Source organism: Monodelphis domestica, chromosome 2, assembly GCF_027887165.1.
Source record: "Monodelphis domestica isolate mMonDom1 chromosome 2, mMonDom1.pri, whole genome shotgun sequence".
Lineage (NCBI taxonomy): Eukaryota > Metazoa > Chordata > Mammalia > Didelphimorphia > Didelphidae > Monodelphis > Monodelphis domestica.
The window spans coordinates 525,955,655-526,387,668 of NC_077228.1; the positions used below are offsets into that span (position 1 = coordinate 525,955,655).

Genomic DNA, 432,014 nt, shown 5'->3' on the forward strand with positions numbered 1-432,014 from the left:
AAAGCAAGTAGAACCAAGAAACAATGTATGTAATGACTATGATTGCCTGAAGAAGAGGATAAAATGTATCTTCTCAAAGGTGGGGAAATGATGAATGTGGAATATTATAAATGTTGTCAGGCTCAGTGATGTGTTAGTTTTACTGAACTGCTTTTCCTCTCTCTTTTTTTAATACTCCATTATAAAAGATGGCTCTGGGTAGGGGGAACAGTAAGGAAGAAATCAATAAGAAGGTTCAACGGCTGAGAGGGGCGACGCAGCAAAGCACTGTGGAGTGCTCAGGGCATGTTGGAGCACAAAGGACAACACGGCCATCCAATGCAGCTGAGGAAGTCTCCAGGTGTAACAATTTTTCGTGCCACTGGACCCAGGCTTCCAACGCCGAGAGAGTGGGACTGTACAGCTCTGTGCATCGACTTTTCCACTTAAATCTCCTTCACGCACAAGTGTCTTTGTGCACACTCATCTATACACCATAGATGAAAACGCACAAAGACAATTGTCATCCTTGGTTACCGAGAGACTACTACTACTACTATATTTGGGACTGAATGTGATATAAAAAAAAAAAGCAAAGCTGAATAATTTTTAAAATTCTACCTAATATCCAAAAGGAGAGAATAATCGCAAACTTGCTAATCATTCTGATTATATACTTGTTACCTGAAAGCCAGTCATCTATTTGTTTAAAATAAAGCATCACAGTAACCTAATGCCCTGGTGTGGAAAATGCACTAAATTCCTGTAAAAAATATTGTGAAATAAAGTTGAGGGTTCAAATTTGGGCTGAGATTTGGATTAAGCTTGAGATTTGGGGTTGAGAACGAGTTTTCACATTGGAGTTAAGTTTACTTTAGGGTTACAGTTTACTTTAGGGTGTTTTCAGAGTTCAGGTTAAGGTTTAAATGAAGTTAGGATTAAAGGAGTCCAAGTAAGAGTTTGGCTTTGATTTGCTTTGGGGAAAGAAGTTCGTTTTTCTGGGTCTCTCCTGTCCAACCAGCCAGCAAACGAGTCTGAGGACCATGATTTCTTCCACTGATGTGACAACAGCCCTCCAGGCATTACCCTCATTTGATTTTTTAATGAATATTTGTTGAGTCCCTGCTGAGTAAGTACAGTGCCTCATGATAAGCCAAATTAATCTCTTTGATATGAAACTGAGAGACGGGCAGGATTAATTCTCAGTCAGGGATGCCGAGGTGTTAAGCAGAATCAGAAGACTCCACCGTTAGCTGTTTTGGAACCAAGGAAGCCCTTTGTGGGTTAGCGGATGATTGCCAGTTCATAACTCCAGCCCCAATTAGATTCACAACAATTGGATTCAAGGACCTCTAAGGTTGATTGGAGATTGCATTCATATGGAAGGGTCACAGATTACTGACCTAGGACCTAGATCTCAATTTCACTGGCCAGGGAAAGTGGGGAAACTACTCTCCCTAACATTTCCCCCCCAAACCTGCCAGGATGCTAGAAATTCCACCATGAAACTGTCTTACTGCCAACAATCATGGGGATAGGCAAACTCAGCTGTGGCTGTACTTAGTACAAGTACTCCACGTCCACCCAAATAGGGCAGGAACAGGTATTAATGGCAGGTGTTCATTGCCTCATGGGCTGCCATCTTTTTTTTTAAACCCTTACCTTCCGTCTTGGAGTCAATACTGTGTATTGACTCCGAGGCAGAAAAGTGATCAGGGCTAGGCAGTGCGGGTTAAGTGACTTGCCCAGGGTCACACAGCTGGGAGGTATCTGAGGCCAGATTTGCAACCCCAGGACCTCACATCTCTAGGCCTGGATCTCAATCCACTGAGTTACCCAGCTGCCCCCTGCCATAGATCATTTTAACCATTAGAGGGAATCAAAACCAAATATGTGAAAAAATGGGAGTAGTAAATGGCAGGTAAAACTCATCTTCCTGAGTTCAAATCAGCCCTCAAAACTTACCAGCTGTGTGACCCTGGGCAAGTCACTTGACACAGCTACTTACAGTAGCTCCTGTTTTTCTCTCATATTGTAGACAATCCTGATGGCTCTTCCTCTGGGGAGAAATGTCAGTCTGGAATCTAAAAACTAAAATAACCTATATTTGCCCTGTGAGGTAGCTGCTACAGTGATTTTTAATTTTATTAAACCACATTTTATAGATGAGAAATTTGGCACACGGATATCAAGGGACTTGCTCTTGACCATTCAAATGAATAAGTGCGAGGGGTGAGATTTGAATCTGGGCCTTCCTAAGAACAACTATAACATTCTATAACATACTCAAGGAGCCTATGTTTCCCTACAACCAATCATTATCACCCTAATGCAAATTAATTCACCAGATTCTATCCAACTGAGGAAAACAGATACTATAAAGAGGAGGAGAGACATTTTGGATTTGAAGCTGAAGAAAATGGATTTGAATTTGGGCTCTTCCACTGATGAGCTATATGACCCTGAGCAAATCACTGCAATTCCTTGGGTTTGTCCTTATGTGGAAAATGAGGGAGTCAGACAAAATGACCTCCATGATCCCTTTTGCCTCTGCAGCTGTGATCCTAAGATCCTCCCAGAATTCTGGCCCCCTGACCTTAGAGAGCATCTCTAATCCAACACCCTCCTCATTCTACACATGAAGAAATGTGGTCCTGATGAATCCATACTGACTTGTAGATGGGAATACTGGTAAATGATTAACAACTGGCGCACATAAAAATAAAACCCATTTTCATCTGCATTATTAACATTTACTCCATCACTCCTAGAAGTCTATCCTAGCAATAAACCAATAAATCTAGCTACTGGTTTGTGGCATTTCTGATTTCTGGGGTACAAATGCTCATCCTGAGATTTTAACAATCAGACTGAGCACCAGTGGGGCTGGCTTCCACTTACCCCCTGCTTGGAGGGATTACCTCTTCCCTCCAAAGAAGGAATAAACCATTCTTTTCATGATTCCTCCTAAAATGTGGCTAAAATTTGAGGTCAAACTCACTAGCCAATAAAAAGGTCTTCATCTTTGGGGAATTTAGTACATCATTTTGCAGACTTCAGTCTGACAGCATCTCCTCCATTCTCCACAATTTTTCAAAGATCAGTGGCAGTGTATCATCACACTAGGCTGTTGTTATTCAGTCATGTCCAAATCTTTGTGATCCTATTTGGGATTTCTTGGCAAAGACACTAGAGCAATTTTCCATTTCTGCTCCAGCTCATTTTATAGATGAGGAAACAGACAAATGGAGTGAAGTGACTTACCCAGTGTTTAAGGTCAGATTTGAACTCAGGGCTTCCAACCCAGTCCATGTATATTCCATCACACAAGGTAGGTAGTCTTCTAATCTGTGAAGATTGGATTTAGCTATCTCCTGATTGTAACAATGAAAATACTTAGCTCTTTCTTTACTGTGAAGATAAAATTGTAATCTCCTGATTGTAACAACGAAGGTACTTAGCTCTTCCTTTATAGTGAAGCTAGAATTGTAAGCTACAATCTATTTTTAGATTTTAACTACAAAAGGTGTTAAGTAACTACAAAAGGTGAATTAATCACAAAAAGGTGTTAAGTAACTACAAAAGGTGAACTTAACAAAAGAGGATTTAAGTAACCCAAAAAGATAAAATCTAACCAAAGAAGGTGAGAACTAAAGAATGGGCAGTCCTGGAGAAAAAGCATCTGCTGTGATTGGTAGACATGAATATTTAGAGGAGGTGACACAAGAGAAAAAGGTCTTTAAATAGAGGGAAAAAAGACTGAACACAGTCAGTCACCCCAGGCTTGGAGTGAAGGATCAGTCACTCAGAGCTGAAGGGAAGATGGACTTTCAGACAGTCAGTCACCAGGCTTGGAGTAAAGGACGGAGGAGTGACTGGAGGACAACACCCTGACTTCTTTTAGACTATTACCATTGGTGAGTGAAAAGCTGACTTAGTGACCCCACCTTTCTGGAGGCGTGAAGCCTTCAGGTAAGGCCCATCTTCTTGAGATTTCTCTTCTCCTGGCTGGGGCTTAGAGATTCTAATTGGTATCAGAAGAAGCCGGAGTTCTCTCTTGTTCTCTCCTCTCTCTCTCTCTCTCTCTCTCTCTCTCTCTCTCTCTCTCTCTCTCTCTCTCTCTCTCTCTCTCTCTCTCTCTCTCTCTCTCCCTCTCTCTCCCTCCCTCCCTCTCTCTCTCTCTCTCTCTCTCTCTCTCTCTCTCTCTCTCTCTCTCTCTCTCTCTCTCTCTCTCTCTCTCTCTCTCTCCCTCCCTCCCTCCCTCTCTCTCTCTCTCTCTCTCTCTCTCTCTCTCCTCTCTCTCTCTCCTCTCTCTCTCTCTCTCTCTCTCTCTCTCTCATTCCTTAATATCTTCCTTCTATTATAAACTACCAAAAATTCCATTTACTTTAGTAATTCATTTTGGGATTTAGAATTAAATCCCTGGTGACCATCTAATTAATAATATATTCAAAGTCCAACCACAATTTAAATTCTAACAAGTCTAATATACCTAGACACAGCTCAAGAGGCACCTTAGTATAGTAGATAGAGCAATAGGTCTAGAGTCAAGAAGATCTTAGTTCAAATATCAACAAGCACACTTTGAAATGTAAGATTTAAATTAATGTTCAATAACTCCAAGTATTCTGTTTTATAAGATTTATTAATAATCACTTGAAATAGAGGAAATAGAAAGACAAGAGTAAAGCCTGAGTAAAGGCAGTTTTCCCAGCCATGCTCATGGGAAAAGAGAGCAGCCAAGAGGGGCAGACTTACAGGATGTAACGTAGGATTCTAGGAAATGGAATCCTGGGGTACAAAATTCTAATTACACAATTACAATCTGACTATGAACAAATTGCTTGACCTTTTTGAGTTTCAATTTCCTCATATAAGAAGTGGAAATAATAATCTCACCCACCTCAAAGGGTTATTTATATGGATCAACCAAGACAGTCCTTGGGAGGTACCCAATTAACCTCAAAGCACCATGTAAACGTTGGCTGTTATTATAGGGTGACTCTACTCATCTCTTCTTGGGGTTTGGGAGCAGAGAGATGAAAAGGGAGTTATAGGATTATTCTGTGTCAAAGGAGAAACAGAGGCCCAAAAAATTCCAATGACCTACCCAAGTTTCTAGGTAGCTGCATGACCTTCCCCAAGAGGTTTTCCTCTCAAAATCCTACCCATTCTTCATGACCAATCACAAATGCTTCCTTCTTCCCTCCCCCACCAGAAGTGAACCCACAAATCACTTTGCTGGTCCTTTGCAGGTCCTTGGCAATTTTCACATTCTGTCTTATAGTAAGAGGCATTTAGGTGGCATAGTGGCTAGAAGGCTAGACTGAGAGTCAGGGAATGTCAAGATCAAATACTGCTTCAGATACTTCCTAGCTACGTCACCCTGAGAAAGTAATTTCACTTCTCCCAATCATCTGTAAAATGGGGACAATAATAGCAACCACTCTGCAGGGTTGTTATAAAGATCAAATTGAATAATACATGCAAAGCACATTACAAATCTTAAAGCTAATAATAATGAGCGTTATTAGGCTTGAGCTAATAGTAATTAATATTATATTATCGTTAAAGCAAACATAATAAATATGAATCATCATCATCATTGTATTTACAATCACTTGTATATTGCCATATATTTTCTATCTGAATGTAAACTCCTAGAGGAAAAAGATTGTCTTCATTTTTGCTTTCTCTGTAGTGTAGGTGCATAAGAGGTACTTACAAACCGTTTGCTAATAAATGAATGAGATGGAAGTGGCTGTAAGTTATAGGTGCTACAGCCACAGGAGGAGACACCAATAGTGTAGATATTGGTGTGACTTTTCCCCCTTTGATTCCAAAATCTAGGGTCATTTTGACCTGGCCAGCTCATGTCCCAGGGAATGGAAGAGCCACCCTGAATGAGGGGTTATATGAAACTTTAGAAAAAATACACAGAGGTCAAAAGAAAATTGGAAGAACAAAATAGCTTGGCAGATGTTTGGCTGGAATTAATTAGTTTGTCGAACTTCCAAGGGACAAAGGTGTTGGAAGACTTTAAATTTTAATATTTTATTCCCCAGGAATGGCAGTTGGAAGATAAATCCCTTACCCGTAACTATCCCAACCCCCTTTCAGTTTGGTAAATTCCCACGTTCACAAAAATTCATTTTTTCCCTTGATTTAAGTACAATTAAAATAGGCAAAGTTCTGGGGTGTTTGTGGTGACTCCATCTGTCTTAGCCAACACTATCTTGGGCTAAAGCATATTTGATCAGACATTTATAATAGCATCGTGCTTAGCCTTACTGTAGAAGGTGGCAGTGGCCTGATTCTTCTTCCTCGGCTACCCTAACTGAGCAGATCTTCTGACCCTTCTAGTCAATCACTTACCAAGTTGGGCTAATTTTAACTCCAGGACATCCTCTTTTCTCCACTTGCCCAGTCAACCCCTAGTTCAGGAGCTCATCATCTCTTGCCTGAACTCCTTCAAATCAGTGTCCTTGTTTACAGTCTCTTCTCTCTCCAATCCATCTACCTCATGGCCACTAAAACAATCTTCCCAAAGTACAAGTATGGCTGAATCATTGCCTTGTCTAAGAATCTTCAGCTGATCTCTAGACAAAGTCTTCAGAGACTTGTCATTTAAAAGCCCTTCCCTACATGACTCTGGCCTACCTTTGCACACTTCACTTCAATCAAACTGGCCTTGTTGCATTCCCTGATTTTGACATTCAAACTCTCATGCCAAAAAAACAAAAAAAAAAAAACAGTATTCTTAACACTTAGCACAATTCCTGGCACATAGTAGGTATTTAATAAATATATTTTAACTGACTGACTATTCTATGATTGGAATTTAGAATCCTTAGCATCTTTCAAGATGTTTCTCATTCTCACCTTCTATGAAACCTTCCTGTCTATAACCCCTCTGTGACTGCCAGTTGCTAGTTCTCTCTCCTTCTTCATATTAACATTGATTTCCTTATTTTTAAAAAGTTGTTTGCATGGTATACATTACTCCTATAAAATATAATCTTCTTGACGGTGAGGACTTCTTAATTTTTGTCTTTGTATAAGCACAGTGTTTTGCCAATCAATTAATTATTAATATGATACATCATTTTTATTTGATATTTATTAATAGTATCATTAATAATTGTTTATTTGTGCTGTTTATTATTTCATTCTTTATAATTTATTGTTATACTCACAAAAATACAATTAATAAATTATTTATTATTAATATTTATAAATAAACATAATTGTGTTATTAATATTCTTAAATTAAGATGTATTGGATAGACTTATATTTAAAAGCAGTATCTTGATATCAGCATAACATATAAAACAGTATGCTCAGACTGGCTCATAAGAGATCATCAGATAGCCTAAGGCCCTCATTTTATACATAAAGAAATGAAGGACCAGAAATGTTAAATTATTTTAGCAACTTAGTATTTAGCAGAGTGTCTGGCACATAGATACTCAACAGATATTTTTTGATTGATTCATTTGCCTGCCTTGGGGTCATACTATGCATCAGAAGTAAAAATAAGGCCAGAATTTAGCTATCTTGCCTTCCAGTCCAATGAGCTTCAATGCAACCAACATTAATTAATCAATAAGCATTTACAATATGCCAAGAACTCTTCTAGGGACTGGAACCACAAAGACAAAAAAATGAAGAGTTCCTTGCCCACAAAGAGCTTACATGATGATGATATACAAGAACATAGTAAAGATGGTTCTAAAAATCTTGCCTACTAGAGAGGAATTTATTATTTCATAATAACTGCTCAGAAAACTGGAAAACAATTCTGGCAGAAATTAGGGATAGACCAACATCTCACACAACATACCAAGATAAGCTTCAAATGGCTACATCATTTAAACATAAATGGTGATCTCATAGATAAATTTGAGAAGTGAAGAAAAAAATATATGGAAAGGGGAAGAGGTCATGACCAAACCAAGGTTAAACAGGACGTTAAAATAAAATGGATAGTTTTAATATATAAAATTTCAGAGTTTTTGCTCAAACAAAACTCAATGCAGTTGAAATTAGAATGGAATCAGGTAAATGGTATAGATATTGGAGGTATATTTCTCTGAGAAAAGTCCTCTTTCCAGGATGTGTAGAGAATTGATTCAAATTTATAAGCATAAGAGCCATTACCCAAATGGTAAACAATTAAAAGATGGGAACGGAAAGTTTTTGGAGGAAGAAATCCAAGCTATCAATAGCCATATTGGGGGAGAGGAGGGGAGAGATGCTCCAAATACCTGGTTATAAAGAGATTTGCAGATTAGAGGAACTCTGTGGTTCCACCTTAGCAAAATTAACAAGAAAGGAAAGTGACGAGTACCAGAGGGCCTGGGAGAAATCAGGCACATTAATGCATTGTTGATGACGCTATAAATTGATTTAGCCATTCTGAAAAGCAATTCAAAACTACATTCCAAAAGTTATTAAAAAGTGTGTGCACTTTGATCCAGCAATGCCACTAATAGGTTTATAATCCAAAAAAGATCAAAGAAAGAACAAAAAGACCCCATATAGAAAATGTTTATAGCAGTTCTTTTTGTGGTGACAAGAAACAATCATCAGGAAATTTGGGGTCATTGACAAAATTATTGGATGTGGATGTAATGGAATAATATTATACAATAAGAAATGATAAAGGGAACAATTGTAGGGAATCTTGCGAATCTTTGTGTGCAGAGTAATGTGAGCAGAATCAGGAAACAATTTATACAATAATAGTAATAGTAAACATAAACAATTTGGAAAGATTTTAGAACTCTGATCAATGCAATGACCAACTATAATTGCATTGTGGAGCTTGCTACCTGCCTCCTGCCAGGGAGATAACATACTCAGGGCACAGACTTAAACCTGAGCTTTTTGGAGATGATCAGTTTGTCTTGCTTGGTAAGTATATTTGCTACAAAGATTTTCTTTTTCTTTTTCAATGGTGGGAGTAGGAAAGGAGAAAAAATGGATTTGGGCTGATTAAAAAAAAAATTAAGAACAACTATAGCATTGAGGACCCAAAAGATAAGGCTTCGTCTTTTCCTTTTCGGTATGGAAAAGTACAGAGTTCCTTCTTTCGAGATATGCACAGTTTGGATGCTGCTTAGATGTATAGAAGAACATTATGGGAGATTTTCAGAAGGAAGGGATGATACTAGAGCTTATAGATTTAATTAAATTCGTCGTTCCTTCTGCTTTTCAAAGATTTGGATTGTCCCCAGTGTGAAAGCAAATTCCAGGTGAGCTTCTAGGATATGAGAAGGTGCCAAGGTGCTGTTGTCTGATATTCCGAAAGAGGAATTTCCCTATATGGAAATGTTTTTCCATCTCTTCTCTGGTACATTAGCCAGAGGAAAGGAGGAGGATAAGAGCAGGGACAGCATTTATTTTTCCATTCTCTGGGGCCTGGTATTTTGCAGCAATGTTTGGTACCAGTCCCATGGGAAGAAGAGTAATTGTTCCCATAAAGGCTGAGTTCATGATGAGAAGGCTTTTCAGAGGGCTCTTTGAATGCATTTTGGGTACTGCTAGTTCTGGGATTCCACTCTCTAATCCTCAAGACATATTGTGAGAGCCAAGAACATCACAGGTCATAGAGCTGGAAGGGCCTTCAGAGGCCAACTAGTCTAACCACCTTTTTTTATAGATGGGTAAACTGAGGCCCAGGAAAGTTAAATGACTTATCCAAAATCACACAATTATAACAATAAAAAAGATGATATTATAGCTTGAAAGGGCAACAGGGTCAAATAAAGATTTGGATTTCCTTTGGTTTGAGTAGAGGAAGACTGAGTCTCTTTGTAGGCTGAGAAGGAGAGATTGAAGGAGCATGAGGGAGAATACCTAATGAAGCATGGGTACAGACAAGAAAACAGGCATTAATTTTGAGGACAGATAGAGAGTGATTAACCCTGGCAAATATGAGAGCCACCTTCTCCTCCAAGGCTATAGGAAAGTAGGGGAGAGGACAATGAGAGGCAGAGGAGAAATGAGGTAATTTAGTTCAGATACTCTCTATCTTCAGGAAAGGAGGAGACAATCTATTAAGAGTTGGGTGATTCTTGTAACCAAGGAATAATGTTCCAAACTGACTTAAAAAAAATAAAATAAAATAAATAAAAAGGAGTTGGGACGGCAGTTAATTGAGGTAGGGAGGAACAAAGATAAATATTGGCATGGGATGGGAATGGGGATCTTCATGAAACTATTCATGTTATATTACACTGCCTTCTACAGGGGAAGTGATCAATTCAGTCAACCATCCAAATGTTTTGTGCGTGTGACATCTGGATGTCTGGAAACATCTGGAGTAGTTCATTTTTCACTTCTTACAAGATGTCTTGAGCTATGTCTGTCTACAGAAACTGCACTCAAAGATGTCATCTCTGTACTGTAATTCATCTTGTCATCAACCTAAAATGTTCATGTATACAGTTATTGTCATATGAATCATTTTTAAAGCCAAACAGAGGCCAAATAATTGGCTATTATGTGTGTGAACATATATATATATGTAAAGGAAGTTGAAGTCTAGTGTTCTTTTGTTGGGTGTGGCCTTGCATTCCACTCATGTATTCCTTCTACTTGGTCTGAGAGACAGGAGAAGACAGTGTCCCTGTCCTTGAGGAGCCTGGTGACAGAGATAAGACTGCTGCCTGTATTTGCATTTTAACAGGGATCAAAGCCCTAAGCAAAAATAATGATGCTTTTAGAGTGAATTTCAAGCAACATTGAAAAGTGTTTGGAAGATGCATTGGACCTTCTCACCACCCTTAAAAGACCATTATCTGTGGCTCATAAAGGACTCATCTCACATGCTTATAACACTCCAATCGATATGGCCTGGATTATTTGTCAATACCTGACGTTCACTTGCAGAGACATTAATGAACAGGTTTATAATGGATGGTGGGGAGTTTTAATTGTTGAATCTATTTGGGAATTCATTTGTAGCATACCAAGAAGAATACTACCAAAATGCAAAGAAAACCATCCAAAGGACAATCTCCTGCCCCCCTCCAAATATCCTACTTAAACTTCCCCATTATTGTAAAGAGCCACAACCCCGGTGCACTCTGGTTTGCAACTGCAGTGTCATCCTCAGCTCCTTACTCTTATTCACACCCTCCCCATTTCCAGGAAGTTGCCAAATTTTGGCATTTCTGTTTCCACAACACTTCTCCCAAACATTTTCTCCTGTCCACTCACATAGTCCCTAATCACTTGTTGCCTAGACAATTGTAACTGCTTCTTATATTGGTTCCCTGCCTCAAGTCCACCCTCTTCAAAAAACATCCTCCACACAGACCAAAATGGTTTATTTTCCTACAATGCAGATCTAATCATGTCTCTCTCATGTTCAGCCAACATTCAATGGCTCCCTCTTACCTCAAGGATAAAACATAGCCTCCCCTAGTTGATATTCAACGTCTCTTCCCCATCTAGACCTTTCCAGCCTTTGCAGTCATTTTACACTCTACTCTTCTGGCCTCCATGATCTAGTTGTATGGACCTACTCAATGTTTCTCACACACTGTTTCTCCATCTCTGTGCTCTGTCTCATACCAGAAATGCTTTCCTTCCTTCCTTCTAACCATTGGAACTCTATGGTTTCCTTCCAAACTTAGTTCAAATAACATCTTCTCTATGATGGCTTTCCTGGTTCCCACTCACCTTAAAGAAGATTAATCTAAAATAATTACACATTACTGTCTTTACCGTAAGGGAGAGGAATCTAATTTAGACCCAAAAAATACCCAATATTAGAGATAAATTGGAGAAAATATAAACCAATGGAAAATGAAGGAACTGAAATCCAGGGATGCTTAAGTGACTCACTTACATATACAAAGGGGAAAAGTCTTTACTTGAAGAGCTTGCAACATGCACACATGTAAGTAAACGCCTTTATAGGGTGATAAAGTGGCTAGAGTGCTGGACTTGGAGTTGGGAAGAGAAATGGTTTCAAATCCTGCTTCAGGAGTTTACTAGCTGACCACTCGGCTAACCATTTAGCCTCTTTGTGACTCTTCCCCTCCCATCTTTAAAATGAAAGAGTTGGAGTCAACGGTTTCTACAATCCCTTCTAGCTCAAAATCTATGCTCCTGGGATACAAAATTCATTTCAAAAGGGAAAGCATGCTGAAAACTGAAGAGATGAGGAAGGACCTGATTTAGGAGAAGACATCTGAGCTATGAAGGTCAAAATTTTACATTAGACAACATAAATTTATAGTGACCCCATTCATGGTTTATCTAGTGGATTGTCCTACTTCTAAAAACATTGAGCAGTACATGAGTAGGAACAAAGAGGACAAGTGGTAGGGACCACTTATGGTTGGGGTTTGGCAAGTTGTAACTTGTTATCTAGAACAGTGGCTTACACACAGCAGGTGCTTAATAAATGCTTCTCAAATTAAATTAACCTGAAAATAAGAAAAGACAAGAGTAGCTGGTGATTGGGACTTGAACCAGTCGATAATCAAGTCAAGACAAGGGAGAGAGAGGGACCTGAGGCCAGAGAAAGTGGAGAGAAGGGCTGGAGGTCTTGGAGAGCACAAATACTTGGTGGTGGAGGATTGAAGGAGAGGCAGCTGGGGTCAAAGAAAGGAATTTTAATCATGATGTTGAAACAGTTACTAAAGGATGGTGGTCAGTTCAATAATATGGCCATCTCCAGTTGTGGTAGAGGTGAACAGAAATTATAGGGTCATGGAAATTTAGGAGACAAATGTAGTAGAAAGCTGGGGTGTTTGATGTATGTGGAAGTCACCACATAGATGAGCTGCCTTGGAAACTGGAAATAGATTGGTGCCATCCATGGCTAAAGGTAGGGACCAGTTGTGAGAGACTCTGCATAGTCAGAATTGACAGGACTTGGAAACTGATCAAATGTGGATCGTGAAAGAGAGGAAAGAATTAGAGGATGCTGGGACCTCGAACCTGTATCACTTGGACGACTGATAGGAACAAAACCCAGGCTTGGGGAATTGATGTGTAACCTCTGTGGGTGAATTTCCTCAGCGGTAAAATGAATAGGTTATACTAGATGGCCTCTGACATCCCTGCTAGTTCTAGATCTGTGGCCCTATTATGCTTCCATTTTATTTTCCACCACATAGGATGATGCTTAAAGTTCAGTTCAACAAATATTTAGCACCCATACCATGCTGGAAGACTGCTGAGTATACAAAGACAAAAATAAAACAGACCCTGTTCTCAAGGAGAACTTTCTATGTGATGAATAAAACTGGTTAACAGGGAACTGAGGGGCAGTTAGGTGGCACAGTGAATAGAGCACTCAGCAGACTCAGTAGGATGTGGGATGCCAAGGTGTTTGGTCTATTCATGCATACCTTAGAAGCAAGTCAATAAATAGGCTAATTCTCCTCAGACTCAGCTACCACAGAACCATTCTCTCACTCCAGAACCTACAAAGGCTCCTTATTGCCTGCTATATCAAAGTCCAAAGACCAGAGACCTGGTTTTCAAGGTTTAGTCTGATCAGACCTTTGTGACTTGTATCAACATGCAACCCCTAACTTGTCCAAAACTGGACTTCTTGTCTTTACTGGACAAACCAGCTCCTTCCTGCCTTCCCCACATTTTTCCACACACATACACACACACCCAAAGTATCATCATGCTGTCACCCAGACTTAAAGTTCCTTCAAATGAGTCAATCAATCAATCAATAAACACTTATTAAGCACCCACTGTGTGCCAGGCACTGTTCATTAGCCCTGGGGATACAGAGATCAGATTCTCCAGGACTGTGAGGAAGCAGAAGTTTGCCTTGGGGGGTAGGGGAGACAATCCAAATAGAATAAATAGCGAGGATTTGTGGTTCTGAATTAATGATGGAGGGAAAGTTTCTTCCTTCGTACCAATGAAATCGCAGGTAACATTGCCTCTCCTATATACTCAGTTATTTGAGGTTCTTCTTCTTCCCTGAGGGGAAGAGGGGACGCAGAGGACGTCGTCGAGAGCCTACCCCCTTTACCTTTTCAGGATGAAAGACTCGAAGAAGAACCAGAGGGCCAGGAAGAGTCAGTCACAGCTGGATTCTGGTGGGAGAGGGGCAACAGAATGAAGAGAGGGAGGAACTCCGGAGTGAGGATACGAGTGTTCGAACTGCGGAAAGAAGAGGGTGTTGATGGCAGAGAAACGAGGTTTGAAGGGAATATTGGAGGCAGGAATGAGGAGCAAAGGGGGGAGGGTGGACCAAGAAGTGGAAAGGGTACAGAACTGTAGGCTAGAGAGGGCAGGAGGAAGGGAGGTGTGTGGCCAGGGAAAGCATGGAGGATGTTGATGGAGACTGGGGTCAGGACTGTGTGTAGAGCAGAAGGTGGGGGTGGAGAGACCGGGACTGCTGAGCAGAGAGAATCGGCTACGCGTGGACACAGAGAGATGCAAAGACCTAGGTGAGAAGGCGCAGGACGTAAACCGAGGCAGAGGGGAGAGCGTGCTAGGTAGAGGGTGCTGTGGCTGGGCAGGAAGAAGTGGGCATAGGTGCGCAGACTGAACTGTGACTAGAGGACCAAGGGAGAGGGATGGAGCCAGAGGAAAGGACCCAGGGCGTAAGAAAAGATCAGTGCCAGCTCTGAGCTGGAGAATCTACCTAGGAGGGAAGGGGATGTGGGGGCGCCGAGTGGTGAGGCTGCTGATTTGGGCTGGGGGGGCGGGGGAAGCCTCTGATTGGTAGCCTGGGTGGTATGACGCCACGTCCGGCGGGGGAAGCCCTGCCTTAGCTTGGGGGAGGAAAAAAAGTCTCCCTTCCCTCAGTCCCCCCCACAGCCCCCTCTCCTCCCAGCACCCTTGTTGCAGGTGGTGCCGCCGCCCCAAGCCCAGAAGCAGCGCGCCAGACTCTGGACAAGAGGCAGCGGGCACTTGTCCCCAGGGTTTCTGCACTGCCCCCTCCTCTGGCAAGACCCACGAGGCTCCGTGGACCCCCCGCCCCAGCCCTACTAAGTGTGCAGTGCCGGGCTTCCCCTGGGAGCCTGAGACCCGCCCCGCAACCAGTCAGTCCCACGCCGCCGGAGGCCACTCTCCACTCTACAGCCCTTTCTCCGGTTCTCTCCAACCCTCGGGCGCGTGTGCGCCCGGCTGGCCAACCGGCCGCCCGCCTTCCCTAAGCCCCCCGAGATCCCGCCCTCATCCCTAGTCCCGGCCCGGCTGCAGCCTCGCGAGCCCAGTGCGGAAAGGCTCGCCTCTCAGGGCGGGAGGGAAAGAGCACGACGAGCGGACTGACAGAGGCGGACACACAGAAACTGGCCGGAGGGAGCGCGCGGGCTCAGCGCATCCCCGGCCCGGCCCATTCAGGCCCCTCCCGGGCAGTCCCGCCCTTCCCTGCCCCGCCCCGCCCCGCCTCGCCCCCGCGCGCCCGCCTCGCCCGCCCCCCTCCTCCCCCCGCCACCAAGGGGGCTGGGCCGGGGGTGGGGCCGAAGGTGGGACGGAGCGCTAGCGCTTCGCGGCTGCCGCTGCTGAAGCTGCTCCCGCTGCCGCCGCTGCCGCCGCCGCCGCCGCGGACTGTGCCTGGCCGAATCTGCGCCGGCCAACTCGCCCCGGGCTTTTGTTGTCATCCTCCTCCTCCATCTCCTTCGCCTCCTGCCCCGCTGCCTCTGCTACTGCTGCTGCCGCCGCGTCCTCCACCGCCACCTCCTCCAGGCAGCTAGCCCGGCGCGCCGGGACCTTGGCTCTGCCCTTCGCCCGCCGGACGGCGGCAGGGCGCAGCGGGGGACAGGCGGCCCGGCGGACAGACGGGAGGGCGGCGGCCGGCCAGCCGGCCATGGATCTCCTCGTGCGGGGCTGCTGGCTCCTCTGGGTGGCCGCCGCCGCCTCGGCCCGCGGGGAGCCGGGGGGCAGCAAGAGCAGAAGCTGCGCTGAGGTCCGCCAGGTCTACGGGGCCAAGGGCTTCAGTCTGAGCGGCGTGCCCCAAGCGGAGATCTCCGGTGAGTGGGGCCATTCATTGCGGACAGCCGCCAAGCTGAGGAGGGCGGCGGGGCTCCAGCTGCACGCCCCCCCCCCACCCGGGGCCGAGCCGGACCAGGGGGGCACTGGAGGGGGGTGGGCACAAGGAAGAACGGTACCAAGTTCCTGGGGGCAGCTCCAGCCCGGGCTGCCCGCTGCAGCTCCGGGAGAACCCCGGGGCATGCCTGAGATCGGAGCCTCGGGGCAGGTGGGCAGGGGACCGGCCGGCTTTCCCAACATCCCCCCCCCCCACCCCCCCTGCGGCCGCTTTGGAAAGTTCTCCGGGCTCGTCTTAGCTCCCAGTCCTGCGGGCTTAGGGTTAAAGGGGGGGCCAAGAAAAGTGTGTGGGAGCGGCGGAAAGGCCATTTGAGATGGAGACCGAAGCCAAGCTAGCGAGTGGTCGGTCACGGGGGAGCGTGATCCCTGGGCCTCCCCCACCCCTCAGCTCTGGGCGCCCAGGAACTGGCCTTTCCCGGGCTTCTGCCTTCGGGCAGACAGGGCGAGATCCCCTTGGGCCAGCACCCGCAGCAACAGTCGCAGCCACCCCGGACCCGGGCCAATTTCTGGGCAAGCCGGCTCCCTGGCCACCCAGGGGTTGGGGCTCTGGAGGCGGGCAGCAGCCTCGTGGAGAAAGGGGATCCCGGAGAAGGGAGTGGGGGGGGGGGGGGGCGGGAGGCAAGGTTGCCGCTAGAAGGGCTTTCGCCTGCTTTGGATTTGGGATAGAAACAGCGTTTTGGTGATGGAGACCAAGTGAGGAAGGGGACCCCCTATTGGAAGAGGTGTCTGGCTTCTGTCCCGAGAGAGCAGAGATGGGGGCGGGGGGGGGGGGCGTCGTTGGGGGAGGGGAAAGGGTGTAGGTTTGTTTGGTTTGGTTTTCCCTTTTCACAAAGCTAGAGGTTTGAAACGGCAAAGAGAGACTTGGTGAAATTCGGGGCTGTGCTCGCGGATGAGTTTTTCTTGTGATCAAGGAGCCCCAGAAAAGTGGCCCAGCCCGTTCTGTGTGCGGCCAGGGGGTGGTTGATTGGCCCAGGGAAGTCTTCCTCCCAACCTCATGGCTCACAGCTGAGAGCCATCTGCCCAGTCCCCCCTCCGGGAGAGAGCTGAAGGCCACTGAAGAAGGTGAGAGCAGAGCCACCCCCAGGGACCAGCCCTGGCTAACTGCAGCCCTCCCGAGAAGCTCTTTGGATTTCTCTCAGCAACTGTCACTTCTTTATAAGGAGCCAGCTTCAGTCATCCACAGGCATCTGGCAGCCCGCCCCTGCCCTCTCCTGATCATGCAGAGGTGAATCTCCAACCTGGGCACTAGAGAGGGAGGAGGTGCCCCCGCCCAGGGGCCAGACCTCTTTGGGGTCCAGGGGGCACCCATACCTGTTGGAGCCAAGATTTTACATACATACAGTATGTATGTATACATGTATGTATGTATGTATGTATGTATGTATGTATGTATGTATTTGTGTATATTCCAGTTGTTTGCGAAGGATTTGCTAAAACCAGGCTTTCTCTCAGGGTGCCGGTACAGGTGTCTCTCCTCAGTGGGGGGAGGCGGGTAGACTATTACAGAATTGCTACCTGTGGTAGTAACAGTCTAAAGAAGACTTAGCTTCCCTGGGCCTCCGTTTCTTCCTCTGTAAAATGAACTGAATGGCCTTTAAAGTCTGAGCTCTGCCCTGTTTTGAGTCTATAAAAATAACCGTTAGAGGAGGGCAGTGAGTTGGCTCATTAGATTGAGAAACTGGCCCAAAGCCAGGAGGTTCTGGGTTCGATTCTGGCCTCAGACACTTCTTGGCTGTGTGGCCCTGGGCAAGTCACTTAACCCCCACTGCCTAGCTTTTACCACTCTACCATTTTGGTACCAATACCTATTATTGGTTCTAAGATGGAAGGTAGAGGTTTTTAAAAAATAATAATAACATTTAGAGCAACAATCATAGAAATTCAGAGTTAGGAAGAATCTTGAGCCTGTTTGGCCCAATCCTATCTCAAGCCTCCTCTTCCTTCTCTACATGATGAAAGAATGACCCAATGGATGGCCTTTGAGGTCCCTTCCAGCTTTTAGAGGGAGAGGCTACAGCAGCACCCCCCATTCAAGCTTTCTCTTCCCAGGAAACTCTCTTCCTTTCTCCCTGGGATACTGACAGTAGGGTGGACTTGTGTGAAACTATTGACCTCCAGGACTGAGGGCTCCTACTTGCACTCCTAAGAGGGGCAAGGAAAGACCTGAGGGAACTGGATTCCCATGGAAGCTACTGTACACCTCGAAAGGTCAGAATGAAGCTGAAAACCCTTTTTAAGCAATCATGTCCATTGGGCCATCAGCAAGTCTTTATAAAGCACCTACTGGGTGCCAAAGTGCTAAGCAGCTAAAGACAAAAATGCAACCATCTCTGGCCTTAAAGAGATGCAGTCTCTGGGGTCTTGGACTTTTATGGGTCTTTCTGCTTTATTTGCTGTTTTCTCTTTTTCTGACTGAATTTTTCTGGGGGTCCACTTTAAGCGGGTTATTAGCCTTTGAACTCCTCCCCTCATTGGGCCTGGAGAGCTCCCGCCCAATGCTTCCTTCTGCCAGGAGCAGCCAGGGTTATGGGAGAGGAGCTTAAAAAGAAATGGAAAGCTTCTGGCCAGCGAGGACTCAGTTTCACTGTGGGGCTTTATTGTCTGAGACCTTTTAATGATAGGTTCCAAGCTGGAATATCCGGGCTTTTCTTTGGCTCTGTCTATTCTGCTCGAGACACCAAGGGGTGGGGAATCACTTAAGGAGATCTCAGCGGAGACATGTGGATGTGATTTCACATTCTAAACCCGGTAAGCCCTATAATAAATAGGACTCCATCGACATCAGATTTTGAGCATGGACAGGCTCTGTCTTCTTTGTGGCAAACGTCTGCCCATCAGGCATTTCTGCTTAATAAGGAAAGCTGATTGGAATAGCTCAGGGATGAGCTGTCTGTCCTCTCCTTGGCTCTGGAATCTGTAGGAGGAATTTCAGACCTGGTCTATTTAAAAGCAGAAGTAAATGGGATGGAGGTAATATCAGGTGGCAGACGGTGAGACCCGCCTCCAGTGTGAGGCAGCCCCAGACCACTCCCACTCAGTCATCTTCGCCTTTATGAAGCTCACGACACCAAATGTTTATCTGTCCCTTGGCACAGAAGCATGAACTATCTTGTGGCATTTTTATATGGTTACTTTACTGTACATTTTTATATACGGCTATTTATACGCATATAGAGATATGCATTTTTCACATGTTTCTTGTCTCCCCGTCTAAATTAAATCCCCCTTCTGAAGAGGAGGTTCATAAAAGCAAAGATTTAGAGCTGAAAGGGAACTTAGAGGCCATCAATGAGAGCCCCTCTTGTTTTAAATGAGGAAACCCCATCAGAAAGAGAGCCAGTGACCAGTGCCTAGAGTCACACAGCTAGTAATGATCTGGGGTAGAATTTGAACCCAGGTCCTCCTAACTTCAAGACCCTATCCACTACGATGCCAAAACTAGTTTCTTTTTTTTTTTTCCCTTAGTCTTGAGTATCTTACAAAGAGTTGGCACCAGTGGAAAGAGCCCTGGTTCTGGAGCCAGAGTTAGGGTTCGAATCCCACTTCTGATGGTTACTACCTTTGTAACTTTACTCATGTGGACTTTAGTTTCCTCCTGGACATAATGAGGAGATCTGATTATAAAGAATCTCTGATGTCCCTTCCCCTCAGTCAAAAACCTCAAGACAATCTGGGACAAATATGTGGCATTGCTTTAAAAAAAAACAACAAACAAAACAAAACAAACAAAACCCCTGTACCTTCTGTCTAAGTATAAACTCTAAGACAGAAGAGTGGCAAAGGCTAAGCAATTAGGATCAAGTGACTTGCCCAGCGTCACACAGATAGGAAGTAACTGAGGTCAGATTGGAACTGGCTTTCCATCCAGTGTGCTACCTAACTGCCCCAGCACTGCCTTTGATTATACACCAGAGGGGCAGGTTAGAAGTGATGGAAAGGGAGGGCGCCTGCCTCAAGAATGGGGCATCTTTGGTGGTTGTCTGTTCATTTGGTGGGGAGGATTTGTACTTGGAGTCAGAGGAAAGACACAAGAGAAGCTTGTGATCTGTGTTGAGTCAGCTGAGCAAAGCTTATGGTGGATTGGGAGTCCTGGGCTCTTGAAGCAGCTTTTTATCTCCAATTATGCCTGCTTGGAATAGGGATCCCCCTAGCTGTTAACAGTTATTCCTTTCGTAGGCAAGTCATCCAAAGCAAGATTATGGAGTTGTGCCTAGAAGGTGGGATTTGAAGTCAGAAATCAATTGGCCAATCATCAAACACTTATTAAGCACCTACTGTGTGCTAGGAATTATGTTAGGTACTGAAAATATAGAGACAAAAATGAAAGCTCCTTCCTTCTAGGAGCTTACATTCTGTTGATTTGTGTATATATGATATGAAATAGAGTCCTGGACTTGGAGCCAAGAAGACCTGAGTTCAAATCTGCCTTCAGATACTTAAAAGTGTTTGATCTTGGCTAAGTGTTTTAACTTCTTTCTGCCTTGGTTTCCTCATATGCAAAAATGGGAATAATAGTAGCACCTACCTCTCAAGGATCCAGTGAAATAATATCTGTAAAGCACTTCGCACAGCGCCTGGTACATAGTGGGTGCTTACCAAATTCTTGTTAAGAATAGATACATATCTACAAAGTGAATACAAAATATGAGTTACTTTTTGGAGGCAAAGAAAGGCATGGGAAGAGCTGGGTTGAAACCTCTCGGTAACGCGCTTCCTGTGTGGCCAGAGGGAGATACCTTGACCTGACCAAGCCTCCGTTTTCTCTTCTCTAAGAGGGGGATCTCTCATAGTATTTACATCAGAGGGTCATCACGATACTCCAAGGAGATGGACAGTCACTGGACTTTTAAGCTTTAAAGCATTATCTAAATGTTTCTGATTATTTCCTACTTTCAGAGCAAAGACTCGTTTTGGTAGGAGAAATCATGCGACTGTCCCGCAGAGTGCAACTTCATACAATAACGAGACTGATTGACTAAATGAATGTATGAGCGCTTTGTCCCCCTCAAAGCCCACCGCAGCTCCCAGAGAAGAGCCTTCTCTATGGTCTGAGGAATGGCAGCTTCATTGATCATTGGAATCGATGGGTGACCTGCCTAGGGAGGACTTTGGTGAAGGGCACCAGTCATTTGAGTATACAGAGTGGGAGGTGATGATCTAGTCATTCATTTAATTTATTATCACTCTGCTGGGGATACAAAGGCAAAAAAAAAGAGTCGGTCCCACCCACCTGTCTCCCTCCTTCCCAAGACGATTCATATACTTGACTCTCATTTGGTATGGGAGAAAGAAAACAGGTTTGGAAGCCAAAAGGCTTTGTTTGAATTCCTAGCTGTGACACTAGTAGCTGTATGACCCTAGACAAGTCACCTAACCCCCTTTCTTCTCTGCCTATAAAATGTGGGGAATACCATTTGGACTACTGCGTGGATGGAACTTTAGAATCCTTAAGGCAGGACAGAGCTGTGAGCTGCTGTTAAGAATTCTGCCTTGTTTTATTAATATCTGGATGGATCATAGTTGGCCAGTGGACTCATTTGTAGATGACTCAATATGAAGGTGTGGGAAAAGGCTTCAAGCCCACAGGGGATTTGAGGGGCAGGACTCATCCTGGTCCTCTTGAAGAGCCAGGAATCATCAGGAAATATGCCCTTCTGGATCACTCCGAATCTCTGCAATCCTGTCTCCCCTTCACATGCCTCCATAAAGGGCCTGGATTCTTGAGGACTCTAACACCCATTTGTCTAATAGGACAGCTGAGCCCGTGACTCTATGGAGAGATTAGGGAGACTGTGTCATTAAAGCCACACTAGGGGCTTTACTGGAGATCAGAGCCTGAAGGATGAAGGCACGTTCTGGGCATGGAACAAGGGTGCATTTTTCATGGGGAGATGCTTATTGGGGAGGCTTTCAGGGGAACTTTTTTCCCCTGGGGTACAAAGTATCCCTCACCTTATTTCCAAGAAAAGGCAAGTCACTGCCTAAGACTTCAGTGATTGTTATCACTTCTTCCTTATCCCAAAAGGATTCTTCCAGTTGTGCGGGGCAATGACCCCTGTCCAAAGAGGACCCACTTAACACCGTCCAGCACTTAGTATAGAGCAAGGTTTTGAGCTCACCTGGTCTTAGCTTCTATTTTCTGGAACATTATTGCCTGCAGCACCTCAGTTTATCCATTGGTTCTTCTTAGATTTATTTTTTTTCATGGGATCATGTAACTAGAGCTTGCAGAGGTCTCAAAGGCCATCTAATCCAGTCCCCTAATTTGTAAAAAATAAATTTGTCTTGTTGTATTTGGTTTTTACACCACCTACATTTCCCAATGTAACAGTTCCTCTCTAAGAGGGAGTGGGGACCAATCCCTTCATTTTACTGATACAGAAACTGAGGCCAAGGAGGGTTTTTTCCCTTTGTTTTAAAATTCTTCTTATTTTGACATCCCACTCATTTACAAATATATTACTCTGCTCTTTCCTTCCCAGAGAATTTTCCCTTGTAAAAGGACACAAAAGAAAGAGGGGAAGCAATTCACTAAAACTAACCATCGTATCAACCAGGTCTAACAGAAGATGTCATGTTTAACACTCATAGCATCCCAGTTCTGCAAAGAAAGGAAGGAAGGAGGTGTAATTTCTCCTCTTTGGGGGGGGGGGGAAGTGGGGGAGAAGGCAAGGTTGATCTCTCTAATGCCACAGTGGTCAGTTTCATGGGTTATATTGTGGTTCAGTTCATCCATTCCTGTTGTCCTAATACAGGCTTTCCAGCCCTGCTAGCTTCACTGTGCATCAGTTCACATAAGTCATTAGGCTTATTTTAAAGTGATCCCAGAATCCCTAGAGGAGCCAATCACTGCCAGAGAGCCTCCATAGAGTAAATGAAGTAGAACACTGAGCATTATTTTCACCGTGTCATCCATACATTTCATAGCATTTAATTCAGGTCTCAAAACCTCCATCTTCTCTAGGATTATTGTTTTAAGAATCCTTCTACTGAATTATCTGAAAAAGAGACAGACAGCCTAGTAAAAAGCATTGAGCTTGCAGTTGTGGGACTATTTGGAGCCTTGTTAACCTTAGTAATCTTGGGCAAATCATTTTATTTCTTGGGGCCTCAGTTTCCCTGTCTGTCAAACTAGAGTTGGACTAGATGACCTGGGAGGTCCCATCCAACTCTAGATCTCTGATTCCATGATTCTAGAAGATTATTTTTCAACCTTTTTTAATTACAAGATTATTATTACCTTCCCCTGGTAACAAAAGAAGAATGATTTCTCCCTCTTCACTCCTTCCCTGCGGTGCCTTTATTCCATCTATTAAACAGGAGATCATCTGATTTTTAGAGCAGAAGGGTACTTTAGAGATCATGGAATCTAATCCTCTCAAATTACAGGTGAAGAAATTAAAGACCAGAGGCAAGGAGGATACTAGTCCAAGGTCTTATAGTTGCTCAGTGGCACGATTAGAATCCAGCTCTCAACTGGCTGGTCCTAGAAATAGCCCTTATTAATATCATTTTTTAAAAACCCCTTTTTCCTACATGATGGTACCTTAAAGCATCCTAATTCAAGTGGAGAAGATGGAATAATTGAATCTCTCTTCCTGAGATCCCTCTACCATGCATCTCCCTCCAAAATTTCTTCGGCACCTTCCATAACTCCCTCCTGTGGTACCTGCGCTAATCACCCTGGCTGGGTGGGAAGGAATGCAAGAAGCATCCCCATGATCTCTCCCAGGATGCAAGACTGAACTTGACCGGGATTCCAGGATGTTGCTGCTACAAAAGAGACCCTGACCAAGCATTTTCTGGCTGACTGTGTAGGAAGTTTGCCTAGACTGAGTGGTTCGGTTGGCTGGTCTGTGTGGGGAGACAGCAAGTGAGTGAAAGATCAAGAGAAATTCCCCCTTAGGCCCAGGAGATATTCAAAACAGTCAAAATAGGACTTTTATTTTGGTTTATTCTTAGACATTTTTGATCTCGCTTGTTTTTAGATTGTGTCTCCCTCCCCCCCCCCTTCCCATTAACTGTCTTTTACAACAAAAAGTTGTGTTTGGGGTTTTCTAAGGGGGAGGAGGGAGAACAAATCAATTCAACAGAAAGCCAACACATCAACCAAATACAAAAAGAACGAAGCATCCCATACCCATAGTCCGTCACTACTGCAAAGAAGGGAAGGAGGTTCATTCTCCTATCTCTGGAGAGAGCCTGAATCTCAACTATTAGAAACTGACTTTTGAGCCAGAAGATGTGAGTTCAAATCCTGCATCCTATGTTTACTCCCTGTGTGACTTTGGGCAAGTCGATTCATCTCTTTGTTCCTCAGTTTCCTCAGCTGTAAAATAAGGAAGTTGGCTTTGATGACCTCCAAGATCTTTGGTGTCTGAGCTCTTCTTCAGGGGCCAAACCTGATCCTTAGAATTCTAGCAGTTCATTTTTTAATTTTTTTCTCTTTTGTTCTTTCTATTTGCATCGTTGTGGCTATCCTGTATATCGTTTTCCCAGTTCTGTTCCAAAATGGACATTTAGATCTCTAATCAGCATCCACCCCATTTCCCTGGTCTGCCTGCATTGGAGACTTGGGAGCAAGATTGTCTGGGAGGGGAGGTTAGGATGGAAGTTGGGTCCCTGGTGGCTACCCTGAGCTCCCCTCTCTGATGCCTGTGTATTCCTTGTCCTCCTGCCTGGACTCTCCAATACTAGTGGCTCCCTCTAGCGGTCGCCATTATTCCTGGATGTGGAAATTACTCCACTTATTCCCTCCTGCTGCCCCCACACATACACTCTCCTCCTACCATCATAGCCGCCATCATCATTATTATAGCCAACCGTAGTAGAGTGCTAGAAGGCTTTACTTGGCCTGCGTTATCTCATTGAGTCTCAAAACGGTCCTGGGATGGAGATGCTCTTGTTGTCCCCATTTTTCAAAGGAGAAAGCTGAGTCCTAGAGAGGTTCTTTGGGCCAGCCATCAAGGAAGTTCTGAGAAGGGATTCGAACCCAGTTCTTCCCTGACTCTACCTCAGCCTCGCTGCTCTGTCCAAATCTGCTCTTAAACCTAGACTCGCAGAGCCTTAGAGCTGGCAGTGACCTCCCGAGGCCAGAAAGTTCCATCTCCCACTCCAGAGCTATCCCAGACAGGTGGTTATTTGGCAGCTTCCTGGGGGGGGGGGGGATTTTAAGGCCTTGCTGCCACCCCCTTTCTGGGACTAGTTGGCTTTTCCAAGCCTCCTACAAGCCCTGGGAAAAGTATCTGATTAAAGGAAGTTTGACGGGAGAGTTTTCCTGCTTGTTTATTATTTTTTTTTTTTTAGTGCTCTGTCAGATGGATAGCTAGGGAGGAGTTTCTTCCCTTCTCCAAGCCCTCCCCCAGAGGAGCCTGGCCTGGGTTGACCCTTCCTGCCATCTCTTGGACTGTCATGCAAGCCACAGCTGCTATGGCGTCAGGGAAGCCTCCCTATCCAGTGGCTGAGCAGTGGCTAGGGGAGAGTTGGCACTGCCAGACTTCACTTTGGGCCAGTTGTCCCAAGAGAACCTTTTCCAGGGGCCAGGGTCTGCTTCTTCATCATAGCCTCATCTAGGCTGGGCTCATCTCCTTGGCTCCTCCTTACATGTCCCTTTCCTGAGCTGTATTGGGCTATGGTACAGTGACAGGAGTCTAGCTGCATTTTTTTTCTGTTTCCCACCTCCATACCTTTGCATTGGCCATGCCCCATGCCTGTAATCCTCATCTCTGTCTCTTGGAATCCTTAGTTTCCTTCAAGATTGACCTCAGGTATATGTAATTGGAAATCTGTTACTCATTGTAAAAATTAAAATTAATTTACAAGCATTTAAGTTTTTACAGGTACCACTTATTACATGATTCCCCTCATCTGCCAGAATCAATGCTTTTGTTATGGGTACCTAATTGCTGTCGGGTGGATGCTCCCAGTGCTGATAGAATCTGGCCAGGGTTCTTATATTAGGCTGATTTTGAGTTAAAATGAAGGTATGGGGAGCATCTAGGAAGTTTAGTGCAGATTGAGGGAGGTCCTGGGTTCGAATTTGGCCTCAGGTACTTCCTAGCTAGGTGACCCTGGGCAAGTCACTTAACTCCCACTGCCTAGTCCTTACTACTCTTCTGCCTTGGAAAGGATTCACAGTATTGCGTCTAAGACAGAAGATAAGGATTTCTTTGTTTTTTTAAAGAATGAAGGTCTGGGCCTGCCAGGGAACCTGTAGAAGCTGAACTCAGGCTTGCTAGTTGCTTCTATGTGGGTTTCTGGAGAGGGTATTTATTAGTCTACTTCTTCTTGCCCTGGGATGCAGGTGACCTCAACATGAAGGCAGCTTAAAAGAACACCGAGGTGATCTGGCTACAGCGGTTCATTTTGTGGGCTGCCTGGAGCCGTCCCAGATCCTCGTGGTTGGTTTGGATGATGACCAGGTGTCAAATCTCCCCCACTCCTCACTCCCCAGGTGATGCTGCCAGGCCTCAAACACTGCCTTCCGAGCCAGGAGCTGTTTCACTGACTACATAGTGATGCTCTGCAAGTGTTAAAACCCAGGAGTAATGAGCACGTGGGAGGGGTGGTTCCAAGAAGCTGGTGCCTATCCCGAAGATGCGAGCATCTGCTTCTAGGAAAAATGGCTAGTTGAGGCTCGAGTATTCTGGAAAGGAGGAGAGACACAAATCAAATTTTCAACTGTTAGGAAAAAATGGTGGTGGCAGACTTTGGGGGGGGGAAGGCTTGATTGTGTTTCTAAGTCAGTGAGGGATGTCAGGAAGGAAGAGAACCTGAGCCAGATGCAACAATAATAACTAATGAACCCCCAAACCATTGTACAAGTTCTTTGACTTCTTAGGAAAAGGGTCTCCCCTCTCTGGTCCAGACTGTACCTGATGCAGTTCCACATGCTATGCCCAAGATACTACACCAAGTTCTAGGGATACCAAAATAACCCAACCATCCCTGCCCTCAGCAAGCTCGAGGTCTACTTAGAAGACAACAGTGTGCCTCACAGCTAAATAAATGGATTAGATGAAATGCTGTGGAACAACAGTAACAATGAGCACAGTGAAGGCAGAACTACTCAACTCTTATTTTGCTTTCTCTGCCAAGGAGAATACATTTTTCATATGTAAAGGCAAAAACAGATGTGGCTCATTTGGAATTGATACTCAATATCAATAAGGAGGATGAAGTCTCCTAGATGCCTTGGATAAATTCAAGAAACTTAACTCTGACTCCCTATAAAGATTCAGATTCTGTCTCTTACAAGAGGTTTTTTCTGATTTCCCCCAGTTGTTAATCCTCATCCTCCTCTCTTGCCTGATCATAAATTATATTGATTAGAGAGTATGTATTTATCTGTAAACTTGATGTATCTCCTTATCTGCATGCAAACTTTTTGAGGATGGGCACTAACTCACTTTTATATCTATGTCTTCAGTGTCTGGCACATAGTTTGTATCTATGTCCTGTATAATTGGAAAATCTTGAATCCCAGGACTACATTCCCCAGAATTCCTTTTGTATTTCCCAGCATCCTTTTCCCTTTGTTTATGTGTATCTTTACATGATTGTTTATAACTTTCTGTGGCTCCTCCCTTTTGCTCTTCTTTATGGAGACCATGGCTTGAGTTAGTTAGCTCCCTTTTAACTCTAGTTTGGTTTTTTTTTACTAAATCTTATAAATATAATACTTGAATTATTGTACATTAATTTTAATTCTCACAGTCCTCAGTGCCTGGCACATATTTTAAAAATACATGTTGGGGAAACTAGGTGGTTCAGTGGATAGAGAGCCAAGCCAAGAGACAGGAGGTCTTGAGTTCAAATCTGACCTTAGTCATTTCCTAGCTGTGTGATCCTGGGCAAATCATTTAATCCCAGTTACCTAGCCTTATTGCTCTCCTGTCTTGGAACCAATACTTGGTATCAATACAAAAATGGAAAGAAAGGGTTTTTTAAAAAAAAAGAAAAATGCATATGTATTGTTAATGGCTTGGTTAAGATGAGTTGACTAACTTGACTAAGAGCTGTCCAAAAGATGGACTTTGTCATTTTCTCTAGTCCCCTCTCTCCCCTGGACACTTAGGAACATTCAGTAAATTTTTGTTGGAGTAAAAAAACAAATAAAACAGTAAAAATATTTGTGGGAGGAAGTTGGACATTAACTGTCCTATCTTTACCGCATAGATTTGGGTTTCTTTCTAGAGTTCCCTGGCAGGATTCCTACATATTGGGGTGGGGGGATGTACCTGAAATGCTCTATTGTTTAGCTTCAGATACAGAACCAAACATCAGTGTGATATTGCTTTCCCTGAACTTTATTCAACTTGCAAGCTGCTCAAAGCCACAGACCATTTTTGCACAAACTATGATCTAGTTATGCCAATCCCATCTTGTATTTGTGACATTGATTTTTTGAATTTCAGTGTAAGACTTTACATTTATCCCTATTAAGGAGCATTATCAGATCTGGCCCAATCATCTATAAGGATGTTTTTTAATTCAATCTCTATAATCAATTTGGTACAGGCTGAATCAAACCAAGTCAGGGATACTAGAATGTGTGTCCTCATATCTTAAAGGGAATCATTTTTCTGGTGACATTAACAATCCCAAATACTTGGGATTTTCTCACCCAAAGCGAGACAGAGAGAACAGACACTTGGAGAATGCTTGATTTGGAGTCAGAAGACCAGGTACAAATAATAGTTCCTGCACTTACTACTTAGGAGACCTTGGTTAATCATTTTACATCTCTGGGCCTCAGTTTCCTCATCTATAAAATGACAGGGTCAGACGAGTTTGTCCCTAAGAACCCTTCCAACTCAAGATCAATGATCCCAAGACTGTCGTTGCCCAGCGCCCTCACCCCTGGTTTCTGGAATGAATTACTTAAGAGCAGGAAGTTCTGTTCTTGTAAGACCTGCCCCCATTCAAACTATTACAATTATTTTCCGTATTTGGTGGGAAGAAACCAAAAGTATGGGTAGTTATTAAGTGAGGTTTTTTTTTTCTCAACAGCTTAGCGCTTGTCCAGAAACATGAAATGTTTTTGTTTGTTTAAAAGGAAAAAAAGGGCAGGGGGGAAGAAACAAAGAAAACCGAAACCACCATGGACCACATTTGAAAGTTTGTCCCAGGTTCCCTGGAGGATCCAATGTCCTAGAAGCCAGATGGTCTCTTGTTTCCAGGGGTGCTTTGGGGAGTGGTGAAACACCATCCGGGGAAGGGAAAGGGGTTGCATCATTGCCTGGGCTGTGTTAGTGGACCGTGGGTTGTTTGATGACGAAGGTCCCTGGTGGGTCCTGGGTACCCATTAGCCAGTGACCCAAGGGGAGGGCCTGGTCCTCTAGGGCCATCTTTCAGTCTCTCCCCTGCTTGGTTTAACTTTCCAAACAGTCAACTTACTGGCCTAGGGCTGAAGAATTAGGGTAGACAAAATCTTCATCCCTACAATACTGGAACCAACACTGTCTCCTTTGAGATCAGAAGGACTTGACCTTAGCCTGGGCTTGGGAAGACTGAGCCACATCATAGCTCCTAGAACGAGCTGGAAGGGACCTGAAAGATCTTCCAATTTACCTCCTCATTTTACAAATAGAGAGACTCTGGCTCAGAGATTAAGTGGCTTATGATTGAAGATCTAGAACTCGACAAGACCTTTAAATTCATCTACTCTAACTTTCATTATACAGATGGGGAAACTGAGGTCAAAAGAGGTTAAGGGATACAGATCAAGGTTTTGGACCTAGAAGAAACCTTAAAGGCTGTCTACTCTGATGATGAGAAATCACTATAATCCAGCGTCCACAGGATCACACAGCTAAATATTTTCTGAGGCAGAATTTGAATCCAGATCCCCCTGATTCCAAGCCCAACATTCTCTTCACTATGCCCCCACCATTTCGCGAGGTCCCCAAATAGTCTAACTACCAGCTTTCTTGTGTAACCATTTTCAAGTGGATGAGAACTAGCCAAGTTTTAGCAGCAGGTTAGATCACCGTCTTCTGTGTTCACCTTTCTTACTTGAGGACTACAATTTCAGGCATAAAAAGCCTTTTCTTTGCTGAGATCTGCTGATTCCATGCTTTCCCCTCTTCACCTCTGTCTAGCTCAGTCCTACCCATCCTTCATCTTTTCCCATCCTTACCCTGCTGCCCACTTACTAGCCAACGGTGGTTTCTTCTTTGAAGCAATACCTGGCACATAGTAGGCACTTGATAAATGTTTGTTGATATCTTCTGAAGCCCCATGTGTAGCCTATTGTTCTCACCCTTGGGTTTTGGGGGGTTGCTTTTTGGGGGGAGGAAAAGAGGGGTGAGGAAGGGCGGCGTGACACTTAACACATAATAGAATCAGATCGAAATCGGGAACAAGCAACGAAGCAGGATCACTGCCCAGCATCATCAGTACAAATCGGGGGAGACAGGCTCAATTTGTCTGAAATGGATTCAGAGGTTTGAGTGGACCACAAGCCCAGTATGAGTCATTAGTGTGATCTGGAAGCCCAGATGGTTAATGGGACTTTGAGCTGCACTAAGAGAAGCGGCGCTTCCAGAAATAGAAAGGTGGTTGTCGCTCTGATGCCGGGAGCTCTCTGTCTAGTAAGGGAGGATCTACTGCCTTCACCTATTTGTTTCTGATGGACCAAACGATGGTCCAAGCTGTAAAAGGATAGCAGTCACTGTGGGCTGATGTGGGCAGGGGCCAGCTTCATGAAGAAGGAGGCACTCGCACCCGGATCTCAAGACTGGGTTTGATTTGGTTCGGAGGCTAGGCAAGGCAGAGCTCTCCTGGGGAGGAGGATTCAAGGAGTTTCAAGGGATGAATGAGAAACTACAAGATACCAGAGACTCACAGAAACGTAGGCTTGGGAGCCATCCACTCGGGTCCTTCCCATTGCAAAATCCTGCCTGTGGTGTTCTTGAGAGGGACCAAACCTGTGATTGCATTGATATAGAAAAAACACACGAGGAAACTCTTCCACCAGGATAGGTTTCTATACCATCGCAACTTCTTACATCTTCTTAGCTGCCTAGAACACCCAGAAGTTAGGTGACTCGCCTAGGGTCATACAACCAGTATGTGTCTGTCAGAGGCAGGACCTGAACTCAAATCTCCCTGCTCTGAAACCAGCTCTCTATCCACTGTGCCATTCAGTCTCTCTCGGTTTCTGAATACTTTGGCAAAGTTCTAACTTTAAAAAATTCAATAGAATTTGGCCCCATCATTGTCCAGAAAGGGGAAAAGATACAAGGACCCCAGAAGGGTTCAGGCACCCAGTTGCCATTTGCCAGGATTAGCCCCCAAACCATCTCTGACTGACCCTGCCTCACAGACACAGTGGTGGCCCTCAACATTGATCCCTCACCTGGACAGCCCTCCCCAAGACATGCAGGCTCCTTCATGGTCTTTGTTGATGGATATGAACCCTGAGAAGATTTTTTATTTATTATGCTTTACGGAGGGAGGGAGCCAGCAATTAGGATGAATGTCGTGGAGTGTACGGTCACACCTGGTTTCCTCCCTGGAGGATGAACGCACGTTAATTTAAAAGAGCACAACTCCAAAGACCATCTTAATAAATCCTTCTGCTGGTGAGCTGTCTTATTCCTCTGGGCCACAGGAAACATGATGTGATGTGATGGAAACATCACCCAACTGGGCCCCAAAAGTCCTAGTCAGTGGTGGCGAACCTTTTAGAGACCAAGTACCCAAACTGCAACCCTCACACCAAATAGGAGCCAATCCCTCCATTCCCCCCACCCACCCAACTCCCCTTACCCCAGACAGGGGAGGAAGGAAGTGCTCCCATTGGGCTGTTGGCCAGAGGGGTGGGTGATGTGAGAAATGTCCTCAGGTGTGTGGAGAGGGAGAAGGGAACAGCCCCCTCTGGCATGCATGCCATAGTTTCACCAACATGGCCCTAGGTTCTTGGACTGATTTGGCTACTGAGTAGCAGACATTGGTCTGTGATTTCCTAGGCCACCAGATCCTGGATCTAGAGCTGAAAGGGATCTTGGAGCCATCTAGGCTAAACTGCTTATTTTTGTTTATGTTTTCAAAAGAAGACCCTGATATCTAGTGTGGACAAGTGTCACAAAGCAAGGAATCTTGAGCATGTTTCTCCCCTTTAAAAAAAAAAAAACCCTTATCTTCTATCTTAGAATCAATACTGTATATTGGTTCCAAGGCAGTAGAGCAGTAAAGGCTAGGCAATGGGAGAGTAAGTGACTTCCCAGGGTCACACAGGAAGTGTCTGAAGACAAATCTGAACCCAGGACCTCCTATCCCCAGGCCTTGCTCTAGCTGTCCCCTCTTTTTCTCTCTCTCTTTTTTAATCTTCTCTGCCTCTAGGGATCCTAGGTTTGAAGTCTGAATGGACCTCAGAGGCCATCTCATCATGCCCTCTCATTTGCCCTGGTGCCCCTAGAGATTAAGAAATTTGCCCAGGGTCAGGTGACACACATCATAAGGATCCTAGAGGAGATTTGACCTCAGGACTTCCTGATTCCAAGTCTAGTGCCCTTAGTCTCTATCTGAGGTTGCCTCTTGGCTTTGCCAACCCAGTTGTTGACTTTCCTATCTTAGGTGATGGTTTCCAAGAGCTTCTCTGGCTGAAAAAGTCAACCAATTGTAACTGCTAAGCTTCTCTGGACCCTCCATTACCAGGCAGACCCAGGCGGGAGTCATTCCGGCTTGGTGTGGCTCACAGTTAGTCTTTGGGTCCTCACAATCACCTCAACACCATAAGGAGGCACGGAGGAGGACTGGCTGCATGACTGTGGAGCATCGATGGTCCTACCAAAGGTTCTCGTCTCCCTTTTACCTCGTGAGCTGGGAAAGAATGGAGAGAGCTGCTTGTCTCTTCTCCAGAACCCCTCTCAGTGAGCGTTCTGGAAGGGAAATGGCTCTGCCCTGCTCTCCCCAACCCCCACCGAGTCTGCCAGAGACCTGGGTCCCCAGAGCGCTCCTCGAGAACAGTGTTGCCCTTCCCCCAGCCCTGCGCCAGTCTTGACTGGCAACATAGCAATCAAGTGAGTCTGAGCCCCGAACGAGCAAGTTCTGTAGCTATTGTCTCTGGCAAAGTGATGGAGAGAAGACAGATTGATCTGTTTATAAATCTCCTGCTCCATGCTGGCATTAATTAGGGACACAAAGATTCCATGGTTGGTGCCGTTAACAAAATTAATTTGTTTAGTCATGGGCTTACGGTGATGAGTTATTCTAGAGAGCCAAGGAGCCAGTAGCCTGTGATAGTGGGTGCAGGCTTCCAGAATTTTACAGGCGAGATGAGCGCTCCAGTCTCCCGGCACCGACAATCCATCATTCTGTCTGCAAAGGTCTCTTCTGCAACAAAATGAACCACAACCAGGTGGCTCATTAGCTCCTCTGTAACTACATGAGTCTGGTCCAGTGGAAAGAGTTTGGGATGGTGGTCCAAGAACCCTGCTTCCGCTGCTTGTTAGCTGTGTGACCTTGGGCAAGTCCCTTCACATTTCTGGGTCTCCCTTTCCTCATCTGTATAAAGGGGAGGTTGTGCTAAATGAGCTCTGAACACCTTATCTTAAAATTCAGTTCATCCTCTGCTTTTTTCTTTGTGTTTATTCAGCCCCTTCCGTCCCTTCCCCACGCCACCGAAGGCATCATCCAGCAGAACACCCAGATTATGTCTTTTCATTCTCTGGAGGTGAACATTCACAAGTTATCCATCCTTCCAATATTAAATCTGTAGCTGTATATAATGTTCTCTTGGTTCTACACGTTTCACTCTTCATTATCTCCTGTAGTTCTTTCCAAGTTTTGTTTTTTTAATTAAGCTGCTCATCATTTCTTCCAGCGCGGTAGTATTCCATCACAATCATATACCACAGTTTGTTTAGCCACTCATTCCCCAATGGATGGGCTTCTCCTCAGCTCCCAGTTCTCTGCATGACGGAGAGAGCTGCTCAGAATCTTTTGGAACATCTTTTCCTTTTTCCCTGATCTCCTTGGGAAATAGACCCAGCAGTAGTATTGCTGCTTCTAAAGATATAATCCGTTTCATAGCTCTCCAAAATGGCGGGATCAGGTCATAGTTCCACCAACAGTGTAATAGTGCCCCCACTTTCCCAAAGTTCATCCTATTTTTAAAAATTAAATTTTGGGAGGGGAGTTGGGTGGCTCAGTGGATTGAGAGTCAGACCCAGAGATGGGAGGTCCTGGGCTCAAATCTGACCTCAGATACTTCCCAGCTGTGTGACCCTGGGCAAGTCACTTGACCCCTATTGCCTAGCCCTTACCACTCTTTTGCCTTAGAACCAATATACAGTATTGAATCTAAGACAGAAGGTCAGGGTTTTTTTTTTTAATTAAAATTTCTTTTGCATTGTGATCTCAACCATCAACAAACAAAAATAGTCCATTGTTCCAAGAAATACTGAGGAGAGGATTTTTGTGTCTCCTGACTCAGAGTAGTTCTCAAAACTAGAGTTGGATTGCAGCAAAGGGCATCAGAGGCCATCTAGTCTGACCCCCTCATTTTGCAGTTGAGGAAACTGAGGCTCTGAGATGTCAGGAATGTAATAAGAGGCAGGCAGGATTTAAAAGAGCACCTCTAACACCAGAGATTTCAACAGACTAGAAAAGGAGGCTGAATTTAATAAGTTGAAATGAGAGACTTACAGTTGGATTCACAAGCAATGGAGGCGGAGAAAGAGATCACTGTATGGCGTGTTGGGGTTTTATTGAAGTGTAAGCTTAGTATCAACCAATGATGTAACATGAAAGTCAAAAAAAGCTAATGTGGACTTGGGCTGTAATAGTACCCAGGACTAGGGAAACGATTGGCCCACTGTACTCCGAATTGACAGGGCCCCAGCTGGAATGTTCCTTTTTTAATATTTATTTTAAAAGTAGGTTTTATTGATATCTTTTGTTTCTGCGATCACCTAGATGTCCCCCCCATATGCCTTCTCTTCATATCCCAGAGAGCCATCCTTCAAACAAAGAATCAAAATATTCTTCTTAAAATAGTTTTTATTGCTATCTTTTGCTTCATTTCCCAATATACCAATGAACTCAAAGATCTTATATTGTATTGTAATATGTTCTACATCATACTCATCCTTATTTCTTTCAGCAGTGAAGGTTGAACCCAATAGGGTTTTCCCATTTAAACATATTTTAAATGCCGCCCTCAATATTTCTGGTGGAGTTTTGGTATGAGTTGGATTTTGGGGGGATCTTGGAAACCCAGGATTACTGTGCCAAAGATTATGCTTTGCTGATTCTGACATAAGTTTTTAGTAGCCAGGTAACGAGTGTGAATCGTACAAAGTGCTTCTGGACACAGGATTTTGGCGAGCTTTTAGTATCTAACTTGAGAAAATCTGGACAAAGATGGAGGTGGTTGAAGAAAGGGAGCCTGACACCCACTACAGTAGGATAATGCCCAAGAGAAGAATTCAAACTTCTAACCTAGCAGCTTTCCTTCTGTCTTAGAATCCATACTGAGTATTGGTTCCAAAGCAGAAGAGTGGGGTTAGGCAGTTGAGGTTAAGTGACTTGCTCAGGAAGTATCTGGGGCCAAATTTGAACCCAGGACCTCCAGTTTCTGAGCATGGAGTCACCTACCTAGCCTAGCAGTTTTCTGAAGGCATCCAGCCTGGCTGAGACTCAGTCAAAAACTGGGTTTCCAGGTAAAATCCAATTAGATTCAAGAATTTGTTTAAGACCATCGTCAGAGCCAGAAACCAGATGAGTCTTTAAGCCCCTGAATTCCTGGTTGTGGGTGAGATGTGATGAGCTGAAGTTTTCCACTCCTTCAGGTGTCGCCTTTCCAGGCTCTGAGTTTGGAGGGAGCTTGTTTGAGTTGGACCTCTGCCTGCAGCCTGTTGCGTGGGGCGCCACATTTAGCATTCTGAAGCCTCAGGTGGCTCTGGGCTCATCTATTTTAAACCTGGCAGTAAAGGGGAGCTCATCAAAGCTACATGTAACCGAGCCTCAAACTGCTGGATGAATTCATTGGAATTGCTGTCAAGGGCAGCGCTAAATAGGACTTTTACTGCTGGCTACTGGGGTCGGGCCTCCCTGAAGACGTCAGCCAGCTAATCAGCCTGTCCTCCGCACACTGCTAGGCACTGGGAATCTGGACACAAAGAAGTGAAATGAGCTAGGAGAGCTGGGAAAGACTTCACACTGAGTGGAGTCTGGGTAAGAGAGAAGGAAGGAAGAGAGGGAGGGAGGGAGGAATGAACAAACAAAGGGAGAGAGGAAGAGAAAGAGGGAAAGAAGGGAGGAAAGGAGGAATGAATGAATGGAGGAAGAGAAAGAGGGAAGGAAGGGAAGGAGGAAGAGACGGAAGGAAGGAAGAGACGGAAGGAAGGAAGGAAGGAAGGAAGGAAGGAAGGAAGGAAGGAAGGAAGGAAGGAAGGAAGGAAGGAAGGAAGGAAGGGAGGGAGGGAGGGAGAGAGGGAAGGAGGGAGGGAGGGAGGAAGGAAGGAAAAAGAGAAGGAAGAGACGGAGAAAAGAAGGAATTAAGGGAGAAAGGAAGGAAAAGAGGGAAGGGAGGGAGAAAGGAAAGAACGAAGGGAGGGAGGAAGGGAAAGAAGGAATGAAGGAACAAAGGAACTGATGGAGGGAAAGAGGAGAGGGAGGAAGGAAGGAACAAACAAAGGGAAGGAGGAAGGGAAAGAGGGGAGGGAGGGAGGAAGGGAGGAAGGAAGGAAGAGAGGAAGGGGAAAGGAAGGAAGGGAAGGAGGGAGGAAGGGAAAGAAGAAATGAAGGAACAGAGGAACAAAGGGAGGAAGGAAGGGAAAGAAGGGAGGGAGGAAGGAATGGAAAGAAGGAATGAAGGAACAAAGAAACAAAGGGAGGGAAGAAGGGAAAGAGGGAAGAAAAGAAGGGAGGAAAGAACAAAGGAAGGAATGGAGGTAGGGAAGAATTTAAAAAGGGAGGAGGGAAAGAAGGAAGAGGGAGGGATGGTTGGACAGAGGGAGGGAGGGAGAAAGAGGGAGGTCAGGCCTGTAGCACTAAGGTGACTTGATCCTTGGAAGTTCCTAACATAGGCCTGAAGCTCTGCAACCAAACAACTTGTTCGAGGCTAGTCCACCAGGACAGTGAGTGGTCAGTGAGCCATGCCACATGAGGAAGCATTGAAGAACTGGTGGCAGTCTTTGAATGAAGGCAGAAAAGATGATGGGGACGGGTGGGGGAAAGGGTTCCTAGATGACATTACCACTGTTTTCTGAGATGCAACTTGAAAGAATGATCGCAGCATCATTCCTTCAGAGCTGGATGAGACCCCAGCAGCCATCGAGTCCACCCCTCTCATTTTGCAAAGGAAGAAACTGAGGAATGCAGGGACTTGCCCAAGGTGTCTCACAGGCAGGATGGGTTAGAGACAGGATTGAACCCAGGTTCCCCACCTTCAGAGTCAGCATTCTTTCCAGTAGACCCAGCTGGCTCCCAGCCTTCCTTCTGCAGCTGGCTTTTCAATGTGCTCTTCCAACGGGCTGGTGATGGCCAGCCTCCCACGGCCCCTTTTGGTGGCCCAGCTGCTCAGGGGATGTTGGCATCTGGATGGAGGAGGGATGGCTGGCCAGCCGATGAGTGTGATATATCACCACCTCCCCACTCCCATCGAGCCAAGGGGCCCTTCAGATTACCAGGCTCCACTGGGGGCTCTCCTTTCAGTCCAAAACCACTTACTCAGCCCGGCCCCATTTTTAGCTGCGCTCATGGGGAGATAGAAGAAGGAAGAAGAGCCAGCCTTCGCTCTGGAAGAGCTCAGTCTAATTGAGAAGACAGGGCTCACCAAAATGAAATCAAGACCTGTTCTTGTGGAGAGCATTGGAGAACTGAGTTCAGATTCCACCTCTGACGCTTAATAGCTTGTGGCTTCATCCCTCAGACCTCAGTTTCCTCAACTGTAAAGTGAAAATAACGATCCTATAATACCTACCTTGCCAGGTAAGTGAGCAGCTCAAATAAGGTCCCAAAAAGACATTATCTGGCTTGGAAGAAAGAGGGAGACTGTGGAGAGAATATGAGGGAGGAGGACTTTGAAAGAAGAAGATTTCAGCAGGTGATGGAGGGGGTAACAGTAACTAAAGATGGGCTGGCATCCTGGAGCATTTCCCAACTGAGTTTGGATTCTTTGGGCCTGGCTGGAGAAGTCAGGAGGAGGAGGAGACTAGGTAGAACCCACCTGTCATGGGAGGACCTCCTTTAGGTGGAAAGTGTCCAGGATGCTCAATGACTGAACAGCAACTTTCTGCCTCAGTTTCCTTCTCTGTAAAAATGAAGGGGCTGGACCAGATGGCCTCAAAGAGCCCTACTGACTTTGGATCTAATATTTTACATCAGTTCCCCTTTCCCTTCCAACTCCAGATCTTGGATCATAGATCCTAGAACTGAACTAGAACTTCTAGCTCTTCTGTTCTCAGCCTTTCCAGGCGAGGCACAAGTCAGCATCCCATCACACAGATCAGGGAAATGAATGTCGCTTTATGAATGAGTCCATTCACAGGCTGCAGGGCAGCTAACAGCCAGGGGCCAGGCTTTTGATGGGGGACATAGCCCTCGCTTGGTGTGGGCCAGCTCTAGTGAGGCCAGTCAGTGAGAAACATTAATTAAGCACCTACTGTATGCCAGACACTATGCTACATGCTAAGCCAAGAAGAGGAGAAAGGGAGAAGTATAAGGCATGGAGCAGCTAGCTATCCCAATGGTTAGAGCACCAGGGCTGGAGGCAAGACAATTTAATTAAAATCTGGCCTCAGTCATTTCCTAGCTGTGTGACCCTGAGCAAGTCACATAACCCCAATTGCCCAGCCCTTGCTGCACTTCTGTCTTAAAAATCATACCAAGGAGGCAGCTAGGTGGCTCAGTGGATATTCAGGCTTAGAGACAGGAGGTCCTAAGTTCAAATTTGACCTCAGATACTTCCTTGCTTTGTGACCCTAGGCAAGTCATTTAACCCTCATTGCCTAGCCTTTACTACTCTTCTGCCCTAGAACCAACACATAGTATTAATTCAAAGATGGAAAGTAATGGGTTGTTTGGTTTTTTTTTAGAAAAAAGAATTGATACTAAGGGTTCCAAAAAAACAAGAAGTAGAAGGCACTAAGATGTATCCCATCAGTTGTACCCAAAGAGGAGAAAGGCTTAAGACCCCTGAGGGAACTCCTTTCTTCCAGACCTTACCACCAGCTTGGGGTCTTGACATGGGGTTTAGGGCACACCAACTTTAGAGGCTGAGACGGAGGCAGTATGTTACAATAGAAGGAGGTCCTGGGTTCTAATCCTACCCCCTGACAATTGCTACCTGCCTGACTTTGGCCAAGTTACTTCACCTACATGGACCTCAGTTTCCTGCTCTGTAAAATAAAGGAATTGGAAGATCTTTTAAGATCATCTAGGACTAAAATCCTATGTTGTCGAGTCATTTTTAGTTGCTTCTGACTCGTGACCCCATTTGAGGTTTTCTTGGCGAAGATACTGGGGTGGTTTGTCATTTCCTTCTCCAGCTCACTTTGCAAATGAGGAAACTGAGGCAAACAGAGTTAAGTGACTTGCCCAGGGTGACACAGCTAGTACATGTCTGAAACCAGGTTTGAACGGAGGAAGAGGAGTCTTCTTGATTCCACACAACCTAGCTGGCTAAGGCATGAAGAGAGAAATGGTTTCTAGGTTTCTACAGAAAGAGCTGGGACCAGAATTCTAGCCTTCCTGTCTCCCAGGTTACTGCTATTATCCACCACACCAAACTGCCTTCTTGGTTTGGGGCTCTCTGGTTTGGGGGCCCCAGTTCCCTCCATCCATCTCTGAGCTGCCTTTTATCTCAGAAGGACTTGGGTGAGGGAAGCTAGATCATGTCGGACCCAGCACATCCAAGCTCTGAGGTTACCTAGAGGGACTCCTGCACAGGGTGTGAGTTCCCGGATTCCCCTTCCCATTCGCATAGCTTTGGAAGCTACAGGAGGGATGTGAAGCATTTGAAAAAAGAAGATGAAAGTGGTAAACTGAGGGCAAAGAGATTGGAGGAGGAGGAGGAGGAGGAGGAGGAGGAAGAGGAGAAAGAAGAAGAGGAGGAGGAGGAGGAGGAGGAGGAAGAGGAAGAGGAAGAGGAAGAGGAAGAGGAAGAGGAAGAGGAAGAGGAAGAGGAAGAGGAAGAGGAAGAGGAAGAGGAAGAGGAAGAGGAAGAGGAAGAAGAAGAAGAAGAAGAAGAAGAAGAAGAAGAAGAAGAAGAAGAAGAAGAAGAAGAAGAAGAAGAAGAAGAAGAAGAAGAAGAAGAAGAAGAAGAAGAAGAAGAAGAAGAAGAAGAAGAAGAAGAATTAGTGTAGCACAGTCTGTCTTTTACTTAAATATAAAATTCTGAAGCCGGGATGACAGAAATTGAATCCATCCTGTTTGTTCTGAAGGGCAAGACTACTCCCAGGCACATGGCTACATTGGCATTTGAGGCCTGATCTGACTGTTCTTCTGAAACTATGCCCGAGGCATGCCCGGTACAGTGGCTTCCAATCAGTGCAGATGGGTACTCTATGTGAAGATCATAGATTTTGACCTGCTAGGGACAGTAGAAGCCACCTGGTCAACCTCTTGCTTTTGCACATGAGGAAACTGAGGCCCAGTTTTAAGTGACTTGTCCAAGGTCATGCAGCTAGTAAATCCTCGAACAGACATTTTAACCCAGCTTAATAGATCCTAGCTGTAGGACTGGAAGAGACCATCTCATCCAAATTCATTCATTTTTCAGAAGGGGAAACTGAGACCTGTGGAAGTGAAGTAATTTGCTTAAAGTTGCACAGGCAGTAAGTGAGGACAGAATGGATGTGGATCAGCCCTGATTCTGGCAGGATCAGGACCCTAAATGGTACTTTTGGACAACCTTTCTGTCTAAGGATTATATAGCCTGGGGCCCACCGAGGGCAAACTTGAGTTGAGTATCAAACACAGAGATTTCATCTTAGTGTGTGCCTAGCCCCCAACTCCTGCTCTAGAGTGGAAATGTTTTGGCAGTAAAGGTTATTTCATTTTTTGTTTGCACTTTATCACCAGCCCTGAGCTCAGTGCCTGGCACATAGTAGGTCCTTAATAAATACTGTGGATTAGTTGATTTTTCTTTAAGCTTGTTAGGTATGGGAGGACACCCGTATGGCCTGCCACAGAATTCAGATCCAGCCTTGGGCAAAGCATTCAACCCGACAAGGGCTGTTTCCCTTCAAAGGCCTGGCCTGGTTCCCTGAATGGTCAGATCCAGAAACATCCTTGGTCCAGCATTCAATTCAGGGTGATCTCAAAGCCTTCTAAGGGAGGAGCCTGGGCCAAGTGAACCCTCGGTGTCAGGGTCCCACGGGGGGCCTCCTGTGGCCTGTTTTGTGTTTGCTTCTACAAGGGTCCCAGGACACAGCCAGCAGCTGAGGCTAGCTAAGTGTTTCTAGTGTTCAGTGCCTGTCGTCAGCCTTATGAGGAGAACCAGATGGAGGGCATAAATTTCTAGATGTTTTAAAATCATTAAATCTTTTCTGAATAGCCTTGAAGACCAACCTAGTGTTCTGAGACACGTCCCACAGGAGAAGCCCAATTCTGGAGTCAGAGGGCCTGAATTGTATTCTCAGCTCTGAGGTTTCCTGCCTCTTTGATCACCACCTTGGATCTCATTTTCCTAATCTGTAAAATAAAGGGGTTGGAGAAGAGGGCCTCTGCCGTCCCTTCCAGCTGTGTATCTGTGACCCTGAGACATTTCATCTCCCCGGGCTTCATTGTCCTTACCAAAGAATGAGGCCAATGGACAGGTGAAACTTTGAGGATCCTCCACTTCTAGAGCTAAGGTTCTAGGTTCAGGCTATCCATAGGCTGCTAGTACCTTCTTTCCCTTCAAAAACCCTTAGGTTAGATGAGTGGATGGAAAGGGGAAGAGAGGAGAGGAGAGGAAAAAAGAGAGGGGGAAGGGAGGAAGGCAGGAAGGAAAGAAGGAGAGAGAGAAAGAGAGGGGAAAGAGAAAGAAAGAAAGGGAGAGGAAAGAAAGGAAGGAAGGAAGGAAGGAAGGAAGGAAGGAAGGAAGGAAGGAAGGAAGGAAGGAAGGAAGGAAGGAAGGAAGGAAGGAAGGAAGGAAGGAAGGAAGGAGAGAAAAAGGAAGGAAGAAAGGAAGAAAGGAGAGAAAAAAGGAAGGAAAGAGAAAAAGAAAGAAAGAGGAAGGAAGGAAGGAAGGAAGGAAGGAAGGAAGGAAGGAAGGAAGGAAGGAAGGAAGGAAGGAAGGAAGGAAGGAAGGAAGGAAGGAAGGAAGGAAGGAGAGAAGGAGATACTTGACTACATAGGATAGATGGATAGACAGACAAACAGGTAGGTCAATATATAGATGGATGGACGGACATTCTCAGGTAGAATGTAGTCTTCTTGTTCACTTTTGTCTTTGTATTCCCAATGTCTGTAACACAGTAGGTGCTTAATAAATGTTTCTTGATTTATACAAATGGACCTAAAAAGCCCATATAATCCAATCCTCTCATTTCACAGATGGGAATACTCACCCTCAGAAAGACTGAGTGATGTGCAGATTCACACAGCTCCTGATTTCATTTTACCCATTTACATAGAAAAAGATGAGCTTTAAATCTGCCTGAATCATCCTGACCTATACATGTCAGATGGCTATAAGCCAGGGTTTCCCAACTATTACGTGCCCAGCACCTCCTTAGTCGCATCAACAGTGGGGGCATGCAGAGTCCTTCTCCCCCAGCCCCTTCTGTCAGATTCTGTCAAGCAGAAGCCAAGCCAAGCCTTGCAAGGCCTAAAGCCTTGCAAAAAGAAACCAGTGTTCCCTGAGAACGTGGAGGCCTGGAGTGCTCTTCCCTATGCCTGTAACTTCCCCTTCCCCAGGGGAATAGTTTACACACCTGTTGAGACCTGTCTCAAAGTCAGAGTCGCTTCCTGAGCCTGGGTAGCTTCATAGAGAAACAGCTTTTTGGGCTTAGCAGCTTCAGTCTAGGGAGGTCTCTGTAAATCATCTGTATTTCACAGCCAGACAAAGACACGTCTGTTGTCTGGGGGAAAAGGGTGTTTATATACTTAGCAAACTCATGTTCAACTTTGCAGCAAAATCAGCTGCGAATGCCATGAGAATAAAGGTGCTCTGATAAATATAGTCTCGGGGTGGCTGCTGGGAGAGTAAGGCTCTTCTGATTTGAATTTTAACTGTAAGGCAGAAATTATGAATAATGAATGGTTCAAAGGATATAATCCCACCACCACTAGCAAGAAATTTCTCCTCTTTGGCCCTGACATTCCTCATCTATAAAATGGGAAGAATAATACGTGCCCTGGTCCTTTTCTGCCTTACCGACCTCACTGGCTATTGATAATGATGGTCAAGAAGGCAGAATCTGAGCTTCAAAGGATAGGCAGAAAGCTGGGGTCTTAGAAAGAACATTGGATGTAGGAACCAAAAGACTTGAGTTCAATTCTGCCTGAGCCTTGTTGTATGCTTCAGTAATACAATTCAGCCCCATTCCCAAAGGTATTTTGTATTGATTTGGAATTGACTTTTCTGTGTAAACATTATATTCATCCCTCTCCCTCTCAGTCTCTCTCTCTGTCTCTCTGTCTCTGTCTCTGTCTCTCTGTCTCTCTCTCTCTCATTCTCTCTCCTCTCCCTCTCCCTTCCTCTCTCTCTCTCATTCTCTCTCTCTCTCTCATTCTCTCTCCTCTCCCTCTCCCTTCCTCTCTCTCTCTCATTCTCTCTCTCTCTCTCATTCTCTCTCCTCTCCCTCTCCCTTCCTCTCTCTCTCTCATTCTCTCTCTGTCTCTGTTTCTCTCTCCTTCTCTCTCTCTGTCTCTCTCTGTCTGACTCTCTGTCTCTTCTCTTCTCTCTCTCTGTCTCTGTCTCTCTGTCTCTCTGTCTCTGTCTCTCTGTCTCTGTCTCTCTCTCTGTCTCTCTGTCTCTCTCTCCCTCCCCCCCCACCATTGGCCAGTCTTCCATATTAGTAATAAAACAATCTTTATGTGCAGAATGATGATTTCTCTCTAGCCCCCAAATTTGTTTCTATCTCTATTTGAATCAAGTTATCTGGGTAAATGTTGACTCTCCAGCCTAGTGCCCAGCACCACTCCTGAATGTATAAGGTCAAAGGCAAAGAGGCCTCAGAATATCCCATTCCAGTTTTGAGTGCTTCACTTGACATCCCAGGCCTTCAGTCTTCTCATCTGATAAATGGGTTGGGAGGTGATTTATGGTAAATAGCCACCTGCCTTATTGCCTTCCAGGTTCGTTTTGATAATGAGATGAGATCATAGAGATAAAAGTACTTTGTAAACTGGAAATTTCAGTTTTCTGGCTCTGACATCCCCCGTTGCTCCTCCATCCTAGCAGTCACTGACAGGGTTATCAGCAGCACTAAAAGCAGACTCAGTTTATACAGAGGATCATAGATTTGGAGGTGAAAAGAATCCCAGAAGACATCTGGGCCAAGGCTCTCCTCCTGCCAAGGAGGAAACTGAACTGTAGAGAAGTCAGTGATTTATTTGGCCATGATTAGTAAGCATCGCCATCAGGATTTGAATTCAGGTCCTCTTCACTGTAAATCAAGCCCATTTTCCCCACTGATATTTCTCAGCCTGACTTCTGAGCTCTGCCACCCATGGGAACTGTTCTTGCTGGTGCTCTCCTTTTGCTTGCTGGAACATGCCAAGAGGAATGGACATTTTCTCAGTTTTTTGTTTGTTTGTTTGTTTTTTGTTTTTGTTTTTTTACTGAATTGTGACTATGTCTAAAAACATCTTACTGGGGCCAGCTGGGTGGCTCAGTGGATTGAGAGTCAGGCCTAGAGACAGGAGGTGCTGGGTTCAAATTTGGCCTCAGATACTTCCTAGCTGTGTGACCCTGGGCAAGTCACTCACCCCCATTGCCTAGCCCTTACTGCCCTTCTGCTTTAGAACCAAAACATGATATTGATGCCAACGACACCTCCAGAGGTTACAAGTCCAGGGAAGGGATTCTTCTCCAGGCAAAGGTCTGGGAGCCCAGATGGGGAGGAAAATGACATATTTATGTGACATATGACATACTTCATTTTATGACATATTCACCTCTCCTGCAAGCAGCATTTCCTTCCATTAGGAAGGAAAATAGGACTCTGACAAGGGGCCCCCAGGCTTCCCCAGCTTGTTCCAGGTCTCCAGGATACAAAAGGACAGTAAAAAAAAAGCCCTGCTTGGGCAAAAACAACTCATACGTGTCCTGGAGGTACAAAATGTCCAGGGCAGCCAGATGGCACAGCGAACCGAGTGCTGGGCCAAGAGTCAGGAAGAGTCATCTTGAATTCAGATCTGGCCTCTGGCTCTAGCTGGGTGACCCTGGGCAAGTCACTCCACCCTGTTTTGCCTCAGTTTCCTCATTTGTCAAATGAGCCAAAGAAGGAAATGACAAGCCTCGCCAGTATCTTTACCAAGAAAACCTCAAACAGGGTCACAAAGAGAGGCACATGATGAAAAACGTCACAACTCAACAACAAAATGTATAGAAAACAAATGTAAAGTCATTTGAGAGTAGGAGATACAACCAGGGAGGAAGGAGCAGAGGGGACGATCAGGAAAGCATCAAGTCAAAGGTGGGGTCTGACCTGAACAGTGAAGGGAATCAGAGAGATTCCAAATAACCAAGGGGAGGACAGAAGGCCTTCCAGATACTCGACATTTCATAAAACTGTAGGATCTCAGATCTAGAACTGGAAGGGACCTTAAACACCATCAAGTCCAACCTTCCCATTTTCCAAATGAGGAAACTGAGGCATACAGAGTTCAAGTGGCTTTCCCTGCATGACATAGCTCAGAATTTTCTGGGGTAGAATTTGAACCCAGATCTTATCAAATCTAAGTATAACACTATCCAATATTCTCTGATTCCTCCTGTTCATTCCCCCCATCCTACTCCCCAGCACACAAGCCAATCCCGTCCTCCCTCCAGACTTCTCTCTTTATTGAACCAACCTCTTCCCTGCTGCTCAGTTTCACACCCTAAAATCGTCCTTAACTCTTCTCTCACCCATCTCCCATCAATGGCCAGAACTGAACCATGTTCTCTCTCTCCCATTCCCTTCTCTCCACTCTCCCCAACTCAGCATTCCATCTCTTTTCTGGATCCATCCATCCCCTGGTTACTCTCCGCTACCTAGAAGGCGCACCTGAGTCATCTCCTCCTCTAAGAACCCTTTGAGTAGGTCAGGGGCTGCCTGGCACCATGTCTGCTTCCTTGGGGGCACTGGATAGCAGATAGAGAACTGGTTTGGGAGCCCAGAAGATGCCAGTCTTCTGGCTCCCTCTGACACATCTAGCTGTGTGACCCTGGGCAAGTCATCTCAAGCCCCACTGCCCGAGGCAGCATTCTTTAAATTTCAGAGAAAGAGCTGACCTGTATCAGTAGAGGGAAGTGTCCTCCCCTGCCTGGGAGTTTCTTACATCAGTGAAACATCCGGTCCAATTCCAGTCCTTGAAATCACTCGTGTCTCTTTTCGAAAGAGATAGTGTGACAAAGTGCTTAGAATGGCCTTGGAATCAGGAGATCTAGGTTCAGATCCTTCCTCAGACACATACAGGCTGTGTGACCCTGGACAAGTCACTTAAGCTTTATAGTCCCCAAAGTAACATTTTTTTAGCTAGACACAATGCTATGTATTGGTTCCAAGGCAGTAGAGTGGTAAGGACTATACAATGTGGGGGTTAAGTGACTTATCTAGGGTCATACAGCTAGGAAGCATCTAAAGCCACATTTGAACCCAGACCTCCTATCTCTACGCCCAACTCTCAATCCACTGAACCACCTGGCTCCCCCAACCAAAGTGATTCTTTTAAGCTACATTTTTAGCAGAGAGAGTTTTTGCAGTGCAGCTTAAAGATATAGCAGGCACAAATTGTATAGTTGGACTTTCTTGAACCCTAAAAACCACATTACCCAAAATTCCTTTCTGTATTACCCTGAATCCTCACATTTCCATGATTGTATTTAAGTAGACTGTGACTCCTCCCTCACTCTCTTCTCTCATAAGCGGTTGGGTTGTTTAAGTAGCTTTTACTCTAGTTGTAAATAATAAATTAATATTTATTTATAATAATAAATAGTAAAATTTTAAAATATAATTCTTAGTTATTGAATATTAATTTTAAAACCCACAGACCAAGAACAATAACAAAAACTCTAACAGATATCCCTGTAGTTTCCTTTTAAAAAATGACATTCTTTTTCCTTTTGAAATGAATAATCATCAACAAACACCAATGAACCGTCCCTTCTTTCTGCCACCCAAAGAAAAAGGAATAGGAGCTCCTGGGAATTTGCCTCTACCCTAAATCTCTTCCATGAATGGAGTTTGAATTGAAATGAGCTGATATTGTGTGAAAGAAATGCCAAATGCCAACAAATCTGGCCAAGATGGTGGATCAAGGGGCTCCACCTATTCCAGTCTTCATTTTAGTTTGATTCCTCACTGGGAGAAAATTATGTTGGTCCTCAAGTTCTTTCTAGGGACCCACAAGAGCCCTTTGACTTCAGCTTAACTTGTCAACTAGGGAAGACTGAGGATGATTATATGGAGGTGGTTGACCATCTCCTTCCCCATCCCTCAGGCTCTCTCTTACTTCCTCCCATCTTTTCCCTTGTTGATAGGTTGCAATTACCTAGAGAGAGGGGCTACTTTCAGGGTCCTTGGGGTAATCCTTGCAAATAGCTATTCCTACAAAACATTATCATTCTTGAGCCCCCACTAGTGAGTGTCCCATGAATAAATCAGGCCATTGATTTGTTGTTGTTCATTCTTTGGTTTCAAAGAGGATTAATGACATCATGGAAGTGATGTCTTGGCTTGTGTGGGCGTTGGATTTAAGTGAGAAAAAGTTGTGCAAAGTTCTCAACCTCACTCTCATCTGGAGTCATCACAGTCAGCTGATTTAATTAACTCTTAAAAGCACTTACTCAAAAGGCAAGGCAAAAACAATAATTATATCACATTCCACCCATAAACCCAGGCTATACTCTCCCACCAATGAAATTAGAAACATCTAAGGATGTTTTCAATGCAGCTTGGTCCCAGGCTTATGAAAAAGCCTCTTTCTCTAGCACCCAATTCATGGTGGAGACTCTTGGGTCACTGTTCCAATGCCCATCAGATGGCCAGACTTACCTTATTTTTTTAAACCCTTACCTTCTGTCTTAGAATCAATACTAAGGTGGGGCATCTGGGTTGCTCAATGTATAGAGAGCCAAGCCAACCGATAGGAGGTCCCTGGGTTCAAATCTGACCTCAGACAGTTCCTAGCTGTGTGACCCTGGGCAAGTCACTTAACCCCCATTGCCTAGCCCTTACCACTCTTCTGCCTTAGAACATATTGATTCTAAGATGGAAGGTAAGGGCTTTAAAAAAATGTTTTTAAAGAATGAATACTAAGTATTGGTTGTAAGGCAGATGAATGGTAAGAGCTGGGCATTGGGGATTAAATGACTTGCCTAAGGTCACACACTAGAAAGTATCTGAGGCCAAATTTGAACCCAGGGACCTCCTGTCTGTTGGCTTGACTCTCTATACATTGAGCCACCTAACTACCCCTCCCCAACTCATCATAATTTTTAAAAAAGAAATATTTTATTTTATATTCAGCTGGGCCAAAGTCTGCTCGCTTGATGCTTAACTTTGGTTTGGTGCTTTTCCCTTACTTCTTGGAATAAGCACCAACACCCAACATGTAAGTTCTATGAAGATTCTGAGTTAATTCCACCCAAAACTCTCTCTTCCTGAGCCATGATTCACTGTGGCAATGCAATAGGCAAAGGAAGACATGAGAAGAGAATGATAAAATAATGATAATAATTCCTTAGGTTTATAGTCTTCAGAGTACTTTTGGGTCTAGCAATCTTGCTCTGTCCTCATGGCAACCCTAGGAGATGGGTAAGGTAGATGTTGTTATCATTACTTTTATTGTGGTTGCTGCTCAGTCCTTCCAGTCCTGCCTCACTCTATGATCCCATTTTCTTGGAATTTCCTTGGGGTTTTCTTGGCAGAGATACTAGAGTGATTTGCCATTTCCTTCTCTGACTCATTTTACAAATGAAGAAACAAGACAAACAGGTGAAATGACTTGCCCAGGATCACACAGTTAGTGTGGTCTGAGATTATATTGAACTCATTTTTTTGTGCCTTATTCTTTTTGGCCACTTACCTTCCCCTATCATCAGTTTACTCATGAGGAAACTGACACCCAATGAAGTGACTTCCTTGAGGTCACACAACTGGCAAATGGAGGAGTTGGGGAATTTCTTCTAAGTCATGACTCTTGTATCAGGTTTTTATTACCTGTGTAACCTTGGACAAATCACTTAACTAAATACACACAGTCTAGGGCCTTAATTTTGGCATCTATAAAAGAGAGGGTTGATGTCCCTTCTAATTCTAAAAATCTATGATTCTATAGTTTTATCTGTTCACTTAATGTGTCTGGGTTTCAGTTCTCTCATCCATAAAATGAGGACAACTAGATAGCCTCTGAGGTCCCTTCCTTCTCTAGGATCTTTGAAACTGCTCTAGTTTGACCTTCTACATCATTTTTTTCTGTTTTCCCTCAACTACTAGGATTTTCCTCACCAAAAGTTTACCTTGCATTTATTCTGTGTGTGTATGTATATGTGGGTACATTTTTTGTATATCCTTATTTCTGGGTACATTGTCTTACTTAATAGAATTTAAGCTCTTTGAGGGTACAGGACTGATACATAATACTAGGAAATATACAAAAGTAAAATATCAAGTAATATACAATAGTATAATATCAGATAATAAACAATAGTATAGTATCAGGTAATATACAATAGGATAGTATCAGGTAATATACAATAGAATAATATCAGGTAATATACAATAGTATAGTATCAAGTAATATACAATAGTATAGTATCAGGTAATATACAACAGAATAATATCAGGTAATATACAATAGAATAATATCAGGTAATATACAATAGGATAGTATTAGGTAATCAACAATAAACAGTAGCAACTGACTGATTGCTACGTTCCTCTACTAAATATCTATGGAGAGCACAGAACTGTCTCTGACAATGTTTTAATACCTTAGGGGACCAGGTCCTAAATCACATTGCTTTTGGGGTGCAAATGATGCAGGGAGGAAGGTAGCAAGCAGAAAGGAGCATTCATGATACACATTCCTAATGTGATTTAAAGTCAATTTATAGTGAGCATTATTCTACAAGGGAACTGCTAAAGATTAGAATCCATTTTCAGTCATAAATTTTGCAGGAGCTAACAGAGACATTCATAGAGATTTAAATTTAAGGGGGGGGCATCCCTTCACATTGTTTTTTGCTTGGCAACTAATGGGAAGACAGGAATAAACAAAGCATTAACCATGAAGCCTGGAAGGCCTGTGAGAATTTGTGTAGCTTTCTTTCCCAAAACAACACTGAGTTTCCCTTTCTACCCCTCCCACCCCAACTCTGATCCACAAGCCAGACAAGAGGGCCCAGCTTTGCATAATTTCATAATTCATTTTGTCAGCCCATCTCCGAAAGCAACATGAGTAGGAATATTAACTATATCACACACATGCTTAGACCTATTGAGCATTTATTTTCATTAATGACAGCTCTAAATCATGTTTCTCCAGTGGGTTCAGGTTCACAAAGGGCTTTCCTTGCAACCATGAAGTAAGTAAGGAAAGTAGTAATAATCCCATTTCATGGATAAAGAAAATAATCTTCAGAGAAGACTTGCCCAAATCCACAGAGCCAATAAATGTTGGAGACAGTTTCATATGGTTTTCTGATCCTTGTGTTCACTACCATTATAAGGTCATGGAATCACAGATAGAGCTGGGGCCTTAAAGTCCATTTATTCCAATCCTCCTCATTTGACAGATGAGGAGTGAAGTGCCCAATATCCCATAGTTGGTATTTTCATTTTTAAAAATAGAGAGGGATTGAGACTAGACCTATAATTTGATTGATATAAGGAATTCCCAGATAAGGAAAATCTCTTTAACAATGTAAGTCAGTTTATGGTCATAAAGCAGAGATTCTTAACCAGGATCTATAGACTTGTTTCTTACCTCTTGGGCCTCGGCGGCTTCATCTATAAGACGAGGGAGTTAAAGTGTATGGCCTCTGAGGTCCCTTCCTGTTCTGGAACTAGGATACTGTGACCTTAGAGCAAAGGTTCCAAAGCAGAGGTCTGCATTATCAGACAGACAGACAGACAGACAGACAGATAGGTGAAGACAGATGAAGATGATACAGAAATGAAGATAGATGGATGGATATATAGATAGATGGATGAAGATAACATATAGATGGATTAATGGATAGGTAGATTAATGGATGGATGGATAGATGGATGGATAGATAGAGATAGATGGATGGGTGGATAGATAGACAGATGAAGATGATACATAGATGAAGATGGGTTAATTGAGAGAGAGGGAGAGGGAGAGAGAGAGAGAGAGAGAGAGAGAGAGAGAGAGAGAGAGAGAGAGAGATGGATGGATGATGGAGAGAGAAAGAGATAGATGAAGAGTTATATGCAAAGATAGATGGATGAATGGATGGTTGGATGGATAGATGGATAGAGAGAGAGAGGGGGGGGAGGAGCGATGGATGGATGGATGTTAATTGATGGAGAGAGAGAGAGAGATGGATGGATGGATGGATGGAGGATGGAGAGAGAAAGAGATAGATGAAGAGTTATATACAAAGATAGATGGATGGATGGATGGTTGGATGGATAGATGGATAGATAGACAGACAGACAGATAGATAGATAGATAGAGAGGTGGAGAGATGGATGGATGGATGGATGTAGGATGGAGAGAGAAATGGATAGATGAAGAGTTATATACAAAGATAGATGGATGATTAGATGGACGGATGGATAGATAGATAGATAGATAGATAGATAATTAGGGGCAGCTGGGTGACTCAGTGGATAGTCAGGCCTTGGATATAGGAGATCTTGGATTCAAATATGGCCTCAGGCACTTCCTTGCTATGTGACTCTGGGCAAGTTACTTATTTCCAATCTCTTGGTCCTTACCATTCTTCTGCCTTGGAATTGATACTTAGAATTGATCCTAAGGAAAAGGTTTTATGATAGATATTTCAATTTAGTTGGTTTCCTGGATAATCCTAAGTATTTTATTTTAAAAGCATGATTCTAAGAAGAAATCTATTGGTTTCACCAGACTGCCAAAAGGATCCATGTCACAAAAATGGTTAAGAACCCTTGGACAATTGCCTAGAGGATAGAGAAGTTAGGTGACTTATCTAGGGTCACACAGCCAATATGAGTCGAAGGCAGGACTGGTTTCATAGCAAGTTCTCTATCCACTATGCACTGTTAAATGTTAAATAAGAAGAGCTCTGTGTTTTTGTTTTTGTTTCTACAAGCATTTCTCTTTTTTTCCTACTGCCTCCCGGTTAAACAGAAAGAAAATGAAGTGGGGGGGGGGGGGAGATCATCACAAAGAATTATGGTCCATCAAAGCCAACTCTTCCATTGGTCATGTCCAAAATTGGTGGCTCGTTCTACATCTTGAGGCCATCCCCTTTCTTGCAGGTGAATGACATGGTTCGTCTTTAGGCCTCTGGACTTGGGCTTCTCCTTGCATCGATCAGAATTCTAATTTTTTTTGGTGTTGGAGCCGGGACGTTAAGCCAGGTTTCCCGACCCGGTGGCCAGGGCCCTTTCCCATCTGACCTGTGGCCTCATTTAAAGCCCTCACAAAAATCCCTCCTCAGGAACAGACGCCCCCTTCCCTTCTCCATCCCTTGAGGGTTTCCGGGTTTTAGGGAGGGATGCCCAGCTCTACAGAACGTGAGCCTGCTAAAAAGATGGCCTCGGTCTTGCAGGTCTGAGCAAAGCTGCGACAGGGACGTCTGCAATTGTGGTCTGCTGCGGGGTTAATCAGCCCTGGCTTTTCCTGTTATTAGCTTCTGGCCGGCTCAGCTCTGTCTCTCTGCTGTGCTGCCTAATGGATTAGGGGAGAAATCAGTGTTTGCTCCCTAATCCTGGATGTTTATAAATTGGTATTAATTACTGTGCAGAGCAGCCCATGGCTGGGTGGCCACAAAGGGTCCTCATCGCGTTCCTTAATTTGCCCATCCAGATGGCAAACAATATATCTCAATTGGTAAAACGAGGTCCTGGTTCTGGGCAGGGCCCATATGTAGTTCCTGATCCTTAATGGGGACTAATTAGAGTCTTTATGCCTGTTATAAATCAAAGTGAGGAGCCCACTCTGTGCTGGGACAAGCCATGCTGGGCCATAATGAAGAGATCCTGAGCGGGCCTCAGGACGCCAGGCCCAGTGCCGGAGATTGGGGGAGAGATAAAGGGACTGAGAAAAACGAGGGTTTCTTTTTTGAAGGAGAGACCCAAGTGTGTTTGTAGATGGCAGGCACGGAGCCAAGAGATGGAAGGGAAAGCAGGAGATACACGTCATTGCTTTTCAGATGGCCAATCTGTCAGCCAGAGTTGGTAAGGGGACAGCTGAGTGGCTCAGTGGAGAGAGCACCAGGCCTGAAGTTGGGAGGTCCTGGGTTCAAATTTGGACTCAGACACTTCCTAGCTGTGTGACCCTGGGCAAGTCACTTAACCCCCATTGCCTAACCCTTACCATTCTGAGAGAGAGAGAGAGAAGGGGGGGGGGGGGAGAACCTAGACACAAGTGGCATCCCAGGGCAGAGCATCTCTTGTCTGTCACTGGTCCTCACCTCCTGATTCATGTTCCTGACAAGTCTTACCAGGAAATAGTCCGTCTCACTCATTAACTGAGCCCCCAAATGAATTGTGTCCTGAAATTCCATTGCTGCCATGATTGTTCCTTTCTTTAGGCCACAGCTGGTCCTGGGTTTGGGGGAGCAGGGAGACCACAACATGAGATATTCCAATCTACAGGCATACACTGAAGGAAGTCAGTGTTAGAGGGTCAATGAGCATCGCGTTTTGCCATAGAGGATTGGTTGGTCTCCCCCAATAGACTATAAGCTTGGTGATTGATTGATAGTTACCTACTTCCCCTTGTTGTTTTAAACATCAAAGGAGATAATGTATGCAGAGCAGTTTGCCAGCCTTAAGGACCTGAAAGAATGTCTTCATCATCAGGTCCTCAGGGCATCACAAAACCGTGTGAGCAGACTTCATCTCATGAAGGAGGTAAGCAGGAAGGAAGAGAAAAAGCATTTAATAAACACCCACTGTGTGCTTAAGTACCATGCTAGGTGCTTTACAAATATTTTCTCAACAACCTGTGAGGTACTATTCCCATCTTACAGTTGACGAAATTGAGGCAGACAGGCTAAGTGACTTGTCTAGGGTGATATAGTTCATATCAGAGGTCACATTTGAACTCAGATCTTCCTAACCTAGGCCAAGACAATTTACACAGAGAGAGTAAACAGTCCCTTTCTCTCTCTCTCTCTGTCTCTCTCTCTGTCTCTCTCTCTGTCTCTCTCTCTCCCTCTCCCTCTCCCTCTCCTTCTCCCCTTCCTTTCCTCCCTCCCTCTCCTTATCTCTCTCTGTCTGCCTATCTCTCTCTCTCTCTCTCTCTCTCTCTCTCTCTCTCCCTCTCTCTCTGTCTCTCTCTCTCCCCATCTCTCTTTCTCCTTCTCTCTCCCTCTCTCTCTCTCCCTCCTTGCCCCCCTCTCCCTTTCTCCCTCTCTCTTCTCTCTCTCCCTCCCTCCTCTCTCTCTCTCCCTCTCTCTCTCCCTTTCCCTCCCCCTCTCCCAAAATATCACCGGGTCTCCAGTTGCCTTCTGTACATGGGAGAAGTGATTTCTTCTCACCTTCTTTCTCTATATGACCTGAACTGAGCTTACTATTCCCTGACTTCCCACAGTCCTATTTCTCCACCCATTCACACACACACACACACACACACACACACACACACACACACACACACACACAGTGTCTCTCCGCCTGGATTCTGGACTCCATCAGGGCCCAGATTATGCCTCCTGTGGCCTCAGTTGCCCAGAATAGGATCTTAATGAGTATCTGTTGGTTTGATTCCTAGCAGAGAAGAGATGCTCTCAGAGCTGAGTGTTGTTTTTGTGGCATCCCAGCTGAGGCCATCACACTTGACCCGAGCAGCCCAGTACAAGCGATGGCAGGGCTCTTCTCCAGCACTAGTGGGGGAAGTACAGGGCACCCACCTAAGGGATGGTGCAAGTCTGAAGGTCTGAGCCTTATTCTCTCTGCGAAATACTGACTGTGTCTTTGCCCAGAGTCCAGCCCACCTCCCGATGCTGTGACTGAGGTCTGGGAAGGCGCCACCGAGTTCAGATCTCTCGTTTTACAAATGAAGAAACTGAGAGGGACTGGTCCAGGGTCACCGAGCTAGTGGTCCTCTGAGAAAGGATTCGAGCCTGGGTCTTCCTCCCTTCCTACCTGTCTGTTTAAATTTCAGTTTCTGTCCCTGGTTTCTCCTCCTCCACATCCCCGCATAGGAGAGCCCCCAAAGGCTCCATCCTGTCTTCCACCTTCTCTTTTTTGTACACTCTAGAATCATTGAATCAGGGGCTGATACACGGATAGCTGAAAGGGACCTGGAGGTCCTCATCCAGCTCCTGCATTTTACAGAGGAGGAAACCGAGCCTGACCGGAGGAAGCGCTAGAGCTTGCCTAAGGTTAGCCGAGGAAGGTCATGTTGGAGGAGGGCATTAGGATGGGCAGAGAGGCAGCCACTGGGCATGTGCTTAGTCGGCAAGAGGAGAGGATGTCTGAGGCTGGGCGTTCAGCAGAGTCGGGTCCAGCTGTCTTGGATGCTGATGGCGCATCCCGCTGAGCCTCTCCAGCACTTCACCTGTGTTCGCTGCTGTTGATGCCGTGGGCTGCCGTGTTGACTCGGTTGCTAATGTCAATGTTTGCTCTTGCCCTTCTCTTCCAGCTTTTCTCCTCTCCTTAGACCCAAGCTGAATTCATAATTACCTTTGACTTTGGAAAGAGCTGGTGGAAGGAGGTTGAGGGGACGGATCAGCCACCCATCTCTGGGCGTATTTGTTCCAAACAACGTCTGTCCATCCATCACTGTTATCATTTTCCATTTAGTCGTGCACTGCTCATTCCATCTGGCCGGGGGGAGGCTGGTGATGAGGGGAACATAGTGGAGGATCCCTCACCGTCCTCTGCCAACTCTCACCAGCCTGGATAGACTGAAAATCCGGCCAGATCAGAAGCAGCATTGGAAGGGGCTGCGGCTCTCTCGCTTTTTCTTTCACCCTTATCTTTTGTCCCGGAATCTATACTGAGTATCCCTTTCAAGGCAGATCCATTAGGGTTAGGCAGTTAGGATTAAGTGACTCACCCAGGGTCACCCAGCTAGGAAGTGTCTGAGGCAGATTTGTATCTAGAACCTCCTCTCTCCAGACCTGGCTCTCCATCTCCTGAGCCGCCCAGCTGCCCCCTTTGAACTTGTCTTTTTTCAAGAAATATAGAACTGCTTCTGTATAATTCATTCCCATTGTAATCCTTTGGATTTTATTTTATGTCTTCTTGACCTGGATTCCGAGAAGCGACCCCTAAGCTTCACCAGGCTGCCAGAGATGTCCATGACTCACCCAGAAGGTTAAGGACCCCTACTCTAGAGCCTCAGGCTCTAGATCCCAAAGGGGCTTCAGAGGCCACCTAAGCTCACCCTCTTATTTTACAGATGACGACACTGAGGCCAAGTGAGAGGAAGTGTCTTCCCCAGGTCACAGGAGAAATCAAGAGCAGACTCGAGGTTCCAGCTCAGGTCCTGTGACTCTAAGCACCATTCTGTCCCTGCTCTGGAAAAGTAAACAGGGGAAAGAGCTGCTCAGCATGGACAGCTTCCTCTCCTATTTAGAAATCATTCAGGGGAGCATCTATGGATAAACAAAAGAGAAGACAATATGGCAGAATTGGGCAGCCAAGAGATGCAATAGACAGAGTGCTGGACTTGCCGAATTCAAATCTGGCCACTCCAGTCCTCATCCTTAAGATGAGCCAGAAGATTCAGACGCTCACTGTGTGACCCTGAACAAGTCACTTAATGCTGCTTGCCTCAGTTTCCTCATCTGTAAAATAAACTGGAGAAAGAAATGGCCACCTTCTCTGGTATATTCGCCAAGAAAACCCCAAATAGGGTCATGAAAAGTTGGACATGAATGAACAACAACTTTGCTAGTGGCAGAGCCCAGGCATGCAGGGAGTATGGAGGAGGCAGAGGTCCTTTTTGCCTGGGGAATCATGGAGGAATCCATGGAAGTGGCAATGGTTCCAGCGAGCCTAAAAGGCTGGGGAGTATTGTACTGGGTAGAGATTGAGTGGAGGGTGTCGAGGATGGGACTCAAAGGCCAGGGATGGGAAAGGAGGGCATGGAGCATGGCAGGTGGCTTCGGGATTTGTATGGGAGAAAAGGATGGAGGGGAGGCTGGAGCCACATCACGGAGAGACTCAAGTGCCAGGCTAAGAATCTTGAGCTCAGTCTGTCGGCAGTCGGGAGCCGCGCTCTCGAGGGGAAATAAATACCCTTGTATTGTGTTATTAAAAACAACATCTCTCTTGTTTGAGCCCGTCTCCTGATTGACAGGCCTGTAGTTCAGCAGTGTTGTCAGCGTAGACTGCCAGGGTATTGTCAGTGTGTTCTGTTTCTGCCTGCCTAGAGTTGACGAGGCAGCTTTGTGGTGAGGGTGCTTGCCTTGTTAGGGTGCCTGAGAATGCTCTCCTTCTGGAGACACCGTAATCCAGAGCATTAGTGCCATTAAATCGTTCACATCACCCCAACCAGCTTTTTGTAAAATAGGAATCCTGAACAACGGACTGTGTTTTATTTTGGTCCAACTCTGACTTTTATTAGCACGGGGAACTCCCGATAAAGAAGATCCCTTCGCCAATGCAGGTTGGTACCTTCTTTCCCCTTAGAGTCCTAGAGCACTGCCTGCAGCCCCCATTGTTTAAATGACTTACCCAGGGTCACCCAGCCAGTGTAAATCAAAGGCAGGACTTGAACCCAGGTTTTCTGACTCCTAGGATGACTATCCAATATCCTGCCAGGCTTTAACGAATATAAACCCAACAATTTACATTTTCCTGTTTACAATGGAATGATCACTGGTTCTGCAGTTGGCTGACCTGAGATCAAAACCTGCCTCTGATATTTATGCCCTCATGTGACCACAGACAAAAACCCATAAATAAGGAGGTTCAACAACATGCCCCTTCCAGCTGTAGAGCTAGGATTTTTTTCTCAAAACTCCCAAATGGAGCTCCTTCCTGCTGGCTCTCCTTTTGTCGTTCCATTGGCATGTGTTGCTATAAATTCCAAGGAGGTGGGCTGGTAGTCATCCACCCTAGAGTCTGAAGCACTCACTGCTTCCTGCTGCAGTTTAAAATAAAATCATAGTTCAGGCTAAAAAGGCCAGCTTTTGCATTTTCCAAGGTAAGATTAGTGTAGACAAATGGTCTACCATCATTATCACCTTCCTTCTTCAGCCCCATCCTCATTCCCTCCTTTCTTTATGACTCTGGAATTGGAGGGGGGGGGATGGATGCAGTTAATGCGCTGCAGTCCAGTACAGGAGAACCCCAGGATGAATCAGCAAGGTATAGTGTGTGGCGGGGAGGTGCTACTGGATATGGATCCAGGAGACCTAAGTTCAAATCCAGATTTACCATTTAATCATTACCCATGTCACCTAAGCAAGGCACATCCAGCTAAACTGAGGGAAATGAGGGCATTGGGTTAGGTGTTGCCTAAGACCCCTTTACTGCTAATCCTATGATCCCACCTTCCAGGACATCATACTTCAGAAAATCAAAGCGAGACACAAAGAGAGAAGATGTCTTGCCCAGGACCACATAGGCAATAAGTGTCTGAGGCAAGACTTGAACTCAAGTCTCCATGACTCCAAATCCAGCCCTCTTTCTACTGTGCCACCTAGCTGCCTTCAAGAGAAATCCATGATTGCATAGCATGATGAATCAGCAATCCATTGCTTTAACCACTTGGCAACCTCACCCTCAGATGCCAGTGGAAAATGGTTTCTCTCTAGCCATTTGCTTTGATCACTCAGAAAAAAAAAATCCAATTAGAGGAAGTCTGGAGGATGGAAATTTAATTCTTGAATCTTAGCTTTTTTTAAGGACCAATCTTTAGAGTAGCAAACAGACCAGGATGGTGAGTGGTCTAGACCATGTTGGCAAACCCACAGAACATGTGTCTCCGTGTCCCAGAGGGGGCTGCCCAATTCCCCCTCTCCACAGTGCCTGAGGACATTTTTTCACATGCCCCACTCCACTGCCTGGCATCACAATTCAAGCACTTCCTCCCTTCCCTGTCTGGGGCAATGCAGTGTGTATGGGGGAAGGCACACAGGCAGCTTGATGGTGTACTTTGGGCATGCCATCTCTAAAAGGGCTGCCATCACTGGCTCTAGGAGAATATCATATCTTGATCAATGACACATGTAAAACCCAGTAGAATTGCTCATTGGCTACAGGAAGGGGGCAGGAGGCGAGGGAAAAAACATGAATCATGTAACCATGAGAAATTTTTCTAAATTAATTAAAACTTTGCAAATCACAAAAAAAAGAATACCATAGCATAATTCAGTTAGAAGGGATGGAGATGTTTAACCCTTAGAGGAAAAGTCTTTGGGAGCAAGAGGAGCCTGATCCATGGAGACATGCTCTATTCCACCCCAAAAGGAAGATCTACAGGGTTTTTTGCTTTCATTTTACCTCCATAGTTAACCTAACACATAGTAAGTGCTTGTTCAATTGATACTGACTAATTGATCTTTTTTGTTTGTACTTATATATGGCTACTAAAGCTTAAAACTGCACTGACTCTTTGGGAACGATCTGTGTGTTTGGGTCGCCCACTTCAGGGAGATTGTGAGCTCCTTAAGGGAAAGGAACAGCTCACGTTGAGTTTTATATCCTTGGTTCACTGTACATTACCTGGCATGTAATAAGAACTTAATAAAATGATCATTGATTGAAGGAATAACCTAGGCTATTAGAGGAGACAGTGCGTGTGTTACTTACGTTAACTGTAATACAAGGTGGAATGTGGAAAATGCTAAAAAGAGGACTCTAGGGGCTCAGAGGAGGGAAAGCTAGCATCTGGTTGGGAAAATGAAGGTTTCATGGAAAAGAAGGCATTTGAGTCAAGATTTGAAGAATGGATATGATTTGGACAGGAAGAGACCTATGAAGTGGAGAGTTACTGGAGTGAGAGAAGTAGAAAGACACAGGGAACAGCATGAGCAGAACTGTGGAGGTGGGGAATTAATATCACATCTGGCAAAGGTTAAACCAGGCAGCTGTTTGGCAGTCGATGGAGTTGTGTTCCTGCAGTCAGGAAGACCTGAGTTCAAATCCAGTCTCAGATTCTTATTAGCTGAGTGACCTTGGGCACGTTCTTTTAACCTCTGTGTGCCTCCTTTCCTCCTCTGTAAAATGGGAATTAGACTGGTATCTACCTCCCATGATTATTATAAGGATTAAATGAGATAACATTTATTTTGGCTTGGTTTGGCTATTTTTTAACCCTGATCTTCTGTCTTAGAATCAATACTTAGTATCCATTCTAAGGCAGAAAAGTGGTAAGGGCTAGGCAACGGGGGTGGTGGTGGTGGTAAATGATTTGTCCAGGATCACATAACTAGGAAGTGTCTGAGGTCACATTTGAACCCAGGACCTCCTGTCTCTTGGCCTGGCTCTCCATCCACTGAGCCACCCAGCTGCCCCCTCATCCATGACCTTATTAAGGATAAGTAGTAAGAACTATTATTGGGTTTGCCACTTAAGACAAAGCTTAGAGTGGGGACTGGCACAGCTGCCTTTGCAGACAAATCAGCCCGAATGCCACCTGAGCTGGTGGTGAGAGTAGGACAAAGGGAGTGTTGATCCTGGTTGGGTGAATGGAGAGTCCCTGGAGTCATGTAGGAAAACGCCTAAAGAGGGGGGAGGGCAACTTCTCTCTCCCCACACAGGATCATGGCAGCTGCTTGCTGGTCCTCCCCAGCTCTCAGGCACCAGCTGATGGTATCTCCTAGGAGAGAGGTGTGTTTGTGGCTGCCTTCCCTGGAGGGACTCAGCCCGCTGTGAAAGGAGAAAGTTCTGAGCCCAGACACAGGACAGAATGAAAGAACTTATGAAAGCGCCTACTATGTGCCAGGCACAGGACTGGATTCTGGAGACACAAAGACAATTTTTTTAAAAACCTGACCCTGCCTTGACGGGGCTTACATTTTAATAGAAGAAATAATATATATATGCATATATATGTATAAGAATAAACTTTTAAAAATCAGGTATTTTTTTGGAGGGAAGACTCAAACTGCCAGGGGTGAGGGAGCAGGTGATGGCAGGAACAGTCTCTGATCGAGGGAAGAATTTGAACTGAGTTTTACAGGAAGTAAAGGAGTTATATGACAAGTAGGGCAAACACTTGGAGATGAGAAATGGTATGTCTTGTGTGAAGAACAGTAAGTAAGAAGACCATTTCAGCTGAAATGTAGAAAATAGGAAAGGGAGGCAAGAAAGTACATTGGGATCAGTTTATGAAGAGTTTTAAATGTCAGTTTCTATTTGATCCCAGAGGCAATAGGGAGCCACAGGAGTTAGTTGAGTAAGAGTCAGATGTGTGCTTAAAAAAAAAAAACCTATGAAAATGGTTTTACTTTTATGAGTTAATGCAGGTCTTCATTTCCTGCTTGTTGATCATTGGATGGTGGTGGTTGTTTGGCTGAATCAGGGGAGAGTTGGGGGTAGAGGGAAGGAAGGATGTCCAAGTCTGATTTCTTTGATGGAAGGGTCTGATGATTAGAAAAGTCCCTCTGCTGATACTTATTGGTATCTTCTCTGCAACTTATCATCTTAAATAGTTGCCTAGGATATATAGAGTTTAAATGACTTACCTAAGATCAGTCAATCAATATATGTCAAGATCTGAACTCAAATCTTCTTGATTCCAAGACTAGCTTTCTATCCAAGAGACTATGCTGGCTTTTGCTCTAAATACTACTAATATTTAATCACAGGATTGGATTTTAACTCTCCAAACATGTCAATTCATGTCAACGAGTCTTTAGTGAACTTTCAGCGGGTCTGGCCTAGATTCTATGCTGTGTTTCACTGATTGGAAAAGGGGAACAGGAAGAGTCTTAGTCTCTGTCCTGAAGGAGTTCATAGCCTGACCAAGCAAATAAACTAAATCATTCCACTGAGTCATATAAATTGGGCTAGGTTATCAATGGGTTCTCTTTAGTCTCCAAATCTGTCATTCTTTGATTCTCTGTTTTAGGGGATTGGGCTTATTCTATCTGATTATTAATTAACTAGATTTTAGATCAATTTGATAGATAAATCCATAAATGAGAAATTATTTATTCATGTTCCAAGTAATTGCCAGGAGAATCGTTGATCAGCCTGGATTTTCTCCGACCAGCCAAGGGAGCTGAAATTGATGTTTTAGAAAGAGGACGTTTGTTTCTTTTCCAGGTGGAAACCGCCCAAATGTTGGATTGCTAATAAATGAAATCATGAACTAAGAACATCAAATTCTTTTTCCTGTTCAGGGTCAGTAGTCAGCCTCCCTAAAGGGTAATTTCTTGTAGCTTATTATTACTCATCTCCATTTCTCCTCTGGGTGATAGAACTTGTAGGGTAGGATAACTGAAAAAACACTAGACTTGAAGGTAGGAGGTCCAGGCATGAATGAATCCTGGTTTTGCCACAAACTTGCTTTGTGACCTTGTGCACGTTACTTTCTTTCTGCCTCAGTTTCCTCATTTGAAAAAATGAGAGAGTTTGTTGGATTTTGTGATGTCACTTCTCTGACCTTCAGCCTCCTCTCTATGAAATAGTAGGGTTGGACTAGCTGTCCTCCAGAGGGCCCTTCCAGCTCAAAATCTAGGATGATCCATCATTTAGCTTCTCTCTGACTTAGTTTCCCTCTCTGTAAGAAGGGAAAGATTGGGCTAGGTGGCTTCTAAGGTCCCTTCCATTTCTCCTATGATTTTAAATCTATTAGCTACTCTGTGCCTCAGTTTCTTTCTCTGAAAATGAGGGGGTTGCATCCTTTCCTTTCCATATATTAATAGGAAATCTATGATCCTACAATAATAAATAATTTCATCTCCCTGGGTCTGTTCCTCGTCTGTAAAATGAGACCATTGGACTGGTTGGCCCCCAAAATCCCATCTTTTCTAGACCTACTGTGTTCTCTACACTTCAGTTTCCTCCTATGTAAAATGAGGGGGTTGGATTCGATAACCCTGGAGGTCTCTCCGTCTCTGAATCTCTGAATCTCTGGTCCTGTGAGCTGAGAATCACAGAGAATGGAAGCTAACTGCAGATGCAGACAGCGGCTAAGTGAACTTGTTTGTCCTGCTTGTCTGAACACTGGAATCATTCCGAGCAGGTGGATCAACACCTCCGTCTCCTGCGGGGGACAGAGCGGCATTTGTGCCCTTCAAAGCTCACGGCTACAAGCTGTTGACCATGAAAGGGGAAATCAGCTGAGTATTGAAGGCTGACAGAGAGCCCCGAGTGGAGAGGGGAGATAGAAGGCTTAGCTTGCTCCAGGGATGTTCCTTTGCATTTAGACCCGTGATGGGGCACCTTAGCGATGACATGGCCTTTCATCCCCTCATCACCAATGGGCGAATTACCGCCATGTTGCCTCCCTACATTTCTGTGTTCCCAATGGTACCAGACCCAGTCTCTGAGAATCCAGTCCTTGGAGAGTTGTTGTTGACCACCTGCTCTTTGCTAGGTATTGAGTCTGCAAAGACAAAACAAGAATGAAGCAGTACTTGCCTTCATGGAGTTTACAGTTTAATGAAAGAACAGCTGCCAGGTGATAGAGAGGAAAGGACGGGAGAGGTCAGTCCCTATTTATGAAGCACCTACTATGTGCCAGGCACTGGGCTAAAGACTGGAGGTACTAATAAAGCCAAAAGACAGACCTTCCCCTCCAGGAGCTTCCAATCTAATAAGGGAGACAGCATGCAAACACACTAGAGAAAGAATAAATAAGGAAGGCATTGGAGTTAAGAGCAAGATTCTCTGGGGATCTCCAAGACTCTAAGCTGAGATGACAGTATTGAAGCTAAGAGGAAAAATAGGCCCAGATCGATGGCTTTGGGAGTCTTCTCTGTAGACTTGCTCATTAAGATTACTAAGAGGAAATGAGTGTAAATCGTGCTTCTATCACTCCCTTCCTGGTGGGACTTCTCTGGGCTTCATCAAATAATGGCAAAGCACTTGGCGCAGTGCCTGGCACATAGGAAGCACTATATGCATGTTAGCTAGTATTATTGTCATTGTTATAAAACGAGGAGGTTAAATTCCTTGGTGTTAATGGTTCCATCCAGCTCTAGTCCTTTATTCTCTTGCCTGTGTGAGCTCTCTCATTGGGAAATCTCATAATCCTTTAAGAGGGAATCTGCCCAGTGCTCACACCTCTGATTGGACCCTCGGACAGGAGGCTGGAGCCTCGAGAGCCTTTATTTAAGAAAGGGAATCAGCCCAGTTTTTCTTCCCATATCCTACCAGCTACACTGCTCGGGGGCTCCCTCGAAACCCTCCAACATGTTCTAGTTCTGCCCTGGATACCCTGTACATGTGCTAGAAAATTAATATTCAATAACTAAGTACTCTATTTTATAAAGTTTATTAATAATGACTAGAGTAAAAGCAACTAAACCGCCCAACCCGCTTGAGACAGAAGACAGCGAGAGGGAGGAGCTACAGAACTTATAAACAATTACATGAAGACCCAAAGGTATGCAAAGGGAAAAGCATTCTGGGTAATGTAGTTTTAGGAATGCAAGATTTTCTAACTATACAGTAGCTATAAGTGAAAGGTACAGAAATAGATATAGGCTTCATGTAAGGGAAAATCATATTAATCGAGGCCACTGGGGCAGCAAGGTGACTCAATGGATAGAAAGCCAGGCTTGGTCCTGTGTTCAAATCTGGCCTCAGACACTTCCCAGCTGTGTGACCCTGGGCAAGTCACTTGACCCCCATCGCCTAGCCCTTACTGCTCTTCTGCCTTGGAGCCAATACACAGTATTGATTCTGAGATGGAAGGTGAAGGTTTAGATGATGATGATGATGGTGGTGGTGGTGGTGGTGGTGGTGGTGGTGGTGGTGGTGGTGGTGGTGATGGTGGTGGTGGTAATAATTGAGGCCATCCCCAAATGAATGGACCATTTTGAGAGGTAGTGAGCTCCCCTTGCCCAAAGTTCTACCAGAAAAAGACTATTTTCCAGCTTGTTGTTGAGAGGACACTCAATCAAGTATGAACTGGGCAGGAGTCCTCTCAGGGCTCCAAAAGTCTCTGCTCTGCTCTGCTTCAGCCTCTGCTGTGGCTTCTCCTCCAGGAGAAATCGCTATTCCAAGCGGTGGGAACATTCATCACCACCACCAAAGAGTTCTGCCCATCCAGCTCTCCCAGCATTTCCTATTTCTGCTCTTCTCATAAACTTGGGGGGGACCCCATTAAGTCTCACCCCTTTTTGCTTTGTATACATCTCATGGAAAATAATCTGAAAATAGTCTTTTGCTTCCTAAATCCCATCAGATCGTAGGAGGCCAGAATTTGACTTTTCTTTCAGAGATTTTTAAGAGAAAAAGTGACAGGAATGGCACACGTATAACCCAGCGGAATGGCTTGTCAGCTCCGGGATGGGGGAGGAAAGAGGGGAGGAAGACAACATGAATCATGGAACCATGGAAAAAATCTAAAAAAAATTAAATGATGTGGGGGAAAAGTGACCAGACCCAGCGTAGTCCAAGGATCCCAAACCTGGGATCTGCGAATGTGGCTTTAAAAACTCTTCGATAATTGCGATTCAGTATAATATAATTAATGTAATCGGCTTCCTTTGTAATCTGACACATTTTATTTTATTCATTTAAAACTATGATTCTGAGAAGGGGGAGGAGAGGAAAGAGCTTTTATATAGAGCCTGCTATGTGCTAAGCACTGTGCTAAGATCTTTTCCCAAATATTATCAAATCAAAAATATAATAATAGCAATGATAGCTAGGATTTATATAGCACTATAATGTTTGCAAAAATAGTTTTCCATATGTTAACTCATTTGATCCTCACTGCAATCCTTTGAGATAGGTGCTATTATTTATCCCCATTTTACAGTCAAGAAAACTGAGGCAGACAGAGGTTAAGTGACTTGCCTAGGATCACCCAGCTATTAAGTGTCTGAGGCAGGATTTGAAATCAGGTTTGGCACTTGACTCTATCCATTGCCCCAACTCATTGCCCCAGCTAAGGGTCCATGGGCCCCACAATAAGAAATAAGATAAAATCCCATGCTCTTGCCCAATCTCTTCATTTTGCATGTGAAGAAGTCAGAGACCAGACAGGGCAAGTGATTTATCTAAAGTCACACAGCTAGTTGGAGGGAAGGTTTCAGTTAGAACCTGTATCCATCCACAGAAGCATGGTACAACAGAAAGGACACCAGCTTGAAAGTCCAAAGACCTGGATTCAAATCCTGCCTCTGGCACTACCTGTGTCTCCTTAGCAAATCACTTCACAGCCTCCTCTGTAAAACAGGGGAGTTGGCCTCTGTGGCCCCTTCCAGCTTTACTTTATAATCCTCTGAGTCACAGGCTGGGCCTCTTTCTCCTGCATCTCTAGGAGTATTGCCTGCATCCAGGCCCTAACTAGTTATAAAAGGTTCATACTAAAATTAGGCCATGAGGTTTTAAATGTTATAAATGCAAGTGCCTGGAAGAGCTCTCCAGAAGGGTGCTTGGTGCTCTCCTAACCCAGCCGAGCTCCCTTTGTCACTGGGGAGAAACATTTGGGGAGACACCACTCTTCCTCTGCAGCCCCACTCCATTGACGTGGTCAATGACAGTGGGATGAGATTTCATCACGTATCGATTGTTTTCACTGAAGTTTTTTCTCTTCTTTTTCTTTTGTTTAAAAAAAAATTACTTGTTTATAAGAGAGAGAGAGACGGCTCCCTGGGAGGCATTGGGGGAAATGTAGGTGATATAAACAGAGAAGATAACATTTTAAAAAATAATTTAGGCGATGCCAAGGAGTCAGACATAATATGTGAGTATCTGTAAAATTGGGGAAAGGGGAGAAAATTGGGGATTTTAAAAACAAATTTTTTAAAAAGTAAAACAAATAAATAGTTTATTATTATTCATAGTATTATATTAAGTAAATATAAAGTAAAATTAAATTGTAAATTAAATTTTTAAAAATTAAAAGTTAAATTTAAATTAAATTTTAAAAAATTAAAAGTTAAATTTAAATTAAATTTTAAAAAATTAATTTAAATTTAATTTAATTTTAAAATAATCTTAAAAATTAAAAAAATTAAAATTGAATTCATCTTTCAAAATGGAGGGAATAAGTGGAGAGGACAGTGTCGTGAGAGAATCTGGGGTTCCAGTCCCAAACCTAGCACTTCTTTTTAGCTGACAGGCAGTGGAATGCAGCCTGCGGCCATGGCAAGATTTCTGCTCCTGGAGAGTCCAAGGCCCCAGACTAGGGAAAGAGCCAGGATAAAGGTCTCTCTTTGGTATTTAAAGCTCATCCCCAACTCTTTCTGGCAGGTTCTGATTCTTTCCTCTCACCCAGTCATCCAACCATCCTGCCTTAATAACTGTTTTCCATCTCTCATCAGCTCACCTTTGCCTTAGCAGTGTCTCACGCCTGGAACCCCTTGGCTGCTAGAACACCTCCTTCGGAACCGGCGTTGCATTCATTTTTTATTTCTTGAACCTTCGGTGTACACAGAAGCTTCTTGAGGGCAGGGGCTACATCACTGTTGCCTTTCTGTCTCCCAACACCTAGAACAATGCCTGTCATGCTGCAGATGTTTCTTGGAAATTTGCTTCTTGGATAAGTGTTTGAGTTTTGCTTCTTGGATAAGTGACATTGAAAGGAAACCTTTCCTTAATCTGGATTCTGATCCCAGCTAATGGGAAAAGGTAGCTTTGATGTCCTAGGGAAAACAAAGAAAGTTCCTAACAATTAGAACTTTCCCAGAATGAAACAAGCTGCTGCCTTGTCAGGGAGTGAGCTCCGCATTCCTAGAGGTCTTCAATCAAAGGCTAGATGATCACTTGGCACGTATGTCGTAGCGTAGGGATAGGACTAGAAGGCTACTGGGACCCCATCTCTTTGTCAGATTTTGTGACTCTCCTGCTAGTCCTGCTTATTTGTTTTGTGACCTTGGACAAGTAATTTCTAAGCCTCAATTTCCCCAGAAACCAAGGAAAACATTTAAATATTAAAAGCCTCTGAGATGTGGGGAAGGACTGGATCTGGGAATTCATTTTTATAGGGAATTCTTCTACAGATCATTTCATAACTAATAATCAAGGAGATAAGAATTCTTTTCTGACCACCCCTAGTATATGGGGCAATAGAGGAAATTTCCTCAATAGCTGAAGGGAATAGCTAGGGTAGACTCAAACAGGATCCCAATTCCAGGAGGTATATAGGCAGCTAGGCGGCACATTGACTAAAGCTCCAGGCCTGAAATCAAGAAGACCTGAGTTCAAATTTGGCCTCAGACATTTACCAGTCATGTGATCCTGGGCAATTTATTTAATCCTGTCTGCCTCAGTTTCCTCATCTGTCAAATGAGCCAGAGAAGGAAATGGCAAACTACTCCAGTATCTTTGCCAAGAAAACCTCAAATAGGGCCACAAAGAGTTAGACACAACTGAAACAATTGAACGACAATAAGAACAAGAGGATGTAGGGATCATTCGATATAAATATGTGGATATCAATAAATAGATATCAATTCTTTTGTCTTTTATACAAAACAATCAAGATGAATGTTATTAAATTACAAAGAGCAACCTTATCCCCAAAAAAGAGATATAAGAAGACATCTCCCTCCCGTTCCCTCTGTAGGTTTTGCTGGGATTTTTTCTCTTCCTCATTCTCTTTCTTTAAAAAACCAATTTTTTGTTTAAAAAGATGACTATCTAGGAGGAGATGTGAGGTGTAAAATAAGGTGATATAAAAACAAGAGACACTAATATCTATTTTTAAGGGAGGGATCTCTTGCACTTGCACTGGTGTGGTCATAGACATCACTTGCTCAGTTCTGTTCATTTCACTTTGCATCAATTCTTCTAAGTCTTTGCATGCTTTTCTGTGTTCATCATTTCGTACACAGCAATAATATAGCATTTGTTTGGGGCCAATCCCTAATTAATGGACATCTTCTGTACTCAAATGGGGTCACAAAGAGTCAGGCATGCCTGAATGCCAACAACTTTGTTATCTGTTGTTTTTTTATCATAAAGAAGTGCTGCTGCGACAATGTGGGTGTGTATGGGGTGTTTCTTTTTATCTTTGTCCTTTATTGAGAAATATGTCTAGCAGTGGGTCAGAGGGTACAGACAGTCACTTTGGTAGCAGAATTCCAAATTGCTCTCCAGAATGGCTCACGTAGACCTGTTGGTTGCTTCCATTCATTTCAACAAATTGGTCATCCTGTTAGAGGGAGAGGTTAAAGGTCTGGAGGAATGCCTTTCTGTTTTCCTCTTGGGTCTTATCTTCATTCTCACTGGGGGCCACTTTATCTTCCCTGATGAGCTGGTGAACGAGAGAGAAAAAGACACAGGGCAATCACATGAGTCGAGAGGTTGTAAGGTGGAAGAATGGAACACAAAGGAAGAAGGAGTGCAGGAGCACTGAGAAATTGGATCTGTAATTGGTGCCAGCTTCTTCCCACAGAGGATGTGTTTGGTCTTCTGGGGAGAGGGAGAAACACAGAAAGAGTGTGCAAAGGAATTAATGAATGAATAGGAAAAGTACAGAATGAATAAACAAAGGAATTAATGAATGAATAAATAAATGAGTGAACAAATGATTGAATGAAGAAGTATTTATCATGTGCCTACTTTGGGCCACGCTGGTCTATGAAGTGGCAGTAATACATAAAAGAGAAAGACAGTGCCTAACCTCAAAGATTTTACGTCCAAATGGGGAGCAGAACACATAGAGTCAAGTAGTAGCCTGGGAAGGAAGTTTTTGTTTTGGGAAGTCACAAGGACTCTCTTATTCCACTTACAAAGACAGTAAGTAAAATAATAGATTTGTCCACTGACACAGGGCAGCTTAGTAATTAGCTGTGGATTGAGTCCTGGGTCTGGAAAGATCTGAGTTCAAATCTGGTTTCAGACAATTTACTTGTGAGCCTGACTGAGTCACTGAACCCTGTTTGCCTCAGTCTCTTCATCCATTAAATGAGCTAGAGAAGGAAACAGCAAACCATTCCAGTATCTTTGCCAAGAAAACCCCAAATGAGGTCACAAAGAGTCAAACCCAATTGAAATAACTGAACAATAACAATAGCATCAACCACTGAATTGCCTTTTTCAGTGATTTGATCCTGCTCAGAGTTAGATATAGAAGAATAAGCAGTTGAGGTGTCTCTGATTGACCCCAGGAAGACATATTATAGTGGCAGGATTGCAGGCAGAGGTGTTTTTTCAGGATCTGCCTAAGAGTATCTATGGTGGAATATACAGGTGGCTGGATTCAGAATCAGGAAGTCGTGAGTTTGAACCTTTCCTCAACCCCTTACTAAATGTCTAATCCCGAGCAGTAATTCACTTCACATTTCTCAGCCTCAGTTTTCTTACCTGTAAAATGAGATAGTTGGACTGTATGATCTCTACAGTTCCTTCCAGCTTTAAATCTATGATCCTATAAATTGTTAGCTACAAGCACTGCTACCCGATCCTCTTGGAATTCTCTTGGAAATTTAGGATGACCAGAAAGAGCTGAGAAAGTCTCAAGGGATTGTGTAGACCTGGTTAGGAGGCTATTCAACTATAGAGGAAACAGGTGGTGATGGGGTTTTTGTTTTGTTTTAATCACCAGGGTTGATTGAAGGTAAGGCCTTTGGAAGAGAAGGGCCATATGGGAAGTGAACAGCTGGGTAAGAAGATGGTATTAGAGAATGAGATTTGGCTTTCTATACCCATAGCTTAAACTACAGAAATGATGGCCTCTTGCCTAGGGGCAAGGTATAGCTAATACTACTCCACTTCAAAATGTATTTGGTTGGAGATTGATGAATGAATGAATACAAAAGCATTTAAATCCTTACTATGTGCCAAACACTGTGCTAAAGTCTGTGGCTTGTAATATTTATTGGGAAAGGAAACAGGATTGGGAAAAATGGGATAAATGGGGAATAATGGGAGGTTTGTATAGGGGTAAGGAGGAGTTAAAGGGAGAGAGGGAATATTGCTTGGTGAGGCAAGGGAGGGAGATGCCCCCTGCTGAGAGGAAACAGCAGGGGTCCGATAAGGTCTGTTTTGCCTTGATGACTGAACTGAAGTTCAGTTCCCTCTATGACCAGAAAAGATAGTCCACTTATCTGACTGCAAATTCAATAACATAAAGTTTAATAACTAGTTGGGATTGGAGTTTTTCTCAGCTCCAGACCTGAGGCCAGGCCCCAGAGGCTGGTGGAGAGTTTGTCCCACTCCCGTCTACTCTGGTTGTTCTAATTCAGAATCTTAGCAGTACACAGAAAGCAAACAAGAACAATTCTAATCTTCAGAAGCCTGTGTCTTTGGGCTGAACCAAGAAGAGTATGCCACTCCAGACTGGGCTGAACAAGCTCCTCTCTCCTCCCACACCGGGAAGCAAGTCCCCCCCCCCCCAGGAAGGAAGTACTAGTCACAAGACCCAACTGCCACTCCCAGTTGGCCCTTCCCCCACAAACTGTTAGTCTAGTCTCCTTTCCACAATTGTCCCCTTTTTTTTGTTGTGACCTTCCCAAGGTCACATATTTATATTATAGTTACCAATTTACTAAATCTACTCTAAGGAATTCTTAGCAGGAAAGTTTGGGCAAGGGTAGTTTTGGGTTTTTACAATAAATTCAGTACAAAAATGTTGAACAAAACTATTACAAGAAATTTGAATCTTAGTGCTAATACTACTTATTCTAAGTTAACTAAAACTAATAACTTATTTGCAGAAATTATTTACATATAGTAGAACAATACACATTGTTCCACATCATGATGTCAGTCAAATAGAAATATCTACTGATCTATTTGCCTAAGACCCAATGGAACTAACTATATACATATTTACATTTTGCATAAATACAATTTCAGATCCTTATTTATATAAACAAGGTCTCTCAATGTCAGTTTGTGATTTTGTGTTTTGTGTCTAATACTGTTGTGTTGAATTAATACTTATCAAGTTTCTTCAGATTTCTACTTCTCATGTTGACTGATGGATCTCTTCTTTCTTCCATGTTATGTAGTGATGCATGCTATTTCCCTAATATGCGAAATTACTTTTGTTTCATTATTTCAACACACTCAGTCTTACATATAAATCTCATTTTTGATCTGTCCTCTTCTTATATAAACACATTTACAAAGTTCAAAGTCTTAGCTGTCCATTTCAGCTTTTTTTTCATTTCTTGTCTCTAGCATCTTTTCTTGATGCTTTTCCTCTGGGCTGGTTTAAAATCTTTTCCTCTGGGTTGCTTTTCCTCTGGGTTGCTTTTCCTCTGGGCCGGAAAGTTGTCTCAAACATTATGTGTCACTATTATTTCTTTATGATGTGCTTTTATGTTAATCAGTTTTTGTTTTCATTTCTCAGCACTATCTGTTCTCTAATTATCTTTGATGTCTGTTACAGTGGTGTTGAACTTTTTCTGGTTTCACGTGGGAAGAGTGAAACCATGAGTCTTTCCCTGCAACTTTTATAGCTGTTGGGGTAGTAAGCAATACTTAATGTGATCCAGTCCATTTTATGTCTGTGGCCAATTTTCTATTGAAATTTTTTCAGTATACTATGTCTCCTGGTTTGATGTTGTGCAAATTGTAATCCAGGGGTATTGTTTGTTGTATCAAGCCCATTTCATGCAATTCTGCTATTCTTGTCTGTAAAGCTTATATATATTTTGTCAATTGACAATCTAGTTTGTGAGAAGTTATACGTCAGAGAAAGGAAGATGTGATAGGAGCATTACATTGTTTTCTTCTTCTTCCTTTTGTTTTGGATCAGGTATATGATTTTCTTGTACTGCAAATTTAGTGTCTCTATCCACTTTATCCACTTCCACATACTTTTCACAAAGTTCTTCGTAATTCTTGACTCCCAGTGCTGCCAGCATTTCCTCTAATGTGATTGTATAATTTATTTTCTTAACTACCTCTTCTGACTGGATCATTTGTTCTTGATTTGAGTTGTTAATGAAATCATCTGTTTCCCCCTTTTGTAAAGCTTTGTGATCTTGATTGTAAGGTTTGATATATTCATAAGGTTCTTGGTCTTCTTCATTTTCTGAATAAAACATTATTGAATATAGTGATGCTGTGTGATTTGTGTCTTGCATTGACTCTTGCTTAGTGATCTCTATATTCCCCAAGTCTTTTGCAAGCTCTTTAACTTGGACGTAACTTGTGATTTGGCTGTCTTCGGGAGATGTTTTTAAAACAGATTTTGTTGCTCCTGTATCAATAAGAGCTGGGTAGATCTCATTACCCACTTTTATCATAACCCTTGGTTCTGTGTTCTCATTTTGTTGGCACACTTGGACCATAGGTGCCTCTATTTCTATTTTGTTCAAATCCCAGTTTTGTTCTTCATCTACAAACTTTTCTTGTTGCTCTGAACATTCATTTTGCAATTCATTATCAGTTTGCAATGGAATTGCATCATCATGGAGACTTAAGGATGGCATAACAATGTTTGTGTTTGCTTTTTCTCGTGCACTTACTATTGGTTGGAATTCTTCTGCATAAGGATTTAAGGTTGACTTTTCTATTATGTCAATGGTATTTTCTTTTGTAATATCTTCCCTGCTTTCAGAGTCATTGTCTCCAGGAGGTCTGATAATTTGAACGTTCTCTGTTATTGCATTTTCCTCCCCATTGGACCCTTCTATTGTTAGCTCATATGCTTCACTTAATTCATTTACAGTTTGTGTATTACAGACTGTTGCCAGTTCTGTTTCTTCCTCTTTCTTTGTAGCTTGTTCCACTGTTCCAAAAATTTTTCTCTTTAATCTCTGTTACATTATCTAATTGGATTTCTTCTTTTATCTCTTCTTTAGTTTTATTTTGTGCTTTTGGAACACCAAGTTCTATTTGCATGCAGTCTCCTTCCTTTTCATTTTTCCCTTTTCCTTTTCCATTTTTCCCTTTTGATGTTACCCCATGCACCTGGCTTCATAACTGACTTTGTTTGGCAGCACCTGAGACTACTTGCGAATAACGTGGCTTCGCTCCTTGTTGGATGTACCTCTATGTGGTTTCTAAATTTGGTGCTTGCAATGAATTCTTGCAATTACAATCACAACATTTTGCAGTTGTGTATTATTGCTGCTATACTTTACATTGCTTTTCCAAGACCTCGGTTTGTTATTAGCTTGAAATAATTGTGCCTTTAAATAACAGTCTCGAACCATGTGACCTATTTTTCCACAGAGGAAACATCTGGGTAAATTTCTCCTTTGATTACTTTGTGTGTAATTTCTTGTGGGTTTGTACGATTGCAGAGTGGCTAGATTTTTTATTTCTTCAATTTCTTTACATTTACTTGTGCTATTTGCCTCCTTGAGCTTGGCTTTAAGCTCTTTTATTATTTCATCCTTTTCCTTTAGCATTTCTTTATGACCTGAAAATATGTAAGTTGCAGTTTTTCTTAAATCTTCCAGACTTAGTGTTTCCCAATCTGGGCATTGAAGTTTAAAATATGACCTAATAGGTGTGTTACTGCCTTTCACAAATTGTCTCCTTATGTGTTAGAGATTTTGTTCAGTTAAATTTTCAAATCCAAGCACATCCTCTGCTACTTCAATAACTCTATCAAGGAACTTTGATGGATGTTCCCCACTTTCCTGTCTCAATTTCTCAAATTTTCCCCAAGTATCTGGTCTTTTTGAAAAACTTTTCATTGCCTCTAATAAGTCTTCTCTGGCCTTTCTTAGGTAACATAGATTTTCATTATTAGATAACTCTAAGTCTGTTCCTTTCTCTGGCCATGATGTTAAATTTGGATTTTTTCTAGTTTCATCAATGAATTGTTGTTTTTCCCTTTTTGAAAATAATTCTGAGAGAAGAATTTCAGTGTCCTGGAAATCTGGATCATAAAGCCTAATTGCTCCTTTAAATTCTTTTAAACATCTCATTGGTTCTGAAAGCCAGGAAGGCATCCATCTTTTCAGACTTTCAAGGTCAGCCGTTGTAAATGGTTTATGTGTTTTAATATGAATTATGCCACTATCTGGTTGTAGGCTTGTTTGATCTCTTAGTGGCAATATTGGTATTCCACCTTCAGCCCCATCTGTATTTTCTTGCTGAACTACATTGTTATTTTTAGGTAGGTCTTGTTGTGTGTTAATACCTTTGCCACATTGTTTCTCTTCAGTCAATTGCTTCATCATTTCCTTTATTTGCATTATCTCCTCCTTCATGGCTAAAATAGTCACAGCCATTTCATTATCTTTTGCTTTTTTCCCAAAAATTAGATGCACACCTATTTTTAGGGCATAGTATAATTTGGTTAAGAAGAATAATGCTCCGGCATATGTGGGAATGAATGAAATCAAGCGATACATACTTATATTCAGCCATTGCAAAGTTTCATAGATGCTAAGCAGAAAATAAATATAATCCGGAATCATGACAAACAATAAGTCAAAAAACATATAAAAGAAATATGCAATCCAGGCTAGAGTACCCATGGCAAGTAATAGTTTCTTTGCTGTCTTGTATCTTAAAAAGCTTTTTGCAACAGAAAAAAAATTTTAAGTCTGGCCCTTTAAGAGTCGCCTCCTCCCTTCAGGAGGAGTGGTTTCTTTTGGGTGTGCTATCACTAGGCAGATTAGTTGCACTCAGCACTGCTCTCAAAATGGTTACTTTTCACAGTCACACAGGCTTTTGAAATGTATGCAGGCCCAACTTCTCTGAAATCTCCAGTTGCTTCCTTTTCTCAAATTCTTAACAAAAATAGGTTGGAAAACCTAGCTGGCTCTACCAAAAACTGTAATATTTATTGGGAAAGGAAATAGGATTGGGAAAAATGGGAAAAATGGGAAATAATGGGAGGTTTGTATAGAGGTAAGGAGGAGTTAAAGGGAGAGAGGGAATATTGCTTGGTGAGGCAAGGGAGGGAGATGCCCCCTGCTGAGAGGAAACAGCAGGGGTCCAAAGAGGTCTGTTTGTCTTTGAATGACTGAAACTGAAGTTCAGCTCCCTCTATGACCAGAAAAGATAGTCCACTTATCTGACTGCGAATTCAATAACATAAAGTTTAATAACTAGTTGGGATTGGAGTTTTTCTCAGCTTCAGACCTGAGGCCAGGCCCCAGAGGCTGGTGGAGAGTTTGTCCCACTCCCATCTACTCTCATTGTTCTAATTCAGAATCTTAGGAGTACACAGAAAGCAAACAAGAACAATCCTAATCTTCAGAAGCCTGTGTCTTCGGGCTGAACCAAGAAGAGCATGCCACTCCAGACTGGGCTGAACAAGCTCCTCTCTCCTCCCACACCCGGAAGCAAATCCCCCCCTCCCCCACAGGAAGGAAGTTCTAGTCACAAGACCCAACTGCCACTCCCAGTTGGCCCTTCCCCCACAAACTGTTAGTCTAGTTTCCTTTCCACAGGCTATAAGTACAAAAGCAAAGACAGCATCTGCCTTCAAAACTTTTTCATTGTAACAAAGGAAGCAACATGCAAAAGAGACAGGGGCCAGGAGGGATTCTGGTCTGGAAAGCTACCATGATGGTAAATGGGGATATATAGGAATAGAGTGTTGTTGTTCCTGGATAGGACAGGCCATATTGGGTTTGATCATAATTCATGATTCCAAATTTGGAGGAGGGAGTGGGAGGATAAGGAAAGGGTATACTAAGAGTGGTAGAAATGTATTAGGGAAGCAGACATGTCCAAAAAGTAAGGAAGGACGTAAAGCTGGTGTTTTTCTGAAGTTGTGACCTAGGAGAGGCAGTCACCAATGGAGTATAGTTGGTTGGTTGAGGAGAGAAGTTTCTCCAGGCTAGAAGACGGAGATCAAGGAGGAGATGGGAGAATAGGGAGGAAGTCAAATCAGGTATATTAGGTCTTTTCTATTTTTCCATATTCAATATCTGAACTATCATGAGATGGTTTTCATTTTTTAGAAATGTTTTTATATATTTCTTTGCTTTAGTGATACAATCCAGCCCCATCTTGGTCTGTGATGCCACCATCATCACAGTTTCCACCTGGATGTCTATCTTATCTCCCTATCAAAGCAAAAGGACAAAGTATATATATATATATATATATATATATATATATATATATATATATACACATACATATATTAGAACAGAACAGTATGAAATGAGGGAAAGCTTTGATTCAGAAGACTTTAAAATAAAACAAGATTGGAAGGTTAAAAGTGTTCAGCAACTGATAGGATAAAGGTCTCATACAATATTATTCATGAGCCTAATTGTCTATGATTTGAGTGAAGGTCGGAGTTGAGTCTATATGGATAATAAGGTAAACTATGTATGACTAATAAGGTGAACTAAACACTCTCGCTATTTTCCTAGAGAAGAGGTAAATATGATGTCACAAATGTCATTGAGACCTAGTAGGACAGAATTCATGAGTGGAGTGTGACAGTGGAATCATTAAGGGGAATGAATTAGAGAGAGAGGGTATCATTTTCTTTCTTAAAAGATATTTTTATTAATTTACTCATTTATTCTTTATTAAGAGAATTTATTTACAAGTATCTCAGCTTCACCTTCCCCATCCCACATCATAGAAGGAGGTGTCATTTTCTATCAAGTTGTTTATCTATGTGGAAATGTGTTAATTTGGTAGGAGGGGTATAGTGGAAACCATCTAAGCAAGGTTCAAAGCAGACAGAAACAAAGGGAGTTGTGTATTAGAAACCAACTGGCCAGAAGGAGGAAATGAATAATGAGTTCCTAATGTAGCTTGAAAAACCTGATAGGAGCCAGATGGAATTTAATAGGGGGCTTAAATTATCCAGGCCTTTGCTGGAAGGTTTTCATTGCCATAAGCTGATTGACTGATCAATTCTTGACTTAGCTTGTTAATAATGCCATCTTTCAAAAAGTGGAGTAACTCATGAGTCACGTGCAGAGGAAAACTCATTTCTCATCAATGGGGGAAGAAACTAGATGGCAAAGTGAAAATGACGAGAATCACGGAAGATACTGTACCATCTTGGAATGAAATGGTAAATGAGAAAGGGTGTCTGACCTGTACCCTGGATTTTCAGGGAGCAGATTTTAAAGAGTTCTGTGAAAGAACATAGTTTATGTATATCTTTTTGTCAAATGATGCCTTCCGTAGTAAAGGGAAGGAAGGAGGAAGGAAGATAGCTAGGAATTTTAATGAGGAAGGAAGAGAAGGAGGGGAAAATCCTATGTCCTTGTGGGCAAGATGTGGACTGGATGGGTTACATTTGAGTGGGCCCAGAACCAATTGATTGACTGGACACAAAGAACAGTGATTAATGGATTAGTGTCAACTTGGAGGGCTATCTCAAATAGAGTATTCCCTCTGTCTTTGGCTCTATTCTATTCAGCCATTTGTATTCATATCATGATGAAGTAAGTAATGGCTTGCTTATCAAATCTGCAGGTGTATAGGATCAGGAGTCAAATGTTCTTGAATAGAGAAGATGGTTAAACTGGAGCTAACAGGAAAAAAGTTCATAGGAACCAATGTAAAGTCTCATCATTGGGTTTCAAAAAAATAAAATATAGAAGTCACATTGGCAAAATACCACTGTGTGTGGTGGAAACGGATATATGGATTTTGATAAAATTTAGACAGAACAGGAATCACTAGTGTGATGGGGCAACCAGTCAACAAACATTTATCAAATACCTACTATATACAAGGCAATCTGCTAAGAGCTAACCAAAATAGCTAATGCCATCTCAGACTACATTAATAGATATTATAGTGTCCAGAGCAAGGGTGGTAGTAATGCAGGGAGTTCTGTTGTAGGTCTGGTCACATCCCATCTGCCATTTTGAGCCTGGCTTGAGATCCTGCTCTAGGAAAAGGACATTGACAGCAGGGCAGAATGAGGAGCCTAGGACAAGATTTTCAACTTAATATGCAGTTAGAAAAGCTTCCTGACAATGGAGAGAGGAATGAATGAGCTGCCCAGGTAGATAATGAGCAAACGCACGGCTCCAGCCCTCATCACTCACTATATGGCTTCATGCAGGGTCTGGATCACCACTAGTTAGTGATACTGCAGATGGGATGAACTATTTGAATAGAACTGAATTGAATTTTGATGCTCCTTTGGACCCTGCTGACTCTACCATTCTCTGATGAGATTAGGAGATTGGAAAGTGAAGAGGAAGATCACCTGAAGCAGTTAGAGATGTTTAGTCTGGGAAAGAGAAGGTTTAGGGAGTAGTAGGGGTAGTTATCTTCGGCTCTATGGTGAGCTCATATGGGGGAGAGGGATTAGGCTTGCTTTGCTTATCTCTCACTGGGAAGAGAGATGGATTAGGACTGAGACTGGCTGTTAGGGGGAAGCAGATGTCATATTCCTATTAAAAAGGGGGGTTTCTAGTTATTGTAAATGCTTCTTTTTCCTCCATTTCTTTCTTAAAAAAACATTTGCCTTCTATTTTAATATCACTTCTAAGACAGAAAAACAGCAAGAGCTAGGAAATTGGGGTTAAGTGATTTTCCCCAAGGTTACAATGCTAAGAAGTCTGAGGTCAGATTTGAATTCATGTCCTCCCAACTCCAGGCCTGGCTCTCTATCCACTGAGCCACCTAGCTGCTCCTTGCCTCTATTTCTGAATGAATGGTAGGTTTATGGTACCATAGATCTGTTGCTGGAGGAAATCTCAGAGGTCCCCCAATCCAGCCTTTTCATTTTACACATGAGGAAACTGAGGCCCAAATAGATTGAGTGACCTAGAACCATAGATATAGATTTTAAAATAACCTTAAAGGACATCTGGTCCAACCCAAACTAATTGCTCAAAGTCACACTGAGAATAATCATGATGGGTAGAATTTGAACCCAGATCCTCTTAATCTAGAGCCATGGCTCTTTCCTCTGTGCCACATGGCTTTGATGGTGAGCAGCCAAAAAGCAGATGACCAAAACTTAAACTCAGACATCCAAAAAACTGAGACTCAATAGTGGGCCCCAAAAGTCTTTAGTGAGTTTCAAAAGCTGCACTAAGACTTTGGGGATACCCTGTAGAAGCTTTGTAAAGGTAAGATCTTCCTTCTTCTCTCACCTGGGCATTTGTACCCTTATGGGCAAGAAGGAGCTGCCTCCACCCACATCTGTGTGGGCCCCTGGGAAATTCCCTCTTGCCAGCCTTTGTGACATCACCAAATGAGGGGGAGAGGGAAGGGCTGGGAAATCTGTAAATTAAGAAGCTGGAAACGGGACTTGGACACCTGAACAGGAATTCTTTGTGATTAGTATCACCAAAGCCTGCCCAGCAACCATTGCCTGATTGGTCCAAGTCTTCTGGGATTGAGCTACCTTGAATTCTTTACCAATAAGGCAGCAAATGAGTTTGGCATCATTATTGAAGCTGAGGTTCCCAGATAGCCATAACAAAACAACACTGGCCAGGAGGGCTTCATGTGGGAGAGACCCGCTTCCATCCATACCTTGTCAAGCTGACATTACTGTTATTGACTTTGTTATTATTGTTAAGGATTATTAATGATAGTGATAATTATTAACCAGCAAAAAAGCATTTAGGATTATTATGATGATTTATTTGGAAATTATTTATAAAATATTTATATTATTATTTATGATGTCAGGCCAATTCTAAGACAGCCACTCTAGTGATGCTAAGGTAAAAATGAAACAACCCCTGCCCTCAGTGTGCAGCTAACATGGGGTTCAACAGCTCTTTGGTCCAGGACTGCGATACAAAGGAGTACACTTCCAGGCTGGGACGTGATGTTTCTTCCCCATAGCTTCACGATTGTCTCATGATCTGTGACTCATGGTAGAGCTCTCCACCTTCCACAAGGTCAACAAGTCAAGTCAACTAGCCTTTATTAAGTAACTACTCTATGCCAACCACTGACTAAGCATGGGAGACACAGAGGAAGGGGGAGAAAACACTCTCAAAGAAATCCATCTATTATGGTGCCTTCTCAGACCACCTCTCCTCCCAACTCCTTGAGGGTGAGAGCAAGCCACCCCAGCCCCCTTCACACCACTCGGTCTAAGTCACCACTTCCCTCCATTCTTCTGCTTGAGCCCTTGATGGGATCTGCCTGTTCACACTATACAAGTAGACCCTTGAATATTGTATCTTCCCCTTCCTCTGTCATGGGCACTTTTACTAAGATTCCTTTTCCTATTCCCCATCCAGCTAGCTACTTCTCTCCCCAAAGTAAGGCTGATGGGGATGTAGGAGTTCAGGGAAGGGACCCCGAGGCTACATATTTGGGAGACCTGTGTTCTACTTACATTGTCAGTTCATGGATGCTTATCAGCAAGTCAGCCCTGCGTGGGCAGGACAAACCTGAATAAACAGATGGCTTCCAGCAGGTCTTAAGCAAACAACTCATTTTCCTCTGCTGCTCAAACATGTCTCAGGATCCATCCCAGCTCCACTCAATTCTAGTGTTTTCCAGACCCTCACTACAGGCATATCACTCATCATCTCTTGAGTCTCAGTGTTCTCAGCAGTGATGTGGGGATGCCGCCATGTTGGACCCAGCAGAAGCTGCCCTTTCCCTTCCGCCCCTCCCAGATAGGACTTGTATACAGCCTGTCTGTGCTGTATAATTGTGTTTTTAGGGCCACAGGCACAGCCCAAGTCCTGCTGGTCTCTCCAGTAGCAGCAGAAAGAGGAGGGAGAGGGAGTTTTCCCACAAGCCCACACACGCTGCTGAAAGAGGTTATGAAGTAGGGGAAAGAAGGCAGCAGAGTACCCTTCCTGGCACCCTCTGAGTAACTGTCTGTATCCATGCCCAGATTCAGCTCCACTCAAATTGGGTGGTTTGACAATATTTCTTTCAATATAAGTCACTGAGATCAGAATATAGAGGCAATAAAACTTGAAGAGGCTGGAGAGAGGGAGTAAAACCATTCCAGGCAAAGGCAATTTGGTACAGGGGAAAGAGATGGAAAATATGGGTTCAAATTCCACCTTAGCCTCTTTCCAGCTGTGTCACTATAAATTGGAGCGGCTCTGCTCCCTCTCCTGCATCCCTGTGCCTGGAGAAGACCACTAGGGTTTGGGAGATAGAAAAGGATCTTTGGCAATCTCCTTCCCAATCCATAATTCAAGCTCGTTTCTTACATTTAGAATAGAACCTATGTGGGGAGGAAATTATGCATGGCTCCTTCTGACAGTGGGTGAAGCCTTTGGAACCTTTCTCAAAATCCTGTCTCTAAATCCATAAAATAAAGCATATTAGATTATAAAGGAAATAAATTATCTATTTTTAAAATAAGCTCATAGCCCCCACGTTATGAGCCTCAGTCATAAATAGATGACACTGGGGCTACCGTTTGCCAAAGTGGCTTATTCAAACACGAGAGAAAAACAGTGAGTGGACAGTGCTAAAAGTAGAATATCCCACACATTATTAGGATTCCTGCACTTTGGGATTTAATAAGGATCTGCCCTCGGAATGGTGTGAAGATAGGTCCACTGAGCAAGAAAGGGACAAATTAATTAACATGAGCTATGTTGTATGATATTTTTACTGTTAAACATTTTTTCAACTACATTTTGGTCCATTTCTGGCTGCATGGGAGGGCCATGAATGTGATATCTCTGCTCTAGGCAACTTGCTAGGGCCATAGGTTAGAGAAAAGGTGCTCCTCTACCACTGGTAGGCCAAGGGAGTTCCTTGTTCCCCTGAAATCCCAGGTCCAATCCAATCCCTCTCTGTGATTGCTTACCTTTCCACACGGCAAAAACATCTGTTTATGTTTAAGCAGAAAAAAGGAACAAAATATTTGGCTTTCTTCCAAATAGGTCAGTATTTTTAAGGTAGTAATTATGTATAATTGTTTCTCAGTGGATGGATGGATGGATAGATTAACTTTTTTTTTCCTTTCAAAGACATCTCAGCTTAGGGTGTGGCCAGAAGTCAGGATCATTTTCTTTAAACTAAATGACAATACCTGCCCTGCTTACCTCATGGGGTTTTTATCAGGATCAATGTGGTAATGGCAGTGGGGGTGGGGGGGAGTGTAAAGCTTGAAGCATGAGATAAACCTGGGACATTATTATTTCCTATCAAATTTGAAGTGGGTTTCAGACACAGTAGACCTACAACAGCTCTTTGTTGAATTGCATTGTGATGAGTGAAGAAAGATGGCACACTGAGTGGCCCTCTTTTTCTCCTATAGGTGGGCCAGAAGCTGTCGTGTTAACTTTTAACTGTCACCCAGGCTATAAATCTTAGAAATCCAAATGTTCCAAATAGGGATTTAACTTAAATGTTTTGCTGATGGTCTAGACTTAAGAAAGTGATGGAGTAAATGTTAATAACGCAAATTAAACTTAAAAATGTATCCTGAATACTTTTTTTATTTTGGAGAGCAGGTTGTAACATTTACCGCTTATGCCCCTGCATGTGGGGGCCCTTTCACCTCCCCTGGTACAGTTTCTCCAAATGTATAATGAGATAATGGGATCAAACTAGATGTCTTCTGAGATCCATTAGTGTTTTTGATCTATGAGACCCTCAATGAATGGCTTCCTTTTTGTTACAGTCTTTTTGTCCTCAGTGCCCAACTCAGATTCTGGCTCATTAGCAACACTTAAATAAATGCTTCTTAATTGACTGAATGGTTGACTCTAGGACTGCTAAGAATTAAACCTTTAAGAGTTAAGTTTTAAATAGCAAAATGCCTCCTCTCATTCTTACACTCTCTGATGATTTCAGAAGCAGGGGTTCTCAAACTTTTTTGTACCTGGCCAACTTTGCCAGTGACTGGTAAAAACTATAGACCCCTTCTGAGGATCAAGTTATTAATTCATATAATAAATCTATAGAATTACAAAAGAAACCAATTTTATTGAAATGTCAAAAAAATGTCAAGTTCACATTCACTAGGATAAGAATCTCAGTGCTAGGTACTTCAGGCCCTAGAATATAAGGAAAGTACCTAGAACTGGACAAGATTACCTTCTCTTTTGATCTGTAACCTCCGATTTGCATTTTATTATTTGGCTTTTAATGTGAACCTTCAGGTTTTATTCAGACAATAAAACCTTACAGGACTTTAGGCGGGGGCTTTGAGCAGTATCGTGAACTCTTTGGGAAAAAAAAAATATGTTTGGAGGCTGCTGGGCTGAACTTGGGATCAAACAGACCTATAAAAGAAGGTCTTTGGCTCAGGTTTCACCATGTTGGCCTGGGGGAGGACAGAAAAGGAGGAAGGCTCCTTCTTTCAAGTCAAGTTTATACTGATGGGAGGGGAAATTCCTCTTCCCATATATATATATATATATATATATATATATATATATATATATATATATATATGGGAAGAGGAATTTATATTAGGGGGGAGCCTCAGGGTGCCCCAACTGCTCTGAAGGAGCTATTGATGCTGGACAGATGATGTCTCCTCCCCTTTTCTTCCACTCTGCCATCTGGGGAAATAGTTATCCATTGTCTTTGTGGGAATCAGTTTTAATTCTTTGTCCCCAGCAGAAATCTGTTGCAAATAACTGTAGAGTGGAGAGTTCTGGAGTCAGAGGTTTTTTGTTGTTTAGTCATTTTGAGCCATGTCTGACTCTTTGTGACCCCATTTTTGGGTTTTCTTGGCAGAGATACTGGACTGGCTTGCCATTTCCTTTTTCATTTTACAAATGAGGGAACTGAGGGAAACAAGGTGAAGTGACCTGCACAGGGTCACACAGTTGGGAAGTGTCAGAGGTCAGATTTTGAACTCAGGTCTTCCTGATTCCAAGCCTAGATACACTGTGCCACCTAGCTGGTCAGAGGATCTGAATTAAAATCTTGCCTCTGACACTTGCTGCCTATGTGATCTTGCTTCTTCATCTGTAAAATGAGGGGATTGAAGTGGATGGCCTCTGAAGCCCCTTCTAGTTCTTGGTCCCTGAGCCTGTGATTCCAAGTAATTTACTTTCTGTAAGCCCCAGTTTCTTCATTTGTCCAATGAAGGGATTGGGCTACTCTCTACTATTTGTCCAACTCCAAATTTATAAGCTTATATTAATGCCGATGTGACTTTGACCAAGTCTCTTAATCTTATGGGTCTGTTTCCTACTCTGTAAAATGAAGAAGTTGAACAAGATGGTCTCCTAGATTTCTTCTAGGTCTAAGATCCTGTGATCAGTCTGGGAGGGCATCTGCAGAGGCTGGGAAGAGGCAAGGAGACAGGTCCAGAATTAGATGAGAGACAGGCAAAGAGCTGTAAACCAACAATAAGGATCTGAGACAGAGCTTGGATCAGGAGCCTGGGGGGGAGCCTACAGAATGGAAGGCTAGGCAGGCACACCAAATTGGAGTCTGGGGGAATTAGAGTTTAGTCTGGAGGAACTGGAGAACCAGACCAGTAACCTGGCAAGCTCAGGATCAAGAGCCTCGGGATGTAAGCACTGCATTATTTGGGGCCACTGATTTCAACACAGCCAGAAAGGGCTATTGAGAGTCAGCCAGAAAAACATGAGCAGCATTTGTATGAGGACTCCCAGCTTCATGTGAGCCAACAGGTGAGGACTGGCAGGTGTGTGCTGCCAGCCAACCAGAGAGAGACTATGATGCAGAAGATGATTGGGCATTCCCATGCTTGGTCTTTCATCTGCACTTGGTAGGATTCTGGTGGATAGAGAAGAATAAGGAAGGGAAGGATTCCAAATAAGGGAGATAGAGTTTTTGTGGCGGGCTTGGAGTCAGGAAGACCTAGGTTCAAATCTTCCCTTATACATATATTAGCAGCATGGCCTTGGAGAAATTTCTTCTCTCTCTGTGCCTTAGTTTCTACAATTAGCATGTTGCCCAGAGGTCCCTTCCAGCCCTGAATCTCTGATCTTCCTGAAAGCAGATGGGTTCCTAGATCAGAGATTGTATGCAAGGGAATTAGGAGAGAAGGTAAGGCAGGAGTCTGGGGGAGCAGATGTCCATGAAAACAAATCCCAGTGCCCCAGGGGAGAACAACTGAAGCCATTGGCCCCAAAAGGGGGGATCAGCTGGAGAAGCATTTGCTTGAAACCCTCCCTGGTGGCACGAATAACCAACCCAGGTCTCTCTTCTAAAATCATGTCTCAAGATAGGAGCAAGATAGCATTGTGAGGCTTGTTGGAGCACTTAGTAAAATGGACTTAATCTACTCTGGAGGATTCGCCATCCATGGGCTTGGGGAATTGGTTAGAGGAGTAGTTAAGCCATTGATCACTTAGATTTCTTGTCGTTTCCATGATTACCATGCCTCCTGGGCCACCAAGGACCAGACCCCGAGGGTGCCCACTTCCTAATCCGATCAGGGAGTTGGTGTTGGCATGGTTTCTTGGCAAACTGGTGGCTAGGGCCTTGGAAGCCTCCTTGCGATGCTCTGCCTCTGCCTCTTCTCCTCCCCAAGCATAGGGGAGAGGACTCCAGGGAAAGTGCTCTGGAAAGGGTTACCTTTGGATGGAGTGGCAGAGCCAAAAAGACAGATTAACCAGCTCAGTGTGATGCAAATCCCTTTCTCCTTTTCAAGATGGAGCTTGTTAGCTTTTGGTCAGTTTCACAATTGGTTCCCAGAAAGAGAACCTCAGGGTTCTGAGTCCGCCAGAGGACCCAAAGGAGGCCATCGAGGTTTCGGGTTCATTTTTGTCTTCTGCCTAGATGTTTAACACCAGAATTAGCCAACTGGTAACCAGCTGTGGGATTCCCCTCCTGATGTTTGTCGTTCCAGAAGCCCTCCACAGTCATGTTTTCTGGCTGTTGGCCTTCCCATGTGAGTCTTGCTATTAATTTGGAGGCAGAAGAGAGGACACAATGGGCTCATAAAATCAGAAAACCTCTGATGTGTACTCCCTACATAACTTTAGACAAGTCACCTAACCACTCTGAGCCTCAGTGTCCTCATCTGTGCAAAGAAGGAACGTAGGATCAGAGATATGAAGATGGATGGGACCTCAGGGTCTTATCTAGTCTAGCACTCTCAATTGACAGATGAGGAGACTGAGGCCCAAGGTGGTTGGGCCATAGACTAATAGACTTAAGAGCTGGAAGGGACCTCAGAGGCCACCCTAGTTCAGCCCCTTCAGTAAGGTAACTGAAGCCCAGAAGATCATATAGATATTAATAAGAACCAGAATCTGAACTCAGAGCTTGCTGATCCAGTTACTTCTCCGCTGTCCCATGGGTGTAAATTAAAAAGACATAAACTTAAGAGAAGATGAATTGTAGGGTTCAGATTGGTATTTTGCATCTATCTAAGAGATGATACCACGCATCTCCCTCACAAAGTGGAGGCATTTTTTTAAAGAAGATTTTTTTAACCCTTTTTTAGTTTTTTGGTTTGGAGTATCTTGAATTCTTAGAGCAGCAGACAGATTCACATTCAAAATATGGCTAAAGCATGCAGATTGTGGGGTAATGACCACAGTTAACTAGCCAAATGGATTAGAAAAAAACTAAATTAGAGACTGTTTTCACTTTTATTACATTTAGCTTATGATAGAATAGAAAAAAAGTAATAGATCTGAATACAAAGGACCTGGATTCAAATCCTAGCTCTGATTAAGTGTCATTTGCCGCTTCAGGGGGCCTTGGCTTCTTCAATTATAAAACAGAGATTGGACTAGATGACCTCCAAAATTCTTTCCATTTCTAGATCAGTGAACCTATGATCATAAATTGCTTCACCTTCCTTGGCCTCAGTTTCCTCATCTGTAAAATGTGGAGGCTGAACTCAGTCATCTCTTTGGTCCCTTCCAGTTCTCCAGCTATGCTGTCATTATTTGAGCTGTGCTCTAAACTTAAATTATTCTCTGGACCTGAGTTTTCCATCAAGAGTTAATGACTCAGCTCTCATCACTAAGGTCTGGGGGTTCCCATTTATCTTGTCAGTTCAGCCCTCGGATAGGGACCATGGTGTTCCCAGTGCAGTGAGCTTTCAACCCTACTCCAAGTCCTTAACCCAGAGACTCTGGAAGAGAGAGAATCAAAGGCCAAGTGGATTGTAACCCATGTGGCTTTGATTCTCCAATCCCTGCTATTTATTGGATTTAGGAACCTGAGAGAATTTCCTATTTCAGGGGGCCAATATCCATGCTTGCCATTCAGGGATTATTTTGAGCTCTGTTGGTACTGCAAGGCCCTGGGATAAACGGAGATTAGTGCTCATTTCTTCAGGGCATCCCATTTAATAATAATAATCCCACTTCAGACTGCTCTCCCAAACCCCAGTTAATGCCTCCCTCAGCCCCAGGGGCAAAGGGGTGAGCAAAGCTGCTGGAGAAGAATGAAGGGAATTTAGAAAACTCCTAAATCAAGGAGAGTTGTAGCCTTCAGCCATTTTTCAGGCTGAAGGAAGTGGGGGAAGACTATGGTTTCTGGTTTTTTTTTTTTCCTTTTTTAAGTTTTCTTTTTTACTTCAAAGTTAAACATCAGCAAATACGAAAGCTCTTTCCTATACAAATAAAGAGAGGACAATAATATAGGGAACCATGGACTTTGATGCTAAACAATTTATTTTTTAATTTTGTTTTTGTTTACTTTAATTTTTAATTTAAACTTTTAATTTTAATGATATTATTTAATTTTATTTTAAAAGTGATTGTTATTCAGTCAGGTGTTTTGTTGCCCCATTTGGAGTTTTCTTGGCAAAGATACTAGAGGTATTTGCCTTTTCCTTCTCCAGATGATTTCACATATGAGGAAACTTGAGGCAAACAGGGTTCAATGACTTGGCCAGGGTCATACAGCTACTAAGTGTCTGGGGTCAAATTTGAACTCTGGTCTTCCTGACTCCAGACCCAGTGCTCTATCTACTGCACCATCTAGCTGCTGGTAGATAATAATTTCTGGTTTTCCAAGTCAAGATGCCAGCCACAGCTTTCTTGCTATTTGTGTTGGACAAAAACCAGTGAACTAATTATTTGGTTTAGATCTTTGAAAGCATGAAATACTCCTCTTTTGTTACTGCCTCTTCTGCACAGTAGCAGGTATCCAGACCTTGACTTAGAGACCCCTTCAACCCATTGGGGTATGTTATTTGCTCTCAGAGTGAGAAAGAAGCCAGATCTCTGCCTTTCCCTTGGATGGGTTGCAATATAGGGTCCAACACACTTTCTCCAAGTGCCAACTTGGAGTGCCCTGCAATTTTTCTACCTACTTTACATCACCTTTTACCACCGCCCAGCCCCTCCAGGGGCAATGCCAGAACGAGCTGGACAAATGGGGGGGGGGGGGGTGTTCAGAATCCTAATTTCCCTTGGAGAAAGGAAAAGTAGGGAAGTGTTGAGATGTGTAACGACTGCTATTCTGATGTCAGGTCATCAGTGAAAGATCATTTAATAAACACCTGCTGTGTGGCTCTGGGGAAACTAAACCAAATGGGAAACAGTCCTTGCCCTCAAGGAGCTTATGGGAAAGACAGCATTATTGTACATATGTAAGCATATTTAGAATAAATATAGACTGGAGTATCCCAGATTTAAGCCAGAGCAGTTATGCATTCAATTTCACAAATGAAGAAGCTGAAGCTGAGAGAAGTTTAATTAAGTGCCTAGAATAAGTACAAAATGGTTAGATGCAAAGTGGTTAAAGAGGGAAGGCTCTAACCTTTCAGATGTTCACTCAGACAGGTATCCAAGATGTTATCTTGGAACTATCCAGGGAGGGGCTTGTATTTCTGCTATTCATTCCTTCTCTCTGTTAAGGGAGAAGACTATGGGAGGCTTAGAAAGTTTGGTTTCTACTCATGGGAGGTGAAACCCCCTAGAGGACATTTGATGGTTTGCTTTGGAGAGGAGGGGGGTCTCTAGGCAGGATCTGTGGGATGGAGGATTGGCTTGCCTGGGGGTTTCTCTATTGGGGTAGGGTGGGGCTGAGGAGAACTGTAAGGAGAGAGTTAGTAACCGCTCTCTAGAAAAGGGAACTTCCCAGGGTTATTTGAAGTACAGATGAAAAGGTAAACTAGAATTAAACTTGAAACCCTGAGGGTATCTTCGATCTCTCCTGCTTTCCCTATAACCTTTGAAACCTGAGACAAAGAAGAGCTTTACCTCTGAGGGTTGAGTACCAGTTGGTTGGTTTTTGTGCACTAGAGATGTGGCCTCAGGGGAAAGAGAGAGAGAAGGGGAGTGAGAGAAACAGAGAAAGGGAGGGAAATAAGGAAATGAGGTAGGGTGAGAGAGAGAGAGAGAGAGAGAGAGAGAGAGAGAGAGAGAAAGAGAGAGAGAGAGAGAGAGAGAGAGAGAGAGAGAGAGAGAAAGAGAGAGAGAGAGAGAGAGGAGAGAGAGAAAATCTTCCTGCCCTCAAGGAACTTGCATTCTAATGAGGGAGATAAAGGATAAAGTGAACCTCCCACTCAATCGATAAATATTTACGAAGTATATACTATGTAGCAGACACTGTGATAAGTACTGGAGATACAAAAAAGAAAGTGAAAAAATATTTGCTCTCAAAGGGCTTTCCAATGGGGAGACAAGAGGCATGTATATGAATGTATCCAGAATAACCAGAAGCAAATAATTACCCAAGGACATTAAATGCATCTACAGATAGGAAAAATGACTGCTGTAATTTCCTAGATACAGAGCAAAGCTGTCAAATATGCAGCCAGTGGGTAGAGTATAGCCCAAACCAGATTAATATGTATTTCCTGGCTGATTTTAATGTGTTGGTAAAACATTTTATACATACACACACTCACGTGTATGGTTTTCTAAAGTCAGAATGCAGGCTGCAGGAATCCTTATGGATGCTTTAAGAGCCCCGATTTCTATCTGAGTTTGACACCACTGGTATAGAGAACCCCCAGATGGATCTTCCTCTACTAATAAAACAAGTCTGCACTTTCTCTTGGAGATTTGCCTCGGGGGAACTGAGAGGTTTACAAAACTTGCCCAGGATCACACAGCCAAGGTCCAAGGGGGCTCTGAAGGCTTTCCCTTTTGTGCTGTATGCAGAATTCCCACAAAATGAATTCCAAGCTCCCAAGGGTCATGTGAGGAAGGGTATGTTTGTTCTTGGAGCAGCCTGTGCCCAAGGTCCAGTACCAAATGTTCTTCTTAGACTCTATCTACCCTTTCTCTGCTAATAACTCCCAAGTTGTAGACCAGCTTTCAGCTTGAGCTTCAGGCATTCCAAGAGAGCCAGGATGGAGGAATAGAAAGAAGGAGGGTCTTTGAGTCAAGGGAAAGCTGGTCTACCTCTGACCTTGGGCAAATCTTTATTGATCCTGAGATTCCCAATAACTCTGCCTCCCTGAGCTCTAAAGACACTGCAATCAATAAACAAACATTTAAGCACCTACTGTGTGCTTATTGTGGTGCTCAATACTAGAGATTCAGAGACAAAAATTTAAAGTTCCTGCCTTCAAGCAGCTTCCTTCAGAAGAGCTGGCATGTATACATACACATCTTACATATATGTATACAAACATGTACACATATGCATGAGTGTGGTGTACAAAAAAGTATAAATGTGCTTGTGTGTACACCCATATAAATGTGTTATACATCTATAAAAAGAGGCACACACATGCATGGGATGTGAAACATGTATACGTGTACACATAAATTTGTACAAAGATTGTGTGGACATATACATGTATGTAAATATATGTGTATGTACATACACTGTATGTATTAAACATATGTATATGTAAGCACTAAATATACATGTATATATGCATAGTGTACAAATATATGTATTACACTTATACAGTGTATAACTATACCTGTGTATACACATATACACTGTAGAAATACACATGCATGTATAGTTATACTCTACTGAATATATGTATACACATGTGCATGCACATAAATACATAGGTATACAGTGCAAACTATACATTGTGCACATATACAACTGCATGTATATGTATGTTGTGCATAACATATATATGCTTGTACACATGTGCATAAATATACATGGTGGGCACACATGTATGTGTGGTATATATGTGTATGTGTGTGTTTAAAATATAGTATGTGCAGTATGCCTTGTATACATATACTTACATGTATAAATATGTGAGTATAAATACATGGGTATGCATGCAAATGCAATCATGCAAAATACATGTTTACAGTCACAAAAATACTATTCTGTGCACATGTGCTTGTATATAAACTACATATATGTACACACACATCCAAAACCATTGGGGAAGGCATTAACCCCTGAAGAAACCAGAGAAGGCTTCCTGTAGTAGGTTCCGACTGATCTGAGTTTGAACATATTCCAAGCGGTGCAGGTGAGGAAGGAATACTTTCCAGACATAAGGGAGAGACAGTGCAAGAGCCCAGAGGCAGGAGATGAATTTCATTCACTAACAAAGAGAGAGAGAAGGCCAATTTAGCTGAAAGGGTTAGGGGTTGGAGCCGAGTTGTGAAGAGTCCCATGTCCAAGCCATGGGATTTGTATTGGACCTTCGTGGTCATGGGGAGCCATTAGTGTTTACTGAGCAGGGAATGGGAGAATCAGACTCACTTTAGGAAAATTACTTTGACAGCCATGTGGGAGATGGGTTTGGAGGGGAGAGGCCACCAGAGGCTGGGGACCAATGAAAAGGCTCTTTCAGGTAGTGTGTGTAAAAAGGGCCTTGAAAACCATTGATGCTACTTAAAAACTAGAAAAAGAAGCCATGCTTTCCATGGGAGGACCCTTCAGCTACTCAGAAAGACCCTTAATTGATCTTTGTCCTCCTTCCCACCGGTAGCTTTTAGGTGTTGTGATTTTAGGCTAAGAATCCAGAGAGAATTCCTCACTCCACAGCAAACTCAGCTGACCTCTTCTTGCGGGTTCAAGAAAGTCCTTGTTTTCCTCACTCCCCCAACTCACTGGGGAATGGGGAGGAGAGAAGAGACCTGGTAATTCCCACAGGTCCCACTTTAGTACTACACATTCCACTAAATCATATTTAAATGGCACCCTGAGGATGGCATGCCATGGGGGACCAGCTGTGTGGGAGTTCTATAACAAGCCAACATAGACATAGCTCCACCCAACAACAGGGGGCACCAATGGGGAGCGAGTGGTCAAACCAGTTTTAGTGAGAGTCTTTTGATAGAGACCCCTCCCTACTCTTCACTCAGCCAGCCCATGACCAGAGTGACTTTGACAAGTGGCCTTGGGGCTTCCAGTCTCTGTGAAAGTAGGACATCATTTGCCTCAGGGGCACCTGTCTAGATTAAAAGCCAGCCAGCTTCCATCCTGGACTGTGAGAGCTACTGGAAATGTTTCACCAAAGACCTTTTGTACATTCCTTTTCCCTTTGCTCGATGCTAACGATTAGGGGGTTCTCTTGGACATCAAGCAGACCATCAATCACCCACACCTTAATTTTTTTTTTATCTTCTCCCCAGCACATGTTGTAAAATTAAAGAAAGTGCCATTGTGTTTTCCTGAAGGCCGTGTTTGTTTTCAAAGCTGGATCATCATATAACCTCCCTAAGGGTTTTCTCTGAGTCCAGGTGATGTTGAATGGTTGGCCATTCTGTGATGGACCAGCAGGCCGACAGGAAGATGGCACATGAATCCGAGAATGGTCTTCACGCAGGAGCCAACTAAGTTTGGGCCAGTTTCACAGTTTATTTCCCAATAACAAAGTAGAAATTCTGGGATCCAAAGAAAGAGTATTCTTCCTCCTTCTCTTTGTTGATGAACATAGATGTTTCTATTGACGCTTTCAAGGAGACAGCAAGACAGCAAAACACCTCCACACTTTCTCTTAAATTGTTTTCTGCAAACTCTAGCTCTAATGTACCATACAATATTGACTTGGTTGAGATCCATCAATCAACAAACACCATGGGGCATTGGAAGGAATTTTAGTTTGGGAGCTAAAGGACCTGAGAGCCGATCTTGGTCCTGTGACCTTGGGCAAGTCACTTTGTGCTACCAAGTCTTAGTTTTCCCATCAGTAAAATGGACTTTGTTAGTACTCAAGAACCTTTGGAAGTACTAGGCTAGGAGATTGATGAAAGGGTTATTTTTAGAAGTTTAGCCTAAGAATGGTTGTTCTACTTAAATCCTTCATCACCTTTGTGCACATGGGTGTGTTGAGAGTATGGAGATTAGGAAAGGAAAAAGGTAAAAAAAAAAATTGGGATTAGGTTAAATGGTCTCAAAGATACCTTCTAGTTCTCAATCTATTTAGTCACATTTAAGGGTGAGAAGCTTGGTTCAGAGGAGAAAGATCATTGGCTCTGGAGTCAAAAGACTTGAGTTCAAATCCCAGCTACCTGTTAGCAAGTTGTTTAACCTTCTAGAGGGAACCTCTGATCATCTGGTCCAACCCCCACTAAATAGGCTCAAGGTTAGGTGACTCGCCCAGGGTCACCCAGAAAATAAGCATCAGAGCAAGAATTTCAATCTACATCATGCATTCAGGAGCCTATAATGGTTCTCAAGTAACTACGATACCAAGACCAAACTTTTCACTTTGGCATTCAAAACCTTTTATTTCAATTACTAGTCTTCTATTTCCCAGTGCTCTTCCCTCTCCTCACTATGATTTGACCTGTGCTGTAGATAAGTGAGTTTCTCTCATCCCATGAGCATCCTGCAGGACCTTTCTTGTCCCTGTCCAATTAACATTAGCTTCTGTCCCTGACTCTCTTCTGTTCTCTATTTTCCCCTCTCTGTTGACAGCCTCATCTACTATCATGGAACCATAGAGAAAGGAGAGATGAAGGGAGGGAGAGAAAGAAGAAGCTCGTACTCTCACAAAGGACACCCAACTCTCTCTCTCTCTCTCTCTCTCTCTCTCTCTCTCTCTCTCTCTCTCTCTCTCTCTCTCTCTCTCTCTCTCTCTCTCTCTCTCTCTCTCTCTCCCTCTCCTTCTCCCTCTCCCTCTCCCTCCATCCCTCCCTCCCTCCCCCCACCCCCGCATATTCATTGCAGAGAATGTTTTGGGAGGCCCAGCTCCTCTCCATCATACCTCCTAGTACAGGGCTAGGGAGCAATCAGTCACCTAGTTATGGTGTCCTATATCTGAACCCAGATGACTCTCCATGATCAGAACTTGAGCCTCTCTATTTACAACAGAGAAATTTTGGTCTATTCAGCTTCACTTGTATGCAAGAAAACCTTTGGATGAGGACCAGACATTAAGAGATTCTTTGGACTTGAAGATGAGACCAATGCCACGGCTGGTTTAATGCACTCAACCCAATCAGAATAAAAGTGACAGGTCCAATTTTTAAAAATTGTTATGAGCCGTTTTTGGTTTGCTTTAATGGGTGGTAGTATCTAATCTATGTTTTTCTATGTGTGTGTAATCTCTGATGGACTGACTATGTATTCACTTCCTGCCTCTTTTCTTTGGAGACTTGACTGAAAGCCAAAGACTCTCCCAACAGTTTTGTTTGTTTTTTACTTTTATGCTACATTCCTTTTTCTTTAAAATTCCCATTGTCAGCCTTTGGCTCTCCTCAGATTGTTAGGAGATTGGGGGCAGTTCCCTCCCCTGCCAGTGAGTCAGCCCATGTGGGTGATGGATCTCACTAGTTACCTTGTAATTTGCCCATTCTCTGGAAAACTGGGGCCTTCTCTTTCTCCCCCATCTGTTTCCTTACCCCCTCTCTCCCCTCTCCCCCAATTTCCACTTGACTTCCATGCTAGTCTATGAAGGTCATGTCCCAGAGTGAACAGGTAGCCTTCCCTTAAAATAGAGCCCATTCCTCCTCATCCAACACCTTCTCCCCACTCCCCACCCCCATTCCACCCCATCATCCTGATTTCCATTGCCCTTCATCGCTTCCATAAGCCTATACAGAATTCAAGTTGTTTGATCTTTCATGGCTGACCGAGACTGAATGTCATGGAGCCATTTTAGCCAGAGGAATTCTCTATAGCATAAATGTGGCTCCAGACATAATGGCTGTGATTTCTTCCCAAATTAAGTGCTTATCAAAAGATATGATGTATGGAAAATATTATGCGTGCTAGTAGAATAAGAGCTCCTTGAGAGCAGAGACTGATGCATCTTTGGTTTTGTGTCCCCAGTGCCTGGCGTCTAGTAGGTAGATGAATGTAGAATTGATGTGATATATAAATTTTCACCATTATTATCATTATCTTCTCACTTTGTCTGATGAAGTTTAGATAGAGCTCATCCTGGAACAAGCCCCTATGATGCTATTATTCTTTTCTATTGAATATTCTATGAACTACCGAAGGGCTGGATAAAATAACTTGATTTTATAGTTGGCTGAGTCCATCAATCAAGGTGTATAGAAAGCAAAGGTGACAGACACAGTGCTAGGTGCTTAGGGTCCAGATACAAAGCCCAAGATGTTCTCTCTTCTCAGGGACCAATAGGCTCATCCAAAGTATCCTCAGTATAGCTCCAGGGGCAGGCAGAAAAATAAAGAAGAGGTGATCCTCATCCTGTTTCCCATATGATTTGGATCTCATCTGGCCTTCTGTAGTTTTTTAACCCTTATCTTCTGCCTTAGAATCAATACTGTGCATTGGGTCCAAGACAGAAGAGCAGTAAGGGCTAAAAAATGGGGGTTAAGTGACTTGCCCAGGGTCATATAGCTAAGAAGTGTCTGAGGCTACATTTGAACCTAGGATCTCCCATCACTAGACCTGGCTTTCAATCTACTGAGCCACCCAGCTGCCCCCTAGCCTTCTGTATTGTTTGATGTGCCTTGGAGATGATGAGTCATTGGGATGGTGACATCTACTGAAAAATCATTCTTAGAGAACAATGTCACATCCAGATGGTTGGGGGTTGCACTTCAGTCTCTGACACAGTCTAGGGTCAAGATATTTATTGGTTGAATTCTTGAGGTAACATTGAGTTTTGTGTTTGTAGTATGTGTATTTGTCATTGTTTATGAATGACAGGCCTCTGATGTTATATCTTGCTAAATATTCAGTAGGTGCTAAATTTTCAGAGTGTGTAGTATTGTGTATCAAATGTCTGGGGCCCTTAGGTGGCTCATTGAATAGAGTGCCTGGCCTGGAGTCAGAAAGACTCATCTTCATGAGTTCAAATCTGACCTTAGATTCTTACTAGCTATGTGACCCTGGGAAAGTCACTTAACTCTGTTTGCCTTAGTTTCCTCATCTGTCAAATGAACTGGAGACATAAATGGCAAACCACTCCGGTGTCTTTGCCAAGAAAACCCCACATGGGGTCACAAAGAGTCAGACATGACTGAAATGACTACACAACAACAGAGAGCAATGTAGTCTAACCTCATTGATGGTAAAAGGGGCAGAGGTATGATTTGAACCCTTGTCCTCTGACCTCAGAAGGAGCTTCTTCCAATGTACTACAATATAGAGCTGAGGAATGGGCTACCTCAGGGGGAGCAGATTTTCCCTTTGTGGGGATCTTCACTGGAAGGTCTAAATGATCACTAGTTGGAGATGTTAAAGAGCAGATTTTTGGTCTATTTTAAATCTGATTATATGGTTACTATGGAAATATGGAAAGGATTTGAACCCAGATCTTCTGACTCCAAATTGAGTGTTCTCTTTACTAATCCCAGGAGTGATAGAGAAGGCTCAAAGAGTAAAATCAACTCATTAGTGAGTGGTGAAGTCCATGGGTCCTAGAGAAAGGTACTACCTTGCCCAAAGTCATCTAGTAATTTAGTGACAAAGGTACCACTAATAGAAGCACCATAGTACAGTAGAAGTAACATTGGTTTGGGAATCACAGGACTAGGTTCAAATCCTGACTCAGATAATAATGCTATGACCTTGGGCAAGTCAAGTAACTCAAGCCTCGGTTTCTTTCTCCATAAAATGGGGGTTGGGAGTAGACTCAGTAACCTCTTGAGTCACTTCCAGCTCTAGATACAGCATCCTGTAAACTTACTACCTATGTGACCTTAGGTAAGTCACTAGTCTTCTCTGCATCTCAGTTTCTTCTTCAAGACAATGGCAGTGCTGGATGAGATGGCCACTGAGGTCCCTTTCCAATTTATATCTATGATCCTATGATCATAGGCAACTCAGGAAGCTACCAAGGGTAGTCCCAAGGTGGGAGGGATGAGGTCAGCAGCACATGAGACCCTCGAGTGGGTGACACTTTCAAGGAAAGGTGCCCATGAGTCACCATCATGACGAAATGAAGCATGGCAGGTGTTGCAGAAAACCTGCTTAGGTTTATAATTAATGCAGGTGCTCCTTGGGGAGATGATATTTTTATTCTAGTTGCTAAAAAGGTTCTCTGCACTCCTGGGCTCTTGAGTGAAGCAGACGCATCATTATCACCCTGAGCTCACTGTTAATTTTTGCTACACAGACTGTATTTGCTGATAAGGGCCTCTGGAAGGCGAACAGTCTATTTGCTATGAAAAAAAGGAACCCCTTGTTCCCATCAGGGCTCAGTTCAAATGGTACTTCCTTTAAGAAGCCAAGCCTTTCCTAATCCCCCATTTCTGAGTGCGGGGTCTACATGCTTTGTGATCATTGATCAGTCATTCCAGTCCTGTCTGACTCTTCATGCTCCCATTTGGGCTTGTCTTGGCAAGGATACTATACTGGAGTGATTTGCCCTTTCCTTCTTCAGTTCATTTTACACATGGGGAAATTGAGGCAAAGGAGTAAAGTGATTTGGCCAGGGTCACACAGTTAACACGTGTCCAGATTTGAACTTAAGAAGATGAGTCTTCTTGATGGCAGCCTCAGCATCCTACCTACTGTGCATACATACACACTCACACACACCCCACCACCACAGATTTATTTTCCATTTAGCCTATATCTTAATATATCTCTGATCCTGTTATATCTCCCACCCAGAACATCCGCTCTCTGAAGGAGACACTGTCTCACTTTTGGATTTATACTTTCACTGCCTATTGTAGTCCCTGGCACATAGTGGGCAACTTAGTAAAGGCATATTAATTGATTGACATGAATGGATGGATGGATGGATGGATGAATGTATGGATGGATGGATGGATGGATGGATGGATGGATGGATGGATGGATGGATGGATGGATGAATGAATGAAGTCACCTACTAGACCCTTAATAAATGTTGTTGCTTATTCCCCATGAAAGGATTAATTCCTCCATCATTCACATAGTAGGCAGCCTAGTGATTGCTATAAACAAGAGAAATCCTTTCATTTTCCCATCCTGTCTCCTTCCCCCTGACCACCACCTCCACCAAACACACATGCATATTTGTGACGAGGACACTGGCCTTTTCTGCAGTCATATCTTTGGACCTAAACACCTGCCTTGAAACCTAGGATTCCTCTCCCTGGGAGAAAGAAGACTTTAAAAAGATCCCTTGGCAATATTTGTGGCCTCGTGCCACAAATGTGTCATTACTTCTTTCCTCCTCAGAGACCTGATACAGTTGGGAAAGGTCACCCTGATGTGACATTGCTGGAATCCTAGTACCAGAAAAACACAGTGATCTGAGAGTCCTATGGAACCTGAAGACATCCCAGTTATACTTAGAGATAATTACATACAGAAGTTCATCCAGCTAGGGACCTCAAAGGCCATATAACCCAACCTGCTTTTTTTTTATAGATGAGGAAACTGAGCCTCAGAGAGGTCATGGGATCTTCGAACTGGAAGAGATCTTTAAGGAGGCCACATCCCTTATTTTACAGCCAAGGAAACTGAGGTCCAGGGAAATTAAGCCATTTGTCCTAGGTCACACAGAGAGTAAGCTGCTGAGGTGGAAAATTAAGTCTGGTCCTCTGCAAGCTCAATATTCTTTCTACTGAGCAAACCTGCCCCTCATTTTTCCCACTCAAAGGATTATCAACTCCTTAAATGCTCAAAGGCCACTAACCTATTTCTGGGGCAAGGCTTGGGGTCCTGATAGAAACATCTGGGCGGGAAGCCTCTTCACCAAGACTTAGAGTAAGGAGTCAGGCAGGAAGGCTTATTTGAATGAAGAGGAGAGCAGAGGGAGACCTCAGAGGATGCTCACTCCAGGCTTAATCCCTAGTCAACAAACATTTTGATTGACTAGTTCAGTCAACATTTATTGAATGACTGCCAAATATAAAAGATTGGATGGCAGGACAAGGACAAAAATTACCTATAATTATAGAGCCAGCGCTAAGAAATTTTCCCAGAGTTCTCTATACCTATGAAATCACTGCTTGGGCAAAAATAGATAGAAGCAAACATATTATATATATATATATATATTTATATATATATATATAAATATATATATATATATAATATACACACATAAGAGAAAAACAATATAGCCTAGTGGTAGATGGCCCCTGTCTCTGACACTATTTCCCTTGAGATTCATGACCTTTTTTTTCCTCCAGGGAAATTTCATTGTTGTTTTTTTCTAATTCTATAAAGTAATCTTTTGGTGGTTTGGTTTGGTCCTGAATAAGTCAATGAATTTAGGTAGTATTGTTGTTTTTATTATATTGGCTCAGCCTCCCCAGTCTCTCTTTGACACATACTAGCTACGTGAGCATAAGCTAATTGTTTAATCTCTTGCTGCACCAAGTAACTTTCTAAGACTATAAGTTGCAGGCCAGTTACATGTCTGCATCTCTGGAGGTATTGTCCATATTGAAAGTTCCCTATCCTATTGAAAATATAATTTTAGACCAAAAAATATGTGTGTGTACAAGTCTAAGCTTTCTCTCTCCCGTGCATATGTTGGATTCATTGGGATTCAAACTCAAGATAGGCAGATGTGAAGGAATCCCTTGAGTAAAAACAATACATTTAACACACTAGTGTGGCTCCCTAGTCAAGTCATGGGTTCAAATCCTACTTCTGATGATTCCCACCTGTGGGGGATAAATTATTTAATCTCCCTTTTCTCATCATGAAATGATGACATTGGGATCATATCCAAAATGTTTCATAACATATAATGGGTGTTGAATGAATCTTTACTGAATCTGATTGCATCTGAGGGCACAGGGGGAGGGGGTTCAGTTGATCAATAAACATTTGTTAAGCTCCTACTATGTACCCACACTATGTTAAGGCATTCTTAGAAAGGGAGGGAACCCAAACCAAAAAGCATTTGCTTGTGTATCCAACTTAAAAGAACTGGGAGATGTCTGAGCAGAGAATGTCTGATTCTTTCAAGCCATCTCTAGTTGGGGTCAGGGATGGGTGCAGTGGGTGGTCTCTGTCATGTAGAGAAGGAGGCAGAATCCATATGGAAAATAATTATCAGTCTATTCCTTAATGCTCAGAAACCCCACCAGTCAGGAGCAGAATTAGCCTGTTATTAGGGACCAAAATAGTGTTGTTCTTCTGTGGAACACGCCCACACATCCCAGCTTTGCTCTGAAATCAGAAACAACACTCATTAATCCTCAAGGCAGGCCCACTTCTGGGCATCAGACAGGCTCATCTCTAGGCTGATCATAGTACTCTGGATTGGGGGGAAGGGATTTGCTTTCTTCCCAGTCTGTGAGATTTATGGAGGGCATAGAGTCACAGCCTAGTGATGTGGATGGCCCAAAACCACAGCATCAGAGTTGGAACCAGAGAGACCTGGGTTCAAACCCCACCTCTGATGCTAGCTGTGTAGCCTTGGGTAAGTCACTCACTTTACTCATCTTGCAGAGGAGGAGTTTGGACTGACTCCAAGGTCCCTTCTATCCCTAAAACCTTGATTCTAGGATCCTATAAATCTCTTCTTTACAAAAGTGTTGGCCTCACTCAGAGTCTATCCAAGAACATCAGGACTGGAAGGAGCCTGTGAGACTCTCTAGTTTACCTCCTTTTATTTTGCTTTGCATGTCATGTATTAAGTTGCCACTTCACTGATTCCTTCTGTGTTTTTACATCACAGTCATTTTGAGATGTTCCACTACCCAGACTGCTCCCTCATGATCCTTCCCTTATAATAGAGAAAAAATAAATAAAACCATCAGACATAGTGATAAGATCTGAAAATATAGGCACAATATAAGTAAATTCTGTACCTGTCATCTCCCACCTCCCTTGGAAAGGTGGGACGGCCCCCTCACTATAGAAAAGAGGCAACCAAGTAGCAGCTAGGTAGCACAAAGGAGATGGAGCTGGGAAGATCTGGGTTCAAATCTAGATTCAGACACTTCCTAGTTGTGTGACCTTTGGGCATGTCACTTGATCCCAATTGCCTAGCCTTTACAGCTCTCCTGTCTTAGAATCAATGCGAAAGACAGAAGATAAAGAGAAAAGAGAGGGGATGGGGAAGGAAGGAAGGAAGGAAGGAAGGAAGGAAGGAAGGAAGGAAGGAAGGAAGGAAGGAAGGAAGGAAGGAAGGAAGGAAGGAAGGAAGGAAGGAAGGGAGGAAGGAAGGGAGGAAGGGAGGAAGGGTGGGAGGAAGGAAGGACAGAAGGCCTGAAGGAAGGAAGGAAGGAAGGAAGGAAGGAAGGAAGGAAGGAAGGAAGGAAGGAAGGAAGGAAGGGTGGGAGGAAGGAAGGGAGGGAGGGAGAGAGGGAGGGAGAGAAGAGAAGAGAAAGGGCAGGAGGGAGGGCAGGCAAGAGAAATGCCAGGGCAAGGTCACACAGCAGGTTAACGGGCACTTAATAGATGTGTGTAGATTGATTGAGTTTTCTGCCCCTCTTCCTCTTCTCAGCACTCTTGGACTCCCTCCTACTTTGTTCTATAAAAATTTGCCTCCAAATCCTCCATCAATCTGTTTGGCCAGTGGCAGTGTCGGTGGCTGGCGCAGCTTAGAATGAGCTTACTCTGGGGATGTAGTAGTCCGTTTGGGATTTGAGGAAGAGAACACAGCTCACTCTCTCAGGAAACTTGCCCAGTTATAATTTATTGATACCCAAATAAAGGATTCAGTAAGGATGGATGCCAGCCTGTGACGCAGCTGCCCTGCATTCCTTTTGTCCTGGCTTTGGGGGATGACTGTGCATGCGGTATCTAATCAGGACCTGGACAGCTCTACTCTGACTAACCTGAATAGCTACAATAAATACATGGCAGCTCAACTGCCTTTATAGTCAGGAGAAAACCTTAGGAGCTGGGGCAGCCTCAGGTAAGAAAATCCCTCAGGAAACCCAGGAATACACTGATCTGATCCTGAATGAGTCAGATCAGGAGACCCACTCCAGCTGGAACAGGGCTCTTGCTCCTATATTTTATATACCCATCGGTCACCTTGGCTGTTTCTGGTTCTATATCAAGAATAACATTAATAACTACAACAGGGTCAGCTGAGTGAATTGGTGAATAGAGAGACAAGAGGTCCTGAATTCAAATTTGACTTCAGACAATTCCTAGTTGTATGACCCTGGGCTAGTCACTTAACTCTGATTGCCTAGTCTTTGCCACCATTTTGTCATAGAATTGATGCTAAAAGGTAAGGGTTTAAAGAAACAGTAACAAACATTACAATAATAAGAGCTAGCATCTGCATAGTGCTTTAAAGTTTGAATAGCACTTTACAAATATTATCACATTTGGTCATCACAACAACCTTGGGAAGTAGGTGCTATTATTTTTTTTTTAAACCCTTACCTTCCATCTTGGAGTCAATGCTGTGTATTAGCTCCAAGGCAGAAGAGTGGTAAGGGCTAGGCAATGGGAGTCAAGTGACTTGCCCAGGGTCACACAGCTGGGAAGTATCTGAGGTCAGATTTGAACCTAGGACCTCCCGTCTCTAGGCCTGACTCTCAATCCACTGTGCCACTCAGCTTCCCCCAGTAGGTGCTATTATTATACCCATTTTATACATGAGCAAACTAAGGCAGATAGATGACTTTCTTGGGGTCACAAAGCTACTAAGTGTCTGAGGTTGAATTTGACCTCAGGTCTTCCTGAGCCTATCTACTTTACCACCTAGATTCCTCGCCATCTGAAAGAAGGCACCAAGGTCAGGTAACCTGCCTTAAGGAATTGGTATTCTAAAAGGGATCAAAATCTGTAGCTTAAGATCTAAACCTTAAAATTTCCAACATCAGTAGGGCCACCCCAGGACCCCTAAAGTCCTGCCATGCAGCCCTGTTCTGCCTGCAGGAAATGCCCACATTCAACATGTACTTTCTCCATGCCAGGCTTTTATAAGTACTTATCTTATTCAATCCTTGCAACAACCCCAGGAGTGAGTGCTAGTATTATCCCCATTTTTACAGAGTAAGAAACAAAAGTAAACAGAGTGACTTATCCTGTGTCACAGAGCTAGGAAGTATCTGCAGCCAGATTTGAACTCAGGTCTGCCTGTCTCTAGGCTCAGTACTCTGTCTATTGTGCCACCAGCTGCCTCTGGAGAAATCTCTTCGAGACTAGAACCAGCAGAGCAGGTGCCCATCTGCACTAGTAGAGGGCATTTCCTGCATGAGAATTCCCTGTACTAATTAAACCAAAGTCCAGTCCAAGAAGCACAGAAATCTAAAAGGGGAATGTGTTAAAATGGTGCAGGCTCACACTGTGCACATTTCGCTCATTAGCCCACGGGGATGTTTGCTTTGATTTTATAGACCATCTGTTTGGGGGGATATTTTCCTGCTTTAGGATTGGAATCCCAGTGAGCTGGAAAGGAAGAAGGGAGTTCAGTCTCTCCCCCCAAAGCAAAGGAGCAGCCAGCTCCAGCTCTGTGGTCACAGGCTAAGCAAGGGCAAGGCATCAAGAGTCTGAATTCTCCTAGGTTGTTGAGAAACCGCCACACAAGCCAGGCTGCCCCTGATCTTCCTGCCTTGGCGAGTTGTCTACCATGAAATTCCAAATGTAGAGCTAGAAGGGACCTCAGAGGCCGTCTAGCCAGTGCCTCATTTATAAATGGGGAAACTGAGGCACAGAGGGGTCAAATGGCTCTAGGTCTAATCCTGTAAACCAATCAAAGACCCTTTCCTGCCTATAAGACCTTGGGACTGTCTCTTCATATATTGAAGCTCAAACTCATTTATTTTTTTAATGAAGGGATTGAGTTAGGGGATAACTAGTCTCGGTGACTGGAGGTCCTGGGTTCAATTCTGGCCTCAGACACTTCCTAGCTGGGTGACCCTGGACAATTCACTTACCTAGCCCTTATTGCTCTTCTGCCTTGGAACCACTACAAAGTTCTTTTTCTAAGACAGAAGGTAAAGGTTTTAAAAATAAAAATAAATAAATGAAGGGGTTGAAACAAATAAATAAAATAAAATGGAGGGCTTGGACTCAAAGCCTTTAGGATCATTTCCAGCTCAATGAACTGTCATTTTACAGATGAAGAAACTGAGGTTCAGGGTAAATGCTTTGCCCAGACTTCCACAGGAAGTTATACTCTCGTTCAGTAATGATTCTCAAAACATGTCATGTAGAACTGAACCAGGGGCAGCGAGGTGGCACAGTGGATAGAACACCAGCGCAGGAGTTGGGAATCTTCCCAAGTTCAAATCCGACCTCAGACACTGACTAACTGTCTGACCCTGAACAAGTCACTTCACCCTGTTGGCCTCTGTTTCTTCATCTGTCAAATGAGCTTGAGAAGGAAATGGTCAACCACTCCAATATCTCTGCCAAGAAAACTCCAGATGAAGTCACAAAGAGTTGGGCATAACTGAAGCTATTGAAGAACAAAGAACAGGGCAAACTGTACTAGATGGGGTCTGGCCAGGGCAGAGGATAATGGAACTATCCTGTTCTGTGGTCTGGACTCTTAGACTTGGTGACCCCCAAATCACACTGTCAGTACTTCAATCTTGTGGTCCACTAGAAACCCCAGGACTTTTTCACAGAGACTACTGTTAAACTAGGAGCACCCTGATCCTTCCATCCTATGCTTGGGGGAATGATTTTCTTAATCTAAGTACCTTAAGTAAGTACTTTAAGTAATCTTAACTTTTGTGGGTCAATGTCATGACCGAGGACCAGTGCTTTCTGTGATTAGGTTCTAATTCTAAGATAGATTTATTGTTGTATTCTCAGGGATCATTTGGAGTTTGTTATACAGGGATTTGCCATCTATTGGCTTATAAAGAATGGTATTGCCAATTTTGTGTATAGGGAGAATTTATCCCTTGGTTCTTTTCCTTTGGAAGCTATTTGTTTCTTGTCTAATTAGGCAGAGGTAGGTAGCCTCCCTCCTCTCCCAGGTCCCCAAGTTCTGTTATTTGCTTACATGAATATTGATTAATTTGCAAATTGTCCTTTGTTTATGCAAATAGTGGATTTCCCAGTGTGTCCCTTCAGGTCCTATTGTTAGTTTTGACTTTTGTGACTTGACTGTTTTTCATCTCTAAAGAAGGACCCACGGTGTTCCCTCCAGCAGCCCTTCACCCTCCTACCAATCTGGCTCTGCTCCTCTGGTCTCTGATGCCCAGAATCTGTTTGCCCCTGTGATGTGATAGGAGAAGGAGGGCATCAAGGAGACCCCAGGCCTACTGGAATAACTCCATCAACCTGCTTCTATAGTAAATTGGACAAATGGGGTATCATGGATATCCCCTGTGGCTGGTTTTCACCCAAACTTGAGTTCTGGCACCTCTGATTCCTATCTGTGAGATCTTAGACTAGCCACACAGCTAGATTCTGTAAAATGGGTACAATCCTATTTGCCCTTTCAATCTGACAGAGATTGTGGGGAAAGTACTTTATAAAACATAAGGTGCTATAACAGGTATGGTATGGCTCAGGCCCACACATCTGTGAGAGGCACTGTGCTACTTCCCCAGGAGTTCATCATTGTTTTCCCCAACATAGTCATTTGACCTCAGTTTACCCATATGTAACATGAGGGCAATGGACTAGATGTTCTCTGAGGTCCCTTCTAGCTCTAGATCTGAGAACCTGGGAAGGATTTCCACTCACCCCCTGTGCATGTTGTACTTGGGCTTGGGAGGGCATCTAGTTCAGGTACAGGTTGGACCAATGGACCTTTGAGTTCCTGTCCAAGCCTGAGAAGCCTGGATACTGAGCTGTGTAACCATAGACAAGACACTGAACTTTTCCCATGACTTGGTTTCCTCACATGCAAAATGGGAAGGGGTGGGGAGAGGCCACAACGTTTGTGTTATTGTAAAGGACACATTTTTCCAAAACTTGGCCATACATGAGCATCCATTATGCCTGGTCCATGAGCCCACCGACAGATGTGTATTAAGCCTGATATAGATGGCAACGTCCTAATTCCTTTACTCCTGCCCCATCCCCTGATGCCTAGCCAGTAGTGGTCTGGCCTCCTCTTGGCTCTCCCAACCTTTGGTTTGGTCCATTGCTGCCTCCTTCTTTTGGGTATCATGGTTGGATGTATCCATGTCTTATTCCCCCAATGCCCCTCCTCAATGGCAAGTTATGCCAAAACAAGGGACATGTCCCATTTATTCTTCTCTCTATCTCCAGGATTGTTTCAGAGAATTTCAAAGCAGGCCAGTACCTCCTTGGGTCTTCACAACAGACCCTAAAAGGTAGCCAGTGCATGGCTTACTGAACCCATTTCACAGGAGATGGGATTTCAGAGAAATGAAAGCTGTGATTACCCAAAGTTTTGGTTTCTCCATTCTACCACAAGCCCAGGAGGGAAGAGATTTCTTTGGCCTTGCTACCTTTTTGCTACCTTATTCATGTAAGCAAATAGCAGAGCTATTTGGGATCAATTCCCAGGTCCTGGTCATTGTTGATCATGGCCAAGACCCTATCTGTGATCACTTCAATCCCAAGGCCCTGCTGTTAAGTTGTTAACTCCTAGTCCGGGCAGCCAGCACCATTGGGAACCATATTGCTTCTAGCCTGTAACACAATGTTTTATCACCTACCAAAGCTCTGTCACAGGGCCTCAGTTTACTCATCTGTAAAATGAGGCAGTTGGACTCGGTTGTCCCTTAAGTCCCTTCAGCTCTGCATCTCTGACTCGATGATCCTTGCTACAGGTCGAATCACATTTCATAGGATTATAGATTTTGAATCTGGTCTATGTGAGCAATAAAGGATAATATAGGGTCCAGGCAACATAGAAGAGCATCATGGTCTTAGCACTAGAAGGGACATGATAAGCCAACTTTCTCCTCTTCTAGATGAGGAATCTTAGACCCAGGAATTTCCCTCCCCTCCTCTACTACCCTCCATGGCTGTGGTCTTGGGGTGGTCACCATGGATGTGCCTTTGGGGGGCTTTCCTTCCATCAGGGCAGCACGGTGGGGCCAAGTGGAATGACCAGGATCCGAACAACCTCCACAGCTGCCAGTCTTCTGTCCTGCTTTACATTTTCATGTTTTTGCTATTAAAATAACTACCAAAGGGAGGGAAAGAACATGAATCATGTAACTATGAAAAAATTTTCTTAATTAACCAATAAAATAAAATTAATATTTAAAAAATAAATTAACTACCACTAAGAGCTGATCATGCCAAATGGCAGCCTGAAATGCTTCTTTAAGGCTCAGCTTAAAGGGCCTCCCCCAGCTCTGTGTTCCCTTCAATGAGAGTTAATGATGGAAAGACTGACTAAGCCTCCACACCGGCCCACTTATTACATGTTCCCTGGCTCTTGATCCTTCTTGACAACCAGGGGCCCCTGGAGACGGGGGAAGTGAATCTCAGATGTGGTTTGGATCTTGGGGTCTGGGTGCCGGTGGCCCGTGGGATGTTGTGCCAGTGGCCAACACAGGGACCTCTGTAATTAGCCAACCGACCAGTTAGGTGGTTCCATTGCCCGGGGTAAAAAGAGAATGCACATGGCAGGTCGTTCATCATGGTTCTCTGATGAACAGCTGCTACCCAGAAGCCTGTGTGGGTGGGGTCCAGCCTGGGAGGAGGAGGGGAAAGAGCCAAAGATGGCAAATGGGGTCTAGGCTGACTTGATGCTCAGACCCCCCCCCCAACACAGTTATCTTGGCACGAGAATAATGCTTAGTACTTTCTCATTTTTCCTTTAAAAAATTGTTTTGTAAATGGTGAGTTTAATTTAGCTTTATTTTATCTTTATTATTTTTATATATTTATTATATAATAATTTATTATTTTCATTTTATTTAAATGGTGAATTCAAATTAATATCGTATATCAGCACTATTTGTGTGCAACTAAGACATCTAAAGAGACAGCATGATATAGTGCAAAGAGAATTAGGATCAATTGTTTCTTGTTGTTGTTGAGTTGTTTCAGTTGGGTCTAGCTCCTGGCGACTCCATCTGGAGTTTTCTTGGCAAAGATATTGGGATGGTTTGCTCTTTCCTTCTTCGGCTTATTTTAACTGATGAGGAAACTGAGGCAAACTGGGTCACACAGCTCATAGGTGTTTGGCTGGATTCAAGCTCATGAAGATGAGTCTTCCTTATTCCAAGCCTGGTACTCTATGTACTATGCCACTAGCTGCCCCATAACATTTTACATATATATAGAATATACATTATATATATTTATTATATTATTATATAATATATATATTTGGTCAGTCATATCCAACTCTTTGTGACCCCATTTGGCATGTTCTTGGCAAAGTGGTTTTGTGATTTCTTTCTCCAGCTCATTTTGCAGATGAAGAAACTGAGTCAAACAGAGTAAAGTGACTTGTCCAGGGTTGCACAGCTAGCAAGTATCTGAGGCCAAGTTTGAACTTGAGAATATAAGTCTTCTTGACTCCAAGTTTAGCACTTTATCCACTGGACCACCTACATACCCATTAAATTGTCTCCAAGATACCTTCTGTTACTATCTATATGCCATTGGACAAGATGAATTTAAGTCAGAGGTCTGGAGTTCAAATCCCCACTCAACCACTTACTCTCCCTCGACCGTGGACAATTGACTTTGCTCCACAGGCCTCAGTTTCTTCAACTGTAAAATGAAGGAGTTAGACCAGATCCTCTCTGAAGCCCCTTCTAGCTCTTAATCCATGATCAGTTCTGAAGGGCGTCCTTGGGGTCTGTTTGTCTTCTCTAAAAACGAAAAGGGTGAACTACATGCCCTTCTAGCTCTTTAGTCCATCAGTCCAATTAAACTTGTTTAGCAACTATTTACCATTTAATGAACACATTTCAACCCATGATCTGTAGCTTTCCCATCTCTTCCTCCAAGGAGCTATAGACATTCTCCAGTTGTCCATTCCTCTTATGTAAACAAAGTTGTTGGGTTGGGTTGGGTTGGGTTGGGTTCTTCTGTTTCCTCATCAGCCATCCCATGAAGCTCTTTGCATATTGCTTTGGCTTCCTCATACTTGTCAGTCTTGATGGCATTATAGTTGGACTCACAAACTCACTTTAATCCAACAAACGCTTACTTATTACTGTGCTTTGTCTATATTGGTTTGTATGTCGGTTCTCACTGTTGGATTATAAACTCCTTGAAGGCAGGGACTGCCTTTTGCCTTTGTATCTCCAGTGCTTAATGCAGGTGGTTAATAAATATTTGTTTATTCAGACTGGAAAGTATCCTGAAAGGCAGAGCTGAGGAATGTTTGGGTTCACTTTGCAAGGACAGCCTTCAGGAGTGCCCAGAGACAAGAGTCAACATGTTGAATTCAGAGAACTGCCAGGACTCCAGTTTTTCTGGAAGGTTGTTCTTTGTTGTTTTTCAGCCACGTCCAACTCTTCATGACCCCATTTGAGGTTTCCTTGGCAGCTACTGGAGTGGTTTGCCATTTCCTTCTCTGGCTCATTTTCTAGATGAGGAAACGAAAGCAAACAGGATCACCGAGTCAATATATGTCTGGGGTCAGATCTGAACTCAGCTCTTCCTGACTCCAGGCCAAGGGCTCAATTCACTAAGAAGGTAGAGTGTGTGAATAGGGAGTAAAATAAAAAGTCTCTGAATGCCAGGTTGAGTTCAAATTCTTTCCTATAGGCAATAGAGAGCTGTGGAAAGTTTTTGAGCTGGGAAATGGTGTTACCTGTGCTCAGTCTCTCTGATCTTCAATCTGGCCTTCACTCAGTAGCCAAATAACTTCAAAAAGGAGTCTATAGGTATTCATTAAGTGCAAAACAAGTCGGATACCAATACACATTTTTAAATACATAAAATAAAATAGGTGGCGCCATGGTGCATGGAGTGCTGAACATGGAATCAGAAAGAGTTCAAAACCAGCCTCAGACATTTACTAGCTAGGAGACCCTGGGCAAGTCACTTACTCCATTTGCCTCTCATCTATAAAATGAGCTGGAGAAGGAAATGGCAAACCACTCTAATATCTTTGCTGAGAACACCCTTAAACAAAGGACACAAAAAGTCAGACCCAACCAAAATATGTGGCGATTACTGAGGAAATCAATTACTTAGAAGTATAATTATCAAAATATTTTTCAAAATAAGTTCACAGACCCCACGTTAATCATCTTGGCCTTGCAGAGGGAGAGCAGGTTTGTTGAATACAATTAAATTGGCCATATGCTTACACTATACAGTAGGAGGACAAATACAACAGCCCAAGAGCAGGGTTGATGAGGACCTGAACAAGATGGCAGCCATATGAGGGCAAGAAGGGCCAAGTATGTGAGAATTTATGCACGTAGAACCAACAGGATTGGGCCAACCTTTTGGGGGGGGGGGGAGGCAGAAAGAAGAAAGAATTTGCAGTTTCAGACTTGTTTGAATAGGAGGATGGAGGCATTATGATCAGAAAAAGAGAAATTTGAAGGAAAAGCGAGTGAGTTTAATGAGGAAGACAATGAGTTCCAATCTCACCATTTTGAGTCCTTTGTGCTTTTAGAACTTGCAGGTTAAAGCCCTACCCAGAAGTTAATTGGAGGTGGAAGACTGGCACTCAGGGAAGAGATTAGGGCTGTCAGATATGTAATATGAGGGGGTTGGAATCAGTGGCCCCTCAGATCTCTTCCAGCTCCAGTTTTTATGACCCTGTGTTCCTGGGATGTGAGAGTCATCTGCATCGAGGTGATAATTGAACCCATGGGAGACACTGAAATCATGGGAGAGGGAGTGTGAAAGAAGAAGGCCAGGATGGAGCCTTCCCTCTGCACAAGTCCCCATAGGGAGCTCATTGATTCCAAACCCTCCCTGATGATGTCATTGATCCTTGGCCTACTGGGGCTGGCAAGTTTTAGGCCAGTGGTTCATGTCACCCTGGGGGTAAGCATCAAGGATTCATTGCCGAGTAGGCTGGTCATTTCCCCAAGAGAGCTAAAGAGCTCTTGAGAACTCACATTCTTCACAGCCAGGAAGGATCAGTAGGAACAGTATGAGGAAATTTAGAATTTGGGGCTCAGAGATTGTTATTCTAGACCACATTAAAGCCTTGGGGTTCCTGTGCCTCCTACTTCCCTCTCCTTTTGGTAGTTCAAGTCTTCTTTAACCAGATGTCTTAATATCGTTCTTGTCTTATGCATTATTCTCAATTCACTCCATGGTTCAGCCATACTGACCTGTTTGTTTTTCATCCATGACCCTCCATTTCCTTCCACTGGACCTTTGCCCATATTGCCCACTATTGTATATATGGTCTCCACCAATGGAATAGAGTAGACTCTTTGAGGTCATAAACTATGTTGTCTCTGTCTCTAGTGCCTAGCACAGTGTCTGGCACATAGGAGGTACCTAATAGATGTTTGTGGATTGGTTGACTCTTCTGATGACTGTCATTTCTCAGCTACTCATATCAACCCACAGCAGCCTCTTTTCCTCCAACCCTTGCCTCTTCTCTGGGACATTAGACCCTGAGGCCAAGCCCAATTGCCCTCGGCTCCTCCTTTCTAGTGTCGGTCTTATGTTGTTATGTTTGTCACACTGGTCTTATGTCTCTCCCTGCAGTCCTGATCTTCACAGCCCCTTCTCCGGCTCACCTTTGCCATGAGGCCACCCCATCCTCAATCACTCCTGTGCCTACCCTTGTAGATGGCCATTCAGGGACCTGTCCACACACCATCTCTCCCACTGCACCCATGGGTCCTCCAGCCATTCATGCCCTGCTAACTTCTGTCTTCCCTTTTGCCAGGTGAGCACCTGAGGATCTGCCCACAGGGTTACACCTGCTGCACCAGTGAGATGGAGGAGAACTTTGCCAATCGGAGTCGCAGTGAGTTAGAGGGGGCCCTCAGGGAGACCAGCCGCTCGGTACAAGTGATGCTTAGCACTCAGCTCCGCAATTTTGATGGTAAGTGACCACAGCTACCCACCCTGCCTCCTCGCCATTGGGAAGCCCAAGCCACTGGTCTCCATCCAGCCTAGGCACCTAGCCTCAGGCTCCTTCTTGGGCTGTGCCTAGCTCCTCACAGAGCTGAGCTCATGCAGGATGTTTGAGATGGATTGGTACAAAAATGACTGGATGCTTTCCCTTTCGGAAATGCATCACCCAAACAAATGAAGATCCAGTGATGGAATCTAACCTAATAGGATCTTCCATTGAATGATGGAAGATCAAATGAGGAGATTTCAGACTCTGTAACTTGGGGCCGTACCAATATGCAAAAAGCACATGAATAAAATTTTTTGAATTATTTTGAAAAATAAAAATGGTGGGGTGAGGAGATGACAAGGGGGCACTGCCCACTCTACGCCTGGTTACAGTGGTGACAGGCCACTTGATTCTTGTGATATGTTGGACAATCATAGTGTGGAAAGAGCATTAAATCCAGATTCAGATCCCTCTTCTGCCATTTTTTACCCGTGTGACCTTGAGCAAGGGACTCAAACTCTCTTGGCCTCTGTTCTGGCCATCTATACAGTGAGGGAGTTCGACTACATGGCCTCCCAACCCCAGTCCTGTCCAGCTCTAAATCCAAGAGTCCTAAGAAGTTACCCCACTCCCAACTCCTCCTCTCCTCCCAATAGCGATTGCATGGAGATGATGGAGATGATCGTGTGGACCCATTTTCATGTCAAAACATTTCACAAATCTCAGCATGGCAATAGTGGTCGTATTGGAAAAATCAAGGGTGATACAAAGCTACTGTAAATTCAGCAAGGCTTTTAACTGAATTTATGTTTTATTAATCATAGCAGCATCTACATATGTTTGATAAATAGGAATCCAGGTATGCATGAGACATTCTTTATTCAGCCTTGGACGTTTACTTATTTATTATACTGAGTCATTTAATGAGATAGCTGGGGCTATTTGGCAGCTTTCAGAAATTAGATGTCTGGATCTTCGGCCCCCTACTAGTAGCTCATCCCTTCTTCCACCCCCTGGAGTTATCTGTAGCTCAGAGGTTGAGGACCACCATGTTAGGGCTTTCAGAGGAGTCTTGAATATATAAAGTTGGGGAGCTCACTTTAATGGAAAGAGCACAGAACTTGGAGCTTTGGGACCTGAGTTCAAATCTAAGTCACCCACCTTGTAGTTTTTTCTCTTTTATAAATGATGGGTTTGGACTAAATGGCTCCTAAAGTTCCTTCCAGCCTTAGATCAATAGTCCCTATAAACTTAACCCACCCCAGGCCTTTCTTTCCTCTGGATATTAGATATTAGACTCAGTGGTCCCTAAGATCCCTTAAAGTTCTGATACTGTGTGTGATCTAGAGCAAGTCACTATATACTTCCCAAGTCTCAGTTTCTGCATCATTAAAAGGAGGTTGAAATAGATGGTCTCTGAGTTCCCTTAAAGCTCCAGATATTTGATCCTATGAACTTAATTAAGCTCTCTGGTCCTCAGTTTCCTCCTCTGTAAAATTATTAAGTTGGCCTATAAAGTCCTTTCCATGGAAATCTCTGGTCCTGTAATACATGAATAGGTATAGATCTCTAGTCCATGAGGCTCTGAAGTGTTCCTGGGTTTGATGTCATCACACCTTGACAGCACAGTATCATCAATCAATCAATAAACACTAATTAGGCACTGACTATGAGCCAGGCACAGTTAGGCACAATAGGGCATCAGATTTGCTTGGTCTTGTGTGAAGGCAGAGAAACAGAGTAAGCTTCTCTTGGGGATGGAAGGAGAGAAGACTCAAAAGCTAACTGAAGCCTGCCCCTCCCTCCCTTCCACCTTCCCTCCGTCCCTCCCTCCCTCCTTCTCTCTCTGTCTCTCTCTGTCTCTCTCTGTCTCTCTGTCTCTCTCTCTCTCTGTCTCTCTCTGTCTCTGTCTCTGTCTCTGTCTGTCTGTCTGTCTCTCTTCTCTCTTTCTCTCCCTCCCCCTCCTTATCTCTCTCTGTCTCTGTCTCTCTCTCTCTTTCTGTCTGAGATGAATTGCCTTTCTGCAGACACACCCTGGGTGGAGCCCTTTGCACAAAGGAGGCAGCTCTGCCCAGCTGCCCACAGGGATGGAGCCTTTGATCTGTTCCCTGGAGCTCAAGGCCTGGGAGAAATGGGCCAGGGAGCTGTCAGAGCTGACTTTGGGCTCTGGGTGGAAATGAATGGTGACAGATGGGGGCCTCAGGGTGTAGAGGGCTGGTGCTCACCTGGAATTGTTCCTGTATTTAATGCATTCTTTAGCTCAGGGCCACATCTCTCCTCATGAGTTGGGAACTAGGGGTAGTGGAGAGGAGGTAGGTTGTGTTGAATTCCTTGTTGCTTTGGCAGCAGTTGGGGGAGATGAGAGTAAAGTATAGACTAAAGCATCTCATTGATTCTGGACTTTCCAATAATGATGCTCCAATAAGCAGCATCAGTACAAGGAGGCAAGATTTGAAAATGTAAGATTTGTTCCATGTATCACAAATGGAGAAATTGAGGCACAGAGTGACTCATAGACTTGTCTAGAGGTTACACAATGAACAGTGGAGATAGGACAGAACTTGTGTATTCCAGAGCAATTCTCTTCCCACCAGCACAGCTTGCTTCCTTTGGCCATAATTATTGTCAGAAAAAATTAAAGTTATTTTTCCTTGAAATATTATGAGAATGTGATGAGAAAACGGAGATAGATAGTTGGTAAATGACTTCCCCGGGGTCACATGACTAATAGGCTGGATTTGAACTGAGGTCTTCCTGACTCCAGGTCCAGTGATCTTGTTAACTTCTCTGAGTCTCAATTTCCTTACTGCTAAAATGAGAGAGTTAGAGTAGGTGATCTCTGAGGTACCTTCTATCTCAAAATCTATGGTCCCATGGCTAGATACTCTTCAAAGTGCCTTCTGATAATATGCTCTGATGGGTTTTAGAAAAAGCAGTAATGGTAGTAGGAGCCTGGATTCCACCTCCAGATTAATTATTAATTTTCCTAAAACACTGCTTTTGTGTCACTACTCTGCTGGGGGGGGGGGGGGGGGGGAAGGGGGAAGACATCAAGTGCTACCCATTACCTAGAGCCAGCATTCTTAAACTGCCTTTATCATTGTACCCCTTTGGCAGCCTATTGAAGCCTATAGATCCTTTCTCAGAGAGTTAAGTGCATAAAACAAAATATACTGGATTAATAAGAATCTTATGATATTGAAATACAGTTATCAAAATATTTTAATGAATTCATGGACATCATTTTATTAACCTCTAACCAAGGAGAAAATGTTAGACACAATAACCTGGTTTTAAAAGCCTTCCATAATTGAGCTCCAACTTTATCTCTTCAGCCTTGTCTCCCATCCTATCCTTGAATATTTTTTTTATATTTTTTGGATTTTCCACTACCTGATATGCTCACCTTTTTTTTTTGTATAATCCTATCCCTCATATTCAAGACCCATTTCAAATCCTTCCTCTTTGGGTCATGGAGTCTTCCTACCTATTCCCATAATGGCATTATCTTCTTGTGATTTCCTTTAGCCTTTTCTTTTAACAAAAATATATAGCACCTTCTAAATGGGAATGTTAAAGAGTATGCATATTTCTGAGCACCATATAGTACATTGACTAAAATTGACCATTTGCTCAAACACAAAAATCTGTGACTTAGCCATGACTGAGACTGTGATATCTTTTGTCTTAAGTAACATTTCATGTATATACTTCTTTTCTCCCCACTACACTATGAATTCCCCAGGGACCTTATCATCGCCATCTTTCTCACAATACCTAATACAAGTGTAATGCAGAAGTGAGGAGACCTGGTTGACAATGCTTTCTGCAGTCAGAATAGAAAGTTATCTATCCGCTTGGGAGCCTCTCATCACTGGGGCCCCAGTGGTACTAATTGGCCAAGCCCTTTTCAGCCCATGGCTAACTAATTAGTCAGTCTGTGTTGGTCCCTGGATAGGAGGTCAGTAATACTATCTCCATTTCTTCGATGATGAAACTTGGTTGCAAGTACTCTCTTCCCTATCATGGGAAGGTGATATGAGCCTGAGGAGGCTTGGACCCTGAGTGATGAAGGTGGTCAGAGAAAGTAGAAGAGATTCTTGTCCTAAGTCTATCACTCAGTCTCACTTCCCATACATTCCTCTCTCCCTCTGGTTCCTAGGCTTCCTCTGGTCTTTATGGGAGACATTTATGAAGACCTTCTGAGAACAGCTTTCCCAGTATCATTGCAACATCCAAATCAGCCCAGACACACACAGGACATCTTTGTATATCCTTGAACCTCAATCAAAGCTAGGACAATTTGACTTCCTCAGTTTTTTCCATGCCCGTTGTAGATTAGAAATTAGACTGTAGATTATCAAGCATTAGAGCCTTTGGCCCCAAGTCCAGTACTTAGCTTCTCAGGGACCCAGTCCTCTGGCTTCCTGTTAGATTTTACACTCAGGACCATGTGAATAATATTTATATGTTATTTATTTACATTTATATAGTGCTTTTAAGGTTTTGCAAAGCACTTTACATACATTATCTCCATCGTTAATCCTGTTGGGTAGATGCTAGCTATTGCTATTCCAGTTATATATACAGAGAAAAGTAATGATTTGCGCAGAAGCACGCAGCTAGCCAGTGCCTGAAGCAGGATTTGAACTGGAGTCTTCCTGACTACAAGTCCAGCATTCTATCTTACTGTCCCACCTTGGTGCCTCAGTTTTCACAAATGTCAGGCAAACATGCATATCAGCCTGAGAACATACATTGTCTATATAACACTCATCTCTTAGAACCTCAAATATATAGAACACATCTTGCTTTCCTTGGGTTTTAATTAAATCAATAAATGTTTATTATGTGCCAAGCACTGTGCTAAGCATGGGGGGATTTGGGTTTAATCACACTCCATATTTGCTGTGGGTAGAGGATTGGAGTTGGAGTCAGGAAGACCTAGATTCAAATCATGCCCTAACTGTTTACTGGCCTTTGATTCTGGACAAATGACAGCCTCTCAAATTCAGTTTCCTCATCTGTAAAATAAAGATAATAATAGCATCCACCTCCCAGACTTGTTGTGAGGCTCAAATGAGATAACCTATAGAAAGGGCTTTGAGCATTTTATACACATCAGTGGTTACACTATTGCTTTTATCAGATGGGGTTCTCTGCCCTCCTTAGGGACTTCGCTCCTAGCTGATGCCAAACTCCCACTTCCAATAAATCTCTGCCTTGATACGAGAAAACCAATCACTGTCTCTCTATTTCTTCTCTCTGTCTCTGTCTCTATTTCTCTGCCTTTGCCTGCTCTCCTCTAGTTCTTCCTGCCTGTTTTGCTTTTCTTCTTCTTCCTCCTTGGGTGAATCGTCCATCAAAATCTGCCTAAAAACAAGCCCAGTGTTGGCTTTTTGATGGTGCTGGGGCTGTCCAGGGTTTATTCTGCCTCTCATCCTTGCTGAAAGCACCTGGCAGGGATGGGGATGAATCATGAGTCAGATTGTGACAGCAGCTGGGGCTGGGAGAGGGCTGCTGGTCCCCACTGCCCTTGTAGAAGCTAGGGAATGATCCATGGGGGTTGGGTTTAGGCTGGGAGACTGCAGGATGATGGGAGTGACAGAGCCCCTTCAAAGGGATCATCTCAGGAGAACTCATCCTGACTCATGTCAGCCCCCCTCCTTTCCTCTGCCAATCCTGACTCCTCCAGTCTTTCAAGGCCCAGCCTAAGCCATGGCTGCCAGAGTTCCCAGTGAGCTCTCCTGGCCTTAATCACCTACAAATCCTATAGCACTGGGTAGAGGAAATGTCAAGGCAAAAACATGAATTTGCAGCATTTGATGGAGCCTCACCCCAATGGAAAACCCTGGATTTGGAGTTAGAGCACTCCACTGTTTGAATCCTGGATTAGCCATTTGGTATCTGTGTGACCTTCAGCAGATTACTTAGTCTTCTTGGGCCTCAGTTTCATCACCTGTAAAATAAGGGTGTTGGACCAGTCGCTGAGGTTCTTCCCATTCTAGGTCTTTGGTTTTCTAATCCTTAATGGCTTTTATTTATTTATTTATAGAAAACCTTTTGGTTTTCGAATCCATAAACTACTTGTCCCACCGGGTTGTTGTGGAGAAAGAATTTTGTAAGGACACACCACAGAAATCCCCAAAGACCCATATTAATCCATTAAATATCCATTAGACTCACCTTCCCTCCAGCTCTGCTCCTACCATCCATCAAGCATTTCCATAGGTTGAGGTGAGGCACTTATTAGAGGATGGAGATACAAATACCAAGATGGAGGGGCTTATATTCTAGTAGGCAACCCAGCGTATACACAGATAAGGAACCATCCACCAAGCACGTATTAACTCCCTCCTATGTGCCAGGCACTGTGCTAGACACTGGAGAGAGCCCCCAGGAAGCTTACACAAAGATCTAGGTCATGGTGCTCAATGGTAGAAATGATGGGGTCATGCCATGCAATGGAGAAAGCCCAATCTTGGGTTCCAATCCCTCCTCTGACTAGGTGAGCTACGTTGGGTAACGTGAGTCTCAGTTTCTTCCTCTGTGATGAACTTGAGAGCTTCTCCTTCTAGCCCTCCCTCCGGGACCCTGGCATTCTGCTGGGGGATGAGGGGATCCCTCTGGCAGCTCCCTGCCATGGAGCCATTGAAGAGCTTGGACCCAGTTGGGCCCCAAGCTTGTGCAGAGTCCCGCTTCCCTTAGCATAGAGAAGAAGCCTTCCTTCAGTCATCTAACCAGCAGATGGCTACTGGACTCATCTCTAATGCCCAGGGGTACTTGAGGGGGAGGAAGAAAAGGAAGGAGGTCCTTCTTCTTGACAGCTTTCCTCCTCCCCCAATGGCACAGATTTCCTCCTTCCTCTCATTCCCCCAAGGCCTCTCAGCTGGCTGGCAGCTAATCCCTGTTTTCAGTAGTTAATGGCAGATCAAAAGGCTTCCCTTCCCTGGGTTATCCTGGAGGGGGGCCTCTCCCTCTCCTAGATGGGAACCTCTTCAAGGCACAAATGGGGAGGCAGGAGGAGGTTCTAGCCTTTTGACCCTGAAGGCTCTCCAATATATAGATGGCAGTGCTTGGGCCCTGGAGGCAGCAGGGCAGGTGAGGCCAGGAAATGGGCCATAGTTGGGACTGAGAGAGAGGACAGGCTTGATAGGGTGGGTGGGGGGAGACAGATGAAGGCAGGGGCCCCGCTGTGGGTAAGAGGAGGGAGTCTGGCCAGGTGGTTAGAGCATGGCGGAATTTGGGCTACAGGTGACATGACTGACAAGCATTTAGGGACAGGAGAAAGCCATTTGGGGGGCCTGGGAGGGGGGGAAGGGGGAGGTCTCAGTAGTTTTGTATACAGAAAGACAGGGTGGCCCCAAAGGGCTAATACAACTGTACTGAGACATTGGGGATACCCTATATTTAAAAAGGGGGGTGTATGCATGTGTGTGTGTCTGCAGGTGTTGTATCTTCCTAAGGAATCTAAGCGACTGGAGGGCAAGGACTGTTTCACCCTGTCTCTGTGCCCTCGGACCCAAGCACAGGGCCTGGCACCAGAAGGACTTAATACATGTTTGTTGATTGCTTGCTTGATTCTTGATTCTTAAACAAGTGGTAAAAATTAAAGTAAGAATGATGACCATCAGGGCAGTCAGGCAATGGGCACATCTCCTCAAGAACAAGGGATTCAAGCACTAAGACTCATAGGGTTAGGGCATCGAGGTAGCTCAGTGGATTGAAAGCCAGGCCTGGAGACAGGAGGTCCTGGGTTCAAATTTGGTCTTGGATGCTTCCTAGCTGTGTGACCCTGGACAAGTCACATAACCCCATTGTCTAAGCCCTTACCGCTCTTCTGCCTTGGAACCAATATTTAATATCAGTTATTTTAAAAAAAAGGTTCATCGAGTCCTAGGTATGGAGTTGAGGGGCCTGAGAGTCCAATTCCTTCATTTTGTAGATGAGGAAACTGGAGCTGAGAGAAGTAGATGACTTGCCTGGGGCCAAACAGCTGGTACTCAGAGGTATAATAATGTCCAGCATTTAGGCAATGCTTAAAGTCTGCACCGCCAACCCAGCGGCCAACGATAGGCAGGTAAAACCAAGGGCCCAAGGAAGAGCAGCAAGCCTCCCCCTCCACTAGCACCAGACGGTGCACCCTGCCTCCAGCCTAGACCGTCACCCAAGGGAGCCATTCGGCTGCCAAAGCAGAAAGGTGAAGAGCCCTGCCCCGAGTCTAGGGTCCAAAAACCCGACAGGGGGCTGGGAGGGGGGGAGGAAGCTCAAGGCCAGGATTTGCCCTGCTTCCTCCCAGACCCCTGACTTTTCTTGGCAGCAGACAGTCCATTCTCTTTGGGTCTGGAGGCTCAAGGAGGAAGCCGGGGGCCCCCTCTGATTGCCGAGTATCTCAACAGGCCATAAATGTGTTTTATGGCCCAACAGCGGGGCAGAATACCAGGAAATGGAATCCGGTGTCTTGGGAGCGGGGGAGAGGGAGAGCCTTCCAGTGACGTAGGAAGTAGGTGTTGACCTCCCTGGCTTCCCGCCGTCCCCCCTTTCTGCCATTCTGCCCAGGGCTCTGGCTGCTCTACAGGGGCCGGGAGGGCAGGGCTGTTCCCACCGCTAAGTGTACACCCTCTGCCTTTCATCCTGAATCATTTCAGCCCCTTCCATTGGAAGCCGAGCCGTCGCAGTGGTAATTATAAAGGTATTAGGAACCTGACAATTATCTTTAATGATGTGGGGCTGTTCTGGCGATGAGCAGGGCCAGCGCGGCTGGATGGGGGGCTGGGGGGGGGGCAGAAGAGGGTTTCCCCTCCCCTCTTCTGGCCAACCAAACCCCCAGAAGCCATCGGGGGAGGGTCATCTGGCCCGAGTGCTCTCTGTTGGAAAGGGGGGCGTTTCTGAACGAAAGACCCTCCAGCCCGAATCTGGGCTTCGCCCTGATGGAAGGCAGCCACCGTTCCCTAAATAACACGAGCCTCCTTAATTCATCCGAACATCAGGCGCGGCGTTAATGTCGCTTTCAATCTCGTGAGCTTGTTAGGCTGCGGATGGCTCCAACAACCATTTAAAAACACATCTTTCAAGTTTGGGGGTGAAATACCATCGGCTGACAGCGCGGTACAGATCCTTCTGCAGTGGAGGGAATTAAATGTAATTCTCCTAAGTCTGCAAACACACCCAGAACCTTAAGGATGGATGGAGAGGATCAGCTCGCTGTCTGGCAGAGATGGGCTGGAGGGGGAGGGACAAGCCTGCCTCCCTCTCCTGGGACCCTTGTCACTGGCCAGGCAATAGAGGGGTGGGCGAAGGACGGATCACTGAATAATACACTCAAAGCCGGAGGAGACATTAGGGACCATTACCACCCATTTTACAGAGGGGGAAACTAAGGCACCGAGGGCCTCCGTGATCTGGCCAAGGCCACACAACTTGTAAATGTCAAAGGAGGGAACTTGAACTTGTGTCTTCCTGACCGTCCAGCATGTTGTCTACTGTATCGTGCAGCCTCTCAATGATTGGGGTCATAAGTCCTGAGCTTGAAGGGGCCATAGAGGTCCTCTAGTCCTTCATCTTGAGTGCAGAATTTTAATGTCCAGAGTAGGCACAATAACGTGCCCAAGACAACACTGATAGGAAGCCTCAGAGGCAGGATTTGAATCAAAGTCCTCTGACTCTAGTCAGCATGACTATTGTTCAGTTGTTTCGGTCATGTCCAACTCTCCACGACCCCTTCTGGGGTTTTCTTGGCAGAGATACTGGAGCAGTTGGCCATTTCCTTCTCCAGCTCATTTGACAGATAACGAAACTGAGGCAAGCAAGGTTTAGGGTTTTCTTGGCAGAGATACTGGAGTGGTTGTCCATTTTCTTCTCCAGCTCATTTGACAGATAATGAAACTGAGGCAAGCAGGGTTTCGAGTTTTCTTGGCAGAGATACTGGAGTGGTTGTCCATTTTCTTCTCCAGCTCATTTGACAGATAAGGAAACTGAGGCAAGCAAGGCTTAGGGTTTTCTTGGCAGAGATACTGGAGTGGTTGGCCATTTTCTTCTCCAGCTCATTTGACAGATAAGGAAACTGAGGCAAGCAAGGCTTAGGGTTTTCTTGGCAGAGATACTGGAGTGGTTGGCCATTTTCTTCTCCAGCTCATTTGACAGATAAGGAAACTGAGGCAAGCAGGGTTTAGAGTTTTCTTGGCAGAGATACTGGAGTGGTTGTCCATTTCCTTCTCCAGCTCATTTGACAGATAAGGAAACTGAGGCAAATAGGTACAGCAATTTGCCCAAGGTCACCCAGCTTATAGTAAGTGTTTGAGGCTAGATTTGAACTCAGGTCTTCCTGATTCCAGGCCTGATGCTGTATCCACTGCACCACCTAGCTGCCCCTCTGAAGTCAATCAGTCAGTCCTGTCATAGGGTATTAATAATAAGCAGACACGCCTGGACCAGTTCTCAGAATGAGTAAGTTGATGGTCAGGATACAAAATGGCACAGAAAGTCTTCTTTCACTTGTCCTATAAAATGGAGCAACCTCCCCAAAACATTATTGATACCTTTGGGGACATTAACTCGGCTTGCAGTGAGTTCCCTCCTTCCCCGTGTTCATACAAGCCATTTCTCGTGGGTACTTCTACTTGGAAAACCTCTAGTCATGCTTGGTGAGCCATGTCCAAAGTCTAGGGTAAAGTTCAGCCTGCCTCAGTTTACTGATCTGTAAAATGAAAGGGTGCTACTAGATGGCTTCTAAAGTTCCTCCCAGCTCTAAATCCAGGATCCAACCCTGACTAGAGCTTTTCCACGCCTATAAAACAGGACCTTCTACTCCCAAACATCATCTGCAGCCTCCCTTCTGGCAGGCTTCTAACGCACTTCCAGAAACAGCCCCATCCGTGTACTTGGGAAGCTGCTAAAGGCATCCACAGAAGGCACGCCCATCAGGCGGGAGCCAGATTCTAAATTAGAAACAGCCCGGGCACAGGGCCTGGCCGCTCTGGGAGCGATGGCGGCCAGGTCTGGGGAGAGGACTCGAGGGCGCCTCGAGGAGGCTGCCTCATTAAGAAAAAAGAGCAGCCTGGAGATGTGGGCTTGCTAAGGAGAGGACAGAGGGGGCAGGAGTTCAATCGGGTTGCAGGAATTTCAGATCCAGCTTTGGACTTGTCAATGGACAAGCTGTTTGATCATTCGTGGCCTCGGTTTTTCCACTGGGAAATGGGAACCTAACAATGGACATCTGAGACTGGAATGGCTGTGCATCTAGCTAGCTATGACAGGGCTACATGATCTGATCAGCAGTTATTGCTGGGTGGGGAAAGGGGAGCTTTGTTCTCTGACCTAGAAGAAAGCAATGCCAGAGCACAGAGACTCATCAATTATTGCTTTTTATTGAATTGTAAACTGGCAGAGGTCAGTCACCTTAGATAGATATCACCACTCAACCAATCAGTAAACAGGCATTTATTAGGCACCTGGGAGGTACAGGCACTCTTTGAGGTGCTCGAGACACAAAATTCAAAAATTAAGAAACAGCTCAGTGGTGTAGGGGATGGAGTCAGGATAGGTGAGTTCAAAGCCAGGCTCAGACCCTTCCTGCCTGACTTACTGGTCATTAGACCTCTGTCAACCTAAAGATGGACAGATAGATAGATGGGTGGATGGATGGATAGATAGGGATGGCTAGATAAATGTATGGAGAGGGGAAGGAGAGAGACAGAGAGAGAGAGAGACAGACAAAGACAGAGAGAGATAAGGAGAGGGAGGGAGGAAAGGAGGAGGAAAGAGAGGGGAGGGGATAGTTAGATGGATGAATAGGTAGATGGGTGGGTAGATAAATGGATGGAGAGAGTTGGTTGGGTAGATAGATGAATGGATGGATAGATGGATAGATGGATGGATAGATAGATAGATAGATAGATAGATAGATAGATAGATAGATCGATCGACAGATAGATGGAGAGAGAGAGAGAAAGAGAGGGAGGGAGGAAGAGAGAGACAGACATATAGATGGGTAGATAAATAGACAGAGAGAGAGAGAGAGAGAGAGAGAGAGAGAGAGAGAGAGAGAGAGAGAGAGAGAGAGATTCATAGATAGAGATAGACAGAAAAATAGTTCCTGCCCCTAGAGAACATACATTTTACTAAAGGGATACAAAATGTACATACATACAAAATGAATATGTAAAGGCTACAACTGAGGAAATCAAAGAAGGTCTCTTGGAAGAGGTATCATTTGAGCCAGACCTTGATCAGAGTATGTTTTGAGGAATAAAGAGTAGAATAGTGGGAGACAAGCCTAAAAAGCATTATGGTACCATAGGAAGAACTCTGGCTATGGAGTCAGAGGACCTGGGTTTGAATCCTACTGATCTGTGTCTTCCCAGGTCTCAGTTTCCTCTTTAAAATGAGAAGATTGGACCAAATGGTCTCTTGGGTCCCTTCCAGCCCTACACCTATGATCCTTTCATTGATCTATGATAGTTGGGCCTCAATTTCATCCTCTGCAAAATGAGCAGTCTGGACTCAATGTTCTTAGATGTTCCATCCAATCCTTCGAGTCTATGATCCAAATCCTCCAAATCCTAGGCTGGGGCATGTGGACAAAGCTGAGTTGAGGACCTGCCCAGGTGGGCAACATGTGTGGAACATCCAAGGCCTCCTGGCTGCATGCCCCACTCTGAGCCAGCCTGATAAAACAAATGCAGGGTGTGGTACAGATGCTGTTGGCATTCATTGATTTGAAAGCTCATCATTAATTTTTCCCAGAAGGCTCAAGGGATTCAAATTCCAGGCTTTCCTGAGATTGGTTCCTCCAGCTGGGCCATGAGTTCCCAAGGACCACTCTTTAATGTTGCCCCATTGTCTGTAGTTCAATGAGTTGAGTCATCATCTGTGGGAGGGGGGAGGTAGTCCCCAAGCCCTGGAACTTCCTTGAGCTTTAGAGTTGGAAGAGACCTTTGAGCTCATCTCATTTCATCCTTCATTTTGCAAATCAGGAAACGGAGACTCGGGTAACATAACCAGAATTTTAACCCCACTGAATTGCATATTCATTGCCCGTTCCATTACACTCCAGAAGGAATTGGAGACCTTTAACATGGAGAATGAAAGATGATCTTTGAGAGGAAGCATGAAGGAATGGATGGAGGACTGGACAAAGGGTCAAAAAGACTTGAGTTCAAATCCCACCTCAGGTTCTTCCTACATGGACTTCATCTGTAAAATGAAGGGCATGGGCTCAGCAGCCTCCAAGTTCCTTCTTCCTCTAAATCTATCATTCTTTGGAGTACAGAAAAGGTGATCACTGGGGAAAGAGATAACTCTTGTTCTGGGGTTGTTACCCCAGAGGGTTGAGTTGGTTACAAGTCTGTTGTCGTTCAGTCATTTTTCCATTGTGCCCAACTCTTTGTGACCCCTTTTAAGGTTTTCCTGGCAGAGACACTAGAGTGGTTTGTAATTTCCTTCTCTAGCTCTTTCAATAGCTGAGGAAACTGAGACAAAATGACTTGCTCAGCGTTTGAGGCCAGATCCCAGCCCAGAACTCTATCCCCTACATCACCTAGCTGCGGTTACAAGTTACAAAGAGACAAATTTAAATTTGATAAAAGGGGAAAAAAGATCCCACCCAGGAGAGCTGTCCCAAAGTGGAATCACCTGTTTCTGGAGGCAGTGCGTGGGCTCCCTCCCACTGAAGACTTTTAAGCAAAGACTGACTGGATAATAACTTGTCAGAGAGAAACTCCAAGCTTCCTCCCAACTGTGAATGTCTTGGATGCTGTGATTCTGGGGAGGATGTGAATCGTTTAAAAAAAAAAAACAGCCACTAAGACCCTGAAAGATTCTGATATTCAGAACCAGTGAGATGCTGGGCAGCAGGAATAATTAGAAAGGTTCAGAAAATCAGTGCATAAGTGTAGGAGGCCTGGCTCACTGCTCATTCATTTAATTAATAAAAATACTTGGAGGTTGAGGCAGCTAGGTTACTTAGTAGAGAACCAGGCCAACAGCTAGGAAGGCCTGGGCTTAGATCTGCCCTGAGACACTTACTTCCTCATTGTGTGACCCTGAGCAAGTCACTTCACCCCCATTGGCTCCCCTTTACCGCTTTAGAACAAATACGGTCTATTGATTCTAAGACAGAAGGTAAGGGCTTACTTTTTTTTCTTAAGACTGGGAGGCTTCTTTGAGCACAAATTCAGCCTGAGCCAGTTGTGTTATGTATGGAGTCTCAGGCTGGCTAAATAGCACCCTAGGGTCTAATTGAGAGGAGCACCTCCAGCCATAGTGGGTGCCATGTCTATTGACTTGGTACTGACTTCCAAATCGAGGCAGAAGTTTAATGACCTTGTCCAGGGTCACAGAGTTTGTCATACACTTGAGGAAACTGAGGCAGATTGAGGTTAAGTGACTTGCCCAGGGTCACCCATCTAGCTATGTGCCTGAGGCGAGATTTAGGTCATCTGTCTATATACAGCTCTTTCCTGTCCCCTCCTCCTTCTCCAAGCTCCCCTCTTTGTGGGGATACCTGTATGTGTGCCCCAAGTGCTCTAAGCTCCTGGTGTCACTGGTGTAAAGTCTCTGGCCCTTGTCTCAGCTTAAGCATGTCGGGAGAGCCCCGCGGAGGGCTCAGCTCCAGAGATCGCTTTCATAAATAGCTTTAACGTGGTGTGGAATGATCTCTGTGGGCAGACGGGACGGCACGGGGGGGGGGAGGGGGGGGTGAGGGAGGCTCCCAGGGCCATCTCCTCTGGAGGACCCAAGGGCTCTTCCGGGACCGTGAGGACAAGCAGGGACTCCTCAGTGCGGAAGACCCAGCTCAGCAGAAAATCAGCCAGGAATCCTAGACGCTCAAACTGGAGAGAGATGGGAGAATCCCCTCTTCAGCATCTCTTGACAGTTTCTCCAGTCTCCGCAAGGCACTTTGGGAAGCCGACACACCCTCCCAGCCTCGGGGGAAGGACAAAACACAAACACACTCTAAGAGCACTTACTAAGGGGTGCGAATCCATCTTGGTGGAGATGCCGCGTCTCTGAGTGGATGCAAAGGCGAGGTGGGATCAGAGCGTAACTAGGGTGGGGCGATTGGGGCTCGAGGCACCGAGATTGCGAGGGCACAAATGTTTACCACATGTGCTCCTTCAGATGTGTGCAAGCCGCCCAGTACACTAATCCCTCCTCCCACTCAACCGGATGTGTCTTAATTACTTCTTGTATTCTTTTCGCATCATGAATTAGAAATCTGAAGACATGTTTCATGCTGCTTAACCCGGCACTGATTTGTGCTGCTTGCCCCAGGGACCCTTCCTGCTGCGGTGGCGAGGTGGGGGCTCCAAGCACTAACTCGGGAATAACCAAGGAGAGCTACAATCGCTCATTGTCTCTGAGTGGGAGCAGGCTAGGGTTACGCATGGAAGACGTCCATGCAGATCATAAAATCATAGAGTAAGAGCTGTGAAGGGATTTCCACACCAAGGCCAACCCCCTCCTTTTACAGAAGAGGAAACTGAGGCACACAACGATAGAGACACCTCCTCGCCCCCAGGTTCACACAACTGTTGAGGACACAGGAGGGACCATCAATAATGAGAGCCCCCTGATAGGAGCTATCCAGCCCCAAGGGAGGTTTTTCCCTTCTTTCTCAGACTTTTCCAAGTCAGTATCCCAAACCTGGGATGGATGGGGGGGACAGGGAGCGGGGTTTGGACTACTGTTTATTCAGTAAATCATCCAACACCCATTAAGCCAAACACTGGGGATACAGAGAGAGAAACGAAGCCGTCCTTAGCCTCAGTCTCTTCCTGGCCGGCTCCAGCCATCCCCACTCGCTGTGTGCCCAAGAATGCAGGGACAACCCTAAAACCATCCAGGCCCCCCAGAGGCCACCTTTAGCTTTATTTGCTTAGTTCCATCGGGGTGTAAGCTTGCTAATAGGCAGATTAATGGCACAGTTTCCATAAACCTGAGGGGCCATGCAGCAGAATAGATGGCAGGTCAACCTTGGAATAAGGCAGCGAGGAATTCATCTTTGTGAGTTCAAATCTGGCCTCAGACACCTCCTAGCTGTGTGACCCTGGGCAAGTCACTTCTCCTTGTTTGCTTCAGTTTCCTCTCTTACACATGTGCTTGTCACTTAAGAAGGACTTACTGTGTGCCAGGCACCATGTACAGCACTGAAAATAAGTGAAACAAATAAATGGGAATAAAAAGACAAAACAGCTCCTGCTCTAAAGGAACTGACATTCTGGATGGATGGATGGATGGATGGATGGATGGATGGATGGATGGATGGATGGATGGATAAATGATAGATGATTGATAGGTAGACTGATAGTAGATAGATAATAGATTGATAGATGATTGACAGGTAAGTAGGGAGAGAGAGGGAGAGGGAGGGAGGGAAAGAATGAGAGAGGGAGAGGGAGAGAGAGAGAGAATGAGAGAGGGAGAGAGGGGGGAGGATGAGAGAGAGAGGGAGAGATAGAGGGAGGGAGAGAATGAGAGAGAGGGGGAGAGGAAGAGAGAGAAAGAGAGAGGGAGGGAGAGAAAGAGAGATGGAGAGAGAGGGAGAGAGAGGAGGAAGGGAGAAAGAGAGAGGGAAGGAGGGAGAGAGAATAAGAGGAGGAGATAGAGGGAGAAGGAGGGAGAGAATGAGAGAGGGAGAGGAAGAGAGAGAGAATGAGAGAGGGAGAGAGAGGGGGGAGGGAGAGGGAGGGGAGAGAGAGAGGGAGAGATAGAGGAAGGGAGAGAATGAGAGAGAGGGGGAGAGGAAGAGAGAGAGAGAGAGGGAGAGAATGAGAGATGGAGAGAGAGGAAGAGAGGGAGAGAGAGGAGGAAGGGAGAAAGAGGGAGGGAAGGAGGGATAGAGAATAAGAGGAGAGAGGAGATAGAGGGAGAAGGAGGGAGAGAATAAGAGAGGAAGAGGGAGAGAGAGGCGGGGGGGGGGGGAGACAGATAAGGTTGGTAGATAAGTAGATAATGGGCCAAGAGCCCTGGTGTTGGTGTCATTATTTTGCCTTTCATTTTGTACATCTGTCTGGGGCAGGAATAGCAGGCACACAGTGCACTGAGCCCAGAATTGAAAGCTGGTTGCTTTGCTTTGCATTTGGGGAATTGAGCAGTGCTTTTAATGATCTCTTCCCCACCCCCCAGCCTTTACTCCCAAACACAAATGTTCTCCTGCAGTGCTCTGTCATTCTCAATATGGGAGCACCACAGCCTGAGAAATCACAGTTGTGGGTGACTCCAATTGCAATAGAAAAACACAAGTTCGACTCTGGTGGACTGTAGCCAGAGTGCAATGGATAGGGTTGAACTTAAAGTCAGGAAGACCTGGATTCCAATCCTGCCTCAGTCATTTAATCCCTCTCAGCCTTACTTTCCTCATCTGTGAAATGGGGGTGATAATATCCCCTACCTTGGTTGTGAGGACCAAGTGAAATAGCAAATGTAAGACTGTTTGCAAATCTTAAAGCTCTCTGTATTTGCTAGTTATTATTTTAAGTATTGTGCCCTACACACAAAGAAGAGGTATACAAACCTCTAAGATGCTTCTAGAGTTCAATATGAGATCCTATGGATATCATCCAGAAAATATATGATTGAAAGAATAGAGGGTTTGGTCATGTGTAGGGCATAATACTTAAAGTAATAGTAATTAAGAATTATAAGGGCAGTTTGGTGACACAGTGCTGGGTTTGGAATCAGGATTACCCAAGTTCAAATCAGACCTCAGTCACTTCCTAGCTGTGTGACCTTGGGCAAGTAACTTAATTTTGTTAGCCTCAGTTTCCTCATATGTAAAATGAGCTGGAGAAGGAAATGACAAACCACTCTAGGATCTTTGCCAAGAAAACCCCAGAGTCGCAGTCAGACATGACTGAAAAATCATTTAACAACAAGCTGTATAGATATAACTGTATAATATTATAAATTGGGCAAATCTGAGGCTAACCAAGCATTTGCTCTGGGAGTATTGATTTATGTATCGTTTAATGAGTTGGTATAAACCTGATGGGGAGGTCTCTGGTGGAGTGCCCCAGGGTTCTGTTCATGGGTCTGTCCTTCTCAAACAGGGTGATGGCAGGTTTGAGTGGGGATGCACTGATTGGAGTGCCAGGTCACAGGAGGTCATTAAGCTAACACTGAATGGCCCCATGTTTGAGATATTATGGTACTGAACTCCTGCTCAGCAGAGGGTCAAATGAGATGGCCCTTAGGTCCCTTCCAATGCTGAAAGTCTCTTTTAGAAAACAGATGAATCAAACTTGTAGCTGACCCAGAGCTAAGAATGCCTCTTCCAGTTCATGACAGAATCATATTCAGAGTGATCCCCAAAGTCTCAAACTCAGTGCCAGACCTGAATTATAATGGTGATCAACACAAGGTCAACAAAGCTCAGATTCCCTCCTGTATAAGAGCAGGACAAGGGAAACCCAGCTTCACAAAAGCCATTCTTTTTATTTTGTTTATTTAACATTCTATTTTCTATTTCTAACATTCTTTTAAAATATTTTGCGTTCCAAATTCTCTCCATTCCTCAAAAATTTTTAAATGAATTACACATGTAAGATCATGTAAAAGAAAATTACATATTAACCACATACCAAACAGAAAGCAAGAAAAATAAAGTGAGAAAATCATACTTCAATTTGCACTCTGAAGTCATCAATTCTCTTTCTGGAAGTGTACAGTAGTTTTCATCATGAATCTTTGGGAATTCTCTTTTTTCACTATAGTGAGCTGAGTAGCTGAGTCTTTCACAGTTGATTCTAATTTTCAAGAAATAGTTTTTGTCAGTCAGCTTCTGTACCTCTTTTTCCATTTGGTCAATTCAACTTTTTAGGAACTTATTTTCTTCTATCAATTTTTGTGCCTCTTTTGCCATTTAAGCCATTCTTTTTAAAAGGTTATTGTTGACCATGTTTTCATAATGAATGAATTGATAGCCAAAATAGTCAATTCTTTAGCTGAAAAAATATGATGAATATGCCCATAACAAAGGAGATAATAGCTCTAATCTTCTCTGCACCAATCAGACCACTTCTAGGATATGGTGTTTAGTGCTGGTGCCCAGGATAAAGGATGATGCACAGATGAAACCTGTCCAAATGAAGGGGATTAGAATGGGGAGGGGTTCTGAAAACCATGGCAGTGAAGGATGACTAGTTGGAAGAAGGAGAAGATTTGGGGGAGGAAGAAGCTAGAAAAGAGAATGATAACTGGATTTACTTCACAGAATTTTAAGCAATGAGTAGAAGTTGGAGGAAGCCAGGCTTCCACCTAATGCAAGAATGAACTTCCTAACAATTGGTATGAATGAGAATCCTGCTGCAAATAGTTATCCTTCCCAGCTGTGTGTACCATCTTTACTTCTCTGATCTCATTCTTCAGTTGGAAGGTGGAGGGAATCATACTCCCTACTTCAATGGTCCTAAGAAGAAATGTGTTTTTGGAACATGTGAGCACTATAGAAATGAGTCATAAAGTTATGGAACAGTAGAAATAATATTTATAAAGCACTCACAACAGTGTTTGGCATATAGTTTGTACTTAATAAATACTTACCTCCTTCTTCATTTCCAGTGGAATAGGCTACCATGTAAGAGAGTAAGCTCTCTATCCACAGCTGGTATTTAAGCAGAGGCTAGGTGAATATCAATCAGAATTACTCTAGAGAGGGGATTCCTGCACTGAACTCCCAGATTCTGGGATCCAGAAACATTAAGGAATAAATCTAGTTTCTCTTGATTGTGAAGTTAAAGAGAGATCCCAATTTCAATCAACCCCAAAACATAAGTTATTCAGGGAAGAACACCATACTTGAAAAGAACTAGTAGGCAAACTGGAAGAAATAATGTTTAAAACCAACATCTTACACCACATACTACAGTAAGCACAGAATGGAGAGGTCACCTACATATCACAGATCCCTTAATTGGGAAAACTACTTCAAAACTTGGAAAGGACACAAACTCAGCCTAGGTTTTATTCTTTGCCTCCTTGGGTCTCTTCAATGCTGTCCATGGTAGCTTGTTATTCTTTATGACCATTTAGTACACTTTCTTGCAGGGTGTTTTTTTTTTAACATACTTATTTTTAGCAATAGAAAGCAGAACATTATTACTCTATTTAAGAGTTATATTGCTAGATCATGATATTGGAGTGTCCCACTCTACACAGTCACAATATGACAATTCAGATTTGCCAGAAAGGTAATTTGACAGAGATAGAGAAAATTATTTTCTTCATAAAGAATTTTTCTACTCTCCTAAAGCATTTCATTGTGGAATTTCTTTAATGATTATAATATCTTATATTTATATAGCACTTTAAGGTCTGCAAAGGTTTCTTAAATTGCTTTTAAAGAATATCATGTTATATTCTATCATACTTTTCACTTTGTAAAGTATCTCCCTTCCCACCTGATCTTTTTCCCTTAAGACATGTACAGACTTGATTCATACCCATTTGTCAAGAAGCATGTCTACTTAAAATAGAATGTAATAATAGCACAGCCTACTGGGGAGAGCACTGACTTTAGAGTAAATAGTCCCATGCTTCAGTCTATCTTCTGTCACTTCATACCCAGGTGACCTTGGGCAAGTCTCTTCTTTAAAATTGAAGGAGTTGAACTAGATTAGGCCTTTTAAACCCAGAGTCTGTAAGCCTTTGAAAAAAATTCTTCTCTTCTGTCTTAGAATCAATATTGTGTATTGATTCCAAAGCAGAAGAGTGGTCAGGGTTAGGCAATGGGGGTTAAATGACTTGCCCAGAGTCACCCAGCTAGGAGATATCTGGAGTCAGATTTGAGCCCAAGACCTCCCATCTCCAGGCCTGGCTCTCCATCCACTGAGTCACCCAGCTGCCCCCAAGTCTGTGAGCTTTATTTATAGATAGCTAGATAGACAGACAGATAGATAACTGTATCTTGACATAATTAGTTTCTTCTGTGAATTTTATTGTTTGCATTTAAAAACAATTCTGAGAAAGGATCCATGGGTTTCCCCAAACTATCCAAGGTATCCATGATATGCAAAAGGAGAAGGATCCCCAACATGAATGGTTGCTAAGTTCTCTTCTAGCTCTAAGTCTGTGATCCTAGAAATGGAAGCTTCTTGAGGGCAGGGACTATCTGTATTCTTAGCACAGGGCTTAGTATATAAATAGCATTTAAGTGTTTATAATTGACTTATTGTATGCTTCCATGGCACTTTATTATAGAACATCCTACAAAGGGATACCTCTTGGATGAGCTAGTAGAATGGGGCACAGGATTGGAAAGGCTGATTCCCCTGAGGCTCATCCACTTGTCTCCCAATCTCAGTCCTGCCCCTTCCCCCAAAGCAAGTGAATGAATGCGCTGAACACTTGGGTCCTCTTTGGTGCATCTTTTAATTCCTCTTCTTCGGCCAACTCTGGGCAGTTTAAGTTTAGATCCAACAGTCCTGACCTGTCCAGATGTGACCTTGAAGCTCTTCCCTAGCCCCTGGCTGGCTCTTCCCCATCCATCTCTGTGCCTTTCGGCCAGCATCAGGAGCCAAAGGGTCTCTAATTTCTTAAAGATGACTTTGAGAGCCAGGCAGAGTTCTTCCTTCCTGTCTTCTTGATGGTAGTGTTTTCCTGCTGTCTGCCTTGTTTGTGGGCGATATTTTATTTTTCTAAATTTAACAATCTGTGTTTGCATGGGCACACGTTTACTTTGCAATCTGGTAGTAAGTCTGTTGCCTCCTCCCTTCCTCCGTCCCCCCTCCCCACCATCATTTCATCTTTTTTTTTTGGCAGTAGACGAAAGGTGAAACTTCACAAGGTATATTGTGTGTGGCCTGAGATAAAAAAGAGAAAACTCTCAGCAGGATCTGGTCCATGCTTTGTGCTATTTTAGCCCATCTGGCTTCCCCCACCCTTCCTCCCCTCATGGCAAATGAAAATAATTTTGCATCGAATTTTAAAATCAATCATTTCTCTTTGGTGTATGGATGTGAGATATGGGTGAGTTCAAAGCAAAATGAATCTTCTACTATTTCCCCAAAGGCCACAGTCATTGAAAATCCAGAATGACTGCCTTCAGGGGGCTTCCCAGAACCATTCCAGAACCAGAACCACACCATACTGGTGTGATAGGTGTGTGAGAGAAGGCATCTAAACACAGGCAGATAAATAAGAGATGAAGTACCAAATGTTTAAGTCCCTTTTCTGGGGAAAGAAAAAGGAAGAGGATTTGTTCCCATGGGTGCCCCTGGTACTTCCTGGATGGTCTGACTATAAGTATACTCTGATAGTTCTTTGAAAAGATCAAATGATCGGTTCTGCTAAAGAAAATGAGAGTTTATGTCCCTCAACCCAAGAGAGCAATGTTGATGGTGGAGCAGAATATGGCTCCCGTCTGGGGAACGCTGTGTGATTAATGAACCAGAGGGCATCATCGCCTAGTCTGTGTACACAGTTAACAAATAAGGCGTTCAGTTTACCGTGATTCAGCAGCATTTATGACATTCCCCCAGTGTGCCAGGCCTTGAGGATGCAATGGCAAACGGAAGCTTACGTTCCCCCAGAGGAGAGCACAATGTGTAGACAAATAAGTCACTACAACAGTATACACAAGGTGGGAAAATACTCACATGTCAGAAGATCTTGGCCCAGTCCTCACCTTCAGCCTCATTTAACTCATCCTTATAGTAAATGGGCTGGACTAGATGGCCCCTTCCTCTCCATTTGTCCTCTGGTGGTTCACTGGATAGAGTATGGACCTAGTCAAGGAAACCTGAGTTCAAATCTGACTTCAGCACCTCTTTAGCTGTGTGACTTTGGGAAAATTCCTTAACCCTGTTGGACTCAGTTTCCACATCTTTAAAATGAGATGGAGAAGGAAATGGGAAACCACTCCAGATCTTTGCCTAGAAAACATCCAATAAGGTCATCACCAAGCATCAGCCATGAATGAAAAGCAGCTCAAGTTTCCAGGAGGAGAGTAATGATACCTGGGGGATTGTGGTCCGTATATCATAGAAGTAAGTATGAGACTTGTAGCCCACAGATCACTTATTTGAAGGTTAATCTGTGGGAGATGGGTTGGCCAAGATGGCGGCCAACAGAAAATCATAGGATCTGAGTTGCAAGTTCCCTTGGAGGCCACCCAGTCTAATGGTATCAAACTCAAATAGAAATAGTTCCCTATGACCCCATTTTGACTTAGAAAACTAAGATTTGCATTATCTATGTCTTTTTGTATTTTTATTTATTTTGTTAAACAAAACAAAATCCCCATCACAGAGTTAATAAGTGCTTACTGGTTGATTGAAAGAATGCTGAAATGGGATTCCATCTCTTCATTCCTGTCTGAGCTTTGTCTATAAAATAAAGGAGTCGGACCACTTCCTCTCCGAGCTTTGTTCGAGTTCTGAAATCCTAATTCTGGTCTTTCTCATTTTCCGGGTCACAAACAGCCCCTGGTCCTGTCTGCTATAGCGCGTTTTCTTTAACCACCAATCAGACACCAGTGGCCACGTCAGAATTGTAGACACAAACATGGACGGCCAAATCAGAGCCCATAAGTGTGCCATGAGCAGCTTTGACTGTCTGTACTGTCAGACCGGAGTATATAGGTTCCATCCTTCTCCGTTGTGAGGAGGGGACCACTGGACGAGGTTGGGATGGTCCACGGTGGACAATTTAGTGCTTACACTTAGCAGGACTTTCATCAACGACAAGGATCCACCCTTTTGTCCTCCACACACCTATCTTCCTGTTATGGCCCAGTTCCAATATCCGCATGACCCCACGTGTCTTGCCTCTGTAGGAAAGTCCTGTGGCATCAAATCAAATTATCCATGAATTACTGCTGTGGTTCCTAGGCTGTGAGCCCTCATCCACCCTGCATTCACCTGCCCCAGCCAACCTCTGACCCCCTGGATGAGCCCCTCTTCTCCCCCCTCCCCGCCATGTTGTGAAAGTGTGATCAGCAGACTTTGCTCAGGCAGCAAGTAGTTCCTCCCTTAAGATTGTAAAGCGTGTTGGATGGCTCCCATGTACGGGGCCATATACCAGCCGGCTCGTTTTTATTGTGAGCGTCTCTCTTCTTACATCTACATAAAATATATTCATGAGCGAAACAGCACAGGATGTATCTGTTTTATGGGGGTTTTCATCAAATCCTCCCCCGCCCCAAGCAAACCACTCAGCTGCCACCCGTGGCAAGCGCAGACCCATAAAGCACACCTTCTAGGGGCTGCTTAGCCCGTGGTGCTGGTAAGGAGGAAAAATCATGGCTGTAATAAGAGATCAGGAGGCTTCCACTGGGGACCCAGCAGCTCCGAAATCAGTGATGCCGCCATTAAATATCAGACCGATGGAAGACGACGACCCGTGACGGGCTCTGCACGAGGACAGGATGAGGAAACTGAGGCCCAAGCCTGGGGTCATCTGGATCCTCCGGGAGCCACCGAGTCCATTTGGGAAAAGGTTTCCCCCCAGTGGAGTGAGGGAGCCCAGGCAGACCGAGCTGGGCTGCACGACGCCGAGTGGGAGGGCTGGAACAGAAGCCCCCTGGACAGCGGGTTGTCACTGGACACTGACCCCATCTGGCCAGGGCCATTGAGGCACCTGGTGGACAAACCCTTCCGCCCGGGCGCTCTTCGCCATTTCCCTATGGGATTCCCCCAAGCGTGAGCCGGGCCATTAGACTCGGCCACAGCTCCCCCCGGGGTGCCCTGTTAGCCAGATGTACGGCCAGCGGCCCCCGCCCGGCTGACCAGGCTCCTGCTTGGTGTGAGGGCTTAGCTGCTCAGCACGACGGCTGTTCCGGGCTTCTCCCCGCCTCCCGACATTGCCGAGCATCCTCGGCCCCCGGCTCCTGCCCCCTCTGCTTTCCAGAGAGAATCTCTTAATCTTTTCGAGGCCCTGAAGATTACTTACATGTTACCGTCTAGCTTAAGACTGTCTGGAAATGGACAGAGATAAATCCAATCTGTTTCACAGTAAGCCTGGGCAGGGCGGGAAGGACAGGAGACTTGGGCCTCCCTGGACAGATGACCCCCCGTCTGGGCTAGCAGCTGCTGGCCACAAACCAGGGTCTGCGTGGTCTGGGGGTTTATGAGAAAACTAGAGGCGCTGCCCCGGGCTGTGACCAGCAGGCTAGCTCTGAGGGAATGCCCAGTTTGGGGGTTATTTTTGAACCCTCACCTTCCATCTTAGAATCAATACTGTGTCTCGGTTCCAAGGCAGAAGAGTGGAAAGGGCTAGGCAATGGGGGTCAAGTGACTCACCCAGGGTCACACAGCTAGGAAGGGTCTGAGGCCAGACTTTGGCCTCCACTCAGAGAGAGAGAACCATTGTTTCTTCCATTCCAAGAGGAACCTGAACCCAAAGGTCCTATGAGGGGCTGCCCTCATCCTTCAACAAAGCCCATTCTTGGGCCCTCAAGCCACAGGGTCCAGCTCCCACTGCAGACAGCTGAGGTTACAGATTGCTCATCTCTGGGCATCCGAGTGGAGGCCGTTGGGTCGATGGCCATCTTCAGTGGCAGAAAGGAAAGCCACCGTTTCCTGGCTGGAATGTGAGTCAAAGGACCTGAATTCAAATCCTAGTGATGCCGTGTCCTCCCTGTGTGACCAGGAGCAAATCCATTTACCACCTCCTCAGGACTCAGTTTCCTGTTCTATAAATAACCCTAAAGACTCTTCTGGCTCTGTAGCTATGATGTAAGTTCAAATACTGGCCCTACCATCAGATCAGAGTTGAACTAGATCAGAGGTATCAAGCAGACACTGGATCCCATGATGCCCATGATATTCTTGGATCAGATAAAATATAATTGGGAAATAGTTAAAAATAAAAATTTAAAAATATCATAACACACCACTAAGTGACACAATGGATAGTGCAAGCCGCAATTCAAAAAAAATTCATCTGATCCTGAGTTTAAATCTGAACTCGGCCACTTAGTATCTATGTGACCCTGAGCAAGTCATTTCACCCTATTTGCCTCAGTTTCCCCATCTGTAAAATGAGCTGAAGAAGGAAATGACCCACCACACCAGTATCTCTGCCAAGAAAACCCCACCTGGGGCCACAAATGGTCAGACTCAACTGAAAGGACTCCATGACAACAAATGTGAATATATGGTTTCCTCCATTAATGTGTAGCCCTCGAGAATCCCAGTGAATACTTGAGAGGCACACGTTCGAAATGATGGAGGGAATTAGACCCAGGAAGTGGTATGGAGGCAGAAGAAGCACGACGAGGTAACTGGTTTGATGCATGGACCCTGGTCATGAACACCGAAGCCCTCTACTATCTGGGCAGGAGCTGGAGAGAACGGGAAGACGGGGAGCCCATCGAGCTTATCCTTGAGTCCATCGATGGCCGCCATATTGTAGATGGAGGAGAAAATGTGGAGAGGAACTTCAAGGGAGAGAAGGTGGCCGGCTGAGAGTGGTAAAGAGGATCTGGAAATGACAGCTGGAAAACCAGGATTGCTCCAACTGTCCCTCTAGGACTCACGTGGCTGGGTAGCAAGGAGTAGCCCCAGAGGGGCAGCTAGAAGGAGAAGCACGGCTCGGGGAGAGCGGCTAGCTTGGGGACCAAAGCGGGGATCGACGGGAGCTGGTTGGCTGTGGCAGTGACTGCCCCGGCTCGGCATTCCTGCATGGGGTTTGCTCAGTGGTTTCCATGTCTGATTGGCAACACGGATGAGAGCAGCACACGGCGGTGGCGGCGGCGGCAGCGAAGACCCTTTTCTCTCTTCTACAAAAATAGCTTTGTTTGTCACTCAAGTCGGCTGCCTTCCCCGGCAATCTGGCTGCTGTGGCTGCTCACGAGCTGGAGATAAGGACTTGGAAAATGATTGTTTAGAGGGCGAGCATGGAAGAGGACGAGAGGAAATCTATCGCCTCACCCCGCTTCACCAGGCAATTAATTCCTGCAGACTGGCTCCCTGTGCTCAGTTTCTCTGTCCCCGAGACTTGGGTCAGAAAGGAACCTGCAAGAAAAAAAATCCTACCCAAAACTTCTTCCCAAGGGGGGCAGCCAGGTAGCTCAGTGGCCTGAGAGCCAGGCTTAGAGACAGGAGGCTCTGGGTTCAAATTTGACCTCAGATACTTCTAGCTGTGTGACCTTGGGAGGGTCACTGAACCCCCATTGCCTAGCCTTACCACTCTTGTGTCTTGGAACCAATACACAGTACTGATTCTAAGCCAGAAGGTAAAGGTAAAAATAATTTTTCCCTTCATCTGCAACTTGCCTCACTGCTTGATTCTTGCTACCGCTTTCCCCAACATTTCCCTCATCTATACAGACTTGGGGCTCCATTTGTCCCACAAAATGTTGAGGACTTCATAGGATCTTAGATCCAGAGTTGGAAGGGCCATCGCACACAACCCCCTCATTTTACAGATGAGGAAACTGAGGCCCAGGCCATCAGGATAGAGGCAGAAGGGACCTCACAAGCCATCAAGTCTACCCCCCCTTGTTTTATACAAAAGAAACCCAATATTTGGGGGGTTTACATGATTGAGGGGTCACTCAGCTACTCTGAGACAGGACCAAAGTCAGATCTTCACAATTCCAAGTCCAGAACTCTAATGTACTGTCTAACACGGATCTTTTCCAGACCTCAGTTTCCCCATCTGTAAAATGAGAGGAGTTGGATTAAAGGACTTCTGAGGCTCCTTCCAATTCAAGACAACACATATGATCTCTCTGAGCCTCCGTTTCCCCATCTGTAAAATGAGAGAGTTGGACCAGAGCCCCACTCTGAGCTCTCCTCCTGCCATCGAGCTATGATTCTATGATTTCTCCCCATTCGTTCGACACTGGAGTGACCGCTCCTCATTGGCCCCCAGACCTCTGTAGACAAGATCCTAGGATCGTCGTCAGTTTAGAGATGATGCCTCGAGGTTGCTTTGATCTGGCTCCATCCGTGCTCTCTTGGCAGGCCAGACGAAGGGCTATTCAGCAGGTGAGACGTGGTTTTCCCACCCATGCCCTGGGGAGCCTCACAGGTGTGTCTACACCTGCACAACCTGGTCAGAATGGATTATTTGTCTGCCTGACAGGCTAGCTAGGGAGCTTCACTTCCACTTCACTAAGCCTGTCAAGCCCCCTCCTTCCTCCAGCCCGGGTGACATCAGCCTCCATGTTTTTCCTCTCTCCCATAGTTCTTGCCTGTTTAAGGATTTGTGGCCAAGGTCCAGACCTTCACCAGCTGGCTCTGCTCTTTCTTTGTCCCACCCACCTCCATCCCCCCCTCCCATTCTCCTTCTCCCTATCCCTTATTCGCCGCCAGGCCCTTCTTCCAGGAGGAGACCACAGGGCCTCGTGTCCAGGATCATGGGCTATTACGTTTTCTGTTTTAAACTGGTACCATCTGTCTTAGCATCAACTCTAAGATTGAAGAAAAATGGGTAAAGTGACTTGCCCAGGGTCACACAGTCAGGAAGTCTCTGAGGCCACATTTGAACCCAACTTCACCCAGTTCTGGGCTATTACTTTTGATAGAACAAAAAGAGTGCTGGTTCTAGAGTCAAAGGACCTGGATTCAAATTCCACCTCTGACACTTGCTACCAGTGTGTCTTGGGACAAATCTGCCTTGGATGAGAGGGCAAAGACTACATTCGTAAGCCCAGCACGTGGGGCCCAGTACATGTTTCACAAATGTACCTTCATTCATCCATTTGTCTCTCCACCACTTGCCATATTGGTAGGCACTTAATAAATGTTCTCATTCTTTCAGTCATGGAACCCAGGGTTGGGTCACCCATTTAACTGGCCCATTTATGGGCTTAATGCAAAGTGATGGGTCTGTTTGACCATTCAGGAGTCCCCCAAACAAGGCATCGGGCCAGCTTTGACAAGCACAGAGTCAATATGGGATCGGCCCAACCATTGGGCAAACCGATCCGCCAGCCATTGTCCTAAAGAGCTAAATCCGCCTCTTGATTGGTCGGCCCCAAACTCAGCCTGATGTTCTGCTGAAAAGACATCCCAAAGTGACCATTTTGATTTAAAAACCCGTGTAAAAGGCAGCGTGACCCCAGGCGAAGTTACGAGCCAAGAAAGCCGACCCCTTCCGACAAGGGCTGCCTGCTTAACCAGGACCAGCCATCTTCATTTCCTTTCTCCGGAAGATTTTCCAGGCCAGAATCTGTGTGGCCTGCGGCTGGGTCCGGGTGGTCCGCCGCCGCCGCCCTCTCCAGTGCGGTGGACCTGCAGACCCGGCCTTCTTCAAAGGACAAACCTGGGCATGTGTCAGTACCTGCGGGGGCTCACACGCCATCAATGTGGAAGGACTTGGAAAGAGGCTCGAGTTGGCCTTGTTCCCAGGCAGGATATTGTACAAGCCTTTCCCCAACAGGACGGGGCCTTCCACATAAATCCAGTTACCAAGAAATTCCCAGGGACTCCGCGGGTGCCCTGCCTCCCCCGAATTCTCAGCATTCATCTCTCCGGGTGCTTAGAACATGCGGTCTGCTCTTGTTCTCCATTTCACATAGCCAATGACATCCAAGCTTCTCACCTGGATCCAGGGACTCTGTGACAGGGGCCCAACCCAGCCTTCGAGGCTCGTCCCTTTCCAGACTCCAGACTACCAGCCAGCTTGGCCTGGTGGCTGCTGGATGAACAGGGACCGTGTTTTCTCTCCTTGGCAGCACTCTAAGCTTCCTCTTCAGGCTTAGCTCAAATAGGACTTCCTATTTGAAGCCTGTGGGTAGCTAAGTATAAGCAGATAGAATACCAGGTCTGGAGTCAGGGAGGCCTCAGACACTCACTAGCTGGGTGACCTTGAGCAACTTACTGCACTCTGATTGCCTCAGTTTCCTCATCTGTCAAGGGAGCTCAAGAAGGAAATGGCAAACTGTTCCAGTGTCTTTGCCAAGAAAACCCCAATGGGGTCACAAAGAGTTGGAAAAGACTAAAAGAATTGAACAACAAATATGAAGGAAGGAAAGAAAAGAGAAGGAAGGAAGGAAGGAAGGAAGGAAGGAAGGAAGGAAGGAAGGAAGGAAGGAAGGAAGGAAGGAAGGAAGGAAGGAAGGAAGGAAGGAAGGAAGGAAGGAAGGAAGGAAGGAAGGAGAGAAGGAAGGAAGGAAGGAAGGAAGGAAGGAAGGAAGGAAGGAAGGAAGGAAGGAAGGAAGGAAGGAAGGAAGGAAGGAAGGAAGGAAGGAAGGAAGGGAGGAAGGAAGGAAGGAGGGAGGGAAAGGAGGAAGGAAGACAGGAAAGAAGACAGACAAGAAAATAAGATGGTTCTTACTCTCAAGAAGCTTACATTCTAATAGAAAAGACCAAACCTAAAAGGGGAACAGAGAAGTGGAAGTAGGGCAGCCTAGAGAATAGGTTGAGCCAGGAATAAAGTTGTGTCTCACAAATAAAACCATATAAAGAAAGTGCTTTGCAAAGTTTAAATCACTACATTATCAATTACTAGCAGCACTATTACCTTTATCTCTGCCCTGTGCAGAATGAGCTATGACTACACTGGATTCCCCTGGCCCCCCAAGTTTGTCCCTTAGGACCGACAGATATTGGTAGACTCAGAAAACTCCCAAGGGCCACTGAACAGTAGGAAAACCAAAATGTTTATTGTGGTAGGACAAGGATAGGAAGATGACATCATCATTCATTGGCCAAATGAATTCCACACCCATTTGGAAAGTGCCAAGCGGTGAGTGGACGCGGCTCCTCCATCGATGAAGTCCCTTGTTGGGCCCTGGCTCCAGAGGGAAGGGCACGGTAGTGGCAGCTGACCCATTATTGCCCAGGGATTGGAGGCATTGATGCTGGACCCTGTGGAGAAGCTATAAGGGAGGAGTCCACGGTCCTTGCAGTCAAGCTAGAGGATGGTCAGTCAAGGACAGCCAAAGGAGAGTCCAGGATGGGCTCAGTTGTGGACGTTTCCATTGGAGACACCAGAGTTATCTTGGTTGGGATGGAGAGATGGTTGGCAACCAATATAGAAGGCTTCGAGCAGTCAAGAAAACCGCAGCCAGCCTGCAGCCAGGCCTGCGGAGGCTGGAGAAGTGTTGGCAGGATGGGCCCCCATCATCTGGGTTCTCTCTTGGTAAATATTGAAGTTGTTGCTAAGACGTTTCACCCAAACTATATGATATCACCCTGTTATTTTCCTGCAGGCCATACATCATCCAGGAGAGAAACAAAAACAAGGCTGTTGGAACCTGGAATTAATTCCCTGGTGATCTCGCTATGGCGGGAAGGCCGCAGGAATCCACCCTGTAATCCGGCTCTGCTCTTAGCTGCCAGCCCTGCCCCTGAGCCTGCTGCTCGTGGAGGGAAGGGGGGGATGTCTGTGTCCCCACAGGATGTTCCACATTTCCCTGAGGGATGCTCTGGAGTGTGTCTTTGGAGGAGAACACGGCAGGCTGGAGGGAGCTAAAGCCCATCCCCAAGCCCTGCCTCCCCACAACATTTGGTCTCAGCATGTTTTGGGGGCATAATCCTAAGCCCCGGAAAACAGAGACCTTTCATTAAAGCGTCACACTAATGCATGGGATGATGATTTCCATGCCAGACTCTCTGCCCCACGTGGCTATAATTAGCCTTGCACCCCATTATCGAGGCTGTGAGGTATATTGGGTTTCAGATCAGGAGGTCTGGGTTTGAATTCCGGCTCTGCCCCTTCCTAACCTTGCAATCTTGGGGAGTCATTTCCTGGCCCGGCTTCACCCTCCATCCTGCTGCCCAAAGTCTTGGTCCTTTCCAGCCATCCTTCGGCTGAACGTTCTTGTACATGACATCACCCATGAGTAGAGTGGAAGCTTCTTGAGACTAGGGAGTGTCTCATTCTTTCTGTTTGTGCCCTAGCACTGGGCACACAGTAGGTGCTGTATATTTCTGCCTTCCCCTTCCTTTGTTCATTCATTCAGGCCCCCATGCTTTCATAAAAGGGAGATACATGACTGGTGGGAGCAGGGAAGGGCAATTATTGTTTCTTGATCAAGGCCGATGATTTCATCAGGGTTCAAAACTCTCAGGTGAGAAGAATCCTTCCACCAAAGGAGATGGGCACCTCTTCTGCAACTTACAGTCTTCAGAGAGTTGCCTGGGATGCTGGGAGGATCACAGAGACCTGACTCTACTGCTGGGAGGATCCCCAGAAGCCATCCAGTCTTCTCCTCCCCCTCATTTAATAGATAAGAAAACTGAGGCCTGAAGGGATTTAAGTGTCTTGCTTGCTGAGGGTCACCCAGCTAATAGCTGTCCAGGAAGCCTTCCTGGTTCCAATTCCCTGCCTCTGGAGGAGTTAAGCGACTGCCCAGGGCCAACTAGCCAGTCTATGTCTGAGGGAAGACTTGAACTCAGGTTCCTGACTTTGAGGTCAGCTCTCTAGCCACTAAGGCACATTTTTGTCTCAGGGAGCAGATGAGAGGACATAAACAAAGCTTCCTGTCACACTCAGCGTGCCCTTGGAGTGTGTTATTATCGTCATTATGCTATTGGTGCCCAGGCACTTGGCTGTGAATGTGGTGATCAGACAGACAAGGCCGGGTGCTGCAGAGGTCACACTTCTGCTGGCCCAGGAAGAGCCCAGAACTTCCTCCCTACCTCCCCAGCTGAGGAGTTTGCTGTTCTATAACTTGAGTCAGTCTTTGTCCTTCAGCCCAGACCTCCTAAAGCAAAACTCATAACTCACTGAGGGAATCCTCATGGATGCCACACCTGGAGAGGGTGACATGTTTGAGCTTTGGGACATGGGGGAGGAGGAGAGAAAAGGAAACCACCCATTATCGAGTAATCAAACCAAGCTCCCAACTGGGACCTATTCCTATGTTCTATAATGTATAGAAAAAAGAAAGGGGGAGAGGAGCAAGGGGGAGACAAGGGGAGGGAAGAGAAGGGAAGAGGAGAGGAGAGGAAAGGTGAGGAGAAGAGAGGAAAGGTGAGGAGAAGAGAGGAAAGGAGATGAAAGAAGAGAGGAAAGGAGAGGAGGAGAGGAAAGGAGATGAAAGAAGAGAGGAAAGGAGAGGAGGAGAGGAAAGGAAAGAAGATGAAAGGAGAAGAGAGGAAAGGAGAAGAGAGGAAAGGAAAGGAGAAGAGAAGAGAGGAAAGGAGATGAAAGAAGAGAGGAGAGGAGAGGAAAGGAAAGGAAAGAAAATGAAAGGAGAAGAAAGGAAAGGAGAAGAGAGGAAAGGAGAGGAGAGGAGAAGAAAAGAAAGGAGAGGAGAGGAAAGGGGATGAGAGGAAAAGAGAGGAGAGGAAAGGAGAATAGAGAAAAGGAGGAGAGAGGAGAGGACCACTTCACTCTCTGTCCTTAGGGTCCTTACAATCTGGTTGGAAAAAAGAGACTAACAAGCCATAAGTGATTTGGCAACAGTATAGGATAGTGAAGCTAAACTGTGTGGTCCAGATTTTCAGTGAATCTGTGAGGATATCCACTAGGAGGTTTCCTCCAAAGAAGAAGATGGCAACCTATCCATGCCTGCCCATTCTAAGCTGCCTGTGTCCTTCACCTGCCTTTAGAGGTCTGACCACCATGCTAGTGGCTTTCCTAGGGTACCAATGGAACATTCTGACTGGCCCTCTGTCATCCCTCACCCTCACCACATAAGTAGACCATCTTCCCTTGCACATTTCCTTGATGGCATCTAATATTGCTGAATTCCCTCGTTGGTTCTGCGTTGTAGCCTGCTCACATTTCCCGTGTCTCTCTCGCCCTCCATGTGAAATGTGTTTTCAGTTCTTTGGAAAGTGTTATATGATGTGTCTTGCTACCACACGTGTCTATTAAAATGTTGGGAAGAGGGAATTTATTAAGGCTTTTTATATGCTTTGGGACTTAGTAAGCACTTAGGATATAACTCGAAAAACTAAATAGTTTTAATAATAAACTTCCTGTTCTCAAGGAAGTCCCATTTCTATAGAGGAAGATAGCACCAGAGGAGGGATCAGCTACAAGTCAGTAAAGCTCAGTGGTCTTTAGGATACAGCAGCAGGGTAAATGGTAAGACTCAGTGGTCCTTAGGGTGCAGAACAGGAGAGACCAGTATGGGTTCATGATAAAAGAAAGTAGTAGGAACTTGAGCATGTCCTTTACAGGTCAGGATATGATTGAAGCTTGGGGAGCAGTAACAAATTAAGGCAAGTTCTATCCAGTGGAGTGAGTGCACTAACCTGATTAGGGAATAAAATACATGCACTTGGAGATAAAAGTAGAGAAGTAGGATGGGACCAGATCATGGTGTCCTCCTCTCTGGTGACTCTTGGACATCAGGGTGAGCCACGTAGTACTTGCCACTTCAGCCTCAGTGATGGCAACACTGTGTTGGTTCACCCCAGACCACTTCCCCAGCTAGATGTCTGGAAATTCACTTAACCTCCAGGAGCCTGTTTCCTCTCTTGTAAAATGAAGAGGTTAGGTTTGCTGTCCAACCTGTCCCCTTGTCATCCCTCATGTTAAGTGGCTTAGAACCGCAGATCTAGAGCTGGGGGATACCTGAAAGGCTATCTAGTCTCACCTTCTCATTTTAGAGATGAGGAAACCAAGGCTTAGCCAGATTAATTGGATCGCTTAAGGTAGCAAGCATTAGAAGTGGAATTTGACTGCTATTTGCCCTGTACCGTCTTCTCCCTTAGAGTATCATCTCTCTGGGACATTCATGTGCTATTCCAGCCTTCCACCTAGACTTGCTCTTGCTGCTGCACCCAGTCACCACGCCATTCCCAAGAAGAGAAAGTGAAAGGGCTAAAGATAAATGAGCTAAAGCCAGCTAAATAAATTTGAAAAGGAAGAGCATAACTCAGGCTTCTGGGTGTGAGTCATGTGGGTCCTTTTCTTTGGTGCAGATAACTATGGGGATTCTCTGAGATCTGCAAAGATAGTTGGCTTCAGCCTCCATTCCGCCTACATTTTCTTTCCTCTTGCCATGGGAAAGAGACAAAGATCGGCCACCAGTGCAGCCAGCTCACACATAGAGTACTCAGGACCCACATTGGCCGAAGCTCTGCATACACTTATTATGATTCCAGTGGCAAGTCTCTTCTCTGTTCTGAATGGTAGCCTATAGACCAGACACTTGTACTCTTCTGTAATTGGAGCAAGCGGCCTTTCGAGGTAGAATTCTTGCCAAGGTTCTCCCTATGGCCATCCTGCAGAGGTCTGGCCCATTTCTACTAAAATCACACTCTTCCCAAACTCCACTCCAGGAGGGAGTGGCTACTCCTTCTCCCCCTTCTCTACCTTCTCTTTTCCTCTTCCTTCCTTTTCTTCCCCCTTCCCTCTTCTGAGATTCTGACCTCAGCTCAGAGTAATGGATCAAGCTGCCTGGGGCAGGGGGGGAAGCATGTTGAAAAAGTCCTTGGAGGAAGTGAGATTTGGTAAGTGGATGAAATGAGAAGGAGAGTGATTTAGAGTAATCCAAACCAGCACTGGCCAGACAACACATTGAAAAGGTTCAAGTAAGAAGACTACAAGGCGTGACTTTCAGGAATAAGGTTTTGTGGGACCATGGGCCAGAAAGCTGGGGAGCAAATGCTTCCCTAGGGCTCTCCCAGAGCATCAGGAGCATCACAATTCATAGAATCCAAGATCTCAAGCTAGGAGGGTCTCTAGGGGCCTCCTAGCTCTTGGAGGATACAGAAGGGTTGCTTTTATGTTTGTCTCTAATGACAAAAGCAGTGTATGCCTGGCACACAGTCAGCACTTGGTTGATTTGGACCTCCCTGTGAGGTAGGCACTATAGGTATTCACCTCTCTGCGGAAAGGTTGTGGCTTGATGATGATTTCGCAGCTAATAAGTATCTGAGGCAGAATTTGAACCTGGATGTTCTTTTTTTTTTCTTCTTTTCCATTTGAATTAGTTTATTTAGTCAATTTAGAACATTATTCCTTGGTTACAATAATCACATTATTTCCCTCCCTCTCCTCCACCTACTCTTCCCCCAGCTGATGTGCAATTCCACTGGATTGTACTTGTGTCCTTGATCAGAACCTATTTCCATACTGTTGTTGTTTACAATATGATGTTCATTTAGAGTCTGCATCCCTAACCATATCCCCCTCGACCCATGTAATCAAGCAGTTGTTTTTCTTTGGTGTTTTTACTCCTGCAGTGTTTCCTCTGGATGTGGATAGTGGTTTTTCTCGTAGATTCCTCCAAGTTGTTCAGGATCACTGCATTGCCACTACTGGAGAAGTCCATCACATTTGATTGTACCACAGTGTATCAGTCTCTGTTTACAATGTTCTCCTGGTTCTGCTCCTTTCGCTTTGCATCACTTCCTGGAGGTTGTTCCAGTCTCCATGGAATTCCTCTACTTTATTATTCCTTTGAACACAATAGTATTCCATCACCAACAGATATCACAATTTGTTCAGCCATTCCCCAATTGATGGGCATCCCCTCATTTTCTAATTTTTTGCTACCACAAAGCAGTTATGAATATTCTTGTACAAGTCTTTTTACTTATTATCTCATTGGGGTACAAACCCAGCAGTGCTATAGCTGGATCAAAGGGCAAACAGTCTTTTAGCGCCCTTTGGGCATAGTTCCAGATTGCCCTCCAGAATGGTTGGATCAATTCACAACTCCACCAGCAATGAATTAATGTCCCTACTTTGCCACATCCCCTCCAGCATTCATTAATTTCCTTTGCTGTCATGTTAGCCAATCTGCTAGGTATGAGGTGATACCTCAGAGTTGTTTTGATTTGCATTTCTCTGATTATAAGAGATTTAGAACACTTTTTCATGTGCTTATTAATAGTTTTGATTTCTTTAACTGAAAATTGTCTATTCCTGTCCCTTGCCCATTTATCAATTGGAGAATGGCTTGATTTTTTTGTATAATTGGTTTAGCTCTATAAACTTGAGTAATTAGACCTTTGTCAGAGGTTTTTGTTATGAAGATTGTTTCCCAATTTGTTGTTTCCCTTCTAATTTTGGTTGCATTGGTTTTGTTTGTACAAAAACATTTTTATTTGATGTAATCAAAATTATTGATTTTACATTTTGTGATTTTTTTCTAGCTCTTGCTTGGTTTTAAAGTCTTTCCTTTCCCAAAGATCTGACAAGTATACTATTCTGTGTTCACCTAATTTGCTTATAGTTTCCTTCTTTATATTCAGGTCATTCACCCATTCTGAGTTTATCCTGGTGTAGGGTGTGAGATGTTGATCTAAACCTAATCTCTCCCATATTGTCTTCCAATTTTCCCAGCAGTTTTTATCAAATTTTGGTTTTGGTCCCAAAAACTGGGATCTTTGGGCTTATCATAGACTGTCTTGCTGAGGTCACTTACCCCGAGTCTATTCCACTGATCCTCCTATCTGTCTCTTAGCCAGTACCAAATTGTTTTGATGACCACTGCTTTATATTATGGTTTGAGATCTGGGACTGCAAGGCCTCCTTCCTTTGCATTTTTTTCCATGATTTCCCTGGATATCCTTGATCTTTTGTGCTTCCAAATGAACTTTGTTATGGTTTTTTTCTAATTCAAAAACTAAACTAAAAAAGTTTTTTTGGTAGTTCAATGGGTATGGCACTAAATAATTAAATTAATTTGGTCAGTATTGTCATTTTTATTATGTTAGCTCATCCTACTCATGAGCAATCAATGTTTTCCCAATAGTTTAGATCTAGTTTTAAGAACCTGGATGTTCTTGATTTCAAGTTCCACTGCTCCCTCTTGCTGGGCCAACTAGCTGCCCCAGAGGAAGGATTAGACTTGTTCCAAGTTCTTGGCCCCAAAGGACAAAAAGAGGATTGATGAATGAAGAGGTTCAGAAAGGAAGATTTAGGCTAAATGGAAGGGCAAAGTTTCTAACAATTAGGACTGTCCCAAAGTGGAACAGTTTGCCTCAAGAAGTAATGTGCGCCCCTCACTAAAGGTCTTCAGGCAGAGTCTGGTTGACTACTTGTCAGGACTGCTTTAGAGAGAATGTCTGTCAAGTTCATTCAGACTGTGGGGCCTTTGACATTCCTTCCCAAGTATGAAATTCTGTGATTCTGTCAAGCACATTTTCACAGAGAAGAAGAGACTTCTGGGAGGAGCAGCTTGATGCAGCTGCTGTTCCCCTAGCCTCCCCTGTGATCGCAGAGACCACAGGAATGGGGATGGGGAAACAGCTGCTACTATTACTACAAATCCTCAACTCAGCCTGGACATGCCCAGCAAGGGGTACCTAGGATAGGCCAATGAAGGCCCCTGAAGGATTGATTACCAGAGAAGATATTAGAATTTCTCCTCATCTTCCAAGCAATGACTTAGTGATAATTTCATCCTTCAGAAAGTCTGGGAATCAAGGGGAAATTCTGTTCTGAATAGGATCCGCACCATCAGGGTGGATTTGGTTGCTAAAATGGAAAGGATGGGGACCCTTGGGGAAAGTGACCACTCCATTCTAGACTTTGGAGAGGAGAGGAGAGGAAATCTTCACCCTAGATTTGGAAAGGGCAGATTTCAAAGAGTAGAGAGAAGGGTAGTTAGTATCCAGTGGACTAAATTGTTATAAGAGAATTTAACCTAAGAAAGAAGAGGAACTTTCTAGAATAAAAGTCTGGGGCAGGGGAAGCAAGGAAACTATTCCAATGAGGAGAAAAAGGAGAGGTTGTCTGCAGAGACCAATGGGGATACTCAAGGAACCCACCAACCAACCTAGATTTTTTTTAAGTCATGTATTAAAGATGGAAGCAAGACAAGTAACAGAGCGTGAATATAAATGACAGCGTGCTGGAAAAAATGCTCACACTCTGAATGAGCTGAAAGTGATGAGAAAACTAAGGACAGTTAGGGCACTAGCTACATTGGAGGGAAGGGGGAATCAACAAAAGGAAAAGACCACTGCTTTGGGGGGGGGCAGGACAACAGACAGAACAGGGCTACTCAATTCTTAAACTACTTGTTTTCTTTGCCGAGAATGATCTTGAACAGGGACAACAAAAGTGACTAATAAATTCCTCAATTTGGTAGGGAGATTAAGTGAGAGAGCACCTCGCTGCCATTGATGGATGCAACCCACCTGTCTCAGATGAACCACATCCTTGGATCTTGACAGAACTGGCAGCTGTGACAGCTGGCCTACTTGCCAGTGATATTGGAGAGATCATTGAAAATGGGAAAGTTGTGTCACGAGATTGAAGGAGGGCAAATGTCTTAATTTGAAAGAGGAAGAGCTCAAAGGGAGAGAGGAAGGGAAAGAAAGGAAGAAAAGAAAGAAAGAAAGAAAGAAAGAAAGAAAGAAAGAAAGAAAGAAAGAAAGAAAGAAAGAAAGAAAGAAAGAAAGAAAGAAAGAAAGAAAGAAAGAAAGAAAGAAAGAAAGAAAGAAAGAAAGAAAGAAAGAAAGAAAGAGAGAGAAAGAGAGAGAGAGGGGGGGGGAAGGAAGGAAGGAAAGATGGTAGGAAGGAAGGAAGGAAGGAAGGAAGGAAGGAAGGAAGGAAGGAAGGAAGGAAGGAAGGAAGGAAGGAAGGAAGGAAGGAAGGAAGGAAGAGAAAGAAAAAGAAAGAGAAAGAAAGAAAGAAAGAAAGAAAGAAAGAAAGAAAGAAAGAAAGAAAGAAAGAAAGAAAGAAAGAAAGAAAGAAAGAAAGAAAGAAAGAAAGAAAAGAGGGAAGGAGAGAAGGAAGGAAGGAAGGAAGGAAGGAAGGAAAAGGAGAGGAAGGAAGGAAAGAAAGAAGAAAATGGTGCTTGAATGATAGGTAGATATGTGAATTATCTCTGTAAAGGTGATTATTAAAACAAGTAAGAGACTTTTAAAGAGACTATTAAAACAAGTAAGATAGAACGCTTGACTTATAAAAGAGGTGACCCAGGACAGAAGTGGGGACATCCATAGTTAGTGAGCATGACTTGAATGAAGAGCCAGCAAGGATAAGAAGACATGATTGGACAGATAGGAGAACCCAGAGAGAAAGAGGCCACAAAAATCTCAAGAAAAGAACAAGCTTATCCATGAGAAGATGAGTGACAGTATCAAATGCGGAAGAGAGGTCAAGAAAGATGAGGGCTGAGGAAAATGCCATTAGCTCCAGCAATCGGGAGATAATTGGTCATTTTGGAGAGAGAGGTCGTAGTTGAATGATGAGTTTGGAAGCCAGACTGAAAGGGGCTCTTCGAGTAAGAGGAAAAGAAGTGTTGGGGCTTTTTTAGGGAATACTGCTGAGAAGAGGAGAAATGTTAAAATCATAAGTGAGAGAGATGGTAGAATCAAATTGGGGTTTTTTATGGAAGGGTAAGACAAGAGCGTGTTTTATGACATTTTTCAGTCCTATCCTAGATGTTCGCCTGCCATTATCAGAGAAGTAAATTTTGGACTTTAGCATAATATGGTCCCTGTATATCCATGAAAGGGACAGCTAGGTGGCACAGTGGATAAAGTGCTGGAGTCAGGAAGAAGATGAGAGTTCAAATGGGATCTCAGGCACTTACTAGCTGTGTTGATGCTGGGCAAGTCACTTACTGCTGTTCGCCTCAGTTTCCTCATCTGTAAAATGAGCTTGAAAAGGAAATGGCAGACCACTCCAGTATCTCTGCCAAGAAAACTCCAAAGAGGGTCATGAGGAGTCAGTCACAAGTGAAATAACTCAACAACAAAAATGTCGCATCCATGAATATCCTAAAAGTTTTCTCAGTCTCCCTCAACTCTGCCTCTTAAAATCTTGGTTCCTTCAAAGCTCAGTGCAGGCCCCAGTTTTTACATATAAAGTGTTTCTGGGCCCTTCTCCCAGCTGCTGCTACTTCTTCTCTCTACCTTGGATCTCCCTCATATGTATTCTCTGTGTCTACAGACAGCCATGTTGTCTCCTCTGATAGAAGAGAGGCTCCATGAGGGCAGGGGCTCTCATTGTTGTCTTCACATCCTCAGTGCCTGACACAGGCTCTTGCACAGAATGAGTCCTTAATAAGTCCTTGATGACTGATTAATTGAAAAGAGAAGGTCCCAGCCCGCAACCAGTCAGCCAAGGAGAGGAGGAGGAGGGGACGTCAATGATGTGGTCACTTCAGGAGGGAAAGAGTCAAAGTCCTGCTAATTTGAGGGTGTTCTTGGCCCAGTCTCCATTGGCATCTTCACATGCCTCCAAGGGTAGGAAAAGGTGGGGGTGGGGAGAGTTCAGTGATAAATATGATACTTGGCACGGTCCCCCAGGCTCTCGCCAGCTGCTTCCCCCCTCCCACCAGCTCAGAGTCATGTCTGAGAAATCGTGTGACTGAAACCTGACTCTGAGCCCAAAGGAACCCAGGGAGATGGATTTCATTGGCGCCAGGATCCACTGAGAGATTTGAACAGGTGTGTGGAGGGAGGCATTTCCAATCTCTCCCTCCAGCTTTTGGCTGGACCCTGGGCACTCTTTCTAAAGGGTCAGGCAACAAAAGGGGGCAGAGAGATGGTCAGATCATAGCTCTGAAGGGACCCCAGAGACCGTCTTGTCCAATGGACTCATCTTATTGATGGCATGTGAGGGCCCCTAGGGAGGAGGCATTAGAGCCCAGGCCCTCTGCTTGCAAAGCTCTTGTCTCTTTTAGAATGGTATGGCATGATGGATCCTCCCATCACTTATTAAATACCAAGATCTCGGCTTTGAGTTCTACCAGGACTGGCTGAATTTATTTGGTTCTGCAGCCATGAACAGAGCCCACAGCCCTGAAATGGGATGATCCCTAACCGTATCTGTAAACCGACTCCTAACCCTGGCAATGGCACTAATGCCAGCCACAGGCTGATCCCACCATTTCGCAGCCATGGACTGAACCCCATGACCCCACTACAAAGCAGTCCCTAAATCATGGCCCCAGACTGACCCCTAAGCCCATACATAAACTGACAACTGAGCCCAGCCAAGGACTTACCATTAACTCATACTCTGGAAGCCCCCTCAACCTGACAGATCCATATCATGCCAACTGAGCCCTAGCCTTGCTGATGGACTAACCCCCAGTTCTCGTAGCATCCTGAGCCTTAATCTTGGCCGCCATCTTGTTCTTAACCCTGGCCAGGAACTGAGACCTAATCTTGGTCATGGACCTTTGTCCTAACCCTTAGCCACACAGTATCCCTTAACTATTAGCCACAGTCCTATCCAGGACCTCACCAGCCACCTCAGAGATCCTGCCTTCTGGTCACAAGAGGGACTATACGAGAATGTGGCTGATTCATTGCAAGCCACCCCCCTGCTGGAAATGTGCTTCAGAGCACGTCTCACTGACAGGGTGGTAAGAACCTATTCTCTCTCCCTCTCCCCCTGAGAGAAGCCACCTCACAAATACATCCCTCTGATTATAAGGGGGACTGGATGAGAATGTTGATGACTCACTGCTATCCACCTCATTGCTGGAGATCTTGTTCAGATTGTGTCTCACTGACTATTAAGAGCCCATTCTGGGGCAGCTGGGTGGCCCAGCAGATTGAGGACCAGGTCTGGAGTCAAAGATCCTGAGCTCAGATCTGACCTCAGACACTTCCTAGCTGTGTGACCCTGGGCAAGTCACTTAACCCCCATTGCCTAGCCCTTACCTCTCTTCTGCCTTGGAACGAATACACAGTATTGACTCGAAGAAGGAAGGTACAATTTTTCAAAAAAAAAAAAAAGAGTACATTCTCTGTTCTTCTTCTCTGCTCTCTCACTTCCCTCTTCCTCATCTTTTTCTTTATCTCCCCCTCCACAAACACGCACACATATACAGAGAGATGCTAGATAAATTTGGTCAGTCCTGTCCAACTCTCTTTGATACCATTTGGGGGTTTTCTTTTTCAATTACATGTAGAAACAATTTTTGACAATTATTATCTGAAATTTTGGGATTCAGATTCTCTCCCTCCTCCCCCCCCCAATTTGGTAAATAGTCTAATAAAGGTTATACCATACCAGTGCTTCCCCAAGCTGTAACAGAAGACACATATCACACATACAATTTAAAAAACTCACAAAAGAAATCAAATAAAAGATGGCGGACTTTGATCTGCCATCAGATCCTAAAAGTTGCTTCTTTGGCTGTTTGAATCATGAGTCCCTTGGGGTTTTCTTAGGGCCTTCCTTGTTTTGCTGATAATAGTTTAGTCCTTCCCAATTGATCATCATACAATATTTCTGCTACTATATACAGCCTTGTCCTGGTTCTGCCTCACTTCACTTTGCATCAGTTCATAGACGTCCTTCCAGGATTTTCTGAGCTCATCCTGTTCATCATTTCTTATAGCACAATAGTATTCCATCACAATCACATATCACAACTTGTTAAGCCATTCCCCAGTGGATGGACACCTCCTTCGTTTCCAATTCTTTGCCGCTACAAAAGGAGCTGCTAAAAAATATTTTGGTACAAGCACATCTTTCTCCCTTATCTCTGATCTCTTGGGGAGACAGCCCCAGGAGTAGTATTGCTGGGTCAAAGGCTCTCCAGGATATATTTCTGTGGCTAAAGATGTATGCAAGCAACCATGTCCTGAGCCATGTCTGGCTGTCACATCTCCTTTCCCCTTCTTAGGAGATCTGTCATTCTCTCCCTCCAGAGAGGAGAGGGGAGGAGGCTAAGGACCCCAACAATATGCCTCCTCCAGAATAGGTTTCTGGCTATTAGGCTACTGCACTCAACATTGCCTGATCGCACCCAGGATGTAGAAGCCTTGGCTCTGAGGAAGGAATCCAGAAGCTGGTACTCCAGGTAGCCCAACACCCCAATTCTGGGTGATGCGCTGCTCTCCCACCCGAGGATCAAAGATGGTCCTTAAATGGGACATACTTGTTGGACGAGAGCTGGCCACTCATGGCTTGTGCCCGGGAGTGCAGTAGGTGAGCTGGGCATGAGGAATTCAGAGCTTCAGGGCTCTGGTTGGCTGAGCCAGGAGAAGGGCTTTGGAGAGCCATTCCAGGGAGCAAAGAGGGTTGCCCTTGTCTCAGAGCAGACAGGCTCCTCTAGGCAGAGGCTCAGCATTTCAGATTTCCTGCTGACAGAAGAAGAAATAATAAATCCTACTCTTGGGCAGCCTGCCACAGCAAACAGCTTCTCCTTCACAAAATAAGTGAAGCCTGTCCGCCATGGGGTCATGCGAACAAAGCAAAGGTCTCAGTCATCTGAAGGGATGGGTTATTGGGCAGATACCACCCAGCCATTTTCAGAATAACGTGTCCCTGGAACAAATGGGCTCCTCGGGGTTAGGTGTGTCCTGATTTCCAAGGAAGAGTAGTTACACCGTCAGCCCTGGACCAGGGAGGCCGTGGGCTCTAATGGAAAGAGGTCTGTGGGATCGGAGCCAATGACTCTTCCTGTTTGTTGACCACCCTCTATCTTCTCCTACTCTGAGGTTATATGAGTCTTCATAAAGAGGAACCGCCAGAGCAGCCAACCTATAGGGAGTGGTACAAGCAATGAATGGTACGGGAGGGAGAAAGTCTCCCTAGGGTGGTCATCATAGACATCAAGCAGAAGATAGAACTTGAAGCAGATCTTGAAAATGAGTAGGAATAAAACAGAGGGAAATGAGGTAGCTGGATGGCTCAGTGGATAAAGAGCCAGACCTGGAGACAGGAGGTCAAAGCTGGTTTTCTAGTTGTGTGACCCTGGGCAAGTCACTTAATTCCATTTCTTAGCCCCTACTGTCCCTCTGCCTTGGAATTAATATACAATAATGATTCTAAAATGGAAGGTAAGAGTTTAAAAATAAATAAAAAACAAAGGGAAGGAGAACCCAGGCAACGGGTACAGTAAGACCAAAGATAGAAGAGAGGGTGGGGATAGAGATAGAGACAGGGGAGAGAAAGGCAGGGTTGGGGGAGGAACAGATGAAGAGAGGGAGGGAGAGAGAGAAAGAGAGAGATAGAGAGGGGGAAGGGGAAGAGATGGGAGGGAGAGAGAGAGAGAGATGGGGGAAAGGGAGAAAGAAGAGGGGAGATGTAGAAAGAGAGAGATGGAGGGAGGAAGAGAGTTAGAAGGAAAGAGGAAAAGAAGATGGAAAAAAGAGGGGAATGGGAATGGAAAGGGAAATATGGGGAAAGAGACAAAGGGAAAGGGAGAGGGAAAGAGAAAAAAGGAAGAGAAAAAGGGAGAGGAGGGAAAGTGAGCTGAAAAAGTAGGTTAGCATTTTAGATTGGGGAAGGAGAGAGAATTTGGAAAAAAAAAACATTTTAATGAATATTTAAACTTTTTTTTACATATAATTGGGTGAAAACAAAATATTATTGAAAAGGAAAGTAGGTTAGGCCCATATTGGGAAGGCCCTTGAATGGCAGAAGTTTCCATTTTCCTGGGGAGCCACTGAATTTTTTGAGCAGAGGAGTGACCTGATCACCACTGTTCATCTGGCAGCCAGAGGCAGCTGTGTTGGAGAGGGGGAGACAGTAGCAAAGAGCCTCTTTAGGGCCCTATCCTGTAGCTTTATGGTAATCTGCAAACATGGAAGTGGTCCCAAAATGTCATCATTATTGTCATCATCATCATTATTGCTGTGGACCGAGCATCTCCACACCGAGCGTGCGCCTTTGACTAGGGCTTCCAGCTCAAAGGACCCCAGCAGCCTCACATCGGACCGCAGCCCAGAGAACTGAGGGCTGCGCCATGTCTGTTTGCCAGTGAGTCAGATTTGAGCATCTTTCCACTACATCCCCCATTCCGAGGAATGGAGGAAGATCTGGGAAGGGGAAAGAGGAAAAGGGGCCCAAAGGCCTGATTTAAAAAAAAAAACTATTAACATCTTTGGTTTTGACTTCATTTTTCCAACTCCTCTTAGTAGGAGACGTCCCTTGGTCAGCTTAGAAGAGGGGGGCTTGGAACAGTCTGAAGTTAAAAGGGGGGGCATAAAACAGCCCAACAAAAGCTATGGACACATCCGCTGGGTCGGAGCAGATGAGCCATGTGCCAGACCCCCAGCCCCCACCTCTGCTCAGAAGGGAGAGGCTCTGCCAGAGTCACCAGAGATCCTGAGGGCTGGGAGAGGAGCTGGAGGCAGGGAGGATTGATTTGTGAAAGAACGAGCAGCCACTTCCACCTGCCCTAGAACCCACTCACCCTTTTTCAGTTCTTTAAATTAATATGTCTGCTTTCTTTGGCACCGTCAGCATTTTTGAGGAAACAGGCCCTGAGGCAGGAAAGGAGGCCAACCAGACCCTAATCTCACTGGTAGGGAGCTGGTCAGCTTTCTCTGTGGCATTCATCTGAACTTCAGCCGTCACCTTTAGCTGACACCCCTCTGAAATCTTCTGACATGGCAGCCGACCCCCATCAAACCCGGCCAAGACATTCACATTCTTTCCCTCTCAGTTGCCTCTAGACTGTATTTTTTTAACCCTTACCTTCTACCTTAGAATCAATATTGTGTATTGGCTCCAAGGCAGAAGAGTGGTAAGGGCTAGGCAATGGGGGTGAAGTGACTTGCCCAGGGTCACACAGCTAGGAAGTGTCTGAAGGCCAGATTGGAACCCAGGACCTCCCATCTCTAGGCCTGGCTCTCAATCCACTGAACTACACAGCTGCCCCTTAGATTGTATTTTTAAAAAGCTTTTATTGTCACTTATGGGAAATAAAGTAAAATAAGGAACTGAATTCAAATTCTACATTTGACCCTTATTGCCTGTATAACCTTGGACTTCAGTTTCCTCCTTTATAAAATAAGAGAATTGGATTCTGTTACTTCTGAGGCCCTTTCTAACTCTAAATCTGTGATCCTCTGACCCTTGAATTATAGCCCCAGTGGCCCTGGTGATGAACCTCCCAGTTCCTGCACTTCACAAGCTCTCATAATATTTTTGATTGTAAACTCCTTGAGGGCAGGGATTGCCTTTTACCTATTTCTGTAATCCCAATGTTTAGCATAGTGTAGCACACAGTAGGTGTTTATCATTTGATGGCCATCTAACCTAGCCAATATGGCGCATCTGAGATCCTCTGCTCCACCAGCTCCTGGCTTCTCTTTCTGGGTACAGAGGGTGCTCTTTGGCTCCTCCAACCACCTTGCAAAGTCAAGACTTCTTGGGGACACGATTCTACCATATTGGGAGTCTAGACCCCAAATGGATTTCCTCATGGTGAACCTCCTTTTCAGAACCTAGAACATGGAGTTTTCTCTCTGGGCACACAGTGGTCAGTCTGTTTAAAAGAAACATCAGAGCAAACAGGGCTGGGATACATGGACAAGAGCAGCTGATACAAGGCTTCCATTTGCAAAGACTGTATTCAAGGGAGCACCAAACAGGTGGTCATTGGGACTTATGAGTGTGGTAAGGCAACATGGCGGTGATGGCTTAGGAGGCCCCAAATGGAGTTCTCTAGTGTGTGTACTCTGCTGCTCTTCCCACCTTGTGGGAATCATGGTAGGAGAGGACTTTGCTTCTTGGCCTCTATTGACTAACTGGGGAAATGGTCCAATACCCATTTCATCTTCCTTTTCAGTTCTATTCTTTCTCCCTTCCTTTCCCCCAGCCCCTGTGTTTCAGTCATGTGGAATTAGGAGAAAGTGGAGTGACTGTGCACTCAGAGGGTCAGACTCTGATCATATCTATGTATCCTTAGGCCAATTCTTTAACCCCTCCTTGGCCTTTCCCCTTCTGTAAAATGAAGGGATTGGTCTAGGTGGCCTCTGGGGTAACATCTCATCTGAGATCTGTGATCCTCATGCGCTTATTTCTGTGCCTCAGTTTTACCTGTCTAAAATGAGGGAGTTGAACCAGATGGCCTGTGAAGTCCTTTCAAACTCTCTCTCTCAAACTATGACCCATTGTCACTAAATGGCCTGGGGAAGGGGCAGGGGCAGGTCTGGATTCCAAAAACTGGAATTGGATGTCGTGGGTGGCTTCTGTAGGTCTGTTAAAGACTTGGTAGGTTGAGGCAGAGCCAGGTTTGGTCTCCTGCTCCCACGTGACCCATCTTCCATATCTCTCCCCTGAAGGTCATTTCCAGGACCTACTGAACAAGTCAGAGCGGGCTCTCCAGGATACGTTCCCAGGCACCCATGGGGACTTGTACACCCAGAACTCTCGGCTCTTCAGGGATCTGTACTCTGAACTGCGCCGCTATTATCGAGGGGCCAACATCAACCTGGAGGAGGCGCTGGCCGAGTTCTGGGCGCGCCTGCTGGAACGGCTCTTCAAGCAGCTGCACCCCCAGTATGTACTTCCCGATGAGTACCTGGACTGTATGGGCAAGCAGGCGGAAGCCTACAAGCCCTTCGGTGAGGCGCCGCGGGAGCTCAAGCTGAGGGCCACCAGGGCCTTTGTGGCCGTGCGCTCCTTCGTGCAGGGCCTTGGAGTGGCCATCGATGTGGTCAGGAAGGTGTCCCAGGTGAGTGACTCTGGGCACTGAGCCTACCTGCTCCCTGCCAACAGCCTTGTCAGACTAATTCTCACCTGGGCAAGCCAGTCAGTCAGCATTTATGAAGCACCTCCTGGGGGATGGGTCCTGCTCAGCTCTGTACAACAGCTCTGTACATAAGCAGACAAATACTCTGCAGTGGGCCTGTATAGACCCTGTGGACAGGCACAGTGGGTCACCAGAGTAGCCCTGTTTGGCGAGCCAGCATCATCTCCAAGCCCCAGGGAGGCATCTGAGGAAGACATTCATATCTAAAGTGAATCCTCTTCCTCATTGTTATCTCATAAGGGCATCCTTGTGGTGTGGAGAGAGGGGTGGACAGCTTCAGCCCTACCTCTGACCCCATCCTAGCTGGGTGATCCTGGGCAAGTCACTTAACTCCCATTGCCCAGCCCTTACCTTTCTTCTACCTTGGAACTGATACACAGTGCTGATTCTAAGACGAAAGTCCAGGGTTTGAAAAAAAGAGAGAATATTTGTGCGTATGCTCATAGATTTAGGGTGGAAAAGCACCTTAGAAATTATCAGATCAGGGGAAGTTAGGAAGCACGGTGTGTTGAACACCAGATCTGAAGACAGGAGGACCTGGCTTCAAGTTTGGCCTCAGATACTTCCTAGCTAGGTGGCCCTGGGCAAGTCACTTAACTCTGATTGCCTAGCCCTATCAGAAGGTAAATGTTTAAAAAAAGTGACTGAAATCCAATTAACTCCCACTTTTCACAGATAGAGAAGCTGAGTTACAGAGAGGGAGTATATTGTAGTGGCCTCAGAGTCAGAAATAGCCGAGTTCAGTTCCTGCCTTTGAAATATACTGGCCTTATGACCCAAACAACCCTCCAAGATGACAAGTTTCAAAAAGCAAGTCTCCTTTGGGATTGTCAGAGGGAATTTACTCTGTCAGTGTAATCACAGATAGAGGAAAAAATAATAATATAAATTTAATTCATATCATGAAAGCAAGAGAAAAAGCAGAGGAGAATTGAGCCTGTTAGAGAAGGTAAAGATCAATAAGGCATTGTTGTGTCCAACAACAGTGCTCCCAATGGGTTGTTCAAAAGATCAGACATTTGGATCTGGAAGGAACCACAGGAATCATCTCTCCCTCCCTTGACAAATGAAGAAACTGAGGGAAAGGTTGAATTAAAATCATCGGTTAAGCACTAGATGGGTTTTCAGAGGGCATCTAATCCAAACCCTCTTCTTACGAACAAAAAAGCCAATGATTGTCTTAGTATCCCCCCCCCCCAATAGAACAGAAGCTCCTTGAAGACAGGACCTGTTCCATTTGTTTGTGAATCTCCCATGTCTGAGTCAGGTCACTAGGAAATGCTTAACTGATTTTCAGTGGCTCTGGCATTAAGATTTTCTTGGAAAGACCCATCCTCTTGGGGACAGAACCAATGGATAAAATTTCACCTGGGTGCCAATGCTCTTTGTTTCTCTATAAAGAGGCTGGGGGGGGGGGGGCAGATAGAGGTGTGGCTCTTGGATCCCCATGTTCCTGGCTAGGAGATTTGAAAGATAGTATCTAGGAGGCCCACCTGGGATCCTCAGGCATCCATGGCGCCATCTTGCCCTCCTCCAGCACCTATTGTGACATTAGTCCCCAGGCTTCTCCTTTCCAAGTGTAATCACAGCTGGCATCCCAAATTGTCCTCAGGTTCCATTCCCAAAGCTGAAACAGCTGCCATCCCTGCCCAAGTCTCCATGCCCTACCCCAGGACCAGCTAGAGGCCCCTGGCCCAGCCCTGACAGGCCGATCTGGAGGTCAGCCAGAGGGAGTGGGAGAGAGAGGCAGAGACCCAGAACAAGTACTACCTCCAGCTTGTCTGGGCCTGTTAAGAGCTGGCTCCTGGGCCTTCCGCTGAAGCCTCCCCTTCACAGGCTCCTCTTATTCATGCTATTCTGTGGCTCCTGGATCCCACTCTGTTCTCCCTGTAACCTCTCTGGGCCCGGGTTCCTTATCTACAAAATGAAGGAGTTGAACTTCCTGGCCTCATGGATCCTTTCCAGATCTAGCCGGCTCAGCTTCCTCATCTGCAGAATGGGCGAGCCAGGCTCCGTGGCCTCCAAAGCCCCTGTGGCATGGACAGTCCAGGCCTCATCTCCCCCCCTCCCCCAGCATCTCACTCTGATAACACTCTCCACTTGGATTCCTGCTTGGTCCGGTCAGTGGGCGATGCTGATCCTCTGTCCCCTTCTGCTTTCAGGTTCCCCTGGGCCAGGAGTGCTCTCGGGCCATCATGAAGCTGCTCTACTGCTCCCACTGCCTGGGCGTCCAGAGCCCCCAGCCATGTTCTGGCTATTGCCGAAACGTGATGAAGGGCTGCCTGGCCAACCAGGCCGACCTGGACACTGAGTGGAGGAACCTGCTGGGTGAGATGGCTTGTTGCAGACCTAACCGTCCCCTTCTGCTCCTTCCCCTGCTCTCTCCCCACACCTCACCTATGGCCCTCCTTCCAGGCCAGCCTCCATCTTCCCCGGGCCCTGCACCTTTGGACCTCCTTCTCCAGCTCCAGCTCATCCCACCCCATTGTTCCAGGCTGCCTTTTACCCCCTGATAAGAGGTTCCCAAAACCCTCCTTTGAAAACCTTCCCCCATGGCTCGGTCCAACCAGGCTAAACTCCCACAACACCTAGTGGGGGAACCATATCGTCGACCCGACTTCACTGGGCTTTTTCCTCGGGAACAAAAGGGGGAGCTTTCTTAGAATAGAGGCCAGGAGTCCTCCCTCCCTGCTTCTTCCCCCAAGCATCATCCCTGAGGATATGGCATCGAGGGGACGTGTGCGGAGTACAGATTAAGGAGAGCAAACGATGGGGGCATCAAGGCAGACGTTAGCCAGCCCAGATCGGGTTTGGGGTTCCATTCCTCTGGGAGCTCCAGCACCCCCTTTTCTAGGGCCTCGTCCCTGTTTTGCCCTTCTCGATCCTGTTCTTTGGACTAGCTCGGAGTGCTCAGCACAGGCTGCCCCAGCCTTCACCTGGCGCAAGAAGGGAAGACAGCAGGGTGATGGCAGCATCTTAGGTAGCTCCCAGCCTCTTCTCCTGCCCTCTGGCCATCTCCTGACCCTTCTCAGAATGCTCTCTGGAGATGCTTTCAGATAGTTCAGGCGTTCACAGACCCCAGGGTGCAGCCCCTGCCCTGCATTGGCTCGTACCCTCCCGTGACCCGTGTGTCCCCCCCAGACTCCATGCTGCTTGTGGCCGACAAGTTCGATGGCCAGACGAGCGTGGAGAGCACCATCGGCACCATCCACGTTCGGATCTCGGAGGCCATCGCCGCCCTCCAGGACAACAAGGACACGCTCACGGCCAAGGTGGGGACGCCCGCTTGTGGATGGGTCAGAAGGGGAGGGAATGGGTCAGGCGGGTCCTGGTCAGGGTCCAGAGCGCCCACATGGCTGAGCCCAGAGGGCTCAAGGGACCCAGGTGGCACTGCATGGCGGGCACCCATTCAGAGCGCCACGTACCCGGACCATCAGACAAACACGGAATTTTCTTTCTCTAAAATGGGCCCACAAGGGGAAGGCGGATTATAGGACCCCTCAGTCCCCCCCATCTCTGGTGGCCCTCTGATCACTCTCCATTATCAGAAGATGCTGATTTGTACCAAGAAGAAATTCCCCAGGCACCCTAACACTGACATCACAGGCTGTTACCAGAGGAGGTGCTGATGGGCACCAGGAAAGAATGGTTCCACACGGGAAGGTCCCAGGACCCCACAAAATCCTCAGGCTGGACCTACACACATACTGATACTGGGAATTAGATTTGAAGTACAAGGCAGGATGGCTGGGGGCGGGGGAGCAGGGAAGGCAGCGGCTCTACCTCCAGGAAATCACGGCTCATGTGACCTTGGCTCCGGCCTCAGTTTCCCCATCTGTTAAATAAGGAGATGGGACTAGATGGTCTCAGAGGTCGCTTCCAGCTCCATGATCCTGTGAGCTTTATCCCTGGAAGACACTTTCAGTAGTGTCCAGACAAGAAACGGAGACCCTGGAACCAGGACGTTTCCTTGTTCTTTTGTCCAGGCCAGAATTTGTTGCACAGTTCCCACGGCATTATTAGAAGGTGGGGAGGGGGCAAATCACTTCACCCCCATTACCTATCCCTGACCACTCCTCTGCCTTGGAACCAATATACATAATTGATTCTAAGATGGAAGGTAAAGGGTTAAAAAAGAAAACCAAGGTGGAGAGCCTTCCAAGCTCTGATGGGCACTCCACACATTGGGATGAATAAGTTCAAATCTGTTAAAGTCTACAGGATCACAGCCCTAGAGCTCGAGGGGCCCTCAGAGATAATCTAGGCCAGTACTCTCATTTTACAGATGAGGAAACTGAGGCCCAGAGTTACACAAGTACTAAATGGAAAGCCATGTGATCCTAGGCAAGTCATTTAGAACAGAAGGGCAACCCAGAGGCTTTCAAGTCCAACTCTGTCATTTTACAGATAGAGAAACTGAGGCCCAGGAATAGGAAGTGATTTGGCCATGGTCACACACATCATAAAAAGCATCCAAGGCAGGATTCAAATCCAGACCCTGTGACTCCAGTACCAGAAATGGTTCCACCGTCTTCTCTTTCTAATTACAGTCAGCTATAGCACTTCCCACGTCTAGAGAGCTTCACTTCCTCCTCTCCAGCCCACCAATGCTTCAGGGCCACATCCAGATTCTGCCTCTTGCAGGCTGCCCTCCCTCACTATTCTCCCCCCAGAGAGCCTGGAAAAGGGCTGGGCTATGAAATCAAAAAGGATGGATGGATGGATGAATAGAGGGAACCAGGAACAAGATAGTGTGAGGACTTCTCCTTACTTCCTTGGTGGACTTTCTCTAGGTTTTTCAAGGCTGTGGAAATCCCAGAGTGAGTGGCAAAGGCACCGGCGGAGAGGAAAAGAGGCGGCGAGGGAAGCCTGTTGTGGAGGAGAAGCCCTCTGGGGTTGGCCTGGAGAAACTGGTAAGAAGATCCCTGAGACCGTTGACCCTTCCAAGGCCTGGGCCTGGGAAGCCCCATCAGGGACCTGATCTCGGACATGCTTGGTGCTCCTACAAGGGAAGCTGCTGAATGAGGGCCCCCCCTATGGCAGAGCTTCCAGCCATCACTCAAAGCTCACCTCTAGCCAGCAATAAGAATAGAATTATAATCAGAGCCAGCATTTACTAAGTGCTTTTGAGCTTGGCAAAGCACTTTCACACAGATTATCTCATTCCGTGTTCCCATCAACCCTGGGAAGGAAGTGCCATTATTATCCCCATTTTACAGATGAAAAAACTGAGGCTAGGAGAGGTTACAACCCATAATCAAAGGTCATAGATTTAGAAACATTCTAGAAGACTGGATCCTACAGTTGGAAGGGTCCTGAGAAGTTATTGAGTCTAAAACCACTGTTTTACAGATTGGTAAACCAAGGCCCAAAGAAGTGCATTCAAAGAAGACTTGTTCAGGTACTTAGCTAGTAAGTGTGTCTAAGGTGGGATTTGAACTCGGGTTTTCCTGACTCCAGCCCTTTATCCATTCTAGCACAGTTTTCTTCTTCACTATAGCTAAGTGAGGCAGTGGATAGAGCACTGGACTAACCCTGGTCTGCCCTCAGTTTCCTCATCTGTAAAATGAAGATAATAATCATAGCATCTACCTCCCAGGGTTGTTGTGGATCTCAAATGAGTTAATTTGAGATTTTTTTAAAGCATTTAGTATAACACATAGTAGGTGCTTAATAAATAATTGCTTCCTTCTTGTTTAGCAATCCAAGATTTACTAAGAGCCTACTATGAACTACTGTTGCTTCCCAGGTGCTCCTTGGAACAATCAGTCCCATGGCTGGGAAACTCCACCCTACTATTCAGAACTGTGCATAGATGGTCCCTTGGGCTTCATACTCTCTCCCCTGTGCCTGTCCTTAGGTCTCCGAAGCCAAAGCCCAGCTCCGAGACGCCCGAGACTTCTGGGTCAGCCTCCCTGGAGTCCTGTGCACAGAGAAGGTGGCCATGAGCTCATCCCTTGACGAACGCTGCTGGAATGGGATGACAAAAGGACGGTGAGGAGAAGACTTTCCCCTTCCCAATCTGTAGGCTCCCCTTCCCCCACCTCTCCACCAAATCCCATAGCTATCCAGGCTGCCATTTTCCACCTTTTAGACCCTGCCTTACACCCTTCTCTCCCATCACATCCTCACCTTCATCCTTCCTCCTCCTCACTCATGTCCCGTGTCTCCCACTCCAAACCACACTTAAGAATAGTCCCATGCCTTCCTTCCTTCTTCTGTTGGCATTTTTTACTCATCTGCCCCTCCGAGGAGCAAACTAAAAATAAAACTTCACTCAATACACATCAACGTAGTCCAAAGCCAAATGGATCCCCCTCTCTGCCATGACCAAACAAGTAGATCTCTTTCTGCCTGTTAAGTTTGCTCGATTCTCTCACCATCAGAGGTGAGTGGCGTGGGCCATCTTTGTTCCTTTGGACTCCTGGTTTATGACGGTGGTGATCTGAGATCCAAAGCCATTCAAAGTTGGTTTCTCTATATTTATTGTAGAAATGCTTTGCCCAGTTTTGCTTACTTTGCTGAGCATCAGTCCAAGAAGATCTTCCCAGTTTCCCATGAAGTTGTCTATTTCCTCATTTGTTAGGGCCCAATAATATTCGATTACACTCAGGTACCGTGATTTGTTTAGCCGTTCCCCAATGGGAAGACACTGCTGTAGCTTCCAACTTTTGCCTACCACAAAGAGAACTGCTATAACTAGATTTTGTAAATACCATTCCTATTTCCTCTTTCATCTCTTTGGGTAGAGGCCTAATCTGGGGCATCTTGGTAGGTGCTCTTATCATCCCCATTTTACAGATGAGGAAACTGAGGCTAAGAGGTTACATGACCTATCCAGGGTGATTCAATTAATAAATGAGTGAGGCAGGATTGGCATTCAGGGCTCCCTTCCAAATCCAGCACTTTCTCCACACAAGATAATGACTCCAGAATGGAATGAGATCATGTGTCCATCCCCTCTTGCCCACCAGATACCTCCCTGAAGTGATGGGCGATGGCCTTGCCAGTCAGATCAACAACCCTGAGGTGGAGGTGGACATCACCAAGCCGGACATGACCATCCGGCAACAGATAATGCAACTCAAGATCATGACGAACCGTCTGCGCAATGCCTACAATGGCAATGACATCGACTTTCAGGACACCAGTGAGTGGAGCATCTAGGTCTGAGGGGCTCCTTCCTCCTTCACTCGAGAGGGGAAATGTTGGGACGAGCCTGGACCTGGGCAGGGAGACATGCGGGTCCCCTTCAAAGTTACTGCCAGGGACAGTGGCAGCCCGCCTGGGTTTGCTCCAGGGGAGTCACCAAAATGGGGATGCAGGCAGATTGTAAGCCCATTGATCGAAAGCTGACAGTCCAGACAGGTGGCACAACTAGTAGTGTCTAAGATGGGTTTGGGTCAACCCTCAGTCCAGCGTAGATCTGATGTCCAAAGGGAAAAGGGCCCTCAGGACTAAGAGGTTTGGGGCAGCTAGGTGGCTCAGTGGATGGAGAGCCAGGCTTGGAGTTCTATGGTGACACCTCACTACTTTATAAAAATAGGGCAGCCAGTTGGCTCAGTGGATAGAGAGCCAGCCCTTGAGACAAAGAGATCCTGGGTTCAAATCTGTCCTCAGATACTTCCTAGTCTCCATTTCCTGGCCCTTACTGGTCTTCCACCTTGGACCCGATCCACAGAGTTGATTCTAAGATGGAAGACGAAAGGTTTCAAAAAAAAGAAGGAATAAGAGGCTTGGGGTGCCGAGGGATGCAAGCCCTGGTCCTGCCTTCCTCACCCGCTTGTCCCCTCTCCAGGTGACGACATCAGCGGCTCAGGGAGTGGTGATGGATGTTTGGATGAGGTCTGTGGGAGAAGACTGAGCAAAAGTCAAAGCACGAGGCAGCCGGAGACCCACGCCATCCCCAAGTTGTCAGAGCAAGATGGGAGTGGCGCACCCAGCTGCACCCGGCCTTCCTCCCTACTCCTCCCCCTGGCCCTTGCTGCAGCATGGTCCCTAGGGCGATAACCACCCTGCCAGCAAGTGAAGGGGACTATGGCCGAGGCCGGCCTTTGCCAAAACGGACGGACGATATTTGATTCATCTCGGCAGACGGCGAGAACGCACGCGAGCTCATGGGGAAGATCAGTGACTGCGAGTGACCGTGGCCCCGGGCCCAGGCAGGAGCCTTCCTCCGCTCTGACTCCCGGGCCCTGATGGCCATACCTGGTTGTTTGTTTGTTTTGGGGTTGTTGGTTTTTTTTGTTTTTTGGTTTGTCTGTTTTTTAATTTCATTCTTTTCCCGGGGCGTTGCACAAGGCTCTCGGTGGATGGAAGATGACGCTTCCCCCTCCAGGATCTGCAGTGAGAGACACCCAAGCAGCAGCCACGATGCTGCATTAACATGTAACACATTCGTAGCAGCAGTGTCCAGCAGCAGAGTAGAGGCCAATCTTGGGGGAAGCGGAGTCAAAGGCTGAGTGTGAAAGGTTCCTGCCCCCTCAAGAAAGACAAGCGCCTGCCCGTGCCTTTCCTTCCCTCCAGCTTCCCAGTGAGCAGCCTCTTCCCCAAGGGGAAACTCATTCACAAGCTTATCCTGAGTCCTGGCCTCAATGCAAAATCCTACCTTCAGGAGCTCAAGGAAATAAGCCTTTCTCCTTAGTAAAAAAAAAAAAATAGTTTTTCAGACGTTGTTGGCCCTCTGCCTTTGAGGTGCCCACAAGTGGGAATTCTGTATTTTGCATGAGATTCCAAAATTCACCCAAGATCTCAGCCAACACTCTAATCTGACTACACTCCCAAGGCACATGACATTGATGCTGCTGCTGAGTATTTGGAACCCCTCACTTTTTTTTAAACTGGTACCAATGCCCTTTTCTCAATGAATTTGACTGTCAAAGCCTTGTTTACAAAAAAAAATGCTTCTTTGCAATATTGATCCAATGTGTCCACTGGGGAAACCAGAGCAAAAGAATTGGAGGATGGTCTCATGACTGTATTTTGGGGTTATTCTTTTTCCATTGCCTTACCCAGAAAAGAATGGCTCCTCCACTGGTTTCCTGGGAGTGCTAGCTGTCCCAGCCCACCCACCCCACCCCCATACTCCCATTCCACAGTTGGGATCACTGAGGCACCAATATGTGCTCCCACACTGGGTCAGCTGTACTTACCCACCACCCTGAGAAGATCCTAAGACTCCAGGTCACACCAAAGCATCCTCTCCAAGTTAGCATTTTGGTTGGACTTTGACCCATTGCTTCTAAGACTCTATAACCTTTTATTTGATTGTCAGGAGGAAACAGAAAATGAAGTCCTTTTTGAATTTTTGTTTCAGTATATGTAGAACCATATCGATTTGCTGCTGGCAAAACCTTGTCCCTCAAAGGGTTCCAGGGTGATCATTTGGATCCCCAGATCAACAAGTCCTAGCCTCAAAGTGTGACCCGGATAGATCCCCCAAGACCTATCCAGAAAAATCATGACAGAATTTCATTATCTGTTGGAATGAGTGTGTGAGATTTGGGGGTTTTCCCTTTTTTGTGGGGAGTTTGAGGCAGGAATGCAGGGCCCAAAGGCTAGCGTTTCCATTTAATTATTTTTCTAGACTTGCATAAATTTTTTAATACTCCAAGTCCCCTTTCCGCCTTTAAGAACATTTTCTTGGACTCCTTTTTCAAGCAAGACATGAGAGAGGGAGAAAGAGAATCAGAAAAATGTGGATTCAAATCTGGCCTCTGATTCCTCAGCCAATCAGTCACTAAACAGGCATTTCTTACGCACCTATTCCTGGCCAGGCACTGTGCTAGGGCATTCTTCTAAGCTTTGTGGCCTTGGGCTGTAGTAACCTCTCCATGCCCTGCCCTGCAGTTCTTTGCACCCCAAAGTTGGGGATCGGAGCATTCCCTACCCTAATGAAATCCTAGGATCTACCCTGCTTGCCCACAGCCTCCCCCAAAAGAGGATGTGGTCTGCAGTCTCTCCGAATAAACACAAGCCTTACTAAGTCTGATGAGTTTAATGGAGATTCTAAGTCAGGGCCCCGTTAGACCATGCACTTTGGAGGTCACAGTGTTACCAAAAAACATTACAAGCATCCATTGCTATGAAGAAGACATGCCTCTTCCTTCATGGAGTCCTTCAAGCAGAGAGCTGCCCATTGGATCCCTGATGCTGCATTCTCATTGGTGCTATCTGTCATCCTTTGCCATTCATCAGGCTCTAGTCCCTTAAGCTATTGTGTCTTTCCATTTAGGCCCCAAAGGCAGCCATTCTTCTGATGGACAATGTTTACTACCCACCACCATCTTGGTGCAGTGTTACCCTGGCTTTTTCATTCCTTTAAAAAAGGGACCTTGCCCTGAGAGTCCTTAATGGTGAGCATCAGGACCCCGATGCCCGAGGCAGAATGGCCCCTTCCATCAACCTTAGAATATCATTTATCTTTCCCACTCCTCTGGGGAACATAAACCTGATTGGACTACTTTGGGGTCTTTAAATAGGAGCCACTGTTACTGATAAAAAGGGACATGGCTACAATAAACTGATAAAATTTGAGAAGTGGAAGGAGACTTCCAGACCATCCAGATTTTCCCTGGAGAGCCATTGGGTCAATCTGAATTTAGTGCCCATTATTTATTGGCCTGAACATACTAGCTAATGGGACGGCTAGGAGTTGGGTCCTCCTGGACACTAGCTCAATGGGTTAGAGCTGGAAGGAAGTTCATCTAGACCCATCTTCTCATTTGACAGTTGGATAAACTAAGGTCCAGGGAGGTTAGATAATTAAGACACACAGGTGGCTAAGGATTAGATTCATAGATAAAAAATTTTGCTGAAAGGCTCAGGTTGGCCATACCTAGCCTGTGGGCCATGTGTTGAATAGCTGAGACTTGATATCCCCATTCCTCAGAAGGGGAAACCAAGTCCCAGAGAGGGAAAGGGGTTTGTTCATGGTCACACCTGTCACCTCCCATAACACAGGCTGACCTGAATGGTTACAGTACTCACATACACAAAGTCAAGGCTTGTCCAATACCAACTCCTTGTCAGCAGGTTGGGGATAACCCTGAAATTATACCCCAAGTTCTCAGGCTAGGAAAATTCTTATAGCCCCAACTCCACAGGGAATAAGTCAAAATCTCCAAACAGCTGCCTATCAAGACCTTTCCCATAATTCCACTTCATATTGCTGTCTGGCTAGAAAATGCAAATGGCATCATCCCAACACCTGAGGAAGTCAGAGAGTGACAAAATTGGATGAGATCTAGAAGGTCATTCAGCCCAACCAATGCCTTCCCAGCATCCCAATCTCCTGGCCTCCATATATAGAATTTCCCTCACCTCTGGGAGATTCACTCCTCCCCCAGAGGACTCCCTTCCTTCTATTTGGAACTCATGAAACACCATGGTTCTTGCACCTGGAGAAATCTCATTACCCAACTCGTTTTGATCACACAAAAGCCAGGGCCCCATGTTTGAATGCATGGACTACCTGATTCAGGCCAATCCCTCTTTGAGCAAGAAGTCAAATGACTTCCCAGGTAAGCCAGAGCCCACACTGAAAGTTAACCACAGACTGCAACGAAGTGTGCTTCATGATTTGGACCTTTGTCAGCATTGGCTCAAGAGATAAGGAGTTTAGAGGCTGTCTATTCCAATCTCATTTTACAGAGGAGGAGACTGAGACTCAGGAAAGGATTTTCTAAGGTCACAGAGAGCAAGCATCAGAGCGAGGATCTGAACCCAGTTCTTCTGACTCCGGAGCCAGTGTCAAATCAGTAAAATCACATCTCGTGATCAGCCATTAAAATCACTCCACTAAAAAGTATTCATTAGGTACTTCTTGTGCCAGGTGACAACAAGTATTTACTGTATTCCTTCTCCTTTACCCTGCCAACAGCCCAGCCCATGATGAAGGGATGACACATCAGAAGTGGAAACACAATATCGATCCTCCAAGGGTCTGTGACATAATTTAAGATAAATACATCCAAAAAGGGCACATCCCAAAAGTCTTAGCTTAGTTTTAAACTTTAATAATAGTCTAGTTTAGTTTAAAACTGAACTAAGACTTTGGGGATAGCCTATTAATTTCCATGAGCCTTTGGGGTAGGACAATAAGCATCAAACTTTTGCCCTTATGTTACCAAGTGCTAACTATTACCACCTTGGGGAATAACAACAAAAGGAGGCCATTGGGGAGAGCGGTACATTGTAAATTAAAAATAAACCAAGAGAAATTAAATTTAAACTTCCATTCCCTAAAATGGAGAAGTCAGTCTGACGCCTGTTCAACATCCCAATTTCTGCATCTCAGGTTGGAGATGAGGGTGTGGGAGGGGTCAGAAGAGGCTTAGAGGGCACAGTTGGGTACCACTGACAAGTCACATAACAAACCTTTTGTTTTCTGGTGGACTTACTGAAAAGTAAGGACAATTCAATAAAAATGTTTTCAAAGCCTCCAAATTACTCCTTTGCTTTTAAAAAAAGGATGCACTTGTCTCTGCAAAATGAAGATTTTTTCACTCACCGGCAAGGCTGGCCAATTAGTTATCTATTTCTTTCTGTTACTGAGGTACCTGTAACTATCTTGCACTGTTTATTGGAAGGTGAACTATGTTCTTTGAATCCTTGTATAAATAAAAAAGGCTGGAGACTTAAGTGGACGTCGGTGCCTCAGACGATTACAAAGCCTCTGTTTTGTGTTTGCCCAACGGTGTGACGATGCTGAGGCAATGACCTGACTGTCCCTGGTTTTGAGTTAAAGCCCAGAAATATTGCTTGTGTTGACTTAAGTGCTCTCTCTCCATGCTCTGGAGGAATGAGTGAATGAATCCCTACTGTCTAGGAGCTCACATTCTAATTGGGGGAGACAGCACTCCTAGGAGATGGATGGAAGGGCCCGATAGTCCTAAGGCTAAGACTAAAGTCTGTTGTAATAAAGAGAATGAGAGATAGAGCATATTTGGCCTCTAAGTATCTCGGAATCTTAACTGTACTCAAACCAGCCATCTAGAAAGGGGGTATGTAACCATAAACTTTGGATGGATTCACGATCAGTTATCCAGGAATCAAATCAGCATTTCTTAAATCCCCTACAAGTGCCTAGCACTGTGCTTGAAATTAGGGAGAATAGTTACAAAGACACAAATAAGAGTAAATCACAATGGAACAACTAGGGGACTCAGTAGATTGAAAGCCAGGCCTAGAGACAAGAGATCCTGGATTCAGATTTGGCCTTCAATACTTCCTAGCTGGGTGACCCTGGACAACTCACTTAACCCCCATCGCCAAGCCCTTACCACTCATCTGCCTTGGCACTGATACATGGTATTGGTTCTAAGATGGAAGGTAAGGGTTTAAAAAATAAAATACAGTCACTGTTGTTTCAATAACACTATCAAAGCTCATTTTCCAATTCACTTAGTGAAAGAGTGAGGGAAAAGAGGGAAGTATTTAGGATGACTCATTTCCAAAATTACCTTGGCCCTACATTCTTAGACTCATACATCTAATACTGGAAGGAGCATTAATCCAACCCCTCCATTTTACAGAAAAGGAAATAGGCCAAGGGAAATTAAGTTATTTGCCTAAGGTCACGAAATATAAATACAAATATGCTGTACTCATTGGGGAAAAAACCCTTCAGATTATATGTTAGCATCCAAAGATGCAAGAAGAGTGACTTGTCAAAGGTCATTTGGTGGCATCAGGTGGGATTTGAACCTACATCTTCTGACTCAAATTCTAGCACACTAGGTCATGTGACCCTGGGCATATCTCCCAACCTGCTTGGGCTCGGCCTCCTCATCTTCCAAAGAACAAAGCTTGAACAAGTCAGCAATAGTTATGGTATTTATTTCTACATTCGGAATAATGCCACATGAAGGCACGCTAAGACTTAGTAAGTAGGGTTTCTATGTCAACACAGATGCTTAGATGTAATTATGTAGAGAGGGTGGTATAGTCAGGAGAAATATCTCCCATTCAGTGTCATGAAAATGGAGATATCCTTTTTGGAAGCTGGGCTGAATACAATTAACAAATATGATTGCTGAATGATAATGATGGCTGTTAGCAGCCAGGAGAAGTATGATGCTAAGGAAAACAGAAAAGAGTCTTCTGATCCTTCTCTGGCTCCCTCCCCACCAACTAAAAAAAAATAGAGGAGAGGAAGGGTAGTGTTTTTAGGATAAATGGAAGAAAAAGGAAAGGGCAGGGCTACCACTGATGGGGACATGGGAAGGCAATGAGACTATAGAGGAGAGCTGGAATACTCCAAACCCTGATTTGCCTCATTTCCTCAGTCAACAAGAAGGATCTTCAGAATGGGAAGGATAGAACCAAAATGGTTAACAGGGAATTGAAACCTACCAGGGGTAAGATAGCAGGAGGGCCCTGAGCAGACCTCAAACAAGTCATCCTGACAAATGACATCCCATGATGCTGAGAGAATGAGGCGGTTACAGCTCCTGAGCGGCTGTCAGGCAGGGATGACAGACAATGGGAGGAAGGCCCTGGGACTGGAGGCAGGCACACATGCTGATTTTCAAGAGAGGAGAATAACACACAGGTCGTGCAGGCTACGGGCTGGTGAGCTCGACACCGATCTCTGGCAAAATTCTGGAACAGCTTATTAAAGGAATGGCTTGTGATAACCATTTCAAGCCTGCATGGGTTCATTAAGAACCAATCATTCTGAGTTTATATCATTTCCATGTTTTTCCCCATAAGGTTACCCCCCACCACCACCATATAAGACCCACTGCAGTTAACTATATTAATAGAACTGCTACAAATCAGTATAATGTAGGCTTTAAAAAAAGAAAAAGAAAGAAAAGTCCTGCTACCATTGAGGATGAGATAAAGAGATGAGGCCTGGATATCAGTTAGGTGGTCAAGTGAACCAGTTATTCACTTGATTGCCTGAAGCCTCAGTTTCCTCATCTGTAAAACATGAGTGTTAGACTTGGTGGCCTCTGAATTCCTTTCTTGCCCTATGATCCCCCAAACAATCTTTGTACTGGAGAATTTTCTGTGCTCTCACTAGTCTGGCCCCCTTTCTCTGGCCCTATTCCAAGCTGATGGTGTCCTTCTTAAAGCATGGTGCCCATCTTGAGACAGGATACTTGAGTCCCTTCTTCTGAATTGAATAATTAGTCACATGCAAAAGTTGGTGATTAAGGGATCAGTCAATCTGGAGGACTTCTCTGTAGTGGAGGGCTCCAGGACCCAGGCTTTTGCCTGGTTGTAGCCCACATTTGTACGATTGATTTGGATAAAGACAGTGGTGGTCCAGTTATCCATTCTGCAGCTAACACAAAGCTAGGAGGGATAGCAGAAGCAACTGCAGAAAATTGAATATTTTGAATTAATTGAACTATACCAGATGAGGGGAAATTTAACAGAGGTGACATGTAAAGTCCTGCTGCATCTGAGTTCAGAAACCATCTGCACAAATGGAGATTGGTAGCAATGTCATTGGAAAGCAGTTCTTCTGAAGAGGGGGAAAAATTTAAGTCCTGGGCTCATCACAGACAGCAGGCTCAGTAAGAGCTAACATGATCTTAGATGGCGCTAATATAAAACCGTATCCCAGTGTCCAGAAGGAATATGATGGGCTTGCTGCATTCTGCCTTGGTTACGCCCCAGTCATTATGCCCAGTACTAGGTGCCACATTTTAGGGAGACCTTTGGCATCTTCGAATAGATCCAGAGGAGGGGGACCAAGATAGAGAGGGCACCAAGCATCCTATGATACAAAGGCTGACTGAAGAATCTAGTCTTCAGAGGGTATCTAGTCCAATATCCCCATTTTACAGATGAGGAAACTGAGTCCTAAGGAGATCAAGTGGATGGTTAATCAACATCAGAATTAAACTTTGACTCCAAAGTCAATGCTCTTTCCAGAAGTGTATTCCCAGGGCTTCCCAACCTCAGTTGAAGGCTGGGGAAAGAAACAAGAGCAACAACATTTTAAAACAACCATAATCCTGAATGCCATTGCTCAGAGGCTGTATTTGTGTGTGTACACACAAGAGGTCCGGAAAGCGCCTGGTCAGAATTTACAGAGTAAACCATCCAAGGCACCAGTGCCAATGACCATCCAGGAGGCCAAAGAGCTTGCTGTGGAGGCTGCAAGGGCCATGGCAGTAAATTCCTAATTCTGAGGTCAGGATACACATGAACTTTTCTCTTCTAAAACAGAACAGGCCATATAGGATCATGGATCACTTTAGAGAAGGGACTGAAATCCAGAGAAATGAAGGGACCAAACTCTAGACTTGGAAGGACCTCAGGAGTTATCTGGTTCACCGCCCCACCACCTCATTTTACCAGTGAGGAAACTGAGGCAAACAGTGTCATATAGGTAGAAAGTAGCAGAGCCAGGATCAGAACCTGAGTTCTTTGACTCCAAGGTCAAGACACCATGACTTGACCCAGAAAAAGCCAACCAGGAGGAGGTATTTAGAAACAGTGTTCCATGAAAACATGTCTTCTGCCATCTTCTCATCTTCCCAATATTGCCATGAAGAAACATCTGCCCTTCTTAGCACACTGAGACAATGGAAATAGCTTATGGCCCTGTCAGTTCACAGCCCACCCAGCTCACCCTCTTTCGGTAATGATGCAACCATTAGACAGGAAGGATAACCAAGGCACCTTGCAAAGCCTATGCAACAGGCACATGTTTCTTTAGTACAAGAACATCAGACGAAACTGTAATTTTCTGAGTACGGGGGTGGGCTCGGGGTGACAGGAGTTTTAGGCCAAGATGCTGATCCAAGTTTGTCCTGCTTTTTCGTCTTCACATTCTTGACGTCTTTCTGGGCCTTCAGAGCCATTTCTTTGGCCTTCTTTTCCTCTTCCTTGACTTTGGTCTCGCCCTTTGCTGTCAAAGAAAAAATAAAAACAACCTCTTATTTCCACAAAGTGATGTTTACCCCGTGACTGGGAGGGGATGGCCAGAGCTTGGAGGCTCCTCCCAAGCAAAATGGATTTTTAACCCTTACACTGGATCCCTTGGGACTCCTACCCAAGGAGCTCAAGATGGAAATCAAGGTTGCAGGGCAAGGGTGGAGGGGAGGATGGTAACCACCATTAGAGCCTGGCAGAGAAGTCAATCAGACGTCCTATCACTCAGCTTCCTAAGCTGGCCTAGTAGGAGGTCAAGAATAAGGAGGGACCCAGGCGATGGAGGAGGGAAACTGGGCTGGAGTAATCCAAGGGCTGATAGAAACTCTCTAGGCCTCAGTTAGCCTTCTGTCACCTGGTCCTGCCCAGGGGCACGTGTAACTTTTCTACCAAGACTTTGACTTTTTAACCTTAAATATTTGGCATCTTCCCCCTCCACCACCACAACCGCCATTGAAGCTTCCTGTACCTGTACTTCACATTGACCATAGTGAATTTCAGAGCTGGCTGGCCAAGGACAGGGCAAGCTCTCCCCTGCCCACTATCCAAACTGGGAGCCAAAATCAGTGAAGAAGGAGCTGGGGATGTCAGTCCTGTGGCTTTGATTTCCAGAGGGCCTGATGTCTTCAATCAAGTTCAATTCCGCAAGTACTTATTAAGTATGCTTAAGAGAGGCAGTGTGGTGTCGTGGTTAGACACCCAACTGCTAAATCAGGAAGACCCGAGTTCAAGTTCTACCACAGATACACCAACTGTGTCAAACCTGAGAGCAAGCCACTTAACCATTCCACATTCTAGACAGTTTCCTAAAACCATAAATTATACGCAAAGTGTTGACCTGCATTTTAGAGGGAGTTTTGTCATCTGTGAGTTCCCTATGTCAAAAAATGACAAATCCAGTCCCTTCCTTTATCTATCCATACTAGACACTGAGGATACAATGGAAAAATACACTCCTGCTCTTAAAGAGCTTACATTCTGCTGAGAAAGAAAACGGAATCAAAAATCATCCACAGAGTGGGTCGACTTGAGGAGACAACATGTAAACAAGGCATAAAAAAGGTTAACCTAGAATTAACATCAGGAAAAGCTAACCCAAATTAGAATGAGCAGCCTCTAGAAAGACCCATCGAGGAGCAGCTGGGTGGCTCAGTGGATGGAGAGCCAGACCCAGAAATGGGCGGTCCTGGGTTCAAATCTGGCCTCAGACACTTCCTAGCTGTGTGGCCCTGGGCAAGTCCCTTCACCCCCAATGCCTAGCCCTTTCAGCTCTTCTGCCTTAGAACCTACACACAGTATTGATTCTAAGACAGAAGGTAGGGGTTTTTCAAAGAAGAACCCATCTTTGGAGGACTCCAACCAGAGGTTGGATGACCGACCATGTGTCAGTAACCTTCCAGTGAGGATTTATTCCTTCAGTACATGGCCACTAAGGCCTTTCAGCTCTCAAACTTGGTGATTCCATGGCATAAATCAGGGTGGAGTGGGGCAGGGCAGAGTGATGGCGGCTAAGTGATCTTAAGGAAATCTGAGGTTTTGCGGCACAGCTAGTTGGCAAGCAAGACACTCCTTCCCTCTTATAGCCCTCAGCAATAGCATCTTATTTGCTAAACTTGCAAACCACCTAGAAACTCTCTCTTTACATTGAAGCCTGAAATTCTGGCTGGGGCTTTAAAAAAGAAAAAACTAACCCTCCAACTATTCAGGGAAATGGGGATATTTTCTACCCAGTCAGGTCAAAAGAGAGAGAGAGAGAACAGAGTGAAGAAACAATTCTCCGTAGGATAGCAGAGATGCCTTTACAAACCGAGTCTTTTCACCAGCTATTTCTGGCACAGGAGGCTTTAAAGCAGATACGGTATTGGGAACAAGCAAGTTCTAGCCTTCTAGGCCAATCAGCTGCCAAGCCTGACCCTGTGGGCAGAGCCCAGCTGGGAGCAAGTGTTAGAAGGCAGATCTAAAGCACGCGTCCTTACCTTGGGACCTGTGAACTTGGCTGGGGAGAAAATGACTTCTATTTTCAGTAGCCTGTCACTGAAATTTCACTTTTCCTTCAGGGCTCTCTCTCTAGGCTTCTCCAGACTGCCAGTGGGATCCATGACACAGAAAAGATTGAGAATCCCTGATTTTAGGTCAAGGGCTTAAACCATAAGGGCTTTCCCCAGAACCCAAAAGGTATTGCTGACGCGGAGCCCTGTTAGCTAGGAGGACGTGAGGTCCGTCAGGGAATGGGCACTCGGAGCATGGAATAACCCATCTAAGCTCCGGCCAAGGCTGACTATTTTTATAACAGCCCAAGCTAGGAAAAAAGACAAGATCAAAATTTGTGGCTTCATGTTTAAAGGAGATAATGTTAAAAGAGATTCCATTAAACAGATAATGTTGTGGGGGAGAAAAACGGAATTTGCAGTCACAGGATCTGGGTGTGAATTCTGGCTATGCTACTGAATATTAGTGATCCTGGTATACAGTCAGAGGTCCAGAGGTCAAAGCTGACCTCTGATGCTCACCTCTTTCAATTCATCTCCCAGACCCCAGATTCCTTTTCTAAATGAAGGAGTTGACCTAGATATAGCCTCAAGACATTTCTAGCTCCTCCAGTGGGGGACATGATCTAGAAAAGGGTAAGAATTCCTGATTTTAAGTCGAAGACTTAAAATCAGTTCTATGATCCTAGATCCTCTGACCCTTTTGGCTTCAGTTTCCCTTGAAGTATGCTAAAGGTGGTGACCTCCAAGTTTCCTTCCAGGTCTAAACCCTGTGATCAAAATCCTATGAATGTTTACTAAAGTAGCAAACAACCTATAAATCACTAAATAAACCTCACTCAGTTTAACAATTCAAAGTATTTTGACTTGGGCCAAGACACTAACTTGCTAAGTGACCTTGGCAAGTCTTTGACATCATCGCCTCAGCTCCTTCCTCTAGTAAAAGAAAGGATTGGGCCAGTGGATGATCTTAAGGCTCCCTCCAGTCTGACAGTCTGGGGTTCCCACTTTTAAATTAAACTGACCTCAATGGCCCCTGTCCCTGCACCAATCAGCATCAAAACCTGCCTCCTCTGGGCTCTGATAGTTGGCCAGTGTTGGCATCGCTGTGGCATCCTTGACTTCTGGACTGTTCCTATTTTCTACTGGGAAAGTAGATGGAGGCTCCACCTTTGGAACGTGGACAACTCAACATGGAAACAGCCAATCAAATAATCCACAACATTGACCCATGTGCTTGGAAACTGGGGTGGGGATGGGGAGGTGGAGCAGCCCGCCTGTAAGAAGTCTGAGGGCAGACAGAGGAAAATCATCGAAAGCTTATAATGAAAAGGAGACGCCGTCCTAGCCCATCGCAAAGAAGCTGCGAGTGGTTAGAGAAGGATTCCAACCATCTCCCCAGCAGAACTGGAGAGGAACCAGCCCCACAAGCATGGGAAACAGAAGAAAAGGAGGCAGATGCCTAGACAAGCTCCCCAAAGAAACCCACCCAGCGTGGACTTCTGGAACGTTCCCTGAGGCTGTGCCTTTTGGCTTTCTCTATTCTAAAACACTCATCAGTTTGCTACGAGCCAACAAGAATTGGTTAAACAGGTCCTCTGTGCCAGGTTCTAGAGCAGGCAGAGAGGATACAAGGATGAAGATACATCACGTTGACCTCCAAGAGTTCCCATTCCTCACACAATAGACAAACATGTATTAAGCCCCTATGATGTGCCAGGCGCTGTACCAGGCAATGAAGATACAAGAAAAAATTGAAACCTGCCCTCAATGAATTCTACAGGGAGAATCCGACAGGTACACAGATAATTACTTAACAAGCATTCCTTTAGGATTGGCCATGGGCCAGACACAATGCTAAACCCTGGGGTGCTAAAGGCAACAATGAAGCCATTCCTGCCCCACGAGGAACTCACATTCTGGGCACGGAGGAGGCAAACGTCCCAAACATGGTTAACCAATTAGCAGGGGTAGATTAAGCCCCTGTTGTGTATTGAGTGCCAGATGGGGCACAAGGAATACAGAAGCATTGAATAAAATAGTCCTGCCCTCAACGAGCTGACATTCTATTGGAGAAGACAACATACACCTCCAAAAGCGTGTATGTACACAGTATTACCAAACTCTAAGGTGGTACCTGAGGAAGGGACTTAGGAAGGCATTTGCAGCCAGATCAGAGGCATCGTGGGATCAAAAAGGCTTCCCATGCTGGTGTGAGCTGTGAAAGGAACTGGGAGTTCTAAGAGGACTCTGAGGTGAGGGAGTGCATTCCAGGCAACCATGGCCAACCTGTGCACAGGATATAAAAACCAGAGATTGTGTCACAAGGTTGAGAGATGGATAATATGGTGGAAAGAGTTCTAGCTCTGCAGTCAGAGGGCCCGAGTTTGAATCCTCTCTCTGATATTGACTTCTTGTGAGATCTTGGGGAACCAGCTAACTCTCCTGAGCCCAATTCCTGCTCTGTAAAATAAGAGACCAGATGGCTGCTGGGGTCCCTTCCTACTCTGAGACTTAGCTGGTGTGAACTCTACACCTTCATGCTTTGAGACCTTGAGGGCCATTGTAGGAGAAAGGAAGGCCAAACCCACCACAGATGAAGCTGATGTTCATATTAAATTTCTATGCTAATGACAGGGAAGGAAGCAAGAGAATCCTTTTGAAAAGGTGGGTTGTGTTCCTGGGAGTGTTGCTTTTAGGTCCAAAGACTGATGCTTTTGGAATAAAGAATCTAACACAAAGGTTCTCAGAAAGGAGAGGAGAGTGGGGGGGGAGGGATAGGGGAGAGGAGGGGGAGAAGGAGCAAGGGGGACAGTGAGAAAGAGGAGAGGAGGTAAAGGAAGAGAAAAGAGAAGGCCATAGGAAGAAAAAGAGAGAGACAGAGGAAGGGGGGAGAGAGAGAGAGAGAGAGAGAGAGAGAGAGAGAGAGAGAGAGAGAGAGAGAGAGAGAGAGAGAGAGAGAGAGAGAGAGAGAGAGAGAGAGAGAGAGAGAAAGAAAGAGAGAGAAAGAGAGAGAGACAGACAGAGAGAGAGAGAGGGAGAGGGAGGGAGAGAGGGAGAGAGAGAGAGAAAGAAAAGGAGAGAGAGGAGAGAGAGAGAATAACTTTCTAAATAAACTCACCTACCCTCTTTCCCTCCCTACCACCTGGAAGTCTTTGCCCTCCTCTTCCTCAGCAACTGCACATGAACCTTTTAAGAGATTCCCAATTAGCATTCAAAGGGCAAAAAGCTGCCTCTACCCAAAAGTAAGATCCCAGAAATGGACTTTACTTTTTTTAATTCCAGGCTTTTCCCACTGGGGTTTTGTTACTTTTTTTAAAGGTTGTACTAGATCTTAGTTAATATTCCCTGCCATAATACTCTTATTTTAAAACAAAATTAATCCATATGATTGCTTCTACATGCAGTGGAACAAACACTGACTCTGGAATCAATGGACCTGAATTCAAATCCTGCCTTTGAAAGAAGGTCTTCAGGGGCCTCTTAAAAAGGTCTGTGATTTTGGAGAAATCACTTCACCTCTCTGGGGAATAGGTTCTTCTACAAAATGAGGAAGGGTTAGACCAGATGGTCTCTGAAGTCCAGCTTTCAGTTTATGACCTTAAGTTACCTCATTTCCATGGGCCTCAATTTCCCCATTTGTAAAACAGAAGGTCAGATTAGATAGGCCTTAGAGGTACCGTCTCACTCTATATTTATGAATGTGATCTGGAGGCTGAGCTGATAGAAAAGCCAGCGATTCCTGCTGTCTCCTAATCAAGCAGCACAAAGTCAGAATTCACTCATCGGAACTCCAAGTTCCCAGGAGAAACTCATCTATTAAATAAGGGACTTGGGCTGGGCAGTATCTCAGGTCCCTTCCAGCTCTTCCAGGCTGTCCTCGGGGGTCCAGGCTCCCACAGAGGATTTTCTATTCTTCATAAGGAAAAGATATAAAGTGGGATGGATTAAGGGTTGCTCTGAAATTCTAGGTCAACAATGGCAGCTGTCTGCCCTCTTTTAAAGAGGTTTCCCTTGTCACCCCAAAGACCACCTTCCATGGTTCAAATTAGAAGCTCTTTGGATGAACTTCACTGAAAACTAAATTATAAAGAGTAGAAACGAAATGAGCTCCTCGTCTTTCAAGATTTCTCCCAGATCAAGGGGAAGAGACTTCCTCTTGAGAATTCAACAGACTGCTTCTGTCCTGATCATTCAGTCAGCCAGCATTTATGAAGCCCTTACTGTGTGCCAGGCACTGAGCTAAGGGCTGAGAATGCAGAGACAGACATCAAACATTTCCTGCCCTTAAGAAGAATCTTCTTCTATCATATTGGGGGTGGGGAGGGTGATAGAACTGTGCATGTGATCAATCAATCAGCAGTCACTTATGAAGCACCTTCTGTGTGCCAGGCACTAGTGTAAGTGCTGGGGATACAAAGAGAAAGTGAAATAATCTTGACCTTCAAAGGGCTGCTTCCTCCTTCCTTCACCCATGTAGACTGCCCATCTGTTGATGTTTACTTGGGAGGGGAGAAAAGTGACTGACACAAGGACAACAATTTAGGAAACCATCTTCCAAGGCATGGAGGGCTTCCTCAGTGTGCTGGTAAAGGGGATATCTACATGAATGAATGGTTAAAGTCCCCACATTGTGGAATCAGAGACACTGAATTGAGGCAAGTTACGGGTTTTTTCCCATCTTTGTCATTCATTGATGATGAAGTTCAGTCGTTTCAGTCGTGTCCAACCCTCACTTACAGATGAGAAAACTGAAGCATAAGCATAAGCGTGAAATGATTGGTCCAGGGTTTGGGGATTTTTCTTGGCAAAGATACTGGAGTGATTTGTCATTTCCTTGTCTATCTCATTTGACAGATTGGGAAACTGAGGCAAATGGGGTGAAATGACTTGCCCAGACTTCAGGTATAGAGTTCTTTACAATATACCACCTAGCTGCCCTTTGTCATTTAGTTCAAACCTGAATGGATATTTTACTAATTTGGAATTTCCATCCAATGATACAGACCACAGCTCCTCTAGCCAGCCCATCTTGTGTATCCATGATTTCCCACAAGTTCACCATATAGTGGCCACTCAAAGTATCAGAGGCTTTCTTTGCTTTCTCCCGACATCATGAGGGTACCAGTGGCAATAACTGATAACCTTTGGGTGCTGGGTTATGTTTGATCATCACATCTTTCTTATTACAATAAAAATAATCCACATAAAGAATAGAGCTTTGTTGAGAGAGTTTAGGGAACACTCTAAGATTTTTGACTTGGATCCATCTTGACTTGGATGCTTTTCTCTTCAGGGAATCAGGACTCTCTTGCTAAGAAAATAGGCTCATGCCTGTTGACTAGGGCCAGTGGTTCAGAATTCTACCTTCACTCTCTCCCCTCCATGCCATATTCTACTGATTAACCAACCTCTCGACTACAGTTTTGAATCCTCAAAACTCTTTTGCCTCCTGACTTTTTTCTTGTTATCCTTTTATTCTGCCTAGAAACTCAAGATCCTTTCTAAAAAGAGCTGCCCACAGTTTTCCTCATGTCCTTTCCATTTCTCCTCTAACAGAAAGATCAGGTGGCATTAGCCCAGACTGTTGATGGGTGCCTCCAGAAAAAAGGAGAACCTCCTTTTCCCAAAAATGTGGCATGAGATCACTCTATCCATATCTTTTAGAACCAAGCAGCAGCCACAAACACCATCCACTGTAGAGTAAGAGACATAGATTGATATTTTCCATTGTCTGTCCATCAAGCAATGATGTTGAAAGCCTACAGAAGATCAGCTTAGTCCAAATTTATGTTCACAATGTTTTTGCCACCATATGTCTCTAACAACTCAATCTTCAAAACAGGAATGTCTGATATTGCTGAAAACTGCACCATTTTGGGGTGAGGGGGAGAGGGAAGGTGGGAGGGCGAGTGGGAAGATAGGAAGAATTTAGAAACTCAAAAACTTAAAAATTGAATGCTAAAAAACTATTTTTACCTGTAATTGGAGGGAAATTATACTTTAAAAAAAAACAAGGAATTCTGGGGAAAAATATTGCCAAAAATGTATATACATAAGGAAACTAGTATATAATAATATAGACTACTATAAATTGTGGCTCATTTTTTAAAAATGTATCTTAAACTCATTCTTCATTCACCTTCAATGAAGGTGAATGAAGAATGAAACAAAACTGCAGATACCTGCACTGTCCTCCCATCACCCACCCTGCATATTTATAGAGATTGCTAAGACTCCATTTACCTGCACCGCATTCTCGTTTGTGGGACTCATTCCAGGCTTTTGCCTTACAGTGTTTGCTACAGGTTAAAATTCCATAACATCGAAGACACGGTGTGAGCCGTACACCTATGGAGCGACCACACTGGTAGCAATACTTGAAGAAGGGTATCCTGTAGAAAAGAAATGTAGCAGAAGAATTTGGAATCTATCTTCATTTCCCTTTCCTTCTTTCAAAGTTCATCTTTGGACAATATATTATTACAACTTAGAGAAGTGGGGGGGGGGGGGAATCTAAAAATATTTGTCTGAGCTGAGACAGTGAAAAAACACTTGCTCTGGCGTCAGAGGACCTGGTTTTCAAATCTGCCTTTGCTTTTTACTTGGGCAAGTTCCCTCCCTTGTTTGGGTCTCAGTTTTCTCATTCATATAATGATAGAGTCGGACCTGATGACCTCTGACGTCCCTTTTAGCTCTAAATCTGTTATTTAAAATTAAAAAACTTTCAAGGTCAAAGAATCAGAGATCTAGAGCTCATTTTACTATTTGTTAATAATTTTATTAATTGCTTATATTGGTTTATTTCTATTATTATAATATTACTCTGTTATATTTAGATATGATGTGTGCATTTATTATGTATCTTATATATTTATACAATATCTATCTATTATAAATGTATAATAAATATAAATAAAATGTAGAATTATTCCACACTCCAATGTGCCACCTGTGAGGAAGCAAAGGTTTAAAGAGGCTAAAATGTTTGTCCAAGGATACACACGGTGATCTTCCATCTCTAAGTCTAGCCCCTCCGTCTTCCACATCACACTTCCTTAACTGCAGATCAGTTCTTCAAGGGATTTATAATTTCAGAAGTGTGAATACCATCTTCACCAATTCAAATTGCAACCCTTCTATGATTCAGTCAAGAACTTAAAAGCAACTACCAGAGAAGACATATGTCTCATTGTGTTTGACACTTCTGATCTAGAACATGGAGAAAGTAAATGACTTGCCCAGGATCTCACAACTGATATATGCTGTAGATTGGACTTCAACCCAGGTCTTCCTGGCTTTCCAACTATCTTTTTATAAAATATGCCAAAATAACAAGATAGAAAATAAATGCACAAAAACCTAGCATTTCTGTAAATTAATTTTTAAAAACTTAGGAAGAAAAGATAGAAAAAGAAATAGTATTTAAAACAGTACAAGAAGGTACATTTAATATTTCAAATTAAAATAATACAAAGAACATCAATATTTTTTTTATTTTTATGAAACAAAGGAAGAATTAAATGGTTAAAATAATATCCAATGTTCATGGCTGGGCTGTGTCAATATAATAAAAATGATAAAACTATCATAAGTTACATAAAAGAAGAAAAGTCTCCCCCAAATTATAGCAAGTATGCTCTCTGGCCTTACACCACCCCAAAGCAAATCATATCCTGAGTGATTAAGGAGGAACAGTATCTCTTTTCTAATAACATTGGCTCAAGTTCCCACTGACTTTCCCCATCTGATACGTGCCGGTAACTAAAGCTCTAGTTCCATTTAACAGCAACTAATTTTTATAAAGTAATGCTTGTCTCAAAGATATAGCAAGATTAACACAGAAACACTTTCCCCAATGTATTAGAGACATACTGTCCCCTATTTCACATTAGTGTCTGCAAATAGTGGGCTCATGTACCACTGGTCCTGCCAGTGTGAGACCAGGTAAGATAGGGCTTCCAGATGAGTTCTCACCTCCCTAGGTTGGTTGTCAAACCTCTGAGGGGCAGCGCCCTGATTTCAAATCTGGCTTCAGAGTTCTTAGCTATGTGATTCTGGGCAAGTCACTTAACTCCCAAATGCCTAACCCTTACCACTGTTCTGCCTTGGAATCAATCTAAGTCAGAAGGTATGGGTTGTTTTTTGTTTTTAAAGATTACTCTGGAAGGTCACTCCCTGATGCTCTGGGCATTGATGCCTTCACATGGTAACCTTCCTGAGGAGGATCCTCTGTCCTTTCAACAATGATTCCCCAAATGTGGTTCAGAGATTCTGAGAGTCCACAAGATCCTTTCAGGAGATCTGTGAGGTCAAAAGCTCAAAGAAGAGGATAACCACAGCCACAAACCAAAGGATAACTACAAAAGGTCAAGGGAGATTTTTTCAAATCTTAAGAAATCAAGGAAAAGAAAAGAAATTAAAACAAGTAAAAATTTCTGGAAAATAATCATTGATTTATAATAAAAACAGGAAAATTTTAATAAAACAGTTCACTGAAAGTAAGAATGAAAAATATATAATTTCAGAAATACAAGTTTTATCAGATTGAATTCAAAAGTTAGCAAAATTGAAATACAAAGCAAAAAAACTCAAAGTTTCAGCAAGACAACTTAAAAATCAAAGGCCTCCCAGAAAAACATGATAAAATAAAAATCCTAAATATCATATTTCAGAAAATCTTAGGAGAAAAATGCCCAGTAGTATTTTCAGCTAAAAGGCAAAGTATAGATGAATAGATGCCACAGGATCACAGTAAAAACTATAGGTTGAATACATATAGAAATGGAGTCACCAAGGTGAGCTTCTGGGCCAAAAAGAAAATTGTATGCAGCCACAAAAAGACAGTTTACTTACCAAGGAATACCTGTCCAAAACTCTTAAGATTATTCTTCAGTGATGAGAAGTGAAAGGACAAGCAGAAATATGATATACTATACAGAAAAGCATAGGTCAAAGGCTTACCCAAGGACAATTTATGATCCAAGGATGACTTCTGAAAATTAACATATGATTCCAACAGGGGACAATAATTTAATAGAATTAATGCTCTCTAAGCATTTTTTAAATATCCAGAGTTGAACATTATTGAAGAACAAATACAGCAGACAAATGAAACTTTTTAAAAGTAAACATATTCAAAGAGTTTTTAAAGGGACAAGTTAAGGCCCAGGATTCATCTACTGCAAGAGAGACAAGATTATGAACCTTTAGTAGAGGGATCCTGGAGTTGGGAAACTGAGTTCAAATCCAGTTCAGATACTTACTAGAATGGTAAGTCACTTAACCCCATTTGTCTCCATTTCTTCACCTCTAAAATAAACTGGAGAAGGAAATGGAAAACTACTCCAGTATTTTTACCATGAAAACAGCAACTGAGATCACAAAGAGTCAGACTCAACTAATCATCAACTTAACAACAATGATAGAGTTGTCTTGAGTTGTCTTGTCTATGAGTCATTGAGGGAAAAGTGATATCGTCTATAAGCTAATGTAAGTAATAACCTAGAGAAGAAGAGAGCAAGGGGTATAAGAGATTTAATATTTCTTGAAAATTGGATGCTAGAAGCAAAAATGATTCCATCACAAAAATGCAAATTAAAACAACTCTGAAATATTATCTCATATTTAACAAATTTGCAATGATGGTTAAAAAATGGAAAAATTCTATGTTGGCAGGACTATAGAAAAACAGGCACAGTAACTCATTGTTCAAAAGAAATATGTATTAGTCTGACCCCTTTGTAAAAACAATTTATAAAGTCAAAATTGTCCATATGCTCTGGCCCAGTGATTACATTGTTATACCCCAAGCAGATTAACTACAAGAAAAGACCCATCTGTACAAAAAATACTCATAATGGCATTTTTATAAGAGCAAACATTTGAAAACTGTGCATTTCCAATTATTGGGTAATAGCTGAAGAAATTGTGATTGTGTGTGTGTGTGTGTGTGTGTGTGTGTGTGTGTGTGAGAGAGAGAGAGAGAGAGAGAGAGAGAGAGAACACTTGTTTCCAATTAGTCTATGAGCTCCTTGAAAACAGGCTGTCTTTTGCCTTTCTTTTAATCCCCAGAACTTACCACAGTACCTGGTATATAATAGGCACTTGACAAATATTTATTGAATGACTGGTTGATAATTTAATTCTTAAGCAATAACCATAAGCATTCGAAATTCAGTCCAACCTAACTATTCAATGAGGGCAAAAAAAGTGAATGAAGAATGACCTTTAGCTATAGTATAATGTACAGTTGGAAGGGGGAAATGAGGAAGGTCCCTCAATACATAAATCTTGGATGGTCACTATGGATGGAAAATGAAGTGGGAACAAAATTAAGTAAAAGGAAAGAAAGATATAGGTCTGCCTGTGGGAAATGATACAGTGCTTGTAATGGTTTCAAGCTACTTCCTGAAAGAAAATCCCATCTTTTAAACTCTTTACTTCCAGTGAGCTATGGAATAAAATAGTCTCTAAGGAATTAAAGTTGGATGTTACCCTTAGGACAAGAGTCATACATTGAGTATGAGTACATTTACAGTGCCTTTGGTATAAACAAAGAATTGGGAGGAAGTTAAGTGAAAGATGTAATTAAAGAGTATGACTGGAAAATGACTTCATAACAAAATACAAATAATGATCAATGATTAGCCCACGCTCTCCATGGATCTCCATGCAGTGTCAAGATATCTAGAGAAAAGTATCCAGCATGTCTGGTAGACCCCTTGTGTAAGACTTTTATGAGGACATCAGCAAGAGTCAGAACATGATGAACAACTCCAATATAATAATTAGTTAATTAAGGAAAGCACTTATTAATCACTTCCATTGCAAAGTACCATGCTAATAATAGCTGGGATACATATAAAAAAGTCAGAAAATCCCTTTGCTTATGGAGGAGCTAAATTAGGGAGAGCCCCCTATTGACAAAACCAGAGATTCAACAGAATAGGCAAATGCATGGAACATTTACAAAAACTAATCATTTTAGAGTATAAGGAAGGTTTACAAAATTCAGGGGGGAAAATAGGGCACTGAGGGGGCTCAGTGAATTTGAAATCCAGGTCTAGAGATGGGAGGTCCTGGGTTCAAATCTGGTCTCAGACACTTTCTAGCTATGTGAGCCTGGACAAATCACTTGACTCCTATTGTCTGCCCTGATTACATTTTTGCCTTGGAACCCATATTTAATATTGACTCTAAGATGAAAAGTAAGGGTTTAAAATTTTTCAGAAAAGCAACCACCTTAAACAATGCATTTTTAGAGCACAATGCAATAAAAACAGTAATCGAATAAGAAAATATCATCAAAAGTGCAGCTCTATGTAGGGACTCAAAAAATGACTTGTTAAATAATGTGTAAGCTAAAGAACTGATGGTAGAAATAATATTAGATCATATTAAAGATATTGAAACTATAAATACAACATATCAAAATTTATGGGATACAGCCACAGCAACATTTAGAGGCAAAGCTATATCCCTGAGCATTTTATTAACAACAGAGGGAGAGAGAAAAATTAATGAGTTGTTTGAATTTGAAGAAATTAGAAAACAAGCGAGCTAATAGACAATAAGTAAGCACAAAGCAGGAAATCATTAAAATCAAAAATGAAATTAGTAAGTTGGGTTTTCTCATAGTAGAGTAGCTAAAATAAAGGCTTGTTAATTGAAAAAATGATTTAATTTTTTTAAAAGAAAAATTAAAGAACAACTAAATTGATCGATAAAATAGATTTTTAAGACCAACAAAACTGATAAATGTAATCAATTAGCCATTTTAAACAAGAACAGGCAAGAAGAAAATAAAATTACCCAAATTAGAAAGGGGAGCTTACAAGTACAAGCCAAAGACACAGCTAGTGGAAACTTCCACCCAGGGCTATGACAGTCAAATTTAGAATCAATGTGAATAGTTTTAAAAATATAAAGCACAGAAACCAAGAAAACAGGAATTGGATGGTCAAAATAAATCTCAGAAAAAGAAATTCTAAAGGTCATGAATGAGCAGTCATGTCAAAAGGTTCCAGGCCCAGGGGGAATCAAGACTTTATCAAATACTCAAAAAAGAATGAATCCTTATACCATATATGAGAGTGGAGAAAACTTGGACTCAGAATCAGGAAGATCTGGTTTTGAATACTGCTTCAGACACTGAGTCTCGGTTTCTTCATCTGCAAAATGAGGGGTTTATACTTCAATTCTGGGCTCCTTTTCAGTTCCAATTCTATGACCCTATGTCAGTCGTGTCCAACTCTTCATGACTCCATGAACCATAACCATCCATGGGGTTTTCTTGGCAAAGATACTGGAGTAGTGTGCCACCTCCTTTATAGATTATGAAACCAAGGCAAACAGGTTTAGTGACTTTTGCCCAGGGTCAAACAGATGGGAAATATCTGAGGCCATATTTGAACTCAGATCTACATGACTCCAGGCCCAGTATTCTAACCACTGAACCACAGCTTCCTTCTGACCTCATGAACTATTTTCAAAAATAGAGGAATACAGTATTCCATCTAATTTTTTCTATAGTTTTGAACCCCAAAACCTGGAAAGAAAAGGGAAGAGAACTCTAAGCCAATATCACAAATGAATATTTATATAAAAATTTAAATAAGATACCAGCAAATCAAGAGCAGCAAATTCATTAGATTTCATGCCCAGAATTCAAAAATGCTTCAACATTAGACAAGCAAGCAGCATAGCAGAACATGGAAATGTAAAAAATTAAGTCATATGATTTTATCAATTGAGGCCAAGAAAACTTTTATAAAAATAGAATGCACTTGTCTAGAAAAACTAAACTCTAAAACCTGTAGAAAAGGGATTTTTTCTTGATGTGACAAAAATTATTGTAGAGCCTAGAATTGTATTTAATGGAGAAACCTTACAGATTTCCCTACTAAGATCATCAGTTAAACAGAACTCTCTACACTCATTGCTATTGCATCTAATTAGTTTTTGCTTGTTTGAAAATACTTTCCATCTTCACATCAATACTATGTATTGTTTCTAAGTCAGAAGAGTGGTAAGGGCTAGGCAGTAGAGGTTAAGTGACTTACCCAGAGTCATACACGTAGGAAGTATCTGAGGCCAGAATTGAACCCAAGACTTCTCATCTCTATACACTGGGTAGACAGCCACCTCAGTGCCCCTTATTGCATCTAGTTTTACAAATACTAATTTTAGAAGACAAAAAAATAAAAGAATAAGGGGGAAGAGTTATCAGTATTTCCATTTGCAGATGAGATATGTGTAAAAAAAACTAAAAAAAAAATTGTTGAGATAATAAATAGTTCCAAGAAATTGGCAGAATAGGATAAACTCACAAAAATCATTATTTTTCTATATTATTGAAGAAAAATTCTAAATCAACTGGTAGGAAGAGAAGCATTATTTACAGTGTTGGAAAAGTGAATCCAATTCATCTTCCAGGATATAGATAAGATATATGTATCAAGACAACTGTATAAGAATTTTAATAGAAATAAAGGAAGAATTAAGTAATTGAAGAGATAATCAATGTTCATGGCTAGGTAAGACCATGGAAGCAAAAATAGCAATGGTGTCCCAAATTGATTGATAGTTTTAATGCAAAAACAATTGAAATGCCAGTCATCTACTTCAAATAATTAAATAGATAAGAAAATGTGTTTGGAGGGACATATGGGCAAGAATATCAAGGAGAATGATGAAAAATGAGGAGAAAGGTGAGCTTGCCCTGCTAAATCCCAAATTTATACTCCAAAAGGGTAATTGTCAAAAACTATCTAGTATTAGATCTTAAAAGAAAAAGAATAATGGACCATAATAGATCATTTTGAATTCAAGCCAAAGACTTGCACTTATAGACTAGAACGTGATAAATCCCAGATCCTAAAATGTTGGTGGAGGGATTCACTGTCTAATAAAAAGTATGGTATTAGGGAAATTGTTGTTGCAATGCTGTTGCAGTGTTGCAAAAGAAAAAATACTATTAGATACACTTCACACTACATACCTCAATCCTCTTCAATTCCATGAAACCCATCCTTCCCTCTGCCTCATTCACACACAGGAATGGTCACATCTGAGCTTCTCCATTCGCTACAAGCAGTTACTCCCTTAATTAGATATTCTGATGTTCTTCTTATCATCCCATCTCTCCCTAAACCTCACCTCCCAAATCTATCTTCACAGCCCTCTCAGGCAGACCTCCACTTTCTCCTCCAATACTGTCCCTTTTCTAAATTCACATTTCTCCCTTCTAATATTTGCACTGGTTCCACCTCATTCTGTTATCTACTGTTGAAACTCACAGCCCCTTGACCTTTCACCTTTAGCCCCTGCCAATCCCCGCTTCTGCCCATTCTCATCATCCCTGTCATCTGCCCATTCTGCTCCTGATTTCCTGTTTGTGAGCTCTACTAACTCCTTTCCAGAGGTACCTACAAATGGAAAACGCATCCGAATTTCTGTAATCCCTTTAAGCATTAGCTAGAACTTCATATGGTAAGAAGATTTGCATGGCCAAGATACTCTTTAAATTACACTTCCAATCAACTGGAATTTTTCTTTAGCACAGATGACTGAATATGGAAGTCAATAAGATTAAAAAAAAACTCTAGCACAAGAAAACTTTTACAACAACAAGCTAAAATAATGTAGATTCAGAGGGACAGCTAGGTGGCCCAGTAGATAGAGAACCAAACCTGGAGTCCAAAGGTTATAGGTTCAAATCTGGCCTCAAACACTTCCTAGCTGTGTGACCCTGGGTAAGTCACATAACCCCCATTGCCTAGCCCTCACTATTCTTCTGCCTTGGAACCAGTACACAAGTATTGATTCTAAGATGGAAGATTAGGATTTAAAAAAAAGTCAAGTCGTAGGAGATGAATTGACTTGCTCAGCTTGTTAGCAATAGAAGTAAAATTTTAACCCAGGAGATAGAAACAATGGCTCCCAGGTCTAAAACTAGAAGGGATGTCAGAGGTGCTCCAGTCCAACCCCCTCACTTAACAGAGGGGAGGAAAAAAAAATTAGGGATGTTAAATTACTTTCTCAAGGTCATGCAGATAGTCTGAGGTAGGATTTGAACCCAGATCTTCTGACTCCATGGGCAGTAGACGTAATGTAAGAAGCATAAGCTCTGAGTTACTTCCAACACCAGATAATCAGTTCCAAGTTTAATAATGTTTCATTCTCTCTCCATAAATATCTTGAGAGATCAAACCACAAGCACATAAGTAACAGTCACTATGGCAGATGCTTCACTGGACAAATATAGGGGAAAGAAAGTAAAGTGATGGGTGGGTGTCCTGGAGGGAAAGACAAACAGATCTTCGGCTTGGAAATTAAACAGTAAAATGTCAAGGAGCAATGTGGTTCAGAAGAAAGGGTGCTACATTTAGAGAAGGGGGGCTTCCATCCCAAGTCTTGGGAAAATCACTTCATTTTTCTTGGTTTCAGCTTTCTCAATTCTGTAAAATGAAGGCGTTGGGCCAGATGCCCTCAAAGGTCCTTTCCAGCTCTAAATCAAGATTCCATGATCTCTGTCTTCCTCCTCCCTTTTCCCCATCATGGAAGTCAGGATAGAGCTCCTAAGCCTGAATCCCTCCCTGGACCACAATCCTGCTCACTCCCCATTTGTCACCAATAATGGAAATGAACTCGATAATATATGATCCTTGGCATGGTGGATGGAATCAGAGGACCTGGGTTCAAATCCAACCTGATATTCACCAGCCATGACTTTTTGGACAGCTCTCTGTGATCCCCTCTTAGGACTCAGGTTCCCCATCCATAAATTGAGGAGGTTAGATTCTATGGCCTCCACGGTCCCTTCCAGTTCTGAAGCTATGACCCCAGTTCCTAGTTCCTCAAGGATTTGAGGGCTTAAGCTTTAAATGTTTCATTTTTATCTCCAGGATTGAGAGAAGGTAATATGATGAAGAGAGGGAAGGATAAACCTGCCTGGGCTTGGGGAGGGTTGTTTTTTTCCCTTCACATTTAACTGCATGCCAAGTGACTTCAGTCGAGCTGTTAATACCCTGGTGTCAGAACAGATAAAGAAAAACTACAGAAAAGCATAAAAACAAACAACCCCAAACAGAATGAGATATGGGAAATCAATTGATCCTTCGTCAACCAGCAAAGTAAGCAAAGGCTTTTTACGATTCATCTGCTAACACTGTTCTGGGAAAGAAAAAAGTCCTAAGACCCCTGTGGCCTGAAATAGCCATCACAGCAGCAGCATCACCCCTAAGGGGCCCAGAAAAGAAAATTAAGCCCAGATAACTCCCAGGGGCTATTTTTGGCCACTTGAATGAAGCCAGGAGCAGACACTGAGGCCAGAGAGTGAACATGATTCATGGGGTGCAGAGTATTCCCGATACTGCTACCACAAAAGACTGAGCTACTCGGTGCCTTCTTATGGGACTGGCAGGAACCTGAGCAGCATCTAGGCAGCTAAGGGGACAGAATGCTGGACCTGATGTTGGGAAGCCCTGAGTTCAAACCCTGCCACAGAGACTTATTACCTATAGAATTCTGGGCAAGCCATTTTCTCATCTGCAAAATAGACAGAAGAGCACACTTCAAAAGGCTGTTATAAGAATCAGATGATACAATATATGGGAAATGCTTTGTAAACCATAAAGTACAAAGTTAACAGACCCTGTTACAAAATGTCATTGTAGCATCAAAGTATATAGAATATAGTTTTGCATAGTATATGTCATTGGTGTATCCTATAGACCACTGGGACAGAACAAGGAAATTTGTTGAGAGATTTGGGAAACAAATGACAATCTTGGCTGTCATCCCAGGGCTTAAGCACATGATAAAAGCAAAGAAGGCCATGACCTGCATTGGCAAAAGTTCCCTTATACTAATGAAATCACAGGCACCAAGGTGGTGCCATCGTGCATAGAGGGCTGGGCTGGAGAAGATTCATCTTCACGAGTTCAAATCCAGCCCCAGACACTTACTAGTTGTGTGACCCTGGGCAAGTCATGTAAACCTGTTTGCCTCAGTTTCCTTATCTGTAAAATGAGCTGGAGAAGGAAATGGCAAACCTTTCCAGTATCTTTGCCAAGAAGATGGCAAATGGGGTCATGAAGAGTCAGACAAAATTGGAAAAACAACTTAAGAACGACCAAAATGAAATCACAAGTCCAGTCCAAAAATTAAACTAGGAAATATTCATCTATGGACGGGACTTAGCAATTTCATTGACTGAGGAAATTCAAATCTGTACAGGTCAGCACCTACTCTAAAGAGTTGCCTGAGGCTGTGAGAGGTTCATTGACTTGCCCAGGGTCACAAAGTCTGTAAGGATCAGGGGTGAGACTTAAACACAAGTCCTCCTGACTCTGCAGCTAGCTCTATCCATTTATGCCGTATTGTTTCCCATATGAATGCTGTTTGTCGTGTGAATGGGACAATATTTGGGGACACTAAAAAAGATTGCCAACATGAGAAATTCAGAGAGCCATAAGATGATTTGTATAAACTGATTCAGAGAGAAATAAACAACATTAGGAGAATGACAGACACAGTGACCAAAATAACAAGAATGCAAAGATCACTAAGAAACAACTGGACAGTTGAAAAACTGGCAAAGATCTCAGAACAGGTAGCGAAACATGCATCCCCCATTTTCAAGCCAGACAGGTAGGAGATTGACTAGGACAGAATATTGCACATACCAACAAAGGGGATGTTTTGATTCATTATTTCTCTATCACAAGAGAGTTGGGCCATAGAAATCTGGAGGAAGAAGTAGTCAAAACAACAAAAAGCATCAGTAAGGCAAACTTTAAAATATTATAGAAATATATGAAAATAAATAAAAATATATAAAATATTTAAAATATATGTGCATAAACACATAGAAATAAATACAGACAGACAGAAAACAGGAGCATCAGATCTCTTTTTTTTAAGAGGGAATATCAAGATGGCTCCAAATACTTGGTTATTAAATTATTTAATAAGAATTCATAGTATGGTATTAGTCACTATTACTATACTTTCTGCAATTTGAGGATAAAAAAAGAAAAATTATTATTTTCAAAGACTAGACATACTGATATCAATAGCCCACCAAATGAATAACTGAGGCTTCCTGATTCTCCGTAATCACCAAACACTCATTAAATGCCTCAGTTTCCTCATCCTCATCCTCAGTCAAATGAGATGGAGAAGGAAAAGAAAAACCATTCCAGTATCTTTGCAAAAAACAACAACCTCCAAATAGGGCCACAAAGAATCAGACAGGACTGAAATGAACAACAAAACTGGAGAAAAAATGAAAATTGAGTCTCTGCCCTGAAGGACTTATATTCTATAGGGAAAGACGGTATGTACATATACACAGAGGGAATGCATATAAAATAAGTATGCTCCTTTGGGGAAAGAATACAATATAAATTGGAAGGAAAATCAGGAAAGTCTTCATGTAAAGAGAAGTATTCAAGATGAGTCCTAAAAGAAACAAGACATTTTGAGAGATCTCAAGTCAAGAGAATAATCATAGGATCATAGATTAGAGCAAAAAGGGACCCACCAAGTCCAATTCTCTCATTTTACAGATGAGGACAACAAGGATATGAAGTTCAATGACTTATCCTGCGTTATCCCGCAAGGAAGCACCTTTGGTAGGATTCAAACTCAGATCTTCCTGACCCCTATACAGAACTCTACCATAACACCTAGCTACTCAAGGAAACTTAGTAGTTTTTAAATAGCCAAGGAAACTAAACAATAGGTTCATGAAAAACAGGATTATTTTACTAAAGGAATGATTAAAAAAACAGAAAAAAATGAATAAATGAACCCATATAATTCCTAATTGAAAAAAATTAGGTAGCTATGCAGAGAAAAAATGATGTATCTGGAAATTAATGCTGATAGAGAAAATTTAATAATTAATAGGTTTCTCTAAATTGATTATTACTTACTCAATTGTTCACTAAATTAAAAATAAACAACTAATCGTTGTCAAATTAAAATTAACTTACTTATCTGTTAAATTTCAATTAACTTAATAATTACTTATCTGTTAAACTTAAATTAACTTAATAATTTTTGTTTGTTAAATTACAATTAATTTAATACCTAATAGGCTTCACCAAAATTGTGAAGATAAAAAATTTAAACATTTTTTATGACAAGAAATTATAAATTTCAGGCAAATTATTGAAAACGAGATTGAAAATTGACAAGATTCACAGGATGCCAGTGAAGTGAATCCCAAATTCAATTCACAGACAAAACTATCAAGTTGCAAGTCTACAACAAGAAATTTGTGTTTTCCCAACATCCAATTAATAAGATATCACTTATTAAAAAACATCCAGTTGATTGTGCAATGCTTTCCCATCAAAATGAGAAATGGCAGAACCTAGGATATACCTGAAGTTAAGAGATAGGTGACACCATATTCTACTTTCTGGAGATCTTGCTTTTGAAAAAGGCAGAATGGCAGGTAAAGAACTTACTGTTCCCACAGAGCATGTGTTGCCATTGTTTCCGGTCTACTTCCCATGTAAAGAAGCCTTTCAATGGACTTTTGAGTTGGAAAGAATGCCCTCAAAAAGAACAAAGTAGACAAGGTATGGCCTCTATCCTGCCCAGCTGTGTTCAAGTGAGGAAACAAGAACTATTACAGGCTCTTGTGAGGAGACATCTTTATTTCTCCTGCCAACATGCAGCCCATGCGTGCGTGGCCACACGGTTTCTTCTCCCTTCGTTCTGTCTATTCTTTCCAGCTTTTAGGTAAAGAGTATTGGAGAGGGTTATGATCTTGTAGGCTTTGAAGAGTTCAAATAACAAGTGCCCAAAGTCCAGAAGCTGAAATCCAAGTGAGGATTTGCCAGAGGCTGAGCAGAGATGGCAGAGGACCTGAAGAGTAGCCGGCTCCAACTAGCATGGCAGTAGCTGAGACCAAAACCCATCCAGCGGTTATGTGAATTTGAGAGGGAATGTGGTAGATCAAATATTTGGTCAAAACTGCTCCACACTTGAGCCCACTCTCCTCTGGCACTAAGGTAATAGAAGTTAATAATAATAATAATAATAATAATAATAATAATAATAATAATAATAATAATAATAATAATGATTGAGGCAATGTTTCTGCTTTGTTTTTTTTCTAAATCTTCTCAGGAAAATGACCTTGTAAAACCTAAAGGATGTTAATCAAATGCTTGTTGTTCAATCATTTCAATTGTGTCCAACTCATCAAGACCCAATTTGGGGTTTTCTTGGCACAGATCCTGGAGTGGTTGGCCATTTCCTTATCCAGCTTATCTTACAGCTGAGGAAACAGAGGCCAACAAGGCTAAGTGACTAGCCCAGTTCGCAATACTAGGGATGTTAACCACTGGTGAAAATATCTCTCACCCTTCAAGGGGACTCCTAGAACCTTAAGCCAAAGAGATAGTCCTGCTCCTGGGCAGAGGTGTCAAACACAAAACCAGGAATGTTACTAGATAAATAAAAATACACTAGAGCGTGGATGCGGATAATATGTGGTTTTCTAAATTAATGTGTGACCTATAGAAGTTCTCCTGTCTGATTTAGTGGCCCTTTTTCTATGAGTTTTGGCACCTCTGTTCTAGAAGACCTGATTTATCAATGTGTGATTTTATTTTTCATATACTTTATAAAGGTCCTGGATTATAAATTTCTAAGGCCCCAAGTCAGTCCCTGAATATAAGAGAGAATTCCTGAGCCAGGTCTCAGACCTAGCTCCATTCAGTCTATTGATTTTTGCATTCCCTTTGTCCTGAGGAATGTGGTTCTTTCACCAGCTCTGGCTAACAGGAACATTCTGCAATGATACTTTTCTGGCATAGGTACAACAAAACTCACCTGTCAATTTGGGGAGGACTGAGGGATTGTCTGATGGATCACCTCCTAATGACCTGATTGCCAATTAGAAATGTCTTTGCATTTCAAGGGAGGAGCTGAATAATGAGCTCCCCAAAATACATAAAGCTACCTGTGCCAGGAATTTCCATTTGTCTTATGATGGTCAAGAAAATCATTTGACCATAATTAGAATGTCTTTATCAGTCAAATAATAAATTATTTTAAAATTAAGAAATACAGTCTCTTGAGAATTTCAGTCAGTACAGTGAGTTGGGATGAGCATCTTCAAAGTTTATCAAAGGGCATCAGAGGATTTCATTAAAACATCAGCCCTGTATTATTCCACATCGTTTAGTTTTCTTTGTAAAGATAAAAGAAACATTTTTAAAACTCTTACCTTGTGTCTTAGAATTGATACTAAGTGTGGGTTCGAAGGCAGAAGAGTGGTAAGGGCTAGGCAATTGGAGCTCAGAATTGTGAGAAATGGGTGCTTCTAATCTTGGTGGTCAAGATTTCATAAGCTCAGAGCAGCAAGGTAGCACCATGGATAGAGTTCCAGGCCTAGAATTGGGAGGACCTGAGTTCCAATCTAGCCTCAGACACTTCCTAGCTGTGTGACTTGTAATTCTGTTTGTCTAGCCCTTGCCCTCCTATCTTAGAGAGGTTACTAAGACAAAAAGAAAGGATTTTTAGTAAAAAAAGATTTAATAAGCTCAGTGTTTGAGCACAAAGTGACTTCTATGACAGTATGCTTCACAGACCAAAAAACAAAACATAAAACCACCCCCATGATTATGCTCCAGCTAAAAGACCTGAAGCCACTCAGCCAGGGGCCAGGAGTTCCAAACCATGCCAATTCTCCATGATAATCAATTGGAGTTTGCTCAGACAGGGCAGGTCCAAAGAGAATAATACATGTTCAGCAGTCCCATAAAGGGTATCTATTCTTCTGGGGATGGACATATTACATTCACCAGGCTGAGGATTCCATGTTTCCAAGATTTGTTCCTCATATGTTGAGTTCCATTCATTTAATATCATTTCTGTAAGAGGAAAAAAGCTGTCTCAAAGTTAATAACTATTTTGTACAAGGTGTACCTTGATGGGAGGCATCTCCACCCACTTTGAGTCAAATCCTAGATATGAGTGATACCTAAACTTTTTTTTTTAAACCCTTACCTTCTGCCTTGGAGTCAATACTGTGTATTGGCTCCAAGGCAGAAGAGTGGTAAGGGCTAGGCAATGGGGGTCAAGTGACTTGCCCAGGGTCACACAACTGGGAAGTGTCTGAGGTCAGATTTGAACCTAGGACCTCCCGTCTCTAGGCCTAGCTCTCAACACACTGAGCTACCCAGCTGCCCCCTAAATTTTTTTTTTTAGTGTTGTTGTTTTGATTTGTTTTTTAGAAATTTTCATGGAGGAAATCAGGTTGAATGTACATCCATGTAATCTCAGAATTGCTCCATGAAAGCCCAGAGACCAAAATATTTTTGAATAGATTAAAGTAAACAATCCATACTGTTTCCTACATATGAAACATAACCAATGGCCAAAGGGACAAATAGTTACATCTATTTACCCTTTTATTTTGTCTTACTGGATGTCGGCACTCCCAGTCAGGAACTCCCTCTCCCAGTGCAGGTGGGCTCCTGCTCTGCAATTTTCAATCTCAGAGAGTTGCCTGGGGTACCAAAAGGCTAAGACATGGCCAGAGTCATTCCTACACAGGCAGGATGTGTCCAAGGTGGGAATCAAGGACCTCTGGCTCTCTAAGTTCAGCCCTCTATCCACTATCCTAAGGTTTTAAGATCCATTAGTTATTAACTTCAAAGGGTGGTCTAAAGTTTGTAATGTTTCATCTGATACTAGAAAATCTGAAATTGGAGTAAGGCTCCCCCACAAAGATCAATTCAAATGAGAAAACATGAAGAAAAATGGAACCATATTAGGCTTAAATGTACCATTGAAGATGGGCAAAGAGCACTATCAAATATCTCCACACCAAATAGCATAACAACTAAATTTATAAAGGAAAAGTTAATTGAATTGCCAGAGGAATTAAATAGAAAACCAATAATAGTGAGAGATTTCAATGCTCACTAATGGAACGTGATAAATCAAACAAAAAGATAAACAAGTAATAAGCTACAGATGAAGAAAGTAATGAAGAACTTGGATCTGATAGACAGATGTAGGTAATTTCATGGGAAGAGTAGAGAGTATAGTTTTAATTTGGCTTTCTTGCCTTTTTTTAGTGCACATGGAGCACTGGCAAAACCTGAAAAATGAAGCTACAGATAAATGGAGAAATGGAGAAAGTTTAAACACTCTATTTATAGACCCAGAGGCAACATTGCATAACACCTAAAAGGTTGGGCTTAGAACCTGGAAGCTTAAGTATTGCTTCTCACACATATCACCTGTGGGACAAACCACCTAACCTCGCAGTTCTCCCAAGCAACTTTCTAAGACTTTAATACCAGCCTGAATTGATAAAGGAATTCTCCATGGTGATGAAACCACAGGTGCAAACAAATATAAATTACAAATCACGATGCAACTAAATATGAATCAACAGAAGACTAAATCAAGTTAAAGCCTAAAAAATACTCATTGAGGAAATGGGCGAAAGAGCACATTCAAGAAGCAATAGCAAATGTTGTTAAAGACTCTGGCACTTTAATTAGATTATTGTCAATATGTAAGGGAACTTAGCTCAAGCAAGACTCAGAGGTAAATTTATGTCGCTGAACATTTATGTTAAAAAGAGAAAATTAACTGGCTGTTTGCAATTAAAGACATTAGAAAAAGTAACACACCAAAAGCTCACATAAACAAAAAATCAGAATATGAGAAATGAGCAAAATAAAAAATGAACGATTGAATAAGTTTAACAGAGCTGTTTAAATAAAAAGGTCTTAGGGGGCAGCTGGGTAGCTCAGTGGATTGAGAGCCAGCCCTAGAGATGGGAGGTCCTAGGTTCAAATCTGCCCTCAGACACTTCCCAGCTGTGTGACCCTGGGCAAGTCACTTGACCCCCATTGCCTAGCCCTTACCACTCTTCTGCCTTGGAGCCAATACACTGTATTGACTCCAAGACGGAAGGTAAGGGTTTTTAATAAATGAATAAATAAATAAAAAGGTCTTTGATAGATGAACAAATCAGTACTATCACTAACTGATATTATCATTAACAATTATAACTATTGCTATTATTAACAAGATTAATTTTTAATAAAGCAAGAAGAAATTTAAATTACTAAAATCAAAACTGAGACAGGGAAAGTCATAGTGACTTTAAGAGAAGTATCGCACCCAGTTAAATACCAAGAAGACTGAGAATATAGAGAAGAGAGAAAATTTACAAGAATACAAAATCCCCAAAAGCTGACAAAATAAGAAATTAATCCATCTCAGATGGAGAAATTATAAATGTTATTAATGAGATACAATATAAAAAGGTATTAAGATATAACAGATTCCTAGTTATATAAAACAACCATAAACTTTCTAAAAATGAAATATGGTTTTAACCCACATCTGGAAAAAGGAAGAGAAAAGGAACCAGAAGCCATTATCACTAGTGACTATTTTGATGTGTCTCTTATCTCACTATAATCCAACCATGGCTTATCTTCCTGCAGAGCTTCCATGTTCTTCCACACATTTCCCCCATTAGGCTGTGAATTCCTTTAGGGCAGGGACTGTTTTTGCCTTTCTTTGGATTGCCACAACTTAGCACAGTGCCTGACACATATTAAGCTTTTAATAACTGTTGTTCTTTGATCATTTTCAGTCATGTCTGACTCTTTGTCACCCCATTTGGGATTTTCTTGGCAAAGATACTGGAGTGGTTGGCCATTTTCTTTTCCCAACCCATCATTTGACAGATGAGGAAACTGAAGCATACAGGATGAAGTGACTTGCCCAAGATCAAACAGCTAGTGTCTAAGGCATATTTGAACTCGGGAATATGAATCTTTCTGATTCCAGACCTGGCACTCTATCCACTGTGACCACCTACCTGCCCACCATGCTTGTTGAAACTATAGATGCTACTCATTGGCCATTTGACAATCATCTCACATTTAAAGTAGCTATAGTCAAGTTCCTGTTTATAAACTATCTAAAAACCATTTGATCAAGTTACTCTGCCACCATGACAGCAGAAGAAAAACAGAGACATAAAGGAAATAGTTCCATTTTGTCTTCTTATTAGTTTTCAAGTTTCACAAATTCTCCAGTCATCCTGAAATTATACAGTGTGGTTCTTTGGAGATAATCTGAGGACACTAGTCCACAGGGAACTTCTCTTAATTGCTTGAGATTCAAGGGAATGGACTCTTGTCAGGGGGGGCTGATAGATTCTCTCTCATTCTCCCTCTCCTTCCCTTTTCCCCTTTCCTCTCTCCTCTCCCTGCAGACAGATTTGGCATTTATTTATGTGTCCTATGACCCAAGGGTCCCTAGAGAGTAGTAGAGTAGACCAGGGTGGGGGAAGGGGGAAAGAAACCTTTGCCCATACAGTTTCCTCCACCCAGAAACATATGATGGTGACTTGAGCTAGAAGCATATGGCATAGACAGACAAATGTCTTCATGTTCCCCAAGAGAGTAGTTCATGGCAAATGTTCCAGGGCTCCAGTCTTTTTTGCAGAGGAAGGATTTTTCATTCCCTTGCCAAAATGATCAAGAGACCTTTTCTTGAATATAGAGAGGGGAGGTTTCTTGGACACAGTCTTAGCTTTAGAAATTTCACTTTGGAAATATTGTGGAATGATCAGATGTGATAGATTTTGCTACTAACAACAATCGAGGACAATTCTGAGGGGACTTGGGACAAAGAATGTTCTCCACCTCCAGAGAAAGAACTGTTGGAGTAGAAATGCAGATGAAAACATGATTTATCACTAGTTTATTTGGGTTTACATTTTGGGATTTTGGTTTTACATGATTATTCACTTAAAAATGCATAACATGGAAATATGTTTTGCATGATAAGACATGTATAACCCAGATTGAATTGTTTGAATTGTTTGTCAACTCCAGGAAGGGGGAAGGGAGACTGCATGAATCGTAAAACTTTGGAAAATTCATGTGGAAATTTGTTATTGAAATAAAATAAAGATAAAACATAAAAAAAAAGAAATTTCATTTTGGGTAGCTCCAATTTTATAAGGTCTCACATTTGAAAGCTTGTTCTTGGGGTCCATGAACTTTTTAAAAAATACTTTGGTAACTATCTGAATATACTTGTTTTTCCTGATAATCCTATATACTTTATTTTATGCATTTAAAAAATATTATTCTGAAAATGGCTCCAGAGGTTTCATCATTACCAAAAGGGTCCATGACACACAAAAAGTTAAGAGCATCGTTCTACAGAGAGAAAGGGATTTCCTGATGCTATATTCTCTTTTGAGAAAAAAAAAAGTCACCCACAAAGTTCCAAAGTTGGAGCCTACTTAAAGAACAAAGCTGTGTTGTTTGGACAGGGCACATCTGAAAGGAAGGGGATTTCTTGTTTAGAAGCCCCCAGAGTTCCTCTGCTTTCTGAAGAGTCTAAACCACAGGGCAGCAATTGGAGTCCAGGGTGGGGGATGTAGGACTCCTTGGGAAGAAGGAGGGATTTATAATAGCTCTACAGGGCAGCTAGAGGTAGTACAGTAGACAGAGTACCAAGTCTGGAGTCAAGAAGACATCTTCCCAGGTTCAAATCTGGCCTCAGACACTTACTAGCTGTGTAAACCTGAGCAAGTCACTTAACCCTGTTTGTCTCAGTTTCCTCATATTTCTCTGCCAAGAAACCCCAAATGGGGTCATGACAAGTCAAACACAACTGAAATGACTAAACAACAACAACAAAAAAAGCACCTGCTATGTGGCAGTTATTGCATTAAATGCTTTACATTATCTCACTTGATCCTCACCACAACCCTGCAAGGTAGTATTATTATTATTCCCATTTTACAGGTGTGGAAACTAAGACAAAAAGAGGGTAAATAACTTCCACAGGGTCATATCTTAGGCTGGATTTGAACTCAAGACTTCCTGAATACAAGCCTAATGCTCTATCTACTACAACACCCTCTAGATGCTTCTAAAGGAAAAAAAGGAACTCAGAAATATTATTATTATGTCTAATTAGTAATAATAAATATTAAATAATTATGCAATAGCAGCCTCATGTTCAGTTCCCTTCTGAGAGAAACGAATGGCCTGAGGGTGCTATGTGTTTTCTCTGTTTGCTAGTCTGTCATTTCCCTTTTATGGACTATGGATACGGGTGGCTCCTTCTACAAGGGTCCATCCCACCTCTTCCAGTCTCTGTGAGCCAACCATTAAGAGTTCTCTGTGAACACAGAAGGAAAAGAACTACTTGATCACATGGGTCAATGGGAATATGACTGGGGATGTAAACTCTAAATGAACACCCCAGTGCAAATATCAAATAAGTCTTGGAAATAAGTCTTGGTCAATGACACATGCAAAACCCAGTGGAATTGCATGTTGGCTATGGGAGGTAGGTGGGAGAAGGGGAGGGAAAGAACATGAATCATGTAACCATAGGAAAATATCTAAAATTAATTCAATAAAATATCCAAATTAAAAAAAATAAAAATAAGAGTTCTTTATGCCCTATTAGCAAGAATATACCCACACTCCATGGGGAAGTACCCTTCAGATGCCTAATACCAACAAAAAGCCCTCGCCATCAGAGATTGGGACCAGAGAACGAGTCACATTCCTCAGGGACTCCAGTGACCATCTTCCCTGAACATTTCACAAACTGCCATGGCCAAAGAATCCCTCTCTAAGGCATTAACCTACCAATAACTGGCCTCTCCTTATCTGGCCAGGCTGGTCCTTGGAAACCATCTTTTCCCAAGAATGTACTCCAAGGGTCTTCAGTATGGTAGAATTTGCCAGCATTTGCATAACTTTTTTTTTTGACTATACGTTGGTGCCAAGACAGAAGAGCGGTAAGGGTTAGAAAATGGGGGTTAAATGACTTCCCTAAGGTCACACAGCTAGGAAGTGTCTGAGGTCAGATTCAAACCCAGGTCCTACTTTTCTAGGCTTGGTCCTCTCTCCACTGAGTCACTTTGCTTTTCTCAGCTTGCATAGCTTTTGAGAATATAATGTCATCTAGATACTGCGAATAGGGCTTTGTAGAAGTCAAAATCACATTGAAAGCAGGGAAATACAAAATCATACACCTCTGAAACACTATCTTAATAAATTGGTGAATGCATTTGGAAGAACAAAGGATCAAGGATATCCAGGGAAATAATGAAAAAAAATACAAATGAAGGGGGCCTTGCAGTCCCAGATCTCAAACTATATTATAAAGCAGTGGTCATCAAAACAATCTGGTACTGGCTAAGAGACAGAAAGGAGGATCAGTGGAATAGACTCGGGGCAAGTGACCTCAGCAAGACAGTATATGACAAACCCAAAGATCCCAGCTTTGGGGGGAAAAAATCCACTATTGCATAAAAACTGCTGGGAAAATTGGAGCACAGTGTGGGAAAGATTAGGTTTGGATCAACACCTCATACCCTACACCAAGATAAATTCAAAATGGGTGAATGACTTGAACAAAAAGAAGGAAACTATAAAAAAATTAGGCGAACACAGAATAGTATACACGTCAGACCTTTGGGAAGGGAAATATTTTAAAACCAAGCAAGTCTTAGAAAAAGTCACAAAATGCAAAATAAATAATTTGGACTACATCAAATTAAAAAGCTTTTGTACAAACAAAACCAATGTAACCAAAATCAGAAGGAAAGCAACAAATTGGGAAACAATCCTCATAAAAACCTCAGACAAAGGTTTAATTACTCAAATTTACAAAGAGCTAAAGCAATTGTACAAAAATTCAAGCCATTCTCCAATTGATAAATGGGCAAGGGACATGAATAGGCAGTTTTCAGTTAAAGAAATCAAAACTATTAATAAGCAAATGAGAAAGTGTTCTCAATCTCTTATAATCAGAGAGATGCAAATCAAAACAACTCTGAGATATCACCTCACACCTAGCAGATTGGCTAACATGACAGCAAAGGAAAGTGGTGAATGCTGGAGAGGATGTGGCAAAGTTGGGACATTAATTCATTGCTGGTGGAGTTGTGAATTGATCCAACCATTCTGGAGGGCAATTTGGAACTATGCCCAAAGGGCAATAAAAGACTGTCTGCCCTTTGATCCAACCATAGCACTTCTGGGTTTGTACCCCAAAGAGATAATAAGGAAAGACTTGTACAATAATATTCATAGCTGTGCGCTTTGTGGTGGCCAAAAATTGGAAAATGAGGGGATGCCCTTCAATTGGGGAATGGCTGAACACATTGTGGTATCTGTTGGTGATGGAATACTATTGTGCTAAAAGGAATAATAAAGTGGAGGAATTCCATGTGAACTGGAACAACCTCCAGGAAGTGATGCAGAGCGAGAGGAGCAGAACCAGGAAAACATTGTACACAGAGACTGATACACTGTGGTACAATCGAATGTAACAGACTTCTCCATTAGTGTCAATACAATGATCCTGAACAATTTGGAGGAATCTACAAGAAAAACCACTATCCACATCCAGAGGAAACACTGCAGGAGTAAAAACACCAAAGAAAAACAACTGCTTGAAAACATGGGTCGAAGGGATATGGTTGGGGATGTAGACTCTAAATGAATATCCTAGTGTAAACAACAACATGGAAATAGGTTTTGATCAAGAACACATGTAATACCCAATGAAATTGCGCATTGGCTGCCAGAAGAGTGGGTGGAGGGGAGGGAGGGAAATAATGTGATTATATAAATGAAGGAATAATGTTCTAAATTGACTAAATAAACTTCAATTTCAATTCAAATAGGAAAAAAATAATAAATTGGTGAATGCATTCAAATGTGTATAAAAATCTATCTTAGCCTACAGGAAAGAAGGGGGGGGGGAAGGAGGTTATATGTGTAGGGGGCAAATTGGGGAAGGTGGTTTTCAGAACCAAAATACTTTAGAAGATGGACAAGCTGAAAAGAGAAAGAGCACTAGGATAAGCAGGAAGGGGAAACAGGATGGAGAGAAATTCACAGTAATCATGATGGGGGAAATGGTTTTTACAACTAGTCTCTAATAAAGGCTTCACTTTTCCAAGAAAAAGAAATATATGAAAAAATGGTGAATGTAGTTTAAATGTGGAGACTTCATTACTGATGGAAGGAACCTAGGGCAAGAAAAAAATAGGATAACTATCTTTGAATGTTCAAAATGTTATTGTATGGAAGGAGTATCAAACATTCTATTTGGCCCCTAGTGGTCAGAACCAAGAGTCATGAATAGAAGTAACAAATAAAGCTAAGATTTAGGCAAGATGTCAGGAAAACTGTCTTAACAATTAAGAGTTGTCCCCAAATGCAATGGACTACCTTGTTCCTATACAGGCAGCATTTTTTGTAAAAATATGCCCAGGAAATCTTAGACTAGCTAGACTTCTGAGCAAAATTAGATATCTGTCTGGGAAAAGGAATTCTTATTTTTAACCATATTGTACTTTGAAGGATTCTTTCAATTTAATCAACTGATCACTACAGTGAAAGTAAAAAGGCAAACCTATGTGTGTGCAATTCAGAAATATGCCACGAAAAAAGGTGATCTGAAGAAATCAGGGGATTCAGAAATCCCTTTTCTAGCTCTAGAAGAGGCTATCTTAACTTGGAATAGGCAAATAATTTTCAATCTGGTGAAGGCAAAGACTACAAGAAGATCTTTTATAAACTTAATAATGCTATCTCCAAGTCAGAGAGTGCATAATTCCTGATTTCTGAGCACTTGAATCCTTAGGATTATTATAGAAGATGAGTAAAATCCTAATCAGTCTTGGACAACAGCTCATTCCCAGACTCATTACCAGTACAGGTGGCAAAAAAAAAAAACAGGAAGGGTATTATATATTGAAACTGTCTCAAGGGACCAAAGGCCAGAAATGTGAGAGGGATTTATTATCAATGTTAGTCAGAGCAAATAAAACACCAGTGAGTTTGTTATGATTCTCAAAGGTCCCAAGGGACGTGGGCATAGATGGGAGGAGATTCCATATGTAACAGCTTCATTCACTTCCATCCCTTTATAATTATGGGGCAGAGAAAGAGAAAAGGAGATTGGAGGATAAATCTAACTATTGACTGGAAGGGTTAGAAGGAACACGGCAGGACTTCACATCTAAGAAGTTGAACTGACAAAAGTCAACGTCAGAGATGGGGAAGGATCAGAGACATGACAATGAGCAAAGCAGAGAGTCTAGAAATCACAGATTTAGTGTTAGGAGGGACCTCAGAGATCATCTCGTTTAATCCTCCAACAATAAAATAGTAAATAATACTAAAGTAACCATTGGAGGCAGCATTGCAAAGAGGAAAGAATATGGACACTTGCTGGCTATGTCACCTTGTGCAAGTCATTTATCAGCTCCCTGGACCTGAATTTCCTCATCTATAAAATGAGAGAAATAGGCTCGATGACCTCTAATATCTTGTACAGCTCCAGATCTATGATCTTATGATTCAATATATATAATATATTCAATGTAATATATTCTACATGTTATATAATAATAATATTATTTAATATTTCTATAGTGCTTTAAAGGTTTGTAAAGCACTTTGCAAATGTTAATTCATTTGATGAACAACTCTATGAAGTAGATGCCGTTATTATACTCATTTTACAGATGAGGCAACTGAGAAGTTAAGGAATCTGCCCAGAATCTCATAGCATCGAAGCGTACGAGGTGACTTCAGGTCTTTGTGCTCCTCCATTGAGTCACTTGGCTGCCTCTGAGGTCTGTGCCCTATAGCTTCTTCCATTCTCAGACAGTCCCCAGATGGTACAGATACTGGTGTGAACCCAGACAGCCTTATTACCAAAGCCAGTCATTTTTCCATGACCCAGGTGCCTTCCATGTCTGGGCTTGCCCTTGTCTAAATGACATAGCTTTGGTGAGATCTAGTTGGGAATCCCTGCCAAAAACAGAATACAGTCATAGGATCATAGTTCTAGAGGAGGAAGGAACCTCAGAGGCCATCTAGTCCAACTCCCTCTTCGTCGGTCAGTCCATTAAGCAGCATTTAGAAACACCCACTATTCATCAGGCTCTGTGCTAAACTCTGAGGATACAAAAAGTCAAAAAATAGTTTCTGCTCCTTGGGAGCTCACACAGATGAAAAACTGAAGCCCAGAGGGAAAAGGTGATTTGCTAAAAGATCACACAGGGAGTCAGTCTCACTGAAAGGATTTGAAACCAGGTCTGCTAACTCCCAATCCATTGATCTTTCCATTCAGGCTCTACTCCCAACAACTCTTCACATTACACCATACTGCTGCTCATGTTTTATGATGTATTGTTCATTGCTTTTATTGTTTCTGTGCCAAGCACAAAATATTGTACACGGTCAGGCATGTTCTTGCCTGCTCCTTGAAGGGGCCAACTCTATTATGACATGGAATTAGTGCTTGGTGAAACATAGCAAGTTGGGGGTTGGATAAAGGAGAATGAACTGGAATGATGGCTTAGAGAGGACTGGAGTTATATTAACAACTTATGATAAAATTAAATAATATGAATATAAACAAATACTAAATAAGTTTGGTTGGTTACACTGAGCATCAAGGGTTGGTTTTTTTAAGTGAGAATTTTTTTAAGAAAAGGACAAAATACAAAAATATGTTGCCTCCAAAAGACATAACTAAAGGCAGAAAGATACTTACAGGCTTAAAATAAAAGCCTAGGAAGGATGTGGGGGAGAGGAAATGCATTATTCATTTCCCCAAAAACAAGAGTGAAAATCAGAATTTCAGACAAAGCCAAATGCAAGTTGGGAAATATTAGGAGAGCTTAGCATGGCAACTATACCATGAATGAAAGAAGGCTCAACAACAAATGCATATCCATATTACAAACATACACATACACATATGCACACACACATATATATGTACTTAATTACATGGAAAAAATTACAAGAAAAAGATGATTTCAAAAAGAATTGGAGGGGGAATAAGAGATGAATTTAATACCCAACTTTTTAAAAGCAAGTAAATCAAAAACAAGGAATAAACACAGAAATAATTAAAAACTTGACAGCTAGAGGAAAGAATTTGCTTTTTATTCATATGCTTCTAAGGCATTCCCCCCAAAAAAATTAATCCCCCTCTCAGGTAAGAAGAGCTTATAAACAATTACATAAAAGGGGAGGCTTTGAAGCACTATTTTTACAGACCACAGCACAGTTATAAGAGTAATCAGTGACGGGAATATGATCAGAAAATACTGGTCAAGATGGAATCAAAAAGTATTTTGCCAAGAGTAGAGGGGGAGGGGGGGTCAAAGACCAAATTAAACAATAAACAAATTAGGAATAATAACGTCATACAGAAAAGCGTGTGGTCTAGGAATAATCTGGGAGACTTCGCTTTGCTATCTTGGCCTCGTCGTTTCTCCCAGACCAGGGAAATTCACAAGGGCGGGGCACAAGGAGAGCCAGGGTGCAGGTGCCGCTGACCAAAGTTGCCCAAACCTGTCAACAGAGAGGTTCAGGGCGGGTCTTTGGGACCTCTTCTTCCTTCTGAGATATGCTGACGTGACAACCAGGGCCCGCCTGGGTCAGTCTACCTTGGCCAGGGTCACCCACAAGCAAACCACTCTGAATTTTTCTGGTTGGCATTTTGGCGAGCCAGCGAGAAGCTCCTGAGGCATCCATTGTTTCAGAGGGAGCAAAGGAACGTCCTCCCTTCTCAGCGAGCTTTCTCGGAGGAAGAACGCGGGAGGGAAGGGGAGCCTGAAAGGGAGAGTCGGGCAGCAAAGCTGGCCATCTCCACACCAGGGGAGGAGAATTTGTTTATTGGTTTGAAATGCTAATTTTGTCTGCTTTAAAGCCGGAGGGAGTGGCCCGTCATCCATCTAATGGATGGGTACAGAGGAAAGGAAGAGGACAGCTAAGCTACAGTCACATCGTAGTGGTGATTTTTAGTTTAATACTAATATTTCATCTCCTGAATTAGGATTCTGGGAGCAAGGGATTAACTGCTTGCTTGGGTAAAAAAGGAATGAGCAAAAGTGATCCTAGCCAGTCAGAACGGACACCAATCTAGACTTGTTCAGGCTTTGAGCACCCTCTAATGGTCAAGAGGGATACTGTAGTCTACACATGGGCTCAAGTTGAGAGCCATTCTGTAGCAAATTCCAATATGGCACTCCAAGTCTGGTTAAACTTCTTGGCTGGAATTTAACCTATAAACCAGTTCCAAGAATCACCAAAACCAAACACCTCGCACCTATGCCTTGTCACAGAGACAAAGAATTTCTGATGGGGCAAATTTATTTCTGAGAATATTTATAATCATGGAACAAAAAAAGTTATAAAATTTTCAAAAATTGAGGCAGCTAGGCAGTACAGTGGATAGCAGCAGACCTGGAGTCGGGAGAACCGGTGTTCAAATGTGACTGCATAGCCGTGTGACCTTGGGCAAGTCAGTCAACCTTGATTGCTTAGCCCTTGCCATTCATTCTTTATCTTAGAATGAATACTACAAAGATAAGAGTTTCAAAAAAAAATAACTCATTGATAAACCAAAAATGAGCATGAGATGAAAATTAAATGCAAATAAAAAAGAATTTTTAACAAGTTCTTTTTCAAACACAACACAATTACCAATGATAAACCCAATTTAAGAAAAAACAAGAAAAGAAAAATCACTAAAAATGAAAATGATAAAATCACAAAGAATGGGAAAAAAGAATTGAGATTATTTCCCACCATTTCTTGCAATTAAAACTACGAATGCAAAAGAAATCAATAAGTACCAAAGAAAATATAAAATATACATGTTGACAAAATAACAGAGAGCCTAAATAAAGCAATTTCATGGCAAAAAATGAAAACAACTTTAAAGTGTCATCCCTTAATCTATGAATTAGGTAGATTCAGGTGTGAAGTCTATCAAATATTTTTTTAAATTTCTATGCTACTTAAACCATCTTCAGAAATAGAGAAAAATAGCACTCTACCTAATTCTAAGAGACAAATATTGCTCTGATCTGCAAATAAGTGAAGGATAAGACAGCAAAAGAATCACAGGGACAGATAGGTGGCTGAATGGAAAGAGAAAGAAACCTGGAGTTGAGAGGACCTGGGTTCAAGTTTGGCCTCAGACTCTTCCTAGCTGTGTGACCCTGGGCAAGTCATTTAACCCCAATTGCCTAGCTCTTACTGCTCTTCTGCCTTAGAACCAATACTTTATCCATTCTGAGACAGAAGGTAAGAGGTTAATCTTATTAGTGAATAGCAATGCAAAAAAAAAAATCCAATAAACTACTGGCAAATGAAATACAAAGAGCATTCATTATAATCAAACTGTATTTATTTCAGGAACCCAAAGATGCTTCTAGCTTGTGGGAAAATATATCTAATCATACTACAATAAAAATAATTATAATTAAGATCATATGATTATATCAAAAGATTCAATCTTCTAAAATACAAACCAATTATGTTTTTAAAACACACAGAATATTAGAATGAAAAGATTTTTCTTTAAAACTAGAATTTAATTAATATGTAGTATATGTTATATAGTATTATATGTAGCATATAATATATAGTAATATTATACTATATGATACATAGTAATTAATATATAGTATTTAATTAAACCAAAAAGTCAGCACTCTATGGGTAGCAAGCTCTGCAGGCCTACTTTTCCCATCACAATCACAGGTTGGCCACCAGACAGCAATAATAACTTCTCCCAGGCTTATAGGAGAAACCCTGAGCAGTTAGTTTTTCTACTATTGTTGCTCACAAGCCTCCATCTAGTATATTCTCGAATGATTTTCTAATAGTCTATGGATTTTAATTAGCTTTTAGGAAAGAGTATTTTACTAAGGTGGTATAATAAAAAGTCAGTTTTAAAAAAGCCACCCTCCTCCCCCTGCAAGAGCCTAAGGAACCCTCTCCTACACCCAACATCCCTGGGGAGAATGCATTCAAAGACTTCCCAGTGGTGTGACCTTGGACAAGTCACTTAACCCTGATTGCATTCAAACTTAAGAGATCAGAAGTTTTAGAACAATGCCTGGCACATAGTAGGTACTTCATAAATGCTAATTGACTGGCATGTGGCAAAGGAGTATCAGGAAGCTCCCTTCCTCCCTTTGTGGAGGATTCATAAAATCCCCCTTGGGTGTATGGCTCTCTACTGGGTTCCAAAAGTCATTGTCCTCCCAGAGTCCTGACTGCCTTTCATTAGGGTGTCTACTTTGTTCTCTGGTCTCTTGGCTTCCAATACAGAGAATGCTATCGAGTAAGCAACATCATTGCTCCAAGGACATCAATGCTGGCTGGAAGTCCAAAGCATTCTCCATTCTTTTTGGGAAGGAGGAGGAGAATCAAACGCCCACTGGCTCCCGTCCTCCCCACTTGCTGCTCTCTAGTACAGGCTCAAGGCATCTGCCCGAAGACCCCCTTCCCCCAAAGTCTTACAGTTTTCCTGCTCAAACCCATTCCCTGACAGACAAACCCAGAGGTGTGTCTCATTCCTCTCATTCCTTCAATCATGTCCAGTGCATTTCCTGTGTGCATTCAAAAGCTCTTCTGAAATTAAAGACTTGTTTACACTTGGGTAATTCAATGAAGATATCCAGACCTTCATTGAGAGAGTGATGAAATGCCCCTTACATATGGAATGAGAAAGCCTGGAACATTTTCCCTCTCCAAACAGGATAGGCAAGGCTGCCTTTACTCACTGTTATTATTCAACATAGACCTAAAGATACCAGGGATAGCAGTAGTACAATAAAAAGCAATTAAGGGAATAAACTTAACTGGTAAATATCTTCATGGAAAATATGACAGTTTATTTAGAAATCCCAAGAATCAAAACAAAAATAGCTGACCAAAATAGAAAAGTCCATAAAATCATGAACATTTCTATCATCCAGGAAAAAGAAAAAAGATGATAAAAAGAATAATTTCCATTTAAAATAATTGCAACTTAATTATATTTGTGAGTGAAGGACACTACCAAGATATATCCAAGATTCACAAGGTCAGCTATAAAACAATTTTTATAGAAACAAATACATTGATATTCAGTGTCCACAGTCTCATAAATGTGGGCCAATAGAATAAAGATAATACTTCGAAAATTAATTTATGTATTTTATAATATGCCAAGAAAAATATCTACAGGATTCTTTGTAAAATTGGATGAAATGAGAGCATTTCTGGGGCAGCTGGGTGGTTCAGTGGATTGAGAGATCCTAGGTTCAAATCTGACCTCAAATCAGTCAGCTATGTAACAATCCTGGACAAGTCACTTCACCCCCCATTGCCTAGCCCTTACCTCTCTCTCCTGACTTGGAACTGATACAAAGTATTGATTCTAAGATGGAGAGTAAGGATTTTTTAATATATAAATAAATTATAACATTTCTGTTGAAGAAAAGGTCACAAGACATTATGAAAAGGAAAAAGTACTTTTGTACTGTCTCATCTCAGATTATACCCTAAGATTCTAATTATCAAGCCATCTAGTTTGGGTAAAGATTCAACACGTGGATCAGTAAAATAAAGTATATAATGAGTCAGTAATCAGATAAATATTGTAGCCTAGTGTTTGATAAACCCAGGATTGTAAAACATTAGGGAAAGTATTCATTATTCAACAACTATTGGGAAAATTGGATAACAGTTTGGTGAAAAATAGGCACGGGCCTATTTGATGTTACATCATTCACCAAAATAAATTGTAAATCAAATAAACTAAATAAAAATTAATACATATAAAAAAGTGTAAGGGAAAATGTTGCAGTAAAGAAATGTTGAATGCTCAATCATTTGTGGCTTCCAGGATATCATTAAACATAAGACGGATTCATTTGATGATATAAAAATTAAAAGGTTTTATATAATAAAGAGCAATGTATCTAGCAGCTGATCTAATATTCCTGGCAGTTTATCTATTCCTCCTCTCCTTAAATCCCCCACTGCTATATATATGCCCATAATGGTGGTGGCAAGGAGCTCAATGATAACCTTTGCCATAATGCAGATTCCCTACCTTTCTTATCCATTTCCCCATTGGCCATCACTTTCCACACATTCTGCTCTGTGTTCTTTCTTACATATATAGACTAGGTCTCTAGTATTCTGAAGCTACTTTTGAAGATGAAGCCACTCTGGTCCCCTGATTCATAAGGTGGCTCTCAATTACACACATCAATAGATTTCAATAAAATAGCCTCAGTCAAGAGAGCAGAAAGTACAGTCCAAATATAACTAATTTTTCTGAGACAAACCACAGATAGTGCCAAATCACACTTGAGTTTCAACCTAGCTTTACAGTCAAAGAGAAAAGACAGAAATGTAAAATATTATCATTGGTGGTATAGTAGCATTCATTCATTCATTCTCCCTCAGAATGTAAATACACTCAGAAAATTATACTAATGAACAAGAAAACTAGAGAACAGACCCTAGAACTTCTGGGTAAACATGGTGGCAGTCTAGACACAGGACTCTTCCACTCCTCACCACCTGCCGATACAGACTAACTCAAAAAGCAAAAAAAAAAAATTCCTATGAACGAAGAGACTCTACAGGAGGGCATAGCACTGAAGGTACGTGGGATTTGGGCATTTCCACACCATAAGGGGGTAAAAAAGCTTCCACCAAAATGAGAGCTAATCCACCCTCCCCCTACAGAGCCAGAGTCAGAGTCAGTGCATGCTAGAATCAGTGAGTGAGCGAGTGGCACCTCTGGAGCAAGTGAGGGGTACCTCTGGGTACCTGGGAGCTGACTGAGACCACTGAGGACCTACCCCTGAAAGAAGCTAGACCTGAGGCCCCAGCAGGCTGAGGAGCGCAGACCATGGGCATCGGCAGGGGCAGCAAACAGCGGAAGCTGGAGAGACTCGAGAGCTGACCTCAGCCAAAATCCTTGCTCCTTAACTCCATATACAGAGAGCCTGCCCATCTCACTCAGATTTCTAACTGGAAAGGGAAGGAAAACTACCACAGTAATGGCAAATAATGCCCAGGAACAACAACTTCCCAACACCAAGAAAAACAAGAAGAAGAGGTTGACCCTGGATAATTTTTACAGAGGAAAAACCCAGGATACAGAGGAAATAGAAGAGGAAATCCAAATAAAATGCACCAAAATCTCCCCCCCAAAAAATAGAAATTATCCACAAGCTTTTGAAGAATTTAAATTAGAGCTTATCAAAAAGGTGGAAGCCTTCTGGCAAGAAAAGTGGGAAATAGTTCAAAAAGAAAATAACAGTTTAATAAAGGACAAGAATAACAGTTTAATAAAGGACAAGAACTCCCAATTGGAGAAACAGCTGGAAGCTATGAAAGGCAGGATAGACCAAACTGAAAAGGGAAATCAAAAGATTATGGCATAAAATCAGTCCTTAAAGTCCAGAATTGGGCAATTGGAAGCCAGTGACCTTGAAAAACAGCAAGAATTAATAAAGCAAGTCAAAAGACTGACAAGATAGAAGAAAATATAAAATATCTCACTGAAAAGATGACGGATCAGGAAAACAGAGCACAAAGAGACAATTTGAGGATCATTGGTCTACTTGAAAACTCAGAAATAATCAGAAATCTTGACATCATTCTATAAGAAATTATCCAAGAAAACTGCCCTGATGTTCTTGAACAAGGTGGGGGGGGGGGGGGGGAGAATAGACATTGAAAGAGTTCATAGATCACCTGCCTCACTAAATCCGCAAAAGACAACTCTAGGAATGTAATTGCCAAATTCAAGAGCCTCTAAGCTAAGGAGAAATTTTTGCAAGAAGCCAAAAAGAGACAATTCAGATATCAAGGAGCACCAATCAGGATTACACAAGATCTGACAGCTTCCACACTAAAGGACCACAAGGCTTGGAATATGATATTCAGAAAGGCAAAAGAATTGGGCCTTCAACCAAGGATCACCTATCAATCAAAACTGACTATATACTTCCAGGGGAAAGTATGGGCAATTCAACAAAATAGAAGATTTCCAAGTATTTGTAAAGAAAAGACCAGAGCTAAATGGAAAGTTTGATATCCAAACACAAAGATCAAGAGAAACATGAGAAGATAAATAAGAAAGAGAGGGAAAGGGGGAAAATTTTTTTATTCAAACTTTCTTCTTTAAGGGCTTCAATAAGATCAAATTATTTATATTAGTATATGGGGGAAATGTTATTTGTAACTCAAAAATTATATTAACTTTTATAGTAATTAGAGGAATCATTCACAGGAAGAGATTGGGGTAATAAGTGCTATAAGATGATATGCAAAAAAAGAAAAAGGGAGGGGGGAAATTGAAGATGGCATGAAGAGATACTTGAAGAAATAAAAAAATTAAATTAAAATAAAATAAAATAAATCTTTATCACACAAAGATACACATGGGAAGGGGAGAGGAAGAATACTCTTATAAGGAGGAGAGGAAGAGAGTGCTAATAGGTAATACTTAAACCTTACAGCCTTACTCTCAGTGAAATCAATTCTGAGAGGAAAGAGCATCTAGATCCATTGGGGTATTGAATTCTATCTTATCCTAAAGGGAAAGTAAGAAGGGAAAACTGGGGGGAGGGGGGAAGGAGTACAAAAAGGGAGGGAAGAGAGGGGGGAGGGAATTTAACAGACCCTAAAAAATTATAAGGGAACAAAAAGGGAGGGGGCATAAAGGGAAGTTTTATAAGGGTGGAGATTAGGGGAACTGATCAAAAGCAAACCACTGGTTTCAAAGGATATAGCAAAAGAAGAAAGGACAGCACTAGGAGAGGATATCAAAATGCTGGGGAATACACAAGTGGAGAACATAACTTTGAATGTGAATGGGATGAACTCACCCATAAAATGAAAACAAATAGGAGAGTGGATTAGAAATCAAAATCCTACCATATGTTGTCTTCAAGAAACACACTTGAGATGGGTGGACACTCACAAGGTTAGAATTAAAGATTGGAGCAAAACCTATTGGGCCTCAACTAATAGAAAGAAGGCAGGGGTTGCAATCATATCTGACAAAGCCAAAGTAAAAACAGATCTGATTAAAAGGGATAGGGAAGGTAACTACATCCTGATAAAAGGCAGTATAGACAATGAGGAAATATCAGTAATCAACACATATATATGCACCAAATGGTATAGCATCAAAATTTCTAAAGAAAAAACTAGTGGAGTTGAAGGAGGAAATAGATAGTAAAACTATACTAGTGGAAGACACGAACTTACCACTTCAAATTTAGATAAATCAAATTAAAAAATAAATAAGAAAGAGGTAAGAGATGTGAATGAAATCTTGGAAAAATTAGTTAATAGATACATGGAGAAAAATAAATAGGGACAAAAAGGAATACACCTTCTTTTCAGCAGCACATGGTACATTCACAAAGATTGACCATGTACTAGGGCATTAAAAACCTAGCCAAAAATGTATAAAAGAAGAAATAATAAATGCAACCTTTTCATATTATAATGCAATAAAAATAATAATCAGTAAGGGAACATGGAGAGGCAAATCAAAAATTAATTGGAAATTAAATAATATGATTCTCCAAAATCGGTTATAGTTAGACAAAAAATCATGGAAACAATAATTTCATTGAAGAAAATTACAATGATGAGATATCCTTTCAAAATCTAATGGATGCAGCTAAAGCAGTACTCAGAGGGAAATTTGTATCCTTGAGTTCATATATTAACAAATTAAGGAGGGCAGAGGTCAATGAATTGGACATGCAAATCAAAAAAACTTGAAAGTGAACAAATCAAAAATCCCCAGAAGAAAACTAAATTAAAGATCCTAAAAATTAAGGGAGAAATTAATAAAATCAAAAGTGAAAGAACTATTGAACTAATAAATAAGACAAGAAGCTGGTATTTTGAAAAAAAATAAATAAAATAGACAAAGTACAAGTCAATCTAATAAAAAAAGGAAAGAAGAAAACCAAATTTATGGTATCGTAGATTAAAAGGGAGATCTTACCTCCAATGAAGAGGAAATTAGGCAATCATTAAAAAATATTTTGCCCAATTATATGGCAACAAATATGGCAATCTAGGTGATATGGATGAATATTTACAAAAAATATAAATTGCCTAGATTAACAGAAGAAGAAATAAAATCAGAAAAAGAAATTGAACAAGCCATCAAATAACTCCCTAAGAAAAAATCCCCAGAGCCTGATGGATTCACAAGTGAATTCTATCAAACATTCAAAGAACAACTAATGCCAATATTATACAAACTATTTGACATAATAAGCAAAGAGGGAGTTCTACCAAATTCATTTTATGACACAAATATGGTACTGATTCCAAAGCCAGGCAGATCAAAAACAGAGAAAGAAAACTAACTATAGACCAATCTCCTTAATGAACATACATGAAAAAATCTTAAATAGAATACTAGCAAAAAGATTCCAGCAAGTCATCACAAGGGTTATTCATTATGATCAGGTGTGATTTATACTAGAAATGCAAAGATGGTTCAATATTAGGAAAACCATTCACATAACTGACCATATCAACAAGCAAACCAACAAAAATCACATGATTATCTCAATAGATACAGAAAAAGCCTTTGACAAAATACAACATTCATTCCTATTGAAAACACTCAAAAGTATAGGAATAGAAGGTCCTTTTCCTAAAAAGAATAAATAGTATTTATCTAAAACCATCAGCAAACATCATCAGCAATGGGGATAAACTAGATGCATTCCCAATAAGATCAGGAATCAAACAAGGATGTCCATTATCACCTCTATTATTTAACATTGTACTAGAAATACTAACAGTAGTAATTAGAGAAGAAAAAGGAATTGAGGGTATTAAAATTGGCAATAGGAAGACCAAGCTATCACTCTTTGCAGATGATATGATGGTTTACTTAAAGAATCCTAGAGTATCAAACAAAAAACTAGTAGAAATAATCAACAACTTTAGCAAAGTTGCAGCATACAAAATAAATCCACATAAGTCATCAGCATTTCTATATATTTCCAACACATATCAGTGGCAAGAATTAGGAAGAGAAATTCCATTTAAAATCATCCTAGATAATATAAAATACTTGGGACTCTATCTGCCAAGACAAACACAGGAACTATATGAACAAAACTACAAAACACTTTCCCACAATTAAAACTAGATCTAAACAATTGGAAAAATATTAACTGCTCATGGGTAGGATGAGCTAACATAATAAAAATGATCATCCTACCCAAATTTATTTACTTATTTAGTGCCATACCCACCAACTACCAAAAAACATTTTTACTGAATTAGAAAAAACCATAACAAAGTTCATTTGGAAGAATAAAAGATCAAGGATATCCAGGGAAATAATGGAAAAAAATGCGAAGGAAGGTAGCCTTGCAGTACCAGATCTCAAACTATGAATCTTAAAAACTACTCAGACTACATGGATAGGTAGTTTTCAGATAAAGAAATCAAAACTATTAATAAGCACATGAAGAAGTGTTTCAAATCTCTGATAATCAGAGAGATGCAAATCAAAACAACTCTGAGGTATCACCTCACACCTAGCAGATTGGCTAACATGATAGCAAAGGAAAGTAATGAATGCTGGAGGGGATGTGGCAAAGTTGGGACATTAATTCATTGCTGGTGGAGTTGTAAACTGATCCAACCATTCTGGAGGGCAATTTGGAACTATGCCCAAAGGGCGATAAAAGAAGGTCTACCCTTTGATCCAGCCATAGCACTGCTGGGTCTGTACCCCAAAGAGATAATGGAGAAAAAGACTTGTACAAGAATATTGCGCTCTTTGTGGTGGCCAAAAATTGGAAAACGAGGGGATGCCCTTCAATTGGGGAATGGCTGAACAAATTGGGGTATATGTTGGTGATGGAATACTATTGTGCAAAAAGGAATAATAAAGTCGGGGAATTCCATGGAGACTGGAACAACCTCCAGGAAGTGATGCAGAGCAAGAGAAGCAGAACCAGGAGAACATTGTACACAGAGACTAATACACTGTGGTACAATCAAATGTGTAATGGACTTCTCCAGTAGTGGCAATGCAGTGATCCTGAACAACTTGGAGGAATCTACGAGAAAGAACACTATCCACATTCAGAGGAAAAACTATGGGAGTAGAAACACAGGAGAAAAACAACTGCTTGATTACAGGGGCTGAGGGGATATGATTGGGGATATAGACTCTAAATGAACATCCTAGTGCAAACATCAACATCATGGAAATGGGTTCTGATTACACATGTAATACCTAGTAGAATTGCACATGGGCTACAGGAAGGGTGAGGGGAGGGGAGGGAGGGAGGGATAGAATATGATTCTTGTAACCAAGGAATAATGTTCTAAATTGACTAAATAAAATTAAAAAAAAAAAAAAAGACTAGAGAGCAGCTACCAGTAGTGAGGTAGTATGGTATGATGGCAGGCAATGGCTACAGAGTCAGAAGACTGACCATCATATCCCGCCTCTGCCACTTACTGGATAGTTCAACTTTGAAATATGATTGAACAGGAGTTCAAATCCAGCCTCATGCACTTACTTCCTGTAGGACCCTGGGCAAGTCACTTAATCCTGTTAGCCTCAGTTGAGTCATCTGTAAAATACACTGGAAAAGGAAAAGGCAAAACCACTGGGTATCTTTGCCAAGAAAACCCCAAATGGAGTCACAAAGAGTTGTCAGGACTGAAATGACTGAAATAACAACTCAATCTTGAAAAAGTCACCTAACCCCACTGAGTTTCCATTTATCTATAAAATCAGGAGATCAGACTGGATGGCTTCTGAGGTCCCTTCCAGTTCTAGAACTATGATCCTAAATAGGATAACAGAACTTATTAGAGATTCTTTATGCCTTTGAAATTCTTATGAAGTAATTATGAATTCTTTAAAAAAACTGCACAATGAAATGACATCATATTATCTCTTATACTGCCAAAACTCTCAAACATTTATACCCCAACAGTTAAATTAATAATAAGGCAAACCAGAAAGCCTAAAGTCAAAGGAAAAACTTTGTATTTTACTACAGTAAAAATACAACTTGAACTTTTAGAAACTAAAATTAGTTGTTAGATTTATGGTTATTCTCCTGAGGAAAGTTTGTGAACTTAAAAAATATTTTGAAAACTAGTTTTTAATTTATTTTATTTCCTTTGTAAGCCTATATTTTTTCTGCATTTGTAAACATCATTCTGAGTTTGGCACATAGACTTCATCACACTACCAAAAAATAGAGGTGACACCAAGAAGGTTAAGAAGCCCGGCCCTAAGGGGAAGTGGTCATTTAAGTAAATAGACTCAATTATCAAGAATTCTGAATTCTTTTCTTACTTGGGGTCTTCTGGTTTAATAACAGGGGCAGCAACAGAAGGAACCAAAGTCTTCTTCTTTGTCCTAGAGGATAATTCCGCTGCAGAAAGAGAGATAGACAGAAACAGAGGGAGAGAGAGAGAGAAAGAGAGAGAGAGAGAGAGAGAGAGAGAGAGAGAGAGAGAGAGAGAGAGAGAGAGAGAGAGAGAGCTGGATTAACCATCAGAGAAATACAATATCATCAGCATAATGCTTCTTCTGAGAGGGGTCAAATCTAATCTATCACAAATATATCCGTTGAACTGGTGTTTCTACACACATCACTGAAATCTTCATGATATCTATAAAACAGTTCATAAACCCTTAGTAACTACTTTTCTAAAAATCATCTTATCCCTGAACAACTTGCAGGGATCCAGGAGAAAAAAACACCATTCATAAGCAAAGGATAAACTATGGGAGTGGAAACACCGAGAAAAAGCAACTGCCTGAATACAGAGGTTGAGGGGACATGACAGAGGATAGACTCTAAATGAACACTCTAATGCAAATACTATCAACAAAGCGATGGGTTCAAATCAAGAAAACATCTAATGCCCAGTGGACTTACGCGTCGGCTATGGGGGGTGGGGGGGAGGAAAAGAAAATGATCTATGTCTTTAACGAATAATGCTTGGAAATGATCAAATAAAATATAATTTTAAAAAATCATCTTAATTGATAACTTTAATTTTCATCCCACCTTCATTTCCAAATCTGTTCCTTTCTCTTCTATTCAAAGAACCATCCCCTTGTAACAAACAATCATGTTTTCTCTAAAATAGCCACAAAACTTTAAGATTCCTTCTTTTTAATTTAATTTAACCTATTTTTTCCTGGGTAACATTTTCTGAGCCATAGAGTGAAAGAATCCAGCACTTAGTAAATGTTTGTTGATTGAGTCACGGGATCTCAAAGCTAAAATGCCTCCAGAATTATAGAACTTGATGGCAGTCAGTAGACTGCTGGACTTGCGATCAGGAAGACTCAAGTTCAAATCTTGTCTCCAAACTCATTTGTTGGATAGTCCTTAGCAAATTGCTTTCAGCCTGTCTCCTCTTCTGTAAAATGGAGCTCATTATAACACCTTTCTAACAAGCCTGTGGTGAGGATTGAATGAGATCATCTTTGTAAACTGTTTTCCAAACCCTTTATAAAACACTATATAAATACTAGCCATCATCATCGTCATTATCTTATCATTAGTCCAAACCCCTCATTTTACAGCTAAGTAAACTGAAGACCAAGAGATAAAATGACTTGTCTAGAGTTACACAGTCAGGAAGTATCAAGGCAGAATTTTTTTAACCCTTTCCTTCTTTCTTAGTAACACTTCTAAGATGGAGAATAGTAAAGGCTAGGCCATCAGGGTTAAATGACTTGCCCAGGGTCACACAGCTAGGAAGTATCTAAGGTCAGATTTGAACCCAGATCTTCCAGACTCCAGGTCTCACACTATCTACAATGCTACCTAGGCTGCTCCTCTACGCGTGATTTGAACCCAAGCCTTCTTGGCTTCATATCCATCAATCCAGGATATTTCTCAGAAACAAAAAAGCAATTCCTCTTCATTGTTTTCACAGCTAACAGGCAGAGAAATTAAAACCAAATCAAAAATCACTCTTCTTGAGAAAAGAAATATATTCTCCATCTTTGTATTCATAGTGCCTTACTCATAGTATCTCAATTAATCAAAAAACATTTATTAAATGCCTACAATATGCTAAGGACTGTTCTAAGCCCTGGGAATCAAAAAAAGGCAAAAAATAATCCCTGCCCTCAAAGAGGTGACAATCTAATGAAGGAGACACCAAGCAAATGAATATGTATGTAGAAAAGAGGTATAGTCAGGATAATTATTCATTAACAGGGAAGGCACCTGTGCCTTGTCTTGCCCTTAGGAAACAGCAGAAAGGTACATTGGACTTGGGGCCAGAAGATCTAAATTCAAGTTCCGGCTCTACCTCATCTGAAGACACTAACCTAAGCAATTCCAATGAGGAAAATGAAAGGAGACCTATCTTAAGAGTCCTGTTTAAAGATACAGAGAATGTAACTGTCTTCTTGGATTTTTAAAGCTGTGTAGAAAAGAGGAAAATAGCATGTAAAAGAGTGGTATGATTCTATGAAGCGGTATTAGGAATACTCCGACTGAAAATAAGCTAAAGTTGGGAATGCTAAAGGCAGTGGGGAAGTACCAGGATGCCAAAGAAAGGGCAAATTGGACTTTGGTGTCACAGGACTTGGGGGCAAGTCCTCTCCCCATTCTGGGCTTCAATCTCTTAATAACTAAAGCAATAGATGGCCTCTACTTCCTTCCACTTCTAAGTCTATCCTAATAAAAAAGATGCTTTGTTTTGTTTTTTAATCCATGGAAGGAAAATCAACAGAGGGAAGGCAGAACTGTCCAAATTTTCAGGGAACTTCCTGAGAAAATGAAGAACACCTGGAATGGCCAGAGGGAGAAAGTCTGTATGTTTTAAGTAAAGCATCACTGCACCTTTTCTCTTTCAGGCATTATGAAAGCCCTCTTGCTCCTAGTTCACTCTCCAATTTGGCTTTGCAAATTACCAAACCTCTGATTAATCCTTGAGGCACCCGACATAACTCTCTGTTACTATTTCAAAGGGCCTCTCAGAACCCAAGGGTTCAAAACAGTTTTGTTTCTAAAAACACTTTCCATTCCCTTGAGTAGAAAATAGCTAGCAATGAGATTTAAAAGAAATTCAGAGAATAAAAGCTGTCAGAAGGTTAGACTTCATGATCTCAGGAACTTTCTGCCTAAAAACTGCTTTTATATATCCCTCTTAGTAGTTTACTCTCAGCTTCCCCATTCCATCAATGTCTTGGCCCACAACAGGAGAGAAATGGGATTTAGTGAAAGGAGTAATAGCTTCAAAATCAGAGGAACTGGTTTTTTCTGTGTTGTCTCTGACCTTGGGCAAGGTACTTCAGCTCCCTGGACCTCAGTTTTCCCATCTATAAAATGAGGGATTTCTTCCAGCTTTAAGGTCTATGAGCCTATGCCTACATAGATTGCTTCTAAGTCCCCTTCTTCTAAACCTATGAGTCTATTCAGCTCTTATGTTGCTTTTGTTTTCTCTGCCAAAGAAAATGATCTTTAGAATGAAGAAGAAAATAAAAGTGATTATTAGAGAGTGGAAGCCCAAGATAAGCAAGCAGATAAAAAAAAAAGAGTTCTAGCTGCCTTGGATGCATTAGGTCACCAAGGCAGAGGGATTACATTACAAGGCATTGAGAGAGCCTGTGGGGAAGGAGGTATTAATGAGTAATCATTAGTGGATCTCTAAACAAATGAACAATGAAAGAGATAAGAGACAGAACTGGAGAGGGGTGAGTGTTGTCCCAATTTTCAAAAAGAGAAAGGAAGTCTAAGCTCAAAAAAATATAGACTGGAAAATCTGACTTTGGTTCCTCACCAAGTTCAGGGCATCTCATTATTAAAGGGATGGTTCCTCAGTCTTTAGAAACAGAAACAATGATCACTAGGAGCCAGCAAGACTTCATCCAAAACAAAGTGGCAGACAAACTGTATGTCCTTTTACTAGACTAGAAAAGTGGAGAAATGCTATGAACATCATTTTAGCCCCTTCATGAAGTCTCTCAGACTAGTCTTGTCAGACAAAATTAAGAAAGGAGGGCTAAGATAACTAGCAGGCTCAGTGATTAGGCAGACTCAGAATTAGTTTAATGACTATACCCAAAGCCTGATTCTTAGTGAATTAATGTCACCTTGGAGGGAGGCCTCTAGTAGAAAGCTAGTCTTGGTCCTATACTATTTAACATTTTTTTTAAACCCTTACCTTCCGTCTTGGAGTCAATACTGTGTATTGGCTCCAAGGCAGAAAAGTGGTAAGGACTAGGCAATGGGGGTCAAGTGACTTGCCCAGGGTCACACAACTTGGAAGTGTCTGAGGTCACTATTTAACATTTTATCAACAACTTGAAACAAACACCAAATGCAAATTATATTAACCTTGTAAACTTAGCATATTGGACAACAGAGTCATAATCCAGAAAAATCTCAGTAGATGATAGCAATGGACCAAATTCTACATGATTTAACTTAATAGAGCTATTATTATTTGGAGCATACACTATAGAGTAATGATGCCTGAAGTCTCATTTCCCTGAACCAGATAAGGCCCAACACCCATAGGCCATTAATGAAGTGGACCAAAAGTGGGCACATCTTCTTGAGCTCTTCCCACAGGAGTACTCATGTATTCTGTGTATTAGTCCACAAATGCTTGTGGTTATCTTTGGGGAAAAAAATTAATTCTTGAGAGCCAGGTCTAGAGATGGGAGGCCCTGGGTTCAAATCTGACCTCAGACACTTCCTAGCTGTGTGACCCTGGGCAAACCATTTAACCCCCATTGCCTAGCCTTTACCACTCTTCTGCTTTGGAACCAACATGCAATATTGATTCCAGGACAGAAGGTGAAGGTTTACAAAAAGTAATACAACTAAAATAGACCTCCACTTGGGTTCAAATCATCAATACTACAAAGAGATGGTGAGGGATATCTGGCTAGACAATAGTTCAAGTAGAAAAGGCCTGGGCATCTTAAGAAGGGGGAGCCAATAGCATAACAGCACAGAAGTTCATGCAGTCTTAGACAAGACTGAAAAAGACAACTAGAACTAAGTGAAAAAAGAGTTTCCCCTAGACTCTATCCCAGTCAGACCACATCTGGAGAATACTGCGTTGATTTATGACCACCACATTCAGTAAGAATGCTAGCAGACTGGGACATATCCAGAGGAGACAACCAGGAACCAGTCATCCTCCCCTTCTTAGAAGGGCAGGACTTGATATTACAAAAGAAAGAGTTATTTAAGTTGTACAAAGAATGTGGCTGATTTCTAGAAACAAGCCCTAAGCATGAAACAACTGGGATTGCCTATGAAGCCAAAGATCTCAAGAGTATCATTATAAGGTAATCAAATCCAGGGTCATATGAATTTTTCAAAGCAAGAATTAGGCTCATTTTTTAAGAACCAGCTGAGCCCAATTGGATTGGGATGGCTCTAACAGCTGCCAGAGATGTTATTATTCTAATTCCTTGTAATCTTTTTTCTTCTATTATACAGTTTGGTTTCCAAGGTAAGACATCTGTTTCTCTGGGAATGGATATTTTTCACCTGAGAGTCAATTTCTGTTTAGCAAGCATGAAAGCTGAACACGGAAAATGTATTCCAAAGCATGAAGATGTCATCTTCTGGTTTACAAATTAATTATGTGTTTATGAAGACTTTTACACCTTCTTGGTTTTTCCTTCTGGACTTTAGCATTCCCAGATGATGATGCCATCCTCTCCTGAGGTGGAATGACTCTGTCAAGGGCAGTCCCTCGGACACTGGAATAAATAAATTTCAGCCCACTCAAAAAAGCTCCAGACTCTGATGTAAGAGAGGTGGCTTTTGCAATAGAGCTCAGATGGAAAGGTAAATCCAAGGGAAAAGTACACCCTAATCAGGCTGCCAACTTGGTGTCTTCTGAATTTACTGACTTCACACAAAGCTGAGCCAGCCTGGGACTTAGAATAGCATACAGAAGTTGAGTTATGCCATGCCAGGAAGTCACGGAAGCCTGGAGACATCCAGGTGCTGTGTTTCCAGGGCTCAGAGCTAACTGTAAAACTTAGGCTAGGTCTAAGTTGTCTAAAGTAATCCTGGAGGTTCTGCCCAGTGGAGACTAGAGCCTCAAAGTGGGATTCTAAGCCAATTACAGCTTTAGTAGAAAAGAAAAGGCTAATGCTAAATTTGGGGAGGCGAGAGGTGAAGTAAAACAAAGTTTTTAATATAAGGGGAATAGAGAAGCCAAAAGATAAAAACCTTTTCTAGTTTAAATAGTATGGATAACAGATTGTAACATGTTAACATATCTATGTCCTATTATATTTTTATTTACACTGCTAAATATTTTCCAAATACACTTTCATCTGGTATCTGCCCACAACCAACCTCTGGCCAAGAGGACAGAAAGCTTAAAAGTCTTGCCCCGGGTCACCTAGCCCATGTATGTTAAAGGCAAGACTCGAACCCAGCTCTTCCTGGCTCTGAATCCCAGCTTGCAATGACCACATGGCCTCTCAAGTGGGATACCTTTTCCCATCATGGTTCCCTAGGACACAAGGGTTAGAGTAACTTTCAGTGCCAGGGTCTGGTTTTTACTCACCCTTCTTGGACATCAGCAGTAATTTCCGATCCCACTGTTCCTCTTTTGCCAGGACAGCTCTGCGGAGTCGGGAGCCCATGTATTCTAAGAACTTTTTACGCATCACCAGTGTTTCCCGCTCAAGTGTGGTCAACGAGTGTAATGGAGTGTGTGCTAACCTCCTATCCTGCAGTGCACAAAGATTCGTTACTCTACAGTGATGAGATTCCAGAGATGAAAACCAAGGAGAAACAAAGAGCATCTCCTGTGCTGACCCTCCTCCATCTTTCTTAGTCTAGACAAGGAGGAAGAGAGCCCGCACCTGTGCCATAATACCCAGGGAAGGTTTCTACTCTCTTCCCCAGAGTCTGCAGAAAGAAAAAAGAAACTGAGGGACACCAAAGAGAGACTGAGCAGACTCCAGCCATGGAGAGGCACAGCTCCTCCCGAAAGGGGGGCTACCTGGGATTCAAGGGTGTACCTGGAAGAATTTGAAGTATGCGTAATCCACAGCCGTTCCCACAGCTGTTTTGTCTCCTTGGACCAGTTTAACTGGAAGCAGGATGTCAGCCCCAAACTGGATGAGTCTGTCCACCTGCAAAGGCCAAAGTCTTCATCAAAGTAAAACCTCTGTGGGCAATCATGAAGTCATTTCACCCATTCCCCCTTTCTTTGCTGAGACAGTGGAGCCCTGTAGACATAGGTAGGATTAGTATGATTTTCCATATGTTGAGTCGTTTTGTGAACCATTCCTCCTGCACTCCCTTTTTTTTATTTTTTATAATGAATAGTTTTCTGGGAGGAATGGGGGAAAGATACCTTAGGGCATGTAGAAAATGTAAAAACAAAAAAATAACAATGAACAACTAACCAATGATGATAATAAAAATGAAGTCACTTGGGATTCTCGAAATTACCATTGAAAGGAAAAAACGGGGAACAGCTGGGTAGCACCATTGGCTAGAGCATCAGATGTGGCATTCAAATCTGGCCTCAGTTGCTTCCTAGCTGGGTGACCCTGGGCAAGTCACTTAACTCCGATTGCCAAGCCTTTACTGCTCTTCTATCTTAGAACTGATACCAAGACAGAAAAGAAGAGAAGGGAAGAGAAGACAAGAGAAATAAGGCAAGGGATCAAACATGGGGTGGTTTGTCCACCAAAAGAAAATGCTGTCGGTGTTGAGCCATTTCAACTCTATTTGAGCCCATTTGGAGTTTTCTTAGCAACGATGCTTTTCCTTGACATTTCCTTTTCCAGCTCATTTTACAGATGAGGAAACTGAGGCAAACAGGATTAAGTAACTTGCTCAGAGTCACACAGCTAATAACAGAAACTAGGACCAGGAAAAATGACTGCACACAGAATTTGCTTCTCTAGCCATTGTCTAGCCAAAGAACATACAAACGACCAGTGTGGAAACTATGACATCTGGGAAATTGATGACTGCTGAAATTGATACACATTCCCACTGCTTTTCCCCTTTGTTGGATCTTGAATCTAGAGCTGGAGAGGTCCCCAAAGGCAACCCCTCGCTAAGAGCTAGCATTTCTCTAACACTCTGAGGCTCAGGAAGGCTTTACTTACATGAGTTAGCTCATTTGATCCTCACAGCTACCTTGTGAGGTATATGCCAGCGTTATTTTCATCTTATTATTGGTGAGGACCCTGAGACTAAGAGGGATTCAAATGAACCCTTGCAGGGGTTAAACAGCTCATAAGTGACTGAGGGAAGATTTGAACTCTGGACTCCCAGGTCTAACATCTGATCCCCATCTACAGCTGACTGCCTCCTAACAGACACAGAACTCAGGTCAAAGGATTAAGCCCTAGGGTCTCTGACTCCAGAAGCAATGTCTTCCCAAATACCAGCTCCCCATCTTAGGGAAGCCGAGCCCTGCATCGTGTGATACCGGTGAAGTAACAGCTCTTGAGGAATCCCTTCCGTCATGGTGGCTGTTCTCAGACAATGAGCATCATTTCAACAATCGGGTCCTTTTCATGATAGTGAATGTACTACTCGCTGGCAACGCTGTTATCTACCTACACCCAAAGAAATGCTTAAGGAAAAATGGAACTAAATGATGATTAAATGCTCTGAGTATTTAAGCCCAAAGGAGGGAAAACAGCCACGCTTCCTTTCAGCCCCTCAAAGGCAGTTTCAGGCAGAAGACCCAATAAATGAGGCAGATGGGGTGGCCTCTAAGAAAGAAGTGCTGGATCCAAGGTCATGAATCTCCCGATGCCCCATTCGGCTGTCTGAGACTATCCATCGCAGCTCAGGCACGCCTCTACACTGGTCCAGGGAATTTCTCCGAAGGGCATTCACTCCCAGGCCAGGGAAATCCCAGAAACAATCTCAACTAGAATGGGAGCGCCTTGAAAGCATGGAACAGCTCCTCATGGGCCCTCCAGCCCTTAATGTAGTCTCTGGCAAGTCGTGTGTGCTTAGTAAATGCTCTTTGGCTCTGCTCACTGCTGCCTTATTTTTCTGTGTGTTCTCTCTAAGCTCAGCCTCGTGTAAGTGCTTTAAATGTCCTGGTATCTCTTGTTTGCCCATCATACATCGCACACCACATCCCTCCCTCTCAGCCCCTTTGAGAAATGGCACTCGGACTTTGGGGATGCATCGTGCAATGCCAGATTCTTTCAATACGTTGGTTAGTTCTTTGCACACTGCTTTCCCCTCTTCCTTCTTTATTATAAGGGATAGATTTCTGGGAGAGGACAGGCATGAGGAACATAAGGAGCTCTCTGGCTTCTTCTGTCTCTTCTCGGGGGCCAAGCGTGGTCATTACGATTTCACAGCATCCTTTTTTTTCATTGTTGTGTTGTGGACTGTTTCGTGCCACAGTTCCTCATGAGTAAAAGTCTGCTGTTCTACTGTCAGATTAACCTCCCTACAGGACCCTTAGAGGGTCACATTTAATGTGATTTTTGATGGAATAGATTGAATAGTTTGGCTACTTTACATTTTTTAAGGGAATAAAAATGACAGAAAAGATAAACCAATTCATCTCCTTTCACAATTTCATCATGGAAAAAAATAAGGAGCTGACACAGATCCCACCATGGACCCCGGAACAGATAAAAATGAAGAATCACTTTAATTGCCACAAGAAATCGCTATAGGATGGAAAATGACTTTCCACATTTCATAAATCAAGTCCCTACCAAAGGCAAAACCACACAGAGAGCTTACCAAAGCAATTTTACCATCCACACTCCTTTTCTGCTCAAATGAAAGGTTGGCCGCAGCACAAAGAGCACTGCCTACCCCTTTAGTTAAGGGTAGATTTGGGTCTGCTCCCCGGAGGAGAAGTTCGTGCACTGCCTGCAAAAAAACACAAGCACTGAATATCTGGAGCAAAGTCAATCAAGTGATACAAACAGCTTTAGGGGGTGCTAAAAACAATCATCAAGATTTATACTCTCGCTGAAACTACTATGTATCACACGGAAGATCTAAGAGTGTTTCTAATACATCTTATTTTGTGTACAACACAGGAGGACCTCGTTTTACATGACCAAGACATTCCCAAGTCTCTTCAGGCAAGTTGAAAACTGGGTAGGATAGCGAACCCCATTATCTAATAAGTATTTCTTATACAAACATACGTGGGCACTTTATGGCATTTCTCAGGCTTTTCAGGGCTCCCAGCATCACTACTCTTGTACTTGGGGACCGTTATTAATGACTAAACAGTGTTAATGAAACAGACAGGACACAAGCCGTTACAAGAGAGAACTCTAGTAAAGACTGATGGGATTGTTTGGGAAAAAGCAATCTAATGACTGACTGGGTGAACTGCTGACAGACCTCATGAGGCTTGGGGAAATGGCTCATATTTAGTGTGTAATTAACATTTTTATTTTACGTTATTTTTCTGCCTCCCTTTTTTCGGTTGCCAATTGTGTACATCTGAATTCTCGTGCATGTTGAATTCACATAAAATGAAGTCCTGCTGTAATGGGCTGATCCATCCCCAATCAATGGGCATCTTCTTCGTTTCCAGGTACTTGCTACCACAAAAAGAGCTGCTGTAAATGTTTTGGTGTATATAGAACCCTTCTTTTTGTCAGTGACCTCCTTGGAGAGCCTAGCAGAAGAATCTCTGTCGGGGCCAAAGGGTATGAGCATTTTAGTCACTTTTTTGGCATAATTCCCATTTGTTTTCCAGAATGTTTGATCCCATTCTCAACTCCAAGAGTGTATGTATTACTGCATCCATCTTTCCACATCTTCTCCAGATCTCATTTTTTGTCATTAGCCAAACACTTTAAGTAGAATGACCATATGAAAATACTTTTTAGCACAGATTCAGCTTAGACACCTACTGAGAAGAATTTTAGATTTAGAGGCAAAGGACTTGGGTTTGAAGTGCAACCACTTCATTTCTCTGGGCCTCAACTTCCTTATCTGTAAAATAGAGGGGAATGGAGAGGGTGCAGATGCCCTCTAAGATTACTCCCAGCTCTAAATCTATGATTTATGATATTAATTTTTGTTTTACTTTATCAATCGATACCACAATCAACTCTAATATTTTAATATTAAATATCCACTAAACTTCCCTGTAGTGGTCCCTAGGACCATTTTTTCTAGCAATCTTCTGTTGTTCAACCATTTCGATTGTGTCCAACTCTTTGTCATCCCATCTGGGGTTTTCTTGACCAAGATACTGGAATGGTTGGCCATTTCCTTCTCAAGCTCATTTGACAGATGAGGAAAATGAAGCCAACAGGGTGAAGTGACTTGCCCAGGGTTATACAGCTAGGAAGTACCTGAGATCAAATTTGAACTCAGATCTTCCTAAATTACAGGTGTAACAGTTCTCTGTACAATACCAGATCCTGTGGCCATCATCTGCCTACAAAAAGAGATGGTACAAAGACAAAAACAATAGGATTGAAATAGAGGAAGGGAGAAAGGGAAGGAGAGAGAGGAGGAGGAAGGGAGGAATAAAGTGAGGGAGGGGAATAGGGAGAAAGGAAGGGAGAGGAAAGGGAGAGGAGGGAGGAGGGGGAAGAAAAGAATGGGAAGAGAAAGGAAAGAAAGGGAGGAAATAAGAGAGGGAGGGGAATAGGGAGAGAGGAAAGGAGAGGAAGGGGAAGGAAAGAAGAGAAAGAGAAAGGAAAAAAATAAGAGAGGAAAGGGAATAGGGAGAGAGGAAAGGAGAGGAAGGGGAAGGAAAGTAGAAAGGAAAGAAAGGGAGGAAATAAGATAGGGAAGGGAATAAGGAGAGAGGGAGGGAGGGAAGAAGAATTACATTTCTACTATGACCTGAGCACTCTGTTAAGTACTTTGCAAATATCTCATTCGATCCTGCAGTTGGATAATATTTGTAAAGAACTTAGCACAATGCTTGGTATTCAGTGGTGCTATATAAATGTTTATTTCCTTCATTCCTTTCTTTTTAAGCCTTTGTTATAAGACTCACTGAATAGGGCAGATAGAAATGATCTATTCAGATATTAAGATTATATAAAAATGAAAACTCAGTAAAATAAGACTTTAAAAAGAAAAAAATAAGTAGGCCCACCTGGTTACTATATTAAAAACAATAATATATCTTTTGTTCTGGGTCTAATAATAAGCTGGCATTTATATAGTGCTTAACGGTTTGCAAAGCTCTTTTACATATTATTGGTTTGCAAAGCTCTTTTACATATTATTTCATTAGAAAAAGAAATTGCTGTGTTGGGGGAAATCCAAGGCACATGCAAACTTCTGGCCCTCAGAGAAGCTAATGTGTGTCCCCAAAAAGCATCTGTGAGAGAAAAAAAAATACTCTAAGACAAAGAGTCAGTTCAAGTCTGGTGGATGGTACAACTGCAGGAAGAAAGATATGAGTAGAAAAGACGAAAGGGTCATGGAAAAAATCCACTGAAGGGAGGCAGGTTGGGATACTTGCAAGGCTGCACCAACTCTGGTGTTAGAGGTTCCAGCTTCAGATCTCCTCTCTGACACTACCTGCCTATATTTGGATAAGTCATTTGATCTGCTGAGTCTCCATTTCCTCATCTGCAGAACTGAGAGGATTGGACTTGGTAGCTACCTAGGAGGTCTCTTCCAGCTTTCAATCTCAAACTGCAGAGGCAAAACCCACCTTCACAGGGATTCCCAACCTGATAAACATGCCAAGCCCCTTCTAGGGTGACCATCTGACCCCAACGCATCTTAAGGCTTGTTTATACATTGCCATGGTTGTGCCACCAACATAAAACAAGCCAGCATTCTCCCCAGCCCAAAATCAAGTCCCAACTTTTGTCTCTTGGTATAGAAGTCAATACTTAAACTGTTGAGGAGAGAACGAAGGAGAAAGCGCCCAAAAGAGAGAGTGAAAATGCTTACCAGATCGTTCCCACTGGCAATAGACAAGGAGAGTGGAGAATGGCCACTCCACAAGGTATTGGGATCCGCTTTATGAATTAGCAGGAGACGTACGATTTCCCTTACATACTGGAGGAAAGGAAAGGATTAGCTTCAAGAAAAGTTGCTCATTTACATTTATTAAAACATAAATTCTTCTCCCTAAAATTACTGAGAGATGAGGAGTGGATCCCTCGGGATGCTAAAACCTTCTGACAGAGATGGCAAAGCACTCATCCTTATCAGAAGAGAAGCACAAAGATGCATAAGCAACATAAACTAAGGTCTAAAGTTTGTTTCGAAAGAAGCCAAACAGGCCTGAATTTTCCAATATCAGGGCTTCAAGTTATCATTAATCCAGAAAATTGCATGAACAAATAAACAGCAACAACAACAAAGGTTAAAGGCAGCCCAGGACAAAAAATTCTGAAAACCTCTAAATCTCAGATGAGCCAACCACTAGATGTAACCCATGAGGGCTGCCATCATGAAAGTATGAGAAATTAAAGTCGCATGTTCAGTGAAGCACTCCCCTGGAACAACGGAAGGACATTGTCCCCGACAGAGAAGGAAAAGATAAATATCAAAAACAGCATTCTTGAACAAGTCCTAAGCAACTGGTCAAGAAATAAACCCATTTTATTTTTCTATTCAACTCCTTTATTTCCTTGAAATTCAGAGGACCACAAACAAATGGATTCAAAGCTAGAAGGTCATGGAGTCCAACCTCATTCATTTTACAGATTTAGAAACTGAGGCTCAGGAAGGTTAAGCAATTTACATAGGATTAAGTATCTAAGGCAGAATTTGAACTCTGTTCTTTATGACTCTATACCCAGTGCTCTGTCTACTGTACCACACTGCCTTTCATTGAATCATAGCAGTTCATAGTGGGAAGAGAACTCAAAGGTCAATAAGTCTAGCCCATTCCCAAGCAGGATTCCTCGACAAGAAATCATTCAGTTCATATTTGAAAGTCTTCAGTGTGTGGCATCCTCCTCACAAGGAAGCCCTTTCCACTTTGGGATAGTGGGATAGTTTGAGTAGGAAATTTTTCTTATAATTTTTATAGAATATATGATCTTATATAAATTTCCTTATATAATTTTCCTTTCCAGAACTGAAATCTGCAACTCTATAGCTCTCATCTATTCTAATTAAGACCTAATCAACTTAAATATTGTAGATTCCATTCTCTTCCTTTTTTTTTTTTTGAAACCTGGTGCAATTTTGCCTTGTTCATCACAAATACTATTTCTCCCATTCTCAGATCTTTTGACATTTCCTGACAGTTGCTCAGCAATCATATCTGCCAATTCTTTGAATACCTAAGAATATATATTGTTCACCTTGGGCGGGGGGGATGACCTGAACTTATCAAGAAAAGCTTCAGATCCTCTTACTAACTCGCTTGTCTAGAATATCAACTCTTTATTAGCAATATGTTCAATGTTCTCTCCTTCCCAGTCCAGAGGTCATTCCCGTTGGCTGAGAAACCAGAAAGAAAACAAGGATTGAGCAGTTCTGCCATATCTCCACTGGAGATTCCCATTCAACCCATTTGTACTGAAAAGTAGTTTGCATTCTCCTCTTTTCTCCAATATGGCTTGTAAGAAACTACTGTCATCCTTATCCTTCCTTGATGGCTTCTGCTCATTCTAAGACTCATCAGTCTTGACCCTGTTCAAAACTCCATGACCTGTCCTTGGTTCTCTCTTGTACACAGAGCATCTGCATCAGTCTATTCTGACAAAATTCCTTTGGTGGATTCAGAATTTCATCTCTCTTTGGATGGCCTTCCCAATGGAATTTTAGCCTAGGATCCTGTCTATATTTTGTCTGACCTCTATGAAATTGGTTTTCCCTAAATCGAACAATATTCATGCCACATTATGCATGTGATTTGTTTCTCCTTTTCTACAATGAAATAGTCACTTCTTTGCAGAATTCTCAGCATTTTCCAACCCAGAAACCCATTCCTCCCTGTTTATAAGAATCAAATGGAGAATAGTTTCCCCTGTTCCATTCCTCCACCTTTTGAAGAATGAAACCAGAGATATGCTCTAGTTGAGTTTTCAGTGTGAGCCTCAGGTAGCAGTAAATTCTACAAATGTTGATTACCACTAGTCTACCCTCATCCCCACCATCTAATCTTTATACTATGAAGGAGGTCAAACTGGCCCTTTTTCCAACCTTTTGCTTACATCTTAGAATCAATACTGTGTGTTGGTTCTAAGGCAGAAGAGTGGTAAGGGCTAGGCAATGGGAGTTAAGTGACTTGCACAGGGTCACACATCTAGGAAGTATCTAAGGCTAGATTTGAACCTCTTATTTCCAGGCCTAGCTCTCTATCCTATCCATTGAGCCACTTAGTTGTTCCCAAATCTTCTTTTTAATAAGCTCTCTCTTCCTTACTGTCCCATATCTTTGCATTTTTATATAGAGGCCAGAACCCAAAAATTGCATTGGAATCTATAGAGGCAGCATGCCATGACAAATAGAGCATTGAACTTAGAGTAACAAATACCTGGGTTCAAATCCCAACTCAGACACTTTCTAGCTCTGTGAACCTGAGAGCTAGATACTTAACTATCTGGACTTCAGGTTTTTTTTATATGAAATGGGCAAGTTAAATTCATTTGGTCTATGAGATCCCTTATCATGGAAATGAGATAAAAAGATAAAATTCTGCTCCTCCCCCTTCCCATGGAACAGAAGATATAAAGTACTGGCCAATGATTCCCAATATTGTAAACCCTACCTATTTTTTCCAAGGGACAGGGTTCTAGACCTGGAGTCAGGAAGACCTGAGTTCAAATTCAGATTTAGACACTTACCAGCAGTGTAACCCTAGACAAATCACTTTATCCACATCTGCCTCAAGTATTCTCAGCCATAAAAGAGAGATAATAACATCTTCAGAGATTTTTTTCAAATAAGATATTTGTAAGGGACCTAGCATAGTGCCTGGAAGAGAGTAGAAGCTTAATAAGGTAGAAGCTTTCTTCTTTCCTTCCTTCCTCCCTCCCTTCCTTCCTTCTTTCTATCATTCCTTCTTTCCTTTCTTCCTTTCCTTCTTTCTTTCCTTCCTTCTTTCTTTCCTTCCTTTCCTTTTCTTTTTTCCTTCCTTTCCTTTTCTTTTTTCCTTCCTTCCTTTCCTTCCTTCTTTCCTTCCTTTCTTCTTTCCTTCCTTCCTTTCTCCCTCCCTCCCTCCCTTCCTTACTTCCTTCCCTCCCTCTTTATGTTGTTATTGTTCATTCTTTGGAGAGAACCAATGGTATCATAGGCAACATCTTGACTTGCTCATGAGCTGGATTTAAGTGAGGTAGAACTGCCCAAAGTCATCAGCCTCACACTCTCTGCCAGAGTCATCCAAGTCAAATGGCAAGACTAAAGTCAGTCCTTCCTTCTATAGGTCATAACAATATTCTTATGGGAGATATAACATGGTACCATGGGAAAAAATGTTAGATGAGGAGTCAGAGAACCCAAACTGGAGTCTCAGCAATGTCATTTAGTGGCTTTGTAACTTTCAACAAGTCACTTCTTCCTCTGGGCCTCAGTTTCCTCATCTGTAAAATGAGGGAATTGAACTAGATGTCCTCTAGGGCTACAACAATCTCTTTGTAATAAAGAGTCTTTGCCAGTTCTTTCATTAGGTAAGGGAAGTTTTTACTATAAAGGCTATTATGGAAGATCATAATTCCCACCCATTAGAGTGTTCAAGAAGAAGCTAGACGCTAGAAAATTGTGGTTGGGCAGGGGAAAGCATGTGTTCCAGAAGAATTTTCAGCATGGGTTGGGAGGGGATTATACAACATGCCTGTTCTAAGATCCTTTCAACTGTATAATTCCGAGTTAATTTATGGCAGAAAGGTAAATCCATACAATGTAGACACGTGATTTATTAAGGCTTTCTCTTTACCTTAAAGTTATCTTCTCTCTCACATACAACGTGTAAAGGACTTCTCCCACCTTCTTCAGGTTGTAAATTAGGTGGAGTGTAATATGACAACGGTGGTCCACGTTCATTATTTAGCTTCATGGATGAAATTAAAGTGTCAAACTGCATTTGAGTAGAGAAATCAAAATAACATTGTGCCTATGGCAACACACCCCACTCAATCAACCCTTACCCAAACTCTTTCTCAACTCCCAACCTCAAATCAGAGTGAATTCTTGTGTCCTTATTTATGCTTGGCAGAAAAAAGTACCTTGGAATGATCACTGGAGATCAAATTACTTACAAATGCTATTTCACCCCCGTATCTCACAGATCTCTAATGTTGCCGTCAGACACAATTCCTTTGTTTCTCTTTTAAAAGGCTTTCACAACCTGGCCCCAAACTGTCTTCCTGACCATAGTCAGTACTCTAAACCCAGCCAAACAGGCCTTCCTGCTATTCCTCATCAATGCCCCACCATCTCTCATCTCTGAGTCTTTGGATTGGCTGTGCCCTTCTCCTGGAATGCCCTCCCTCCTCATCTCTACCCCTAAGAATCCTTTGTTTCCTTCAAAATTCTGTTCAAGAACCACCTACTTCAGGAAGCCTTTCTGGATCTCCCACCCTTCACCCAGCTATTTACTATCCTCATCCCCTGAAAATATCCTTAATTGTATAGTTGTTTACTACATGTTCTCTCCTCCAACAGAAGGTAAGATCCTTGAGGGCAGGGAGGCTTTATTCTTGTCTTTGTATACCCAGTTTTTAGCAGAGTGCCTGGTATATATGAGGAATTTAATAGATATTTGTTGTAGAATTTCCCCAACCTTGCTAGCAACCAAATGCCCAAACTGGCTCCTCTAGAAATTTCAATCATTTGAAATACTTGTCCTGCAGCACCACCCTCTCACCTTCCTGCCCATTTCTAAGAGAGACAGAGAGACAGAAAGACAGAAAGACAGAGAGACAGAGAGAGACAGAGACAGAGAGAGAGACAGAGACAGAGAGAAGGGGGAGAGGGAGGGAAGGAAGAGGGATGGAGGGAAGTGGGGAGAGAGGGAAGACAGACAGAGACAGAGGAACAGAGACAGAGAGAGGTGGGGATACTGAGACAGAGGCAGAGAGGGAAGGGGGGAGAGAGACAGAAATAGAGAGAGACAGAGACAGAGAGACAGAAACAGAGAGGAATAGGGAGGGAGAGAGACAGACAGAGAGACAGAGAGAGAGAGAAGCAGAGAGATACAGAGACAGAAGAATAGGGAGAGGGAAAGAGAGAGGAAGAGGGAGAGGAAGAGACTGTAGCCTTGTTAATAAAGGCCAAAGAACAGAATGCTTTTTTTCCTCCTGAAAGAAAGAAGAGAAGCAAATTACTGAATTTTTTGAACTTTCAACAAACATACTAACTGTTGATTTAGCTGGCAGAGAATGCCAGGTCTATAGAGCATTATTAATGAGAAATAATTTGTGCTCTGATTTCACAAATGGAGAGAAGAGGCCTTGTAAGAAGGAGAGTCAAGCTTGGCCTCCACATAACAACATAAAATCATAGGATCCTAGCTCTGGAGCTGAAAAGGTTTCAGAGACCATCTACTCCAACTCCTTCATTTTATAGATGGAAACTGAGGTCCAGGGAGATAGGATCATGGGATCACTTCATAAGATGGTAGCTTGAGAGCTGGTAAGGACGTCAGAGGCCATCTACTCCACCTCCCTCATTTTGCAGGGTTGCGGTTGGAAACTAAGACCCTGAGGAGAAGTCTAACTTTAGCCCTAAAACTGGAAAGCCTTTGAGGTCCCATGTAATAATAATAATCTGCCTGATTATTTAACAGATGAGGAAACTGAGACCCAGAGAAATTAAGGCTTTACCTAAGGTCACCAAAATAATGTCAGAGGTAGAAATTGAACTCCGGTCCTCTCAGCCCAGAGAATCTTTCCCCTGGACCACACTGTATCTCTGATTAAGGCCTGATGTATCACTTAAGCATGGAGGTTTTAAACGTGAAGTAGAAAAAGCGAACTCACTAATTGTTTAGATGAATTTAGTCCCATTTGTCCCCAGTCACAGCATGTGTAGGGAAATAAGATCTGCCTGCTAATTTAGACACTAAACGCTACTGGATAGAGAAAATGGAGCTCGGAGTCTGAATAATCCAGACTGGCTTATTGCCATGGCTAAGTTCACAAAATAACATAATTGCTCAACTTTGGTTCATTTTGCTTGTCTAGACATCAGCCAATGGGGTTTCCTCACTAAGTACATTTAATTTTATAATCATTCCACTGCATCAGTGGCATGTTTGTGGTATGTGCTATTTCATTTTTGTTTAGAACTTCTTATGAAAAAATTGAGATTGATACTGTCTCAAATATCCCATGATAATAGTTGAAAATTATCAAAAATCATAAGACTGTCAGGGCAATAACTCCAAAACCAGAAGGACCCTCAGTAACCAGCTAGTCCAACCCCCTCATTTTACAGATGAATTGAATGGTCAGACAGGTAGCAAGCATCAGAGATGATAGGCAGAATTTGAATCCATTTCCTCCTCCTGACATACCATGTTGCATTGGTTGTATGATAGCAGACAATTAAATGGAATGATCTTTTTCACTGGCCTTTTTTTTTTAAACATGGTTAATCACAATTTATAGTCTGTCAAATTCTCAGGGAGCCAGAAACCAAAAATTAAAAGCTATTCAACTACTAGGTATACTTATGAAATGAGTAACATAGAAAATTCACTATATACTTGAGAAATGTCTACCCCATAATTTTATTGATGGCCAATAAAATTACTTGTATAAATGTGATTTATTTTTCAAAGTTGCTTGGCAGAGACTTCCTTTTAAAGGTTAAAGAATATTTAACGGTTCACTTTTAAAAGCTCTGCTGCTGGTGGTATGTAAAAATATCCCAAAGTTCTTCTAAAGAATAAAATTCATGACTTCTTCACTCTTGAATAAATATTAAGACCGTCCCCTGTAATACATGAAAGTGCCAATATAATCCATATCAGACTGTCTCAGGGAGAGGGAGAGGAGGAGGGAGAGAAATCTGAATTTTAAAACATCAAAAACTGTCAAAAATCATTTCTACACGTAACTATGTATATAATAAAGATAATCCTCACAAAACTCTACTTATATAGAGTACTGATCTGAAGGATATTTCTTTCATGAAAACGATAAAAAGGAACTCATAAACCAATAGCCTTGGACTAAAACTCCCTGTGCTCTGTCTATCTGTTTGTCTCTCAAACACACACACACACACATAGGAAAATTGGTACAATCAGATGAACATCAGTTAAGGCAATAAGGGATAATTGAAGAGTGACTATGGTTTATGGGAAGTAGAAGGTTTGAAAGGTAGAAAAAGTCCCCAAAATTTGGAGCTTTGCTAAGAGGAGTCAGGGGGTGGAGACATGCCAGGGCCAGTGGCCAGCTGACTGCCAGTGAAGAGTGCTACTAAGATAAATATAATCATAAGTAACTAGGTAAAGCTTTATCTACTCACTAACCCACTTAAGGTGTAATCTGCCTGGACAGAATTTTGTGTTGTCATGAGATTCCACTACTGCAACCTGGTGAATTTTTTTGCTCTCTACTGCCCTCTCCTCCTTCCCTGCCTAAATACTGCCTAGTGAGCTGATATTACTTACCCTCCAGAGTTTCCTGCTCTCTAAATCTTTCTTTTTTCTGTCTATGCTTTTTATAATGGATTTTGTCTTCAGATAAAAATGAGCTGATTGTCATTGTAGAGTGAACCTCACAAATGGAAAACGATAAAAAGGAACTCATAAACCAATAGCCTTGGACTAAAACTCCCTGTGCTCTGTCTATCTGTTTGTCTCTCAAACACACACACACACACATAGGAAAATTGGTACAATCAGATGAACATCAGTTAAGGCAAATCTGAGCAAGGGAACTGCCTGACCTAGGCAGAAACATGTCCACATATCTGGCGCAATGAAATGAATCTATAGACAGACTAGCTACTTAGAAACAAAGAGTTCACAATTCCTCTTTCCTTTCCACAACCCCATCTCTACCACTGCTCTCAGCAAGAAGAGTGATCAATAAAATACATTGACATGGATGAAGGAATATACCCAGAAACCCTGATCATCATCCCTGTAGATCCTAAATGACTCTTCCTGTACTAATCTTTTGGTTCACAATCTCTTTCCTATTTCCTTTTCTAATCACAGGTCAGAAACTAGCACACCTGAGAATAGACATTTCAAGCTTTGGAATTATTCCCTGATTTTGAGTTAAGACAATCATGGTGCCATTCTCAAGGAAGAGGATACCAAAAGTCTTGACCTGGAGCTAAAAAGGATGGGCTTTGACAACCCTTAATGAGTTCATGGGGGAGGGGGAGGGGGAGAGAAAGAGAGAGATTTCAGTATAACAATATATTAAGCTCAAAAGGGAAATGGAGGGGGGTGTTCAGGTGAGGAAGAAAGATATCTGAGAAAGAAAGTAGAATAGATAAGGGAATGGTCATATGCAAAGAAAAATCAAATGTTAGAGAAGCATGAAGGAAAAATTAAGAGGAAAGGAAGAGGGAACACCTAGGTTGCTCAATGGTTTGAGAGCCAAGGCTAGAGATGGGAGGTTCTAGGTTCAATTCTGGCCTCAGACACTCCCTAGCTGGGTGACCCTAACTAAGTCACTTCACCCTGTTTGCCTCAGTTCCTCCTCTGGAAAATTGGCTGGAGAAGGAAATGATAAGCCACTCCAGTATGTGCCAAGAAAATCTTAAATGGGGTCACAGAGAGTCAAACATGACTGAAATGACTGAACATCATCACCTTATTTGTAAAAGGAGACAGTGGAAGAGAAAAAGGAAAAAGTATATATAAGAAGACAGGAAAGAGGGAAATGCACATTTGGTAATCATAACCCTGAATGTGAATGGGATAAACTCACCTATGAAATGGAAGAAGATAGTAGAAGGGATTAGAAAATGGAATCCAACAACATTGGTTACAAAAAACACATTTGAAGAGTGTTAAAAGAGAAGCTAAAGCAAAATTAATTATGCTTTAGACAAACTCAAAAAAAAAAGCAAAGGTAACCATCATAATTTCAGATGATGTTCAGTAATCAAAAACATACCAAAAAAATAAGTAGGGAAATCACATTATGCTTAAAGGCAACACAGATCATAAATCCATAATGGTTTGAGTTGTTCAGATGGTGGAGGTCCAAAGAAAATGTGAATGGGAAATGTTTGTTCTGTAATGCAACAGAATTATCTTTATCTTCAAGGAGACAACTAATAAATACAATAAGGGCACTGAATTGTTCTTGTTTCTTGTGTTTGTTTACATGTTCCTTTTTGTCTTTTACATTTTATGTATTTCCTTCATTACTTAACATACATATCTGTAAGGGTGTTTGGAGAATCTTTTACCCACTTATAGGACAGTCCCAAAACATGCATCATACTAAGCTTTATTTCCATTATGTTCTTTCCATGGAGATAGAATAATGAACCAATTACAAAAACTGAAACCTCTTAGATCAAGTCTCTAGAACCTGATCCATGTGAACCTGGAGCGTTGAGAGTCAGAGGACCTGGGTTCAATCCCATCTCTGATATTTATCATCTGTGTGATTCTGAGCAAATCACTGAAATCACCTGGGCATAAGTTATCTCCTTGGCAAAAACAAGGAAAATGGACTAAATGGTCTCTGAACTTCCTCCAGTTCCTAATCAGTGATTCTATAAACTCTCAAGAAGAGATTCAATAGATCTTTCCAGATCACATTTCCTATTTCCTGCATTAACTGAGCTGTTAGAGGTAGCTAGTTGCCAGACTTGCTGGCACAGTCCACAATATAGTGTCCTTATTATTGTTGGTAGCCCTGTTGGTTGGAGGTTTCATCATAAAGTATGCTATAATAAGCCTTCCTAAGGTAATGCACAAATATTGTTAGCAGAGGATAGAAGTGGCTATTAACCCTTCATACAGGGATAGTAAATAAGGATTTATCTTGCAAAATGAACTCCCCTCTATCATTACAAATTGGGGCATTCTCTGCAACCAACAGATTTAGAGACATTATATGATCTGCCCAGCCTCACAGAGCAAGAACATTTCAGAGGCAGAATATGAACCTAAGTCTTTTGGGCACAAAAACTGGTCCTCTGGTCACGTTACCATGGTCCCTCTCTGCTAGCAAAAGGCAAGGATAGTCCTCTTTCAGATAAGGCAAAAAAAAACTTCCCAAGGTAAGCTCACAGCTGTACAAAGTTAAACTATATATATATATATATACATACATATATATATATATATATATATATATATTGCAACAACCCCAAGAAGATCACCGGTTTAGCCAGACAAATCCCCAAGGGCTCTCATGAAACTGCCCATTTACTTTTCAGAGACTCTCTAGCCCCAGAACCAACATTTTCTTGGGGCAATCCAGCCACCTTGTCCCAATGCATGATGCTTTCTCCACCTTGTCCCAATGCATGATGCTTTCTCCTTGTGCCTACAATCCTAAAGACAAGCATTTACCCAAGCCCTCAATTTTTCTATGGCTAGAAGGTTTATTGAAAGCAGAACAAGATATATTGGCCCTTCTGGACCATTTTCTGGGCAAAGTCTAGTCTGAGAACTGTCAAGGGTAAGATCCATGATACCAGATCTTTAGCAAACCCCTCATTGTGAAGGAAATATGAAAAGGTAATAAGGAAGTCTTAGAACAAATGGAAATGAGAATGAAGTATCAAAACCTGGAATTAAGCAAATGGATTAAGGTTCTGGACTATAAAGATGATATTAGAAATCAATTCTTGTTATATTAGTTTAGAGATAAGAAGTAAAGAAGTTGGCTTGAGAAAGAACTGGAGTTTCAAACAGAGCTGAGACAGAGTATCAGTTTCAAATCTAATGGTTTTTCTGTGGGAGTTGGTCTCTGGCAATTGGCAGAGTTAGACTCTGTCTCTGAGGGCTTGGAGGAGGTAACATCTTTTCTCTCTCTCTCCCTCCTGTCTAAAGTAGAAGGAAATGAGGAAAAGGCCTGAAGGAGCTCAGTGTTTTCTTTTTCCAACTTGGGAAACACTATTTACTATCTATTGCTGTTTTCATAGATTGTTTTAACTCTGAGAGGACCAATGAAAACCCTGGTCTTTGGTTTGGATGCTTAGTCTGTTAAGGCTCAGAATCCTAACTTGGTTCTTGCTGAGACTCAGTCAGCTAGCCTTTGTTATTTTTATAACTTGGAGATGAAGTTAAGAATTATAAGGATAATCATGTTAGTTTATTTAGAATAGTAAAAATTTGGGTTAGTCAGACCAGGAAGGATCAGTGTAGCCTGTGGAAACAGGAGAAGCAGTTCCTTGAGGAATCAGGGAATTTTATTTGGGTGGAATTAGAATCCCTTAGAGTTAGAAATCCTTTTATCCTTATATTTTCAATAAGTATTTTATTTTTTATAACAAGAGTCTCTTTAGTATCCTTGCTCCTGGCCCTGAAGAGAAGTTCACTTATGAGCTCCCTTTCACTGATATAAACTGAAGATACTTTGTAAGCACAGCAAGCAGAGTATCAAAATCAGTTTATAACTCATAATCAACTTATTGCCTATTTTTTTACAGAACAGAGCCAGAGTGGGGAGGGTGGTTCTACAGGAGGCAAAAGGGGGTCAAACCTGAAATGCACAGATTCCTAGGTGAAGTCTAATCAGAGACATAGTGTGATTTCCAGCTTACAGTTGGGTGTTCAAATGTTCAAATCTCAACTCTGCCACTTAGTGCTTCTTGTGCCTCAGTTTCCCAACTGCAAAATGAGGATGTTGGATTAAATAATCAATTCTTAAATCTATTATCTTGGTGAAGATTAGAGGCAAGATTTGAATTCAGGTCCTTTGGTTCCATAGTTAGAACTCTAGCTATCACATGGGATCTGAGAGAGGCTTATGGATTCATTTTTTAAATTAGAACTACCTTAGGTGACCTTGGGCAAATCATTTGTCTTCCCTGGGCCTTGGTTTCCTTGTCTAGAAAATCAGTAATAAGTGAATGAAGTGGCTTTCAGGGCCCCTTCCAGATCCCAACCTATGATCTCAAGATCTTTCTTATCTTTATTTTATTTTAATAACAAATTTTCATATAAGTTTTCTAAAGTTATATGATTCATGTTTTCTCCCTCCCATCTTCCCTCCCCACTCCAAGAGTTGACAAGCAAATCCATCTGGGTTGTATTTATATATATATAATCACACAAAACTTATTTCCATGTTAATCATTTTAAGTGAATAAATAATCTTATAAAACCAAAACTGATCTCAAGATCTTTGACAAGCCATTTCAACTCTTGGGACTCAGTTTTCTCCTCTGTAAAATGGGGGAAGGCATGGACTAGATGTCCCCTAAGATCCCTTCTAGCATGACATTTTTGTTCTCATCCTCTTATCCCCAACACAGTGCCTGCCCCACATTGAGCACTTGCTTACTGAATATCTAACTCCTTCCTTCTGCCCTAGGATCAACGTGAAATACCTTGTCTCTCTTATATCCCTCATCTTGGTCTTCAGCTCTCGTGTCTGGGTCAGCAAGAGCATGAAGTAATAGTTCTGTGATTCTGATGCCCGCTTCCAGAGGCAGGGCTACTGCTATGTGGAGAGGACTGAGTGCTCTCATCTGTGGGAAAATTAAAAAAAAATGCATAGCCACATGGGTCAGACACAAGGGACTACAAGCACCAGAGACTGAGAAACAAAGCTTACTTTATAACAGCATTGGAGTCCTCCCACTTCAAACATTGAAAGTTAATGTGAGGATCAGCTAGGTGGTACAGTGGATGGACTGCCAGATCTGGTGTTAGGAAAGTTCAAACCTGACCTCAGATACTACTGCCAGGTGACCCTGGGCAAGTTACTTAACCCTGATTACCTAGCCCTTGTCACTCTTCTGTCATAGAATTGATACTGAGACAGAAGGTAAACATTTTTGAGAAAGACAGAAAGAAGAAGCAGGAGGGAGGGAGAGAGGAAGGGAGGAAGGAAGGAAGGGAGGAAGGAAGGAAGGAAGGAAGGAAGGAAGGAAGGAAGGAAGGAAGGAAGGAAGGAAGGAAGGAAGGAAGGAAGGAAGGAAGGAAGGAAGGAAGGAAGGAAGGAAGGGAGGGAGGGAGGGAGGGAGGGAGGGAGGGAGGGAGGGAGGGAGGGAGGGAGGGAGGGAGGGAGGGAGGAAGGAAGGAAGGAAGGAAGGAAGGAAGGAAGGAAGGAAGGAAGGAAGGAAGGAAGGAAGGAAGGAAGGAAGGAAGGAAGGAAGGAAGGAAGGAAGGAAGGAAGGAAGGAAGGAAGGAAGGAAGGAAGGAAGGAAGGAAGGAAGGAAGGAAGGAAGGAAGGAAGGAAGGAAGGGTGGGAGGGACAAAGAAAGTTAATATGAAATCAAGGGACATCAGTATTAGCTGAGATAATGGCCAATTAAAGTCTCTTTAGTGAGATTCCACACACTTTATCCAACAAAGCTGAGAATCATGTTGCAAGAAATTCTTCAACCCCACAAGATCATAAGACAGATATGTAGTGGGGAAAAGAAGACAGCCAATTCAGGTTTATACATTCAGGTAACCATCTAGTTGAAATTACCTTTAATAAATAAAGAACATTGACCTACTTCAACAAGTGAGGGGTGGAGCTGCTAATCTACAGAGTATTTGCATCTACCAATATCCTAGAAATTAATTTCAATGCAGAAAATATAGCTTTAATTTGTTCAAGTAAATTAACCTTCTGGGTCCTCAGTTTCCTCATTGGACTGGTTGGTTATCTTCCATATTCAAAGAGATCTGAGATGATATCAGCAAGTATTATCTTTTGACACATGCATAAATTGGATTTTAGTGAGGCAGGGTTGCACGAAGTCATCAACCTTACTGTCTCTTCCAGTCCCTGAAGTCCAATGGCAAGACAAAAGTCAAGATAATTGGTGATGGCCCAGGATCTAGTGGATGACCTTGGCATCTTTGATATCTAACTAAGCTCTAAGCATCCATAGCACCTACTTTAGCCACCTTCATGGCCACAGAAACAAGTTGTTCTCATTTGCCCCTTCTGTAGAAGGAAGTCTTCACATGCTTGGAATATACATTACCCCCTAAATCACTGATGGGTTTGAGCCTCATTGGTTACCCTCAGTCTAGTTTAACCAGGACAAAATGCCTTCCCCAATTTCTTTGCTAAAGTGAGGGTCCATGCCTGTGGAACACTGCATATCATGTCATTTTTTTTATACATCAATTTTGCTTTCCTCACTCAGATACCTTCCATATTTATCTCTTCCTTCATTACTATCTCTCTTGAAATGTGCCCCTTCTCCTGTCAAGACAAACCCAGTCATGTGCAAGTCCTATCCCATCTTTTCCATCAGATTGCCTCTAGTATGATCCCTATTGGCCCTCTAATCTGGAATCTCTCTCCTTCTACTGGTTCCTTTCCAGATACTTAAAAATATACCCATGTCTCCCTCATCCTTAAAAAACAACTCACTTTGTCCAACTATCCTCATCCTCCATCATCTATCTCTCCTCTCATTCTCAGCCAAACTCCTTGAGAGAGCCACCTATAGTCATCAATGCTCCCATTTCCTCTCCTCTACCTACTTTCCAAGTCCTCTGTAATCTGAATTCCAATTTCATTGTTTAATAGGAACTGTTCTCTCCAAAGTGAGCAATGATTTCTTAATTGCCAGATAAAATGGCTCCTTCTTAGTCCCCAGCTTTCTTCAACTCTCTCTAGCATCTGCCACTGTTCATCTCTTCTCCCAGGATAGTCTTTTCTAGTGCCGCTGCACTCTCTCTCTCTCTCTCTGCGCTCTCTCTCTCCCCTCTCTCCTCTCTCTCTCTCTCTCTCTCTCTCTCTCTCTCTCTCTCTCTCTCTCTCTCTCTCTCTCTCTCTCAGTCTGACCTCCCTTTGCCACATCTTCCTCCAGGTCAGTTGATCAGTCAAAAAAGTATTTGTTAAACAGTTTCATAGTGTTAAACAGTGTCAGGCACTCTGCTAAGTTTTAAGGATTCAAAGAAGGACAGAAACATTGTCCCTGCCCTCAAATATCTCACATTTGAATAGGGGAGAGAATATGCAAATGACTACGTATGAATGAGATATATAAAGAATAAATGGAAGGTAACCTGAAAGGGAAGGCATTACTGGTGTGGGAGTTGAGGAGGGCAGAGAATGGAACTAGGATGGGCTTCTTGCAGAAAATGGGATTTGAATGAAGCCTAGAAAGAAACCAGGGAAGTAATAAGATATGGAGGGACATCATTCCATGCATGAGAGATAGCCAGTGAAAATACATATTCTGGGAGACAGGGAGGGTCCTGTGGAAGGAATAGCAAGAAGGCCAACATCACTGGATCATAGAGTATGTGGAATGGCTATAAAGTATGAGAAGACTGGAAAGATAAGAAGGACCTAAGCTGTGAATGGTTTTAGAAGCTAAAAGGGATTGTATATTTGATTCTAGAGGCACATAGGGAGTCATTGGAGTTCATTAAGTAGGGGAGGTGTCTCATGGAAGATCATTCTGGCAGCTCTCTTTGGGAGATAGTTGAGTTAGAAGCCCAATCAGCAGGCTACTGCTATAATCCAGACATGAAATGATGAGGGCCTGCATCTAGACAGTGGCTATGTGATTGGAGAGAAGAATGCACATGTGAAAGTTCTCTGCAAGAGATTGGATATATGGGGTGAGCACAAATAAGGAGTTAAGGATGGCACTGATATTGTAAGCTTGGATAACAAGGTGGTTGGTGGTGCCCTCATTGGTAATATGGAGTTTAGAAGATGGAATGGCTTGAGGGGAAATAAGTTCTGTTTTGGGTAAATTGAGTTTGAGATGTCTATAAGACATCCAAGTTCCAGTGACCAATAGGGAGTTGATAATATGATGATACAAATCAGGAGAGAGTTTAGAGAGAGATCTGAGAATTATCTGCCTAGAGATGAAAACTAAACTCGTGGAAGCTGACAAAAGACAAATCAGCAACCAGATTTGGGGGACAACCACAGAGGAAAAATAAGCAAAGGAGACCTCGAAGGGGAGGGTCAGACAGATGCAAGAAGAATAAAGAGAAAGCAGCTTCAAAAAACCTAGAGAGAAAAGAGTATCCCAAGAGTTTTCAGAGGTTTCAAAGAGATCAAGAAGGATGAGAATTAAGTAAAGATTTATATTAGTTATTAGATTTAGTGATAGTTTTATCTATACATATATATGGATAGTATATATATATGGCAACTTTGGAGAAAATATTTTCAGTTGAATGATGAAGTTGGAAGCCAAAGGGTTTAGACGAGAAAGGAAGGCAATGATTGTAGATAGCTTTCTCAAATTTAACCACAAAAGGAAGAGGAGATATGGGAGAAAAGCTTGTAGAAACAGTCAGATTAAATGAGAACTTTGTTAAGGATGGAGAGGCAGCTGCCATCAGGAAGACTGAAGATTAGAAAAAGAGGGAACGATAGAGGACGCAATGTGCCAAAGAAGAGATAGAATGGGATCGTTTGTGCCTACAGAGGGCTTTGCCTTAGAAAGGAGAAGGACTATCACCTCTTCATGAGAGAATGGTAAAGAGATAATACACAGGCAAAAACCCAAGGCTGAACATTGTACAATCAAACTAGCACAATACCTTTGATGGAAATCGGACATCAGTTCTTGCACCATGCTCCAGGAGGAGCTGAACTCCAGTAACATCTGCAGCTCTAACTGGAAAGAAAATAACGTGCATAGGCTCTTTACAATAGTTGGGGTCTGCCCCTCGCTTTAGAAGTAACTCGATTGTTGCCCATCTGAGATTATGTCTGTAATCAACATGATAAAATCACCATTAGACATAATGACTAAGGATAGATTTCAATTAAAATCAAGATTATCTTTTTAAAAAAAAGAATGGTAGAAAAATGGAAGGAAGGAAGGAAGGAAGGAAGGAAGGAAGGAAGGAAGGAAGGAAGGAAGGAAGGAAGGAAGGAAGGAAGGAAGGAAGGAAGGAAGGAAGGAAGGAAGGAAGGAAGGGAGGAAGGCAGGGAGGGAGGGAAGGTGGGAGGGAAGGAGGGAGGGAAGGAGGGAGGAAGGAGTTTGAAATCAGGAAGATAGCTTCCTGAGTACAAATCCAAATCCAGCCTCAGACACTTACTAGCTGTGTGATTGTAGGCAAGTCACTCAACCCTATTTGCCTTAGTTTTCTCATCTGTAAAATGATCTGGAGAAAAAAATGGCAAGCCATTTCAGTGTCTCTGCCAATAAAACCCCAAAAGGGGTCATTGGAAGTCAAACACAACTGAAAAATAACCAAATAAAAACAACAATAAAGATTTGCCAAGAGGAAAATTTACAACATGTAGACTAGCAATACAATTTGGAAAATGTGGAGAAATTAAATAAAATACCAAAAACAAGACAGATGGTAAAAAAAAAAAATGAGTGTATTGTGAGCTGTCCCATGGATAAACCAGAAAGAGCCACTTCCTCAGGGTAAATCTCAAGAGTAAAAGAAATCAAGGAAAATTATTATTTTTTTTAAACCCTTACCTTCCACCATCTTGGAGTCAATACTGTGTATTGGCTCCAAGGCAGAAGAGTGGTAAGGGCTAGGCAATGGGGGTCAAGTGGCTTGCCCAGGGTCACACAGCTGGGAAGTGTCTGAGGCCAGATTTGAACCTAGGACCTCCCGTCTCCACTGAGCTACCCAGCTGCCCCCTAGGAAAATTATTAAAGAACATATATGTGTGTGTGTCATATTATTAACAGAATTAATGTTAAATTTAAAAGAAATGGATGACTAACAAACATAGAACATACCCAAATTAGCAAAACGAGAAGTAGATAATCTAAACTGAACCATCTCAGGAGAAATCAGATAACCACTAACAGCTGCTCTACAAAAGGTTCCACAATCAAATACCAAATGGATTACAAGTGAATTGTACCAAACTTAAAAAAAAAAGTTTCTATATTATAGCATTTCTTAAGAAACAAAAATGTAGAATGTTATCCAATTTCTCCTATGGAAAAAATATAATTTTTATCTCTATAATGAGCAAAAAGAAGATTGAAAAAGAAAATCATACAGAAATATAAAATGCTTGTATATTGGTACCCATAAAATAAAATTTAAAAAAAAGACATGGATGAGGATTTATAGTAAGACAGCTAAGCACTAAGAAACCAGGGGATTCTGCTTTGACCAAAGACCTTTGCCAAGTGAGAAGTACCACTTAACCCCCAAGTCATATGATTAAGAAGAAGAAAATGAGGGAGGAAGGAAAAAATAAAAAAAAGGTATGACTATTTGTTGTTACCTAGGTAGCTAAGCTTTGAAGTAATCTTGGATTCTAATGATAACCAGTGCTGACCTCAACCTGGTAGGTCACCCGCCAAACAAAAATACCATCCACTACCTCATATATTCCTGTTTGTTGAATTGGAGAAAGTTTGTTGAGGCTTTTCTCACTCTGTTTCCTACATAGAAGTTGATTTGGGTCTTTCAGGCCCAGAGGCACCATGAGCAAGTCCCTGCTGTTACAAAAAGAGAAAACCCATACGTTTTCTCCTGCCAAATCTGAGAGTCTGCCTTCCAGATGCCAATGCCTTGCTCAAGCTAAGACAATTCCTGAACCATGACTCCCCCACCCCCTTGCCCATAGGATGCCAAAGCACAATTGAAACCTTTCAGAAAGCAGTAAAGAACTGAATCACCCCACCACCATCCCCTGTTAGGAGCCTTGCCTCATCCCATCCCTCCCAACTCACTAGAAAATATTTTCCCTTCTCTGTTTCCCCTTAAAGCTGTCAGTTACTTATGCTGGTTAGTTTCTGTAAATAATTTGTTTTCCTCTTTTTTGTTCTTTGTTTTCAGGGATAAATCTCTGGAAATAGAAAGGAAGGACACATAGGGGAAATAGGTGACATAAAAACAAAAAAATAGCTTTAAAAATAATTTTAAACAAATATGGACCAAGATTTTAAAAATGTGCTACCATATTTCTATTTCTAACTAGTTTCTAATAATAAAGGACCTGATTTTTTTAATTCTCATCTCACTATTATGCAGGGGTGGGGAAGGAGCTAAAGTTAAGAGAGAAGTACCTAGACCTAACTGCCCACTATAATAGAACATAAGATAGAACTAACATTACATCTGCAAATCATCAGAAAACATTCTCATTAAAAGGAAAAATCATTCTCCCTCAGATTTAGGATTGATCAGAGCAAAATTTTGTCTAATTCTATTTACTTCTTTTTCATTATTTCATTGGCCTAAAAAGTTAGCTTATTGCTAAAGCACTGAGACACGGGAATAGAAAATTACATCTGAAGTTATACTGGTCTTAAACTATAAGAAATATTTGCATTCAAGAATCTATGATTTCCTTGATAAGACTCCTCCCTCTACTAGCCCTGATAACAATCTTTCTCCAGTTTGTCAAATGGTCTTAGGAAATGTGGTGGCCAAAAGAATAATCACCTTATGGTCAGCCTGGTGATGTGTCTCTAAACTTACCAAGGCTGTTCCTTGGACCACAAATATATAAATGTCTTGCTTGGTCACTGAAATAAGAGTCTATTATGATACCTCTTTATTATAGCAAGTGACTCCAGCCTAACACTCGACCCTCACCCTAACCCAATTATTTACGAATCTGGAATTAACTTGTCCAGAAATTTATAAGACCTGTACAAAGACAAGCACAAAACCATGATAACTGAAATAAAAGAAGACCTAAATGAATGATAGATATTCAATATTCACAAAGAGATCAGATTAATATAAGTAACAGCACTCCCTGAATCAATTTATTTTAGAACTAGAAAAATTACAATTAAAGTTACATTTTTAAGAAAAGATAGCAACATAGGGGCTGAATGGGGGGGGGGGGGGGCAAAATAGCTTATGAAGCTATTCTTAAACATCCAGGCTTGAAACCTTATTATGTGGGCCCTAGATAGCACAATGGATAGAGCACCAAGTCTGGAGTCAAGAGGACCTGGGTTCAAAGCCTACTTCAGGCACTTCCTGTGTGACTCTGGCCAAGCTACTAAGCTCCAATGGCTTAGTCCTTAACCATCTTCTATCTTAGAATTGATACTAAAACAGAAGGGAAGAGCTTGTTTTTTAAAACCCACTGCAAAGGAGTTGTTGTATGACTATGTCCCGGTCAGCTGTGATTTACCTTAGTGATAATTTCATCTTCAGACGAAGGCAAAAGAGACAATGGAAACTTTTATTCAGAGGCTAATTCTGACCAACAAGGAAGAATTTGTTCCGGGGGTATAAATGGTAGGACCAGAAGCAGCTGACCCAATAGAACCCATGATTAAAAGGCAGAAGAAAAGCCTGGGACGTTTCAAATATCCTTTATTTGAGGAAAGGAGATTTCAAAGGCTTCAAGTAAAAATGGCTAGAATCCTGAGGCCATATTTTGCAAGGGAAGTCAATCCCAAAAGGATGGAAAGTTTGGGGGAATTCAATTTTCAAGGCACAAGCAGAAATTAAGCTGGTAAAGAGGAAAAAGGAGCACTGCCTGAAGAGATGGATGTAAATGCACAAGGAACTCATCAAAAAGCTCAGCTTTTTAAAGTTAACATAGCAAAGATGAAAATTGGGGAAAGTAACTAAATATTAGGCCATTAGTATGATCCCAATCAGAGATATGTTGAGTGTTATAGCTAAGAATGAACTGAAACTAGTGACAAATGAATAATGAATGCTAAAAGACAAGAAAATGTTTCTGTATATGAATATGTGCCTTTATTAAACTGTCAATAAACAGGCATTTGGTAAATGCTTACTAGATGCCAGCTACCATGTTCATTATTAGAGACATAAAGAAAAAAATTCAAACCCCTGCCTTCAAGTGGGAAACATTTTCATGAAGATGACATATACATACATAGATAGATATACGCATAGATACATATACTACTACATGTATGTATGGATATGTGTATATCATTGTAGGCAAGATTATATAAAGTAAATACTGGTAACAAAGATGGAAGGTGCTAAGGGTGCTGGGATGATTAGAAAAGGTCTCCTGGGGAAGGTAGCTCATGAGTTGAATCCTAAAGGAAGAGGCCAGACATTCTAAGAAGTTGAAGTGAGGAGGGAGAGCAGTCCAGACATTAGGAACAGTCCAAAGCCACATAGGCAGGAAAGACAGTGTCATGTGTGAGGAATAACAAGTAGTTTGATATGACTGGCCCATAGAGGAGCACTGTTGGTAACTGAACTACTTGTGACAATTAAAAATTGGGTAAGAATATCAATTTATTAATCAAGCTAGAATTAACCAATAAGTGAACTGATTAGTGATTTGCCTCAGTATTCAAAGATTCCAAAATCCCTTCATACAGGTCAATAAATACAATTTGGGAGCTCATTATACAGCCCCACCTTTGGGCATCCCAAAATACCTTGAACTGATGAATAGCCAAGGAAGAAGTGATCTTTGGAGATTCTTAACTCTTCCCCATCCCCTCATGATGATTGGCAGCCATGTATTTAGTATTATGTCATTAGCAGTAACTCCTAGTCTAAACTAGTCCTTGTTTATTGAACAAGATGAGCTTCTTTATCTCACCTTTCTATTTACTAGGCTCTTGGGGGAGCCAAGGAGGAACATTCCTTCGAGTTTCTCAGAACAAAAGAATGTGTACAAAGGTCAAAGAACTGATTTGAGTTTCTAATTCAAAACCCAGATATAGAAATAATTCCATATATATTAAAAATAAATCCTCTAATACATCAACCATCATGGAAAGCAATTTGGAACTACACCCTCAAAGCTATTAAACTCTGCATACCCTCTGATCTAGTGATACTGCCTCTAGGTCTATGCCTCAAAGAGTTCAAAGAAAGAGAAAAAGGATTATAAGTAGAAAAATATTTATAGCAGTTCTTTTTGTGATAGCAGAGAATTGGGAACTGAGGAGATGCCAATCAACTGAGGAATGGTTGAACAAAATATGACATATGATTGCGATGGAATATTATTGTGCCGTAATAAATGATAAAGGGGATAAACAATATAATCACAAAAAATCGGAAAGATCTGGAAAAAAAAGTGATGCAAAGTGAAGTGAGCAGAATCAGGAGAACACTGAATACAGTAACAGCAATAATGTTTGATGATCAACTGTGAAAGATAACTCTTATAACCAAAGCATGATCCAGGATAACTCCAAAGGGCTCATGATAAAAAAGGCTATCCATAACCATAAGAAGGAACCAACGACAACTGAATGCAGATTGACTCATACCATTTTTCACCTTATTTCCTCCATGAATTTTTCTGTAGAGTAAGCAATATGCATCTTCTTTCACAACATCATGAACATGGAAATATAGATTATATGATAAAACACAGGTATAACCTATACCATATGACCTGCCATCTTAGGAAAGGGAAGCAATGGGTGGGAGGGAGAGAACGTGAATTGCAAAATGTCAGAAAACAATTGTTGAAATTCAAATCAACATGTAATCCAGGAAAATTTTTAAATTTAATAATAAAAAAGAAATGACAAAGAAGATGGTGTCAGAGAAACCTGGAAAGATTTGTATGAAATGAGGCAAAGTGAAGTGAGAACTAGAAGAACAATTTATATAGTAACAGCAATATTTCAAAAACTAATCAACTTTGAAAGACGTAGGAAGTAGTGATTAATACCTACCACAATTCCAAAAAACTGATGATGTTATCCACCTCCAGACAGAAACTGATGGATTCAAGGTACAGATTGAAGCATATTTTTTCTCTTTCTTTTTTCTTTTCTTTTTTTGGATATGACTAATATGGACATTCATTTTGCATGACTATACATATTTGTAATGGGTTTTGTTTTTCTTTTTTTGGTTTTTGTTTTTCTCCAATAGATGGGGGAGAGCAAGAAAGAAGGGGGAGAATTTAGAACCAAAAATGATGTAAAACTGAATTTTTAAAAAAAGAAAAAAGTTTATTTTTCATTTCTCATACAAGGAGATTCATCTTAGGACTGAGAAAGTCAGCAGCAACTAGGGACCCAAGATTAGTGAAAAGATGGTCTGCCAAATTCTAGTTATTTTCACTACATTCAAGGCACCAGACCTAGACAAACTACATCCTAAGGTGCTGAAAGAACTTACAGGTGTGATTGCTGACCCAGTGGTCGGTGATTTTTGAAAGTGTTTAGAGAACAGGAAACAAATGCTTTCATAATTTCTTTAAGGAAGAGGGAGAAATCTGTAAGCTATCAAGCCAATGACTTCCATTCCTGCCAAATTCTAGGAAACACTACAAAAGGAATAGCTTGTGAGCCTTTAGAAAGAGAAGCAAGGGTTAGTAAAAGCCAGCATGGTTTCATCAACTGCCGATCCCACCAGATGAACTTCATTTCCTCTTCTGAAAAAGTAAATAGACTCACTGGCCAGAGAAATGCTGTAGACTGGAGACAAGGACTCCAGCAGAGCATTCCACAAAGTCATTATGAACAGGAATAAGAGCAATAATAGGGTAGATGAAAGGACTTTGGGATGGGTGCAGAACTCCTTTGATAGGAACCCATTTAGAAAGTCATTGTTATAGACTATGATGAACTACGATAGCACTGTAGAGTGGAAAGGGCACGAGGGTTGGAAATCGGAGTGTCTTGGATTTCAGTCCAGCTCTGACCTCGATGGCTTTAACAAGTTTCTGGACCTCCATCTCCTCATCCATAAATTAGAATAATGAATAAAATAGCTGAAATTTATCTTTTATTCAAAGGTGTACAAAGTAATTTACAAGTGCCTCATTTGATCCTATCAGCCCTTGGAGACGGGTGTTCTTTCTATTTTACAAAGGAGGAAATTGTGGCAAGGATAAGCGACTTACCCAGTGTCAACATAGTAAGTGCCCATGGTCAGATTTGAACTCAGATTTTTCCAACTCCAGGTATAGTGCTCTTACTAAGACACCTAGTAGCCAAATAAATGAGGTCATTGGGCTATATGACCACTAAGATTTCTTCCACATCTAAGTCTATGATCCAGTGACATACAAGAGATAACTATAGGGGCGAGTAGGTGGCTCAGTGGATAGAGAGCCAGGCCTGGGGATGCAAGGTCCTAAGTTCAAATCTGGCAAAAGACACATCCTGAGCTGTGTGACCCTGGGGGTTATTGCCTGGCCCTTTCCACTCTTCTACATTGGAACCAATACACAGTCTTTTTAAAAAATTAAAAAAAAAAAAAACCTTAAACCTTTAAACCCTTTTTTAAACCCTTTCATCTTAGAATCAGTACTGTGTATTGGTTCCAAGACAGAAGAACAGTAAGGGCTAGGCAATGGGAGTTAAGTGACTTGCCCAGGGTCACACAGCTCAAATGTATCTGAGACCAGATTTTAACCCAGGACCTCCTATGTCTAGTTCTGGCTCTCTATCCACTGAGCCACCCAGCTGCCCCCTTACACAGTCTTGATTCAAAGATATAATATAAAGGGAGGGAGGGGGAGAGAGAGACAACTATAGTAGGGACCTAAGGACCCAACTTGGATCCTGTCCAGTTCCACATTTTAATTAGTTATTGAGCTAAAGGCATAGATGGCATGCTTTGCAGCTTTGCAAATGACCAGAAGCAGAGAGGAATGGGATCAATAATGGGTCAGATGGCAAAACCATGATCTAAAAGGGTCTTGATAAGATCAGATTTGATCCAAAGATGTTATTTAATAATATTAAATTTAAAATTCTATAGTTGAGTCCAAAAAAGAAAAGAAAAAAAGCTTCCCAAGTACAGGATGGAGAAAAGTAACCAAACAGCAGCTCTTATGGAAAAAATCTAGGGTTTACTGACTGGAGGTTTCAATACAAGATAATCAAGGAATCTGCAAAACAAGCCCAAAAAACGCCTAATGCTAGCTCAGGCTTCAAGAGATGCAACCCTAAATTAGCAAGCTAAAAGTCCATCCCAACTCTCTCCTGCTCAGACCAATGTTGAAGTACTACGGTGTTGAGTTCTGGGAGCTCTATCCACTGAGCCACCTAGCTGCCCCCTCTCTTGAAATTATAATTTTTAAAAAGCATGGAAAGAAAGAATCTATGCATACATTAGGCTATATATGCATGCATATGCATGAATATTTATGTACATGTAGGTGAGCTAGAGCCTTAGGAGATAAAATGTGACACCTCTCAGGTAACAAAGAGATTTAGTACAATCAGACCTCTGGCTGAAATCTAGTTCTAGAAGGGCGTATATGATACTTAAAAGACTGAGGATAGATTAAATGAGAGTGCAGAGTGACCATTAACAAGAATGCATGTGCACGTCAGGAAATACCAGAGAAAGAGAGGTAGAGAGTTTAACTAAAGAGCACTGGAATTAAAAATAGAAGCAACAAAGGCAGCAAGGTGACTCAGTGGGTTGAGAACCAGGCCTGGAGATGGGAGGTCCTGGATTCAAATATAGCCTCAGAAACTTCCTAGTTTATGTGACCTTGGGCAAGTCACTTAACCCCCATTGCCTAGTCCTTCCCTAGAAAAGTTTCTGCCTTGAAATCGATACTCGGCATTGACTCTAAGACAGAAGGTAAAGGTTGTTAGGAAGGAAGGAAGGAAGGAAGGAAGGAAGGAAGGAAGGAAGGAAGGAAGGAAGGAAGGAAGGAAGGAAGGAAGGAAGGGAGGGAGGGAGGAAGGAAGGAAGGGAGGGAGGGAGAGAGGGAGGGAGGGAGGGAGGGAGGGAGGGAGGAAAGAAAGAGACAAGTGAAATATACAAAGAAATAGGAGATTTTTCTGAAGTTAAGCAAAGTGAAGGCAAAATATACATGCAGGTAAATAAGAGCAAGAAATCCCAAAATGAAAAAATATATAATACATTTGAAAGTTGGCCCAACACCAAATGAGATGAGCTCATGCAGATTTTTTTTAACCAGTGGTAAATAATGATGAGAACAGCTAGACCTGGGGTCAGGAAGACGAGTTCAAATCTAGCCTCAGAAACTTACTAGCTATTCAACCCTGGGCAAGTCACTTAACTCTGTTGGCCTCAGTTTTCTCATCTGTAAAATGAGCTGGAGAAGAAAATGGCAAACCACTCCAGGATCTCCGCCAAGAACACACTATAAGGGGTGACAAAGAGTTGGACACAACTGAAAAATGACTGAACGACAGTAACAAAAATAATGATGGTTTTGTGGATAGTCATTTCCTTGGTTCTTCTTTGCAGAGATAAATACTTATGTTTGTTGAATAAAAAATACATTAAGAGGGACATAAGCATATAACATTCTCTCAAATGTCTTGAATTTATAGCAGCAAACTCCTCCATTATTGCATCAAAGACATCTAATGCCCTAAGTCTTTGAAAATCTGGGCACAATCTTTAATCTCTGGTGATTAAAGGGGTCCACAAAACATGGGGATGAAAAAGGTTTAACAAATAGCTTTTATTTGGATTCTCATCTCCCAAAATTACTAGGAAAGAATATTTTAAATGCTTCTCAGAGGAGAAAACATTTAATTTCTTTTTTTTTTTTTCAAAAAAGGAATGAGCTGTACCTCCTCACTTAGAAGCAAAAGACTGACTGTTTAGAAGGATAAATCAGGGAAAGGATCAACAGCCAGCATGCAACCACAGAGTGACTTGCTGATATTAATCTAGTATAGATTAGGTCCTCCTTCCCTATCCTAGTCCAGATGGTTTCTCATCTTTCCCACGTCTACTCTAAAACTGATACCCAAATCTATAATTCACCCAAACAAGAGTCGCCCAGGTGTTTGTAATTCGCTGTGGCCTTGTTGTAACATTATCCTTGGGCTCTCTGCCAGAAGACTGGTAAGTGGTCCAAGTTTACAAAGCAGCCCTCTCCAAAGCATCTCATGAGACGGGGCTTGCCAAGGTGCTCATCCACCATGGGAGATAAGGTGTAAGAAGATGACTAACCCTATTCCAAGCTCAGAGAAGTGACTTCCTCAAAGGTAACCAGCTCCTAAAGCATCCCAGCTAGGATTCCAATCCAGGTTTGACTGCAAGTCAATGACTCCAAGGCCAATGCCTCTAGAATACTGTCACAATGAAATCATGATTGTCGATTTAGAACTCAGAGAGGGGAGAAACCTCAGAGGCCAGCCAGGTCAAACTCCTAACTTCCAGGTGAAAAAATGGAAGCCCAGAGAGACTAAATGATTGCCTAGGGTCACACAACTTGGAAGTGTCTGAGGCAGAATTTGAACCCAACTCCAGGACTCAAACCACTATTCTACCCTGCCCATTCCAGTTTTCCTGTTATAGAAATCCAGCTTGGGACATAAAACAAACCCAGTACAGTCATTTTTCATTTGTATCCAATTATTGATGATCCCATTGGAGGTTTTCTTGGCAAAAAATACTAGAGTGTTTTGCCATGTCCTTCTCCCACTCATTTTGAAAATGAGGAAACTGAGGCAAAAGGGGTTAAGTGACTTGGCAGCATCACAAAAGTAGTAAGTGTCTGAGGCTACACTTGAACTCAGGAAGAGGCATCTTCCTGAATCGATCCTCTGGCCATCTAGCTACTCCATAAAGCAAATCCAATGCTAAAACCCACACCAAAAACATCCTGTGACATAATCAATGTCCATTGTGGTAGCAAGCATCTACAAGTCTTTCAGAGCATGGATACCTAGAAGCTAAGTGTAATCCTGTAATTGGAGCATTCATTGCAACGTGGTCTCTTCCCTTCCCTAATTCCACTCGCCTACAACTTACTCGATTATAGACAGTGCCATCTTCCTCACTGTTCCTGGATCGGACTCTCCACCTTCATAGGGTTTAGATTTCAAGGAGGCATAGGTATTGGCTGTCTTCTCCATTATGTCTTTGGAGACCTGTATAGGATAGTTGTATACGCAGAGATTCGATTCAAAGTTTGTCGAGAGGCTCCTACGTGTGGTCTGTTCAACCGTCAGCCTTATCTCATCGAGCATCTTGCTACCTTCTGAGGAAACTGCTCTCTCAGAAGGGGTCATCACTGACTCATCTCTCTTCAGAATGCCTGACCTCGACTCAGACTGACTTTTAGAGAGCTGAGAAATGGTTCCGTCTAAACTACTGGCCGTCTTGTCCAAGACTCTCCTCATGTCCAATGAAGAGGTTTGAAAAGTTGATTCTAGAGTTGTGGCAGGTGATGGGAACTTTATTTCAGGCATGGTTGTTCCCACAGACACAGCTTTTGAAGGTTTTACCTTTTAAAATTCAAAAAAAGAATATTGATTATAAAGTAAGAAAAAAAAAGGTGGAAGGTCTCTAATGGTCCTCTGAAGGCCATAAAAACTCTTTCAAAGCATCAAATGAAACTGGATTAACGGATACCAGGAGGCAATTTAAGTCAACCCCAAAGTAAAATACAATTTTATAAAGCATTCCCTCTTCCTTTTAGCAATCCATTGAAACTGTCCCAACTCAGGGAGGGCTGATCATCTCGCCTTCGATACAGCGGCCAAGTTGGTTTTTCTAATACACAGGATAACCATGTCATCCCCAAGCTCAATGAGCTCCATTGACTCCCCATTACCTCTAAGATCAACTATGAAAATTTCTTTCCTCGACATTTAAAGCCCATCCCAAAAGAGCTCTTCTTGCTCTTTCTAGGTCTTACCTTTTCCTCTAATTCTATACAGTCTAAGAGCCAGCTCTGCTCCGGTCCTAGGATTCTTATTCTGACTTCTGGGCTGTTATTTCCACATTCATGACACAATATCTCCAGGGTCTGCAGCTTGTTATCCACCATGGCTGGACTATGTCCTGCCCCAGCACTTCCTCAGCTTCACTGGCTTCCTTCAAGTCTCAGTTCAGATCCCCCCATGTGCAGGAGCCTTTCCCTGTCCCCGAGCCTTCTAATGCCTTCCCTTCTGAGATGGCCTTCCATCTCAGTACAGTAGGTAGCTTGTACTGATGTCATGATTTATAGGTTTTCTTCCCCAGTACAATATAAGCTCTTTAGAGGCAGTTTGTTGCCTTTCTTAGCATCCACTAGGACACTGACAGTAACTGACCTACTACTGACTATCTGCATAACTTGGGCAAGTCATATCATCCGTGTGGACCTCCCTTCTCTCCCACCTCTAAGGGCCCTTTCAGTCTCCAGATCTCTGCTCCAGTCCTAGAATACATAAACGTCTTCCCTCTCCTGCTAAGTCCAGATAGCCACCGAGGTTCCTTCTAGCCCCAGGTCTGATATCTTGTGATTCTATTTTTTTTTCATTGAAAACCCCTACCTGCTGTCCAATCAATACTGTGAGGCAGAAGAGAAGTAAGGACTAGGCAATGGGGGGGGGGGGGGGGTAACTTTTTTCTTAATTTAAAACCGTTACCTTCTGTCTTAGAATCAATATTTGTATTTGTTCCAAGACAAAAGAACAGTAAGGGCTAGGCAATGGGGATCAAGTGACTTGCCCAGGGTCACACAGCTAGGAAGTATCTGAAAGTCTAGATTTGAACCCAAGACTTCCCATATCTATACCTGGCTCTCAATCTACTGAGCCACCTAAATGCCCCTTCCCCTGTGATTCTAAATCACTTAACTTCCTGAGGCCTCACTGTCCTTATTTGGAAAATGAGGGGGATAGGCTTGATCATAGCCTTAAACTATTTCTTTTCTAGCCATCACCTAAGTGTGTCTTATTCTTTTTTAAAGCCCACTTCCTCTTTTTCTGAATATTTTAACAAAAGAGACTTTTTCTTATATTTTAGAAGATCTCTTATAAGTGGAGGGGGAATTTATTTCCTTTTGTTAAAAATCCTTTAACCAGGGAAAAATGCTTTCCTTTGATAAATATACACACAGCAATACATGCAAGGAAAGGAAGGACAGATTTACCAGCAGCCACAAAACAAATCAAAGTCACCTTTAGTATTCAAAGACTTTCACGCGTTTTCTCTCATTCATTCCGATTTCTTAGGAATCTGTTTCCATATTAATATGGCGCCCATCAGTGGAGTCTATAAGCACTCTGAAGAGGAGCCCTAGCCCTCCCCAGGGTCTAAGCTTGGCTATTCCCACTCATGACTGGTGTGACCCTCTGGACATCAAGACTTTCATCTAGTGAATGAGAATGCTGGACTCCATGGCCTCAGTGGCCTCCGTGAACATTGGTCTCCTACATCTCTTGGTCTCTCATCTTTGTTGCTGAACTAACTTTGCCTTGCTGGGTCCTTGGATTAGATTGACTAGAGGCTCCAACAAGCTGAAGATTTATAACCCCATAATTCTAGGTCCTAAACCAACCTGGGCGTCAATTGCTTATCTTTAAAATGAGGGCAATGGACTGTTCCTAAGATCTCTTCCAACTCTCTATGATTCTATATGGTCCACACAAAAGATAGAACCCCAGGCCTGGAGTCAGGAAGACTCATCTCCCTGAGTTCAAATCTGGCCTCAGACACTAGCTGGATGACCCTGTTTACCTCAGTTTCCTGATCTATAAAATGAACTGGGAGAAGGAAATGGCCAACCCACTCCAGTATCTCTGCCAAGAAAACCCCCAATGGGAAGACGAAGAGTCAGACACGACGGAACAGCAATCTCCAAAATCGGTCCCTTTCACCTCTAGACCTAAGATCCTAGAAGTTCATCGCAGACTCACCGTGGGTTTGATCACCAAGTTCCTCTCTGCAATATTGGGCTTAAACTTCTCATTTGAATAATAGAGAACAAAGCACATACACAGCGGTGTTACCCCCTCATCTGTAGACACATTCACGTTGGCTCCATTGTCAAGAAGAAGGTTGATGATAGCATTGTGGGAATGAATCTGGGAGGGAGAGAAGGATGAAAGTTCAGAGGGACTAAAGTACAATGGACAGAAGCCAAAGACTAGACAGGAGGTCATCCCCTTGCATGCATAGGGAGTGAGCTCTCCATCACTGAGTAGAAAATAATTATAATCATTATAACAGCTAATATTTGTACAGAACCCACTATGGGCCAGGCGCTGTGCTAAGTGCTTTAGTATATTCTTGTTGGGTCCTCACAACAACACTGGGAGCTAAGTGCTTTATTATCCCCATTTTGTAGATGAGGAGAGTGAAGCAGGCAGGAGTGTTCCTGATTGTAATAGGAAACCTATTCTTCATGAGAAACATCTCCCATATTTCTAGATATCTCTACAGGCATCTCTCAGTAGAGCTACAGTACATCTATAGAGACATCATTGTAGATGCGATAGATGGAGATGTGAAATCGAGTTAATACACTGGGAGAAAGCACCCAGCGACCATGACAACAACAAAATGAAGAGAACAAGAGTGCATAAAAGAGACCTTGATGTGGACTATTCTCAGAAAAGCGCTTCTTTGGCCAGCCGAGGCATGTGATGCCATCTATTAAAGGGTGCAGAAATGTCACTTCTGGTTTTCTATTTAGGCACGTGGGTCCACACAGTGGATAAAGTTGTCCCAAGATAAAACCATACAAGTATAACTGCCCCCTTGTGTGCTGGGGGGGGGGGTGACAATCCAAGTTTAAACTATATTTGGCCAGCACTGCCGAAGGACGAGGGCCACGAGGTGCGCTTCGGTTTCCCCATCTATAAAATGGGGGTGATAACTTGACGTGCAGCTTATATGTGCCCATTTCTGCACGTTATTTCCCCCATTTAAATGGAAACTCCTTGAGGGCAGGGACTGTTTTTGCCTTTTCTTTGCCTGGCACAAAGTAGGCACTTACTAATCTCTTCTAGGATTGGCTAGATAACCCAGTGGATAAAGCACTGGGCTGGGAATTAGGAAGACTTTTCTTCCTGATTTCAAATCTAACCCCAGATACTGACTGGCTGTCTGATCTGGGTGAGTCACTTAACTTTGCCTCAGTTTCCTCTTCTATAAAATGAGCTGCAGAAGTAACTGGCCAATTGCTCCAGAATCTTTGCCAAGAAAACCCCAAATTGGATCACAAAGAGTCAGACACAACTGAACAACAACATAATTAGTACCCCTATTTCTCTCTCCCTTCTTCAGTCCACTGTCCACAGAGATCCCAAAATGATCTTCCTAAAGCACAAGTATGAGCCCATGTCCCTCTGCTACTCAATTAACTCTAGTAGTTCTCCATTACCTATAATCCACTGGACTTTTTAACTTAGTCTGTCAATATATTCTGGGGGCTCCTAGGAGGTTCAGTTGGTAGAAAGCCAGCCTGAAGAGAGGACCTGAGTTCAAATCTAACCTCTGACACTTCCTAGCTATGTGACCCTGGGCAAGTCACTTAAACCCCTTTGCCTAACCCTTACCTCTCTTCTGTCTTAAAATTGATACTAAGACAGAAGGTTAAGGTTTAACTGTACATGTACACACACGCATAAAGATAGATAGATAGATAGATAGATAGATAGATAGATAGATAGATAGATAGATAGATGGATGAATGGATGAATGAATAGATAACTATATTTCTATGTAATAGCCTCCTTTATAATCTCAGGCATTTTGTGTATTTGAAAACATTATTCTGAAGAGTATATAAACTTCCTGGTTGGTCTAAGGCATAAGAAAGGTGAAGAATTCTTGCTTTAGAGTCAAATATAAACTCCTGTTCTGTACTACTTGGTGTAGTACTTTCCCACTTCTCTTACCGTGGCTGCAGCCAACGCAGTAAAACCTCGGCTGTCAGCAACGTCAGCCAGGACAAGATCATCACGCAGAATCTCATAGACTCGGTCAAAGTCTCCCTTAATCGACTTCACGATCAGTTCCTTAGCCAGTCGCTCTTTGGGACCTCGCTGGCCAAAGTTACTTCGGTTTCCGTTCATGATGTCATTGATACTCCTGATGTACTGAACTTTAGTATGTCTAAATTAAAGGGGGCAGAGAATTAGTTTTTATTTTAAGCCATTAAACAGATCTTTTCTTTCCTTTTTTTTTCTTATAAGACCTGAGTGCACTGGGAAGATAACTCCCAGGGAAGAAACTCCCCCCACCAGTGCTTATTCCTCCCTGCGCTGCAATTTCCAGTCTTAGAGAGTAGCCTGGGCCACTGGGAGAGATTATTCACTTGTTCAGGAACAAAGAGTGAGGATGAGTAAGAGGAGAAATCTGGTCCTGAGTCTTCCAGACTCCAATTCATATGCTTCTCTGTCCTCCTAGTATTTCTTGGTGGGGGAGGGGAAAAAAGGCTGCAAAGGACTTCATGGGATCATAGATTTAGAGTTGGTATGAACCTCAGAGGTCATCCCATCCAAATTCTCCATATTACAAATGAGGAAACTGAGTCTCAGAAAGGTTAAGTGACTTGTCCACAGTTACACAGGCAGGAACTAGTAGGGTTACTATCTGAAGCCAAGTATCTGGTTTCCAAATCCAGCTCTCTTTCTTCTTCATTTATGGAACAGGAATGAAAAATCTACACACTTAATGGATAACAGGCTGGCCTCTACCCGAATCCAAAGAACCTGGGTTCAAATCCTGACTCTCATTATGTAACCCTGGGAAAGTCACTCAACATTTCGGTGCCCTAAGTATTTCTCCAACACTCATCACACTCATTGGCAAAGTAAGTTTCCTCTCTGGAACCTCCTGACATCTGGGAAACCTCAGGTCAGGATCAAAGGACACAATAGCCTCTATCCACCATCCCATGTCAGATTATTTCCCTTTTCCTTTTTGCCTTTTCAGAATGAACTCTGCCTTAAGCGTCATATTTCTATTGATTGCTCTCTGTAATGTCATTTTCTCTTTTATTATCTAAATCTTTTGTTCCAACCTATATATTCATTAAGTTCTTCATACATTCATCTTGACAATTTTAATCTTCAAGTAATGGACTAACCAACTTTCTCAGGTCCTTTCCCTCTCCTTCTCCCTCTCCCCCTCTCCCTCTCCACCTCCCTTCCTCTGGCTCTCTCTCTCTCTATCTCTCTATCTCTATCTCTCTCTCTCTCTCTCTCCCTCTCTCTCTCTCTCTCTCTTTCTCTCTCTCTCTCTGTCTGTCTCTCTCTCTCTCCTCCCCATTCTGCCTTCTCTCCCTCCCTTCTCTCTCTCCTCACTCTCTGGGACATTATACATACCAAAGCTGACTTATTTTCCATTTATTTCCTAATTAAGAAAAAACCACTATATAGCAAATTCTAGGTTGATTGCACATAATTCAAATAATGCCTGGACATGTTATACACTAAATGAAGACTACATTTTTATACACTGCTTCTGCTTTTTTCACTCCCTCTAATGACACTTTTTTGGTCTCCCGCTTACCCACACCCATCTATCTTTTACCCCAAAGATTCTCCCATAGTTAGTGGAAGGCAGAAAAAAATTTTTATCTAAAAGTGTTCACCTATAACAAACAAGGACAGCTTGCTGGTACAGTGAATGGAGTGCCAGATCTGGAGTCAGGAAGACATCTTCATGAGTTCAAATCTGGCCTTAGACCCATATTAGCTGTTTGGTCTTGGATAAATCACTTCAAACTCTTTATCTCAGTTTCCTCATCTGTAAAATGAACTGGAGAAGGAAATAGCAAACCACTCCAGGATCTCTGCCAAGAAAACCTCCAGTGGGGTCATGAAGAATTGGACACAACTGAAAATGACTGTACAACAATGACAAACGTACATTTTCAATGGAGGAGTTCTTTGAGGGTGGAAACTATGGGCATGGAATATAGTACATACTGTTAGCCTCAACAGATGTGTTGAACCATTCTGGAAGGCAATTTGGAATTATGCCCAAAGGGCTTTATTTTATCCAGCAATACTAATACTCGGTTTGTACCCCAAAGAGATAATAAAAAGGGTTGTACAAAAATATTCAGAGCCTCACTCTTTGTGGTGGCAAAAAAATTGGAAAATGAGGGGCTGTCCCTCAATTAGGGAATGGCTGAACAAATCGTGTCATATGGTAGTGATGGAATACTATTGTACTCTAAGGATTGATTAACTGGAGGATTTCTATATGAACTGAAAGAACCTCCATAAACTGATGCAGAGTAAAATGAGTAGAACCAAGAGAGCATTGTACACAAAGTGAAACATTGTGGAATGATCCCATGTAATAGACTTTACTAATAGTAACAAATGCAAAGATCCAGGACAATCCAGAGGGACTTATGAGAAAGAATCCTATCCACATCAAGAAAAAGAATCGTGGGAGTAGAAACAAAGAAGAAAAAACATATGACATCACTTTTTCATATGGGTATAGAACTTGGGGGTTTGGTTTTAAAAGATTGCTCTATTGCAAAAAATGAATAATATGGAAATAGTTATCAAGTGATAACGTTTGTACAACCCAGTGGAAGTGCTTGCTATTTCTGGGAGGAAGGAAAGAAAGAAAGGAAAGAAAATGAATAATGTAAGCATGGAAAAATATTTTTTAAATTTAAATTAAAAAAAAAACAACAGGTGTTGGTTGGCTTTGATGGACTGCCTCTCTCTCCCCCCTCTCTCCTCTCTCTTGCTCTTGATCTCTGTCACTCTTTTATTCTTTGTCATAAGGGATGGCTGTTTGGATAGGGAGGAGAAAGGATATGTTTGAAATTCAAAGTGACATAAAAACAAAAGAGAAAAAATGTTTAAGAAAATAAAATGAAAGTGAAGTGACTGACAGACTACCAAAACCCATATGGATAATAGGATAATAGACTTCAAGCTATTCAAAAGCCATCTATCCAACCCCCTCATTTTGCAGATTGGGAAACTGAAGCCCTGGGAGATTTTCACTTGCTTAAGATTACACAGATAGTTAGAGGCAGGATTTGAACCCACTGTTCCTCACCACTTCCTTTTAGAATTGTTGGAGGAGAAGTAGTATAGACAAGGCTCAGATGACCCTTCCAAACTAACCCTTTTATAAAATAACTGGGCAAAGAAGGAGGGACATAGCTAAATTACCTGAATCTGCAAGCATGCTTTTGTATTTTAAGTATTAAAGGACTCTGGTTTATAACAAACCAAGGTTCCTCCTCGTCATCAAAGATTGGAAACTTGGGCATCAAAAAATAAAAATCAAAGTCTTTTTTGCTGCCAGGAGTCACAGGAAGATGTTCATTATCAGTGGAGTAAACATACATTTCTGGCGGTAGAGTTAAATCTTCATTTAAAAGAAACCGCTTGTAATCATAAAAAAAGGGGTCCTCCTCTTCATTCAAATCCCACTTGGTCAGCTCCTCTTCAGAATGACACCCTTTTTCAGAATCAAAAGTAAGAAAAGGAATATACTCCGGATAATCCAAAATGGAAAAAGTGCCAGGAACTTCCATACACAATTTAATTATGTGTTCCCGAAACCACCATCCTACGTCTTGATAACCTTCAGCATATGACTCTATTCCTGGTCCAAATCGTTGATCGGCCCTGTATAATCCCTTTAAGAAAAATAATTAGTGGGATAAGAGGAAAACACATAAGAGAAATTGATGTACTCACATTAAAAAAAAAAAAGAATAAAATAAGTCTAAGTGATGTGACAAAATGTGGTGCCTGCGATACACCAGGCAGCAGCCCCAAGGTTTCACTGATCTTTGATGGCACTGAAGATGGACTAAACAAAGAGCAATTTTGTGACAATGCTTCAGAGTCCAAAAGCACAGGCCTGTCCCAGAACACCTGTGACTGCAGCATACTATGAAAATGCTGCTCTGGGAGGTCTAAAGGGGCAAGAATTGAATTTCCTCGCTGGCCCACCTTGGGCTCTTTGGACTCTAGTTCCCAAGAGTCACAGCTCTCAAGTGGTAAGAGGTCCGGTCCAAACCTTTCTTCATATGGATGTGTTGTCACATCTCTTGACCAAGAATGACTGTCCCAAGTGTCCTACAACTTCCTCCTCTGTTCTGTTAGAACTCCCTGCCCCACTTTATCACAGCCAAATACAGCAGGCCTTTAGGCCATTCACAACTTCTCTGAAACTCAGTTTTGTTATCTATAAAATGGAACACAGAGGGATTGCATCAGTTGCCCAGGGTCTGTGAATGAATGTTTTTGACTTTCAAGAGTAGGAAAGCCAGAAAATTAGCCTAAAAGAGATCCCTGTTCCAACTGCCAAACCTTTCACGTTACCACTAGATGCCTCCATTTCAAAAGTTCAATGTAGCCATCTGTCATGGGATTCCTTTTTTACTAAAAAACTGCTTCCACACTCCAGCTTTCCACACATCTGTCCTGATGGGGAACCAAAAGTGGGAGTGTGCATTCTAGCAGCAGAAAAGCAGACTCAGAGACAGAGGGAACCTCAGAGGCCATCGAGTCCAGCTTCTTCATTTTACAGATGAGGAAACTGAGGCCACTCTGAGAGGGGAAGTAACTTGCCCAAGATGACAAAGGAAATAGTGGGACTTGAATCCAGGTCCTTGACTCCAAATCCAACATTCTTTCAGTTGCACCCTTCTTACTTTCTCCTTTACCCATGGAAAGGCAAGGAGGGAGGGAGGAAAGGTAATGGATCCTCTGCCTCCCACCTTCCCTAATTATCTCCCCAGCCTGGAGGAGGAGTTCCCATCGAAGCACCATCACCAAAACCCACATACAAACACACATATCTGCAAAGGAATTGAAGGAAAGGACACTCTTTCCTGGCACCCAAGCCACTGACACTGGCCTCCCCTGTTGCTGGGAGAGAGAAAAGGGCAGAGAGAAACCCAGCCTGTTGTTACCCACTACCAAAACCCAGCCCTTGGTCGCCATATTTTCCCTGCCCTGGCACACAGAAGATGCTTAATGCTTCTTCCCTTCCTTTCCTTTCCTTTTGCCAACTCTACATTGAAAATGCTTTAGATACATAGTCTAGTTGCTTTGGTTACAATTTGCTCTAAACATTTCATATAAGCCAATCCTGAGCCTGCCTATCTGCCATGGTTTATGGTGTTTCTTTGGGAAACCATATTCTAAACTTACAAATAAACTCCTGGGTTTAGTTCCATAGCTCTTCTGTAATCCGAAAACCCTCAAAAAGCAAAGTAATAGTTTCTGTTGGGAAGGGGCCTTTTCATCATAATAGTAATGCCTTGACATTAATTAATGCTCATCAGACTCCAAAACAATCTGCATTAATCCAGAAAGTTACAGCTGCAATTTGCAACATCACTTACAAGTCTCCAGTATTGAAATGAGGAAGATGTTTTAAGTGATAACATGGGAGAGGAACTATTCCTAAGAGACCAATTACTTTACTTGATATTAAATATTAAAATAATGAGTTTACCCTTATTACTGCTGCCTTTTGATGCTAAAATCTGAAGTCTTTTAATCTAATAAAATATATTGTGAAAATTTAACTTAACTTCCTTAATAATTATCAAGAGCCACCTAGTCTTTTTAGAAAGTACCCAACTTAATGACCACACACACAAACACAGACACACACACCAGACAGAAGATTGCACAGATCTAGAAGACATGAGTTCAAATTCTATTCAAATAACTATATGGCCCAGACCAAATCACTCAAACTGCCTGCCTTGGTTTCCCTAATCTGTGAAATGGAGATTAAAAGAGCACCTATTTCCCAGAGTTATTATGAGGGCCAAATGAGACCATATTTGTAAAGCCCTTTGGAAACCCTAAAGCCTAGGTAATGCTAACTATTACTATTATTATTGTTATTACTATTTTCATAAGAGGACAGATGATGGGTATGGGACATGGTATGTATTATCAGTCTTTTGACATTTTTCTTTTTCTTTTTACTCTATATTATAAGGGATGGCTGTCTGGAGGAGAAGTAAGGGTATTTTGGGAAATGAGGAAATGCAAATAATAAAACAGTAAGAAAAAAATTCAGTATAAAAATTTGAAATAGGATACTAGCAATCTGAAAACATGTTTATGAAATCTTCATTCTATATTGATACTAAAAAAGTCTTCTCTGGAATATGAAATTGTTATATGTAGTCATTTCACATCTCAAGAGACACTGAAATCACAACTCAATCATATCATCTGATAATTGATTCCAAATGTATCATCTCTCTATAGAAAGAAAATTACCCATTACTTGGTAGAAAAATCATGATTTCCCTGCATCCCTAGGCTTCTCAGTTGACAATGTGTCAATAAGCTTTTCTCTTATTCCCAGCCCCAAATTTTCAACCAACTCACAAAATATTTCCCTAAGTCAATATAACAGGCTTACAAAGTCTTACAGAAGTAATCATTTTCTAAAAGGACAAGTCTAATCACATTATCCCCTAGTTTAAAAGAATCAATGGCTCCCTATCACCTCAAGAATAAAATATTGTGTCCTGAGGATTTAAAGCTAAAAGGGACCTTAAAAGCCATTGAGTCCAACCCTAGCTTGTAAAAGTCACTTAGAATCAATGATTTAAGATTGAAAGGGGCCTTGGAAACCATCAAATCTAACTTGATGAAGAAACTGAGACAAGAGGTGAAGTCATTTGCCCAGGGTCAGTCATCCAGCTAGTTCCTCCAGACTCCAATCTGGCTCCAAGCTAATATTCTAGCCTTATTCACTTTATTCTCCTCCACATACTATACTTTCCAGACAAGCTGGATTCAACAACCTGCCAATCCAAGAATTTGTGAAGATATATTTCTATATATCCATGCCTTCTGTGGGCATTACCAAAAGATGAGATTTCCCAGTGTCCTCCATTTTAACCACCCCAGGAGTTTTTACCTTGATCGTGAAACTGAAGGGACTTGGGGAAACAGGAAACAGGAAACAGGGAAAAAATGATGGGAGCAAGGAGAGGCAAGACTTCGCAAACTCAGGGGGGTTTCCAGACATACTATATATATAAAACATCTTATTTCAAGAACTAAATCTGTTCTAAAAGAGATTTCTAACCTGGTGTCCATGAACGTGACATTTTAGTATTTTTTAACTATTTCATTAAAGTTGGTTTTGCTGAATCCATGTATTTTATTTTATGCACTTAAAAACATTATTCTGAAAAAAGGTCCATCAGCTTCACCAGCCTGCTAAAAGGGTGTATGACACAAAAAAGGTTACATAATCCCAGATCAAAATCTTTAAAATTATCCTAAAACCGCAAATAGAGCCCTGTAAATACAGAAAAATAAAATAAGGTAGCCAAAGAGATCATTTAAGAAATTCACCTGAATTAAAAGCCTTTTATATCACATTTCCAATAATAAGAACTAGGCAGGCAGCCTTTCAAGGCCTTTGGAAATTATATTACCAATTTGGGGCATAAAATGGCAAGGATTCTTAAAGTCACTGATTTCTTTTTACTACCTCTAACTGACTGGTTCTTCAGTATTCCCACTATCATTCCCAGAACCGCATGGGTCAGTTGGCAAAGCCTGAATTGGCAGGCTCTAATTGCCATTTCAACTTTCACATCAAAAACTTACAAAAGGGCTAAAAACCGGGCCTCACCAAGGGAAAGCTTTCCAGACCATATTCCTTTCCAAGAATAGTGCTAGCTTCTGCTGTTCTGTGAGCAAGGCCAATCTAGAGCTCCTCAGTCCAGATTTTTCAAACAAGTAGCAGGTAAACTTGAGTCTTTCCATCAAGGATCTCAAAAATAATTCTAATAATTCTAATGCCATGAAACAAGTTCAAGAACACAAAAATAAGATCTCTAGCCTGGAAATAGAAAGACTTTTAAAAATGAAAAAATAATGACCTGTTCACTTTGAAATCATTTGGGGAAATGGAAATTTAGCCCAAGACAACCAATTTCAATTCAGTGAGAATTAAGTATCTACTATGTGCTGGGCACTGGAAATACAATGGGGGAAAAAAGGAACAGATCTTCCTTCAAGGATATATTCTTCTGGACTTCAATCAATCAACAAACACCTACTATGTGCAAGATGCTAGAAATAGAAAGTTCCTATGGTCAAGTAGCTTTCATTATATGGAGATAACAAGTATAGAAATAAGAATATTTGAAATATAATCCAAATAAATACATACAAAATAATACATGATAATTTCAAGTGGGTTACTAATTGCTAAGGGATCAAGAAAAGTTGCATGTAGAATATGGCATTGAAGGTGAATTTTGAAGAAAATCAGAGATTATATGAGCAGAAATTAAGAGGGATGACATTCCAAAAATAAGAGACTGCCAGTTCAAGGGTTTGGAGGTAGTAACGGAAAGCAGTACATGAGGAATAGCAAGAAGGTCATTGTAGCTAGACCAGAAAGAAATTAAGAAAATTAAAGGATCCATCACAAGGTCAGAAATGTATGTCCAAGTCAGGTTATAAAGGCCACTAAAAGTCAAATGGAAGAGCTTACGTTAGACCTGAAAGATAATAGGGAGTCATTGGAATCTTACTGAGGAGGGAAATGACCTAAGCAGATACATGCTTTAGGGAAATTACTTTGGCAACTGAGTGAAGGGAGAGTTGGAATAAGGTGACTTATGACAAGGGAGACCAGTCAAAAGACTATTACAATAATCCAAGAAAGAAGCAACAAAGGAATTTTCTAGACTGGTGACTAAGTCAATAGAGAGAAGGGGATAGATGGAGGAGAAATGGATGCTATAGAGGTAAAAACTACAGGATTTGGCAAATGATTCAATATGTGGGTGCGAATGAGGAGTTAAAGATTAATGCAAACCTGGATTCATTAAAATGATGGTAGTGGTCTCCACAGAAATAGGAAAGAAGTCTGGAAGAAGGGTAGATTTGAGTTCTGTTTTGGAAATGTTGAGTTTGAGATGCCCATAAGGCAGCCAGTTGGAAAGGTCCAACAAGCAGTTTGTGATGCAGACCTGGAACTCAAGAGACCAGGGATGGAATAAAATGTTTTGGAAGTCATTCTCGTGGAAATGATAAGTAAGCCTGCAGGAAGTAATGGAGTCATCTAAAGAGACAGTGTGCTAAGAGAAGAAGGGCCAGCACAAGGGTAAATGTGGGTGAAGAATCAGCAGAAGGGATCAAGAAGGTGCAGTCAGGTAAGTATGGGGGAAATCAAGAGAGAATAATGTCATGAAAACCCAGAGAGGCAAGAGTATCCAAGAGAGAAGTATCAGATGCTACACAGGGGTCAAGAGGAGTGAATATTGAGAAACGACCATTGGATTTGTGTTCATGGTTGTGTGTCATTGTTGTGTTCCAGATATGCTCCAACCTCTAGATCCCAACTACAGTACCATGTTAAATCTCCAAGTCTCATTGTATAGTAAGGATGATGATGAGTTAGGATATATTCAGAAAAGGAAAACCAAGATAGTGAAGGAAATGAAAATATGGGGATCCAAAGAGAATCAGTTATTGAAAAAATTCACAGAAGGCAATTCAGGAGAAACAAGCAAAGCAATACAATCATATTCAAGCAAATGGGTACTTTTAAAAACTATATGGAATAGAGAAGCTCATGAGTTCCTAGACAATTCTTTTCTTGTTCTTTTTACATAAAAATGTTCATGTTTGTTACTCTTTACGCCTATAATAAAAAAGGAAAATATTTTTAGAAGAATCAAAACCCTTTCATATCTAGTGAAAGAAAAGCCCAAAGTGGAAATTTAGGAGAGAATTTTTCAACTATTTGAAGAGACTGACATATGGAAGAGGATCAGTCCTAAAAAAGAGCTGCTCTCTGGTTCCTTTATCTTTTAAGTTCTCTTCGCTATTACACCTTCGAGTCAAAGGGTAGAACTTACAGCCAGATGGTGTAGTAGGTAGAGAGAGTGCCAGGTCTAGAGTCAGAAAGATTTGTCTCACTGAGTTCAAATCTGATTTCAGATACTTACTAGTTGTGTGACCCTGGCCAAGTCACTGAATCCTGTTGGCCTCAATTTCTTCATCTGTAAAATGAGCTAGATAAGGAAATGGCAAACCACTCCGGTAACTTTGCAAAAAAAAAAAAAACACCCAAATGGGGTCACAAAGAGTCAGATTCTACTGAAATGAATGAATGTAGATGAGACTTGCTAACACAGAATTGGTTGCCTTGGGGTGTAGTAAGCTACCCCACTCCCTTCAAGGGAGGTATTCAAACAGAAGGATAGGTCATCACTTGCCAGAGATGATAAAGATGAGCATTCCTATTGAATGGAATTTTTCTAGTCAGATAATTTCTGAGCTCCCTTCTGAAAGTTCTACAAATACTTGGTCCACATGGACAGTCTTATATAGAGCATCTTTCTTGCTCTTATTTCATTTGCCCATCAAGAAACCTCTTCATTCTTATTTGGTTTCCCATTGGGAAGAGGATGCCTTGGCTAACATGGAAATATATGCATGCTTGACAGTTACTGTTTTCAATATAAATTATTAACTTGGCTTTCTGGTACAAATCGGTCTTGTGGGAATTTGAAGAACTCAAGCCACTTTTCTGGAGTCTGCTCAAACCTGAACAATAATTACACATTTATACAGCACTTTACAATTTGTAAAGCACATTCCTCACTGGTCTCTAGGGTAGGGAGCAATAGTTTTGAGAAATGAGTTTGAAAAGGCTAAGGGATGGCCTAGTTAGTTAATGCAGGTGCTACTCTCTTGCAAATAGAACCACTGGTTCCAAATTCGATATTTCTTTTGTACCAAAGGGTTTTTCTAAATTTGAGCTGGAATTCTAGACCTATGGAACTGAGATCAATCAATCATATACATTTATTAATTATCTATTATGCATTGGGTACTGTGAATGAATGAATAAATTAATAAATGATTGAATGAATGAATGAAAAAGACATTTAATAAGCAATTTAATGTAGTAGGTCAGGTTTTAGGCTCCAGAGATAAAAAAAAATACAAAAGTCCCTTCTTCAAGAAACTTACATTCTAATTAGAAGGGGCAGCATGGACATATAAAAATAGTTAACATCTTCAGAATAAATAAAAATAAATATAAACTAGCTATTGAAGTGTGTTTTATGATTTTATGATTATGTGTTTATAATGGAAGTACTTTATTGTAGTCTCTGTATCCTTAGTGCATAAAACAGTACTTACACACTACAGGCATTTGCTTGTTGAATTTGAGAATTTAATGTCTGAAAATAAAAGTTCAATTCACCCAAAAGCTATAAAAATTTATGTTGGAATAGCATTTAAGAGAGCCAGGCCATTAAAGAGAGTTTCTCTATTCAAGGGGAAAGTTCTCCCAGTGTTCAGTTTGCCAATAGCACATGACCTCCTCAGACAGATCCACAGATGCTCAGAGTTGGGACTAACAATCCACACGTTTTGAAAAACAAAGTGGATGAAGAATGTATATTTTCCGAAGAATGATAGGTAATGAGATGAGCAATCCATTGCTTTAGACATTGTTACACTGATCTTGTATAAGAGCTTCAGGATGAATGAGCTATGCCTAGCTATGAAAAGAAAGGAGAGCAGGGTGGTTCATATTTGAGAAACTATGTTTCCCAAGCAGCTTTTTGATACAAACATCATTTTTTAGAGAGCCTCCATTCTCTTCATGATACAATACAGCACCATAACCCCCATGTGAATTAAACTGTCAGTGACCCAAAGTACAGTGGAAAAACACTTGGTGTGAGTGAGAAAAAGTCTATTACCTTCTTCCTCCTCACCTCTACCTATTAGAGACTTCCTCCAAAATTCCACTCCAGTGTTACCTTCTGCAGGGTAGCAGGGGCTTTCCTAGTCTTCTCAGCTGCCAGTGCCTTCCCCTCCGAGACTGCCTTGCATCTTCTCTGTATGTGTCTCCTATAAATCTTTTACATATGCCTTGTCTTCCTCATTAGAAGGGAAGGTCTTTGAGGGCAGGGACTCTTTCTGCTTTTTCTTTATATCCCCAGTCAAGTCAACAAGAATTAATTTAATACCTATTATGTTCTGGGCACTGTACAAGACACTTGGAATACAAAGAAAGGTGAAAGATGGTTTCTAATCTCATGAAGTTCACAGACTAATGAGAGACATACACACACTTACAGGAGGTTTCACCTACAGGTCCAATGACCTGGGATACTTAGAATGCAACAGCAGAGCAGATGTTAATGTATCTTCTTTATTGTTTCCTTAATGGTTCTGATGTTGAACCATTGACCAGTGCCAAGGACTTGGATGGGAAGAGCTTTCTTTTCTAAGTCTTCAGTAACTGTAGCTGCATTATATTAAAATGTAAATTTCCTGGGGGCAGCTGGGTAGCTCAGTGGATTGAGAGTCAGGCCTAGAGATGGGAGAGGTCCTCGGTTCAAATATGACCTCAGACACTTCCCAGCTGTGTGACCCTGGGCAAGTCACTTAACCCCCATTGCCTAGCCCTTACTACTCTTCTGCCTTGGAGCCAATATACTGCATTGACTCCAAGACAGGAGGTAAGGGTTTAAAAAAAAAAAAAGAATGTAAGCTTCCTGAAGGCACACAACTAGTCAGTGCCTGGGGATGAATTTTTGCTTTTTCTTTGTATCTCTAGTACTTAGCATAGTGCCTGAAACTTTATTAATTGGATCATCAGATTGTCACTATATAACACTAAAATTGATCAGCTAGTCAAGTCCCCCATTCTCTGGACCAAGGGTTCTCAGACTTTTTTATTTCAGGACTCTTTCACTCTTGAAAATTACCAACCAGAGTAGCTAGGTGGATAAAGCACAAGGCCAAGAGTCGGGAGGTCCTGGATTCAAATTTGACCTCAGATATTTCCTACCTATGTGATCCTGGGCAAGTCACATCACCCTGATTACCTAGCCCTTACCACTCTTTGATCTTAGAATTGATACTAAAGGGGCAGAGGTGGTTGATATTAAAACAGAAGATAACAATTTTTAAAAAAATTATTGAGCCCCCATACATACACCCAGGCCACAAAAGTGTTGGTTAATTTGGATCAGAGCTATCAATATTTACCATGTTAGAAATTAAAATATCTTAGTATTATTATGAAAATAATTTTGACCTCAAGAATCCCCTAAAAAGATTTCAGGGATTCCCAAGGGCCTCCATACTTTGAAATTGCTGCTCTAGAACACTTCAATAACTAGGCAAAGAGTCAAGAGGGAATCTCAGTGACTACAATTCACAGATGGTTCATGATTTATGAGAGATGGGTATCAGCCTGGGAGAAGCCTGGATTCAAGCCCCTCACCTGTTCCAAGGTCTTTTCTTCAGATGACGAAGATACTCAGAGAGTTGTTCAAGTACTCAGGGTTGAATCTCTGAGTCCCTGGAAGCAAAGCACCTTACCCCACTATCATACTCCAGTACCTTTGACATGGTTGAGGTTCAAGATGCATGAGAGTTTTAATAATTATTAATGTAAAAATAATTCAAATAATACCTTGTCTTAATGAGGCATTTAATATCAAAGAAGCTATAAACTTTCTGACATCCTAAATATAATTTTTCCATTAATTGAAATGGATATAAATATTTATTTCTACTCACCTGAAACACTCTGTTTTTTAAGTACATGGTGCCATACCCTTCTCTGTGGCTAAGATAAAATGTCCCTGTGAAAGTGCAACCATCAGGCCAACTATAGGTACCACTGCCATGACGATGATCCTTATAAAATTGCCCTCTGTATTTCTGGAAGAGAAAAAGATGAAAGGGAAGGAAGAAAAAGTGAATTATTCCCATGGAGGACTGAACTCAGAATCAGGAAGATCTGGGTTCCAACATTTACTTAACGTATGTCCCTTGACAAGTCATTTCACTTCTATGAAATAAGGGCCTCAGTATCCCCATCTGGAAAATGAGGGGATTAGATTCAATGAACTTTTAAGGCTCCCAAAAATTCTAAATCTATGATACTTTTCTCTCTGATTCTTCAAAAAAGTTTCTACATATACCTTCTAACTTTGAAGTGGAGGAAATACCTGAAGACTTCCAAAAGTATTTTGATGCTGGTTGATTCTAGCCAATATTAGACATCATAATTGGTACAACCATTTTGGAAGCCAATTTGGGATTGTGCAAATAAGATGGCTTGAATGCCCATATCCTCAAAGATTACCTTCCCAAGGAGGTCATTGATGTTAAAAAAAGACCCCCCTATACACCAAAATATTTCTAGTAGGCAGCACATTTTGTGGTAGCAAAGAATTAGAAAGGATGCCCACTGATGGGAGAATGGCCAAGAAAACAGTGGTGCATGAATATGATAGAATGTTCCTGGGCAGGAACAAATAATGAATGTGATAAACTCAGAGGAAAATGAAAAGACTTAAATGAACTGATGCAGAGCCAGAATCAGTAGATCCAAAATTCAGCAGAGCCAGAAAATCAATACACACAATTACTGCAACAATGGAAAATAAAAGAATACTCGCAACAAACTAATCAAAAGGAAAGGGTAAAAAATTGCAAACAAGCATGGTCCCAAAGAAAAGGGAGGAAAGGATATCTCCTCCCTGGCCCCAATTCCTTTGCAGAGGTGGGAGTTCCACAGATGTGGTACATTGCATCTTATTTTCAGATTTTTTTCAAGTATTTAATGTATCTGATATATTTGAGAGCAGTTTTGTGGATTTTATTCCTCTTTCTTCCTTTTTCTTTAAAAAATATCCTTTTATACCTAGATGTCTCAGTATATTGATAGCCAGGCCTAGAGATGGGATGTTCTGGGTTCAAATCTAGCCTGACACTTCCCAGCTGTGTGACCCTGGGCAAGTCACTTAACCCCCATTGCCTAGCCCTTACCACTCTTCTGCCTTGGAACCAATACCTAGTATTGATTCTAAGGTAGAAGGTAAGAGTTTTGTTTTGTTGTTTTAATGCACCCCTTGTTATATGGAGTAGCTCTCTAGAAAAGAGTAGATAGAATGCTGAGAAAATTTAGGAGATGTAAAAAGAAAAACTAGCAATAAAATTTTATCACTGAGTCAACATATGTAGTTTAGTTACTTTTAAATATTTCATGTATTTATTTAGTTGGTTGGTTTCTCTTTGAATTGCATAATCCTTCCCTTTTTACTTTTTAAATATAATGCCAAATTGTTTTCCAGAATGGTTAGACTAATTAATTTCCATCAAGATTCTATCAACACAATATTTTTTATCACTTTGCCAATCTGGGGAGGAGACAAAATCCCAGAGTACTTTTAATCTGTACTCCTCTAATTATTAGTGCCCCTAAGCACTCTTTCATGTGATTGTTGAACAGCTTGCCTTTCTTCTTTAGAAAATTACCTGTTGGGGCAGCTAGGTGATTCAGGAGATAGAGAATCAGGCCTGGAGAGGAGAAATCCTGGGCTCAAATCTGACCTCAGACCCTTCCTAGCTGGGAGACCCTGGGCAACTCCATTTGCCTAGCCCATACCATTCTTCTTCCTGGGACCAATACTTAGTATCGATTCTATGATGGAAAGTAAGGGCTTAAAAGAAAGAAAAGAAAAATATCCTTTAACCAGTTATCTTTTGGACAACAGTAACAATTTTTTATTTTTGTTTTAAAGGAGATCTTGAGAAATCAGAAGTATAGCCAACAAAGAGAGTGAGCCAATCATAGAGTCAAGAATGAGGGAAACCCAATAGCAAGCTTGCATCCCCCATTGTTATGTGGGCACTATCAAGTGTTGCAGGCAAGTCAACTAACATTTATTAAGCAACTGCTGTGTGCCCGGCTCTGGGGATGTTGAAGAAAGCCCCTAGTACAATGGGCCAGCCCTTTATGGAGAATTTCATGGAAAATAGGTTTAAAATCACTAGAAAATTTCTCCACAGGTGAATGCAAAATGTGCCTTCCTTATAAGCTTTTATCTACTTGTTCGGGCTTTTCTTTCTGAGGACCCTTAGGCTCATCCACATGACAATCCTGCAAATATTTTAAACAGTATCAATGCCCTATCTCTATCATGTGTGCATAAATATATGTATATCATATATACTATGTAGTGTATGTATAGTATACATATATACATTATATATAGTCGTATATACTATGGAGGGGTGTGGGTGTGTATGTGAATGTGAATGTTCAACCCCTACTGCCACCAACCATCCCAGGTCTTCTCCAGCCTAAACCTCCATTCTTCCCTTAACCATTCCCTGAATTGCTCTCCCTTCTCAACCCCTCCTCACAGAAACTATCTCTCCCTACACAACACACGCTGTTCAAGCTCCTTTTCCTCATGATTCCCTTCCAGCTCTCATTAGCTCTAATGCGCTCCCTCCCAAACTACCTTATGTTTGTTTGCATTTATTTTCTTCATATAGATTCTGCCTATTTTTTGAATACAAATATGGTAAAATTAGAGTTTGTTTCATTCTTTGCATGCGCCCCTGGGCCAAGGACAATGCCTGGCATAGAGGAGATTCGAGCAAATGTTTTTGGATTGATTCATGGAAATGGCATGATTTCAGGACTCCACTGCTGCATCACCCTGATCAACCTCCTCAGGCCACTCTCAGGTTCATCAATATCCATGAGAGCATGGCATTCGCAAAACACATCAGATGAAGTCTGAACATGATCCTTTTCTTGGGGTTGGAGGAATGTGGTGTTAAGTTTTATTGATGCCTTTTCTTCGGCATCACAGCTGTTTCCAGACACCCCTTCCTCGCCTCTCAATCTGCCTTCACTTATAACACACCACAAAACACCCAGTTAAGCAGAAACAACCACTACATTCACGGTGCCTGGCAGAATATCTAACATCCCCAGTGTCAGTCCCAGGCCCTCATCTCTTGTCTCTCTACACTCAGTGATCTCATCAGCTCCCGTGGGGTTAATTATCATCTCTGATTTCCAGGCCCATGCACCCAGCCTTAGATCCTCTCCTGGGCTCTGGGTGCCCATTGCCTATTAGTTATTTCTGCCTGGCTGTTCTAAAGGCATCTCCAACAACGTGTGCAAATGGGAACTCATTAGCTTTCCTCCAAAGCCCACTATTTTCCTCACTTCACTTTTTATTGCACCACCACCATCCTTGCATTCAAGCTTAGAAAACTTGGAATCCTCCTCAATTATCCCTTGTCTTTTCTCCTTCACATCTAATGAGGGAGTTGCCAGATCTCTTTATTGTTCCTTTCTCAACACTTCTCACTTATGTACCACCACTCTAGTCCAGGCCCTCATCACTACTCTTCGGAACTCTTCCAACAGTCTAACTGTTGGAACTAACTGTTCTCCTTGTTTCCATTCATTTCCTTCTTCAATCCATCCTTTATGCAGTTGCCAAAGCAAAGATCTGCCCGTGTCCCTGTCTTCTACAAGCTCTTGGGGATTCCTGATACTTCTTGGATCAAATATTCTAGCAATGAAAGCTTAGCTTTTAACCTACCTTTCCCTGTTCTTTATTATTTCCCCCATGCCTGCTCAAGAGGCCTTCTTGCTATTCTTCATACATAGTGTTCCATATCTTCTCCCCATTTCTTTGAACAAATTGCCCCCCGGGTGTGGCAAAATTGACTCTAATGCATTATTTGTGGAGTTGGGAACTGATTCAACCATTCTGGAGGACAATTTGGAACTATACCCAAAGGGCTATAAAACAAGTAAACCCTTTGATCTTGCAGTACCTTTAGGTCTGCATCCCAAAGAGATCCAGAAAAACAGGAAAGGATCTACTTGTACAAAAAATATTTAGAGTTGCTCTTTTTGTGGTGGAAAAGAATTAGAAATTGAGGGGATGCCCATCAATTGGGGATTGGCTGAGCAAACTGTGGCATATGGTAGTGATAGAGTATTATTGTGCACTAAGAAATGATGAACAGAATGATTTCAGAAAGAGCTGGAAAGACCTATATGAACTGATGCAGAGTGAAATAAGCAGGACCAGAACAATGTACACAGTAACAACAATATTATATGCTGATCAACTGTGAAAGACTTAACTACTCCCAGCAATACAATGATCCAGGACAGTTCTGAAGGGCTTATGACAAAGAATGCTATTCACCTCCAAAGAAAGTGCTGTTGGAGTCAGAATGCAGATCAAAGTATATTCTTTTTCACTTTTGAATATTTGGGTCTTCACTTTGGGATTTTGGTTTTCTATAAGTATTCTCTTACAATAATTAACAATATGGAAATAAGTTTTGTATGATAATACATGTATATAACCCAGATCATATTGCTTTTCATCTCTGAGAGGGGGAAAGAAAGGGAGGGAGACAATTTGGATTTTATAACCAGAAAACTTATGAAGAAAATTGTAATTATATGTAATTGGTAAAAAAATAAAATAAAATATCTTTATGAAAAAAATATCCCCCTAATCCTTTCTCACGCATAAAATGCAGCCCCCCCTTCCTCATCTTAAAATCTCTGCATAAATACCACCTTCCACAAGGCTCCACCTGACCCCCTTTAGCTGCTAATGCCTCCCTCCAAATTACCTTACTTCATCTAAAGTCTGCATCATACCTTACATGTGTGCATGCTGATAAAATGTAACTTCCTCAAGGGACCTTCATTTTGGTCTTGGCATTTCTAGGATAATAACAAAATGCCTAACACAAATAAGGAAGTGCATGCATGGTGACTGATTTTAATTTCCATCTAAATTAAACCACATCTGCAAACTTAAAGCCCCCCACATATTGGTACATTCTGCGGCCCCACAGAAATACATTCCATCATCTCATCCTTTCAAGCTTCCGTATCAACCCTTCAAGGCTCAGCTCAAATGCCACCTCCTCCATGAACTTCTGGATTCACCCCCCCCCCAGTTCAAAGTGATCTTTCCCTCATCAGAAATTCCTAGAGGACTTTGCAAATGACACCCTACCTTCTCTCTATGAACATCTATCAATCCATAAGCATTCGTTAGGGAAATAAAGACCGGAGTAGAATAGTCCCTGCCCTCAGGGAGCTTACTTTCCAGTGGGGGAGACAATATACAGGGTATCCCAACAGTCTTTGTGCAGTTTTTTTCCCCAGTTATTAAAAGTTTAAAACTGCACTAAAACTTTTAGGATCTCATCTCTCGTGTATATTATATACTTCTATATATACATGTGCATATATTTATATGTAAATATATGCGTGTGTAAAGATTTTATTGTCTTCAAGATCTAACTTCCAGGAGCCTACAAATAAGGAGCTAGGACCATCACAGTATTAGTGAGTGGCACGGGGACAAAAAGACTGATAAAGGCTACATTTACTAGAAACGAACATCTAGGCAGGCCACTGACAGGGGTCAAGCAAACCAAAGCCATAAACATAGCACCTGGAAGTGGTCCAAAGTTCTGCTGTTTTGTACTTTTCCATCTAAAAGACGGCAACCATGTAAGCCCCTAGAGAGGACCCATTTTAAGCCTGAGAATTTGGAGTCGTTTTCTCTTGGGTCTCACATAACTGGATTTTTAAAGGTTCCCTTTTAAGACACAGCACCTCAATTCACAGCCTGAATATCATGTTACATAGTGAGTGAAGGATAAGATTGCTGTGGGTAAATGTGAATTGATTACATCATGCTCTGAACATAACAAGCATCTGCATTTTTTAAAACAGCAGACACCTGGCATTTAAGAGAGATGGAGCACAGAATTATAAATGTAGAGCTGGAAGCCTCCCTTTTATAGATGAGGAAACTGAGACCCAGATAAAGCAGCAGCTCAAAAATCTAAAGCTAGAAGGGACTTCTGTGCTAGTTCATTTTACAGGTGAGGAAACTGAGTCCCAGATTGGTTAAATCACTTGCCTATCATCACAAAAGTATTAAGTACCAGAGGCAGGATTTGAATTCAGGTCCTCTGACTTCTTTGCCACACTGTTCTTTCTTCCACTTAAATACAGGTGGTGCTTAATCAGTGTTTATTGACTATTCACTGACTCTCTTCTCACAAGAAACTGTGCAGGGAAAAAGGAAGAGGCTTATACTCTTTTCCCTCTTCCTTTTTCTTCTCCAGCTTTCTCTCTATTGGAGACAATAAGAGATTGAGCTCAAAAGACTTATCCTAGCCTGAGGAAACTGAGGTTTGTTCCCTGACAAACTAGTACTGAATCTTAGCACAATCACCTACAATCCAATGTGAAAAGCAAGACCTAAAAATTGTCAGTGGTATGCTGACTGCCCCAGGCCCCTGGACCCAACGGTTTTTCTGTGACTCCTTGCCAGCTTCTTCCCAGAACTTTCCTGCTTTTCCTACAACCTCAGATGGCTTCCTTGACTATTCCAAATCCTCACCTTTCATCCAACTTCCTTTGACCAGAGTCCAAAATGACTCCCCCTTCTTCACTGACTTTCCAATCAAAGCCTTGACTGTTGCTGCCCTCTGGAGAGATATTTATCTGATTATCTGATACAAGTAATTCACCCTGATTATCTGATTAAATTAATACTGTCTAGGAGTGCTAAAAGGCTTAATAGTCCTTTAGATCACTAAATTGCATTTTAAAATCCAAGCTTGTCGACCCAAAGGACTCACTAGTTGGTCAAATATGTGGTGGACTTATTTTTGAGCAAGATTTCCCCACACAACTGGTTTCCCAGATAGCAATGTGATGGGACTTTAGATTCTGACCTGTATCTCACACCATATATCTCAGTGAATTCTAGCCAGGTGATAAACCCACTTTTAAAAAATAATAATTTTAAAAGTGGAAGAAATTAGAATAATGTTTCTCAACATGGGGAGGAAGATGATTTTTATCTATAAGGGAATAGAAGAAATTAATTAGGGAGAAAACAGATTGCGTGATTAAATAAGACAAAAATCTACATAACAAAAGAATCCAAAGGAAAAACTGGAAAATATTTGTGACAATGTGGCAAAATAATGGCCAAAAAGCTCTAGATTCAAAATATATAAAGAAATGTTTAAAAATGTGCTAAAGCAACTCTCAAATTTATGAGAAAGAGCACTATCCACATTCAGAGAAAGAACTGTGGGAGTAGAAACCCAGAAGAAAAACAACTGCTTCATCACATGGGTCGATGGGGATGTGATTGGGGATGTCGACTCTAAACAATCACCCTAGTGCAAATATCAATAATATGGAAATAGGTCCTGATCAATGACTCATGTAAAACCCAGTGGAATTGTGCGTTGACTATGTGAGGGGGTGGGGGAAGGAAAGAACATGATTCCTGTAACCAAGGAAAAATTGTCTAAATTGACTAATTAAATCATTTTTTCAAGAATAAAATAAATAAAGCAACTCTCAAAGAGGAAATATTCAAAACACACAGATTTCAAAAGACAAACTATTAATAGTCATTTGTAAAAAAGTCTAATCTAAATATCGAGGTAATATAAGTCTGAGGTTAACTCATACCCATCATATCCATCAAAATGATGTCAGGATATATGTGACTTCTCCAATAAATAAAATTAATTCCTATTTGTTGAAATCAATGAGTACCAATTTGTTTCCTGAAACTATATGGGAAAAAAAAAACATTGTTGTTCAATCGTGTCCTGTGGCAACCAATTCTGCTTTTGGCATAGTTCCAAATGTTAACAGGTCTCACCTTATGTTTAGTCATTTTAGACACATCCAACTCTTCATGAACCCTTTTGGGGCTTTCTTGACAAAGATACTGGAATGGTTTGCCATTTCTCCAACTCATTTTACAGATGAGGAAAGTGACTTGCCCAGGGTCACACAGCAAGTAAGTGTCTGAGCCTGGATTTGTACTCAGGAAGAGATGAGTCTTCCTGATCCCAAGCTCAGTGCTGTATCTACTATGCAATCCAGCCACCCCAAAACACCATTACTGGCAATAAATGGGAAGTAAGCCCTTAGTCTATTAGTCATACATAAGCATAAACAACGTCACTTAATTTACCTCACCATTTTTCCATTCAAACACTCCATATCCAAGTTTCATGTTACGCCCAAATTCTCCCCTGTATTCACAGCCATCAGGCCATTGTTGTACACCATAAACCCGCTGGATATAGTCCTGCAGTTCGGTTTCAGGCAGTCCCAGTGACTCATTTTCATCATCTTCATTGTCCGATGTAATGATGTCTCTGGTATGACAATTGGGAAAGGTTAAGGAGTTGGGAGTCGAACCCAAAACCAGGCAGGAATACTCCAGATCCCAGGTGATGCCTCTCTTCCCAGCATTCCCCTTCCAGTTACATTGTTTGGCATGTGTTATTTAACCCTCAAATACATTAGACAATAAACACAATAAATTCCAATTCAGTGTTCATCAAAAACAATGCTTTTAAATTGTTCTTTAATCATGGAGGTAGGTTGGCACAATGAAGTCTGGGGTCAAAGGATCTGGGTTCAAATCCCACCTCACTTAACCTCCTTGGACCTCAGTCTCTTTATCTGAAAAATAAGAGTTGGACAAAATGGCCTGAGATCCCTTCCAGTTCAAAAATAGTCTACAGACCAATTTTTTTTTTTCTGAAGAATGGTATTAATCAGATCATGGGAGCCAATCTGATCTCCTTATTCACCAGTTAATTTTATAGGCAGAACAATTCTTCTCTGGCATGTGGGTCCCCCCGATTCTTTTGCATACTCCAAAGTAGCTGGTTAAGAATGGAGTATTCTCTCCACAAATTCATCAAGTCATCTTAGCCCACAAGGACAGTCAGTATTTAAGAGAATGCTAATAATCTCTAACACTACACTTTGTAGCTAATGTCACAGGGGCATTCTAGAAGCACAGATTTTAGGGGTTTCTCCAAGCCTCAACTTCCATTTTCTATTTATTCATTTATATTTCCCAAGTGTTGTTAAGTTCCTACAATGAGCCAGGAACCATGGTGTTGTTGTGTTCAGTCATGTCAATTGTGTTGACTCTTGTGACCCCATTTAGGGTTTTCTTGGCAGAGAAACTGGAGTGGTTTGCCATTTTCTTCTCCAGCTTACTTTACAGATGAGGAAACTGAGGCAAACATGGTTGACGTGATTTGCCCAGAGTCACCCAGCTAAAGTGTCTGAACTCAAATTTGAACTCAGGTCTTCCTGACTCCATGTCCAGCACTATCCATGTGGCCCAGGAGCCACAGTTAGGCAACAGAAATAGGCAAACCCGAGTCCCTACATTCAAAGAGCCTGTATCCTATTGGCCATAGCCATAAATATAAAATATAAAATCTATACAAAGTAAATAGTGGGGGGTGGGGAAAGAAGGTACTGGCACCTAAGGAGGGAGAAAATAGAAACAACTGATTTTTTCAACAAACATTAACTCTATATGGGTGGGGAGATGAATCTAAATGTTAAGACATTCACAGTTGAATACTTAGATTTTATCCTAGATCTAGTGTTGGAAGAGATATGGGAGGTCATAGAATTCAACTCCTTCACATAACAGGTGAGGAAACTCAGACCCAAGATGCCATGCTCAAAGTTAGGAGTCAAATTTGAACCCAGGACCTCGGTACCAGAGTCAGTGCTCTTTCTATTATACTAGATAGATAGATAGATAGATAGATAGATAGATAGATGGATGGATGGATAGATAGATTGATACATGGATGGATAGACAGACAGAAAGACAAACAGACAGATAGGTAGATAGATAGATGGATGGATGGATGGATGGATGGATGGATAGATAGATAGATAGATAGATAGATAGATAGATAGATAGATAGATAGATAGATAGATAGATAGATGGAGAGATGGATGGAGAGATAGACAGATTGATAGACAGACAGACAAATAGATAGACAGACAAGACAGATGGATGGATAGGTGATAGATAGATAGATAGATAGATAGATAGATAGATAGATAGATAGATAGATAGAATTTCTACTATACCTATCCTAATTAACCTCCATAATTATGTCAATAAAACTTCAAGGATCCATGATTTCACTGCTGTGGCTACCCACTCTGTCCATGTTGGAATAAACATGGCAAGTGTGCTGGAGGAGTCTGCTCCATTATCTCTCTCCACCATACCTGGGGACAATGTTTCTATGCTCAGCTCCTCCAGCCCTCTGCCCAATGCAAGCACTTCCTCCCTCCTCATCTCTGATAATTTGGGGAGTTCACAGGCAACTTGAAGGTGCAGTTTGGTCACATGATCTCTAAAAGGTTTGCCAACACTGCACTCCACTAATACCGACTGTCATCCTTCTATACAGCTTAATGAAAGATCTGCGTAATGTCCTTTTTTTTTTTTCAAAAATCCTTACCTTTTGTCTTATAATCAATATTCTCTATTGGTTCCAAGGTAGAAGTTTGGTAAGAGCCAGGCTGTGGGAGTTAAATGACTTGCCCAGGATCACACAGCTAGGAAGTATCTGAGGCCAGATTTGAATTTGGGAAGATAAGTTTTCCTGACTCCCAGCTGGTACCTGAGCCACTGTACCACTTAGCTACAATTCTTTTCTTTTTTAAAAACTTTTGAATTAACATTTATTTTTCTCCTCTTTCCATCTACCTATATTTAAAATGAAAAGGGAGCAGAAAACAAACTATTGTGACAAATATGCATAAGCAAGCAAAACAAATTCCTTCATTGGTCATATCCAAAAAATGTCTCGCAATGCATGCATCACCTTTTTTTTCTTTTTAACACTTAATTTCTGTCTTTGAATCAATACTCTGTATTGGTTCCAAGGCAGAAGAGTGGTAAGGGCTAGGCAATGGGGGTGAAGTGACTTGCCCAGGGTCACAAAGCTGGGAAGTATCTGAGGGCAGATTTGAACCCAGGACCTCCCATCTTTTGGATCTGGCTCTCCAACCACTGAGCCACCCAGCTGCCCCCAACCATCACCTTTTTATCAAGAGGAAGGGAACACACTTCATTGTCAATCTTCCAGGATTGTGGGTGGTAATTGCACTGATCAGGGTTCTTCAGATATACAAAGGCTTTGTCTTTACAACAATGTTATTATTATTGTATACATTGTTCTCCTGTTTCTGCTCTCTGATTCTCTCTGTATGAATATTTCCTACAAATCTTTCAGATTTCCCTGGAATCCATTACGTTCATCATTTTGTATGGCATAATAGAATTCCATCACATTCATATGCAGTGATTTGTTCAGTCACAAATTGGGGATAATTGATGGGCATCCCCTTAGTCCCTAGCTCGTTGCTGTTGCAAAAAGCAGGTATAAATATTTTTGTACATATAGGTCCTTTTCCATTTCCTCTGATCTCTTTGGAGTATAAGCCTAGGAGTGGTAGAGCTGGACCACAGGTACATATAGTTTAGTGAATTTAGGGATAATTCCAAGTTTCTTTCCAGATTGGATGGACGAAGGCATAGTTTCATCAAAAATTCATTAATGTAGGGGGCAGCTGGGTAGCTCAATGGATGGAGAGCCAGCCCTAGAGATGGGAGGTCCTAGGTTCAAATCTGCCTTCAGACACTTCCCAGCTGTGTGACCCTGGTAAGTCACTTAATGCGCCCCACCCCCCCACCCCCCACCCCCGGCCTAGCCCTTACCACTCTTCTGCCTTGGAACCAATACACAGTATTGATTCCAAGATGGAAGGTGAGGGATTTTTTTTTTTAATTATTAATGTATCTGCCTTACCACCACCCCTCAAACATTTGTCAATTTGTTTTTTTAGCAGTTTCACCAATCTGGTGGTAATGAAGTTCTTTAATCTACATTTCTCTAATTGTTGGAGATTTAGAACATTTTTATCATATGGCTATTGATAGCTGGGATTTCTGCCTTTGAAGGCTGCCTATCCATATCCTTTTTATCCCTTTAGCCAACAGAGAATGGCTCTTATTTTTATAAAGTTGAATCAGTTCTTTATATATCTTGGAAGGGAATAGACTCTTATCAGAGAAACTTTTCTGGAAGGCTCTCCATGCTGGAAAGGTTTCCACGAAGGCCTCACAAATTGAGGCTGCTTTTCAAGGACCAAGCTAAGTTCAGAGATGCTTACCACCAAAAGGCTGGCAACCTGGAGATGACTTCTTTAATGAAAGCAGGCTATGAAGCAAAGGAAAATTTATAATGGCCTCCTTCCCCATGAGGCTCCCTTCTGTTTTTAGTGTGTCTGTCAATAGAGTGGTTGAGAAGAGCAGGGAAGGGAGTTAAAGACACCAAATCGAGAGAAAAGCATTTTGGGGGGTAGCTAGGTAGCTTAATGAATAGAGCACCAGACCTGGAGTCAGGAAGTCCTGGGATTCAACCTGGCCTCAGACATTTTTTAGCTGTGTGACCCTGGGCAAATCTCTTAACCCCCATTGCCTATTCCTTACTGCATTTCTGTCTTGGAGTCAATACATAGTATTATTTCTAAGATGGAAGGTAAGGGGTTTTTTAAAAGTATTTATTAAAGCAACTACTGTGTGCCAGGCACTGTGCCAAGCACTGAAGACAAAAGAAAGGCAAAATCTCTATCTCAAGGAGCTTCCAATTTAATGGGGGATGGATGGATGGATGGTTAGACAGATGGAGAGATGGACAGGTGGAGAAAGGGAGAGGGATGGAGGAATAGAAGGATGGAGAGAGAGAGAGAGATAATGAATAGATAAATATACGTAGCTAAATAGATAATATATAGAGATAGATAACCAGATAAACAAATCGATGACAATGTATAGAAATATGTAAACAATGTATAGATAAACATAATATATACCTAGATAGCTGGATAAACAGACAAATATGTAAATATATATAGATAGAAAAAAAGTATATATATGGGATATAGTAGAGATCATTTCATAAGATTAAGGGAGGGAATTAAAATCCTTTTTTTTTTTTAAACCCTTACCTTCCATCTTGGAGTCAATACTGTGTATTGGCTCCAAGGCAGAAGAGTGGTAAGGGCTAGGCAATGGGGGTCAAGTGACTTGCCCAGGGTCACACAGCTAGGAAGTGGCTGAGGCCAGATTTGAACCTAGGACCTCCCGTCTCTAGGACTGGCTCTCAATCCACTGAGCTACCCAGCTGCCCCCCCCCTTTTTTTTTAAATAAAACCCTTACCTTCCAAGGCAGAAGAGTGGTAAGGGTTAGGCAATGAGGGTTAAGTGACTTGCCCAGGGTCACAGCTAGGAAGTGTCTGAGGTCACATTTGAACCCAGAACCTCCCATCTCTAGGCCTGGCTCTCAATCCACTGAGCTACCCAGCTGCCCCCAAAATCCATTTTTAAATCATATATAAGCTCTGATTTGACTGTTAGTCATCTAAATTTGAGATCCTTGTCAATCAAGCAATAAGCATTTAAGTACCTACTGGGTACAAAAGACATACCTCTCACATTAGACTGTAAGCTCCTAGTGAGCAGAGACAGCTTTATTCCTTGTTTATTCCAAGTGTCTAGCTCCTAATGGGCATCTAATAAATGTATTCTGATACTCATCACCCCTTCCACAAAAAAGATACTATGTAAGAAATGTATACAACACCTTTTGGAGTAATATCTTAGATCATCCATGGTCCTGTCTTCTCTGGAATGATCAAGTTTGATGGTGCTGGGCAATGAGGGCTTAATGTCCCCCTGAGTGAAAACTTCAGACTTCATCATATTTCCAAAAGCGCTTTTACAGCTTCTTCTTGAAGTGACCTAGAAGGACAAGTGGAAAGGCCTCGCTCCGACTTCCTGTAGGAAATCTGGCATGGGCATGGCTTGGAAAAGTACTAAGTAACTGCTCAGATTTACCCAGGAAAAAACCTTCACCTCGGGGCTCCTGTGCCAAACCTACCCTTTGTTCCCAGACATTCCCCTTCGAGTGAGCTACCCTTTCCAAGATCTCTACTTGCTGCCCTCCTTTCAGACAGCCCAGAAGCAGACAGGTACCATTCAGTCAACTGTAAGGAAATGGATCCCAATACAGAAAACGGTACCCATTTGATGCTCAGTTTGCCACAGACAAACCTTCAATAAGAAAAAAAAACAAGACAGAAAAACAAAAAAGCCATCCCTGGTGCTCCAAGGGCCGGCATATATTTGGAGTTCAATCTCCCCAAAAGTTTTCCCCCAGACTCCACGACCTTGACAAAGGTGCTCTCTCATCTTTATTCACTGCGGGGGAAGGAACACAGGAAGAACAAGAGTTTTATCTAACAGGCAGGGTTACTGTTTCATTGGAATTGTACATGACTGGTTACTATGGCACCATCTCTGTGCAATGAAAACACCAGGGAAGTTGTGTTACTCTGTAACTCGCAGGCACATCATTTATAATTGAATAAGACACTGTCGGAGGACATTTCCACAAAAAGCTGGCCGATGGGCTCTTTAGTTGGACAAATAAACTGATATCAGATTGTTTCTATGGGGGGGGGGGGGATCAGAATTCGAGTGAATTCCAAGTTGGGAGGGAAGGGAGAGGCCATTTGACCCAACCCCTCTGCAGTCTAAGAGCCTTTCCTAGAAGACCTCTAAGGAGAGAAAAGCCATTACTTCCCCTGGGCAACCTATTTCACTAGTGGACAGCTCTCACAGTTAGAAATCAAGATTGGAAGAAACCATCAAGACAAAATCTGCCTCTGATCAGCTGAATGGGATCACAGATCAAAAGCTGGCAGCAATCTCGTGGGTCATCCAGTACAACCTCTTCATTTTACAGATTAGGAAACTGAGGCCCAGGGAAATTAAGGAATTTGCCCAACGTTATTAATGACTAAGAAGCAAAGTGAAGACCTGAAGTCATATCCTCCAACTCCAAATAGGAGCTCTTTCTACTCATGCTTCCTACTTCTGCCCAGGGATCGATCAACCGGAATAAGAGTGATCCTCTTTCCAGCATCAGGCACCAACATAAGGCACCAACACCAATCATGTCACCCAGAGGATGCTGACTGTTCTTGTGCCAATCGGTTCCATTTACAAAACTGTCTCTACATCTGAGCATCAGCTCTGTTGGCTCTGTCTGGATTTTGAAGTCGATATCTGGGTTCAAAGTCCAGATCAATCTGTGTGACCTTGGTCAAGTCACTGCCTTCTCCAGGCTCAAATTTCATCACGATTGTTCTAGGCGATCTAAGGTCCCTTTCAAGTCTAGGCAGATGAAGCTACAACCCCAACTATGTCATAGGGTCATAGCCATCTAGAACACGTGCATCTATATCCACCGATTAACCAGGCTTCCCACCCACTCCTTTCGCATATTCTACAATTTCTGCAAGACTCCGTGAGCCACAGCCGACACAAGAGTGAGGTGCGCAAGGTAACACACGCCAAACCACAGCTTGACGAACCTCGGAGAGCCGCCTCCGCAATTGTTTCCTGCGTGTGAATCAATCAATCCCAGATTTGCTCTCCTTCCACAGGGCAGAGGGCGAAGCCGGGCACAGAGCCCCGCGCGGCCTCGGCGGCGGGATCAGCCCCGACTGCCCAGGCCCCTTCGGAAAAACGATCTCCCTGGGCCGCCTGCCTCCCGGCCTCTCCCCCTAACCCACCCACCCGTGTGTAAGTCAGTCAGTTCTCCTGTCCATGCGCCCTCTCGCTCGCGGGCCAAGAGAGCCGCCAGTCCTCCCTCCTTCTGCCCTGACTCCTTGACCCTCCTTGGCTCTAAGAGAAACTCCCCCCACTCCCACGCAGCAGCCCACGACCCCGAGACGACTGATACCACTGGCACCACGGCGGGGGGTTCGCCCCCCGCGCATGCACCATCCAAGAACCCAAGCCTGTCTAGCGGCGGCTCCGCGGTCCTAGACGCCAAGCGCCAGGAGCCAGTGGGAGTGGGGCGGGAGGAAACACCAGAGCCTGGCGGCCCGCCCCTCCAGACCGGAGCCGCAAGCCTTCCACCCTACCTCCGGGCTCCAATGGACTAGGCAAAAGCGTCGGCGTCTCCATAGAGACCCTGATACTCTGCGGAGCTGCCCCGCCCCCAGCTTGGTTCCGCCCTCCCCACTCCCCTCTCCCCTCTGCCCTCTCCAGTTGAGCTGCCCCACCCCGGCTGGGCAGTCGGTGGTTAGTTCCAGTCTAAGGAGGAACGTCACTGCCGGCGATTATGCCCTCACAGGGGCTCCTCCACCTGGCCGGCCCTGCGCTCCGCCCGCGGATGTCGGGGGTCCTGGCTCTGTAGCTGGGTCAGTCAGTGGACATGGGCTCAGAAATCTCGAACAGAAAGGACGTTAGACGCCAGCTGGTCTAAACTCTTCATTTGACAGCTGTGGAAACTGAGGCTGGCCCTTGGGCCAGAAGAGACTTCAGAGGCCGTCTAGTAAGGCCCCCTCTTGTGACAGAGAAGGGTACTGAAGCCCAGCGGCCGTGAGCTGACTGGCCCGAGGCCGGACCAGTCAATCAGGCAACACTAAGTGCTCCCTGGGGCAGAAGCCTCCTCCCCCAGCCTGACCCAGCCGAGAAAACCCTGACCAATAAGCCTGCAGCTTCTGCTTGATGCGTGAGGGGGAGCCGGGCTTTCTGGCGGCAGCCCATTGCACTGATTTGTGATACAAATATTGGTAGCAAGTTCTTCTCTCTGTTTGGCCTGTCCTCTGCCTCCTGCCCCCAGGGACCAACAAACCCTTTTTCCGTGGGAAAGCCCTTGGAAGGCTTGAGGGCTCCTTCCGCTGCTCCTGGACCCCACAGCCCAATGGCCTGGAGTCCTCTCGCTGCCCTGGCTGCCCTCTTGTGGACTCTGCCCGGCTTACCATCGCCCTTCTCAGAATGTAGTGCCCAGACCTGATGATCATGATACTCTCCAAGCTCTTGACCAGGGCAGCTTTTCTCTTCCAAACATCTCCCAACTAACTACTTCCTCACGGAGTTTGAGACATTGATTATACCCTGCGTTCTAGCCAAAGTGAACCTGTCACTCACTAAGAGGGTGCTGGCAAATGTTTAACAAAAAGGTGTCGGGGTGGGGTAGGGGGATGGGCAGCTGGGTGGCTCAGTGGATTGAGAGTCAAAGCTCAGAGATGGGAGATTCTGGGTTCAAATCTGCCCTCAGACACTTCCTAGCTGTGTGACCCTGGGCAAGTCACCTACCCCCCATTGCCCACCCTTACTGCTCTTCGGGCTTGGAACCAATACTCAGTATTGATTCAAAGATGGAAGGTGAGGGTTAAAAAAAACAACAACAAAGGTAGGGTATACTTCATAAGTTGAATCTGCATCCTTATACATTTTCTCCATCAGTTTCTTAAATCTAGACAAATCAAACCCTCATTTGAAGCGCTTGCCAATTTCTGAAGTGTAAAATGTTCATCCTGGAAACATAACAATTGTTTCTTGGGAACTGGTAAAAAGCCTGCTAGCACCCCACCCCCACCCCATGCTACCTTAACACCTTGGGCTCCCGACATTACCTCTCCTTGGAATAACCTCCCTCTATCAACTCCACCTATTGAAATCCATCACTACGCTTCATGGAGTTGTGAGCCTGTGTCAGACCTGGCAGCTGATGGATGAGCCTCTCCAAACTTAGCTAAGCTGCTCATCAGCTTAAGTCACCAAACCTATACTTAAAACCTTTACATGAAGGGAATCAGCTGGGTGGCTCAGTGGATTGAGGGCCAAGCCCAGCGACAGGAGGTCCTGAGTTCAGATCTGGTCTCTGACACTTCCTAGCTGTGTGACCCTGGGTAAGTCACTTAGGCCCCATTGCCTAGTCCTTACTGCTCTTCTGCCTTGGAATCAAATTAGTATTGATTCTAAGATGGAAGGTGAGGATTTTAAGAAGTAAAACCTTTTCAGGTTGAAAGGACCTGCTCAAAAAGTTATTTCCCTGACAGAGCCTTGGAAAAAAGCCTGGGGTCATCTTCATGCTTCAATGAGGCTTCAGAGGAGGATTTGGGTGGCTGTTGAAGTCCAGCCCATTCTTAAAGCCCCAATTTAAGTTCCACCTCTTTCTTCCCTTATCTCTTTCTTAATCTGTCCAAGTGGAAAAGGTCTTCAGATCCTGGGATCTCAGACTAGTCTCATTTAGAATTATATCATCTAGATTTTGTGGCTTGGAGAAAATGTTACTACTTCGGATTCAACTTAAAAGTATTGTCTGCCTTTTGGAGAGCTGGTGTAAACATTTACTAATTCCATAACGGGAATTCAGTCTTCTAAAACTTTAATAGAATTCTCTTCCTTCCCACAATCCTAGGAGATGGGTAGCACAAATGTCATTTTATGGGTGATAAAATCAGGGTTCAGACAACTTAAGTGGCATGGTCAAGGTGACACAGCCAGGATTCTAACCAAGGGTCCCCTACCCCAAGCCTTGTGTCTTTCCACTCTGCTTTACTGTATTGAGGGAAAACAGCTCATTAAAGCTCAGAAGGAAGCTTTCTCCCAGCTGTTGGAACATACAACAAATGCTCATATAGATGCCCAGCTGAGATCACTTTCCCTGCAGACAGCCACATGGAGAGCCCCCAGGGGTTAGAACAGGCCCTGGACCAGAGCAGGTGCCTACCTAGAACTTAGGAGGTGGGAGGTAGGAAAAAAGTCCTTCCAACACTCCAATTTCTCCTCTGCTGACTGGTTGTGGTTTCTAAAATTCCACTGTTGAAGATTTTTCTCCATTTGAGCCTTGAAGACTCCCCATCAATAATGGGATCTCCCCTTTTGGGGAGTCCCAAATGCACCCCAAAAGTCTATCCAGGCCCCCAACTATACCATACTACCCTCAGGGTATCTTAGACTCTCCTTGGAATAGAAACAAACTTGAGGTTGGTAGAAAGACAAGCTAAGCCCCACCTTCCCCCCCCCCCGACCTTCATAGACCCCCAGCTTTATAGAACTTCCCCAAATGTTTAGACTCCCCCTGAAAGATTCCCATGTGTAGGGGACAGGACCCACATGATTAGCTAGCAAAGGAGACCAATAAGGAGTGCCCAGAGAGGTAGGAGGGGAACTATGAGAAAGCCATGTCCCGTTACCCCGGAGAAGCGATATTTCCAGTAGGAGGTCAAGGCGTCGATAGTGCAGAAGGCTGAAGAGAAGTCAAAGAAGCCCAATGAGAAAAGGTCACCGGATTTAGTAATTAAAGAGAACAAAAGGGGAACCACAAGGCAAGATGGGGGACTGAAGGGGAAAATGACTTGATCCACAATTTGTGGGGACCCAACCACAAGGCACGTGGAGAATTCTCTCTGAGCAGCGTTGTATGGTCTCACTTGTCTGAGTTACGATTCTAGTCAGCAGAAAAGAAGGGCTCACCCCTCGGGAGGATTCAGGTAGGACCAGCCCAGGTCACTATAAACTCCACAACCAAAGCCGCCTCCAGCGAGTGCTTTCCAGGGCTATAAGCTGTCCAAAGACACTCATCCCCTGACAGTTAAAGCTTGTGATTTAAGACACGGTACAAAACGCAAATCTCTTGGAAATAATGCCCAGAAATGTGAAGGGCTGTTAATGGCCCAACCCTGCCTAATCAAGCACAAAACTGTGTCAGGGTGTGAGTGATGGGGCAATAATTCCCGTCTCTTGCCCTACCTAATGGGAGACAGGAGCCACAGTCTGGTCAGCACACTGAAGTGCTTTGGCCGCTGGCCTGCATAAGAATCAGTTAGGCTCTGACACAGCAGTCAGTCTCCTAAACTTTCCCAACAGAATGTCAGCTTTGCCTCCCAGAGGCCAGTGCGCAGACCCTTGGATTTCTCTTTAACCACCAGCTAGAATCTCCATACTTTTAGACAGCCATCAGAGAAATACCACAACTTAACTGCCATCCAGCTCGTGTTAAAGGTCGCCTGAGACATCGGATATTTACGACTGTCGGTCTAATGGCCATCCATTAACTCTCCATTCCTGTAGGTTCTCCAAGCTCAAGTCCTCTATTAAGTTAGATTAGCAGAAAGCAATGTACCTGGATCATATTATCTCTGATCCCTGCAGAAATGTCTTCGCAGAGTTGAGATTGAATGTTATGGCCCCAGCTTTTATAGAGAATCCTATCCCGTAACCCATGATGGGATGGGTGTGGGGGCAGCTGGGCAGGGGAGTGTTGAGTTTGTGTTATGTATTCCACGTCCCCCAGGGGAGCCGAGGGGAAGGGTCTCAGGATAAGGCAGAGTCAATGGGGTTTAGCCTACAGAATTCTGATCCCAATTCACAGGTAAGTCTTGGGTTCTGGAGCAAGGCTATATCCCTCAAAAGGTTTCAGGGGGATCCCCTGAGTGCTCAAGGTTAATTCTCTAATGCCACTGACTGGAGCCTCTACCAGTATGCTACCTCCCGAGATTATCAGTTAAGAACCAATTTAGTCAGTGAGACTTAGCTTTTAGAAAGGGACATTTACTAAATGGAACAAATCACAACCCAAGATGGTTGTAATATACTCTCCTTTGAGTGCAGAGGAAGAGTCTAGGGGACTTCCTGAGGACTGAGACTGTCTTTAGTTCTGTTTCATATCCCCAGCACTTAGCACAGTGTTAGCACTTAAAACTGAGTAAACATTCAATAAATGTTTCCTCCCTCCCTCCCTCCCTTCCTCCTTCCTTCTCTCCTTTCCTTTCTCCCTCTTCCTTCTTTCTCTCCTTCTTTCTTTCCTTCTTTTTCTCCTTCCTTTCTTACCTTCTTTCCTTCTTTCCTCCTTTCCTCCCTCCCTCCCTCCTTCTTTCCTTCCTTCTTTCTCTCCTTTTCTTCCTTCCAGCATAGAGAATACATGTAGCAAAGAGGTTAATTACAGTTTGTATGTACTTAGAGTCAGGGTGCTGGGGTTCCATCCCATATCTGATACTTCACTATCTGGGTAAGTCATATGCTCTCTTCATGCCCCAGTTGATTCATTTTTAAATTGACAGGGTTGGAATCAATGGCCTCTTAAGATCCCTTCCAGCTCTAAATCTCTGAGCCTAAGAGACTAGGAAATGAGGATGTCTGGTGATCCCAGGAGAATAGGAACAGAAAGAATCTCTGAAGGGTAGCTGATAGAGAGGGAGAGTAATAGTGGAGCATTCCCAAGCAATTCCTTGGGTTCCAAGGAAGGGATGGTGCTAAGGAAGCAAGCGATCATGTAGGGGTATTCCTATAAAATGGTAGAGACACTTTGAACAGGACCCTGAGTGATCAGAGTAAGGGATCATAAAACTGGAGCTAGGAAAGCCCTCTGAGGCTATTTTACAGATGAGGAAACTGAGACAACACAAAGGTGAAGGGACTTACCCAAGGTCACACATGTAGTAACTTTCAGGGCCTGGAGTCCAACCCAAGACTAACCCACTTTCCACTGTCATGTTCTGCCTCCCTACAGAAAAACAGATCTTAGCAAGTAAGACCATACAAGGTAATGCCAGCCTCATTATGAAAGATTCTTTCTTTGGTCACAAATACCTGCTGCTTATATTTAAACTCACCTTAATGAATTACTTTACCTATATTCTTTTATTTGGTTGTTCTCATGTTTCTACAGGACCAGGAAGTTCAGGAAAGGATATTTCCCTGGCTACTAGTTGAAAGAGAATTCCAAGAAGGGGAAGGCAGGGACAGTGTTACCTTTGTCTTCATATCCCTGGCACTTAGGATAGCACCTGGCACCTAGTAGGTGCCCCACAAATGCTTATTAATTGATTCATGACTTCAAGAAGGTAACCCTGCACTTGATGCTATAGAGGACCATGGGCCCTGTGATTACATTTTGGAGGCTCCTTCAGAACTAAGTACAAAGCCAGGGGTATGCTGGTCAGTGTTTAACAACCAGCTCTCCAAAAATATTAATGATACTCCCAATACCCTACTAAGTTTAATCAATATTATTAACATTTTCTCCATTACTTTCTCAAATATAATCAATCAACAAAATGATAAATTAAGTCCTAATTTGTAGTATTTGCTGATTCCTGATATGTAAATGCTCATGCTGAAAATTTAATAATTGCTTCACACATAAGTAGATCCCTGTAGTATATACGTAATTATTGCATCAGCAGCTCTAACAACAGTGCGAAGGGCTCAGGTTTGTGTTAGGAGGAATCTTGTCTGGCTCACAGCCCCTACCCAAAAAGGTTGGAGAAATCACTACCTCACATCTACCCACATGCTTTTACCAAAAGTATCCAGTATCAAGAAAGCAAAAGAAAACCCAAAACAGAGCCTTTGGAAAACAAAGTTACCCTCTAATGAGCAACCCAAAATCTTTACAGATTACCAGTCGCTTACAGTCCCAAGTAGGCAAGCTCCAGCAAGTGTCAACCTCCTCCTGGAGGCCCGTGATGCTCCCATAGGCTCTGACTCCCTTCCCAAGTTACCCAGTACTCCTGGGGGGCAGTGCTGCATGTTGCTCCCAGGTAAGGCCAAAAATATCTACAAGCTGTGAGAATTAATTTTTCATCTACTGTATTAATTCCTATATATTTGGGAGAATTACTGTGTATTCCTGGATCTGGGATCTGAGTCTGAGATTCCATCCCGGCTGCTCCTTTTTGCATTTTCTTTGTCCTTGGAAATCCCAAGGAATGTCTTTTTTTTTAACATTTTGGTTAATAAATGAAGTGAAGAAGGGTTCTTTTCCTGCTTAGGTGACTTGTCCACCTATGGGGATAGGGAGAGGTGGCTAGGTAGATGGACCCACCATCACTAACTAAAGATGTCTTGGGATGTTCAAGAGAGAGGCTGAATAATGAGCTCCTAAAAATCTATTAAACAGCCTGACCCAGCTCGGGGCATATCTGGTCACAAAAAGAGTCATGGAGACTTAGATCATTTTACTGGTTATCATGCTGGCCTAACCAAGAAACCTGATATAATCAATGAACTTATCTTCTTATCCCCCCCCCCAATCCATCTCTCAAGATAATTTTAATCATAACAAAGACAGACTTCCTTTTTCTGAAAATGGTCTTTATCATCTCTGAGGGAAGGGCTTTGAAGTTCACTCTCTTTCCCTGTGTGACTGTTATAGGAATTCATTATCATACTAGAAGCCTCTTCTTCCCACTCGTTTCAGGGCTGGGAAGGGGCCCTAATTTATCCTTAATCATTTTAAATGCTAAAGAACTCCCCATAGGCAAATGGATATAGGGCCTGCCTGCTTAGCTCACCTGGGTAATATAATGATGCTTCACAAGAATCCTAGATTTAGAGTTGGAAGGAACATTAGAGGCCATCTAGTCCAATCCTTTCGTTTCCCAAAGAGGAGCCTGGGGACTAAAAGCACTTGCTTATGGTCCACTGGCACCAGGTGGCAGAGGCTAGGAGGACCAGAGGGGAGGAGGGGAGCCTGAAGGTTAGGTTGAAGGTGACAAAGAGGTTTAGAAGGAGTGAGGCGGAGAGACGGAAGGCTTGAAGAGAGGAAGTTCAGAGTCCTGGATCATAATTGAAGAGAGGACGTCCAGAGTCCTGGAGCACAATTATGGGGAGTGGTGAGATTCAACATGTCACTGTCCCTAGTGGTGGCTGAGGTGGACTGTGAAGAAGGAGTCATGAGAGTAAAAGAGGCAGATGAACCCACGTGTAGGAGGGGACGCTCATATTCACACTGAAGTTTCTGCATGGAAGGAGAGGGATTGAGGTTCAAACTCACTCCAGCAAGTCAACTCCATCTCTGCATCTCAGTTTCCTCATGTGTAAAATGGGGACAATGGACTAGATAATGGATCCCTTTCAGCTTTGGATTCTAAGATCCTGGGGTTCTACGTAGACTCAAAAGCCAAGTGGTTTATAGAAATCACCAGCAGAGAAAAATGGAAACTTCAAAGAGATGACAGAAAAATTTTTTCCCAACACAGAAATCTGACTAAAAAAAAAAAAATAGCTAGCAACAGAACCACATGACACTGGAGTGACCAAAAGGATACAGTAAAGCTGTGGGTAGATCCAGGGAGAGCTAAGGAGCATGGATCGCCCTCACAATATCTTCAAGGTTCCATATGGCGGCAACTAGTGGAATCATGGATGGATGGTTGAACCTGGAGTCAGGAAGACCTGAGTTCAAATCCAACCTCAAGACACTAGCTGTGAGACTTTGGACAAGTCACTTGACCTCTGTATACCTCAGTTTTCTCAACTGTAAAATGTGAATAACAATCGCTTCTACCTCCCAGAATTGTTGTGAGGACTGAATGAGATCATATGCTTTGTGAAAGCACCCTGCCTGGCATATAGTAAGTGCTGTGTAAATGCTTATTCCCTTCCTTCTTCCCACTGGTCCCCATTGGCTCTGTAGGATAACATTTCCAGAAGGCTAGATATTGGCAAAATAGGAGATTGGGATCTACCTAGAGAAATGAGAGTATTTAAGGAATAGACTAAGACAGAAATGGTTCAAATTAGTAATAGATTTAAATCTAGAAGAGACCTTGGAGGCTATCTTTCCAACCTTCCCCCACTATACAGATGAGAAAACTGCATCCCAGAAGGTTAGCTGGCTTGTGACCCAAAACCACATAACTGCTAAATAGCAGAGGCAGGAATTGAACCTCTGATCTTTTGCCTTCAGTCCTGAGTCCTTTCTGGAGCTTCCTACTTCCTCCATTCTTCCGTTACTACTGGAGGTAGCTCTTGTTCCTGTTACTCTCAAAAGTATGGACACCCTCCCACTCACCTAGGCTCATGAACTAGGATCCTCAACTCCTTACTCACACTCATCCCCCAACCACAATCTATTGACAAATCTTACTGTTTTTACCCTTAGAGCATGTCTTATCAGTAGCCCCTTCTCTCTGTGCCCACAGATGGCTCAAGCTCTAGCTCATCACCTTTCATCTGGACCATTAAATAGACTTTGAACTCCATCACCCTAACTCAAGTCTCTTTCTACCATCTTCTCTGTCACTCTCAAACTCATTGGTGCCTTGGGAGATGTCTACCCAAGCATGTGAAGACTTCTTCCTGAGTAATGAGCAGATGAGAACAACTCCATGAAGGTGGCTAAACAAGTGCTGGAGGGCACTTAGAATTTGGTCAAACATGGGAAATATCAAGGTCATCCACTGCATCCCCAGTCGTCATTAGACATCCTGACTGGTCTTTCCACCAGACTTTGATGTCTCTGGAAGAGAGAGTAAGGCTGGTAACTTTGTGTAATTCTGCTTCACTTAAATCCAACTCATGTGCAAGTCAAGATATTGCCCACAATGCCATTGGTCCTCTTCAAAAAGGAAGGACCAATGATAACATCTTCTACTCAGCTGCCAAGATGATTTTTCTAACAAGTAGTTCTGATTATGTTACCCCTACCCTACCAATGAATTCCAGTGCTTCCCTGTTACCTCTAGGATCAAATAGAAAGTTCTAATGGCTTTCAAAGTTCCTCCTAGCCTTGGCCTCTTCCTACCTTTCTAGCAGAAGAGAAGCCTGAGAAATGAGAAATTGGAGGAAGCTTTTTAGGGCTAGCTTAGGACTAGCTGTGGACTACAGGCACAAAGGGTGAGGGTATTTTTGTGCTGTGAGCAGTCATGTAGTTTAGTGAGAACTATGGTGTTCACTCCTTTACCATTTATTGCTTTGATATTTTTCCCTCGCTTCACACCAGTGTCTCAGTGGATGACTTTCCTTATGTTCTGGGCCAAAGTTCATTTTTCCAATTAAAGAATTAATCAGTGATGGGCTTCTGCCACGTTTCCCTCTCTCATGCTGGGCCTCATGGTAAACCAGCTGCTAACCCAGTGAATGGAAAGGGATCATTCCTGGATTGGCAAGGGCCTATTCTTCAGATGAGGGACTCTTGGCTGCATTGGCACTTTCCACCCGCCTGTGCTATCTCAGCATCTGTGATTTTCCAAGTCAGGCCAGGCCTGGCATCTATCTAGTGGGGCTCAACTACAGACAGACCCACTGGAGTGCCCCGAGGAGAGAGAAATTTTAATATCTGAATCAGCAGGACTTGGAATCCATGAAGAACAAGAACAATGACAAATGCCATTTTTCTCCTGGCATCCACATTGTTGTTATTGGAAGAGTTTTCTGGGCACATAGACACATCTGGGTAGCTGAGTCTTGTGTCTACATGTCATTGTTTTATTATATTATTGTGGTTTTTGTCTGAATCTATGACTTACTCAATGTAAAAATCTCCCCAGGGATGAAATTCCCTCTCCCAAAGCAAGTCTTAGTGAGTTAACCAAGACATTGAGAGGTCAAATAAATTGCCCAGGGTTGCACAGCCAGTACATGTGCCAGAGACAGGGTTTGAACCCAAGTCTTGTCTGAGGCTAGCTCTCTATTCATTACCTCACAATTGTTAGATATTCATTATATAAGCATTACATATTGTATCATGGTCCAGTGGTTTTTTAGTCATGTCTGGCTTTTCATGATCCTATTTGGGCCTTTCTTGGCAGAGATCCTCGAGTGCCATTTCCTTTTCCAGCTCATTTTACAGATGAGGAAACTGAGGTAAGCCATATCTTAGGTCAACAGCTCTTGGAACAACCCAACCCACTGGGAAAGCAAAGCTCTAAAAAGGTAGAGGGTTGGATAAATGAGCATTGCCATGTGTGAGACTAGCCTTCCAGTGCTCTGAACATCTAACACAGGAGAAAACTAACTCCCCATCAGTGGCTCATGGGTCAAGATTTCAGCATCAACCTCTATGGATCTCACTGTATCAATGAGGATGGGAATGGGGATCCACCCCTCCTGAACTGAGTCTTGGCTTCTTTTTCTCTAAGGCAGGGTCAGAGGCCAGATCACACCCATTTCCCAGCTTGCTGTGGAGGACAAGGAAGGGCTTTCTTCCAATCCTAATTTTCTTGTTAGAACCAGGAAGGCATTAGCACTGTGGGACCAGAAAATCAGCAACCATTGTTAGTAGCCCTGAGGAATGCTCCAGTCTCTTCCACACTGGAATGGCCTACAGCCAGCAACCAGAAACAAGAAACAGGAAGCTTTCCCTGTTAGTGTTAGCCCTTATACCAGCTGCCCAGAATGCTTGAGTTGATCTCAAATGTGACCCTGGGTTCCAATTCTGACTCTGCTAACTATTGGCTACGTGACCCTGGGCAAGTCATTTCATATGTTTGTCTCAGTTTCTCAACTGAAAAAAAAAAGAATAACAGCATCAACTTTGTAAGGATGTTATGAGAATCAAATGAGATATTTATAAAGCATTTAGCATAGAGCCTGGTACACAAAGCTACATAAATGCTCCTTTCCTTCTTTCTGTTAAATTTTATTGTGGTTGGACTGAAATATTAAATTTGTGGTCACCAGGGATTTAATTTCTAAATCCCAAAATGAATTACTAAAGTAAATGGAATTTATGGTAGTTTATTTACAATAGAGGGAAGATATTAAGGAAGAGATAAAAGGGGAGAGAGAGCTCTGGCTTCTTCAGAGCCAGGTAGAAATTCTAAGCCCCAGTCAGGGGAAAGGAGTCTCAAGATGATGGACCTTTCTTGGAGGTTCACAGCTCCAGAAAGGCAAGGAAACTAAGTCAGCCTTTCACTCATCACAGTGATTGTCTAAAAGGAAAGCAGTCTGAGGTCTCCTGCACGAGCTCCTCCAGGGGTCCAGTTCCACAGTCAAATGTCTTCACTCCAAGTCTGAGTGTCTATCTTCTAGACTCTTCTCAAGTGTCTGTCTTCCAATCCAACTCCAAGTGACTGATCTCCCAGTCTCTCCTCTAAGTGACTGAATCCTTGATTCATTGATTGATCCTTGTGTGTCTCTGTTTCCTCTATTTAAAGACCTTTTTCTCTTGTGTCACCTCCCCTAAATTTTACATCTACTAATCACAGCAGATGCTCCTCTCCAGGACTGCCCACTCAATGTATGGAATGGGTGTTTACACCTTTTGTAGTTAGTTAATACCTTTTGTGGTTAGTTAACACCTTTTTATAGTTAATTAACACCTTTTGTAGTTAAATGGGTAGATCTACTTTAAATACTGAGTTAACACTTTGGGGATTAAAATCTAAAAATAGACAGGGGTTTACAATTCAATCTTCCCAATAAAGGAAGAGCTAAGTACCTTCATTGTTACAATCAGGAGATAGCCAAATCCAATCTTCACATTTCCCTTCCTTTCCATTTCCATTTCTCTTTTCCCTTACTTCCTGCAGCAAACAAACAGAAGGGAGACATATCAGAACTAGCCTGGTAGGTGTTTTCCCTTTGCATATGTACCAGAGAACATTTATCGTTTAACAGGTGCCAACCAGACTGCATGTGTATATATGTGTTCATGAACTCTGTGGGTACACCTTTCCACTGCTCAACCCACAAAGTTGATCAATAGATCATTTCATTTTTGTGTTTCTGTCCAGGGTGATGCTGGTATGTTGTCTTGGGCCAGGAGTCAACATTTTTCATGTCTTAGAACCCTTCTCAGAATAATGTATTTTAAATGCTTGAAAGAAATGCTAAATTTCACTTAAAAGTTTGTGGCAGTAGAGACACTATCCCCCTGCTTCCATTCAGGTTCAAGATCCAAAATCCCTGCCTTAAAGTCTCAGGTTCCTACCAAGAGACCTGGAATGGTCCAGAGTCATAGGCTTCACAGGCTAGATTTCTGAGCTACCCTTCTGCCTTACCAGCAGAATGTATATATCCAGGACAGAGACTGGAAAGTCTGGCTACCACCAGCTATTTGGATGTAAATTATATTAATGGTTAGGGTTTGTTTTTTCAGTTTTCACTTGGATAAATTGTCCCATAGCACCATAGGTCTAGAGATCTCAGGGACAATTTAGCCCAACCCCTTCATTTTACAAAAGAGGAAACTGAGCCCCAAGGAGATTAAATGAGGAGTATGTTAGAGGACTGTCGAATTTTCAGTGTGAACATTTACAACTCAGAAATAAATAATCTCTATGAATCAGGACTTGATTTGTTTAGTTGATTGTCTAGACTAGAATAAACGTAAAACATACACTACCCCCCCCCCCCCCGAGTGCTTGGGTTTTAATTTACCTGCTTGCCCCTGTATGGCTCTATAAATACCACTGGATCTCAGGATGAGAGCAATAGAAACTTGGAGAATGAAGTTACTTCTATCCTGAAAGCCTGGTGACCTTATTCTAAAAATAATCATTAATAACTAACATTTATATAGCATTTTAAGGTTTTCAGAGTGCTTTATTTCCACTATCTTATTTTTTTAGCCTGTGCTTAAGTAACTTGTCCAAGGTTATCCCAGAATTAGGTAGCAGAGTCAGGATTCAAAAGTGGGTTCTAGGACTCCTATTCAACAGGAATTTCTTTTTTAGTTTTTTAGGTTTTATCTTTTTTTTTTTAACCCTCCCTTTCTGTCTTGGAATTGTTACTATGTATCATTTCCAAGGTAGAACAGTAAGAACTAGACAGTTGGGGTTAAGTGACTTGGCCAGGGTCATACAGCTAGGAAGTATGTGAGGCCAGATCAAACCTAGAACCTTCTGTCTCTAGGCCTGGCTCTCCATCCACTGAGCCACCTAGTGGCCCCAAATTTTCTCCTTTTTGAGAAGGATGGTTTGAGCATCACAACTCTTAAAAGAATTATATCATATGTATGAAACATTTTCACTTAATTCTAACAGAAGCTATAAAAGAACCTCCCTATGTATGCAAAGATTTTGACTTGGTTTTAGATTGAATTAGATTGGATAAAGCATTTATTGGTCACTTACTGTGTGCCAGGCACTGTGAGGTTTTGTTTTTCATGATTTTTCTGCCATTTCATTGATTGTGATGGCCAACCTCTTGGTGAAGAGCCCCCTCTGGGCTTTCCTCTGACCACAGGCATAGTCTATTACCAGCTCTGTGTTCAACCACTTAGTCAATGAGGACTTATTACTATGTCCCAGACACTGGTCTAGAGAAGCAAGGAATGGCAAAGTCATTCCTGCCCTCAAGGAAGGAGCTCACAGTTGAAAATGAGAGACTACGAGATAACAAATACATGATACATACAGTGTAAATAAGAGGGAATCTCAAAGGGAAGATACTAATGGTGCAGAGAGCTTGGGAAAATGTTATGATTAAATTTATCTCAAGAGACTGATTTGGGATAAAAATATCAGTTTGTTGATTAGATTGGCATTATAACCAAAAGGGAGAGGTCATTGGCCCTTGGTTCTGGATGACCAAGGACCCTGAATGTTCCTCCAGCAGATCTATAAGTAGGATTTTAGGAGCTCATTATTCAAGTCCTCCCTTAGACATCTCCAATTGGCAAACAGCTAATTAGAACATGGCCCATCAAACAATTTACCCCCTCTCTATCCCCATGTGATAGGGCTTCTATAGACAGGAAAAGAACCCTTCCTCTTGTAAACCTTAAAATTTCTTAGACTTATGAATGTTGGAAATTTCCCCATTGGTAAATTTCATACTTGAAAAAATTTCTTACTGATAGTAAGAACTCTATTGGAATATGAAACTCCTTGGCATGGGAGGATCCTTCTCCTCCCTACTTAAGACTACTTTAGGACAGAAACCTTTTGCTAAACAATGGAAAGGGCTTTGACCTATGCTTAAGCATAGAACAGGAAGTTCTTTGAGTCATGATTGATTTTAGAATTGATACAATAGAGATACTTGGAATGATAGAACCAGGTCTTGGAAACTACAATCTCCACCCTACTCAGAGTAACAGGATTTAGGAAGGGCTGCAGCAAAGATCAAGATTTAATTATTTGAGAATATGACCTTCAACAGACATGTGCAAAGGGGACAGACCTCTGGGCGGTCCTGGGTTAAGCTAGAGCCACCATTGGCACAGGGGAGACATCGACAGTGATTGGTAGATGTGAGAACTGAGGGGAGGGAACTTAGATTTTTTGCTCAAAGATAGCGGGGTCTGAGGACTGAAAAAGGAAGTTGATGCTCTGAAGAAGGTTGATGCTCTGAAGGAGGTCTGAGAGGAGAGAGCTCCTGGAGGGAGAGCTCCTGGAGAGGTCTTGAAGGAGGTTGTGGAAGGAGAACTCAGGAGGAGTCAGGAGGAGAATTCTCTGAAAACATTTCTTGAAAGGAGGCTCTCTTGAAGGTGGAGCCTGAGGTTGGCATGAGAAGCCTTACCTAGAGAGATCTTGGGTGAGTGATAAAACCAACTGACTGATTTATCTCTTAGGACTGAGGTCTAGGCCTTATTGGCTTGAGGCCCTTCATTCTTATTTCTTTCTTACTTTCTCTCGTTTTCTATTGATTAATCAGTGTATTATAAATTAAATTTCTCTATAAAACCCAGTTGGCTTGGGCATATTCATAAATTGGGAATATATTCCCTGGCGACCATCTTATATTTATATAAAACCAAGACACAGTAGAAAACATATTTCAGCGGTCATAATTGTTATATATTTCCCTTTTCCTCCCAAACATTTTAATTATCACATTTTATGGCTCCCACTCTCTTATCTACAACTATTTAACGCTCAAAACTATTTTAAATCTAACACCCTTCATTTATTATCCAAATTCTGCCCAAAGGAAGACATTCCTCAGAATTCCTAAGGACAAAGCAAATATAAAAAGCAATAGACTGGCCAGAGCCTTATGATCTAGGATTCTAATGCAGAAATTCTCCCTAGTATACAGACCCTGATATAAGAATTAATATATGAAAAATAAATTCCCACAAAGAATTTGAGCTGAGTCTTGAGAGAAGCCAGGAGACTAAGATGGGAAGAGAGAACTTTCCAAGTCTGGTAGACAGTTGGTACAAGAACAGAGTTGGGAGATAGTCATGTGAGGAAGAGCAAAAAGGCAAGTATTAATGGATCATGGAGTAAAAAGAGGGAACTGAGGTTTGTGAAGACCAGAAAGGTAGGTGGGATCAGGTTATGGAGGGCTTTCAACTCCAAACAGAGGATTTCTACCAGATAAGAAGCCAGTGGAGTTTTATTCAGGAGGATGAGAATAGAATTTTTTTATGAAGATCATTTTGACAGCTAAGTGGAGGGTAGACTAGAGTGGGGAGAGAGAAGGAGGCAACCAGAAGGCCTTATGGTCAGCTGGCAAAGCCTTCCAGAAGCCAGTCACCTCCTATGAAGCCTGGCTTTTGTGGAGGGACTTACAGTGGTGTGCAATTTAAAATGGCTCTGAACTCTGGGAGATTACATCTCCCAGGACTCTCTACCTCAACTTCCTCAGACACATCCCACTTCCTTTGTGGGAGGGGAGGTATCTGAGAAAGTATAAAAGAAGAGAGAAGTATGGCTTTGGGTGCCCTTTCTGGAGAAGAGCCTTTTCCCTGGAGAGAGCCTTTGGTCCCTACATAGCTGCAGGAGATCAAATTTTCTTTACCCCCCCCCCCCACAAACCTTTACTTTCCTAGCCCAATAAACCTATCTGACTATTCCCAGAGTCTGGCTTAATTTAATTTTCTAGCAGAATTATAACCAGAAAAGAAAAGCCTGGTCCATTTCCCTACCAGAGCAGAGGGGGACCTCCAGCTACCTTCCTTTCCCTTCTTTTTCTTTCCTTTTCCCTCCATTTTCCCATCACAGTGGGTTCTCAGAAGCTGTAGCATATTTTCAATAGTGACTTACCAAAAGTGGGATTAAAGAGATCACTCAGGAGGTGTTTGAATGGAAAAGGAAATGGGCCTGTTGGGACAAGAAATAACAGATGAACAGCCTGAATGTTACACTGGTCTTCAAGTGTATTAAAAGGTCAAAAGGGGAGCAGCTGGGTGGCTCAGTGGACTGAGTCAGTCCTAGAGCCAAGAAGTACTGGGTTCAGATCTGGTCTCAGATACTTCCTAGCTGTGTGACCCTGAGCAAGTCACTTAATCCCCATTGCCTAGCCTTTGTCATTCTGTCTTAGAGTTGCTGCTAAGAAAATAAGGGTTAATTAAAAAAAAAAAAAAGCCAAGACTAAGACATCTAGTGCACTGGATAGATCCTCTATAGAGAATGGGGGGGGGGGGGGGAGGGGAGGGAGGAACATAGAGAAGAATGACAACATTTGAAAGAGTAAGTAAGGATGGGTTGCAATCAGCGCTAGGGGAGGCAATACCAACATTATAAAAGCAAATCCATTTATGTTTTTAACTCTAAGCATCTTTGTTGATTTCCAAATGGCTGCCCCTTTTGGAATGGTTTGGCCAATGCCCAGAATGAACCAAGAACTAAAATAAAATGAGTTCTTATTTCACTGGATTATGTTCTGTGCTCTAATTAACAGCTCTTGGAACCATATCCGCAATAATGCTGCCTCATTAGGTGTGCCATCGCTGCAAATTAGGGTTTAGATCGCTCTTCATTATCTCAATAACGGTTCCAAAATCTCGACAAACCTCACTGAAAAGAGACAAACGGGTCTCCTTCCAAAGGCACGGAGCACACAGGAAGGTGATTCAGGACTGCCTTTTCATTAGTCTACGTCAAGTCTTCAACAATTAAATAAGTCACAAAATGTTTTATGCACTCTCTTTGCTATGGCTTTGGATCGAGTCCAAATCCACAAAAGTCAAACCCCTACAAAAGACTAATGGGGATAATATATATAAAGCACTTTGCAAACCTTAAAGACATTTTTATTATTGTTGTTGTTGTTACAAGTATATGGCTCTCTCACCTTCTTCTGCTCCAATGAAGCCAACGTATCCCCAATCCCTGTGTATAACCGTCTCATGGCTATTTGTATGGGCACTATTTGTGATGTTCTATTTGCCTAGAGCATTCTAAGGACCAGATTGTGATCTTCCTCCTTCAAGAAACTTCCCCCTAACTACTCCAGCCACTAGTGATTGCTCTTCTTGTCTAGTCATTGAGCTCATTTGTACTAGACATTCTGACAGCCCACTGTGCTCGACCTAGTCCTGTATTATATATTATCTGACACTGATGTTTTGTGGGGGTCTATCTTGTCTTCTACCTAAAATATAAACTAATGAAACCTGGGCAGCTAGGTGACAGAGTGGACAGAGCCCCGGGCCTGGAGTCAAGAAGACCCAAGCTCAAGAAGACTCAGACTCTCTTACTAGCTGTATGACCTTGGCTAAGTTATTTAACCTCAATTTGCCTCAGTTTCCTCAATAGCAAAATGGGCCTAGTAATACTACCTACCTCCAAGGACTATTTGAGGAACACATGAGACACTATTTCTAACGTGTCTAGCACACAGTAAGTGCTATATAAATGCAACTTTATTACTTTTCTATTTCCATCCTGCTGCTGGCTCACTCTCCAAACCAGACCTCCAGAAATTGTGCCTAACAAGAGCTAAGCTATTCACCTCTGAACTAGGACCATTTCTCCCTCCCCCTAACCCCCCCATATATATATATATATGTATACACACACACACATACAAAATCCACCTCCAGCTCTGAGAACTGTTATTAAATCTTTATCACTACTGCCTTGGTCAAAAGTATCTAAGTGTTTCATTTCTTCTCCTCAAACCAGTGACTTCCCATATCCAAATGCTTCCCTTGCTTCCAGGATCCCATTAGAGTTTGAGTTCCTTAGATGGGGAGACTGACTGCTTTTCTATTTATACCCCCTAGCACTTAGCACAATACCTGACAGGTAGTAAAGACAGAGGCAAGGCAACTAGCTGACACAATGAATAGTGAGCTAGATTAAGAGTTGGTAAGACTTGAGTTCAAATTTAACCTCAGAAACATACTAGCTATGTGATTTTTGCTAAGTCACTTTACCTCTCTCTTCCTCAGTTTCCTCATCTATAAAATTAGGGGAAAAGTGGCTCCTACCTCCCAGTGTTCTTAAGAGAATTAAATGAGATGATATTCATAAAAAATAGACAATATTTCATTTGACAACCATAGTTGTTGAGGCACATACACGATATTGAGGGCCATAATCAAGTCACTGAATAGTAAATCTGATCATAAATTGAATGTTGTCTTTTTTCCCAAAGAACTTAAAATTGGAAAGGTAATTTTTCAACTATGTATGGAGAGCTAATGCCAGTTTCCTAATTGTATCTTACTAGAAGGAATTTACAATCTGACTCCTTTTCTAGTGACTCAAAATGGTATTCTTAATGACAATGATTTCTTTTGAAGGCCCTGAAATATAAGCAAATATATATGTATATATGTTAACTTTAAAGTCTTAAGAAAATGTTTTTCCATTCAGTCTATTTGTATAATCTAAAGCAATATTAGAAATGGTATTTCTCCAATATTAACACTTGCATTGCTGAATTAGATAACATATAAAATGCTTTGTAAATCTCACAGTCCTACATAAATGCTGTTTTTGTTAAATCATTTTAGTCTTGTCCAACTCTTCATGACTCCGTTTGGAGTTTTGTTGGCAGAGAGATACTGGAATAGTTTGCCATTTCCTTCTCCGGCTCATTTTATAGATAAAGAAACTGAAGCAAACAGGGTTAAGGGACTTGCCCAGATCACAGTGAGTGTCCAAGGCCAGATTTGAACTCGGGAAGAGAATATAAATGCAAACAATTATTAAATTGAATTTTCTTTGTTAGAGAAACCTGGGCTGTAGAAATAGCCTCTCTATGCAATTAACATAAAACCAAGGCAAGATGGAAAAAAAATACTGTCATCATTGGAACCATCCAGAGGCCAGGCACAGTGCAGATACATACTCTGCTATTCCTCCAAACACAAAAATCACAGCAATATGTAACTCAATCCCACGCATGGGAATGATAAACTGGGGCAGAAGTTCTCAAAATTTTTGATCCCTTCACCCTCTTTATACTCTTAAAAACTGAGGACCCCTAAAGGAGCTTTTGCCAATAAGCATTAAGTGGCCAGGCACTGTGCTAAGTACTTTTGTTTATCTGGGTTATAGCTATGGATTTTTATTGTGTCAGACATTGCAATGTTAGATGATGTCAGAAATGGTTTTTTGCCTTGCAAAGTCCCTATAAAGATCTCAGGAACTCCCTAGAGTTCCTAGACCACAATGTGAGATCTGCTGAGCTGGAGTATGGCTATATACAGCAATGGGTATAAGTGTTCTGCCTCAAAAGAGGATAAATTACACCATCAAGCAAGAAAGCATTTATTTCATGCTTGTATGCAAGTATACCTCCTTTGAAGTAGCACACTCAAGTCCCACAAATTGTGAAAGACCAATCTGAATTAATTAAAAATATAATGAGGCCTTTTCAAGGTACAGTGGGTTATTACTTTCAAGTATGTACACTGATTTGAACTAGGGTAACCTAATCTAGACTAAAGGTCCTTAAGAAGCCACTTTAGTGAGTGATGATTTGTAATTGGCACAACAATTATTTTTATATATACATAAGAATATTTCTAAAGTGCTTGGTGGTTTTTTTTTAAACACTCATCTTAAGTCAAAGTGCTCAGTGAAATCTTGTTTGTACTGTTTGCTTAGCTCCCCCTTCAGAAACAGAGCACAGCTAAATTTCAGTTTAATCTCAATTGGATCACAAATTTCAAATGGGTGAGGTCCAAAAGAATGAGGTTTTGCCTAAAGCATATATCCATATTAGAGACCTTAGATTTGATCCAGTCTGACCTCCTCCTTTTACAATATCAGAACTAGCATTCAAATGCAAATATTTTTTAAATCTGGCCCAACATGTTTCAGAAAACCACCATTTGGGCACAATAAATCCTATATTCACATTGTTCACTAAGTTAGTCATATTGTTCCTATCATTTTATATTACTAAAATTGTTCATTAACATTTGAAAACTTTCTCTTTATTCTGAGTTTCATCTTACTAGGGAAACAATTTTATTCTAACATCACATTTGATGAAGTCTTCCTTGTGATCAAGAACACAATACTAGGAAGACTACAGCAGGCAGATTCAGAACTGGTTCCAAAGAATTGTCAGGTGGTGGTTCTACAACAATGGGGAAGTCTTTCAAGGAAGGTTGAGGAATCTGCCCAGGGCCTCTGGTTCATTGGATTTAAAATGGAAAGAGAACCTCCAGATGAAGAGGAAGGGCCACCAATAATCATCCTTCCCTAGTTGGACTTTATGATACCAATGTTTCAGCCCCTTTTCCCCACTGTAGGGTTCTGGAGATCTCCATTTAGCCATCCATCATTCTCTAGACTTCATCATCATGCCTCCTGCCCACTTCTAGCTCCCCTTCTTATGTTTCTATCCTTTATTCCAGGGATTATTTTTATTATTTAAATGTATTAGTTATTGTTTGTATTTGTTATCTCTAGCATTCCTTTCCCTTTACAACTCTCTTTTGGATTGTTGTACCCTAGAAGAATGAAAGTTCCTTGTGGGCATCAGTTTTTTGTTGGTTTTATATTTGTATCCCCAAAGCTTAGCACAACGCATGACGCATGATAAGCACATAATGTTTGTTGACTTGGCCCAGCTCCCATGTTTTATAAATAAGCTGACCCCCACAGAAGGGAAATGACTGACCCAAAGTCACTCAGGTCCCCCTTCAAAAATTATAGCAGTCAAGATTTGGGCTAGAGGGTCCAGCATCATTTCAATATGCCATGCAGCTTAATGTTCATCAATGACTTGGATAAGAGAATGAACACTTGTAAAATTTGTGGATGACATGAAGTTTAGCACAATATTTCACATTGGATAACAGGATCCCAAAGGATACTGATAGAATAGGACAATGGGCTGAATATGATAAAATTGAGTTTTAAAGGGTAAATGTAAAGGGCAAACAACAATTTCCCAAGTAAAAATGGGGAAGGCGGGACTGGGAATGGATGAATTTGAGTGGGAAAAAAAAACCCTGGAGAGTCTTAGTGAACTAGAGAGTTAATGAGAATTAATACTGAAAAGCAGGAGCTGGAAAAGCTAGAATGATCTTGGGCTGCATTATTAGACGGCCAATGACTAGCAAATGTGAGATAATAGAGCCACTGTGCTTCACCATGATCAGAATACATGAGGTGTCATGTCCAACTCTGGGTGCCATATTGACAAATGACTAAGACAAGTGATCAAATAAGGAGGGATGGTGATCATTTCAAGAGGACTGATTGAAGAACTGGGAAATTTAGCCTAGAAGACTGTGATGAGAAAGGGAAATAGACTAAGTATCATCAAGAATTTCAAGAGAAATAACTTGGAAGAGGGGTGTGACTTTTTTTTTTTAAACCTTACCTTCCATCTTGGAGCCAATACACAGTATTGGTATTGGCTCCAAGGCAGAAGAGTGGTAAGGACTAGGCAATGGGGGTCAAGTGACTTGCCCAGGGTCACACAGCTAGGAAGTGTCTGAGGTTATATTTGAACCTAGGACCTCCTCCTGTCTCTGGGACTGGCTCTCAATCCACTGAGCCACCTAGCTTCCCCCATGTGACTTTTCCATAGCCCCAGAAGGCAGAAATGGGGCAAGGAAATTGCCAGGAGGCACATTTCAAGTTGATTAAAAAAAAAAAAACTTGATAATTGTCTTATAAAGCACTTACCAAGTGCCAGACCCTGGGCTAAGTGCAAAGGACCCAAAAGAGACAAAAGACAATCCCTGCCCTTAAGGAATTCACAATCTAAGGATGACTCATGAAGCAAAAGGTTTCCCCCTCTCTGAAAGTCTTCAGAGGCAGAGCCCTTGTCAGGTAAACTATAGACGTCCTCTTCACCTATGGATTGGATTGGAAGGCTAATCAGATCCATTCCAGCTCCTAAGACTACAACCCCTCCTTCCTCCCTCCCCAAACAAGGTACAATGAGTGAACACAAGACACTTAATCAACTGGCTCTTTTTTTAAGCCCTTACCTTTTTCATCTTGGAATCAATACTGAGTATTGTTTCCAAAGCAGAAAAATGGTAAGGGCTAGGCAATGGGGATTAAGTCACTTGCCCAGTGTTACAGAGATAGAAAGTGTCTGAGGCCAGATTCCAAATGGCATTTTTAAAGCATGTGTTTTAAAGTATGTGCCAGCCTGAACTATGAGTTAATCTGACCACTGGATTTTAATTGTCAGCTAAATCATTTTAATCAATTCACTGCCCCCACCCCAGTTTCCTCACCTGAGAGATGGACTGAAATAATTGATCATTAAGATTCCTTCCACTTCTAATTCCTATGTAAATAGCTGCTTAAATTCATCAGAGAATTGTTAATGAAAGTAATCCCTTTAATGATGCAATGTTACTCTCAGGACTGTGAAAGTTCATAAATTTAGACATTTCCCTTCAGATTGTTGATAGCAATACATCCAAAGCAACTCTTGGTTCATGCCCTCCCTTGGCTTGTTACAAGGGGTCCACCCAGTGTGCTGGAAGCATTCCTCATCTTCTGATATCATCGGAATATGATTCTGACTCCCATCCACCTGTCAGTTCCCATCTTCTCTTTCTGTCATATATTTGTACTTCTGTTCAGTCTCCCTGGTTGGAGTGTGCTGCCTGCTCACACCATCGTGCATATTTGCCCTTTGTGTAATAGTAGTAGTAGTAGTCTCTCGGTGATGGAGAATGACTATTGTCTTTGTGCAGTTTCATCTACGGTGTACCCTCATGTGGCTTTGGAGTCCAAAGGCTGAGGCGCAATTGTGTAATATTCACATTCAATTGGAGGCTTTGCTCCATCTTCTTAGTCATCCATCAATACCAGCTAATAATATTTTTAATTTTTTTTTAATTTAAATTTTTTAAATTGCTTTGGGGAGCAGCTTGGAGCATTTTATAATCTCTTCATCCACTTGTTGGTTTGTCCTGTGTAGATGTTTAAACCAAACTTTTTTTTGGAATGATTATCTCTCTGCAGCTTTGGGAGGCCTGACAGAACCGGCATGAGGTCACCCCCCTACAAGGAATCCCACAACCATTTGGGGTCTGCTCGGAATCTCCTCGGAGGCAGGAGTGAGCCCCTTCAGCAGGAGCCTCCCCTTTGTGACCAGAGGATGGCTGACCAGGATGATTCCCTTTCTTGGAGGTTTCTAAAAATCTTGAAGTATCTCCAGTCAATAGCCCAGACCTTTTGTGAACTTTTGAAGCCAGAGACTTTTATGGGGAGGGCTGTCTAGGGAGCTGTCCTGTCTTGGCCAGTGTATCTCCCTCCCCCACCACCTTCCTCCTACTTCGTTGCTTTTCCGTCACAGCTACAAGATGCTTGAGTGGATGTGTGAGGCATGGGTTTAAAAATCCACTCTTCCATCTCTGTCGTCACGAGCAGGTAAGCCATTTCCTGCCTGGCTCTGGGCCTCAATTTACCAATCTGTAAAATAGGGGGGTTGGACTAGCTGGCCTGAGGGTCCTTCCAACAGTCTATGACCTGAAGTCGTTTCCCGCCCCCGTGCCTCAGTTTTCCAGTCTGTAAAAAGGTCGAGCTCGAGGATTCCCGAGGTAAGAGGCCTGCACATCACAGAACTGGATGGCCCCTCCGCCTCCTTTGATAAAGGGGGAAGCTGAGGCCCAGAAGGAACGGGCTTGTGTTTGAGGGAGCGGGGCGGGGATGTGCGGAGCGGGCCGGCACTAGGACCCAAGGGAGCGCTGGCGGCAGCGATAAATTTAGCTCTGGGAAGGCCCAGGGGTAGGAGGCTAAGAACAGCCGGGGCACTGCTCAGCTTCGCCCCTGCCCGGCATGGACACGGGGCCCGCAGCCCCGGCAGGGGGCCCGGCAGAAGCCTCGAGCTCGGAGAACGGACGGCGGCTCGCGCGGGTTACGCCATGGCTGCTTCTGGGCCCCGCGCGCGCCGCCACAGACGCGGAGCTGCTGGCACGCGAACACATCACGTTCTGCGTCAACGTGACCCGGCAGCAGCCGTGCCCGCGCGCGCTGGGCGTGCGCACTATACGCGTGCCCGTCTTCGACGACCCGGCGGAAGATCTGCTGACCCACCTGGAACCCTGTTGCGCCGCCCTGGAGGCAGCCGCGCGCGCCGGCAGTACGTGCCTCGTGTACTGCAAGAATGGCCGCAGCCGTTCCGCCGCTGTGTGCACCGCCTACCTCATTAGGCATGGCGGCCTCAGCCTGCAGCAGGCCTTCCAGGTGGGCGGGGCCTGGCAGCAATAGCCCGGCACAGGGCGGGGCTAGCACCAAGCAGGGGCGGGTCTTATTTAATAAGTGGGTGGGGTGAGAATCTGGAGTGTGGGCGGTTCTTGGAGTCTGGGACGATAGGACGAAGGTGGCGGGATGGGGCGGAGCCAGAACCGAGCAGGGGCAGGACTTTGAATGAGAGGGCGGGATGAAAATCAGGGTGGTGGGCGGTCCTTGAGGCGGGGCGAGAGGGACTGAGAGAACGCGGCCAGAGTAGAAGCTGAATCCCCAGAGTCGGGCACCGGCTCCTCCAGAAGTAACCGCAGATCCTGGATTGGTCCCACGCCTATCAGAGACTCAAAGAAGGCAGATCTTTCCTGAGCACCACCAGCTCGCTGCCCCCCTGCAGGCTCAGTCTTTGGGCAGGCTCTGGCCTCTGCTGAGGCCACCGTCCAAATAAACACAAATTAGCGGAGTAGGGATGCGTCGTTGGTTTTTTGTTGGCTTTTTGCTTTTTTCTCTATTTGCCTCATGTTGGTCCTCTCTCCCTCCAGGTGGTGAAGAATGCCAGACCTGTGGCCGAGCCCAACCCAGGGTTCTGGGCTCAGCTGCAGAAATACGAGGAAGCCCTCCAGAAAGGGCCGCCCCGATCCCCGAGCAGCTTCCGAGAAAGGCTCGGGGGTGAAAGCCTGGCGGGGTTGACGCCTGAGCCAGCCATGCCAGAGAGACGGGACAAATCGGAGATAGCTAACTCACTTCTAGCCTCTGTACAAGGAGCAAGTGATGGTTCTTTTCAAGCCTGAAACCTTTAACTTTCCTTCTCGAAGGCTTTCTTCTCTCCTCTAGGATCTGAAATTAAAGTAGAGGCAAGGTTGAGAGGAATTACAGGGAGCCTTTTGACAAAGTCAGATCCTGGCAGCGGCTTCTTATTCTTGGAGAGGTGCCTGGAACACCGACTCCAGTGACCTGCCCAGGGTCCTGCAGCCTGCCAGAAACAGAACTCGAACCCAGGCTTTCCCATGGTGGAAGCTGACTCTCAGCACATCTTATGCTATTAGTGCCAATGCTACCAGGGTGTCTGCTGATGGAGGAATCTGGCCATTGGCTCTCCATCATCTCTAATTCTAGCTTATCAGTTATTATCCAAATAGAGCAGAGCTGTATGGGCTTTACCCTTGATAAATTGAGTAAGGCTCAGTAAGTAGGTCCTTCTTGCATGATTAGTGAGTTGGTTATTATGTATTTGAACATATAATAACAATAATAATACTATGTAGCTGGCATTTATATAGCACTTGAGATTTACAAAGGACTTTTAACATCACCACAAGATAGGCACTGTTTTCCCAACTTTACAGAGACTTAGCACGTTTCTATAAACTGCCTAAAGTGACTTTTGCTCACACTTGGACACATAGGTATTAGAGTTAGAATCCAGGCTTCTCCTGAGTCAAGTTCACAGTCCTTTCCAGTATAGCATATTGCTGTTGCATAAAAGTACTGTTCAAGGAAAAACTTAATAATAATTAGTGCTGTTCAAAAATTGGAATGAGTTACCCAAGAGGTAGAGAGGCCCCTGTCATAGGAGGTATGTAAGCAGTGAGGATAAACTTGCCTCTAAAACTTTTTACTCTAACACAGGAATTCATTAGCCAAAACCCATGAATTTCTTTTTTTTTCTCTAAATATATTTTAAAACTATATTTCGGTATAATTGATTTCCTTTGCAATCCTATGCATTCCATGCATTTAAAAACATGGTTCTAAATCTGGCCTTAGATACATGTTAGATACTAAATCTGGCCTTAGATACTAGTTGAAAAAATAAATAAAAGTCATCAAAAAGGAATTTCTGATATGTGCTCCAGAGCACTGACAACATTGCAAGTAGCACCGGACAAATCCCAACTTATTAGCTGTGTGACCCTGAGCAAGTCACTTCACCCTCATTGTGTAGCCCTTGCTATTCTTCTGTCTTAGAATTAATACTAAAACAGAAGGTATGGATTTAAATATATATATGTATTATATATATATATATATATATATATATATATATATAATAACATGATTATGAGAAGGAGTCCTGGGGTTTCAACCTGCTAAAGGGTCCAGGACACAAAGAAGGTGAAGAGCCTCTGCCATGGCAGAACAATAGGAAAAAGCAGGAAAGAGGAAAGATTTGGACCTACAATTTCAAGGGGCTCAGAAACTTCCAGTGAGGAAATTCACTACCAAAGATTGGCACCTTCACTGCAAAATGTAGTTTTAAACAATTTTGAAAGATAGAGGAACTCTGACCAAGAAAATGACCAGCCTCAGGTCCAGAAGACTCCACGTGAAATGGATTGCCCAAATCCAGAAAAATAACTGAAGACCCCAAAGGAAAGACTGAAGCATGGGGGGGAGGGGGGTTGGACATAGCTAATGGAGGAATTTGTTTTGCTTGACTGTACATGGGTATAATGAGTTCTGTTTTACTTGATTTTTCAAAGTGGGTGGAAAGAAGAAAATTCAGAGCTGAAAATAAAACAATTAATTAAAAAATATTTTTTCCAGCATGCTAAAAGAAAAAAAATAGATATACTGTAGCCTTAGAGTGTTATCTAGAGTACGATGAAGTTAAGTGACTTGACCAGGCTCACACAGATAGGATGAGTCAGAGGCAGGACTTAAAACCAGATCTTAACATCAAAGCCAGGCATGCTGCTTCTCCAGAAAAAATAAATGTCATCAAAAAAGGAACTTCTCATATGTGCTCCAGAGCACTGATAATATTCCAAAAAGCACAGAACAAGTCCCAACCCCATCAGCAGACACAGTGGAGACAAAACCTACAGTGTCTACTGTTGTGGTTGCTATATGAAGCCAAAGGACAAGCAGTCCATCAAGAACTTCCTTTGACTCAGTACTGGCCCATTAATTAGTCTTTGGGTCTAGTAGCTCAGCAGGGTCCTGTCTACCAGCCACAGCTCTCTCTAGGAATAACTGGAGTGTTTTTCTCCAATGCTCGGCTGAAATCCAGGTGGCCTTTGTCTCTCACATTCCCCTGCTCTACCAACTTGCTCAGGGTCACACAGCTATGATGTGTCCAAGGTCACATTTGAAATCAGGACTTCCTGTCTAACTTCCCCTACTCAGCATTCTTCTCACAAGAGACCTGGGGTTTTGGAAGAACTACAAACTCAATAGGAGTCAATTGTCACCTAGTGGTCCTCCCCCAAAAGATGAAGTGAACTTGGACTCCCTTAACAAAAGCATAATGTCCTGGGGGAGAAATGTCTGCCTTGCTCAGATCCCTTTTAGAGAATGAATTTAGTTTTAGACATATGTTAGGAAGGATGCTGGATCAGTGGGTAGACAATTCTGTTTGATAGAAGTGAAAAACTTCCAAGCAATTATGAAGAGAAACACTACTCTCATTTTCCAGATATTCCTCTAAAACTTAGCTACAAACTATGGTCTCCTGTCCAACACTATCTTGGTGGGCAGGCTGTGTGGAGGAACTCCCATGGCTCCCTCTATACCCCCTGTTAAATTGTATATGGTTGGACTTGAACATTAAATAGGTGGTCACCAGGGATTTAATTTCTAAATCCCAAAATGAATTACTAAAGTAAAATGGAATTTACGGTAGTTTATTTACAATAGCCTGATAGGAGTTCTCAAGTGATGGATGGCCACATGGAATAAGGGTGACCCAGTCCTACATGGATTAGATGTATCTTGAGTTTCTCAGGGCCTTTACCATCTGCCATGAGATTATGCCCTTCAGACCCCCAGCACTGCCACCTGACCTGGTGAAGTCCAGGAACCCTGGACATTGCTATTCACCTGTTTCAGAACCCTTAGGGAGCCTGGCCCTTTCCATCTGCCCTGCTTTGGAATCCTCCTATATGTATTGTCTTGTCCAATTAAGGGTAAAACCTACTTAAGGACAGGGATTCTCTCTCTCTCTCTCTCTCTCTCTCTCTCTCTCTCTCTCTCTCTCTCTCTCTTTCTCTCTCTCTCTGTCTGCCTCTGTCTGTCTGTCTGTCTGTCTGTTTCTCTCTCTCTCTGTCTGCCTCTTTGGGGTATCCTTAGTGTTTAACTCAATAGTAAGGGCTTAATGCCTTTTAATTCATTCATCAAATCCTTGTTCAGTTTCTTGTCTTTTGCATCATTATCTGTCCACAAGGTGTCTCCGAATCCATTTTCTATTCGAGTCTGCATCACTGTCTCCTTCACCCTCTCTGAAGAACAATCATTTCCCCTCCTCTGACTCAGTCCCATCTTTCTTCATTTAAATGGACTTCTGGATGGTGGATCATGCTGAATGATCGGATTTGCCCTTCTGATGGTGTCAGATACCTCAGGAAAAAGTCTTGGTCTTTGCTTCTTTGCTCCACCACTCAATATGCTCTCCAGCCACCATTCCAACCAAGTAGCTTACTATTCTCACCATTCTCTCCACTACCTATCTATGTACCTTTGGGGAAGAACACTGACTGTAGAGTTAGACGTCCTGGGTTCAAATTAATAATAACTAATATTTATTTAGATTTTACTATGTGCCAGGCATTGTGCTAAATGCTTTCCATTTAGCCCATTTTGTTGGCACAATGACTCTGGAAAGTATGGGCTATTATCCTTATTTTACAGAAGAGGAAACTGAGCCCAGCAGAGTGAAGTGACTTGCCCTGAGTCACTCAGCTAGTAAGTGCCTGAGGCAGAACTTGAACTCTGGTCTTTTTAGTTCTAGGGCTGACACTCTATGGACTGTGCCTCCCAGCTGCCCCTAGCATATAGTAGGTTTTTAATAAATGTTTATTGAATGAGTGACCCACCCCAGCTAGGCCAGGATTCAGGACCATCTTAACTCCATCCTGACTGCGCGTTTCCCTGGAGACATAAACCGACCTCCTGTCTCCACGGAGACAGCACTCGCTCGCCTCCAGTCTGCCCGCCAGTTCCCGAAGTGCTGAGACCAGTTCCCTCGGCCGCCGCCAGGTGGCGCGTTCGGCCCGTTCAAAGGGGGGAGGGGGCGGAAGGAAGGAAGCACGCCCCCGGAAGTACAAAGGACAGCGGAGGAAGGGGCGGGACATGGGGGGCGGAGGTCGGGAAGATGGCGTGGAGAGCCTGGGCTCGGAGTCCCTGGGGCTGCGGCAGCCCGGCGTGGGGGGCTCCGGGGGCCCAGGGCCGGGAGCTGTGCGCCGGCCGGGCCCCCACCCTGCTCCTGAGCCCCAGGTAAGGGCGGGGTCGAGGTTGGGCGCGGCTTGGGACCGGGCTTCTCCACGCCCTTCTCCAGCCCGCCTGCTCTCCCCCTGATTGGGGTGGGATACCTGACCCCGAACCCCTGATTAATGACCCCTAACCCTCGGCGTCCTGCGAGGACCCCACCCCCTCATGATTGGATCGATGCCAAGGCCCTCGTGCTACAGATGGGGAAACTGAGGCTCGGGGGCTCGTGACTGGCCCCAGGTTGCCTGTTGTCAGAGCAGGATTAGAAACCCGGTCCTCCCCTTGTGCGCCTCCCCCCTTTCCGTCCCGCTACACTTTATTTCCTTTCTCTCCCAGATGGGCACAAAGTAGTGAGTGCTTGCTCTTCCATTATGACCCCTTGCCCCTCTGTCCACCAAGGCTCCTACTGTGTGCAGGGGACAGTACCAACAATTCGAGAGGCAGACATAAAAGGGAAACCTGGAGTGGGCACCTTAGGCAAAGGCTGGAGATGGGAGATAAAATGTCAACGTAGAGGCAGAGCATGTGCCAGGTGCCATGGTTTCCCTTTTTCAAATTAAATCAGTGTTTCCGAGCTATGGAGGGAGTAGATGGACAGGACTTGGCTTGGAATCCCCTCCTCAAACTCATCGGGGCCCTTCCTGCTCAGCCGGACGTGTCCAAAGGGCCCTCAAGAAGGTGGGGTTCGAATTGAGCCTTGCAGGAAGCTAGGGAAACTAAAATGTGGGTGTGAGGGAGTAAAGTGTTCCAGCCTTGGCCAGTGAAATGGGATGGAGGGATGTGGTGGAGAAACTATGAGTAGGCCACCAGCAGGACTGTAGAGAACATGGAGGAGAATGAAGTTTGATAAGACTGGAAAAATAGGAAGAAGACAGGTCATGTAGTTTGAAATGACAAAAGGAGGATTTTATATTTGATCCTGGAAGTAATAAGACACTACAGGCATTTGCTGTGCAGGTGGGGACATGGTCAGACCTGGTCTGCAGAGTGTAGGATGGACCAGAATGAGGAGAAACAAGGCTGGGAGAAAGGTTAGAAAACAAAGGCAGCAATAATCCAAGAAAGAACGGATGAGGGCCTTAGCTACAATCATGGCTGTGGGAGTAGAGAGAAGGGGAGTTATAAAAGAGATACCATTGTTAAAGCTGTGAGCCCAACTGATGAGGAAGATCTCTGCTCTCACTTCTCCAGGCATTGTGAATTGGATGTCCAGTAGACATCTCCAGCTTAATATGACCATAACAGAACTCATTGTCACCTGAACCCCACTTTCCTATTTCTGTGGGGGGCACCACCCTCCTCCCTGTGCCTCAGGCTGGAAATTTAGGAGTCACCCTGGACACGTCATTCTCTCACACCCTAAAGCCAAGCTGCTGCTAAGACCTATCAAGTACCCCTCTGCTCTAAAATTGCCCTTATCCTGGAGCATGCCCTGGCATTCTCATCCTCAGATGACTACAATAGCTGCTGAGGGGCCTGCCTGCCTCAAGATTCTCCCTATTCCTGTTTGTTCTCCATTCAGCACCTAAAGTCATTGTCCTAAAGTGTCCCTCTGATTATGCCACCCCCCCCCCAACTCAATAAACTCCAGGGGCTCCCTACTACCTCCAGGATCTGATCTAGAGTATCCCAGCACAAAAAGCCCTGCATAAGCAGCCCTCCTTTCTAGGCTTTTTACACCCTACTTTCTACTCATGTACTCTCCAATCCAGTGACACTGTCCCCCTGGCTCTTCCACCCACAAGAGCCTGGGTACTTATCTCTGGGTTCCTTCTCTGGCCATCTCTGCCAGGCTAGGAATCTTAGATCTTCTCAACTCTGCCTACTGACCTCCCTAGATTCCTTTAAGTCTTGACTAAAAGGAAACTTTCCCTAAATTACTTCCAAGGCCTCCCTCCTGCCAATTATTAGCCTTAGATGGCTAAAAGACTTGCCCAAGGTAGTAGGCTTTGAGGTAAGATTTGAACTCAGTTCCTCAGACTCTAGAATTAGTCCAATATACAAGTATTGGAAGCCATTCAGTGCTTCATTTGTGGTATTACAAAGTGAGATATCTGTGGACCATCCAACAGTCAACAAAAGAAGCTTTTGTTGGGCCCCAGTAGGGGAAGGATAGTCACCAAGGAGACAACATTGATTCATCAGGCACAGCTTCTCTGCCTCTGTGTTGTTTATTCTGGTCTGGAAACCTGAGGGGTGACTTCAGTATCACTGGACTAGTTCGGTATCAAGGCTAGCTCTAGGAGGACACAAGCCTCATTTACAGGAGGACTCCATTCCTAGAGAGAGCCCCGTGGCCCTTGGAGCTGGTGTGGTTTTTTTTCTCATCCCATGTATCAGGCCAAGTGGCCTTGGAGCTTCTGCCTAGCTCTGAGATTCTGGGATTAAGAAAAAGACAGAAGGACAAAGAAGCAGCAGTCGGGGCAGTGGGAGGAGCAGTGGGACAGCAAGCAGCTCACAGTTCCCCTGGGAAGAGCCTGTCCAGTAGAAGACACTTATCAGCTGGTTCAGTAGCAGTAGGGTCATCTGAACCAGGGCCCCTGTGTTTGGAGGTGACCTCAAGTTACCTCTGTTCAAGGATGAGCAATAGAGAGCCCTTACCAAACTGTGAAGGTTTAGCCAAGCAATTCTGGTGGTCTGCAGGCAAGCAGGCAGACAGGCACAGGGTGAGAGAGCAAAGAGTTAAGAATGGGAGTCAGGGTCCCTGAATCCTACCTCTCATGCTTAGAGCTTTGTGACCTTGGGCACATCATCTTTCTGGGCCTGTTTTCAGAGTTCTCTCCTAGACTTAATTTGAGCTCTTTGTACAAAATATCCTGGAAACATGGTTTTTTTTGTTTGTTTTTTTTAAACCCTTACCTTCCGTCTTGGAGTCAATATTGTGTATTGGCTCCAAGGCAGAAGAGTGGTAAGGGCTAGGCAATGGGGGTCAAGTGACTTGCCCAGGGTCACACAGCTAGGAAGTGTCTGAGGCCAGATTTGAACCTAGGACCTCCCGTATCTAGGCCTGGCTCTCCATCCACTGAGCCACCCAGCTGCCCCCTGGAAACATGTTGCTGAACCTGCTTTTACTTCGGTCCTTGCTCCAAGTATTCGTGTAAGCCTGTCATACCACTGACTGCCCTTTCCTGAAAGGCCCTACCATGTTCAAAACCCTGAGCTTGGCTTTGGGGTATAGAGACAGAAGTAGCATCAGGGAGTTTGTCTCAGATGCAGGTGTAGGAGCATACAAAAGAGGTGAGAGGTCATTTTGGAGAAGGTACTGACAGCTGGAGTGATACCCAAGGGGTTGGTGGAACCAGTCTTGAACAATCTAGGATTCTAAACCACAGAGGTGAAGAGTCACCTGTGGGGCAGAAGCTGTCTTAATGCAGGTTACCAGTGAGCAGTTTTGTAAAGCTTTGAGTTGTAATGTCGAATTTAGAAATAAGTTGGCAACACAGAACTCACAGAGAACTCGTCATCAGTTCATTCCATACAGCTTACTTGGAAAGAAAAAGAATCTTTGGCTACTGTGCCAGTGGGCATCTTTTCCTTCTCTGTATCCCAGACTTTGCCCTCTAAGCCCCTGATCCCTGACCCAGACATCTTCATTTGAGAAAGTTTGCCCCAGCAGTCACTTGCAGTGATTTGCCATTAACACTGCCTCTGGTCAGGGCCCTTTGATGTTTCTGGGTAGCTTGTCTGGCTCACCTTAGGAACAAAGCTTCTCTGAAGATAAGAAAAGACCATCTTATCATAGAACTGTATACTGTATAGCACAGACTGTTATGTTTGCTTAGAACTCATGTCACAGACACAAGGGGTTTCTGATATTGACTGAGTCTTTCTAGAAGCTCACAACATTTTTAGGATTTCCTATAATTGAATGATTCATCAAATACTCAGCCCCTGCTATGCACCTAGCACTGGGCTAGGAGCTGAGTGAGCTGCAAAGTTTAAACTTCTGTAAGGTGGAATGACTATCCTCTTAGAACTTAGTCTAGGGAAGGGGATGTGATGCACACAAAAGTAGTTCAGACAGGAATTGGAAAGAGGATAGAGATGTGTTTCAGGAGACAGAAATGGAAAGCTGTCATCCAATGAGGTATATCTGTAAAGAATATTGTTGGCCCAGATCATGTGTGGTTGACTGTAACTGTGTGTAGTATCTTGAACCCAGTGTTCGTACCAAATTGCCTTATCTGTGGTATTTGAAGAGAAGAGAGTTTGATTAAGCATTTAAACATTATTTGCAATTGACTTAGGGATATGTTTGGGAAGAGATTTCCAGGTAAATGTGTTTGCGTTTGATGTTCTGGAAACTGGGTATGTTTCTACTCTGAACTGAGAAAGTCTTTCTTTTCCTCATGATAACTTCTTGTTTTTGCCTTTTTCTGGGAATGAATACCAATCATCTGGAGTCAGAGGTCCTGGTTCAAATCCTATCACTGATGCTTATCGCTTTTGTAGTAAGACAAGTCCCTTAATTTTCCTGGGCCTCAGTTTATTCATCTGTGAAATGAAGTTGCCTCTTTGGTTCCTTTCAGCCCCAGTTCCACAGTCTTGTGGTCTCTCAAACTGGTTCATAGCACCAGCTTAAATAAAGATGCCTTTAGTTTCTTAAGTCTCTGAACTATGCCTTCCTTAGGACCTGGAAAGGAAATCCTGTTTTAGATTTAAGCTCTGCTGTCTTCCATCCCCCCCCCAGGGTGACACTGTTGGAACTGTGAGCCAACAGTTCATTGGAGAGCAGCATCCAACACAGAGGCAGTCCTGTTCCTAAGCCATTCTTTTTCTCCCTAGGTTTAACTTCTTTATTCAGTCGAAAAATGGATTCAGAAAAGCACCCAGAAAGGTTGAACCTCGACGCCCTGATGGAGGCATAGTTGGTGAAAACTATAAGAGAAGTGCTTTGACCCCTCCAGTTGAAGAAACGGTCTTTTACTCATCTCCCTATCCTATAAGGAACCTTGTGAAACCTTTGTTTTTTACTGTCGGGGTAAGAGTTGGTGCCATTTGGAGTTGACTATTGCCTTCTTGAGACTTAAGCCACACTTGTCCTACTTAATGGACTTGGGGATGAGGATAGGCCATGGCTTAGTCTGAAGCCCAGTGGCCAAAGCCTCCAGGGCCCCAGAGCTGGAATTCCAGGTGGCCTTAACTAATGAGTCTGGCTCAGCTCTAGGGGTGAGCATCACTGCCAAAGAAGTATTCATCTAAGCCCCATCCAAGAAGCTTTTGAGTCCTCCTGCCTGTTGTGCCATTTCATAAGAGGACAGTCTGCTTTTCTTTCTGGTTTTGTTTTGTTTTGTTTTGTTTTGAGGGGGAAGATGGGGAATCAAACCTGTGATTTAATTTATGGGTAGATGCTCCTTCCTTTATGCAAATCCACAACTTGCCTGTAACTTCTCATCCTAGAGAGCTATGAGGATGGGTCAGAGAAGGGGCTTGGCTCTGTCTTCATCTATACACTATTTTGTGCCACAACTCACTTATACAATTTTTATTTTAAATTAATTTTAAAATCTATCATGAGTTCGTTTTTTAAGTACCTGGGGGCTTAATAGGCCTACTGCATATAATTGAGTCTAGGAAAAAAAAGGGAAGTAATAGAAATATTTTTCTGTTCTTTGAATAGTTTTTAAGTACCTACTGGGTAGTCAGTGCTGATAGATTCTTTCCTACTTGATAGTATATTAGAGCAATGAAAATTAAATGATGTTGGATTTTTTTCCCCTTGGAAGCTTTTCCCTGTTTTGTTTTGTTTTGTTTTTTTACATAATCCCATAACATTTTTCTTCTTATCCAGTTCACAGGGTGTGCATTTGGGTCAGCTGCTATTTGGCAGTACGAGGCCCTGAAATCCAGGGTTCAGAGCTACTTCGATGGTGTAAAGGCAGATTGGTTCGATAGCATAACACCTCAGAAGGAAGGAGACTTCAGAAAGCGGGTAAAGAAACTTCCTTGTTCTATAGGACTCTTGAAAATGTTTGTCTTGTGCTGCTATTAGTAATCAGTCTACTTTAGAAAGAATCTATTAAGTACCCACAGCAAGATAGCTGTTAAGAAGAACCCAGAGTATCTTCCTGAGGCCCTTTTGTTCCAGTTATCCATCTCTTTGGTTGTGCCTCCTTGATGAGCACCCCTCTAAGGGTTGACTGGCTGGTTTTGTGGTTTTAGTGAAATGTGGAGGAGACACAGAAGGGACAGCAGCTCTGACTTTTCATTCATCAGGGGTCCCTTTTAACCTTCTTTTTAAAAATTTAACATTTGATGTGTTAAGCACTGTATTTTTGGATGAAATAATCTTTAGGTTCATTTCCAGAAAAGAAACTTTCACTATTTTGCTCCTGGTTATAGTCATAGTTCAGGGTAGAGCCAGTGACTTCCAGTTAGTCCTAAATGAGCCTTCTGGGTCAGGTCTGGTTTAAAAAAAAAAAAGGAAAGGAAAAAAAGTACTAAATAATTTTTTAGAAGAAAGGAAGGGAGAAAAGAAAGTTTAATCCAAGAGCTTTTCTGTCTTCTTTCTTTCCTTCCTTCCTTTCTTTAAAACCCCTACCATCTGTCTTAGTATCAATTCTAAGACAGAAAAGCATCAGGGGTCAAGGAATTGAGGTTGGATATGCCCTGGGTCACATAGAAGTGTCTCAGGTCAGATTTGAACCCAGGTGCTCCTGACTCTGGGCCTGGTGCTCCATTTGCTTTGCTACCTGGCTGCCTCTCTCTTCTTCCCTTTTTCTAAAGGAATTTTCTCTTGATCATGGGAGGGTTGGAAGAAAGGCATATTTAGCCCTCTTATTCTGGTCAGTGGTTTGGTTAGGGAGGATTTAAGAGGTCTTCATCACTCTGAGGAAAGAATTTTTCTTTCCTTTATGTTCCTCCTCACCAGACACAAATCCCACATCACATCTTAGAATTGCATTTTTCTAGAAGGGAATGAGTTCGTTTATTTATTGTCAGTGAAGGAGCTGTATTTCCTAGCATACAAAAGATTTTCATCATGTTGAATTTGCAAATGCTGACCCGGTCAGCAGAGATATTGAAGAGATATTGGAGGGCAAGCCCACTTTCTCAAGGGATCTAGAATGCCCTTCATGGAATTAAAATCATATAATGAACACCCCAGCCTCCTCTATTTAGAGAGTGGCTATATCTGAGCTATCCCTGCTGCTCCAAACTGCTCTGCCTCCAAGGGCTTTAAAGGTTCCTTCTCTGATCAGTCTCCTCCTTCTCCCTCCAACCACATCATTTCTCTTGAGTCTGATTTTCACCTTGATGCTGATCTTTTGTCCTTTCTGGCCATCACCCTGATTCTACCCCATCTCTCTCCTTAAATCTCGACCTCATAGTCAGAATTTTCAAAAGGCTTCTATCCTCTACCCTGACTTCCTTTTCTCCTTGTTCTTGGCTTTTTACTATCCTGCTACTCCTAAAGTCTAGATGACTTCCACCATCTGCCTTCATTCCAACTGGGTAGCTCCTTCAGAGAGACAAAGGGCTAGCTTGGAAATGAGGGATGAACTTTTTTTCACTGGGCTCCAGGGAAAGAACTAGAAGAAATGGTGGGGGAGGGGGATTCAGTGTCTCTTTTAAAACATAAATTGTTATGATATTTTTGTTTTTTTCCTGTCGTCAGATTTTCTCCCAATATTCCTTCCCTCCCCATCCCAGAGAACCAATCCATTTAACAAATATATTTTATGAAAAAAAGAAAGAAAAATCAGTACATTGAAAAATTAGGCCACTTTGAAGGGCTTCTAATCTCCTTGGTCACTTCTCTTGGTTGTGTAGACTTACAGCTTAGTTGAATTCTCCTGCAGAGAAAAAAAAAATGGCCAGCCTTGGCTCATCCAAGTGTTCTGCACCCATGGATCTCCTTTTGCTATGAAAGAGTGGGGTTGGGCTATTTCCTCATACCTCTTATTTGAAGCCATGCTTGCTTTTTGTCATTTTGCAGCATTCACTTTAAATTGTTTTGTGTTTCTTTTCATTTGCATTATCGCTTTTTTTATTTTCTGGGTTTACTGACTTCCTTTTGCATTAAGTCATATGTCTTTCCATGCAAAGCATGTTCATCATTTATGATGCAGTTATACTTCGTGTACCACACTTACAGAGTCATTGACCCATTCAGTGGGCAGCTGTTCTGTTTCTAGTTCTTTACTACTAAAAACAGTTTTATGATAAATATTTCCTTGTTCATGGAAAGGGACTTTTCTTTCTATCTCCAGCCTCTCTCTGATGTATCCCTAGCAATGAGATCTCTGGGTCAGAGATCATGGATAGCTGAGCCAACTTCCTTAGCATGACTACAAATTTTAGCCCTTCAATTTCATTGAGGAAGAATTCCCCACCCACCCCTATACATTCTTCTCTCTCTCTCTCTCTCTCTCCCTTCCTCCCTCCCTCCCTCTCTCTCTCTCTCTCTCTCTCTCTCACTCACTCTCGCGCTCTCTCGCTCTCTCATTTTGATGTGTTTGTATGCAATTGTTTTACCATTTCTGAATGTCCATTTTCACATGTTTGTGCCACGGGGAGGTAATTTATGGTTTTCATTGATGTTTTAGGTTAACAAGTGGTGGAATACCCTAACTGATGGCCAGCGAACTGTGACAGGTTTGTGTTAGCTTACACGTGTTAGGCATTCAAAAGAAGAGAAGTAAGACTAACAGGTACAGTATGTCACAATCGATGGCTTTCGTACCGTGTTTACCAATTGTTTACAAGACAGACAGGCTTTGTATCTACAGGCTCACTTAGTAATCAGTGTGGGCACCTATAGTGTTTGCATGGGGCATGGGCAATTCCTGAGTCAGACCCTCTGCTTTGCTTTTCAATTTAGTGTTCACTTGGACAACTCATTTACCTATGCCTGGGTTTCTCTGTCTAATAAAAAGGATGATAACATTTGCTACTTCCCTTATTAACTAGTTAAGAAGTGTGCTGCAACAGCACTTTGTATTAAAAAAACATTTCAAATGGGTGTGCTATAAGCATACTACTATGATAATTTAGTTCCTGCCATTTTATATATGAAAAGTTTAAGATGAACCCTCAAAAAATCAGCCTACAAAGATTTTATGTAATCAAATCCATAGGAATGTAGAAGTTTTAAATCCTGCCAGGAAGTGATAGCAAAACACTAACACTGATTATTTTATATTTTGAACTCTCCACACTGGAAATAGAGGATCTTTCTCTGGTGTTCAGAATGTACTTCAGGACTTATCTCTAAATAATGTTTCTGTAGCCTGGCAGGCAATAGAGCATTGTTCTTTCTGATGGCTAACAAGACTTACTCAATTCCTCCTTTGGGATTTTTCCAGGCTAGGAATGGTGCTCTCTAGTTTTCAGTTCTCTTGTCCCACAGCACCAATTTTGGGGTTAATACCTCATTATAGAATTGGCTATTGTCACATTCACTATATAATTCGTCATCAGCCTCTCCATAATTTTTATATAGCCTACTCTGACTTAATTTCTTCTGGCTCTATCTTCTTTCTTCTTGTGAATTTTTTGAATTTTGAATTTGAACTTTGAATTCTCTGAATTACAGCACTCTAAAATTAAACCACTTTGTGGGGCACAGCTAAGGAGCACAGTGGCTAGAATGCCAGCTGGAGTTGGGAAGACCTGGGTTTAAGTCTGGCCTTAGACACTTCCTAGCTGTGTGATCCCGGGCAAGTCACTTAACCCCCAGTTGCCTAGCCCTTGCTGCTCTTTTTAGAATAGTATTAAGACGGAAGGTAAGGATTTAAAAGGGGTGGGGGAAATTAGGCCACTTTAGTCCTGATTCTCTTAGGAGGGCTTCTGATCTCAGTGGTCACTTTTCTTGGCTGAGCTAGAGACTATCTAGGTACTTCAGCACCCAGTGTGTAGATTTACAGCTTATGAATTCTCCTACAGAGAAAAAAGTGACTGTAGAGGCTCCAACCTTGACTTATTCAAATGTATCAGCTTTAGGCCTTGGTTGCCTATGTCTCCCCATCCCTTCTTTTTCTCCCCACTGTCTCCATGAGAAGGAAGTGCCATTTTGGAAGTGTTCCAGCAGGGCCTTCAAGGAATGTGTCTTTACTGAAATTGTTTTGGCTTCATTGCTTTGGGTACTTGGAGCACGGCCATGATGGAACAAGGTGTTTTGGGGGTTTTCTAGTCATTTAGAATTGTTTAGGAATGCCAAAAGGAAACCCACAGTGTTGCCTACAGATTACTCCACTGAGCAGGGAGTCTATTTTGTATTTTGGAGAGTATTCAGCCACTTGTCACCAAGGATGTCAAAAATCACTGCCAGCAGGATCCACTGTTCAGCTCACAGATCTCCTGTTTTAGCCCAGATGAAAAGGTGAAACATTCCTGAGCTTATCAGTGCTATTAGACATGAGAATCCACTTTGCCACTCTGCTTCCTCAACTTGCTCTTGCAGAGCCCATCAGGTCTAGTCAATGCTTGATAAACATTTGTTGAATTACAACTATTCTATGGAAGAAAACAAGGCCAGGCCCTGGTTTTCTCTGTAGACATCTCTAAATTGTGTAGGCCAGCTGGCAGGTCTGAAACTGACAGTCCTCTTAAGGCATCCTGATCCCCACAGGAACAGATGGGGTTCATTTATTCCCTCCTCTTGCTTATTGCTGCTGAGATGTCATCATCTTGGCCTGTGTTTCTTTCTAAAGATGGAGAGGCAAACACTGAGCCTCCAAGATCTGGGCCTTAACAACTTGTCTAGGTTTTCCCCACAATCCTTGTTGACTACCAGATTAGGCCTCTTTTTTATTGACTCACTGTTCTTCTCTGCCTTCCTTAAGTTTAGCCTGGAATTCCCTTTTGTTCCATCTCTCCCTTTTAAATTGTTGTGGGGCAGAGGAAACAGCACAGTGCAGTGATTTTAGGACTGTGGCTGAATTCATAGAACTCTTTATGCTTACAGCCTGTAGTACTTGGTCACTTAACATAATCCCTCTTCAGTTTTTTCATCAGTAAAATGAAGAATTGGATGAAATGTCTGAAATTTTCCCAACTCTAAATCGATGCTCTAAGATCCTTTTAGGCCATGTTCATGTACATTCTCCTTGGCATAAAGCCTTCAATGATCCCCAAACCTGAAGTGATAGCTCTCAGATTGGAACTCCAAAAACTTTTTTTTTTAAGAAGCCTTTACCTTTTGTCTTAGTATCAGTTCTAAGATAGAAGAGGGGCAAGGACTAGGCATTTGGGGTCAAGTGACTTGCCCAGGGTCTCACAGCTTAAGAAGTATCTGAGACCAGATTTGAACTCGGGTCCTCCCATCTCCAAGCCTGGAGCTCTATCCACTGTACTATCTAGCTGCCCCTCAATAACATTTTGTTCAGACCTTATTTCAAACTTTTATATTCTATCAATTGTAATTAGTTGTGTGTACCCTGTCCCCTCTAATGGATTATAAAAGCCTCAAGAGCAGGGACTGTTCATTTTGGTATTCTCCATAGCACATGTGATAGGATATTGCATATAATTGATGCCCAATTCAGTCTGATTAATAAATTCTGGGCTCTAGTAAAAGTGATATTGGGGAAAAAAAGAACATCAAATAAATTCTAAGTATGTTGGGAAACGTGGCTCAGGCTTGTGGACTACTCATACATTTCCTGACTGTGTCCTCAGCACTTTCTAACAGAAAAGAGTCAGAAGGCACTAGACTTGGCAAGCTTTGACAACATCATTTTTTTAAATGAAATTAACTCTGAGTAAGCAGATAGGAAGTGTTTGGTTACTGTTATATGGAGGGTTAAACAGAAGGGATCAAACTAACTATATATAAAAACAGTTTATTAGCTAAAGGGACATGGGAATGGAAAGGGAATCAGGGAGTAACTTATTTCTAACCCACCCAAACATTAAAATCTTCCTTTCTAAATGAAAAAAAAAGGCTTTCTAAATAGCCTTAATCTAACTAAATAAAAGGGTAATTAAAGATAAAGGGGGATTAGTAAAGTCCACAGGGCCCAGATTCTCATAACACCAACAGCTATCTCAAGATGAGTCCTCACAAGGTTCAAGAAAGGAGGAAGATCTCTCACACACACACACACACACACACACACACACACACACACACACACCAGTGTGGGGGATCACTCACTCAACCTCTCTTTAAAGATGATCCAATTCCCAGACAGCTCCAAAGTTAGTTTCCTTCACAGGGACACTTCTACACACTATCTCTGTTTACTTCCCAGAGAGAAAATATCAGTTGCCAGTTTTCCAAATGCCTTAGAATGCTGACCCAGTCCTTGCTCTGTGGCTGTCAGCCAGCCTTGCTAAATTCCCTTGCTACAGTCCCCACTTTTGCACAAAGCCAAAATTGTGTTAAAAAACAGTATTTTGCCGTTTGTGCACTTAATATGCTTACATATTCCTTAAACTAAAATTTCTACCCAAAATAATAAACAACCTACACTCAACTATCTTATCCTATTTAATACTATCCTATTCTAGGTATTTAATCAAGGAAAGGAAGAAGAAGAAAGTATATAATGAAAAATTACAACATTCAAAATACAGATCAAACATATGCAAAAGCAAAACAAGCAAATAACATCAAAACAAAAGATAAACACAAATACATGCAAAACAGTAAAATCATAAAATACTACTCTTATCAACTAATACAGAAAATTCTACTACTATTGCAATGCATACACAATGAACAAAACATTACATAAGTTATACAAAAAAATTAAACCAAACCATCAAATTCACTTATGCAAAATACATTTAACAATAGATAAAATTAAACATAAGTGATCTATTTACATAAATTTTACATATATACATATAATACATACAATATATGCATATGTATACACTATAATATTTAATTTTACAATCCTATTATACACACTATTTGTATATATTTATATGTGTATTTACAATTTTGTGATATGTGAAGTTATGTCATATGTGCTATGTAATGTATGTTGTTATGTATTCTGCAATGTATTTTGTAGTGTAGTTCAATAGCTTACCGTATCTTATCAATCTTAAACTCTAATCCTATCTAACTAAAGCCCTATCTTAATAAAATCTCCTGTCTACCTATATTCCTATAAACTAAGTAGCTAACTTTTTGTGAGTAATTAACTACTTTTTAACTAATTATAACTGTTAGTATCTAGGTATATATTGTTTTACTCATTCAACTAGTGATTCAGTATAACCTAACCATGTTTATGTTTTGTGTATATGTGTTTGTTATGTTGTTCTTCATGCTATGTTATGTTGTTTTGTTAGTATTATGTCAGTGTTACTATTGTGTTAGGGTTGTGTTACTGTTGCATGCAATATACTTACCAAAACTTTAGATTATTCCTTTTCTTCTCAACTTGTTTGAAGAATTCTTTCTTTCCAGAATTCATGATAGTAAATTGTATTTATGAATGCTTGTGTTAATATGTTATGTTGTTTTATATTACATTATCCAAATTCCTTAAATCCATTAGTCCATTAATCACTTGATCCTCTTCATTGAAAAATTCCCTTCAAAGTGTTTTATCTGCTTAATATTTATAAGTCTCAGTCTTTTTACAATGTACATCAATTTTCTTGAATCCTTCACTTCATCTACAGTGTCTTCTTCCACTGGAATGGTCCTCTCCTTATTGATCTTTTTGACTGCAGACTCTATTTGACTGATGAATCTCCACTTTCCACAATTTCTTCTTCTTCATTTTCTTCAATAATTTGTACACTTTCATTATTAATTCCATGAGCTAATTTAATATGTGAACCATGATATCATGAATTTCTTCCTAATACTTTCACTGAAGAAGGTAAAACTAATACAATTGTATAAGGACTTACCCAACTCTCTTGAGTTGCTGATGTTTTCGCAAAATTTTTCACATATACCATATCACCTGGTTGAAAACTATGAAGAGAATAATCCAATGGATCAGGTTAGATCAATACTCCCATATCGTGCAGTTCTCTAAGCCGTTGTTGCAATTCACTTAAATGTGAAGCAAGTTGATAATCTCCTCCTAGGAAAGATGTATACACTATCTTACAAGTTTTTGCCTGCAATGGAGCATGACCAAAGAGCATTTCATAAGATGATATATGTGAATCAGCTCTTGGTCTTGTACGTAGGTAAAACAAAGCTATGGGAAGAATATCTGTCTATTTTAGATGAGTTTCAGCACCAATTTGCCCACCATAGTTTTGAGTTCCCTATTCACACACTCCACTTGACCTGAACTTTGTGGATGATAAGGAATATGATATTTAGGTGTTATTCCTAGATTCTCATAGACTCTTTTCAGGATGTCTTGTGTGAAATGAGATCCATTATCAGAATCTATGGTAAGTGGAACACCAAATATAGGAACAATTTCCTTAACACTTTCACCACAAAGTTAGCTATACTAGTATTAGATGGAAAGGCTTCAGGCCATTTTGTTAATCAGTCAACAATTATAAGACAAAACTTGTATCTTCTAGCTTTTGGCATGCTGGTATAATCAATTTGCAAACTCTCCAATGGACAGTATGCTAAAGGTCTACCACCCAAACCTTTCTTTCTGAATGCACCTTGATTGAATTTTTGGCAAACAGAACAACTTGTACAGATCTTATTTGCAACAGTACTTATTCTCGGTGCTACCCATTGCCTTTTTCAGAGTCTCCTACAGCTTGAGTACCAAAATGACCTTTTGTGTGAATGGCTTGACACAAATAGGTATATAAATCTTTTGGTTACAGCAGTTTTCCAGTGTCTGCAATCCATATTCCATGTTCTTTCCTTGCTCCAAATTTTTCCTTCCATTTCTGAATTTCTGAATCTATATAAGCTCTTTCTAAATCATCAGACTCAATCGTTGACAAATTCATTACATATACTGGAGCATTCTAGGCTGCAAATTTAGCAGTTATAGCTCTATGTATATATGTTTATATGTGATATATAAGTGTAAATTTTTGGTGTTTGCTGTTGGATATAGATTGAAAGTTATTGTATTGTGGATTACTAAGGACTCTGAGTTGAAGCAAATGATTATGATTATAAAAGACAAGATAGAGACAATGGAGTCATGCATGAAAGGGAGAGTGATTTTAACAAATGATTTTGGAAATGATTTAAAGGATAATGAGGTCAATAAGGAAAATAATGATGGGAAATTTAAGAATTTGACTAGTTTACAAAGGGAAGGGGCAGAATGCAATAAAAATCAAGCATCACTATTTCCTTTGAGGGATATCCCTGTGGTAACCCAAGAAAAAATATACAAAGTAAAAACACACAAATTGTTTACACCAGAGAATTTGGAAGCGATTAGACGTAGGACCCCATCATACCCAAAAAACCTAATAAGGTTGTAAGAGAATTTCAAAGGGCAATAGATATTTTTGACCCTGATTATGGTAATTTTTATTTATTGATGAAAGAATTATTAACAAAAAGGGAAAGGAATAAATTTATAGAGGAGACAAAAAATGATCCATTATTCACCCCGTGGCCAGAAGATTTTCAAAATGTTGTTAATCTTAAAACTGCTCAGACTATACCTTAGAAGATTTGGTTAAGCTATTCCCCTATTGTAGCAATGTAGGTACTTGGTCAGGAATGTATTGAGAACTTTAAAATTACTCCGCCCTGCTCAGACAATGCCTTAGGGGAAGAAAAAGTTGTAAAATTCCTGTTTGAACAATGAAAAGTCCCCAACTCATACTTATAGTGAAGCAAAAACCCTAAGCTAGGTGATCTATTTTAGATCTAATACAAAAAGGTGATAAGTACCTATAAACGTTAAATTAATCACTAAAAGGTCAAGCAACTTACAAAGGGCAATCTTAGCAAAGAGATGTGAAATACTCAGAAGATATAATCTAATCAGAGACGGTGATAACAAAAGAAGATGTGAACTAAGAATGGACAGTTCTGGGGAAAAGCATCTACTGTGATTGGTAGATGTGAAAATTTAGGGGAGATGACATAAGAGAAAATTCTCTTTAAAAGGAGGTCAGATGTTCAGAGGAGGCTCTCTCTGAACTTAGTTGGAGTTTGGAGTTAGTTTGGAGGAGCTGGCTCTCTGAACTCAGTTCAGGAGTTGAGGATTTCAGTGAAGGACTAGAATTTGCTTGGGACAATCTTGTGGTGAGTGATAAAAGACCGACTAGTCTCTCTTAAGGCTCAGGCCTAAGCCAAATGGCCTAGGCCCTTCCTACTATTTTTCTCTCTTCTCTCTCTCTTCCCTTAATCCCTTCATTTGTATTAATTAAAATCTCCATAAAACCCAGCTGACTTGGGTATTTTCATATTTGGGAATTTTCCCATGGTGACCACTTATTTTTAATATAAATCAAGACACTAAAAATTATCTTCACAATTTGGCTGAAACCTTTACAGTTTTGGCAATTCAGTCTTGGAAACCCACATTTTCGCTATTCCAATGTGGATATGAATAATTCAACAGATTATGAATTGATGAAAGAGGCCAGAAAGTCAGTTATGGATGTGATGAAGAGATATACTAAAAGAACTAATGGTTGGTCTAAATTTGAAAATATTAAATGAAAATCAAATGAGATACCTACAAATTTCCTTGAGAAAATCACAGATGCAGCAGAAATTTTATTAGGCATGAATGTGTTAGAAGAAGGCACAATAGCTCACATTAAGAGGATATTTGTAAGAAATGCAATCCCTAAAATTAAATCATTCTTTAGAAATAATTACCCTGTTTGGGAAGAAATGGGACTAGAAGACTTAAGGACAAAGGCAACATATTTGTGTATTGACAATGATGATAAATATGACAAAAGACACGGTAATAAAGGATTTAAAAAAGAAATTGAGGGATGCAGAAAATAAAATTAGGGACAGTGAAATAAAGGAAGTGAAGGCTATGGCAGCTCTAAGATCTGTGCAACCAAGCAACCAATACAAGCCTAGAGAAAGGAGATCTGGACCCCAGAGGTATTTCTTGTGTGATTGTGTTGGACATTTTGTCAGGGACTGTAGGTTCATAGAGACACTTCCACACAACCTCTCTGTCTGCTTCCCAGAGAGAGTATCAGTTGCCAGTTTTCCAGCTGCCTTAGAATGCTGACCCAGTCCTTGCTCTGTGGAATCTTGGTTTGAAGGTTGTCAGCCAGCCTTGCTCAATTACCTTGCTACATTACTAATGTGAGAGTCTGGTCCAAACCAGCCAGACCTGTGTTTGGCCAAGCTGTGAGTCAGGGCAGAAATCAGAACAACCCCAAACTAGAAAGAAAGATAAGGATAAGAAAGAACTGGGTAAGTGTGAGACCTTCAGCCAAATAAATCCATTCTAGTAAACCCTGGCCAAAAGTGGGACATGGAAGCGGGCAGCAGCTTGGTCTTAATTGTCAAGCTTTGGCTTCGATCAAATAGTACCTGTAGCCTAGAGGCCAAACGAGCCCAGAAGCCACTGGAAGCAGTTCATATTTGTTTTCCTCTCTAAGTGGAAACAAAGGGCAACCACAAGTAAGAATGACTTAGAATACAATTTGTATTCTAAAGAATGTACTAGAGAGGAAAGCAGGATTGCAACAGTGTCACACCTCTGTCATAATCTTGAACTTTCTCAGTGGGAATGTTCCTTCCACTGGTCAGTGCTTTATAAAACAATAACAAGCAGTGGAGAAAGCAAGCTCAATTTGAGATTAATCTGAGCAAAGACCATTCATAAATGTGGCTACCCAAGCACAAGTTGTCAGTGGAACAGATTGGCTATTTTTTTCCTTCAGTAACAATTCCTAACACCACACTTCCCAACAGGTTCTACAGAGAAGTAGAAAGGACACTTGAAAAATGAAGTTGAAGAAAACTGTTGGATCCCACCAAATTCACACTGGAAGAATTATACAGTCTTAAGGGTATTTGCAAGATATCTCAGGGAAGGGAAAATGCCAAAAGAATAAAAAGAAATTTCAGATGAGAATATTATTCCAAAACGGCAATCAAAATTTGTCAGTATGAATAAACCAATCTCTCTTGGTGACTCATGGATTCCACTGGAGAAGCTCAATAACATCCTAGGGCAATGATGAGTGAACCTTTTAGAGACTGAGTGACCAAACTGTGACCTCCATGTGAGCCTCTCCACCCCTCACCCCTACCCCCCCTCACCTTACCCCAGACAAGGGGAGGGAGAAAGCACTCCCAATCAACAAACAAACAAAAACATCAGTAACCACTGTGTGCTTCCTGATTTTTATAAAATCCTTGAGATTGAATGATTTACACAACCTTGAGGAAAGGATGGGAAGGGAATGTGCTTCCTTTTACAAATAATTTTCTGTAGCAAACCACATATTAACAATCTCAGGGTTGACTTCAGAGCTGACAAGACTCCCAGATTTCATTGTGTCTATTGATTACAAAAAATGCATTTGACTGGAAACAATACTCTTCTCCAATAAGGCATCTTTCATGCACATGTTAAGTTTATACAAACATGACTATGGAGATAATTGCATTCCATTACCCTACTGAATTTTAACATCAAGGAAAGAAATTGGGGATACATGCTTGCCAAAGGCTTTTGACATTGTCGTGGTCTTCCTTATCCTATACAGAAGCCAAACAGAGGAAGGATTTCCTCAGATGGCAAAGTAGCCCAGACTCCTAAGATTTTACATTGAGGGCATCAAGCCATAGGACTGTGGTTACAAACCCATGGCATTTGTGCTGGAGCAGGCTGCTCCCCTCCTCTCCATGCATGCCTGAGGACATTTCTCACATGACTCACCCCTCTACCCAGCAGCCCAAAAGGAGTGCTTTCTTCCCCTCACCCCCTTGTCTGGGGTAAGGTAAGGGAGCTGGGGGTGGAGAGGCTCACATACAGGTTGCAGTTTGGGCACTCAGTCTCTAAAAGTTTCACCATCATTGCCCTAGGATGTTACCGAGCTTCTCCAGTGGAATCCATGAGTCACCAGGAGATTGGTTTAACAATCCATAGTGACAGAAGTTACATGGATGAAAACCACCTGTTATCCAGATTAGGATTTGTATATTGTAGGGCTTATATTTGTGGTTGGACTAAATATAAGGGAAATGTAGTTGTCAATTTATAACTCAAATCAAAATGACTTTTTAGCTGTTTATTTACAAAAAAGTAGAAAAAGTAAAAGTAGAAAAATGAGAAAGAGGGTAGAGAAGATATCTATCTTATCACACTAGATATTTACTCTGGCCCAGCTCAAACCAGGCAGGGCTCATGAACCCTCCACCAGAGGATGCTCAGCCAGAAGATCCAGTGGTGAATAAAGCAAGGGTTTCACCCACAAGGCCTCCTCCAAGTCAAGGAGGCCTCTCTGGAAACTAATCTCTCCAGAAGCCAGGAAGAGAGTCAGCTTTTCACTCACCCAAGTATGGCTCCAAAGGGAGAATCCAAAAGCAGTCTTACCAGAAGCAGTCCAAGAGTCAGAATTCTAGTCCACATGGAGGTCCCAAGCCAGGGCTCCTCCAAGGCCAAGTCGGAAGGAGAAAGTGAGTTTGGAGAGGAAGTTCAGGGTTTTTATAGTGCTTTTTCCACATTTACTTCCTGTCCCTCCACTTTATGGGGACCAAGTACAGTCTTTAAATTTGCTTAGCACTGCTCAGGGGGCAGTCATTCACTTCTGGAGGTGTAAACAATTTTAGTAAGTGGTTTGTGAACTTCCCATACATGTTTGCTTTTTGTTGATTAAATTTAAAACAATATGATTATATATCTTTGAGGTGCTACAACAGATGAATGAATGGCTGAGCCTAGAATAAGAAGAAGAAAGCAGGCCCAATTGCACTTCGGATATTACAGAGCATTTTCAATGATCCCACACCCACTTTCTGGCATAAAAACCTCTTTGTTATACAAACTTTCCCCATATATAATAACCTTAACACAATCAATTTGGAGGCAAACGAAAGCAGTAAAAGATAAGGTTAGCTATTTCCAGTCACAATTTAACATGCAACAATCTTATCTAAGAGATACCATCAAGAAAATGGGCCCACAAGATAGAAGTGAGTTTTATTACATGATGTGGGTGAGAAATAAGCAATGGAAACTGAATTCTTGCTATCCTAATAGCTATAACATATTTAAAAGACCTAGAATAAGGGTTCTTAATCTAGGGTCCATTCACTTTTTTTTTTTAAGGTTTTGATAACTATTTCAACATAACTGGCTTCTTTTGTAATTCTAGTTATGCATTTAACAGCATGACTATATGAAGGGATACAGCCACTGGCTTCACTAGATTGATATCAAAGGAGTCCAGGACACAAAAAACCTAAAGACACCCTTCCCTAGAGAAAGGCATCGCAGTGCAGTGTGTAGAGATGCTCTCCAGAGATTCTAGGAGAAAGCATGGGCAGCTGTCCTACAGGTCAAGAAGCCATTCGTGGGCTGCCATCTTTACTGAGAGAAGAAATTGTTTACATGGATAAGATTACAGACCCCTCTAAGTATATATAAATAGTAATGTAGTGTTAACTTTCTCAGATGCCAGTGTTATAATTCACTGAATTTGCCAGTTTGGAAAACTTCCACATTCTTCTGCTCTTTGTAGCTAAACTCATCAAAAAGACCATCTGCAATAGGTGCCTCCACGTTCCTCTGATTCTTCTCTTCACCCCTCCTAGTCTGGCTCCAGCCTTAGCATTGCCCTGAAACAACTCTCTGCAAAACTACTAATGATCTCTCAGTTGACAAATCCAGAGGCCTGTGTATTTAGTTTGATGTAGGTCCAATAATTATCCCTTTCATTACTTTTGCAAGTTGGAGTTATTAAAAAGCCAAGTCAAGAATTTAGCAGTTGGTGATATTAACACAGAGAGACCTCCCAACAGTTCTTGGAATAGTGGAAGTCCCTTGTTCTGCCTTTTTGTGGGCTTTGTGAACAGTGCAAACCTGGAAGGTCCATGGTTCCTTCCTCCTGTGATCCTCATCCAAATGGTCTTCACCAGACTTTTCTCCCAAACCTGTTGATTTCCTCAGCATGTGCCTGTTACCTTGATACTTGGTACCATCTGTGGTGCTACTTTCCATCTCCCTAGGCCTATAGCTAGTCCTGCTCCATACTGCTATTCTCTGTCAGATTTGCCTAACTAAACCTAAAATGTGGTTCTTAATCCTACACCTGCTTCTTTTAAACAAATAAATGCTTTCATTGCCAGAATCCAGTCATTTGGCTTCTTTCAGCAATATCTTTGTCATATTTCCCACCTGATTGGTAAAATCTGTTTTATATTCTTTTTTTTTTTAAACCCTTACCTTCTGTCTTGGAATCAATACTGGGCATTGGTTCCAAGAGAGAAGAGTGGTAAGGGCTAGGCAATGGGGGTGAAGTGACTTGCCCAGGGTCACACAGCTGGGAAGTGTCTGAGGCCAGATTTGAACCTAGGACCTCCTGTCTCTAGGCCTGGCTCTCAATCCACTGAGCTACCCAGCTGCCCCCCTGTTTTATATTCTTAACCCAGCTCTGTGTATTATCCTATAGACATCTGGCACTGTGCACATTGTCTCAACCCCCTTTCTGATTGTTGTCTCCTGTCAATTACTGGGTAGCTCCTCTGCTTTTCTTTTTAGCTGGTCAGACCTGCTGTCTGTCCTCTGTGCTAATGAGTAGGTTTGTCAGGCTTAGCAGTTGTCTGTATGGATTCTTAATTAGATCTACAAGTCTCTAGGCAAATCTGTCCTTGACCCCTGTACTCTGCCCCTGGCCGAGAACCACCCACTGCTTTTAGATCTGAAGATAGGAGCCCAGAAATCTAAACTCCTTCCATGGGATCATCTTATTAACCTGCTCATCACTTCTTGTATTGTTCTTTCCCTAGTAAGGTCTGTAATGTCTATCTGCAGCAAAGATGAAGATACCACCTGCACCAACCCCCACCCTTCCCCATTAATTTCTGGCTTTATGATATCAGACCGGCCTATCCATAGCTCCAGGGTTTTGGGGGTGTCATTTTTTGCAACCATATGAATTACCAGAAGTAGGTGGGGTTCACCCAGCTGACACATCCTGGTAGTTTTTCTGGCAGGTCACAGAGAGACACAACTCCTAAGGAGTGGTGTCATGCATATAGAGGCACTCTCCATACCCAGCATCAGGGAATGCCTGATCACCAGCACACATCTCTTGGCATGATGAAAAGGCAAGAGGTCCTGACACTGAGCAGCCTATGCCATCTTGGTGATTAGACTGAAGGGAAAGGCTATTGTGTATTGATCTGTAGTCATTGGGTCAGACAAAAACCATTCTACTTATTCACAAAAAAAACCCAACATTAATAGCTCTTTCCTAGATCAGAATTCAGTCTGGACCTCTGGGTATTTTCAAAGCATTTTGCAAGTAACTACTTAATATATTGTCCTGGTAAACTGGGCAGAATTCTTCTCTTAACTAATGTGGTCACTGAGGAGCAGGATTAAAATCCTTGCTTCAAGCAGGGTGGCACACTTCATTCATGCAAATCAGTTCATTTAAATGAAAATCCATAATTGCTCTCTCAGGGGCTTTTGCTCCAATTTTCTGCATAAGAGACTAGCTTTGTGACATGGGAAAATTTCTCTTCCCTGGGTCTCATAGGGATCAGACTCAGTGGCCTTTTGATTCCCTTTTAGTTGTAGTCTTCTTTGTTCATATATTAATTTTTAGCTTCCCCGTTGAGATACTATGGGCTTAACTAATGACTGAAGGTAAGAAAGGGCTTTGAAAGCCTTTACTAATACTTGAGTACTAATAATTCCCACTCCCTAGTGGCTGGTTATCCAGTGTGGCATTTAGAGAGATGACGAAAACCCCTTCCTCATTGTGCCCTTTGGCACCAGCTTAGATTCTCCTTATTACTAAAGTCATCTTTCTGGTTCTAGTGGTTTAGGCTCACACTTTCCATGCATGAAAGTTAGTAGTTGCTTTGGCATGTTGTCTTTCAAGGAGCAAATCATACAGCGGTGGAATCTGCTTTATATTTTAACGGGTAGCTGCTTCCTTCCATTGCGTTTTCACAGGAACCTCAGTGTATGCTGCTGAATTCTTTATTTCCAAAATTGAATTTAATTACCCTTAATTGGGTTGGCTAATAGAGTAACTTTCCCATTGGCTCAGATAAGGATCCTGGACTTCAAAAGTTCCATTTATTTAAATTGTTCTCTGGAAGGTTTTAGTTGTAAAGTCTTAGAAGGAATTTGCTTTCTTTTCTGGTTTGGCTTTCTGGTTCCCGAGTATGAATTTTCAGAATATTGTTATTATCTGAGTTTAGAACCAGAGGTCAAATAATACTTTGGCCTGGCTAGCCCTGTCTCCTAGTTTGGAATTTCAGGTATCTTGGCCTACACTTGAAGATCAAAGAACATTAGCCTTGGAAAGGGACCTTCCCTATCTCTGAGCCCAGTCTATTCATTTTAGAGTCCTTCCTTTTTTTTAGCAAAGCACCATTTTTTCCATATTTTCATATTCCCGTACTTAAGTAACATATACCATTCTTATTTCAAAAGACTTGCTTTTCCTTTGGATGTCATAATTTTAGCATCCAGTGATAAGGATCTGTAAATCTCAACAACCTTTGGAAAAGTCAAGATTCCTTCCTTTTGGATAACAGGCACCTGGATTATTTCCCTTGAGCAAGTTAAGGGCATTTCTTCTTTTGGAGTTCATTCTATTTGCCTGTTCCTTTTGTGTTTTGAGAAGAGCTGATAGGGCTCTAGACCTTTACCCAAAAGGGCTCCAAAGCTTAGCCTTTTTGACTTTAAAGCTGACATTTCTTAAAGTTCTTAAAGCTGTGAGTCCTCCTAAAATAGAACCTCAGTAGTGAAAGATTCTACACTAATGCTTCATGGAAAAGCAAACATTTTAAATAATTCCTATTTATTGAGGTTGGAACTACTTGTGAGAAGAACGGCTTGATTTCTTCCAGTGGGCATTGTAATGATTAGAATTTAGGAATATGTGGAGACTGAGGCAGGTAGAAATTAGTTTCTCTCTGCAAGGAGTATTATATTTTTTAGAGGTTTATTAAAGGTTAAAGATTAAAGAATATACAAGTAAGAAACATGTGCCTAGGCCAGAGGCCTAGACAAAATAACCTCACATCACGCAAGAGACCGCCTGCTCCAAAACACAAGTCCAAAAAGAGCCAAGAGCCCTCAAAAGCCTTTGAATCAGCTTAAATACCTTCTCGATCTCGGCCCAGGTGAGATTACAAGGCATTCTGGGGAAGTGGAGCAAAGGCTTGTGGGGATTGTAGTCCTGTATTCGAGTCTATTTTTTACATTTCCCCCTTTGATCGTTTGCAAAAAAATTAATTTTTTTCCAAAGGATCATGAAAACATAATCAATTTAAAGATTACAATAATTTGAGGATAAGAGAAAGAAAAGAATAAAACCAATAATTACTGGACGCATTGACAGAAAGCCAGTTAGGGGGCAGTCCCCTTTGGCATGAAAGTATGCATGCAAATAAATGTCCATTAACCACACCCAAAGTTCATTTTTGTGCAGTTCGTGGTCTGGAGGCTTCTCCAACAGTTCAGTTTCTGAATTCAGGGAAGTAGCATCTTCTTTACCTAAAATTCTTCTCAAAAGGAATTTAAACTTTGCAATTTAAATAATGATATTTTTTTTACATTCCCCCCGTTAAGAGGGTGATATAAAAAAAAAGGGGATCACTTAGGGATGCATGGCTGAGGTATGAGGTATATGAATCAATTGGCAAGAGATATTAAAAAGACATCAGAAAAATCAAAAGGAAAGAAAAATTTCTGGATGAAAATATAGACTATCAAAGTCTTATGTGTAAAAATTTCGAGTAGAAGAAAAATAAATCTATAACAGGTCCTTCAATCAGGGCCCAATCAAAATGATCTAAGTAATGATGCATTTACCCAGTCGTTGCCAGGACTACAGAAAGGTACCACACTATGAGAGGCAGAAAAGAAAGGGACCAGATTATAGAAGCCACGTAGGAGCCAAGGTTTTGGGGATACTCATCTGTGAGTATCTTCAGGGTGAGTGTGGGCACAAGGAAAGCCTATGTCTTAACACATATTAAACATAGTAACCTCGAGTCTTCACACTAGTTTCAAGACCTTTGTATTGGCCTAGAAGTGCATCAATCCATCCTAGATTGGCCTTTCTTTGGCCCTATGAAATGGCTCTTGTGTGTATCTCTTGTCCTAGAATCAGACAGAATCATTAAGCAAAGTCCCATAATTTATTTAAATAATTAGTGGCATCATTTTTATAGTCACAAGCCTTTTAGGGCATGTATTAGCAAATGTATCTTAAACTTAAAAATCAAAAGGTTAAAGAAAATCTTAATGCTGGTGACATGTGCTTCAAATATAAAAAGGAGAGAAAAAATAATAAAAAAACTGAAAAAGTATATTGCACATGCAAGAAAAATATAATAATAAAAGAGCTTTAAAAATTTCAAAAACATAGCTTATAACCATTGACACTCTGTGTCAGTTAAGAAAATATAAAATACAAGGCTTTCTCACCAAAAAATGAGATCCATTTCTTCTTTGTATCTGGCCATGATCACTGTGAGGAGAAGGCAAATGAATTGAACAAGGTTAACAATTTTTCCATCTTTAAAAATACAGTAGTAAAAATATGTAGATATCAAAATCCCCAAAATTCTCAATAGCCCAATTAATTACAATAGCAAACAAACACACTTTCATATTTCACATAAGTTGCTGTATGACATTTTTAAAACCTATGAATTGATGGACATTTGTCACAATTTTTACAAACAGAGCAATCTTTCAACCTTGGTATTTAAACATATTTTTTTAAACAAAGTAAAACTCATCTTGGGTTAAGAACATAATCAAGAAATCTATATATCATTCTGGTAGAAGTAAAGTAGTGAGCTGAAGAGCATAAATAAAGGGGTGCTCCTTTTTCTTGGAGGCTTATAGGGATACAAATGCCCTGAGATTAACTGCCCAACTTCCATTCACATGTGGGAACGTTGGGGGTTATAAAATACATTTCACTTCAGCTACTGTAATGGGCCTTACCTTGTGGTAGAGGCAGGCAAAAATAACCAGATTGTTAAAAAAAATTCCAAAAATCATATTTAAAAAACCCTTAAAATCAAATCATTTGAGGTATTTAGCACATTAAATTTTCCAAGGTTGTTAATACAGTTATAACCAGTTCTGAAGTCCATCTATCCTCGGCAAAATAGAAAAAAGCTGTTTTTTTTCATATATGGGCTTATTCACAATAATATTTGTTCAACACAGTTATAGGGGGAAAACAACAGAATTTTAAAACTCAGTACATTCAAAATAAATTCAATCAACCTTCAGTTCAAGCAGAATAATATTGAATCCAGTAATATATGAACTTAAAATCACAAAGTTAAACCTTAAACAAAAAATGCAATAGAATACAGAGATTTTTTTATAAACCATTGGAGTCTGAAATGCCTTAGAATATAGCCTTTAGTCTCTTCAAAGTTCCTTGGGTTTTTTTTGTTTGTTTGTTTGTTTGTTTTTAATTATCCATTTAAATGTCTATTGTCCGAAGGTAGAGTAGTAAAGGCTAGGCTATGGGGTTCAAGGGATCCGTCCAGGGCCCCACAGCTGGGAAGCATCAGAGGCCAGATTTTAACTAGAGACCTCCCGGCTCTGGGCCTGGCTTCCAGGTCGCTGGGCCACCCATTTTCCTCCCCAAAGTTAAAGTTGAATCTTTGGGCTGAGTCTGCTCCCTGACAGGCAGGTAAAATCGATGAAATTGCCATAAGAGTCAAAAATCCTTTTAAACCCATTGCTTTTTAGGTTTCTGTTTGAAAAGATCTGTTTCTTCTCTCTAGTCTTTTCTCTCTTTCCCCTCTCTGATATCCCTGTGGCCAATACCCCCAGCCACATGGAGGCTTAGCCTAAGGGAAAATTCCCCAGTCTCCTTTCCCTCTCCCCTCCACCCACGTGGCCAATACTGTTACCAGCTGGTCACAATGAGTCCTGAGCTATCTGCTCCAAGGATCTGGGTGATGAGCCAACTGGGGTTGTGCTCGTGGGTCTGGGGCACAGAAATAGGCAGGCAGCGGGCCAGTGAGAGGCCAGGAGCAGGAGCTGGAGCGGCTGCGGGGTGGGCAAGGCCGGGACCAGGTACCAGGTGAGAATGATCAGGGCTGCAGGCTGCAGGCAGGAAGGGGCGGGGCTGAGCCAGGTGGGGTGGGCAGCAGGTCCGGAGCCTGTAGCAGCTTTGCGAGGGTAGAAAACCTTGGCCAGAGAGATATGGCTCAAAAAAAATTTTTTTTTCTAGGTACTAGATATTAAAACTGAATTTAAGATCAGAAAAGAAATCAGAAGATTGAAAGTTCTTTTTTCCTCATTAGGTTGCCAACTGTAATGATTAGAATTTAGGAATATGTGGAGACTGAGGCAGGTAGAAATTAGTTTCTCTCTGCAAGGAGTATTATATTTTTTAGAGGTTTATTAAAGGTTAAAGATTAAAGAATATACAAGTAAGAAACATGTGCCTAGGCCAGAGGCCTAGACAAAATAACCTCACATCACGCAAGAGACCGCCTGCTCCAAAACACAAGTCCAAAAAGAGCCAAGAGCCCTCAAAAGCCTTTGAATCAGCTTAAATACTTCTCAATCTCGGCCCAGGTGAGATTACAAGGCATTCTGGGGAAGTGGAGCAAAGGCTTGTGGGGATTGTAGTCCTGTATTCGAGTCTATTTTTTACAGCATTATAGAAAGAATTGAAATCTATATACTTGGCCTTGTTCAAGCTCTCTAGCCTTGACAATGTATAGCCCTTTTTCAGACATTATATTCAAACGTCACCTTCACCATTTTATTTTTGGCAGTCATTGGGTCATCTTAATTGTCACAAAGGAACAGTGGCCACCCTTTTCCAAGAAATTCAGAATGTAAAATGAAAGTCATGTCTCCACACCTTTCTTGGAGAGAGGCAGGGAAGTAGCAGATGGTATCGGCCTTGTGTCTCTAACACGGAGACCAAAAATGGGTGGGTGCCTTCGTGTTAAGGAACTTATGAGACAAATGAAAACATACTAATTGTATTACATGTCATTCATTTTTCAAAAAATATTTACTGAGGGCAGCTGGGTAGCTCAGTGGATTGAGAGTCAGGCCTAGAGATGGGAGGTCCTAGGTTCAAATCTAGCCTCAGACACTTCCCAGCTGTGTGACCCTGGGCAAGTCACTTGACCCCCATTGCCTAGCCCTTACCACTCTTCCTTGGAGCCAATACACAGTATTGATTCCAAGACAGAAGGTATGGGTTTAAAAAAAAATACTTTCTGAGGGAATACTGTTTTAAAATGATTCATTCATATGTCAAAATTCATGGATTTATATTAAGCATATACTTCTCAAGGGGGGAAAAAATCCTCTTAATTCTTGACCAAATTCTTAGTTAGGACAGTTTTATAATCCAACTTAACATAAGATAAGTAAGCTCTTGGCAGAAAGATGGTTGTCCTTTGTACTTGGAGAACCAAAATAGCCTCAAACCATTGTGTGTGTCTGACTATGGCCGATCAGACCAATATGAACTCAGAAGGCTTGACCACAGAAAGACAACATCAACGTACACACAAGCCACAAATTCACTACCAGATGAATCTAGGGCTGACACAGAATTTCTGAGCCAATTTCAGAGTTCTTTGGGATTGCCCACAAGTTCTTGGGAAATCATATGTGTTTGCAGATGTTTGAACCATCCCAAGTGTAGAACTGATTTTTCCTGTGCTTTCACAGGAACCCTTGAGGACAAAGGAAAGTACGGGGCTGGGCATCCCCTCTTCCTGCAGACTCTGGACAGCATATTATTGGCAATTAGCCTTTTGAAAATACTTGTAGAAATCCACGCCCTTCCCAGCTTTCCCAAAACAGCACACTTGTTTTGTTGCAGTAATGGATATCATTCGTTTTGTTTTGTAAATTTTTGCCTTGCTGAGGAAAGAAAGCGTGGGTGTATGCTCTTATAATAAGACCAGTCGGGCTTGAAATTTGGGATGATTTGACTGAAATGTTTTCTTCTAGAGATAAAGACCTTTCTTTGGAAAATTCCCTCACCAATGTATCTAGTAGTATCTAACAGAGTGTGTTAGAAACAAAAGTTCTTCATTGGGAGAAATCCCCTAACTTTATGAGCTTGCATCTCCAGTCTCTTCTAAGTGGAATGGGTTTATTGTGAATAAGAGTTATGGGACTACTCTAAGCAATACAGTGCTAGAGGCAGCTAGGTGGCTCAGTGGATAGAGCGCCAGACTTGGAGATGAGGTCCTAGGTTCAAATTCACCCTCAGACATTTTCCAATTATGTGTGATCCTGGACAAGGCATTTAATTGCCATTGTGTAGCCCTTACTGCTCTTCTACCTTGGAACTCATGCTTAGTATTCATTCCATGTTGGAAGATAAGGGTTTACAAAAAAAAGAATGCAGTGCTGGTCAGTGTGAGGTGAGGGTTAGCCCATTGCCTTTCTGGCTTCCCCTTCTTCTGCTGCTTGAGCCTTTACTCACCCCCTTTGCCATTGTTACATAAGCTCCCCAGAAAAATTTGTCACATCTGGAATCCTCAGCCAAATGTTTCTGGCTAATTTTGAATTCCCTAAATTCCACTTTCATCTCCTGTGTTTGTAGGAATCATAGCTGCAAACGTCTTTGTTTTCTGTTTATGGCGAGTACCTTCCCTCCAGAGGTCAATGATCAAGTACTTTACATCCAGTCCAGCCTCCAGTAAGTCCTGCTGGGCCCAACAGCTATATTGGGGGGTAGGGAGGAGCAGCATAAAGGAGAGACATGAGGTCCATGTCAAGTAACCTAGTACCCATGTTCCCCAAGATCCTGGATTCCCAGGTGTGGCCATCCTGCCCTGAGGCTGTCACCTGGGGCCATTTCCTACCTCATCCCCAGCCAGGAAACAGCTGAGCAAAAGAACTCTCAGCCCCAAGGGAGGGTCTTCATGAGCTGCTATGGCCCAAAGTTTCATCTCCTGCCTAGCAGTGAGCCCCTACCTGGTTGGGCCTTGAATGACCAACACGTGCCCTTCATTAGGCCAGCATGAAGTTGTACCATCTTGGTAGGATCTGGCAGAGTTCAGATCCTGCTGCTGGGGCCTCAGCAGACCCAAGCTAGATGGTTTCCACTCCAGGAAGAAACATTCAAGGAAAGCCTAATGTGCCCAAGAATCACAGTTCTGTCTTTTTCATTGTGGCTAAATGTATGATGCTGTTGGCTACTTAACAGTACACAACACTTCCTGTTTTTTACTAAGACCGCCCAGTCATCAGCATCTTTCTAAAATAGCCAGGAGATTCCTTGTATTTGTGTCCCTGGTGCTTGGCAAAATGTGGAGCACATAGCAGGTGCTTATGCTTTGTGGGATGATTGACTGAAAGGAACACTAGGGATTGGCTTCATCAGGGTTATTCTCAAGCCAGCCCCCCACCCCTACCCCAGGCCCTGGGAAGAGTGGGGATGGAGAGGTGTTCTTCCAGGGGTGCTCCCAGATAGCAACCAGACTTCATACCTTTGGGCTTCCCTTCCAGGCCTGCCTGCTCTTGGCCCTTTCCCGGATTATGGGACAGTTGGTAAGAGAATCGTGCCCAGATGCCATGGGAAACAGGCCCTGATCCATGGCAGTGTCTGTCTTATTCTGTGCTTTGTTCTCAGCCTATCTAGCCTCATCACAGTGAGGAGTCTGTCTTCTGAGGCCAGGCCATGACACAGGCTTCTTTCTCTTGCAGAAGCCCTATGTTCCCCCATGCTGCTGTCTACCTTCAGCCACTTCTCCTTGTTCCACATGATGGCAAACATGTATGTGTTGTGGAGCTTCTCCACCAGCATTGTCAGTATCCTTGGGAAGGAGCAATTCGTGGCTGTCTACCTATCTGCAGGTAAGGAGGACCACAGATACCCTGGACCAAGTGACTGACAGGACAGAGAGCACCTCAGGGACAGGCCCCGTGGCTCGGCCAGCTCCTCCTGCTTCCTCACTGGTCTTCCCAGGCTAGTGCCCAGATTGGGTTATGTTTTATGGTGAGCCACAACTCACTTGAGCCTAAGGTGTTGCTAATTGATTGTATTTAGCACAGCTGAGGTATAAAAGGAGGGGGAACAGTCATGGATTCAGGGATGCTGGTGCTGAAGTCTCTCCACCCCACTGAGCGACAAGCTTATAGAGGCACCCCTACATCAGGAAAAAGCCCCTTGTAGGCCTACTCTCAAGCTCAGTTTCAGAGGTGTTTCCTCCTCCATCCATTCTGTAATATCCCTGCTTTGAGGCTCCGGCCCTAAAACAAGAATGCCATGGACATGATGGTAAAGATGAGCCATCGCACGCAATCATGGGGCTCTTCAGATCTCAGGAAGCACCCTAGTAATGCCTGTGAAGACTCTAGCATACAAGAAATGCCAGCCCTCTCCCCCCACAAAGGGACCTAGTGTCTGGGAGTATCAGTGACTGCAAGGGGCCACCACGAATATCTCTGATCTCATGAAAACTTACTATTTAAATAAAGGACAAGTAGAATAAATAATAATGAAAGAGAAGTAGCTCAGGGAAGGGGCACTAAAGCAACTCAGGAAATAAGCCCAGCTCCCTAAGGATGCCCTCTAAGTTCCTCATGACTAAGGGGAAAAAAATAGATTGGACTTGGATCCAGATGGCCTGAGGCAGTTACTGGCTCTGTGGCTGCCCGTTCCTCTCTGTGTGTAGCTGGACTGCCCTTCCTCTCTCTGTACAGTGGGGATGGTCGTACCTGGACCCCTGATCCCCAAGAATTTGTGAGGCCCAGAGGAGATGGTGCCTGTGGAGGGATCACCCTAAAACCCAGAAGAAAAAGTCATGGGAAGAATTAAAAGGAGGTCTCAGCTTGGCCCAAAAAAGATATTTGGGAGGATAACTAAAGAAAGGTATGAATGCCTCTAGAAAAGTCTCAAGAAGAGATCATGAGAAAGCTTAGAAAAACATTAAAATCTATACAAGATACAAGTCTTCCCTGCCCTTATAGGGGGGCAGAGAGTAAAATTAAAATCTAGTATGAGGGCAGACACAGCCTTTGTGCACAGATGTGGGAATGGGCTGCCTGTGTCCAAGGACAGGAGTTCCCCTCTGCCAGAAGTCTTCACACACAGGCCAGTTGGCCATTGAAGTTCATTCCAACTGAAATTCTATGAGAAATAATGCCTGGAATCAAAACCTAGAAGCTGTCATCTGGGTGAAAGAGCAAGCCACAAAGAAGGGAGGCCTGAGTGGTGAAGCCTTAGAACATGAAGAAAAGGAAAGCACTCTGCTCTCAAATATCCAGGAATGATTCCAGCAAAGCTCCAGGTCAAGCCACCCTTTGCCACAGGAGGCATAAAAGCCTCCAGGCTCAAAGGAGGGAGTCTGATACATCCATGTGGTGCTGCTCAGTCTCAACACCAGGATTCTGGAGCACAGGAGCAAAGATGAGCCTTCAGTGGACCACCAACCAAAGCAGTAGGCACAGCGTGTTCCATAGGTATGTATGTATCTGCTCTGAACCAGGGGGATACAAGTCTTCTCTGCCCTTATAGGGGGCAGCACCATCCTGTGGGAGTCACCAGAGTTTGTGAGAGGATGTGAGTGTCTGCAGGGGCAGCCCCCAGAGGAGGGCAAAGGTCAAGGTGGAGAGGAAGGCTTGGAGCCCAGACTGCTCTCCTTGAAAAAGAGTACCAGAGCCCTGTAGGGTGGCAGAGCATCTCAGAGGGGCCAAGATGAAGAAATGATGAAGACTTTCATGCAAAGGGAGGAGCTTTCTGAGTCTTGCAAGCAAAAGGATGGTCTGGAGGTGGGCATGAGGAGCAAGAAGCCCTCCGGGAGGATGGGGTGAGGGTCCTCCCCTTCCTCCTGGCCCAGTGGCCTGAGGGAAGAGCTCCCTCCAGGACCCCCCCCCCCCACCATCTCCAGAGATATTCTCCAGCAGTTTTCCCTGAGTGCTTCTCCTTACAGCTTCTCCTCTGCCCTTCTGCCCCCAGGGATCAGTGCTCTCTTGCTTCCAGCTAGATTATATCTACTTGTCTGCACATGTACCATTGCCCCTGCACAATGGAGGCACACAGTAGGTGCTTAACAAGTGCATGCAGACTGGCTGGGACAGTGGGCACGAATTCATGCAGCATGTTGTCAGAGATCATAAAGCACAAGACTCAGAGCCAGGAAGACCATGGTCCTGTGTGGACTCAGACACTTCTCCCATGATGTGACCCTGGAGATCAGACCAGCCTGTAGGGATTAAATTTATGGTTGGACTAAATATAAGAGAATGTGGTTGCCAATTTTAAAATTAATACAGTTCAAGTCAAAATGACTTTTTAGCAGCTTTATTTACAAAGAGGAAAAGAGTGAAAGTAGAGAAATGTAAAAGGAGGGTAAAGAAGATATCTAACCTAACACTAAATATTTGCTCCAGCTCTTGGCTCCACTCTGGCAGGGCTAGTTAACCCCTCAACTGGAGGATTTGGTGGTCAATTTAAGGGAGGCCTCTCAGGTGCTAATCTCTCCAAAAGCCAGGAAAGGAGGGTCAGATTCTTTCACTCACCCAATCCGAAATCCAAAAGGAGAAGATCCAAGAGTAGTCTTACCAGAAGCAGTTCAAGTGGCCAGCCCCAGGTCCTTCACGCTGAAGATTCAGGCCAAACACCTTTGGACAGGAAGTTCATCATTTTTTTATAGTTGCTTTTTAACATCACTTCCTGTCCCTTCCTCCACTTTACAGGGACCAGTTGCAATCTTTAAATTTCCTTAACACTGCCCAGGGGGAAATCATTTGCTTCTGGAAGTGTACCTCACTTTAGTAATTGGTTTGTTAACCTCTCCTACTTAGTGTTAAGTAGGGGTGTCTTCACTTTTAATTGATTAAATTTAAAAGTAGGCAAGGGGAGAGTCAATCCCATCTTCACAAGCCTTGACCTCTCAGGGATTTGTGAGCACTAGAAAAGGTATGTAGAGTGCTCTACAGACCACAATTGTTTATTATTAACATTAATAATCAATGCTTCTGGAGGCAGCCAGGTGACTCAACGATAGAGCACCAGACCTGGAGACAGGAGGTCCTGGGTTCAAATTTTACCTCAAACCCTTCCCAGCTATGTGCTCTTGCACAAGTCACTTAACCCCATTGTCTAGCCCTTACCACTCCTCTGCCTTAGAATCAAGACAGAAGGTAAGGGTTTAAAATAATAATAAATGCTTGTTGAATTGAACCTACTCATTTCTCACATTTAGAGATTGGAGGGACAGGTCATGGCTTGTGAATGTGATCAAATACTGTTGTCCCATTCAAATGGTGATTATAAGGATATGAAGAAATGCCCAGAATGGTAGGAGTCATATAAAAAGAAGAAAAAAGGATACATTGCTATGGCCTCAGTTGTCCTTCCCTCATTAAATCCTGCCTAACTGCAGGATCAACCTCAGGAACTGGATAGCTTCCATTTTCCCCATTCCATCACTACTAGAGCAGCACTTGGGTTGTCCATCTGTTAGTTCCTGTGCCTGCTGTGTTCCTGGCCCAACACCTTTGCCAGTCTTATAAAGAAGAAAACATAAAAGGTTAAAGAAATCACATCATTCGCTCCAGATGGTGTTGTTTTTTGTTAGGAATTTATTCACGTTTTTAAACATCACTCAGATTATTTGGTCATACCAGAGAATTGGGCTTTTTATTTCATGTTTAGTTGAAATTAAATTTGTAATAAAAGTAAATTGCAAAAATGGGTGAATCTCTCCCTGCAATGGCAGGCAGAACCAAATCTCCAGATGTCCCAGTGGATCAGTGCCTCAGAGGCCATCTAGTTGAATCTTTCCCTGAGGAGGTGTTGCCTCCATAGAACATCTGAGAAGTGGTCTGACAGCTTGGCCTGAAGATCTCCAAGGATGAGGAACAACTGACCAGTCAGGTGGCTGACCCCCACCATGTCTCAATGGCCTTCAGAACCTACGTGGGATTTAGCTGGCTTAGCCCCTCCTCACTATCCATCCAACTTGGACCTCTGATCCGTCCTGTAGGACAGCTTTAGGCTGGGCTTGACCAAGGGCCTGGACAGCTCAACAACTTGATTACAATGTGGTTTTTTCCTCTGCTTTCTTTAGGTGTTATCTCTACCTTCGTCAGTTATGTCAGCAAAGTGATCACAGGCAGATTTGGACCATCCCTTGGTGCAGTAAGTGTTGCTCTAGTCTGGATGTCAGAATGATTTCTTAAAACCCTTCAAATTCTCATCTCAGGGCGCTCTGCCTCCCAGACTCTAGTTTCTCCAGCCTGTTCCTCATGTGAGTTAGGATGTAGCATCCCTTACTGAAACAGTGAGAAGTTTTGAGGTGGAGAAGTTGCTGCCACCTCGCACCTAGCAAATTGGCCAATATGACCGTAAAGGAAAATAACTAATGTTGGCAAGGATATGGCAAATTTGAGGCACTAATGCATTACTGGTGGAGTTGTGAATTGATCCAACCATTCTAGAAGGCAGTTTGGAACTATGACCAAATGACTTTAAAAGAATACATATCATTTGATCTAGCAATGCCACTACTAGGTTTGTACCCCAAAATGGTAAGAAATTGGTCATGTGAGTCTCTTTTTCATTTCTCTTGCTCTCTTTTGGGTCTCACATCACCTTGTTTCCAGGTCTGTCCCTCTTCTTCCCAGAGAGCCATTGCTTGTAAGAAAGAAAGAAAAGGAAGGTGGTTGGAGTTAGGCCAAGAGAACTAATGACCACAGCAAACCTAACAGTGTAGGCTGTGCCCCATGCCCACAACCCCCTCTACCAAGAAGGGAAGGAAGCAGGTGGGGTGGGCTCTGATTGGTTTGGGTTCACATTCATTCCCTACTCATTGTTGTAGTCCTCAAGTCTATGGCTCACTCACTTCACTTTGCATCAGTTCATAGAAGGCTTCCTCCTCTTCTCTGTGTTAGTCAGGGGCCACATAATTATCTGCTCCTTTACCACCACAGATCGTGGATCTCTGTTAGTATTTGATACAGTGATCGGCCATTGCAGATGCTAAGTCTGAACATGTTTTCTTTGGAATTCATTGTATTGATGAACATGGAAAATATATCCAGATAGATTCCGTTTCACTCATTCAATGTGCAGCACTCCTAGGAAGTTTGAATCACGTTCTGGCTGTTCAAATTGAATCAATACATTTAAAATAACTTCATGGTAAACTTTAGAAGCAGAATAAATGAGACCCATCAGTAAATCTGTTTCTAAAGTGAAGACCCCTTTTATACTCTATACAGTCAGCCCTTTATCCATTTGTTTTTAAAAACCCCTACCTTCTGTCTTAGAATCAGTACTGGGTATTGACAGAAGAGTGGTAAGGGCTAGGCAATGGGGGGGTAAAGTGATTTGCTCGGAGTCACACAGGTAGGAAGCATCTGAGGCCAGATTTGAACTCAGTACTTCCCATCTTTAGGCCTGGCTCTCAATCTACGGAGTCACTTAGCTGCCCCCTCCCTATCCATTTGTTTTTAAGTCCACATTTTCATATTTAAGAAAACAGGTAACAAATATGCCTAGTCAAGCCAAACAGATTCCTACATGGGCCATACATAGCCCCGGCTCCTTTCTGGCAGGGAGCAGGCTGGCATGTATCCCTAGCTTTCTAGAATTCTGATTGATTATTTTTCTTTTGTGATTTCAGTATTTTCAAAAATTGTCCAGGATAGAACGTTGGACTGTCCTTGAATGTTAATGAACCCAAGGCCTGGGCTTTAGTGATTCAGTCAGTCAGTCATTCCCCAAACCTTTGTTGAGCACCCTGTACCTATGAAGCCCTGTTCTTGGTGCTGCGGGTCAGCTTATACACTAGTAGGGACAAGACTGTCCCAGTAGAAGGCTGTGGGAGGGGTAGTGAGGTGAATAGAGCACCAGGCCTGAAGTTGGGAAGATTCATCTTCCTGAGTTCAAATCCAGCCTCAGATATTTACTAGCTGTGTGACCCTGGGCAAGTCACTTAATCCGTTTTGCCTCTGTTTCCTCATCTATAAAATGAACTAGAGAAGGAAATGGCCAACCTCTCCAGTGACTTTGCCAAGAAGACCCCAAATGGGTACATGAGAAGTCGCACTTGAGTGTGACAAGAGCCAAGAGACATACAGCATTTTGTGAGAGATCCTTCTGCTGCCAAAGAGGTGTTCCTGGAAGGGCCAGCGTTGCATCTGGGTCTTGAGAGCTCAGTTGAGGCACATGGGCAGGAGACAGGGTTGGGAATGCCCGGGACGGTGTGCTTGCTTCATCGTGGATCCAGAGAGCCTTTGGGAGCCCGGCCTCTTTCTCCTTCCAGTTTGCATTTCTGATGATGTTGTGATTGCTAAGGCTCAGGACAGAAATTGCATAATTTCCATTTTGAAAGTGTTTCTTACAAATATCTGTAATTAGGCAGAGGACACTCGAAGCTGCAGGGCGCAGTTCCTGACTTCACAAACTGGCAATGTTTGTAGGGTTTTTGTCCATAATTTATAACAACAATGACCAGCTGAGCCTCCTATGTGGAGGGACCCTTGAGGGCAAGCTGCCCTCCTTGCAAGTATCTTTGATATCCCCATTTTACAACTGCAAGAGAAAGTGATCTGCCTGGGGTCATGCAGGCAGTGGGTATCTGAGCCAGAATGTCAGTCCATCAGTCAGTCAGCAAGCACCCACGAGGTGCCGAGTACTGTGCTGAGCCTTGTTCTCTGCCCTCGTGGGGCTCCTGTTCTGATAAGAGAGACAACACGCACATGTCTGTAGAGACACACAGAAGGAATGAAGACAGCCCCGGGGAAAGCCTGTGACAGAAGGGGTTTAGGGAAGGAAGGGGAAGGCCTTGCTCGAGATTTCCCATAAATCATGAGTGCCCGCTTGCTGCCTCTGCCCAACGTCCCTCGGTGCCCAGGGCTCCTCTGAGCAAAGCACCACCTCGAGCGCTCTCGGGGCTTGGGGAGTGTTTGTCTGGGTCTGCTCAGTAATTCCTGCTCTCCTTCTCTCTCGCAGTCAGGAGCAATCATGACTGTCCTGGCAGCTGTTTGTACAAAGATCCCTGAAGGGAAGTTGGCCATCATCTTCCTCCCCATGTTTACCTTCACTGCAGGAAACGTGAGTGCCTTGGGGGAGGGATGGCTCTTGTGGGTCTGGCCTGTGGGAGCTGGTTCATGGTTTCTCTTGTCTCTCCCCTCCAGGGATGGCCCCTTCCCTGAGCTCTTGGGCAGCTTCCTTGGAGGCCTGGGTGCTTGGTTTATTTCCAGACAGCGCCTCTGAGCCGAGGCCCGGCTGTTCACTGAAAACAGATGAAGGCGTTAGTCTTTTCAGCCAATTTTGTATCTCTCAACACCAAAATAACGAGAAAGCATAATGGGCAGGATGGGACTAGAACCGAATGGGGAAACTTTGTAGGCCAACTGCTTGCCACAAGTATAATCATTAAACTTAGCCCATGTTTCCCTGTGGGTGGGCTGCCAGGCCCTGTGACCCCAGCCCCAGTTCTCCAGGCAGGCTGGCCCCAGGCTGCCTCAGCTCATCAGGGTGGGCATGGTGGCCTGGAGTCCACTCACTCTGAGTGACTCACCCCCCCAGAGCCTAGAGCACAGAGTCTTCATAGCCCTGGGACTTCTGACCCCATCTCCAGCCTGGTGATGGGGAGCTAAAGAGCCCTCACAGGCCAACGGGTCCAACCCTCTCATTTTATAGATGAGCAAACTGAGGCCTAGAGGGCTAAAATTATTGGCTGAGAACAGGGCAGGATATGAACTCTGGTCTCCTGACAGGCCCCCTGCAGGATGGTCCAGGGGAAGGCCCAGATGACACAGCCTTGCTAAAGGAGATCCCATCTGGCCCTTTCATCCCATTCTGTCCCATCTGCAGAAGACCATTCCCCACCCGCCTTCCTGCTTTCCCCTTTACTGAGCAGCCTGGAGAGCTAGTCCTGGAGGATGGCCTGGAGTGTACAGGAGGGGTGTTGGGAGGCTCTCATCCAGCAAGAGTAGAAGAACCAGCAGCCTGGCCTCCAACAAAGTCTCAGGGGCTCTGCTCTCCTCGTTTATTCTCAGTGGCTCACTCACCTCACTCTCCCCGTACCAGGGACAGGGCTGGTCACTGAGACTGAAGCTTAGCCACTACTGGTCCTTTCAGTGAGGCACCAGCCCTGAGAAGAGGTCAAGGCTTGGGAGGCCGCAAGGCCTAAAGGGGGCAAAGCAGAAGCCAGCTGGTGCCCATGCTGTAGAGAAGGCAAGTGGCCCAGCACTGACCACGGACCTGCCATAAGCTAATGGCAGATCCAGCATCCACAGGAGGCCCAAGGAAGCACGATCAGAGGCTCACAGGCAGGCAGACCCTCATCCTCGTTCTGGGGAGTCCTTTCATTTGGCTGCATTCTTCAGAGTGTGCCTGGCAGGGAATCTCAGAGCTAAGATCGGGACCCACTGGATGGGCCACCCAGGGCTGCAACTGGGCCTCAGGATACGCTTCTGCTCCTCTGCTCCTTGGAAGCAGCTTCAGCCCCCAGGTTTGCACCCCATGTGGTGCCTCAGACAAGGAGCCAGCCTCCAGCTAGCCAATGAGACGGAGCCATGCCACATACTTTGGGAGCTTGTCCAGATGGTTTGATTTCATAATTATTAATACTCCTCTTGATTTAATGTAACTCCAGGCAGATGAGGGAGTGACTCAGCTTTGTGGATGATCCGTTAAAGCCCCTGGATTTTTCTGGCCGGAGTGTAAAGATATTCCCCCACATCCGTGCCCTCTTTCTCTCTCTTCTGTCTGCTACACACAGTAGGATGGTTAGTCCTGCGTGTCATTCCCTGCCTCCAGCATGCGGCTACCCAGCACCAGAGATGGAGGGTTTGCCTGGGAGCTGGGAAGGACCTGGTGTGGCCTCTTAGACTAGGTAGCAGAGAAGGGGTCAACCTGCATCACCGAGGGAGTCTCCTCCCGCCAGAGCTCCCAGCAGCCCTGGCCCAGGCCCAGCTTCAGTGAGCACAGGGCAGGGCCAGCTCCATCAAACACAGCTGGGTCAGGAGCAGTCCTGGCGAGGACTTCTTCCTTGCACCTCTTCCGGGTCGTCTTCTAAGGCTAAAGTTAACATCCGGCATTGGCGATTGTGGCCATTCAGGCTGGAAATGAAAGGCCTCGCTGACGTTTTCTCATGTCCCTTTGTGTTGCTTATGTTGTAGGCCCTAAAGGCCATCATTGCCATGGATACAGCCGGGGTGATCCTAGGATGGAAGTTTTTTGATCATGCAGCACATCTTGGAGGAGCCTTTTTTGGAATGTGAGTTTGAGTTTAACGCCTTAATGGCCCTAAACCAGCCTCTCCCCACCTCCAGCCCTCAACCTGCTTTCTCTCTGTCTCCTTCAAAACAATCCAGAAGAATTCCTACACCCCCAGTATCATGGAGCGAGACTTGGATATGACTCCCCTCCCTTCCCCCCTTGCCCTCTTCCTACCCCCCTCCCAACCCCCCCAATCAGGAGTTCTCATTTGCTCTGGCCAGATTTCTACAGCCTGGTCAATGGTGTGCACTTGGAAAAAGCAGCATTTTGGCAACTCCTCCTCCTACCAGTTGTGGTTCACGTGTCCTTAATCTGGAGTTGAGCAGGCACAACCTTGATTAATCACTGCATCTGATTTCTCATCATGCATACCCAAGCCCTTCCCCGTCATCCTTCACCCTGTATCATTTTTCCTCCTCATTTGGCCCCTCCCCCAGCTCTCTGGGGTCCGCCCACTGGGCCAAGGGCTGAAGGAGGCAGTGCACTGCCCTGGGAAGAACACTAGACGACTCCTTTAAAAATATGCGACCTTGGGAAAGCGAGTTTCTGAGGACCTCTTCTGCACAGTAAGACTCCTAGATAACCCATGAAGGCCCTTCTCGCTCCGAGACCTCGGAATTCTAGCCAGACCTGTCAAGTAGCTCATTCCTAGTTGTATAGATAAGATGGAGAAATGTAGGCTAGATGATCCTGCTGTTAGATAGACTTGGAACTGGCTGAGTCTCCAGTCCCTGAGGGCTTGTCGGTGGTTCCCTGTCCACTAGGCCAGAGGACCTCAGGGAGTCCCCCTAGGCTCAGTGCGTGATCCCACAGTGCTGTTTGATGTCCCTGTCAGTGACTCCCATAAAGGCACGAGTGGCCTATCCAGCCCCTTTTCAGATGACACAAAGCTAAGGGGATCACCTGCCCTCGATGAGAGAGTCCAGATCTGACGGTTTCTTCAATTGGGCTTAAGACAGAGCCATATTCATTGGGGGTAAATGTGAAATCTTATAGTTTGGTTCAGAAACCCAGCTTCATACAAGTACAAGATGGGAGAAGTTTGTTCAGGCGGTGTGCAGGGTGGCAGCCAAAACACTAACCTGGTCTAGAGCTACCTGAAGACAGCTTCTAGGGAGAAGAAAGTGATGACTGTCCCCCTGCCCTGTGCCAAGCCTCAACTGGTGTCCTGGGGAAATGGCATGGATAATGCTGGAGAGGTTTCAGCAGAAAATAGGCGGGATGGTAAAAGGCTGTGCATCCATGTCACATGAGGATGGGAGAAGAGGAGACTCCATGGGGGCCACGAGAGCCATGGTCAAGTGTGTGAGGAGGCAGAATGTAGAAGAGAAGGGGATAAACTTGTTCTGCTTGACCCCAGAGGGAGGATAAGGCAGAGAGGTAGCATTCAGGCTTAACATGAGGGCAAACTTTCTAGCAATTCAAGCTGGCCCAGAGGGCTGCCCTGAGTGGGGGAGTTGCTTCCTCATCCTTGGAGTCCTTCAGAGCAGAGGCCAGTCAGGCACTTGTCAGGGATGTCCAAACAGGTAGATTCGCTCATCCAGAGCAGAGTGAAGCATCTTGATGTCTGAGGTCCCTTTCCTCCAAAATCCTGTGATCGTGTGTCCCAAGCTGCAGAGACGACGAAGAGGGAGCATTGTCCTGTCAAGCCGTGGAAAGATGCCAAGAGGCATGTCTCTGTGCACTCCCAGGGAGTCATCATGCAGGACCCAATGGCCCCAGACAAGGATGTGCCCTCTGCCAAGCACATTGTTAGGCAGGCAAAGCAGGCACCTTTTTAAACTTACACTTTGGAGCTGTGACATCCAAAACCAAACTGACTTTTATTGTCTGTTTTTACTCCGAGTGTAAAAACCAAAGAGCATTGTACTATACATAGCAGAACATGGGGAATAAAGGAGATTGGTTATGGAACCTAGTCTCCGGTTCATGCTGCTTGATTTTTTAAAAGCTTATCACACATTCCATACACTCCTTTTTAACCATCCTCATGTTAACATTTTAAATCTCTCTCTCTCTCGCTCGCTCTCTCTGTCTCTCTCTCTCCTCTCCCTCCCTCCCTCCCCCCACACCATGGCCATGTCACACAATGTGTTTCTGTCTCTTCTTTGCTGAGTCCATCCCCCTTGGCAACAGGCACCCTCCTGACTTCATCACACCCCTTTGGCAACATGGTTGATCATTGCTTACCGAAGAGTCCCTGAGACTTTCCGAGTCATTTTTCCTGACATTGTCTTTGTTGTGGTTCTGATCACTCCACCCAGGTCAGTTCATACTCTGATTTCCCTGAAATAGTCTTTCATCATTTCTTAGATTACAGTAATATTCCATCGCATTCATATGCCCCAACTCAGCTGTTTCGGAGTAGATGGGGCCCCCCCTCTTCTATTCTAGTTCTTTAATTTTCTCTTCTTTCTTTTTCCTTTTAATCCCTTCCCTAAGGATGAAGAAGGTTGTTTTGCTTGTAGTTATTCCTTCCTGATGTTGTTCAAACCCATCTTTATATCAAAGAGATACACCTAGTCTCTCAATTAAGATTGGTGTGTTTCTACAACAAAACCTGTGTGTGTGTTCAGCTCTATTTTGTCCATTTCATTAGAGTGACGTTCACCTCATGCCCGGACCCTGGGCACCTCTCTCCAAGTCTTATATACTCTTCTCATGAACTCCGTTTATGAGAAATATCAAGTTCCACCCCCTTCTTCATCTTTTCTGCTTTAATCAGTTCCTTTATCCTCCCTTCTCTGTCCTGCCTTAAAAGCCCCAAAGTGGAACCAGTCTACCCCGTGATCCTTCATATTTCTTATTTCACTCCATTAAGGTTCTGGAGGGAAATTTGTGCTTCTCATTTCTGGTAGAATATTAGCATCACATCATGGTCATACAGCCCTTTCCAATCACTCAAATAAATTTCCCTTTCTTGACTCCTCTTGAGTCCTGTTTGTACTTTAGAGTTCCTAATCAACTCGTGTCTTTTCGCTAGAAATTCTTAAAAGCTCAATATTCTATTAAAAATCCATCTCCCCGTCCCCCAGAGGCATGCTCAGCTTTTCTGAGTAAGTTGTTTTTTATCTTGAGCCCCATGGTCTTTTGCTTTTGGCAATATTGCTTTCCAAGATCTCCGAGAGTGAGATGCAGAAGCTGCCAGGTCTTGTGTGATCCTGACTGGCATTCTGTTACTTGCAGTTTCTTTTCCGTTGTTTGCAGTATATTTTCTTTGTTGTGAAAGCTCTGGATTTTGACTGTGATATTCCTGGGACTTTTCTCAGGGGCGGGGCGGGGTGGGGGTGGCGGTAGAGTGGTTCTTTTACTGTAAATGACCAGTGGGTTTCTTATCTTATTTTGCCCTCTGGTTCTACTAGATCTAGATCTTTTGGATTTGTTATTTCTTGAAATATGATGTTTTGTTTTGAATCATGGTTTTCAGGGAGTCGACTGCTTCTCAGATTCCTTCATCTTGACCTTTTCTTTGACAGATTAGTTGTTTTTAATATCAGATATGTTAAATTTTCTTCTTTTCTTGGCCTTTGTATTTTTTCTACTATTTCTTGCTATCTCATAGAGTGTGAAAAAGAGAAAGATCAAGGAGGCTTCTTGGAGGAACTGGCATGGAAATTGGGTTTTAAAGAAGAGATAGGAATTTTAATGAGAGTGAGAGAAACTAACCCAGGCACAGGGTCTGTTATGGACTGACAGTATAGAATGAGCCTGGGCCCCGGAGGAAAGGGTCAAAGTAGAGATTTTGCTACAGTGGCATAGGCAGGGCAGGTTAGTATAGTGATTGGATGCCTGGCTGGGGAGTTGGGAAGACCAGCGTTCGTGTTCTGCTGCTGACGGTAGGTGCTAGGCCCTAGAGAGGTGACTGAGGCTGTTAGCCACCCATCAGGAGCTAACTTGTATTTGGGAAGGAAGTTTCCCCACAAGGAGTTCCTTATACCAGTGAAATCATAGTCTTGTTTTACACACACATACATGACAAGACTGGACAGGTGTGGACATGCAGGGTGCCTGTCCCTCCCCCACAAGGGATGCTGCCTAAATATCTTTGTAATCAAATTCAGGGTTAGTGAGGAGTCTGGATCCTGATTGTTCTTTGCTGCCCATCCGTGCCCACGTGGTGGGGCACGGGGAGCTCTTGGTTACCCTAGTATGAAAAATCCTACCCTTTTTTAAAGAAACCAAAGAGGAGCCGTGTGTGGCATGGGAACAATTCCTTTCTGTGGGCGGTGCCACCATGCCATGGAGCCATTTATAACTTCTCTGATTATTGAATACAAATCCCAGCTTTGGCAGTAATTCATTGTAGGTAAAAGCTTCCTTGACAATATCACAGGATAAAGAATAGAAGAAGCTTATGACAAATGGTTGGAATTTATGCTTATTAGTCTCCAAAGAGTTTCATATTAGCGCCTGACGTTTGACAGCTCTCTCTCTTTCCCACACACCTCCTTTGTCACTGTTTTTCCTGGAATTGGGTTGCCTTTTTTTAACATGCAAAATTTTAGTCTCGGTGCATTCTGAAACCAAGAATCCAAAAGACTTTCGCCTCAGTCTCTAAATCCAACTCCTTTCCTGAGTTTCTCCAAGTTGTCACCGAGAAATCTTTTTTTTTAAGCCTTTACCTTCCATCTTAGAATCAGTAATAAGTATCAGTTCCAAGGCAGAAGGAGCAGTCAGGGATAGACAGTGGGGGTTAAGTGGACTTGCCCAAGGTCACACAGCTAGGAAGGGTCTGAGGTCTTCAAGCTTGGCTTTCCATGCACTCAGCCACCGAGGTGCCCTAGGCTTCATCTTTTCTAAAGCTTTAAGGCAGCTTACGGTAGCAGGTTGTATTTTAAGGAAATCTGGATTACTTGTGAGGAGAATCTAGTTATACAATTTCCCATTCCTGAGGGGATTTCACAGCCCTTCTCAAATTCTTCCTGCCCCCTAGAAGGGAGGATACTCGGAGCATTCCTTGGTCTGAAGGATTTTCCTCATTTGCTTTAAGTGGCCTCATGCACATGACTCATTCAACAGCTGTTATCTTTATTTGTCTCATCTCCTGTTTCCTAGATCAAAACTATAATTATGCCACAATCAAAATGAGTGTCATCAACTCCCTTTAACCTGTTTATACTGCCCTTGAACCTCTTCTGCCAAGGAACAGTGGCTTCCTAGAAGGCCCCAGGGAGAGAGTTCCGAGCACTCTCCTTCCTCCTACAGTCCCCGGATGCTTGCGGAGCGCTAGAGACACTTGGGGGGTTTTTAGGAAATTTGCTCTTGGCCGGCAACAGTCAGGATTCTGTTTCCCCAGTTATTATTACAAGAGAATCTGGTTTCAAGAGCCACTGATTAAATATTGGCTGTTGTTTCATGGCTTTTCATCTTGTTAAGCTTTTGCTTTAGCCGACTTCCTAATACCAATGGCCAACACACAAGGGACATCAGCGGACCGTGTGGGTGTGCTTTACCCTTTGGGATCTCCTCTCATCTGAGACTCGGACCACGCACACCCTGTGGCTGCTCCCGGCCCTTCTCAGGGCTGTGAAGCGGCTCGTCCAGCCTGGCCCTTCGGGGTTCAGCCCCCAACCCCCTCCCCTTACGTTAAACACCCAGACATGCATTCTAGACGCTGAGCTTAAAGGCTGCTGTTTCAGCCCCAGCCCAGCTTTGCCTGTGTGGCTGGCTTTGGACCCTCTGAGCTGGGCCTCCAGGGGTGCTGGTGGTCCGTGTCCTCCTGGCCATCGGACTTCGGTCCTGACTTGTTTCCTTCCTTCCCTCCAGGTGGTATGTCACCTATGGCCACGAGCTGATCTGGAAGAACAGGGAGCCACTGGTGAAAATTTGGCACGAAATAAGGACTAATAGCCCCAGGAAAGGAGGTGGATCGGAGTGATCCTGTTGGAAGAGAGTCGTGCCTGCTGCCTCCGAGCAACCCACCTGGAAGACAAAGACGCAGACAAGGGGACACCCCGGCGGCCCACAAGCCAGAAGCCCGGTCCGAGCCACTGTGAGGCCTGGAGCTTAAACGGTGTTCCCAGATGTTTGTTTCCAGTAGGAAGTGAATTAAGAGAAAGTTGACACAATAAATGTTTCTGTCTGTAGTTTGTAAGCAGAGGATGTTTCTTGAGGGCCGCTGCAGCTGCCGTGGGAATGCTACTCTCGGTTCTTGCCTCCTGCCCGAATCCCGGTGAGTAAGCCTGCCTCGGTGTCGTGTTGCTTTGTGGGCAGCAGGATTGTCATTGCCAGGGGTGAGGGCGCCCAGCTCAATGTCTGCCTCCCAGGCTGTAGGAGACTGCGGCTCCCCAGGACCATCCAGCTTCCTGAGGGATGAGGGGTGGCTGGTGAGGGCGCCCAGCTCAATGTCCGCCTCCCAGGCTGTAGGAGACTGCGGCTCCCCAGGACCACCCAGCTTCCTGAGGGATGAGGGGTGGCTGGTGAGGGCGCCCAGCTCAATGTCCGCCTCCCAGGCTATAGGAGACTGCGGCTCCCCAGGACCATCCAGCTTCCTGAGGGATGAGGGGTGGCTGGTGAGGGCGCCCAGCTCAATGTCCGCCTCCCAGGCTATAGGAGACTGCGGCTCCCCAGGACCATCCAGCTTCCTGAGGGATGAGGGGTGGCTGGTGAGGGCGCCCAGCTCAATGTCCGCCTCCCAGGCTGTAGGAGACTGTGGCTCCCCAGGACCATTCAGCTTCCTGAGGGATGAGGGGTGGCTAGTGAGGGCGCCCAGCTCAATGTCCGCCTCCCAGGCTATAGGAGACTGCGGCTCCCCAGGACCATCCAGCTTCCTGAGGGATGAGGGGTGGCTGGTGAGGGCGCCCAGCTCAATGTCCGCCTCCCAGGCTATAGGAGACTGCGGCTCCCCAGGACCACCCAGCTTCCTGAGGGATGAGGGGTGGCTGGTGAGGGCGCCCAGCTCAATGTCCGCCTCCCAGGCTGTAGGAGACTGCGGCTCCCCAGGACCACCCAGCTTCCTGAGGGATGAGGGGTGGCTGGTGAGGGCGCCCAGCTCAATGTCCGCCTCCCAGGCTGTAGGAGACTGCGGCTCCCCAGGACCACCCAGCTTCCTGAGGGATGAGGGGTGGCTGGTGAGGGCGCCCAGCTCAATGTCCGCCTCCCAGGCTATAGGAGACTGCGGCTCCCCAGGACCATCCAGCTTCCTGAGGGATGAGGGGTGGCTGGTGAGGGCGCCCAGCTCAATGTCCGCCTCCCAGGCTGTAGGAGACTGCGGCTCCCCAGGACCATCCAGCTTCCTGAGGGATGAGGGGTGGCTGGTGAGGGCGCCCAGCTCAATGTCCGCCTCCCAGGCTGTAGGAGACTGCGGCTCCCCTGGACCATCCAGCTTCCTGAGGGATGAGGGGTGGCTGGTGAGGGCGCCCAGCTCAATGTCCGCCTCCCAGGCTGTAGGAGACTGCGGCTCCCCTGGACCATCCAGCTTCCTGAGGGATGAGGGGTGGCTGGTGAGGGCGCCCAGCTCAATGTCCGCCTCCCAGGCTGTAGGAGACTGCGGCTCCCCAGGACCATTCAGCTTCCTGAGGGATGAGGGGTGGCTAGTGAGGGCGCCCAGCTCAATGTCCGCCTCCCAGGCTGTCTGTAGGAAGCTGTGGCTCCCCAGGACCATCCAGCCTCCAGGGGAGGTGGGATAGCTGGTGAAGATGTCCAGCTCAATGTCTGCCTCCCAGGCTGTAAGAGGCTGTGACTCCCCAGGACCATTCGGCCTCATGAGGGGTGAGGGGGGGTCTTCCCCAGCTTTGCTTTGGATCCAGTTGGTCATTCAGGTGTCCTGGTCAGCTTCATCCTCCCTGTATTGGTAGTCGATGAAGGAAAACCTCCTTTCTGGCCCAGGTTTGGAAGGATGACTTCACTGATTTTCACAAGACAGGAAATGCAAATTGCTGCCCTCCCGTGAGTGGAATACATTGAGATCCATTTTCAGTGGTTTTTAAATAGAAATTGTAATCTAGGTGTGGGAAGGCAGTCACTTGGATGAGTTCACATTTGAACCTGAGCCCAGCTCATCCGACATTTGAAAATTCCCCATTTGAATCTGGTTGCTTATGCCCCAATTTCAGCGTCTTACTAAGCCATTATTTGCTCATCAGAAGTATAATCGCCCTCCTCAGTGGAATCTTTGTGCGTGCGTGAGAATTATTTCCTGGAAATTCAAATTGTTAAGGAATTTAAAGCGGGCCCGGCCCGCCTTTTCACTTTTCCTGAAAAGTTAATGGCATTTTTCAAATGAAGAGAGATGTAGTGGGGCACCGAGGAAAGGAGGGCAGGAAAGTTCTGCTCCTCAGCCTTGAGGAACAGGAACCTTCCTTCAGGGGTGGCACCAAGTCCTCTCCCCAAGGCAGCCCACAGATTGTGTGACATGGCGCACATGGAGGGGCCCCTCCAGTGTGCCCTGCACAGCAGCCCCCGGCACGAGGGGGCACAGCAGCAAGGCCTCTCATGCTGACAGGTGGCTTCCTGCCCTGCTCACATTGTGCCCTGATTTGGGGATGCCCCAACCTGCAGGAAAGGAAGGTAGCCTCGGCGTCACTCCCTCATGTATTCAGTCAGAGAACTTGATCTCAGGGGAAGGAAAAAGGGACTTTGTGGGCAGGAGACGCCTGGATCTCGTGTTTGTTCATTGAGTTTTACTCTAGCCTTCCTTCCACAAAATGCAGGAGGAGATGTGATTATGAATCCTTTTAAAATGTGGTCCAAAGTTTGTTTTCCAAGCAGGGCCTGGCTTGCATTTCTTGTTGGTCACAGGATGCCCATAGTGTCCCCTAAAGTGGCTTAAAAATGGGCCACGTCACCGGGCTCCCGGTGCTGCCCGATGGCTCTGCTCTAAGAACTTGGGTGAAGCTCTGGGCACAGCTTCGAAGCCCCCCTAAAGCCCCAGGGTCTGGGGGGAGCCTTTCCTGCCCCCTCCTTCACTCCCTCCCATCACTGTTTCCCTTTATCCTGCCGAGACTCTGTCTGTGTTGCCTCCATCATCCTGTAACCTCCCTGAGGCCAGGGCTGTTGGGGCCCACAATGGAGTCTAGGTGGGCTCCTGTGGACACGGTCAGGCACTGCTAGGGGAGGCTCTGGCCAGGTCACTCCAGCCTGCTCTGAGCCTTTTCTCACGGCCTCCCTCTTCTTCCTCAATATATATCTAAGGGGTTGCACACCTAATTTGAAAATTTTTTTCAAACACTATTTCCCTAAGTATGATTCAGTCACCCTGATAGAACTGTGTGAGGCAGCAACTTCCTTACATGATAGTTACTCAGAACAAAGCAAACAAGTCCAAGACCTAAAAGAAAAGTTAGAAATGATGGCGAATAACCTTAAACAAAAGGAGATTGAAGAGATCAAGAGACTAAACACGGCGAAGACTTACACAGCATCTAGTTACAAGAAACCTAGTTACAGACAAAAACCTGTGCAGAGAGAGACATGGGAGTGTTTCTTTTGTCACAAAAAAGGTCACTTGATTAGAAGTTGTTTTTTAAAGGAGAAACATGAGATTGACAATAAGAACACACAGAGTTCACAAACTAGGTACAAGAAGTCCCCTTGTTGTTCACGTTCCAAATAAAAGTCCTTACAGCAAGCTCTGGGCTTGATGAAATGCAACAGGCTATAAAAACTTATTATATTAATTATTATTATTTATTTTATAATAAATAAAATTTCCTATTCCCACTCTTAGCTTAGCATCTGGGTAGAAAGAATAGCTAAGTTTAGTTAGGATTTTGTTATTTTGGGAAGGCAAAAGTATATTTCAGATAGTACAGTTGAGAATAGATAGATAGAATTATATTAAAGGTAAGTACCATTGAAATTCGCAGATGCAAATTTCTTTAAAAAGAAAAAAGGGAATGTGGAAGAGGCTTGAAGGAAGAGAGAATTTCATGCATGCAAGACAGAAAGCTGGAGACGTCATCTGTCAATCAAGGTGAACATTCCAAATAGAATGTTCCCAGGAAAGTCATTTGGAGAGTCAAGCCAGGCTGGAGAGGGAAGAAGCTGGGAACAGGTCCCCTGTTAGCTTCTGTCCTAGGCTGAAGGCTCTTGGCTTTGGAGAGGGGAGGCGAGAAGAAGGTTTTGTGTGGCAGATGGTGGTCGTGGAACCTGAAGAACTGATTGTATATTTGAGATTTGAGTTGAAGGAAGAAGAAAGAAGATTAAACAGTTGTCCTCCATCTCCCTGACAGACTTTGTGTCACAGCTGTGACAGGACTGACATTTCCCAAAATCCTCCTAATAACCCTCCTTATAGACTAGGGACAACCCTATTCCTCTCACCTCATCTTACCTCAGTCCTCCATCCTGTTGTTCCCAATAAATCCCCTTACTTGAGAAAGGAAGAGAAAAGGGTGTTTCCTCATAAACCTCAAAGTCCACTGGGTGGAGGGGCGAAGCCAAGGGCTTCAGAAGAGGATGGCGAAGGGAGGGATTGAGGGAGGAGGAGGAGGGTAGGAAAAATAGTAATCAATTAGCCATTAGTAGTGATCAATAGGCAACCCCAGAGTGTCCCCTCTAGTAGTATCTCTCTGTCTCTCAAAAGTATTTCTATCTCTGTTACTACTAGGCACCCTGAGGTTTCCCCCAGTATCTCTCTAGTCAGCCAGAGTATATCCTGTATTACAACTAGAAATATTCTTCACAGATGATCCTATTTCTAATTCAGAGGGAGGTGCTGGCCGGCGGGAGGCCGTCACCCTGCAGCACCCCAGCAGAGAGAGATTTGGGAGGCGTTTCATGGTCAGGCCCAGACAGGGCCATGTGCTTGCTGGGCTTCACATCGGATACGAGAGGTAGAGAAGAACCTCATTTAATGAATGAATGAATGAATGAATGAATGAGGTTAAACGGAATGACTCCGACACAACCACCCGGAGCGTCATCCTAAAACAAGCTGCCTCTGGGAGCCTCTTCCAAGCCTGTTCTCAGCTCACCTTCGTCCCTTGGGCTTTAGTCCGCGTGTCTGGGGAGAGATGCTGAAAGTCCCTGGCCTTCCTGGAGCCTGCTCGAGCGCCTGCTTCGAGCTGTGCTTTGTGGAGACGGGCTCTGCTGGTCTTTCCTCCCAGAGAGCCGAGCCCAGGGTGGCCCCTGGGCCTCGGGCACTCAAACCCATTCACACCTCCAGCTTAAAAAGACCCAGCACAAAGGGCACGAAGGCCCGGGGGCGGCTGGCTGCCTTCCTATCTGGGGGCCACTTTTATCCATGCCCAGGCCACCTAGGGAGGGGGCACTCGCTCTAGATGCCGGCCCAGGGAAGAAGGGAAGGACTCCAAAGGGACCTGTCAGAACCTGGTCTCCTTTGACAAAGAAATCGCCTTCTGCAAAGCCACGTCAGATGTCTCAGGGCTGTGCTGAAAGTCAGGATTTGGGTTTGTGTGTGACTCGCCACTCCCGTGACCCTGTCTGTGTTCAAGCTGCATGGGCCTCAGTTTCCCCATCTGTAAAGTTGGGGGCTCACCGGCTTCTGAAGTCTTCTGCAGTTCTACATTCTGACGTCGAGGGCTACACAACTGCTCCCAGAGCGCGATGTTTTAGGAAGCCACAGCGATGCCTCCTCACCAGGGATTTTCTAGAAGTCACATCCCAGTCATCGGGGGTTGGACCGGCTCGTTCTGTGGGTCAGTCCTTTTCTCTCTCGAGCCCCAGAACTCCTGCCTCGCCTTGTTATCATGGCCCCTGTTGTCACGGCTTGTCAGAGCTTCTCTGACCTCTCGTTCCATCTCCAAACGTCCTAAGACCAAGAAGGGCCGCCGAGTTCCTCCTCTGTCAAATCAAGGCTCCTTCCGGTCCGGAGGAGGAAGGCCGCTCATTGGGGGGGGGGGGGGCAGAAACAGCAGTTCAAGCCCATTTCCAGTTGGTCTGCGTAGGTGGAACGAAATCGGTCCAAGTCAGAAGGGGGTGATGGACCCTGGAGGGTCCCAGAGGCAGATTCAGCGGGAAAGAAAAACGATGAGGATGCGTGTTAGAGCCGCCCCTGGAGGGGGCCACAAGCCCGGGGACCCATTGAGCTGGAAGCGGAGGTCTGGGGCTCCTCAAGCCACTGAATAACCTGGAGAGGAGAGGACGGCGAGGTCGGGCCTCGGCATCCTCACTAACCCTGCTGAGGAGGATCCCCCGGAGGAAAGGCGAACAGTCTTGGCTCGCTCCTCCTCTTCCCTGTTTGTGTCATCATCCTCTGCTGGGGAGCCAGGCCTCTGGGTCTCCTCTCGGTGGGATCCACCTAAGAAGGCGTCTTTTCTAGCTGACCTGCAGGGCAGACTCCCAAAGCTCGGGAGAGCCCTCCTATCCCCCTTGGCCCCCACACCCCTTCTGGCTCCCCTCCCTGTCTGGGCTGGGGCTGACGCTCTGCCCACCCACCCTGGAAGGCCATTTGGCTTCCATTTTGTTCTGCTGATTGGATTGACCTGGGGGGGAGGATAGGGGGGGCAGCTGGTCTGTGAGTCCTTTTCTCCACCCAGATGCTGGGCCTTCTCTAGGGAGCTGTGATTGGACAGCTCAGCCCTAGCTCAGCTGTAGTTCTTCCTCCATGCCAGACCCTGTTCTGAGCTTGGGGGGTGCAGAGAAGGCCTAGGACAGCCTCTGCCCTCAAGGAGCTTACAGGCTAATGGACTTGGACCGAATGGGCCTCCAAGGTCCTTTCCAGCCCTTAGCAATGGCTCTCTGCCTCAGTTTCCTCATCTGTAAAATGAGAGGAGAAGGCGGTCTCTCCGCCCCCCCCCCAGGATACACTGGGGTACTGGCAAAATGATTTCACTGGAGACATCTGATGGCTAAAACGGCTTCTTAGTGAAAGCTCCAAGTTCTGTATGATAGAGAAAGCAGGAGAGACAGTGGGAGCATAAGAGGACTCACTGGCATCTGAGCCGGAGAAGCCCTGCTCCCGGCTCTGCTCCCTGTGACCCTGGACTCCTTCTTCTAGTCAGAGGGGCAAGGCAGGATGTCGCCATATTAGGGGGGGGCTGCCTAATTTTTTTAGTTACAAAGAAGGGTTTGTTCTAGAGTGGAAGCCCCCCCCCCCAAAAAAAAGCATATATATAAAATGTGATGTAAGGACAAAAGGTATCCATAAAATGTTCTGAAAGGAAAAAAACTTAGTTTGCCCCCAAGGGTCTCAGAAAGGACTTTAATCTGTAAAAGGAGAGGATTGGACCAAACATCCTCCCACGTTCCCTCCAGCTGCAGTCCCATGAACTTTCCCAAGTTTGTCCAATGCACCATCGGACAGCTTCCTCACTCTTTGGGGCCTGAGGCCGTCGTCCCCCTCCCCAGGCTTCCAGCCCCTCCTGTTCCCCAGCACTCCTCCAGGATCGCCAGCACCGAGGGGCTCAGGGATGGCACCTGTGAATTCCTGCCCTGCCCTGGAATTCTTCTGTCCCTGGAGCCTGGAAATTGCTTCTCGGTGTTTTGCACACAGTAGATGCTGAGTAAGTTTTCGTGGAGTTTGGAGTCAGCATCGAAGCCAGGTGCACCCTTGGCTTCCCCTTCTCGTCTTAGGTTCCAGCAAATCCTATCAAGGGCACCTTTCGTGTACCTACTATGTGCCATGGCACTGTGCCAGGCACGGAGGACACAAGGGAAGGAGCCAGCTTGTCTCCCACCCTTAAGGAACAGCGTTCTAACCAGCCGCCATCTTCCTTTGCCCTCTCCAACTTGCAGTTCCATCTTGAGAGAGACCATGGACCATCTCTCTGTTCTGCTGACTTTCTGAACTTCTTTTTCTTCTGCTGCCTCCCGCTGGATGACCTGGCCTTCCCCTCTGATCTCTGTCCTCCCGGCTCCTGTCTGTCCTTAGCCTACCACCCTGCTTTGCCCTTCCATGCCAGGGTGTGCCCTCATCCAATGCCAGTCTTCAGAGATGCCCCCTGGGCCCACTTCAGTCTATCGCCAACCTCCTTTCCCAGTCCAGGCCAAGTTCTCCTGCTCATGGCCACTGATTCCCCTAAGAGTAAAGAGGCCTGTGCTCAGTGGGCTCACGTCCATCTGAAGCCAATCCATTACCTCCATCGTGGCTGTGGCCTTTGGGGAGTTGAAAACTAGCTCCTTCTCGAAGCCCTAAACTTGGCCATCAGGCACTCAATGGACAGACATTTATTAAGCACTTACTGTGTACCAGGCACCTACAAAAAGGGAAGGCGAAGCTGCCCCTGCCCTCAGGGAGTTCACATCCCCTCAGGGCAGACAGCATCAATGAAATGAGTACCAGCTGGCCTGAGGAGAAAAGGATGCCTGCAGACGCCGTTAGGGCTTGTCTTGAAGGAATGCAGGTAGGATTTGGGGGGTTGTTAATGCTGTAGAACTTCCTCTTGAGATGGTCCCTTCTCTTCCTCATTGGGATGCTCTCAGACTGTGATGGATGATGTACCGTGTGCCAACGGATGTCCCCAATAGAATCCTGCTGTCAAGAATTCTCTCATCCTAGCCTGGCTGGCATCATTTCTAGCCACTAAGTTTATTATTTCCCCCTTCTGTCACAGCCTATCACTGAGCTATGGGAACTGGGTTTCTCCCTGGCACTTCACTGCACTTTGTCCCTGAACCGTGAGGCTGCCTGGATTGCATCCTCAGCCCCTGGGACATCTGTCGCTCTCTCATTCGCTGCTCTGTGGGCCTGGGTGAGGGACATCTCGTGGAAACCTCAGATGATCAATTGAGAGCTGGGAGGGACCAATGCAGACTCCCGAGGTACACCGGGGCCACAAGGGCAACCGCAAGGAGTCTGCATTCCACTGGGGGATACTAGTAAACGGGTAAATCCGAAATAATGTGAGCACTGACTGCTGGAGAGATCAGGTAGGGCTTCCCGTGGGAGGTGACCCATGATCTGAGCTTTGAAGGAGTCTCAGGACCTTTAAAGGGCTCCTGTCCATTCACTTGGGCTGAGTCTAGAGCCAGAAAACATCCAGGTCCTTTTTCCTTTCATCTCAGCTCCATAGTAGTCACCATCTTGTTTCCTCCCTTCTCCAGAGACCATACCAGCAGCCCCCTGCACTCTGGTGCAGTCCTGAGGAAGTGATGCTCTTGGGGAGAAAAGCAGGCCTGTGGTCCTGTTGCCAGGGAGCCAGGCCTATAAAGAGACAGAACAGAACACCCAATCTGAGCCCATTGTTCTCTTTCCAAGATGTGTCTCCGGCTCCTTTCTCAGACCTAGTCCCTGTTTTTTCTGTTAAGTTCTCTTGGCTTCTGGTGCCTTTTTTTCTTTTACAGATACTTTTCTATCCCGGCAATTTTTGTTTCTTTCTGTACCAGACGGACCAGTTCAAATCAGGACCCCTTCTTTGGCCAGAGATCACAGCCCGTCCGTATGTCAGAAGCAAGACTTGGGCCATTTCTTCCAAAACCCAGGACTGGCCTTGGTCTCTGTCCCACACTGTCTCTTTTGATGACTCCTAGAATCCCAGACTCAGATTTGGATGGGACCTCAGAGACCCACTGATCCAACTCGCTGAATTCTGTCTCTAACATCTTAATCCTCCATCACGCACCTCCGAGAGATGGAGAGTTCACTACCCCTAGGTCCACCCAGCCACTTTGGGGCACTGCCAACCCTTAGAAAGATGTCTTTGGTCAACTGGAAAATGAGCCTTTGAACATGCAGCTCCCAGAACCAAAGCCAGCAGCCCAAATGTGTGTAGTCACATCAGCATAGTCCCCACAGCCTGAAACTCATATCACTTCAAGTTCACACTCCATCCCACTCCACTTCCATTGTTAAACTCATGGTCCAGGTCCTCACGTGCTCTATTCAAAATGGCAGCCCTAGGGGGCAGCTGGGTGGCTCAGTGGATTGAGAGCAGGCCTAGAGACGGAAGGCCCCAGGTTAAAATCTGGCCTCAGACACTTCCTAGCTGTGTGACCCTGGGCAAGTCACTTGACCCCCAGGGTCCCCCCAGGACTCTCTCCTCCCTCTCTTCCTCCTCCTCATCCCTAAATTTGGGCAACCATGCCAAACCTAGGCTCTACCATAATAAGCCTCTTATCTTCTCTTTTGGAAATCTCATCCCTTTCCATTGGTTCATTGACCACATCTATGAAGGTAATTTCCAGTTTTGTACCGTGAGCTTTGGTCTCACCCTCGAGCTCCAGGCCGTTGGTCGTTCATTCAGCAGGCATCTCCAAAGTGCCAGTCTGTCTCGTGCCAGGCACTGGAGATACATCTTTTAAGAATCTCAGGTTCTTTTGACAGCTGCCTACTGGGAGCAACATGGTGTAGTAGGTGGTGAATCAAGGTGTCAAATCCCACCTCAGACACTTGGGAAAATCACCTCATCAACCTGGGCCTCAGTTTCTTCCTTTGTAAAATGAGAGGGCTGGATAAGATCACTTCTGGCTATAGATCTGTCAATGGCTTCCTGTTACCTCTGGGATGAAACCTAATCTTTCAGTCTGGCCCTGGCCTGCTTTTCCTGCTTTCATACATTCCATGTTCCATCTGAGCTGGGTCTGAAGCCGTTTTCCAGACTCCATATGGTGTCTCCCACCTCTTGCCTATTTGCATAGGACTCCCACCATGCTCAGCATTCACTCTCCTCCTCCTCCATGCCCCTCTGAGTCCCCCTGCTTCTTCACAGCTCAGCCCAAGCACTGCCACCCACTTCAAACCTTCCCTGATTTCCCCAACCAACGGGGTCCTTTTCCAAAGCACTGTTGTCTCTCTTCCCCATCGTGCCCTACCTTGTATCATTCTCTGTGTCCGTCCCTGTCTTTCGCCACAGAAAGGTTGGTGGTTGTGATTGGGAAACTGAGCCTCACCAGCGTCCCAAACCAGCTTAGCTGCAGCCAACCCTTCTAAAGTGTGGTAGAGACGCCCGTCGCTCTTTTGATGGTGTGACGCAAGCCGCCGAGTCAAAGATGGATCCTGGGGGGCACAACTGAGGACAGAGAGAAAGAAGAAGAACTTGGCCATTTGGGGAGGCTGGCCATGGTCCTCGTTGGGAAACAAGAAGACATATGCTGCGGGGCAGAAGCCTGGGCAGAGAGAGCTTTGAGATCCCAAGCGGCAAGTATAGGGACATGGCCAGGCATCATGTGCGATTGGTTTGATTCATTTTGAAGTTTACAAGCGTGACGGGAAAGGAGCGTTTCCAGAGTTTTAAAGGGAAAAGATTATGTTGGGAAGCCATGAATCTCCTACATACTACTTGCTTTTGTTGTTGTCATTTTAAGCAGAATCCCTTTAGAAGTTCTAGAGAGACCTCAGCAACCTGCACCCCCAAAGGACTCCCCAATAGAGCATACCTGCAGAATGGTCATTCAGGTTCTACTTGGAGACCTCCAAAGAGAGGGGACCCCATTCCACCTTGGGGCAGCCCTTCTATTTAAAACCCTTTTCCGCTCTTAGAATCAATACTCTGCATTGGTTTCAAGGCAGAAGAGCATTAAGGGCTAGGCAACAGGGGTGAAGGGACTTGCCCAGGGTCACGCAGCTAGGTAGTGTCTGAGGCCACATTTGAACCCAGGACCTCCCATCTCCAAGGTCTGGTTCTTTATCCATTGAGCCACCCAGCTGCCCTCTGGGGCAGAGCTGTCTGGAGGGCTGCTGTGAGGACCGAACTGAACTAGCGAGTGTTCTACAAATCAGAGGGAGCCATGCCAGTGCTGCCTTTAATGATTATAGCAACACCCTTGGGTCCAACTCTTCCTGACCCTGTTTGGGGTTTTCTTGGCCAGGATGCTGGAGAGCTTTGCCATTTCCTTCTCCAATTCGTTTAACGGATGAAGAAATTGAGGCCAACAGGGTCAACCAATGCCCAGGATCACAGTGAGAAAGTGAATGAGGCTGGACTTGAACTCAGTTCTATCCACCTAGCTGCCAGGGATCCCCATTTCCTTCTATATGCCTTATATCTCCAATGGAAACTACCCTTGGAGAGGAGGGTCTTGTTTTTGTAAGTTCCAAAATCCTGCAGCTCTTCCCTATTACTTTTAGGGTCAAATGCAAACTCTTCTGGCATGAAAAGACCTTCACAACTTGACTCCAGATTATCCGTCACTCCCCTTCATCAGCCCAACTGTCTTGCTTTTTATCACACTGTCCCCTCCATCTCCTCCCTTCATGCCTTTGCCCAGGCTGGATCCCACACCTTCCGCTCCCTCCTCCCCTCCACCTCTTAGAATCTCCAGTTCCCTTCAAGTTCAGGGACCATCTTTTGCAGGAGGCATGCTCGGATCTCCCCAGCTGTTCCCACTCCTCAAAAGGACCTTGAATTCCCAGAGACAGGAGGTCCTGAGTTCAAGTCCCACCTTGAACACTTCCTAGTTGGGTGACCCTGGGCAAGTCACAACCTCCATCACCTAGCCCTGACCACTCTTCCGTCTTGGAACCACTGCAGGATTGTTTCGAAGATGGAGGACTCCCCATTCCTGCCCCCATCCTGAGGGGCTTCTCTGCCCAGGGTAGACTGTGCTGGAGCTGGGGAGGGGCTTCAGCCCTGTCCCATCTAGGATGCTAGTGAAACAGTAGCCAGGGTTTGCATACAACAGGCGCTCATTAAGAGCCACCAGAGTGGGCTCGGACAAGGGCCGGCAGGTGCCCTTCTAGGTCAGAGAAGGGGAAACAGGGCCGGGTGCCTCTGGACCTCCCGGTATGGGGAGTCAGTGCCTGCTGCGCGCCAGGCCGGTGGAGGAGGCTGCGGCGGCTCCGGAGGACGGAGCTGGAAGGCAGAAGGGAACACTGGGCGGAGAGACGGAGTGTTGGGAGGCTCTCGAGACCGCCGAGTCCAGCCGCCTTAGTTTTACAGGTGAGGGAACTGAGGCTGGGAGAGCTGCCCTCATTTGCGGCTTTCCCCGGGGTCTGCGGGACGGAGAGCCTCCCCTAGTGGAATCTCCCTCCCGTCGGGCTGCATTTGGGGCCGGGGACAGGAGCCTTCCCGGAAGGGGCTTCTCCTGTGGAGCCCCGCACCCAGCACGAGCCTGAACCAGCGGTCACTCATTCATTCATTCATTCATTCATTCATTCGCAGCTTCCTTATGTAAGTGGGCGCTTCCTGGGCTGATCGCAACCCCCCACCCCCCCCCACCCCCGGCCGTGCTGGGCGGCAGGCTGAGGGGGAAGGGTGCCCCCACCCCCCACCCACCCCCCCGCACCAGCTGGCCTCAGCCCGGGCCGCGCTGCGGCTCCCTCCTCCCCCGCCCCTCCCCCCTCCCCCGCTCTCCCGCGGGTGCAGCGGGCGGGGCGCGGGGGCTGCGCTGCAGGCAGGCGCGGAGGGAGCGGGCGAGGACGCGGCCGGCCATGGCGTGGCCCTGCATCAGCCGCGTGTGCTGCCTGGCGCGCCGCTGGAACCAGCTGGACCGCTCGGACGTGGCCGTGCCGCTGACGGTGCACAGTTACTCGGACATCGAGGACCCCCCTCCGCCCCCGGGGCCTCCCCCTGGGGCCCCCGCGCCCGGGCCCCCCGGCTCCCCCGGCCCGCCGCTCACCCAGTACCAGCGAGACTTCGGCGCCCCGCGCCGGGACCCGCAGCCCTGGCCCCGGCCCGGCCCCGGCCCCGGCGCCGGAGGGGGCCGCCGGGAGCGCGACAGGGAGCCCCCGGCGGCCCCCAGCGTCTACGTGCTCCCGGGGAGCGGCGGACTGGAGGCCGGCGACGGGGACCCCGGCTTCCTGAGGCTCCGCGCCCCCGCCGACGCCGCTCCCCTGCCGGTCACTACGTCCTACAGGTACGCGGGGGACGGTGCGGAGAGAGGGGGGACCCGAGCCGGGCAGAAGCGCGGCGGGCTCCCGGCTCGGGGATGGCATTGATCCCTGGAGGCAGGAAGGCAGAGGACAGTGACAGGCACCTCCCCCTCCCCCTCCCCCCTGGAAGGACCTGGCCGGGGGCAGCCGGCATCCCAGCCTCCCCCCCAGTGTCAGTGCCCAAGCCGCTGCCCGGGGACTCATTGGCTCTGTGCAGGTGTGACTGGAAGCTCCCGGCTCCGTTCGTTCTTCCCTCCTTCCTTCCTTCCTTCCTTTCACACGGCTAAAAGCGGTCTCCCTCCGGAGGCCAAGCAGGAAGAATGGAACCCCCCTAGCTCGCCCTGGGGGACCCCAGCGCTGCCCAGAGCCACCCGCACCCCCACGTGGCCCGAGCCCAGCAGCTCGGACAGCGGGACCATTGTCTTGGCGCCGCTCTCCTGCAGCCCAGTCCCCTTCCCCTCCCCCCAGGCAGTGCTGGCCAGTGGGCAGAGCGCGGGGGGAAGCTTGAGTTCAGGAGGCGCCTCCCGGCCCGCGCCGCGCCCCCAACTCTTTCAAAGCCCAAGTTCCTGAGCGGGTGCCGATCGGTATTGGCGGAGGGACTTTTCCCACATTTCAGGGGAGTCTCCGGGCTGCCCCTCCACCCAGAGCCTGGTTCGGGCCAGCTGCTCCGTCGCGGCTCCTTTGTGTTGTTTTCTATTTTAACCCAAAGTGCGGGCTTCGGATTTGCCTGGCTTTCGACGTTCTCCGTGTATGAGGAGAGAGCGGGGAGCCGCCGCCAGCCCGCCTGCCAGGCTTTGACCCTCGCTGGCTCCCTGACCCGGCAAAGTCACACGCGCCCAGAGGTCGGGAAGCTCGCAAGAGTTCCCTCCTCTGCGTGGAGCCGGCCGTCCCGGGCCAGCCCAGGCATTTGACAGCAACAATTTTACTTGGAATGCAAGTGGCCGTCCTGCTGTGTCCCTTCTCTCCGGGGAGAGATTCGCCCCAGAATCCAGATTCCAAAAGTCCTCAAAAGATTAGCCGCCAGCAGCGCCTCCTCAGCAGCCTCGGCCTGTGGGCAGATTTGAGAGGCAGCCCAGGACAGGGCACAGGCAGGACTGTAAGGACTTGGTCAAGACCAGGCCTAGAACCCAGGCCCTCTCCTGCCAGCTAGTCCGGTGGCCTTGGGCACTTCACGTTTTCTCTCTCCCCCTTTCCTTCCTTCCCTCCCTCCTCCTTTTCCTCCTTCTTTCTCTCCATCTCTGTCTCTGGGTCTGTCTCCCTCTTTGGCTCTCTCTCCTCCTCTCCTCCTCCTCATTCCCATCTCAATCTCTCTGTCTACCTACTTCCCTTCTGGGTCTCTTTCTCCTTTCTTTCTCCCTCTCCTCCTCCTCTCAATCTTTCCATATCATTGTTCTGTTTCTCTCCCTCTCCCTCCCTCCCTCCTTCTCTCTGTCTCTGTCTCTCTCTCTCCTCCCTCTCTCCTTCCATCTCTCTCTTCATCTCTCTCTCCCTCCCTCCTCTTTCTCTCTCCCTCCTTCTGTCTCTCCCTCTCTTCATCTCTCCCTCCCTCCCTCTGTCTCTCCCTCTCTTCCTCTCTCTCTCCTTCCCTCCCTCTCTTTCTGTCTCTTCTTTCTCTCTCCCTCCTTCCTTCCCTGTCTTTTTCTCCCTCCTCCCTCTCTCTCCATCTCTCTCTTCATCTCTCTTTCCCTCCCTCTCTCCCTCCTTCCTTCCATCTCTCTCTCTCCCCTCCCTCCCTCCCTCCTTCCCCCCTCTCTCTCTCTCTTTCTCTCTCTTTCTCTCTCTCTCTCCCCCCCCCCCCCCGTCTCTCTCTGTCTCTGATAAGAAGAAAAGAAATAGAGGTGAATTGGCTAGATTTGACAAGGATCAATTGTTGCAGGGCTTCCTGGGTGCTAGGCACTCCCCAGGACTCTAAATTAAACAAACATTCGTTAAGCATTTACTATGTCAGGCACTGGATGGTGGAAAAGATAATGGCTTCTGCCCTCAGGTGTCCATGCAGCTAGCAAGTCTTATGGGTGGGATATGAACCCAGGTCCTTTGACTCTCAATTCAATAAGGCATTGCCTCCCGGCCTTCTCCTCCTATGTTCCAGAGACCCGGTTGTCTCTCGCCTATCTGTGTGATCCCTTATGTCATCCAAGGCTCCTTGTTTAAGGGATCTGCTTTAAGGGTCCAGTCCTGAGACCCTTAGTGTTGGAGAGCGGTGGGGAAAGCGGGTTAGGGCTGGTGGTCAGTACCATGGAGAGAGGACTAGACGGCATATAACCTGCCCAAATCCGAGGAGGTGAGTCAGGACCATGGACAGAGACCAGGCGGTAACCCGCCGGTCCCCAGGAGCTTAGGGGAGGCAGTGAGCGCCTGTCTGCAGGCTTGTCTTTATTTAGCCCGCGTCTCCGCTGCCCCAATTCCCTGCTGGCTACAATTTAATCCCGCAAACATTTTGCTGGGGAATCATCAACATCCATCAAGATCGCTGTGGTCGTGGTTGCGGTTGGTAATTAGCAATCGCTGGTTTATTAAGAACCACTTGGGCTAAGCTGCTGGGGAACAGAGCTGCAACAGACCCAGCCTTTGCCTTGGAGCCTGAACCACGCCAATGGATGCTCCCTGGCCTCAGTGTGGGAGGCCTTCCGACTTCTGTCCATGGCCTCCCACTCGAGGAGCCCGCCCCACATGCCGGAGCAGACACCCTGCCTTCAAAGGGCTTGTAGTCTCCTAGACAATCCACACTATGGTACAAGCACATAGTAGGGATTTAAATGCTCATTAATTGGTTAAGATAGACGAAAATCCGGCATTTATGGCATGTGCCACCCCCGCGATCCAAATATTCTGTCAAGCCTAACCTCCTCATTTTATAATTGAAGTAACTGATGCCCGGAGATGTTAGGGAATTTTCCCAGGGTCACTAAGCCAGTGTGACTCCAGCACTGTGTCCCCTCTGCCCTGCTGCCTCCCAGGGGTGTCTATACACTCCATCAGCCCTCTTGCAATCCTTCTTCCTTTCAGTGTCAGGATGAGGCGACCCACATCTTTGCCAAGGAGAAACTCTCCCCTATGTCCTGAACTCTATATATGCCCCCAGGCCCTTGCTCTCCCAGTCATCCTCTCTCTGTCCCACATCTTCAGTCTCCTTTTTCACTAGCTTTTTTCTCCTCTACCTGTAAACATATTCAAGTCCTTGTGTACTTCTTTGACTTTGTTGTCTCTCCCTTCCCTTCACCATTAAATTATTTTAAAGAATGTCCTATACCTCATGTCCCTGTTTCTTTTCTGACCAACCAATCTTCAACCCTTCCATCTGCCACCTTGAAGTTATGCTCAGGAGTTACCAGGGAACTCCCCAATGCCAAATGCCCTGGCTTTTTCATAGCTCTCTCCCTGCTGGCCTTCTGTGGCATCTGACCCTGGTGGGTGTCTCACCCCCACTTCCTGGTTCCTGACCTCTTATTCTGCTCCTTCTCTGTCTCTTGTGCTCATTCTTCTTTCTCCCTTAATAAAGGTGTCTCCCATGATTCAGCCCCTCCTCTTCTCTCCTCACTGTTTCCCTTTGAGGGCTCAAAGGCTTACACCATTTCCACTATCACTTCCTTGTAGATGATTCCTCAGTCTCCATCTCCTGCCCAAGTTTCTTTCCTGAGCTACAAAACCACATTTTCAGCAGTCGGTGGAATAGTTCCATCTAGCCCCAAAGCATCCCAAGGGAGCTTGATCTAGCCTCCTATTAAAAAATCACCTCTGATGTACCCCATGATGCTTCCTAGCACAGCTCATTCTGCTTTTAGAGAGATCTAAGCATTAAGTTGTCCCTCATCCACCCCAGAGCCCATGGAGGGTTGGGGGTAGGCAAGGAGACCTACCAGAAAGGCCTCAGCTGGAACTGGTACCAAATGGGGAGGCTTCTCCCTCCGCTATCCTGTGTACTCCAGATTGCACCCTTACCTTCTTGTCAATGCCCATTTCCTCTTCTTGGTCACTGACACTTTTGTGCCACCCTCCTCACAATCCACCCTTGCTGGAAGGAATCCAGAATCTCCATGCCACTTTTGCCCAGGCTCACTCCTCCCTCCCCAGTGCTAATGGACCAATACCTTGTCCCCATGCACTTCTTGGGTCTTTCTGAAAGCTCTGTGGACAAGCTCTCCATTATATATTGTCTCCTTGAGAGCTGGAGCTGGATTTTCTCTTCATCCCCTGTGGGCTGGTGGCACAGAGTAGGATAAGGACCAGATAGTGTGATTTCGTTGTTAGGGGAAACACCTAAATAAGAAAACTTTCTTTACCCAGGCTGACCAGCATCTTCTCTGCCACCTTAGAATAGCCTTAGAAACCTATCTAAAACAATGAGAAGGTAAATGAGCTACCCAGGGCCACACAGCCAGGATGTGTCCAGGATAGGATAAACACAGTTTTTCCAATACTTCCTAAATGCTTTTTACTTACTTAATCCTTCACTTCTCAGGGTGAGCTGAAATCTGCCTCCTTGTAACTTCCATCTCTTGCTTCCAATTCTTCCATCTAGGGACTGGAAATCAAGTTAATCTCTCTTCTGGGTAACACGCACCAACCAGCTTTTCAAGCACTTGAAGCTCAAAATCACATCTTCCAGGAATGTCTTCTTTTGCCCTCCCTTTATTGCCTTTCCTTCAGTGTCCTCCAGGTTTTTGTTGTCCCTTTTAAGAGATGAGCTCCCCAGGGCAGGATACACTTCCTCTATCAATGAAGGCTGAATGAGCATCTTGGGCTCTCAGGACACACTGCAGATTCATGGGGAGCATGTGGGCTTGGAAACCTCCAAGGTGGGGGGCGGGGGAGTTCATGTGTTTTGTTTATGCATTGCTAATTTGCCTTTCTCCTTAAGAATATTTTTTGTATTTTTATCACTTTCATTTCCAAATCTATTCTTCCCCCTCTCCCCTATGAGAGCCACCTTTGCCACAAAGAATCCTTCAGCAACTAAGCAAAATACATCAGCCAGAACTAAGAGGGTATCCAAAGTTTCACACCCAGAGTCCTCTGCCTTTGCCAAGAGAGAGGAAGACATGTTTTCTTATTTCTTTTTTGGGGGCCACATTTGCCCATTATGTAATAATGATAGTATTATTATTGTTCTCTCTTATGATTAGAGATATATTAATTAAATTATTATGAATTAGACAAATTAGAGATATATTAAATTATTTTATTATAGTATAGATTTTATTGTATTTATATTATATTTTCCATATTATGTATAATTATAATGATAAATACTAATATACTATTAATATATCATTTATTAATAATAAAAACTAGGGTTCAATAGCTTTTGTGGTGATTTTTCTCTGTAATATTGAAAGTTAATATTATGCCAAATGTAATATTTGGAAATTGGTTTGGAAATATACTATTAGTTTAAAAAAAGATTGTTGTGGTCGCCATTTATGAAATAATTAACCCTTAAGTCACAAGGATGATAGTAGGTTTTAATGATTTAATTTTAATATACATATAGTCTAAGGAGGGAAGGAAATAGAAAAATATTTCCTAGCCTACCACCCTAATCTTACCAGTCCATGAGAGCATCTTCTGTCAGAGCTACCAACCCAAATTGCACAAAGCCCTCCAGAGGAGAACCTGATCTCCTCTCTGGTCTCATTTTTTATAGTTCTCTTTCTATATATCAATTCCAAGTTAATTGTCACTCCCTTTCCCTGTGTGCTAGTCTAGCACATCTCAGGAACCAATCAAAGTCTCTCTGACTTGGACTGGTAACCCTATGTTCCTAGGGCTCTTAACCTGTGACCTCTGTTTGGAGCTGTCCAGCCATGTTAATGGGCTGGCTCTGATGAGCAGAAAGTTCAAGAGGCTGGGAGGAAGGGGTTCCCTTTACACATCTTATTTGTATTGTTATACTCATTGCATATGGCTTTCCTGTAACAATGCTCTGGATTTCCTCTTCCAATCCAAACGCACACTGGCAGACTGGGGTCCCCAGAGTATGACTGGGAATACCCCTGAGGGAAACTGGGCTTCTTCTGTCATGATCTCAAGCCTTCCTTCTAGGGTATTCTCCCAATCAATCACCAGTTGGTTGTTGTTCAATTGTTTCAATTGCATTTAACTCTTTGTGACCCCTTTGGGATTTCCTTGGCAAAGGTGCTGGGCTGGTTTGCCATTTCCTTCTCATTTTACTCATGAGGAAACTGAAGCAAACAGGATTAAGTGACTTGCTCAGAGCCTCACAATTAAGCATCTGAAGCTGCAGTTGGACTTGGAAGATGAATCGTTCCATCCAAAGTGGCCCCTCACTGCCCCCATCACCAATGATTAATACCCTAATATCATTCAACCAATCAACATCGATTAACTTGAAATTGAAAAAATAATTACTTTCTACTGGCATCCTTTGTTTGTATTACCAAAATTTCCCACAGCATTCTCCTTCCAGAGAGCTAGTTTATGTAACACAAAATATTTTACAAGATGATTTATGCAAAGCATTTCTCAAACCTTATAGTATACCACAAAGGCTGGCTATCACAGTGATGATTAAGAGGCCCATCACAGAGGACCCAGGAAGGTAGCCTGAGTCACACAGAAAGGGGGAGGTGCAAGAGAGGAGAAGGGCTGATCGGTAATGTCAGATGCGTCAGAGAAATCGAGGATGGGAACTAAGAAGGGACCATTGGTCACTTGGGCAGATGAGGTAGGGGTGATGGGCATAGATAACCCCCATCGGACTCCCTCACCAGCCAGGAGTTTTACTGTGAAAGGAAAGAAAGCTATGAGAGAGTGTCTTGAGGGGATGGAGAGATCTAGTCCAGTGAGTATTTTTTCAGGACTGAGGAGACTGTGGGTTTGTAGGCAGCAAGGAAGGGAGAGATAGGTAGGGAAAGACTGAAGGTTAGAGGGAAGCAATGCTTGTAGGGGCTCTCTGGTGGGGAAGGCTGAAGGGAATGGGATGGATGCCACCTGTAGAGGGTCTGGCTTTGGGAAGGAGGACCATCGCCAAGCCTTCCATAAACCCTTCTCTCTCCTCCGCATTCCTGGGGCATTCGAGTACCTTTCCTGGTAATGATCCAGGTCTGTTTTATGATGTGGTTCCCTGGGCAATTCTGTCATCTCCCTTGAGACTATGAGCTCTTTGGCCTCCAGGAGGGTGGCTTAGCCAAGTGCCATTTTCTAGCAGCCCACAGTAAGGTTTTCCAAATGAACCAACAGTCCCAGGAGGCGTTAGAGATGGACTTGGGTATCTTGTGCCTTTCTTGTGCTGAACTAAGCTTTTAAGCTAATTCCTCTGCCTTCACCATAGGCAGCTCTCCCCATCTTTGTGAATATCTAGGGTAGAGGCTGCCCCGGGTCTCAGTGATGGATTCTAGGGCTTCAGAATAACCTGGGGGGCCTTTTGAAGAGATGGGTGCTCAGGTCAGCTTGGTGCTGCCATTGTCTTCGGCAACAGGAGGAACTGGGATCTCGGATGACCTTGGGCCATTGGGATGTTTTACCAATTTAGGCACAACCTGCCCTACCATGGCCCAGCCTCTGCCCAGCTGCTCAGGACAGAGCCCGACATTGGTGTGGCCATGTGGCACAGCTCCCCCCACCTCCTGAAGCAAATGGAAGACGGGGCAGACCCTGGGGTAGGGAGGGATCCTGTGAAGACAGCCTAGCTAAGGCGCTGGAGCTTGTGTCCTCCCCAGGAGATAAGACTCTCTCCTTAGGTGGCCCCAGATATTTTCTGGACATCACATCTCTGGCCTCATGGGCACAGCCAATTGCCAAGGAGGAAACATCCTAGTTGCTCCAAGGAATGAGGAGGCCTTGAGACCCCTGAGACAGCTAAACTTCCCTTCACTGTCTTCTTCCCACTACAGAATGTCCTAATAGATAGCATGCCTCACTTGGAGTCAGGAAGGTTGGAGTTCAAATTCTGCCTTTCATGGTTATGGTCTTTTTCATGCTGAATACCTTATGAAGGCTCTCTGAGACTCAACTTCCTCATCCATCAAGTGGGCTAACAATAGTGCCCAGCTCCATGGGTTATTGGGAGAAGTGAATAAAATAAAGTGCTTCACAAACCTTCAAATGCTCTCTTTCCATATGATATACCTAAAGGTCTGCAGACATGGAGAATCATAGGGATGGGAGCCCTGAGGTTGTGTAACAACAATAACAGCATTTACAGAACACTTGGTGCAAATATAATCACATTTTTACATTCTCACAGCCTTGGGAACTTAGTGCTATTTTAATCCCCATTTTGCAGATGAGGAAACAGAGGCAGAGGTTTGACTTACCCCAAGTCAAACAGCTAGTAAGCATCTAAGGCAGGACTTGAACTTAGGTCTTCTTGGCTTTGGGTACCACCAAGCTGCCTCCATTCTACTTCATCGTGAACTTACCAACAACATTTGTGTGTGTGTGTATCTTCCCCTCTCCCCCTGTAACACAGTTCTAGGCACCCAAAGGGGAGGGAGGATCTGTACATGAATGACTGAGCCTTCATTACAGAGTAACGATTCTGCTCTGTGCCCCAGACAGGAATATCGACCCTGGCCTGGCACCAAGCCTTCACGACCCGTAAAGAACAAACCAACCTCTATCATCGTGACTGACTATAGCGTGAAGGAGAGCAGCTACCGGGCTGACTTCAAGGTAAATCTCCCTGTGAACTAAGCTCCAGGAGAGGCTCCCCCTTCCAGGTGGTTCAGTTCCCTGAGCCCATCTCCTCCCCACCCCCACCTGCCTGTGTGCCTGCCTGCAAGCATGGGCTTTATCTCTAAGTGCCAGGCAACAACTCTTAAGTGCCTACTGTGTCCCTGGCAGTTCCAAGCACCTACTATGCACTAAGCACCTCTCAGTGCCTATTGTTTGCCAAGTACCTCTAAACGCCTACTGTGTACCAGGTACCTCTAAGCACCTACTGTGTACTAGGCACCTTTAAGTTCCTACTGTGTTCCAGGCACCTCTAAACACCTACTGTGCACCAGGCACCTCTAAGTGCTTGTTGTGTGCCAGGCACTTCTAAGTTCCTACTTTATCCCTGGCACCTCTAAGCACCTACTGTGTACCATGCACCTCTAAGTTCCTACTCTATCCCTGGCACCTCTAAGCACCTACTGTGTACCATGCACCTCTAAGTTCCTACTCTATCCCTGGTACCTCTAAGCACCTACTGTGTACCAGGCACCTTTAAGTTCCTACTGTGTTCCAGGCACCTCTAAACACCTACTGTGCACCAGGCACCTCTAAGTGCTTGTTGTGTGCCAGGCACTTCTAAGTTCCTACTTTATCCCTGGCACCTCTAAGCACCTACTGTGCACCACGCACCTCTAAGTTCCTACTCTATCCCTGGTACCTCTAAGCACCTACTGTGTACCAGGCACCTTTAAGTTCCTACTGTGTTCCAGGCACCTCTAAACACCTACTGTGCACCAGGCACCTCTAAGTGCTTGTTGTGTGCCAGGCACTTCTAAGTTCCTACTTTATCCCTGGCACCTCTAAGCACCTACTGTGCACCACGCACCTCTAAGTTCCTACTCTATCCCTGGTACCTCTAAGCACCTACTGTGTACCAGGCACCTTTAAGTTCCTACTGTGTTCCAGGCACCTCTAAACACCTACTGTGCACCAGGCACCTCTAAGTGCTTGTTGTGTGCCAGGCACTTCTAAGTTCCTACTTTATCCCTGGCACCTCTAAGCACCTACTGTGCACCACGCACCTCTAAGTTCCTACTCTATCCCTGGTACCTCTAAGCACCTACTGTGTACCAGGCACCTTTAAGTTCCTACTGTGTTCCAGGCACCTCTAAACACCTACTGTGCACCAGGCACCTCTAAGTGCTTGTTGTGTGCCAGGCACTTCTAAGTTCCTACTTTATCCCTGGCACCTCTAAGCACCTACTGTGCACCACGCACCTCTAAGTTCCTACTCTATCCCTGGTACCTCTAAGCACCTACTGTGTACCAGGCACCTTTAAGTTCCTACTGTGTTCCAGGCACCTCTAAACACCTACTGTGCACCAGGCACCTCTAAGTGCTTGTTGTGTGCCAGGCACTTCTAAGTTCCTACTTTATCCCTGGCACCTCTAAGCACCTACTGTGCACCACGCACCTCTAAGTTCCTACTCTATCCCTGGTACCTCTAAGCACCTACTGTGTACCAGGCACCTTTAAGTTCCTACTGTGTTCCAGGCACCTCTAAACACCTACTGTGCACCAGGTACTTCTAAGTTCCTACTTTATCCCTGACACCTCTAAGCACTTACTGTGTGCCAGGAACCTCTAAGTTCCTACTATGTGCCAGGCACCTCTAAATGCCTACTGTGCACCAGGCACCTCTAAGTGCCCACTGTGCGCCAGGTGTGATGCAGAGTCCTGTTGATACATGGATGCTTGGTTTTGCAGGTCCCAGAAGGGAGGAGAAAGTTCTCGCCGAACCCTTCTGCTGTCTTCCAGGCCTCACCCGCTCCCATTCTGCACGTGTGACCATCCACACCTGCCCGGTCTGCTGGCAGGAGGGGCAGAGGTGGCAAAGAGGAGAAGTGTGCTTATGCCAGCTGGGGTGGGTCAGCAGGGGGCAGCCCCTGGCTCTTGGCCTGGGAGGCTCCAATGGTCACAGTGGCCACAGCACACCTGTCTATGCCAGCGCATGCTCACACTGTTGGGAACACCCCTGGCTTTCCCAGGACCAGGCTCACAGCTCGGTGGCCAGGATTTCTGCTCATAACTGCCCAGACCTCCTTATGGGCAGAATAGGTGGCCCAAGAATATCGCACAGAACACAGGGAAGAAAATGCCCCCAAAGGCCTTGTTCTCCAGTCCTTGAAGCAAGTCCTCTCCCATGGGAGCTCTGAGGGTTTTCAGAGGCTCAGCCCACCCAGATTTCACCCTCATTTCCAAACCAGGAAGGGTCTGATCATCCTTCATGAGCCCATTTAAACCACCTTTCATTTCGAGAATCCAAAGGAACGAGCGAGCGAGAAGGGGATCTATTCTGCTTTGGGCCGATCTGTCCCAACAGCTCAAACAAGTGCAAGATGGTCGTGAGGGTGAATTCTGGGAGATTTTTACCTTTCCTCTTTTCCCAGGATCCCCCTCATTTCTTATGGATTTTCCACAACAGAGATGGCAACTATTTTTTTTCTCCCAAGGGAAAGCTCTTGACTTTTCTGAGAAATGACTCTTTGCACATTTATGTTATCCAAAAAATAGATCGCCTTGAAACCCTAACATATTGCCTGCGTGTTAGTTAAGTGAATGCGAAATAACCAGAAATCATTTCCCTCCAGGAGGACAACGATATTCCCAGAGCTGCATTGGAGATGCCGCCATTTTTAATTCCCTTTTGGACAAGATGCATTTTTAAGCTTATAGATACAGACTTGCTCTGGGATTTCTTGGTGAAGGGAATTCCCCAATGAGAAAACTCCCTCTACTAAGTCAGATCAACACCGTCTCTGACATGAATAGACTTATCGAGCTTTCTAGAGTCCTGAGACTTGCTCCAGACCACTTATAGCCAGAATATGTTGGAGGCAGGATTTGAACCCAACTCTACCTGGCTCCAAGCCCAAGAGCTACTCTGCCTTTCTTTAGCAGGGGAGAAGGGGGAAGAACACAGGCTCTAGAGTTAGAGAATCTGTGTTCTCCAAAACTGCCTCTGATACTACCTGTGTGACCTTCCCTTCACCTCAATTTTTTTCCTCTGTAAAATGGGAGGGTTGAATTAGCTGGCATCTGAGTTCAAGTCCAGCTCTTAGGTCTATGATCATTCCTTAAACGATAAAAGACGATGAACAAGAATATTGACTTTTAATCTTTAAAATGACACAGAAAAGTGTTATTTCAACTAATTTCATGTAAATTATTACTGAACTTTTTTGGTGAACCAAAAGATCTTTTCCAAGTATAAGCATGAACTCCAGTCGTCCTTAGACTTGTCCCATTTTAACAAAGCATTGCTTTGAGTTAGATCATTGTGCTGGGGTTAGATCGGTGTCTTTTCTAGAGACTTCTCCGAGATTGAATGGAGGCTGCCATTATGGGGTCAGTGTTCAGAGCCAACAATTTGGGGACCACGTCTAAACACGGCCTCTGTCTGGCATCCTCAGAGCCCGAGGCTCAACCTTTCCACATACTGCAGACTCGGTGGCTTCAGGATCATGCCCATCCCTTCAGCTTGGCACGGCCAGGCTTACACTTGAAGCCCGAGTACTTTTGAGGATCCTGCCCTATTCCGGTTGGGTTGGAGGATTCCCAGGGTGGCAGACTCTTGGGCTGTGATCAACGTGAGCTCTTCCCAGCCTCCCCCAAGGAATGACTCACGGTCTGACCTTGGGCTCTTTCGGCTTATTTCTGCTAAAATGGTCACGTTCTGGCTGACCTGGTTGGCACCTCCTTAGGAATGACGAAGAACTCTGACCCAATTCAAGCAGATCCTCTGTGGATTTGAACTTAACAGAAAGAAACCTCCCCAGAGACATTTCTCGAGCTTTTATTTCAACTTTAGGTACAAATACGAAGCACACATATGCACTGAGAGCATGACTGTTGAGCATGTTGACCTGCCTTCTAAGCCTTGGCTTCTCCAGCTCACCCAAGTTCTTTGTTCAAGTCTCTCTCCTCACGGTCAGTCTCTCTCTCTCACCTTGGTCTTCCATTACTACTCCTGGGGCTCCAGCCAGGCCACTGGAGAGTGATAGAGTAAGACCTGTGGATGGTCTTCCCCAAAGCATCCCTCTATTGCACTTCCTCATTGCTAGAAAATCTTTGGGACACAGTGTATGCACTAAAGGTAATATCAGTGGATAGAGCACCAGGCTTAGAGATGGGAGATCCTAGGTGGAAATCTGGCTTTAGACACTTCCTAGCTGGGTGACCCTGGGCAAGTCACTAGACTCCCATTGCTTAGTTCTTATCGCTCTTCTACTTTAGAACCAGTACACAGTATTGATTCTGAGACAGGCGGCAAGGATTAAAAAAAAGATAATTGGAAGAAAATAGCAGAAAGGAAGAGGGAGACTTTTAGACCCAATTGCTGCTGATAAATGGGCTTTGTCACATCAAGCCAACTGACTAAATCAGTCAACAAGCAATTATTTAATGGTTACTATGTGCCAGAAAATAACCCACTTCCTTCCCTCAAGGTGCTCTCATTCTAATGAGGGAGGCAGCAAGTATACAGAGTAGGATGTCCATCACAGGAGGAAAGTGAACACCAGGAGGTTAGGAGAGAGCAGTAGCAGCTGAGGGGGATCAGAAGGGCCTTGGGGAGAATACAAGGTGGTGCTTGAACGAAATCTTGAAAGACAATAAGACTGAGGGGTCTAAGGTGAATACAGCCAATATACAAAGACTTGGAGGGGATGGGAGGTAGAGCATTTACAGGGATTCCCTATTTATTCCTGGGGAGATTCCCCTGATGTTCCTCTTAGCAGATGCCATGGCACTGCTTACATTGAGTCTTGGAACAAGAGAGGATCTCCTCCCTGAATACGGCCACTCAAAAGAGAATCCACACAGGAAAACTCAAGTGGATGAAAAATTCACATAGCTTAATTTAGGATATACAGTTAGATGACAGTCCAGAAAATAATAGGATGAAGAGGACACCTTGAATTGCATTTGGAAAAATATGCAGTGTTTCCAGTGATTCCAAGCCTTTCCTTCCTATTGGAGCCTATAATTTTAGCATCTATAGTCTCCCAGCACTGCTCTGCAGCAGCAAATCAGAGAATGCCGCCATCTTGGAAGAATCAATCCACAGGTCAAAGGCATGGTGGGCTCAAAGAGGTTGTAGCACTTGACCAAAGATGGCCTGGATGAAAGGAATGAGGTAAAGGATAGGATCTATGACACAAATGATTGTCAAAGGGATGGGATGAGTCAAACAACAATGAAGAGAGACAATGGATGGACAGCCTCAATGTAGCACTCAACTGGGGACTCAGAAATATTAGAAGATTCTGAGGAAGCCTTAGTGTCTATGAATAGCTGACTTTGGGGAGACCATGAATAGGAATCCCAGACACTGGGAAGAATGGTGATCTGTATTAGTGGAGGGAGCGATACAAATGAGAGCATGGAAATATATGTGCATCAACCACCATTTGGTGATGAATAATTGGATAAATAAATGAGTTAAACATTTTATAAATTTATGTAGAATTAGAGCATAATGAAATAATTTTTTAAAAGAAACCACTTTCTCCTTTCTTTTTCTATTGTATGGTTATGGTGGTTATGTAAGATTATTATTTTGTGTTATTAGAAAAAATATATTATTTTGTCAAGAAGTTCTCCTTTCAGTTGCTGATTATAACCTTTTCTGAAATTCCTTCTTTGTATATCTGTTAGTTTCATTCGATTTACAACTGTTATTATTATGTTTGTACCCAGCTTTTCTTTTACAACTCTTGAAGTGGTTATGCCCTAAAAACAAAGCCAGAGCAATTATTATAATAACATTTATAAATCTCTACTTTTAAATATTCATTAAATATTAAAAACCAGCTTATAAGTAAAATCAAAGAATAATTAATGTTTTCCATTTGAAAATATTTTTAAAATACAATTTTCAATATGATTACCATAGTGCTTTGTGGTTATTTTTAAATTTAATTTTATTGATTAATTAAGAAAATTTTTCGATGGTTGCATGATTCATGTTCTTTCCCTCCCCTCCCCCCATCCCCCCATCCCCCTCATAGCCAATGTGCAAATGCACTGGGTTTTACATGTCTCATTGATCAAGACCTAGTTCTATATTATTGACATTTGCACTAGGGTGATCGCTTAGAGTCTACATCCCCAGTCATATCTCCATCGACCCATGTGATCAAGCAGTTGTTTTTCTTCTGTGTTTCCACTCCCACAGTTCTTTCTCTGAATGTGAATAGCATCTTTCTCATAAGTCCCTCTGAATTGTCCTCAGTCATTGCATTGCTGCTAGTAGAGAAGTTCATTACATTTGATTGTACCACAGTGTATCAGTCTCTGTGTACAATGTTCTCCTGGTTCTGCTCCTTTAACTCTGCATCACTTCCTGGGAGGTTGTTCCAGTTCACATGGAATCCTTCCAGTTCATTATTCCTTTGAGCACAATAGTATTCCATCACCATCAGATACCACAATTTGTTCAGCCATTACCCAATTGATGGGCATCTCTTCATTTTCCAATTTTTTTGCCACTACAAAGAGTGGGGCTATAAATATTCTTGTACAAGTCTTTTTCCTTATTATCTATGGCTGGATCAAAAGGCAGACAGTCTTTTAGCGCCCTTTGGGCATAGTTCCAAATTGCTTTCCAGAATGGTTGGATCAATTCACAACTTTTATGGTTATTTTTTAACAGTTTTAATTCCCTGGAAGGGACCCCCCAAATTTTTGCATTTTTACTCTTGTCTAGTGATTTGGGCCAAGGCTTATTTGTGGCAAGGTGTGGAACAATTAATCCCATAAAGCCAAGTTGGGCTAAAAGGATATTATGCTTAGAGAAATCTTTAGGAGGCAAGATGGTAGAACATAAAATATGTTGTCTATGAAGTCAGAGGACTTAGGTTCAAATTCTGCTACTGGCCCTTACTGTTTAATGTGACTTTTATTTTTTTACCTAAAAAATGGCCTCAAAGGACTCTTCCAGATCTATGTTCCTAGACCAATACTCTGATTTTACAGCTGAGGTAGTTGAGGCCAAAAGAATCCTATATTTGCCATTTGCCCATGACTACACAACTAGAAATAAAAAGCAGGATGTCAGTTGAGGTTCTCTGATTCTAACGTTGGTATAACTGGGTCAGCCATTTCCCAGCACCTACTTCCCCTTCCTTATCACATTATCCCTAGTGTTTGACCTTCAGTGGCTTGTACTTTGTTCTCTCATTGCTACTCACTTTTTCCAGGAAGGACTTTTCCCTTGGGTTCTGGGGATTAGCCATTGTCACTGGGCCCACGGTTATCCACATGGAATAAAAGGTCAGCTATACTCTGCTCAAATTCCTTCCCAAGAGCTCAAGAGGATCTGGAAATCTCAAGTACATTGGGTGGGATTTAGGAAAAATCATTTGAATAAAAAGGGAAACCAGTGAAGTATCTTGGGATGTTCTGAACAAAATGGAGTTCAATGCAAGACTGAGGCAGATACATTTCCTGAGCTCTCTTGAAAGGCTTCTTGGGATTCAGGGTGAGGAACATTTGGGAGATTTCAATCAATCATGCATCTCTGAAAATCAGAAGAGGAATCTTCGACATTTTTTCCATTAAAAGAGGTGTGGAAGAGAATCCCCCTGCAGAACAACATCTCTGAGGCTGACATCCAAGGGGAGAATGTTACTGAGCATCTTCCTAAACCAATGAGCCTCTAACTTTGAGAAGCTTTGAGGTAAAGCATCCAAATCATCAGATTATGCAAAACCTGATTTAACTTGCTTTTTTTCCTTCCTCTTTGAACATAGACATAATCCTCTAAAATGCAGGATTTGGACAATCAGAGCTTAGTACTGAGAGGAAAGGGGTCGGATCAGTGACCCTACCAGATGGGGCCTGAGGCAGGGACTCCTCCTTTGAGAGCAAAATGGGACATGATGATGAATCCAGTAATCCCAAAGTCTCAGAGTAAGAAGGGACTTTCTGGGTCACTCGGCATCACTAGGTGATTTTCTTTCTTCCCTCCTTCCTTCCCTCCTTCCTTCCTTCCTTCCTCCCTTCCTCCCTTCCTCCCTTCCTCCCTTCCTCCCTTCCTCCCTTCCTCCCTTCCTCCCTTCCTCCCTTCCTTCCTTTCTTTCTTTCTTTCTTTCTTTCTTTCTTTCTTTCTTTCTTTCTTTCTTTCTTTCTTTCTTTCTTTCTTTCTTTCTTTCTTTCTTTCTTTCTTTCTTTCTTTCTTTCTTTCTTTCTTTCTCTCTCTCTCTCTCTCTCCCTCCCTCCCTCTCTCTCTCCCTTCCTTCCTTCCTTCCTTCCTTCCTTCCTTCCTTCCTTCCTTCCTTCCTTCCTTCCTTCCTTCCTTCCTTCCTTTCTTTCTTTCTTTCTTTCTTTCTTTCTTTCTTTCTTTCTTTCTTTCTTTCTTTCTTTCTTTCTTTCTTTCTTTCTTTCTTTCTTTCTTTCTTTCTTTCTTTCTTTCTCTCTCTCTCTCTCTCTCTCTCTCTCTCTCTTTCTTTCTTTCTTTCTTTCTTTCTTTCTTTCTTTCTTTCTTTCTTTCTTTCTTTCTTTCTTTCTTTCTTTCTTTCTTTCTTTCTTTCTTTCTTTCTTTCTTTCTTTCTTTCTTTCTTTCTTTCTTTCTTTCTTTCTTTCTTTCTTTCTTCCCTGTGAATTGGTTCCAAGGCAGAAGAGGGTTAAGAGCTAGGTAATGGGGGTCAAGTGACTTGCCTAGGGTCATACAGCTAGGAAGTGTCTGAGATCATATGTGAACCTAGGACCTCTTGTCTCTAGGCCTGGCTCTCATTCCCCAGAGCCACTCAGCTGCCCCCACTGGGTGATTTTCTGAATTTTTCTGAATAGAAATTACCTCTATGAGAGAGCCATCTTGGTGTGGTGAATGGATTAACTGCTAGACATTGGGGTCCAGAAGACCTGGGTTCAAATCCTGCCCAGGTGTGCATACTGTATGACCTTATTCTGGGCCTCAGTTTCCTCATTTATAAAATTAAGAAGTTGGATCATAGAACTTCTAATGTTGCCAACTCTATTATCCTCTAAGTCTCAGGCTGGAGTCCTCCAAAGGGAGGTGGGAGACCTATGTCCAACCTCACAAGAGAGCCCAGTCCAGGTGATTTGGGGCCTGTTACATTATGGACCCCTATCAAGCTTGCAACTCCTCAATGGCTCTTTCTCATCTTCACTCAAACCGTTCTCTGACAGCACTTCTCCCACCTTTGTGCTTGGGTCACCAGCTTCATGAGGGTAAGGAAATATGGGTATGTGTGTGGAATATATACATGTGTGTACACTCAAGCATGTACATGTGTGTATCTGTATACATAGACACACACAGGAGGAACATTTCTCTTTGACAGATGGCGGGGGGGGGGGGGGAACCGATTCTTAACAAAACAGGATAGAGGAAATGACAAAAGATGGAATAAATCATTCTGATTGTGGGAAACTAAAACATTTTATAAACCAAATGTCTCCACATACACATTTCAGAATATAATATGTATTTCTATTTCTTTACACACTATCTACATTTGTTTGAGAATATGTACACGCATGTAGTATGTATACATACTATAGGGCTCACAGTGTAGCGTGCATGTATGTACATGTATACATACATGTATACATGTATGTATACACATATAAACACATGTACATGTGTGTCTGTATACACATGGCCACTAAAGGATTCCCCAGATCAGATTGGACATAAGCTCTTTGAGAGTTGTTTGTTGTTCAGTTGTTTTTCAGTCATGTCCGACTCTTCATGACCCCATTTGGAGTTTTCTTGGCAAAGATATTGGAATGGCTTGTCATTTCCTTCTCCAGCTCATTTTACAGATGAGGAAACTGAGGCATTCAGAGAAGTTCGGTGACTTGTCCAGGGTCACACAACTAGTAAGTGTTTGTCTTTGGGTCTTCGTGACTCCAGGTCCAAAGTTCTCTCCACTTAGTGTGTTTGTATTGGCAGTGCCTGCTATATACTGATCACTTAATAAATGTCTATTGATTCCCTATTGATGGATCTTGACATAGATCAAGTGATTGAGCCTCCCAGGGTCTCAGTTTCCTCACCTATAAAAACGAGGCCACTGGAGTCTGGCTCCTTCCATTTCTAGGTCTCTCCGCCTAAGATCCAGCTTTCTAAACATTTCGTTGGTGTGCAGAGCTCTCCTGGGGAAACTTCGCCCACGCAGATCCATAGCTGTTCTCCACTGTACAGTCTTGAGCAGTTTAGACTCTCCAGGGGTCACAGAGCTAGTCTTAGGTTAAAATACAGCCCAAGCCTGAACCACTCTGAAACTGCCAGTCCACCACCGCATGAGCAAAGGAAAGCGGGTGGGCTTGTGCCCTCTTAGTCACTACTGCTTTCCCTCTGAATACTCACAACGGATTCCTATTAGAATATATTCTAACACTTTGCCAGGAACTCAAATGAAATCCAGTAATTTATACATAGAGTCCACTCTCTGGGGGGTTCTGAAAATCAGTTCCTATCCCATAGGGCCTTTCTGCCTTTCTCTACGTGTCACCAACAGTGGGTTGGCAATCCTAACAACCGGTGCTCTCTGTACCCTGGGACTTGGCTTACCTGGGCAGGATCGTCATTCAGGGCAGCCATTATTTGCTCACTTACCTTGAGTTTGTGCTCCCTGTTAAAATCGTTTTATTTGATCATTCGCAGTCCAAACGTCATCCCCCTTGGCATAGAGAAAACCGAAATAAGCAGAGCTGGGGATTCCTGCCTTGTCTCCACTGTCCACCACCATCCTTCATCCCATCAACTCATAGCAGGAGTCACATTCCCGACTTCTCCGATTTGACTTTTCCTCCTAGACTGGTTTGAAAAGTTGTTTATTTATCACCAACTTGAGTGTGCCTGACACTGTTCTTAAAGGACTCGACCATCTGTCTGTATTTATCTTATACTTCCTGGTCACGTTTCCATCTTCTTTTGATCATTTTTCAGTTGTTTCAATTGTGTCTGACTCTTTGTGGCCCCATTTGAAGTTTTCTTGGCAGAGATCCTAGAGTGGTTGGCCATTTCCTTCTGCAGCTCATTTGACAGATGAGGAAACTGAGGCCAACAAGGTTTGAGATTTTCTTGACAGAGATACTGGAGTGGTTGGCCATTTCCTTCTGCAGCTCATTTGACAGATGAGGAAATTGAGGCCAACAGGGTTTGAGATTTTCTTAGCAGAGATACTGGAGAGGTTGGCCATTTCCTTCTGCAGCTCATTTGACAGATGAGGAAACTGAGGCCAACAGGGTTTGAGATTTTCTTGACAGAGATACTGGAGTGGTTGGCCATTTCCTTCTGCAGCTCATTTGACAGATGAGGAAACTGAGGCAAACAGGGTTTGAGGTTTTATATCAGAGATACTGGAGTGGTTGGCCATTTCCTTCTGCAGCTCATTTGACAGATGAGGAAACTGAGGCCAACAGGGTTTGAGGTTTTCTTAGCAGAGATACTGGAGTGGTTGGCCATTTCCTTCTGCAGCTCATTTGACAGATGAGGAAACTGAGGCCAACAGGGTTTGAGATTTTCTTGACAGAGATACTGGAGAGGTTGGCCATTTCCTTCTGCAGCTCATTTGACAGATGAGGAAACTGAGGCCAACAGGGTTTGAGGTTTTCTTAGCAGAGATACTGGAGTGGTTGGCCATTTCCTTCTGCAGCTCATTTGACAGATGAGGAAACTGAGGCCAACAAGGTTTGAGGTTTTCTTAGCAGAGATACTGGAGTGGTCGGCCATTTCCTTCTGCAGCTCATTTGACAGTTGAGGAAACTGAGGCCAACAAGGTTTGAGGTTTTCTTAGCAGAGATACTGGAGAGGTTGGCTATTTCCTTCTGCAGCTCATTTGACAGATGAGGAAACTGAGGCCAACAGGGTTTGAGGTTTTCTTAGCAGAGATACTGGAGTGGTTGGCCATTTCCTTCTGCAGCTCATTTGACAGATGAGGAAATTGAGGCCAACAGGGTTTGAGATTTTCTTGACAGAGATACTGGAGTGGTTGGCCATTTCCTTCTGCAGCTCATTTGACAGATGAGGAAACTGAGGCAAACAGGGTTTGAGATTTTCTTGACAGAGATACTGGAGAGGTTGGCCATTTCCTTCTGCAGCTCATTTGACAGATGAGGAAACTGAGGCCAACAGGGTTTGAGGTTTTCTTAGCAGAGATACTGGAGTGGTTGGCCATTTCCTTCTGCAGCTCATTTGACAGATGAGGAAACTGAGGCCAACAGGGTTTGAGATTTTCTTGACAGAGATACTGGAGAGGTTGGCCATTTCCTTCTGCAGCTCATTTGACAGATGAGGAAACTGAGGCAAACAGGGTTAAACAATTTGCCCAAAGTCACCCAGCTAGGAAGTGTCTAAGGCCAGATTTAAAATTAGAAAGAAGAGTCTTCCTGATTCCAGGCCTGATACTCTATTCACTGAGCCACCTCACCATCCCTCCATCATCTTTACATGTCTTAAAAATGTAACTTGGTTGATATACCTCTAAATCCGTCTCTTAGATGGGACTAAGTACTCAGGTATTGAGACCCAGGCATTAGGACTGCACATCTTTTCCCACATGCCACATACTCTCTCCTTTTATTGAATTCTTTGAAATTCACTCTCTTCCAACCTGGGCCGCGCATCACCCTGGGTCCAATGTGTCTTTTCCTTTCAATCCCTATTCTAAAATGGAGTGGTCGCTTCCCCCAGTTTCTCTCCTTGTTGGTCAGAATCAAATCAAGAACAATCGTTCTCTTTGAGGCTTCCTCCACCCTCTAAATAATGAAGTTATTATTGAAGCTAGTCAAGAATTCATTGGCTGCTTGGCTTTTGGCAGGGAGAAAGCTCCAGCAGATGTGCAGATCGCTGAAGTCCCCCATTACGATTTCGCCCTTTTTTGCCAGGAATATGATGTGTTGATCCAAATCTTCTCTTGCTTTCTCCTTCCCTCCAGGTGGTCTGACGGCCATTTATGTACCACTTTCAGGTTTGCAAAACACTCCTCCGGAAATCGGTGCTCCCATGCACTCCGCCATGCTTCCCAGAGTCCGTTCCTGCTTTCCCAAAGGCCGGGAAACAAAGCTATTCCTCTCCCTTTTATCTAGTCCCCCACTTTTCAGGAAGAGATATTCCTTGGTCATATTGTGGCCTCGTTTCCATTGTCTCACTCTTACTGATCAGGTCATTTGCCTTCTCATGTTAGGACTTCCATTTGACGTGTATTTTGTCCAATTGGGCTTTAGCACCAGAGGCCAGGAGGTTCTATTGCTAGCTCTCTTCATGGACGTCTTCTGCAAATTATAGTTTTGTTTTTTTAAACCTCACCTTCTGTCTTGGAGTCAATACCGTGTATTGGCTCCAAGGCAGAAGAGTGGTAAGGGCTAGGCAATGGGGGTCAAGTGACTTGGCCAGGGTCACATAGCTGGGAAGGGTCTGAGGGCAGATTTGAACCCAGGATGTGCTGCCTCTAGATCTGACTCTCAATCCACTGAGCTACCCAGCTGCCCCCTGAATTATAGTTGTTGCTGCTGTTAAGTCTTCTTTGTATGAGTATCGGTTACTTTCTAAACTTTCTAAACATAGCAGCCAAAGTAGAAACCTGATTTCTCTCTCCCACCTTTTCCAACTTAAAGACTTCTTCATCACATTTGGAGGACGGTGAGGGCAGCTGGGTGGTTCAATGGATTGAGAGCCAGGCCTGGAGATGGGAGATCCTGAGTTCAAATTTGACCTCAGATACTTCCTAGTTGGGTGATCCTGGGCAAGTCACTTGTCCCCCTTTGCCTAGCCCTTACCAGTTCTTCTGCCTTAGAACTAATACTCAGTATTAATTCTACGTTGGAAGGTAAGGGTTTAAAAAAACATCTGGAGGGATGGCAGGCAGAACTGTTTTTGCTAGCATACATTATTAGCTATAGATATAACCACATCCCATCACTCCTACAGTTAATGTGCTCCAGAAATCCAAATCCTAGTTTTAGGTACAGTTTTTAAACTAGCTGTTCCCATCCCAAAAGAACCTCTCTTGTCCAAAGCCCCTACCTCCAATGATAGCAGTGATGAGAACATAAACTGTGGTCCACTAAGATCTTCAGATTTGGGGCAGCTGGGTAGCACAGAGAATGGAGAGCCAGACCCAGAGATGGGAGGTCCTGGGTTCAAATCTGACCGCAGACACTTCCCAGCTGTGTGACCCTGGGCAAATCACTTGACCCCCATTGCCTAGCCCTCACCACTTTTCTGCCTTGGAACCAATACACAATATTGACTCCAAGACAGAAGGTGAGGGTTTAAAAAAAAAGATCTTCATATTTCCCCCCAGAACTTCATGATTCTTAGCAATGCTTGTTCTTCTTGGCACCATCATTTTTCCCCATATCAATCACCAAGAGTTAATGATGGTGATCCGGGTTGCCAAGATTCAAGTGGCTCTCAACACACGCCAGATACATTCCCTGCAAAGACAACAGAAGTCTCTATTGCCTGTGCCAGATCAACAAGTAGCCATCTCAGTTGCCCTTAGTGGTAGCTACCCCAAATCTCTCTTCTTTGAGTTGGCGTCCTTCTCTCTTGGAGTCGCCTATGACGAGTCTACATTCGACACCATCATTTCCCCCGATGACCTATGGAGCAGGGCGTGCATTCTAGTCCTTCTGACTGTCTGTTGAGAGGAAAACGCTCAAGTGCGTGTGTGGTATAATTTGCTGATACCTGGCAAGTGCAGAAGCAAAAGTGGGACGCTTTCTAGAAATCACACGAATTCCCCTTCCTATCTGGACTTGTTGGAAGCAGGATCTCCAAGTCATCCTTTTTGGTAGCTGTCGCAATTAACTGCTGCGATAGCAAAATGCCTGCTGACAAATTGGGAGTCTTGAGAGAGGCCCCAACTGGTTACTCTCTCTTTAGATAATGCCAGTTTGATGATAGACCTCTGATTTATCACAATAGGCTGTTTCCTGCCAAATTCTCTTGCAAGAGAAGATATCCATCACCCAGTGGCTGTCCTTGGTTTCTCACCGCTTCTTCCTAGCTCTTTTTTCTGTCCCATTGGGGAGTATGGACTATTCAAGGAACACTAGTTCCCCTAGTGTGAGGGATTGCTGAGCACTTTTTAGGGGCTTCTTTCTTCCTTTAGTGGCTATCTGTCTCTCAGCTCTCAGCTGTGACTCCAAGAAGCTGTAGCATGCGTAGCAGTCACAACCCAGGAAAGCATCTTATCAGGCCAACTAAACCTAGTTGAAAGTCGCTGAGAGACTTCAAATACTTTCTGCTTCAGGTATGTGAAGACTCCCCTCTGGAAGAGGAGGTGGACAAGAACCATTTGTTCCATCAGCCATGAAGGCAACTGAAGCTGGTACCATGGAAAGCTTAGAACTTGGTCAGACATCAAAGAAACCAAGATCATCCACTGCAGCCGAGGCCATCACCAATTGTCTCGACTTTTGTCTTGCCAATGGACTTCAGTGATTCTGGAAGAGAGGCTGGGGATTTTGTGCAATTCTGCCTCACTTAAATCCAATTTATGCTCAAGTCATATCAAGACAAGAGGACAATGATGTCCTCTTTGACTATGAAAGACAACTTACCATCGTCCTTTCCCATTAATCAGAATTCTAGAAAACTCCTAGGTTGCTGCCAAGTGTAGTAGAAAGGGATGAGATTATGATGATCAACATATTACAGCTGTCCACCAACTGCCTGTCAAGCAGCCAACAATTCAGACATTTTGTTGCTAAAATTTTGCTCTGCATTTAATTTTTTATGAATACATTTTTACTCATGCCTTGTCTCTCACATCATCAGCGTTTTCCTAAGCGTCTCTCCCCTTGCTCTCCACGAAAGCTATCCCATTTAACAAACTGCACTTTTTAGAGAGGAAAAAATATCAACAATGATCAGTACATTGGGAAAGTCCAAAAATGGATGCAATGTAGAAAACCTGTGGACTTCCCACCTCTATGAAAGAGTATATTGGGAGATTCTTCTCATGTCTTTTCATTCTAGTCTTGCTTGATCTTTATAACTTTGTTGCATTCATTTTAAATTTTTGGGTGTGGTGTTCTTCCCATTTACATTGTTGTAGTCCCTGTGTATTTTGTATTCTTGGGCCAGCTCACTTCTGTATCAGTCCACAGAGCTTTTTCCAGGCTTGTCTGCATTTGTTCTAGGCACATAAGTTTTTATAGTGTAGCAATATTTCATTACACCAATGTGCCCCAATTTAACCATCCCCTAACTGATAGGCATCTACTTTATTTCCAATTCTTTGTTATCACAAAAAGGGCTATTATAATTTTTTGGAGCAGATAGAGACTTTCTTAATATCAATGGATTACACACCCAGTATCGAAGTCTCTGGTACAGAGTATGGACATTTTAGTCACTTTACTATTTGCATAGTCCCAAATTGCTTTCCAAAATACTTGCACCATTTCATAGTTCCACTAAGACTCTCCAACATTGCTATTTTTGTCGTTTTTGCCAATTTTTAGGGTTCTTTTCTTCGGAGTTCTTCTGATTTGCATTTCTTTATTATTTGAAGATTTCTTTCCTGTGGCTGTGAATACTTGGCAATTCTTCAATAGTGACCATTTATCTCTTAGGGATTGGCTATCTGTGTGTATATCATATTGATAGGAGCTGGTTCTCTCTGGAGACTGACTCTGGGGGAGAAGAGAGAACAGAGAAGAGAGAGAAGTCCCACATGGATGAGAAGTTGACAGGGTCAAGAGGGCCATGAATGGGATCACGGATTCCATTTTATTGAGCACATAGGTCCAATATTTATACAGTTTCTCCACTCTATGATCAAAGAAAAATGATATATCAAGAGCATATATCCTTGGTGCCAATTGGAGTGTCCAGCTGCAGTTAGGAGTACTCTTCGCCCAATGGTAATCTTCAAAGTTTCTTTTGATACAAAAGTATAAAAGTACCAAGGCCACTTGTCCCAGAGATAGAGCTTGAGGTTTGTGATAGTTAGTTGGCTGGTCAGGATGTTCTGAGCCAATTAAGAAAGCCAGGTGTTCTTAGGCCAATCCTTGCCAGGGTCTCAGGAAGATATACAAATATGTCTTTTCTGGCTGCTTTTGCCTCAATGGGCCCAGAATGTCCTTATGGACTTGTCATCATAAATACTTATTTATGTCATATATATATTTACATACATATAAAATATATCTTGGATAACAATAATAAACAACAGCTAACATTTGTACTGAATTTATGATATGCCAGGCACAAAGCTAAATGCTTTACATTTATCATCTCATTTAATCTTCAAAACAACCCTAGGAGGTACAGATGAAGAAACTGAGGAAGTCTGTAGAGGTGAACTGACTTGCCAAGGGTGACACAGTCAATAAGTTATCTGAATCCTGATTTGGACTCAAGGGTCTTTCTGATTTCAAGCCCATTGGGTCACCTAGATACCTGCATTGCTAACTGTAAAAATTAAAATTAATGTGCAATAAAAATAATATATTGAGTGGAAACACCGAGAAAAAGCAACTGCCTGAATACAGAGGTTGAGGCGACATGACAGAGGATAGACTCTAAATGAACACTCTAATGCAAATACTATCAACAAAGCAATGGGTTCAAATCAAGAAAACATCTAATGCCCAGTGGACTTACGCGTCGGCTATGGGGGGTGGGGGGGAGGAAAAGAAAATGATCTATGTCTTTAACGAATAATGCTTGGAAATGATCAAATAAAATATATTTTTAAAAAAAGAGTTAAAAAAAATAATATATTTTAGGAGATTTATTAATGATCATTAGAAGTAAAGAATAAGGTATACAAAATAAAAAACCACGTGCCCATGGCTAATTAGTCTGTTCAAAACCCCTGCACTTACTACCACCATGCTTGAGATAAGAAGCCAAAGAGTGCCAGACCATGAACACCACTGCCTTATATCCTCTGTCTACAGGATGTAAGTAATGACAGGAAGTCAGTGGGCTCCTGGGAAATGTAGTTTTTAGGGTAACAGATTTTCAATTATACATAACTAGGTGCCTTAATTTCATCCGTGCAGAAACTTTTTAGTTTAATTTAATCAAAATGATCTATTTTACCTTACGAATTTGTCTCTATCTTGTTTGGTTAAGAATACATCTCCCACCCAGGGCTACAGGAGGATTATGTTCTTCTCCTAATTTTTAGAAAGTATGATCTTTTATATTAAGGCCACATATCCACATAGAATGTTTTGTGGAGTTTGGTGTTAGGTGTTTGTTTAAGCCTAATTTTTTACCAGACTGTTTTCTAATTTTCCCAGCAGTTTTCTTCAAAATTTCCTAGATAATTTATTATTTCCTCCTTATTGAACACCAGGTTATAAAATTCTAATGTTTCTAATTTTTCCTCATCTAGTCTATTCCATTGATCTCTCTCTATTTTTTAACCAATACCATGTGCTTTTTATGACTGCTTTTTTGTAAAATGGATTGAGATCTGGAAGTACATTTCTCCCTCCACCTCTACTTCTTTTCATAATTTTCTCTTGATATTCTAGAGGTTTTGTTTTTTAAATGAATTTTATTATTATTTTATCATGTTCTGTAAAGCATCTCCTAGGCAATTGGAATAGTATAGTATTAAAATAGTAGTATTGGCATTTTTATATATTGACACAGCTTAGTCAAAAGCCCTGAATAGACCTCCTGCTATTTATTCATTCATTCATTCATTCATTCATTCATTCATTCATTCATTTATTCATTTGTCTATCTATCTATTTATTTATTTATGTATTTATTTTATTTTATTTTTTTAAATAAAAACCCTTACCTCCTATCTTGGAATGTATTGGCTCCAAGGCAGAAGAGTGGTAAGGGCTAGGCAATGGGGGTCAAGTGACTTGCCCAGGGTCACACAGCTAGGAAGTGTCTGAGGCTAGATTTGAACCCAGGACCTCCCATCTCTAGGCCTGGCTCTCAATCCACTGAGCTACCCAACTGCCCCACCTCCTGCTATTTAAATGTTTTGTTGTTTTGTTTTGTTTTTTTCATTTAAGGAGCACTTTGTCATAGAATCTATATGTCTGCGTGTTTTATTAGGCTGGTCTCCAGATATTTTATCCATTTTGTAGTTGTTTGCAATGAGATTTCTCTATTACTTCTTGTGTTTTGTTGTAATATAGAAAGGCTAGAGATTTTCAAGGATTTTTTCTTTCTTTTTTTTTTGGTAGCCTGCAACTTTGCTAAAGCTATTGCTATTGTCTTAATGGATATTTTTATTGATTCTCCAGGATTTTCCAAGAACGCCATGATATTATCAGCAAACAAACATATTTTTATCTCCCCTTCATCTGCTTTATACCTTTAATGTCTTTCTTTTGTTGCTAGAACTTTCAGAGTGGGCATCTTTGCTTTACCCCTTATTTATGGGGGGGAAAGGGTATCTTTATATAATGTTTGTTTTTGGTTTTAAACATTTTTGTGATTGATTTATATTAAGGTCCTTCTATGACTATACTTTTAAGATTTTTCAGCATAAAAGATGATTGCACTTTGTCAAAGGCTTTTTCTAAATCTATTGAAATGATCATGTGGTTTTGGCCATTTTGGGCTCATACATTGTTTTCCTAATGCTGGACCACCCTCATATCTCTAGTATAAATCCTATTAGCTCATAAAAATTATTTCCTGGATAAATTGCTGTAGCCTAATTGATAAGATTGTGTTAAAATTTTTTGAGAATGTTCTTTACTGATACTAGCCCAATAGCTCTTTCCCCTTTGTTTTATCTTTCCCTGGTTTAGGTCTTAGGACTTGATTTGTCTTATAAAAGGATTCTGACCTAGTGTTTTCTTTCTCAATTTTTGAGAATTTGTTTAGTTAGAATAGGCACAAACCATTGTTTGTCCTTTTTATTATTATCTTATAAATCCATTAAGACCAGGAAACCGCCCCCCCCCCCCACGCCCTTGGTAGTTCCTTTCTAGCCATTATTTCCTTTTTCTGAGAAGGGTTATTTAAGATCTCTATCTGATCTAAAAGTATGAGTGTTTTATATTTTTGAAGATGTCCCTATATTTCTTTTGTGTCCTCAGTTTTGTTAACATATAACTGCACATAATATGTTCTGATTGTTCTGTTTATCCCTTATGGTTTTGTTATGATTTCACCTTACCCATTTCTTATTTTATTTGACATTCTGCTCTCCTCTTTTTAAGATCAACTCTGTTAGTTTTTTCAAAGAATAAACTTTCAGTTTTATCAATTCTGGGTGTTTTTTTTTTGTTCCCAACTTATCTATTATTTTTCATGTAATTTAAAGCATTTCCTCTTTACTGCTTATTTTAGGTTTATTTGTTGGTATTCTAATTTTTTAAAAAATGTATATTCAATTGATTAATCGTCTTTTTCCATTTTGCTAATATACATTTGTAGGGATATGATTTTCCCAAGAATTGTTTTAACTGCATCCTAGGAATATTAGTATGTTGCTTCATCATTTTATTTTACGTAGTTATTGTTTCTATGTTTGTTCTTTAACCTCCTCATTATTTAAGATTTATTATTAAGTCCATTTGCATCTGCATCTTTTATTTGTGGTCCCTGAACCAGTTACTATTTTTCAGTGTTATGGCTTGTAGAGGATATATTTACTATTCCATCCATTTTACATTTGTTTATAATATCTCTGCACCCTAGTTGTCAATTTTAGTAAAAAATCCATGTAGTACTGAGAAAAGTATATCCTTTTGCAGTCTCATTTAGAAGTCTTTTAACTTGTTTCCCCAGAAATTTATTGTTTCACATTTTCCTTTATCTGTTATGCTTATCCAAAACTGAAAGAGGGATATTGAAGTTTCCTGTCACTATTGTGTTGTCTATTTTCTTGTATATGATGCTACCTTTATGAACTTGGATGCTAAGATACTGGACCATAAATTTTTATTAATATTATGTTTTCCTCTATGGTTCCTTTCAGCATAATGTAGTTTCCTGTGTATATCTATTAATTTTTCTGTTTTTGTTCTGTTGCACAACTGCAAATCCTTTTTTTGGATTCACTTGATATAACAGTAAGTTTCTATCCCTATAGTTTTATTTTGTCTATGTCTTTATGTTTCTTGTAAGCAACAGATTTTAAAATCCAGTCTATCACTCCTTTCCATTTTATTTCATGTTAAATAAATTTATATTTAAAATGATTAGGTTTACATTTTCCTTCACCTGTCTCAAATATTGGATTTCCCCCCTAGTTTTCCCCTTTTTAAGAAGTAAACCCAATACTATGTTCCTTCAGTTATTTACCTTAATATTTTTTTACAGTGCCCTTATTTGTTATCCCCTCCTCTCACTTGACACCCCTTTCCTTTTGGAGCTTTATTTATATTATAGGAATTTTTTTCCCTCTTGCAATTATCTGATCATGTAATTCTTTACCTTTTTTCTTTTCAGTTGCTCAAGTTGGTTACCCCTTCCTTCCCTCTTCAACTAGTCCTGTTCATTAGTATTCTTTAAAAATTTTGCATCCCTTTCCAAAACCTTTTTCCCTTATCCTTTTCAATATCTATGATCTGTCTCATTTTCTGATTCATGGCCCTATAATTATCTATTCTCTGTATTTGGTGGCCATTCTGTGCTTTCCTCACTAGGGTGTTTCTGCCACCACCTTGTAGACTTTGTCTTATGTATTTCCCTTTTACATTTTGCCTCACTCCAAGAACAATGCTTATTATTGTAAGTCAAAGAGAACACTGCTCTCCTAGAACATCCTTAAGTTTGCAGCCAACCATTGATTTATTCTTGGTTATCTTTGTTCCTCATTTGCCTCAAAGTCTCCATTCCCACATCCATGCTACCATGTTTCCCCAGCTGCCAGTACCCCTTTTTGCCCTCCAGAAGCCCAGCTTCCCTCCTTCTGAGGTAGGATGATTGGTCTTTCCAGGCACCAAATACCCCATACTACATACAATGTAAAGAATCTATCTCCCTTCATAGATCATCTATCTTTCATCAGTGAATCCTTCTCCCACCACCAAAGCAAGGTCTCTCTCCTTTCTTCCTCTTTTCAGTCTACTCCTGCCTCCTTTCCCTCCCCCCTTCCAACTGTGCTTTTGTTGATTTAAAAAATTTTTAATAATATTTTATTTTCCCTGATTACATATAAAAGCAATCTTAGCATTAATTTTTTAGTATTAAAAACAAATTTATTTTTAAAAATACCAATTACATGCAATAACAAATTTCCATACAAGTTTTCCTAAATTATATGATCGAACAAACTTATCTCCCTCCCTCCCTTCCCATTCCCCTCCTGATTCTGGCAAGTGATTTGATCTGGATTATACATTTAACATTCATTAAAAAAATTTTTTTTGAGTTCTAAATTCTCTCCTTTGTGTACATTTAGAAAGAACTCTTTTACTGGTCTCTCTACTATCGCCCTGAGGCTATTACTGTCTTTGGCTGCTGCTTTTATTTGCTTCTCTTGAATTTTTGTTTTTTGGGGGTATTCAAGAAACAAATAATCTCTTTGGGTCTGGTTTTCTTTCTAGAAATGCTTCAAACACCTCTTTACTATAGAACATCCATCTTTTGAAATTCATGGTTGAGCTCAACTTTGCAGATTAAGCCACCCTGAATTACATCGTGAGCTGGCCTTGCTTTTTCAGAACATATTATTCCACTCTCTCCGGTGTTTTCTGGTGGCTGTAGAAGAGTCTTTTTTTCCTTTGTATTAGAATGTCTTTGTCTGGATTACCTGCAGAACTTTTAATTTCTGAAGTGAATTGTTAAATTGACCACTCTGTCTTAGAGTTTGGAGCCTTGGATTTTCTGTTCCCCTGGAGGCAACCTCTGAATTCTTTGTTGTTTCATGTTTATTGTCATGTGAAACACACTTCCATATTGAATTCTTTGTTGATATTTTTTCTGATGTTCAGTTCTGGACACTTGTCTTCTGTTATTTCCTATACTAGGGTGTGAGGATTTTTTGTCCTGTCCTTTTGTTCTGGGAGACCTTTGGTTGACTCTGTGCTTCCTAGGTTCAGGACCAGCATTTTGCTTGCCTAGTGAGCAGATCTTTTCTTGTCTTTTTTTGCTTCTCTTCATCTAGATTGTCCACTTTTTTTACATGATCAGTCTATTATTTCCTTTTGTTTCTTTGGTGAGACTTGCCACTGCAGATCTCGGTTTTCCTATTTTGTCCATTACTGTTGCGGTGCAGGCCATCAATTCTGCTCTCATAGTTCTCATTTTCCTTTTGAACCACTCAGGAATGGCTTGCTCTAGTTTCATGTTCTCCACTCTGCTGAACAAGTGTTGGAACATTTTCATTTCGAAGTACTTATCCAAAGCAGCCAGAACTCATTTAGTACACCTGGAGGCCATATTTCTTTTTGTTGTTAATGATTTCCCTGTTGCTTCATCTTCCTATGTTCAAGGTCTTTGAACATTTTCCTTCCTACAATCTTTGATAATTTAGGTCTTCTCCACCTCCATTTATTTTGCCCTATGACTTCACTTTCTGAATCTCCCTGAATTTCTTGCTTTCTTCCTATGACGGTATTTTCCTTGGGGGCCAAGCCTCCAAATGTCTTGGTCTCCTCCCACACTGGGCAATTCATGTTTTAACAGTTTAGGTTTTTGTCCCAAGTGACTTTTGGATGGGTGGACAGAACTGGCTCTGGTTGGTTGCTGAGTACTTTTCCTCAGGCTTAGTAGAGTGCCACAGCATGTCAGGAGCCACCTCTTCTTTCCCCTAACCCCAGGAGTTCCTGTCCCTCCCCCTACTGACATATGCCAGGAGCCATCATGACCCCTAACCCCACAAGTTCCTGACACACCCCCTCCAGGAACTGATAATGACCCTAACTGATAACACCCCAGCTCCAGGAATTCCTGTGCACTCCCTCTACCACAAAAGTGTATAAAAAGCCTGCAAGCCCCAGACTCGAGGCCAACCATTTTAGAGTGCTGAGCCCAAACTGCAGTTTGTATAATAAACTCCCTCTTGTGTATTACATTGTTGGTCTTGGTTTCCTATTTGGGATCGAATAACTGGATACTTCACATGTTCTGGGTCTGTCTCTCTCACTCATTCATGCTCCCTTTTCCTCGGCTCTTTAGTTCTCTGGCCTGAATTAGCTGCCATATTGATGCTCTAGGTTGACTTTTATGGTGTGGGTCTCTAGGTTTTGAGGAGGGGCAGCAGTGAATGGCCTGAGCTCTGTCATATGTCCTACAGCTTTCCTTTGGTTTCTGGCTCTCTGGCAGCAGTCATTTGCCTGCTGTGACCCTGATCATATAGATTGGGGTGTCCTGTGCTGGCAGGCACTTTGTCAGCCTGGAATTGGGGTTTCTCCATTCCTGAAAAGAGAGAGGAGGACTGGGGGATGGGGCCAGTGAAGTGTGGGGTGGTTGCTAAGTGACATCCATGTAGATAGTTTTCCTTGAACTTGCTTTTGGATGCTGTGTCCTACTGCTGTGGTTTCCTGTAGAACCTCCAAATTATAGAAGAGCTTCAGGTCAAACTATAAGCAGGAAAATTCCTTTGCTTCTTTGCATTCCTTGTTAATGCTGAGGGAAGGGTGGGCCTGGACTTCAAAGGCAAATGATAAGAAAGACCCTTGAGAGAATTGTCCCCCTTGGATTCTCCCCTAGGTTTCAAGATGGACACACAGATACATTTGATATGACTTCTATTTGTTCCCTAAACTATAATGGTCTCCCCCATGTCTTCAGGACATAAGACACTCTCAGGTGACTAATACGCCCCCCCCCCACTTTTGCCTGAATTCACACTCTCCTAGTCATGTATCACTTGCTGCAAATAAAATGTGAAAAGTCCAGAATCGATCCCTGCGAGGCGGCAGCTTTCCCATCTATGCTGTCCTCCCAGCCAAATTCAACATGAATTTCAAATTTAATATATATTTTTTATTTTTAAGCTAAGTTTTGGAGTCTTGCATCCTTGCAAAGGGTACCCCAGGGGTACCTCAAGCTCCCCACAACACTATGTCACGGGGACAGACGAAGTTTACTTTTGGGGCATAAGTTTGCTGTGAAGAGGTTTGAGACATCAAGGACATCAAAGAGTATATCTAGTCCTTCATTGCTGTTATCGCATCCCCTGTCCATCCTCTTGATATTTTCTAGCTTGCTGATGCCAAGACTAAGTAAGATGTGGTGACTTGAGCTAAAAAGCTCATATTCTGGATGTGACAAGATTGGGGCAGAGCACAACGAACCATTAACTCACTGGATCTGATTGCTTTTTAATGCAGCATTTGCATTTTGGCCGCCATCTTATATTTTTGCCTCTGATTTGAGTTCTTAGTTCACAAATTTTTCTCCTAGGAACAACTTTGCATTCAGCCATATCAGATTACTTTATTATTATATTTTGCCACTATCTGTATTATTCTGGTTTACCTGCATGGCAAATGAGGTTAGCTTAACACCGTCGGTTCTGGGCAAAGTGATGGTGGTTCTATTTCCAAGTATTTACAATTCATCCTCTTAAAATGCTCTGGAGGGGGCAGCTAAGTGGCTCAAATGATAAAGAGCCAGACTTGGTGTCTGAAGGACCAGGGTTCAAATTTGACCCCAGACACTTCCTGGCTGTGTGACCCTAGTTCTAAAGTCGCTTAATCCCAATCACCTACCTCTTGCCACTCTTCTGCATTGAAATGGATACTCAGTATTGATTGTAAGGCAGAAGGTAAGGATTCTTAAAAAAGGGGGGGGGGGGGGTAGAAAAGATGAATCTGTGTGTTGCTTTCTCTTCTTTCGTCTCACTTCCCAACCCCTTACAGCCTGGCTTCTGCCCAACCACTTTACTGAGATGGCTTTCTAAAAAATAACCAATGAGCTTTTAATTAAGAAGTCTAATGGCTGTTTCTCAGGGCTCATTTTCTTTGGCTTCTTCATAGCTTCAGTAATAATTGCTCCTCCAGCTAGACATGCTCTTGTCCCCAAGCTTGTAGGAGACACTGTAGTGGCTCTTCCCTGGTCTGACCTCTTCTGTTTCTTTGCCTAGTGTAATAAAGTGGTAATCTGTGTGGAACTATATTTCTGGTTGTGATAAATGGGGTACTCTGGCTTGTGACTAGAGAGCTGCTAGGGGAACCTCAGGGATGCCTATTGGTTATGGAGACAGAAGCACTTCTGAGAGATAGATGGAGAGATGCTGCTAGACGGCTTACTCTGGGGTTGCTAATTGATCACTGCTGATGGCTAATTGATTAATATTTTTCCTACCACCCTTCCTCCTTCACTCCCTCCCTTTTCCACCCTCTCCCTCCTGCCTTCCCCCCCCCCATTAGTCAGTCTTTCTATATAATTTTTCTATATAACTTTCTATATAACTCAAAGGTGAACTGAGAGGTTTAGAGAAGATACTCTTGTTCTCTTTCTCAGGTAAGGAGGTTTATTGGGAAAGATAGGACAGGGTGGAAATTGAGGTGAGAGGGATGAGGGTGTTCCTAATCTATAAGGAAGGGTTACGAAGGTTTTAGGAAATGTCAGTCTAGTCACAGCTGTGACTCAAGAGACAGCCAGAGAGATGGAGGACAACGGCTAAATCTTCCTTCTTCAGTCAGATAATCTCTGCTTGAGTAATTCAAGTCCAGACTCTGCCAAAAGCCACAAAGGTCTCTCTCTCTCTCTCTGCCTAAATCAGGAAAAGCCAGTCTCTCCCCTTTGGTCAGAAAACCCCAAGAGCCCATATCTCTTCAGTTCACCTCCCCTGGCCAGCTCCAACTGCCTCTCCTGGGAACATTCGGTTTGGAATCTTCACCTTGATTTGCAGATCAGGTCCTCAGCTTTGTTTCTTGCATGCTTGTCTTGTAAGTCCTCTCTCTTCATGCCTCTTCCACACTAGATCATGTTCTGTCTCCTGCTCCCAACCACGGGTGTTGACAAAAGCTCTCTGGAGCCTCTCCTTGACCTTCTTCTAGAATGTCCTCTTCCCAATACGACCTGCTTATTGTATTTCGTTATCATACTATATGGAGGATTCTCCAATCTATTTATCAACTTGCACCTCTCTTCAGCTCTGATCCCATGATGCCAATTGCCCACCAGCATCTCCACATGAAATGTTCTATCAGCCTCTTAAACGAGCCCCAAACCAGAACTCTTTATCTTTTTTCCAGATCTGACCCTTCTCCAAAGTTGCCCAGATGCAGGCAGAACCATCCTGCCCATCGCCCAGATGCCGTACTCGGAGCCATTCTCTTTTCCTCTCTCTCATTCCCCACATCCGATGGGTGGCCAGACCTCACCGCTTCTACATCTACATTTCATGTATCTCTTCCTCCTCCCACTGGCTGTTGTTCCAGTAAGATTTGGGCTTTGGTAAAAAACATAATTGGCAAGTAGGTGGCCCAGTATGCAGAGCATGGGGCCTAGAGGGGTTAGACCCGAATTAAATCTGTCCTGGGCAAGTCACCGAATCTGTCCACCTCAGCTTCCTAGACAGAAAAATGGAAGTGATAATGGCGACTACCTCCTTGTCGGTGGGATAAAGAGCAACAGTAGTTATAAAGCACTTAGTCCAAAGGCAGGCACGGAAGAGGCACTTGATAAATGCTTCTTTCTCCTCCTTCTCTAGTTCAACGGCTTCCAAAATCACCTTCCTAAAGCACAAGAGGCCAACACTCTGGGCTCAAAAACCACCAGGGCCGGTGCCTGGGCTCGGTGTTTCATTTCAGCAGTCCATAACCAATAGGCCTCTCCCGCTTCATTTCATGCTATTTCCTCGGGTGTATTCCAGCAAAAGTGGACAATTCTTCAAACTCAAGAAATTTTCATTGAGGTCTCACCATCACCCACGTTTCCTCCCGTCTTTGCTTGCTTGCAGGGAGTCGCCCTATTGAAGAATTTTTTTTAAAAGTGTGGGGGTGGGGTGGGGGGAATTGGGGGGAATCCCAGCAAATCTGATCAACATTTTGGAAAATGTTTGATGTTCTTTGCAATGTTCCACACAGAGTAACAGCTAATTTGTGAAACTCCAACTCTGCAAAGGGATGGGAGAGGCATTATTTCCCATCTCCTTCCTGCTTCTTTTATTGGCTGTTGTAACCACGGATAACCCACACATCTCAAGCCTCCCTTTCCAAGCCTTGTTTTCTTCATCTGTTAAATGGGGCTAACAACACAGGCTGTCAGAATGAAAGAAGAAAGAATGGATGTGAAGCCTTATGCCTGAAAGCTATTTGTACACCTATTAGACACAGACCTTTTGACTTAGAAGGGGCCTCTGCCACGCCAAGTCCAATCTAGCAATAAAAAAGATCCTTTTGTAACATATCTGAAAAACAAAAGGTCCAGTCAGTCATTCAAGGGAAGGGGAACCTGCCAACGTCTGGAAGGGGAGAGTGGGGGGACGGTTTCCCTTTTGGATAGCCCTATTAGGAAATACCTTCTTTCCTGGAGCCCAAATTTTCCTGGCTGCAACATCTAAGCACCGCTTCCCTAATCTCCCTACATCTTGCTCGCTGAGCAAAGCGCTGGCCTGTTTTGGCCCGAACACAATTCTTGGCACACGAGAAGCCCTCAGTGTTGGTTGAACAAATCTAGTCCTAAAGGACCCTTCCATGCGCTCCCCAACACCTTGCCCGCCCACCAGCATACAAGTTCACTTCCAGTAGGGGCTGTTCCATTCTTTGTATGTGTATCCTCAGTGAATGGCCCAGTTTGGGGCACACAAGGGCAGAATACTTTTTAGGGGCAGGTAGCTAGTTCAACAAATAGAGCCAGAGATGGGAAGTCCTGGGTTCAAATGTGGCCTCGGACACTCCCTAGCTGTATGACCCTGGGTAAGTCCTTTAACTCCAACGGCCTGGCCATAGCGTCCATTCTAGAACAGAAGGGAAGGGCTTCTAAGCAATGCTTGCTAGTGGATTGGTTCAGGCACTGGCCCGGCCCTCAAGGAGCTGCCAGTCCCCTCAGGGAGGACATTGGGACAACCACAGCAATTCCGGTTGGCAGCTATTCCCTTGGTCAGGTCACACCAAACGTCTCCGTTTAACCAGTTTCCCCACCAAAGACTGCGACGTCCAGGGCAGAGGAGGGACCTGGCCCTGCCCGGCGCCACCGAATCCCCCTCCAACAACTGTGACGGATTCCCAGCAGCATAACCACAAAGAGGGCCCCGAACGCCTTGGGAGGCTGCCGCGAGCGTGCCGGGCAGGCGTGGGCAGCGCTGAAGCAGCAGCCAAGGCTTCGGAGCCTTCCCAGCTGCTCAGGTCACAGCACACAGGCACGATGGCTCAGGGGAGGCAGAGCCCGATGCCAGCACTTGGGTCAGTTCCGCAGGGTAAAAAAGAACAGACGAGCACAGGCTGGGAGAGTGTCCAACACACCTTCCCCGACATCATACCACCTGGGAAAAACTGAAAGCAGATCAATCCCCAGAAGCAGCTTTAACAGTGTCCCTTCACCACCGGTGCAGAGCCCAATGTTAACAGTTTTGTTTTGTTTTTTTAAACCTTTACCTTCTGCCTTGGAGTCAATACTTTGGCTCCAAGGCAGAAGAGTGGTAAGGGCTGGGCAATGGGGGTCAAGTGACTTGGCCAGGGTCACACAGCTAGGAAATGTCTGAAGCTAGATTTGAACCTAGGACCTCCTAGGCCTGCCTCTCCATCCACTGAGCCACCCAGCTGCCCACCATTAACAGTTTTTTAAACTGAAAGAACTCAGAAGACAACAAAGTCAATACTACTGCATCCAAAGACTCCAAGGAAAATATAAATTACTCACAAGCTTCAAAAGAATGAACAGAGGAGCTCAAAAAGGAACAGAAATGAGTGGTATAAGAAAAGTATTAAAAAAACAAACCAAAACAATTGCTTGGCAAAGGAGGCATAAAAAAGAAATTGCTACCTTAAAAAAAAAAGAGAGGCAATGAATAAAAGAGGCACAAAAACACACTGAAGAGAACTTCCTAAAAGGGAGAATTGGTCCTATGAAAAATGAGTTACAAAAATTCACTGAGGAAAAGAACTCTTTAGAAAGTAGAACTAGCCAAATGGAAAAGAATGTACAAAAAGCTCACTCAAGAAAATCATGCCTCAAGAGTTAGAATTGGGCAAGTGATCATTAATGACTCTTTGAGACATCAAAGATCAAAGTCAAAATAATTTTAAAAAATAGAAAATATGAACTATCTCATAGGAGAATCAACTAACCTGGAAAATAAATCCAGGAGTGATAACTTAAGAATTATTGGACTACCTGAAAGCCATGATCAAAAAAAGAGCTTAGACACCATTTTTAACAGGAACCTGCCCTTATATTCTAGAACCAGAGGACAAAATAGAACTTGAAAAAATCTATCCATTAACTTCATAAAAGAGATCCAAAGAGGCTAACTCCCAGGTCAGGGAGAAAATACTGCAAACATTCAAAATGAAACAGTTAAATAAAATGGAGCCACAGCCAGATAACACAAGATTGAGTGGCTCATACATTAAAGGATCAGGGGGCCTAGAATATGATATTCCAGAGGGCAAAAAAGCTGGGATTTCAACCCAAAACCACCCAGCAAAACTGAGTATAATCCTGGGGAAAAAATGGGTATTCAATGAAACAGAGGCCTTTGGAACATTCCTGATGAAAAGACCAGAGCTGAATAAAAAATCAAAATATAAGTTTCAAGAGAAGCATAAAAAGGTAAACAAGAAAGAGAAATTAAAAGACATTCGATAAGGTAAAACTATGCACATATCTGTATAGGAAGGTGATTCTTGTAACTCTTAAGAACTTTATCATCATTACAGCAGTTAGGAGTGTAAATAGAGGGCAAGAGTATGAGTTGAATATGATGCAATAAAAATAAAATTAAGGGATGAGAAAGACGAATGCATTGGGAGGAGAGAGAAGGGAAAAAGAGAATGGAGTAAATTATTGCACATAAGAGGTATAAAAACTTTTATAGGGGAAGGGACGATCAGGGAGGAGGGGAGGGGAGTACATGAACCATATTCTCATCAGAATTGTCAGTGAGGGAAGAACATACACTATCAATTGGGTATAGAAATCTATCTTACCCCACAGGAAAGTAGGAGGGGAAGGAGTTCATAGAAGGGGGTGCGGTGGGGCTGAGAGGGCAAAGGGAGCAAAGTGGAGGTCAGAAACTGAACAAGGGGAAGTGCGATGGAGAGTAATGCACAGTTATAATGGTTTAACATTTTTTTATGAGACTCTCTAAAAAAGGTTTTATTTCAAGGCAGCTGTGTGGCTCAGTGGATTGAGAGCTTGGTCTAGAAATGGGAGGTCCTGGGTTCAAATTTGATCCCAGACACTCCCTAACTGTATGACCCTGGGCAAGTCACTTAACTCCTATTACCTAGCCTTTACTGCTCTTGCCTTAGAACTAATACATAGCATTGATTCTAAGGCACAAGATAAGGGTTTAAAATTAAGAAAAAAAATTTTTTTTAAGGCTTCATTTCTCAAATACATAATGAGCTGAATGTAGAATACAAGTCATTTCCTAATTGATAGTCAAAGAATATGAACAAGTAGTTCTCAGATAAAGGAATTAAAACTCTATAATCATGCAAGTCTAGATCTAGATGCTAGTCTAAATTCCTAAGCAAATGAAAACCACTCTGAGGTACAACCACATACCTATCAGATTAGCTGTTATGATGGAAAGGGAAAATGGTAAAACTCAGAGGGGATATGGGAAAGCTGGGACATGAATGCCTTGCTAGGGACATTAGGACCTGATTCAAATCATTCAGGAGAACAATTTAGGCCTATGTCCAAAGAGCTTTAAAACAGTACATTCTTTGACTCAGTAGTATTGTAAAAATTAAATTTAAATCTCTAATAATAAAAATATAGTTTATAAGGTTTATTAAATGATCATTAGAAATCAAGGAATAAAGAGGATATAAAATAAAAACCACATGCCCATGGCAGGTTAGCCATTTCTAAAATCCCCATCTTACCACCATCACTGCCGATTGCTGTATCACGCCCAAAAAGAGGACGTGGGAGGAGTCGACACTAAAACATCAATAACGTGATCCCGCCAATGTGGAGATGCAGAGATTATAGAGAATTTTGGGAAATACTAGGGACTTCTGGGGAATGAAGTCAAAGGTTCAAAATCTCCATTTATACAATACCATTACTAGGTTTGTATCCCAAAGAGAAAAAAACCCCAATTATGTACAAAAATATTTAAGGCGGCTCTTTTAGTGAAGGCAAAGATTTGGGAAGTAAGAGGCTACTCATCAAATGGGGAATGGCAAGGTTATAGTATATCATTGTAATAGAATACTATTGTGCTGTAAGAAATAACACAAGTAGGAGGGGCTCAGAAAAACCTGGGAAAGACTTAGATGAACTTAAGCAGAATACAGGAAGCAAAACCAGAAGAACATTGTACACAGGGAAAGAAATACTGTTCAGTGAATAACTCTTCTCAGAATTAATATAAAATTGCTTACCATTTCAAGAGGGGTAAGGGAAGGAGAGAGAGAAATCAAGACTCAAAATTCTTTTTAAAATGTTGGAAACTTTTTACATGTAATTGAGGGGGAAAACCCTAAATTAAATAAATACATAAAAATAATTTCTTTAAAAAGGCACAACTGTCCTAAGAAACACAGGATCTCCTATCTGTGGCAACCACTCCTTAGCTCCTATAGATGTACATGACTCCATACAAATTGGTGCTATGGATTAGTCCAAACACATCATACTCAAAAAAATAACACCCGAATCTGCTTATGTCCCACTGCTACTATCTTTTCCTATCTTGTCCTTGGATTGTACTTCAACGTACTGTGGCTTCCAAATTTGCTCTGAGGACCTATTTGTGAAGAGAACAAGCTTGG

The 432,014-nt window shown here is 43.2% G+C and overlaps 5 protein-coding genes across 16 annotated transcripts; 4 read left to right on the forward strand and 1 right to left on the reverse strand.

Annotated features, from left to right (window-relative positions):
- The first annotated feature begins 15,415 nt into the window (after positions 1 to 15,415).
- Positions 15,416 to 174,107, forward strand: GPC1 (glypican 1). The gene is made up of 9 exons (XM_001377888.4): positions 15,416 to 15,948; positions 113,021 to 113,179; positions 160,996 to 161,387; positions 163,628 to 163,793; positions 164,607 to 164,737; positions 166,259 to 166,378; positions 167,326 to 167,459; positions 168,440 to 168,615; positions 169,264 to 174,107. The coding sequence occupies exons 1-9, from the start codon at positions 15,786 to 15,788 to the stop codon at positions 169,473 to 169,475; spliced, it is 1,653 nt and encodes a 550-aa protein (XP_001377925.1). The 5' UTR covers positions 15,416 to 15,785; the 3' UTR covers positions 169,476 to 174,107.
- Positions 174,108 to 178,106: 3,999 nt separating this feature from the next.
- Positions 178,107 to 312,609, reverse strand: ANKMY1 (ankyrin repeat and MYND domain containing 1). 10 transcript variants are annotated; one of them, XM_056819816.1, is made up of 18 exons: positions 312,589 to 312,609; positions 298,201 to 298,358; positions 292,685 to 292,871; positions 284,388 to 284,531; positions 273,984 to 274,456; positions 270,729 to 270,945; positions 268,743 to 268,910; positions 265,867 to 266,342; positions 254,791 to 254,962; positions 250,656 to 250,796; positions 242,107 to 242,220; positions 238,164 to 238,271; positions 235,011 to 235,142; positions 232,292 to 232,405; positions 231,832 to 231,997; positions 225,611 to 225,689; positions 186,596 to 186,744; positions 178,107 to 178,338 (listed from the first exon to the last, which is right to left on the reverse strand). In XM_056819816.1, the coding sequence occupies exons 1-18, from the start codon at positions 312,592 to 312,594 to the stop codon at positions 178,157 to 178,159; spliced, it is 3,186 nt and encodes a 1,061-aa protein (XP_056675794.1). In that variant the 5' UTR covers positions 312,595 to 312,609; the 3' UTR covers positions 178,107 to 178,156. The 10 variants fall into 10 exon arrangements, with proteins under 10 accessions (XP_056675794.1, XP_007486023.1, XP_056675796.1 ...); XM_007485961.2 differs by lacking the exon at positions 312,589 to 312,609 and adding an exon at positions 300,551 to 300,668 and having other exon boundaries at positions 242,107 to 242,247; XM_056819818.1 differs by lacking the exon at positions 312,589 to 312,609 and adding an exon at positions 300,201 to 300,526 and having other exon boundaries at positions 242,107 to 242,247.
- DUSP28 (dual specificity phosphatase 28) lies at positions 310,785 to 327,272 on the forward strand. Of its 2 annotated transcripts, XM_056819824.1 has the most exons (3): positions 310,785 to 311,012; positions 324,227 to 325,450; positions 325,993 to 327,272. In XM_056819824.1, the coding sequence occupies exons 2-3, from the start codon at positions 325,043 to 325,045 to the stop codon at positions 326,239 to 326,241; spliced, it is 657 nt and encodes a 218-aa protein (XP_056675802.1). In that variant the 5' UTR covers positions 310,785 to 311,012; positions 324,227 to 325,042; the 3' UTR covers positions 326,242 to 327,272. The 2 variants fall into 2 exon arrangements, with proteins under 2 accessions (XP_056675802.1, XP_001377889.2); XM_001377852.4 differs by lacking the exon at positions 310,785 to 311,012 and having other exon boundaries at positions 323,527 to 325,450.
- Positions 327,273 to 330,505: 3,233 nt separating this feature from the next.
- On the forward strand, positions 330,506 to 376,992 carry PARL (presenilin associated rhomboid like). 2 transcript variants are annotated; one of them, XM_001377839.3, is made up of 10 exons: positions 330,506 to 330,664; positions 335,444 to 335,639; positions 336,450 to 336,590; positions 339,208 to 339,256; positions 360,266 to 360,361; positions 361,372 to 361,521; positions 365,742 to 365,812; positions 368,630 to 368,731; positions 370,807 to 370,904; positions 376,673 to 376,992. In XM_001377839.3, exons 1-10 carry the CDS (start codon positions 330,543 to 330,545, stop codon positions 376,782 to 376,784), a joined length of 1,137 nt encoding a protein of 378 aa, XP_001377876.1. In that variant the 5' UTR covers positions 330,506 to 330,542; the 3' UTR covers positions 376,785 to 376,992. The 2 variants fall into 2 exon arrangements, with proteins under 2 accessions (XP_001377876.1, XP_007486022.1); XM_007485960.2 differs by lacking the exon at positions 360,266 to 360,361.
- Positions 376,993 to 390,043: 13,051 nt separating this feature from the next.
- MAP6D1 (MAP6 domain containing 1) lies at positions 390,044 to 405,129 on the forward strand. The gene is made up of 3 exons (XM_056819825.1): positions 390,044 to 390,541; positions 399,077 to 399,194; positions 400,947 to 405,129. Exons 1-3 carry the CDS (start codon positions 390,117 to 390,119, stop codon positions 401,025 to 401,027), a joined length of 624 nt encoding a protein of 207 aa, XP_056675803.1. The 5' UTR covers positions 390,044 to 390,116; the 3' UTR covers positions 401,028 to 405,129.
- The last annotated feature ends 26,885 nt before the right edge of the window (positions 405,130 to 432,014 follow it).

Bases quoted from the DNA above. Each gene is read 5' to 3' on its own strand.
- GPC1 (XM_001377888.4), top strand. From the start codon at position 15,786: ATGGATCTCCTCGTGCGGGGCTGCTGGCTCCTCTGGGTGGCCGCCGCC. The intron at 161,388-163,627 runs GTGAGTGACTCT...TTCTGCTTTCAG, and splicing joins TGGTCAGGAAGGTGTCCCAG to GTTCCCCTGGGCCAGGAGTG. The intron at 168,616-169,263 runs GTGAGTGGAGCA...TCCCCTCTCCAG, and splicing joins CATCGACTTTCAGGACACCA to GTGACGACATCAGCGGCTCA.
- ANKMY1 (XM_056819816.1), bottom strand. The intron at 268,911-270,728 runs GTAAGAGAAGTG...TCTCCCTCCCAG, and splicing joins CTGCGTTGGCTGCAGCCACG to ATTCATTCCCACAATGCTAT. The intron at 235,143-238,163 runs GTAAGCATTTTC...GTTTTTTTGCAG, and splicing joins TTGCCAGTGGGAACGATCTG to GCAGTGCACGAACTTCTCCT.
- DUSP28 (XM_056819824.1), top strand. From the start codon at position 325,043: ATGGACACGGGGCCCGCAGCCCCGGCAGGGGGCCCGGCAGAAGCCTCG. The intron at 325,451-325,992 runs GTGGGCGGGGCC...CTCTCCCTCCAG, and splicing joins GCCTGCAGCAGGCCTTCCAG to GTGGTGAAGAATGCCAGACC.
- PARL (XM_001377839.3), top strand. From the start codon at position 330,543: ATGGCGTGGAGAGCCTGGGCTCGGAGTCCCTGGGGCTGCGGCAGCCCG. The intron at 339,257-360,265 runs GTTTGTGTTAGC...CTGTGTTTGTAG, and splicing joins TGGCCAGCGAACTGTGACAG to GAATCATAGCTGCAAACGTC. The intron at 365,813-368,629 runs GTAAGTGTTGCT...TCTCTCTCGCAG, and splicing joins TTGGACCATCCCTTGGTGCA to TCAGGAGCAATCATGACTGT.
- MAP6D1 (XM_056819825.1), top strand. From the start codon at position 390,117: ATGGCGTGGCCCTGCATCAGCCGCGTGTGCTGCCTGGCGCGCCGCTGG. The intron at 390,542-399,076 runs GTACGCGGGGGA...TCTGTGCCCCAG, and splicing joins CCGGTCACTACGTCCTACAG to ACAGGAATATCGACCCTGGC. The intron at 399,195-400,946 runs GTAAATCTCCCT...TTGGTTTTGCAG, and splicing joins GCTACCGGGCTGACTTCAAG to GTCCCAGAAGGGAGGAGAAA.